The sequence below is a fragment of the Thamnophis sirtalis genome, unplaced genomic scaffold (assembly GCF_051295495.1).
Source record: "Thamnophis sirtalis isolate CommonGarterSnake01/CBP01778 unplaced genomic scaffold, rThaSir2_p1.2 scaffold_12, whole genome shotgun sequence".
Classification (NCBI taxonomy): Eukaryota; Metazoa; Chordata; class Lepidosauria; order Squamata; family Natricidae; genus Thamnophis; species Thamnophis sirtalis.
Genome location: NW_028261392.1, coordinates 29,451,778 through 30,001,380, shown reverse-complemented (window position 1 = coordinate 30,001,380; position 549,603 = coordinate 29,451,778). Strand labels below are relative to the sequence as shown.

The 549,603-nt window shown below is 38.3% G+C and overlaps 8 protein-coding genes and 1 long non-coding RNA gene across 26 annotated transcripts; 2 read left to right on the top strand and 7 right to left on the bottom strand.

Moving 5' to 3' along the window:
- Positions 1-9,021: 9,021 nt before the first annotated feature.
- On the bottom strand, positions 9,022-11,667 carry LOC148043278 (uncharacterized). Its single transcript, XR_015698194.1, has 2 exons — positions 10,735-11,667; positions 9,022-9,542 (listed from the first exon to the last, which is right to left on the bottom strand). It is a non-coding gene; the product is annotated as an uncharacterized LOC148043278 (long non-coding RNA).
- A 320-nt stretch (positions 11,668-11,987) lies between these two features.
- PCID2 (PCI domain containing 2) lies at positions 11,988-28,343 on the top strand. 2 transcript variants are annotated; one of them, XM_087726638.1, is made up of 15 exons: positions 11,988-12,122; positions 13,039-13,112; positions 13,624-13,713; positions 14,582-14,655; positions 15,123-15,190; positions 16,004-16,043; positions 16,863-16,917; positions 17,121-17,224; positions 17,807-17,882; positions 17,988-18,129; positions 19,478-19,578; positions 21,555-21,628; positions 23,292-23,417; positions 26,097-26,220; positions 27,477-28,343. In XM_087726638.1, the coding sequence occupies exons 2-15, from the start codon at positions 13,077-13,079 to the stop codon at positions 27,564-27,566; spliced, it is 1,200 nt and encodes a 399-aa protein (XP_087582764.1). In that variant the 5' UTR covers positions 11,988-12,122; positions 13,039-13,076; the 3' UTR covers positions 27,567-28,343. The 2 variants fall into 2 exon arrangements, with proteins under 2 accessions (XP_087582764.1, XP_087582765.1); XM_087726639.1 differs by lacking the exon at positions 11,988-12,122 and adding an exon at positions 12,149-12,474.
- Positions 28,344-28,433: 90 nt separating this feature from the next.
- On the bottom strand, positions 28,434-42,835 carry PROZ (protein Z, vitamin K dependent plasma glycoprotein). Its single transcript, XM_087726640.1, has 8 exons — positions 42,703-42,835; positions 41,628-41,791; positions 40,636-40,660; positions 38,853-38,966; positions 36,879-37,010; positions 35,226-35,302; positions 31,968-32,082; positions 28,434-29,117 (listed from the first exon to the last, which is right to left on the bottom strand). Exons 1-8 carry the CDS (start codon positions 42,770-42,772, stop codon positions 28,600-28,602), a joined length of 1,215 nt encoding a protein of 404 aa, XP_087582766.1. The 5' UTR covers positions 42,773-42,835; the 3' UTR covers positions 28,434-28,599.
- Positions 42,836-60,917: 18,082 nt separating this feature from the next.
- Positions 60,918-77,625, bottom strand: F10 (coagulation factor X). The gene is made up of 8 exons (XM_014058963.2): positions 77,422-77,625; positions 70,226-70,386; positions 69,357-69,381; positions 68,100-68,213; positions 65,875-66,006; positions 65,001-65,257; positions 64,004-64,121; positions 60,918-62,904 (listed from the first exon to the last, which is right to left on the bottom strand). Exons 1-8 carry the CDS (start codon positions 77,489-77,491, stop codon positions 62,330-62,332), a joined length of 1,452 nt encoding a protein of 483 aa, XP_013914438.2. The 5' UTR covers positions 77,492-77,625; the 3' UTR covers positions 60,918-62,329.
- Positions 77,626-81,845: 4,220 nt separating this feature from the next.
- F7 (coagulation factor VII) lies at positions 81,846-95,178 on the bottom strand. Of its 2 annotated transcripts, none has more exons than XM_087726895.1 (8): positions 94,696-95,178; positions 91,959-92,119; positions 87,887-87,911; positions 87,682-87,795; positions 87,056-87,196; positions 85,713-85,816; positions 84,842-84,962; positions 81,846-82,640 (listed from the first exon to the last, which is right to left on the bottom strand). In XM_087726895.1, the coding sequence occupies exons 2-8, from the start codon at positions 92,016-92,018 to the stop codon at positions 82,099-82,101; spliced, it is 1,107 nt and encodes a 368-aa protein (XP_087583021.1). In that variant the 5' UTR covers positions 92,019-92,119; positions 94,696-95,178; the 3' UTR covers positions 81,846-82,098. The 2 variants fall into 2 exon arrangements, with proteins under 2 accessions (XP_087583021.1, XP_087583020.1); XM_087726894.1 differs by lacking the exon at positions 94,696-95,178 and adding an exon at positions 94,222-94,291.
- Positions 95,179-99,535: 4,357 nt separating this feature from the next.
- Positions 99,536-207,138, bottom strand: MCF2L (MCF.2 cell line derived transforming sequence like). Of its 10 annotated transcripts, none has more exons than XM_087726362.1 (32): positions 206,960-207,085; positions 205,749-205,833; positions 199,520-199,712; positions 144,576-144,659; positions 141,756-141,870; positions 139,188-139,278; positions 134,252-134,371; positions 132,763-132,879; positions 130,354-130,503; positions 129,609-129,733; positions 128,862-128,976; positions 127,920-128,039; positions 127,625-127,816; positions 124,624-124,815; positions 123,822-123,981; positions 123,624-123,700; positions 122,941-123,017; positions 122,449-122,515; positions 120,358-120,473; positions 116,645-116,714; positions 115,485-115,577; positions 115,305-115,397; positions 113,287-113,412; positions 110,924-111,145; positions 110,414-110,506; positions 109,696-109,774; positions 108,975-109,041; positions 108,526-108,635; positions 103,633-103,751; positions 103,079-103,191; positions 102,483-102,586; positions 99,536-99,849 (listed from the first exon to the last, which is right to left on the bottom strand). In XM_087726362.1, exons 3-32 carry the CDS (start codon positions 199,686-199,688, stop codon positions 99,572-99,574), a joined length of 3,654 nt encoding a protein of 1,217 aa, XP_087582488.1. In that variant the 5' UTR covers positions 199,689-199,712; positions 205,749-205,833; positions 206,960-207,085; the 3' UTR covers positions 99,536-99,571. The 10 variants fall into 10 exon arrangements, with proteins under 10 accessions (XP_087582488.1, XP_087582490.1, XP_087582481.1 ...); XM_087726364.1 differs by lacking the exon at positions 206,960-207,085 and adding an exon at positions 206,684-206,702; XM_087726355.1 differs by lacking the exon at positions 205,749-205,833 and having other exon boundaries at positions 206,960-207,138.
- A 3,773-nt stretch (positions 207,139-210,911) lies between these two features.
- On the bottom strand, positions 210,912-346,535 carry ATP11A (ATPase phospholipid transporting 11A). 5 transcript variants are annotated; one of them, XM_087726460.1, is made up of 30 exons: positions 345,974-346,533; positions 280,517-280,639; positions 279,165-279,254; positions 277,974-278,054; positions 276,433-276,540; positions 268,914-269,042; positions 267,952-268,055; positions 264,879-264,929; positions 262,753-262,817; positions 260,344-260,425; positions 258,824-258,974; positions 256,742-256,939; positions 254,132-254,305; positions 252,364-252,527; positions 250,703-250,774; positions 250,332-250,405; positions 249,576-249,679; positions 248,719-248,900; positions 247,768-248,019; positions 242,328-242,502; positions 241,497-241,599; positions 241,124-241,269; positions 237,252-237,311; positions 235,608-235,735; positions 234,223-234,358; positions 225,650-225,715; positions 224,752-224,855; positions 223,486-223,651; positions 218,079-218,183; positions 214,904-215,025 (listed from the first exon to the last, which is right to left on the bottom strand). In XM_087726460.1, the coding sequence occupies exons 1-29, from the start codon at positions 346,010-346,012 to the stop codon at positions 218,094-218,096; spliced, it is 3,417 nt and encodes a 1,138-aa protein (XP_087582586.1). In that variant the 5' UTR covers positions 346,013-346,533; the 3' UTR covers positions 214,904-215,025; positions 218,079-218,093. The 5 variants fall into 5 exon arrangements, with proteins under 5 accessions (XP_087582584.1, XP_087582586.1, XP_087582587.1 ...); XM_087726461.1 differs by lacking the exon at positions 214,904-215,025 and adding an exon at positions 216,689-216,746; XM_087726458.1 differs by lacking the exon at positions 218,079-218,183 and having other exon boundaries at positions 210,912-215,025; positions 345,974-346,532.
- Positions 346,536-385,585: 39,050 nt separating this feature from the next.
- On the top strand, positions 385,586-457,233 carry TUBGCP3 (tubulin gamma complex component 3). 2 transcript variants are annotated; one of them, XM_087726818.1, is made up of 22 exons: positions 385,588-385,878; positions 395,711-395,818; positions 399,837-399,904; positions 402,395-402,472; positions 403,711-403,916; positions 406,580-406,752; positions 418,449-418,567; positions 419,180-419,305; positions 423,086-423,154; positions 424,911-425,043; positions 428,796-428,962; positions 434,233-434,343; positions 435,613-435,721; positions 437,665-437,854; positions 440,645-440,780; positions 441,391-441,459; positions 443,470-443,605; positions 449,307-449,395; positions 449,545-449,676; positions 449,902-450,042; positions 450,356-450,472; positions 456,205-457,233. In XM_087726818.1, exons 1-22 carry the CDS (start codon positions 385,803-385,805, stop codon positions 456,361-456,363), a joined length of 2,712 nt encoding a protein of 903 aa, XP_087582944.1. In that variant the 5' UTR covers positions 385,588-385,802; the 3' UTR covers positions 456,364-457,233. The 2 variants fall into 2 exon arrangements, with proteins under 2 accessions (XP_087582945.1, XP_087582944.1); XM_087726819.1 differs by lacking the exon at positions 449,902-450,042 and having other exon boundaries at positions 385,586-385,878.
- Positions 457,234-457,817: 584 nt separating this feature from the next.
- On the bottom strand, positions 457,818-492,266 carry LOC106543123 (uncharacterized). Of its 2 annotated transcripts, XM_087726820.1 has the most exons (11): positions 492,010-492,266; positions 484,255-484,311; positions 478,603-479,515; positions 473,680-473,742; positions 473,494-473,598; positions 470,122-470,199; positions 466,799-466,879; positions 465,014-465,133; positions 463,131-463,202; positions 459,553-459,697; positions 457,818-458,768 (listed from the first exon to the last, which is right to left on the bottom strand). In XM_087726820.1, exons 3-11 carry the CDS (start codon positions 479,201-479,203, stop codon positions 458,027-458,029), a joined length of 2,007 nt encoding a protein of 668 aa, XP_087582946.1. In that variant the 5' UTR covers positions 479,204-479,515; positions 484,255-484,311; positions 492,010-492,266; the 3' UTR covers positions 457,818-458,026. The 2 variants fall into 2 exon arrangements, with proteins under 2 accessions (XP_087582946.1, XP_013914509.2); XM_014059034.2 differs by lacking the exon at positions 473,494-473,598.
- Between the last annotated feature and the right edge of the window lie 57,337 nt (positions 492,267-549,603).

Below are 549,603 nucleotides of genomic sequence, written 5' to 3'. Positions count from 1 at the left end.
TGATGATCAGTGGCAAGACTTGAGATTTTGTTAACACAGAATATGATTGATAACTCTTAAGCATTGCCTCCTAGTTATCCACCATGGACGAAAGTGGAATACAGGATGTGTTTCAACAAAAAGTCACTAGAAGAACGCTCTTACAGCGTCATTACATTGTGATGTTGGATGTAAAAAAAGTGAACCTTTTAAAAATTTTGCATAAGACTACATTCCCATGAAGGCTTAACGAGGAGAAAGCTCACGAAAATCAACTGATTGAAGTCAGCTGGCTACCACTTTGGTATGACAAAAACTGAAATTAGTTTTTTGCATATGTAATCATCTAAACATGCAGAAGGGAAGTCTATTGCAAAGACTTCACATAGCTCTGGTTCTGTAAATGGGAGAAGTAAGATGGATGTGATTTTCACATATGTTTTCAGGCTATAAAACATTTAAACACATTAAAAAAATTCATAACTCAAAGAAAAACTAGAGTATCCTGTGGTTTCACATGAAAGTTCATAAAGCAAGTCCTGGAGTAAGGCAGTTTAATTCACTTCATATTGTTTTAAAAAACCACTAATGTATACCTTGAATTAGAAAGTTCAGCTAATACCATTTACTATGCAATTACTCTTGGCAGTTGATCTGGTTAATAATAGTTTGGAAGATAACATTTAAAAATAAGGATGTTAATCCTGTCCAATTATTCAATGCATTCTAGGGCCACATTCTTTTTTCCCCATTAAATAAATCCCATTCAAACACAACGATGCAACATAATCTTTATAATGTGCACCGAATCACACAGCCTCACTCATTTCTCTATGCCAGATATTTACATAATGAGAATACTGTTCATATAATTTTAATTCCAAAATGAACTTTGATCAGAATTCTAAAGCAGAACTAAAACGTTTTTGAAACCACAGTGGATTTTGGTTAAAGATGTTTCGGATAGTGGTTCATAAAACAGATTGAATCATTTTCACCAGTAAAGAAGTGAACAAGTTTATTTTGACTCACTTGTTTAATTGGGTTTTCTTTAGGCTTGTGTATAAAAACACGTTTTAGGTTATATTTAAGAAGCGCTGAAAATTAAGTACCACTGTGTCTGTCTCCATAGGGTAATATATAATAAGCATACTTTTTTTAAATCTCTAGTTTATGAGAGAGAGAGAGAAAGGAAATATATGTCATTTAGTAATACAAAGACAAAATTTCAACAAAGATAAAACAATATTTATTCAATGACTAGACTTTTGAATCTTGATTACATGCATTGTGTCATCACAAATGATAACACAAATGATATGGAAATTTCAGAATTATAGGTACATTTCTAAAGTTTTTTTATCCTGCCTTTATTACTGTATAGTAACTCAAGGTGGCAAACATACATAATACTCCTATTATCCCTACAACTGTGATAGTTTGGGCTGAGAGAGAGTGACTGGCCCAAAGTCACTGAGATGGCTTTGAAAAGGCTTGCCTGATTACTAATCAAGTTGACAATTCTGAACAGTTCTGTGTACCTAAAAGCAAATTAGTTTCCTTTTTTAATAAGACGAGCATTAACATTTACTGGAAATGCTCATTGTTATTTCACTATGAAACAAGGCTATGAGCCTATTTCTTCCTTTTGTCCTTACACATCTCATTTCACATCTCTGACTTCAATACTGAAACACTTGTTCAGTTTTGTCAATCTATTTTTAATAAAACCAGGAGATTTCTATCTAAGTCAGGAGGCAAAGTTACTGTAACTGAGATAACCAAAGGTTTGTGAGGATGGAAGATGCTCACAGTTGGCTGCCCAACTGCAGCAAGTTCTGACTTATCTAGCTAAAATAAAGACAAAAAAATCTTAATTATTTTATTCTCTGTTCAAGGCAAAGGCACAAAAGACTTCCTTGTTCCGATTGTTTTAAAAACTCATTATCTTCTTGCATTCATAGAGATCAGCCTAGTTAAGATTTGTAATTCAATCAACCTTTCAACAATATACCTACTTGCTTGCTCCATGTTCCCTCAGTAAAAGCATTATCTCTATTGGCAGTGCTCTGATATTTAACCTGAGCAAAAGATTACAGGAAATTTTGTTATGGTGGTGTAGGGGAGGGTGAGAATTGCTCTGTATAAATTCTCCTCCAAAAGCTGCTGCGGTTCTGGCAAAACTCTGTGGTTCCAAGTATTTCAGTTTTATAGAGAGGATAAGGGAAAGGCTCCAGATTGAAAGTAGACAGAATGGTTGAGGAGAGAAATATGCTAGGCCTTTCAGGAAATATTTATCAGATGGTTATAAAAAGGAGAAGGGGAGACAAGATGCACTGTGTAAAATTTGCTGTTTCAGCTACAAGTGAAAGGTGAAAACATGGCAGATCTAATATTGCAGGGATTGAATAGTTATTTCTGAGCAAAAGCTTCAAAGGATTTCCAGAAAACTCTTGTGAAAGCTTCAATAAACTAAAACAATATTCTCTACCTTGTGCAATCAAACACTCGTGGTCTGGAAAGATGGAAGACTTAACCTCAAGGCATAGAGACTAAAACTGGTTCAGCTCAGAAAGTGAAAGTACCTTTGATGGACTAAAGAAACAGGATGAACTATAGCTATGAGGCCACCAAGGTGTGATGAGGAAGCTATTGGCTGGGTCCTTCTGATCCTTATCATGACTGGTCAGAAAGAAAATCAATGAATTCAGATAAAATGGATGTTTGTTCTAAGGGGAAAAAATGTAGCTGAGGAACGTATCTCATCCTCTCTGCAAAAGGTTAGGCATTACCTTACTCCACCAAAACACAGAGATTGGTTTTAGACTTACCCCAATTATATGACATTGTAGCTGGTGAATGCAGTTTTCTACCACGGCCAGTGTCAGGGTTCCAAATAACATCCAAAATTAAATCAGAGTCCAAGGCAAAGTATTGCTCAAAGTTCCAATTTATTAAGAGAGTCATGTTGGCACATCTGAAAAAACCCAAATCTGAAAGCTTCCCGGTTTTCCCCACCCAGTTGAAAGTTAAAGATCTTGCCCTCACACCCATAAGTCCATCACATGGTCCAATCCTCCACGTGCCACCCATCCATTTCCGGTCAGGTGCAGAGGTGCAGAGACAAAGGATGACCTTGGATTCTAGAAAGGAATTTTATTTTGGCAACATCACATTCTACTCCTTACTATTCCCCCTCCCAATTCCCCACTAATGAAACAGCATAGTAGAATAGAAATGTGACAGGCCAAAGATCCCAAAAGGAACCGGCTGCAGGCCTGACAGCCAGGTCTTTTGTTACGATTAAGCTGATTGACAATGACTTGTCACTTCTAAGGCATCATTTCCAGGCTGGATTGATGGATGTACTAATGCCAAATCTCGTGTTATATTCAAAAGGGGGGACAATTTTGTGAAATTATGTTTATATATCAATGCACTGTTTTATATAAATCTAATATAAGCCAAAATGTTTGGCCATGAATGTTGGAAATGTCTTCCAAGCTTCAAGGAGTTAGGTTCATTGAGAAATCATTAAGCAGTTCAGATACAGAGCTCCCATCCAGTATCAGTGGTGAGAACTTATGAAACCAGCCATCAATGCAGGGATTCCTTAATGTTAGAATTCCTCAGGAAGCAGGAAGTATAGGAATCAGAATGACAGTAGAAAAGTAGAGTTTCTGATAAGGAATTCTTCCTAGCACTGATGTCACCTAGTTTGGGTAATGAAACATCTGCAAGGAAACAACCAAGCTCAAAGTACATTTCAACTTGGAGCTACAAATATTCTCCATTATTGATATCCTCTATTGTATTAAATACTAAAATAGTAATAATTTAGAATAAGAAAACAGAGTTTGAGCTGAGAAATTTGTTCCTGCTATAGGGGACAGGCTAAATTGAAGGCAGATAATATAAAAATTGGAGTAACATTAATTAGATTTATTGAAGTTAAGAGGAGTTACTTTATCTCTAGGAAACACAGTAATGTTGAGAAATGCCAGATGAGCATGCAACAACTTGCCCTACAAGAGTTTCTGAATTGAAAGTAAATATTTTTTTAAATATGTTTAAATGAATGAGATGTGGTGAGGCAACTCTACAGTCTTACCAACTTACTTGGTTACTAAATTATGATGTTTATATACTTAATCCCTACTTGGTAAAGTCATTGGAGGTTATATTTAACAGATGATTTGCTGTTGGCACAATTTAAGTTGTTGCCATATAATTACTAGGCAAACTGGATTTCTCTACATAGGTACAGAACAATGGTAATTGTAATATTACATTCTCTTCTAATATTATATTTCAAACTAGTTTGCTTTTAAACAAAATGCTTTGTCTTTCTGAGATGGCAGTGGCTTTGTGCAACAGGAAATCTACAGAAAATCCTTTTGAAATATAAAATGAATTGTAAAATCAAATCTTCAGACATTACATGAACTAGAACCACAATCCCATTGAAACACATCATTAGATATAAAAAACCATTCCATCAGTAATCTTCAAGCATTTCTTCCATTTATTAAATTCTACAATATTGCAATTCAGTTTTGAAAGTTCCTTTCTAGCTCTGATTTGTAAAGGTAGCACCAATGTGCAACAACTTAATGTCACACTCCTAAACAAACATAAATGTGCATTAAGCTGCATATACGATAGAGAATATTAACAGGAGCTACTGATCTAGAATTAATTGACTCTACTTTTTATGCTACAATCATGATCTTATTAAATTAATAGAGCTAATGGGTTAAAAATGAAAATGATACAGTGATTTGGTATGAAATAAGTGAGGGAATGCTGAGAGAATTATTGTAGATATTTACAAGGGAATATAACGATATGTTGAATAATGGAATTTAAATGAATGCTGTATGTGTTAGTGTCCAAGAAACAAATACTGCAAAAGTCATAACTGCTATAAGAATGTTGGAAAATGTAGATAGAGTGAAGAAATGTTAAAATATAGTTTGCTTATAGGGCAACTGCAGTCTGTTTCACATGTGTATAAAAATGTATAGGTGCCTAACAGAATAATGTTATAAGGAGAAGTGTAGTGAACAAACATTGGTATAAATTATATTTAGCTATATTTCCTCCCTCTCCTTTTATCTCACAGCTTTAACCATTGTACTTTTCTTACTTATTTTCTGTACTGTGGTAAATGTTCTTACCCCAAAAGGAAATAGCTCATTGTCATTGGTGTGAATTGTCCATGGATGTGTTTAAAAAGCAGTAGCATTTTGAACATACTTGCATCATTTTTAACTCCTCCATTTAAAGAATTTATATTTTGTGAATCTATATTTAATATAGTATTAAATGAACATGCTCAGTCATAGTTGCAAGCAGATAGAAGTTGCTTTTGATACTTCAAGTCAGTACAAGTAGTCCTCAACTTAACAATAGTTCATGTAGTGACTATTCAAAGTTACGACGTCACTGAAAAATATGACTTATTACTGTTTTTCAGTTACAATATTTGCCACATCCCCATGATCATGTTTCAAAATTCAGATGCTTGGCAACTGGTTTGTATTTATGACTGTTACTGTGTCCCAAGGTCATGTGATCATCATGTTGAAACCTTCTGATAAGCAAAGTCAATGGGAAAACTAGATTGACTTAACAACCATGTTACTAACTTACCAATGGCAGTGATTCACTTAACAACTCTGACAAGAAAGATTATAAAATGCGGCAAAACTCCCTTAACAAATGTCTCACTTTTGGGCTCAATTGTGATTGTAAATCGAGGATTACCTGTACTCCAATGATAACCAAGATATGGTTTAATCCAGTGGTAGTCAACCTTTTTCTACCTACCGCCCACTAATGGATCTTTCTTGATGGAAAAATTTTCTTACCGCCCACCAGTGACGTGCGGTGAGGTTTATGGTTGGTGAGGCACTGATGTCACAGACACACACACACACACACACACACACACACACACACACAGAGGCAGATGTCACACAAGGGCCCTTCAAAGACTAAACTTTTTTTTTACTGGTGGGGAATTAAAACTCCCCTTTTCCTCAATGGGAAATCATATTCAGATAAAGAAAATTATTAAAAATATCCTTTCCTTTCTGAAGCCTGGTTCTTTCTCTGCACCTATATTGGGAGAGGGGAATAGGGGAAATGCCAGCGGCGAGGCCAGCCTGCCCCTTCTGTTCTCCCACCCTCCCTTCCCAACGGGACAAGAAGGTGGAGGGCTGGTCTTGCAAACAGGGATCAACGCACTCGCTGCCTCCCCTGGGAGGAGCTCTGCAGCGGAACAGTCAGACGGAAGGGGAGATCGCCCCTTCCTCCTCCGTGCCCCCAAACCCCGTCTTCCCTGGCCTGCACCCCTGGCTGGAAAGGTGAGCAAAACACGCAACTCGATGCTATGCCGTGCAATGCAAGCGATGCAATGCAATGCAACGCAACCCGCCCAGGCTCCTTTGGATTTGGGGGTGATCCGAATGGGGGGAGTGGGGGATCCCCGGGGCGGAGGCCTCCTGGTGCAATGGTCTTCCGCAGCTCCGGAGTGAACTTCCGCCTTCCCCACCCAGGATTGCAAGGCTGGAGGCCTCGGCAGCAGCCCACCCCCAGCCGGCCAACCCTCAGCCCGTACCATCAGCAGTGGGACCCGCACGGTTCCTCTCCTCCCCGGCGCCGTCCAGTGGGTGTGCGAGCGCTGGGTGCGAGCGCTGAATGGCCGGCCCAGAAGGCATGCAGGAACTTTAAAGTGCATGCCGGCTCAGCGGCCATTCAGTGAAACATGTTTTGCTGATGGCGGCCAGGCCGGCACTTTAAAGTGCCAGCATGCCTTCCGGGCTGGCCATTCAGCATGTCCCGCTGAATGGCCGGCCCGGAAGGCATGCCGGCACTTTGAAGTGCATGCTGCCCGGCCACAAACCAGGACATGTTTCACTGAATGGCGGCCGAGCAGGCATGCACTTTGCCAGCCAGCTTGGCCGCCATTCAGCGAAACATGTCCTGGTTTGTGGCTGGGCGGCATGCTGGCACTTTAAAGTGTATGCCGCCGGCCACAAACCAGGACATGTTTTGCTCTATGGTGCCCCGAGGTAGCATGGCTTTAAAAAATAAAAAATAAAAATAGATGTGCCAGACCGCGCGCCAGCAGGGGCGGGTAAAAAAAAAAAAAACACACACACACACAATAAAAACAAATTACAATTACTTACATTACAAATAAATTGAATTCCTCTCCCCCTGCCCCCTCCCTCTGACCCACATACCTTCCAGCTGCGTCAAAAATGCAAGATTTGGTCTAGCCAGGGCCAGGCAGGCTAGGATAGTTGCTACTAGAGTCACCACCTGGATGACTCTGCTTAAATGTTTTAAAATAGCCTCTACACAAAGTGCCCTTTGCAGGAGGAGGCGGGAGAATCACGTGCCTCATTTGCATAAGTAATTTTTTGCTTTTTAACCCTTGGTTAACTTTTAAAAGGCGAAAAATTCATTATGCAAAGGAGGCCCATAGTTCTCTAGCCTCCTCCTACAGTTAACACTAAGCAGACTCAAAGTCACTGTGACTGGCAGCAACTACCTTGGCCTTTTTAATTATTTTAAAAATTGTTTCCTTTTCCTCAGGAGACTGTTGAGGCCCCGCCTCCCCTGCCTCCAGTGACTGCTGCCCACCAGTTTTTGTGCAAATGCGGAACATGAGCATATTTCTTTTTTTCAGACATGGGTTCTAAATTTGTTTCACAATTTAACAACTACTTTTACTCTTACGTTTTGATCTGCACTCCACACAGTGCTTTTTCCCCTCTTTTCCCTTTCATTACAAACACCAAAAACAATGCTGTATTAGGTGCCAATTTTTATTAAGTGCCGCCATCAAAACAAAATTCCTTTTCCTGCCTTCTTCTTCTTTACCTTTCTTATAGTATTTCACTATATCAAGGATCTCTTTTTCCTTTTTATTTTCTCCTTCTTCCTTTACTTATTTCTTTCTTTTATTTTATAAGATAACAAAACTTAATTTATGAGCCAGACTAAACACTGCTTACTCTCGTCCTTTATTTTATTCCCTTTTCTCTATTTTTCTTCCCTTTTTTGTTATTTTTTTTTATCTTTTCCTTTTTATCTCCTTTTTTTTAACCTTCCTTAGGGCAATGTACAAAAGTAAGGCTGAGCTAGTTAGCCCACTTATTATTATTAGCCAACAACAATTCTCTTCTGCCTATAACTTTTATTTCTCCTATTTTGCAACTGCTCTGCTCCCCTTTATTTTATAAGATAACAAAACATATCTGCCTGTCCCTGCTATCAGTTTCCACTCCTCCCCTTCCTCTTCCCACGTGTTTGCTTGTTTGCGTGCAGGCGCACGTTGGTTTATGGATGTGTGCACTCGCGCCTGCCCACTCGCTCAAAAGGAGGTTTTAACCTCCAAAGTCCCTACCGCCCACTTGGAATCCCGAAACACCCAATAGTGGGCGGTAGGGACCAGGTTGACGACCCATGGTTTAATCTATGGATGCAATTACTCATATTGAGCAACATTTTTAAAGAAGCAATAGTTATCAGCGAATGAGGCAAAAAGCTTAAAAACATCAGCCTTCCCAATAATTACTTAAGACCTGCTGATCACATCGGAATACACTACAAAGAAAATATGTATAGAAATGTCTTCATGTAATCATTCTTCCTGTAGCAGGAAATTTATATAATTCACCATGAGAATACACCCCTGGGTTTGTTATGTACATTTTTTTTGTCAAACATCAAAAGGAAGAAGAGGAAAGGAGCAGCATATAGGCAAATACATGATGCCTTATTAAAGATTTAGAAAACCTAGAAACAGAGATGTGTTATCTTCTGAGAGAGAGAATTTCTAATCTATAGCCCAGAGATATTTGAGTGTTAATTATTCATACTAAAATATTATTTTTTCCTTAGCAGGTTTTACTTTGATCAATTTTTTTCAAGTTTTACTTCAATTCATTTTTTTCAGTGAGCTGTAAACAAAAAACAATTCCTACCAAATAATAGGTACACTAAAGAAAAGACTCCAAACTGCCCTTGTAATAAAAGTAGCTACATTTTTATTGCAGGTTGTAACAAAGAGGTAAAGCACAGCAAAGACTCATGGATACTAAAAGCTTCCCGTGTCAAACACAAACATATATTTTGTGTCCTAAAGTGTTGAGCTTAGTGGTATTAGAAACTAAAGCAAAGAATTTAATTGATTCTAATTTTTCTTCATGTTGCTTATTTTCAAATACTCATTAAACAGAGGGAATATCCACAAATACACTAAATAAATAAAATGAAGGAAGGTTCAAGAATGTCACATTTCAGCAAATAGACTGTCTCAGTTTCCAAATGGCTCCAAGGTTCTGATGTAATTTAGGCTCGATGCCAAACATCTTCCCTTTATTATTGTACTTTGACAACTCTCCTAGGCTGTAATCTGCATGACAAGCAATAATGACCCTAGTCACAAGGCTAGGAGTGTTTGCACTGCAGGAAGAAGCCCAGATGTAGCTTTTGTTTGCATGCCAGCACAATTGTAACATATGTACTAACCTTGGTACAAAGTCCTGTAAAAATAAAGAACACTTTCAGAGTTAAAAATTACTCAGATTCATATGGAAAGTATAATAGCAGTGAAAGTTGTGAATCTTCAAAAATCACATTAAATAACAGTAGGGAAATGTTTACAATATAAAAAGTGCACCATGGAATGCAAAAGCAGAAACTTTAATGGGTGAAGCGAAGGAAGGAAGTTGCTATGGGATGCCAGATTTTATTAATGGTGGTGGTAGTATTACTATATTTTTATGATTTTGTATAATTCTGTAAACCATCTGGTGAGTTTGGAAGTCAGTGACACAGAAATGGCACAAATAAATGAACAGATCTAAATGTTGAAGTTGGAAAGGACAGAATACTATACAGGAGCATTGTATAGTTATGTGAAAATGTTCCAGTCATCCAGTCTGGATGACATTCAAAGGCTAATATCCTTTTACTGCAAGGGAATATACATGAGAAAACCTGGACAAGACATTATGGTTTTACTCTCACATCAAGTTGACTCCAATCCTATGTACACTCATCTGATAATGAAAGTATCAATTCAATTCTTCTATTGAGTAGAAGAATTCTTCCAGTTGATGTAGAGGTTTATATATAGGTGAGATTAATAGACACAATTTTTTAGGATTTCAAGATTCAAAGCCAGACAGGATACTTTTTAGACTTTAAAAGTATTGCATAGTATTTTGGCAGATACCTATCTAGGTTGTCAAAGCTAGAGTGACCATATGTACCTGTGGCTACAGAAAATCAATATCTGAAAGATATCACGAAGCCTAAATAAAAACTTAGTTAAATACTAAGCCACAAAGTCTAACTAAAATCTAACATATTTAGTCTTTAAAAGAAAAAAGAAAAACCAAGAAAGTCCAGTTGCCTCCTGAAAAAGCAACTTTGGGACAACCATGACCTGGATGACTGAGAATCTCTAGACTTCTAACATATTTAAGTTAATATAATTATATTATATTCTTAGAATACCACGGATGGGTCATCAAGAAATCAACTCCAGTTCTCACTCGAAACACAAATGACCAGGCTCACATCCCATTTCAGACACATTATGCAAAGATCTACGGTAGTTCTTTGGAAAAGGCTCTCTAATGCTGGGGAAAATGAAAGGAAAGAGTAAAAGCGGATGACCAGTAGCAAGGTACTTAGCTTTAGTTACAAACACGATAATTCATCATTCACCGTTGGGAGGCTTGCAAGAACAAACTGGGATAGATCCTCATGGAGAAAAATCTACGGGGTCTTCAGGAATTGAAAAGACTTGATGGCAATCAATCAATTTAATCGAACGGCACTGGACCACTCTATTATAAAAGCAAAAGGTTTTTCAAAGGAAGATCCATCCATCTTCCAATTTGGGCTCTTGGGTGTCTTACAAATGAACAACAGTACAGGTAGAAGACTTCTCGTGGGACCGGCACAGTTTGCTCACAAGTTCCAGAAGCGCCGCGCTGATTTCACCCGAGAGCTGCAGGGCAAACCGCGGCCGCAACCAGAGCGATTCTTTCTTGCTGGCTGAGCCCCGGGCCCTTCCTCGAGGCGCGTCTCAAAATGGCTCCTTCGCCTCTCGCCCGAGGGAGATGTTCTCGCAGACTCAAGAGTCCATTTCGTCGTCTGAACAGCACAACAGACTTGAGAAGCGGGGGTTGGACTTGAAGACCTCGAAGGTCCCTTCTAACTCTATTCTGATTGATTCCTCCAATAGGATCTTCCTCCTCGCTAGTTATAGCGCCGATCCACTCATCAGCCTGCACAGAATCTGCCTAAAATTGCGCTGCCTTGTTGGTAGCCAAAGTTAGGCGTGCAATCCTAACAAATGGCTTGTGGTTAAATTAGACTTTTGCAGGCTTTTTCCTCTTGACGGACTTTATTTTTGTCTTCGTCTCCTTAGGAAAATTGAGAACTGCATGAAAAATCAGAACTATATATTCCCTTAAATGACAACAGGTTTACTCTAAACGCAAATAAATTTATTTCTGGTTCAATCCGTAAATTATGCATTGAAATTAGCTGACCAAACGGATAGCGCAAGCAAAAAGTAAGGTGTCCATATTGGGCTTTTAAGTTGGAGATATGAGAAAAAACTAATACTAGAAATATGGACTGAAAAACACTCCAGGTCATTATACCCCTTTGCTGCCCTCTAGCGGGCGCCGGATTTTTTTTATACTTTCGCTCATTGCTTTCTCCGAGCCCCCACCCCATCATTTGCATCGCCACGCCCTTCTCGTTCCGTTGGATTAGTGCCGAGGAGTCGCTTCCACTGTAGGGACTGGGAATAGGCGGAACATTAAACCGGAATCGGCCAATCCGCGATAGAGGACCCCGACAGCTGCTCTGCTTGGCTCGCCTATCTGCAGGGTGACCCAGCAGTGACGTAGTTCAGGAATCGGCCTCCTGGTAGGCAGCGCTGGAAGAAATAGGGCAGCCAATAGGAGAGTTGTGCGCATGCGTACCGCACATCGTAGTTGTTGGTGAAGGCTCAGTTATTGATTCCGGAAATCGAGATTATTTTCCTGCGAAGCTTTTGCTCTACTGCAATAAACGTGTTGGTCCTCATGTTCCAGAAGGTTCCGTCTTTTTCTCGTATTAAATCTTGCTTTGATGCATGTGCAGAGGGTCTCTTTTTTGCTTTCGCGGCTGATTAGCTCTCGCAGCCACGAACAACCGTGATCAATGTGTTATTAGTGCCACTCAGGTCAGTTGCACATCGGCTTTGCTTCCAATCACCGATGGGAGCTGTGTTTCAATGCCATCTGCCAGCCCGCCCTTAATCCTTCCTCGAACCTGATAGCAAAAGCAGCCCCTGAAACTTTTAAGTTTAGCTTTTCTACAAAGATTTTATCCTTTTCTGTTTTTCTGCCATGGAGCATCGCCGGGCTAAAAAAGAACAATTGAATTAATCGAATGACTTCATGTGGAGTAAATACAGCTTTTCTCAGTTGATCAACTAATTTAAAAAATCAATTTTGATCTACAAATGGCTTTATTTAAAGAATAATTTGTAGTATCACAGCTGAGACCTACACGTATTCATGAGAGAATCTCAACTTTTATGTGCTGAAGGAGGCTGGCTTCTAGGGGGTCAATTTTAGGAAGAGAAAACATCCCTTAAATAAGTGCTTAAATGATGGGCATCCTAAAGGCAAGGAACTGTTACTAATAAGTCTGCTTCCAACTAATTATTAATGGCTGCCAGAGAAAAGTAATGTGCAGCCCTCTGGATGGAAGAGAGGGAGAAAACAGTCCAATTCATAGATTTAAATCACATTTAAAGATTCCAGTTGGATAGGCCTTAGGGGATGGGAGTTGGAATTATTCTTGAAAAAGTAGTAGCAGCAGTGAAATTATATAAATACAGTAAGTGATATTTCCCCCCCCCCCAATATTGTGCTAAAAGATTTGAGACTAGCTGGGATTTTTGAGCCCCTTTTGGCTAACTTTTGTACTATTATTTTTATTGTACTAATGTCTGCTGTTTTTCAGGTTAAAGCATCCACTTAATTTTACGCAGTACTCTTTCAATGGCACATATCAGTATCAATCAATACTTGCAGCAGGTAATTGATAAGTCTAATTTGAAAAAAGAATCATCTGCTATTAGTCATTCATTTTAGTATACTTTGAAAAATTCTTCTAATCTAACTTCCAAATCCAATAATGCTCTGTTGAATGTACAGGGAAATAGTAGAAGCATTTTGCCTTCAATAATTGCATGAGATTACTTTAAAAATCACTTTAAATTAGTCATATCTTTTTCTTATTTCATTGCTATTTTTGCTATTTTTAGTTACTAAGAAATGAGACTTGTAGAAAGGCCCAGCTCTATTCCTTCCTGATTATGGGGGGTTCTCCATAAGTATAAAAATTGTATGTACAGCATGTAATTTCCAGATGTTCATAGACTCCAGTTCCAAATACCAGTGGTGAGAACTATTCAGCAATATCTGGAAGGTCACATGTTACTCCCTACTGCTGGGCACCATGATGGTTCTAATCAAAACTAGCAAGAGTTGATACAGTTTTCTTATTGGTCCTCTAATACTAAATTTACATGGTTTTCTTTCATAGGTACTAGAATCTATTGATGGCAGAGATGGATTATTTTGTGCAGAATTAGTGTCATTTAAACATCCTCATGTTGCAAATCCTAGACTGCAGGTAACACATTTAGACTGCAATCCTGTAAATTTATTGAAGTTCTGCTGAACTCATAAAGAAACATGACATATTTATTCCTGAATAGAAATATATAGGATTGTCAGATAGCCATAATTAGAGCCAGGGAAAATACTTTAAAATACAGTTTGAACTGTTGATTCATTGTGAATTCCATGCCTAAAAGCTACTGCAATGTTTACTTATGTTTTAATGACAAGGAGGTATCTCCTTGTGCTTGCTCAATGTAAAAGGTGTATTCAACAGTCTTCCTACAGAACTGGTTTGCCATCTTTTTAAGAAAAGGTTGGGCATCCACCTCTGAAAGAGGGTTTAACTCATTTTTCTATACATTTCAAAAGATTGGAATAAATAATCTTTGTGGTTCGTACTACAGAATTCTGTGATTCTAAAATCAGTATATTGTACTGTCTTTTTAATAGCCAGCTTTTAGATTAAATGCTGCCCCATGCAAGGATTTGGTTTCTCATGATCATTGTACCTTAAACTTTTGAAACCATTTGCTTTCTGAGTTCATTTTTTTCCTTTTTTGAGTTGCAAGTATAATTTATCCTTGTTATAAAATGTGAACCTTAGTCACTCTTGAATCTAATTCCAGTGATTCCTCTCTCCCATACTATATATCATTGATTGAAAGAACGACGACTCTGTAAATATCTTCAAAACTTCTTAAAAATTAAATGTGGCCAGGTGGTATGCTTACAAAGTTATTATTATTATTATTTGTTTCAGCTGCTATGAAAGAAAAAGCCAAAGGCAGCTAAGTTGTACTTCTAAAGCGTCATGGTTTTTGTCAAACTATTTTATGGTAACAAGGCCTCATTTTCCTTTTGGTCTATTTTATAACTAGCTTTCATCTCCAGAAGAAAAATGTCAACAAGTGCTGGAACCACCTTATGATGAGATGTTTGCTGCTCATTTAAGGTAAAACTGGGTGAGACAAGATGTCCCATTCAAGTATTTCAAGTAGTCACAAATAGAACCTTGCACTAAAAACATCATCTTAGCAATTATTCTGAAAGTGTAAAAGTGGCTGAAATGGGGCAAAAGAATAGGTTTTTTTAAACCCAGTTATTCCATAAAAATGAATATTTGCATAGAATTGTACCTGAAAAATTTTGAAGTAGAAAAATAAAACATTCTAACTATATCAGAAGTAAGCATTCTACTCAACTACCCTCTTTAGCAAATGAAATTGACTATTATTAATTTGTTGCCATTTAAGAAGTGTGATATTTAAATTACAGGATAAATATACTAAGAAGCAAGAAGTACAATTGGATTTACTAATGAAAAACGTGTTTAGGATTTATTAAATAGAAGTAAAGAGAATATAAGCCAGCTTAGTTTTGGTTATTATTTAAAATTCATGTTTCATTTTTTAAAAATAGATGTACTTACGCAGTTGCCAACCATGACTTTGTAGAAGCATACAAATGCCAAACAGTGGTAGTACAATATCCTTTACCATTTGCTCGTTTGAAAATCTGCAGTGGAATTTGGAGTTAAGCTTTCAGCACAAACTACAGAATTACCAATGTTGGGTTAAGGACCAAGTAAATGTTTGATCTACTACTTAAACTCAGGCTCTATCTATATTATTAACAGGGTCAACTATACTGTAATTGGATGTAAATGCTGAAAAAATTCTGGCTTTACACCCAATGTAAATCTTCATGCCTGGCTTTTATAGTCAATGGATTTACATTTCTAGATAAGGAGGATGTTAACATTTGGTAATTAGCATGTTGTAATAGCTAAGATGCTGAGCTTTTCGATCAGAAAGGTCGGCAGTTCGGTGGTTCGAATCCCTAGAGTCACATAATGGAGTGAGCTCCCGTTACTTGTCCCAGCTTCTGCCAACCTAGCAATTCGAAAGCATGTAAAAAATGCAAGTAGAAAACTGGGAACACCTTTGGTGGGAAGGGAACAGTATTTTGTCATGCCGGCCACATGACCACGGAGATGTCTTCGGACAGCGTTGTTTGTTCGGCTTTGAAACGGAGATGAGCACCGCCCTCTAAAGTCGGGAACGAGTAGCACATATGTGCAAGGGGAACCTTTACCTTTAATAGTTGTGGCCTCTTCTGTTCAAAGTGTGTGTGGCTTCTGTCATCCACATCCTGTGAACGTCCATATTAAACCATGGACATTATATTTGGCTTTTTATATCGGTGTTAAGTTGTGGGTTCACACTTAGAGCTGGGTCACCAAATTCCATGATTTTTTAAAATGAATCACGTTTCATCAAATTTCCTTATATTCTCTACATCTTTCCTGAGAGCTTTTCAAGCACACAAAGAAGAAAACTGGTAAGTACCTGATTAACATAAATCTATATATTAAAATATAAATGAACTGGCCTGATGAGAAATATTCCATTTGACGTAGGTAGAGGAAGACAAGGGATAACCCATTTTAATAAGAGCCGAGGTGGCGCAGTCGTTAAATGCAGCACTGCAGGCTACTTCAGCTGACTGCAGGTCTGCAGTTCGGCGGTTCAAATCTCACCGGCTCAGGGTTGACTCAGCCTTCCATCCTTCCGAGGTGGGTAAAATGAGGACCCGGATTGTTGTTGGGGGCAATATGCTGGCTCTGTAAACTGCTTAGAGAGGGCTGAAAGCCCTATGAAGCGGTATATAAGTCTAACTGCTATTGCTATTGCTAATATCTCAAATGTTCCGCAACTTAGAACAAAAACAGAAGCAAAGCGATCTCTTGGTGGACCAAAAATAGCAGTTTGTCATACATAAAGAATGGCATGGAGATAAAAGAAGGCTAGAAAGACAACTAAATCAACATTTGATTTTATTTGCATTAAGCTAGACTTTGCTATAATTTTTAGCCAAATGACTATCCTCAATAAATACTAAAAATGGATTTGAAACAGCCATGAAATCTCTGAAGGCCTCATTTGTCCTGGGTAAATGTGGGCTTAGTTATTGGTGTGCTTTTTCCATGTTCCTGAATATTTGGAGAAATTAAAGGAACTCCTTAGAAACTGTAAACTTTCATTGTCCATGTTACAATAATAAGAATAAAAGATGTTTTGTTGCTATGTTTAAAAGTATGCAGCAGATTATTTTTCACTGTTTGCAAAATTAACCCTGTGTTGAATTTTCATTTGCCAGGGCTTTACATATTATGTATGCAGTGGCACTTGATCTTCGAATTTTTGCCAACAGTGTAAGTATTACTGCTTGGGCCAAAATTAATAGATGCTGAAGGAATGGAAGAGATTGGGAGGGACTGGGTAACAAATGGAGATGCTCTGGTCTTGGCCTGAAACATGTTCACAAAGGTATTTGTTCACTCTGAGTGTATGTATTCTGTCCCAACTTAGTGAGTGGAAGGCTTAAGTGTGATTGCATTTCACTGTATCATGATAGGCTGATCAACAACTAGCAAAGAAAGGCAAAGGCAAAGTTGGTGATATGTTGGAAAAAGCAGCTGAACTTCTTATGAGCTGTTTCCGTGTATGTGCAAGTGACACGTGAGTAGATCCTTAGTCCTAGGTTAAATTGTTGGAAATGTAGATTACAGTTTTTATACCTTGTAAACTGGTACGTAGGCTTGTTATATGTCAGTATTCCTTGACTTGGAAGACAATTGTGAAATTGCCCATAAGGTTGAATTAGGAATTCTTTGAGTGCTTTATTATAGCAAATTATTAACCATATTTTCCTAAAGCAGAGGTTATTTTTCTTAAGACAAAGTTTCCTCAGTGTTAAAATTTGAATTTGTAGGGTTGAAAATTAATGTAAATATTAATTCATTGATAAATATCACAATTAAAACTGGCCTTCATAATATTTATATTATTTATTATGATTTTATTTATTAAATTTTTACGCGTCTCATCTCCCTATAAAGTGACTCTTATATATGCCACATTAGATCTGATTAGCTCAGTAGAATGTTTCTGAATATGTGTAAAGAGGATTATGATGTTAGTAAAGACCTTGGTTATGATTTTTGTATGCAAAAATACTTGTTTAGGAATGTGGCTTAAAGCCTAATATGTGTGTTTAAGGCTAAAAAAGTATTTTGATCATTTTTGTAATATTTGTTACAGTCGAGCCAGCATTGAGGATTCAAAAAAGTGGGGCATGTTGTTCCTGGTAAATCAACTATTTAAAATATATTTTAAGGTATGACAGGAACTTGGAAAATCTTATCATGAATTCTTTCTTTTTAACTCAAGATTGTTATCACACATGTAACTTCCCCTCTGCTAACAATGTTGCTCTTTCCAGATCAATAAACTTCACCTATGTAAACCATTGATAAGAGCAATTGATAGCTCAAACCTTAAAGATGAATATAGCATGGCACAAAGAGTTACATACAGGTACTATGTTGGAAGGAAGGCCATGTTTGATAGTGATTTTAAACAAGGTATTTATCATATTAATATAATTGATGGTTTTTTTTTGCTATGAACGTCTGTATATTAATACATTTAAAAAGTTGGTTTGATATGTCTGATCCCAGTATCGTAAGAATACTGCAGGTTACAGATATATGACTGCGGATAAACTCACCTTAATTTATTGTCAGTACAAATTATTGAAATTAAATTGCTAATTTTGTTAAACTGTGGAGGGAACATCATTTCTATTATTTAGAAGGTCCAACATGTTGTGGATGTTCCTGATTTTTCTACTTCCTTTCCCATTTTGATATTCCTTCCATCCATTTGTCTCTAGCTAGTATTTGTACACTGATATTTTCACTAGTCATATATGTTGAATTAATATTAGCTTTCATTGATGCTACTGATGCTACTACATTGATCACAATTAATTTCTAATCTGAGAGATGAATATCTATAGAAGGAAAGAGGAACATGTGAGGTTCTTTCGGTGATTATACTATAAAGCAGTCTTAACATCAAATTCAGAAGCATAAAATTATTTTATATTCTAATGTTTTGAGGTGTGCCTTCTGATTTTTGTTTCTTATTTCCAGAGTTAAAAGTAGAGTGTGGGAAAAATGAAATGGTCTGTTTCAGGTTAAATCAAACTCGTTAATTAGGTTGATTAAAAACTAAGCGTTCCCTTCTACTTTAAACATTTTGAAAACAAGACAGTGCTCACTTTTCTGACAATCGTGAGATTGACATTTGTTGCTCTTCAGAAAACTGATGTAGTAAAATTCAGGACTAAGTATGATTAGGGAGAACGTTCTATTAAACTTGAGTATTTGTACAAACCACTATTGAGAATAATCATTATGGTTTTTCTCTCTAATGCATGCTGGCTGGGGAATTCTGGGAATTGGAAGTTCTCCCTCTTAAAATGGCCAACACTGAGATACTCTTAATGTACATAATGTATACTAAAATCTCATTTGATTTTATTTTTGCTTTGATATAAAAACATACATGTTGAAGAGCTAGATTTTACACTGTAATAAGATATATGCAATCTTCCAGAGCACTGGCTATGGAGCCACATTTGAAAAGATTGCTAAAAAATGATTATGGATAAACTCACCTTAATTCATTGTTAGTACAAATTATTGAACTAGATACATTACTAATTTCATTAAAGTATGTGTGGAGGGAACATTATTTCCTGTTATTGTTTAGAAGATCCAACATGTTGTGGATTTTTTACTGTTATTGTTTAGAAGATCCAACATGTTGTGGATTCTCCTGATTTTTCTACTATTTTTAAGCCCAGTACTTGCTCTTGGTCTATGCTGATGAGTTATGGTGTGCCTCCTCTTTGTCTTCTTGCAGCTGAAGAGTATCTGTCTTTTGCCTTTGAGCACTGTCACCGGTCTTGTCAGAAAAACAAACGGATGATATTGATTTATTTGCTGCCAGTGAAAATGTTACTGGTGAGTGGCATTTGAATGTATCAGTCTTCCCCCAGGAGAGATTCCGAACTTTGATGAATAATGTAAAAAATCGGAATTATAAGAATGTGTCCTGGATATTCTCAAATTAGCTGTTGGCCTGCTCCTTTCATCCATTCTATCTTCTATTTAAGGTTTGTCTTTTTTCTGGCCAGGTGAACACGTTTCTGCAAAGCTTGGACTGGCAACTGTCCAATTTTTAAAAGAAAGACTAGAGCTCTGTTTGGAGTTCATTCAATGTAATGGAAGAAGCTGGCACTTTGCTTTGTAGCAAGCTGGGGTTCCTATTTATTCTTGCCAACCCAGTGAACTGTTTGAAAGAAATTATATAAAGCGCTCAGGACTGTTTCTGAGGTCTATTTGTTTGGCAACAGAATGACTCTATAAAAACCACACAGAAGGGGACAAATTTAGAAGTCAGAAGAAAGATAGCGTTTAGAAATGGTCCAGGGCTGCCTTGGAACTGTAGAAAAAACAACAACTACATGGGAAGGCTTCTAGGACATGGCGCTGAATGCTACTGACTCCACTCCTCTAGGCCCACTTCCCTCCTCCTTCATCATCATGCGATCCAGAGTTGAGTAGATGCAGCTCACATATACACAAACAGAAATGAAGTTTAAGGACAGAACAGAAATACAGTTGCAACTTGTTAATTCATTACCCAGACAAAACTACTAGTGCTTCCTAAGGCTACTTCAGGTAAAGGGGTTGAAAAGAATTCTTTCCCTACCTTGTTTAAATGAAAAAGAATGTTAATGTGAAAATGATGATAGGTGTTTTGATGGATATCAAGTCAGGTACCAGCAGATTAGAAATTTTGGTCTTAAAGTATGTTCTGATACTTAGTAAAGAATTGGGGAATGAGCCCTTTTTTGGCCAGAGATTTATGGAGTTGCCCATCATAAGTACAGTTTATGGAAGAAGCCATGTAAGATTTGGGCCTCCCAAGGCATACAAAATAGGTGACTTAGTGGCTAAGATGTCACGCTTGTCAATCAGAAAGGTCGGTAGTTCGGCGGCTCAAATCCCTAGCGCCGCATAACGGAGTGAGCTCCTGTTACTTGTCCCAGCTTTCGCCAACCTAGCAGTTCAAAAGCATGTAAAAATGCATGTAGAAAAATAGGAACCATTTTTGGTGGGAAGATAACAGTGTCCCATGCATCTTCGGCATTTAGTCATGCCAGCCACATGACCACGGAGATGTCTTCGGACAGCACTGGCTCTTCGGCTTTGAAATTGAGATAAGCAACAGCCCCCCCCCCCCCCCCAAGTCGGGAATGACTAGCACATATGTGCCTTGGGAACCTTTAACTTTTTAGGCATATAAAATTGTTAGCTGTACACTTGTTACATAGCTTTTTTGTTTTGTAGCTCCAGGTAGTCAAGGAAAACGTGAAACTGGATTAGTATGCCATCGTACGTGGTTTGGGAATGGCAGCCTGGATTCCAGAGAGCCAGAATCATTAACAAATTTCCTGAGCTGCTTAGTTGGAACTTCTGTTGCAAGCACTTAAGAATAAAGTGATGACTTCTTCATGAGGCAGGAACTGTAGTTCAAGTTTCAGAGCACAGGAAGAGGAGAAAGAGCAGTTCTTTGGTACCTTTTGCTAAATGGAAAACTCCCAACTCCAGATCCAATGGAAAGCGATTCCTGTCAATAGATTTTTTTTTGCTACATTCAGAATTAGTCTTTCTGTTAATGCTGTTCTGTAGGACACTTTAGAGATATGACTTTGGTCTAACTTGACCCAGTTTGGGATCCCATTAGGATCCTTGCTACATCTGGATATTATGTGGGTAGTAGGCAGCCAGAAACAATGTCTTTTGTGCTAGGAGATTAGCTATGATGATAATTAGCAGAACAACTCATGACTGTTTATAGCTTTAGGTAAAAAACTGATTATTGGTGTTTCTAATTTTTGGCATTGAGTTTAAAATTATGCTTGGATTTTCAGGGCCATATGCCAATGATCCAGCTTTTAAAAAAGTATGACCTCATGCAGTTTGCAGAAGTTACACAAGCTGTGAGGTAAGTTTCATTTATGGAAATGCATACTTCTAATCCTATTAGTGTAGTAAGACTGCAAACTATTTTTCTTACAATGTAGATAACAAGCTGTTGAATGTTGCTTTACTATTATATTTAAAAAATGCTCTTTTAGTCCCTAGTTTCATAGTAATATAATGAAATAATGAAAAAGTTGCAATGCAGATTAAACGAATATTCTCCTCTCCTCAGAAAATAAATGGAACATCCCAACCATAACCACATTTGAGCTGTAACTGCTTGCTTTATACTAATGCCCTGCCATTGCAGTCTCACCCTTTGCAAAGTAGATCCCAGAATCCAAAACGTTTCCAATCGATTTGCTCAATATTGCTATCTCCAAATATTGGTTTAGTGTGATATGTACAAGCAGAAACATCCCAGGCAAAGTCATGATTTGTGGACTTTCTCATTTCTCCTCCATGAAACCAGGAGGAAGAACAAAGTAAAATTATGTTTTACTTTGACTAGATCTCTTCTTTCATATAAACTGGAATGTTAATTTACTGATTTGTTCTGGTTTTTGTAAACTGGTTGTTAATTTATTTCTGGTCTTCTTTCTGAAGAATATCATGCTTGTTGCTGGTTCTAAGTTAACATGCCCTTTCCAGGCAATTGAATGCTGTATCTGTTGTATTTCTCCTTCTTGTAGGAGGACAGTTGCTTGCGATGGAAAATTATTAATAGTCTGTAGTGTGAAGTAATGATGCTTCATTAGGTTATGAAAGAGTTTTGATGCCTTTATAGCACGGGTGTCAAACTCGATCATGTCACGTGATGTATCACAACGGTTTTTGCCTTTGCAGAGTGGGCATCCGGCCCACAATTTGCCAGTTTGACACCCCTGCGTTTAATGTAGGAGGATCAAGGTGGGAAAAAGTAATTGACCGACTACCTATCAGTAATGATAGTTAGTTAATTAAGATAACACCTCTGAATAAACCAGAAAAGATTGAACAAGACTATAACTCTTGGACTGTTAGATTAGAATTCCATATTGCCTGCTGCCAATTACCTCCACTAGACCGATTAGATCCCACAGATTAGGCCTCCTCCGAATTCCATCCGCCGGCCAATGCCGACTGGCGACTACCCAGAGGAGAGCCTTCTCTGTGGCTGCTCCGACCCTCTGGAACGAGCTCCCTGTGGAGATTCGAACCCTCACCACCCTCCAGGCCTTCCGCAAAGCCCTTAAAACCTGGCTGTTCCGACAGGCCTGGGGCTAAAGAGCTGTTGCCCCCCCCCTCGAATGGTATGACTGCTGTGTGTTTTTAAATTATGTATTGTTATGTTCCGTTTTTTATTTTTTGTCTGTACCCCCTTCCCCTGATTTGAATTGTGAGCCGCCCTGAGTCCCCTTGGGGAAAAGGGCGGCATATAAATGTAATAAAATAAAATAAAATAAAATCATATTTCCCCATAATAATATGTCAGGTTAAAGTGAAACAGAGTTTTAGTTTACTCTTCCTCTTGACTGTGGGGGAAATGACAAGATACTGGAAAAGTCAAATAAATAGATGGCTTCCTATGAAGTTACTTGTTGCTCATCACTCATCACGTGATTATGCAACCCAACTTATATGTAGATACAGTCATTGTGAATTTTTGGGAATGTTCAAAATCTTTATTTTTAAAATTCTTTTAGTGAAGGGAACCTTCTTTTATTAAACGATGCTCTGGCAAAACATGAGACGTTTTTCATTCGCTGCGGTATCTTCCTTATTCTTGAGAAGCTGAAAATCATCACCTACAGAAACCTCTTCAAGAAAGTGTAAGAGTTTCATTTATATTGCTTGGCATGGCTAAGGAGTCATTAACTGTGTACAATATGATGTTATAATAGGGAAAAAGTCAGATCAACGAGAATTAGAGGTAGTCCTCGACTTATGACCACAGTTGACCAGCAATTTCTGATATTTGATATTTGTTAAGTGAGTTTTGTCCCACTTTCTGGCCACAGATGTTAAGTGAATCACTGCAGATGTTACATTAGTAACACAGTTTAATGAACCTGGCTTCCCCATTAGCAGTAGCAATAGCATTTAGACTTATATACGGCTTCATAGTGCTTTGCAGCCCTCTCTAAGCGGTTTACAGAGTCAGCCTATTGCCCCCAACAATTTGGGTCCTCATTTTACACACCTCGGAAGGATGGAAGGCTGAGTCAACCTTGAGTCTGTTGAGATTTGAACTGCCAAATTGCAGTCAGCTGGCAGTCAGCAGACATAGCCTGCAGTACTACACACTAACCACCGCACCACCAAGTCACCATTGATTTTGCTTGCCAGAAGGTTGCAAAAGGTTGGTCACATGATCTCAGGACACTGCAACAGTCATAAATATGAGTCAAATGCCAATTGCCATTCCCACGCACATGGGGATGTTGCAATGGTGTAAGTGTGAAAAACAGTCATAAGTCACTTTTAGTGCCATTGTAATATTGAACAGTCACTAAATGAACTATTGTAAGTCAACAACTATCTATATATTATGTATTTACTCTTTATTGTAAGGAGTACTTTTTGAGTTTACACTTGTTGAGCAAAGAACCTCTGACCATCTTCCTAAATGGAAATTTCTGCTTGGAAAATCTTTTAATCAGTAATATGTTTGCCAGAAGCATCTGGAATCTATTTTTTTTAATGTAAGATGCCATATTTTAGATTTTCAGAGACTTGCCTGTTGTTTTAACTATCTGGCAAGAAAAATACTGTCCCTCTGCATTTTTTAAAAAAAGAGAGGTTCCCATCTGAGATGGGAATCGGAAAGCTATCTTTTCCGACTGTAGTAACTATACAGACCAGCCGAGAAAAGTCATATTAAGGGTATAAAGAGAATTGTTTGATTTATATGAATTTTATATTCTGTTTTGATTCAGCATTTATAGCTAGTAATAGAAATAATGCTTTATGTGAGCTGAATTATTCTGGAATAAGCAGACTGGCTTATTTGGATTAACCCTAATCTATTAGTAAAATATCAAGATTCTCTTTCATTCCCCAAATAAAGTAATAATGGGGCAGTTTGGTTCCACATATTTGGGATTAACCAAATATTAGGGCAGTGTTTCTCAACCTTGGCAACTTGAAGATGTCTGGACTTCAACTCCCAGAATTCCCCAGCCAGCGAAAGCTGGCTGGGGAATTCTGGGAGTTGAAGTCCAGACATCTTCAAGTTACCAAGGTTGAGAAACACTGTATTAGGGACTAATTAGACAACTCATATCCATTGGGTCATCCTCATATATTTCCTTATCAAAACGGAGAATGCAAGTCCGTTTCTGTCAGCAGCCATGATCACATGATCCCCATTGACTTTCTCCCTGCAAACTTCTCAGGCTTTCCCATTGACTTGTGGGAAGGTGTCAGGGAATGTTGTAAATGAGGATCAGGTAACCATGGCAGCAGAGCAGTGGCCCTGAACAGCAGCTCAGTTGTGCTGACACGGCAAGAACTTTCCAAAATTTCATTCCCATGGCAATAATGGGTTCTCACATTCTAGAAGTTAGCCCCTATGAGGTACCTTGCTGGAACGGTTTTTCCCTATGATGCACTGTTTCGCCCAGTTAAAGGTTGCATGCGTGTTTGTGTGTACGTGTGTGTACATTTACACATACATGCAAGCATATATACAAACACACACTATACTGTGTTTCCCCGAAAATATGACAGGGTCTTATATTTTTTAGACCCACAAAATATGGCCTTGGGCTTATTAGAGGGGGAGGGCTTATTGTTTTGGGGTTGCCGGGCGGCTGCTCCCTTGCAAGCGGGCTCCCGAAGAGCCGGGCACAGCCTCAGGGGCAAAGGAGCCATGAGGTGACCATGCTCACCAGCAGCCACCCGGCAACCCCCCCCTCCAGCCGGGCAGAGCACCATTCACTGACCTAGGGAGTATCCCTAAGGCGCCAAGCCATATGGCGCTCTGCCTGCCCCCCAGCTCCCACGGCTTGGCACATTTGGGATACCCCCTATATCAGTGCATGGAGCTCTGTCCGGCTGAAGAGGGGGGTTGCGCGAGCGCCTGCTCTGCCCCCAGCTCACATGCCTCCCAGCCTCACCATGCCCTGGGCCAGCTGTCTTTGCAGCCGGCAGCGAGCTCCGAGCAAAACTTCTTCTCCGGCTTCCAAACTCCGGAACCCGGCTTCTGATTCTTCCAGCAGCGGCCGCTCTAGGAGTGTTTTCTATGGTTATGGGCAGGCTGCCGGACAAAGTCTTCCGGCAGCCTGCCCATAACCATACAGCACAAGTCGTAACCAAAATGAAATTTGGCTGGATCCACCAGAGTACGTGGCAAAATCTTTTCTCAGAAAAGTAAGATATGTAGATGGTTCCATTCACAGAAATATTGAGAAGGTAGCGAGGGCATAGATCTGGAGGTTGAGGCATAGACTAGGTTGGAATTACTATCAGTAATAGTGACTGGGATGTTTTTTTCTCCTTTCCTTCAGATATTTGTTACTTAAAACTCACCAGCTATCTCTAGATGCCTTTCTGGTTGCCCTGAAATTCATGAAAGTCACTGATGTTGATATTGATGAAGTCCAGTGCATTTTGGCTAATCTCATTTACATGGTAAGTGTTGGCATTCATAACATGGCATGGATAAAAACAACATGTGCTGTTGTTGTAGACTTACCGTACTATAACATTAACGTCTCTGAATCCTACTTTTATATACAGTGAACGTACTCTGTATATTCATAAGCATTAAAGGACAAATGGTTACTCAATGGACAATGGGATTGGACAAGTTTTTTTCTCCATTACATATTTTTCCAGCATTGTATTAATGGTATATTAAAAACTAGCTTATAGTCAGAGGAACATTGTCAGCTTTCCCAGGTTCTGTTTTAGGATGAGAGTACATCAGCCTTGTGCCTTTGGGCTTCACTGAGGTAACGGATCCCAAAATTCCCAGCCACCTTAATCAGTGGCCAAGCTGGCAGAGAATTCAGAAATTCATGGTTTTGGTACAGCTGGAAGGCAACAGATTCAGGGAAAATAGATATCCATGGTATCAGCAGCAATGATGTATGGAAATAATTATATAACAATGTTGATTCAAAAAAAAAGTAATTCCTTTATACCTGCTTGATACCTTTTAGTGCCCCTTTCTAGGTCTGGTGCCTTCCAACCAGTATTGAATTTTAGCTGCCCAAATACTTATCTAGCATGTTGAAAGATCATCTTGATTTGGAATTCTGGGATTTAACTTTATAAATACACGTGTTTATATTTGGGTAATCTGGAGGATGCCAAGTTGACTTAGAACAGCAGTTCTTCAATTGGAGGTAATTTGGGCCTATGTTGGGAGTAATGGAATAATTTGTAATTTCTGGTTTGTGAGTTGAGGATCCGGTTTGGGATTATCTTTCTCCTGAGACACATGTGCAAAACAAGAGAATCTGTTTTTTGGGGATGGGTGATGGGATAATGACATTATTAAAGACCAGGAAAAGGAGCATTAATTCAGAATATGTCTTAACTTTGTTTGCAATATACTCTGTATATTCATACAGTTTCCTGCTTGAATATTAATGCAAAATAATCTGTTAATCTTATAATTTTACTTACGTTACCTACTCTCACTCAATTCACCATACATTAGCCCGGTGCCCTGTACGTGCCTTATTCAAATTATCTAGTGTCTTAATCACACAACCTCGCACAACATGTGCCTGTGCATAATATTGCTTTAATCTGTAATTACTCTTTTAAAAATGGCATACATTGAAAAATATACATAGTTAAATAAATATTGAAACCCAAGAAATATATTATTCTATATTTACCAGGCTGATGCTTGTTGGTTTTTCTTCCCAAACTAGGGTCATATTAAGGGCTATATATCACATCAGCATCAGAAGCTTGTTGTCAGCAAGCAAAATCCATTCCCTCCACTTTCTACTGTCTGCTGAACTGAGGAATGTTGCTTCTGGATGGGGATTAGGAAGGGGGAGCCCTCTTTAAAAGCTTGAACAGTCTTGTATTTAGGACAAAAGCGATGGGAGAACTAAGAGGGGCACGTTGAAGAGATTGCCACAGCACAGAAGAAAACGAACAGCTCCATTACTTCCTTCCACTCAAAGGAAATGATTATGATCTCTGTAATCTTCAGGACCACCTTTTGGAAGGCAATTTTCAGAATAGGTACAGAATGAACTATGTATTGTTCCATCAAAAAGAATGTGTGGAGTTTTCTTGATAAAAATCTCAAATCGAATAAACAGCACTATATTCTGTTGATAACCTCTGGCGAGCTCTTCATAACATGACCATAATTGATGTTTCCAATTTTAATATTGCTATAATATTTTTTTAAAAAAACCATGTAATGACTTAATGTGTTACCTTTCAAAGTTTAATTAAATGTAGCAAATGAAAAATAATAGTTGGATATTTTACATTTTTTAATTGTAAATTTAGGGTACTTTCAGTGAGACAGCCTGTTGTTAATATAACTTCAGAACCTATAAGGCAATTTAGAGCTTCTATTAAGCATCTCATTAAGTAATTATCTGCAGGGCACATACAATCAATCTAGTTTACAGTGGTATGAATTATAAAATTCTTGTTATTATTGTACTAGGTTTTCTCCTTTGCATTTCTTCATGTTTGTATATTAGAAACAATGATCTCAGAAATTATTCTCCTGAAGAGAATACAAAATTAAATACACGTTACTGGGAAACATAGATTTAATATCAAATCTCTCAATTGGTAAGATTAGTATTTTGATAAGTACTTTGATTTATACTGGGAACAGTATACTGATGTTCTATGAAATCTTTCCACAGAGGCAAATGAAATGAATATTGCTTTGTTCATGGAAGGCAAACAGTTTTATTTTCATAGATAGGCATACATCATATTTACAGTAGTAGTTCAAACCTGAATATGTTATATGCTGGATATTCATTTTCTATACATATATTTTGTTTTTATATTTCATTATCCCATTATTCGTTTAAACCACATTATGTATCTTGAGGTCTTGGTAAATATAAGTGTTTTCCAGTTAACTGATTTGGTTGCCCATGGTTCTAAAACTCCGGTGAGAAACCATGTTCCTTTATAGGGAACAGCAACAAAACTTCCCCCCACAGGCATCTCCTTGGTTTGCGTGTGACTGTAGCCACAGTATTCTCTTGTTATCAGATTTCTGTTCAGAATTTGCTTGCAATCATTTTCACTGAGGTAGGAAATAGGCCACTGTACTAAGGTAGGTGTCAGATGACTTCTGTTTCCATTCCAGCCACTAAGTCTACCTTCCATTTGTGAAATCAAGACATGCTCTGCAAAATCCCTTTCTGGAATGCATATGGGTAGATGGTCCCTGTTGCAGTCACTTTGGCTGCTAAGCTCAAGCAAAGCCAGGTTGTTCTCGCCAGTGGTGTTGTCATAGCGGATGTGTATATTAGACTCTTTCACTGGTATTACTTGATTCAGTCCTTGCAGATTGTTGATTCCTGAACAGAGAAAAGTGTATTCATTGGTCATTACAGTAGCTGTCAGGCATGCCTCTCTCTATATCCAAGAAAGAAAAACCTCAACTTCGTTTGAATCGAGATAAAGTACTTTTACTAGATATGAATTGAAAGCAGCAAAAAGGAAAGCAAGATCTGAGCCAGAAAGGTGTGAACACGTACATATCAAATAATTGCCCAGCCCCTCACCCCAGTTACCCCAGCCCAGTGTCCAATCTGCAACTCCCTAAGGTGTCATGCGGGGTGCATCTTCAAAGGGCCTCATCAGATTGATATGCGAGACAGTTGGCCTTGACCAAGTCCAAACATCAGCCATCAGCATGCGCAGAGGATGGTGAGAACAACACTCCCTTTCCCAATACCATGCCCCCATCCTTGCCGTTTCTATGGCAGCCGATAGCAAGCGAGCGAAGCAGAGGCTGACAGTGGCTTTTCTTTCAACTGGGTTTACATTAAACAAATGAAAAATGCCATCTTGCTCACACCAGTTAAGTTGCTAATGTTATGGAATAGAGAAAAATAAGCACAGAGAGGACAATGGTGTCTTAAAAACATTTAAATATATACAACTGAAGTTATTAGTGCAGTAATGCTTATAGATTATGCATCTCTTTTGGGATCTATGGACTTCAGTAAAACAAAGATAGCAATTTTTTTTTTTACTTTGCTCAAAAGTGTAGACAATCACCTGGATAAAGTGTACAAAATAAAGAAAAAATGGTACATGTTGGCTCTAGACCTATTGAACTAGGGCTGAAATAAGAAGAATTAATAATGGACGTAGCCCAACCTAGTCCTACCAATAAAAAGCGTGAAACCACTAATTTTATATGGTTCCACCACAAAACCGCGGTAGACTAAAGCGCGTGTGACTAAAGCGCGGTGACAAAACCGCACCGTCAAAACCGCGCGACAACAGCGCGCCGACAACAGCGCGCTGACAGAAGCGTGCTGTAACATAACCCTAAAAATAAACCTAAACCTAACCCTAAACCTAACGCTAAACCTACCCTAAACCTAACCCTAAACCTTACCTTAAGTTAAATCACGCTTCTGTCGGCGCGGTGTTGTCGGCGTGCTTTAGTCTACCGCGGTTATGTCGTGCCACGATTTTATATAGCATCATGAAAAGAGAAGAGGTGGCACTGATTTCACATAGTGGAATATCCATGTTGGCAACTGTTCTGACCTAGGCTTCCCAAGAGCATGAAGCAAACACCTTGTCCTGACAAAAAACCCTTTTATTAATTTACTGTGAATTCTGCTCATTCACATCCAGCAAAGTCTTTCAAGGGAGGATTTACAGTCACAGACCTTATCTGGCTTGGAGAGCTGACAGGCCGATATCTGCAACACTTAGCAAGGAGTCTTGGAGAGTCACAAACCAATTAAGTGAACTAATTGTCTCCTGCAAACTCCACTCCTTTTTTGCTCCTCTTTTATTTCCTCTGGGAGGAGCCAGTCATGCGCACACTGGGAACAGGATCCAGCTTTTCGTCTGCCTCACTGATGTCTGACTCTGAAGGCAGCTGATAACTGGCATACGACTCTGGCTCCCTCTCTGCCTCTTACACAGAGCCCTCATCAGAGCCTTCCCCAGACTCCAGGACTGGCCCACATTCCTCCCCAACCTCCTCACTGTCCGGCCACAACAGCAACCTTTGTTACACATAGGAGGAATGGTTGGAGAGGGAGGGGGGCTGCAGTGACTGGAACAGTGTCTGCAACAATACCTATAGTCAGATTGTAGCAAACGCACTTCAACCCATCATTTCTTGCATGATGCAATTTGTATGAATGGAATTGCCACATAGGGAATAATAACATAATGATTATATCCACTATCACATCGGACCACAGCTTGACAACTTTTCTACATCATGTGATCTTCATTGACACTAGGGAGGAATAAATAAATAGCCACAGATTATCAAATCAAATAAGATTTTAACACCCAGTCATGTGAGAAGACAGAAATCTCAGTAATCTTGTGAGATTTCAATTAATATGATTTTTTAAAGATAATTTTCTTTTTTAGCATCACTGTAGCCACATGATACATGTTTGTGCTGGGGAAATGCTATGCCTTAATTTTTCTTTGCTGTTCCTTGCTGCCTTAAATAAACACTTAAAAAGCTTCCTTGATCCAAGCTTGATTTATGGTGGTATGACTGCACCATGCAATTTTCTTGGGAAGACTGAAAAGCACTATGTCATAATTACCTTCCACAATGTTCTTGGATTTTCTAGAATAGCCCTGGGATTTTCTTACGAAGTCTCCCTTCCAAATTAATTCATTAATGATGGCTGACAACTTTTGAGATTAGGCAAAGCTGGCTGGGTGTTAGCAGTTAATGTGATAGTGTCTGTCTACCATACATCCATACTAGAGTTGATATTCAGCAGGTTCTGACCAGTTCTGGAGAACCGGTAGCAGAATTTTTGAGTAGTTTGGAGAACCGGTAAATACCACCTCTGACTGGCCCCGCCCCCATCTATTCTCTGCCTCCTGAGTCCCAGCTGATCGGTAGGGACTGGGGATTTCGCAGTAACCTTCCCCTGCCACGCCCACCAAGCCACAGCCACAAAACCTGGTAGTAATTTTTTTTAATCCCACCACTCATACATACATACATACATACATACATACTTACATACTTACTTACTTACTTACTTACTTACTTACTTACTTACTTACTTACTTACTAACTATAGCATGGCAAGTTTGCAGGTGAACATTCTGAGTCTACTAATACTTTTACTTGACATGTTTTGAGTTTCTATTTCTTTGAAATTCCCAATACCGAGAGAAACAGTCAGTAAGTTACTTACCAACCACAACACTAACAGGAGACAGCAGGGCACATTCAGCTGTAGTCAATACAAAGTTATTTTTCAGGAGAACACCTCCACAGATCCATTTTTTTTCTGAATTTAACAGCAAGACCTTAAAAACAAAGCAAACCAGCATTTCTTTTGCTCACTACAGGTAACCCGCCCATTATGGTAATAAGTAGTAATTGTAAAGCAGTCATCACATGCTGATTTAATTTTATGACCTTTTTGCATCATTAAGTGAATCTGCAGTCGCTAAGCAAAAACTGGTCATTAAGCAAGCCCATTATTTGCTGATTTTTATGAAAGCTGGAAGTAAACACCTGTTTCTGGCAAAATCATAATAAATCATCATGACAATGGGACGCTGCAAATGGCCATAAATATGGGCTGGCTGAATAGACGAAATACATGACCACTGGTGAGTCTGACTGTCAAAATTCAGGAACTGGATCATAGGTACCTTTTGGGGATCTGTTGCTACTTTGAATGTTCACTAAGTGACCGATTATAAGTCAAGGACTACCTATACACCCGCTAGACAGGATACATTGCTATTTCATTGCCCATTGCTGTTGGTATTGCAGTTTTATGGAACATTGATTCATAAGGAGAACTAACTAGCAGCTGTAATCTTTTTTATGAACTGGATAGTTGGTAAGTCAATCTAGGAGAAAAACTCTGCAGCTTATAGCACAGTGATGGCGAACCTATGGCACGCGTGCCACAGGTGGCACAGGGAGCCATTTGTCAGGGTACACGAGGCGCTGCCCTGTCAGCTGGCCAGCGTGCATGTGCACGGTGGCCAGCTGAGTTCACCATTTTTTAAAGCCATTTTTCTCCCTCCCCAGGCTCCAGAGGCTTTATAGGAGCCTGGGGAGGGAGAAAAGAGCCTCCCCTGCCCCTTCCGGAGGCCCTCCAGAGGCTTCATGAGCTTCTGTGAAGCCCCCGGAGCACAAAAAAAACCCAGCCCTACGGGCAAACCAAAAATTTGGGAACGGACTTCCGGTTTGCTCGGAGGGTCGTTTTGACTGGAGCACTTAAAACAACCCTCTGAGCAAATCAGAATGACTTCCGGTTTGCTCGGAGGGTCATTTTGACTGCTCTGGAGGCTTCAGGGAAGCCTCTTGAAGGTCCCTGAAGCCTCCAGAGGACGTCCAGAGTGGTGGGGGAGGCTGTTTTTGCCCTCCCCAGGCTCCTATAAAGCCTCTGGAGCCTAGGGAGGGCGAAAAAAGCATGCAAAAAATGGGTCATGCCTGTAGTGCACGCATGCGCACTGGGGGGGGGTTGCATATTGCATTATGGGTGCGGCACGCCCACACATGACCCTCCCCTGCGCTCCCCCACTTATGGCACACGAGCCAAAAAAGGTTCGCTATTGCTGTTATAGCAGCTTTGGCCTTTTAATAAAAATTTGTTAGTTGGAAAAGGGGCTCCCAAACTCATGATTTTAAGCCAACATTTGGGTTATAGAATAGACAGAATTCTTTATTGGCCAAGTGTGATTGGACAAACAAGGAATTTGTCTTTGGTGCATATGCTCTCAATCAGTGGTGGGTACCGGTTGCAACGGGGCCCAGCGTCCTCCACATGAACGTGCGCAGTGTGTGCACACACACATGCACCGTGCACATGCGTCTTACCATCCAGCGACGCCTCCACGAGCCTCCGCAATGCTTCAGCTGCTCACCGGAGTATCGCGTAGGGCGCTGTATGTGCCATGCGTGGAAGAGCCGAAGGGTATAAAGACAGGTAAGGAGCGCGGGTGGGCAGGTGGGCCCTCCGCAGCACCATACTGGAACAGTACCCGGTGCTCCAGACAGGCTCCGGTACACCCATACCGGGGCATACCTCCTGCAACCCACCACTGCTCTCAATGTACATAAAAAGACAAGATACATTCGTCAAGAATCATAAGGTTCAACACTTAATGATAGTCATAGGGTACACTCTCATGGCCTTCAGAAAAGCTGTTAAAACCTGGCTATTCCGGCAGGCCTGGGGCTGTTGACCTCATTGTTGAGGTCCGGCCCCGATCAGAACGAATGTATGTTGTGATTTTTAAAATACATCTATCTTTTTTTATTTTTCTTTATTACTTCTCTTCCTCTTCTTTTGTAAGCCGCCCGGAGTCCTTCGGGATTGGGCAGCCTATAAATTTTATTAATAAATAAATAAATAAATAAATAACTAATCAGGAAACAATATCAATATAAATTGTAAGGATACAAGCAACAAAGTTACAGTCCTGCAGTCATAAGTGGGAGGAGATGGGTGATACGAAAGATGAGAAGACTAATAGTAATGCAGCCTTAGTGAATGGTTTGACAGTGGTGAGGGAATTATTTGTTTAGCAGAGTGATGGGGAAAAACTGTTCTTGTGTCTAGTTGTCGTGGTGTGCAGTGCTCTATAGCGTCGTTTTGAGGGGAGGAGTTGAAACAATTTATGTCCAGGATGCAAGGGGTAAATATTTTCACGGCCCTCTTTTTGACTCGTGCAGTGTACAGATCGTCAATGGAAAGCAGCTTGGCAGTAATTGTTTTTTCTGCAGTTCTGATTATTCCCTGCAGAATTATGCCAGTTGGGATTTCGGAAGGAATATGGGGTAGAAAATCCAGATTAGGGAACTAGCAAAAATTCATGCCAATCGCAAATGGATAAGAAGAAGGATTACCCAGCTTTAATTCTCTTAAAAAATGTTGTTTGCCATTGTTTGAGTAGAATTCCAAAAATAATACAAGAATTTGATGTTCTCTCTGATGCCACAGAGTTTTAAACAGTGCACACTACACTTCATCTTAGCCAAAAGGTCAGAATTAGCTCCCTCAAAGGGAGCTCCAAAATGCTCATTACCATGAAATATGTGAATTATTTGAATATGTTAACTCTTCTCAGCCTAAGGGCAGAGATGAAATAAAGAGAGCTGCCATCTATTGGTGGGCAGCAGTAAAGACATATCAGTTGACTGCCTAAACCAGGGGTGTCAAACTCACGTCACGGAGACATCATGTGATGTATCGGGGCTTTCCACCCTTCGTTAAACTGGGCGTGGGCGTGCCCAGCGCATGATGCATCCGGCCCATGGGCCGGGAGCCCTGCCCTAAGCTAATTTTAATTTTGTTTTGTAATTTATATTTAAAATTTTACTTTTCTGATCTACAATCATGATTTGGATTTGACCACCTGTAAGCATTACAAGTTTACATTTGAGCCCAGCCAGACCAAATCAGGAGCTCCCTCATCCCTTTGGGTACCTGCCAGGGGAATTCTCCATCATCTGGATAGGGTGGACATGAAAGAGGTTTCTGAAATCTTCCACAGGCACATTCATCTGGCAATATATTGCAAGAAAAGAAAACAATGTCATTTTTTAATGGGTAGATTCCAAAAGTAACTTTGATTAAAATTGTTAAATTTGATTAAAATAAATGTTTTTTTAAACAAGAAATTGGGACTTTGGTTGATGAAAGCAAGCACACCTTAACTATTTCGCTACCATTTGCAGTCTGTATAGTGTAACATCTTTGGAATTAGATTATTCCCCACCCCCCCACAAAACTTTGATATTCTGTTTAGGGGAGGCGGCAATTGTCTCCCAAGCTTTATTGCTTTAAAATGTAGAAATAGAGAAATTTAAAATAAAACTAGAAAGAGTGCAGAGAAGAGCAGTAAAGATGATTAGGGACTGAAATAGAGTTCGTATTTAGCAGGTTCTGACCAGTTCTGGAGAACCGATAGCGGAAATTCTGAGAAACAGTAAATACCATATCTGACTGGCCGTGCCCCCATCTATTCTCTGCCTTCCGAGTTCCAGCTGATCGGGAGGGAATGGGGATTTTGCAGTAACCTTCCCCTGCCAAACCCACCAAGCCACACCCACAGAACCAGTAGTAAAAATGTTTGAATCCCACCACTGGACTGAAAGCTAAAACATGCTGAAGAATTGCAAAAATTGGGTATGTTCAGTTTAATGAAAAGAAGGAATAGGGGTGACACGATAGCAGTGTTCCAATATCTAACAAGTTGCCATAAAGAAGGGAGTCATGCTATTTTCCAAAGCATCTGAAGGCAGGACAAGAAGCAATGGATGGAAACTATTCAAGGAGAGATGCAACCTAGAAATAAGGAAACATTTTCTAGCAGCAAGAACAATTAATCAGTGCAACAACTTGTCTCCAGAAGTTTTAAACAAAAGATTGGGCAGCCATTTGTCTGAAAAGGTATAGGGTTTTCTGCTTGAGCAAGGGGTTGGACTAGAACAGGGGTCAGCAATCTGCAGCTCTGGAGCCACATCTGGCTCTTTCATTCCCCTGCTGCGGCTCCCTATTGCCAGTTGGCTCCACAATTGATAGGCTTTTGGTTAGGATAGGTAGAAAAAAAAAGACACCACTGTGTTAGGAGGAGACTATGGTGGAGGAACCGGACTTCTGGTCGGCTCTAGAATTGAACAGGGGGCTTCCGGTTAGGACCTTTGTGGCTGTTTGAGTATTTAAGGTTGCCTATCCCTGGACTAGAAGACCTCCAAGATCCCTTCCAACTTAGTTATTCTGTTATATATGTTCTTGTTTTCTGATAGTTGCCTTTTTTCTGTAGTCATTGTAGAAGAGAGCTGCAATAGGATCAAAACTGTTCATTATTCCTTATGACTGGAGACTCAGCCTCCTCTAAAAGGACTGACAGTGAGTTGTGTTTACATTGCCTATTATGTTTAGAATGAGCTACATTTTGCACAGATACTCAATGAAGGGATTATTGCAATATATGATCTTCTCCCAGTCCTTAATGCAACCTCAGATACTGACAAATAAACTTAACTGAAATAATTTCAGTTCATTTGTTTAATATGCATACAATATTGACTCCTGGGTTATCTTCCAAGATATCTTTTTTTAAAAAAATCTACCTACCTTCTGCAATGCATAATTTATCGTCTTCCCCCAATGTATAGCCTTGGGCACATGAACAGCGATAAAAGTTGGATTCTGGATAGCAGAAGTGCTGACACCCTGTGTTGATTTCGTGGCGGCACTCATTTTTAGCTATAGAAATAAAATATAACTTTTACAAGATAAACATGAAATGGGAAGTAAGAAATCAAATTATTCTATTAAAAAAAAAACCAGCAAGGACTTTGTTTCTCTAATATTTGTCCATTTTTAAGTGGCTATTTTTTCCCCCAATTTATTTCTGCAAATACCATTTGCCAGATACTCTATTTCTGTGAGATATACAGATTCTTTGTAACTGCAAGTTATTGGTAAGGTTATTTTGGAATCAAAAGCTGCAGCTGTGCTCTGGAGAATGATGAGCGGCACCCAGATTTAGTCATAGAGAAAATTCACTGAAATCATTGTATAAAGTGCCATTGTTATGTGCCACCCTTCTCAGACTATGGTATGACTAATTTTGGAATGAATCACATGTATACAGTCAGCTTTAAATTTTGGTAGTAGATTTGAGAAACTAAGAGTGGAAAAAGCCCCACAATGGACTAAAATGGCTGGATTGTATTTAGTTGTGGGTAAATCATGGCAAAACGATTTTGTATCTCTGGCCAAAACATTCCACATTGTCGTAATTTTCACTGCACCGATTAATCAGAACTTCAGTTCATTTACAGTATGAATAAAATACAGTGTAGTTTTCTATGAAGTATGGCAAGATAGTGATATCATTAGATGGGCTGTGAGTAATTCTTTTGAAATCATTTTCCCCTTTACTGCCCTCATAAAAATAGATGGCCTATTAAAGACTAATTGTACTTTTCATTTTGCAAATGCATGTGCACAATACCCATGGAAAATCTTAGGAGTGTTATTGTGTGGTTTGTCTTCAGAGAGATAATATTGGAAGGAAAAGGTCTGTATTGTAGTCCAAAAGGAAAAAAAAAGGGAAAGGGAAGTGAGAATTCTTCAACCATGGCAAGCGATTTGGGACAAAGAAGAGAAAGTACTATTTCTCTGTGATATTTTATTAGGTTTTTATCCCAAGTTTATTATTCCAGGCAACAAACATACATAATACCCCATTGTCAGCATTCTTGTCCTTGATGCCACCAAAACAATGTGGCAGCAAGTTTTTTCTCCTAAAAATCTATGGGGGCTGGGGAGAATCTCCTGAAATGCTGCAGAGGAAGGGGATCTGGCTGGGCAAAATCAAATCCACACTCCTTATCTAATGAACTGCCAGTGGATCCAGGGGTGGGTCTCAAAAATTTCAGCAACAGGTTCTCTGCTCAGTTGCTGGATGGGTGTGGCCATGGTGGATATGGCCTAGTCAGCCTCCTGTACCATGGCGGGGGTGGGGGCGTGTTTTCACCTTCCCCAGGCTCCAGAGGATTTCTTTGAGCCTCTGGGAGGGCGAAAACAGCCTCCCCAGAGCTACAGAGGCCCACCCCCTTCCAGAACTTCCGTGAGACCCATTTTTCCTCCTCCCCAAGCCTCCACACGGGCTCTGCACTTACCTCACATCCAAAATGGGCCACGTGAAGACTCCTAGGAGGGGTGGGGTGGGAGGACAGGTGGGCAGGGCCAGCCAGGGGTGGGATTTGGTGGTTCTCCAAACCAGCCATAACGTTAGCTACAGATTTCCCAAACCCGGGAAATCTGTAGCAGCCCACCCCTGAGTGCATCCCAGCCCTTAGTTTGCAGCTGAGTTATTCTAGACCCAGACAAATATCTCTGCTTGAAAAACAGAAGGATTTAAAGAGAAAAATGTCCATTGTGACTGCATATTTATTATAAATTCTTTTTGACACTAGTATTGGAAGGCAGCAAAGCAAACTATATTCCTTATAGCATCTTCATTATTAAAGCATTACTAATTTCTCATAAGAATTAATGGCACATGTTCTGGTTGATTAAATAAAAACTGGTTTTTACCAAAAGCACAGTTTATTCCTTCAAAGTCATCTCTACAATCACATGTATAGCTGCGAATAGTGTCCCTGCATACACCATTATGAAGACAGGGACTGGAAGAGCACCGGATACCACCTGGGGGGAAAAATACCAAACAACTGCATTTAGAATTTTCTAACAAGGGAGCTTATATTTGGTTCCTCTTCATATGTTTATCTGTAAGCTACTAAGCAAGTTTTACAAAGAGTTTCTTAGGCTCAATTTAAATTTTTGAAATCATTTCTTCTATGCTGAATGCTGTTCACCACTCAGGCATTCTCTAGATGTGTTGGGAATCCCTCCCCCAACTTTCTAATCAGCAGGGCCAGTTGTAGTCACAATACATATGGTTGTTGGCAACAAAACCCTTTCTTTGCTTTCTGATATAATAGGCTTCACCCCGCCATTGGGTCCTGTCATGTTATCCCTGAATGTCAGTAGCCCTAAAAGACTGAGGATGCCTGGTAAGGCTGCAACATATCTGTTAAAATACTCTTATGGGGGGGGGGGGGGGAATAGCAGCAGCAATAAAAGTGCAAGAAAGATCAGATTTCAAATATTCTGAAAAGAAACCAATGGGCTCAGGTAAAGGTGGGTGAAAATCAACCATATCTGAAAAATAATTTTTCTTTTATAACTCAAGCAGATCAAATTCTGCTTGCAACAATTCTGTTCTTAGTTTTTATATCAGGCATCAAGCATCTTTTGTTAAGGGAGAAAGCATTTTTTGAAACAAAACAAAAATCTTCATTTTGTAAGAGTTGCTGGAGCAATGATTTAAGAATGTCACTTGGGGAGTAGTACTGAAAAAAATGTTGTTTTCTACTGTTTTCTGATACTGTTTAGAAATGAAAGAAATGTAAGTAGAAAGAAGCTTTTGCACATTTGCTTGTTTGTTTAACAAAATCCTTAATTTATAGTCATCACTCCTTTTGCATTTTTCTGTAATAATTAGGCAGACTACTGTCTGCAAAACCAAGCTGAGACATGTGGATTACTTCCAAAAGCGACTAGATAAATTATTTTTATTATGATTAAAATTTAATAATTGTGTAATTTTAGCCAATTCTCTTGTTTGGCTGTCAATAAAATCAGGCTGAATTTCCCTTCTGAAGGAAATTCAAGGTAATTTAAAAAAAACATGCATAAATAAGATTATTTTGAAATGCTTCTCAGCTGATTTGAGATTATTCTGTTAGTAAGGCATCTGAAAAAAGGCCTTAGTGTTTTTCTAAAGAAAGATTTGATGTATTTTTCTGGAAAAAAATCAAGCAGATCAAACAAGAAACAAAAATGTATTCCTAGGGATATATTTGTTGCAAAAATAAACATAACAAACTGAGTGCAGGATGAGCAGACCCGAAGAGTATTTTTTTAAAAAGAAAATACTAAATTACAACATTTCTATGTTTGTTTATTACTGCTGCAAGGCTAGTCTGGAAATGTTGAAAACTCTTTCATTTTAAAGCAATGAATCTGGATTAATAGCACTGGCTAGAATTCCTTCCTTCCTTCCTTCCTTCCTTCCTTCCTTCCTTCTTCCCTCTCTCCCTCCCTCCCTCTCTCCCTCCCTCCCTCCCTCCCTCCCTCCCTCCCTCCCAAAGGAGACTAAGAATAAAGAAGCAAAGTTTGCATTAACGACAGCATCTTGGGTGTCCTTTGGAATAGTAAATTATACCAGCACAGCTGGTGATTTAAAATATAACATAAACATTGAGAATTCTTCAGTTACAAAGTATTTCTAAATTTCTTCTTAGATACTCACCAAGGTAGACATTCCAAAATTTATTCTGGAAAAAAAGAAATGTAATTGTTTTCTTGTGACTCGGCAGACATCTAAAAATGACTGATTGTAGCGGACATAAGACAGCTGCTCTTCACTGCAGTGTAAAGTTTACCAATCTCTAGCTTTTGGTCAACATCTTTCAACTCTCTGAGTCCTATTCCCAAATAGACATAGATATGATTATGCCATTCCTTTTTTTCTTTTCTTTTTTGCACAGATAGGCTGCAGCAAATCACAAACATATTATTGCCCTTGTATATTTTCTCTGCTCTTAAGAACACTAACTGTGCTGTCTCCCAGTTTGGGGCTCTTCCCCACAGTCAACTTAAAGTACCATGCATCACCTCCTGAACTGACCAAAAACAACATCAACATAAAAATATGCTGCTTTCATAGGAACAGTACTGGCAAATGGTGCTGTGTATTATGAGCAGGGATTGATGGTTTCCCCCCAGGTTTGTTTGCTTCCTTGCACTGAACATTTGGTCCAGTTTAGTTTAGGGGTTAAGGACCCCGGCTAGAAACTAGAAGACTGTTAAGTTCTAGTCCTGCCTCAGGCAAGAAAGCTAGCTGGGACACCTTGGGTCAGTCATGCTCTCCCACCCAACTGTTATGGGGAAAATAGGAGGAGAAAGGATGCTAGATAAGTTCACCACTTTGAATTATTTATGAAACATAGGAAAATATTTAAATATAAAAATTAAAACCTTGAAGTGGAAAAGGCATGCCTGCATTAACCTAAAGTGGTCAACAGGGGTCAAGCTGAATTATATGGAATGCAAACATAACACCCTGGTTAAGCCTTCTGCTTAACCAGGGTGTTGTATAGAAACGGTTTAGAATGATTCCAGAATGAATTGTCTGCAGATATTACAGCGGTGGACATACTTCGATTGAAATGCCATCAAACGGGCTTGGCTCATAAAGGAAATAACTTGTCGGTATGGGAAATGTTGTTTTAAAATACATACAGTTTCTTCTGTGTTTTCAAAAGCTTCTCTTGCTTCCTCATAGGTACACCTTTCCTCGAGGCATTCTCTTTCTAAATTGCCCTTGAGAAGTTCCTCAAAAAACATAAAAGCAGCACGTCTGGATCTTGTCAGGACTTGATTTGCATCTTCTGTTTTCAGGAACACTTAAGAGAAGGACAAGGGAAAAATCAGAAACCTAATCCACCCCCATCTCAGCCCATCCTTTCAAGTGGGAAAAAGATTTAAAACAGCCCCATGCCTTTGTGCCCCACAACTGGAATAGACCAAAAATATTCTTCCTTGGAAGATGACTGGTTGGATGATACTGCAATACCGTGAAACGGGGAGATGGTACATGGGAGGATTACTTATCTCAGGGTTTGCATCTGCAAAAAATAGTATGGTAATTCTGCATAAAATTCTCCTTCAACAATGGCAAAATGAAAATGTTTGGTGCTGGATTAAAATGGTAAATTGGATGGAATGGCAACAGCTTTGAGCTCCACCTATGTGCTGCATAAAGGGATGGGAAGGCTCTCATTTTTGTTCAGAAATATGTCTCTAGGTACGAGAAGCTATTTTTGTTTCAATGCTTCATATGAAAACAAATCTGCAGGCTTTGTTTTTCAAGCACACCTCCCTGGAACGGGTAAAATAACTGTAGCAATAGAGAAAATAAGACAGAGAAGAGCAAAATACTCCATTTCCTTTCTATGGCCCACTTCTTTCTGGTAAAACCCAAAATGCAATTAATTTAGTTTTACAACTGAGGCTGATGTCTAACTAGGCAGCATGTCTTATGGCATTCAATAGGACAAGTTCTAAGTATCATGCATTGGATTGGATTCCCACTTTATTATTAGGGGTAAATGGCATGAGTCATTTCTGGATGCTAGTAGTAATATAAAGCTTCCTTCTTCTAATTTATTTTTCCCTCCTGTGCAATAACAAATATTATTGGGGAATTAACTCTTAAAGGTATAGACTAATAAGAGGTTAGTATAGCCTTTCCTTGTGCTCTTGTTTCTTTTTTTTGAAAAGTGAGAGTTAATATTATGTGAGCAAAACTTCCTACCTGTCAGGTCTACGGAGTGAGCCATAAATACAAATAAGAAAAAGCATATTATCCATTTGCGAATTCCCATTTTTGTTCCCTAGGCGTAGTTTGCTGAATTTTGTCTGCCTAACCGTGGCCCTTTGATAAAGACAAAGAATGAACAAAGTTTAAAGTGCAACTTTGGAAGCCTGTTTCAAAAAAAGAGGAGGCAGAGCAATGACAACACAGAGTGTCAACAATTAGAGATTTCACTTAAAAGAAAAAGAAACTTTGAACAAATACTTGTGGCATTTATACTACCTTTTATCTGATGAACCAATATGTATTTTCAAACTGCACGTGTGCATAAATGTCCTTCTGACTTTGTCCTTCAATATAAATACTGTATCGTAAGCCTCAACAGATGGGTAGAAGATACAACCCATAGCAGCTGCTCAGAGTCTTATCCATATAGAGGGACAAGCTATTAGGAATATTCTATTAAGGGTTAAGCACAGAGATTAACGTCATTGATGGCGAAATCCTAAATTTCACAGGCAGAATATTTTCCACATTGCTGTTAGCTAGGCAAGCAGGTAACACTATGCTTGTGACCACTGTGGGAATGATGTTGTGCTGTCATACCTAAAAAAATTCTTATCCTAATATGCTTCACAAGGATCAAGTGTATTGGTATTTATAATAAAGGTGGCAATTTTAAGCTACTAAAATAAAGATAGTATTTAGGTATAATAAATATGTAATTCAGGTCCCAGTGGTACCTTTGGTTTCCAGTTTTCTGTTAAATGTCTCTTGTTCACTACTTTTTGCTGTTTCTCTTTGGAGGTGTTTGTAAAGAGTTTAACTGGAATTTAGCTGCAACTGTGCTATGAAGGTTAACATCAGCATTGCCCTTGTGAACAAATCGGACTAAGAGAACTTATTCCTTTGGTGCCCCATTTCTTCAGCTATAAGTTAGAGCTCAATAAGTAGAGAAGATAAGGAAAGGAGGGAGTAGTCAGAGTGATTCATCCATAAAGGCTGCACTTAATTTTGTGGGTGACTAAAAGGCTTAGTTAGAAGAATCATTTAGAGCAGTGGTCTCCAACCTTGGCAACTTTAAGATCTGTGACTTCTGGCTGAGGAACTCTGGGAGTTGAAGTCCACAGGTCTTAAAGTTGCCAAGGTTGGAGACCACTGATTTAGAGGGTTTAGAGATCTTGTAATCTGGGAATCTTTTCCTGACCCATTGTAGGATTCCATTACCATCACAGACAAATGGTTGAACTTTTGCTTGAAAATCTGCAGTGACACAGAGCACCCATGATTTCAGACCAGAGGTGGTATTCAGCAGGTTCTGACCAGGTCTGGAGAACTGGTAGCGGAAATTTTGAGTAGAACCGGCAAATACCACCTCTGACTGATCCCACCCATCTGTCTTCCGAGTCCCAGCTGATTGGGAGGAAATGGAGATTTTGCAGTAGCCTTGCCCTGGAGCGGGGAGGGAATTTTACAGTATCCTTTCCCTGCCATGCCCACCAAGCCACACCACGCCACACCCACAGAACTGGTAGTAAAAAAAATTGAATCCCACCACTGCTTCAGATATAAAGGTGTTTCACTGCTTAGTAGCTCTCAGGAAATTCTTATTTTGAGTCTGAATATCTCTCTCTGAAGCTTCTACCCTCTCCCTCCCTCCCTCTCCCTCTCCCTGTCTCTCTGCTTTTCATGCATTCACTTAGCAACCATTTTGTTTAATGACTTGTTCATTGAAATGTAACACAGTCACTGAATGAGGACGGGTACAATATATTTCATCTTTCCCATGTTGTAATTATGCTGTTCCTTTTCTCTGCTCTTCTTGTCTCTTTTTTCTTGACTTCTACATAAACCAAATGTATGAATCTCCAAAAGCCTCTATATTTATCCAGGATTGATGTCTGCTTTTCTATATTCTGTTCCTTCTGCAGAAATCCAGAATTATATGTTTTTATTCCCAATTGCAAGAATTCTTTCTATTAACATATCAACACTGATTAAAAAAAAGATCTCAGAACACTGAACTTTGAATGCTGAACACTGATTTAATGGTGGAGATGCATATGTCTGGGCTGCAAACATGATTAGCTTATGTGAGTTTCCTCTTGAGATTATTTTGTATATAACTTCGCTTGGTCCTGCCTCCACTTCCCCTTAGCACTACTTAGTTATGCCTTGTCAGCACTGTTTTCAGCTTTGTTCCCACAATGTGGCCTTCATCTCAATCTCAGCCTGTTAGTGAGATAGGCATAAGTCATAATTAATTGTACAATACAAAATAATATTTCCTCTTATTCCAACACTATCCAAGAGCATCCGCAAAGGTATATAAATATCCTCAATTTGCTGGTCCCTATGTAGATCCTACATCAACCATTTCTCTGCTTTTGGTCCTTCCTCTCACACTTCTGTTTGTGAGTTCCTTTCACACCCATCACTTTCATTCACTACTAGCTTGTCAGCAGTGACGTGCAGTGAGGGTTACCATTGGTGAGGCAAGTGCGCAGCAGGGGTGAGAAGCAACGTCCCTGCCGCTGTGTCCGACAGGCGTCTCACGTTTATGACAGACATAAATGCGAGATGCCTGTTGGACACAGCGGCGGAGGTGTTGCTTCTTGCCGCTGCTGCGCTCTGCCACCTCGCCCCCCGCCTCCTCCGTCCCGGCTGACATTCGCGGGAGCAGGTCGGGCGGGGGTGGGTGGGCTGGCTGGCTGGCTGGGAGGAGAAGAGCGGTGAGTCTTTGTGCCGGCCGGCCGGCCAGGAAGGGAGCAGGTTGGGCAGGGGTAGATGGCTGGCTGGCTGGGAGGAGAAGAGCGGTGAATCCTTGTGCCGGCTGGCCGGCCAGGCAGGGAGCAGGTCGGGCGGGGGTGGCTGGCTGGCTGGGAGGAGAAGAGCGGTGAGTCCCTCCCCAGCCAGCCACAAGGACTCACCGCTCTTCTCCTCCTCCTCCTCCTCCCCCCCTCTCGGTGCTGGGCTGGCTGCAGGCCGGGACAAGCCGCCCAGTAGAAAATGCTGGGCAGAGAAGAAATTGCTGCTGAAGAAATGGCGGCTGGTGGCCAAAGAAAACTCTCCAGAATCACCCTTGCACTTGCGCAGTCGCTCAAGTGCAAGACATGATTCGCTGCTCCCAGATCAGGAGGCGGGAGAATCAGTGCCTCTTTTGCATATTAATTTTTTTGCTTTTTAACTCCTTCTTAACTTTAAAAGGCGAAAAATTCCTTATGCAAAGGAGGCCCCAAGTTCTCTGGCCTCCTCCTAGTTAACACTGAGAGCAGACACCAAGCCACACTGTGACTTGAAATCTGGTAGCAACTATTCTGGCTTTAATTATTTTTAAAAAATTATTTAAAACTCTTTCCTTTCCCTCAGGAGACTTGTGAGGCCCCGCCTCCCTTGCCTCTAGTGACTGCACGTCCCTGCTTGTCTGTTTTTAAACTAACTTCTGCCTAGGATTCAAAGTTTGTTCAGGAGGCCATCACTATTTCATTTCAGGAAGAAAAAACAGCATGCTTTTGCTTATTTGCCATTTTCCCCATATTGATTACCTTCTCTTCTGTAAGTACTAGACGATAACCAATTGCTCAGGAGTAAGGTAGCTTGCATTCCCATTCAATGAATCTTGCAAGTTACATGATCATGTTGACTGTTGCCCAAAAACTAGCTGGAAGCAGTATGAGGAACAGAGGTGGTATTCAGTGGAAATTTTGAGTAGTTTGGAGAACTGGCAAATAGGCTGGCCTGCCCCCGTGGCCTCCCAGCTAATCTTCTTTTGTTGCCCTGAACAGGAGAACCTAGCTGGAAAGCAGGTTAGTGGGGTAGGGAGGGAATGGGCATTTTGCAGTAACCTTCCCCCAGGAGTGGGGAGGGAATTGAGGATCTTGCAGTATCCTTCCCCTGCCACGCCCACAAAGCCACACCACGTCCACAAGGCCATGGCCATAGAACTGGTAGTAATAATTTTTTGAATCCCACCACTGATGAGGAAGAACAGCCAAGAGACAAAGTCTTTAAGTAATCCCCTCTTCATTCTTGCTGCAATGCCTTCATTGGTGGATCCTTCCCCAGGTGAAAGGGAAAGACAGTGAAGTCAGAGGCGAAAACCATCAGGTCTAACAACCCATATAACAACTGTTCATTCATAAATGATGTTAACACAATTCAACAGGGACTCGGCATAGGCAGAAGTGATGGAAAAAAGGGCTTGTTCTTTTTTTGCTTACTGGGGCCTCAGACCATTGTCCCAAAATCCTTCACTGATATAACAGCTCTTTTCAAACTTATCTCTTTTCTTTTCCTGCTCTTCTATTGTATGTCTTCTGTCTTTTTTGTATTATAAATGGAGGGCAGTCTTTATGCATATAAATATTATTTTTGTTTAATACAGAGTGTTTAGCAGAAGTACAGACTCTTAATTCCAAAGGATTAAGCCAGGATTAGCCTTTGCATAAACCCAGAGGTTTTTAAAAAAAATAAAATGTTTTAGATAAAGTTCTATTTTCATGTCTTCTCAGGGTTATCATAAGTTCCTACTGAAGGGGGATTGCTCTGATTTTACATTCTCCTTCAGGCTGTCCAACTTTTCAAACTGCCAAAACCTTTCAGAGAATAGAGTTTTGCAGATCTGCCAAGAGAGAAGCACAGATTTAGCCTTTAAACGTTAAACCTTTACCAACTGCTACAGTCAAAAGAAGTCTTTGGATCAAACTTGGCTTCTTATGCACTAATCTGATGATCAAGAGCCATGGTGGCACAATGGTTAGAATACTGTATTGCAGGCTAATTCTGCTGACTGCCAGAGTTCGAGTCCCACAGACTCAAAGTTGACTCAGTCTTCCATCCTTCCAAGATTGGTAAAATCAAGACTCAAATTGTTGGGGTCAATATGCTGACTCTGTAAACAACTTAGAGGGGGCTGTTAAGCACTATATATCTATATCTATATATCTATATATCTATATATCTATATATCTATATATCTATATCTATATATCTATATATCTATATATCTATATATCTATATCTATATATCTATATATCTATATATCTATATCTATATCTATATCTATATCTATATCTATATCTATATCTATATCTATATCTATATCTATATCTATATCTATATCTATATCTATATCTATATCTATATCTATATCTATATCTATATCTATCTATCTATCTATCTATCTATCTATCTATCTATCTATCTATCTATCTATCTATCTATCTATATATATATATATATATATATATATATATATAAGCAATAGCAATAGCAATAGCAATAGCAATAGCAGTAGACTTATATACCGCTTCATAGGCCTTTCAGGCCTCTCTAAGCGGTTTACAGAGAGTCAGCATATTGCCCCCAACAATCTGGGTCCTCATTTTACCCACCTCGGAAGGATGGAAGGCTGAGTCAACCCTGAGCCGGTGAGATTTGAACCGCTGAACTGCTGATCTAGCAGTAGCCTGCAGTGCTGCATTTAACCACTGCGCCACCTTGGCTCTAAGCAGTATATAAGTAAGTGTTATTGCTATTTCTATCATCTCTTATATAAGAGCATAAGCAGAGACTTGTTGGATCAGACCGCTGGCCCATCTACTGCTGTTTTTTGTCACAGTGGCCAACCCCCTGCCCCCCCAAAAGACCACAAGTCTCCCAACTGATGCCTTCAGAGGGGATCAAAATTAGGGGTGGGTTGCTGCGGGTTCACACGGGTTCGGGCGAACCTCTAGCTAAAGATCTGCCCAGTTTGGTGAACCCGCAAATCCAAACCCTGGCTGGCCCTGCCCATCCCACCCCTCCCAGGAGTCTCCATGCGGCCCGTTTGGGATGCCAGGTAATTACAGGGTCCAGGGAGGCTCCAGGAGAGTGAAAAACGGGCCTCCCAGAAGTTCTGGAAGGCTGGAAATGGACCAGTTTCTGACCTCTGGAGGGCATCCAGAGCCTGGGGGAGGCCGTTTTTGCCCTCCCGGAGGCTTGAGTTAAGCCTCTGGAGCCCATGGAAGGTGAAAATGCCTCCCTGCCATGGTGCAGGAGGCCAACTAGGCCACACCCAGCCAGCAACCAAGCAGAGAACCTGTTGCTAAAATTTTTGAAGCTCACCCCTGATCAAAATCCATCAAAGCGGACTTCCTGGGGGCGGAGCCTGTTGCCGAGGAGGGCTCAACCGAGCTCCTCTCAGAGATCTGATCTGTATATCTAAATAAGATCATAGATATCACCCCTTTTTGGCTATAAAGGGGCAGGGAGTAGCTCTGTGTGCTAGGGTCTATTCGTAATTCACAGCCTTTCTCTTTTTTTTTGGCTGTGGACAGAGATTAGATCCAGCGTAAGCGGAGCCTTTATCTCCAGCCAGTTCTTCTCAGCTGTTTTTTTTGCAGCCCTAGACAGGCGACCCCCCCCCCCAGGACAAAGCAAAGTTGTTTGAAGCTAGGATTAATACGGGCGGGTCCCACCCCTGTGAGATTTATGCTTTTATTACTATCTTAAACACCAGCCTCATTTGTCCTAGAGGCTTCTTTGTTTAAACGGACTTCAAAATGGCGATTTCTCCCCGTTGGTGACTGATAGGGGATGTACTTAGCCGGCTTTACCTTCCTGCAGACCGCTCCTTAACAAAATAATATTTTTTTTGGAAACAGAGGGGAGCGAAAGCGCTGTTTATTTGTTTATTTATAATGGCACCCAGGTCAAAATCGAAGCGTCTCTCTACGAATGTGCCTAAAGAATCTATGAATGAACTTAAAGAATCTACTATGGAATCGCAGCCCTTGTCTCCTACGCCCTCTACTGGAGAATTCTTAACACAGGAATTTTTCTTTCAAATGTTTAATGATTTTAAACAAGAAATTAAAGAATTTGTATTGGAGCTATATGGTAATTTAAAGTCTAAAATTGCCCAAATGAAGGCGAATACGTTTGTAGCCGTGTCTGCCCTGTCAGATTATACTGCTGAAATAGAGAATAAATTGGAAAGTTTGGAGGAGGCTAATTCTAATTTGACTACTAATATTCAAATATTACAACAAAAAAATTAGAGATACTCAAGAACAGCTCGTTATGATAAACTTTAACAAGAAGGCATTTGCAATAAGAGTCAGAGGATTCCGCGAAAAGGAGCGAGAGAATCTGAAACAGACCTTTGTTGAAGCCTTCAGCCATGCGGTGGGAAGCCCGGGACTTAATTTTGATTGGCAGATTCGGAAAATCTATCGCCAGAATTCGTTGGTAGCGGAACAGCGACAGCTCCCAAGGGACATAATTATATATTTCTCCACAAAAGAATCCAGAAATGCGATCATGCAAAAGTTTTACAATAAAAGTTTGCGAGTTGATGGCCAGGATGTGATTGTCTTCAAAGAAATACCATCTCAGATGTTAAAAGCAAGAAGAGACTATACTTTCTTAACTAAAGAGCTCAGATTCAATATAAATGGGAGGCCCCAGCCGGCATTACGGTCACATTTGAGAATCAAAGACTTCGTCTCAATTCTGTTTCGGAGGCCCGAGATTTCTATTACAAGACTTTGAAGGCGGGACTTCCTGACTCACTTGGAAAAGAGGAAAGACAAGCTGAAGGAGAAGGCAAGCAACAGACCACATGGCTGCAAGATGGAGGGGGTAGCTCTCCCTCCCTCGGAGAAGCAGAAAAGCAGAGATCGAGGATTTAGACATTCTAAAATATTCGTCAAAGTTGTGGATTGAATGGGGGTTTGCGACCTCTCTCCGGTAGAAAAAGCGGAATTGGATATTGGTGGGGTGATGCTGAATGTATATATGTAAAATGCATGCAGAATGATTTACGCTGTTTAAATTCTGTTAGAAGGGAAAGTTTGATGAGATCATTTTAAAATAGAAGGTAAACTGATTCTTGTTGAAAGTATTATTTGAATATGTGGAAGGATCCATGCTATTTAATTTTTATTAGAAGGGAAAGCTTGGTGAAATTATTTTGAGTTAGATTTTAAACTAATGTCTGCATAAATTTGATAGTAGTAAATATCAGACAAGCAAGGGATGAGGGTAAAATGCATGCGGAATGATTTACGTTGTTTAAATCCTATTAGAAGGGAAAGCTGGATGGGATCATTTTAAGATAGAATGCAAACTGACTTTTGTGTAAAGTAATATTTGATCCACGCTGCTTAAATTTTACTAGAAGGGAAAGTTTGGTCAGATTATTTTGAGCTAGATTGTAAATTGATGTCTGCACAAATTTGTATAAATTTTGACTCTTGTGTGAATTACTGTTTGAAAATAAGGTTAAGAAAGATTATTTGGAGGGATTATGGGAAATAGTGGTAAATATTAGAGAAGCAAGGGACGAGGGTAAAATGCACGCGGAATGATTTACGCTGTTTAAATCCTATTAGAAGGGAAAGTTTGACGAGATTATTCTTCTGTAAAGTAATATTTGAATATGTGGAATGATCCACGCTGCTTAAATTTTACTAGAAGGGAAAGTTTGGGGAGATTATTTTCGAGCTAGATTGTATACTGATGTCTATACAAATTTGTATAAATGTTTATCTGAATATAAGGTTAAGGAAGAGGAATGGGAGAGCCTACAGGAGGTTGGGGTAAATAACAAAGAAGCAAGAGACGAGAATAAAATACATATAGAATGACTTACACTATTTAAACATAGATAAAGATGGGGGGCTGAGCTTAACACAAAGGGTTTTTTTTCTTGTTTTCTTTTCTTTTTTTTCTTTCTTTTCCTTTATATAATTTGTATTTTCTTTCTATCTATTTTTTTTTAATATATTACTTTTATTTTTAATCCATATGAACATAAGATACTTTAGATAGAGGGCAGTGCCAGGTGTGGGCCCTGGGAAGTCGGGAGGATTAGGGATGGGGATTTATGGGGGGTGGGTGGGTGGGTGTTAACATAGTCTCAATAAGAAAAAGAAAGCACTTGTATACGTTTGTTCTTTTTTTTTCTTTTCTTTCTTTATATTTTTTTTCCTTGGTTTACTTTATTTTTTATCATATTATATTAATAAACAACAGTTGAATAAAGGAATACACCAAGGAGGGAGGTAGAGGGAAAGAAGAGGGAGGAGTAAGGAAGGAGTAAGGGGAATGTAAGGAGGGCGTGCTGGGAGTAAGGGGAGAAGGAAGGTTTGAGGGGAAAGGGAAGTAGGAGGGGAGTGTTAGAGGGAGGAAAGGAAAGTTGGAGGGGGAAGATGGGGTGTATGGAGGATGGAAGTGTCAGGTGGGGTTGTGAATGATGAGTTGTGTTTTCTTTTTTATTTTGTTTTATTTCTTTTTTTATAGCAAATATCCAGTATATAAGTGATTGTAAAATGGAATGTGAAAATGAATAAAATATTTGAACAGAAAAAAAATCCATCAAAGCTATTGGCCATTGATCTCGTGATTTTCATGAAGTTGTCCTTTTTTGAAGCCATCTCTTTTCAACTATTTTTCATAAATGGAAAAAGGAAAACATTTTATTAGAAACAATTTAACCTTTGCTCACTGAAATTTGTGTGTGCGCCTTTGACTCAGTACGTTGAACTCAGTTCACTGGACACCTAAAGCCAAATTAAAGTAGTTAATATGTCAGCCTTCTGTCCTCCTCTTTCTTCTTCCATAACAAATTAGAAATAGTTTTTAAATTGTTTCTCCTTTTTCCTGAATGATATTAAAAAATAAATTGCACATGTGCTCTTTCAACAAACCAGAGTGTTTCTATATCTACCAAAAGCACATTCTTTACAAAATAGGCAATCACGTAAAAATGTTCAAGTGAATAATAATATACTAGCATTCCCAATGTCAATCTGTAGTATTGAGCTAGTTTATATGAAACAACTATTTCTGTTATATTAAAATCAAATACATTCCTTGGACTTAATTCATTGGAAATTATTGCAATTTGCTGCATGTAATGGTACGACAGCTTGTTGCAATTTCAGTAGATAATTTGTGGACTTTTAGATTTAGGGTTGATATCTATTATAAATTTTTGGACATACATTAAATTCCTACTTTATATCCTACATCCACAAAGCTGTAATTTTGGGCTGTAAATAAACAGATGTGTTTATAAGTATGCACCTTACTAGTCTAACAGTCTTTTATTTCATTTTCCATCTTTTCTATTTTCAAATTTTAATTATTTTTCCTTGCAGTAGTGATAACCTGAATGGCTTTCTAATTCTGCCCAGTGTTATATGATTGTGTCCTTGTTTGGCATGCATTGCTGAGAGGATATGTTGCAGACATGCATTTTGGCTGCCACCCCCTCATTCTGGAACACCTTGTCCTCCACTGATTGGATGGCACTTTTCTACTACCATTCTGGAAGGCTGTCAAGATGCTGCCTTTCCATAAAGCTTGGTAGTAGAATATAATTGACAGTAGCTGTTTGTGCTGCAATTGATCACAGCAGATATAATACTCCTCTTCTATGTTGTTTTAGTGTATAGTTCTATCATTTTTATGAACTATCATTCCGTAGAATTTTCAGCAAGGCAACATATTAGTGATTATAATGAAATAAAATATATTGTATTTCATAGCACATTTCAAATGCGTGTTGTTCCTGGTTTTGTCTTATGCATCCACCAGAGGGAGAAAACATATAAAACACATTTCAGGGCTGCTTTGCTTTTGCTTTTACTGTGATAAAGAATTAAGCAAAATTAAACAGTTTCTTGATCGCCAGTGGAATACTGACAATGATATTGACATAATTAGAACTAAATTTTAAGGATCGAAGTTTTCAGAGATGGACGCTTGAGGTTCTACAACTTGGCAGTTTCATGTAAATATTTTAATACCAGAGGTTTGAGTGAAGTGTTATCAATATATCGTTAGTACTCACTTCAATTTTTCCCCAAACATCTAAATAAGTCAAGCTGCACATGTTCTGAGTTGGTTCTTGGCTCCTTGTAGGGAAAGGGCAAGCCAATAAATTCAGGTTGACTCCTTAACAGGAGAGAGACTTTTCATGTGGTGATTGATTGTTCTAAATGGCAGAGAATGTACTTAGGTGTTCCTTTATGGCAGTGATGGCTAACCTTTTTTCCTCACATGCTGAAATTGCGTGCACGTGCCCACACCCATAATGCAATGCGCCTCCCCCCTGTGCATGTGCACACGACGCCCCGCCCCATGCACAAATATTTTAGCAACCAGTTCTCTGACCAGTTGCTCTCTGTGTGTGTGTGTGTGTGTGTGTGTGTGGCCGTGGTGGGCTTGGCTTACTTGGCCTCCTGCACCATGATGGGGGGGGGGCATTTTCACCCTCCCTAGGCTCTAGAATCTTTCCTTGAGCCTCCGGGAGGGCGAAAACAGCATCACTCGGGCTCCAGAGGACTTCTGGAGGCCAGAAAAAGGACAGTTTCTGGACTTCTGGAATTTCCAGGAGGCCTGTTTTTCACCCTCCCAGAGCCTCCATGCTTGCCCCACATTTACCTGGCATCCAAAATGGGCCATGTGGAGACTCTGAGAGGGTGAAAAATGGACCCCACCCTCCACACATGTGCACACATCTCCCACATGCGCAGAAGGGACCCAAAAACCAGGTGGCCGGTGGAAGGCATGTGTGCATGCATGGTGGAGCTGATGTGGGTGACAGCTTGTGTGACTACAGAAAGGGCTCCGCGTGCCATCTGTAGCACGCGTGTTATAGGTTTGCCACCATAGCTTTAGAGTCAACTTTATCATTGAAGGTTCAAGTAAGAGGGTCCCTCTCTTCTCAATTGCATCTACTCATCCCATCAGTTCTAATAGAAAAGGCAGGTTGTGTATCCCCTCCACAAAGGAAGGTCACCTGATGGGACCCAGGAGAGGAGCCTTTTCAGCTGCAGCACCGTCCCTTTGGAATACCATCCCTGCAGAGGTCATACTTATCCCATCCTTGCTGGCCTTTCAGAAGAGTTTGGAAATGTGTGGCTTTGCCAACTGGCCTGAGGATTTGATCACAAGGTGTGAAGCCTACAAAGTGGTTACATTGTTAGTGAATTGATGGCGTTTTCCCACTGATTATATTTTCATAGTTTTTACTATGTTGTTAATGTTTTTCATTATTTTGCTTATGGGGAGGTTGTATTGTTTTTGTTTGTAACCTGTCCAAAGTCACATATGTGAGATGGGTAGTTCTATAAAATGAACAAACAAACAAATGAAACAAGTCAGGGGTTGTTAACTTCAAAAAAATTGCAGCACTAGTTTCAAAAATTGCAGCAATGGTTTTGTTGCCCCTTTGTTGTGTGGACATGGCCATGTTGGGTGTGGCCTTGTCGGCCTCCTGCACCATGGTGGGGGGAGGCGTTTTTTGCCCTCCCCAGGCTTTGGAAGTTTTCCTCATTCTCTGGGAGGGCAAAAACTGCAAAAAGTCTCTGGGAGGGCAAAAACTTCCGGACTTCCAGAACTTCCGTTAGGCCTGTTTCCCTCCTTCCCAAGCCTCTGCATGGGCCCTGCATTTTCTTGGGAAGAGAGGGATGGGGTGGACAGCAGGGGTGGGTTCTGGCTTCTGCTACTGCCGGTTCGCTCAGGGACGTGTTTCGGGCATGTGTGCGCTTAATGCACACTACGTGCACATGCACAGTAGTAAAAAAAATGCTTCTGTGCATGTGCAGAAGCAAAAAAACAAGATGGATAGAACCGGTTCAGGGGCACGGAAGGCCGAGTTACTACCTACTCGGCCAAACCGGTCCAATAAGAACCCACCTCTGGTGGGCGGGGAGGGGTGGATGGGGCCATCGAGGAGTGGGATTTGAGGGCTCACCAAACCATACAGAATCTTCACTAGAGGATTGCCCGAACCTGTGCAAACCCCCAGCAACCCGAAAGGAAACAATAGTCCCTTTTGGCTCTGCAAATGCTTTAAAGGGAGTGCTTCTTATTATGCCGAGCATGCATGAAGCACTTTCTTTGACTCATTGAAAGAGCTACCTCAGTGTCATAGAGCCTCTATCTGTCTGTTCCTGTTGGCTCCTATATGCACAGTTGTTTTGCTGGGCGGCGTCTTAGTAACCAAGACAAGTTCAAGTTTTGTTTTGACATATAACATGTAAACAGTTTGGCATAGAATACTTGAAAACACATTGGCCTGTGCATGCAACAAACCAGATTCTGGAGATAAGTTTGACTTTTCTTACAATAATAAATATAATCTATTGTAATTATTATCCACTTTTCTTCATCAAGTATCAGCTCAAACAAATACGTAAACTAACTTTTCTTTTTTAAAAAATTGGACATTCAATAAGTGTTAAAAATTGGCAGATTAGTCTTTGAACTGTTTGGAACCTTGGAAGCAAAAGCAGCAATTTATGTCTAATTCAAATATTTGCACACTGACTTTTAGAATGAAACCCTCCTAGGAGAACTCACATGTTAACTTATGAATATGAAAATACATTCTAAAACCATATAGGGTAACAAACAGTATAGTTAATAAATAGTTACAACTAAAATTGTGCCAAGTTCTGGTTAGAAAAAAAACAATTTCAATAAATATCTGCACTCAATATCTGTTCATGTTAATTTTTAATTTAGTATTAATATGAGGATGTAGCAGTGGTGAAATGCTACTGGCTGGGACTGGTTCACCCGAACTAGTAGTAAAAAAAAATGCTACGATTTTCCAACGTAGCTATGATGCGCGATGTATATTAGTTAGAAAGCAGGATTTCTTGCTTTCTAGCTAATCTAAATCATGTGGCATGGCGGATTTCCCCCCCTTGCTGTTTGCTTACCTTTGCAGGCATGCTCGGCAGCAGGCTCCACCCACCTACCCACCCACACATCATCACGTCCATTTTTGATGTTCTGCGTATGCGCATACTCATATTGCTACCGAACTGGGTTCGGTAGTGATATAGAATCAGAAAATGGCTATGTGACAACATTACTAAGAGAATGTGATCCTATTTAGGAATGAAAGCAAGGTTACGATCAGAGAAACATTTTGTGTGATGGCATAAGTGTGTTGAAAAGGGGAATAGATTTATTTAGCCTGTTGGAAATATGCATGAAAAATCATTTTGAGTCATTGTGCTATGACCTACTTCATATAGTGTAATTGTTTCCTTCCCAAAACTGCACAGATGTTCAGTGGGGAGGTTTTGTCCCAAGCTGACAGCATAATTTTGCTGATAACAACATTGGAAGAATGTTGGACTTTGTTACTGACGCATAGGATAGAATGTCAACAAGTGAATTTGGTGCTCAGGAGATTATAGTTGAGAGCAAAACAATCCCTCCATTTTGCAAAAAGGAGAGACCTTGTCTAATATCCTTTGGACATACAGATGAAGATTGATTTTCTTGTGTCCTTTCATCTTGCCCCATTATTTCATTATTAAAGCTCAGAGAAGAAAGCTTAGAAGAAATCTGAGCTCTGCAAATCCTTGCATGAAACATTTTGTTGTAAATTTAATCCAAGTCATCTAAAAAAAAAAAAAGAATTTATTTTTCTCTCCTACACTAAAATGGGAATATTCTTCTCAAGGGTGAAATCCACTTACCTTTGCTACCTGTTTGGTAGCAATGTGAGCCCACGCATGCATCAAAAATGGACATGATGACATCTGGGTGGGTGGGCAGAGCCTGCTACCAAGGCCTGCAAAGGTAAGCAAACAGCGAGGGGGGGGGAATCTGCGATTTAGATTAGCTAGAATATAATATATTCTAATATAAATTGCCTGTCACAGCTGATCATTGGAAAAACTGGTCTGGCTGAACCAGTAGCACTTTTTCACTACTGGTTCGGGCGAACCGGTAGCATTTTTACTATTGGTTCGGGCGAACCTGTCTGAACTGGTAGCATTTCATGCCTGATTCTTCTTCTGAGTCAGATGGCTTGATACGTGACCCGACAAATGCGCGAACGACAACAGCGCGCCAACAAAAGCGCGCCGACAGAAGCGCGATTTAAGTTAAGGTAAGGTTTAGGTTTAGGTTTAGGGTTAGATTTAGAGTTAGGGTTAGGGTTAGGTGTAGGGTTAGTTTTAGGGTTAGTTTTAGGGTTAGGTTTAGGGTTAGGTTTAGGGTTAGGTTTAGGGTTAGGGTTACAGCGCGCTTCTGTCGGCGCGCTGTTGTTGGCGCACTTCAGTGCTCATTCGTCGGCGCGCTTTTGTCGGTGCGCTTTTGTCGTTCGCGCATTTGTGGGTGAACCGGCTTGATATAATATGCATTTTCATTTTGTTTTTCAAAGATTAAAACTGAAAGTGCAGTGCTAACATTCCCTTCTCCAATTTTTCCATACCACAACCACCTGTAAGGTAACTTGAACTGTGAAATAATGACCCTGAAAATCATCTAGCAAAGTTCCATGGTGAGGATGACCCTGGTTAAAAGTCTCCATGGTTTCATGGTCTAACTGCTACACTTTCACTTGAAAGTGAAATGCATTATTTCACAAGAGAGTATTTCATTTACTGGAAATGTAAGGGAACATTGTTTTTTTGAGTCTGTGGTTAAAGTAAACACAGACTGCAGTTTTCTTGTTACTCAAGATTTTGGATTCCAGTCAGTATTTAAGTGCCTGCAAGCTATAATACATGGCTTGAATTCAAGCTTGAGATAGTGTGCTAGTAAACCTGGAAAGCATGTTAATTCTGCTACATTTATGTTTTATCTGCATGAAGCCTGTTTATGTTCTGCCTCTTCTTGCCCCAACGTAACTCCCCAGCATGATGTCAATATTCTGCACCATCATTAAAATCATAAATCACTATGTGCCCTCTAACAATTCAAGTCATTTTACAATAGAAAGTTGGCAAAGACACACACACACACAGAGAATCAGGGTTGGCATTTTGAGAAATTCATTGTAAAAACATCTGTTTCAAAAAGAGGTGCTATTTATTTTTGTAATCTTTTCTATGCTACCTTAGCATAGCTAAACTTGAGAAGGGAAACTTCTAATTCTAGCTCTTCTACCTATGTAGAAGAACTACATAGGTATTTAATAGTATTTTAGATCTCTATATTCTGAAATAAGCTGGAAAAGATGCCATAGATAGATCCATATCTGTGTCATGTTACAAAGAACCATTGGCAACATTAAATCAATAGTTTGCACAGCTGTGGCTGCTCTGTTGATTCCTTCTGTTCCTAACTGCCTAAACGTTGCCAACTTTCTTGTACTAAAGATTAGTTCAGTTTATGCGTGTTTCATATTTAAAACTTTCATCTCTGTTTCCACTGGGACATTGTTGTGGGAATAAATTTTTTACTGTACTCAAAATTAAGAATTTGAGATGCACCCTAAGCAGGTCCTCTTAAGAAGAAGAGGACTTTTAGGAAAAGGTTACAATTGTCTCCCTCTACTTTATATTTATGAACCTTTATGCATATTTAGACATTTTATGGTAAAATATCCTAATTGTGTATCAGAAATATGGCATATAGGAGAGTTGATACTCCAGGCCCCGGTTCTTTTTAGTTTTACTTAGATTTAAGTTCATGATGCATTTAGTAAGAATGGTCTTCCATATTTTTAATACTGTTGGATCTTTTGGGAATGTTGATTTGTAACAAATATGAGGATGATTCCAAAACTGAACATTTTATTTTATTACTGTATTTGAGTATGTAATTAAAAGAATCATTCCCCCTCTAAACTGAACCCCATACTTCATTTACCTGTTTATGCTGCTTTGGCATTCCATTCTCATTCTCAGAATATGTGGTTGTTACTATAGGTTTGTCTATGAATACCAATGATATTGCCCTTCATCACCTTCAAAATGAATATCTGACGAAGGTATGGTGAACTATTCCACACATGGACAAGGATTGGATAATAAACCACAGTACTGGTTTTATTACTTTATATACTTACATTGGTCATATAGATATATTTTACTGATTGTGTGAACTTGCTGCAGTTGATTTAATATTGGATAAATGAATATGGAAAACGTACTGACCAGTAGCAGAGGAATATATAAACTTTATGTAAATATGTGGGATTATTCTCACTGAACATTAGTTATGAAAAAAATGAGGTTTAATGATTCTTAGCCTACCTAAATTTTTAAAACTAATGTCTGCTACATTCATTCAATGCAATAGTACACGTGCAAAAAAGAAATATTTGCTTTCTTTTGAAATAATAGACAATATAAGAGTTGCCTAATGTCGGCTTCCTCTAACAGGGATTTCCCAATAAATATCTTGGTTTAATTATTAGATATTTGAGAACTCTTGTGTTCATGTCCTCTGTCAGCTGATACGTTTCTATTATTTCAAAATTTAACACTTTTATATTTACTGAGCTTTTAAATATTCCTTCTCTCTTGCCTTATATTTATGAGTTTTAATTTTTGTAGCTGTCACGCATTGACAAGGGATTTCATTTTAAGCATTTACTATGCCTATTTTTGTGCTGCTCCTTTTGCTGCTGAACATAAACAAAAATGGATTAGTTATGTTGGAGGCTCATAACTGGATTTAATTCTTATTTTTCTTGGATGATGTGTCAAAATATTAAGTTAATTGTATTAAACTAAGATTCAGAGTATAAAACCAGAAAATAATGCACTGAAGTTTTCACCAAGAGAAAGATAATTTGTAAACGTGAAGCTTCCGCTCTATTTTAATTGATCTCCCAAAATCTTATATATCTCTTTCTCACACAAATCTGAAAAACCTTTTAACTTTTTAATTAAACCCATTTTCATAAAAAACCTCCAAATTCTTGCAATAACGGTAAAAGTAAAGGTCCCCCTCGCACATATGTGCTAGTTGTTCCCGACTCTAGGGGGTAGTGCTCATCTCCATTTCAAAGCCGAAGGGCCAGCACTGTCCAAAGACGTCTCTGTGGTCCTGTAGCCAGCATAACTAAACGCCAAAGGTGCACACAACACAGATGCCCTCTCCCCAAACGTGGTCCCTATTTTCATACTTGCATTTTTTTTACATGCTTTCAAACTGCTAGGTTGGCAGAAGCTGCGACAAGAAACGGGAGCTCACTCCATTACGTGGCACTAGGGATTCAAACTACCGAATTGCCAACCTTTCGATCGACAAGCTCAGCGTCTTAGCCACTGAGTAACCGCGTCCCCCTAATTCTTGTGATACAATAATACAATTAAAAAAGCATATCGAATATATCACTTTCATTCTGTTCCCATAACCCAGTTAATGATCATCTCAGATACTGTCACTGGAAATTCTGATTACACAAAATGAACTCAAAATGTGACCGTGCGAATGGAATAACCATTTGGGAAATGCAGAATTCTTTTTTTCAAAACAGTTTTTATTAAACATTTTTACCTTTAAAAACAGAAAGAAAAACACAACAAAAAATAAAGAAATAAAAAACAAGACAAACATAACAATATAAAGCAGTTATACAATCTTCTGTATCAGCATTCATATTTAGCCTTTGTAATTCTCTATTTTCCATTGCCTTCCTATCAATTTTAACTTCTCTAATAATATAATAACAGTAGTACTAACACTTGTAATAATATTATTTGTTAATATCACGATTATATTTACACTGTAGTCAATACTTTAAGTTTGATAGTAATTAGTAACTTTGGTTAATTTTTATTCAATACTAGTTTAGGAAAAAAATCCACAAAGACGTCTATTTCCTGTTTTGGCTTCTGTTTTCTAGCCACTTATACATTCTATTCTATATTTTATAGACATCCAATTCTTCTCTTTGCTTTAATTCCATGATCATTTTGTCCATCTCTGCACAATTGAGTACCCGTTTAATTATTGTTTCATCTACGGGTATATTGATTCATTTCCAGTTGTGCAAAAGCAATCCTAGCTGCAGTGAGTATGTGCAGTATTATGTATTGAAATTGTTTGTCTGTTTTCAGGTCTAATATTCCTAATAAGAATGATTCCAGTTTCAATTCTATTTTTTGCTCCATAATTTCTTCCAGCCATTTCTGAATTTTTCACTAATATTTTCTTGTGATGGGGCATGTCCACCACATATGGTAGAATGCTCCAGACTTGTGGCTACATCTCCAACATTTGGGGGATAAATTTGGATACATTTTGGCCAATCTCACTGGGGGAAAATGCCGTCAATAAAACATTTTATAGATATTTTCTTTGTAGGCTAGTCGTAAATTTATAATTTCTTTCCCATAGGAAATACAGAATTCTGTTCACTTTCTTCAAGAAATTTCTGACATGAAGTGTTGGATTAGGAGAGCAAGATTTTATGATGTCTAACCCCTCTTCCATTGCATTGGCAGATAACAGTACTGAATTAAATTAAATTGAAAAACAATTCAGCTGATTACCCAGTTGGGCACTACCTTGATTAACCCAACTGATGGTCTCAAGGGAACTGGAGGTTATATACAAAGGGACCAAATATCACTGCTGAGCTTCTACTTGAAGGATTATCAATTATAAACCTTTATAAATCTTTAGAAAAGGTCGTAAAAGTTAGGAACACAAGCGATGACAGCTGAAATGGAATACCCTAATTCCTTCTATGTGTCACAAGAGGGTTGTTACCAGAGAAAAAAGCCCTTGATAAATAGGAAAGTTACATTACTTTAATGTTATATTTAAAAATGGCAACACATCTGAAAAGAACCAAATGAATATACCAAATGTTCTAACCTAAGACTAGGTTCTAATCACTGCATGAAAGATGCCATTGGGTGATTTCTAGGGCCGAGCAGTGCCTGACTCTGTTCTGGGTAGCTTTTGACGCATTATTCTTTTTATCCAAGAGATGAATTTGGACACTTTTGTGTAAACACCATATTTGCCTTTCTGTGCACACCCTTCCCCCCAGCTGATAATCCCAGTAACAAAGTGGGTATCACTGTATGCAGTGACATGGGGGCCTCCACTGTCTCCCTGGCATGCGTCTTGAGCCAGAGTATGGTAGCCAGCACAGAACATATTTTCAGTAATTGGGAAATTGCTGGAAAGCTTGCAGACGTGCCTGTCCACATAAGGAAGCGTAACCACTTTAAGTGTGTTGGAGGTCCGTCCTCTTTCTTTAATGCGCCCAAATCCACTAACAATGCCTGAATCTTGTTTCATCAGGACTTGGTTGGCAAAATCAGCAGTGGGAAGGCAGGCAGGAACCACATTTTCAGAGAATCGTATAGGGGTCTTCAACTGGATGATGGCTATATCATAGTCGTAGGTGTCTATAACAAATTTTTGATGCACATATATTTTATCCACAGCGAGAAGATGTCCAGTTTTTCTACTTGATATGTCCACTTCCCCTGTGGAAGACCAAAGTAAAATTAGTAAAATTGTATGGTGCAACATAGCTATCCACATTTTTGATAATCAGATAAACATTTTCATATTTAAAAAAAAGTTATAAACTATATCTAGCCAAGAAACATATCTAATCAGAATTATATATCATGGTTACAGCTATAAGGCTACTTTTGTCTTCTTTTGTCTCTTTACAATTAATTTATGTTAAAGCAATGCTTGAATGTGTTTCTTACATAGGAAAAGCAATACAGACCATAGGATCAAAATATAAGTAACCATGGTAAATCTCCATATATTATTTTAAAAAGACAATGACAAAAAGAAAGACCTTAAAAGGGGAGAATTGTGTAGATCATTTCCATTTTTGCTGGGCAAAATTCTGACCCAAAATACATGATTTACAAAGTACAGTTGGTAGCCTCTGTAACAAACTGTGACAATGCCAAAAAACAAAGCATGTGATGATATCATCACACAATTGCCATGATAACATATTTATATTGGGACATCTGATGCAAGTATGTATGCGAAAGCATTTTGCGATCTGTATTGCTTGTCCATTACCCATCCTCTGTTCTTCTTTTTTCTGTCTACCTATGAATGCTTCTGACAACACCTTGGTTACACAATATTCTCAGCCAAAATCAAATGAAATATATTACAGCTTGTCCATTGTTTTTCAACCTTGGCAGCTTTAAGATGGGGGGAGCATGCTGGCTGGGGAATTCTAGGAGTTGAAGTCCACCCATCTTAAAAAACCCAATTTTGAGAAACATTGGCTTAGAGTGGGTAAGAAGCTAGTGTTGTGTAACATACAGGTATGGCATACAGGCTACAGCTACAGCGCCCTTAAACATAAACATATAGCTGTAGCAGAGAGTGAAGAATGTCATTAAATGCAATTGCCATTAACTTTAGGACAGCAAAGAGATTGCACTCTGATTTTGTGTGGCTTGAGACATATTAGTAACCAAAAACATATATGTAATTTAGGTTGCAATTTTATGCATACTAATTTGGGGTTACATCAGAAGACACAGATAGTGTTGGCTTGCACTGTAAATATTTTTGAAGCTAGACAAAAATTTAAATACCCACCTACAACAACTTTAATGTGCTTGGTTTGGTTTATGCAGTGGGCTGCAGTAAGTACATGTACGGTACTCAAAACTGTTCCTCCACAAAACCCCTCTCCTTGATCATTTATCAGAAGTGCCTAAAAAATAGAAGTAATAAAGTTATATGACTAAACCTGTCCAGAGATGTTATGTTGATAAGGGAGATAGCTGGCATAAGAATGTAATAAAATAAATAAATAAATAAACAAAGAAATTAAATAATCATTATTTTGGGAATATTGATTTCATAACAGATGGCCAGGAACATCTTCAAGGAGAGTCAAAAAAAGGCACTATGGAATTTAAAATCCTATGCCTTTTTATCTACCGTATGTTTTGGAAAATAAGACACACCAGAGTATAAGACGCACCAATGTTTTGAAGAGGCAAATTTTTTAAACAAAGTTTTTGCACTCTGCAGAACTCCCAAAAATGGCCCATTTTTCGCGAAAACAGGCCTGATTTTTTTTTCAAAAAAAGGGCATGAATAGCCTTTAGGAGGCTTATAGAGGGCTGGGGGGCGGACGCAAAATTGAGCAAAAAACAGCCCATTTGTTGCTCATTTCTGCCCTCCCCAGCCCCCAGGAGCACTCTTCAAGGATCTTAAAGGCTATGCACAGCCATTTTGGTGTAGAGGGCGGGGTTTTGGGAGGCAAAAACTGCTGTATTCAGTGTATAAGATGCACCCAGATTTTCAGCCTCTTTTTTGATGGAAAAAGGTTTGTCTTATACTCTGAAAAATACAGTATGTCCAAGGTGAATAGGTGGAGATTTCATTGTGCAATCACAAATCACAGCCACTATCTTCTCCCTCCCTCTCTCTCTCTCTCTCTCTCTCTCCCCCTCCCTCCCTCCCTCCCCCCCCACACGCGTTATGAAAATTAATTGGAGACTAAAAGTAATGCATGTTTCACTGTTTCAACAAATTTGGGGTATAAATCAATTAGTATTCGGACATACAAATTGAACCCATTTACCTGCCATGGACATTCACCCGGTTTGCAGTCTGTTCCATTAACAACTCTGACATCACGATCTGAATTATCAGATTTGTGCGGTATAGTTGCATTCTGGGGCTTCATAATAGGAACTAAGCTAGAGAAATTTGTAGGAGTTTCAACAAAATTATCTTGGTCAATCACATCGTAGGCATCAGAGAAATCTTCTTGAAAGTCAGGCAGACTTGCTTCCCTCTTGTTCCTTACTTTTATATTTCTACCACATGAAAAGTCACCTGAAATATCATAATGAGGATTTTTAATTATGTGATGTGGTACTAATAGAACATGAGATCAAGAAACAAGAATACAAAAGAAGAAGAGGACACCTTTATATTTAAATAAGCTTATTCTGAGTGAGAGAACGATTAAGAAATTAGATAACTGCCATTTCTATTATTTTAATAAGTACGTATTGGAATGCTGATTAATTAGCCCACTTCTAACAATTCTGTCTCTACATAAGGAAATAATTCCTATCAATGAATAAAGTTACATTTAGCTAGCCTTCATTGCCAATGGACGGAGATACAGTAGATTGTGACAGTAAAGGTACCATGGAGTCAAGAGTTGAAAAGCTATCAGAATGCATTTAAAAAGGTAGATGGAGATCTGGCCCTTTTGTTACCATATAAAATGTTGCCTTTCTCCTTTATAATAAAATAATATATTATATAATACAACCAAAAATTGAACTCAGTTATTTTTTTTAACATTCTGATTTTTAAATTACGACAGAATATACATAGCCCAGTAGGAATAACACATCTGTCTTTGGCTAACCAAAGAGAAGAGAGAAAACCAAAATAAAATGTTATAATTAATTGTTTTAACTACACAAATACATTCATACCTCCAGCAACACAAGACTGCCCATCATCTCCCAAAATGTAACCTTCAGCACATGAACAGTGGATTTTGTTTTGATCAAATTTGCAGAAGTGCCAACAGTTACCGTTGTCCAATCTGCAGGACTTAATTATGACTATGTAAAAAAATAAGCAGACAAAGCATTAGTAAATAAAAAAAATCTTCTTTATACAAAGAAAAAATTGTGACAGCCATAGCCAATTTCCTTAGCAATCCTATGTTGCTTGCTTATAATATGATGTTACAGAAACTGGTTGCAGAAGCAGAAGTGATGCTGGTGTTGTGGCCCGACAGCTGCCAGTGGAGCTGGCGGCATACTGGGATAATGGAGAGGTGGGGAGGAACTTGGGCCACTTCGGGAGTCTGGGGAAGGCTCTGATGGATGCTCTGTGTTGGATGCAGAGATAGAGCCAGGGCTGTCTGACATTTCCCAGCCTCCGTAGCAGCAGCTGCCTATGGCGGCTGAGATAAGTGAGGAGGAAGAACAGCTGGGGCAGTGGTGGGATATGACCGTTACGCCCCAGTATGGGCATACCGGTGCCTGCTGGGAGCACCAGGTACCATTCTAGTATGGTGCTCCAGAGGGCCCATCCGCCCACCCGCTCTCTTTACCTCTATTTTAGCCGACTGAGGCATTTGCGCCCGTGCACGGGGCATATGGTGCCTGTGCGACGCTCCGCCGAGCAACTGGAGCGTTGCAGGCGGTGGGTATGCTTGTGCACTGTGCGCGTCCACATGGTGGATGCTCGGTCCCATTGCAGCGTACCGGTTGCAACAGGAGCCGGAACACACCGCTGAGCTGGGGCCTATTCCAGATATGCATATGCGCAGAACTGTTAGGAGAGGAGAACAACTGAGGACAAGGAGTTGACTTAGGAAGCAAGGCACACATGGATGCTGAATGACCCCCTCCATGGCTGGGGAATAAATAGAAGGAAAGGGATTGGTGGTCGTGGGAGACAACAGTTCAGATTTTGGAAGATTTGGATCATCGTGCTTTTTGTCTCAGAGACTACAGTACTTGCCAGCACTTAATTTGCAATATTGCAGCTGGGAGCTCATGGTCTGGCAATTATCTCAAAGAACTGATAAGGTCTGTTACTGCAGTTAACTCTTTGAAGGACTATTGCCTGGACTTTCCGGTATGTGAATGCCATTAATTCACAGGAGATAAATAAAGAGGGGTTTTTCAGGACAAGGAGTCTGTTTCTTGTTTCTGCTAAGGCTGGATCAGAACAGCTGGTAGGAATCTGGCCTCCTCACTCTTTTCTGCCAATGGACTTTATTTTCAACTATTGATGGGACAAATTGAAGAAAACTATAAGCCTCATGTATTTTTCCACAAAATAGAGGAAACCTATCAGCTAAACTTGGGGTTATATTTTTTGGGGGAGTGGGGCAGTTAGTTGCACATTTCTTTATCCTGGCTCCATCTTCATATTGGGATAGGAGTGCACCCATCCAGACTGAGTAAGATTAGTCCATTTTAGTAAATGTCCTTTAAAAAAGCAGGTTAGTGTAATCAAATTCCACATTTTAGATATCAGTGTAAAAACTCCACCTATTTCACATACACATTAATTAGGTCTGAGCTAGCTATGGCTGATCAGAAAAAGAATCTTGAAATCATAGTTCCAGACAATGGCCAACTAGTTTTAAAAGATAAGTAGAGAAATTCAAGGATAACCAAGCTACTGCTTTTTTTCACTGTATACTGTACCAGTTGTAGACCTGAGGTGAGGATGTTAGCTAAAAAAACAGTCTGACTGGATCCATCCAGGCGCTTTTTATCTTCTAATATTTCTGAATGGATTGTCCATACACTTAGAAACATCCTTTTCCATTACTTCTGCCAAGAATATTGTTAAGAAGCTACCATATATTCAAGACACCAGTTCACCTACAAAGCTGTTAACTTCCCATAAACTAAATCTGGGCCACATATGTTTTTTTCTTGGATGGCAGCTAAACCTTGGAAAATTGTGTTAATTTTATTTGGGCATCCTTCTTCCTCCTCCTACCCTCCTCTTAATAAGTCTTGTAAAAAAATTGAAAAGATGTGAGGTTCCTCCCACCCCCCAAATCTTCAAAGATTTCAGTGAGATCTTATGGGAACTGACAGTCACTTAGATTGAAGCATCATTGGGGCCATAGCAATAAAATGACACTATTCTTCCCCTTAAGCCTTCTGGTTCCAGCTCAACTTACGAGATTCACAGGTTTTCCCCTGATAGCCATCCAAGCAGGTACAGCTAAAGCTACCAATGCCGTCTTTGCATGTCGCACCATAATGACAGGGGTTTGATAAACACTGATCCCCATCTATCATGAAAAAAGAAGAAGTTAAAATCCAAAATGCAGAAATACTGTATTTACATGTTCAGAAGAAAAAACCAAGTTACTGTTACACTATTTCTGGGAAGAGAAGTTCAAATACAGTACCAAGTATGGAATTTTTAAGATGGACATAATGAATAATACTTATACTCAACTTTGGATCAATCAACTTTATCAAACAAATACTCTGCACGGAGGAAGAGCTTACATGCAAATTACCAAGAAAGCTTTCTGACAAGGTATATAGCAAATCTAAACAAGTTTAACACATGGAACTACATTACTTCAGCCCTTTATAGGAAAAGGAAACTTGGTTCTGTGGACAGATGGTGCTATGGATAAAGTTTGACCAAATTGTGTAGTACCTTATGCCATCAGGCTTGAAATTTTGGGCTTGGACAACCTAGAACTATGCCACCTATGGTTTGACTTAAGCGTAGTACACAAAATTATCTGCTACAATGTCCTACCTGTCAATGATTACTTCAGCTTCAACTGCACAAGCACACAATAGATAACAAACTCAAGGTAAACCACACCAAACTCAATTGCAGCACCAAACTCAATTGCAGCAACAGAGTTGTCAATGCCTGGAATGCACTGCCTGACTCTGTTGTTACATCTTCAAATCCCCATAACCTTAACCTTAAGCTGTCTACTCAACCATTCCTAAGAGGTCAGTAGGGGGCATGCATAAGTGCACCAACGTGCCTAACGTCCCAGTCCTATTTCCCTGTTTATTTGAACCCATTTCCTGTGTCCTTATTCATGTTCATATTCTTATTCCTGTTATCTTGTACATGCGTGACAAACTAAATAAATAAATAAAATAAAAATAAATAATTAGAAGTTTCCCCAGATGACTTTATTTGAGTAGGATATTAATGGCTGCAGATACTATGGACTTTGAAATGCCCCACATATGGATAATAATAACTTGTTTATAGCCTTATTTTAGAGTATCTATAACTGGGATTTTTCTAAATTTAGAAGGATTTAAGAATCTGGATTAATAAAAAATGGGGGTAGACTGGTCAATTTTAATTTATCCTAGTCATCAAATACATTGCATATATTTAAATATAATGTTAGGAAAAATGTGTGGAGCAAAAGCAGATGATCTCTTACCTACATAAACATTCCAGAACTTCTCCTGATTAAAAAAAAACATACACATGCACATTAGAATTTAATAGTATAAAATAAAAATCACAAAGCCAGGGAATTGAAGAAAAATAATTTAAGAAGAATCTCATGCAACGTTTTGGTGACCAGTGATTAAGCACTAATACTAATATATCACAGTATATCATAAACAGTTTTCCTCCTCAACTGCACTTTCGCTGAAAAGTTATTTCTGATTTTAAAAACTCGGTTATCTTTTTCTATTCTCCTGATGCAAATATGAACCCTCCTTTAATGAAAAGAATGAACTAGAATTTACAGTACACATCTTGATCAGGGTGATTTATTTGAGAGCTTGTTGCCTTTTATGTAATGGGATAAGCTGTAGTTATTTAGAAAACCATTCCAACATTTTGAGGAGTTGGATTATGGGTGGATTTTATTTTTATTTTATTTTTTGCAGGATTTTAAGCATGATTAATCACCTGGTTAATTTTCAAATATAAAAAGTGGATGAGAAATATAACAAGATAATAAATGAATGCAAATGTAGTAAGAGCACTTCTTTAGTGCTCTAGGTGACACACAGATTTGTTGGGTGCTCAGAATGTGGGATGGAAGTGCTTCCAAGTTCCAGTTTTCTTTAGCAGGATGGAGAAAAGAGATATATAGTCAGGAGGATGGAACAGCCAAAAGCAACAGAAAGAACCACAGAAAAAATGATCTGGTAAAATATTCCATAATGAAGACATACTTGAAACTCATTTCATACCATCTGATTTTGATTATGAAGGCCTCACAGAAATAAGTGCATAGAAACACACATGCACCAAAAGAGTAGATAGAAAGAGCAGTCCAAGTTATACACTTACAGTTTTTTCATTATCTTCAAATGCCTCCCTGGCTTCTTCTTTTGAGCATCTCTCCTCAATGCATTCTCTTTCAATGTTTCCAGGTTTAAATTCCTCAAACAGAGAATTAGCTCGTTTCGTTCTTTGCAAAAACCTATTTGCCACTTTGCCTTTTAAGAATACTAAAGAAGAACAAAACAAAGATCATAGGGACATGAACTATTTCTCCTGCTCCCCACCCCTGTCCATAAGCCAAGAAATTACAGTATTTTGGGGGGTATAAGACACACCAAGATTTTGAAGAGGCAAATTTTAAAAAAAGGTTTTGCACTTTGCAGGCCTCCCAAAAATGGCCCATTTTTCGTGAAAACAGGCCAGTTGTTTGTCAAAAAAAAGGGGCATGCATAGCCTTTAGGAGGCTTATACACGGCTATTTTTGCAAAGGTTTTGGGAGGCAAAAAAAATGCTGTATTCAGTATATAAGATACACCCAGATTTCCACCCTCTTTTTTGAGGAAAAAAGGTATGTCTTATACTCTGAAAAATACGGTACATGTTGTATAATTATAGTCAGAGATAATGCTATGAGAAATCATGGTCCTGAGTTTTAAAAATCATTATTTCTGACATGGGAATGATTTCACAAGCTTTTTAAGTGAGGAAGTATGAATATGTAAAATGTGCAAGAGAGGAATGAGTTATTAGATTGACAAATCATGATCACAAACAGAGTTTTATCAGGCACGACCACAAGTAAACTAAACAGAAATAGCCTCCTATGGACATACAGAGCAACACACACCATATTTATTTTACTATGATGAGATTCATAAGTTTACACATAAGCTTTTTCAACCACTGAATTCTACCCTGTGGGATTACAAGAGTCCCCAGTGTATATTTGGAGAACTTGCAGATGTCAGAGAGCTGAGCTTTATAGCCCAAATGCTCAATTTTGGCTGCAGTATATATTCCATGTAATGGCTCACTCAGAAGTAAACTTGAAGCCTGGGTTTATAGTATCCCTTCTTCTTCCCTCCCTCAGAAACCTATTCTTTCTTTCCAAAAGCAGTCTTCTACCATCCATGTTTGTTTCACAGCAGAATTCAGTATTTTCTTTTTTTTTAATTGAGAATTTTGAAAAAAAAACTTTTACAAATATTTGCTTCCCTCCCCCCCCTCCCGCCCAACCCCCCCAACCTTCCCCCCCGACTTAGCAATAGCAATAGCAATAGCAGTTAGACTTATATACCGCTTCATAGGGCTTTCAGCCCTCTCTAAGCAGTTTACAGAGTCAGCATATCGCCCCCACAGTCTGGGTCCTCATTTCACCCACCTCAGAAGGATGGAAGGCTGAGTCAACCTTGAGCCGGTGAGATTAGAACCGCTGAACTGCAGATAACAGTCAGCTGAAGTGGCCTGCAGTACTGCACCCTAACCACTGCGCCACCTCGGCTCTTAGAACCAATACAGGGTATAAATCTTTAACAAAAACATTCTAAAATAAACTTTAAAAAAAGTTAATATCATCTTTCATTTGAACTTTAACTCCTCCTTGCTAGGCTAGCTCTAAACAGATTATGTCATTCCTTGTTTCTTCAGTCATAAGCTATCTGAAATTTCTTAGTCCCATATTTATTTTGAGTATAGTCAATCCATCTTCTCCACTTCAGTTTATATCTCTTGTTTGAATGGTCCTTGAGATATGCTGATATTTTAGCCATCTCAGCTAGGTTTGTTACTTTCAGTGTCCATTCTTGAATAGTAGGCAAGTCTTCCTTCTTCCAGTATTGCGCCACCAGCAGTCTAGCTGCGGTTATTAAATGCAAAACCAGGTTAATCTCTACAACTGTACAATCAGTAATTATACCTAACAAAAATAACTGAGGGGTAAAAATAACTGAGTATTTTCTTTATTGGAAACCTTCCATTTTGACTTCTTTTATAACCTGTGTCATTAAATAAAGTTTTGTTTTTTAAAAAACCCTATATTTCCTTATTTATATTTTATAGGTTTTATTTTTTTTTACTTGTTCCTATTCCCAGTGAGAATGAATTGTCAAGCCTTAATCATTCCTTCTGTTAATTACATTTATACTACCCAATCTATAGCAATTCAGTCAATCTTCATAGTCTCTTTTTTAATGCTGATACTCTGCAACATTCCAGCGGTCACTGCCAGCCTTTCTCCTTTCCACCTTGATTTGTTTTTCAGTGATACCGAAACTTCACAACAATCCTTTTCTCAGTTTTCCCATCCATCTTGTTAATATTTAATATATAGAGATGGGATTGGATTCTATGGCTACTAGACCTGGGTACAATCACTTTAACCTGTGACTAAACTTAATTGTTTTCCCATTGAAGTTGACCCCATTGGTTCTTAGAGGCTACTTTAAGTCATTCTGGATTTTTAAAAAAAGTTACTGGCAATCTATGACTCTTTAGAAAGTCTTGACCCACAAATTTTGATCCATCATCCACATTACTTATTCACTTCTGGTGTCTCCTGAGTCTTCATTTAATTGTTACATGAATCTTTGTTCTTATGCTTTTCTGAGTCCCGAATTTCATGTCTGAAACGAGCTCAATCATGTATCCTTTAATTTCCTATAGAAAGTAAATAATTTCAAGTAGACTTTTTATTTCTACAGTTCTAGAAACTGTGAACTCCCTGAAAATTTCTTTTCCTAAATTTGGCTAATCATGTACATGTATTCTGAATTGCTGGAACATTCTTAGCTGTCTCTTTTTGTATGTACTCTTGACCTGCTGCAGGCCAACTCTTGCAAGTTGTTTCCCTAGTACCAGATCCAAAGGTCTCTTGCTCTGATCTTTCTTGACTTTTCTGCCACCTTTGATAAAAATGGTCCTACCTCTAGCTTATCTAGTTTTCCCTTTATCTATCAAACAATCGTTTTTTGCTGTAGAAAGCTAATCCTGTCTGTTTCTTAATTCCCACACAGAAGCTCTTGTTCCTTTGTTTTACTCTACTGCAGTGGTTCCCAAACTTGGCAACTTTAAGACTTGTGGACTTCAACTCCCAGAATTCTCCAGCTAGCTCTTCTGGCTGGAACCACTGCTCTGCTGCATTACATTTCCCAACCTTCTGCTTCTGTGTATGTTCAATATCAATCTACCCTAATTGACCAAATGTGTTTCTGTATAGAATTTGTTGAAATTTCCCAAAAGACTTGGATAGCTTATAGTATAAGCAATATATATTAAAAACACCAGAAAAAGAACTCTCCAGATGAAAACATTATTCAACATGCAAGAAAGATTCAACAAAGGCTCCACAGACATCCCAAACATAGGCCTAAGGAAGAAACTCAAGTCTTAAGAACCTCCCAGAACTCTAAGAGAATGAGTACCATGTTGTCTCTGGGGAGATACGGTTTCAGAGGGTAGGGATTGTGACAGAGAAAACATGCTTTTTCAGTTCCACAAATTGACATTTAATTAAAGGGCACACATACTTGGTCTATTTTAAGCATTCACAAAGCACCTTTCACAAAGATGCCAAGGCAGATACGCATTGGGTAAAACAGTTACAGAGAGTCCTTGAGCTTGTTTGGAGGTTCTAGCAGGGGAGTGCAGCTATCGTATACCCTTGACCGAAGATCGGTACACTCCTTCTATCTGGGATGGTCGTCCTCTTCCACCGAGCGCGCAGCTTCAGGAGGGACGCACATGGAACGGTGAGGGAGGAAGGGGACACCCGCCTAGCCAGCCAGATCAGCTGAATCAACCCTGGCGATCAATGGAGTGACAGATGTCGCAGCCAGATCGCCCTCACATCCAGAGCACAAAGAGTCCTCAAAATATGACTGGATTGTCTGTCACTAGGTGATGATGTGGTTGCTAAATGATTGATCATGTGACCACACTTGATGTTACTACTTTTTTTGCCATGATCTTTCAGATAATCATGTAGTCATTAAAAGAATCACATAGTGATTAAGCAAATTCAGAATCCCCTGACTGCAGGGGTGTTTTAATAGTAGTAAATGTGAAGAGTGGTCATAAGTCAGTTTTTTTCAGTGCTGTCGTACTTTTCAATGGTTGTTAAAGGTGTAATATTATATAATATATAACAAATAAAATAAGAGAGAAAAACTTGTTCAAATAGGAATCAGACAAAATTCTGTAAAAGCAATTAAAATGCCTCAGAAAATAGAATGGTTTGGTTTTGTAACAAAAAGAGAGAATGTACATAGCTGAAACATTGAGGAATACAGGATAGACTATCTTTCTCTTGCTAATAGATGAGCAAAAAATGGGAACAGCAGATCGGCCACCTCTCAATCCTGATCTCTCACAAGGAGCAGCTCTATTTATTTGGATTCCGTTATAATACATTATCCCTCATCCAGCCAGTCATTGGTACAAGCATGGGAACCATAGTGTTTTTTGAATAGGTCATAGAGAAATTCATGTGAGTATCATCTGCATACTGATGATACCTTGTTCTAAATTCCTGGTGAATTTCTTCACTGTTTTGAGGTAGCACAGAAGACAGAATATAGCCCTGAGGGATACCATTTTATAGCTGCCCTTGAAAAACTCCAAGAGACACAGATTAAAGATAACCTGAGAGATGGAACAGAGCCACTGAAACTGTTGCCCAAATAGACAATACAAAAAGACATTATGCTTGACTCACTAAAAAAAACTGGAGGTTCAAGAAGAAACCAACAATCATACTCTCTCTCTATGCTAAAAGATTATTCATCAGGCTAATCAAGACAGCCACAACCCCAATAATCTGTACTAAATCCAATTTGAAATGGGTTGAGTCATCTGCTTCTGACAGCCCTTTGAGGCAATCCAGACAAGAAGCAACAACCATGAGTACCAACACTACTTTCATTGTAAAATTACAGTAATTAGTCATACAAATCTGAAAGTAACTCTTTTACTTTCCTGAAAATTAGGAGGTACAATAATTGTCCACCTCTGATGGATACAGGGTTAATTACTTAAGAAATCTATTAATCTCCTCAGTTAAATAGGGTGGAATCTTTCTATCTCCAAAGAGGCATTTATGAAAGAATCTCTAATAACGTCCTGAACAGATGTTATAAGCCAAAGATCTAGAGGACAAGTGCTAGAACATTCCACAGAAAACTTCTGTCCCTCTCCACATATTGTCATCACAAGGAATGCTAGGCATATCATTTTGAGTTTTTAAATGAAAGGCATTATAGAAATCTAAGAAATATTTAAATGCAACAAATAAGTTGCTAATAAGTAAGAGCTGCTGTGGCACAGTGGTTAGAGTACAGTACTGCACGCTACTTCTGCTGACTGCCGGCTGCCTGCAATTTGGCAGTTCAAATTTCACCAGGCTCAAGGTTGACTCTGCCTTCCAGCCTTCCGAGGTGGGTAAAATGAGGACCCAAATTATTGGGGGCAATATACTGACTCTGTAAACTCCTTAGAGAGGGCTGTAAAGCACTGTAAAACAGTATATAAATCTAAGTGCTATTGCTATTTGAATAAAATTCTTCATTAGAAAAAGTCTTCATTAGAAAAGTTGGAGGGAGGGGCCAGGACTGCTGCTGATTCCTATACACTTTGCATTTATCCCAATAAGAATCAGCTTTCACTTTTCACTGCCTTTTATGTTTGAAATGCTGTGCATTTAATCTCACATCTAGTTCAGCTATATGCCAGACTCATTCTCCATCCCATGTGGCAGAGCTATGAGCTATTAATTGTCTACTACATTAGGCATGTTTCCTTTATTCTGCCCTGTTGTTCCCACTTACAGATGTGCCTGTTGAAAATGGCATTGGGCAGAATAATTTTGTCCACTTCACTCTGCTTGCTGCCTCTGTGCTCCTCTTGCTAACTAGCAAGTCCATTTTTCTGCAGCTTCTGTTAAAATGTGAGTCCTATTAAGAACAGTTGCTGATAGCCTATGACAATGAAATCAACATAGCATATAGTCATGCTAACAAGATGCTTACCTACAAGTTACAGATTAGCACACAGAAAAACCAAATGATTTTGGAATGATATTAAAAGGAAATCAGTTGTTTGCTTATCAACCCCAGTGAGGTTCTGTTACATTCAATGTATTGAATGATCAACCTTCCATCATTGACAAAAATCTTTGGAGAGTGTACATTGCAAATAAGTCAGAAGTTTGCCCTGTCAGTTGTCCCCTATCCTTCCTAAGTTGTGAAATTTAAGGAAATCTTTTTCTCTCCACTGCACTTGGGATACTTTTCTCCTTTCATATTTCACAGAGGCCATTCTTGCCTTTTCCTTGCCTTTTCAAAGGTATCCTCATTTGACATTGTGCATTTTTTAATTCTATTTTTTGGGGGAACTCAAGTTACCTATTGATGGTGGCAACTCTCACAAACAGTGATTGTGGGTACATGTGATTTCCTAATCCTTCTGAGTGGACAAAATTGCAATCTGAAGACACCTAAGCTCAGCCTTCTTTATTCATCTCCTGCCTCCCCACACCTGAAACAGAAGATAACTATGGGGGTTTGAGGAAGTAACTGACTCTGTTCTTACTTCCTCAAACCCCCATAACTTCAACCTTAAACTGTCTACTGTGGACCTCACACCATTCCTAAGAGGTCTGTAAGGGGGCGTGCATAAGCGCACCAGCATGCACCAGCACCGTCCCTGTCCTAATGTCCCCATTTATTTGTACTAATTTAATGTGCTCATGTCCATGTTTATACTTATACCTGTTATCTCATACATGTTTGACAAACTAACTAACTAAATATTTCTGCAGTCTCAGAAATAGAATAGATTGCATTGTTTTCTGTTTTCATTCTTCAATAGGAAATGAAATTACACAACTCATGCACACAAGACTGCAAATATATGAGCATTTCAGCAAAAAGACTTCCTCTGATCTGATTCTTATTTGGACAAAAAATGATTAGTACTTCTTCAAAAGAAATTAAACCAATTGCAGAAACAGAAAAGTTATAGGGAGAGAGAGCCGTATGTAGGACTGCAAAAACTAAGACGCCTGGTAGCACCTTTTCAGGCTAATACATTATATTAGAAGGCATAAGTTTTCAACAGATTCATCAGTTTCATGGAGAAGCTAAACTGATGTGGGATTTAAACTGAGATGGAGGAAAGGGAGGGAAAGGCTGGGAGATCATGCAAATGCAGTTCACATGTGAGACAAGTGATATAGAAGAAGAGAAAGAAAACAACGAAGAGCTTCTTACCATTACTTTCAGCCTTTGGGAGACTCCACAGAAAAGTGAGGATCAGACAGAGGAGTAGCTGAGGAGCCATGGTGCCTATCGGTGGAACAGAACACTTTGTTCTCTTCCAGGGCTGGCTATGAACAAGTTTCAAGCAAGCAGGCTTCCTGTTGTTCTGCTAGAGCGCTTATCATGACTTCCAAAGCCTGTTTGTGTTTGGATATGGATTCTTCAGATCATTGTGCTGACTAATTCGAAATGCGGGTCTTTGCCAAGTAAGGTCATTTGAGTCGGTACAAGATTAATAGCATGGAGTGGGATGGATACCTCAAAAGAGAGCTGCCCCTTTCTGTTAAACACAGATATTGACATTTAAAGGAAGGTCACCCAGAAGTTGAAAACAGATTATGCTTAGGGGAAGAGCTTCACTGCTTCCTTTCTCAGTTCTTCATAAAGAAATATTAACACACTCTGGATCCAGAGCAACTTGTTCCTAAAAAAGTCCTAGCAAATGCTAATGCTACCCTGTTTCCCTGAAAATAAGACCTCCCTAGATAATAAGCCCAATCAGGCTTTTGAGTGCAAAATAAGTCCTCCCCCCAAAATAAGCCCTCCTGGAAAATATCGCAACACAGCAGCAACCATGAGGTGACCACGCTCGCCACCTCCTGCACCTCAAAAATAATAAGACCTCCCCAAAAATAAGGCCAAGCACTTATTCCGTAGGTCAAAAGAAAATAAGACCCTATCTTATTTTTGGGAAAACATGGTATTACCTAAAATTATACTTCTGCAATATTTGAACATAAGAGAGAATCGCATTTTGTCCCTGTTTCTCTCTTGCACACAGATCTCAAAAAGCAGAAAGTAGAGCATGGTAAGACATGTGTGTTCCCCCCCCCCCCCAAATCAGATATCTTTATTACAATCTTTGATCAGCCTTCACAATAACAATATAGTACAGTACTTTTACAGTACGGTAAAAAGAGAAATAGAAAAGAGAAGTTAAGAGAAGTTTAACACAACATTTGTGATTGAGAATAGGAAAGAATAGGGCAATAAAATACTGTATTTAATTAAAAGTTTTGGGTAGTTGTAGAACTTGAAGATATTTGGCCACCTGATTGATATGTGAGTGTGAGGTTACCCTTAAAAATGATAATATTTATCTGTGCAGCCTTATTTGGAAATGATTGGAGTGATAAGAACACATCTTGGGGCATCATAGAAAGGACACCATATGAGGAGATAAGTGAGAGTTTCTACTCTATGGATCCACAAGGGCAAAGTCTCTACAAATAAGGAGTCCCATGAAATCTTCCTGGCAGCTGAGCTAGAGAAGGACATCAAAGCAGGCTGTGGGAAATGCCCATCTATGTTTGCTTAAGGTTAGATTCAGACCTGGGCATTTTACGGCTCCGAACCACATCCAGTCCTTTGACTGTCCCTGCCTGGCCCGCATAAGGTTAATTGAAAATTCAAAATCAAATGTAAATAAGTCCACCACAGGGGCCAGGAGAGGAAGCCAAGTCATTCCCCTGCAGTCATTCCCCTGTGTGTTCAAATGAATCTATTCAGTGGTGGGATTCAAAACTTTTTGCTACTAGTTCGGTGAGTGTGGCTAGGGGGAGGCCATGTGACTGAGTGGGCATAGCCAATGTGACATCACTCATACCCACGCCCACTCAGGGACATTCCCCCCACCTAGCCACACCCACAGGAAAAGGTAGGAATTTATTTAGGATTTTTTCCCTATCTACCTCTGCCCTCCCTTCGCTAGTCGGCCCTGTTTCCCTGCTTCCTCCACCACCACCACCTCTTTGGTTGCTTACCTTCCATGGTGGCTGGTCCAGTCAAGAAGGCAAGCTGACTGGAGTTTTTGGCGGCTCCCAGCCAGCCGCCATTGCTGGGAAGTGACTGGCTGGCAAAAGAAGCCTCCCAGCTGCTTCCTCTTTTCATACTGGCTCTCAAAGAGGCCAGCGGCTGACTGCAGACCGCTGAAAAGTCCTCCAGTTGGCAAAAAGTGGCTGCCCTCACTGCCATCTTCTTTGCACATGTGCATCCCATTGCCTTGCAAGTCCTTTTTGTGCATGCACAAAGAAGATGGCGGTGAGGGCAGTCACTTTTTCACCAACCAGACGACTTTTCAGCAGCCAGCTGCCAGCCTCTTTGAGAGCTGGTATGAAAAGAACTGCGCAAGCAAGTGGCAACCAGATGAGTGGGGAGAGCACCCAGTGACAGGTTCAGGGGGTGTGGCCAGCCAGCCATTGCTACTGGTTCTCCAAAGTGGGCAAAATTTCTGCCAATGGTTCAGGTAAACTGGTTGAAACCAGCTGAAGACCACCTCTGAATCTATTGCTGTGGCTGCTTTGTTATGCTTACATCTGTCTGACATTGGCTGAAAATTACATACATAGCTGATCCTCTTAAGTCGTCTCCTTCAGTCGGCTGGTGGCTGCAGAAAGGCAAGGAGAGAAAGCTTTTTTCTCAGCCTTTGCAATGCTCTGCCTTGCTTGGAACAGCTTGAAGAATTGAGGTGATGGAGTTTAAGGACATCAAATCAGGTTACATTGGTTCAGCCTGCCACAACAGTTCCAGTTTCTCAGGTATCCCTTTGGGAAAATTGATTGCCCACCCCCGGGATAGATACTCTGCACTAAAGGACTGTCTAACATTTGGCAATGTCATCCACAGGCACCAGTGATAACATTTTGATGATCAATGTCCCTGGTTCTCTTTGATTATTGACTTGGCCTTCTCCAGGGTTAATTGGCCTAAGTATTCACAAGAGCAGGCAAGACAATCAGTTAAATGGCTTGCCTCCAGAAGTGTTGGTCCTCCATCACTGACGATTTTTAAGAAGAGGTTGGGCAGGCATTTGTCTGGAGTAATATAGGGTCTCCTAATTGAGGAGGAAGTTGAACTAGAAGACCTCCAAGATCTGTTCCAACTCTGTTATACTTTTACTGCAAAATTCTGCTGTACAGATATGGTGCTAATGAGATTGGTAATTATAGTAGCAGAAGCATCAGGTCTGTAGAGTCAAATATGGTTCAGAGCAGTTAGCTTATATGGTAGATTAGAAGCTCTCCCTCTATCCAATTCTGCAAAGTCTTGGTTAGCTTTTCAAAATCTAGTGTGTGTTTCATTTATTAAACCAAAAATCCCCAGTGAGACATCAAAGGAGGCTGCCAGCTGTTGCATTTTTTAAACGGGGAAAATTGTGACACTTGATGGCCAAGCCATTCGAAACACAGGTGACAAAAAAAACCCCAAACATGAAAATATATAGAGTAATCAGAAACACAATGAATCAAAAATTTAAATATGCTTTTCAGCTCCTAAACAAATATTTTCCATGAAATTTTATGAAATGTATACACAAGTGCCTCTATCATACCAGAAGTTAATTTATTTTAAATATATTTATTAACTAACTAACTTAAGAAATCAATAAAGTATAAACTCAGTTTAATCAGCGATATAGTAATAAAATATCTATTATTTCAGTATATCTCTAAAAATTAAATGTGCCATTTACAGCAATGGACATAATTTGTGTATTGACAGCATTATGCAAATGGTATGATCAGGTTATCTACATCTTGTGCAAATAATGTGAATAAAGAAACATTTAGAATGCCTTCTCCAAATCCAAGAAATTGGTCCATTACATTGGTGGCTCAGTACTTATAATTAATTGGGAGACACAACGAATAGTAAAAATGATGAATACCAAACAAACTATGTGACTTACCATGTGACCCTTCCTTTGGCCAGGAAAGACTTCCTGTCTGTCCCTTTTCTTCTCAGCATGGTCAACTTTCTGTTCACCCTCTGCAGTCATCTCCTTGTTTCTTTTGAAGCAACCTTCCCAGTATGGCTGATTTCCTGTCTGTTCTTTATATTTATCCCCCTTTTCCTATCGCATCACATCATGTATCAAACAAACTGTTAGGAATATAATTCTAACGGTTGGGTTGGCAATATATAAATCATGTAACAATGTTGTACCTGTTTCTTTAAACATACTGTAAAATGTGATTGGGTGCTGTATTCCTCAATCGGCCATAAGAGGGAACCAGAATGCCTGTTAGCTCTCTCTCTGTTCGTTAGATGCTGGGCTGATCTGATCTGAGTGCCATGAGCTATTGTAAGTTTTGCAACTGTTAGCAAACCTTGATTACTGGACTGATTATGTTACTGTATTATGTTATTTGGATTATCCCTTTACTGAAAGACATTGATGACTGACTGAATTATCTGTGTATGACTTGGACTGTTTGATGGACTCTGATATCTCTATTTCCATGAAAGTAAAAGCCTATTTAAACTGCAGTGTCTCTGTATGCTGGTTTGTGGGTTCTCCAACACAACTCTCACAACGCTTTGCTGAACGTACTCACTCTCCCAACAGGGAGTTTACCAAACACAAACAACAAGTATTAGGACAACATTTTTGTGACAAAATGTGTCAAGTACTAAATTCAACAAGTTTTGAAGTAATTGAGTACTGAGGCACCACTGTATTGTGAAAGTTTGTAGCATTCAAATTATTTAATGGCAATTAATTGAAGTTTTATTACAGATTTAAAATGTAGAATCTAATTTAAAATATATAGGTTATTTTTAAGCTAAATTCAAATATTAAATATTATGGATTTGGACAATGAAAGGGCAATTTGGAAGCAAAATGTATTAGGAATCCATACGATTATTTAGCCACTGATAGTATTTCATAACTTTTGTATAAACTCCATATGTTCCTATTGCAGCACACCCTTTACCCCAGCTCACAATTCCCGTTAGATACCAAGTATTTTTGTATTCAGTGACATGAGGTCCACCACTGTCACCTTCACAAGAATCTTTACTCCCATCAAGATAACCTGCACAGAACATGTTATTTGTAATATTGAAGTTAGTGTGCCGAACACATTCCTTTTTGTGTATTTTGGGGACTTCCACTCGCATAAGAAGTGCTGAAGTAGCTCCGCCTTCCAAAAGACGCCCCCACCCACTCACTGTGGAGTATTCAACGTAGTTCAATATGTCTGCTGCAAATCGAGGAGGTGGCAAGCAGATGGGCACCACATACTCAGAGAAGTTGACTGGGGCTGATAATCTTAGCAAAGCAATGTCATTGTCAATGGTTTTCCGAGAATACTTTTCATGGATTATTAATTCATCCACTGTTCTTTCTTGTTCGCCTTCATCTCTATGGTTGATATGGTATTCACCTGAAAAAAAAGGAATACTTGATTTATTTAGAAGATAACAGGCCTTTTCATGATGCACAAAACCTAACTAATCTCTTCATCTTCTGGATGTTAATTAATACAAAACATTTTATTTATTTACTTCCTTTTTTACAATAGAAATATTTTATTTCTTTTTCTCTCTCTCTCTCCATGGAAAGTTTTTAAAATCTTTTAGTGCTGGATTACTGCTAACTGATAGTGTTTACTGAATCAGGATATTCTTTCTAGAACATAAAATCTGATTTTAAAGATTCGTTTTTGAGAACTGTGCAGAACAAAACATTGCTCAGTTCAAAATGGCTGTTTCAAGTGTGGCAAGTTTGAAACATAGCCATATTGCAAAGTTATGTTTTGACCTTGAAACAAATTGGTACTTTAGTTTTTGTTTGCAATGTGTGTTCAAATGAATCTATTCAGTGGTGGGATTCAAAGCTTTTTGCTACTGGTTCGGTGACTGTGGCTAGGGGGAGGCCATGTGACTGAGTGGCCATGGCCAATGTGACATCACTCATACCCACACCCACTCAGTCACATTCCCCCCACCTAGCCACACCCACAGGAAAAGGTAGGAATTTATTTAGGATTTTTTCCCTATCTACCCCTGCCCTCCCTTTGCTAGTCGGCCCCATTTCCCTGCTTCCACCACCACCACCACCTCTTTGGTTGCTTACCTTCCATGGTGACTGGTCCAGTCAAGAAGGCAAGCTGACTGGAGTTTTTGGTGGCTTCCAGCCAGCCGCCATTGCTGGGAAGTGACTGGCTGGCAAAGAAGCCTTCCAGCCGCTTCCTTTTTTTTGATACTAGCTCTCAAAGAGGCCAGCAGCTGACTGCAGACCGCTGAAAAATCCTCCGGTTGGTAAAAAAGTGGCTGTCCTCACTGCCATCTTCTTTGCACATGCATATCCCATTGCCTTGCAAGTCCTCTTTGTGCATGCACAAAGAAGATGGCGGTGAGGGAAATCACTTTTTCACCAACCAGATGACTTTTCAGCGGCCAGCTGCCAGCCTCTTTGAGAGCTGGTATGAAAAGAGCTGTGCAAGCAAGTGGCGACCAGATGAGTGCGGTGAGCACCCAGTGACAGGTTCAGGGGGTGTGGCCAGCCAGCCATCGCTACTGGTTCTCCGAAGTGGGCAAAATTTCTGCCACCGGTTCGGGTGAACTGTTTGAAACCAGCTGAAGACCACCTCTGAATCTATTGCTGTGGCTGCTTTGCTATGCTTACATCTGTCTGACATTGGCTGAAAATTACATACATAGCTGATCCTCTCATGTCATGGGACTTAAGCAGAGGTGAGTTCCAGCAGCTGCTACTGCTGGTTCGCTCAGGGGTGCATCACACATGCTTGATGTGCACTGCGCGCACCTGCATAACACAACTAAAATTACTCTGCACATGAGCAGAAGCAAAAAACAAGATGGTGGCACCTACAGCATTGCTGAGAGAACCGGTTTGGGGGCGTGGCAGGCCTGGGTCATTGCGGGTTCCAGTGATCCAGGCCCCAATCTATTACCGGTTTGGCTGAACTGGTCCAAACTGGTAGGAACCCATCACTGGACTTAAGGTTTCTATCATTGTTATAAGGCACCTTGGATGCAATCCTAAAACATCTGGAGCATCACTTGAACACCATCAGCACTGACAAAATCACCACCAGTCAATCACAAAACGCAGCTTTACTCAGAATAACATACATTCTGCAATGATACCTTTAATAGAATCAAAAATTCACATCTTGCCTTTCCCAGGTTCTTGGGAAGGACTAATCTAAATATCTGGCTAACTGTGCAATGAATCATAATAATGATATTTAATGTTTATTTTAAAAACCTCATTGCCAGTTTTCCAGGGATTGCAGTATAGGTAGCGCTTTGAAATTGGTACCACTTTACTTATGTTAGTGACCCTAGGATGAAGAACAAGGGAGAAAAGGAACTTGTTTCAGGTTTCCATTGTTCCTTATTTTGGAATGCTTTTTTTTATTTCAGAATAGAAACTGATCAAAGAAGTCACACAGAGCCAAACTGTTCATGTTGACGGCCATTTGTGAAGGAGGAATTGATATGAAAATAGATGTTTAAAGATGTAGGTGAAATTAATGGGACAGACCTTCTTGTGCGGTGCGGTGATTTTCCCTCCTCAATTTCACTGAGTTAGAGAAAGTTAACAAAACCATCTTACCAAGTCTTATCCTGAGATTTTGTCGGAGGACATCATGAAAGCAGTGAGCTGCTGAAATGACCCAGGATGGAGCAACCAGAACACCTCCACATTTTTCATTTCCATATTCTGTTATGAGAGCCTAAATATTTGATAATCAAATTATACGGTTTAGTTGCATGTTATGGAGCAGTAATCTTGCTGGCATCATCCAGGCCAGAGCACAGATAGGCAAGCATTTTGGGGTTAAGGGCTTTTTTTGTGTGGCGTGCAATTTTGTGTGGTGTGCCAAGGGCTGCACTCAAAAAAGGGGCAATGGCAGAAAAGGCAGGAAAAGGAAAGGCAGGGGTGAACCAGTAGCTAATGTTATGGCCAGTTCAGAGAACTTCCCAAACCTGGCTGGCCCTGCACATCCCATCTAATCCCTTCCCTTCCCAGGAGTCTCCATGCAGCCCATTTTGGATGTGAGGTAAGTGTAGGGACCATGTAGAGGCTCATGGAGAGGGGAAAACGGGCCTCCTGGAAATTCCAGAAGCCTCCAGAGCCGGGGGAGGCAACCCCCCCCTCAGCTGTGGTGCAAGAGGCTAACTAGGCCACGCCCACCATAGCCATACACACTCAGCACCCAGGAAGAGAACCAGTTGCTGAAATCTTTGAAGCCCACCCTCGAGTAAAGGCCTCTTATCTATCACAACATTCTGCATAGTTTCAGTAATTTGTAAATCTGTTTTTGTGCACTATAGTCAATTTATTAGTTTTGAAACTAGTGATCTGACCTACATTTTCCTAATGTACCTTGCAAAGTACAATGAAAGTGGGTGACTGCCTATACAAATGTGAATGATTCAACTTATTGTAATTTAAAGTGTATTAAATTCTGACAAGCACTTACTTGCCATGGACATTCGCCTGGAGGACAGTCATAACCACCTATGATTCTTCCTTGTGGATTTGGCCTTTTTGCCAGAAGAGGTATTTTCCCACAGGGATAATCAACTATAATATTACAGTCAGAATAGTATTTCAAAACCACGTTAAATATTTTCAAGCAAATCAATAAGATTTTGAACTATAGTAATGTGAAAGCTTTTTAAAGTCAAAATATACAGACTTCTTTATTTACACAGGCATTCACCCATATGCATTCATACACACACACATAGGCATATACACAAACACACAGCAAAAGCTCTATGTCTGTAGCCCCACTCGACATAAATATTGCCGTATTTCACGTATAATAATAACATCTATTTGCTGTTCGCCTTCTATAATTTCATGTTCTTAAGAGTGTTCAACATGAGTGTGCACATATGAATTGTTCTCTTTCCTTTTCTGTCAAATTAAAAATCAGTGTGAAGTATACATTGATAATTATTAAAATTAATGATAGCCAATGGTGAATTTCTCCTTTTCCTTCTTCTGAAACAGGTTTGAGATTTCCAGGTTAGATGAAAACATCTGAAAGTGAAATAAACCCCTGAGATATGAACTTCCCCAAACAAGGCTCTTTCTTGTAGAGGGGGAAATGAATTGCAATTCCCAGCAATGCTACTGGTTGGTACAATTGAGGAGCAAGTAAAGTTGTTTACAATAAAATCAAGGCATGTCTCTTAGGAATCCAACGATTTATCGTCCTTTAGGATTGGACCCCAAGAAGGCATCATGCTTTTGTTTAAAGACAACTGTCTTCACTGTAGAAAAGTCTTATTCTCACCCACCACCACCCTCTCCACCCAATTTTGCCTCATGCAGGCAGAAACACAACTTAATCCCTGGCATCCCCTGGTTGGTGAAAGATGCCTACCTGAAGCCATGAAGAATGAGAGCATGGTATGGCATGAAGTATTTCCCTCCCAGTGCAAATAGATGTCTTAACAGTGAGCCCTGGCCAAGGGTTTGAATGTCAGCTCAACAACTGACATTCAAACCTACTTTCCATCTTGAGATCAGTATTTCAATACAGAGACTGATAAAATTAGAACAGGTTGGAAGGCTGACTACTTAATTCATTCTAGCATTGGGACCATTATATGTCAATTAATAGTAAAAAGTTGTAGTTGTATGTCAATTAATAGTAAAAAGGCATCATCTATACCAGTGTTTCTCCACCTTAGTAACTTTAAGGTGCATGGAGTTTAATGCTGCCAAGATTGACAAACACTGGTTTATGCTCTGGCATCTCTCTGGAAAGGAATATCATGGCCGCACAATGGTGTGATGGCTCATTCTTACCTTCTGCAATGCAGGATACTTGATCACTTCCTAGCCTGTATCCATCTGCACAAAAGCATTGTCTTAATGTGGTTGGGGAATCTACACAAAACTGCTCACAATTGCCATTTTTAAAGAAGCATTTCAGCTTGCTTTCTGGTCCTAAATATAGAGAAGAAGATGTGAATTAACATTTTCCTTATTTGGATAGGAAAGTGTTGTGGGGTAGTGTTGCCGCTGGCAAAGAAGGCTAAAAAGTCAGATTCTGGAACAGGACTTTCCATATTCTATATTCTAAGGAAGAATGGAAGAACAGAGTTAATTGGGATTGGTATTCATAGAGCTCCCTTAGAAGTAAGGGATACTGCTTGCTAATGAGTTTGCATCACCTTTGTTTTGGAGTGCACAGCTCTGCAAATCTGCATAAGCACAGGTCTCCAACAGGACTCAAAAGTAAAATGATCTGAAGATTATGGTGTTATGAAAAAAAGACATTTCAGGTCTTAAAACCTGGATATCCCCACTGCAGCTTTAAAATATTCTGATATCTGGATTTTTTAATGAATGGCTGAGAGAATATGGAATAAGGACCAATCTTCAGGGGCAGAACACTTATATTATTTTTTCCCAAGTTAGTAAGCATTTACCTATTTCACAATTTCTGCCTTCATGTTCTGGAGGACAAATGCAAATGTAGTCTTGATACTCATCAATACAGGTCCCAGCATTCTGGCAAGGGTTGGACTCACACTGATCAGGATCTGTGAAAATAAGCACTCAACATTAGCACACATTTTAGGAAGGCATTTGTGGCAGAATGGGCTAATTGGTGTTCAGATGAATAACTCTTACCTGTATAGATTGCCCAGAATTCTTTCTAGGAAGAAGGAAAAATATAAAGCAAAATTATACAACATTAATGTTATTATTTTCACTAGAAAATTAATACCTGGATCAATCTTAACCAAACTAATATTCTGTAGGTGTTCTGCATTACAATTGCTACGATACTTAGTGATTATTATTATCTGACAGTGATGAGTAGAGTAATCCAAAATAAGTGGAAAGGGTCAATACAAAGAAAATTCATCAACACAGAAACAAGATTTCTAAGTTATCAGCTTCAGTTTCTAATAAACAGAAACGGTAATTTTTTCATCACTAATTCTCATAATCAAGTGTAGCTCTTAAACATTTTTAGGTTTATTATTAATTAGAAATGTTTTGGGGATCCTTGACACATTCCATTCATGAATTCAACAATTTATCCTGAAGTAAATTAAAAGCAAAGGAATTATATTGTTCCATTGCTTACGGTGGCTTTACCTTCCATGATCTGCATTCTTATGGTCAATAAAAGAGAATGCTGGGATTTGTAGTTTAACAGCCTCTAGGAAGAGAGATTGTATCTAAAGCTAGTTTAGTAAAAATTCCATATACTGTATATCTGATGGAATTACAACTCCCTATCACACAGATTCAGGGGTGGGTTTCTGCTGGTTCTAACCTCTTCGGTAGAAGAGGTTCCACAAATTTACCGAACTGGTTAGAAGAGGTTCATCATGGAGCGCCTGCCCAGCCCCCTTGCTCACTTCCCCCGCCTGTTCTGTTGCCGTTCATGGGCGGTAGCTTGTGCGGTGCAGCTGGTCTCCTAGGACCACCCTGAACTTCCCTAGGAGGCGTGGTCACAGAAAAGTATGGGGGCATTCCAGGGCATCCACCCCCGCACTGGTTCCCCACCTCCCTTCCCGGCAAAGTTTACCAAGGTGTGGTTTTCCTCCCATCCCTTGTGCCCGGCTCCCGCTGAGCTCCAATAAGGAGGAGAAGAGCCTTTGGGGAGTGAAGAGGAAGAGGAGGGAGGAGGAGGAGACATGCACGGGGCCATGCCAGCTGGGCAACCAGCAACCAGTGGAGGCAGGAAGGTTCTCAGGAGCACCGAGAACCTTCCTGCCTCCACTGGACTTCGCACTCTTCTCTGCGCACTCCTCATGACTCCAATAGATGTCCAGAAGTGGCGTTTGGAGCTAATGGGGCTTGGGTGTCCAGCCCCACAGCCCCCGCCACTTCTGGACATCTATTGCAGTTGCGAGAAACCGAGGAGAGCGCGGAGAAGAGTGCAAAGTGAGTGAAGACCTTTTCCGGATTGCTGGTGGTGGAGGTGCAGGCCCGTCACCCCGTGCTGAGCAAAGCAACTCTGGGGAAGTCCTTTGCGCTGGCCAGAAAAGGCCTTCACTCCCTCCCTCTTGCAGTATGCCCCAATGCGAAAAACGCCAAGATCGGCACACTTAGGGGTGCTGCTGCGATGTCCAGGGAGGCTAAAACCAAGCAGCATGCCTCTCCCAGCTGCTTTCGCAGCTTCTCAGAGTACTGAGAACTTTTGCGCTCTTCTTGGCTCCTCGCAACTGCTATAGACGTCCAGAAGTGGCAGGGCTGTCGGGCTGGAAACCCAAGCCCCACAGCTTCACTTGAGAAGTCATTTGTGAGAAGAGAAACTTCTCCGGTCCAGCTGCACCCGAGCTGGTGGAGTGCTCGCAACCGCCCGCCTGTTGCGAGGCAGACAGCCAGTGCAAGTGAGCCGCACAGTTGCTCCGATCGCACGGGTGCTCCACCAGCAACTGCACCCAAGAAGTTTCTCTTCTCAGAAATGTCTTCTCAGTGAAGCTTTGGCAGCCTGCCTGTCCCTTTCAGGTGCTTCGACCCCCGGGAAAGTGGGGGCCAGAGGGAGCATAAAGGGAGCCACAGCTCCTCTGTGATTGGAGGGAGAGGAAAAAAGTTGGGATTCTCCCTGCTGCAGCCTTTAAATGGCAGAGAGAAGCCGAACTTCCCCCCGCCATTCATAGAGGAGTTGCTGCTCCCTTTATGTGGATGTAATGTGATATTCTGCAAGGACTGGGAAATCTCTCATGCAGTCTCTGAACAAGAAAAATGTATTTGCATGTTAATGGGGGAAACAGGTGGGCTAATTATAATCTTAAACTATTTTTGGCTTACTATACAGATAATTTAGTGCAAAGCCATGCACAACAATATTATATTTCTGTGGTTTTATCTTCCTTGGTTGGTTTTGGGGAGAGCTATGGAAAGCTAAAACAAATGCTGTGTAACAAGGAAGTGTGAAACATTCCTTTTGAAACAAGAACATGCTTGTGGATGTGTGTTTAATTTTAAGATTCGAAATGAAAAGGTTTGAAATTAAAGGAGTAATGATGTTGAGGGAGAATAAACATAAATCAGGGTAGGGAAGGGAAGGAATGCTATCTGGTTCTTGTTAAAGTATAATTTATTTCATTAACATTCTTTAAACCTGCTTTACCTCCATGGTACTTTAGATTATTTTAGGTGACTTGGATATTTCTCTTAGGATAATCTGAACAACTGGTTTTTTCCCTTCTAAAGAAGTTAACTAGGAGATCCTAGGCTACGCTGGACTCAAACAGCACTGGCTAAAACAACATTGGGCCTCTGCACAAGTGTCATTTGCTTGTTTGAGCCAGTCAATGTTCTCTTCAGCCAATATTCTGCCAAAACCAAGGCACAGTTGGTATCCCACTCTTTCACCAAAACAAGGTGTCATAATTTGACAAACATGGAAGATTTGGTTCTGAAAAAAAGAGAAGAATCTGAAAAACAGGAAGATGGGTGAGATGGAACTCCTACCAATCGTAGCTCCCAGCCTGCAGCTGTTGGGGAATTGTTGTTGCTTCTGGACTGAAAACATAGCCGAATTAATCATTCTAGTTTTCAATGAACATTTGAAGTCCCACTTTGCTGTGATATCATACAGGGGTTATCACTTGGCATTATAGAGTCCCTTTCCGAGGGAGATGGGTGGTTAAGAAGTACAAAATATAAACAAACAAACAAACAACCTTGAGCATAAAATGGGCTTTAGTCTGTCTTATTGAAATTTGCTTTGAGATCATATGGACTAACTAACAAGCTGTATGCAGATACTGGTTCAGGCTTTGCATTCTCCTGATACTTTAGATTTTAAAAAAATAATGGTTCCTCCCTGCCCCAACTCTATCCTAAAAGTATATATTTAAAATAATCTGCCTGGATAATACTCAGAAGTACTTTGGCCAATAAAAGTTCTACCCTCTTCCTTTTCTACATATTTCCTTTTCTGGGCATGAATCAAGATATGACCCAGAAGAAGGGCACGTCTGGTGGGATAAGGAGGTTACAGACCAAAGAAGGTGAGAACTCTATTAGGGATTCACATAAAGAACCAAAAAACATCTTTGGAAGAAAGAAGCATGTAATTGTAAGAGACTACAATTTGGGTGATCCAGCTTTCCCCATTCTTTGATGTCATCATGAATGAATTCTTGCAAAATGTGATAGTCTGATTTAGATTTTATATAGCTGCTACTCAGCTATGTGAGATCTGATGAGTGGTTTAGGACTTGTTTGTGAGAACTTTTACAATAATATGTCATAGTACGTAGTGCTCATTTATTTATTTATTATTAATTAGACTTATATACCGCTTCATAGGGCTTTCAGCCCTCTCTAAGCGGTTTACAGATTTTTTTAGCAAATTGAGTCAGCAACTTGCCCCCACAGTCTGGGTCCTCATTTCACCCACCTCGGAAGGATGGAAGACTGAGTCGACCTTGAGCCGGTGAGATTTGAACCGCTGAACTGCAGATCACAGTCAGCTGAAGTGGCCTGCAGTACTGCACCCTAACCACTGCGCCACCTCGGCTCTATTTAGTATTCTGAATGGAATGTCTTTAACAGTATTCCTAGCATGTCCTATTTTTTGGCTCATTTATACTCTTTATAACAACAACAGACTTATTGACAAAGTTATCAACTGCTAGCACTTCAGATAGGCAAGTATCACTGAAATTGAAAGTTTATTAGAAATAACAGGTTAGCAGAATAGTCAATTTGACCACAATAATTTGTTACTTACAGTCCTCAAATCATCTTGGAAGATTTCTCTTGCTTCCTCCCACGAACATTTTTCTTCCATGCATTCCCGCTCAAGTGATCCTGTTTTAAGCTCCTCTAAGAAATAATTGGCTCGCCTAGCTCTTTGTAAGATGTTGCTGGCTTCCTTGTGCCTTATGAAAACTTAAAAACAGAAACAATGAGCCAGCTGTATTCATCAGACTGAAGTGAAACACCATCCAGCTAGAAATCACATACCCTATCTTAAATTTCAGTGGGCACTGAAAAATGTTTCCCATTTGAAAAAAAATTCAACATTTATTCCCATCATTTCAGTGAAGGTAAAGGTTGCCCTCACACATATGTGCTAGTCGTTCCCAACTCTAGGAGACAGTGCTCATCTCCGTTTCAAAGTCAAAGAGCCAGCGTTGTCCAAAGATGTCTCAATGGTCATGTGGCCGACATGACTAAATGCCGAAGGCACACAGAACACTGTTACTTTCCCACCAAATTGGTCCCTATTTTCCTACTTACATTTTTTACGTGCCTTTGAACTGCCAGGTTGGCATAAGCTGGGACAAGTAGTGGGAGCTCACTCCATTATGTGGCACTAGGGATTTGAACCACTAAACTGCCGACCTTTCTGATAACAAGCTCAGGGTCTTAGCCACCGCATCCTACTGGGAATCATTTCAGTACTAGATATCAATTCAGTGTCCCCTAATACTGCTTCTCTGCATCATTTCCCCTTCTTAACCTCCCTTTCCCCTGAAGGCAGTAGCAATTTCCGTGACCCCTGTCTTCTGTCTACTTTTTAACAGTAAAGTTATACTACACAACACGTAGTGACTATTACCAATCAGATTAAATGGCAGTGAGGATGGTAGTCATTGGGATTAGCTCTAGCAGTAATTCTCAACTTTAAAAAATCCTTTCTTGTCTGGATGGTCAGGTTTTCCTTGATCCTATGAAGTGTCTGAATAGCATAGAGTTAGGTCAGTTTTTAGGCAATCCCAGTGTATGGGAAAAAAGTTCTTTTAAAACAGGAAGCTTCTCTCTCTTTTCATAGGACTGAGCTAATTCTCTATCTTGCATCATATTTCAAAACAATTTGCTCCATAACATCCAGGAGTGCTCAATAAATACAAATTGAAATCTCTCTTGTATTTACTGAAGCAATTATTTATTTTGTAGGAACACTAGTTATGAAAAGGAATGCATGTATCCTCTGTACTAGCATTTAAAAAGTCTTTTCAATATTTTCCCCACAATTTTATGATTTAAATTTTCTACTTCAAGGACTGAAAAATCGAGGAACAACCCTTCTGGACCAGGCCAAAGCTCATCATAGACTAGCATTTTCTTTCTCACTGTGCCCAATCAGAAGCCTCTTGGGTGCTCATAAGTAGGAGACAGAGACATTGCCCTTCCCCACTGATGTTGCTTTGCAACTGATATTTGAAGGCATGTTGGCCCAATCAAGAGGTGACACTGACATTTCAAATCTAGTAGCCCCTGATAATCCTGTCCTCCATTATTTCCTTGATTCAAAGACCAATAGGCATAATTGCAGTAGGGGTGTATTTTTAAACTCTCTGAAGGAAGCATACAACAGTTTAAAAAAGAATTTGTTATTAATATTTTATTGTATTTTACATTTACTAACTGGGAACTAAGATGGAATGAAAAGTGGACCAAATGCTTCATTTGTTGCATTTTTGCTTATATTATTGTTTAAATTTTCCTGATAACTTTGAATATATTGTACACAGTTTAAATGATGAAGAATGGGACTTGGTCATAATTTGTGATTTTAAAATGAAACAATGAATCCACAGCTAGGGTTGTATCATTATTTTGATGCAAAAGAATAAAACCACAGCATGTTTACCTTAAATCCCCTCCTTGAAAAGGAATACTGAAAAGAGAGTTTTTAGTCCACTGTCTTTTTTTATAATACTTCATAAGTTGATTATAGAAAAATTAAACTATAAAATACTAAATATTTAAATACATTGTTTAACGTTTCTGTCCAGATGCCTTTCCTCATACTAGTCTCTGCAATATGCAAAAAACAGAAATGTTTCAAGAATGCTTCAACTTGTTAAGTTTTTATCTTCTTAGAATGTTTATTGCTGACTTATGATGCATTAAAATCTGGTTTACTAAAATCTTAGCTATAGGTTTTCCAAGACATTAAACACTATGTCATAAAAGTTGAATTATAGAAAACAAGGAAAGCATTTAATTCATGACCACAACAAACATTTTCAGATGTGTCGTACCTGAAGTGCTTGTAATGGGAGATGCAAGCAAAAGAAGGCAAAGCAAAACACTGAAGTGACAGGAAATCATGATGAAACCAAAATGTTGTGTCCAAAGAGTGTACTGATATTTCAGCAAGGACTCTGAGAGCAAAGTTCTCTGTTTCAACGCTTTGGTTGGAGGAGGGGTGTAGGAGAGAGAGCTTCAAAAAACCTTAACACTGGCTCTGGCACACCACATAGGCCAATAGAAGGGGATGGGTGGAAAAAACTCAGGTTTTAAATTCCGGTAGACTCAAAACAGGCAGGATTTATTTTACATAAACCAGTAGATAAAATCAAATGCAAGAAAGCTTGAAGCCATCAGAACAGACAGGCGAAATATTTCAAATAGTAACGATGAAATTTAGAAGACTGTCAGCTCTGGCAAGCCTACAGGCCCAGAACTGCCATTAGGATGGGAGAAGGCGTGGGAGCCTCGGGAATCATGCTTACCAGCTGGGGATCTCCCTCCTCTACAAGCAATCCAGATGAGAACACTTCATAACTCTCTGTGACTGATTGCCGGGTGGTTTTCACTCTGGGTCACGAGGTGATGGGTGTGCACAGGGGTGGGGTTTATCCTATATATCACATAAAGTATAAAAGGGGAGCACCAAATGTCAGCTCTGACAGTTTATTCATTGCCTTAGTGCTTTGTTGGTCAGTTTGTGACAGAAGAGTTAAACTGCATTTTCAAGCTGTAACTGAGTTTGGCCGTTTTCCTTAACCTGACGAAGACTTAATATTTAATGATAAAAGGGCAAAACCTGGAGAGCTAATAGGGCAGGGTGATCAAAGGAGGTGTTGTGATATTCATAAAAAAAAAGTCAGTGTTTTGCATATGTCATGGTGGCTGCCATTTTTACTTTTTTGGCCATTTCATTTTATGTGTACTTTCATGACTTGCAAACACCCCTAAAGAGGGAGTTCTGAACCTCAGAATCCTAACTCCCTATTTGGTGACCCTGATATTGTTCTGATTTATTTCATGTATAGCTACAGTTCAATTTTCTCTGGCACAAGTTTGTTAGTTTATAACACTCAACACATCTTGAATACGTCATTTGAGGTTTTTTTAATGTAAAATAGACATTAATTTCTTCATTAAGTGGTAGAAGTCTGGCCAATGAGCATAATAAAGAATCTATTTTGTCACCCATTGCCGACTGAAATATTTCTTGAGATATTACAGATGTGTCCCCCATGTGAAATATCAATACTGGTGGTCAGAGAGGCCCAGTCACCAATGAGTTCCGTGGTTGAACAAGAAGTTGATCACTGTATTTTTCCTTCAAGCTTATATTCAAATTTTTATTTTTATAAGTGCTGACTAGTGACAAAATTCTTGTTAAATGTTCTGGCTTGTAAGTATTATTTTCACTCATTTGGAACAAAACTCTAGCTAAAAAGGAGAACTAGAACATGAAATATGGAAAAACCAAACATTAAAGCCCAATGTTCAATTACTCAAAATCAGAAACTGCGTGTGCTGCAAGGAAGTGTTGTTAAGAGGGAGATAGAGTAACTGCTTTTAAATCCTAACAGCAGATTGGTAAACCAGGTACCAATCTATCAACTGAGTTTCATAACATGCTTTGTCACTGAATTAAGCACAGTAGTTCAGCCTTGTTTTTGCCCAACAAATTTGGTATGGATTGTGGCATCATAAGTATTCTTAGGCAACTAGCAAGATACTTGGTGATTTCAATGACCTTGCCCTGAAATGCACAAGAAACTGGTTTCAAATTGAGAACCACCATACACTTCAGTAATTTTGTACCACAGATGTGTTCTGTGGTAATTTCTTTTAATTTTTATGCTGCAGATTTAAAAAAATTAAAACATTAAACTTCTAAGCTTTGAAATTCATTAATTTAGCAGACAATACTAAAGATTACTATAATAGATTCCATAATTTTATGATTTTAAGTTATGTGCCTGCAAATATATGTGAAAATTGAATTCTTTCAAATACAAAAGCAATATTATCTCTTTTTTTAAAAAAGCAATTTGGATTTTTGCTAAACGCATTTAAGAGTTTAATGAGGATTCGGAAAAAGGGAAGACCTTAATGCAGCATGGCAGTATACGATTACCTGTCAGTAAGTATGCATATGTTAATATTTATAAATTAATTACATTTTTAAAAAAATTAAAGATGTATTTTTTAAGCTAAGATGGGAAAGACTGTTCATTTTGGAATGGGGGAAAATATTCATCAAGTAGAAAAAACAGAGCAATAATAGTTTCCTGAAAAACGTATGTGCATGATACAAGATGTGAGAAGAGAATTTCTGCAAAACAGAAAAGAGGAAGCATGACTTGCAAAGTTATGAAAATTTGGAAATGTTTCAATGATATAATGGCCTTTTCCTCCCTGCTCTGAGATGTTGCAGCAGTAGCTGCAAAAGCCTACAGAGAACATGCATTTTCTCAATTTTATCTGTTTTATCTAAGGCTCTGTTTTCAACATCTTCATCAATGATTTGGATGAGGGGATAAATGGGGAACTCATCAAATTTGCAGATGTCACCAAGATGGCAGGAATAGCCAACACTCCAGAAGATAGGCTTAAGATACAGAAGGATCTTGACAAACTTGAACATTGGGCACTATCTAACAAAATGAAAATCAATGGTGAAAAAAGTAAGGTTCTACATTTAGGCAAGAAAAACAAAATGCACAGGTACAGTATAGGTGGTACGTTGCTCAATAGTAGTAACTGTGATAGGGATCTTGGAATTCTAGTGGACAACCATTTAAATATGAGGCAGCAGTGTGCAGCAGCTGCCAAAAAAGCCAATACAGTTCTAGGCTGCATAAACAGAGGGATAGAATCAAGATCATGTGAAGTGTTAATACGACTTTATAATGCCTTGGTAAGGCCACACTTGGAGTACTGCATTCAGTTTTGGTCGCCACGATGTAAAAAAGATGTGGAGACTCTGGAAAGAGTGCAGAGAAGAACAACAAAGATGATTAGGGAGCTGGAGACTAAAACATATGAAGAACGGTTGCAGGAACAGGGTATGTCTAGTTTAATGAAAAGAAGGACTAGGGGAGACATGATAGCAGTGTTCCAATATCTCAGGGGTTGCCACAAAGAAGAGGGAGTCAAACTATTCTCCAAAGCACCTGAGGGCAGGACAAGAAGCAATGGGTGGAAACTAATCAAGGAGAGAAACAACTTAGAACTGAGGAGAAATTTCCTGACAGTTAGAACAATTAATCAGTGGAACAGCTTGCGTCCAGAAGTTGTGAATGCCCCAACACTGGAGGTCTTTAAGAAGATGTTGGATAGCCATTTGTCTGAAATGGTATAGGGTTTCCTGCCTAGGCAGGGGGTTGGACTAGAAGACCTCCAAGGTCCCTTCCAACTCTGCTATTGTGTTGTATTATCTGATAAATTATTTTAAAATAATTTGGATCTTCCATAGTTTTTAATTTAAAAAAACAGAAATTTTGTGGGACAGCCCTTAAATGCGATCTGGGAACTGAGATTTATCTGTCCTAATTAAAATCACTCCTCTAGATTTTATTATTTGTAGTGTCCACAAAAACAAACAACCCCTGAACTTGACAAATGGAGATCTTTCATTTAGAAAAAAAAGTAGTTGTATAGGATGATTCTCATTCCACTGAACACTGAATGGTCTTCTAGGGTCATGTTTCTGAATGTGGGCCACCTGAAAATCTAGAACTTCAATTTCTCATGGCTGGCTGGGTAATTCTGGGAGTTGAAATTCATACACGTTCAACAGGCCAAGGCTGAGAAGTTCTGTTCTCTGCCTTTTTAAAGAACTATTTTAGATTTTTTATCCTGCCTTTATTATTTTTATAAATAATAGAAGGAGGTGAACATACCTAATACTCTTTCCTCCTATTTTGTTTTCTTAAAAGAGCAACTTTGTGAGAATTGACCTGAGAGAGTATGACTGCCAAAATCACCCTGCTGACTTTCATGTCTGAAGCAGGTCTAGAACTCACAAATTCCTGGTTTCTAGTTTAGTGCCTAAACCACTGGCTCTATAATCCCTTCATAATCCCTCATAACATTCGGGTAATCCACATCATAGCTAGTTTGGCTTTGATACAAGTCCTGGTAGAAGACAAAGGAACATGTTAAATATAAAGTTACACACATAATAGATGTTTTTATTTATTCTCCCAAAATTGAAGCCTCAATATTAGTGGTCCAAAAGAGAAGCAATATAATCAAGTTATAACATTATTTGTCAGCTCCAGTGAGCCCACGGATCCAGAGTTGCTGGGAATCGTGCTTCCCAGCTGGTGATCTCCCTCCTCCACAAGCAATTCAGCTGAGAACTCTCCATAACTGACTGCCAGGTGGTTTTCACTCTGGGTCATGAGGTGATGGGGGGAGGTGTGTACGGGGGTGGGGTTTATCCTAAATATCACATAAAGTATAAAAGGTGGTGGGGAGCCTCAGATGTCAGCTCTGACAATTTATCCATTGCCTTAGTGCTTTGTTGGTCAGTTCGTGCCAGAGGAAATAAACTGCATTTTCAAACCGTCTCTGTGTTTGGCTGTTTTCCTTAACCCTTGGGAACCTGACAGTTTTATCAGAACTCACACCATGGCTGAAGATACAGTGCTTGGGTTGGAGGCTGCAGGCTTGGGGGAGACTGCCGTGGCAACTCATACAACTGTGCTGGAGGCTGTGTCAGGGCCAAGAGAGACACCATTGGATGTAAGGCCTAAGAACCACTCGGTGGCATGGAAGCCTACAGCAGAACTTCTAGAGACCGGTGTGGGGCGGGCCCATGTAGGAATGACAGAGGATTTTTGTTTCTACCATAGCTTTCCATAAAGCTTGACTTTAGAAAAGAGAAACAAGATATGTATTGCCAACATAAGAAGTTTTAACAACTGATCTGTAATCTGATGCATATGCTTGTAAGAGCCCATCCAACACCATTCTTTTGCAATGCCGCAACATCTCTCCAAGCACTGCCCTGTCCATTATCTCGGAAGACCACTGCCCAAAACATTTCCTGCAGCACCTCTATGGTTTGGCTGCCCACTGCGGTGGAGTAACTCCAATCGTCGTCTGATATGCACCTTTCACGCCATTGGGTGAAATGGGTTCCAGAAGGGGTGAGGGGGGGAGGGCATGGGGAAGGCCTCTGTTGTCCCGAACCCCTGGCGGATGCAAACACCATTTTAAGCCTTACTGTAGGGGTAATATTGAAGACCATTGTTATTTTGAGTTTAATGACATATTTTGATTTCTTTCTCCTACTGGTATTATTAAGAGTGTAGAAGTTCAGAACTCATTTTGAGGTAACCTGTTTGTTGTTTATTCTCGTTATTGCATACAGGAGAAAGGTAGGGAACCTTCACGTGGCTGCAAAGCTTTTCTTATGGTGAAAGTCCCAAACATCCGATTGCTATTCCATTCATGTGCCACCCAGTCAAGATCAGGTCTTGCAGTTTCATGACCATAAACATGGTGCCAGGCTTTAATAAAAATCTTGGGGCTGTTGTTGTTTATTGGAAGCTTCTGCACGGGATCTGGCATGGGGTACCTCTGGAATTTGGTCACCCATGGGGTATGTCTGTTATTATAAAGGAGCTCTTGGTGGCCTGCAAGACATTTGGGTTTGCTTTTTAATGTTAAGCAAACTGATTTAAAAGCATGAATTAATAATAAAGCTTAAAATCCATTTATTTACTGGTATGCTTACTGTCTTTGGATCCAAAAGAGCAAATTACCTGGTCACCAGATCACTGCCCTGACACTTGCCAAAAGACAAATTTAGATTATAAAACAAATGGTTTTGGGGAAAGAGGAGAAGACAGTCTTAAAAGGGGAGAAGAGAGTCTCTATTCCTAAGCATCTGAAATGATGCTTTAGGAATAGAGCCTATATGGGCTTTGTCTTGTTCTGTGAAACAAAACAAAATCAAAATAATACACCCATGTGCACTTGAGTGCGCACACACATATACCCACTTCTATACGTTCAGACCAACCAACAAGTAATGCTTAAATTTATTCAAAGTATCATACATACAATAAGGATACTGGATTCTGTAGTAGTAATTTACATCAGCAGTAAAAAATTGAAATATTGGCTATTAAAGTGCAATGATACATGTACAAGCACATGAAATGACACTGGCAAGTATAAAGTAAACAGGATTTGATAGGAGAGCCTTCTGCAGAGCTTGGTTTCCCTGTGGTAGCTCTTTACAAAAGCCAATGATAACCGACCATTTTATATGGTATATTAAGATGTCACTTACTGTTTCCCAAGCCAAAGCAGATTGGCAGAGGGAGGACGCGACAAGCCCTATGTATGTACTCCAGCATTACATTCTTCCTTCATCAGCCAATGTTGCAAATAAAAAAAGTTTCTTTTCTCTTTTTGTTACACCCATATTTACAAAATAAGTTATAAAGAATATTGCTAGTAGATTAGCAGAAAAGAACCAACACTGGCTTTGCCAGCATGGCCCCATTTTCTGAGAAGGTTCAGGGAAAGATAGATCATGCTGAAAGTATATTAATTAAAGCCTTGGAAAGACTACACACTGATGCTTTTTAAAAAGCTGAAATGCAAGGACTGGAAGATTATAAATAGATATTTTTACATTAATACATAACACATAAACATATAAACACACATACAAAAATAATATCTTGGTGAACTAACCGCAGTCAGCTGCAGTTGGCTGGGAACCTGTCTGACATTTGGAACAATCAAAGTCAGTGGTTATATATACCAAGCCAAAATGCAGACAAACTTGTTATATTTCTACTGTTTTCATAAATATTGAAAGTCAAACATTCATTTCCACATAACACCAGCATGAGCTGTAAATTAATTCAGATGTATGAGTAAATCCAGCATGGTTTAAATGTGGTTTTAAGTAGTCCTTCCTTTGGCAAGATAGATTTATAAATTGTTTTCTTAGAAGAATTTGTTTGTACAATATTACTCTATTTCACACAAAGAAAGTAAAATACTTAATAATTTATTTCCTATTCCTGTGTGTGATGCCTTCAGTTTTGCAACAAACTGAATTTTTAAAAAAAAGCAGCAGTAAGGTTTCAGTCCCACAGAGAATTAGAAAATTCTAAAATGATTGAACAGCTTTTGGCCTAGTTGCCAAAGGACAAAAGCTGAGGACAGAGGACAATTTTGTGACATTGTAGTATCATCTTAACTAGTACAAAAATGGATTGCAATATTTTCACTTCTTTTTTTTTTTAACAAAGATTTGTATGTCCAAATAAACACGAAATTATCATAATTCCATAAACAATAGTAATTGGTCTTAAAATTTGGTTCAGTGTTAAAAATATTTCAGATTATCAATTTTTTTCATCATGGCTAAAGGAAATGCCACAGAAAATGAAGTTAGAAAAGAATTATGGTACTACATCAAATTAGCAAATACTCAGCTCTGTCATTTCCTGAACATTATATTTTGACCCCAGATGGCTTTTATTCATTTATTTATGAAGATCAAGTTTTTCAGTTGTTGTTTTCTACATTCTATATTAATTTAATAATCATTGTTTTAACTAGTCAGATTTACACAATGGAAACTAATGGCTGCTGGTAATATTCTTCCCAAGATATCTATGACAAAGTCCATTTCATTCTTGAAGAGTGATAGGTTTCTATGCTGGCAGCTTCCAGAAGAGTTATTCCCACTAATCCATCACCAATGTATTCAGGTTCTTCAAGAATACCCACTAAACCATCTTTAAACACAAGAGGAACAACTGAGAAATGTGCAATTATGATGCTTCTTTACTTCTTTAACATCTGATAGTCACATTGGCAGTTTTAAATCTTCAGAGAGTTGTGGTGGAACTTTCAATTTAACCCTTAGTATCTGAGAAGGGATTGCTGACATTGCAATTTTCACTACAACTTGAAGATGAACTCAATGTACTTGAACCCGCTGCAGATTCTGAAAAAAAACCACCCCACATATATATTAACAGGATATTATACAATGAGGTTTTGTATATATTTCTAAATTGCTTACTGAAATGTTCCCTAAGTGGTGTAAAAGAAACTTGCAAAAATAAAACTGAATAAACCCATTTCTGTAAAACAATATAGATACAAACATCTGTATAGTACATCATTCCACCTAAGGGGAAGGGATATCTAAGCAAATACAATTTTTTAAAAGATAGATGATGAAGTATATTTGATAAATGAAACTAATTGTAAACATCTGCAAAGCGAACCTTACCTAAGCTGCTGAGAGAGAAAGCAGATTTGGAGTTACTGAGTAACGGTATCAAAATGTTGATAGGGACCCACCCTTCTTTGTTTGTGCTCAAATTTCTCAGATACCTAAAAATACACATTTGCTGTCAAACTGTTGAAAAACCCAGCATCTACAAGGAATCAAAACATTATGGCTAAATTCAGAAGCAATATAGCCACCCCATGTTTAGATTTAGATGGTATTTGGAATGTAATCTTATATATACACTCTGAACATTCCAGGTTTCCAGCAGTTGTAAGAATGCAAGTTAGACTCTCATTTTCCCATCTCTTATTTTGGGGGTAGGGCTTATATTAGGCACACATGTGAAAATCAAGCTAGGTCTTATTTTCAGGATAGCTCTTATTTTTCAGGAAACAACAGTATTTGTACTGAATTGTTTTAGTTTGCTCTATTGTTGTAGCTTTGTCAAAGACTGTTCTTATAATGGGAGATGGGGGGAGGAAGCAATATTATAAGCTTCTTCAAGATTTCTTAACCATACTTATATATCTAGAATAGTATATACATATTGGGCAAAAGTATATTTCAATATATTTTGTATTAAAATACAATACCAAAGGCCATCTGCTGCTTCATGGATTAGCTGAACTAACTCTCCACTGTTCAGGATCAAGCCGTTTGAGCTACCTTTATCGTAACTGGCTACGACAGTATATTTACCAGGAACCTAAATATAAAAATGAGAAACCACAGTTGGTTTTATAAGAAATAATCATCTAAGTATTAGAACTATCACAATAAATAGATTGACATTTGAGACATAACTAAACAGTGGTATCAGTTTAGTTTTTCTATAATGAAGTTCCCAAATGCAGTCTTTCGGGTTAAATTAAAGACCCATTTTATAACATTTCAGGATTACAGCTTTCTAATATGTGTATGACTTTACATTCATACATATAAATATTCAGGACCTTTAAGAAATGTTATAATTATAATTTATAATTATGTTATGTTATTAATAGCTACAGTAGAGTTGTTCAAATCTATCTATAATTCTTTTCTGTACTGTAATTATGAAAAAACATTAATTTTTCCTTAGTGATTACTTATTCAGTGAGTGGATCCATATATTTCATCACATTTCTACAATGAAGATGAAAATTACCAATTTCTTCTCTGCCTTTCCCTCTTCTTCTGCATCTGATGAATTAAATGGATCTTCTGCACTAGACCAACCATCGTTTTCTTCAGAAGCATCAAGAGATTGAAAGGTTTTGGACAAACCTGAATAAATCAATACTTATTATTATTATCTGAGATTCAGACACCCAGAGACACACGTATAGTTTTAACATAAAAATAAAGAATCCATTTGGAACTAAGGATAACAAAACAAAATTAATTTAAAAAGTGGGTCTAGTTCTTTTTTTCCTGCTATTAGTCTTACATTCACTGAATTTTGGTTTTAAACATGAATGATTTTTCATTAAATCATATAGAAATATTTAATAATACTACTATTTAATATTTTGTATAACAACATATAAAAAGTACAAAACAAGGAACTCATTCAATACTGGCAAAAATATGCTTAGAACAAGCCAATTGTAACCACTGCATTTAATTTCAACTCACTCACTTCCAGAATAAGTAACTACTACAGAAATATAAATTTTCTCTATTTAACAATACAACTTCAAACTGCCCATATCATCTAATGTATCTTTCTATATTGGTTCACTATTCTATCTTCCTGTTCTACTTTATTTAACACAGGCAAGAAAGTAAACATATAGCGGCAGAAATATAGCAATAGTACTTAGAGTTATATACTGCTTCACAGCCCTCTCTAAGCAGTTTACAGAGTCAGTCTATTGCCCCCAACGATCTGGGTCCTCATTTTACCCACCTCGGAAGGATGGAAGGCTGAGTCAACCTTAAGCCTGGTGAGATTTGATCTCCCAAACTGCTAACAGCAGAAGTAGCCTGCAGTACTGCACTCTAACCACTGCACAATTTACAATTAGAAAATGTTTAGTTGATAATGATGACACCTAGTTTCTATTGAATAAAATAGGTGGGATGCAACTGACAGGATGGTTCAGGGAAAATTTGAATGCATTTCTCCTAATAGCTAGAGGTATTCAAGTACATTTAATCCCTCCCTATTGTTACCAGTAAATAGAATAATTTCTTTAATGGACAGTGTCTGGAAATGTCAAACAAACGAAACACAGGAGAGATATTTGTGTCTGTGAATTTTTCTTTCTGTGATTTTTGCAGTCTGTAACTATCACTTCCACCAGATCCTGAAGGCATTTATATTTAGTTAGTCATAGACTGCCAGTGTAATGCAGAGGTCAATGGGTTGCATTGAATTGTAGCTTCTGACATCTTGAAAGAACAAAATGTCAGAAGCTACAATTATGGAACACATCTCGATTGCTCCTCATTATGATTTCATCATAATGGTAAATAGGGAACTCTCTGATTACCCTGTTTTCCTGAAAATAAGACCACTCCAGATAATAAGCCCAATCAGGCTTTTGAGCATAAGCGCTAAAATAAGCCCTACCCCCAAAATAAGCCCTCCTTGAAAATATTGCTACACAGCAGCAGCCATGAGGTGATCACACTTGCCAACTCCTGCACCTCAAAAATAATAAGACCTCCATGAAAATAAGGCCAAGTGCTTATTTCAGGGGTCAAAGACCCTTTCTTATTTTTAGGGAAACATGGTACATCCTGACATCTTTAGAAGCAGAAATCTGCAGATCCATACAACAAGTAGAAAATCTAAAAAGAACTAAAAAGGAAGCTTTTATTAAATAAATGGGCACAAATGAAGAATGAAAAGGCGACAATCCTATCTACAAAATCCAGCCATGACTAAATCAAGCAAGCAACCTGTGCTTGAGAGCAGGTCTGCTATGTCTCAAGTGGGCAAGGAAAGAAAGCCACAACAAACCACACCATGCAGAAAGCTCAATGATCTAGGTCTAAGAAAAAATATGTTACCTTGCCTGCCTTGGGCTGCTAGTAAAAGGTAAGTAGCGCTGACCCACTTTGCCCTGTTCCATGTTAACACAGACTTTGCATCTGTGAAAGAACTGAATAATAAATATCCCTCTTTCATTATGCTGCAGCTATATCATTTATATTATTGGAAGCTATATTTAACCTGTTCATAATTAAATGGATGCCCCAAAGCAGTTTGTTTTGCATAGCTTTACCCATATGGAGATAATGATTTTCATATGCCATGTAGACACTGTATATTTTGTGGGAATGTAAGGCTTAATAATATTTAATAGAAAAGGAACAATGCAATAAATGGAAATACAAGGAACCAGCGTACTTAGTGAGTGATAAACCCCAGAGGTGGTATTCAGCCAGTTCTCTACTGTTCGGGAAAATCAGTAGTGGAGGCTGTGGGAGGCTCCGCCCATCCACCATGATGTAATGTGTGACCACTGCACATGTGCAGAAGGCGGTGTGCATGCACAGACGTGGCATGTGCGATCACATTTGCGAACTGGTAGAGAAGGTAAGTGAATCCCACCGCTGGGGACCCCTAATGAGTACTATAAGAATTTGGGTGAGATATCCTCTGGGATCTTCCTTATATTATATCCTTATATCAACAGAGCTTTCTCCTCCTTCAGGTCACTGATGCCAGCTGCTTGCTTGCCAGGAAAAGAGTTGATGAATAAACAAGCAATAGCAACAGCAGCAGGTTTTTTCCCTCCTCCTTAGTTACTCATATCTTCAGAATGGATACAGAAAACCCTAACTCTTTTTGTCATCTACCAGACAACTTGATTTTTGGGATCCAAACTGGTAGCCTTAGTACGTGACAACAGGGTTATAGCTATGAGACTTTTGCCAGATCAAAATCAGAGGTGGGTTGCTACCGGTTTGGCCTGGATTGGCTGAACCAGTAATAGCAATGACGGCGCCACCTGCTCGGATGCTTCTGTGCATGCACAGAAGCATTGTGTGCGTAGGGGAGCGCACCCGAACCAGTAGTAAAAAGATTAGCAACCCCCCTCTGGTCAAAACATGCTCATGTTTGGTGCGGCTATATTTCAGATATGAGACTCATGTTTTACACTGACAATTTTCAATAATTTCCAAATGAGAGCTGTAGATAGATAGATCAGGCAAAGGAAGGATTCATTTTATTAAACTAGTGCTTCCTCATAATGTTGAGTTCATTTTATCATGGATACAAACTATTATGGTTGCTATAATCTGCTATACAATTATTATGGTTGCTATACAAATTATTATGGTTTCTATACTCTCTTTGTTCTTATCCATTCCCTTTATCCAGTGTCATCTTCTATCAGTGTTGTGCAGTGGTGGCTGCTGCCGGTTCAGGCCACCACCCCTACCGACCCACCTGGCCACAATCCCATCCTATATTGCTGTGTTTTTGATGCCGCACACATGGAATGTGTGCACGCACATTTCTGGCGCTGGGCGAACCTGTTGTTACAGTATGTGACTCCCACCTCTGGTGTCACCCTCAGCCTTGCAGAACATAACCACATCTTTTACTCTATCATCTGCCCATATTATCTGCTCACAGCACAACTGCTTGAACTTCATTTGAATGAAATATTCTATATGTTGACTCAGCCTTCTATTCTTCTGAGGTTGGTAAAATGACAACTCAGATTGTTGGGGGCAAAATGCTGACTCTAAAATTGCTTTGAGAAGGCTATAAAGCACTGTGAAGCAGTAAAGAAATCTAAATGCTATTGCTATTTCCTGATTTCAAGGCTGATCGATCAGTTCTTTTGCAGTCTTTAGATCTGTAACAATCAGATCCATTATTTCTACGAAAGTTTCTCAATGTTCATTTTTCACAGACACAAATTAACACTGGAAATACCACTGATTTAATTATAGGGATTGGTACTGCCATTAGCATATACAGGGCGGGGCATAACCTTTTCCTAGGGGGTCACAGCAACACTTGTAATAACAACACAAATAATTCATACACCATTCGAAAGCCCATCAAAAACTGAGTTTATTGACACGATTTAATAGTCAGTGTGACCACCATTAGCCCTTTGAACAGCATTCAAACGAGGTGGATAAGAACACAACAAATCTTCAAACAGTTCCGTTCGATTTTCCAGATTTTCCAGAGGGAGGGGCATAACCTTTTCCTAGGGGGTCACAGCAAGATCGACAGCAGTTTACAACTTCCGCGACACCTCATTTTAAAGCCCATAAAAAACTGAATTGAATGAGCTATTAAATGTTAAATTTGTTTCGGTTGAAACTTTGAGAATGAATTTGGAAACTGTGTTGAAAAATCTGGAAAATCGAACGGAACTGTTTGAAGATTTGTTGTGTTCTTATCCACCTCGTTTGAATGCTGTTCAAAGGGCTAATGGTGGTCATACTGACTATTAAATCGTGTCAATAAACTCAGTTTTTGATGGGCTTTCGAATGGTGTATGAATTATTTGTGTTGTTATTACAAGTGTTGCTGTGACCCCCTAGGAAAAGGTTATGCCCCGCCCTGTACTTATCATTAATAAACTTGCCTAAGGTTTTTTTTTTACTGTTTTTTCCTAAAATTAATCTGTTCTTCTACATATCTTGAGCACACTGTTTATCCTTATTCCTTATTTATTAAAGAAAATTGAACTGCTGACCAATTTTATTATCAAACATAAGTTTACTAAGCAGTTCTTAAGGGAGTCAAACAGTTCAATTCTTCAAAGAATTGACAAACATAGCCAGCACATAGCAGACTTTATTGGGATTCTACATTATTAAATGTAATTTCCCTCAAACAAAAAGGAGATGGGTAACTATTTTAGTGTAGTTGTTAAACCAGACTAAGGACAGCAATGGATCAAGTTAAGTCCATATTTTTTGAAACCTGAAAGTCAAATTTCATAGAGGCATTGACCTCTATATTTTAATATTTTATAATATTTACTGATCTTACATCACAATATAATAACCACATTATTTTTTGTTTCATACCATAACTTTTCCAATTGGTTCCATGAAAAGCTTTTGAATTTACCTTTGCTTTTTTCAAGATTCTTTGGTGCTACAGAACTGACACAACCATCTGGACTATCTGAATTTCTCATTTCTTGTTTTCTCAAGTGCCTTCCCTCATTTTTTGAAGGGCTATTCATGGAAGAAAGTGAGAGTTATCATTTATAGTTATCTTAATAGTGAATGATTTACATCACAGAAAGATCTTTAAAACAAACTGCAGGAGATGATTTTTTTAATGACTTATTGTGCATTAGAATATAAACCCACATGGGAAAACTGGTTTTAGGAAACCATGTATATAACCTGAGTCCATAATCTATTTGGGGGGAAAGCCTCTAAAGTACATTTAAGTACTACACAAAAGTTAAGAATTTAAATCTCTAACTTGACTCATGACACTTGAAATCCAAAAGCATCAATTGTTTTCAACTTTTTAAAAAGTAATCTTTGATGTAGAGAATGACTCACCTGGTATTACTTGAGAGAGATAAAGGTAAACTCTGAGAGTGTTCAACAGCTTTATGCTGGCTAGCTTCTGTAAGTGAGAAAGAGAGTGGGAAAGTATCTTTCATTGACAAGCTTAAGCTTTGGAGACTAACATTAAAGTTCTCTAATCATGAATGAAGGCAAACTGTTGTTCAAACAGGGAACTATTTTATCTGCAGTCCAAATACCTTAATAAATGTATACATTTTTTTTAACATCACAATGTACTGAATATGGACAGAATTCTCACTTAAATAATAGGGTTTTAACTAGAGTAACTAACTGTAACCTATGGTAACTTGCTCATGGCCATCACTTCTAGCTCATAATATATACTTTGCCATCTCTGCTTAGTCTTGCCTTTTCTTTATTGGGGCAGGGAACTGTCAAAAATAACCTTGCATCCCTATCCCAAGCAGACAGATGTGCGTTTTCTGATGTGAAGGGAAAAAAACCCATGGGATACCTTCCGATCCCCATTTTCTACAGGAAAAATTACGAGGGGGCAGCTAAAGATGAAAGTGTGTTGTGAGTCCTGCTTCAAATAATGACCGCCTAATGATTTCAAGGAAGAAGAGCTAATTTTGTTCCCTTCCTCAGAAATTTGTTTGTTTAGAAAAATAAACACAATTTTTACTGTATGCTGATATTTTACAGCTAAGCATTAGATATCAGGGAGACTGATGAGAAAGACTTAACTTACGCCTGCAAGCCTGTAATTGGCTGGTCAATACTTTTCTAATTTCATTTACCCAGGTAGCTTTGATTTCAGGAGTTGCAGCCTATGTAAAACAACAACAACCAGAAATTTAATTCTTTTGTTCTTCTGAAGGCAGCCAGGCCACGAGAGAGAGAGACAGAGAGAGAGAGAGAGAGAGAGAGAGAGAGAGAGAGAGAGAGAGGAGGGAGGGAGGGAGAGAGGGAGGGAGGGAGGGAGGGGGAGAGGGAGGGAGGGAGGAACAGAATTTCAGCAGATGAGGTTAGAATTGTGTCAGTGTCAAAACTGGCAAGCATTGTGCAAAGTCTTACCTCATTATATATCTGTGTAATATTTATGAATACCCCCTTGTATATTTATGCAAAAGGAGAGTGGTTTGGATTGGGATATCACAGTTGCCATTTTATCATTAGTGACCTCCACTAATGGGATGCCACTGTCTCATTTTCACAAAATGCAACAAAATTTCTTACTTCTGTTTTCTAACCATCTTTCCCCCACAAACCCTGAAGAAAGGACCTGGAAGAGGGACCGCATTGCTGCAGAAATTATGTAAATATTATTCTTGTGTTTGTAATTATGCTATTGTCTTTGTGTTTTTATTAGCTTTCTTGAGCATCATAGCTGCCAGAAGTGGGGGAAAAAACTGATCAAATAAATAAAGAGCTTTTTCAATAAACAGCACTTAAAGAAAAGATTTTACCTGTACTATGTAAACTTCTTCCCTTGCATTATACCAGATTTCAAACTTTCTAATATCCCCTTTAACGTTTTCTGTTATTCCAACTGCAGTCATCTAGAAAACAAAATAACTTTAAAGCAATATTTAAAGATTTCCTAATTTATGTCATTTTAGAAAAAGTATACAAGAAATGGAGAGAAAACAAGATTGCATTTGTTGGCCAGACTGACTAGGTACTACATTAATTAAACTGTACACTGATATTGTTGTTTTAATTTTCCAAAAACAGAAATTGGAGTAGAGAAGATGAACAGTTTCAAATCTATGTTTTTATGACATATAGACGATCAATATATTTCAGGCTTATTCACCACTGAACAGAACAGAATAGAAATAAGGCAATTTTAGTTTTATTCCAATGTAACTGGTCTTTGGCCAAATATTCAAATATTTAAAATTATGCAATTTAAGATTCAGAACTTCAAATGCAAACATTTGTCTATATATTTTAAATGTATTTTTAAATCTTACATTTAAAGAATTCTTAAAACTGTATGAAGGAGCTTTTTCATAACCTTCTCCATTTTCTTCTCTCTTTTTACAGAATAAGATTGCCTTCTCGTGGAGGAAGAGATGTCTTTGCATTGGCTTAAATCGAGCCAAATCTTTCACTTTTGAGTGACCCTTTTTATGATCAATCCATACGTTAAAGGATCCTTGCATTAAAAGTTTCCCCAGTTCATTCAGGTTCCCCTTCAAGGAAAAAAAAAAAAAGGAAACACACACACATGCATGATCAATAGAATTGCAAGTAGATGATTTTATTTCTGATTACTACCGTGTTTTCCCAAAAATAAGACAGGGTCTTACTTTCTTTTGACCTGCAAAATAAGCCGTATTTTCAGGAACATCTTATTATTTTTGAGGTGCAGGTGGCAGTGAGTGTGGTCACCTCATGGCTGCTGCTGTGTTGCAATATTTTCGGGGAGGACTTATTTTAGCGCATACACTCAAAAGCCTGATTGGGCTTCTTATCAGGGAACATCTTATTTTCAGGGAAACAGGGTAAAATGTGATTGTTAAATAATGATGGCCCAAGTAATATAATTCAGCAAGTTCAAAACCAAAGCAGAAAATGATTATTTTGCTTAAGCCTGTCCGTTACAGTTGTAAGTATTGTGATCATTAAGTGAATTACCCACATGATTCCTTCATTTAACAACAGGGGTGGGTTGCTGCCAGTATTATTGCCGGTTCCGTGTATGTGTGCATTTGCACCTAATGCAAAATGTGAGTGCGCATTTGAACCTAAAATGGTCTGTGCATGTGCAAAACGTTAAAGGGAAAAAAAATTATATTTCTACAATAAAAATTGTTCTATGCATGCGCAGAACCGAAAACCAGGATGGCGCCACCATAGGAGAACTTGTTTGGGGGCGTGGCAGGCCTGGGTCGCTGCCTGTTCCAGCGACCCAGGTTGCCAAATTATTACTGGTTCGACCAAACCGGTCTGAACCAGTAGGAACCCACCTCTGCTCTCCCTGTTGTAGAGCACAAGGTGCCTCAAAAGGAGGAGGGGTTTGGGAAGTCTAGCCCAAGCCCAGTTCTCCACTACAGCACCTCCTCAATTTACACACAGCCCACTCAGGCTTCCCACACTCCCTAAGGAACACAGTTCTCTGCTTCCCACCCCACTGAATCTTTGCAGGTCTTGGGCCTGCTTCCCACCCCACTGGGCCTCAGACCCCTCTGCCACATTATGCTTCCTCTATTTACTTTATCTAAAGATTGCCTTTGAGAAGAAACAGCTGAACAGCTGCTGCATAGTCTTCCTACATGCAGGATCATTTTTCACACATACAACCGCTGGAAGCATCTCCATGATCATGTGATGGCAATGGGCTTGTATTTATCTCGGTTGCAGTGTCCTGGGATCAAGTGATTAATTTTGCGAACTTTGACAAGCAAAGTCAATGGGGAAGCCAGATTCACTTAACCTGTTACTAACTTAACAACTGCAGTGATTCGCTTAATAACTGGCAAGAAAGGTTGTACAATGGGGCAAAATTCACTTTCATTAGGACTTCAAGGCAGTATAGATAATCATTCCTATTTTTCTTCATCACAACGATTGCTTCACTTAGCAACAGAAATGTTGGGTTCAATTGTGTTTGTAAGTCGAAGACTACCTGTATTTATTTTTAAGTTGGGTTAATTAAATTTCCATTTCATTCAATTACATGGAGAGATAAGATGCAAAGTTAACTGAGAGACGTCATCTGAAAAACAGAACTTTCTACCATTTAAAAAATGATTTGGGAGGTCCAGTGTATTAATAACGATAATTATTTCAGAATTATGAAATTGTTATTTATCACCCTTAGTTCTTCAAGGATCCTGGATGCCATTGGGCCAGCCGCCCTGCTTTAGCCCAACCCACTTCAATTGTTGTGATGGAAAAAAATAGGATCGATTATCTATACTGCCTTGAAGCCCTAATGAGAGTTGGGATTTAATTTGAATAAAAAAATATTTTATTTCAGGCTACTGGAAAAATAAAATATTTGCACTAGATAGTCAGGCTTGGTCTTGCTTCTCTGTCTATAAAATATGATATTCCAAAACCTGCTAGTTTGCCTGGGACCACAATGGGGAAATATCACACTGGAGATTGTTGATACCAGCTTCTACCTACCCCACTTTGTATATTCTGTCCCCTTCTTCCCCTCTCTTTGGTTATAACTTGGAATTAGCAATTTTAATGTGATTTTAAACATCTGTATGTATAGTTATGGTTTTATTTTAATGTTGTAAGCAGTCACCTTGTGGTAAGATGGGCATTGGGCAGCAAACAAATTCAATGAACAAAGAAAGAAAGAAATATTACCAGTTACCTCATAGCCAGTGATTGCAATCAGATGCATGGAATCATTAACTGCTTTAAGAATTCCCAATATTGAAGTCAGGGCCACTTGGAGATCTTCAGCACCTTCACAATTTTTACTATACTTTAACATTTCCTGTTGGAAAACAACACGTACTTCAGGCTACAGAAAAACATATACATAGTATATCATTAAGGAAATGCTTAATGGGGCTCTTTTAATCTACTGGGGCAAGAGTAATGGTCTTGAATAATGTAAAAGGTGAATCAATTTTACATTTATTTTCAAATAGATATTAAATCAAGTGGATAGAATAAAAGACAATTAGCTTCAGGATCAAGTATTGATCAGTTCACGGGCCATCTTTGTCCAATGCCCCACCCTCCTTCTAGAATGGAAAGTTTACTTAAACAAGCTATTTCTTCTTGAGCAGAATTTATCTGCAGAACAGCACTTCCTTAAAAAGTGCTGGCAACTTAACAAACTCAGCTCTACGACCTTAATTAGTTGATCAGCACTGTCTGGGCAGATTGCTGCCTGAAACTGACTAGATCTTAATCAGTTTTATACAAAGTGTTTTTTTTTTTTGCCTAAGTGCATGAGCATGCTAGCAAAAACAGTCAGTGGTAGCATATTTCTCTCAACGTGTATTCTCTACTGTGTGCCTATTTACCCATTTGTAGCCCTTTCTTTCCCAATGAATGTAAATTCAAATATTAATTGACCTCTTGCTAATTATCTGACCACCAGAGTGAACATCCCAAAGGATAGGGGAATGAGAAAAAGCGCTACAAGATTGGCCTTGCAAACTTGGCTGCCTTGTGCATCAAATTTCAGAGATCATCCTTGCCATTTGGCCCCACCCACTTGTGGAAGGCAAATTTCTCTGACATTGGAAGTATGCTCAGGCCAGGATAATTTCTTAATATTTTTTTCTTCTGAAAGGTTTCTTGCCATTTTGGTGTCTCCCTTAGTGCTCTTGTACTTTGGTATCTATCCTACAAATACTAAATTAAGTAATGATGCAAAAACTAGCAGCAACCGTCATTTTTCTATATTTCTTCTGTCCCCTTAATCAAGGTATTACTGAACAAACTCTACTTTTCATTTGTGAAGTAGAAGCATTCAGAGTCTTGGATTAGACTTTCTTCCTGTAGAAAGAACCAGTTTTGATCCAGCAGAAGGATCTTACTTTCAGAAAGGATAAATTTTATTGCCATGAAGTCTCTCTTGGAGTATTACTTTTTACTTATTCCAGGGAAGAGATTATCCCTTGATCCTCCGATTATACTGAAAGTAAGCTATACAAAGGAACAGGAAATGTAACCTTTGTCTTTCTCCTCCCTCCCCAAATATACCTTTTGTCTGGAAAGATGATTCCTGAAGAGGAACATGGAATTCTCTATGTGATAATATATTTTTTAAGGATAACTATAAAGCCTATTGCAAATTTCAAGTCACTGGCAAATTATTTTTTATATAGTGATTTAAAAAAAAGACAATCTCTGAAAGGTAACGGTTCCCCTTGCACATATGTGCTAGTCGTTCCCGACTCTAGGGGGCAGTGCTCATCTCCGTTTCAAAGCTGAAGAGCCAGTGCTGTCTGAAGACGTCTCCGTGGTCATGGGGCCAACCAGACTAAAACGCTGAAGGCGCACGGAATGCTGTTACCTTCCCACCAAAGCTGGTTCCTATTTTTCTACTTGCATTTTTACTGCTAGGTTGGCAGAAGCTGGGACAAGTAACGGGAACTCACTCCGTTATGTGGCGCTAGGGATTTAAACCGCTGAACTGCCAACCTTTCTGATCAACCAGCTCAGTGTTTTAGCCACTGAGCCACCGCGTCTCTCTTTGAAAAGTGTCCCTCTCTGAAAAGTGTGCCACAAATGTGACTGCCTGTATTTCTCCTGATATCTAATAATTTGCTACTTCCTGTCCCACCTGACTTCGATCAATCATTCATTCATTCATTCATTCATTCAATCAATCAATCAATCAATCAATCAAGGACATAGCTGAATGCCTACCTTTAGCAACAGTTGATATTTGGTTATTCTTTGAACAGGCTTTAGTAAATAAGAATCCAAACTCAACTTGTGATCAAGTTTTCGTTGACATTCCTACAAAAAATAAAAGACAGACAATAACTTCTTCCCCACAAAGTAATAACTGACTAAGTAATATGGTCCCAAGTACATAAAAAATACCTGGAAAAATGCTGAATCTGAACACTGCCTCCAAAGACTTTCTGATCGAGGTTTATTTTGACAATATTTTTCATAAATTTTGAAGTCTTTCATCTTAATTTAAAAAAGAAAACCATGAATCAATCAATGAAGCATCTGTTTTATTAAAAGAATATATCTATAATGACAATCTTACTGAAAGACCAAACTCTTCTGACAAGAGATACTGGCAGAGTGTATTGACTCATCTCAAAAATGTTTTTTCCTGTTCAGATTTCTGCTATTCTTTTTCCTTTATGGGAAACCTGAAAATCTGTAACATGCAACATTTACCGTATATCAAGGAAAATAATGAGACATTGAGAGGGTAGTTTGCTATTTCAAAGGAACTAGCAGCAGCCTACAAACTGTTTTCTAAACATACACACACTTCAATGATTGATTAAACGTGGCAAATCGATTGACACAGCAGATAATTTACAAATGATTTCAAAGTAATGCTAGTGTTGAGAAACACTGATTTAGTGTAAAGATCAAGATCTGTATAGACTGGTATATGAGAATGGTGGTAGAGTAGATTGATCCTGCCCCTAAATTTCTTGACAAATGCAATTTTTCTTATTCTTGGAGCATTATGGCATTAGTACAGCTGATCTGTAGTCAAGGCACTTCATATAATCAAAGCATTACATGAAATGGAAAACTGGTTGTTACACAGTCGAAGTATCTGTTCATCTATCTGAGACTCATCAGGCTCTTCTTGAATGAGGCTGAGAACTTCTCCTCCTTCTCCTTCCATTTCCTCCTCCTCCTGTAACAGTTATATAGCTCACCTTCTGAATACCCCCCCCAGGTTTTTTTTTTAATAAATAATAAAAGCAATAACAATTTCTTGGATTTTCCCCACAGAGTAATTGTAGTGGCATTAATGGAGGAGACTGGAAGAATGTTGGTGAGTACAACAGGGTGGATAACACCAAGAAATTTCTTTAAGCCATCTTGATGGTATTCCTCTGCTGCTCTCAGCAACATTCAAAGATCAGTCTTATTGGGATGATGGAAATGTCAATGAGAACTCAGCCAGTCCTAGTGACATAAATTCTTGCATCTTGAAAGAATACTAAGGAAGAGCAATCTAGTGACAACTCTTCATTCCAAGTTACTTAAAATCTAATACTTACCCGTTCGAGGAAACCACGTCCTATCAGTTGAGGGCAGTCTATATAATCTTCTATTTCTCTCAAAAATATTCTACAAAAAATAATAATTATATTTTATTGATGTGATGAAATGAAATAACACATCTACATGTGACCACGCATATTCTATTCTACATTTACATGCATATTTTAATACATTTCACAAGCAGAAATCTAAAATGGCTGCATGTGCATAAGCAAAATTCAATAGTTGCATAAAATATAAAACAACTTAGCCTTACACTATATAAGTTACCAGATGAAATTGATGATGCGAGAAATAATTCATTTATATAATATTACTGATGCGTATGACCAGTGCTGTCTTCTCCAATTCAGATATTCAGATATCCTGAATTTACAGTTGCTAATAAATCTTACTTTCATGGCCAGCTCATTTAGACGACATCAGGTTTTGAGCCATATACATAGGTCTCTGCCCTGGCTTATATCTGACTATACAGGTGAAACTTGAAAAATTAGAATATCGTGCAAAAGTTAATTTATTTCAGTAATGCAACTTAAAAGGTAAAATTAATATATGAGATAAGATTCATTACATGCAAAGCAAGATAGTTCAAGCTGTGATATGTCATAATTGTGATGATTATGGCTTACAGCTCTGAAAACCCCAAATTCACAATCTCAGAAAATTAGAATATTACATGCAATCAATAAAACAAGGATTGTACATAAAACAATATCGGACCTCTGAAAAGTATAAGCTTTTCAGTACTTGATTTGGGCCCCTTTTGCAGCAATTACTGCCTCAATGCGGCGTGGCATGGAAGCTATCAGCCTGTGGCACTGCTGAGGTGTTATGGAAGACCAGGATGCTTCAATAGCAGCCTTCAGCTCTTCTGCATTGTTTGGTCCCATGTCTCTCATCTTTCTCTTGGCAATGCCCCATAGATTCTCTATGGGGTTCTGGGCAGATGAGTTTGCTGGCCAATCAAGCACAGTAATCCCACAGTCATTGAACCAGGTTTTGGTGCTTTTGGCAGTGTGGGCAACTGGAAAATGAAGTCAGCATCCCCATAAAGCTCATCTGCGGAAGGAAGCATGAAGTGCTCCAAAATCTCCTGGTAAGATGGCTGCATTGACCCTGGTCTTAATGAAGCATAGTGGTCCAAAGTCCTGTTGCTCAGTGGTCCAAAGTCCTCTTTTCTGATGAGAGCAACTTTTGCCAAAAGCACTAAAACCTGGTTCAATGACTGTGGGATTACTGTGCTTGATTGGCCTCTCCATTCTTCCTCCATACTCTTGGTCCTTGGTTTCCAAATGAGATGCATGGGCATTTTATATAAAACATAGGTCTGAAGGTCTTTAAAAAATAACCCTACATAAATATTTATTTCAAATAAAATCTTAACCACATTCAAATATTTATGGATAGGGATTTAGGATATAAAAAACCAACAAGACTGAGATTTTGTTTTGGTTTATAATGAGCAGATAAAAGATTTCCAGTAGTTTTTGGAAATTAACCAATTAGTTTGAGAAAAAATTCTCCCAGGTAATTTACCAGCAGATGATTTATTATTTCAATATCTAAGCATAATTCTAAAATTGTTGCATTTAAATTAAATTCATACAATTTGTTTTGCCTTAACACAGAGTCCAGGTGATACACACAGACAACTCAAGTAGGTGGTAGTATAAGCCATGACTTCGTGAAAGATATAAAACAGGGGTGTCAAACTCGTGTTGTCACGGTGGCATCATGTGACGTATCAGGACTTTTTTCCCCCTTCACTAAGGGCAGGGGCGGGGCCAGCACATGATGCAACAGGCATGTTGGTTGCGAGTTTGACACCCCAGATATAAAAGGACAAGGACAATAATTGTACTTACTTAATTCCAGTAAATCACAATTTCCAGTTTATTCATTAGCAGTGAATAACAGAATCAGCAACCATTTTTAAATTTGAGCAATTGTCTAAATCGCATAAGGGTGCATTTCTACAGTTTGGCCACTGGGTGGACTTTGAGTCATGTGGGCTCTAACGTGGGGCGTAATGCTCAAAAGTTTTTTAAAAGCAGATGCCCAATTCTGAAATCAGAACGCATCCTTCCAAGATCTCTGTTTGCTTAGCCTCCACCCCCTCTATTCCAATCCACACAGAAAACCAACATGGATAATTTTGTTCTCCATAGCAACATAGTCACTGAGAAAATTGCCAGGCTCATATTATCAATAATAAAATGACATTGATTTCATTCAAAGTGTTTGTCAATCTCAACAATTTAAAGATGTTAATGCTACTTTTATAATGTCTTGGTAAGACCACACTTGGAATACTGCACCCAGTTTTGATCCCCATGATGTAAAAAAGATGTTGAGATTCTAGAAAGAGTGCAGAGAAGAATAATGAAGATGATCAGGGGACTGTAGGCTAAAACATATAAAGCATGGTTGCTGGAATTGGGCATGTCTAGTTTAATGAAAAGAAGGACTTGGGGTGACATGATAGCAGTGTTCTGATAGGAGTTGCCACAAAGAAGAGGGAGTCAAGCTATTCTCCAAAGCACCCGAGGGCAGAATAAGAAGCAATGGATAGAAACTAATCAAGGAGAGAAGCAACCTAGAACTAAGAAATTTCCTGACAGTTAGAACAATTAACCAGTGGAACAACTTGCCTCCAGAAGTTGTGAATTCTCCAACACTGGAAGTTTTAAAGAAGAGATTGGACAACCATTTGTTTGAAATGGTTTCCTGCCTGAGCAGGGGATTGGACTAGAAGAGGTCCCTTCCAACTCTGTTATTCTATTCTATTCTATTCTATTCTATTCTTTCTATTCTTTCTATTCTATGTTAGTCTATTCTATGTGTGGACTTCTGGGTTATGCTGACTGGAAAATTCTGGGAGTTGAAATTCACACATCTTAAAAGTTGTTGAGGCTGAGAAACATTACTGTGCTCGACTGAGAAACACAGTTTGCAATACCTGTATGAATCCTTATAGTATCACAGAATCAAGGTTGAAACTTTAGAGACCATCTATCCCAGCCCCTTGTGTAGTGCAAGATCCATTGGAGTTATCTCTGACAGATGACTATGCAGCTCTACTTGAACAGTACAGGGAGAACCCCAACATTTCATGTGATATCCTGTTCCAGTGGTTGACAGCTTCTTTAATCAAGAACTCACTCCTGGCAGCTAGCCTCAAATGGTACATATATTTAAATATGCACACAAAACACATGATTCTTTATTCCCTGTTCAAAATACCGTGAAATTATTCTGGTCCTGTCTTCTGGGTAGGAGAGTTCAATAAGGAATCATGCATTTCATGTTTATATTAGATGTATACATGCATGCACGAATTCCAGTGGGAATCTTAACAACATGAATTATGAGGAATCTCTATTCAAGGAAGAGAAATTAAATTATAATGTGAAAACTTTATGAAAAAAGATAAGCAGAGTCTTACGGAATGAGCTTATGCCATCACTGATTATTAGTTTTGTTGGTCAATCTATCAATATCAAAATTTCTAATACATACTTTCTTTGATAGCCTAGTTTTCATCATATGTTGGACTACAGTTTCACCATCCTTGGCCATTATGGCACACTGGAGGGTATCAGCTGGGAATATGGTGTTCTAATTGTGTTCAACAATGGGACATTTCCTTTGTTATTATTTTAAAGCCCTGTTTATATTGCCAGAAAGCTTGTGTACAAATCCCAACCTGTTGTGAAAGTGATAGATTTCTTCCATATTTCCAAACAACACGTCTTTCTTATTTTGTAGCCCAGGGGAAATGAGATGTGCCATTAAGGGGTTGTCCATTTCTGCTGCATAGCCCTGTAACACAAAAGGGGAACAGATTCATTGCTTCTACTGAGTTCCCATTAAGGGTCTCCTATTTTCAACAATTGCAGCCGGCTCACTGCTGATAAACATGTAGCAATATTTCAATATTAATCTGCTCAGGCTTCTAATGCAGAGTTTACACATATTAATAGTAATTCCATTTTATATAATAGAGCTATAATCTATGAGCATTTACTTTAGGAAAAAAGTTCACTTGAAGAAGAATTTTGTAAATAATCAAAATGTGTTTTTGAATTGTTTATTACATGCAAGTCAGAACTATTTATAGCCACATATACAGCTGCTAATTTGAATGTTTTGACTCCAGAGTTGATCACAAGGTCTGCAGGTTCTTACAGAATGACCTTTCTAGGCAATTGTTCTTTCTTCTTCCTTCCTGACCCAAGTTCCTGTTTATGACTTCTGCGCTAGGCAACAAGACTAAATCTATTATTTAGCATTTCCATAGACCAGGAAAGACGCAGAAACCTGCTCTATAAACACCCATTAAGCTAGAGAAGATTCTGCTTTTAGTTGATGTATCCAAAACAGCTGGCTTTGAAAGGGAAGTAATACAAAGTGGCTGCATTTCGTCCCGGGGAAAGTTCTCTCATGGGAGAATACATATTTAGAAAAGGAAGAGGCTGCAATGACATTCTAATTCCCTCTTCCATGTCCTTCTATTTAGGCAATTATGTTATAGTCTTTATTTCATCCACCGTTAGAAACAAGAAGAGTAAAAAAGGGGGTTGTCTTAATGTTAATGGGAACCAATAGACTATAATGTTCTTGTCCCATGATTTTCAGTTTCTATTGCCTTGAATAAAAATAAATTTACATTAAAATAGAGGGATCAGAATATATTTACAACAGACTAGAGCAGTGTTAGCGAACCTTTTAGGCACCAAGTGCCCAAAGCAGTGGTGGGTTCCAGATGTCATTGCAACCAGTACGGCGCACGCATGTGTTCTACCCTCTCCAGCAACACCTTTGTGACGCTCCAGCTGCTCGGCGGAGCATCGTGCAGGCACGGTACATGCCGTGTGCAGAAGTGCCGAAGAGTTTAAAGACAGGTAAAGGACGATGGGTGGGCCCTCCGGAGCACCGTACCGGAATGGTACCCAGTGCTCCGGGCAAGTTCTGGTATGCCTGTACTGGGGCATACTACCTGCAACCCACCACTGGCCCAAACTGTGCACTCATGCATGCCCAGACTGAAAGGTGTGTGTGAATGCGGACATGCACACAGAGACCCGAAGACCAGCTGGCCAGTGGGAGGGGAGAATCCCAACACAGGCAGCACAGCAAGAGGTAAAATCCTTTTCTTCCGTGAGCTTCTGTTTCATTGTTTGCAGGGAAACAGAAGCTCACAAAAGAAACACCATGGTGATCTGACCAGGAGCAACGGTGCGTGTGCCAACAGAGAGGTTCTGTGTGCCACCTCTGACACGTATGCCATGGGTTCACCATAATGGGACTAGAGAGTTGTGAATCAAGTCGAAAGAAAGGAAGCTTTTCACCTTCTTGACTTGGTTCTCTTTCTTGACTTCAGTGATGATGGCGGAGAAAATATTGACAGAAACTGTTATTCTTTTGGTAACAGGACACCTGGCTTCTTACATTCACAGCATTTGTACATTGCACTTAACCATATTTCTTCAGCAAATTATAATTAGGAAAAAAGCACAGATTTAGGTGACCTGCTGTGAACTCAATGGACCAAGTATTTAAAGTCAACAATATTCACTTTAAGAAAAAGGCTCCAATTTCCCAGAGTGAAATCATTCTAGAAGAGGGTTGATTTTTTTAGAAGAACATTTATGTTATGTAAAGTAACATTTTTTGTCCCACAAATATTTGATTCCATGTAGTACCTCCTGTGTAAATATTCCATATAATTTTCTACACTACAGAATTATGGAATCATTTTAAATATAACATTAGCAAGGATTTTTTAAAAATGTACCTCAAGAACACAAAGAAGTTCCTCCACATAAGCTCGTTCAGTTTCAAGAAGTTCATTCATTACATGTCTATCAACAATATGGAATAAATGAATTATTAAATGGTTTCAGATTTCAAAGCCCTTAAATGTGTAGATTTTTCATCACTGAAGGTTAAGAATTGATTTTTCAACAAATACTAGCAACTGCGAAACAAACTGCATGTTTTTTTTTAGATCTGATCATATTTTCAAATATTAAAATCAAATATTTTAAGAACATTTTACCAAAAATTGTATGCCTTAAGGCAGCTAATATGGTAGAAAAGATTTTGCTGTATCCAAAAGGATGGATATAGAAATATTTCCAAAAAAAAAGAAAGGATTACTGTATGATTTCTTCTTGATTAACACATTTGAGTTGTCCATTAATGACTTATATTACCTTTAAATGCAATTGTGACATATTCTGGAAACATTTCCTACATATATTTGCTTGGAAAAAAATATACTCACTTGCGTAACACTGCTAGATTTTCTTCATCATCTGTTACAGTAACATTTCTAGATTGCTGCATTTCATTTATCTCACTCTAATAAAAACAAGAACAGCAATTTGGCATCAAATCTTTAAAGCCAAACCTCTCCTTTCTAAAATATGTTTGCCTAGAGACGGAGAAGTTTAGTTCATATAAATGCAGCTTATATCCAAATTTTAAGTGACATGACATATATACTAGTATGTATGGCAAACTATCATTTCCCATTAAAATTAAGGATTAAGCACTTATATTGCAACAAAAGTGTCCCAAGTGCATTATGCAATTAATCAAGAAGATGAGGGCATTAAACAAACTATATAATATGAACTCATATTAAGCAAAATGCATGTGAGACATAGTTATTGCTAGGTTCTTCCATGTTAAACAAATATTTATTTTTCAAATCCTGGTATAGGATGCCAGGACACAATTTGGATGTTCCTGTTTTCCAAATCAAGGTTAACCAGCAGATCAAGGAAAAAAACTTAATACAGAGTCTTTCTCTTGCAGTAAATGCCTTGCTCTACTCCTTACTGTAGCACCAACAACAGAAAAGTGGTATCTAAGCTCTGATGGTTCAGGGATCAATAGGCTGCTTCATATACTTAGGGAGAATTTAACATGTCAACTGTCTCTATTTCATTCATACACTGTTACCTTCATTTTTCTGATGTTCGCTCTCCTTATTGCATGGTTATCAGAGCTGGATGAATCTTCAGACTCTATTTGAAGGCCTGGTATGTGAAACAAAATCAACCACTGTAACTAGAGCTCATGTCAAGCTTAGCATACATGCCAGATCCATTATTTTTGTTTTCAACTAAAACCGAATAACTTGACTGATTGGTTTCTTACCTGAGTAAGGACAAGGTGATTTTAGATATCCTTCTGGTCTAGGTGCCACTGGCTGAACAGGGCGTGTCTGCTTAGCTGCCAGTTTCTTAAGGCTGACTTGCCTCTTTTGAAACATTTCTTCCATATTTTTCTGTTTCTGAAAAACCTTTTGTACATGTTCCTGTAAAAAGAGGAGGCAAAAATCTATGTGGACCATTGAATTCATAAGACATCATTTCAAAAGCTGAATTTGAAAAGGAATGCACAAAAAAATGTGCTCAACATTAATTTGATTCACTACACAGAATACATTTGTTAGACCAAAGCTAAGCCAGTAAGTTATGTTTTTTTTAAATAGAGCAGGACTGGGATGGTCTGGAAAATTTGCAGCCATGGTGAAAACCAAATGACTGACCACTCTTTATTGTGAATATAGTGCCTCTGGAGATTTGGTATAAGATAGTGTATTTAAGAGTATCCGTAACATATATGATTCCCAAATCTCAAAAATATTATACTGCAATAATTGGGGTGCCTTTTCCTGTAAATCAATTAGCTGTGGAAATGTAGCCATGGCAAACAAACTGCCACATTATTTATTTTATTGTTAAATACCTGTAAGTGACTTCTTTAACAAAACAGTTAATTGGCTTCAAAAGTTACCCACATAGGGCATTGATGTTGTAATTTATGGAGGTTTAGGTTTAGAAAGCTGAACAGACATATTAAGTGGTTTCAACTCAAATATTTCAATTCATTATTTATATATGCTTTTGTATAAATGTGACAAGATATTGTTCTGAAATCTTGATAGTAAGATTACCATTAATTCTTCAGTGAGGATAGCTTCAAATTCTTTGGACAAGTAACTTAGTTCCCTGAGTTTATTATCACCACCCATGTCCAAAAATTGTTCAATTTCCTGCAGAGCTGCTTCTGCTCCATCCTGCGATTGGCATTTGTCTACAGGTTGAGAAGCCAGCAGATAAATTCCATCATCACACCACTTCATGCACTACAAGGAAGCCAAGAAAAACACATCATGAAAATGCTGCATTAAGACAAATGATTTATGTTATCAAAATTAACAGAATAATTTGAAGAAACCAGGATTCTTTTGATTGTACTCTAGAGGCTACTGTGTTATGAGGATGTAAGTGAGGTTGCCTGATCCAGAGACAGAACTGTAAAACTTGGAAATGATGGAAGAAATGCAATATTTTATCTCCAAAGACAGATGAAGCAAGAAAATATTCTTAAATTACAGTCTCAATCACAATCTGAGCACATACCACTGGCATTTTTAAATACCACGTTGTATCTTGTATGATGTTTGCCCTAAAAGAAACTGTTCAGAAGATGAGACGACAAAAAAAATAAGATCAAGAGTTTTCTTTCCTCACAAAAACACTCCAGAACTGTATGACTTGATCACATTCTATACAATCAAAAATACATTTTTTTCTGATTTGTCACAATCTAAATTGAGGCTCCATTAAGATTATACATTGAGCACTACCTGTAGATTTAAAGCTTAATCAGCAAATAAGAGAGGAAATGGAGATAAAACGCATTAACTAGGTTTAATTCTGACTGGAAACCCCTTATAGACTTTTGTGTGAAACAAAAAAAATGAACTTATGATTACAGGGTTATTGTTGTGAAGAAAAGAGGAGGAGGATGATATGTTGGATATGTTTGTCATTTTATTTGTAAAAATAATAAAAATGGCATGGATGGATAAGATAGCTACAGTTGCAAGAAAAAGTATGTGAACCCCTTGGGATTACGTGGAGTTTTGAATGAATTGGTCATAAAATCTTCTCTGAACTTCATCTAAGTCACAACAATAGAAAAACACAGTCTGCTGAACGTAATACTACACAAACATTAGATGCTGCCATGGTTTAATTGAACATAACATGTAAACATTCACAGTGTAGGGAGGAAAAAGTATGTGAACCGTTGGACTTAATAACTGGTTGACCCCCCTTCGGCAGCAATAACCTCAACAAATGTTTCCTGTAGTTGCAGATCAGACCTGCACAACGATCTGGAGTAATTTTGGACCACTCCTCTTCACAAAACTGTTTCAGCAATATTCTTGGGATGTCTGGTGTGAATCGTTCTCTTAAGGTCATGCCACAGCATTTCAATCGGGTTGAGGTCAGGACTCTGACTGGGCCACTCCAGAAGGCGTATTCTGTGCTGTTGAAGCCATTTGTTTTGGTTGAATTACTTGTATGCTTTGGGACATTGTCCTGTTACATCACCCATCGTCTGCGGAGCTTCAGTTAGTGGACAGATGGTCGTACGTTTTCCTGCAAAATGTCTTAATAAACCCTGGAATTCATTGTCCCATCAATGACAACAATCCGTCCAGGCCCTGAGGCAGCAAAGCAGCCCCAAACCATGATGCTCCCTCCGCCATGTTTTACAGTAGGGATGAGGTTTTGATGTTGGTGTGCTGTGCCTTTTTTTCTCCACACAGTGTTGTGTGTTTTTCCAAAACAACTCAATTTTGGTTTCATCTGTCCACAGTATATTTTGCCAGTAGTGCTGTGGAACACCCAGGTGCTCTTTTGCAAACTTCAAACGTACTGCAATATTTTTTTTGGACAGCAATGGCTTCCTCTGTGGTGGAGCAATGGCTATACTCCATTCTTGTTTAATGCTTTCCTTATTGTAGATGTGTCAACAAAAATGTTAGCATGTGCCAGAGATTTCTGTAGGTCTTTAGCTGACACTCTAGGATTCTTCTTTACCTCATGAAGCATTCTGCGCTGTGCTCTTGCAGTCATTTTTACAGGACGACCATGCCTAGGGAGAGTAGCAACAATGCTAAACTTTCTCCACAGTCTGTCTTACCGTGGACACAAGAACATCAAGACTTTGGGAGATACTTTTGTAACCCTTTCCAGCTTCATGCAAGTAAACAATTCTTGATCGTAGGTCTTCTGAGAGCTCTTTTCTGCAAGGCATGGTTCACATCAGACAGTGCTTCTTGAAATCAGTAAACCCAAAACAGGTGTGTGTTTTTAAAGGGCAGGACAGCTGTCAGCAACACATCCAATATCATCACACTGATTGGAGACAAGGTTGGCTCACTCCTGGCTCCAGTTAGCTCTTGAAGAAGTCATTAAGCTAGGGGCTCACATACTTTTTCCTTCCTGCACTGTGAATGTTTACACGTTATGTTCAATTAAACCATGGCAACATCTAATGTTTGTGTAGTATTATTTTCAGCAAGACTGTGTTTTTCTATTGTTGTGACTTAGATGAAGTTGAGAGATTTTATGACCAATTCATGCAAAACTCCAAGTAATCCCAAGGGGTTCACATACTTTTTCTTGCAACTGTAGATTTGAGAATTAACAAAAATACTATAGAAAAAATAAAAGCTCTGTGAGCATTTTTTTTCTCTCTTGAAGATGTTTCATTACCCAAACTAGGTAGCACTGATGATGTTACTTAGTTTGGGTAATGAAATGTCTGCAAAAAAAACAAGCAAGCTAGGAGAGCATCAAGGACCCCTTCATGTCAATGCTGAGCTATAAATATGCTTTATTAAAAATAAAATCCATGCTATATTCATAGAGGAAGATGTTAATTTATATTTATAACTGCTGTAAAAGAAAATTGGAAGTTACTTTTTAATGTTTTCTTTCTTTTTCTGGGACTTTTGATTTTATCTTTCCTATCTTTCTTTTACTTTCTACTTTATTCTAAATATGACTTATTTTTAGTTTTTATCTTGTTTAAAATCTTAATAAAGTTGTATAGAAAAAGCAAGTAAAAAGGGAACTGAAGAAGATTAGATTTACCTTTTCCAGCTGTCTATGTAATTCAAATGAATGGTTTAGGAGATCCCTTTTTGTATTCACTTCTGAAAGAATCATTTCATAGTGATGTTGGAGTTCACTGCATTTTGGAAGAATAGAGTCCATGGCATAATGCTTGTTTTCTATAAACTGCTCTCCTTTGGAAATTAGTTGGCTGGCTTTTTCCAAAACTTCCTAAGGAAAACAATACAGCAGAAAATATAAGTTGTAACATTATCTCTTTATAAATATGTCCCACAGAAAAATGTGTCAAAATAAAGAAATCGTATATCTTTACTTGTGATTTTTCTTCAAAACTGGCAAGATCTTTCAGAAGGTGCTCCACATGTGCACTGCTGTTTCCCATTTCTGTGAACTGAAACAATTTCTCAGACACACTATCAAGTGCTGTTTTGACCTAAATGAAATAGAATATATAATTTTTCGTAAGTCACAACAGTGTAGCAAAGTTACAAATTGAACTTTGGATCATAAAAATCAGCTAGGGGTCACGATCATAGAAAAATATATAAGCAGTATTTTTGAGAAACGTTATATTATGGTTGTTTAGTGAAACAGAATAACACTGTTGGAAAGGACTTGGAGGTCTTCTAGCTTAATCCCCTGCTCAAGCAGGAGAACCTATACCACTTCAGACCAATGGTTGTCCAATCTCTTCTTAAAAACTTCCAGTGTTGGAGCATTCACAACTTCTGGAAGCAAGTTGTTTCACTGGCTAATTGTTCTGTCAGGAAATTTCTCCTCAGTTCTGAGTTGCTTCTCTCCTTGATTAGTTTCCACCCATTGCTTCTTGTTCTACCTTCAGGTGTTTTGGAGAATAGCTTGACTCCCTCTTCTTTATGGCACCCCTTGAGATATTGGAACACTGCTCTCACGTCTCCCCTAGTCCTTCTTTTCATTAAACTAGGTAAGTTTTTAAATTATTAAGGCACATCAAGTAAGTCAATACTGATAAAGTGTAACTATTATCTAAGCTTTTAATTCCATTTTATCACTTCAATATTTAAATTACTGTTTTATGTATATTGTATGTAAATTATTACCATTCAATGGTAATCATACAATGGATGATCAAAAATATATTTGATGAAATGTAACTGTCTAGTGCAGAATAAATGACATTTTAAGAAAATTGATACTTTTAAGTGAAAATTCAAAATTTTAAAGTAGAAATACTGCTAATGCAGAATTGTTTTAATTAGACCAACATATCATATACCTCTTTGAAATCCAGTTCAAAATGTCTAAGTTGTAAGCATTGCTCAAGCTTCTGTTGGTGTTTAAACCAAAAGTCATCAAAAGCTGCTTCTGTTTCATCTAGTTGAGATAAAAGCCTTAAAAAAGACAAATAAAGAAGTTTTGTATCAAGCATTCCCCAACTGAAGGTGGAGTAAGGGGAATGAGAAATCCCAAGAAGGGAAAAATATGAAACTCTTAGGGAAAAAAATTGCAGCATTGAAAAATATATTAATTATCAAATGAAAATCTAGTATAATGGAAAGATTGATGAGAAAAGTAGATTAATGGAAGGTGAGTGTGTGGCAAGAAGATAGGATATTGCTAGAAAGCTGAGGGCCACAGAGGCTTGAAATATACTTTTAGGAACATTAAAAATAATGGATGCATTTAATTTGCATTGGAAGCATGAAGTTTCTAAAACTTACAGGGTTTCTCTTGAACATTAGGTCAAATGCTAACTTGTTATCAGTATCTTTGCTTTGTTTTTCCAGATGGTTTACTTTTTTCAAGGAACAATATAACTACAGTCCTGTATTTTGGCTGATAGTCTCTCAAGCAAAATAATTTTCATTCTTTTGCTGACAGAGACAACATAACTTGCTAGATGACACTTGTTTTTCATATCGGACCTTCACAAAAGTATTAAAATCTTACTTCCAGGAAGTTCTTAGAAACAGAAAGTAGGAATACAGTGAATATATATATTAAAATACTAGATGCATCTCACCTTTCCACAGTAATTTGATTTTCTGTTTGATCTGGATTCAGTTTGTACTCTGGGTTTTCAAGGACAGGTTTTCGAATAACATGGAGAATATCATCACCTTGCCTTAATGCGTTTTTCAAATGTTCCTATAGAAAAGTTGAAGGGTGTATAGTTAGGCTCTGTTTCATGAGCATTCAACTTGGAAATGCCTTCCCAGGAAACAAGACAGTATGAGCTAAGGATTGGTAACCTGTGGTATGTGACAAATCCATGCTGTGCTATCTATTTTTTTTTAACATAGCAGAGCAAGTTTGATTTTACACTGACAGAAAGCCAGCACCTGTGTATTATGTTGCTCAGAATACATGTAAAATCTAGAGGTGAGAGAAAAAGATTTAAAAATGAATAAAACAAATATAACCAAAAAATTACAAAACCTAATTGTGTGTGCATCAACCCAAAAATCTTATTATAACATTATAAGGCCAAAATAAGAGTTAAATAATCCATTTGTTATAGATAAAAATCGTTGTCACAGGAATTGCTTTGTCATATTTATAATTTGTACTACAGGATTTTATTTACTGTTTTAGCAATGTAAATGTTTTAAAACTTTAGATCCATGAAAATATGAGGGATCATAAAATTTACTGGCACTGTTCCAAAGGGAGGTTACTACACAACATTCAAAGAAAACATTTGCAAAGGGAAAAAAACTAAGCAGTTAATAGGATAATCCAATAAAATTACAATTGCTCTAACATACTTTCATTTTGTCTCTCCTTTCTGTATGTGTTTCCAGGAGGTAGCTGGTGGCCTCAGCATCATTTGGTAGCTCTTCTTCTGCAAGCTCATTCCCAAAGGATTGAAGTGTTTGAGGTATCTGCTTAACCATTCGAGCAAAGTTGTCTATGGCCTTATAAATTACAAATACATGACACACATTGGACACGGAAGACATGTCTTTTCTACATTGTGTTTTAAATATAAATATATTTCTATAGGTATATTTAAAATTATCTCTGAGGGTCCTTGGTGGTCTCTGACTTTGTTTGCAGACTTTTCCTTACCCAACTAGATAATCAGTCATGCAAGCGAGAATGAGGTTTACACCTTGTTTATATATAGCAACTTGCTCTGCCAGTTTTGACGAGGTTGTCATTTTCTCCTTGGCAGCTCCTAGAGTCCACAGTTCAATTTCAGTTCAATCTCAAGCAATGTATATTCTATTAAAAATTATCTCCACCATTAACCCCTTAACAATGTATCCTTAAACTTTTAAAGTGTACTTGTGATATTAAATATTATTTTAAAAATGTTTTAATTATATACTTGCATATTCATGCAAAGTGCACAAAGGAAGTAAGCCACAATAAGTCAAAGAAAAGACACAAGGAAAGAAATGGAAATATAGCTAAATATACCAACCTAACCCCTCTGCACCTGTTTATCTTTGAACAAATAGATGTGCATCTACATGACTATATATCACTTCATACACTCCCTTTTATTTTTTAAAGTCCTCATCTCATACTTCTTCAGAGTTTCTGTCCAACCACAACATTCTCATTTATTCTTTCTTCTTCCATGTAATTTGTTCTGCAACTGAATCATTCTGCCTGTAATTAAACCACCTCCAGGTACTTCTTTTATATAGGGTTATGGACCCCCAAAACATAACTCAGAATTTAAATCATAAAATTTCTTCATGCTTTCATAGATCTCTGTGATGTCATCACAGCTCCCCAGGTTCCAAGGACCACAGATTTGCAACCACTGATATAGATCACCCTTTGAATTTTGTAGAGAGTTCACATTCAATCAACACCCTATCCCAGTGATGGCTAACCTTTTTGCCATCTCGTGCCAAAAGCCGGGGGGCCGCAGGGGAGCATCCTGTGCAGGCGTGCCCACACCCATAATTTTATGTGTGTGACTCCCCCCACGCATGCACATGTGACTCCTGTCGTCTCCCCAGTTTTTGCGCACAATGGACCCATTTTTTGCCTTTCCCAGGCTCCAGAGGGTTTCTAGGGAAGGCATCAGGAGGCTTCCCTGAAGCCTATGGAGGGCGAGAAATGGCCCTGTGGGCAACCCGGAACTCCGTTCCTGAACTTCCGCGTTGCCATAGGGCCATTTTTCACCCTCCAGAGGCTTTAGGAGGCTTCCCTGGCCCTATGGGCAAGCTGGAAGTCATTCCCGAACTTCTGGTTTGCCCGTTGGGTTGTTTTTCGCCCTCTGAAAGGCGAAAAACAACAAAAAATGAAGGCCGAAGTCAGCTGGCCAGGGCAACAGGAGCTGACAGGACAATGCCTCGGGTGCCCTAACAAATGGCTCCGCGTGCCACCTGTGGCACACATGCCGTAGGTTCACCATCAGGGCCCTATCGCTTCTCATTTCACCATACACAATTAAGAAGCCTATCTGCACTTTCTTGAACTTACGCTTCAACGTATGTTTCTTCTCATACACTTAAATGTAAATTCTATTGGCCATTTTCATGTCTTTTGACAGACATTTACTTCAATATTTCCAGCATTTGTTTCAGCCCGCTTCTTTCACATGCCACTTTTAGAATATTTTGTCTAGCAATCTTCACTTCAGTTTCATCCCAAGCCATTTTATTACTTTTATTTATAATTCCATTAGTTATGCTGGAAACCTTTTGCTTAGCTCTTCAAAATATTTTAAAAAAAATTTCCAGCAAAATCTCTATATCCTTTTAATCTTACTGATTTTCCTCTTTTTAACTGCATTCCTTGTGAAAAACGGGCCTTTTTTGCTCATTTTTGCCCAGCCCAGCCCCCAGGAGCACTCTACAAGTCTCTTAAAGGCAATTTGTGTCCTTTTTTTTTGAACAAAAAAACAGGCTGTTTTGGGGAGGTCTGTAGAGTGCAAAAACTTTTTTTAAATTTGCCTTTTCAAAATCTTGATGTGTCTTATACTCCGGTGCGTCTTATATTCTGAAAAATACAGTATATGAGAGAGATATTTGTTTATGAGGATAGTTCTGGAAAAAAAAGTATTTTCTAAAAATTTATTTTAAAAAACTCCTTTTAATACAACTCAACACTTCCAAATTCATTACACCTAATGTTTTTGAGATACAATCCCTGATATTTCAATTTGTATCTATTAACAGGTTATGAAATAGAAAGATTAAAAAAAAACTCACAGTGCGCTGTGTAAGCCACCTATTATGGCAGTAATCTAGAGAACCCCCAAGATCTTCAGTTAGTTGGGTTGTATCAATATAGTTATTTAATTCTGTTAGTGAACTCAGCATTATGATCTATAAGACAGAAATTGCAACATCAAGTGAATACAATTAACACGATTTTTGGATTTTTGCTTTGGTAGTTTTGGCAAATTTATAGTCATGAAACTAAATAATAGTATTCAATGAAACACAATTTATTAGATAAAGGAGAGTTTCCCTCTTATAACAGCATATAAAATATCTCCTTCAATCAAGGCGGTAGTCTTAATAACTAGAACAATTTTGATATTTACAGGCCATATAAAATAGCAGAAGTTCTTATTCTTACTTAATAGGGCTAGCAATGCTCTAGATTTGAATGAAAAGGGTTATTTGGAGTGTTAACAAAAGTAAAATTTTGTTTGGAAGTCTTTAAAGCAGCCACTTCGTTTCCTAGGCTTTCCTAGTCTTCCTATATGGCAGCTTCAGAAGACAGTGATATAATCCTGGAAAAAGACAAGGCTGTTTTAAAGAACAGCAGGCAGATGCTCTGTTTGTGCTCCTAAGCAATCAGATGGGAATTTTTGAATGATTTATGAAGCCTTATAATCCAAAATAACAGCATTTAAACTGCTTGAAGAATAGTTCTGAAAATCTCAGAAGATTGTGCACACATGTGTATTGTTTTGACTAATCCTAGAAAAGTTCCTGCCTATTAGCATATAAGGCTTGAGTGTGAGATTGGGTGACTTCTCCCCACATTAATTGTTTGGGTTTTTTTTAACCAAATAATTATATCAACTAAATATTAGCTGAGCATGGTTTGAAAATGTTTTGGAAGGAGTTCTTTTGACCTCATGGCATGAATACAGAAAACCTGTAACTGCTTTAAAGAGTCTTTTAATTAATTTTGAAATTAATATCAAACAATTTTTAACCCTTTTAAAGCTTTTTAAAGCCTGAAAAAGTCAGTTCTTTAATGAACAGCAGATAAATGCTTTACTCTTTCACTTACAATATCCTAGGTACTTTTACTAAATCATTTTTTTAAAAATGCACTTATATAAGAACATCTACAATAGACCTCATTTATGCACATTTTTTAAAAAAATGCTATCACCAGCTCACCAAAATAAGCAATAAATATTACTTAATGAATAGTAATTAGTACTTTTTCATAAATTATAGTGAAAAGATTAAAATTATTTTTAATGATATAATTTCAAATATAAAAAAGCATAGGCTAAAATCAGGTTTTTTTTAAAAAAAAACACCACCATTTGATCTACAGAAAATTCTATAAAAATTTTTGTCCATTTATTAGTGATGGAAAAAGATGCCTATGTAGAAAAAAAGTGTAAGAAAAGTTATATTAAAGACATACTTTTTATTATTGCAATGTACTTATCACACTACTCTGCACAAAAATAAATTACAAATGAAAATAAAAAGATTAAACACTAACCGGCAGCTTTATTTTATAGTCATTTCCATGATATCTAAAGGCAATGTCAAAGAGAGTTCTATGAAAAAATCCAGTTGGACGCAAAACCAGAACAAGTTGAAGATTTCCTGGAAATGATGTCTGCAAAATGATGAAAGAGAATAGTCATATTTAACATATTATTAAATAGAATCAACAGATGAATTTACATTACACTTATTTTGTATTAACTACAGATTAAGCTGGATTACATTTTGAATTTCAAAAAATAGAGGCAAACTAGGGCTTAATTTCTATGGAGTAATAATAGAAAAAGATGTAATTATAGTCTGCCAATTCAGATATTATACCAAATTATCATTTATGGCTTCCAAGATCTATGTTCTGAGAGAGGTTCTGTAGCTGATGTCATTTTTAATTAAACTATTGCACCAAATCTTAGATACGCTTTCCTAAAAGCATTATTTGATGTGCTGCCTAAACTGAGCTAGTGTATTATTTCATTGATATATTTATACTGAACAAGAGAAACTTTGACTCTTTAAAATAACATAATACTAATACTAATAATACTAATGATACTAATGATACTAATGATACTAATGATACTAATAATACTAATAATAATACTAATAATACTAATACTAATAATACTAATAATATGATAGTGTTCCTGAAAAATGCACAATTGTCTTTTTTTTCTAGGCAGCATCTTTTACTTAAGAATGGGCATTTTATAGATAATAATGTGTTGCTTTCCACAAGCTAAGCTGTATATATACCATAGTTGCCTTCAAAAGATTCTTAGCCTGAGAAAAAAATCACATATTTTTTTCCTCAATGAAATTTTTATTATTAGTAATTTAGCCACATTTAGAAACAAATAAACCAAAAAGCTTTCTCTGCCTAATAAAACATTTTAATCTTACAGAATCATCCCTACAGTTGGATCTTTTGGTTGTAACCAGAAAACAGAAATGCTTTATCATATTTTACATAAGATGTGTGGCGTTTGAGATATGTGTCCCTAAGTTGGTTTCCTATGAGGAATTAAAAACAATAACAAAATCTGAATGGAAAAAATACAGTAGAAGAAAGTGATTTTATGACTCATTCTAGAAAAAAACCACTCCATTAAATTGCAATTTTATTTAGGTTTTAGTGAAACTTTATTTCATATTTATTGAAGAAATCCAGATGTTCTCAGAAACAATATATTTTCAATAAACATTATGCAGAAGTCATTACACCTTAAAATCTGAGAGCTTCAGGCTTTATTTTCTATTTCTATAAAGAATTTGGAGCTGAAAAATAATTTCTGGAATATTGGTAAAATGCATGCTATACTTCACTGACATGCCCTGGAATGTGTCACATTGACTACAAGGTAATATAATAAGCTGAAGGGTTTTGAAATGAATAAACTTTGCACCTGGAAGGATATTGGTTCTGTTTTCTTCACAGTTACCTCATTCAGGGATGATCAAGCAATGTTTCCTCAAGGTGTTACCTCACCATAGCCAATCCATTCCTCCCTAAAGCTTTAGAAGCCAATGAACAATAGCTTATCTTTACTTAACATTGACCGATAGCTCAAAACCAGTTTTTAAAAATAGTTCCCAACCCTCATGAGTCTAAAAGAAACCAAAAGGCAAACAAATCATCAAGTTCACAAATGCCAACTTAAAACTGGCTGTGGGGCCTGGAACACACCAGCTCTACAGAATCATCTGTACTGAAAAAGAATTTGAAAGTAAAAAAGGGAGACAATTCTCCTGCTATCCTGCTAGGAAATACATTCCTGAAGTAGGTGGGGAAATAAACATCTTTCAGATCCAGCAATGTAGAGGACACAAAGGACACAAACACACGCAGTGTCAGACCACAGTGAAATAGAAACATTTAGCCACAGGAACTATTCAGAAGCAAGACTACCTGATTAGCTGGCATTGCTATTAAAATTACTTCAACTTCCAATCCTTGCCTTTTTCCAAGAGTGCCTCCTAGTTGACATTTTTTTTTTAATTTTTGAAAATAAAAAGGGCCATAAAGCTGAGAAAATACAAACATTCAAAACTTTAGCTGTAATACAAACTTGTTTATAAAATGATAATCCAAACAGAGTAAGGTTTTTCACCTTGGGAAAAAATCTGTTGTCAAATCATGGACATTTAAAAACAAGACCAGAGGCAATAGATCTGGACTGTTTCCCTTTCTATCTTTTCTCATACTTTAAAGACAGTACTTATTATTTAACAACAACAACACAATCCCTTACTGTAAGCTGCCCAGAGTTGTTCAAAACATTATGTTTATGGTCTGCAGATCAGAAATATGTGACCATTTCACTTTTCCTCCCATTTTTCCATACCACTTCCTTTCTCCTTCTTCTGATTGAAATGATGATACACATTATGCCAAATGACTATTATTGCCACATATCAATAATTATTCAAAACCATGACTTAAATGACAGTGGGTTGGTCCTTCATGGTTTGTATTAATCATGATGTTCTTACCTCAGGTACCTGAAATGGTTGTCAGCATAAATTAAAATAGGGTCACAAGGAATGATGAGCTAATAGGTAACTTTATTCTGGTCACACCCTATTTGCTACAGCATAAAATGGAATTAATAAGGGAAATTGTCCAATGGTTATAATTAAAAAGTGGAAAACTTAGTATGCATCCAAACAGAGATGAACAGTTATTGATCTGTGGTATAAAAACTGTTCATCCCTGCCAACCTGGAGGATGAGGCAAGCATGTCAACCCACAATCAATTAACTAATCTCCCATCAACTATCTTGTTGGCTAAACTATAGCAAAGTTCATGTTAAGGAGACAGCTGATGGACCCAACTGCTTAAGGGAAGAGAGAATCATGTCTCAGTAAATAGGCAACAGAATGCCATCAACTTTTTATCTGTCCCATCTTCCCCCCATTAAAGGGTCATCACTTACTTCAAGTTAGAAAATGGAGATGTGGAATATACTTGAACTAGGTCAAACATTGCTAGACTTGGAAATGTTTATGTTATTAACTTTTAAAAATCCTTTGATTCTAATAAAAAATAACTTTATAACTAACTCTAGTGTTCTTGTACCATAGAAATAATAAAAATCTTGCTTTTAGAAAATGGGCAGTATTTTCTGGACATTATTCCTTAAATCTCCTTCAAATTTCTGGTAGCTTTGCCCTTATTATTGTCTTTAAGTAAACAATTACTAGTTCTAGATTTAATATTTTTTCTGTATGTAATTATGAGATACAATTTCCCTTAAATGGAAAACTTAACAACTCAGAAATTTTACTATATAAATGATGTTGCTATTTAGAAGGGAAAAAGATGCTTATCTCTAATCCATTGAGAGCCTAAAACTAAGGTGTTGCCTTGATAAACCAATCAGCTATTTTATCGTTGATTCTCATTTTCCAGAAATAACAAATCTAACCATGTATAAATGCATATTGATTTAATATAGTATTTATCAGTTCTAATCAGACCTTCCACCAAACTAACCCAATCACATATACAAAGAAAAAAAAACACCACATGACTAGCATAGTACTAGAAGACTGTTTTTATTGTTTCTACATTATAGAAACATAAATAAAGTACTATCAGTTTTAGTGGTAATTTAAGAATTGCTTATAAATTGTATCTATTTCTTTTTATATTCCTCATTATAAATAAAAGTATATACAGATCTTTGTTAGTGGACACAACAAGGATCTTAAAATGTTTTTAAGTTCCAATTCTGCATTAAGTACAGGGCGGGGCATAACCTTTTCCTAGGGGGTCACAGCAACACTTGTAATAACAACACAAATAATTCATACACCATTCGAAAGCCCATCAAAAACTGAGTTTATTGACACGATTTAATAGTCAGTATGACCACCATTAGCCCTTCGAACAGCATTCAAACGAGGTGGATAAGAACACAACAAATCTTCAAACAGTTCCGTTCGATTTTCCAGATTTTTCAACACAGTTTCCAAATTCATTCTCAAAGTTTCAACCGAATATCGATTTTGACCTTGCTCCTGAATCATCAGAGCTTCCACTTCATCCTTAATTATGGCCCCAATGTTCTCTGCTGGATTGAGATCTGGCGAATTTCCCGGCCAGACGTCATTGCCCCAAAATTCGACATGAGTTTTATGAGTTTATGAGTTTCCGGATGCGCTTCAAGGTGCTATTAATCACCCATAAAGCCCTACATGGCAGTGGATCTGGATACTTGAGAGACCGCCTTCTGCCAATTACATCCCTGCGACCAATAAGATCCCATAGACTAGGCCTCCTCCGTATCCCATCGGCCAGCCAGTGTCGGCTGGCAACTACAAGGAGGAGGGCCTTCTCAGCAGTAGCCCCGGCCCTTTGGAACGACCTCCCCGTGGAGATTCGTACCCTCTCCACCGTCCAAGCCTTCCGCATAGCCTTGAAGAACTGGCTCGCCCGTCAGGCCTGGGGATAAGGATAGTTGCCCCTCCCGAATGATGAATGTATGTTGCCTACCATTTTATTATATGTCTCTATCTTGATGTTTGTATTCCCCATTCCCAGTTTTATGTGAGCCGCCCTGAGTCCCCTCAGGGAAAAGGGCGGCCTACAAATTCTAATAAAACTCATAAAAAAACCTCAAAAAAACTCATACTTTTACAATCAACAAAACCGCAATATTGATATAGTTATGATCAAAAATATTCATTGCATCTTTAAATATAATGCAGCAATTTCTACAAACTTCAAATTTTATTAAAGCTACTTTAATATTACTGCAGATTATTCCTGCTTCTCAAATAAGCAACATTTATTTGAGAAGCAGATTATTTTATAACATTTCTATATTTTAAAAAAATAGATCCAGGCACTCTGGAAGATAAACATGTTACTCAATTCACATAGATTTGTCAAGGAAAAAGAAGCATTAGCTGCAGAGCAACTCACCGCAATTCGCATTATAGAGGTGCGCACTGATGTCCATTTATCTTGCCTGCGGTCTATGACCAGGATAAATCCAATTCCAGCATCTTGTGAACTGGGTTGGAAAGGGAGGAGGAAGAGGAGGAAACAAAAAAGAATTCATTCACCAGATCTTATAGCAAGAATGCCCTATTATACCAGCAAATTCAACTATTTATGTTGATTAAAAGATAGTATGAAATATCATAATCTCATTAAAACAGAGTCAACAAACATTACATGCAAGTCCAGTGCTCAAAACATTCATTAAATAATGTTTAATGAGCCGCAGTGGTTAGAGTTCTGCAGGCTTCTTCTGCTGACCACCGGCTGCCAGCAGTTTGGCAGATCGAATCTCACCAGGCTCAGGGTTGACTCAGCCTTCCATCCTTCCAAGATGGGTAAAACGAGGACCCAGATTATTGGAAGCAATAGGTTGAATCTGTAAACCGCTTAGAGAGGGCTGTAAAGCACTGTGAAGCAGTATATAAGTCCAAGTACTATTGCTATTACCCTTTTTCCTGAAGACCAGGGGTTTTATTAATCTGATATGCTTCTTTATACACATATAACTCTTTTTAACTCACTGGCTGTGTTTTCTTGTACAGTGAACATACTTTAAAGAACTATCAATAATGTCTACTGCAGAATAAAAACTATTTTTCCCTAAGTGTTTTTGTCGCCAATACATAATTTTCTATGTAGAGTAATGTAACTTTCATCTTATGAAATATAAGTTTCTAGGTTCTATATTCCTCGTTCTACCTAAGAAATCTGACATTGCTAGTCCCAATCTTTAAAGGATCATGTGAACAAAAACAGAAATTTCCAAACAGGAAACTGAGCTAAGAAGGAAGATCCACAACAGTCTACAGCTGAAAGACACTGAGATGATGGAAAGAGACAATATTTCCTTCTTTTGCTATGTTCAGCTGCATGTGCTGCAGATGGAGAGTGCAAAGAAAGAGACACATTTTTGTTTTCTACTTGAAGATACAAACCCATCATGTAATGTGAAAAATTGATTGCCAGCTATTTACAATACAAATGATAGGCAAGCATAAACCAAAATGACTTGAATGTCTAATTATTGTGTATGCTGAGCAGACTATGTATGAAAAAAAGTTGCGATGTCTTTTTTTATTGGAAAAAGGAACTATGCTACTGAAAAGGAATCACAGTGATAAGGAAGGGAAATATCATCATTTAATTGGGAGTTTTAGGGAGTTTTTGCTCTTACCAAATCCCTCATAAACAAGTACAAAATTTTAAAATAATGGGGAAAATTAAAAATATATTTAATTTTTTTAAAGTTTCCATTCATATCAAGACTGTGACTCGTGCCCAATCTCAACTGACTTAAATTGGCATCATGGATAGAAAGTACCGCTCAATGGAACACACTTTAAAAGAAACATTACTAGCTACAGGAATTGTGTCATTAAAGATTGATATGGCTCTGCATGCAACTTTCTGATAGATAGTTTAGCCTCCAGGTAAAACTAGGGGTATTGTTAAGAATATTACCTAAGTACTTCAGTACAAATCATGGCAATACAATGGCACTTTCACCAATTGCATGTCATTTATTGAACACTTTTCCCAGGCATGTGTTCTGGGAAAACCAGATTCCATCTCCTGAGCTCTGAGTAAATACATTATTTATCCAATAGAAACTGCTTAAATCTTCTTTTTTCTTGTTACTTTTAGTTATTTATTAACTTTAAGGTCCATTGAATTAAAAACTACTTCTTTTAAACAAATATCTCAATGAAATTACTAAGAACAGACATATTACACTCAAAATATAGAAGCATTAAAACACGCTACATCTTTGCTCTCACGTTGGTAGAACAATATCCTAACTTGTTTCTCTTTGGAACTTATTGAGCTTATTTCCAGGTAAATGATATTTAATGGCATATTGAAGGTAATTTGGAAAGGGAGAAGGAAATAAGGAATCACTCATACACTACATTAGTTTGGGAAAAGAACAAGTTGCAATGTTTCTAGTATGAAGGATTGGATTCAGGTAATGTTTAAATTATCTGTTTTTGAAAAGAAAATTTCATTTACTAATCAGAAATGACACAATATATCTTCTTCAAGGGTAGATTTCATGACATTTTATAATGATATCTTAATTTAGATTTAGAGATGTTTAAGTATTGTTTAATATTTGAAACTGCGATAATGTATGTGTAGAAAGTTTGTAATCCCTTTTGGTCAGGGTGGGTTTTTTTTGAGTTTAGCTTGTTTCTGTTGTCTTTTGTTGGTTTTGAAAATTTTCTTTGTTTGTTCTTTATTGTTCTAATTAAAAATATTAAAACAAACAAATCAAACTTCTACTTTCAGCTTCTTTTGAATAATAATATACCCTGCTTTATATTGAAAAATGTTCTATAATTGTCTACCTTCCATTAAAAATTATCTCTGCCCTATATTTCCTAGCCAAAATGTTACAGGTCTCTGCATTCTATGAATCAAAAATTTGTGGGGAGACTTTTCAGTAGGTTGTACTATAGATTGCTCAATTGTAACTGGGAACCTTACCTGGGAATATTAGTGAGGTATGTCAAAACACTTTGAAACTCCTTTTCTGGAATCTCACCAAATGCAGAGAATTCAGGAAAAGTGATGACAGGACAGCCATCTCGTCCTCGTCCGCCTAGAAAGAAAAGAATTTCATTCCAAAAATAAATCTTATCATGTTATTTAAAAGGACTAATATGAAACTAGATGAATTGACTGTAACTGATTGTTTGTAGTGACAACCCCATCCAATGGGATCAAAACCCAAACCAGCGTTGTAGATACAAAATGAAGACCAAGACACAAGTGATATAATTGATTTTTTTGCAAAATTAGAGTAGTTTTGCCTCACTGCCCAAAAAAGTTCACTTTAAAGGAGAAATGTTTATGGATTTGATTTGTGCAAGATACGTGACAAAATATACTCTCAAAGAACTGTATTCCAATTCAGATCAGGCTGTATATCTGTACTGAAAAAGTAGAATATTATATTATAAAGTAAGAGGACAATATGTGTTCTCCAATATCAGTGTTTGCATGTCTCTGGCTTGCTACATGTTTTACTCCTGTTTGGGATAGTAGAGAAATAGAAGATATAAAAATTATTTTATCAATAAAAGAAAATGTTTGTAGTTCAAGGTTAAAATTAAGGGTCCTTGTTGCTCACTAAGCTTGTTTGTTTCCTTGCAGATGTTTCATTAACCTAGCATTGTATCTTTAAAATGCACATCTTTGAGCTTTGTAAGGTAAAAACTTTAATTGTTCAAACTTTACAAATCTTAGATTTTAATTGGTTTTAGTTTTCAGCATTTCATTTCAATATAAGTTTCTTTGAAAATTTATCATTTTTAAATTCTTTTTATTACTGAGATCATTTCTAACCTATTTTAGCAATGCAACAAGCTTTAGCTAACAGGAACCCCTCCCCCCAAAACCACACACACATGTATGTATGTATGTATGTATGTATGTATGTATGTATGTATGTATATGTGTGTTATAAAAGGGGCTCTGAAGGACTGCTTAAAAACTTGGAGCTCAAAGTTTAATCTGATGGCAAAATACTCAGCTGTTAAATACTGTTGAAATCAAAAAGAGAAAGATCAATAGAAAGAAAAGAACCACCAAGTGACTTGAGAACAACTTAACAAAAAAGTACCAACTGAAAACTAAAAAAGAACTTTAAAAGGAATGGGAAGAAAGAAAGAAAAATCTTCTGACGATAAGACCAGGTGTTAAATGGAATTCAAAGTGAGCATAGTTGGGCCTAAGAACAAGCAAGTGGAGTTTCTTTCAACATGGGGGCAAAGGAACAGCATTACCACCAAATTTGATAGTACCTTAGATAATATATCCATAATTAAATATATCCATCATTAAAGGCGTGCAGAGTAAACAAGAGAAAGATGGAAAAAAGATAGAGAAGGATATTATGGCCTGATGAGCAGTGAAGGTGGATTATAATCAGGAGCGGGCTGTTGGGGGTTCACATAGGTTTGAGTGATTCTCTAGCTAGGATTCTGCCCAGTTTGGCAAACCCCCAAATGCCATCCATGGCTGGCCACGCCCACCCCACCTAAGCGTCTCCACTGTTTCTGGCCTCTGGAGATTCTCTGGAGCCTGGGGGAATTTTTGCCCTCCTAGAGGCTTAAGTCTCTGGAGCTTGGGGAGGGTAAACCCCCCCATAGTGGTACAGGGGGCCAACTAGACCATGTCCACCATGGCCACATCCAACCAGCAATGGGGCAGGGAACCTGTTGCTGCAATCTTTGAAGCCCACCCCATAACCACAGGAATCCAGCAAAACCAGGATGGGACGATACAAGCATCCAGTTCTTCTTCATTGCTCAGCAGCTTTCATGGTATCCTTCTGGACTGATTTCAGGGTTTGGGAATGGGAGGCACAGTGTTATGCTCAATCTTGTTTTTTCCTGGCCAATGCTACTCAGTATTGACAAGAAGAGGTCCAGCCCAAAACTCTGGTTTGTAAGGTGCCTCAGATTTCAATGCTCTTCCCTTTCCTGTTCAACAGGATGTCTCTGGATAAGACAATCCATCAGCATGGATCAGGCATCATCAGTATGTTGATATTGTGTGCATCCACCTTCAAATCACTTTTTGATTTCTAGCGATTGCCTGGACTAGTTGCAAGATTTTTCAGAATTAGTTTGTCATTGCTTGTTTCCTATGGCTGAGAGGAACTGGTCCAAGGTCATCAGCTTGGCTCCATGCCTAAGGCAGGACTGGAACTTATGATCTCCTGGTTTCTAGCCTGATGACTTAATCATTAGAAAAAACTGGCACTCCATGCTGACATTAACAGTGGTATATTTTGATCCCTGGCTGATAAAGCGATGCTGTTGAGGTCTTGGATCCATAAGGAAAAAAACAACTTCAATCCTCATTAGACAAAGTGGCTATATATGCATCTTACTTCTGGCCCCAGAGATTCTCCATCTAAATAAGATGGCAATTTGAGGCTCCTTGTGTCAAAGCAGTTTCCTGTTCTCTAGCCAGGATGACTGAGAGTTAAATTTAACTCCTGTTAAATTCCTCATATATAGGATGCTCAGGTTGGGAAGAATGGCATATAATAAAAGAACTTCAGAATGTCATTTAAGGAGGATGTAATCTTTAATTCTCACATCCAAGCTAGCATCTAAAAGAGTATTAATTTCTGTGAAAAGATCATCTTAGAAATTTCATTGATCAGATTTCAACTCACTATTTTGTTCTTGAAATTTTAATACATTTTATCAAAGGAATTCAGCAAATAGGATGATTGCTAGGAATAGATAATTTTATTAGCAGTATGTCCAGTAGAGTTTTTCTAATTCTTACCTGAAAGATATGCAAACTTTTTTCTTAACTCATCTTCAATATCTTCAGCACGGAGGGGAACAATATCCTGATGCATGATTTCATCTAAAACCAAACATATCTCCGAAATCAATTCCATGGAAATTGGGAGTGAGTAATTTTAGAATTTTTGAGTAAAAATTCTTATTTACATCTTTCTTTACTAAAATGCTTTATGATTTTCCCAACAGTGCTCAATATTAGATTAAATCGTTTTATACAATCAAAGGTATATATAGTACAAAAATGGGCAATGTTAAAATATAACTATCAACAACATACAGTAATGCCACAGTATTGTAAGGAATCTAATGCTCAGGTATTAGAATCAGAAGTTGGCAATAGTGTTCTAAAATGAGATGTCATAAAGTCATGGAACACATGTTGAAAGACGAACTCCATGAGCAAAATGATTATTCTTACACAAAACAGTCCCTCACTCCTCATCCATTAATAATAAAATAACTATTAATAATACAACCAATGTAGCAGAAAAGGAAAAGGAAGAAAGAAATCCCACGTCAGAATATGAGAAATCTTTTAAGAAATATGCATAGAAATAATTCAGATATAAAACTAGCTTAAACATATGAATATGCAAATATAAACTTGTTTTTACTTTAACATCTGAGTGAAAACTCACTCCAAGGAATTTGGCCCTATTAATTTCAGCTGTTCCTTTTAAAACTATCTAGAAGAGATACCTGGAAAAGTTGCTCCAACTATTGCTTCTATTAACAGACAAAAATAAAATAGCAAACAAACAAACAAACGTCTGGAACATAGGACTATAAATAAAAAAAATCTTCACTGCAGTCATTTGTATGTAGGAGTTTCTTAAAAAATATTTGTCCCATCATCCCTAGCTACTTTTAAAATGATTAAATAACTCAGGAGTTAATTATGGTGGATATTTGCCTTTCCCAATTATTGGTGGTTATCATAATAACTATTAGATGCTATTCATCTGTTCCTATGAATTTCGGTCACATAATCAGTGATGCTTTACGTTATCCTTGACTATGATGCTATGATTTTCATGCAGCATTTATTCATTCATTCATTCATTCATCCATCCACCCACCCACCCACCCACCCACTCATTTATTCATTCTACTCCATTCCTTCAATTTTATAGCCACCAAACTCAACCAAGTGACCTGGTATGGCTTACAATTCTAAAGTTCTAAAACAATTACAACAATGTAAAAACATTAAAGTAATTAAAACATACACAAAATAATATTTATTATCAAATTATGATCCAAGCATTTTAGCAACATAGCTAAATCTTGTACTATTACTATCTGTGTACCTTGGTTTCTGATAAGGGCAAGTCAATGTGTTCTGGTTTGATAGATTTTAAAAATATTGTAAACATAGAGAGTATTTTAAAAATGAAGATATTGTAGATGTCATTTATGATAAATCCTTGTATAGTCAGATAGCAATAGTAACTGTGTTGCTAAAATATATCTATAGAGCTTACTCTATTTCCATTATTGATCACCTATTATGATGGTAAATTTACATGAAATTCTAAGTTAGCACCATCTATAAATTTATTTTTCAAAAAACTGAAAATGCATTGTAATTATTTTTCATCATATTAAAGTTTAATTCTTAGCTCTGACTAAGAATGTTGGAAATCACAGCTCAGCAAATCTGACAAGTCACGTTGTATTCTCCTCATGAGCTATAGACACTTATTAAAACAGAGAAACTACATTAAAATATTAAAAAACAGAAGTACTGTGTCATGAGTTTGTGGCATGACAAATCTATGAATTTAAGGGGGAAAAGAGAAGTAATAGGGAACTCCAGTGTTACAGTACATTTTTCTGATGTAAGCAATATGCAAAACACAACAGAGTTGAAACCAGATTTTCTGGTTTCAGTTTCTTTCACTGGGTGTGGTATTTTACACTTACTCTGGACATATTGCATGGGGAATGAAAGTCATATTAAAGAGACAGTAAGAAAAGTACAGTACAGTAATGCAAATCTTACATTTTTGAACATGGGTGCTGATAAATGTAACACCAATTAGCCAGTTTTATTACTGGTCAGATAAGCTCATCAGTTAAGTACTACTGAACCTATAAATTAAAAATACTAATAACAAGGTTATTTCTGTACAATTATATGGAGTAGTTTGATAATGTAAACATGAACTATATCTTCTTTTGCAATTTCATTAAGCTACCTACAGTAGAGATGTACCATGGACAGCACCGCTGCCACAATACTTATAAGGATAATTTTTTCATACAGGAAACTGAATACTCAATTTTTAAAAGATGGATATCTATATCTATAATGAAAAAAATCAGCACCACTATTGTATGCTCATGTTTAGTAGCTTCCAAGATTACTTAGGGAGAAAAAAAAGTGAAGTTTTGCATATAAGAGCGCAGACACATGGAAATAGAGATGTATTGGGGAGAACTCCAATTGTTAATTTGGGGGGAATTATCAAAAGCCCTGGGTTGATAAAATTTAACATAGTGACCAGGGAGAATGGTGAGATAATACAGAGAGCAACCACAGAGGAGGATCTGATTACAGTGATCTTATTGTTTGCACAAAGGGCTCAGCGATAAAAACTGTAGCTCAATCCTATATAAGAAATACAGGTAGTCCTTGACTAACAACAGTTCGTTACAATGAGTTACAATGACACTGAAAAAAATGACTTATGACAGTTTATCACACTTAATGACCACTGCAACAATCCCATAGTCATGTGATCAAAATTTGCCCATTTGGAAACGGGTTCATATTTATGATGGTTGCAGTGTCCTGGAGTCATATGATTATGTTTTGTGACCTTCTGACAAGCAAAGTAAAAGGGGAAGCCTGTTTCACTTAACAACCATGTTGCCAAATTCACAACTGCAGTGATTCACTTAACACTGGCAAGAAAGGTCATAAAGTGGGACAAAACTCACATAACATATGTCTCACTTAGCAACAGACATGTGCTCAATTGTGGTTATAAGTTGAGGACTACCTGTAATTGGATGGAAGAACATTTGAGAAGGAACTTAAAAAGGGCATATTCACCTATTGTTACAAGGCATTATTAATTAGTTTTAACTTCTCTCAATTAACTTAGTTTCAGAGAAAAAGAGAGAAAGAAATGATCTGGTTCCCCCCCCCCCCCGTATTACCAAATGAAGACTTAATTCATCCCTCTCTCTTTCTCTGTTGGCTGTGACTTAACCCACTTTAAACAAATTGCCTGTGAGGTGTTCTTTTGAGGGAAGGGTGTTATATAAAAGATCTGTCTCTTCTCTGTAGCTCAAAGGTAAAGAATACTCTCTATATACATAAGATTCAATGACTCTCATCTCATATATTATCTATTTCAGCTAACATCATCAACAAATCAACATTTTAGAATATTGCCATGAAAATTAAAGTAGTAGTGATATCAGTGATTGAAAAAAATCTAAGGAGAGAAATATGAAAGCATATTATTTAACTGCTAGTGATGTTAAAATTCTTTAGCACTACTTCCAATTATTAGTTATTCTTTGTCCATAGTAAAGCACCAAGCAGGGAGCGTCAGGAACAGAAAACACAACAAAAATGCCAAAAGTAAGGTCCTATGTATGTAAAACATAACAGCAATACTAGAAGGGAAAATACTTTTCCCCATTTATCCTTGTAGACTCTAGTTTGAAAAGCTATATGGCTGTAGCTCATTGCTGCTGTCTAGATCTTGGCCTTGGAACCAAGCTAGACAAGTCTCAAGCAAGTTATTAGAACGCAAAAAGAAGATTAGAGCTTTCTCTAATTGCACTTTGTCCCCCACACATATGGATCTGGTACTGCTACTTATTAAGCAGGGACATAAAGTTTTTCCTAACATGTTCATAAATGTTTCTCTCCCCCTTCTCTTCTTTTGGATAACTGAAAATAGAATTCCCAGAATATTCAGCTATGTAGCAAGTGACCAGTTAGGAAATGAATCCTAGTAACTCATGAACATATTTAAAAGACATTTTGTTGGAAAAGGCAGCAGTTAACTCCCCATTACTAATAAAATGGATGCTCTTAAAAGTATTTTTTTATTATTTTTAAAGCTGTCAGGAATCTTTGAATTCTGTTACTAAATAAATGAAAGAAATGCAATAAATAAATAAAAAACACTATGTCTTACAACATTTTTTGCATTCTTAATAACAGAGATATTGGACAGCCAAAAAAAACCCCTCATGATAAATTGCTCTATTTTAAGTGCATAAAACACATATTTGAGAATTGTGACTTGAAAGTGAAATACTGTTCAGAAAATACAAGGGCATCTTTTGTAATAAGTCTACAGCATGATCTTTGATTTAAGAATGTTCACTATATTATGACTTAAATACATAGCATTCATCATCTACAAATGGGAACCGAAGCCCTGAGGCCCATCTTTAATTTTGTATTCCTTTGGGGTCCATCTCATCTCCACCAGCAGCTGGTCTAACTCTTAACTAAGGAGGCTGTAATTAGAAAAAGATTAGATTGTAGGGATCTTTATGTGGAAAATGACTATAAAGCACTGAATGAACTAAAGGAGCAGATGTCACTTTGGGTCTTCTTCACTTAACATTCCCTTACAAAGCTCTCCTTAACAAACTCAAACAAAAAAGGTCAGAAACAGAGATGGAGAAAGAAAGACTGAAAATGTTTATTACTTTCAAAAAGAAATTGAATGAATAGCAAAACCATAGAAATATTTGCCTCCACTTTCCTTCTTTTTTTAATCTTAGTTTTTCTTTATCTTTTAACTTTGCTGGACTATTTCAAATGCACTGTCAATTCAAAATATTCTATCTGAAAATTATATAAGCAGCATTTCTGTTCCACACTTAAAATAGGTTATAATAAATGTGGTTATGATGAAAAAGATGGTTTTATTAAAATATCAATAAGCTCCTTACCAATACTGATACCCATTTACCTACTCATGGTCTCCCACTTTCAAATGGCTAGGTTAACAGGAGCTGGAGCAAGTGAGAGGAGCTTATCCTCTCCTGTGGGCGAAATTGGGTCTCAAATGCGAGCTTGCCAATCAGCAAGTTACAAGCTCCTACATCCCAAGTTAAGCATAAGAACAATTATTTCAGATACTGTACATCAATTACAATGCTGTAAAAGAGATTTTGAATTGAAATGATTTATCTTATAAATTGCACCAGATTCAGTTTACCACAAGTGAATCTAATAAATGCTCCCACAGCTCAGGATATTATTACTATGTTTCCCCTAAAATAAGACAGGTCTTATTTTCTTTTGACTCCAGAAATAAACACTTATTTTCGGGGAGATCTTATTATTTTTGAGATACAGGAGGTGGCGAGCATGGTCACCTCATGGCTGCTGGTGTGTTGCAATATTTTCAACACAGGGCTTATTTTCAGGGGAGGGCTTATTTTAGCACATGTGCTCAAAAGCCTGATTGGGCTTATTATCCGGGGAGGTCTTATTTTCAGGGAAACAGGGTAGGAAAGCTGAAGAATGACCCTAGGTTGACAAAGAACACTAAAAACAACATAAAAGAGTTTTCCACATATGTTGAAAGCTCATGAAAGAGAATCAGCATAGCAGCTACTTAGTAAAGATGGCAAAATACTGACAAGTAACAAAAGAAATTTAAAGCTTTCATGTCTTATTTTTTCTTAGTCTTCTCAACAAGAATCTTGGTATTCTAAAAATAAATTATGGGTAACATGATTAAGAGGAAAGACTGTTATCAGTAAAGTGACCCGGGGATGCTTAAGATATTAAACGAACTTTCTGATAGTCAGGCTAAACGTTTATCTTTTGAAGGATTGAAGGAAGGCAATTGTTTATGTCTTCAATAATAGAAATGAAAAGGGGAAGATCCAAGGAACTACAAAACAATTAGACAACCTATTTATTTATATTTCAATATCTTAACCACCTATCTCTCTCAGAGACAGGATGTAGGTGGCATACAAATTAATCAATAAAATTAAGCATTAAAACTTCAATGTTTGAGGAGATTTTAGGACTGATTAGTTTAGAAAATGAATTATCTATACTTTGCTTTAATATTAACTAATGAGTGAATGAGGTTTTGTAAAGCTAAACAATTGGGAACACATTGATCCTGTAAACTAAACCCAACTGAGAATTAAAACAAACAAACAATCAAAGCTAACGTCATGTTTGTATTGTAAGTCAAAGTCAAACTCATGTGTCCCACAGACCATGAAAGATGCATATCCTTCTTGTTCTATTTTTTAACCCAGTTAATATGCTGAGTGCTCTTTTGTATAAAATCTGAACTATCACTAATATTTTAGAAAGGGCTAAGAGTAATCTTGTAGTTTATGGTATTTTTTACAATGAATGAACTTCAAGACAATAAAGGCTAATACGATTATTTTCCTTATAGATTATCACAGAACTGCCAAGTGGCTGTGAAAAGACTTCATTTTTATATATTATTTTGGCATAATGCCATAATGCAAATTTCATGAAATTTCATCTGTTGTTTAACAGTAGCTCAATTTGCAGAGAAAGCATATGAAAAGATCTTTCCCTCTCTAATGGCAACTTAAACTGGACTGAACAATAATTCTAGCTAAAAGATGATACATGATTATTTGATATCATTTATGCCAAAACAGCTGGAGTAATAGTTGAATAGATATTTATTAGAATTCACCCAATTCTTCCCATAAAATATTGCAAAATTGTAGTTGGTGCAAATGGTTAAAATTTAATTTTTATAAGCTATGTTTCAGATTATTTAATGTTTAATTAACCACAATTATTATGTTCAGCAGAAACTATGCCATAAGAAGGATAACATTGCCTTGAATGCAAAATACCCTGGGAAGACTGAAATTACTCTAAAAAAATGGCTGTTCATTCACACCATACAATGAGGTTTTGACTGTCATTTAATGTAAACCACACTCTAAACAGAATTATTTAGAAAAAAAAGTAATGTTAAAATGCAAATCACCAACCTGACATGACACAGTTCTCTATCCTGCGCTGTATTCCTTTGCAACAGTTAGGCACACCAAAGAGAATAAAAGGCTAAGGACGTGAACAGAATCTTCAGCAGTATTTGGTTTCTCCCTCCCCTCCTCCCAAATTTCCACAAAAACAAGCTTTCAGTTTCATAGTGGACTGTAGCTTCACTATTTACTGAAAAGAGGGTCTCCAATGTTCCATTTATACCCCTTTAAAAGGCAAGATTACAACAGAAAGTTTAATTAAGTTCAATTAAATACATGCTTCTGTGTGCATGAGTGAACTTTCTGTGCTAAAAAGTTTGAGAAAAAGTGGAATAAAAACATTGAAAAGCACTATATCCTCATGCCTGCAGTAGTTTAAAACAGCCTGTTTCAAGTGACAGAAGGGTTTATAAAAGAACAACCAACTATATGCAATCATTTTGTTTGCATCATCCTGTAGGAAGTAACTTAAACAGCATTTTAAGTAATACATGCAAATGAATTTTTCAATGATTTTGTAATACACAAACACTTTAGTTTTACAGAAAGAATATAAGCTATGTTATAAAATAGGCACAATAATCTAACAATGTACAAAAATCACTAAAGAGTTTACCAGTTACATTAGTACAATAAAGTCAAAAGGAGGAAAAGAGAGGAAGAGGGGGAGAAAAACCATGAAAGACGGACAAACCTTTGTTTTTCTTTAGAAGACATCATAATTGTGCAATAATCTTGTAAAACAAAAACACTGAATTCAAAGTTTTGCAATAAATCAATGTACTGAAAACTCAGTATATCTGTGAGCCTTGCTTTAAAACGCAAGAAAAAGTCATTGCCTTTCACTATAAACTTCCAGCTCAGTGGGACAAACTGCCTTTCTTCAAATTACATTTAAAGTCAACGATCCAGGAAGGGTTAGCTTTTACTGGCGTAGTCTTGCTTTTCTGTTCTGTGCTCATAAACATACATGCACTAAATTTACCAACTTGAGCTGTCGGTTGTTCAAAACATTAGGGCAAATTTAACACCCAATTTTCCAAACGAATTAATTCCAGACCTCTCCTGGAGTGGCATGTCAAAAACCTCCCTCAAGGAACCCTTCTTTAACAAATGGTAACCTATCAAGTAGAGCCATCTCTTTTCAGCTTCAGAGAACACCAGAGGTCACCTGATAGTTGCCTCTCTTAAGGAGCTTTGTAATGGAACATTTCTTTGAAATGGAAAGGGAAGTTCACATTGAAATAAAAGCCCCAGATCTCATACATTTAAAGCAAAGGCAGACAAGAACTACAGCTCTCAAATCTCCATGTAGGGTTTGAGCTTCACAGAAATGTGTGTGTGCACAATAACAATTGTACGTACTCTAATAAATATCCACAAATTATGATTTTTTTTGTTTTCCAATAAAGAGTGCAAAGTTTTCCTTTACACTCCTTACAAATCCTTCTTTAAAGTAGAATTAATGCAATCATTCTCATAGTTCTTGATATGCTGGCATAAAATGTGACAATTGAGATTTTACAGAAATTTAGAGACCTATAGACATTTCTTATCCATGCAGATGAATTAGGTTATGAAGCATAATATGATCTAATTCTGTTTATTTGTACTTTAGTGGCATTTACAAAATGATTTTTTAAAAAAAGATGGTCCTCCTTAAATATAATTCAAGCAAGCCAGTGAACTCTCAGCTACTGTTGTTAAGGAAGTTCTTACTTCATTGGATCCTTTTAAGTAACTGTTGAGCAGATTTTCTGTTAATTAGTGACTTCAAGATTACTTACAAGCAATCTTGGACTCAGTAAAACAAGCACAAAAATAAATGAAACTTGACCGAAACAACAGCTAAGAATATCAGTTTTGCTTTTTCTTGCACATTTACATGCTAAAAATATTCAATCTGCAGTTTTTATATCAATAGATTTTATCTGACCAGTAGCAATATAGTTAAAACAATATTCTTCGAAAATAAAATTTACTTTTAATGCAGTATTTTCTCTTTATTTATAAAAGATGGGTCAAAATCTAAGATACCTAAATACTATCATGGCAATTCTACATAATATACACTTCAAAATCTATACTATAGCAATTAGTGATGAATCTACTTTGATTTCATTAACATAAAGAAAAACTAATAATTCATGCAAGCTGACTAATATTTAAAAAGGCATCTTCACTATAAGAAGCAGTACAGAGCCATTAAAGTAGGTGGCATACAAATAATTGTAAAATAACATATAAAATAAACATCAAACGATGTCTTGAGTTGAGCCATAGTTTGTTGCAGATCTTAGACACCATAAAACAATAAGGAATGTTGCACCTCAAATCAAAATCCAAGTTTTTCAGTAAAATCAGTTCACATGCTTAGCTGTATGTAGTCAAGTGAATCTATCAGTAGAGCTTATGGACTGTATGCAGGTCAAAACAGACAAGATAGCAACATAGTCCCCATCATCTTGTCCCTACAGGAGCCTATGAATCCATGCTAATTATTTCAGATTATTGTTGTTGCTTCTTACTTTATGGCTCAAAAGCCGCTATCATATAGCAGAAGAGACTTAAGGTAAAATATGTGGCGGGACAGGCCTACCAATTCAACTTTGGTTCTGCATTCATCTATGGCTCTGGTGTTATGCTTCAGCTAGACTGCTTCTCTTAGATTTATCTCATCAAGATATTTTGGTTCCTCCTGCAGTTCGGGGATGTGAAAACCTCCTAGGAATAAATAAAGCATATTTTTACTCTGCATTGAACATGCTTGTTGAAAGGCTTCAACATATGGAAAGATTTTGGCAATGTCCAGTGGAACATTGGTGCCTGCCCGGAGCACGCTGCGCACGTTCGTGTGGTGGACGCCGGGCCCCGTACCAGTTGCAATGGGATCCGGAACCCACCACTGGTGTGTACTGTCTACAACTAAGCAACTGCATGTGATTCTGCAGCACAATGCAGCTGCAGAATCACAGAAAGACTGATCTGCTTTAAAGAGTTGCAAATAGGTGATGTATATATATATACACACATACACACACACACACACATACATATATATACACATACATACATACATACATACATACATACATACATACATAATTAGCTTACTTACAAAATCCTGCATATTACTTAATATTTATATTGTTTTGAAAAAAGAAAGTAATACTTTTTCATCATTTTGCTTTGCCTGCGTCTCTGGAAGCACCAATATTTGCCTTGAAGTTATTACTGAATAACAGCATAAAAGTATTAAATGTAATCATGAAATTTGGTAAGATTTATATTTTGAGATGCAGCAGTATTGCCTGACAATGATTTCCAATCTACCAAGAGACAAAAATATTTGCAGTTCTCAATGAAAAAAAAATCATGTTTTGTCACATGTCACCCTCTTATAAGAGGCAATAATTCCTGCAAATATACCTCAGTTTCGCTTTAATTTAATGGAAAGCAGGCTAAAAAATAATTCACTCTATCACACAGGGGGAAGAAAGCAGTTGCCTTTTAGTCTTTTTCAACTCTGAGTAATAAGGAATCTTGAACATTTGGGATTTCAGTTCAAGTTTAATAGTTGAACAAAATACTTACAGTATCTCCTAGGGCTGTCTTGGATAGGAAGTGATCACCTTGCGGCACAAACCATGGAACCACTTTGCAGTGGACAAAGGTGGGAATATGGCGGGAAAGGCCCCTGTGGGAAAGCTCCTGGTTAAAGGGTGAAGGGGAGACCTAGAGAGGATGACGTAGCTCTTCTGCTTCAGCCCCAAACTACAAAGCCCAGTTGCAAGAGGCTACACCAAGAGTCAATATTTGCCTTCCTTTATATCAAGAGATGTACTTTCCTTCCAGCCAGGTCGCCAGAGATAATCTGCCAGTGTTTACGCTTCTAGTGAATAGCCACAGAATATAAGGAAGTAGGAAATAGCAGCAATAGCAGCAACCCTCAACCTTTCCTGGAAAACATGGCCAGGAGGGAAGAATACCCCTCCCCCAATTCAAGAAGAAGAAACTCGATCCCTATAGATTTGCCATTACCTATCACATTGGTGGAAAACTGATATAGACCATGGGCAGAGCTAGGGTGGTGCCACAGTGCAGAACTGTAAGTAACTTGTCTGCCATTCTACCACAATTTCTTCATGGCCAGAGGATCAACAGCACCAGCTAAGAGTGGCATGCTGCTGTTATACTTCTTGCTATTCCCATTTCTGCTTTGTCTTCACGCACATATTATATGCAATTAATTTGATAGCACTCATGACTGTGAGAATGCAAGCCCTTGCTATTTTGTAGGTTTCAATGGGATTTTTAAAAAAGATAGAATAAACATATAAATGGTGGCCACTTATTTTTCTTTACAAGCAGACACATTCTGATTTTGCTTCTTCAAATAATAGAACAAAGACAAGCAGTTCTTTGACTGCATCCCTGATAGGATGTGTAAAAATTGTGCCCTTGGGACAAAATCTGGATACCAGTATTCCAAGTGGAAAAAGGTGGAGGTTGGTGGAAATAAAATGTTTGTGAGCATTTTGCAATTTTGTGGTCTGAAGATGTTTAAAAGACAAAATGGATATTTTTGCAGATTTTTAATGTGTCAATTTCTCCCTTAAAAATTCAATACAAAATTCAAGCCTGTGCCAATGACCTAGTGTTTATACTGAAAGATCCTTTGGAATCTGGCCCCAAATTAATTCAAAAATTAGAAGAATTTGGGGAGGTGGCAGGTTTAAAAATTAAAAAAAGCAAAACAAAAATAACTAAAAATATGATGAAAAAACAAGGACGAATTGGAATTAGTGACTAAAATGCAAATAACCAAGAAAGTGAAATATTTGGGGATCTGGGTGTCAGCAAAGTGCTCCACAATTAAAGAGGACAATTATAATAAATTAATGATGCAAATAAAGAAAGATCTAGAAAGTTGGGAGAACATACAGTTATCGCTAATGGGGTGTATAACCACGGTGAAAATGAATATTCTCCCAATATTTTTATTTCTGTTACAAGTTGCACCAATCAACCATGGCAAAACATTCTTTCAAGAATTAAACAAATTAACATCCAAATTTATATGGCAAGAGAGAAAAGCCAGGATCAAATTAAAACTAATGCAAGACAGTAAGGAGAGGGGTGGCCCAGCACCAACCGGATTTGGAGTTATACTCACAAGCGGTAGCATTAACATGGCTGAGAAATTGGATGGAACTGAAAAATAAAACAATTTTGACTCTAGAAGGCCTTGATTTGCAAGAGGGGTGGCATGCATTTTTATGGGGTGGTAAAAATAAAAACCATAAATATTTTCAAAGGCATCTAATTAGAAGTGCGCTACCACAAAATTGGCAAAAAAACAAAACTCAATGAAAATTCCAATTAAGCTATCCCCGACAGAAACCAAAGCACAGAAAAGAAAATGATTTATTTATTATTTATTAATTAGACTTATATACCGCTTCATAGGGCTTTCAGCCCTCTCTAAGCGGTTTACAGATTTTTTTAGCAAATTGAGTCAGCAACTTGCCCCCACAGTCTGGGTCCTCATTTCACCCACCTCGGAAGGATGGAAGGCTGAGTCAACTTTGAGCCGGTGAGATTTGAACCGCTGAACTGCAGATCACAGTCAGCTGAAGTGGCCTGCAGTACTGCACCCTAACCACTGCACCACCTTGGTTCGATTGGGAGAATATATAAATTTCTTTTGAAATATAAAATGGAAGAAATAGCAGCAAAAGAACAGATAGTAAGGTTGGCACAGAACTTTGGCTATAATATTGAATTGGAAAAGTGGGAAAAATTTGGGGGGATAAATTTAATAAAAATGACTATGTCTGTGGCATATAAGGAGAACGAGTATAAAATGTTTTACAGATGGCACTTACCACCCGCAAGACTAGCAAAAATATCATCAATGGTATCCCCAAAATGCTGGAAATGTGAAAAAGCACATGGAACATATTATCGTACATGGTGGACATGTGAGGTGGCAAAAAATATTGGCAAAAAAGTTAAAAATTGGCTGGAATCCATAACAGGAAACCAATTCGACTGGGAATCAGAGACATTCCTATTAGGTATAATGATGATTAAATATAAAAAAGAGACCCTATATCTAATCTTACATATAATTACAGTGGCTAGGATTGCATTCACACAGAGATGGAAGAATAAGGCAACACCAAATGAAGATGAAATAATAAGAAAGATTCTAGAAATGTGCCGAGATGGACAAGTTAACTAAAGAAATCCAAGGAAAGGAAGAGACAGAATATTATTTAGTACGGGAAAAATGATACAGGTAATTGGGGGAAAGAAACAAAGATTAACAATAAGAATCTAAGAAATATAAAAGTTATAATCCAAGAAAAAAATGTTACACAAGCAAAAGAAGGACAAAGTTTGCTTGATGTATATAACCAAAATATAGATATATAAGTAAAAGATAATGAAATAAGAGGGTTAAAAATGGAGAAATCAAATGGAAGTGTATTAGGAGGGAAAATATTGTATATAAAAACATACCAATTCAAAACTACTACAAGAAGAACATGCCGTTCCGGTGTGTTGTATAAATGTAGTCAATGTCTTTGTTATTAAGTTTATGTGTTTAAAATTTTAAAAAAATCTCCCTTAAAGCACTTGAAATCCCTTCCATAGGTGAGCATTGTCCTCAACTTGATAAGCAATATTGCCTATATGCCAATGGAAATTCTGCACTTGGATTGTATGACATAATTTTGAAAGTCCACTATGTAAAACAAACAGTCTTTTGAAGAGGAAGAGAAAGAAGGAACTTGTGAACAAACTTGTTCATCTAGTCAGCTAGAATGTTAGAGGGCAATCTTTTTCTAGCTAAAGTTTGTACCTGATATTTGAGAACTGTGCCAGATTATTGTTGTCCAAAAGCCTGAATGGAACATGACAAAAATTCAATTAACTACAAATAAAATTCAGCAAGTCAGTAATCAGAAATTATACATGGGTTGAAAAACGGAAAAAACCAAGATGGCAGGACAGAGATATGTAAAATATTCTGACTCTGTTATTATCTAGCGTTTTTGCAGTTCAGTTAGAGTAACCCTATTCATGGGAGAAAACAGCCTCTATAAAATGTCTATTTTTCATAACACAGAGACACTGTGAACTGAACTGTGTCCTAAGCTCCTTTGTAGATCCAAAAGGAAATATGTCCTTACCTCAAAGAAGAGTTTTAATCTTGCAAAAGATCTTCTGTTAGGAACAATGACTGCTCTTTTTATTTTTAATTTCCTACGACACTTCCTGTTTAATCCCAGATGCAAAGGACGGGACTGAGTAACAAGGGACATCACCTTTTACAGTGCTGTTTATATTATTTCTCTATGTACCTCTCTGCTGTGTACGTAAGGGATAACTTCCATATTAAAGGGCCTCTGCCCTATAAAAGTGCTAGAGGAAGTTATTTTATTTTACATTACTCTGTATATTACCATTCAGATGTTCAAAACAGCAGAAATGGCTTAAAGGCAATGTACTTGAAAACCATCAAAAAATTACATAATGTGCATGTCTGCAAAATGATTCCCATTCTTTAGTCACCAGAGAGTTTTTTTTTAAAGTGCCACTTTGAATTATTCATCTTGTCAAGGTTGCAGCCGTCACAGAGACGACTTTCTGGGTTGTATTTTTCAAAATTCCTCTTAGTGACACTGCACTGTCACAGGTTTGAAGTGGGTTTTTTAAAATCCTAATACACCTATCCATTCTTCAAGTACAGATCTGCATAGAATTGTAATATTTGGGGGTTCTTTTTAACATTTACCTTATGGATATAAATATGGCAGACAGCCATATGAAATTCTATCTCACTTCCATTTCTTTACTATTATATTTGTATGTTTTATTGGTTCTCATCTCACTTGCCATCAGTTTCATCTTGGGGAGAAATCCTAATTAATGGCAAAAATCACTGGTTAAAATTATTTTTAAGTGGATATTATAGTTGATTTTTATGTGTTTACTGAAATGGTTTAGAGCTGCCCAAGTCACAGTAGTAACTCTTATGTCTCTAGTTAAAAGCAGTTAGTACTGTGTTAGCAGAAGGCATTACTACTTATTTACATTTTGAATTCATGATCTAACTTTTGAGCATTGAAGACTGCTGACAAGACAGTCCTCCTACAATATGAGGGCCTGAGGGTAGAACTACCTGAGGGAAGAACAAGAAACAATGGGTGGAAACTATTCAAGGAGACAAGCAACTTAGAACTGAGGAGAAATTTCCTGACAGAACAATTAATCAGTGGAACAACTTGCCTCCAGAAGTTGTGAATGCCCCAACATTGGAAGTTTTTAAGAATATGTTGGATAACCATTTGTCTGAAAAGGGTTTCCTGCCTAGGCTGGGGGTTGGACAAGAAGACCTCCAAAGTCCCTTCCAACTCTGTTATTCTATTCTATTCTACTCTACTCTACTCTAATCTGATGCTGTCCCCTAATTTTAAAGAATGAGTAATTTCCAATTTAATCAATGGACTTTATTTCTTGGTGGGGCCTTACACATGGTAACCCCAGCCATGTTCAGGATGGTACAATGGTTGTAAGCGTGAATAAAGGTTGTAATCACTTTTTATGAAGCCATCATAGTTAAATGAATGGTTGTAAATTGAAGGCTACCTTTCCATTTCTTCTACTGAAATAACAGCATAACCCATCTTCACACAAGTAGGATTTATTTTACTCCTGAATGAATTGTGTTCCTTTAAAATAATAATTTGCATCCCCCCCACTCCCTAAATCTTAATTCATTTTCAGTAGTTATTTTGTCACTGTTCCACTCGTCACATCAATGTATGCAATAAAGAACAATTCCCTCTCCTTCAAAGTCTGAAAATGTTGCTTGAAGAAGGAACTGCAGCCACAACTAGAGAATGTGATGTGGAGGAGTGTGGATGACTGGACACATTTCTTCTTCCTTAAGATCTTTTCGATTACTCTGTGTCTACAAGAAATAGTTATGTCACAATACAACCTTTCAGAGAATTCTTCCTTCAACCTCTCACTCAATATACATTTGCAATGAATGTCCAAATTGTTCCAAAATAGCCTTTTAAGCCAAACAGGTGCTTAAAGTGACCTTACCTTGAGCTCTCAAGTGTTTCCCACATATTTCAGTACCCTCAGATGTATTGATTTGAGCTCCCACAATCAAGTTGCAGAAAGGTAACCTAAGTCACATAACATAAACTGTAGCTTGAATTCTCTAACCTGGATATCAAAACAGAAATTATGTACTTACCAGAAATCATAGAAATTAGGCGAGAGCAATGATAGGAAAAGAAATAATAACTTTCCATTTCTTCTACTGAAATAACAGCATAACCCATCTTCACACAAGTAGGATTTATTTTACTCCTGAATGAATTGTGTTCCTTTAAAATAATAATCTATGTAGAGCAATTTGTAATTGCCCGTCATCCTTAAATTACTCTTAGCAATAAAAGTTATCTAAATAACTTTAAGCAGGATGTTTATTTAAACCAGGTAGACCTACTTTACTAACCACACCTTGAAAGTATTCTTCTGATCTAAAATTAACTACAAGAATAGGCATATATCTTAGTTTTATTTATTTCTTTAGTTTTGATAGAGAGCACAATATTTATAAACTAAAAGATTTTTATTGCAATAAAGAACATCTAAAAAAAGATCAGACAGATAAACAAAGAGGTGATAAGTTACTATGATTCTTTTGGTATCAACTCAATTTTTTCCCCAACAATAGCAATATTATAGCTTTAGCAATATGGTGTTATATCATTTTTCAGAATGTAATACTTAACTTAGAACAACCAAAAGTGATAACCTTAAAAAATGTATAGGATAATACCAAATCTCAAGCTTAAAAATAAGGAACTCATCTAATTTTAGCAGATAAAATAATAATTGTCCAATATTGAAAAACTCTAGATTTTTGAGGAACTTTTGAGAAACAACTGAAATGTGCATTAAGAAAACTACTTAAATTGCTATGTCAGATGAAAATTACAAAGCTTAAATAATAAGGCATCAGAATCAGGAATCACAATTTTATAAAATTTGAATGTATTTTATGGATTATCTCAATAACAATAGACTATAATATGGTAATATTTATATATATGATAAATCTGTACATGTGTGTTTTAATAGATTAATATTGGAAGTATAAAGCATCCATTTCTGAGGTGCAGCATGAACTTCTAACATCTTTCCACTGCCACATGCACACCTCATGATAAAAACATAAAAGTGCATGTGACACTAAAAATGTCCATGTGTCACTATATAACTAAATAACCTGAAAGTTTAGAGTGTATTTGAAACTATACTTTCCCTTCACCAGAACTTCCTTGTGTAGTTGCCTGACTCTGGGTGTGAACCAGTGGACTAGATGGGGAAGGAGTCTGTCCCAAGAGGCACTACTTGCTATGTTCTAAAAATACCTGACTTCACATTCCAGAACATAATTTGTACATAGGAGAAAAGGTGTTAGGGAAGGCGAGAAACATATAAATACTTGAGAGGATATATTAGTCCTGGTTCTTAATAAATTTTGCAAATCCAATCCCCGGGGGCATGTCTTGGGAGTATTGTTCATGTTTTACTATCTATTGTTCCTCTGTTATTTACTTGTTACATTTATATCCTTTCTTTCTTTCACATCCAAATGGCATACGGAGTATTTCCAATTTTTTTCTCCACACAGCAAACTTTTGAGGAAGTTTGAACTTTCTGTGTGTGTGTGTGTTTGTGTTTGTCTGTCTGTCTGACTAATTGACTGAGAAAGCCTAGTTTAAGTTGCTCAATGAGCTTTCACTGTTTTCCCAGTAGCTGATATTGGTTTTCTGTCAGTTTTATTTTTTTATTTTCTTTTTAATCCTTTTAATTATGATGCACTTCGTTTTTACTATACTGTGTACACTGCGCTGTAGCAATCACAGCAGTAACAGCAGAACCAGCCTTTTCTTATGCCTTTTTGTATCTTATTAAGCTGATACGAATACTTTCTTCTTGGTTTTTAAGAAAGGTTTCATATATTATTTTTAGTCCAGATGATGACAATGCAGTAAAGGAAGATTTTGACTCTGCTAAATTTAGGCCAGACATTTTAGCCTAAAGGGAGAACAGCAGTGAACAGTTAAGGCATGCTTTAGTCTTGTAGAATCTACTTTGCTTTCATTAAACTCCTGGGATCCATCAACAAGCAAAAAAGAAGAATTTAGAGATTTCTCCATTGAGGAAACCAGTGCAATCAGTAGAAAGAGGAAGGAAGCCTATTTTTTCTTGGTTCTTGATCATTCAAATTCTATACCAGAGATTTCTGTGGAATTGTCTGAAAAAGGCTTGAGGCTAGCAGGGAAGACTTGCTGTGCAAGAATAGTGCCTGTAAGTGCAACACATGATTCTTACATCCTTTAAAAACCACCCTAAGCTGAGAAAGTTGCACCATAAGAAAGACTAAGCACAAAGAATTGAGGCCTTTGAACTTTGGTGCTGGAGAAGATTCCTGCAAGTCCCTTGGACTGCAAGGCGAACAAACCTGTCAGTCCTAGAGGAGATAAACCCTGACTGCTCTTTAGAAGGCCTGATGCTGAAGATGAAACTCAAATACTTTGGCCACCTAATGAGAAGGAAGGAGGAGAGCCTAATGCTGGGAAAGATTGAGGGCAAAAGAAGAAGGGGACGACAGACAATGAGGTGGATGGATGGAGTCACTGAAGCAGTAGGTGTGAGTTTAAATGGACTCCAGACGATGGTAGAGGACAGGAAGGCCAGGAGGAATGTTGTCCATGGGGTCGCGATGGATGGACATGACTTCTCAACTAACAGAGAATTCTGGAAAAACTCAATGTAAAGCACAGTTCTTTCATATAAAAATTTACAAGGATGTCAGAAAAAGGCACAGCAGTTGGGGTCCATATATTTGTACATAATTTCAACCATAACCTTAAAACCCATGTTCTGAATGATTATCATATATTGATATTAAAGTATTAAGAAAATTAATCAGTTTTACCTCCAAATTTAGCATCAACAGAAAACCTCTTAAAAAACATTTTTGACATATTGGCATTTTAAAGATGAATGCTGCTAAGGGTAGCATTCTCTAATTATGAATTTTAAGATCTTTTTCTAGAATATTTGGTTTGTCTTCTTATACCCTCACATTGGATAAAGAAATATGCTTTGAGTAATAATTCAAAGTAAATATGGCTATGCATTTTATTATTGTTATATTTATTATATCACTGTTAGTAAATCCATACTTCACTTCTACATTTTATCTATTACCTAGTCAAGAGGTATGTCATTTTAAACACAAATATTAATAGGCTTATAAGTGTACTATAAGGTTAAAACATGTCATTAAGAAGTTAAGAAAGTCCATTTGAGGGGACTTCTAGGCAAAGAATAGCGAACTAGACCTCTCCAAAGGTGCATGCATGCTGCTGCAGCCAAAACTGACTGGTGGCAAGCACAATCTAATGGAACATCTCTGGATGAAGAGCGATCACCCACTTGTGGTCCAGGGAGCTGCTCCTTGCAAGGAGACTGCAAGATTTCAGGCAACCCATGTCATTGAGTGCTGGGAGACAAAGGAAGCCATTGAGTTCTCAACTCAGTGGAGCCTCTAAGAATATTGGATTCATCCAATGTCACGTTCACATTTATAATAATTTTGAAGTTAAAAACTACTTGGTGAGTAAAACTTCAATCCAAAATAGAGGCAAAATTGACCAGCAAAGAGAATGTAGAGTATAAAATAAATGAAAAAAGCGAATAAGAATTTAAGTTAAAAAAAACTATAAGCAAATTAATAAACTAGATAAATTTGTAACCCAAAGGTGCTTTCTTTCAAAGAAGGCTAACAACCACATAACTGCAAGGAATATAAATCATCCATTCATTCACCACTATTCAGTCAGAGCAGAAGAAGCTTCTTGGATGAGAAGCAAAATGTCTTCTAGTAAAACAAGGAAGTCCCATTGCCTTTTGAAAGAATCACCTTTGGGACAACCATGTCCTGAAGAATCTCCATAGACATTTAACAATGCACTTTGGGACAAACACCCTTCAAAAGGTGGAGGAATATGAAAGGATTTCCAGAAAAAAAATGCAGACTACAGGATTCAAATAACTCTGAGGGCACAGATAGATCCCCAAGTGGCCTCAATAACTCCCAGAAAGAGGCTAACAATCACATGACTGCAAGGAATATAAATCCTTCCATTTGTCACCATTCTTCACCCTTCTTGGATGAGAAGTGAAACGTCTTCTAGCAAAACACCAGTCCAATTGCTTTTTGAAAGAAAACATCTTTGGAATATTTTTTTTCTATTGCTTTTCATTTCTCTTTTTTCTTTTTACATTGTATTTCTTATCTACTTTTATCTCTTTTAATATAATAGTTTTTTAAATAATAATAATAATAATAGAATTTCTACTTCATGTCCCCTATGGCCTTTCCCTACTGATCAATATATGAAGTGGTAATGCCAAATAACTGGGGCCTGACTTTAATTGCAGAGCCAAAAGGATGAAAAACCAGGTTAGAAGGCTGATAAGGTTTATTACAGCTGTGCATGTGTGTATGTATGCAAACAAACAAATAAGAAAAAACAAACATTATGAAGAAAAGAAATCCACTAGAGAACCTAGCCTAGAAGATAACGTGGATCATTTTTGGACCAGAGCTACCTCAGTCAGCACGATGGGAAGCATATAAATTTAGTAACTAAATAAATAATTTCAAACTCTAAAGCTTCTTTTCTGTAAACTCTACAACTAGAATTAAATTATTGAGTCATATTCTTGGCAGTTTTATTAACGTAAGTCTTTAAAACAATGAAATACTAAAAGTTAGTTATTGTGTATCTCAAGACACACTTACTAACAGTTAATTTAGAAACTCTGAGGATGTCAACTTAGTTGATGCTAAATCCATTTCTAAATTATCTTTGGTCAGCGTAAGACAGGCATATCAGAACAGAAAATAAAAACATTGAAAATGGTGTAGTATAGTATATTAGTCAAAAGAATGACATCAAATGAAAACCATTGTACTAAGGTATGCAAGACCACTGTGTTCCAAAGAGAATGAAGTTATGATTATCGATTAGTTTAGGTAGAAGAAAATGATGTTGCTTAATGACCCAGTAGTGTACTATTATAACAATTGATGTACATACCTTTTCCAATAAATTAAGAGCAGATTTTAAAGCATATTTAATATTGGTGCAATAAATATGGAGAAAATTGAGGGGGAAGAAAAATAGAGACAAATATCATAAGAATGAACATTATAAAACAAACATTACACTTTTACAGATAGTAGTTACATGCTAAAAATAATTTGGGCCAGTTCTCACCCGACCAGGTGTGGGAAGCATAATTTCTTCCATTTCTTTTTGTAAGAGATCGCTGAATTGTTGAGGTAACCCTTTGGCGTAAATGACTGACTCTGCGAAGCATCTGGTGATGATTTTCTTGTCCATCTCTTGAATATCCATGCTGCGACATGGTGTTGTCACATTAATTTTTAACGTTTCCTAGAATGAAAACCTATACAGTATTTCTCTTGAAGCTTTGAGTGCAGTTGGTACTCCGATGCTACTTAAAAGTGAGTCTTTTTAAAATTATCAAACACTGAAACATTACAAGAATAAAGTTAAATCACATTTAAGAACAGCAGTAAGTTTCTTGAAGACTTCCTGTATACTTCACTGAGCAAATTTCAAAGCACATTCAATTTCTTGATGCACAAAATATTTCACTCTTTCCCTTACAGCCAGTCCTTCAAATCCGAAGAAACTAGACATACACTTGATCCAGAAGTGTTTTTAATTAGAATCTTTGACTGTAGTTGCATCCAAGTGTATGGTCTTTCTCTTTACCGTGTATCTTTTCATAGCATTCTCATCTGTTTTTCATTTCTAATTGCACAGGAATATCTTTTGAATTTCCAAGCAAGAAATATCCATACAGGTCTTCTTCAAATATTCAAAAATCAACATTTAATGAAGCAGACATCTTTTATTTGAAAACTAAGAGTTATAAATCCTAGATCTGGCTGTCAAGAATGTTGTTTTCTGTCAAGGTTGTTTCTAGGCTGCTGATTTCAACAAGGCAGACAAACCCACCAATGTTCAAATTCAAGGTTTATGCATTCATCACATAAAAAGCATTATATGTTCTTCAGCCTATTCAATACAAATGATGTTGCTTCTGGGCTCTTCAAAGCTAAAATTGATTTTTCATCAAAGCGTTGAGAACGGAAAAGAACAACTCCCAGAAAAAACTCTACTTTAATAAACAACTTGCAATGGGAAGGAAGGGAGGGGATACAGACCACTGTTCTGCAGGATTTGTTCTCATCTTATTTAACACAGGAGAGAGGAAACTGCTTGCATTGCTTTCCTTGGCAGTAATTCCTTTCCATGAAAGATATTTAACTGGGGGTGCAATCAGAAAGCCAACACTTTCCCATAATAGCATACCAACATCTGCAAACACTGTGAAATATAACAGCTAATCTACACCACATGAGACTTAAGAGTTGAGTATTATCTTATGTGAAAATGCATATGGCGCATTGTTGTTACTTTTCTAACAAATGTATATATATTATATTATAAATGTGTGTGTGTGTGTATAAATATAAATATAATTGGAAGTTGTATCATTCTTCAATTGGTACTACAATAAATATTAATTTAGTTTTCACTAAATTTTTCATGATATGACTATTTTCTTTTACAGTAGAACTTTAAAGTTGCTTTTTAAAATATTCCCATATTGCATGTTATAACAATGGTTTTGAAAAGCATAATTTATGGTCTAGGTACAGTGAATATAGAAAGCCTGCACACCCGGGAATGTCAGGTTTTTCAGATGTAAAAGAAATCAAAGATAAATCGATTCAGATTTTTTCCATCGTTAATATAAGATATAAGCTGTGCATATAATTGAGAGCAAACAAATCTTTCAGAGGAAAAAAAATTAAAATGAAAACTTTATGATAAAATGGTTGCCTAAGTGTGCCCACCCTTAAACTAATATTCTGTTGAAGTGCCTTTTGATTTTATGACAGCATTCAGTCTTTTGGTGTAGGAGCCTATCAGCATAGCGCATCTTGCCTTGGGAATCTTTGCCCACTCTTCCTTGTGAAAGCGCTTCAAATCTGTCAGACTGTGAGAGCATCTCCTATACACAACCCTCCAACTTTTCAATTGGATTCAGGTCCAGGCTATAACTAGGATATTCAAAACTATGGTTTTCATCTGGTGAAGCCATTGCTTTGTTGATGTGGAGTTCATTTGTCATGTTGAAAAATGAAATTTCTCTTCATCTTCAGCATTTAAGCAGAGCCCTGAAGACTTTGTGCCAAAATTGACATTTAGAACTGTTCATAATTCCCTCTACCTTGGTTAAAGTGCCAATTCCTCAAAGCATAATGCTGCCATCACCATGCTTCCCTGTGGGTATGGTGTACTTTTGGTGAATCTGCACTGTTGTTTTTCCACCAAGCATGCTTTTTGGAATGATGGCCAAGAAGTTCACCCATGGTCTCATCAGAGAACAACACATTTTTCCACATGCTTTTGTCAAACTTGATCTAGGTGTTTGCAAAATTTGTTTTGGATGTTTTCCTTTTTACGAAAAGGCTTCCATCTTGTCACCCCACGCCATAGTCCCACACATGAAGAATATGAAAGACTGTAGTCACATGTAGTACATAGCCAATACTTGTCAGAATATCCTACAACTCCTTTAGTGTTGCTTTGGACCTCTTGGCAGCGTCTTGCATCCGTTTTCTTCTTGTTTTTTTCATCAATTTTGGAGGGACATCCAGTTCTTGGTAATGTCACTATTGTGCCATATTTTTTCCATGATGACTCTCTTCAATCTGTGTGCCATAATATTTACAATGCCTTGGAAATTGTTTTGTACTTGCATCCTGGCTGATACCTTCCAAGAATGAGATCCCTTCAATGCTTTGCAGACCATGGATTTTGCTGTCAGAGGCAACTGAGTAAATGTCAGAAAAATCCTACTAGAACAGCTGAATTTTATACGAGCTTGATCAGAGTCACTTTAATTGACTGCAGGTATGTACTGACTAGTATTTAACTCCAGTTTGAATGTGATTGGTTAATTCTAACATAGCCACAGCCCTATTTATAAGAGTGTGTGTACACTTGTGCAATCACAATATTGTACATTTTTATTATCCACCTTACATATAAAGACAAAGACAAATCAAACAATATGAAAAAATGAGTTCCTGGAAGCAGTACCAGTATAGATGATTGGTAATAATTAAGAGTACTATAATGAGTGTATGTGTTGTACCCTTTCTATCACATCAAAATTTAAAAATTGATTTTAAAAATGCATACCACAATAGGTGCCATCCCAAGACTCTAGCACCCTGATGGTGAACTTATGGCACACATGCCAGAAGTGGCATGCAGAGCCATCTCTCCAGGCATGCCAGCTGTCGCCTGTTGGTCTTCCAAGTTCCGGCGCGCACATGCATGCTGGCCAGCTATTCTTCGCGTGTGCATGCATGCCAAAAACTGGAAGATCAGCTAACCATTGCTGTAGAACTGTTCTTCTGGTTTCGGGCGCTCCTGCACATGCATGCCAGGGAACTGTTCTTTTGATTTCCGGTGCTTTCCCATGTGCTCCCATTTTGGCACTTGGTGCCGAAAAGGTTCACCAACACTGCTCTAGAGCACAGATGTCAAACTTGATCATATCAAGTGACATCATGCAACATATCGTGTTTTTTGCCTTTGCGGAGCCGGGGTGGGCATGGCCTGCTCATGATGCATCCAACCTCATGGGCCACAGTTTGACACCCCTGCTCTAGAGGCCAATTTTTTTTATCATTTTATTCATTTGGTTTGAAATATTTTTTCCTAATTTATAGCAATTATAGCAATTAGATTTATATACCGCTTCATAGGGCTTTCAGCCCTCTCTAAGCGGTTTACAGAGTCAGCATATTGCCCCCAACAATCCGGGTCCTCATTTTACCCACCTCGGAAGGATGGAAGGCTGAGTCAACCCTGAGCCGGTGAGATTTGAACAGCCGAACTGCAGAACTGCAGTCAGCTGAAGTAGCCTGCAGTGCTACATTTAACCACTGCGCCACCTCGGCTCTTCTTTGAAAGTCTGCTATACTGAGCAGAGTCACAAGAATAGGAAACTTACTTAGGCCTCATAGAGTAAATATTTACTTACTATATGTTTAAATGAGACTCTTATAATTCAATATAAGCTTGCAAAATATTTTAAGTGAGCAAAATATTTTAAATGCTATGGCTGAGCATAGCAATAAAAATGGGTGGGCATTCCAACTGCATGGTTTTGACCTTTGGCACCATCTAGACTGCCATCTTGATCTTTTTGATCCCCCACATGTGGGTACCATGACTGAGTAGGGGAACTTTCCCTTTCAAAAATCTCAGAATCATCCCTGGAGCCACTCTAGAAAGCAGCAGCAGAGGTGGTATTCAGTTGGTTTTCTCCAGTTTGGGCAAACTGTTAGCGGTGGCTGTGAGAGGCTCTGCCTATCCGGATGTAACGAGCAAGCATTGCGCATGCGTAGAAGGTGGTGTGCATGTGCAGATGAGGCACATGCGAGTGAGGCGTGCATACACTTACATTTGCAAACCAGTAGGGAAGATAAGTGAATCCTACCTCTGAGCAGCAGTAAAATTGAAGATAAGCAAAACTCAAGATATTACATCCCTCCCTCTCTCCAAGATGGCTATTAGTTAAGTTTAACATAGGTAACAAAACTTAAAGATCTCCAAGTACTCCAGTAGGATGTATTCACAGTCACTGGGGGGAAGGAATGCTAAATATTTGGTAACTCATTTTTACGAATTTGTGAGTTTGTGGATACAAATACATCTGTCACAGAAATCATAATTTGTAAGAAAAAGGATACTGCTCCTATTTCTTCTGAATACTAATCTGCCAGGTTCAATCAGATTTCTCCAGTCTCCATAACAACCCACAATTAATTAGCACCTTCAAAGAGAGCAAGGACTTAACAGTATTAATTGGACGTTCTGAACAAATACCACCTGCTCTTCTCTCTCCCCTGTGCAAAGATGAAACGAACTGCGTTGGAGAACAAACAAACAAGGCATTGAAAATCTGAGCTCTGCTCAAATAAGATTTCTTGGCCTTTTGACAAGCCTGACAATTCCAATGAAATATAGTCATACTTTTTTCATATTTTTTGGAAGATAGTTGGATGAAAAGCTAGCATGGCAGAAAAGTCAAGATTTTTCTTTCTTTTTTTTTTCATTTTCATTTTCATTTTATTTGTATGCCGCCCTTTTCCCTGAAAGGGACTCAGGGCGGCTCACAACTCAAAAGGAGGGAAAAAAACAAACAAAGTTACAAAAAACATAGAAACCATACATAGTTAAAAAAAAACACAACAATCATACCATTCGAAGTGGGGCAGCGAGTCTTTAGCCCCAGGCCTGTCGGAACAGCCAGGTTTTAAGGGCTATGCGGAAGGCCTGGAGGGTGGTGAGGGTACGAATCTCCACGGGGAGTTCGTTCCAGAGGGTCATAGCAGCCACAGAGAAGGCCCTCCTCCGGGTAGTCGCCAGTCGACACTGGCCGGCTGATGGAATTCGGAGGAGGCCTAGTCTGTGGGATCTAATTGGTCTAGTGGAGGTAATTGGCAGTAGGCGGTCTCTCAAGTACCCAGATCCAATACTATGAAGGGCTTTGTAGGTGACAACTAGCACCTTGAAGCGTACCCGGAGATCAACAGGCAGCCAGTGCAGCTCGCGGAGGATAGGTGTTACGTGGGTGAACCGAGGCGCACCCACGATCGCTCGCGCAGCTGCATTCTGGACAAGCTGAAGTCGCTGAATACTCTTCAAGGGCAGCCCCATGTAGAGCACGTTGCAGTATTCCAGTCTGGAGGTCACAAGGGCATGAGTGACTGTTGTGAGAGCCTCCCGGTTCAGGTAGGGACGCAACTGGTGCACCAGGCGAACCTGGGCAAATGCCCCCCTGGTCACAGCTGACAAATGGTGTTCAAAAGTCAGCTGTGGGTCCAGGAGGACTCCCAAGTTGCGGACCCTATCTGAGGGGCATACTATTTGACCCCCCAGCCTGAGAGGTGGAACACTTGGCCAATTAGTAGGAGGGAAGCACAGCAGCCACTCGGTCTTATCTGGATTGAGTACAAGCTTGTTAACCCCCATCCAGTCCCTAACAGCCTCGAGGCCCTGGCACATCACGTCCATCGCTTCATTGAGTTGGCACGGGGCGGACAGATACAGCTGTGTATCGTCCGCATACTGGTGGTATTTTATCCCGTGCTGTCGAATGATCTCACCCAGCGGTTTCATGTAGATATTAAAGAAGAGGGGGGACAGGACCGAACCCTGCGGCACCCCATACGTTAGGGGCCTAGGGGTCGATCTCTGCCCTCCGACCAACACCGACTGCGACCTGTCCGAGAGGTAAGAGGAGAACCACCGTAAAACAGTGCCTCCCACCCCCACCTCCCACAGTCGTCGCAGAAGGATACCATGGTCGATGGTATCGAAAGCCGCCGAGAGGTCAAGAAGTACCAGGATGGAGGCATGACCTCCATCCCTGGCTCTCCAGAGATCATCGATCAATGCGACCAAAGCGGTTTCCGTGCTGTAGCCAGGCCTGAAACCCGACTGGAAGGGATCTAGATAACTGGTTTCCTCCAAGGACCGCTGGAGCTGAAAGGCCACCACCTTCTCAACAACCTTCCCCACAAAGGGGAGGTTGGAGACTGGACGATAGTTGTTTAGGACGGCTGGATCCAAAGATGGTTTCTTCAGGAGGGGTCTCGCCTTTAATGCGGGGGGGAAAGACTCCCTCCCGAAGGGAGGCGGTAACAACCGCCTGGATCCAGTCCCGTGTCACCTCCCTGCTGTTAACAACCAGCCAGGAGGGGCACGGGTCCAGTACACATGTGGAGGCACTTACAGCTCTCATGGCCTTGTCCACGTCCTCAGGGGTAACAGCTTGAAAATCAATCCAGTGATGTCCTACCAGATTATCCCTTGGTGCCTCAACTGGTTCTGCGGGATTGGAGTCCAGGTCCACCCGAAACCGAGCAACTTTATCCGCGAGGAATTGGACGTAGTCCTCAGCTCTGCCCTGCAAAGGATCGCTCATATCCCTCCTATTTAGGAGGGAACGGGTTATCCTGAACAAGGCGGCTGGGCGCAACTCAGCGGAAGCAATCAGAGAGGCAATGTGTGTTCTTTTTGACGTCCTAATTGCCCGGATGTAGACTCTGATGCTGGATGTTAAAAGTGCTCAGTCCGACTCGGACTTGCTGGATCTCCATCGGTGCTCTAGGCGTCTCTTTCGGCGCTTCATCTCCCGGAGTTCCTCAGTAAACCAAGGGCCCCTCCTGGATCCACTGCCTTGGATCGGCCGTAAAGGCACAATCCAGTTAAGAGCCTCTGTCGCTGCTGAATTCCAAGCAGCAACCAGAGTCTCCGCCGGACTGCGGGCGAGAGTATCAGGAATAACCCCAAGCTCCGCCTGAAAACCCGACGGGTCCATAAGTCGCCTGGGGCGGAACCACCTGGTCGGTTCCTCCTCCCTACAGTGGGGGTTTGGTCTCCAAAAGTCAAGCCTCAGTAGGTAGTGGTCCGACCATGACAGGGGCAAGATCCCACTACCCCTCAGATGAAGGTCACAACTCCACTGCTCCGAGAGAAATACGAGGTCGAGCATGTGACCCGCCGAGTGAGTTGGGCCCTGGATTACTTGGGTCAAGCCCATGGCTGTCATGGAAGCCATGAACTCATGCGCTCCATCAGAGTGTTCACCGAGCGAAGGCAAATTGAAATCCCCCAGAACCATAAGCCTGGGGAACTCAATTGCCAGCTCGGCTACCGACTCGAGGAGCGAGGGGAGGGCTGCTGCAACGCTGTTGGGAGGCAGGTACGTTAACAGCAAGCCCACTTGACCCTTGAGGTCCAACTTCACCAGCAGGGACTCAAACCCGGCAAGCTCCGGAGCAGGGATCCTACGAGGTACTAGAGACTCTCGGATAACAATGGCCACACCCCCACCCCTTCTCTGGGCTCGCGGCTGATGAAGCACCTGAAAACCCTCTGGGCACATCTCTACGAGGGGGACTCCTCCCTCCGGGCCCAGCCAGGTTTCAGTAATACATGCCAGGTCTGCCCTCTCGTCTAAAATTAAGTCCCGAACGAGGGGAGCCTTATGAACTACAGACCTGGCATTTAGCGACAGCAGCCTGAGACCAGGGTCCTGATTACTCGCGCCATCTGGCCTTGGAGTGGGACTCATAGGGCCGGAAGGAGGGATCTCTATAACGTAGCGAGCCCTCCTTCCCCGGTAATGGCCAGCCCTAAAGTCCCCACCATATCTGCCCCTCCCTGTTAAGACCGTAATGCTCCGGCCCACTCCCGTGTCCGTAGTCCCTCCACCCACCCCCATAGCCCCCGCATTTCCCGACAGGCCCTTTGAATCAGTCATCCTAAGATTGGAGTAGGCCCAGATCCCCCCAACACTTCTGCGAAGCACTCAGTGTGGGGGAACCCGGTTCCCATCCCAATCTCACTTACACACCCAAACACTCACTCACTCACTCACACCCCCACAAGAATCTGACAAACTCCATGCTAAACCAGGATTAAGCTTTTACCTACTTTACAGGATTGCTACTGTGGGAATGATTCCCATGAAAGCTGCCATGGGTTCTTGGAAGAAGGTTGGGACATAAAGTAATAGATAAAATGCCTGCAATAAGATGGAATGTTACCTGAACATACACACACATAAATAATTAGCATTATTGCTGAATGGAATGGTTGAGCTATAATAGCAAATCACAACTAAATATTAAAAATGTAAATGTCAGTGAGATGCTAGTGTCTGATCCAGACTATTCCACCTGTGCTTGGTACAAGTGAAGTACAGCTTTTAAAACTCAAATGTTAAGTAGAAACCATAGTTTATTCAAAATCATAGTTTTCCATCTCTTTATCTCATGCTACTTATTTTAAATATTTACATAACCACCCATCTTATGTACCATAATCCCAGATGGCTTACAAATAATGCAGTGCACAGAAGTTATTTCAAGTACTTTTTAAAAAATAACACAAACATTCTATGTATTAAGTTATTTTTCCAGAACTTCAAAATGCCCAGAATCTTACAATTTTTCAGTGATTTCACCTTACAATTTCTACAAGGATGTAAAGATCATACAAAAAGGTCAAGTTTCTGAGCACTTAGACACGATATAAATGTAATACAATCCCCAACATTTTATTAGGATTTAGTTTAAACAAAATTAAATTTGGGGGATACTATATCCAGTTTTGTAAGAGTCAATGACTACGTTGTTTCTCACGGAGCATTAACTACAAACATATCCCAATCACTAACAGAACAGACAGTCCTGTATAGTTGGCATTCTATTTTCCTGAAAATAAGACCTTCCCAGATAGTAAGCCCAATCAGGGTTTTGAGCACATGCAATGAAATAAGCCTTCACTGAAAATATTGCAACACAGCAGCAGCCATGAGGTAACCATGCTCGCCACCTCCTGCACCTCAAAAATAATAAGACCTCCCCCAAAATAAGGCCAAACGCTTATTTTTGGGGTCAAATAAGACCCTGTCTTATTTTCGGGGAAACGTGGTATATGAATTTCCAAATAGGCATAGTTACTTTAAATATTTGAAGGCAGGTGATACATTCATGTTCCCACATCCTTTGAAACCAAATCAAATCTGAAGAACTGCAATGCCCTAATCTGTAGTTCTAAAGACAGACCTTCCTATACTAATCATTTTAGACTAATCATTTTATCTAGATTGGTAAAGGGACTAGGGGTATTCCTGTTGGTGCATTTGTTAGTCTTAGCTTCCTAGGAATTGCTGGATTTGGACCCTGAAAAGGGAATCTAGACTATTCTCCTTGTGACAGCCAATGTAGACTTTAAGTCCCGGCCCTTAGCCAAGGTGGCGCAGTGGTTAAAAGCAGCACTGCAGGCTACTGCTAGATCAGCAGGTCAGCGGTTCAAATCTCACCGGCTCAGGGTTGACTCAGCCTTCCATCCTTCCGAGGTGGGTAAAATGAGGACCCAGATTGTTGGGGGCAATATGCTGACTCTCTGTAAACCGCTTAGAGAGGCCTGAAAGGCCTATGAAGCGGTATATAAGTCTACTGCTATTGCTATTGCTATTGCTTAGCGGGGTATGTGTGTGTACATATGTGGTGGAGGGAGGGACCAGGTAGATAATGTACTATATAAAGAGGAAGTAAAATTCTTACTGCAGTTTCTACTGAGTGCAAAGGGACCTCAAGACAGACCTGTGTAGGAAGCAAGATGATTTTTGACTCCAAATCCAAGGAGGTCTTAAACATCCTAAATTGTCTGTCTGTCTCTGTCTGTCTGTCTGTCTGTCTGTCTGTCTGTCTGTCTGTCTATCTGTCTATCTATCTATCTATCTATCTATCTATCTATCTATCTATCTATCTATCTATCTATCTATCTATCTATCTATCTATCTATCTCCTAGAAGTATTTCTACATTCATCAGGTTTTTTCCATGGTCTTTTGCCTAGACCAGTGGTCCCAATGTGGGGCACATGCCCCACAGGGGGACAATTTGATTTTTAATGGGGGCAATTTGAACCTTGTTTAAATCAAGTTAATGGCCTTTTAGGTATCCTCTGTGTGAATAGAGTTCACTTTTTGAGTAAAGTAATAATTATATGTCACGGGGTGGGGGGTGAGAGATACAAGGATTTTAGAAAGGCTTAGTGGAGCATAGCCAAAAAAACGGTTAGGATCTACTGGTCTAGACATAAAGAGAATATCTATGGAGACCTTTTCTTTGACTGTGAGGGCAGGTTTCCTCTATTGTAACCATACTCATGTAAGAAGGGATTAGAATTGTTCTTCTGTTGTCATAAATTTCCAATTCTGCCACACATTTAATCTATCTCCTCAAAGTGAAAATCATATTCCATAAATATAATGTTCAGAGTAAAATTAATATTTTAAAATGCCCTCTGATGCTATTACTATATTCAGGTTTTGCATGTAGGTGAACATAAAATCTTTAACCTGTGGAGATCCTGAGTCATATTTCACTAGTAGTGTACAAATTATACCTAACAGGTGTTTGTCATTATGAGTAAAAAGTTTTCAAATACAATTACTTCTCTCAATATTGTTTCTGCAATTCCGTTGATGCTATACTACAACTTATTTGGAAATATTGAAATGATCCTAGTGGAATAGATTATTGTGAGACGAGACACTGTTAACAATGAAATCTTGCAAATAATTGACTTTCCACTGAGCAAATTTATTAGTGTTTGCATCTTCATCTTTTTCAGAGTAACAAAACATAAAAACAAAGTCCAACATAAGACAAAGGATAGTATATTTTCAGACACCACTTTTTAAACATCAATTCTCTTTTAAAAAATTATCCAAGATGTTCAAATCAAGACAGTAATATTTTATTTATTTCTTGTCTTTCATCAAGGAATTCAGGGCATTGTACACCCTCCTCCATTTTTTTCCTCACAACTAGTGGGGTAGATTAAACCAAAAAGACTGATTGATTGCAAGTCACCCAATAAATGTCCAGAGCTGAGAAAAGTCTTAAAAAGTTCTGAAGATCCTGGCAGTTTGTCTAGGCTTTAGGAACATGCAGTTAGGCAAGCTCTGTTGGTGTTAGTGATATGGTTTGTTTCAAGTATTATTGTGATGGTTGCAATCTTTGTATGCCACCCAGAGTCACTACTGTGAAATGAACAGTTCTATAAAAAAATTAGCAAATCAACAAACTTGGGCCTGCCTAGACTTAATCCAGCATTGGCATAGTATAAAAGATATGCCATTCTTTAGGAAGAGAAAATGTGATTGGTCTAGGGATACCTGATGGGTTTTAGGATCTGTGCATGGCCATCCTGTTTCAAGTCCAAAGTAGCATATAGATTTCAACTTAAATCAAGCAGACTTAATTCCAAATACAAGTACCTAGAATTTAAGGCCAATTGCACATACTTAGCCCAACCTTTTCATGATAAATTGACCTCACTTTTGCAAAAATTATTACTTACTACAGTAATTTATAACAATTACATTTTGGAAACATAAATACATTCTATTGAAACAAAATTATGTTTAATCATTGAAATTGGATGAAATATTCTTCAGCATACATAACCTCTACAACATTAGTTTGCAGCAGCTTTCCGGCAGTGGCTTTTCTTAATATCTTTCTCACATGTTATGACTGAGCCAATTTGGAATTAGCACATTATACCTTTGTCTCCAAGATGCTTGCAGGCCCCATAACTGGCAGGGTTTGGGCAGCTGAGCCAATCCCATTTCAGTTGCTGCTCCAAAGGGAATGCCATGAAGACACCGTTACAGTATTTCTATTGGAACTGTAGGATCTTACAAGCAGGGATTCTCATCTCCTAGGTTTTCCTCCTAAGTGTTCTAGCACTATGTTGCTACCCTCCCCTCAGTAATTAGGGGAAATGGTTTTGCAATCATCATAGAAGCACTTGTTTTGCTTCCTTATTGTGAAAGCCAATACAGCAAAGGAAATTATGAGACTGGAAGGTGGGGTGCAGAATGAAGAGCTAAACTTCTCAATCCCCCATTGGTCAGCAAGAATAGAGAAGAACAGCAAAGCCAATGCAATGTGGAAATGTCATAAATAAAAATCAACCACTGTTGCCTTTGACTATGCCCTTTGATTTGGAACAGAATACTTGCATTCCTGGAATACAATGGCTTCTACTAAAACTCATATGAATTACCTTTGTCATCTAACATCTTATTGAACTAATGGTGGGGAGGCATAAAAATAACATTTCACAAAATGTTTGTGGTTAATGACCACAATTGAAGTTATTACAAAGTGTTTATTGAATCAATTTGACAATGCAGTGCTTGCAACAGGCAGAGCAAAATTGGTGTTTCCAGGTACAGTGAATTCTTACACATCTAGGGAATTCCATCAAATATTTCCAATGTTTCTAGATAGAAATTGATGAGCTGATTAGCAAGAGGAGAAATACAAGTAACCAATGCCTTGCTTTAAGGGTTGGTTTTGGAAATTCTAGATACTGTAAATTTTCTCCATAGCTCTTCAAAAATGTTTAATTATTTTATTCATGATTTTAATGTTGTTCTTCCATTGAATAAACGGAACTAGGAGTAGCTAACAGCCCAAACACCCTGGTATAGCAAATAAATACAAATTATGAATTTACTAGTCTACTGTGCAAGTATTGTACATACCACCCATTTTAAAAAGTATTCCATCTATTGAACAAAAATATAAAGAACCATCAGAATTTGGCAGAAAAATATATATGTAATAAAGAATGGCAAATAACAGGGCTTTTATATACATTTATTGAGCTATGAATTGAGGGATAAGGGAGTATCACCAGATTTCTGCAAGAAATTATAATAGTGGTACTTTCTCATACATACAACAGGAAGTAAGACATTAGAGCAAGAATATCTATAGAATGCATAACCTTGTTACTGGATTATACTTTTTCCCGGGCTGCCATCAAATACATTACATTAAAATGAATACTGCATACAGAGGCACATGCATCTGAATATTCATCCTTGTGCTGCCCTCTTACAGAAGATTAGAAAAATCAGCTAGCAAAGTGAGATCTTTAAATTTCAGCTCAGTGATGAACTTGACAAGTTCACAGCTAGATGTTAAGTCTTCATTGTATTTTTTACTGCATATAATCTATAGCAAGACAAACAATACTGCTTATTTTGTGGTATAATAATTATTTTTTTTACAATCTATTACCTGGATTATATATTTGAAGTAAAAAGAAAAAGTACTCTATAAAAGCTTTAACTCATTACTACTTAGAGTTATTATAAATCTAAAATAAAATAATTATTTCTCAATAGCATACAGGCTGTAGAATAAAAAAAACTACCACACAGTTGCCTATTTGTATGAAAGTATACATATAGAAAAAAATGCTTTGGAAAAACTAAAATATCTATCAAATATAGGATACATACATTCTTAAGACCACACTCATATCAGATTTCCAATCTACAATAATTCACAATTAATATTCAGAAAGTTCTTCTGTGTTTCTATATGATTCTACAGGACAAACCATTGCACACAAATAAAAAAATGAAATGATTTTAAACATTTCACTTTTAAAATTAAAAACACAGAAACACATTTTAGATAGAGACATTAAATATAAATAATGCCATTTTAACAGATTCAAACAAGCCAGTAAAGATGCAACCTAACCATTTGCTTTCAACCCTTTGCATTTACAACAGGCATTTTCAAGTTTTAATTTTAGAAGACAACCCTGGAAGAACACCATGCATCGGAGTGGAACTGATTTCCTTGAACAAGATCAATCTATGAATATCTTTCAAATACCTCTATATTGCAGACAACCATAATTTATTGTTACAATAGCTGTAAAAAGGCATGCTAAAATCTTACTCCCAATTAACAAATAATCACCTTTCTCATCAGCACAGCTAAACACGATTGAGTAATTATTCCTATGACAATTTGATTCAAATAAAAGATCCTATCAAACACAGAGATAAATCCCATATGCCAAATGCACAAACATAATTTAAGGCAAGCAGGTCTTCCTACCAATATTCAAGGAAACAGAATACAGTCTCCATATGAATTCTTCTGAAGCCATTTCTTCGGTTTTCTGCCAGCATTTCATTGTCAAGCATTAACCAAGAGAACCCACATTTCAGAATACAACAATGGGGAACCTACAGCCCTGCTTTAGTGCTGCATTTCAATTAACTCTCTCTACACAGATCCTCCAATCCAGCTCAAATGGAGGGGAAGGACTCTTCTTCTGCATTGCACCGGCAGAAGGATGCTCTTCAGTACCAGAGGCTTATCGTGCAATCACATTAATATCACTTTAACATGTTCACTCTTTCCCTGTGACGTGTTCCCCCTCTCTAGCTGAAAATATGTCAGAATTAACGTGATGCTTTTTTTTTAACCAGTTATTTCCCTCTGGAAGATTAGAGTAAGCATTTCTCAGGGATCTGCATTAGAGCAGCAGATAGAGCTTGTTACTAACTGTTGTTCCCTTGCAAGAGGAAATATAACAGGGCACCCACAGAGAATATTCATTCTCTAAGGTGAAAACAGAACTCTTAACTCTGTTTCAATCTCTTGTCCAATATCAAAGCAGATTTGTATCATTTTCATTTTGGTTACCTGAAGTTTACGCAATTTACAAGCACATTAATTAATGCAGGTGTTCTGCTTTTTAAAAAGGGACCATGAAACAGTGTAGGGATAGAGAATAATTAGACTTTGCATGGATAGTCATAGTTTCAAATCCTGGAATTTCAAGACAAGAGTATAAAAAATCCTATCTGAAGCTCTGAGAAACAGGTTGTAGTCAGTGCTTACAATATTGGACTAAATAAAGTAAGGATAAGGCAATTTCTTAGATTGACATCCAGTAATTCTTTTGAGTTGTTCTTTTTCAACAGAGAATCTCCATCTAGAAATCTAACTACATTCAGTTGGTTAATGATTCTACCCAATTGGGGAAATCAATTTAATAAAATGGTGGCTATAACCTCTATCTGTCCAACAGCTTTAATCCAACACTAAGTGCAGAGACAACTACCGTAGTGGGTTTAGAAAGATCTCAGATGAGTTTTCAATGGTTCTTAAAGTCAAGGAGCCTCTTCACCCTTTTGCTGATTTAAGATAGGATTTTCATTTATTCAATTTGGAATCTACCTGACTCCTAAAAAAAAACCCTCTGGTGGCTTACTTTTTTTTTCAAAGGCACTGGGAGCAGAGCCACATTGTTGATTTCTGGAACAGTTGTGGGGTGGAAGCCATATGAATTTCTGGGATTATATTTTTCCAGACAGCAAGTGTAACAGCAGAAAAGGTGCATTACATATCACAATAGATAGCATGGTTTGATTGAGATTGAAATCTTAATTTCACCGGGAAATTTCATTGGGTATATATTGAAATGTTGTATACCCATTTCTAAAGCTGGCAGAGGTTTTCTGGGCATAAATGTCTGGTGTTTAGTATCCTTTCTTCTTCCCATCAAATCTGGGAAGCCACATATAGGACTTTTTCCAAAACAGTTTCCTTCAAAGTGGGTGAAAATTAAATTTTGAAAAAGGAGTAAATGAACTGGCTAGAATAGATTGTTTCACTTCAGCATTACGTTGTTAAATGAGATTATAACCCAAGCATATGTTATTCAGAAGTCAGTTATATAACTTCTTTGAGTTATAAGCGTTATGAATGGAAAATACAAGATATTTTCATTTCCACATAAAGTAGATTTATCCAATCTTTTTGAATGCAACTCTGAATCAGTTATGCTCATCATTACAAACAGTTATTGATAGATGAACCTAATCAGGATGGCTGCCACAGGAGCGTGAATTATATTCCAATTTAAAAACAACATATTTGATCTGTGATATCATACACTAAAAATTATCATACGAATACCTGAAGATAATAACAAGCAACTTGCTAAAGAAATAGTAAAGGACTGCAGTTTTATGTATACTTACATAGTAGTGAAATTTCACTCACTTACATAGAAACTGAATACAAAAGTTACCTTGGCTCGTTCCCTCTATACATCTACTTCCCCACCAACACCATCATATATGTGCTCTCATTCATAACATTTCTGATACCACACTTAGCAGCAGAGCTTGTTTTGTTCTGTTTCATTTTTGGCAGCTTGCCTACCATTGCATAAGCCTATCAAAAGCAGCTAAGGCTCTTTGCTGATGCTTGTGCTTGCACATGGGGTTGCTAGCTGAAATAATAAGGACAATAATAGCCACTGATGCTACATTGAATGAACATTCCAGAAACAAAACACAACAGTAAACATGCAATGCAGAAACACATCAAATGTCAACAAGTCATATCTACAAGATGTCAAGCTTCTCCCCTGGCTGGGTTGGAATTATCTTCAATCAGAAACAACATCTGATACTATGGGTGAATTTCCTTCACAATCTCCCTTGACATTGAATTAAAGGGTAGGAAGCGAGGAAGATTCCATAATGCTGGAAATAAAGTTGTAGAGTGAAAGGCAGATCTGTCTCACATGCTATTTTCAAACATTTTAAACTGTAATAAGGACAGAAATCTTGCTTCATACCCGTCAGAATTTAATTGACTTTTAAAATATATATTCTTGGGGGAGGATAAAGCTTTCTAATGAAATTGAAGGGCACACAACCACACACATACTAGCCTCCAGCTCTTTCTACTATTTCTTGTATTAAAAGATGTTCAAATAGAAGAAGTATGCTTAAGAAAAGGGACTGCAGGAGGAAGAAAGCAAGGCAAACATTGTATATTTCTCATCTATATGGGGATTTTGATGTTAGAAATAATTAACATAATTAACAAATGATAACAGGAAGGGGAGAAAAACCATTTTAAGAATATATAAATTTACCATTCCAATACTTGGATTTATATACATTACATACTGCCTGCTGGACCAATCTGTGTAATAAATTTGGTTTCTTGATTTCTTTGTAGCCGAGGTGGCGCAGTGTTTAAATGCAGCACTGCAGGCTACTTCAGCTGACTGCAGTTCTGCAGTTCGGCTGTTCAAATCTCACCGGCTCAAGATTGACTCAGCCTTCCATCCTTCCGAGGTGGGTAAAATGAGGACCCGGATTGTTGGGGGCAATATGCTGACTCTGTAAACCGCTTAGAGAGGGCTGAAAGCCCTATGAAGCGGTATATAAGTCTAACTGCTATTGCTATTTGTACACTTTCACAATGTTAAAAGAGACAGTGGTTATATTTTCCTCTCTTTGATTGAAACAGATTATCACAATTGTATGCTATGCTGCCTTCTAAAAACACCTAGAAGCCAATATATTTTTTAAAAGAATGTTACGTTGCAAAGAAAAACCTTTCAACCAGTTTCATGCAATCTATAGTTTTTCAGATGTTCTGGGTAACTTGTACAATTCTTAGTCATGATATGGAGGGCTTATGAAGGTTGTAGACTAAGGGTGTCAAACTCGAGGCGTCACGTTGTTGTCACATGACATTTTGTGACATTTCCCCCCTTCGCAGAGCTTGGGTGGATGTGGCCTGCATGTGACGTATCTGTCCTGCAGGCCACAAATTTGACACCCAGTTCTCTGATTTCAATTTTCTCATTTCCGCACATTCCATAATTTTTTGAATAATTTCCTCCTGCATTGGTATTTTCTCATTTTTCCAATTTTTTGAAAATACAATTCTAGCTGCTGTTAAAACATTTACAATCAAATATTTCAAGTCTCTATTATATATTTCTGGTATAATTCCCAATAAAAAGTCTCTGGTTTAAAGTCTATATGTTTTTGTGTCATTTTCTTCAACCACATATGGATCTTAGTCCAATATCTTTTAGCTTCTGCGCAAGACCACCACATATGGTAATATGAACCCAGTGTCTGATGACATTTCCAGCACTTTTCTGGTTTATTCTTGAACATTCTTGCTATTCTCACCGAGGATAGATGCCACCTGTAAAACATCTTATACAAATTTTCTTTATATGCTGTTGACATTGTCATTTTGTAATTTTGAGACCACAATTTCTGCCACTTCTCTAATTTGATCCCATGCCCAAAATTTTCCCCCCAAGCTATCATAGTTCCTTTAACTTATTCTTCTTCTAACTTAACCTCTAGTAAGTGTCCATAAAGTTTTTAAATTACTTTTTCATCAGTACCCATCAAAATTTTATCTAACTCAGTCATTTTATCATAAAAACCTTCCTCTTTACGGTCCTTGTCATATCTAGATTGTATTTGCACATATAAAAACCAGTTCATCTTTATACCTTCCTTTTCCAGTTCTTGCATAGTTTTAAGTTCACCCTCTGCATTCAATATTTCACCATATCTAACTGTTTGTTCCTTCTTGTATATTATTGTATATGAAAAGGCTTCAATAGTTGATAGACAGACTGGAATTTTTAAATAATATTGTCTTTTAATCTACTCCCAGTTTAGTAGTAAAGCCTCCCGTAGGTAATGTCTTCTCAATTACCCCTGTGTTTTAGTTCCCTTGTACCATAAAAAGGCATGCCATCCCAACAATAGATCATGTCCTTCACGGGTCAATAATCTGGTATTCCTTGTGTTATCCAGTTTTTAACCCACATCAAACTTGCTGCCTGATGATATAGTTGCCAATTGGGCAGGCCCAATCCTCCTCTTGTTCTTGCATCTTGTAACAATTTTAGTTTTATTCTTGCTTCCCCCCCGCCCCCACCATATGTACTTCAACACTATTTTATTTAAGTCACCAAAATATTCCTTCCCTAGTCTAATTGGAATCATCTGGAACAGATATAAAATTCTAGGTAGAATGTTCATTTTAACTTTCATCGAAAGTTGTAGATTTTCTCATTTCTTCAAATGCATCGCGATCTGTTGTTTAAGTTTATAGTAGTTGTTGCCTTTAAGAGTGCTGCATCTTGCTGTTAAATATATCCCCAAATATTTAACCTTGTTCGTAACTTGCATCTCCAAGATTTCTGCCAACTCTTCTTTTTGTCTTGTTGGCATATTTTTTGTCAAGATCTTCGTTTTGTCTTTATTTATTTTTAATCCTGCTACTTTTCCATATTCTTCTATTCTTTCTATCAATTTAGGTGCTATTTCTAATGAAGACCAAGTCATCTGTGAATGCTTGTAGCTTGTATTCTTCCTTTTTGATTTTCATTCCTTTTATTTCTTTTCCTTCTCCGACATTTCTATTTAAAACTTCTAATGTTAAGACAAAAAGTAATGGTGATAACGGGCAGCCTTGTCTCGTCCCTTTCTTTATTTCAATAGACTCTGCCAAATCTCAATTTATCATTATCTTAGCTGTTTGTTTATAATATATAGTTTGTATGCCTTGAGTAAATTTCTCACCAAAGCCCATCTGTTCAAAGCCCAATTCACGTTGTCAAATGCCTTCTGAACATCCAAAAACATCAATGCCAATTGTTTTTCAGGATGTGCCTCATAATATTCAAAAGTATCTAAGATTATCCTCATATTATCTTTAATTTGTCTCTTTGGCAGAAACCCATTTTGATCAGCATGAATGAAACTACTTAAGTATTTTTAAAGTCGTTCTGCCAATATTGAAGCAAACAACTTATAATCTAAATTTAACAGGAAGATTGGTCTGTAATTCTTAATTTGTAGTAAATCGGCCTCCTCCTTTGGTAAGTGTAATATATGCTTCTGACTGTGATTTGGGTATTCTCCTCTCTGACATCACCTCATTCATAAACTTCTAATAATGGAAGAGACAACGATTCCTGTAGGGTCTTATAGAAGTCCTCTGCTAGCCCATCCGGGCCAGGGGCCTTCCCGTTCTTTTGTTTTTTAAGTGCTTCAGTTAGCTCCATCATAGTTATTTTGCCTTCTAGCATTGTTACAGTTTCTTTGGGTATCTGTGGTAAGTTGGCTTCCTGTAAGTATTGTTTCACTCCTATCTCTTCTGTATTCTCATGATCATATAGTTTACAGTAGTAATATTGTATAATTTTTTTCTTCTCTTCATTCCCATAACAGGTTTGCCTTTGATCATCCATTAACTGCAGTATCTTCTTTGAGTCTCTCTCATTTCTCAGTTTGTATGCCAACCATCTGCCTGGTTTATTAGTATTTTCAAAGTAATTCTGTTTAGCACCCCTAATTTTTTGGGCTAATTCCTCTTTTTCCATTAACTCAATTTTGTGCTTAATTGTATCCATTCTTACTTTAATGTCCTTCTTTTATGGGGAATTCTGTAGTTCTTTTTCAAGACCCTTATCATTGTCAAGTCCTTTAAGTCCTTGTCTTTTCTTTATATTTCTCTTCCTTGTATAGTCAATTATCAGGCCTCTGGTGTAGGCCTTCATTGTGTCCCAGAGGTTCTGCATTGATGTCTCCTCTTTTCTATTTTCTTTAAAGAAAAAGGCCAATTCCTTTTCAATTTTCTGTTCAAAGTCTTTCTCTTTTAATATAGTGTTGTTTAATGTCCACCTAGATCTTTTTCTTTGTCCTTTCCATTTAATTATCATTGGGTTGTGGTCTGCCCAAGTACTTGTTTCAATCTCAATTTCCTGTATGTTGTAGGCTGATTCAGTCGCTACCCATATCATATCCATTCTAGAATAAGATAAATGTATGTTTGAATAAAAAGTATATCGTTTTTTAATAGGATTTCTCTCTCTCCAAACATCCTTTAAACCTGTCTCATGGATCATTTTAAAAAAGGCTTTAGGGAGTATCTTTCTATTTGACTTTGTTGTTTTTTGTGAGTTATAGTCCATATTCTTATCTACAATTTCATTAAAATCTCCCATCATACAAATATTTAAGTAATCCAAATACATTATTTTCCTGTGTAGTTTTCTGTAAAATTCATCTTGCTTATCATTAAATGCATAGATTGATATTAAAAGATATTAGGAACATTTTCTTCTTATTGTCCATAATTTCCACCATCAAAATTCTTCTATCGTCATCTATATAAATTTGTTCCACTGGGATTGTATCTTTCAAGTAAGGGATCACTCCTCTTTTCTTACAGGTTGCCAATGAAGTAAACATTTTCCCCAGCTTTGGTTGCCTTACTAAGTATTCATGGTGCTTTTGAATATGCACTTCTTGTAGACAAATTATATCCAAATTTAGTTTCCCTAGTTTGTGAAATATTTTCTTTCTTTTATTTGCTGAATTAAGGTCATTTATGTTAGTTGAAATCATTTTCTTCTCTTCCATATTTATGTTTTATACATAGGATTTATTGCTCTGGTGGCTCAGAATGTAATTATTCTTATAGACCTACATAAAGAAACTATATTTTCCACATAATTATGTTTCTCTTTTAATGGTGTATGCTTTCAGTATTCTCATCATGATATACCCAGAGAAGAACAAACTGTTTTTCCCTGTTTGGTTACTAGTTTTACTACAGAAATTCCATTTTCTTTAAGGAGCTTGCTCTGCTTGCCCAGATATCCTCTCCTTAGGATGGGGCTTTCTGTATCATTTTTTCTAGTGATGTTTTCTCACTAATTCCCATCACTTCTTTATGAGTACTTGGAATATTGTTCTTTAGTTAGCTATGAAGGCAATTTTTCATTTATCCACCTTTAAGAAAATGGGAATAAATCATACAGGATGTTATTTTTTAAGCAAGTAGGATGAAATAATGAAATACATGATCTACACAAAATTGACAATCATACCAAATATAACTTTTCTGTGATGGCAGACAGATATATCTTATATAGAATGAATGACCGTATGAAAATTATTTGAAGAAGCAAATTTGCATCAACGCAGATCCAATATCTTAAATCTTGTATTTTTTTCTAAAATGCAAAATGAATATCACAAACTTTCTAAGCCTGTGGAGTTCTGTACTGTCGTTCAAATACTTGTCCCAGGAATCATATTAACCTTTTCTGCAGCTTTTCTGGTATCCCAATACTTCTTTACTAAATAATTTCATATTTAATTTATGTCTCTATTTGTTTAAAATAAGGGAAGTTTTTAAAAATCCCCAATGACATAATCAAAAGCAATGTGACAGATTCAGTTAAGGGCAGACTCTTCACAGTGGAGTGGTTACCTTGGAAACTGAAATGGTCACATGTCTTGCAACAGGAAAGAACATTTCTCCTGCAAAATCCAAGCTCACTTGGAAAAGATTTAAGCAAATAATTTTGCTAATGTTAAATAGCTTTTATTTCAATATTAAATTACTTTTATTTTAGGCATTGCTATTAGAAGTTCTATATAGAATATATACATTCTGTCTTATTTAAGACTGAAGCTTTACAATAAGTGTTTTTCAACTTTTGGCAACTCCTACCCTCAAAACGACGCTATAGAGCACTGCACAACTAGACACAAGAACAGTTTTTCTCCGAATGCCATCACTCTGCTAAACAAATAATTTCCTCAAAACTACCAAACTATTCACTAAGACTGCATTACTATTACTATTAGTCTTCTCATCATTCCTATCACACATCTCCTCCCACTTACTATTGCAGGACTGTAACTTTGTTACTTGTATCCTTACGATTTATATTTATATTGTTTCCTGATTGCTTATTTGTATCCCATGACTATCATTAAGTGCTGTACCTTATGATTCTTGATGAATGTATCTTGTCTTTTTATGTACACTGACAGCATATGCACCAAAGACAAATTCCTTATGTGTCCAATCACACTTGGCCAATAAAGAATTCTATTCTGTTCTGTTCTATTCAGGTTGTGTGGACTTCAGCATGGCTGAATTCTGGGAACTGAAATCCAGACAACTGAAAGTTACCAAGGATGGGAAACACCTGCTTATATTGTATAGTGCAGTGTTTTTCAACCTTTTTTGGGCAAAGGCACACTTTTTTCATGAAAAAAATCACGAGGCACACCACCATTAGAAAATGTTAAAAAAATTTAACTCTGTGCCTATATTGACTATATATAAAGTAATTTTCCCACGGCACACCTTACACTATGTCACGGCACACTAGTGTGCCACGGCACAGTGGTTGAAAAACACTGGTATAGTGAAGTCTCCTTTCCTCTTCCCTTCCCTTCCCTTGTAGTCACCAAGCCTATTATGCTGACTCAATAGCAGCACCTACTGGTCATTGTGGCTAAATACAGTAAACTTGATATAATTTCAAATATCTCAGACTATTTTGTTACTTTTTCTTCTTGTGCCATATCCATCATTGGACGTTGGCGAAACAAAATATGAACAATGCAGATAAAATCTAAAACTATGGAAACCTAAAGGCAAAAATCCACAACTCTCATTTATGGGACCAAATAAGCATTAGACCATAATCAGAAGTGTTTAAACAAATGCTTTTTGTTATGAGTACAATCCACTATATATGGCTATTAGAAAAATGCTATATTTAATCATAGGCTTTTAGGTGCTCCAGCTGTAATATTTACAAACATTAGTGTAAGATAGGAGATCATTATTATGCTTGCATTAAAAATACACTATGAAACTGAAACAGTAATTTATTATGAGATTTCCACCCTGACTTTAGGTTGACAATTTTGTGTCTTAGCAACTATATTATTCTAATTATCTTTTTTTTTGCTTCCTTCCTCCCTATCCACACCAGATTGTACTTGTAACAAAGGAATTTGTTCCAGATGACAAGATGAGCGGCTTTAACCACTAAGCCATTTTGCTCCCTCAACAACTTATCACCATCTCTATACTACAGTATAAACATAGCCATTCTGCTCATAATGCATAGATTACAGCCCAGGAGGAAATAGGACAATCTGCAATTTAGACCCCAGTGGGAGGTTCTCTCAAGTGTGGATGTTAAGTTTCTAAGCCTAAAGGGGACGTATAGTTGACAGTTGAACAAAACATAAGCATGGCTGGAGCGCTGCATATACACATCAACTCATAATATGGCAAGTGGTGGAAGCGCTCATATTTGGCCACAAAATCCGACAACTTAAATCTTGCTCTAGGATAAGCCCTTCTCGAGAATTGTGTCAAGCTCATTGACAATTGCAAACTAAGTCTAATAAATTCACTTAAAATCTTTTCTATTTATATCTCATTTTCTGTCTTTAAAGAAATCCCCCAAATCTTGCCATTCAAACCTATTCAGTAACAATCCAATAAAAATTAATCTCATATAGACAAGCAAAATCTTTAAAAGAGCATCCAGATGGCCTGCCTTCCCCCTCCCCTTGTGCCTCTGCCTCAGTCTGCTGCCATTGACTCTCATCTTTCCCGCGGCCTGTGCGACACATCCGGTTGCGTGCTTCCCCCTGACTCTGCCTGCTATTTGGACAGGCAATAAACTCACTTGTGCTGCATGGGTTGCAGCTGCTGCCGGACACTGTTGGCTCCTGCGCCTTCACTGACTGGTGCTGCCATCCCTCTCCGCTGCCAACCACCTTAACTGGGACTTCTTTTGGGGATAGGGCTTATATTAAGAACACACTAAAATCAGGATAGGTCTTATTTTCTGGTTAGGTCTTATTTTCAGGGAAACACAGTATTTATTTTCTAAATATAAAAACATAGTTTCACCAGAAATCTTTCCCATAATTAACACTATTGAGCAGCTTCAGAGGTATTTCACGAGAAGAGTCCTCCACTCCTCTACTCACAATAGAATCTCCTATGGCACCAGGCTTGAAATTTTGGGCTTGGACAATCTGGAACTGCGCCCCCTGTGGCTCGATCTAAACATAGTACCCAAAATATCTGCTACAATGTCTTGCCTGTCAACGACTACTTCCGCTTCAACCACAATAATACACGGGTGAACAATCGATACAAACTCAAAGTAAACCGCTTCAAACTCGATTGCAGAAAATACAACTTCAGCAACAGAGTGGTCAATGCCCGGAATGCTCTACCTGACTCCGTTGTTACAGCCTTAAACCCTCACAGCTTCAAGCTCAAACTGTGTACCGTGGACCTCACCCCATTCTTAAGAGGTCCGTAAAGGGAACATGCATAAGTGTACCAGCGTGCCTACTATCTCTGTCCTACTGTCCCCATTTATCTGTATTTACTTCCTTTGGCCATGTTTATGTTCATACCTATACTTGTTATCTTGTACATTTGACAAGCAAACAAACAAACAATATCATTTAAGAGCTACATTTACTAAGATTCTAAACTGAGTATCTCAGTCTATACATATCTACACATATCCAGAATGTTTACTGCAATCGAAAGAGCCAATTTTGTGCTATTATCATTTGAATGTAATTTGAAATATTAGCAGTAGAACACTGTATTTACCTTTTTTCCAAAGGTCTTTTTCTAAAAGATCTGGAATGCTTAAGCTTTGAAGGTACTTTACACAAGTATCCTCATTCTTCCGGAGTACTTTGGTCAGAGGTAGCTGTGCTTTCCCAAATATAACTGAATAACATCAAAACAGTGATTGAATCTAGGATATATTACATGTAGAGGATGTGCTGTTTTACTGAATGGCCTTTCCTCTGTTTAATCTTAAGTCACTGACTATGCTGTGTATACCATTCATAGTAATTTAGTCAGAACAGCAATTTGTGCCTAAGAAGCACAAAATCTGAATGTTAATACTGAAGGAGAACAAGGATGAGATAATACATACAAGGCACGTGAGATTAAACAAAGAGAGAAAATATGGGCATCTGCGTGTATAACACTCTGTTGTTTCAGAGTTTTTCAAATCCAGATAAGATCCCACAAGAAAGAAGTTGTTTTTAAAGTCATTCTTCTATAAACATAATTTTCACACTGAAAAAAATCACTTTGTTAGGCTGTAATGGAAAAATCCACAGAAACAAGAAGAAACAAATGATTTCATAAACTACTTTGCTCAATTTCTTACTGATATAATATATACTATACTATAAATGTATCATTTTTCTAATTAATTTTTCATCTTTTTTCAGAGTAAGAATTGAAGCATATTCAAACAATATGTCAATTCATTCACCTGTTCTATCTGTATATTTATTTAGCTGCCTGAAATTAAGTACAGATTCCAGTTAGCTTACAAAACTGTTAAAAATATTCTAATTAAAAATTAAATCAGTATTATAACATAAAACTAAAAACTATGAATTTAAGTGCTTTCATGCTAGGTTAATCCACAAAGGCCACCTGAAAGAGCCCTGTTTCCACCGGCTTCCAGAAAGCTATCATACTTCAGAGAACGATTTGTTGCAAACAAGGGAGCTGCTGTAGAAAACATTTGTTGTTGGGCCCCCCTACGCTATAACTTCTGGTAAGTGGATATCCTCACAGACTCTCCCTAGGTGTCCAAGTAGATGGGACAGAAATTACTGAAGAACAAATAAATAAAATATTTAGGCAGTGAGCCAAATCTGTAATTCAAAGAACTCCCTTCCCCCAAGATTACAAGTCTATGGGGCACAAACCCATCAAGAGTCAAAGGTAATAATGTCCTGATGACTTTGTGGCTCTTTCCTCCCTCTGCTGAGGCTCTGTCACTGGTCAGCGCCACAATTTTGAGAGGAGCTTTTTTGGGGGGGGAGAAAAGCACAGTGCGCCAGGAGAAGACTCTATGGCAAGGGGAGGGTTTTCCAGTTGTCTCCACAATTGATAGGGCTTTCAGTTATGACAGGTAGAGGAAAAAGTACACTGCGCTAGGAGGAGACTCTATGGTGGGGGAACTGAACTTCCAGTCAGCTCCAGAATTGAACAGGGGGCTTCCGGTTAGGACCTTTGTGGCTCCCAGTGTTTTCTTTTCTGTGGGAAATGGGTCCAAATGGCTCTTTGAGTGTTTACGTTTGCTGACCCCTGACTTAATAGATTTTTTTCACTTGCAGACTTTCTACCACCCAAATTTCACATTACCATCTTTCCCCTGAAATAAGCTCTTGGCCTTATTTTCAGGGAGGCCTTATTATTTTTGAGGTACATGAGGTGGTGAGCGTGTTCACCTCATGGCTGTTGCTGTGTTGCAATATTTCTGGGGAGAGCTTATTTTCAGGGGAGGGCTTATTTTAGCCCATGTGCTCAAAAGCCTGATTGGGATTATTATCCGGGGAGGACTTATTTTTGGGGAAACAGGGTATTACAAGTAGTTCTCAACTTACAACAGTTCATTTAGTGACCGTTGTACATTACAACATCTCTGAAAGTGACTTATGACCATTTTTCACACTTACAAACATTACAGCTTCCCCATGGTAATATGATCAAAATTCAGATGCTTGGCAACTGACTCATATTTATGATGGTTGCAAATGCAGCTTAACAACTGCGGCAGTTAAGGTCATAAAATGGAACACAACTCACTTAACAAATGTCTCACTTAGCAATAGATATTTTGGGGCTCAATTGTGGTCGTATGTTGAGGACTACCTGTATTGACTAGAAAGATTAGCAAAAGAAAATACTGTAGAATGTTCTATAGCAAGGTGTCAAACTCGATTTCATTGAGGGCCGCATCAGGGTTGTGTTTTAGATCAGGGGGATGGTGTGGCCAGGATGGACGTGGCCAGCTCGATGTCACTCATTGAGGCTCCGTTGTGGGCCACAATGGCCTTCTGCAGCCCTCTGCCAGTGAAAATGGAGCTCAGAGAGGCTGTGTGTGACCCACCCAGGCTCCGTTTTTTCTGAGAGAGGCACCGCAAGCTGGTCCTTCACTGTTTCCAGGATGGGCCCACAGGTTAGATCTAAGCACCCCATGGGACGGATCTGGCCCATAGGCCTTGAGTTTGACACGCCTGTTTTACAGAATAGAACAAGGACCAAATTGGTAAAACTACAGGAAATTAGATGTTACATAAAGGGAAATAAAAACATCCTAAGAATAAGATTCATATAATATGAGAGCAGACAAGATATGACTCTCTTTTATGAAAATAGTTAAGCAAAGACTAAAAAGTGTATAGCCATCTGTTAGATAGTTTTCTGACATTTTATATCACAGATGGCAAATACTGATTGTGTATTAAATTACCTCCAAGTTCCTTCTAGCTATGTGATTTTTAGAACAGAAATACTTTGATGATTTCTTTTGTTTTTTCATTCTCCAATGTGCACTTGATGTCATGCCATTAAAGCAGACTACTGCACTGATCTATAGTTTTTTTTACATAAAAGACAATGTAACTATTTTTGTTTCATAGAGCTCCAAATTAATAATGGGGCATATGTTAAAATAATGCAGAGTCAGGGAAAATTCTAGTTTTCCATAAAGGAAAAATATCCAGTTTGATATAATTTATTGGATTTAGCTGATCATTTTCAATTTTGTGAAGGCACTCTTATATATAAACATAGCTTCAAAAGTTGCATAAAAACATTAACTGCTGTGTGAAAATGTGATGTGCATTTTTAACTAAGTGATATGTATACTATGGTACATTTTCCCTACCATTATTTAGATTATATGCAATTAGAATATAGCAGTGTTATATTTGAATAATAATAAGTACAATCCTACATTTGCAATTTTATGCAATTTTACACTGTTTATATTAACAAATCAATAATCAGCAGGGATACAAATTTAATCTCATATTTAAGATCATATTTCGTGTGTGGAAATTCCCTATAGGACAAGGGCAGTACAGGCAACATCTATTTTAGTGTGGAAATTAAGATGATTGTAGATGAATTCTAGAGTTAAATGGCTAAGTTCAGATAGCATCCTGTACCATAATGTATATATATATACTATGCTTTGTTGCACATGAAAGGTTGGCCTGCTTCAAACACAGCACTAAGGCAGAAATTATGGCACACAAAGAAAACATGGCATGAGGTTAACCCCCATCCCCCAAACTAGAGCTTAGTATAATGTGTGACCTCATTTATGATCAGAGTTGCTTCATTTAATTTATTTTGCTTTGTATGTTGGGATAGAGTCTGCTGGCCTGGTGCAATTATGCTATCCAATTATCCTGTAATTCCAAGCAGATTTTAATTATGTAAATTCATTGATGGAATCTGTATCCTGAATTCCATGGTTTTTTTAAAAAAAAGTTATCTTTCAAGTAGCTCGTGTCAATTTATGTTCGCTTTAACCACCAGGCATTCTTGAATGTGCAGAGTGTTTAATTTAATTATAGCTAGCAAGATTGTTTTACAATTAGCCACTTTGTCCCTGAAAAAGAGAGTTTAGGTGATGTTAATTTAGCTTCTTCAATCAAATTTATGAATAAGGTAGTCCTTGACTTACAACCACAATTGAGCCCAAAATTTCTGTTGTTGAAGCAAGGCAGTTGTCACGTTTTGCCCCATTTTACAACTTTTTTTGCCACAGTTGTGGTCTTTAAGCAAATCTGGCTTCCCTCGTTGACTTTGTCAGAAGCTGGTCAGAATGAATGGTTGCAAATGATGAACACAGGATCCCAGGATAGTGGAACTGTCATAAATACATCCCAGTTGCCAAGCACCTGAGTTTTGATCACACAACTATGGGAATGCTGCAATGGTCGTAAGTGTGAAAAACAGCCATAAGTCACTTTTTCCGTGCCATTATAACTTCAAATGATCACTAAACAAATGGTTGTAAGTCAAGGACTACCTTGTACCTTAGCAATGTATTCTTGGACTGCTTAAATGTAAAAGTAAAGGTTTTCCCCATCCATGCATGTCCGGCTTTAGCGGGGAATGCTCTTTTCTGTTTCTTAGCCAAGGGAGCCAGCATAGTCTGAAGACAGTTCCAGCATGTCTATATGCTGAGGCCCAGGGGACACTGTTTATCTTCCAACTGAAGTTATACCTATTTATCTACTCGCATTTGCATGCTTTTGAACTGCTAGGTGGGCAGCAGCTGGGGCAAATAATCGGACCTCACCCTATAGCTGTGATGGCACGCAGAGCCACGCCACGTCCTCTTCCAGGTTTCTGAAATGCATGCACACGCAACGATCAGCTGGCTTTTGTGTGTGCAGCAGTGCCAGAAACCAGAAGAGATAGTCTTCCGTTTTCCAGTCTGAGCATGCGCACAGGCGACAGGCAATAACTGGAAGACTTGCTGGCTGGCGCACATCCACATGCCAGAAACCAGAAGTACATTTTCTAATGCACACATACCCCCTGGGGCAGCTCCTCTTCCTGGTCACGGCCCAGATGAGTTCGCAGGTGCACACAAAGTGCTCCCATTTCAGCACTCAGTGCTGAAAAGGTTTGACATCACTGCCCTATAGTGTGGCACTCAAGTCTCGAACCCAGGCTGCCAGCTATCCAGCTGACAAACGCATTGTCTTTAACACTCTGTGACAAGACTGCTTATCACATGCTTTTAGTAGTCTAGATTTTGATACCTAAGGCATCTAACAAGGTACTATTGAAAACACTAGCTCTGCTTAGAATAAATTAAGAAGATTCAGACCTATAGGACTTTGGAACATAGTAGTATTTTACGCAAAATATTTGTTTCCCCCCACCCCCAGAAACAATATGACAAGTTTGATCAGCTGCAGAAATTAATCTATCAAATAATTACGAGAGCAAGCATCTATGCTAAAAAGAAAGTATGCCATTAGGAAAGGACACATGAAAATCTCAGGGTTTTGTATTTGCCCAAATCTATTATCCAGTGAATGGGAATAAGAAGGTACACTTTCATGATGTTCCGGAAGGCCACAGAAGGAAGAGTTTTTTTCTGTGATCATAATCAACGGAGGTTTCAAAAAACTAACTAGCTCAACCAAATATTGTCTTTCCAGAAACTTATTGAATTGCCCGATGAAAATTTCTTCAGAGGATGGAGACAACAATACTTGGGAAGTATTATCTTGGGAAGATTTTATTTAATAAGTGGAAATAGCAAAACATTGGGTGAAAATGATCATTTAATGAGAGAGTTCCTGATATTTAAAAGCAAATAAAACTGAGCATAGTCAAAATATGCATCTTCAAAGGTAGTTCAAATGTTAATAAACTGGTTATGGTAAGTAGAATTCTATAGCAGGAAAGGGTGATAGGAAAAGGAACTAAGAATAGTGGGAGTTCCTAAAGGAGTAGATATTAAAAGCACAACTGAAAAAGTATTTCAATAACTTAGCAAATATTTAAAAACAACAAAGACATGTGCAGGAAATGGAAGAAGATCAGGTCACAAAGGGACAGTTCAGATAGGTAGTCTATAATTGTACAGCTGTTGTCAGAAAAGCATATTGTCAAAATGAGCTGAGGTTAGCAAAGGATGTTAAAAATAACAAAAAGAGCTTCTTTAGATATATTCAAAATAAAATAAAAAGGAAGAATAGTATGCAGGTGGTCTTCATCTTACAGCCATTTATTTAGTGACTGTTTGAAGTTACAATGGCACTGAATAAAGAGACATGCCCATTTTTCACACTTACGACTGTTGCAGTATCCCTATAGTTGGTCACATGATCAAAATTTGGACACTTGCTAACTGGGATGTATTTATGACACCCCATGATGTGATCACTTTTTGTGACATTCTGATAAGCAACATCAATGGGGAAGACAGATTCACTTAACAACCATGTTACTAACTTGACAATTGCAGTGATTCACTTAAAAATGATAAAATGGGGCAGAACTCACTTAACGTCTTGCTTAGCAACAGAAATTTTGGACTCAATTGTGATCGTAAGTCAAGGACTACCTGTTGTAACTCCTTGAGGATAAAAGCCAAACATTACTGAAAAAAGCAAATTCTGTTACTATTAAAAAGAAAATAAACAAATTCCAGAAAACTACAAACTACCCAGTTTGTGATTGGTGCCCAGAGATATTTTGACTAGATCATATATACATTTATTTACAAGCACCCTGAAAACAATACGATAATTATCAGAACATTTATCAGGAACAAATCTTGCAAGACTAATCCCATTTTTGGGGGGGGGGGTAGCTTCTTTGATAGATTATGGAAATAAAAGAGATTGTGCTTAACTTTAACAAAGCATTTGATAAATACTCCATGATATGCTAATTAGTTTGGCTACATGGCAAGACAATTAAATGGGATATATAGCTGACTTAAAAATTGAACGCAGCATCCATCAAAAGTTCTTAAACTGAACAGAGATATCAAATGAAGTATCACAAGATCAACCATCGTGTCAATGATGAGATGCAGAAAATGCATGAACAGGTGCATAAATAAAAAGGGCTCTGGTCAGTGTACATGTTATTCCAGTATAACAGAACAAAAATAATGCAATTACCTGGGGACTAATATAGCTACACATTAATACAATTCCTATGACACATTATTCCCTAACCCAGTTGCTAGAGAAAAAAATTGAGTTTTCAAAGCCAATTAAAGGAAAGTAGAAGAGAGAAGGAGGGGATGTGAGAACACCACTAATCAGTTATTCTGCATGCCCAAGGCCATGATTTAGAAGTGTTGGGGTGCAGGCATAAATGGTCTGCAAATCACCCATCCCTGCAAAAGCTTTTTTAATTTGGCAGTGAAGGAGAATGTCTCACAAGACTGAGAAGTGTTCGAAACAGTTTTTACACTGATGATTTTTAATATGATTGCTTTATTCTGAACATCTAGCTTGTATCCCATTGCAGTGAACAAAAAAAACAAACAAAAAAACAAAAAACAAATCTGCTCCATTATTGTCTAACAGCTCTTCAAATTTATAAAGATAGGAGTTACAGCATCACTTATTTTCCAAAAGGGCTCTTGCTATGTGGTAACTAGTAAATAAGAGTAAAATATGCACAGCAGTGGTGGGATACGACTGGTACGCCCCGGTACGGGTGTACTGGTGCCTGCTGAGAGCACCAGGTAATGTTCAAGTACGGTGCTCCAGAGGGCCCACCCACCCGACCGCGCCCCTTATCGGGATTCGAGCCGTTTGGGGCTTTCGTGCATGGAGTGTACGCTGCCTGCCCGACGCTCCGCCGAGCAGCTGGAGCGTCACGAGTAGTAAGTATGTATGTGTGTAATGCACGCATGCATGTGGTGGACACAAGGCCCCGTTGCACTGTACCAGTTGCAATGGGATCCAGAACCCACCACTGAAGCACAGCCAGCTCCTATGGCGATTAGCCAGACTCTTTCAGTCTGCTTCAAGCCTTTGATATTTAAAACTACAAGCAAAGAAACATCTCACTCCTGGAATATTATATGTTAAGAGTTGAATTCATGAATTATTTTAGCTTTATTCCAAAAGAAAACAAATAATGCCGATTAGTAAAATTTACTGTTATTCAAGCACCCATTTTTAATCTCACACATTTTTACAATAAAATAAAATGCCACTTCAACTATTATGTTTCCAAGATGTAACAATCAGCAGTGCATCATACCTGGCTGTGTTGCAGGTACCTTCTGCTTATCTTGCACAAGCTGCAGGATGTCTGATACCACAATGCGGTGTTCTGTATCATCTTTTTCTTCATTAGGCTGGCTGTCGGCTGAAAAACAGTTGCAATTTCCAGCTTCCTTACAGAGGATGAGCCTCCAGTAATTAGACATGAAAATGTGTCTAACCTCAAGTTCCTGCAGTTAGGAAAACAAAGCAAAATAAGCTGTTTTAATCCACAATGACAGCCCATCGGAGCATGTGATTCTACATTTTGTAACAGAGGCCACTTTAATGGTTGCATCAATAGAGGGAAACCCATATTTTGTGGTAGTTGAACTATATGGTATGCACCCTTACAAACCTCTCAAGGTACATCTGTCCAGCTGAATTCCAGAGAACAAACAAGGAAGGAAGATTCATACATGCTCTAATGAGTTTTACTGCAAAAATTAGGGGTCAGAATGCACAATGTGGATAATTGAGATGGAACGCTCCATTATTAACATGTTTTTAAAACAGGACCTCATTGAAAATTGCCTAACCATTTTTCCAGAATATTTACAAGGATGTCACTATTGGCTGGTTACTGATATTCCTTCTACTTTCTCAGACATGGCACAATCTCTTGGAACTACTCTATGTGACCTATGCAGTAGTGTAGAGGGTACTTTGGATCAGTGGTGGGATTAATATTTTTTTTTGCCACCGGTTCTGTGGGCATGGCTTGGTGGGTGTGGCGTGGCTGGGTGAGTGTGGCAGGGGAAGGATACTGTAAAATCTCCATTCCCTCCCCACTCCAGGTATAGGTTATTGCAAAATCCCCATTTCCTCCTGATCAGCTGGGATTCGGGAGGAATAGATGGGGGTAGGGCCAGTTTGAGGTGGTGTTTACAAGTTCTCCGAACTATTCAAAATTCGCTACCGGTTCTCCAGATCTGGTCAGAACCTGCTGAATACCACCTCTGCTTTGGATACATTCTCATTGGCATTTTGTTCCTCACTTTAGGGGTCAGGTCAGCTCCCAACCTTTCGTTTTTTATGAGGCTGGTAAAAACAAACCATTTCTACAGGACATCCACCAAAAAGGGTTTTAGTTGAGAACAACAATTGATACTGTTCCAAAGTAGATCAGTTTTCATAGATGTTTTAATTTATATATTTTGTAAATCATACAAGAAGGTAGCATACAAATAGTTGTAATAATAATAATAATAATAATAATAATAATAATAATAATAATAATACCAGTTATAAGATACACAGCTGGTATAGTTAACTGGACACAAGCTGATTTGGACCTTTTGGACCGAAAAATCAGGAAACTAATGACAATGCACTAGAGTTTACATCCACGTGGTGATACTGATAGACTATATCTGCCCTGAAAATCAGGTGGCAGAGGATTATTACAAGTGAAGCAAACAGTTGAAGAAGAAAAACATGCACTGGCTGATTATTTAAAAGAAAGTCAAGAACATCTATTAATTGAAGTAAAGAACAAAAAACTACTGAAGGCCCAACAGACGAAACAAGAATACAGAAAAGATGTGATAAAATCAAGAATGGAGAGTTGGCAGAACAAAGCAATGCATGGCCAATTTCTGGAAAAAATAAAAGATAAAGTGGACAGTGAACAAACTTGGTTATGGTTAACAACAGGTACATTAAAGAAAGAAACAGAGTCACTAATCCTGGCTGCGCAAGAACAAGCTATCCGCACAAATGCCATTAAGGCCAAAATCGAAAAATCCTCTGATGATGCCAAATGCAGACTTTGCAAAGAAGCTGATGAAACTGTTGATCACATACTCAGCTGCTGTAAAAAAATCGCGCAGACTGATTATAAATTGTGGCACAATTCAGTAGCACAAATGATCCATTGGAATTTGTGCAAAAATTATAATATTAAAACAGCAACAAACTGGTGGGAACATCAGCCTGAAAAAGTCACCGAAAATCAGATGGTCAAGATCTTGTGGGATTTCCGTATACAAACCGACAAAATACTGGCGCATAATACACCAGACATCACACTGGTTGAGAAAAATAAGGTCACAATCATAGACATCACAATACCAGGTGATAGCAGGGTCGCCGAGAAGGAACATGAAAAAATCGCAAGATACCAGGACTTAAAAATCGAAATTCAACGACTATGGCACAAACCAGCAGTGATAATTCCAGTGGTAATTGGCACACTGGGTGCTATTCCAAAAGCACTGGAATTACATTTAAAACAGTTAAAAATTGACAAAATCACCATCAGTCAAATGCAAAAAGCCGCACTGCTTGGATCTGCACGCATATTACGAAAATACGTTACGATGTCCTAGGTCTCTGGGTGGGGCCCGACTAGTAACCAATGCCAAATCCGGCGAAACAACTGCCGCTGTGATACAATTGTATAATAATAATAACAACAACAACAACAACAAACAAACAAACAAACTCCTAGAACTAGAAAAAAATAATGAAATATCACGACCTGGCCATGCCATCAAAATTACATGGCTGTGGATGAAGCATGTAACAGTGATACCCATTGTTATCGGGGCATTTGGCACCATGTCCAAAAATTTTATAAGATACATCAACAAATTGTAGCCTCCTGCAATAACACCAGCGGAACTGAAAAAAACTGCGCTATTCGGAACATCTTATATTTTAAGAAGGTACTTGGTTGATACCTAGGACGCTGGCAGCAAACCATATCAACCATTAGCACCAGTCAATGGTATTTGTGATGCATTTTTTAATGTTTAGTTGGCTGAGTTTCATGTTTAATGAATAAAGTATATGATAATGATAATAATCATCTTTACCAAATGTAATTTTCAGGCAAAAGAGCAACAGCTGGACATATTTCATTCTGTTAGTGAAACACATACTTGGTTAACTGCAGATTTCCTTTTCTTGAAACTTCTTAGCATATTGTGTCAATTATGAAGCAGCAGATGAAACCTCCTTGATAAACTGGCAGGAGATACACAAATATCCATCCGTGCCCAAACATAACCGTAATCTTGAGAATTCCCCAGAAGGTGGGAACCTTTTCCTTTAACAGGAGTTATTGATCTATAATTTCCAGCATTACATACTGAGGTTTTGCTCTTCAGTTCCAGAATAATGGGGCTACAAATTTCCAATCCTACTCTGTGTGCTTTTCTAAGTAAAACACCCTGTTAAAAGATCTAGAATTTCTTTAATTCACAATTTTTTTGCATTTCTCTTTCTGTTTCTTTGTCCTTGGTGTGAAGGCAAGGAACTAATAGAGTGGTATTTTGAAAAAGGAGAAAAAAACCACACTCTCAGCATTCTTAAACCAGACTGCTCCCAAGCCCAGGAGGACTGTAATAATAAACACTCCCAAAATGCTGCTAAAAATGACATAAGCAGACCACGTAAACTCTTGGCAGAGACAAATTATGAGCAAAATAAAGGACAATTTGTATGTGTTAACTCTAATTTAATCCATTTTTGTTTTTATCAAATTAAACAATACATCCTGTCTTTATCAATGATATGTTCATTAAAAAAGCATTTCCAAAAAAACATTTGGCCAATCACTAGATAGATCACTAGAATCACTAGATCATAGATTAAAATACTGTTGGAAACTGGATCATCCAATGAGCTTTTGTACTACTAGAGCAAGACATATGATAAGGGAAAGGATTCCAGACAAGACATACGATAAGGGGTAGGATTTTTATATTATGTCTCATGTCTTTCTCTAATTTTATTTTTATAAAAACAAATCTCTGTACGAAAATGGGTAACTTCCTTTCTCTTCAAATGTAATTTTAACAGGCTTTCCTATCCTATACATTTCTGAATATATCTACTACTTACATCTATTTACTTTAAGGATAAGAAAATATTTGCTGGCATTCATTGATACTTGTCTTAAAAAGCCGTCCCTCTACATTTAAAATAACTACATTAAGAATATTTTTCTTTTTGAATGGGACTTATCGATACTTATTTACTCAGTATTTTCTTAGCACTCCACATGCTGAGGAACAAGGGCTTCTTCTGAATTCAGTTATATATTCTGGTCTGTACTGAGCAAGGCAAGTAGCTATTGAATGGGCTTGATCAAGGGGACTTAAGAAGTTAAAGTATTGTTTTAAATTATAAATATCCTACTTTTCATCGTTCTATCTGCTTGCATGTATGTCATGAACGAGTTTAAAGGTTCCAAATCTGAGGAATCAAAAGCAGCACAAAGCAAATATTAATATTACAAAAAACATTTCTCTCCTTATGCTTCAAATGCATGCTTATGCAATCCTTTCACTATACAAGAAAGAAAAGCAGAGGGTAAATACTCTGGTATTTTGCTCCTCTTGATAAACATTCACATTTTTGAAAAGCCCTTGCAGAATAATTTAAATTTTTCAGTGTGATTATTCATCTGAACAGCTGAAAAGAAACCTGAATTGAGAATCAGATCAAGACTGCATATTTTTCAAGCAGATGGGGAAAGAACAATGGATACAAATGCAACTGTGAAGCACTATCGTTTCATTCCTTTGCCATTTCTTTAAAATATTTCTATGAATAATCAAATTGGAGTCTAAACATACAGATGGGTCTTGTTTTAAGACCATTTGTTTAATGACCACTCAAAGTTACAATGGCACTGGAAAATGTAACTTACAACCAGTCCTTGACTTATGACTGTTGCAACTTCACTGCAATCATGTGATGATGATTTCAGGCGCTTGGCAACTGTTGCACATTTATGAGAGTAGCAGTGTTCCTCAGTCACATGATTTACAATCTTCACAGCTGGTTTCCAACAGGCAAACTCAATGGGGAAGCCATTGTCTTACTTTATAACTGCACCCTAACAATGAATTTTATGGTCCCTATTGTTAGCATAAGGTAAGACTGTCTACAGTTAAAGTTTACCTCGTATTTGAAATTTAGCATATGTAATATTTTCTATAAACTCAACAATTGGGACCCACTCCAGTAACTCATATTACCAAAGCTATTTAACAGAAGAATTTAATGCAATTATTTAAATGAACATTTTTCTAAATAGGTAGGCGTGGGACTCCAGACTCATTTGCACATCTATCTGGCAATGAGTTCCATTAAACACGCTGGATTAATTCCAATTAGAAATGTAACAAACAAAGGATAGCTCTTTTTTAAAATATTATGTTTCTAATGTTTTTCTCAATATTGACAGAAAATCTCATTCCTAGGTCAATTTAGCATTTATAGGAATGCCAAACTATAGCATTTTACTTTTAATTGTTATTTTTGCCAGTACTTATTTTCAAGAAAGATACATGTTTAAGATTTATAGAATAATTTAATGCAACATGGTATCATTTTTATTGGAAAATCCTATGCTGAGGAAAATGAAAACAAAAAAAACCCTCCAGTACATCTAATAGTCTATGGCAATCCTATCAGAACAAACTATTGTCTAAGAATATATAGGAAATAAATTTCCAGTACTATTGGTGGACTACATTTTTGAAGATTAATTCTGCTACAGGTAATCCTCTTTTAAAGACCACAATTGAGTCATAAGTTGTCACAGTCATTAAGTGGGTCACCAGACTCAATTTTATGACAGATTTGGCAACCGTTGTAAAATCCAGCATATCCAATGGGCATTTTTTGCCATTATCCTTTGCAAAACAGCAAAAATGTTGCAAATCAGTCACATGACTGTGACATGATGCAACCAGTCATAAAGGCAATCTGTTTGTCAAGCGCTTGAAATGGGATAACTTGTGTGGAAATGCAACAGTTGTAACTTTGGGGACAAGCAGTAAGGCCAGACAAGGAATAATGGGTGAAAACTGATCAAGGAGAGATTCAACCTAGAAATAAGGAGAATTTTTTTGATAGTGGGAATAATCAACCAATGAAACCAATCAATGAAACCAAAGAAGTTGTGGGAGCTTTATCACTGGAAGCTTTCAAGAAGAGACTGGACAGCCATTAGAAATGGTGGAGGATCTCCTTCTGAGACAAGGGGTTAGACTAGATGACCTACAAGGTCCCAACACTGTTATTCAGTTCTGTCATAAATTAGTTATTAAGCTAACTGTATAGACAGCTCTAGACGTAACACACAACATTTCTCCACTGTAGGTTATTCTCTGTCCGTACCTTGAGATAACTACTGCTTATGCCTACATACATATGAAAACAGTTTTCATCCGATCTGATACCTTGATTAAATTATATAATAGGCTTACTGTAAGCAGTGTTGAAGTCACTTGTTCCACTACAACTTTCCAAGTATTGTTTCTGAAGGGAACTGTGAGCGCATCCCACTGTTGTCTGAAACAATGAACAAAAGGAAAGTCAATTTCAAATTTTGAGGACTGAAGTGATGTTGAAACCACAAATGATCTCCCTCCCTTCTCTCTTCTCTCTCCAATCTGTACTTCATTCATCTAGGGACTAATCTGAAGATAGCATAATGTTCCAGCTTCATTTCTATAGATCACGTGGAAGGACACACAACCAACTTCAAGGATTCGGCCAAGTCAATTTTAGGAGTTGTGGTAAGTAAAGAATATTAACAAGTACACCTTGTTTCACTTTTGCATAGAGTCTTCAGTGAGGAGGTACAGTACAGTTGTATTATACTGTCATCTGACCCAAAATTCTAATAATTTAATATTTAACCACAGGAGTATTTGGGCTACTAATATTTCCACTCCTGGGAACAGGACCAACCAGAGGGCAATCATTAACTATAATTGGAAATGACATCTCATTTCTTTCGAGTTTTGGAAGAGGTCATAATTTTTACAAACTGTTTCAAACATGTGAATTTTATTTAATACATAATCCAGGTGAAAAGTCGGCCTCCTACAATATTGATCATACTTTCATAAATAAACATGAGGTTACTGCACCGCATTCCAGCCCAGAGCCACCTTTTCATAATTCACGATATGAGCCTTAAACAGAACTGCCCCCCCACCACCACAAAATCTACACAGCTTTCGTCACACACATCCCCACCCGCCCCACCCCCCAAAGGCCAAAACTACAGCTCTACACAATTGAATTAGCCGCACAGCTGCATCAAACGGTCCACACGCACACCATGTTTACGATTCCCACCACATGCCTCCGCCCGGCCTTGGAAGCAGGGCGGCCTCTGCAAATATTTTCTCACCCTGATAACGGACTGGGTTTGTTAAAGCGACCCGGGATCCCGTTTCGAGCCAAGAAGGTCAAAGCCAAAGAAACTTCCGCGCATCCCCCTTCCTTCTAAACGCCGCTTCTCCTTCCACCCAGCCGGCGAAAAAGGAGCCGCGAAGGGCGGGAGAAAAGCGGGATTTCAATTTTGCCCTTGGCAACGCGCCTTGCACTTCCCCGCACGCAGCAGCGGCAGAGGAACCGCCCAATGGAAGGCACCCGCCCGCAACAAACACACGCATATCTCGCGCACCTGTTCGGCTGACTTCCACCAGCTTCGGGAGAGGCGGCGGCGGGTTGCTGGCGTCGCCGCTTCTCCAGACCACAATGGAGCCACAAGGAGGTGCTCCCGCCACGGTCGGCTCCCCTGCCCGGCTCTCTGCGGCCAGTTCCTTCAGTCCGCGGCTACTGCTCCCCTCCAGGGGAACCGGCGCCTCGTAAGGTGGGGAGGGAGGCAGAGGCGGAGGGGGCGGAACAGCATTTCACCGCCCGACACGCGCCTCTCCGCCTGCGCTCAGCGCCGCCCACTCCCCTCAACCGCTGCACGGCCCCGACAGAAGAAGAGGCGGAGGAGAGAAAGAAAGGCGGGATGCTGCAGCTCAACACCTTTGTCACTTGCCAGGCCCGGAGGGTCTGGGGATTTGGGGGTGGGTGGGTGGTCGGGCAATGAAACACGCCTTTCGGACCAGTAGCTTGGCTGCTTCCTTTTTGCGAGTGGTCCCCCGCCTCCGGTGCTCTCAGCCGCTGGTCCTTTTTCTGGATGGCGGCTAAGAGGATTGCGCTTTGCTAAGCCTCCCCAGGACTGAACTCAATGAGCTCAGTGGGACGCCCTCCCTTCGAAGCCGACGCAGCTATATGTTCTCCCCGCTTCTCCCGCCTCCCCCCCCTTCTGATGGCCAGTTTTGCAGGCTGGCCTTTGTTGGATGAGAGAAGCTGTGAAGGGCGTGGGTGGGTGGGGTGGAAGTCTCTCAAGATCTGCCCTACAAAATGTAAGCTCTTCTGCCAGGCCTGATCCATTAACGTTCCAGATTGAGGCTCAGAAGTGAAATAGGAATGAGAATTAAGGCTGCCCTGCTATCCTCTTTGAAGGTTGTGGCCACTAAGCCTTAATTGCTAAACGCAGTGGTGTATTAACCATTAAGGAGACTAAGCACTTGCTTAGGGCACCAGATCCAAGGGGGCACCACAAAGTTGAGAAAGAAAGAAAAAACCCAATGAAGATTTGTTTAGGAGTGGGGGCATCAAGATTTGCCAGTGCTTTGGGCACCAGTGAGCCTTAATCCGCTACTGGCTAAACTGTTAGATGCTTATGACTGGCCTGGTTGGTAGTCCATACCATTTTAAGACGGCACAAGAAAAATGATCGGTGATCTTATTTTTATCAATATGATGAGTGTGTTCTATTGAATGGAAATGTAACTATAAGGGCCCTATATATTCAGCTATAAAAATGTAGCAGAGGAAACCTTCTGCTTAATTGCTGTTGACTTCATGGAAATGTCCATGAAGTTTTATGGGTAGAAATATTGACACAGCTGGTTGCTGTCTTCCTCCAGGATGTTTCTTTTGAGTGCCAAGTCTAGACTACCACCTGGTGGACTCCCATCTGCTTACTGGACATGCAATTGCATGGATTTCAAACCCAGACAATGCTAGCCAGGTGCTTTGACTTTTCCATTTGCAGCATCACTTAATCAGACCAAGACTGTATCAGTGGTGAGTTCCGGGTGGTACGGCCCATACCAGTAGCAGCCGGGAGCAGTGGCCACTGTATCGCCCATCCGCCCGCATTCCATAGCTGTTTATAACACGACCGGTCAATTGTGCACGTGCGCACAGGGTCCGATGCCTGCGTGACCGCCACTGAGCAGCTGGGTGTCACAGGGCAGTGGCATGCGCATGCCCGACTAGGACGCCTGGCCCCGTGAGCAGCTTACCGGTTGCGACGGAGCCCAGAATCCACCACTGCAGTCTAGCCAATACAGGTAGCCCTCAACTTACGGCTACAATTGAGTCTAAAATTTATGTTGTTAAGCAATAACTTTGTTAGGTGATTTTTGCTACATTTCATGACTTTTCTTGCCACATTTTTCAAGTGAATCACCACAGTTGTTAAATTAGTAACACGGTTGTTAAGTGAACCTGGCTTCCCCATTGACTTTGCTTGTCAGAAGGTTGCAAAAGGGGATCACGAGATCTCAGGGCACTTGAGTTATTTTTGGGCTCGAAGCCAGTTTGAACTGTGAACTGATAAAGAAAAGTTCCTTTTAAGTTTAATTGTCTGTCTTTTGTTAAGAGCCATGAAGGGGGGACAGAACAGGTAACCCGCTCCTTACTTAACCAAGGAGCTGGGAAAGACCCCTTGCAGGGTAGGGCTGAAGAATTTGTTCAGTATCTGCAGGATAAAATCGCTCAGATCCGGACAGGCTTGGACTCTGACTGATAGATTCGGGCGAGTCGACGGGGATGAATATTGTGGAGACCATCTGGGATGAGTTTGATTCTGGTACCCCCGAGGGCATGGACAGAATTATGGGGAGACTCAGTGCTGCCACTTATGTGCTGGACCCCAGTCCCTGGATGAATCTGTCTACCTGGATCCGTTTCAGTCGGGTTTCATGCTCGGATACAGCATGGAGATGGCATTGGTCGCGTTGGTCGATGATCTCTGGCGGGCCCAGGACAGGGGCTGCTCCTCTGTCCTGGTCCTATTAGACGTCTCAGCGGCTTTCGATACCATCGGCCATGGTATCCTACTGTGACGACTTGAGGGGTTGGGAGTGGGGGCCACCATTTTATGGTGGTTCTCCTCCTACCTGTTGGATTGGTCGCAGTTTGTGTTGACTGGAGGGCAGGGATCGATCCCGAGGCGCGTCATTTGTGGGGTGCCCCAGGGGTTGGTTCTCTCACCCTTCCTGTTCAACATATATATGAAACCACTGGGTGAGATCATCCGTGGTTTTGGGGTACGCTATAATCAATATGCTGATGATACCCAACTTTTCATCTCTACCCCAAACCACCCAAACGATGCCCTCGACGTGATGTCCCGATGCCTGGAGGCTGTGCGGATGTGGATGGGGAGGAACAGGCTCAAGCTCAATCCCTCCAAGACGGAGTGGCTGTGGTTTCTGTCATCCCGATTTGTGCATCTTGTTCCATCTTTGATGATAGGGGGAGAAATTTTAGCCCCCTCAGAGAGGGCCCACAATCTGGTCGTTCTCCTGGATACATGGCTTAGTTTAGAAGAACACCTGACAGTCGTGACCAGGGGGGCCTTTTACCAAGTTCGCCTGGTACGTCAGTTGCGCCCCTTCCTGGATCAGGATGATCTGTGCAAAGTCACTCATGCCCTCGTCCTTTCTCGCGTGGACTACTGTAATGCTCTCTACATGGGGCTGCCTGTGAAGAGCACCCGGAAGCTTCAACTGGTCCAGAATGCGGCTGCGCAGGTTATCATGGGGGCACCTAGGTGCTCCCATGTTACACCCCTTTTAGGCGGCCTGCACTGGTTGCTGGTTGTCTTCCGGGTGCGATTCAAGGTACTAATTATAACCTTTAAAGCACTCCATGGCTTAGGCCCAGATACCTGCGAGACCACCTACTGCCACCGTTAGCCTCCCATCGCCCAGTGCGATCCCATAGAGTTGGCTTCCTCAGGGTGCGGTCGGCCATACAGTGTCGGCTAGTGACCCCCAGGGGGAGAGCCTTCTCTGTGGGAGCGCCTTCCCTCTGGAATGAGCTGCCCCTGGAGCTTCGTATAATCCCCGACCTCCGGTCCTTCCGACGCGCCCTAAAAAGTTGGCTTTTCCAGCAAGCTAGCCTGGCCTGAACAAAACAAAATAAATTATTGATCACTGTTGATTTTAATTCGAATTTTTTTAAAAAAATGTCATTGTCAATTTTAATTGCGTTTGGGATATTCTATTTTTTTTTAACTTTTGTATTATGTGTTTCTTTTAATGTTGTACGCCGACCTGAGTCCTTGGGAGAAGGGCGGCATATAAATCTAATAAACCAACCAACCAAACCAACCTCTATTTTTTTCTGCACTGACAGTAAAAAAGACAATAGTAAAATCCGATTGTGTATAAATGTATTCAGCAAAGTATAATTAAATTGTAATTTAGAAATTACAATTTTTAAAACTCCTATCTAAATTAAGAGCATCATGCCCGCAGACTGGTACACAATACACCAAAACAAATATGTAAATTTTATTTTATTGCAAGCAGATTTAAACATCTACTGCTTTATAGAGAATCTACAGAAAGTCCCAAAATATGGATATAAAGAAGTCATGTTATCTACATAAATGAAAATTTAAAAACAGCACAGAAAATAAACTTTACATCAATGCACATGTATATATTGTATTTATATATATTTATATATATATATATATCATGTTAATAATAATTGAGACTGCTTTGAACCTTTTAATGAAGTATTATAGATTAATCTAACAGAGATTTTAAAGGCTGAATTATCAGGCAAGTGAACTAATCACTGTACCATTTACAAATACATGTCAGTATTTAGTGCTGATGACTATAGATATTTTAATGATTAATGTTCTGGTAACTATGTTCCATTTTTCCCAAGAGCATTTTCTGCCAATTCTACTTTGCAATATAGATTGAAAGATTATTGAGAACAGTAAGCACATCACAGAATTTCAGACATACTTAAAATTCTGTATAGTTTTGACAAAGATAAAGCTATAGAAACTGATGTGTGCAATTATACAATGTACAATCATACACATAATTATTTCTTTTATAATACTTCTGACAATATTCTGTTAAAGCTTTCTGACATGATCTTATGGATATCACAATGTGTAATTTCCTCTGATACTTGCATGATATGTATAATAAACAGGGTGTTACAAGCAGGAGATTAAATGGTTTTGTTTTTATGTCAGGTAGTTGGACAAAATAATAGACCATAAATAATTAGAAAAATTGATAGCGCTGACTTGGGGAGAAAATAAACAAAATGAAGTATTCCCTCTTCTTAGATTTCCATCAGTTTTGATTAATTTTATCAAGATTGTTTATTGCTGCTCATTTGTAACATCTAATTATGGGATATAATCCACAGTGCATAAAAATAAACCACAGCTATAAAAATAATTTTGTAATATCCTTCGCTCCCACGCAGATCAAAAAAGTTTTCCATCACCAAATGGGGTGCAAGCATCGCATTGAGCTAATAACCAGTTTAGTTTTTCAGATCTTCAAGGTAAGACATAATGACTGCATATCTCACTTATTTGGTAGAATTCAATGTTGGGAGCACCAGTGTACATATATGGAGATTTAGTGCATAGAGGTCTCTGACCTAGAATTTTACACACATGCCTGTTTGTAGAAAGGCAATGAAGGAAAATTGAGGTTAATACTGAGATATCTTTTCCTTTTGTCATTTTCCTAAAATCTTTTTAGAACCCACCTTGTTGTGAACAAAATGGAGCTTTTAAATTCAAAACTGTCTCCTAACTTATTATTATAATGAGAGGGATCTCAGATTTAATCATCATTACAGGAGACTTATTGAATTTAATGTTAAAAAGTAATTAAGTCTAGGACCAGCTCCTAGAGGGGATGGTCAAAAAAGTCACAAAATCAAGAAAGTGTCAGCTTTCTGCATGATTAAAGCCTGGCCTCTTTTTATGTGGGTGATAAAAGGGGGCAGGGTTTTGATTGTTCAGTCTCAGGCACTATTTGCCCTTTTTTGACACGTGTGCATGCAACACTCATACATATACACTGGCAGATGCTCCTTGAACTCAGTGGTAAAAGATGTTTTTAATTTTTTCCCCTCCACAACTACCATTAAATGTTTCAGCCTGTAATTTTTTGGGGAGGAAAGGTTGAGATGCAACAACATTGCCATAAGATCTTTCTTGGGCATGCAGGGCAGGAATGCAGCATTTTCAATAACCGCATAAGAAACTTCCCATTTAAGGCTAATGGATGGAAATGAAAACATAAAGGAGCAAGTGATACAAAATTTTATGGAACAATACAAAATAATGGTGGCAGCAATTCCTTGTAAGACTTGTCTATTGAAAGCCAATATTTACAAGCCGAAGCAAACAAAATAAAAATCAGCAGCTTTGGATGAATTTGAAAGAACGAACCTATGCCTAATATTAACATTCATCAGAGTTTCTACAATCTCAATTCCATTATAAGCTAAATTCTAGAGCTCCAAAACTCATATATATAAAAAAATTCTTCTAAAACATATACTTGAAAATAGAATTGATATATTAACAAATGTATGCATAAATCAGATATATAAAGAGCTTCAATATTGAAAAATATTTCATTGCAAAGGCATTTTTTAGATTTCTAAAAAAATACATTAAAAATAATTTTGCTAATTATACCCAGAGAGAGATTTATCACTAGTACAGGTATAAAATCAATACCCACATCAAGTTGATTTTCTTTTAAATAAGAAATATTTATATATTTACATTTTACAACCAGTGTTTTATGTAGGGGACTTTTCTACCCAACCTTCAAGTATGCAGTGTCAAATAAATATATAACATTAAATATGTTGTGAGTGTGTTAGCAACACCAGAAATGGAAATTGCTTGCATCTTAAAATTACCAAAATGCTATGATATGGGGAACTGTATGGAATGGTAAAACATAAAAATGATAACATTCATTAGTACTTGTTCCTCACATGATGATGCAAAAATGATGAGATATTATGTTGTGACATTACAACACAAGATCCGTTCATTACAACACAGAATGTCATGTGCAAGTAGATAAGGGGTGAACTTTGCATTATGGTTTCCTCACTTGCTCCATCATTACCAGCTTCACCAGACTTGGACTCCTAATTCTTTTTTCTTTATAGTCTTTGGTATAATGCATATTTCACAATTTGCCTTTTAAAACATTTGTTGTCCCTATCTCTGCTCAGGAAGTTAATAGGGGATTTGCACAAACAGCAATGTTAATTCTCAGTAAACTTTAACCCTTTTATATACTCTAAATAAAATACTGGAGGAAAAATTAAACCAAGCTGGTATGTGTTTTTCTACTATTAAAATCAATAGACAGCAAACGAGAGTCACAAATGACTCCCTATTTAAATAATGGGAATACACCACATGGTGGTGCTACCTAACACACAGAGTCACAGTTAATACCATAAAATTTATTTTTAGTGTTGATTTCCCTTCTATTTTTAATATCAAATTAAAAGTAAAACAAGAAAATACTTGCTTTAATAATAATTTGTTAAGTAATCAATTATTTGTTTTTTCTTAATTAAAGAAAGACCACAAACCAGCAGAACACTTCCTAATATACTATTTTAGAGCTACTATGGTTTGTTTATTACTACAAACTCCTATGGCTGATTCTGAAGGTTCAATAATTACTTTCAGTCCAATTGCTGTAGTGGTCACATCACACATTTGATAGCCAGACTGACTTCTTAAGTATTATATTAACTATACTTTAAAAGCATTGGTCTTTAGCAAAAAAAAAGAATATTTTGAGATCACATATAGTCCTGTTCTGACAATACAAAGACATTAGAATCTGTTTCCCGTGTGCTGATTTGCACAGCCGAAACACCCAGAGAAAAAGCAAAGAAAGGACGAAGACTGTCAAAAGCAGCATTAGCGAATATACTTGCTGACTGAACATCCAAAAGCATTGTTTATGACTGACCATTTTTCAAAATTCAGATCCAGATATAGTCACAAATCAAAGCAGGGCTCATCGAACAAAACGAAAAGGGATGATGGAGGTAATACACACAGTTTTTGACTGAGAAGAATGAAAATAGCATTAGAACTATTTCCACAGTACCAGACTGTGTACATGACTTCATTGTTTGAATAGTTCAAAAACATTTTTAAAAAAGACCAATACTCCTGGTTTTGTAGCAGGCTTGTCAGGATCTTACATGTGGCAGCAAAAGTCACGATTTTCTGGTTGAGTTCTTAAATGGTCCTTTGCAGGTGGGGAGGGGTGGGAAGAGCTGCTGTGGATCTTAAAGGCTTGAGTTGGTGATCTGTCACAGAGATGTTTCAAAACCTGCACTTTGGTGGTAGTCCTGTGTGCTGGAATTGCAACGCTTGGAATAGTTAGAGTAGCCAAAGATAGATGGGAGCATTGAATAATCATAGTTTTGCCAGCGTGTGAACATTATTTTTTTAGAACGAGACCTTTTTGCTGAGGACTTCTTGCATTCATTACTTCGATATTTTGGTCTCTTCAAAGAGGCAAGAGGTGTGAATTCTGAAATAGCGTCCTGCTCAGGGTCGGATGTTTTCTGCCAAAAAAATAATAAAAAGAAATATGTATATATTTTAATAGTCACAACTGAAATTAAGTACTACTATCTAAAAGTGACAATATGGCTACAGAATTAACCTTGGGCAGCTGTTTGATTATACTAGAGGCAAGACAGTTGGAATGAGGGAACAATTTTGGTTCATTTTATGTGACAATATTGTGGATGATGGGAATAAGAAAATCCTCAGCTAGGAGCCGCTTTTTATACTGTATCTTACATACTGGCCTTACATACTCATGTCATATTGAAATTGCAGATAGTTTTCTTCAATTTCAAAAGGGAATAATTATGTGGATATTTTCATGTAAGAATCAACTTGCCCTTCCTATAACCCCGTGATGGTGGGCCTATGGCACACGTGGTGTTGCCCATTTCTCTTCTTGGTTTCTGGCACGCATGCTTGTGCAATGATCAGCTGGCCTTTGTGCACGTGGCAGTGCCGCAAACTGGAAGATCTGGTCTTCCATTTTCCGGCGTGAGCATGTGCACTGGCCAGCTGATCGTCACATGCGCATGCGCCCTAGAAATCCGGAAGACTAGCTGGCCAGTGTGTATGAGTGTGCCAAAACCCGGAAGTTAATTTTCTGGCAAGTGCATGCCACCTGGGCATCTCCTCGTCCGGGTTGTAGCCCTGACGAGCAGACACGTGCACCCTTTTTGGCACTCGGTGCTGAAAAGGCTTGCCATCACTGCTGTAGCCAAAACAACAAAGGCAAAACCACCTGATTTTTGAGCCCTGGCTAGAAAAATCTGGATATGAAAAAAAAAAGCATGGTTGGCAAACATTTCTACCCGTTACAGTAATATCAAATTTGGTCACAATCCTGAAAGACTAAAAATAGAAACCCATTTAAGTCACAATGCCTTAATTTATGTTTTCGTGCAGCTTTGGCAAGGAGAGAAACTACAGTAATTATCTCCCTCAAATGTTATCCTTTGTATAAAGCATCATGGTGGGTAGAGGGATCTAGTGGCCAAAATAAGTGATTTTTATCATCATCATGACTAGCAGTTGCCCTTATTGCAATCTGAAAAATAATCTTTGTTTTTAGAATTTCTTCCATCTGATTGTTCCCATCTCCTGTCTGAGCAATGTGACAATGCTTTATGAGCTATAGTGGATTGCCAGTGACAGATTTATTTTATAGAAAACACAAGTTAATTACTTAACTTAAAGTGTTCTCTCAAATGATAACCAGTTCTATTGACTTGAGGAACACATATATTCATTCTGTGAAATGGCCCTCCCCCCAAATTAATTTATCTGACATTTTGAATGGATTTTCACCATCAGATAGGCTATTTAATGCTAGAGATGTTTTTCTGTCTATTCTATCTCAAAATATAAACACTTTTTAAAAATGAAAAAATGGCATGCCTATTCTCTGATAATTTAGCTTTTCTGCATATTTTATCTTATAATGCTAAAAAACAAAAATGTTGCATTTTTTTCTTGTTCTGTGGGATATTTTTTTTCCAAATCCAAATTTCCAGGTTCAGATATCAAACTAGATTAGACTACTTTTGAATGGAAAATAATAAGGTCAAGTATTTTAGCAACTCTGTTTTGGGCTACTAAAGCACTTCAGGTTATTTCCATCCCTAATTTACAAGGAAATGTTTAAGGTTGCACAAGTACCTGAAGGACTGATTCACAAATCATGCTGGGGAAAACTTCAGCAGCTGTTCCTGACTGTCTTAAGGGCAAAGAACATGCACAATTGTTTTGTCTTCATAGTGTTCCCAAAGACAAGATTGTCTGTATGTGAACACTTGGTGACAGCTGTTGAAGAAGTTATGCAAGACTTCCAAGAAGATATGGGTGCTTTCAAACACCAGGAAGAACTGCTTCATTCATGCTAATTTCCTTTGGGAAATTTTCTTCTCAATGTTTCACACAACCCTGGATATGTTTAACTTTCCAAAGGCTTCTTTGCACATTATAATCTATGCAATACAACGCGTGTGAAATTGGACTTATGTTCTTTGTTCCTCATTTATAATGTGTGAAAATATTTCTTAGAGAAATTTACCGTATTTTCGGAGTATAAGACGCACCTTTTTCACTCAAAAAAGAGGCTGAAAATCTGGGTGTGTCTTTTACACTGAATAAGCATTGTTTGCTTCCCAAAACCCAGCCCCTTTGCAAAAAACGGGCCATTTTTTGCTCAGTTTTGCCCCCCCCAGCCCCCAGGAGCACTCTCTAAGCCTCCTAAAGGCCATGCATGCCCTTTTTTTGACAAAAAGGGCCCATTTTTGTGAAAAATTGGCTATTATTTGCTTGCCCCCCCCCTGAACATTCTACAAGACTCCTAAAGGCTATTCATACCCTTTTGCGGGGGGGGGGAACAATTTTTTGCAAAAGCGGACCATTTTTGGGAGGCCTGCAGAATGAAAAACTTTTTTTTTAATTTGCCTCTTCAAAATCTTGGTGCGTCTTATACTCCGGTGCATCTTATACTCCAAAAAATACAGTATTTATTTTGAACTGTATATTCCTGTGTACCTGTAATGTCCATCCGAGTGCTTTGAAATCTGTAGTTTTTGCTTATATACATGTTTGGATATTTAAGATAAATATTGGTACCTTTGAGATTTGTTTCATCATGTTAGGTACAGGCAATGTCACAGATTGGCAGCCTTCATTATAAATGGAAGTTTTATACAAAATTCTTGGGAAAATATTATTTGACTCATCTTACACATAGTTGTTTGAATACCGTATTTAATTAAACTGCAATTGTGCATGCCACCTAACTAAAATAAGTGGAAAAAAATGAAACAAATTTTAAATTCTATTTTTTTTTTCAGAATGCATGCACATACAGGCTCACACACACAATACTCTATTATTAAAAACTTACCTGTATGGTGAACTAATCAAAAACAGACTATAATACTCAGAATAGAAGAATCAGACTTAAATTGAGAAAATACAGCAAAAACTCTGGAGGAAATGGCTTTCTCTTTGAAAATATCACAGCACACTAGTAGAAATTACCTAATAGTACCACGATCAATGCTGTTACCTATCAGTGATCTAATTATGTCTCGGAAGCAGAAAGGGCTCCTTCAAGAAGTGGGTCATCGTTGTTCATCAAAGTATTTAGGGTTGATTTATGTTTCAAACTCCTCTGCAAGGATGAGGAAAAACACTGAAACTATACAATAGGTCCAAAATGAACATCTTAAGAGGAACATGTAAATAATCGTGTTAGGATAGCTCATATAACGCAAAAATATTTAAATCCTGCTAATGAAAACCTGACAGGTTGAAAAAAAATGTCAAGAAATAACTGTTTTATTATAGTTAGAATTCAGTGGCTTTGTATTCTTTCATAAAGTAGTTTTATATTTTTTTATGTTCTAGTTTTACATTTAGTCAGAAGATAGTAACTGGTCTGTGTTCAAATAATAGTGACTTCAGCATTAACCGTCACCGTTCTTGCTGATATTAGGTCTGAGTAAAAATTGTGATCCTTTGCATTGATTCCCTTTGCAACTGAGACTTTATTTCTGGAAAGACCTGTGATGCTTTTAAATGGAAAGATAATACCTTACATGATCATGCAAAAGATAGAATGAAGACACCCGTAGGCCACATGCAGAAAAGTAGTTATAGCCTTATTCAGAACTCCAAATCTGACTTTTATTTTCAGATTTAATGCTTGCTTTTTACTGTTACTTTAATCAAAAAGAAAATTTGAATTAAAGGAATAATATTTTGCTTACAGCAAAAATGTTTTTGAAGCAAGAAAAATGTTAAGTAGAAATGAAGGTACATTAATACCCATCTTGTAAAACCAGAATAATTACATATAGCAGGATAAATGAGATAAATGTATAATTGTCAGAAAAAGATGCAAGTTAGAAGAAATCCTAATTAGATTTATGAGAATTATGATAAGAAATCGGATTTGGCTAATAATTTCCCAAAAGAAAAAGATTCCTCCAAAGCTTTTGCAGTTTCACCGATTTAATAGCCCAATGCAGTTTGTCTTTCACGCTTTATTAAGCCATGGAAATAAAAAAGCAAAAGAAAGAAAGAGTCAGTCAATCTTCCTCCTTCAATTTTAGATGTTAAGAATAAATGTTCTTGCTTACCACTCAGAAGTGACAAGCAGAGCAACATAAAGACTGTAAAGAACTTGGAAAAAAATGGAAATTGAAAAGCGAAAGAATAAATCTCTGTATGAAATACAGGCCAAACTTCAAGTATAGAGATTCCTGATCCTGATTTATAAGATTAGATAAAAATTTAGCTGGTGTTTAGAAACAAAGATGCTAATTTCATCAAATTAGGAAAGATGACATGCTAGTATGCAAAGGGAAATTAGAGTGAAAGAAACAATAGTTCTGGGCATACTTTGAAAATGATTTAGCACCAGTACTTGGGGTGAACTTCAGCAAGGCACCTCTCTGCTATCCATTGAAGGAACCCAAATTTTCTATGATCTTTACACTAATTTCAAAAAGGCATTCCTGCTATAAGATTCACATTAATTTTAATAAGAAGATTTCTTAAGACAATAGCAACTTCTCCCATGCCCGAAACACCTAGAAGAATTGGGGGGGACGGACCTAGATTCTTTAATAAATAGCAGAGAGATGCTATCCTCATACAAGAACCAAAACATTTTGAATCATTTTCAAAGTAAGCATACTTTGAAGCCATAGATTTAGGCAGACATGTTCATATAATGGCAATCATGGTTCATGATTACAAATGAATAATGGCATTCAGGAATTCCCATCACATCTATGCTTAGCAATTGTTGTTACTATTTAAATTATTAAAAAATAAATAAACACAACAGGGGTATTCTATTGTATTATTTATATACAAACAATGATAAAGAATACATGCACATAGTTACATATATCGTTCACTTGGAAATGCAAAGAAAAATATAAAAGTATTGTAATTGTTGTTTAATGTTCTATTGAGGAGATGGATTATGATTGATATGTTGTGATTCTGAATGCACTTTCTAACATCCTCTCAATGATATGACCACACATGCAGAAAGGCAGGAAAAAAATCACCTTTTGCTCCATTAGAAACTTAGACTGCTTGAAGTCTGAGAAAGCATAAAGATGGTAGACTGCTCAACAGAAAGGCACTGGTGTTTAGTCTGATTTCCCAAGAAGATTGATGGTAGTACCCGTGCACATCATTTTTAGTTTAAAGCAAGGTAGCAGTTATTTAGGAAAAGCAGTATGGAAGACAGGAGTGTATTGAGAGTGGGAAAAGAAGAAACACAAGGAATAAATCTGATTAAATCCCAAAGGCTTACAAAGAAACATTGACAATGTAATGCATATAGAAAGGTGCACATTCAAATCACGGAGAAGTCCCTCAAACTTGTACACCAGATACTTTTATGAACATAGTACAACATCCTAATTATTATTGTAATCCTATACATGATGACTCAGCTATACCACACTTAGACAAGTGTGACATGCTACAAACCAGTTCTTGCTTCTACTTACTATTACTGTATTACTACACACTTAATTCCTTGTCCTGGAACTCTGTTTCAGGTCTATAATAGCTACTATCATAGGCCGTTCAGATTATTTAATACAATGCAATTTATGTAGCATACTGTGATTTTAATTTTTTTTCACATAATGTCCTGAAAACAATCTCTAAGCCAAAATTTGAAATAAGGCCATTTATTTAAATTTAGTCATATAGGTTTGTCATATATTTGAAATATCAACATAGGTGAATTATATTACATTTAAAAAAATAGATTATCCTACTGGATACATTGAACTTAACTGAAAAAATAAAGAGTCAAAATATATTTTTGCATTGCTTCGGCAAACTGAATGTCAGATTGTTTTCATCCAAGTCAGACTATTTAGAGAAATTACCATGTCATTAAATGCATGGGAAAGTATATACGGTAAATGCTAATAAGTTTGATGTCAGATTTTAAGATCAAAATGTCTGATTGACTCGAAACATGTTGAATATCATGCTTTGTACTTCACTATACGAAGTGAAGTATTATTTGGAGGATTATTTCACAATATTAGGCTTTAGAGTTTAGTGACCATAAGAAGAGATTTCCTGGTGTTTTCCCAGCAACTGTAGCTGGCATCTTCAAAAACAAAGTAATTGCTAAGCAGACCATCAGCAACGGACCAGGGACTTTATAGCCAGGTATCCTGACTTCTAATTGGCCTTTAGCCATGCTGATTTCTGATTGGTGCAGACTGGTGAGGGATTGTTGGAAACCTGCTCAGTTACTTGTGGTCTGCATAGTTATTCCACAAAATCCAAGATAAATGCTTGCTTGATAATTTCAACAGCATATAGCCGTGATGGCGAACCTATGGCATGCACGCCATAGGGGGCACACGGAGCCATTTTTCAGGGCCTGTGAGGTGATGCCCTGTCAGCTGGCCAGCGCATATGCACATGCTGGCCAGCTGACTTCGGCCTTCTTTTGACGCAGTTTTGACGCAGCACGAAAAACCAGCCCTATGGGCGAACTGGAAATTCAGGAACAGACTTCCAGTTTGCTTGTAGGACCGTTTTTTGCCCTCTGGAGCCTTCAGTCGAAAGTTGGCCCTTCAGGGAACCCAGAAGTCACTTCCAGTTTGCTCGTATGGGCGTTTTTTGCCCTCCGGAGCTTTCAGGGAAGCCTCCTGAAGGCTCCAGAAGTTGAAAATTGGCCCTACGGGGAACCCGGAAGTCACTTCCAGTTTGCTCATAGGGCCAGTTTTTATCCTCCGGAGCCTTCAGGGAAGCCTCCTGAAGGCCCCTGAAGGGTCCGGAGGGCAAAAACCAGCCCTATGAGCAAACCAGAAGTGATTTTTGGTTTGTCCATAGGTTTGTTTTTCGCCCTCCGGAGCCTACTGAAGGATCTGGAGGTCGAAAATCGGCTTCACGGACAAACCAGAAGTCACAATTCCCAAACTTCTGGGTTCCCCGTAGGTCCATTTTTTGCCCTCCAGAGGCTTCAGGGAAGCTCCTGAGGCCTCCGGGGGGCATCCAGGGGCGGGGCCAGGAAGGCTGTTTTCACCCTCCCCAGCCTCCTAGAAAGCCTCTGGAGCCTGGGGAAGGTGAAAAAACCACAGCAAAAGGGTGGGGGTCTATAATCTCATGCATGCACGTGCGCTGGGGGGTACACATAGCATTATGGGTGCGGCACGCTGGCGCACAACCCTCCTGTGCGCCCCTCCTCTTGGCACGGTAGCCAAAAAAGGTTTGCATATAGGCAACTGGCATATAGGAAGGGGAAGAGAGAATATGTGACCCTGTTTTGGAATGCATTGCTTTATTGGAAGTTAAATAAAACATTAGAACCAGCATTGTTTTTATCCTAATTTGGCATACCACATTATAGATATCTGAAGTTTAGAGCAGAATTGATTTTTAAGGAAGAATTAGATTATCAGAGTAATAGATTTTTGATTTACAATGCCCTTGACTGCATTGATACTTCTATCTTTTGATGTCAAAGCCATTCAACCCATCATACATTCAACTCTGCAGGTGTGGGCATGTCAGTGGAGACAATCTGTTTGAATAGCTAGAAAGAAGTTGCTTTACACAATTATAGTAAGGAATTAAAGTGGAAATAAGCTTTATAGAACATGAATGCATAAAGATATAGTCTCTAGCTTACTTCCTGTCAAGCAAAGTTTGGATATAATTGGTAGAAAAATTAATATGATATCAAAATAATATGTTATTATATCCTTTTAAATTGCATGACATTAAATATAATCTTTCTAATCTGTGCTGGAAGGATTTTAATTCCATTGGTACATATCTGTAATGGTAATGGCAATTTAATCATTTTAATATTTTGAGAAAACTGAAAATTATACAATAGTCTTTAATCATAATGTAATTTTATTATCCATTTTTATTGGAAACAAATAAATACATGCTATTTCTTTTAGTTGCCAAATTGACTGCATCAAAAGTAAGATGCATCTTTCTTTGGGCCAATAGTAGTTTAAAAAGTAAGAAATAGTAGAAAAACTATTTGAAGACTCTTTTCGTTAAAGTTTGTTTTGTTCACATTTGGTCTCCATGTAATAAGACTGTGGAATACAGTATAACAATGTAATTCCTATGGTAGTAAATTATATCTATTTATACAGGTTTTTGATATAAATATTGGGTATGGATTTTTACAATTTTGTATCTCTTCTTAACATTAGAAATTTATATATGCTCTCAAATTATATGATTTGTATATTGTTGTTTTTGTCATTTTTTTCTTTTTCAAAAGATTCAAAAGAATTATGCATAAAATAAGCTACTATGTAAAATATTACAATAATTTACTGTATTCTCAGTGTCTTACTAATTGATTAAATAAAACTGTAAGCAATAAAATCAGAGATGTTTAGAAGATATTTAGATAGATGTGATCTGTAAAATCAAGACAGTTAAATTTTTACCTGAATTCTTTCTGTTGCTGTAGGCCATATCTGCTGGCACAGAAGCTTTTTGAGGACATCTGGAAGAAGACTAACAATTATAAGCATAATAATGCCCAGCCAAGCAGGACCAGTAGATAGCATCTGCAGGAATACGTAGTACATCCTCTGGTAGTTGAGAAATGGCCTAATGGATGAAGAGTAAAATACTGTCATGTATTAAAGCAATAGAGATTTCAACATGCATGTTTTTATTATTATATCCCATGTCCACATTCCTAGACTGGTTAGATCAAAACACTATATTTTCACTGGATTTTAGTGTTCTGCAAGGAGATAAATAGCTAAAATGGCAGTATTTTCTATTAACCTGTCCCTTTAATGTACATTTTTACATTGGCAGTGTAGCCTTCCCCATGCCAGGAGGAAAAAAAAATATTTTGCAAGCAACTTTGGAAAGCCAGTTTGGTTTAGTGGTTAAGTTACCAGTCTAGAAACAAAGAGAATTCTAATCCCTTCTTAGGCATGGAAGCTGGCTGGATGATTTTGGGACAGTCAGGGCCCCATTAGAGCCTAGAAAAATAACAAGAAAAGGGCATAGAAGTCATTAGGAACTAACTTTGTATGTGTGTGTATGTACACAGACAAACACACATACACAAATGCATCCACATACATAAAAAACCTAGTTGAATGTAAATAATTGCACACAGACATTCTATTACCTCAGGATTTTGTGCTTTCTCTTTTCCTGTTTAAGTTGAAACCAGTGGAGAAGGTCATCCAATAGTGTGGGATGAGATATCAACTGAATATGATAATGATACTCAGTTTTATATCTTCACCCCAGGTCATTTAAAAGATGCCATACAGCAGAGGTGGTATTCAGCAGGTTCTGACCAGTTCTGGAGAACTAGTAATGGAAATTTTGAGTAGTTCGGAGAACCGGTAAATACCACCTCTGATTGGCCCCAGCCTCCTTTATTATCCGCCTCCCGAGTCCCAGCTGATCAGGAAGAAATTGGGATTTTGCAGTAACCTTCCCCTGGAGTGGGGTTGGAATGGAGATTTTACAGTATGCTTTCCCTGCCATGCCCACCAAGCTACACCATGCCCACCAAGCCACACCCACGGTAGTAAAAAAAATTGAATTCCACTACTTCCATAGAGGTTCTGTTCCATAGTCCGGAGGATATGAGGGCCTAGATATGCAATGTGACTCTGGATGTCTGAATTTTACATGCAACGGACAAAGGAATTTAAATATAGGTTCACAATTATTCTTACCAAATGATCCCGCCCCAGAGAAGAGAAAAGACAATGTAGAAAAGTAATGATCCCCAGATCACAAAGTGGTTGATCCATGTCCAATAGTGAGTATCCAGTGCAAGCTGTTTAGAAAAATAGTACTATCAATATTACAGGATCTATAGGAAGGAGACTATATAAATATTTATTTGCTCTACGATGGCCTTAACATGCTGAATACTGGATTTCTGAGCAATTTGTACTTAGCTAACTAAACCAGTGCTGAAAAGTACTTCTAAATAATACAATATAGTTGTAGCTAAATTGCAGTTTTTATTAGCATTTATCAGACTATTTCATCCCCTACATTTTCTGTTGTCATACCATGTAATTTTCTTTTTCATTTTCACATCGGATCTATTCTTCACGAGCCAAAAATATATTTTCTTTCTCATCTTTCTCTACGTCATATTCTTCAGAAGCTTCAATTGTAAAATTATTATTTGTTTACCATTACTATTGATAGTTTCTTCTAAAAGCTACAAGCATTCAAATCTAATTGGAAGCCAAATGCAGAACAGTTCTTACAAATTCTTCATATAAAGGGCTGATGAGGCACTTTATGTAATTAATTTTACAGGCTCTTTTTAAAATTTCTTTGAATTACAGCAGTAACAAGTCTCATTATGATCAACTTCACTACCAATGATTTCTAAACGTTCATCTTCTTAAAGGACTAAGTAATCAGAGAGCTCTGACAGAATACCACAGCTTTTAGTTTATGAGGGGAAAATCTCTTTTTATTACCTTTTGCATGGCATGAATATCTTTATACACTTTTCTTTTCTTTTCTTTGAGACATTATTTTTTCTTAAGTAACATTCAAATCATTTGGATTATAAGAATGTTGTCATTTTGATGCTTTAGAAAATTATACCTTTAATGTAACGGTGAATACCAATACAGTGAACACCAGTGTTCCAAAGGTCCAGTTTCCAAACATCTATTCAGGAAGGAATAAATAAGTCCTAGGTTAGATATTACAATAAAGAAAACATTAGAACAATGTTGTTTATAGGTAGTCCCAGACTTATGATCACAGTTGCCCAAGCAAGGCAGTCAAAGGAGCCAGGCCTGATTTTATAACAATTTTGCCATAGTTGTTAAACAATCACAAAGTTGTTAAGTGAATCACACAGTTGTTAAGTGACTCCAGCTCCTCCCCCCTTGAATTTGTTAGAATGCAGTTGGGAAGGTCACAAAGGATCACATGTTCCCTGGACGCTACAATCTTCTTAGATGATGCTGATAACTTAAGTACCTGAATTTGTACCACAGGAACCTGGGAATGCTATAACACGTGCGAGGGCTGACAATAAGTCACTTTTTATAGTGCTGTTCAGAGGTGGGTTCCTACCAGTTCGCACCTATTCGGTAGAACCGGTTCGTCAAATCTACCGAACCGGTTAGAAGAGGTTCCACCAGTGGACCCGGAAAGCAGGCCACACCTACAGAAGAGGTTCCAAAAATTTTTGAAACCCACCACTGGTGCTGTTGTACCTTTGAAGAGTCACTAAATAAATGGTTGTATGTTGAGAGCTACCTGTAATAGACCAATATGATGATGACACATGGGAATTAAGCATTTAATGCTTGCAACACATCATGTATGCTACTACTGAATTCAGCTTTCTAAGATTGAGTCATCATGCTACAGCCCATATATAGATATGCCTCAACTTACAAGCATTTGTTTAGTGACAGTTGAAAGTTACAGCACTGAACAAAAGTGACTTATGACCAGTTTTTAAAATGACAGTGGCAGTAACCCCATGCACATGTGATCAGTATTCAAGTATTCAGGCACTTGAGAATTGACATGTATTTTTGACAGTTACACACTCCTGGAGATATGTGGTAACTTTTGTAACCTTCGTAGCTGGCTTCCGAAAAGCAAGGCTAATGGGAGAAGCCAAGTTTGCTTAATGACTGTATGATTTACTTAAGAACTGCAGTGATTCACTTAAGAGCTGTGGCAAAAAAAGGTTGTAAAATGGGGCACAATTCACTTAACAACTGTTTTGCTTAGCAATAGAAATTTTGGGCTCCATTGTGGTTGTTAAATCAAGGACTACCGGTAAAAGTCAAAAGCCTCAGCAAGTACCAAAATATAGAAATATTTTTTTAAAAGACCTCCTGCCTACCCATCATTAAATCATAATCAGTGAACCTTGAATGCTGGGCAACTATGGAATTTGGGTATGGGATAGAAGATATGCAGGTATAAAACAGAATGGCTGAAATTGGAAATTTCTGTTGTGATATAAACAAACATAGTGTTTAAATACTATATTATTTTACACTTTCATTAAATTTAAAATACATTTTATGATTCACACAATTTTGTGCCATGCATCTATTATGGGGGTTGGATTGAAAAGGTTGTCTATGAAAGGAAAGAGCAAATGTCATTTTAATTGGATAGTACATGAATTATAATGTAAAAAGATTTAAATCATATGCATCCTTATCAAGGAATAAATCCAATAGAATTAAAAAAGCATCCTTATATCCTGTATAAGATTTTCTCTGTTAATATCAAATGTAAAACAAAACAAAACTCATCCTTATCATTTGTGGTCTGATTGGCATTACATTTCTATCTTTTCTTCCATGACCTACTCATCCACTTTCTATTAAATTTCTATTTTCTATTGAAAATAATCCATAATACCAATAAAATAACTTTAGCTACCAAATGACGGATCCAGAAATGTGTAACTCCACTTGCAGAATAATTAGAATAATGTTACAATCTCTTCTCCCTCTTGTGGACAACTTCCCAAGATGAAGAACCCTCTGATGTATAGTGTAAGAACTATACATTAAAAAGGATGCAATATTTCTAATTTTCATCTTCAACAAATAAGTTTTAAACTTATATATATTTTGGATATTAGATCTCATGTATCAATATATTCCAAAACTTTGCATAAAATAGTGATCAGAATTAGAGATCAACAAACAGAATAGCATTCAGGAGTGAAATCGACAACAAGAAGGTACTTTTTTCTGAATAAGCAAAATGAGATGAATCACATGACTCTCATTTCCAATTCTATGTTAATATTTGATATTTGTAACAAATAATTTTAAAATATCTTCTTTGATTTTACATACATTTCCATATTAATGGGAAAATATTTAACATTATTTAAAAAATGTCCCTAATTCCGTAATTCAGTATCAGTTGTTTATATGAATACTGAACATTTTTATAACAATTCAAGTTTTCAAGGCCCTGGGCTATTAGTGGCTGGTAATGAATGCTAGATCAGTCTGTAATAAAACCACCATGGCCATGACTTAATTGTTGAGGAGAAGACTGTATCACTACGACTTGGCTGGGACAAGAGGGCAGGATTCTATTCTTTGAGATCTGCCTAGCCAGTTCCTGGGTTTGGCATCAGCCTCAACTCCAGGTAGGGGTGGGAGAGTCAATGTTCCCTCTAATTTTTTTTCAGTGTGTGCGGAAAAGTATAGTGTTTGAGCGGCACATTTTCATGAGCACCTGAAATTTTTTCATAGATGTCACCCAAAACAACAACGAAATCAGTGTTATTTGACTGGATTACTGTAACGCGCTCTACATGGGGCTGCCCCTGAAAAGTGTTCAAAGACTACAGTTGGTCCAGAATGCAGCCGCGCGAGCGATATGGGGTATATCTAGATACACCCATATTACACCTATCCTCCGGGAGCTGCACTGGCTTCCTATTGGTCTCCAGACGCGCTTCAAGGTGCTAGTCATTACTTTTAAAGCCCTTCATGGTTTAGGACCTGGCTACCTGAGAGACCGCCTCCTGCCACTTACCTCCCAACGACCAACAAGATCGCACAGGTTGGGCCTCCTCCAGGTGCCGTCAGCCGGACAATGCCGGCTGGCGACTCCCCGGGGGAGGGCCTTCTCTGTTGCTGCGCCGGCCCTGTGGAACAATCTACCTGCAGAGATCCAGACCCTTACCACTCTCCCGGCCTTCCATAAAGCCATCAAGACCTGGCTGTTCCGGCAGGCCTGGGGCTGTAGATTGATATCCAGCTCCGCTTAGATGGAATGGGTGACATGAATTTTAATACTGTATTTTTATTTTTATCTCTATTTTTTAAAATTAAATGTTTCTTGTCTGTTGTGAGCCGCCCAGAGTCCCTATGGGAGTAGGTCGCATACAAATTCTAATAAACTTGAAACTATTTGAAACTTAATTCTACCATGTAATTATCCATTAAGTAAAGAAATCTCCTTATACAGATAGTCCTCAATCTATGACCATAATTGAGCTCAAAGTTTCTATTGCTAAGTGAGACATTTGTTAAGTGAGTTTTGCCCCATTTTACAACCTTTCTTGTTACATACAATTAAGTGAATCACTGCGGTTAAATCAGTAACCTGGTTGTTAAGTCAATCTGACTTTCCTACTGACTTTGCTTGGCAGAAGGTTGCAAAAGGTGAGCCCAGGACACTGCAACCATCATAAATATGAGGCAGTTGCCAAAGATCCAAATTTTGGTCATGTGGCCATGGGACTGCTGCAATGATCATAAGTGTGAAGAACAGCTGTAAGTCACTTTTTTCAGTGCTGATGTAACTTCAGTCATTAAATGAACTGTTGTAAGTTGAGGACTAGTTGTATTCAAGTTCAATGGATGACTTTCTATGGGAAAAGGATCGAAACTTTCCTCTATCCACATTTTCCATACTATGAATTACTTTATATGCTTTATACTTTCCCCCTTATTATCTAATAGTCTGCAGTGATATTAGCAAGTTATGAATAAATTACCAATTGATGTAGATTAGCAATTGGGGCACATAAAGGAACAAACAAGGAGGGGAGAGGAGGGAGGGGGAGGAAGGAAGGAAGGAAGGCTTAGCCGAGAAACCATGATGGAAGCACGCTCTGCACGTCCCACAGAGAGTTGGCTGTTGCTGCTGCTGCTGCCGCCACTGCCCCCCTCAGTAACTTTGATCCAGGAGGGAATAGCCTCCCTGTCAATCAGCCACACGCTGGTGGAAGGAGCCCAATCGGAACCCTATGCGGCCACGTTTCTGTTGGCCAAAGGCCCACCCTCCTCTGGGTGTGTCCAGGCACTATAATATCCCGGCCCAGCTGACAGAAGCCTCCTAGCCGCCTGCAGACTAAAGTCCATCATGCTAAAGATCACTGTGCAGCAGTTGGAAACTGCTGCGCTGTGTTTTGTTGCCACATGCGTGGCTGCGCACCCGCACAGCTTAGAAGGAACATTGTGGGGAGTGGCAGTGACCAGCCGGGATACTTGGGAGCAGTGGGATTCAGCCAGTTCACACCACTTTGGGAGAACCGGTGGTTAACTTTCTGAGCAGTTTGGTAAACTGATTATTGGAAGAAGTCATTAGAGCAGAGAACCGGTTGTTAAATTATTTGAATCCCACCACTGCTTGGGAGGCATTCAGGGGCCTTGCTCCATAGATTGCCAGATGCAGCTGTTGCAACAGGTGTTGCTGTTGTATCAATCTCCTTGCATGTATAGCAACCTTCCTGCCTGAGCTTCTTGATTCCATGGCTGGGCTGGCAGTGGAGTTCCCTGGACTTATGTTGCTGGGGATTTCAACCTGCCATCAGAAAAAGCTCAGGAGTTTATGGCCACCAGGGGTCTGGCCCAAGTCACCCAGAAGCCAACTCATTGTAGTGGTTATATACCCAATCTAGTTTTTCTGTCAAAGAAATTCTGGATCTGGAGGAAATTTTGGTTTCTTCCCTGCCATGGACATATGACTCACTGGTGAACCTCTACAGGGAGGCTGGCAGCCTGGTACTCTGACAAATCAGCCATCAATAGAAATTAACAATATCTGTAGACTATGCATCCAATCCAAAAAGGAACAAAAAGACCTAACCACCTCTCCACCAGCAATCAGCACCCAGATCAGCAAAGTTAACATTAGACCAGCAATCAAGTAAACAATTTCCCAATCAAGAAACTGCCAAAGAAGCCAACAGCAAACAGCCTAATGAAAGAATCTCTAAGACCAGAGGTCTCCAACCTTGGTAACTTTAAGCCTGGAAGACTTCAATTCCCAGAATTCCCCAGCCAGCAAAGCTGGCTGGGGAATTCTGGGAATTGAAGTCCTCCAGGCTTAAAGTTGCCAAGGTTGGAGACCCCTCCCTAAAACCAACACTGACAGGCATGCCACTGGCTGTGGCAACAAACTGCACTCCTTACTAAACTGGCAACAAACTGCACTCCTTACTAACACTGATGATTTGCCTGCAACGAAACAAGCAAGCTCAGAGAGCACCAAGGACCCTAAATGTCTATGGAGATTCTCGGTCAATCCAAGTCACTATTGTTCCAAAGGTCCTTTCAAAAAGGCAACTAGACTTTCTTCATTTTTTTCCTTGAAAACATTTCACTTCTCATCCAGGAAGTTTCTTCAGAAGCAAAAATTTCATGGTAAACAACAAAGAAGGTCCAGTTGCCTTTGGAAAGCACCTTTGGAACAATTATGATTCTCGTTGAACCAGGATGATTTAGTCACAATGACTCATACAGTTAGTTGGATGGACTACTGCAATGTAATCTTCATGTCGCTGCTTTAGGAGATGACCTGGAAGTTTCAGCTGGTACACAATGCAGCAACTACCTTGTTGGCATATACTATCAATATACACCAGCAGCATAAAACCTGGCTTCTAGACCAAATTCAAAGTGCTGGTAGTTATATCCTTAAAAACTTTACATTAGCACATTTATCAGACAACAACTTGTAGAATCACATCTAGCTACCTGGTTCATCATTGTGTGGTGCCATTTTGGCAGCCCCCCATTTTTCTAGAGGACATGGGACATGGGCCTATCAACAGAATTTCTCAGTAATGCCCTGTACCTTATATAACTACCCCCTAGCCCCACCAGTTCTAGGCAGTAGCCACCCTGGCTTTTCACAAGCAGGTACAATCTTATTCCACTATGTCCTGGCCTATGTCAATGTTTCATTAGTTTTATTTTATTGTTTTTGCTCTGTGGCTCAGCACCCAGAGAACTGTGGGAGTAGGTGGCTTGGAAACAGACAGACAGACAGACAAACAGATAATAAGCAAGCAAGCAAGCCTTTCTCATGAGAAGTTGTATCATGAGAATTCTGATGCAACTGTAACTCCAAATAGCTATGGTAATAAGAGCACAACAAACTATGAACACAGGGGGAAACATACTTAATTGTTGTTGAGCCAGTCCAGAATGTTCAAAAGCTTTAATATCGAATGAAACTATCTATCTATTAAATAAATTTACATGGTTACCCATGTAACCAGTGAAACTCTGACAGTGAACAAAGGCAATGTGGAAGTTATCTGGACTTTTTTTTATTGCATCTCACAGGCATACAACTACCTTTCAAATTAAAAAAATATATATTACACAGCCAACATATAAAGTCATATTTTCCTACAAGAAGCTAGCAGGTCTAAAATCAAACACATCTCCAACAAACATTTAGAAAATGCTTAACTTAAATAGAAAGCCAGCTTATGGTAAAAGATACAAGATTTGTATTTTTGCTCCATGGGGGAAAAAAAATTGGCAGGTGAGACTGCATGTAAAGATTCTTTTTCTCCAGAAACTGTCTATAACTCCTGAAAATGTGGAACGGTAGAGAATAGCCTTGGGGTATGATCTTTAGCATTAGGGCAGGTTCATGCTGCAAGTATGATAGAAGAGATCATAATCTTTGGAACAGAAGTTCTGATAAAGCGTGGTTTAAATATATATTTAAAGCATCAAAAGTTGCTGGTAGATGATTTAAGTTTGTGAGTTGTTTTAATTTATCTGTATCAATGATCTACACTATTACTTTATGTTTCTTGTGGTTTTACTAATTGTTTATTTCCCCCCCCCCAACTACCTACCTTATATTCCTAACTCTCTAACCTAATTGAAAATCAGCCACATTTATATGTGTGTATATTCTAATGTAATTAAATTATACCAACATGAAAATTAGCTAAGCAGAAATAAAGTAAACAAAAAGAAGCAAGATTTTTTTTTTACAAATTCCATACAATTCTTTGTTTTTAAAAAGTAAATTAACTTTTTTTATTATTTTGGCACAGCATATTGGAGGCAAAAAAGGGGGAAATGTGATTTTTTTCCTAGGAATATCTGAATTGCAATAGAGAAAAACACACAACATGACAAAACCACAGCAGTCTTACCATGTGAGTGTTGACTGTCATTAGCTGAAGACAGAAAGAGGAAAGGAGGAAGAAAAGAAAAAAGCAAGACACAAATAAAACAAACTGCAAAATGTTAATGTGCAAATAAAAGCAGAAGGACTTTAAAATATATTTTAAATTATGTACTTAACAAAAAGTACAAATATAATTTTATTTAAATGGAAATCCTTTGTTCTTTTCAAATTAATTAAGCTACTTAATTATATGATATCTATTTTTAAAGTGGAATATTTTCACATATTGAAAATAGCTTAACTAAAATTGTATATTTCACTGAATAAATGTTTCAAGTGACTTGTACCCCAATTAACTCCTATAATTTGTTTGGTTAAAAAAATATTACTAGCCCTTAATAGAAATTAGCCATTAACTAAGCTCTCTATTAAGATACTTTTAAAAATATAAATCAACACGTTTAGTTTTCCCACAGACGAGTTAGCTTTAAATAATTAAAAAAATGAAGATTACATATGCCGATAATCTGATTCCTGGCTTTCTGTGTATATGTGAATGAAGAGAATTAGTTCCTCTCTTCAAAGGGACAAAACTAGAAGGTGACAGCTTTTTGTTGGTTCCATACCTAAAATTCAGTTTAGGATTTGATAGAATTCTGGGTAATTTTCTTTACAAATATAGTCAACTGATGGAGCCTTATTTCAATCATCACCATTTCTGTCTAGAAGCCACCTGCTTTGTTTCATTTGCCAGGGGCTTTATGGAGCTAAACAGGAAAGTACAAAGCCTACTGTTCTGAGAATCAAATGTTCCAGAGAATTTTGGAATATTCTCTTTTCTTTTGGACCATGCCACTCTGGCCATGATGGAAATACTGTGAATTATAATGATGTTCTGGATAAATAGGTCTGATCTGAGTACGCTTGGAGCTGAACCTCTGAAGAGGAAGGATACATCAGAGTAAAATAATCTACAGGAAATATAGTCCCAAGGCTTTAAGGTAAATTGTACTCTGAACTCAACATAAGTTCAAAGGTTAACACCCCTACCAGCTTCCCACTTTAAAAATTGCCTATTGTAATAACTGGAGCAGAATTAGGAAACTTAGAATTACATTTAAATGTATTTAGCTTCCTGGGGTTCATCCCCCCCCCCCACCTAGAATACTTCATTCAATCTGTAGACATTCCTGAATCTTTAGAGTGTACATGCCAGCATAAATGTACCCAAAGAGAAACTAATTATTTCCTCTAAAACAGCTTCCAAAACTTTAGATACAAACCTGCCCATTGCTGGTCATAGTTGAATTGTCAAACAAGAAATAGGCACCAAAGAAAAAGACGACAGCATCAAAAACTCCCAAGAATGTCCAGTAAATGAATGTACGCCATCGTAGGTGAGCATTCTTGGCAACATCCCTGAATAATAACACACGTTACTCATTTTTTCAAGCATTTGAAATAAAGAAAAAGAAATGTTTTTATTATAAAAAGAAATGCTGTAATGTTTCTATGGACTTTATGAAGACCAGAGGTTTTTTAACTTTGCTAGTTTTAAGTTATGTGACTTCACTTCCCAGAAATTCCCCAGGCAGCATGTATTTCTATCAGAGGTGGTATTCAGCTGGTTCCCTCCAGTTCGGACAACCAGTAGCGGAGGCTGCAGGAGGCTCCACCCACCCACCCCAACGTAATGCGTGAGCACTGTGCACGTGCAGATGAGACACGTGTGCTCACATTTGCGGACTGGTAGGGAAGGTAAATTAATCCCAGCTCTGATTTCTATGCTGATATTTCAGTCTCTCTATCTCTTCTTGCTGAGCCTTAAACCAGGATTTTCACTAGAAGTGTTTCACTTCAACTGTTATAATTCCCTTCTAGAGAGAATCAAGGGAATTGAAAACCACTCTATCTGCAGGGCACCAAGATGAACAAGGTTGTCTTAAATTCTTTCATATAAGAAGACTCCCCATTTAGTTAAGATACTAGGTGGAGACTGTGAGTTCAAGTCCTGCCTTAGGCATAAGGCTAGTGAACTGCCCTATAAAGCACTAACAAACCACTTTCAAAATCTTGCCAAGAAAACTTCAAGGACCAGTCCAAGCCGTCTCCAGAAATCAAAATTACTCAAAAGCATGCATACAAGTAATAAAAAACAACACTAGAGGTCCTCAGAACACTGTTTCATTTCAGTGAGGGGTTTTTGTTTTTTTTAAAGTAGATGTAGATTATATACCCCATGCATCCTTGGATATTTGTTCCCAATTGATTTTTGTAAATATTAATTACCGTATATTACTGAAATTATTTATTCATCAGTGATTCCATTGATAAATCCTATATAACAGAGTTTAGCTGAGAAATTGTGACAATGCTTAGACTACAACTATGCTTTGTGTTTAAGCAAATTTGAACTCAATTGTTTTTCAATTATAAACAATAATTATTCCTGGGTACATGGGCTGTAATTTTTAGCTTTGTGTGCTGATTAATAAATCCTAAACAAAGTTTCTGTGTTGTTTTCCTTCTTGGAATATATAACATATGCACACAATAAATTTGACTGACATAAACATCCCTTGCTCCAACACTCAAGGCTTGCCTATCCCTCAGAAATACAATATGAAGTAACTGGCCTCATCTGCCTGTTCAAACAATGAGCATATACCTGTATAGTATAGGGTTTCTCTTGAGTGTCTCAGAACTCACATGTTGTTCCATTAAACTATATAACAAAATAGGAAGTGAAGTAAAGCTGATATTATACAGAGTAAGATACGCAGTATCATATAAAGGCTGTAGACAAAAAAAAAACACAGATTAATTTTGTTAGTAAAATATTGTCAAAAAAGGAATTATAAGGGGAAATAAAAGAAACTGGAAATCACCAATTAGCAGATATTATATTACTACTATCCTAGCTAATAAATGTTATAACCAGTGGTGGGATTCAAAATTGTTTATTACCAGTTCTGTGAGCGTGGCTTGGTGGGCATAGCAGGGGAAGGTTACTGCAAAATTCCCATTTCCCCCCAATCAGCTGGGACTTGGGAGGCAGAGAATAGATGGGGGCGGGGCCAGTCAGAGGTGGTATTTACCGGTTCTCCAAACTACTCAAAATTTCTGCTATCGGTTCTCCAGAACTGGTCAGAACCTGCTGAATACCACCTCTGGTTATAACCAGAATTAATCATTGTAATCATACTCTTCAATTCAGCCAATTCTAATTCGTATGCTACTCTTGATTAGATTAAAAAATTGTACTGAATTGGCTGCCAATAAATAAGTATAAAAACAGCAAAATCCAATTAATGATAAGCATTCCTATTACAATAGAAATCACTAAAAATATATTTATTTATCCATTAAAACAAATGCAACTGTAAAATGATTAGCTCTGGCTATTTTAGGCATAAAGTTATACAATACAATACAATAGCAGAGTTGGAAGGGACCTTGGAGGTCTTCTAGTCCAACCCCCTGCCTAGGCAGGAAACCCTATACCATTTCAGATAAATGGCTATCCAACATCTTCTTAAAAACTTCCAGTGTTGGGGCATTCACAACTTCTGGAAGCAAGCTGTTCCACTTATTAATTGTTCTAACTGACAGAAAAGTTGGTTTTGTGTTTCATGCAGCAATCACTACCTGATAACAAAAACTTGCAAAATCATTGTGGATTATTGCTTCATATCTCACACAAATAGAAGAGTAACAAAAACAATGGTTTGTGACAACTGGGGACAAAAATAAGCATGAATGGTCTTGCAGCATTGCTAACAAAATTTTGTTCCTTACAAAAATAAGAAATGCTGAAGATTTGTTATCTTTGAGTTGTACATAATCTTAAGAATCTGTGACCTTCATTGCAAATTTGCATACTTTAAAGATTATACTACTTACAGTACATTACAAGGAATCAAAAAATAAAAAAACATAGGTAAAAGAGTAGATTAGAAGATGTGTTCACACCTTAAATTCAATAATACTCATCAATTTAGGAGATTCAAATGTCTACATGTTCCTTTCTGGTTTTTCAGCAGAAAAAAATTAAAAAGTAGATTGTCTGCTATGCTATGTTTAGGCAAATGTGGAATCCTTCCAACCTCACATTAAAGATAATTTTAGTGTTTCCATTGATGTCCATCCACTGCTATCCAGAATTAATGCAAGCTAAATTATCCAAAAAGCCCCCTCCCCCAAAAAAACTAAGAGTCAACTCTACTGAAGAAGAAAAACTGACTGAAATAAATAAAATACTATAAAAACAAAATTTATGTTGGTTCATAAAATGAAAGATATTCTCAGATACCTGTTGTGAAAATCCACAGAAGAATTGGTATAAAAACTGAGGAAAAATGAAGCAGACATTCTGGAAGACAAGAGCAAAAGATATTGCACAAATGATCACAAACAAAGTGGTAGCAATACAGTCAAATATTTAAGTTCAAACAATTATAAATGTTAGTTTTTAATAAGACATTACATTAATATTCTTTTAAACACATTTTTCAGTTATGTGTGTGTGTGTGTGTGTGTTTAATTCAATTTATTGCAACTGCAAGCCAGTACAAGCAGAGTACATTGTATTCTCAGAATTTTCATACACTGGACAGAATGAATATCTGCAAGAAACAAGCCGTGACAAATTAAAATATAATGATGCACTTCTTGCTCCAGACTGTCAGCTGAATGTCACTTAGATAGTAGGTGGGTGGGTAGATAGTTTCTAATGAATATTTTCACAGTGCAAGCTCAGCGTATGTCCTAAATAATAAAGCAATGCCATCATGAAGACATCTGTTGAGAATCTTAATTTTTTGTTCACAATTCTCTTATCTCCTGTACTTCTAATTGTTTTGCATGCAACTAAAGAGGAAATTATTACTTTTTTCTCTTTTAATACTATAGTCATGTCAGCTTCTGGGTTGAGAAGATTAGCTGGTGACATTATCATTGCTTAGGGCTCTCCTTTCATGTCCCTACCCACCAAAATGGTATTCATCTATCTACTCATGGTTGTCCCCTTTTGAAGTGCAGGAACTGGAGTGAGTGATGGGAGGTCACCTTGTCCCATGGCAGCAACTGGGTCTTGAACACGAGCCTGCTGATCATCAGCCCAGTGTCGTAATCATGTGAACCACTGCACTCCTTTTTCTATTTTAAAAATAAAGTTAATTTTGTCTGTACATTGAAAAACTAATCTAGCTCTCAAAGTAGAAGGGGATGATTCCCTAGTCACATACAGGTTAGTAGATGAATGCATTCCATTTTAGTCATTTAAAGAATGCATTCCATTTTAGTCAGCTTCTTTTACTTTTTCAACTTTTCCTACTTAACAATAAGTTGTACTGATTGTGGAATACCTTTACATTTTTTATGTTGGAGTTATTGAATGGACATTAGGTAATAGTATCCTACTGGAAGATAAGGTAAAGGTTCCCCTTGCACATATGTGCTAGTCCTTCCTGACTCTAGGGGGCGGTGCTCATCTCTGTTTCAAAGCCAAAGGGCCAGCACTGTCCGAAGATGGTCTCTATGGTCATGTGGCCGGCATGACAAAAGCGCACAGAACACCATTACCTTCCCACCAAATATGGTTCCTTTTTCTACTTGCATTTTTACATGCTTTCGAACTGCAAAGTTGGCAGAAGCTGGGACAAGTAACGGGAGCTCACTCTGTTACGCAGCACTAGGGATTCGAACTGCCGAACTGCCAACCTTTCTGATCAACAAGCTCAGCGTCTTAGCCCCTGAGCCAGCACTTAGCCATTGGAAGATAAGCAATGACAATATGTAAAAACTACACCAAGGCAGGAAGAAAGTGGAGAAGAACCAGTGGATTGATGAGAGAGGAAGTTTGAGACTTCCAACATTTCACCTAATGGGCTCAGTTCTGACATAACAATATTAATTTTTGTTTCCAAAGTCTGTATATTGCAACGAATTTCTGGGGACTAAGGAAAGAGAATGGTGGTTTGCAGAATATTTCAGGCTTAGTATATCTTCATATTTAGGTTTTAAATGACAGGTTACCTGAGGAACCGACTCATCCCTACCCTGTCAGGCAGGGAAGTTATGTTACAGTCTGTCAGTTAGAGAATTTCAACTGGCAGGATCCAGGAAGAGGGCCTTCTCTGCTCCTGCCTGGCCCTCTTGAATATCCCCTCTCTAGAGGTGAGTCATCTCCCACTTTCCTGGCTTTTCAAAGGAGTTTGAAGATCTGGCTCTGACAACTCACATGGAGCTCACTGAGCAGCATGCAACCCTGGGTGTGGTTGGTACCTTGATGCTGCTTGTCCTGCCTCTTAACGTCTAACTTAACTTCTATTTATCCTTGTTTTTAATCTATTTCCTTTTACTGATGTAATGCATTTTTAAATAGTTTTTAGGCTTTTAGGCTTTTAACTGTACACTGCCCAGAGTCAGAGTCTGAGGGTGAGATGGATGGTACTTAAAATTGACAAATAAGTTTAAAAATATTCTTTCTTTCTCCAGAAAATGGGTAAGGATTAACCCACTCCATCAAATGTCTGTTTGCAAGAGGATCAAAAACTCAAATACAATGGGTGCTAAAGTATATGTAGCCAGTAAGGCAAATCTAGGATATCACCCCCTTTACATTTCAACATGCAGTGCAGTATCTAGTTAATAAGATTTGTTGGGTTCTGAATGGTTACAAAGGGCTTGATACTATCAATTTGCCCTTGAAAAGAAAGACAAAAGTATCAATCCTTTATCCAAGGTAAAGGCTACGAAAAGAAAGATTAGGAGAATCCAAACAATTGATTGTGTGTGTGTACGAGAGAGAGAGAGAGGGAGGGAGGGAGGGAGAGAGAGAGAGAGAGAGAGAGAGAGAGAGAGGGCGAATGGAAGATAAATGATATAGAAACAAGGACATAGTATGAATCTAATAAATTACTTAATGCTTAGAATGTGTCCCTGTTGTCTGGAGAAGGAGGATAACATAGAAACGAATACATTTCTGTCCATCAATTGCTACAGTAGACTATATTGATCAGATGAGCTATTTACAGCTCAATCATGGGAATACATATTGCTACTTTGGCCGTGCTGGTTCAAATGGATATTAAAACTGATATTCAATTCGAAGTGGAACTTTGTCATTTTCTGTGAGATGGAAGGACATATAAATTTGATAAATAATTGAATACACAAATGAACAAACTTAAAAATAATAGCTTGGGGAAAGTAATAGCTTGCCTTTGAGTCATCTTATTTTGTCCATTACTGTCTTTGGGATAAAGCCATTTCAGAGGCCATAGCTGAATGGCATGGTATTGGAGCAATGTATTATCATTGCTCCGTATATCAAGGACTGCGTAGGAATAAAATATAATTTGGTCCAAGATATACCATGTATACTGAAGCCTTTGTGGAATAAGCTGATCTAAAATACCTGAAATTGGCATTTTAAAGTACAAGTTTACAAAGCTATGGTTTTGTTGTTGAAAATGTATAAAAATACCAATTAACGTTGCTGTTATTATGATTCAGGTAACCAGGCTTGACATAAAAAACATTTGTCTTCTATTCAGCTTGATTGACTGAAATAGGAACCTAATAAATATTGCAACCATCAAACAACTTGCTTCTTTATTTATTAGGGTAATGATTGTTCCAGTAATAAGTGGTTTTAGGACTGCAGGGGTTTTGTTTTGCTATCCATACAACAATTGTTATGCCAGCAAATCGATGATGACAGTGAGGGACACCACCTGCTACCAAATATGGGACTGCATCAAAAGGACTGCAAGGTTAAAAGTCCAACAGACTCCTTGGGGAGGGTCACGAACCAATTTTGCATTTTCAAAAACTCTTTGCCTGCATCAGATAAACAGTAGTAAAAAAAAATGAAGCTTACATTATTTGGTATGAGTGCAGAAAAGGGCTGCCATGGCTTGAATCCAAAATCACACTGAGTGTATAGAAAATCCTTCCGTTAATATGGAGAGAGAGGCTACTGATACTCCAGAGAGCACCAGAATGCTAGGAAACCTTCCCAATAATTTGGGGATGTGTACTACTGCTAGTGTTAAGTAGATCAGTGCTATTGTACACAAGCAGAAGTGACTCCTGTTGACTTCTGAGACCACGGTAAAAGATACACTATTATTGAGTACCTCAAACTTTTTTTTAAAGGCAAAGAAAATGCCCTCTTACCTTATAAAAGAAGTATTGCACCAGTTCAGATATCCTGACATAATAAAAATGCCCGTGAATCAGTAACATTTTTTTCAAATGTTTAAATTTGGCTATTGCATAGTCACTGTTTCTTGCTGCTTGACGGCCTTCTTTTCCAATAATGCCTGAGGGGAAAGAACAGTGGGAGCTGGTGAAGTAAAATATGTGCGAGGCTGTGAAATCAAGTTGTAAAATTTATACCAGAAATTCCCTGGGGTTTACATTTGATTACAATTTTGAGACTGTTAAGAAGGGCAGACCCAGCGCAACTTCACTTATGACTCAATACCTTTATTTTTAGTGAAAGGAAATGAAGATGCTTACTTACTTCAAATGGAGCCTGTCTACTTACCTATGCCAACATGTGCTTCTAATATCATACTGACATCATTTGCTCCATCACCAATTGCTAATGTGATGGGGTGTTCTTTTGACCATTTAATTAATTTTACAATCTAAAAGGGAAAAAGTGTATTACTTTACTATTTCTATATGTTGTAGTTATGTCCAGTAGTTTATTTGCTAGGGATTATTCCTTTTCATATAGAGAACACATTCTGGGGAATCTTACTTTCTCAAGAAACTTAGTACGCCCCTTAATTTATCACAGGGAGTAAATAATAAGTAGTTATCTGCACAGATTATCCATGTGAATATTTCCAGATAGCTTTTTCATTCAAGCAAACACAACAGAGCCAAATTTACCCATTTCTCACAGCACTGAAAGTAAGTAGAATATATTAAACAATGGTCCAAATGTAATAGGTGTTTCTCTCGGATGTATTCAGTTCTGCTTTCTCTCTTGCACATTTTTCACTTTTTTCCAGTTTTATACCTGATATTAATTTAGACAGAATCCTAATTAGCCCACTTTTCTGAATTTAGTAAAATAATTTAGTAAATAAAAAATATCATTTTCGTTTGTTAAAATTAATTTGTTTTGGGGGGGTATGTTAAATCTCAAAATGTACATAATTGAGTGTTGCACAGGAGTGCGTCTTGAATGAACTGTTAACTAATTGCTTTCCTGTATAAATTTTTCTTTGGTTTCTTTTCTCTTTGTGTTTCGTTTTTTCATCCATTATCAGTTACTGAAAGGAGAGTGTTCAACATTTTATAATTACCACAAGGTATTATATGACAATTTCAATATTGGCATAACGAGAAAGACGGAAATACAAACCTGTGCTTTTTGCAAAGGAGCCATGCGACAGCATAAAACTGCACTGCAGTTTCTACAAATTTCAAGGAAGATTTCTCGGTAGTTACCAGAGCTGCCATCTTCCCGTGGTTTCATTATTAATGATAATGCTGCTCCATCAATAATTAAACCATAATCTTGCATTTCAGCTGAAAGCCTTTAAGTGACAAAAGTATAGAAATTAATGCTGATTTGCAATGTAACTAAGCAGTAGCAGACATGCCAAAAGACATCCTGAAATAAAGCAAATTTAGAGTTCCTGGTCTTGTTTCCTTTTTAAATAAATCCAAAGCAGATTTGTTTGCCCTTTAAGGATTGGAAAAAAGAGTACTTTTTTTCCACTAGGCCAGTGAGGGATAACCTTTTTGGCATAGAGTGCCAACAGTGGAGCATGTCTGCGCACGCTGGAGCGCTGGAACCCGGAAGAGAACAGCTGGCCGCCACACATGCATGCCATACCACCTGGTCGGCATGCATGCATGTGATGGCTAGCTGCTCTTTTGGGTTCCATCATGCACCTGCGCACCGGGCCACAGCTCCGGGGTTCATGTGCACCGACCAGCTTCTCTCTTCCAGGTTCCAGAATGCACATGCACGCTGGCCAACTAGTCTTGCGTATGCGTATAGGAACCCAGAAGAGAGCAGCTGGCTGGCTGGCTATGCACGTGTGCCATAGGTTTCCCATCACAGCACTAGACTGTCATTCCATTAATCTCTTAGTCTGCTTCAGGTATGACATATATCAATAGATATAAAAATGGGCTGTTTTCACATTTTAAGGATGCTCTCCAATGTTATCAGACAGCATCAATTTCCATGGGATAGCAGATATGCAACTTCTATTTTACATTGTTGTTCTAGAGCAAGGGTTCACAATCCCTGGTCCGTGGACCACCACTGGGCCATGGCATGCCAGAAACTGGACCATGCAAACAAGTGAAGGCCCATCCATGGGAGCTTGCAAAATTACACTCCCTCCTGTCTATGGAAAAACCTCTCTCTACAGAACCGATCCCTGGTGCCAAAAGGTGGGGGTGGGCACTGCTCTAGAGGACAGATACTGCATTGGAGGAGACACACTACTAGATCCAATTAAGCCCACCAACTCTGTCTGATCATGCAGGATGGGCAGTGACTTCAGGTGGTAGAGGTGTCTCAGATAAGTGAGACCGATGGGCATCTAAAGTTTTATAGGTAGCAACCAGAACTCTGAATGTAACTGGAAGTCTGCTGGTAACCAGTTCAGCACCCCAAGGTGTCACATAGGTATGTCACCATATTTTTATTCTTTTATTTTATTTTATTTATATATCGCCTATCCAGGAGTGAAATCCAGCAGGTTCTGACAGGTTCTAGAGAACCAGTAGCAGAAATTTTGAGTAGTTCTGAGAACCGGAAATTTTGAAAAATTCAGAGTACTGGCAAATGCCACCTCTGACTGGCCCCAGAGTGGGGTGGGAATGGAGATTTTGCAGGATCCTTCCCCTGTCATGCCCACCCAGCCACACTAAGTCCACCAAGCCACACCCACAGAACCTGTATTAAAAAAATGAATTTCACCACTGCACCCATCCAATAAGACACGCTACTCTTAGTGGTATACACTTAAGTTTTTAAAAAAATCACAAATAATAATCATATTATTGTTCAAAATTATAAAAAAGCAATTGGTGAACAGATATTTATAATAACAGAACCACTTCACTAGTTTGCCTTTCTCTGGGGTCCCCAGGCCTGATGGCACAACCAAGGTTTGAAGGACCTTCAGAAAGCAAAGAAAAATGAAGCTATGCTAATCTCAGAGGGGAGGATAGTCTGCAATGGGAACACCACAACTGAGAAGTCCCATTGCCTAGGGTAGCTCCCTAAATGACAGCACTCACAGCATGCCTATGGTGACCAGACGTCCCGATTTCAGCGGGACAGTCACACTTTATAACAATTTGTCCCGTGTCCCGGAGAGTTTTTAAAAAGTCCTGATTTTTCGGGTGGGCGAGCTTTGATGCGGGCGAAAGAAAAATCCTTTCCTTCGCCTGCATCCCGCCCGAGCTCTGATGCAGGCAAAAGAAGGCACTTTAATCAGTGGGATGCGTGCAGGGAGGAGAGGAGAGATTCCTCCCTCCACGCAGCCCACTGATTAAAGTGCGTGCTTTCGCCCGCCAGAGCTCTGATGCGGGCGAAAGAAAAGTCCTTTCCTTCACCTGCATCCTGCCCGAGCTCTGATGCGGGCAAAAGAAGGCATTTTAATCAGTGGGATGCGTGCAGGGAGGAGAGGAGAGATTCCTCCCTGCGCGCAGCCCACTGATTAAAGTGCGTGCTTTCGCCCGCCTGAGCTCTGATGCGGGCAAAAGAAAAGTCCTTTCCTTCACCTGCATCCCACCCGAGCTCTGATGTGGGCAAAAGAAGGCATTTTAATCAGTGGGATGCATGCAGGGAGGAGAGGAGAGATTCCTCCCTACGTGCAGCCCACTGATTAAAGTGCGTGCTTTCGTCCGCCTGAGCTCTGATGCGGGCAAAAGAAAAGTACTTTCCTTCGCCGAGCTCTGATGCGGGCAAAAGAAGGCACTTTAATCAGTGGGATGCGTGCAGGGAGGAGAGGAGAGATTCCTCCCTGCGCGCAGCCCACTGAGTAAAGTGCTCTCTTTCACCCACAGGCCCCAACAACGCTGTCAAGCGCTGTCAAGAAAGAGGCTTTTGGCTGCTGGGTGGGGATTCCTGCGATGGGATTTGGAGTCCTAAGACACTGGCCATTGGGGGCTGCAAGGAGATGTGGGAATAGGAGGGAGGGGGTCTGCACAAGCCCCCCCTGACCCCCTTCTTTAGAAGAGCCGGAAGCATTAGGGGAGGAGGCTTTGCGCAACCCCCCTCCCCCGAAGCCCCACGCATGCTTACAGCCGTGACCCGTCAAAAGCGCGGACGGCAAAAGCGCGATCGACAAAATCGCGCCTTTGACGTCATCACAGCGCGACAAAAAAGATCGAAAAATTCAAATAAAAATTAATAAAAATTAAAATAAAGCAAGCCGATTCACATAAAGGTAAGGGTTAGGGTTAGGGTTAGGGTTAGGTTAAGGGTTAGGGTTAGCTTTAGAGCGTTAGCGTTAGCGTTAGGGTTAGGATAAGGGTTAGCGTTAGGTTTTTCGTTACTTTAACGGTTAGGTTTAGGGTTAGGTTTAGGGTTAGGTTAAGAGTTAGGTTTAGGGTTAGGTTTGGGGGGCTTAGGGTAAGGTTTTCGCTTTATTTTTACATTTTTCGATCTTTTTCGTCGCGCTGTGATGACGTCACAGCGCGCTTTTGTCGAGCGCGCTTTTGTCCTACGCGCTTTTGTGGTGGAACCGCTTACAGCAACCCCAGATCGCCAGTGGCATCGGACTCCAGCTCCCATCCCAGCCCTCTGCACAGGGTGACACTTGCAAAGGAGAGATGCGAGAGGCACTGGGATTGGTTAGAATCGGATGAAGCTTGACTTTGGAAAGGTTGGGGGGGGGACAAGCGAAAGTGAGAGCCCCATAGAGTGACGCCACCAAGAAGAGTTTTGCAATGTTCCACAGCCCTCCCCCCTTCGGAAAGGAGGGTTGGGATCACAGGCATCTGCCTTTTTGTCACTATTTTGTTGTACTCACTGTGCAATTGCAATCAGTTGTATCAGTATATTGGCAATATATGAATTCTTTTTTCTCTTTTAATGTGAACATTTCAAAATAAGCCCTTTCTATTAATTTCCTTCCCTAACCTCAGTTCACATTATTATTTGTCTTGGTACCAACTTCACAGTTGTATATATTATAATGTAATAATGCTCGGCTACCGTGTGACTTTAAAAGAAATGCACCAAGGATTGTTACAGAGGAAGTTGGATTTTCAAAGAAAAACACACACTTTTCTTCTGCACATCTTTCCCTGCTTATACATTCTTGAGATGTCTCATGCGGGCACACCACAGATTCTAATTCTTTGCAGTGGCATCCTTTCTTTCCACCTCACCTCACCAGCTCCCAAACCTCCAGACAACCCTATTATTTCAAGGAAATCAACCCACTTTTTTTCAAACGCCCTCCTTTATTGTTTTCTTTTTAAGTTTAAACTTCATAGACACATATTCTGCTAGCCCTACCTAGTCTCCAAAGCGGGAATACTGTACATGGCTGATTCTTCCTCACTGCGGCAGATGGCTGCTATGTGAGGGGCAGCCCCCATGCATCTGGAGGACTCCCGCTGAATGCATGGTGCTCAAACACTTTTTATTTCTTGAAAAGCAAGTTTAGGATCTCGCTTTGGTGACAGGTACGAAAGTCACACGCCCTGACGGGTTCATACATTCCTCAACAGGGGAGGGGGGAGAAAATCCACTGACAAGTGACCGCACTATGGGGAAAGGAGGGTGAGAGGCGGTGGGGAATTAACAGGCAGCAGCCGCAGCATCCAAGGTTGCAGAACTCCCTCTTCGCCCTTTCATATGCCGTCTGCATTCCCACGCTTCAAATAAGCCCTCCCGCAAAAGAAAAGAGACAGGGCTCCCCGCGAAGAGCCCGGGAGCCTCTGACCTTTAGGGAGAAGAGGACTGGGATTGTGAGAGGGAGAAGTAGACGTGTGAAAGGGAGAACCCGTCCGTGCAAGAGGCAATGGGCTGGGAGTTGCCAAGAGACTGGGTGCATCAAAAATCACTGTGCGGCAGTTGGAAACTGCTGTGTGGTGTTTTCTTCTCATGTGCATGGCAGCCACACAGCTTAGAGGGAACATTGCCCAAAAGTATTCCATAAAATACTGATAAAGAACTACCAGTACCTTATTATTTTCTGCTAAAGACTGCACCTGTTTTTACTCTGAATACCAGGAGAGCTTTTAAAATCTGTTCATCTTATTCCCCAAAACTTCAACTTTGACCATGTATTTTAGCAATAGCAATAGCAGTTGGACTTAGATATTATCCTTTAGTGCTTTACAGGACTCTTTGAATGGTTTACAATGTCAGCATATTGCCCCCAACAATCTGGGTTCTCATTTTACTGACCTCAGAAAAGTTTGAGTCAACCTTGGAAGGCCATCAGGATTGAACTCCAGGATATGGGCAGAGTTTGCCTGCAATACTGCACTCTAACCCAGTGGTGGGATTCAATGGTTCAGGCCAGTTCGGGCAAACCAGCTGGCCCCAGGAGTCCCCATGCCCCCCATTTTTGCTCCCAGGAGGCTGCAGGGAGACCCACTAGGCCCAAACCGGGATGCAGGGGGGTGCGGGCACATCCCCACTGGCCCATTTTTGCTCCCAGGGGGTGCAGGAGGCTGAGTGCTGCCTGTCTCAACCCCTGACAATGCCCACCATGGCCACATCCACCCAGCCAGTCATTAGGGCAGAGAACCGGTTGTTAAATTATTTGAATCCTACCACTGCTCTAACCACTGCACCATCAATATTTTCAACTTACCCTGAGTAGATATCTCTTGTTAAGCTGCCACTGTGCTTTAGAACAGTTTTGCTCAATTCAAATAATACATCATGCAAATTCTGCTCCTCTATTTTCTTTGTAGTCAATTCAAGTATTTGAGTATTTCTTCTGAATAGCTTGCAGGCATAGCAGGCTGCTGCAGCAGTCTCCATTTTGTCTCCTGTCAGAACCCATACTTTAATGCCAGCCTTCTGCAGAGCATCAATTGTATCAGCAGCTTTTTCCTGTAATCTAGGAAGCAATAACAATAACTAATAAAATTTGGAATTAAAAATATAGTGGATCTATTACTTTACATTTTGTTACATGTCTATACGGTAAACCCTCAGTTTAAATTCCTTTTAACAATATACTTTCTATCGTGATATTAACAAATTGTTCCGTTATTTGAATTTGATACAGGAATTAAAATTTTCATCTCCAAAGAATGATAGTGTGTTTTTCAACTGTTTTTTACATTTGCCACTAAAGCGATCATTTTTCTAAGCCGGGTGACATTTTAAAGCTTCATTCAATCAGTGCAGATTACTGTAACTTAGCTCATTATGTTAAAAATGAAAAAGCTTTCATTTCCCAAATAATCCCTTTGACCTTGTCTCAATAAATTAGTTAACTAGAATGTCCTGTGCTGTCCAAGCTGAGAAACTATGCTTAACCAATCTAACTATAAGCGTCAGAATCAGTGGTGGAATTCAAGTAATTTAAAAACCAGTGCTTTGCCCTAATGATTTCTTCCAACAACCAGTTCACCAAACCACTCGGAAAGTTAACAACTGGTTCTCCCGAAGTGGTGCGAACTGGCTGAATCCCACCACTGGTCAGAATCTTTTTATCACATAGGTACTTGGACCAGGAAAAAAATTAACTACCACAATTGAATTTAAGATCAAGAACAGGATGTCTGATCTGAATGGAAAGAAGAACACCAACCGGTCTTCAACTGCTGTAGCCCCAAGCAAGATAAGCCCATCTTCTATCTGTTCATATGCTTCTGCCAGTTTTTTTTCCCGATCCTGAAGGGCTATTTTTGCCACTTGAAGCTGTTTTTCCACAATCTCATATTCTTCGTATGTGAATTTTTTATATGCAACACACAATGTTCGTAAGCCCTCCTAAAAACAATTGTTTTAGAAGCACAAAAAATATTTATTGGAAAGGTTGCATGCTTTACTAATGAGTTGTAGTCTGCATAGAAGTCTAAGGCATGATTTGTTGAACAAACTATTGTGGTTTTGCTCACATATACAGTAATGCTAAAACCACAAACATATCATTTAAAAGGGTAGCATCAAGAAGATGGACCCTTTGAGGCCTTGTATGACTGACATCTTCAAAAACAATACCTGAGGATCCCACAAGTAAAATAAGATTAAAAATGGTGACAATCATATGATACATTCACATCTCATATTCAAATGATATATAATTACATCACTCTTATGTGAGATATTGGGTTAGATCCTTCAAATCTTTGGTTCTATACACAGGTAGATGCTGGGAGCAGGAAAAGACTAATATGATACATGACAGAAATTTGCTTCATGTCATCATGAACAGAATATCACAATTTACGATATATATACTTTTATTAGACAGAAGGATTGAAAAAATGCAAATATAGAGAGATGGGATTTCCATCATGATATTACCATATGATTTTGATGGACTCTTGATTTGCTGTGGACATCAATGTGTTCCAGAGTACTGGTAGCTCTGGGGAACATTACATTTCTTTCTGTTTGATAGACACACTATATGAGTTATACTTAACAGAATTTGGATCTTACCACGGCATTTCGCTCAACTCTTGATCTTATCTGTTCTATTTTTCCTTCTGTAACTCTAGGAAATATAGAAGAATCTGCTCCTTTGCAAAATAGAAATATTTCGCCTGAAAATATGTAAGCAAAACAAATTGAGAAACGTTTGTTAAATATAGAGTAATCTATCTGGGAAGAATAAGTGAAGTGACCTTAATAAAAATATGCAAGATTACCTAGACAACATTTTTTAAATCCTGATGGAAGAAGATAGTATTCAGAAACAGCTCAGGCGGATTCACAAGAGTATAAAACAGGGAGAGTATAAAAAGGGGCAGAGGGAAGGAATACAGCAGAATCACATATGTAAGACTCTATTATTCTAGCCAATCTCAATAAAGATAGTTCCAGCTTTCCCATGGTGTTGATTTTCTGTACTGGTATTTGGGTTTGATAGTGTCTTTCTTCCCCTGGTCTAAACAGATTTCTGAAAATATTAACAGACCTTCTTTAACATAGTTATATTAAAATAAGGAAGATACAAGTTAGGCATGTGCATTGGCTTAGAATGCTGCGTTCTAAACCATCTCCTTCTGGCTTCAGAGTCATGTGATCTACCTACAATAGTGCTTTCCCAAGTAGATCTTTCTCTTGACATCCTTCCCCCAACAAATTTGAGTTTGAATTTTTTATAGCTTGTTTAATAGCATCTTATTGGGCTGGAAAGAATAAACGGTGAAATTTTATTCTTCAATGTGAAATTATAAAGTTTCTTTTTACTACCTTTTGCTGATTTTACAATCACACTCATCCGTCTTCTTACTGAATCAAAACTAAGAACTTCTAATAGTTCAAATCTGAAGGGAAAAAATAACATTTTGCAATCAGTTACATTTGCATGTATACATTCTTAATTTTAGAAGAATAGGGATGCCGTGCTCTTATATTTCTTGTGATGGGAAAACAATATCTCTCTGAAACACCATATTCTGACACAAAATTCACTTACAGAGTTCAAAGTCTTTCCAAAATAGCTTAAAGAATCAACCAAGCAGAATATTTTTTGCCAAGTTATTTTTATAATGACATTAAGTGTTTTCATATACAGGAAGTATTCCATTGATCGCCCTTGTTTCATATTAAAAATAACTTACCTTTCAATGTCATTTTCTCGATTTAAAATTTCCATAAAATTGTCTTTCAATCGTAAATATGTATAACCAAGTCTGAAAATTCAATTATACATAATAGGGATTAAAATGACCATATTTCATGTTTATAATACAGTTTGATGTATATTAAAGAATACCTGTTTAATATAATTTTCAGTTCAGAAAAATGTCATTTACTCAAGTTGATTAAGGATTCCTTTATCCCTTCTTCTATTTCAAGGATTAGAGAATAGCTAATTTACCTGAGCTATTGATGCCTATCTGTAATCAAATCAGGTTTTTTATTTTGCTTTTACCAAGATATCAGATGTATTCAAATGCTGGAATTAGTGAGAACTATAGAGCATTATTAAGGAAAGTGCATGGTAGTTATCATTTTTTGTTTGCTCCTCCTTACCAGTGAGAGTAGCTAAATGAAGCCAAATAACTTCATCTCTGGTTGCTTAGCATTATATGCTCTGGCTTGTTATTTTTTCTAAAGAGTTCAAAAGAGTTCAAAGGTTACAAGTTTACTAAGTTGCTCATACTGGTTGAAGCAAGTAGAAGTATCTAAATGGTGTATACAGTATGTTTTACTTTCATCACATTTGGACATTGCATTTCTGGCTCTCAATTATATTCTTGTCCATATATATAGTAAACCAGCCTAATGTAACTCCATGGAACACACTTATGAGATAACAATGTCCAACATTCCATTTTCTATCTTTCCCCTTTTTGATCTATCTGTGGGGAGCGAACAGTTCTTTAAAAAAGATGTGAATGTGGATATTCCCATATATAGACCAGCTTAACCAGTTTCATGTTGTGATGTCGACTTTCAAGTACTGTAGGTCTCAAAAGAGCCGAGATGGCGCAGTGGTTAAATGCAGCACTGCAGGCTATTTCAGCTGACTGCAGTTCAGCAGTTTGGCTGTTTAAATCCCACCAGGCTCAAGGTTGACTCAGCCTTCCATCCTTCCGAGGTGGGTAAAATGAGGACCCAGATTGTTGTTGGGGGCAATATGCTGACTCTGTAAACCGCTTAGAGAGGGCTGAAAGCCCTATGAAGCGGTATATAAGCCTAACTATTGCTATTGAAAACAGATTTTTACCATTTTTATTGTTGTGCTTTCTAGCCTCTCTAGGCTGCAATAAAGGTTCTTATTTTTAATAACCTCTAAGCCAACCATGTTCACACAAATTACAATAATGGATTTAAAAAAATAAACAACAACCAGAAGAAACATTTATTTTTCAGCAGAAATTAAGAGATACCTAGAGCTGTTTTACAGGCTCTCAGTCCAAAGCAGAGGTGGTATTCAGCCGGTTCTCTCTGGTTTGGGCGAACCGGTAGTGGCGGCTGCAGAGGCTACGCCCACCCACCCTGAAGTAATGCGTGAGCACTGCAGTGCGAATGTGCAGACAAAGTGCGTGCAAGCGTGCTTGCATTTGCAAACCAGTAGGGAAGGTAAGTGAATCTCATCTCTGGTCCAAAGTAACATCCCACACACCACTAGGTCTACTTTTGTTTTCTTAATACAGGTATTTTTCTCACAAACATATTTTCAACGATAACATTGTCCCCTGTGCTCATACTATGAAATGAAAGAGACATTTGATCTTATACAATTTTCGAGACAATTATACTAACTTGTACGTACCTCTGAATTCCTTCAACTAAAGCAACTTCGTCAGGGGATGATGAAATATACACAGAAGATTTTCCTGAAAGTTGAGCTTTCTTTACTCCATCTACCATATCATCTTCCTTCACTTGAACTGTATGACAAAGACATAGAGCTCGGAAAAAGAGCTCTTCTCGGTCCTAATAAATTAAAAAGGAAATAACATTTATGAAGAGCACTAGTACAGGAAAAAATATTGGACATTTAAATTTATTAGACTGATGGGCTCAAAGTGGATCTATTATTAGTAATAATCCTAATTTAAGGAAGCTGATGGAAGGGGGAAAAATCCTTTTTCCCTCCTTCCATCAACAACTCTGATTTCTAAAATTTGTCCATGAGGTCATTGAGGTCTTATGAACAAATTGGTACGGGACACAAGATAAGGGGTTGCAGAGAGGAAGGGAAAGGAAAACTTTCCATTGTTGTAAGTGTATCTATTTTAAGAAAAATCTCTATAAATAAATAAAACAAATTCAATGTGTTTAAAGAACTAATATTCTTGAGCTGTTCATTAAAAAGTGTTTAGTCGTTCTATTTCTGGATATAGCTACACGGATCTTAGCTGCTTAAAAGAAGTCCCATGTGAACACTATTTTTTGTTCTTATTATAGTTTATGTAGCCATTTCCCTGCTCACTTAGGGCCATTATTAGACCAATGACAGAGAGTCTGTGATGTTGAACCGATAATAAAATGATCTTTTTGGATCAATATGCAACTTGCACTCAGGACATTTTACAACTTTATTAAGTTAGGCTAGTGAGATCATCTGAAGTGTTATGAGCTCTGAGATAAAAGAGAGATAAAGAGACAGAAAAGAAAAGTTGAAGTGGTTTGAAGAAACTGTCTCTGAGCAAGGAGCCAATTCACCTGTGTGTTACAAAAGTCAATGTCAATGTAAGCCTTTCACAATCATAAGTGCAATCATCATGTCCACCAAAGTCATTTTAGAGCAGTTAGGTTTACCTTTCCACCAATGAATGATTAGTGCAGCTAAATTTAAATAGATATTTAAATGTAAACACGATTAAAAAGTGTGCTGCCACCAAGCTCTTGCTATCCTTATTCAATCCTCTAGATCAGCAGTCACCAACTGGTGGTTCACAGACCACTGGTGGCCCATGAGAAAATTTTGGTGGCCCACAGAAAAATTATTTGCATTTTTTATATTGCACTAAATGTTATCTTTTAAAAAAATTCATATTAGTGGTCTGCAGAATTTAAAATTGTGAATGTAGTGGTCCCGGAGGTCTGCAAGGTTTGTGACCACTGCTCTAGATTCATCCTTCTTCCCCGTCTTATCAAACCAAGGAGGCATCAATCGCAATCCTTGGATTTAGCATGCTGAACTACTAAATCTACTTTCTACATTGCTCCAATTTAATTTCAGCTGAAGTGGTACCTTCTTCATTTATCAGTTTGATGACCAGAGAATTCTAAATTATTCTCTGCAATGGTTTTAAACAGTGGTTTTGATATTACTGTCAAATTAGAAACATCTTAGAAAAAGCATTTAACATTTTTAAAGCACAATACCTATCTGACGGAAAGCTACTTCAACCAAGTGATTCAAGTGCCATATTTTTAATAATGGATCAGGGCAGTAACCTGGATGGGAAGGCAACAACATATGGTTGCCAACAAAGTTACATAAATGTGTCCAGAATTTTTTAAAAAAAATCAAGCTTAATGTTTCAATATTTTAGATCAGCATTAACAAAACCAAGCACAACTGTTCATACTTTTCCACTTCCTCCTGGGGATGAATCAATCATATCAATTCCACTACAGTCATGGAGAATTTGGCCATTACAGATGACATGGGGTATATAAACATGCCCCTCAATGCAGCACTCTATAAATTCCATATTGTTTTCAGTTAATGTCCCTGTTTTATCTGTGAAGACATATTCAACCTGAAAAGAAAAAGATAGCATAAGGTAGGATTAACATAACAAGGACGGATTTGAATGATTATGTGTGTGTATTTCAAAATTATGTCATTTGGTCTTTAGAAAACTAACAATATTTTCTTAGGAGGCATTTTGCTACAATGCAAATTAATGCAATTCAGAGGAAAAAACTGTTTTTTTATTTTTAAAACATATTTTAAATGTATATTCATTATCTTTATGAATTTTAAATGGTAAGCATGCTTTCACCACAAGGAGCACTAAATGATTTGGATTGCGATACAGGTAATCTTTGACTTACGACCATTCATTTGGTGACTATTCAAAGTTAGAACGGTGCTGATAAAAGTGACTTATGACTGAGTTTTCATATTTATGACGATTGTAATATCCTCACAGTCTGTTCTGTCCCAAGCCTCTACAATATATACAGACGCAGACTTGGCTGTCTGCCACAACTAAGGAGGGAGATAAGCAACCCCTTGGCTGGGAGCCCAGAAAGCTACTTCTATGAAACAAGGCTTGAACTCACAAAATTCTCCCAATCTTTCTCTATGGATCAGTAAATTGTTGTTTCCTACAAAATTCCCCTCCCGTCACCCCACCTATAAGCTCTCCGAGAGGGGCCAATCAGTAGCCACCTGTTCCTATTTCCTTTTGTGACCCTTTTTCCAAAGCTGCTCCCTCCTCCTTGCAGCCCTACGCATACGTACGTCAGGGACAGCCTCCCTCTGTTCTTCCTCACTGCTCCCTGACTCAGACACCACCTGGTGGCCAACAGGCCTCTCTAGTCCCTGCTCTGACTCCAAACACCCCCCAGAGTCTTCCTCAGCCTCCAAGGCAGTCCCGTAGTGTTCATCACTGTCAGATTCCACCAACAGTTCAGCCGGCCGCTGTTGGACTACAACACAGTCATGTGATCAAAATTTATGCTCTTGGCAACTGACATGCATTTATGACAGTTGCACTTCCCCGGGTTGATGATCACTATAACTTTCTTTAACTGTAACTTTCCCAGCCAATTTCCGACAAGCAAAGTCAATGGGGCAAGCCAGATTCACTTAACAAACTCATGATTCAGTTAACCACTGCAGTGATTCACTTAACAACTGTGGCAAAAAGTTTGTAAAATGGGGCAAAACTCACTTAACAACTCTCTTGCCTAGGAATGGAAATGTTGAGCTAGTTGTGATTGTAAATCGAGGGCTACCTGTTCTGTCCCCCCTTCACGGCTCTTAACAAACAGCAAGACGTATAAACTTAAAAGGAACTTTCTTTATCAGTTCTCAGTTCAAACTGGCTTCGAGCCCAAAAATAACATAAATACAGTCTCTGACTAGATAACGGAATTAAAAACAAAACAACTCTTACAAGCAACGCACTTCTCCAAGTGTAGCCTTGAATCACGGTTACAGGAAACACCAAAGCACTTATCCAAGTGTATCAAGCAATGTTGTACGCATGAAGGAACGTTGACTCCTGCGACTGGGGTGTGGCAGCATCCATCCTTTTATCTCCAAACCTGCCCCTAACAAGCCCCAGCTGCATAATGAATCTTGTATCCCAAAAAGACTCACAGAAGACATCTGCTGAGTCACAACAGCTACCTATATATCAGCAGAGTATCTCTATGGAGATTCTCAGTCATCCAGGTCATGGTTGTCCAATTAGGTGCTTTTTTCAACACAACTAGATTTCCTTTGTTTTTCCGTGAAGATTGAGAAGCAAATCATATTCAAGGGAAAAAAAAAGAAAGGGCAGTTGTCTTTTGAAAAAGCACCTTTAGGATTATCAGCAGAGTGGTGCATGGTTTTTGCACTATTATTTAAATAATTATCTAAACTGTCTAAGATATGAATTTTCAATACTGATACTACTGATACTGTTTTTTTTGTAATAATACAATGTATGACAATCAATCAGGTCTAGTTTGGATGTAACAATGAATGAATGAATGAATGAATGAATAAATGAATGAATAAATGAATGAATAAATGAATGAATGAACAAACTATATTTGTGGTTCTCCAGGAACTTTTGCCATTGGGCATTCTGACTGGAGTTTTTGAAAAATTCAAAGTCATATACTTTCTGGCCCTTTGCCATACTGCATTTAGTGTTGTGAGTTGGAAAAAAAGATGCATCTTGTTAGTCATAGCTTTTTCCTTCTCCTAGGACACGATATTTGAAGCTACTGATCAATACACCGTAGGTTTCTTTATTACCAAATATCTAAAGTCGACTATGATTTATAAGAAATTCATAAATTTCTTACTGAAATTCTGATCAGTAAGATCTATATACCATCTAAATCAGAGAAATGATTATGCATTATACTAATAAAATAATTATAGGAAAATTGAAATATCAATCTGTCCAGTTGTCTTTACAACAAAGACAGCTGTGATATTTTTATAGTTGCTTCTGCATGACAGTTACCTGCCCTAACTCTTCATTAAGATCAGAGGTATTCACGAGTGGTCCTTCACCTGTTTCTTCATCAAACATTTCTTCATCCCAAGTGAGAAAATAAGAACCAAGAAATTTCTGCATTTCTACTGTGACATACATAGAAACAGGAATGATGTAGTTGAAAAGGACCATGAAAGAAAGAAAATCTGTAAATGCTGTGATAAACTGCCAAGAGAAGACAAAAATAAGAAATATCAATATAAGCTAGTTTATGCTAGACTACAATATTATTCATATTAACTTGAGAGAAGCGGTTACAGTTGGATTTATCTTTTTGAAAACTTGTATATAATTGAGCTCTTAGACATTTTATTTTTGCTTTTTAATGAGAGAAAATATATTCTAATTTCTATAACTAATATGTAAGAGCATAAATTAGTCAAAACTCCTAAGAGGCCAAGATTTGGGTTAACAGCCTACCCCAATACACATATTTATTGGTTTATAACAGGTGAAATGTCACTCTTTACACATTTTCCCTCCTTTTTTGTTTCCAATTGCAAAAATACTTCTCAATTTGCCATGTTTTAAATTCTCTATTACGTAAATGAGAAAACATCCAGATTTCCAGCCCATGTTTGTGGGTTGCTTATTGAAGTGCCAACACTTGATTCATTTGTGTGATTTGTTGATCAGGTTGAAATATATGAACCAGGTCATATTTTTAAGTAACATCTTCCTCATTCATTCAGAGAAATCCAGAAGTTTGTTCCCAATAGTATCTTTTGTCCTATCTAGGTTTATGCATGTGTAAAGTATGTAGAAAACATAGTTTAATTCTTGTACAAGTATTTCATTCATTACTTTGAGTCTACTTGTGCAAGTGCTTCTAAAAATCAGGACAACCTTACTTCATTTCAAGTTGTGCTAATTATTTAGTTGATGTTTGTGCTAGTTGTATATCATCACCTTATGTAATGGTACAGTGAGAATGGCAAGATTCTGTTAATGTAATCTTACAATAAACACAGAGCTAGTGCTTCATGCCTGGACTGCCTCACAGACCTGACACCTTTGCTAGCATAAAACTGAACATAACTAGAAAAAATGCTTTTAAAATAATTATTCTGTTGTAGTGGTAATTGTAGAGGCAGAAATGTATAATATTGTTTGCCAAATGCAGGAACTTTTTATATCCAAACACTAGGCTACTTTGTTAGTGAGCTATCCTTGCATATTCCATGACACTGATGCTTTTGCATCCTGAAATAATAAATAACAGAAATGCTTATGGTCTTTCTGATAATCCTAATGCTTAAGTGTATTATGTTCTTCATAGAGGGCATCAGGAAAAGTGGAGGGAGAATGCCAGAAGGCTGCCATTTTTAGGGTTGCCCCATTGGTCAGTTGGGAGACCACTAGCTATCTCAGAGTAGGGCAGTGTGACATTTGCGGAAGGCTACACAAATATACAAAAATTCTTCCAACAGCTAACATCAGTATTTCCCAACCTTGGCAACTTTAAGATGCCTGGACTTCAACTCCCAGAATTTCTCAGCCAACATTCTTAAAGTTGCCAGGGTTGGGAAATATTGGTTTATAGGATAAAGCCAAGAGTGTGTTGAAAGCATTCTAGTTATTCAAGATAGGCAAGGGCAGAAATCATCTAAAAGTAAATACATTATTACTGTATTTTTTGGAGTATAAGACAGATCTTTTTCCTTCAAAAAAAGAAGGAGAAAATCTGGGTACATCTTATACACTGAATACAGCATTTTTGCACTCCTGAAACCCCACCCCCTTTGCAAAAATGGCCATGCATAGCTTTAAGGAGGCTTCCAGAGTGCTCTTGGGGGCTGAGGAGGGCAAAAGTGAGCAAAAAACAGGCTGCTTTTTTGCTCATTTCCCCCCCAGCCCCCAGGAGCACTGTACAAACCTCCTAATGGCTATTCATGCCCTTTTTTGACAAAAAATGGGCCCATTTTCACAAAGTGCAAAAACTTTTTTTTAAATTTGCCTCTTTAAAATCTTGGTGCGTCTTATACTCCGGTGCGTCTTTTACTCCAAAAAATACAGTATATCTCAGTATAAATAAAATGGTCTGCATACCACATTTCTTTTCCTTTCGGATTCTGTTTTCTTATTATACCAAGGTTCATCACGATATTGCTCAAGCTGCCAAACATATTTCAGGATGGTATTTATTAGTGCTTTACTAATTAGAATACAAAGGTATACAATAAGAAAAGCATTCATTGATCTGAAACAGATGAAAAAAAATATGGTAATAATTAATGAAATGTATTCATTTTACAACCTAACTATTCACTTTATATTTTCAAATAGTCTAAGCTTTTTCATGTGCCATTTTTGCAGACGTCAGAATTAAAGCTTTATCTGAAATGATTTTATATTATTTTAACTCAGTAGTTTAATAAAACATAGACTCCCAATGATATAATTTGATATGTGACAAAAGAGAATACAGTAATGTCTATATTCATATACAAGAAACAATACACTGTACTGATGTATGCTAAAAGGGTGGGTGGGCGGATGGATATGGATATAGATTCCATCCATCCATCCATCTATCATATATGTGTGTGTGTGTGTGTGTGTAGACACACATAGATACATATACATACAAACAAACACCAAAGCTTCAATGTAAATCAGATTAAAACAAGCAAACAAGTTTATGTAAACCCTATAAATAGCACTGCTTCAATTCCTTTTTCATTTTGAGAGGTGTTAGGAAGCATTTAACACAAACTGTAGAGATGTATAGCTCTTTTTATCCAAGGATCCTAATCTCACTGGCCTTGTGTAAGCTATCTGTTATACAGCTAAATTTTGACAGAAATAGACAAAGTATGAATATAATCGAAAAATTTACAAATGCCATGAAAAATTATAAAAAAGAACTGTGCTATTTTTTTGGTATACTTTAGATTTCAAAATAGATAACTTGACTGCAACCAGGAATAAAATATTACAATATGTCTGTATGTGGGGGGGGGAGGAATATGTGCACTAAAATATGAAGATAATAATAATTTGTTAAATGTATTTGTCATCTGACTCTTAACAACTTTGAGGGGCATGAGATAAAAGAAAACATGGCATCAAAAACTTGGCAAAACTAGAAAGTTTAGAACTGTGACAAACTTTAAATTTAAATTCTTTAAAAAATTTAAAGAAAACTTTAAATTTAAAACTAAAAATTTAAATTCCTAATAATAAACTTTAAAAAAATATTTAGGAACACAAATGCCCCAAATCCCTTCATTAGGCAAGTAATTATTGACAATAAAATATAGACAAATTACTATATTTTCCTCCTAAGATCCGAACCTTGCCCCACCCGAATGCTGAATGAATGTTGTGTTTTATCGGTTTATTTTTTTTAATTCACATTTTTTTTCTTTCTTGTGTTTTGTCTTACACTCCCTTCCCATTGATTGTAAGCCGCCCTGAGTCCCCTCAGAGAAAAGGACGGCCTATAAATGTCAATAAAACTAAAAAAAAAACTAAAAACTAAACTATCATCAGATAAGTACTTTTATTTTCTAATCATTTCATCCATAATACACACACAGATATTAGAACAGTTGATAACACTTTACTTTTCCACAGCTGATCGTTTCTGTGATTTTGATTGGTAATTCAATGCCATTTTTGTTTCCATGCCAGTATATATTGCAACACCTGAAAGAAAAAACAAAACAAAAAAACAGAAATAAAAAAACAGGATTATGAAGAAGACAGGATTATCATTGTGGATTAGACTAATAAATTACATAATGGCATTCAATAATAGATACTGAATCCAAAATGGGGTGTTGTACTGTTCTAATTTATTATTGCTACACTGAGAAATACCATCCAACTTTTACTGATCTAGAAGGGGGAAAAGCAGTTTATTTTTTAGGATTAGGAAAACAGAATTGCCTTTATTCTGTTCAGTGATAATATTGTAAATCCAAATCCAATCTGTCAACCAAAGGAATTCCAGCTTTTTTGAGCCAACAGACCAGTGACGTGCAGTCAGGTGAGGCACGGGTGGCAGAGCCTCACCACTGTCATCATGAAAAGAAAAAAAAATGTAAAAGGAAAAAGGCGAGAGCTGAGGTCAGGCTGAGCTAGTTGCTGTCAGAGTCACTGTGGATGACTCTGCTTAGTGCGTAACTGTTTAAAAAAGCCTCTAAAAAAGCTTCCTCTACAAGAGGAGGCAGGAGAACGATGTGCCTCATCTAGTCAGACTTTAGGTGTTTTATGATCACTCGAGCAGAGTTAAGCAAGAGTTAAAAGTCTAAAAATTCCTGATGTAGGTGAGGCATGTTGTTCTTCTGCCTCCTCCTGTAGAGGGCACTTTTTTAGAGGTTTTTTTGAACAGTTAAGCAGAGTCATCCATGGTGACTCTGGCAGTAACTGGCTCAGCCTGACCTCAGCTCTTGCCTTTTTCCTTTTACATTTTTTTTCTTTTCATGATGACAGGCAAGAGCAGAGTTGAAATCCTCTCTGAAACAGCTGGAAAAGGTATGTGTGGATCAGAGGGAAAGGGAGGAATTCAAACTTCATCCTCCTGGTGTGGGGCTTTGGGCAAAGGCTGGAGGGAAGTGCTCTCCCTCCCCAAGTATAGTTTGATTGCAGGCAGAACCCCGTTGTCTTTTCAAACCTGTAATCAGTGAAGCTGGGCTGGATTCTTCTGGGGCTGGGGGAAAGTGTGTGTGCTCCAGTTTGGCTCTTTGACTGGCTTCCTGCCTCCTCCTGTGGTCTCCCTGACTCCCTCCAATCCAACTTTTTGTGTGTGTGTGTGTGTGTGTAAGTGTTTGTGTGTGCTTCTTTGAGAAAGAGTTTGTTTGAGTGAGAGAAGGAAGGGGGTAGGAGAGATAGTCCAATCCAACTTCTGTGTGTGTGTGTGTGTGTGTGTATTTGAGAGGGGGGGAGGGAGGGAGAGAGGGAGGAAGGAGGGGAAGGGAGAAGAAAAAGAAAAAGAAAAAAGGAAACTTATTTCACAAAGGAGAAAAACAAATGCTGTCACTTTAAATTGGAACTGAGCATGCCTGGTTGTGGAATTCTGGGAGTTGAAGTCTAAAAAAATTTGAAACCCACCACTGTCAGTGCCTCACCAGCCATAAACCTCATCGCACGTCACTGCAACAGACATATCTGATATTTTGTCATGTCCCAGGCATTCTCAGTTTCTCACAATAAATCTACTGTAAATAGCAAGGCCAAATTCAAAATGTACATGTAGACAAACCACAAAGTACAGACTACCATGCTGTCATTCTTGGCCATTTCTTTGGGCAAAAGGAATAGCATTCACCATTCTTATTTTCTAAAGATGCCTACTATACTTATATATGCTTATTTGAAAACAAGATGAAGCAACAGCTAAAACTCTGCGGCAGTTCATAACAGTTTAACAAATAAAATCAAACAGACAATGGAGCCTAACAGAAGACAACTGGGCACAGTCAGAGATCATGGCAGAAACCGAGGAATTTCATAATGTCATTTTATTATTACATGTGATCCATTCTTGCAGATATCACACAAGAAGAAAATCAGTGGAGGGATTCAATATTTTTACTACTGGTTCTGTGGGCTGGCATGGCTTGGTGGAAGTGGCAGGAGAAGGATATTGCAAAATCCCCATTCCCTCCCAATCAGCTTTGGAGTCAGGAGGCAGAGAATAGATGTGGGCAGGGCCAGTCAGAGGTGGTATTTACCGGTTCTCTGAACTACTCAAAATTTTCGCTATCAGTTCTCCAGAAATGGTCAGAACCTGCTGAATACAACTTCTAAAGAAAATACTTCATAAACATTGCAAAAAGTAGCAAATGGAAATTGACAAAAAGCAGAACCATCTCCTCTCACCACCCAGACCACTGAATAATTTAGGATTTCATATTGACAACCTTGCTTTCAACTCAAAATAGCTGTTTGTTGGTCTCTTTGTTTTTGAACAAGAGATGCTACATTAAAAGATGTTGCTTTTAGTCAGTGTCTCAATAGGCAAAGTTTACCGAAGATGTGCTCTGTGTTCTTTAAGGTAGCTCCTCTAAGAAGCACATTTTCTGATCCCAGTGGCCTGCAAAGTAAAAATATTAATTAGTTTTATCAAGGGAAGAAACCAAGCATTTTCAGAATGAAATGAAATGCTGAACAAACAAGGAAACATAATTTTGTTTATGACAATGCATAAATACATGTTTAATACAAAAAATAATGCTAATCCTACCCAAAACATACTAGGCAGGAACAAATATTGAATAAATATTGAACAAATATTCCTAAAATACAAACTGACAATTAGAGTACATTCGCAAAACATTAAAGCTATCCTACATGTATTTTATAAACAGCTATGGAGTTCAATGCTGCTTATTAATTAATCAGTTTGAATTGGAATTAATGGATTTAATCGGAAAATTTCATTTTAATTACACTGTGCTATACTGTATGTCATACAAGGTAAGTTATTTGAATAAGAGAACTAGATATTTAGCTGTTTGTGGTTAAAGATTGGAGAATTTTAATTGTATGTGGTACAGGTAGTCCTTGACTTACAATTATTTAGTGACCATTCAAACCATGCAACAGAGTCGAAAAACGTGACTTATGACTGTTTTTTACACTTACATGCACCTGCAGCATCCCCATGATCATATTTGGCAACCATCATGTATTGATGATGGTTGCAATGTCCTAGGGTCGTGATGGCGAACCTATGGCACGCATGCCACAGGTGGCATGCAGTGCCCTTTCTGCGCCCCAGCTCAGCTCCACTACACAAGCGTGCATGCTTCCCGCTGACCAGCTGATTTTGCGTCATGCGAGCATGCATAGGGGATGGGGGAGCACGGGGGTTGCACTGCACCACACACCTGTGCCCCATATTTGGTCCCAAGAGACTGTAGGGAAGCCTACTAGGCCCAAAATGGATTGTGGGGGGGTCGCATGCACGGGGAAGCACAGGGGGCCACACACGCATGCGCAAGGGTCAGGGCACAGGGGGTGTTGCGTGCACATTGCATTATGGATGTGGTTTTGGCACGTGACGACAAAAAGGTTAGCCATCACTATCCTAGGGTGTTGTGATCACCTTTGGTAACCTTCTGACAAGCAAAATCAATGGATAACCAGGTTCACTTAACAACCGTATGATTAACTTAATAACTGCAGTGATTCACTTAACAGCTGTGGCAAGAAGGGTTTTAAAATGGATAAAACTCACTTAACAACCGTTTTGCTTAGTAATGGGAATTTTGGAATCAATTGGGATTGTAAGTCAAAGACTTCTGTACATTCTCTTTATTTAATTTCATAAACATGCACACATATATATTACTAATTAATATCTGCACGTTTTATGTTTGCATGATCACAGATAGGAAACAGTAAGTATCTGCTTCAAAAGCATTAGATCTTAAATGTGGTTCCAAAATCTGAATACAATGAAAACATGCTAAATATATTTTTAAAAAATTATAAAGAGGAAAAAAGATTTATACTCCTTTTGAAGTTAAACCTAATATATCAAAATGATGAGCAGCATAAGTCTATTTCAAAGAAGGAATTTTGTTAGAAGGAATTACAATGAGTCATAATCTGCTTTTGCTCATTGTCAGAAATATGCCAAAGTATTGCAAGATTTGCTAACAGGATTGATCTGTTATCAGGCCAAATAGGCCAAAACAGGAACTGGAAAAAGAACTGTGAAGGAAAATGTCAAGTGTAATGTGAAATTGTGTCACATCCAGACTCCTTCCATATTAGGAGTAACCCCACAGTTTATTTTTTTTTGCAGGAAACACAATGAATACAAAGAGAGCTTTGACAAAACAGATTCCTGGTTTCCATCTCCCTTTGGGCTATATTCATCCAGAAATTACAAAGATTAAGGAAATGTAGCCTAGCTAACAGCTCATCTGGCCCCAAGCCACATAGCACTATACTGCCAGCTGCAATCGAATATCCAATGACATGATACACATAGCAATTAACTCTAGAGAATCTATCTTTGGACAGAGGTTTATTTATTTATTTGAATGCACAGGCCAGACGAAATGTTTCCACCACACCTATTTTTCTAATACTAAGAGGTGAATTACCTGGGCAACATGTGCAAATTTGTATTTGAAGTTCTTACCTTGCAATTGGCTCATTACTCTCATGGTAAATATTTATCCGGCCAACAAATCTGAAAGCAAAACAAAAAATATCCCAAGTTAAGGAAAAGCTGAGCATCAGTATGGCTATGAGGAAGCAGAGATGTGCATGCCAATAATTGAACACATGGGCATGCAGATAGTTTCCACTGTTATCTCTAGATGCATCCTGAATACAGGTAGTCCTTGGCCTACGACCACAACTGAGCCCAGAATTTAAATGAGAAATTTGTTAAATGAGTATTGTCACATTTTACTATTTTTCTTGCTACATGTTGTTAAGTGAATCGCTACAGTTGTTAAATTAATAACGCAGTTGTTAAGTGAATCTGCCTTCCCCATTGACTTTGCTTGTCAGATGGTCACGTGGTCACTCGGACACTGGAACCGTCATGAATATGAAACAGCTTTCAAGGATCTGAATGTAAATCACGTGACCATGGGGAATGTTGCAACGGTCATAAGTGCAAAAAATGTCATAAGTCACTTTTTTCAGGGCCATTGTAACTTCAAATGGTCACTAAATGAACTGTTGTAAGTCTAGGACTACCTGTACCTCCATCCAAAGCCAGGGCATTTCTCCTGTTTCTTTCCAAAGCTTGTATCCTTAGTGATTCCTCTAGCTGAAGCCCAATCTCCAACAAAACACTTTAATTTTCTTTAAAGTTCTCTTCCTCTGCTTTACAACAGTAAATTATAGACTTCTAGGAAGTGGTTATTTTTTATTTGTTTAGAATATTCCTATTTTTTCTTTTTATGTTGCATATTTTTACCTGTTGCTAGTAATCTTGATTGGTGTTCTTAATTATTGAATTAAAGAATATTTTTAATTATTGGTTGTGTATGATTTTTTTAAAACGATCTTTTAAACTGTATGCCATTTCAGAGTCACGTTCTGTGAGATGGACAGCTATATAAATATTATAAATAAATTTTCAATGCAGCAATTAGCAACATCGAAATTCCTTTCCATATGGCTATATATGTCTTCCAAATCTGGTTTAGCCTGTTTTTCTAGTTAAAAATCAACCTTTTTGTTAACTGAATACTGAAACTGTGGATTACAATATGGGGCCTCTTTTCAAACACCATAAGCTTCTACAGCTTCCCCCTCTTCAGTTATGCTGTTACATTTAGCCCAACTCTTAATGTTAGATAGTAGGATTTGACTTAAGAAAACTTGTATTTCAAGAAAGGAATGAGGAAAGAAAATAGACTCCCCCCCCCTTTTTTTTTTACAGTCCATTGAAATCCCTTAGTTTCACTTCTGCTTCCTATCAGTTTCCTATTACTGATTCACATTTTCCTTTACTTCTTTTTTTCAGCTCCCTTTTAGGATGTCCCCCTCCTTTCTCCAATCTTTCATTATGGTAGACCCACAAACTGCCTGCAACTCAATGGTTTTGCAATAAACATGCTAGTAGCATGAAAGGGTGAAAAATGATAATAAAGTGGGCACAGCAGACAAATCCATGCCTCGTCTCTTTTAGATAAAAGTACAGGCCTTAGATTGTAACATCACATCTGACATCTTGTTGATTTTGTCCTTTTCTTGTTGCTGGCTACAAGTGTCATTTTCTACTCAATCCAATTCTTTTGCTTGAGTTATTCTGATAGATCTATCCTTGCCTTCATACACCCAAGGATTCAGCTTTTTCTTTAACAGTAATTATTTGAATATCCAGCTTGACAGCCACAGCTAATTGACCTTAGCTGATCTAAAAAGCTAAGAAGAGTTGGCCATGGTTTCCCTGGATGGGAGTCCATTTGAGAAGTCCAAGACCAAGACATTTTTTAAAAAAGAAATCCCAGAAAAAATGAAGTAACTTCTACATCACACCAAGAGAACTGGGTGGATATGCTTGTCTAACTCAGCAGGAATTGAGCTTGATTTGAAGTAGATCTTATTTTCTTATTTATTTGACTACATGTTAAACTTGGATAGCAAAAAGTCAGAGCTTCTGTAGCTTTGGCAAAGAACACTAGGAGACTGAAAGCTAATGGTCAGGAACTGATGCAGAGTGGTGCCTAAAATTACTAATATGGAAGTAATGCTTATTGTATTAGATGATTTCTGATTTTATTCCAAAATTGCATCAGTGTGCAACCTAATAAACTCTGGGGAACTCTGGGGAAAATGAGCAAGTTGGAACAAAGAAGCACAAACATATCTACTTGCAGCCACAAATAACTAAGCTATATATATATTTATTGTATTATTGTATATGTGCAGGGTTGCAGTTTGTCCTTTTCGTTGGTTTGCAGAGGATGGCTCCCATGACAAAGTCGCTCACATCAGTCTGAATCACGAAGGGCTATTCAGGATCCAGGTGTTTGAGGACTGTTTCCTTGGCAAACAGGCCCTTCAGAGTTTCAGGATGATGCAAGTGATGTTCTGTGGGGACCGACCCATTTATCAAGCCAGGCTAAACCTAGGATTACTGCTCTGGTCACCTTGGGCACGATGACAAAGTGAACCATTTCCCAATGTTGGGCCATCCCTAGCCTCACTGGCTCCGTAATGAGGGTGGCTGGGAAGAGGTGGCCCATGCCATCATTCCCCCTCCCCAGCAGGCTGTTCAAATGCATATTTAAATGATTAAAATGTAATGTGGGTATCATTAATGGGTTAGAATATATAGAGAACACATAGCCATAATTCTAGGCCAGTTTTACAAGTGGGGAATAAATGGTAAGAAATCAAATGATGTGTAACTTGAAACTGGTGCTTCCCCCACAAGTTATCATCCCAACTGGGATATCTCAATAAAGGATGAAAGAAGAGTTGGCAGAAACTGGAGCTATCCTAAACTATTAACTAGTCTGAAAGAACTATATAGAAAACAATCATCATATAACTGAACAAAAGAACACTTAGTTGAAATACAACACCAATGTGTAGGTCACTCTAACAGAAAAGAAGAATTAGGGACGTCTTCATTGTTCCAGACATTTTCTCAAAAACTGCACTTCTACACTTGGGAGTTCCATGTACTTAAAGTGGTATTAGTGAAGACATAATAAATAAGAACATAATAAATTACATGTTCTTACTTATAAAGATCAGGCTGAGGCTGTTCACATTCAATGGTAGCCTGTAGTTTGTCAATATCTTGTTCATCGTGAAGAGACTTTGTATCCTGGACCGCATAATATGTCTAGAATAAAAAAGAAAGTAATAGTGAAATTGGAAATAGGAATTTTGAACATGAAACACAGTTCTTCTCATCTTTCCATCTGTGGTCATGTGGTCAAACACTACGCCAAATTCTGCAGTTCTGAACGACTGCCTAATAGTTATCTTTGCAGATGTAGATTCTGAGATAGTAGGTAATCCAAACCATTTTACATGGCTCTACTATGTTAAATTAGCAAATTATAAACTGTATCAGAAAGCTCATATTTTCAAAATGGTGCAGAACTAATTCTCTGAACAGATTCAAACTTTGATATGCCATGTATTAAACCAAAAGTGGGTAATCTTTTAATTATGAGAATTAGATCTGTTCTGTCAGGATGGTAACAGCCAGTACTATAGTGGGCAGGAGGAGGATGCAAATCTGAAGCTGATTTTTCAGGATGCCCATTCTTTGAAATGTCAACAGGTTTATTGCATAAATCTATACCAGTCTATTTGGAAGAAGTCCCATATGCCATAAATCTATGCTGGTGTATTTGGAAGAAAGTCTGACAATTAAAAAGGGAACTTATTCAGAGGATATAAGGTCATCACACCATTGTAAATGAAATCCTCCTTCTTTTAAGGTGTGCAATGTTGATACACATATAAAAGCAGTTGAGTTTCTACTAGAACACCACACCTGCCATCTGGCCTATTGTGATCCCCTTTGGAGATAATGGTTTGTCTTAATGACTCACCTACAAAAGTAATATTGTAGCTTTAGGTTACTTAATCCTCCAGAAACATACTTTCATTCATAAATTGAAGTTCTGTAATTCAAGGGAAACATCTAATGCCTGATCTTCAGCTAGAGAAATTAAATTAAACTTTTTACCTTTTGACTCGATTCACCATCCAAACTTGCTGTTGTAACAAAACATGTGCCATCTGATCGACTACTTGACAATAATATTAAATCACAGGGGAATGTTTCATCTTCTTTCACCATCACAATGTCTCCAACCTGGGGGGGGGGGGGGAGGTCAGGGAGAAATTATGGTTAGAATAAGATTAGAGTTGATCCCTTTAAAAGTAAATACACTCTTGACATCATGTTAAACCAAAATGTGACTTGTCTATTTTTAGGCTTAGTATGACATCTATAATAACACAGGAACTCAACAAAATTGCTTAATGGTATCCATAAATCAAATTATTATAGTTTATTAGCACTGTACACTCAACGTAGAGGCTTGGTTACAGAATGTGATAAGTCATAATGTAGTTTTGTTGTTTGTATCTTAATGGTATTTATATCCCATGTTAGCAGCTTAGTATTAGGCCAATCAAAGTAGCTTATTCAGTAAATCATGGTCAAAACAGATCATGGCCTAGCATGACGTGTTAACGCAGTCATTAATAGAATTAAAGCTAGGCTGCAACATAATGTAATTTGATTTGCATTTAATCTAATACGTAAATAATATCAGTGACTATACCATGATTCTTTCTGTGATTTTATTGTCATTCTGAACTGTAGTGTAAGCATGATATGCACATAAGGATTCAGGATTTATTTGAAAAGTTCTGATATAACTTTACAGTACTTTATTATTTCTGTCTAGGCACAGAGTGGCAGGACTATAACTGCAAATGAAAAAAAATAGAAATTCACTAAAATACTCATAATAAATTGGATAATTTGAAAACTCTATTAACTTTATTTTAGTTCTATCCTGTTCAGGAAATCACTGAATAGAAGTAGCACTTCCTCACAATTTCCTGTACTGCCCAGCTACAATATTTTATATCAGGTGATAAACTGGGTAATTGCAGTTGTAACAAGAAACGAAATACATGTCAAGACGTTGCAATGCAAATATTACCCCTCACATATTTGCATGATGTATTGTAATACTAGTGGAAAAGCTTTGCGTTGTGATATCTCAATGTCACAATGCAAATTTCATCATTTTAACTGATGTCAAGATGGCCAGCTGTAAAGTGTCCACCTTGAAGTACGCCAAGCCACAATTCCCATGATTTCATGCTATGTTGGCTGTGATTGCTAGAACCTATGGAATTTCCTGAAATTTAGGAATAAATAGGAACAGAGGATCACTCTTGAACACAAGTAGACTTCTCAGGAATTATTGAAATTTGTACCTTTAGACTGTTAGCTTCAAGAGAAACAAACTTAATATAAATGAAGGATCACATTCATTTGTTCCCTTGAGGTAGATCAAAAGTACAGAAATACATTTATGCATTTATGCAGTTTTTATGAACAAATTTCATTTTGGGAAATTCTAACCTTTTAAACAGAAAATTAAAAATATTTAAAGAACAGCAATGAAACACCCAACATTTTTCTAACTGTACTCCCTAAAAAAAACACCTATAGATAATAGCTTTTAATTTTGTTTTAAGCTCAGTTTAAAGTAGAAGAGGAAGAAAAACGTGGAACCATTTCTGTAGGAGGTAGTCACTTTTCATGCATCGATGAAGTAAAACAATATGCAAAACTCTCTCTAGAGGAATGGAAAAAGCACATCAACCAAGCAAAAGTATTTACTGACCTAGAAAAAAACTGTAAATTATAAACAATGTAATTTACGAAAAGAACACTCCAAAATTATACTCCTTTACCATTCACTAAAGCTGTCCCTCTTTTTCTTAACTTCCTCATGAGCCTAAAGAAAAACTGCTTGGTTCCTTTAAGAACTGCATTAACTTTAATTAGTAAACTGCTTAAAGCAGCTGTGAGGGTGCAGTGGTTAGAAGGCAGTACTGCAGGCTAACTCCTCCCACTGCTAAGAGTTCAATCCTGAACTATTCTTCCAAGGTTGGTAAAATGAGGAACCAGATTGTTGGGGACAGTATGCTGACATTGTAAATTGCTCTCAGAGTGCCATAAAGCACTATGGAGCAGTGTATAAATAATTGCTATTGCTAAAGCAGTGGCAGCCTCCCTGCCCCTCCCACACACAGAAGCCTGGAAAAAATTAGACTGCTTTAATTAATACAAATATGTTGTGCTTATGATTGTGGGAAACATGATGCACTTCTTGCAAGTCATTTCCACATATGTTGTACTCACTTACCTTTAATTGCAATTAAAGGTAATTAATTAAAAATTAAAAATTCTTTGTTGTTAACAGAATAACATGCCTTGATCTGCTTTAAATAATTTCATATTATAAACATAAAGGTAAAGGTTCCCCTCGCACATATGTGCTAGTTGTTCCCAACTCTAGGGGTGCTCATTTCTGTTTCAAAGCCGAAGAGCCAGTGCTGTCCAAAGACATCTCCGTAGTCATGTGGCTGGCATGACTAAACGCCGAAGGTGCACAGAATGCTGCTACCTTCCCACTAAAGGTGGTCCCTACTTTTCAACTTGCATTTTTACATTCTTTCGGACTGCTAGGTTGGCAGAAACTGAGCAAGTAATGGGAGCTCACTCCATTATGCGGCACTAGGGATTCAAACCAAACTGCCGACCTTTCTGATCGACAAGCTCAACATCTTAGCCACTGAGCCACCGCATCCCTCTATTATAAACGTACAGAACCTTAAAAGATTAACCCAAAAAATATCATAATACGACAGTGACAAACACTTTCCTTGTTGTCTCAATAAAATAAGACCATGTCTAGAAATCAAGCTCAGTTTGAGTGAAATGGCCAATCATGTTCAGTTCTCACACACTGCCTGGACAAGTCCCTTCAATTTTCTCAACAAGGTTTTACAGAAGTGATTTTCTGTTGCCTGCTTCCTAGGGCTGAAACTAGCCCAACATTTCTCAACCCATAATTCTGGGAGTTGCAGTCCACCCACCTTAAAACTGCTAATGTTGAGAACTAGCCCAAGGTCACCCAGCTGGCTTTCTTCCTAAAGTGGCTCTAGATCTCAGTCTCTCTGGATATACTGCAGTAGTGTAGAGAGCCAGTTTGGTGTAGTGATTAAGACTGGAGGCTGGAAATCAGAATACCCTGAGTTCTGGTCCCAATTAGGCACAAAGCCAACTGAGTGAACTCAAGCTAGTTGCTTTCCCTCAGCCCTAGGAAGCAGGCAATGAAAACCCTGCCAAGAAAACTGCAGGGACTTGTCTGGGCAATCTCTGAGAATCAGACAAGAGTGCATAGAAGAAAAGAAAAAAAGATGTCACTACATTTGTGTCAAGTGTCAATCTGAGCTGGCATATGTATAAGGAGGAATGGGGAAGAGATTAGATTTAACATAGAAAACTGACGACAGAAAAGACTTAGTGATCTATTGAGTCTGTGCTTCAATTTTCTGCTTACTTTGTTTATTTATTATTTTTATTATTCATTTTCATTTTATTATTTTTTACCTTTTGTCAGATGATCAACATGTGTTTTATCCCAAGTATGTTTAAACTCAGTTACTGATGATTGACCCACTATCTCTGCTTTTGGTTCCAAGCTTTCACTACTCTTGTGTGAAGTAATACTTGCTAACATTTGAACTTCCCTCCTGCCAGTTTGAGATTACGTCCCCATGTTCCTGATTGTTGCTTAATATTGAAAATCCTGCCTTCTAGAACCTTCATATATTTTATAATTTCAGTCATGTCACCCTTTCTCTTCTGTCGCCCAGGCTGAACATATTCCGTTCCTCTAATCTCTCCTGATATGTTTTGTCCCTCAAACTTTGCACAAATTTTATTGCCCGTCTCTGGCCTTGCTTAATCTTATCTTTTGTTTAAATGAGGTCTCCAGGACTGGACACAGTATTCTCCAAATGAGGTCTGACTAATTTTATATGTGAGATTAGGACCTTTTTTCCTTATTGGTGATCCGTCTAGTGATGCATTCCAGAATTGTATTTGCCTTCACAGCTCCCTGGCCACACTGTTTACACATTTTGCAGTCATCTGCTATGAGCACACCTAAATTCTTTTTTTTCTGTGGTTCTGTCTAATACTGAACCCCTAATACTGTGCTCAGCTAAAGGATTATGTTTCCCTAAGTGCACAATATTACCTTTAGAACCATCGAAGAGTGGTTTCCACATTTTTGATCAACTTTTCAGCAATGTGAAATCATTTTTCCTGTTATGAATACCCCAGGAATGGCAATTCTATCACATACCTTTGTGTTATCATCAAAAAGACAAGCTTTATCTAACAATCCTTCTGTTATATCACTTACAAACCCACTGAATAGAACAGGAGTTTGACTGAGTTTTGTGATACACCACTTGTGTCTTCAGACAGTGCCCCATTAATGAGCACACACTGGGATCTATGCCTGAGCTAACTTGCTATCCACTAAACCACCCAGTGGCTAAGTTTTAACCTGTACATTTTTTATGAGTTTGTTGTGTAGAACTTTATCAAATAGTTTTCTAGAATCCAGATAGACTACGTTCCCAGCACCACCCTCATCGAAAACATTTGTGACGTTAAAAAAAATCAGTTAGATTAGTTTGACATGATCTGCACTCAGTAAAGCCATGCTGCTTTGGGTCCATAAAGAAGCGTGCTTTTTAAGTGTTCATTAATTGTTTTTTTCAGGAATGGTTCCATTAATTTTGCTATGTATTTATTCATGTATTCTCACTTTAGCATTGATATGTACCATTTTTGCAAGAAGATAAGCTGCCAAAATGAACTGTAGTCTAGAAAAGACTATAATAAATTTGCTAGTTTTAAAAGTATTAAGGCTATATATCAGAGGTCCCTGGACATTGGCTGGCAAGAAAATAAGAAGTTATTCATCATGCAGGAAATTGTACTATAATAATACGGTAGAGCACCTTTCACTTCTTAACATATCACATATTTATATCCCATAACATTCTCTGATTTTAAATGATGCTGTTTTGCATGCTGTAGTTGTGGGTTGTGGCTCTTTACACATTCAGAAAGATTTGTCACTCTAAAAATGGTGGTTTTAATCTGATGTGCTAAAAGTGACTTTCTTATAAGGCAATTAAAAGCATTTCAAGACATTGTAATGGTCTGCATAAAGGAACAAATGTTCTAGCATTAGCTATCATTAAAGGATGAAGAACTATTGAATTTAGTGACAATTTCTACTCATTTTGGTACTAAAAAGCAAATGTTTCTTTTATTGACTTTTAGTTTATTTTTATTTATTTATGGCTTATTTGTGTATCTATTATATTGGCTTGTTTAGGTCAAGTTGAATGAGGATGTAAGAAAGGGAAGGAATGGCCTTGAGAAACAAAAGAAAGAAATGCTACTAAAAAATGATCAGATAAAAGGTGCTCACTCTGGGATAAGAATATAAGGTGTGTAAACATCTTAGCCAAGCCCTTTCCTAGTTTACACAAAGATAAGGATCATTCAGAGTTGCAATGTTCTCTTATATATAGCTTTACAATAAAAGTAGAGATGTGACATTGGTTTCCTGCTCTTTCTTGAAAGGCTGACACTGTGACAGCCACCATGGGAAAACTGTTTCTTTATTGTTCCTCAACAACAATAAAAGGATCCATATCCTATTGCATAAGGAGTGCTTTCAAAAACCAGGTAGAAATTAAATCGCAATAATAATTCTATAAATCAAGAGCACAATATTTGTATGTTTATTCAAAAGAATGTCCCCTATATTTAAGTAATTTTTACTGAACAATAGACAACACCACCTAACCAGGTAGTCAATGACCTGCTTTGCCTTCATTCTTCTCATGTTGCAGGGGGTTTTTTTCCAGCAAGAAAAATGAAATTTGAAAAGCCTGTTTGCCTATTTAAGCAGGGAGTGTAACAAAATGGCCTCTCAGTACCCTATGGAAAGTTGAGGAATCAGCATATACAATCGACATTAGCATTCAGAGGTGTTATGGATGAAATTAGTACCCTTTCATTCTTTCTTGTCTTTTTTTGAATTTACACTTGCACTCATCTGATCTGTTATGCTGATAGTTCCTATATATATATAAAGTTATTTTAGTTCAGCAGAAAAACAATCTACAAAGATAATCCCAATTGTAGTTTTCAAGTTATTAAAGAGACCCCTTCTGCCTATACTACATACATTAACGTTTGCCATAAACCTAGACAGGAAGACTCCCAAGTCATCATGAAGAGAGTGCTAGAATTAAGTCTCCTTTTTCAGTGAAACAGAACTCTTAAGACTAAGAGCCATTGGTTCGATATCTACAGGAAGTGTAAAGTTCAAGTTACAAAGAACAAATAATGCCTGCTATAATACCAGTCTTACTGGTTTGTTTTCTACTTTATCTCTAATCTTGTTTGACTGTAATCTTATTCCCAGCTACCTTAAAATGTCTGAAAGATAGTACAGTGAAATTCATTCAAAATGGGTTTGAGTAGCTATTTACATTACAACATACTACTTTGTAATTTTCCTGTCATAGAGAAACTCAGAAGGTCACAAATAAGAGACTACTTTTTAAAACAAAAGCCAAGCCATGTGCCTTAAATACAGTACTAATATCTTTCTTAGCACCCATATATTAACTTTATTATGATCACAGACCACCATAATTACATTTCTTATATTTCTTATGGCGTATGATTCAATCCCACTTGCGTTGGGAATACTTTATTTAATTATTTATTTAATCTAACATATGTAGTTGCCCACTTCACCAAAGCAATTCTGGCTAGTGTACAATAAAGCTAAAAATATAAATAAATGCATAAATGCATAAAACTACTTATCGTTATTAATTATAAAAACATTTAAAAACTATAAAAACATAACAGAAGAAGGAATATTATTAACACTGAAGCCACATCACAAGTTCACTTTGGGCTGAGAAAGGGAAGTCCATGGTAATTCTTAGCTACTTTGTAGCCAATCATAGCTTATCTATTATCATGGCTAATGACAAAGTGTTGCTTGGTGCAAGTCAAACATTCTTCCTTTTGGAAGATTGATTCATGCAGACAGTGAGATAACATCTTTTTGTTCACTTGATGGATAATGGGATTGATATAATTCCTTTTTTACCGCTCTGTATAATATCATGTACTCTATATAAAATGTTTTATCACATAACTAGATCAAATGCCATATACCATGATAGGCAGTGATGGGTTGCACATTTTGTTACTACTGGTTTGCCCCACGCATGAAGCAGGCACACGTGTGTCTTCCACCCATGCACCCAGCCTCAAAAACATGCCTAAATAAGACAGCATAGAGCCGGGGCGGGTAGGCAGGCCCACCTGCGATTTCTGCTACCATTTTGGGCAAACCGGTCTGAACCAGCTGAATACCACCTCTGATAATAGGAAACCACCAATGGCACATCCTTTGGCAATATGAACAATTGTAACTTCGTTAAATGTACATTACATTTATTTATGAAATGTCTATTTGCCATAAGTGAAACCTTCAAAAATACACATATATCAAGAAATCTCATAAGTATATTTATTGACCCTTGATCCTTACTCTTAGTTTGCGGCTCTGCTTTCGAACCAGTTTGCCATGATGAATAAAATGAACCGGACACTGATTAATTGCATTGTCAGCTTTATGACGAAGCCAATCTTCATATCCCTGAATGAAAACGCAAAGAAAACATACAATCAAATGTGTGCTAGAAGAAGAAAATGCCAAACTACTGGTGCATGGTGACCAAAACAATTGCATAGTTGTCTCCATTTGAAACTGGCTTTCTTTTTTATCCTTTGGCCTATTATGCACCATAAATTAGAGAAACCAGGAAAGAATGAAGGGAGTGAAGAACATCAATAAATCTGTATTCCATAATGAAGGAAGAACATATACTCAGAACTTTAAGAGTAGGATCTCTGCTACCAGAACTGAGTTTCCTTCCATGCATGAAGGGGAGCATAACTCTTTCAATGGGATGCATAAACAGAGCTGAAATCCTGAAGATTTAAACTTTATTTGTGCTCCGCACTGAAGGAGATCCTTTCTCATGCATGGAGGGGAGCTGAACTCCTTCAGAAAGCAGTTCTTTTAGCCAATCCCCAGAAATGAGAGGGAGCCAAAATCCAAGCAGAGGGTGAAGAGTCAGCACAGTAAGGTAAGGAGTGCTGACCATCTGCTTAATGACCTATTTGATCACTCAATGATTGAGATTCCAGTCTCAATTGTAGTCATAAGTCAAGGACAACCTGTATATAAGAGAGGTGGGTCTTAAACGTCATGGTCCAGTTCTATCTAGACTTTTTCTGACATAATTCATGCAAGTACTCCTGCTGGGGAGTGCATAAAGTATTTCACTGACATATTAGAATTTTCAATGTTTATTCACACTGAGAATTATAATTTAGAATAAATATCAATAGTTTCATTGGAGTCCCCACAACACTCAGGAATCTTAGAGTTCAACACAAAATTCAGTTTGTATAACTACTTAATGACTAAAAACTATCACAAACTATTTCTGAAAATATGATATTATTGCAGTACTACTGAAGTACTTAGAAATTAATTCCGTAGCATAAAGTAGAAAGTATTATTCCAATATATCAGTATCTGCATGTTTGTTTTCAGACTTCCCCCACCCCCCAACTTAATTGTAATTGTTTTATAATTTCGTTTTCATCAATCAATTCATCCTTGACAGTAACAAATCAATGGGTGAAGGATAAATAAAGAAATATAGTTTTCATATACCTTGGGTACAGCAAATATAACTGCTGTAATCAAAAATAAAAATTCAAAATCAACAAGTGAGGCTTTCCAGAACAAGGGAAATCCCCCTTTTTTTTTCTTTTGCCTGACTGGGGAATTCTAAAAGTCCACACATCTTAAAAGTTATTGAGGTCGAAAAACATTGCTTTAAGCCAATCATCTTTCAGTCCAACTGAGGGAATGTAAAGGCAGAAGGAATCAAACATGACAACAGTCATTGAAATGAATGCAACGTTCAAAAAAACTTTTTTGAAATCCATGCAGTATTGATCCGCCTCCAGTTCTGACACTGAAAAATTAAAATTCTAAAGAGTTAAAATGCTTACCTGTTTTATAGCTGTTACAGTGATGACAAAGAAAAGTGGCAGCCCGCTTGTCACTGGACTGGTTGGAGTGTCAATAATTAACTGGGAAATAAAGTGTCACATATTTTTTATAGAATATGGATTTCAACAAAAAACAAATGTAAACAAAGAATAGAGTTTTCACACTATAATTTTATAAAAACAAACACTGGGTCTTGAAAATCAGTGAGGTACCACTTGACAAGGCAATTTGTCAGAATAATGACTACGCAGCCTAAATATTAAGGAAATTACATAACTTGAAGAAATCCAGCCATATTGATAATTTCAAATGACTGATGGTGTTATTAGGTATAATGCGGAAATACAGAGGAAAATCTAGTTTTTTGCTTAGCCTGACTTAATTACGGTTCCTTGAAATATACCTTTCTGATGCATGTTTTCACAAACACGTTTAGTGCTTCATGTTTAATATTTACAACAAAAGTGTACTTTGTTTAGGGATTTTGCACTGCTCCTTCCCAAGGGCACATATCATTCTGAATTTGAACCAGCCTGTTGTGAGTATAAAATGAATATTCTGGCTTTTCCAGAAGTTTTTTTTTTTCCAAAGTTTGCAAACTCCAAATGCAAATATTTGCAAAACAGGGATTTTAGAGTTTGGAACATTTTCTATAAGATCACAGCAGCTATTTCAAACTCAAAAAGGAAAGTGACTATAGGTAGTTTATGACTTACAATTATTTTTTTAATGACCATCTGAAGTTACAACAGCACTGAAAAAAGTAACATGACCATTTTTTACACTTATGACCATTGTAGCATCCCCATGGTCATCTGACCAAAATTCATATGCAACTGACTCATATTTAAGATGGTTGCAGTGTGCCAAGATCATGTGATAGCCTTTGCAACCTTCTGACAAGCAAAGTCAATGGGGAAGCCAGATTCACTTAACATCCATGTTACTAACTTAACAACTGCAATGATTCAGTTAACAACCATATTACTAACTTAACAATTGTGATGATTCACTTAAACTGTGACAAGAAAGGTCATAAAATGGGGCAAAATTTACTTAATAATTGTCTTTCATAGCAATAGAAATTTGGGGCTCAATTATGGTCATAAGTCAAGGACTACCTGTACTTTCCTTTGCATTTTTCCTGTATATGGCTTATATATCTAATATAAAAAAGAGATGCATTTTACCTGTACAAGAAAAATGATAAGAAAGTAGAAGTTTGCTATTCTTCGGAACTGCTCAAATAGGTTTTTCGGTATAAAGTTCCAAAAGGTATACTGAAAAAGATGGGAAGTTAAGAAAGGCTAAATCTTAATTTACAAAGGAATTAGACATGATTTCTGTCTTTACATATCAACAGTACAATATATTGCAAAATGTTGGGAATAAATTGCATACTTGCAAAATCATTCTATGATCATACAAAGATTATAAGTTACTGTATTTTTCGGAGTATAAGACGCACCAAGGTTTTGAAGAGTCAAATTTTTTTAAAAAGTTTTTGCACTCTGCAAACCTCCCCAAAACAGCCTGTTTTTTCCTAAAACAGGCCCATTTTTTTCAAAAGAGCATGAATAGCCCTTAGGAGGCTTGTAGCGTGCTCATGGGGAGATGGGGGGCAAAAACGAGCAAAAGAATGGCCCATTTTTTGCAAAAATGGCTCCGGTTTTGTCAAAAAAGGGGGGCATTAGGAAGCTTATAGAGTGCTCCTGGGGGCTGGGGGGCACAATTGAGCAAAAAAATGCTCCATTTTCCTCATTTATGCCCTCCCCAGCCCCCAGGAGCTTTTTGAAAGCCTCCATAAGGCTATATACAGCCATTTTGGTGAAGGGGTGGGTGGGTTTCAGGAGGCAAAATGTTGTACTCAGTGTATAAGACGCACCCAGATTTTCAGTATCTTTTTTGAGGGAAAAATGTGTGTCTTACACTCTGAAAAATGTGGTATATATTATATACAGTATCCAGGGGTGGGCTGCTGCAGATTCGCACTGATTCAGAACCTCTAGCTAAGAATCTGCCCAGTTCAGAGAACCCGCAAATCCCACCCCTGGCTGGCCCTGCCCATCCTGCCCAACCCACCATGGCCACACCCACCCAGCAATCAGGCAGGGAACCCCTTGCTAAAATTTTTGAAGCTCACCCCTAGGAATGCTAGACTGGTGGGCAGTTGCACCATTAACCAAGGCTTGTGTGCAAGGCAGGCTTTTTGAGTGGTAGCAATGTGGCTAATGCTAAAGTTGAGGTGGGAGCCTCAATTTCAGAACCAGCTCTGCCACTGAGTTTTCATAGTAGCCTAAATTGAACATGCTATTTTATGCTTGAACAAACTTTTTTTTTTTTTTTAGTATTGGCAAATTTTAATAGTAAACAGCAATTTTTTATTTCAGTGCCAGACGTCTGTCATTAAATGAGAGACTTTGGTGCAAAAATTAAAATTGTTGATAAAAAGAGGGGCATGTGTACATTGAAGCCAAAAGTGCAAGAAAAATTAAATAACTATGACATGGGAAAGGAAAAGAATAAAGATATAAGGAAATACCTTTGATGAGACTATTCTGTTGTCTGGATACCTCTGCGGAATGTATGCTTCAGCACCTGGAGGGGGTTCACGATGCCCAACATAAATTGTCCGATTGTCTACCCAGTTCTCTTCCCCAGCACACTGTGAAGAAAAAATAATAATTCAGCCAGTAATTCTATATCAGAGGCTTGGTTTTGTTGTTGTTGTTTTGCTTTAGGGAGTATTCCCCTGATTTGAAGTTATTTTTTTTCCGGTTTGTATTTTCTGTTTTATTGTAGTGCTATTGTGTTTATATTTTTGTATGAGGCACATTTTACACCATATTTTAATGTAAGCCTCCAAGAGTCCTTTTTTATTGGAGCAGTATAGAAATATATTAAATAAACAAGTAATAAATAACTGAACTAATGAAACATGCATCAACTCATGCTTCATGTAGGATTAAAGTTCCATCTCCTAAATCTCTAATGAATAATATTCATAATATGAAATATAATAAATATAATAGATGATAGATAGATAGATAGATAGATAGATAGATAGATAGATAGATAGATAGATAGATAGATAGATAGATAGATAGATAGATAGATAGACAGACAGACAGACAGACAGACAGACAGACAGACAGTTTTTATGGCTTAATTGTACATTACCCAGAGATGTGTGGTTTATGCATTTGATATAGAAATAAATAAACAAAACAGTTTCCCAAATACTGAGATGGTAGGTAAGCCATCAGAATCCTATATTCAAAACAATAATTACTTTTGTTTTATTCATAAATATTATATATCAGGAAAGTAGCTCCTATGTTAGAATATCCAACATTCTTAAAATAGATAGGCTGTAGTCTGTTTTAGATCTCCAACCAGGTTCAAGGATACACTACCAGTGCTTGAGTTTGCCTCTCTTGCAGACAAACTAGAGTTAAGCCAATGCTAATGTTATCTCACATTTTGAAGATGTGTGTATATTGAATAGTTCCAGTCTTTGTTTCTAAAATTTTGCTTAAAGTACTTTCATTCAGAAGTTTCAGAGCAGATGTTTCTAGGGCCGTGAAGGCAAACCTATGGCACGCATGCCAGAGATGGCACACAGAACCCTCTCTGTGGGCATGCAACAAAAGCTGCTCTTCTGTTTCTGGCATGTGCATGCACACCGGCCACCTGATATTTGCACATGCCAGAGCCCCGGAAACCTGAAGACCAGCTGGCCAGTGCACATGCGTGCTCCAGCCACCTAGTCTTCGGGTTTCCGTGCTCCGGCGTGTGTGACCAGCTGGCCAGCATGCATGCACATGCCAGAAACCAAGTATGGGCACTCGGTGCTGAAAAGGTTCGCCATCACTGTTCTAGGGCAATTCAATCAAAAAATAATTAATCATTGATTTTATGATTTCAGAAATTTCTATCTAGGGGATTCTTCAAATTAATTAACTTGGATTTTAACTTTCAATCTAGCTATATAGTGAGTGCCTGAACACTAGTACATATTTAAAACTGTACTTTAAAGAGTCTTCCACAAATTTGCCTTGAATTGAATCTGAATGAATGACAAAAGCAAAGCAGAGGAATTTGCAGGTCACATCTATTACTATTAGAATAAATGACAATTGGCTGAGTCCACTCAATGTTAATCCAGCGGCTCTAACTTTTTGGGCACTAAGGACTGGTTCCATGAGGAGAGGTTTTTCTGTGGACCGGAGGGGACCTGGTTTTACGGATGAGGCTTCATTTGTTGGAGCAGCCTGGTTTCTGGCATGCCACAGACTGGTGCCAGTCCATGGACCGGGGGTTGGGGACCGCCGTGTTAATCCATTAACCATGATTTTACAAACTGCTATGCTTCTGTTTGCAGAATACCCTCTGTCAACTGAACAAAATATGTTGACAGTCTGATAATAATGAGATGTTAGGAAGTTTAGATCAAATCTTCACTGGTTGCAATAGAGTTATTTATTGGAACAGACTAAGAGCTTTCCCAACAGAAACACTATAGAAACACAAATCCAGAAAAATTATTTAAATTATCCTCTTTAATCTAATAATCCTTGTATTTCACCTCTCTTTCCATTTCATCTCAACTTTTCTGACAAAAAAATTCTGTATTTCCATAATTATACACAAATTCACACACCCATAAATCTGATACCAAATATGCACACATTTATGATTAAAATTAAATACTACACTTTCTCTCAGTTCAGTAAAAGGAGACAAGATTTCTATTAAACCTCTTTAAGATTATAAACAACAAAGACCTCTGAAGCTTGTACTGTTCTAGATACTTGTTCCTTTATTCTACCATTGGAGGAATATGCTCTATAGTTATATAATGGTATGTGGGAATGACCTTGGAAGACAGGAGAAAGAGCCACAAACTAAACTATGTCCGGACAACAGCAACATAGAAGGAATGGGCTCTGCCAAAGATCTCAGAACAAAGCCTCCATAGTTTCTTGAATTGTGAAGACGAGGGAGGAAGAGATGTACTTTCAGACTTGAAAAATTCTTCTAATGAAACCTTACAGTAAAGATAAAGATAATATTCTTTGTGTGCTTCATGTCTGGACTAGCTCAAAATGCTCACAATAATTTATGGGAATAAAAGAGTATTTACCTTGTTGTTTTTCCCCACTAATTGGCCAAATTAATACATTAGCATCAGAAAAAATAGCATAATTCATCCTTGAAACAGAGTACAAACATGATTTTTATCAAAGTATAAATCTGAATCCTAATAAAATATAGCTCCCGGGCACCCATTCTGTATATTTAGCACAGTTCTCTAATTCTCATAATAGCTTTTGACATTCAACCCTTCAAGGGAATAGAAACCAGGAACAATTTATATTTCTTTTTTGGTGTGTGCATCTCTGTATATAAAAGTTAAATTATAACCAACGTGTTTCTATTGTCTTCCATTTAGAAACTAACATTGTTATATTATAATTTACTCTCTTAATTTAAATATCCTAAACCAGTATTTGCACAGAATGCATTGCTCTGCTTAACTGAAAATAGCTGCTACAACAGCTATTAAAGCTGTCATAATGGGATCATAATGGTCACAATTAAAACCCCCAAAGGTTTTACATATTGCATCAAGGAGAAACCTGTCACTAAGAGAATAGTGTTTGTTGGAACTGTGGTATGGTCCAATTAGATTACACTAAAATTTATTTACATCAACATCATTGATTCCAATAAATATAGTTGGTGTGTGTATGTATCAGTGTGTATGTGTATTATTCTGTTCAATTGTATTTAATTTTCGGAGATTGCCTAGAGAGGTTTCTGGTTTCTTGGTAAGATTTTTCAGAAGTACTTTGCCATTGCCTGCTTCCTAGGGCTGAGAAAAAGAAACTGGCCCAAGGTCATCCAATGGCTTTGTGATTAAGGTGGGACTAGAACTCACAGTGGCTAGGATGTTCAGTGGCTAAGACGCTGAGCTTGTCAATTGGAAGGTTGGCAGTTTGGCAGTTTGATTCCCTAGTGCGACATAATGGGGTGAGCTCCCATTACTTGTCCCAGCTTCTGCCAACCTAGCAGTTCGAAAGCATGTAAAAAATGCAAGTGGAAAAATAGGGACCACTTTGGTGGGAAGGTAACAGAGCTCTGTGCACCTTTGGCATTGAGTCATGCCAGTCACATGACCACAGAGACATCTTCGGACAGCACTGGCTCTTTGGCCTTGAAACCGAAATGAGCACCGCCCTAGAGCCGCCATATGTGCGAGGGGAACCTTTACCTTTACCTCTGAACTCACAGTCTCCCTGTTTCTAGCCTGATGTTTAGCCATTACATCAAACTGTTTTTCAAGTATATATATATTTTCTTACCAAAATATTTAAATAATATGTACCAAACATAAAAAATAGAATAGCTATATTGATCAAACTTTTAAAGTATAGCAAAGTAAAACCAAAGGCACATCGTGTGGCTTATCTTAATAGGAACTGCCTGGAATTCTGTGAATGTGGCCGCCCAGTTCTCTTTTAATTGAATATTGATATACTGAGGAATACTGGTTTCAAATTACATCTTTCACAACCCAGTCCTGATCTAGACTAAGTGCTCTCACAGGATATTTTGGATTTTTGTTTGACATAATGCATGTAACATTATTTAATCCATAGTTTTCTGAAGCAGGATGATTATTCTAACATCTCCCCATAGAGCAGGGGTGTCAAATTGGTGCCCCACAGTCGGATGTGTCACATGCAGGCCACACCCACCCCAACTCCATGAATGGGGAAAACCTAATGAAATGTCATGATGGCAATGTGAAGCCATGTGTTTGACACCTGTGCCATAGAGTACTGTGTTTCCCCGAAAATAAGACAGGGTCTTATTTTCTTTTGACCCCTGAAATAAGCACTTGGCCTTATTTTCAGGGAGGTCTTATTATTTTTGAGGTGCAGGAGGCGGCGAGCATGGTCACCTCATGGCTGCTGCTGTGTTGCAATATTTTTGGGGAGACATTATTTTCAGGAGAGGGCTTATTTTAGCGCATCTACTCAAAAGCCCAATTGGGCTTATTATCCAGGGTTGTCTTATTTTCAGGGAAACAAGGTAACAAAACATTTAGAACCAGAGTGAATTTTACTTCTAGTCTTGAGCTGAGAGTCAGAATAAGATAAGTTCATTGCAAACTGAAGGTGCTTTGTAGCCATTCTTCTTTCCGCTAAGGAATCAAGTAGCACAAAGCTAGGCAAACAATACAGAGATAGATCACAGAAAGACAAAAACAAAAGAATTACTCTCCTAATCCCAGGAAGAGAGAAATTATGTTCAGGAAGGACTGGATTAAAGGCATAATAACAGGTTTTGCCATGTAACAATTCACTAAGATATCCGCCCTTCTGATTCCAAAGGTTGCTTTCTCCTACTGCAATTTGGAATCTATATGTTGGGAGATGAGAGGCATGGAAAGGAGTCAGCCCAAATCATATGAGGATAGAAGATGGGAGACAATGGAAGTATATATTCTTCCCAAAGTAGGGTCATAGTAGGGAGATAACCTCATCTGCAAGGGGAAACCATTTGAATGGTGCATTTAAGGAGTTATTGCACCTCATTGCAGCTTTGATATTGATGAAATCCGAGAGCCGAGGTGGCGCAGTGGTTAGGGTGCAGTACTGAAGGCCACTATAGCTGACTGTTATCTGCAGTTCAGCAGTTCTAATCTCACCGGCTCAAGGTTAATTCAGTCTTCCATCCTTCCGAGGTAGGTGAAATGAGGACCCAGACTGTGGGGGCAATATGCTGACTCTGTAAACCGCTTAGAGAGAGCTGAAAGCCCTATGAAGCGGTATATAAGTCTAACTGCTATTGCTATTGCTATTGCTATGATACTGGGATATGGCAAGAGCAAGGAGGGAGTATCCCCAAAAATGGTACATCTCAAGAGTCTTGGTCTAATTCCTTGTGGTCAGACAAGGTAGACCTTTTCATTATATTATGATTATCAGTTTGCCTTCCTTTGTGGGCTTTGTCTCCAAGCATACCAGCTCAGTTTTAAAGCAGATTCTATCATTCTTCAGTAATGTCATATGAAATACACTTAGATTCATATAGGATGCAACTATTTTGAAACTTTATAATCCAATTAATTATAATTTCAATTGAGTAGGATGACAAGAGGCATAGAAAATAAAAAATATATGCTGGTAGCTTTATGCCCCAGTTAATAATAAAAAATTATACATTTAAAAAGTAAGAAAGTATCCCAAAATAGATATATTTCATATGATATTATTAGACATGATATTATATAATATATGATATGATATTAATTTGTTTTCCATCCTGGTTTACTCCATATATGTTGAGACTATAATTCCTTAATTTCTCAGCTAAGACAGCTTGAACTTGGTCTTGGTATGACCAAAAATTCTGGAAGTGCAATATAAATTTGTCTAGAAGGAGTTAGCATAGAGAAAGCTGTTTTGGAGAAAGCCTCCAAAATAAATCTCAGCTTCTTCCTTGTTCAACAAAAGTTAATTATTCTAAATTAATTATTCCTGCTTTAATGGCCCCACTGGACTATAATATTGATACAGTTTTTATGTTTTAATTGTACACTGCTCAGAGTTGCTCTGTGAATGAGATGGACAGTCTCAAATTTGATATATAAATAAATAAAACAAAATAAATAAAAGCAATGCTTAAAGCAGCAGCATACAATATTAAAGCCATTATTTTACAATCCCCTTCCCCAAATTCTAACAATAAATATATAGTACAATAGATATTGCTGCAACTCTGGATAACATTTATCAATATATAAACTTTAAAAGTATAACAAAAGACAGTTTTCCACCCTTTGCCAGAGCTCCATCAGAAAATTCCACTAAGACCTTTGCACAAAAAGAACACATGCACAAAAAGAAAAGAATAGAAAAATCATGCATCAAAATGGACAGGGTAGTGAAGTGTATCCATCTCTTTGTACTTTATTACTTAAACCCATTAAAAGGTACATCCAAGAAACCATAAATATGCCTTAGCATTATGAGTTTCTAATAATAACCAAAAGCTCAATGTACCGAAACCAAGTTTCATTGGCACATCAATGAGGAAGCATTACTTATGCTTTCTCTTGCTCCAACACTGTCAGCAAAAACAGAACCCCAAAACTGGGGTGGGAGGGGTGGAAATCCATTAAACTGTCTTTCCATCACATGCAAAAATACCATTTTCAAGAATGTTATCTTTATCAAACTCAAAAGTTAAGGGAATAATAATTTATATATGACTTTGAGTCTAGCTTAAAGGTCATAAAAGTTTAACATAATCAAAAGCTTTCAGAAAAAGATGAGGCACCAATATGTCACTTGGGTTAAATATTGGGATTTTTAGAGATTTGTGCTTTTAAGAATGTATTCAATAAATAAAAGCCTATAACCCAATATTATGTAAGAGGTATAACCACATTACTCTAATTTAGCAAATACAGAAGTACAGGTGGTCCTTGACTTATGACCACAAATGAGCCCAAAACGTATGATTTCAGTGAGAATTTGCTAAAGAGTTTTGTCCCATTTTACGACATTTCTTGCCAAAGTTGTTAAGTGAATCACTGCAGTGGATAAGTTAGTAACCTTAAAGTGAATCTGTCTTCCCCATCAACTTTGCTTGTCAGAAGATCGCATAGGGGGATCACATCACCCTGGGACGCTGAACGGTCGTAAGTATGAGGCAGTTGCCAAGTATCTGAATTTTGATCACATGACCATGGGGTTGCTGTAGAGGTTGTAACTGTGAAAAATGGTCATAAGTCACTTTTTTCAATGCCGTTGTAACTTTGAATGGTCACTAAATGAACTGTTGTAAGTCAAGGACTACTTGGACTTTAAACCTAGCAATGTTATTGTGATATAAGCATCTATAAGTTATTGTATTAGAATAAATGAACCAGACTTGTCTGAACGAGGTGAGATTGTTCATGGCAATTCATGGACAGCAACAGTGGTGGGTTGCAGGCGGTATGCCCCGGTACAGGCGTACCAGAGCCTGCCCGGAGGACCGGGTACCGTTTTGGTTCGGTGCTCCAGAGGCTCCTCCCACCCTCCTGAGCTCTTTACCTGTCCTTTAAACCTTTGGCACTTCAGGGCATGTGCATGGCACATATGGCACCTGTGTGACACTCCGGCGAGCATCTGGAGCGTTTGGGAGGCTTGCAGAAGCGTCGCAGGCAAGTACGATGCATGCGCGCATTGTACATGTCCATGTGGGTGATGCCGGAACGGTTGGAAAGGAATCCGCAACCCACCACTGAACAGCAAATATGGAAAGCTTGAAACATGATTTTATCACTGCCACCACTTTGATAAGGAAATCCTTCTCACAACACCTGCAACATGCTAGTCTCCTGTCTGCCCTATAATTAGGTAGACTGCAGTCCTAAAAACACATAGTGTGATTACTAGGCAGCAGAAGAGGAATTTTTGCCTTGAGAAAACACTTACCATCTCTCATACTGCTGAGAATAATTCAAGTGGGGTGCAAACTGGTATGAAGGAATTAGTAGAAGGTTTGAATAAACACAGCAGATATTATACACTGAGTTCTGCATTCCAAATTAATTATAATTTGTACTATTTTAATTTAATCATTCTGCTTCTTTTGATTAAAAAAATCGAAAGTGGAAACTCCTGAATATTTCTAGAATTGTTTTTGTTCTATCTTGAAAGAAATGTATCTGGACACTGTAATAACAATAAAAAGATATAGCTAGATATATTGCAAGGGCTTCCTCTTGCAATACAAAACTTTCCTTCAGTCTGCAATTATCCATAATTTGGTTTTAATTTTAATTTAGTGTCGTATCTATAGCTAGATTTTGTGAGAGACCATGAGGAAGCTCGGAAGGTAATGGAAGGAATAGTAAACATAAACAATTAAGAAATAGAAAAGGGAGGAAGAATTTTGGCCTCATAATTGACAACAGCCTGGTTCAATACTTCTCAAACTTAGCAAGTTCAACAGGTGCAGGGGGATTCTGAGAGTTGAAGTGCACACATCTTTAACTTACCAAGGTTGAGACATACTGATCTAGACGGTACTTAGGCACCTGGGAACAATGGTACAACATGTTCTTCGAGTCTTTGCCTTAATGAACTCACTAATAAATATTGGTTTCCAAGAGTCTGCAGTTACCTGTATTTTCAACAATATAGATATATTATTGAAATTAGGGTAATTTGTTCTTTCCTGAGGTAGTACAAAAAGATATAGGAGCAGAAATTGAAAACATTATAATTAACCAATAAATAGCACATTGGAAGAATTGGAAGCTCATCTTTAGAGTTTTGGACTTGCTGCTTGCAGTTCACAGGCTATTTGTATAACTTGTTGAGTAAAACTTGTTTACTGAATTAAAAACCTGTCTGCATTTGTACAATGCATGATATTAAAAATAAAGACATTGACTGAGTTTGCCCAACATGCTGAATTATAAAATGAGGCAATTCCATTTTAGTGCCATGTTGTGTCAACCTAGCCAAACCTTAGAGATTATACATGATATTTATGATATTTAAATTTCATTTTATTATTTTAAAGATTTGTATGACCATCTATGTTAGAGCCCAACTCTGAGCAGTTCACCACAAAAAATTTCCCTTCTCTTAATCTAGGCCAGTAATGGCAAACATTTTCGGCTTGATGTGTCAAAAATTCAGAAAAATGCTAATTTTACTCTTCTGGAGTGCATCCCTCTCCCCCCCTCCCAAACGAAACAGAAACAGTTCTTTATCTCCACTCACCTCTCCATCTAGGCCACCCTGAATAGCACTACTTGGTAGCAAAACCAAGGCTGGGCCTAAAGTAGAGACTTAGACCTTGATTTCAGCCCCACTGCTGCTACTCCAAAAGGCCACCTCCTGCCATTCCCCAAGAGTAAAGCCTCAGCCAATGCTCCTCAGGATCCAGCACAGAAAAAGGCTTAGCACTAACTTTTTCTTATCAGGAGAAAAAGTCTCCAGCCAGTTTATCTTTGGGTGATGTTCTGAGGCCAGGCTGCACAAGGCCTTCATCCTTGAAACAACTTTGGAGAATGTTCTTCCATGGCCTCAGCAACCTCCAAAAATTGTGCAAAAGCATGTTCTGTTCTGTTCTGATAGCCAAATCTGGCCCTAGGTTCTGCCTCAGTTTACCTTCCCAATAAGCAACCAAATCGGAAGATCATTTAAAAGCAATTTATTAAGGTGCCCTGATAAAGTGGGACCTCCCTAAAAAAAAGGGAAAGCCTCAAGACCCATCTTACACTCCCTTTTATAGTTAAGACATCAAAGAAAATGCAAGAGGAAAGATGATTGGACAGGACAAACGTTACTTCCCCTTTGCATAGTCAATCAGTTACATGTAGTGAAACATGTTACACATTTGCATCCCACATGTTTGTTAAATGAGGTCTGACTTCAGGAGAGGAGTAAAATTTAAGAAAAAGGCTTAGCACTAACAAAGGTTTTCTTATCGGGAGAAAAAGTCTCCAGCCAGTTTATCTTTTCAGTTAGAAATGTTAAAAACTATCAATCAATCCATACAGCAACAAGATAAAAAGTTTTCCCACATTCCAATTTTTAATGAGTCTTAACATCTTTTAAAAGAGAGAAAAATAAGCTAAATTAAAATACAAAGTAACTGTGTTAGTTAACAAGTTACAAAATCCATCCCATGTGCCCCTCAGTTCCCATGCAATTTTCAGAGGCTCAGGCTGTGCAAGAGCATGACCCTCTTGCACTACTTCTGGAGGCCACAAAAGAACATGGCCCATTCTCACATGGCCACTGCAGCATCCAAAAATTGCCTTAAAATGGGACATGCTTTTGAGACTAGTGTAGTTGGGTTTTACTGAATGCTGGCATGTCATCTTTTACATGTATGTCATGTGAACTGGTCTATCTGATTACTGTAATGTTCTCTCCCGCTTGGCTCTCTACAGTTCTATTGGATTATAATGTGCATCATGGTTGGGATCATAAGAGTTGCAGACCCACACACCAGAAAAGTATCAAAGTTTGGGGCATGTTTCTCAAAGTAGTTGTAATGATTTAGTATACCTTTTCACCCAGTAGCAATTTGCAGAGAGGAACAGAGAAAAGTCTATTTTTCTAGATACTGAATTCTCCTATTATGCATTTTTTTGTGTAATGTGTATTACTAAAATACAATAGGAGCAATTTTTCCATTTCAATTCCTTGCTATGACAATAGCCTTGATCCAGCAGCAACAGCAGCATGGTTCTATCTGACCAGTTGGAGAGGAGAGAAACAACTTATTGTGGGGAAAAACCTGTTTATTTTCATTCTTGATTTCAAGTTACATCAGTTCCATATAAACAAGGAAAGAGAGGAACAGATTTTAAACAGCATCTGATTCAAACTGGTTTATTCCTAGGTGAACCAACATTACTCAAAAGAAATTATTCTTGAAATGGCAAGAGATTTTTGTGCAGTATAACTTCATGTTATTGATATGTTTTTATGTTTTTACCACCTTGACTGTCCATAAGGCAAAATTTGAAGTGGTACCAATCAATATGGTTGCCACAGAGACCAAACACATTTTTGTTCTGCAACAGCATTAATGCTACTAAATCACAGTTTTAAGATGTTAAGCGGTATACTCTTTTCCAAAGTCTATTCGATGAGAGACAATGATAATAGGGAAAAAATGTACATGTACACAGTGGGCCAAATTACTGTATAAGCTTCCCAATTAATATTTGTACACAATAAGTTATTTTGCCATAATGCGAACAGCCATCAACATAAAGAATGTTTGATTCCATTTCACATCACCCTTCACACGTAGATAAAATTGATCTTTGGGTATTTGAGTGCAGAATCCTAGTTTTTATCTGCAGCAACAAAGCTGGGTTTGTAGATTCCCAAAATTTGCTTGTTTGGAAACAACAAATTAAGAGCTTGAATTTAGATATCACAATAAACTAAAGGTCTCTGATTAGCTCTACCCATTTCTGCAAAGGGTGGAACAAATGGATTGCTTCTATCAGTGCTGTGCACATTTGTGATAAATCAACCCAGCTGCCTGGCTCATGTGTGTATGCAATGGCATATTAAGTAGCTGGTGTAACAATTAAATTATTGAAAATGCTCATTTATTTATTTATTGTCAAACTTCTATGCTGCCTGCTCTTGTTTCACTTTGATTGTTGACTCTGTGATAAATACATGGTTCTACTATCACTGTAATAAATGTATATAATGGTTGGATACAGGTCCAAAACCAAACCAAACCATACCAAGAGGTTGTCTGAATACCGTAGTTAGCATAATCACTTGGTTGTAAGAAAAATGGGTTTGGGGTGCCTTGAGTCAGTGTTGATTCACACATACACCCCACAAAATTTAAAAATCGCAGCTTCAGAAGACTTCTAAGAAAATAAAGTCCTCTGGTTAAGATGTTTCAGCAGGATTATTTTATAGATTACTTCCAATTTTTCTATACGTAAAATGTGCAGAGCTACTCATTATATTTAAGCAAATATGGAAGGAAACAATTATCTGGGGATTAGCAATTTTGAATAACTATTTTTATAGACATTGAACTGGATCCTTTGGCATGCTAATTTAAGCAATTCTTGGATTAAAAATAATAATTACAACTCACTGTTAAATGAAACAACAACAGAGCAAACTTCATTTTCAGGGATAAATTGGAGAGCACCCGAGAATTTGTTTGTCCACAAACCATGATAGGCTTACATAGCATAGGAAAAATGCTAGGCAGCTTACAAATTTCTTCTAAAATTTCTTTTAAAATATTCTAAGTGGAGTTTAAGTGGACTCTAAGTGGAGTTTAGCACGTCTAGCAAGTCTTCTGCCATTTGATGACTTACGTTATAGATCGAATCTCACTATCTCTAGCCAATATGTATTGAATTATAGAACATTTGTGTAACTTCTTATATTTTGGGCAAAATTAAAATGGACAATCCATTTATTGCTGAACAAGAAAGAGACAGAGAAGGCATATGAAATAAGCCAATACTGAGTGGCTGTCAAAAGCCTAAGTTGACAGATAAAGACAGAATTTTTTTAATGAAATTTGATTAAGAAAGATAATATTAATCTGAATAAACAGAAAATTATTTTATTAACATGATGATACTTACATGGCCTTTTAAAAAGGATAAAATATGAGTTTGTTTACAATGCTCAAAAAACATGCAGCTTTTGATCTGAATTGTACAGTAATACAATTCCGGTCAACAAGAAATTATCCTGAAAAATAAATGGAGTCAAATTGTACCATAATGAATCTATCAATCTATCAATCATCTATCAATCTATCAATCTATCAATCTATCAATCTATCAATCTATCAATCTATCAATCTATCAATCTATCAATCTATCAATCTATCAATCTATCAATCTATCAATCTACCTACCTACCTACCCACCTACCTACCCACCTACCTACCCACCCACCTATCTACCTATCTATCTGTTTTTAATACAACTCCACATTTAAAATAGATTTTTCTGTAGAAATGCTGTCAAACATCCTTAGGTCAACCAGATCAGTAATGTCATTGTCATTTTTTTTCAAGGTTAATAAGCAGAGGAACATTTAACATATTGAAGCATTCTGAACTGCATTGCTTTTGCTACCAAATGCCAAAAAGAGATTGTGTAGGTTGGGTCTGGGTGAGATGATAAGGACAATCACAACTTCCAGATGTCCCTGTTGTTCAGTGATATATTAAAAGAATGCCTATTCTTTTCAAACACTGCTTTCTATTTAGCAATAAGAATAGCGCACAGCATCCTACAGTGTTCTAATTTACTGTCAAGGGTTATGAGATAGGAAAGGAAATAAAAATACAATGATTATAATTTTATCACTTTTAAAATAAAAAACAAGCTACACAGAAGCCATAGGACACAGAATAATTTGAAGCTACAGCACATACTGTCATTCAGCTTTGCTCTGTTCCCAAGCACTGCCTCTATGGAAAACTAGGAGGGAATGATTTCTTTTGGACTTTTGTAGGTCACGTATGTCTGTAATAAGGAAATTGGAATCATGATAATTACAGAAATAAAACTTAATATCAAACTGACGTTTTGCATAACAATATGCCACTTCTGCGAACCTTGAGTTCTCCCCTTCATTTCTGGCTTATTCATAAGTCAGTAAAAGTAGAAACGTTGATTTAAAATGGATGGAAACATAACTACTTGAAAAAAGCCTAGTTTCATGGTCCCTGGTGATACAATAAACCACAGTTAAAGTTAAACACAGATCATCCTGATCTGGGTATCATAGCAAGTTCCATTTCATGTACAAGAAATGCGAGTATTTCTAAACAGCTTGTAGTTTGTTAATTTCATCTTTTACCACATAACTGTAGGAACATGAATTTCAACTTGTATTCAATTTCAATTTCTGGATAACATATAATTGTGATGGTGAAGATATGGAACACATGCCACAGGTGCCACGCAGCTCCTTCTCTGTGGGTGCATAAGCCATCGCCTAGTTCAGCTCCACCGCGCATGCGCATGCACATCCCAGCTGGTCATCAGGTCTCTGTTGCGCAGATGGTGGGGGGAGTGCAAAGAGCACATGCAAATGCACAGGGGGCGGGGGGCATGCAGGGGGAGCATGTGGGGAGGCACATACATGGGGTGGGGCAAATGCATGAAGGCCACATGCAAATTGCATTTGGGGGTTTGGGCATGTGCTTTGTGCACTCGGTCCAGAAAAGGTTAGCCATCCCTGACATATAATGTCAGTTATCCAGTTTAAGTACTTTGACATTGGCAAAATGGCATATAAGGTGTAGGTATATTGATTCTAATTTTTTCTTTTAAGAAGGAAAGTAATTTTCAAAAGAGTAACAAGATCTGAATTGTACTCCTAAGATCAGCAGTGGCCTTGCAGGTCCCCATGACATTGTAGGGCTTCCAGCAATCTTTACATGCTGAGCTGATTAACTCGGAAATTAATCAGCTCAGCTGCTGCTCCAAAGGGAACACAGCATCTCTGTTTTGCCCCTGGAGTCCAAGAATTAAAATTGCCCCTTGCTGGGAATTCCTGGCTCATCCCTGCTTCTCTCTCCTAAGATTCCCCCCTTCCATCCTGAAGCAAGGCGGTGTGGGATGGATCCTTGATCCCACCCTTCCTTGCTTGCTTTCCAGATGCTCTGAAGGATGGTTTTGCACAGCAGCAATTCACTACAGCAGCAGTTTGCCTGTTCTTTTTTTTTTCATCTTTGCAAAAAGCAAATATGGCAAGAAGAAAAGAAAAAAAATTACGGTGGGAACCCCTATTCCTTCCCATTACCCATCTAGGAGCAGTATAGACTAGCTGAAAGGGAGGGCAAATCCCATTCCCATCATGTCTAGCCCTTCAAGGACAGAGTATGTATCAGGTTCCTTCTAGGTCTTCTAATGGGAGCCAGGCAATGGCTTCCTTCTGGAAAAGCATACCCTTAAGATTCAGATAGTCCTAATCAGGGGTGGCTTCCGGCAGGCACTACTACCGGTCCGGTCATGTGTGCAAGACGCGCAGACTTGATGCATGCTGCACATGCATGCGCAGTGCTATTAAAATTGTTCTGTGCATGTGCAGAACTGAAAAACAAGATGGCTGCACCTACAGTGCCGCCCAGAGAACCAGTTCGGGGAGTAGCAGGCCTGGGTTGCTGCCGGTTTCAGCCACCCAGGCCGCCAAATCACTACTGGTTTGACCAAACCGGTAGGAATCCACCACTGGTCCTAACCAATGTTGGCTTTATGCAAGGTGCTAAATGATGGCTTTTCAGGACAGTAGGCCAATCCTTCTGGTCAGTTGTTTGGGTCAGTGAACAGGCTGAATTTCTCTCTAGTTTGAATGCTGTTTGATGTTTGGCTTTTGCAGTTTTTATATTAATTGCTTTATCTTATTTTCCAAGTTCTTAATTTTGCATTAACTGCCCAGAATCCCAATTTGTGAGTTGGGTGGACATATGAATTGTATAAATAGAGTGATAAATAAAGGGAGAACGTTTGTGGGATGCTGCAGGGCTGATGCAGAAATGCTGATAATGGAAACTTAGCAGAGTCTTGATGAAATCAAAAAGATTCAGACTTTTTGAGTCAGATTTCATTTCAATCAATCTAAAATGAAGTGGGGGCCTTCAGCCCTAGGAAAGCTGAGTGGCTCTGGGTTTTAGGGTCCGCCAACTTCAAGCACCTTCCATTTCTTGTTCTGGATGGGGTGGCATACCCGAAACAGAACCAGTATGCAATGGACTCCAGGGTCGTGTTTGAGAAACAGATGGCAGTCCCATAGCAAGTTGGGTGGCAAATAAATTTAACAAATAAATCATTGTAGGAGGGCTGTTGCACACTTCATGTTGTGTGTGAATTATCTCCTTTCCTGTGCTAGATGGCTCTGGTTACAGTCACTTTTGCAGCTGTACAGAAACTAGCTGTCATTCAAAGCTGAATTATTAAGCACATCATAAATGTGATCAGAGTTAGCCCATTCAATTTTAAATAAGAATGCCAGTGAGCAGAGACCAATATCAGGACCAATATCAGGACTACGTTTATTCATTGGGCTAATTGCTGGTGTGCTTGATTTATTGAATAAGCCACAATTGGAAAGGTTCCCAAATATGTAACTTCTCAATTATAACTTTAACTATAGTGTTTGTTCACACATGATTTTAAAACCACTACAGTGGGATTCAAAGAAGAAAGGCACAAAAGAGAATGAAAGCAAGCAAACAAATGGTTTTCAGATTAATAGTTGCACCACTTAATATACTCTTTAAACTGCAAAAGAAGGGCAATTTAAGATACTGTAGCATATTTGCAAAGATATAGGAATTGAGGCCTTTGAACTGTGGTGCGAAGGTGAGAAAACTCCTGCAAGTCCCTTGGATTGCAAGGAGATCAAAGAGGAAATCAACCCTGGCTCCTCTTTAGAAGGCCAGATCCTGAAGATGAAACTCAAATACTTTGGCCACCTAATGAGAAGGAAGGATTCCCTGGAGAAGAGGCTAATGCTGGGAAAGATTGAGGGCAAAAGAAGAAGGGGACGACAGAATGAAGTAACTGGATGGAGTCACCAAAGTAGTTGGTGTGAGTTTAAATGGACTCCAGAGGATGGTAGAGGACAGGAAGGCCTGGAGGGATGTTGTCCATGGGGTCAGAATGGGTCAGACACAACTTCACAAGTAACAACAACAATGAAATATTTTATCTGTTACAACTCAGATAAATCACTTTTCTTCAATCTTAATCCAGAAAGCCTCAAACAGATGCAGTCATATTAAAAAAATAATTCACCATTTTTGAGTTCTATATTTTTATATATCAGGTACATAGTAAAAATAATCTGGTCCTCAGCAGTTTTTAAAAGTAGATAACTAGAATCTCAGATAAGCAACAATGCATGATATATTACACCATCTCATAAATTATTTTACAAAAAGAAAGCCAAATTGGAAAGGTCATGTGTGAAAAACTAAAGTATACCTTATGATTCAATAGCTTGTAGAACCATCTTTAACATCAATAATTGGAAGTCATTGTTTTCTGTATGACTTTAATACTCTCTCACATTGTTGTGGAGGAATTATTGGTCACTGAGGTTCATGGGCATTTATTCATGCCTACCACAGCATTTCAATCAAGTTGACACCTGTAGTTTGACTGGGCCATTTGATTCTTGAACAATTGAACAATTTGATTCTTTTCTTTTTTCAGCCATTCTGTTGTAGATTTTTTTGGTGTGCTTGGGATCATTGTAATGTTGCATGACCCAATATTGGCCAAACAATATGTCATATTGATGGCCTCACATTTGACTCTAGAATACTTTGGCATACAGAGGAGTTCATGGTTGACTCAATGACTTCACAGGGTTCTGTGGCTGCAAAATAAACTCAAATTATCTCCTCGACACCACCATGCTTGACAGTTGGTATGAGATGTTCATGCTAAAATTCTGTGTTTGGCGTACTTAGTTTTTCCCACATGGCTTCTCTATTTTGGCTTTTTGAAAAAATAAATGATGGTATGGTGTAATATGACATGTGTTTTTGTTCAGTTGTTCATTTGAGGTTGTATTTACCTACTTTTAAAAACTGCTAAGCATCAGATGATTTTTACTATGTCCTGTTATGTAAAACCATATAACTCAAAGAAGGTGATCTTACTTTTCCAAACGAGTATATGGCATCAAATTAGGTGGCATCTAAATGGCGTAATAACATATAGCTATTTTTCAACTTCTAGCTAGCTTCTGAGATTATTTCTCCTGTATCATTTCTCTTCTGAATAATGCAGAAAAGCATACACATTCTGCATCTCAGCAGTCTTTTAATATATATATATATATATATATATATATATATATATATATATATATATATATATATATATATATATATATATATATATATATATATATATTATAATGCAGGCCGATATCTGCAAAATTTGGCAAGGAGTCTCAGAGAGTCACAAACCAATTAAGCAAACTAATTGTCTCCTGCAAACTTCACTCCCCTTTCGCTCCTCTTTTATTTCCTCTGGGAGGGGCGATTCATCGTCCACCTGTGGCCTTACTCCCAAGTTGACCCCTGTTCTTTAGCTGTTCCCTTCATCTGGCAACTCTGCACATGTGTACACTGGGAACAGGCTCCAGCTATTCATCTGCCTCACTGATGTCTGACTCTGAAGGCAGCTGATAACTGGCTTACAACTCTGGCCCCATTTCTGCCTCTTACACAGAGCCCTCATCAGAGCCTTCCCCAGACTCCAGGACTGGCCCATGTTCCTCCCCAACCTCCTCACTGTCCAAATCAGCTGCCAGCTCTGTTAGATGCTGGTGGGCCACAACAGTACATGCATACTATTACAAACAATCAGAATTTAAATCCAGGAGATATGAATTTGCCAAACAGGCAATTAATAGAAGAGCCAAGCAGAAACAGATTCGCTGTCTAAGCACAATGATTAAATGACTTCAGTGCAGAACACATATCAATAGTTCTAAGAAAGAAAATATATAAACTTTGCACTATGAAGGACCAAATATAGATTCTGTTTTATTTTTATCTCTACCAATTTAACTGCGTGTTGCACCTATGTCATCCAGTTTCCTAGAGCTCCCCGAACAGCATGGAGGACAGCATAAATTCCAGAAAAATGAAAACTCTCTAAAAACTTCAGCAGCTGAAAAAGGAGCTGTCAATTTGACTTAATGAACTGTGCAGCCTCTCTGAATATAGATCAGTTTGTTTAAAACTTGGCAACTTTGTGAATTTCAACTCCCAGCCAGCCTCCAGCCAGCAGGACTGAAATGAGTAAGGAATAAGGCACCGAGAGCTGGCTCATCCATCTCTCCACAATTGGGTATCTATTCTTCCTCTAATTCCCTCTTTTCTCCTCAGTTTCCATTTACTCAGTTTCTTTCTATCAATTCTTTTCTCTTTTCCTTTTTAAGTTTCCAAGAAAATTCACTCTTGCTGGAGATTAGAACTATTCAGTTACAAAACGTTTGAAATTAGACAGAGAACCAAATTATACAAATTGTCTCATTTTTATGTCATCATCACACGTATTATGTCATTGCCCCCCCCCCAAGATCTTGGCCCCCCAAGGCACCATGAAAGACACATTTCAACATCCTTTAATACAACATCTATCTCCTTGATTCCAATGTATTTCCTGAAGCCTTGGGTCTGCAGCATCCAAAGCAAATTCAAAATCAGATATAGTTGGTAATCTCATATCAGACTGATAGTTTTCCAAGCAAGGGTTTATACACTAATTTGATGAAAAATCTCCAAGAGTCATATAGTTCTCACAGACGTTCACCTCAGTTTCCTCAGCAACAAAAATCCTGATTAATAATCCAAGCAATAATTATTAATTAGAAACATAAAACAGGAAAATGTGTGTTCTAGTCCTGCCCAAATTGTTAAATTACTGGTTGTTGCAAGTTGTTCAACTTGGAAGTGGGAAAAAGGAGACAGAAATAAAGATATCTAGTATGATAACTGTTGCTCAAAAAAAATGCTGAAACACTGACAGAAATAAATATAGAAATAAATAAGCATAATTCAAAAGAGCCATTTCCATACAATATGCTTCATCATTAGTTGCATATGCTAGAGACGTTTTTGTCAATATTTTCTTAACTAAATCAATTCAGGACAAAGAAATAATAAAATGTGGTCATTGAAATAATAGACCTTAGCCCGTGTTTTGGGGAAACAGTTTTAGCTAGTAATTATTAGGCTGTTTCAAAGATATCCCACTCAAAACACAAGACATTTTTTAAAAAAAAAGAATAAATATGTAATATAATATAATATAAATACTGAAAATTAAGAATTTAGCGGGTGATAACCAGACAGGAATCACTGCAACTTATTTGAAAGCATACAGGTAGTCTTTGACTGATGACTACAATTGAGCGTAAAATTTCTGTTGCCAAGAAGGCAGTTGTACAGTGAGTTGTGTCCCATTTTACAAACTTTTTGGCATGGTTGTGAAGCAAATCACTGCAGTTGCTAACTAACTCATGTGGTTGTTAAACAAATTTGGCTTCCTTCATTGATTTTGCTCATTGGAAACCAGCTGGAAAGGTTACAGATAGTAATCACATGACCCCAAGACAATGCAACTGTCATAAATACATGCCAGTTGCCAAGTGCCTGAAGTTTGATCACATGACTATGGGAATGCTACAATGGTTGTAAGTGTGAAATACAGTCATAAATTCCTTTTTTTTGGTGCCATTGTAACTTCAAACAGTCACTAAACGAATGGTTGTAAATCAAAGAATACCTGTACATAGTAATCTCAGCCACAAAATATTATAAAGCAATTCAGCCACACATTCCAGACAAGTACCATATTTTTTGGACTATAAGAGGCACCAGAATATAAAACGCACCAAGAGGTAAATTTAAAGAAAAAGGTTTTTGCCCTTCCTGGCCCCTGGGAGCACTCTGCAGGGCTCCCAAATCCTCTGCATGCCCCATTTTTTTTAGAAATCTGCAAAGTGCTCCTGGGGGATAGGGAGGGCAAAAACGAGCAAAAGACGAGCAAAAAACAAGCAAAAAATGTCCCATTTTTTATGAAAACAGGCCCATTTTTGCAAAACACAGGGTGTGCAGAGGCTTTGGGAGGCCTGTAGAGGGCTCCTGGGGGCTGGGGAGGGCTCGTTTATGCCCTCTCCAGCCCCCAGGAGCACTTTGCAGGCCTCCCAAACTCCCTGCACATCCATTTTTACGAAAAACAGGATGCGCAGGGGCTGGGTTTTGGGAAACCAAAAATGCTGTATTCAGTGTATAAGACGCATCCAGATTTTCACCTTCTTTTTTGGGGGAAAAAGGTGTGTCTTATAATCTGAAAAATATGGTACCTTGCTTTTTATTTAACTTATATTAGTGTTTACTACTGATTTTCCAATTATCAATTATATTCTCCAGTGAGCCAAAGAGATCTCTTTTGGCCCAAAAAGAACCTCACTTTGAATTCTCATAAGTACAACTCTCTGGATACAAATGAAGTTAGATGTAATAATTTTTGGGCACCTTTGCAGCTAAAAAAGCATACATACTGACCAACAATTCAAGACTTGTTCTAATAGTACCTTTTGCATTATTTACTGGCTATTACTGTAATACATTTGTTCTCCATGAATCATTCAATCCCACTTTAAAACTGATTATGGCCTTCATTAATTTTGGGTAGCATTTTTTTGCATCTTTTTACAAAAGAGATTGATTTGTTTTGGGTGATGATTTGAATGATTGATCCCTTTAGATTTGATGCATATATAAATCTTCATAGTTTTATCATTTTTGGATAGGCACATTTAAAAAAAAACTTACTATATATTTTCCATCTGTGGTGAAATTGATTTTATTTATTATTTTACTTATTCATTTATGGAATAAAGTAATATTACTCTGTTTTGGTGTTCTGCTTTCATACTACAAAGATTTCAAATTAGGTTATTCACAAATATAGTAAGTTATTTACAGGAATGATTTCACGTTTTAGCCATTCACTTCAGTTTTTCCTCTTATAAATGAGCTTCAGCAATTTTTAGCAATTGTTAAACTTGGACTAATATTTTCCATTCCTTATAAGGTAATGTCACTGGGAATTATTAATTCATCCAGATAATTATTATTATCTGACATACAACTGCATATACTTTCCTATACTCCATAATGCTGCAAATCATTAACATCTGCATTTCACAGTGCAGTAACACGTCTGAATAGAAAAACATTGTTACCCCAATGTTAGCCACAAGGCAACTTTCAGTTGCAACAACTTTAGCACATTCAAAGTGCTGTGGTGAATTAGTAGGTGTGAAGAAGACTGAAAACCTTACCAAAAAGTATGTTAATACATTAATAGTACTGAACTTACGACCACAATTGAACCCAAAATTTATGTTCCTGAGTGTTCTGACTTAGGCTTCCCCAAAAAGCACAAGGTAGAGTCCTGGTCCTGGCAAAACCCCTTTTATTAAATGAATGTGAGTTCCTCTCATTCACATTCAGCAAGGCCTGGCAAATAGTCTTTCAAAGGAATATTTATGACTACAGACTTTATCTATCTTGGAAAGCTGCCATGTAAATATTTTCCAAATGAGGTGCTGTGCAAGGAAAGACAGGGCACAGAGTCTCTGATATTCACAGACAGATCTTCACACTCCTGAAACGAATCTAACAACTGAATGAACGAATTGTTTCCTGCCCACTTCCTTTTCACTTCTCTTTTATTTCCTATGGGAGGGGCCAATTACCTTCCACCTGTGACTTTACACCTAAATCTACCCTGATTTCTGAGTTGTTCTTTTCTTCTGGCAGCTCTGTGCATGTGCACACTGGGAACAGGCTCTAGCTGTTCCTCTGTCTCACTGCTTTCTAGTTCCCTAGGCACCTGATCCCTGCCAGACAGCCTTGGCCCCATCTCTGCCTCCGATGCACAGCCCTCGTCCGAGCCTTCCCCAGCCTCCAGGACTGGCCCATGCTCCTCCCCAACCTCCTCACTGTCCGACTCTGCTTCCAGCTCTGCTGGCCGCTGGCAGACCACAACACTGAGTGAGACACTGGGAAAGGAGTTTGCCCCCATTTTATAACCTTTCTTGTCACAGTTAAGTGAATCACCACAGTTGATCAGTTACTAACACAGTTGTTAATTGAAACTGGCTTCCCCATGGATTTTGCTTGTCAGAAGGTCCCAAAAGATGATCACAGGATCCAAAGACACTGCAACTATCATGAGTCAGTTGCCAAGCATTCGAATTTTGATCACGTGACCAGGGGGATACTGCAATGGTCGTAAGTGTGAAAATCGGTCATAAGCCAATTTTTTTCATTGTAACTTTGTAATTGTAACTTTGAATTGAACAGTCATTAAATGAGCTGTTGTAAGCTAAGGACTACCTGTACAGACATCAATATAAGAGAAATTTCTTTTATGTTAGATGTAGTTACAGGTTTTCAACCTAGAACCCCATCAAAGGGATGCAGGGTATATAAAAAAGTCAAAAGAGGGCAATGACTGCATTTAAAGCTCCAGCTTTTTTTTATATGGTATGACCAGAATATTATAGGTGCAGCTTTGATCCTGCGCTCCCAACCTTCAACTTAGCTTTTTCACTGCTCTGTGATTGTCCCTTTATTACTCCTTTATTACTTCATATCTGGATACTGATGTTCTGTTTTGTTAATAAAAGTGTATGGAAATACTGAGAAACTTTTCAAACACACTGGAAAACGTAATTTCTGTACTTCGCATTTTGAAAATGCTTGAAATTCTAATTATAAAAGCCTTTTTTAAGGTAAGGTTTAAAATTTAAAAAAATCATGAATTTCATGGGGTTCTATAGAAAGAAAGGATGGTACAAAATCACTATATTTAACTGCATTAGCTTTTAGACTCATTTGACAAATTAAAACTGGACTCTGTACATTGAATTCTAATTGCAATGAGACTGCAATTAACTCTGTAGGTTAATTCTCAAACAACCCAAATAAATAAAGTCTAAAACATTAATGCAAAACTGAATGCCATTATAGGACACAAAAAGTAAAGCAAATAATTTGACATTATAATATCCAAGCTTCTGTGCACTGCTAGCAGCTTAATTCATTGGTTAAAGTGAAGTTTTTGTTTGCTTCATAGAATCACAAATAAAACTGATTTGCGGTCTAGTTCATTTCTGGTTTTGCTGATGAATCACTGATATTGACAGTGTATTCCATTTCAGGGGAATTTAGTTTCACATAAATGGATACATTTTGGATGCAGTGATGGTAAATTAAGTTGAAATATAATGCTCCTCTCTGAAACAGAGGTTATTAACAAGCCAAAAGTGCATTTAAAGGGGATCTTATTGTCAAAGCCATTAAACAGCACTCTTCAGCAATAAAGTACAATACTGTATCATTCATATCGAAAATAAGTGGAAAAGGAGGAATATATATAAATTGCAGGCTTCTTCTGGCTATATACCGTGTTTCCCCGAAAATATGACATGTCCTGATAATAAGGCCATGCGACATTTTTCTGGTGGGCAAAAATATAAGCCCTGCCCCACAAATAAGTCCCCAGGACAACCCCCACTTCCGGCCAGGCAGAGCACCGCTCACCAACCTAGCAATATCCTGAAGGTGCCAAGCCACTGGAACTGGGGGGAGGCAAAGGTGATCACGTTACTTAGCACCTTTGCTAGGTTGGTGAGCAGTGCTGTGCCCAGTTGAAGAGAGGGGATGCCGGGCAGCTGCTCTCTTGTGAGCGGGCTCCCAAAGAGCCGGGCACAGCCTCAGGGGTGAATGGCTATATTGCGCTGTTGCAGCAGTGCAACACAACAACCATGAAGCGACCACGCTCACAAGCAGCCATCTGGCAAACCCCCTTTCCAGCCGGGCACAGCACCATTCACTGATCTAGGGGTATTGCCAAGCCGCGTGAGCGCCTGTTCGCCGCCACCCGGCTCCCGTGGATTGGCACCTTCGAAATGCCAGTGAATAGAGCTCTGCATGGCTAGAGAGGGGAGTTGCATGAGCGGCTGTTCCGCTCTCGCTCACCCGCCTCCCAGCCTCACAATGCTCTGGCCCAGCTCTCCCCGCAGAGCCAGGACAGCTCAGCTGCTGCCGCATAGCTTTTTCGGCGGCTTCCAAACCGAGTCTTCCGGCAGTAGCCGCTCTGGGCGTATGCTCTATGCTTGTGGGCCAGATGCTGGCAGAGCGTACAACCATAGAGCATACGCCCATAGCGGCCAGTGCCAGAAGACTCAGTTTGGAAGCCGCCGAAAAAGCTATGCTGGGATGATGGTCGCTTCATGGCTGCTGTGTTGTGCTGTTACGACAGCGCAACACAGCCATTCGCCCCTGAGGCTGTGCCCAGCTCTTTGGGAGCCCGCTCGCAAGAGAGCAGCCTCCCGGCAATCCCAAAACAATAAACCCTCCCCTTTTTACCCCCATATTTTGTGGATAAAAAGAAAATAAGACCCTGTCTTATTTTCAGAGAAATACAGTATATATTAAATAAAATATTTATTTCAAGAGAAAGTACACACACACACACACACACACAATATTTAATATATCAAATATATGAAACATATTTAAAACTTGCTCTTGAAATAAATATTTTATTTAATGCATTTATAGTATCCTTAAAGTTACTACGCACACAAACACAATATTCAACATATTTAAAACTTGCTCTTGAAATAAATATTTTATTTAATGAATTTATAGTATTCTTAAAGTCACTACAGTGGACAATAATAGCTTAGCTAAATCCTTCTTTTGGTGTTAAAGCTGATTAGAAGGATAAGCAAAGGACATTCAATGTTTCAGACGTTGCAACAAAGAGGAGGGGGTCAACTTATTTTCCAAAGCACCAGAGGGCAGGACAAGAAACAATGTATGGAAAATAATCAAGGAAAAAAGCAACTTGGAATTAAGGAGAAACTTTCTGGCTGTGAGAACAATTAACCAGTGGAACAGTTTGCCGGCAGAACTTTGTGGGTGCTTCATCACTGGAGGTTTTTAAGAAGAGACTGGACAGTCACTTGTCTAAAATGGTAGAGGGCCATGTTGGCACACACGCTGTCACCAGCTGCTCTTCTCATTTCTGGCGCACGTATGCGCGCTGGCCACCTGGTCTTCGAATTTCTGGGGCTCCAGCACACACGTGCATTTGTGTGCATGCGTGTTCCAGTTTGGGCACTCAGTGCCGAAAAGGTTCGCCATTCCTGGTATAGGGTCTCTTGCTTGAGCAGGTGGTTGGACTAGAAGACCTCAGAGATCCCTTCCTGCTCTATTCTGATTGATATTGTATAGTAAAGAGTCTGTATCATTACTGAAGCATAGTTAACACAAACTTTGTACTCAATGGATATAGACTATACTCTTGCAAATCTCACAGACTACTGAATACAATAGAGGACTGCCTATAGATATAGACATTTTTGGACAAGTATAATGAAATATGGAATTCATTTATATAAAATACAGAAGGTTAAAAAAGAATGACAAATGCATTAGAGAAAAATATATAAATCCTTGAATTATATTTATATTATATTGTAACTATTAAATATTACAATGATATATTATACTTTCTGACTTTTTAGAAGCGCTTTCAATGCTTTTTTTAGAATTTGCATTGTAATTTTCTCTGTGTTTTATTCTTTTTCTGTTACTATTTAATAAAAAATAGAGAGCCAAGGTGGCGCAGTGGTTAAATGCAGCACTGCAGGCTACTGCTAGATCAGCAGGTCAGCGGTTCAAATCTCACCGGCTCAGGGTTGACTCAGCCTTCCATCCTTCCGAGGTGGGTAAAATGAGGACCCAGATTGTTGGGGGCAATATGCTGACTCTCTGTAAAACCGCTTAGAGAGGGCTGAAAGCCCTATGAAGCGGTATATAAGTCTACTGCTATTGCTATTGCTATAGCAAAGACTACTGATTATAATATATCAAAAAGAGTTGCATCCAGTCTTTCTTGTTAATAACTGAGTACTGGATAAATTTAACATTCACACCACTGTGTAGGTAAACACAAGTGGTAGCTCCCTTATATGACTGTATGTACACTTTGATAAGTAGTATCCAGGAATACTACAGTATTTTTCCATGTTTAAGATGCTACTTCTTTCTTTAAAATATTTACTTGAAAATAGAGGAGTATCTTATATACAGGAGGCCAAGAGGAGAAGGCGTGGCCCATCCCTTTTCTCCAGCTCTGCCAGATGAGCTTCTACCTTATATGCAGCTCTATCACTCCTCTCTATTGTAGTTGTTTCCTATATCATATTGCCATCCAGGTTTCATCTCTATTGTTCCTGTGATGCATTTCTTGTTTTTATATTACTCACTCTTAGTAAGATAGCTTCTGACTTGTAGTATGCTTATTTACTCTACATGAAACATGGGGGTGTCCTATACATGGAGGTGACTTATAGATGGAAAATATGGTAATTTGCAGGGCCACCTCTTCCTGAGAGTATGTGCCCATCCTACTATGTTAGATAGGGTTTATGCATTCCCGATTCCCTCTCTTAAATGTTATCATATGATATAACTTCAGAAGGGTCCTTTTTCAGTGGCCATCCCAGACCTTTGCCACAGTCTCGTATCTGAGATCAGAGAGGTCTCTAACCCTTTAGCCTTCCAGAGGGCTGTGAAGACTTCATAGTTTATATACAGTATATATTTGTGTACATATGTCAAGAACCAACCCCTTTGGAAGAAAAGCAGTGTTCATTTTAAAAATCATAATGAAGAATTTAAGGTGCAAAATATTTAAGTAAGTTTCATATACATGCATGCTTCAAAGTCTGGGATTAGGGCAGATGCCAAGCCTTTGTCAGTTTTTGCTGGTTGGAGCTAAATATTAAATTTATTGAATGCCTATTATTTTTTAATTGTTTGGTTTCCTTTTTCTTTGTATACATTATAAGCTTTCTCCAAACTGATTAAATAAATAAAAGTAATATTTTTAAAAATATTCAGATTTCCAATGTACTTTTGAAAATGTATTCATTGAAACTACAGCTTTAAGATAATGGGTTCAAGCATAAAATATGTTACAGAAAAAAACAACATGCAGAGAGCATTTATATAAACAGGCTACTTCAACACAACAGTGGGGGGAGGAGAGAGAGGGGGGGGAGAGAGAGAGAGAGAGAGATTTAGATAAATATGCCTTTATATTCAGAAAGCAATCCTTTTATTTAAGACAGCACATATTATGAAGTAAGTGTTTCATTCTTCCTGTTTAGAATGTGTTAAGACATAAACATTCAGTAATTTCAGGAAATGATGTAATGGAAAAAATAATTTTATGGACAGGAAATTACGTAAGTCAACATTATTCTATTATGCTATTTAATGCAATCAATGTCTATTGTCCCTACAGGCCACGGGGTTCATTGTGAAGTTCCAGAAATGAAGAATACAATTTCTACAAGAAAAGTCAGAGACGGTATTTTTATTGTAATATTATACAATAAGGCAGATCTGATTCTAGTATCTTATATGTCTTAATGAATTATCTTAAAGAAAAAATGTTTGGGAGCTATACATTTAATAAATAAGGCTGACTCATTTCTAAGTGTAATAAATATAATATATTTATTATATGTGTGCTATATTAATAGGTGACTTTTGCATAGGAGCAAAGGAATTATCACCACCATTTTTGAGTATAAAGACTATCACCATTATCAATGCACACCTAATCAGATCAGTGGTGGTTTCTGGATCCCATTCCAACTGGTACAGTTAGAACGGGCCCTGCAGCGTCCACATGGACATGCAGTGCGCACATGCATGCACGCAGTGCGCGCCTGCATCTTAGCGCCTCTGCGATGCTCCAGCTGCTAAGCGGAGCGTCGCAAAGGCACTGTACACGCCATATGCATGCCCGTAAGTGCTGAAGACTTAAAAGACTGGTAAGGAGCTCAGGCGGGCGAACGGTGTTCAGTTTTCCAGGCAGCCTCCGGTACGCCCGTACTGGGGCATACCGCTTGCAACCCACCACTGAATCAGATGGACACTTAGTTCTCTAAGCAAAGATATAAATACAACACAAGATTAATATAGAATTATTTTAGAACTGTATGGCTAAGTGGTCATGAGTTATTAAAAGCATAGACAAAGTGTTGCAGCTTGTACAGTAGCTATATGTAGAACTGTAGAAAAAAATGATAAAGCTAAAAAAAAGTGATTTATAGGGCAGAGGTGTCAAACTTGATTTCATTTAAGGCTGCATCACGGTTGTGTATGACCTCAAGGAGCTGGGATGGGCATGGGTCAAGGTAGGTATGGCCAGCTTGGCATCACCCGTGTTGAGTGCTCTCCCAGCGAAAACAGGCTCCCAAGCTCCGTTTTCAGCTACGACGGCCTCCTGCAACCCTGTGCCACAAAATTGAGTTTTGGAGGGCCGCCTGCAGCCCTCCCGGGCTCCATTTTAATTGGCAGAGGCACCATGGGTCAGTCCTTGCTGTTTCAAAGGTGGTTCCATGGGCCAGATCTAAGCACCTCGTGAGCCAGATCTGATCCCTAGGCCTTGAGTTTGACACCCCTGTTACAGGGCATCATTTTCCAATTATTTTTCCAACCTGGATCCAGTTTGTTCTCTTTATTAGAGCATTTTATTAATAGCAGCTGTCAGTCACTGTCCTACAAAATCTGATAACCCAACTTCATCATTTTATATTATAAAATATATATAACAACTTCACATATACAGACTTGACCAAAAACATTGGTACCTTCCACTTTTCCCCAAAGGATCCCAATTAAACATACCAAAATTGTGTAACATTTACATTCTTATTATTTTCAAAAATATTATAACATATATATCAAAATCAAAATATATCATCTATAACTTGTGGAATAAAAATGGGTGAATGCCATATAAGTGTATCAGCTTCAACTAACTTCATAGCAAACTGGGATTCTTTTGGCTATATCTTTATACTGATGTTCTAAAGCTGTATATTTTGACACAATACACACACTACACAAGAAAATGTTATTGTAATTGTGATGGAAGCTGAATCGAAACTCAATTTAAAATGCAGATAGCTGTTTTTTAAGAAAGCGAATTTAATGATCCAATTTTCTGAAGAAAGAACGAAAGATTAATCTGGTGGTACTATTACACCATTATAAATGTCTACGGTAGGGCTATTGATTCCAGGCTGCAAAAAAATCAGTATGGTTGCTAGTTAATTACAGTTTTTCCATCTACTTATAGATACTCTTGTTTGCAAGAATTGTTTCTTTTAGTCATGATAACTCACTTAGGAATAGATTGAATCAGGTGTCATTAAAGCAATCAAACTATTCCTCTCCCTCCTTGCTTTTTCAGAACCAGTGTAACTTGGAACTGTGAGGGGGGAATGAATAACACCTTTTTTTTTTTTTTTAACAATAATCACTAGTCAGTTACCCTTCTCTCCAATAACATTGATACTACTATGTTGGACCAGGGTTGCCGCTGAAAGTAATGGAAAGCAACAAAAAGCTCCTACTGAGCTATGGAAATACTATTTAATGAGGGATTAAATATCCAGAAAACAGCCTTTTCAATATTACACCCTTCTAATTGCTACTGGGTAAAAAGCAGATATAATAAAGCATTATGGCAACTTGTAGAAATTTGCCCAAACTCTGATGCTGATCAGGTATGTTGGTCTGCAACTTAATTATGCCAAACACAATGCATATTATAGTCCAATGAAGCTGGAATGTGAAGGTTTATAGACCATTTACCTAGACATAAAAGTTAAAGGTCAACATAGCATACTGGTTTACAGAAATGCAAAACAATGTTCCATAGATACTATTTACAATGTCCAAGGTCTTTAACTGTGTAAAAATACAATGCCAGGATATTCCAGGCAAATTAGCAAAACTAAAATTCTTTATATGAAAATCTTTTCAATTTTAGCTAACTGTGAAATATGTTGTCAATTCTAAATTCATTTTAAACCAATTATCACAAAAGAGAACTGGGAATGTCAAACAAGTAAATATTCTAAGTATTTAATGCTAGGCCAGAATTAGTCATCTACTCGTATTGATTTCTGGTCAATTACATGTAATTTAAGAAATCATTTGTCCCAGAAGAGTTTATCCTATGTTCTATACAGCCTTCCCAACCAGTGTGTTGCCACTTCCTGAAAATTTGTATGGGGTGTAGAGAAAGGATCAGTAGCATTAAGGAATAAGGCAATAAAAGTGCCTACATTTGAAAGAAAATTTTTGGTTTCCTTGTTCACACAGACCAAGGAGTATGTGGCAATTTGTGACTGGTTTTACACAATGTGCTACATTAAAGTGGAATTATCTCATTTGTGGTTCAGTATGTTGTGGTTTGTATGTACCTATGATTATTGTGCAATGCAGGCAGTTGAGTTAATTTAGAAAACTAGATTTGTTTAAGTGTTATGCAAATACAATGTGGAAAACCAAAGGCCTAAAGAGCAACTTCCATTTCTGATTTTGTTAATGATAAAGGAAGATAGTTGTATTCCTCATTCAAAGTGTATGCTTCCCATCAAAGGAAATAGAGGGAAAAGGGATTTTAGGATGAAGATACATTTTTGTTTCTGATTCTTTTAGAATATGGAACAAGGCTAATTGTTGACCTTGGTGACAAGGATCTACAACTTTCCTTATGTTCAACTTATGATTGTGTGGATTGTTATAGCCCAGATATATTTTCCTATAGTATCTCAGGTCAATGTATACATACATGCAGTACATACTGTATTTTTCGGAGTATAAGACGCACCATGTTTCCTCAAAAAAGAGGCTGAAAATCTGGGTATTTTTTGCCTTCCGAAACCCCGCCCCTTCACCAAAATGGCCGTGAATTGGCAGGCTCCATTACATTCGTAACTCGAGGACTACTGTATTATAAAAGAAAGAAACATGTCAATGTTAGCAATGCAAAACCTTGAACAATGAAATTACTTGACCCCAAGAATCAAGTAAGAATCTTAAGGAGACAAAAGTCAAGAGAAGATATAGACAAATGAAAGAAGAGTACCTGGTCATATGCCAAAGAGCCAATCAACATTAAATGATTCATACTGTATCTATTGTTTAATTTTGGAAATACAAAAATAGTTAAAAGAATAAATGGGCCCACCATTTCACTTCTGTGATTCAAAAGCCAAATAGATGATATAATGATATAGTGATGGGGGAATATGATTAACTCTAGTAATGGCTTTCTCATTTCTGTGTGCTATTGACAGCTATACTTTTATTAAGATTAATTTTAGCAGTTTTTGTAAGAGCATATATTTTTGACTTTTAATTGGTGATCCTATGTTAAATAAATAGATTTTGAAATATATACTTTGTTCCAGCAAGGGTAGGGCTAAACGGTCTTGATAAATTTCTGCAAGAGCTACTACAGACCAGATAAAATTAAGATCTCAGATTGAAGGAAATTAAAGCTCACAGCAAGCTTTCTAAATTCTTGTATAACATAGCTGGAATATTATGTTCAATTCTGTCATAGTCCCGCAAAGGACATAACCTGAGAAAGTTGCAGAAAAGACAACATAATTGAGATATTAATAGAGTCTACATCAGATTACAGGATAAACTAATCTAGTCTCAGGTGTCATTCTATCATTGAAATTTTAATAAATCTACAGTACATTACAACTACCTTGATTTAAAAGACTATACAACTATTATATGAATCTCTCTTCTTCAAAATTGCCTCATTAATATCCTTAAAAAAGAACACTTGGTTTTATTATGCTACTTCTAAAACAAATGTCATAAAATCAGAAATCTTCTTATGTGTAATATTTTATAAATAATTTAAAAATCTATTTCCTTGTCTTTAGTGCCGCAACTGCCTGCTGAGAACAAGAAGTTGTCGTTATTGTTATTAAATATTTAACATATGGTTTCTCAGCTTCACAGCAAAACAAACAACATACAAGTATTTTAGAAATAAAATATAATAGTCAGCATAGCTTCACTCCTGGTTGCCATTTTGTCCATCTATTCTTTCAGGTCACTGTATCCATTTTCAGCCCCTTCTTCTAGTTTCCTCCATCTTACTAAGCATAGTTTCTTGTATCACATACCCAAAGAAAGTGGGTTTTTGTTTTCCTATCATCAACATCTCAAAGCATCAGTCAGTCTTTATTTGATCTCAGTCTGACTGACTGATCCATCATCTTGCAGTCTATGATGCTTAGTAACTGTTCCATTGTTTATCTTCTTTTTCTAGTTATTTCATGCTGTTCAATTTTCACAGCTGTTTCAGGCTCACCAGCTCAGAAATTTATAAGCTGTTGCTTTTCAAGGAATCACACAACACAGCTAAGACCAAGTTTTATTGCAAGCAGATTAATGTCTGGATAAGCACACCTTGCTGATAATAAAGAGCACTTATCATCTAATTAGACTTAAATCCTTCTAATAGATTTCCTTACTTCCTTCAAACAATCCAATTCTAGTTTTGTGCTCTTTACCCCATCCAAGATGCTGTAGAATTTATTTACTTACTACTATGCTACTCCATTTTCAAAGATACTGAATGTTTATAAAATATTAAATTATATACAAGATGTAATATTAAAATTAATAGAATCAACAAAAATTGCAATCACTCTGATGAAAATGTGTTCATGGTTCTTCAAAAATGCAGTTGGGTATAGATATTCAGAGATAGGCTGTTCCAAAAAGAGGAAAGCCATCCCTGAGAATACTCATCCAGAAATTCTACAGAATACACCTACTTTTCTGAAATATCTTTCTAAAAGATACATATGTTTTGGATTTCTAAGTAATTAGTACTAACAAAGAATTCTGAGTAAAAACCTTCAAATCACTGAAATTTAAATATAAGAGGAAAGACAGAACTTTTAGATAGAAATTAAATGATATTTTGTAACAAAAAGAGTAAGTGATTAAGAACTGCAATGAGGACTTGAAAGATTTTTCTAAGATTAAGTAAAGATAGAGACATGAGATGCAAGCAAATCTTTTATGAGATGACAATTCATATAGCAGAATGGCAAATTGAAAAGATAGTAGAAAAAAGTGCAAAAGATTTTAACACATATAAAAACGAAAGAGGATTAATTAAACAGATCACCAGGAAGCAAAAAATGTATTTCAGCAAATTAAACTTTGATAATGCCAGCTTCCTAGCTAACAAAAAATTGAAACAAATATTTATCTATGTATATCCCTGTTTTCTATAAGTTTTAAGCAAACATTTGCTTGTGTAAAAATCTAATACAATAATTCTGTAATTTTTAAACTCTCACTCTTGCCACCATTTCATATAAATATAACGTTTTCCAGTCTGTAAGCTCATGTCATGTCCTAGGAAACATGCTTCTCTCTCCTTATATGATATACATGTAGGGAAAATACTGCTAAGCATAAAAGAAGATGTTATCTATATTTTCCAAGTGTAGATTAAAAGGACAATGAAGGACGAACTTCTCCAAACCACTTGGTTCTTTTTTAGTCCATCAATTTATCATAGTAGCAAAATCAGATAATATGCTTCCTTATTACAAGGCAATAAAATAGCAAGCTTACTCAGAACCATTCAGAACTGATGCTAGACAGAAATATAAAGAATATTGGGAAACTGGGTTACAATATGTTCCTTTCAATGTAGCTACATCAGTTTATATTTGGGAAGACGGATGATGTAAAGGTTTTTAAGTAGAGTCTAACTGAATCAGGATCAGGCATATTTTTCTAGTCAAAATTATATCACTCTCCTTCCACAAGATTTTAAAGGCATTTATTTACAAATAATATAAGATAAACATAGCACTGAAAGGTTCAAAATAAAAAGATGGATGAACAATAATAATCTGGTCCAGTCATTAATCCTGTTCTATGAATGTAAATATAAATAAAACTTTCAAATTTTATGATTTGACAAAATCATTATTTAGTCAAATCATAATCATAGCAGGGAAAATGAGATTGACAAAGGCACATTAATCAGTGCTTCCAGTTGATAATGTCTATTGGTGAGTATTTACAGCCATATTATATGCTTATTTTTTATTCTATTTTTCTGAAATTTCCACTCAGTGCCTTTTATTTTTTTTCAAAGTGGTAAAATCCACAGCCAGCTAATTCAGATTAAAAAGAATACTAAGATGTATTCAGCTCTGGAGTAGATGTATGATCTTTGGTAGTTATGAATGAATCTCACCTGATGGCATGCAAGAAATGTCAGTATTATTTTCAGCTTTATAAATCTTGCCTACTTTTAAAAATATACAGGGCCCAAACCTAGTACTGAGTACATACGCACACTTATAGTTTTCAGAGGTCCGATATTATTCTATGTACAATCCTTGTTTTATTGATTGCATGTAATATTCTAATTTTTTGAGATGGTGGATTTTGGGTTTTCATGAGCTGTACGCCATAATCATCACAATTATGAGCTGGAAAGAAAGACCCTTATGAGTCATCTAGTCCATTTCCCTACTCAGTCAGAAATTGCAAATTACATCTCAGTCTGTAGATGAATATAGCTGCTTATTTAAAAAACACAAAGTTGTACTGCTCAATAGATCTTACTGTATTGTGGGATTCTGAACCTCAATATTCCTTTGGATTTCAACCTGTTCGTTCGTGGTCTGCTGTTTGTTTCAACAGAAAATTAAATTGACTCCATTTGTAATGATAGCTTTTTAGATATTTGAAAGCTACTATCCTATCAGTCCCAAGCTTTTCTTTTCTGGCTCCACTTTAAAATGTGGCATTCAGAACTGTACTCCAAAACCAGTTGAACCAGCACATAGTACAGTACAATGAAACTATTGCCTTCCATCAGTGGTGGGATTCACTTACTTACTACTGGTTTGCAAATGTGAGTCTGCGCATGTGCACTGTCTTCTGCACATGCGTAGTGCTCACACAAGATGTCAGGGTAGGTAGGCGGAGTCTCCCACAGCCGCCACCACTGGTTCGTCCAAACCAGAGAGAACCGGCTGAATACAACCTCTGCCTTCCATGATATTACTCCTCTCTTAATACAATCTAATACTGAATTGGCCTTTTAACTGGGGCATTAAACTGCATGCCCAAATACAGCTGGTGGTCCACTAATATAGGTAGTCATTGACTTATGAGGATAATTGAGCCCACCATGTTTTTTTAATGCTATATATTTATTTCTATACAGGTAATCTTTGAATTCAAAGTTATGGTTAACTCAAAAGCACTTTTGCCCCTTTTTCAAAATTATAGCGGCATACTTTCCTGTGATTACATGATCACTTAGTAACTGGCTCTTTACAGCCTACTGCAGTATCCCGTGATCATGTGCCCATGATTGACAATGTATTTTGCCAGTTTCTGATACTTACTTTCAGTTCCAGGAAAAAAACACTCATTGTAGAATACTGATTCCCTTTACAACTGAAGTGTTTGTTTTACAACTGCTGAAAAATATGTCAAAAAAATTGAGTTCAGTATCATAATTACTTATGATTGCAAAAAGTTATATACCTGGAATTCTGGGATAAATTATGATTCTGCTTTAAGGACAACAGTAATGGATTCCAAGCAAAAAAACCCAGCTCAGGATAACTTTGAGGCAGCAAGAACATTTGGTCCACATTGATCACTTAAAATCCACTAAGATATTCATATTGTCTCATAATTTAAGAGCATTTGCTAATAAATTTTTGTCTTGTTGTACAAATTATTAAAAGTGCACTTTAAACCTATGTTGGAGGTGTGAAAAATATGAGACATTTAATCATTGTTGGATTTGTGTAAAAGCTAAGAAAATGGACACAAATACGTACAACAATGCAAAGCAGATAAATATTGTGAAGAAAGAATTCTTTTATTTATTCACCCAGCTGGCTTTTCCATCTTGACCATAAGAATATCTTGAGAATGTTGGCAATTGGAATTTAAAAAATGTTTGAATGTTGTTGTATTTGATTCTTCTCTTGTACCTTAATCATCTCTATGGTAGCCTTCTACCCCATCCCCTAACATATAACAGATGTGTTGTGACTATAATTTCCAGGCTAGCACTTTCATTTGCTACACTGGCCAAAAATGCCAACAGTCCTAATTCATTGCAAATGCTTGTGGCTGCTGAAGGGTGCTTTATGTATTCTGCTCTGATGATATAAATTGTTGATCTAAATTTAAATTTCAGACTGAAATATAATCAGAAGTCAAAAAAAATTAAGTTAAACATCCATGTTAGCAGCTTTCTCTTCCCATTTATGTATTATGTTTCTAATAACAAGTGTTGTTTTCTAGGGAGACCCATTTCACATTGAGATTGAATGACAATTTGACATATGATAGTCATCACAGCTTTCTCCACTGAAGTAATGGTTCATCAAGCTACAGTAAAAAGCAAAGAGAATTAGGAATGAAAGGTACTAATCAAAATAATTTTAGATTTTAATACCTTCTCCTCAGTTTAAAAAGCAAATACTTTTCACTGCCAGAAGTAAAGCATTATTATTGGAAATGCTGGGCTCTACTATTTCCATTTCAGCCACTTAAGACTTTTACAAAATCTATCCATCCACAATGTATGCATTAATTCAGCTGCTAAAAGGGTGATGCTAAAATTAAAAAAGCAGCTGGTTTACACTGAAAGATAATACTGTACCAGTAATTCAATTATCTTAATCTACCTTCCATTTCTAAAAAAACACAATAAACCATGATTATGACTAAATGTCACAATATTCTAAAATTAAAACTTTGATTATCCACATTATATTATACAGAAGAGTGATATTTCTCTCTTTGAAACATATCTGTTACATGAACAGGTGATAGGCTGTAGGTAAAGGTTTCCCCTGTTCAGTCATTTACAATTCTAGGGGTCATTGCTTATCCTTGTTTCTTAGCCAAGGGAGCCAGCATTCTCCAAAGACATTTCCATGGTCAGGTAGTTAGCATGACTATGTGCTTAACAGGTACCTATTTATCTACTCTCACTTGCAAGCTTTTGAACTATAGGTGGGCAGGAGCTAGGACAAGTACGGTAATGGGAGCTCACTCCATTGTGCGGTGCTCAGGTCTCGAGCTCAGGCTGAAAAGCTCAGTGTTGAGGGGGAAGTAGCTTGAACATATTTACTCTGTAACATTGAAGATCTATTTAACCCATAAGAATGATTTAACACAAAATCTTTTGTTAGGTACTTATATAATTACCACAAAGCTGGTTCTTTCCTCCCAAATATAGTATATGTTCACCCCTTTTTTGTAGGATGGAGAAAGTTTTTAAAAATGGTAGAACAAGGAAATGTTGCATTATTTATGATAGGACATGAAGGAAAAATGAATGAAGCATAACAGGCTAGCTCAGAGAAAATTTCCACAAGAAACAACTCCCATTCCATCTCTAACCAAGAAATAATTTCTTCAAAGAACTAGACCAATTGGTCTAGTGGTTATGACACCAACTAGAAACAAGGAGACTATGAGTTCTAGTCCTGCCTTAAGGCATGAAAGTTAGTTGATTGACTTTGGGCTGGTAACTCTCTCTTAGGCCAACTTACCTGGTGGGATTTTTGTGAGGAAAATAGGAGGAAGAAATATTAGGCATGTTTGCTATCTTGTGTTACTTATAAAGAAATAAAGGTGGGACTCAAAAATCTAAAACTAATGCAGAAGAATTGTGATATAAGATTCAAACTTATGAAAGCCATATAAAGGGGGGCTAGTCATGATGAGACTTAAACAGAATTCTATGTATAACTTAAGAGTAAGCCCAGCTAAATATGGTGAGAACTACACCTTTGTAGTTGTGTATAAGCAGAATCTTGCTATTTAAATAAGCAGCATTGTATTTTCTGAAGTTTTTTTCTTGGGTAGTTATATATATAAGCTTGTACTATCAAAGATTAGAAAAAATTAATAGGAAATAGGAAAGAAAGGGCGTTGGTACTTACCTGATACGCCTCTTCTCATAGTGGGGGGAGGAGTATCCAGGATGGGTGTTGACTTTGTCCTCTCATGATTGGATGAGTCAGATAAGCTCTTTGGGTAACGCCCCCTGGCCAGCAGGACTACCCATTCTTTTGACGAAGAGCTCCATCCGACTCGTTGCACCATTCACTCCAGACTCTTAATTCAGTTCTTAGCTTTTATCGTCTTCAACATCAATATTTATATAACTTCATAAAACTGTGAACATAAAACTTAGTCATACAAACATAGTCAGGGAGGGACTGGATACTCCTCCCCCCACTATGAGAAGAGGCGTATCAGGTAAGTACCAACGCCCTTTCTCCATAGTGAGGGGGGAGGAGTATCCAGGATGGGACGTACCAAAGCCTGCACGTCCCTAGGGAGGGAGACCCCAGAGGCCCTATGTCCCCCGCTTGTGCCAGTTGAGGCGTGGGCTCCGCCCTGTGAACCACCTGCAACGCCCTGCGTCCAAGAGGCCCTGCGTCCAAGAGGCTTTTGCCCTGCGGGGTAAAAGAGTCCAGTTTATGGTTCCTAGCAAAGGGAGAGGGGGAAGCCCACGTGGCTGCCCTGCAGATTCCGGCCAGGGCTGTCTGCGTGGCCCAGGCCCTGGATGTGGCTGCGCTCCGCGTGGAGTGAGCTGTGATATGATTGGTGTCTGAAAGCCCTGTGATTGGTATGCAGTGGCAACGCGGGTTTGCAACCACCTACCTATTGTGGTGGAAGTCACCCTGTTACCCAGGCCCCTATTGGAAGGAAACAAACAGAGCTTCGGATTTCCTGACTGGCCTGGTTCTCCTGAGATAATCCTCAGGGCCCTCCTTATGCCCAGAGTGAGCCCCTTCTTTCCCCCCCGTCTGGACAGAAGTTGGGCAAATCAGTTCCTGGGTTTGATGGAAGCAGAAGCCCACCTTGGGATGAAGGGCGTAACCCCACTCTGTCTTAGTGGGGGAAGCAGAGACCCTCCCCGGTGGAGAGCTTGCAGTTCATATATCTGCCTGGCGGGGGGGGATGGCCACCAGAAAGGCCACCGTGAGAATCAGGAACTTAAGGGAAGCTGTTCGTAAAGGCTCAGATGGAGCACCTATTGGAGCGTCCCCTACCCTGTGTAAGTCCCAGGAATGGTACTTGAACGCTGCGTGCGGTTTGGGGTTGGAAGCCCCCTTGAGGAATTGTCTGACCACAGGAAGGTGAGTCGAGCTCTGGTTCCTGCCACGCAGGACAACTGGCGAGAAGTCTGGGACCTGTCTCCTAATTGTGTTAGAAGCTAACCCTCTGTCCCGGCCTGCCTGGAAGAGGTCCAGAATCTGAGGCACTGAGGCCTGGCTAGGATTGTGCCCCAGGGAATTACACCATGAGGCAGAGGCCTGCCACATGGAGCCATATATACGCTCTGTGGAAGGTGTGCGGGCAGTCTGGATAGTCTGCATCACCCTGGGGGGGGGGAGGGTCTTTCCCCAGGATGCTCCGTTCCAAGAGCTAAGCGGTCAGCTGGAGCCATTGACGGTCTGGGTGCTCCAGCGACCCCTGGTTAAGGGATATTCCCTCCAGGGGGAATCTCCATGGCCTCTCCGTTGAAGGCGACTGGAGCTCTGCAACCACAGTCTCCGGGGCCAGAGAGGCACCAAGAGAACCCCTTCTGCCCCCTCCCGAAGGGTTTCCCATATGACCCTGGGGATCAGGGGTAAGGGCGGAAGGCATACCGACAACCCCTGGTCCAGGGGCTTCGCAGATCGTCCGCCCCTTCTGCCCCCCCCCCATGTCTGGTACCTGGAGATGACCCTCAGGAGCTGAGCGTTGAGGGCGTGGCGGATAAGTCGATCTCCGGGTGTCCGAAGCACTCTGCCATTTCCTTGAAGATTGCTGGCTGCAGCTTCCGCTCCAAACTGTCCCCTTGGTCCGGCTGAGCCAGTCGGCTCTGATGTATCCCACCCCTGCTATATGTTCTGCCCTCAGCGAAAGTTGTCTAAATTCATAGGCTATCTGAGGTGCTTCTGCGATCTCTCATAGTCGGGCATCCCATTCTGAGTTTGTGGTGGGTTCTGGCATGGGGACCAGCCTATCTGACCCTTTTTTCCCCCCCGGCCATAAGGGTGCTATGATTCTATGGCTAGGATTAGCGCAGAGATATTCTGAATGTAAACACCGATGGAGTTTAATGGGCGGCCACTAGAGTGTGTGTAACGATGAAGAGAGGGAAGCTAAGGCTCACAATAAGGCCTGCCACAAAGGTAAAATAATAATAATAACAAGAATCACAACAACAATAATAATAATAAAATGAAATACAAAAAGGAAACAATTGGTCCCTTGCTGGGAGAAAGTGGCCCGAAGGTGACAGGCAGCAGGGGTAGAGCCAAACTATTTAACTCGTGCTTGGCATCTGTCTTTACCAGCAGGGATAAACTATCCAACCTATCAAAAACAGCACCCCAAATTCAGATTAGGGACCCAAGATGAGATAGGGAAGAAATGGTAGCCTGTCTATCTTAGGCAAGGTCCAATTCCCAGGACCGGGTTACACCCCAGGGATCTGAAGGAGCTGGCGGATGAGATCTCCAAACAACTGAAACTATATCTATCAGAGCTCCTGGAGTACCGGAGAACCACTATAGAATTGCTGATGTGATTCCCCCCCTTCAGAAAGTGAGAAAACCGGCTCGAGAGCCCAAAGCCAACATGGGTCTGTCAAAAACAGATCATACTAGACTAGCCATAATGAATGTTGTGTTTTATAGTTAATTTTTTATTCACGTTTCTTTTATGTCTTGTTTTGCACTCCCTTCCCCCATTGTTGTAAGCCGCCCTGAGTCCCCTCAGGGAAAAGGGCGGCCTATAAATGTTCAATAAATCTAAATCTACAAATCTTCTTAGATTACGGTGACAACCCTAGTGGACCATAGGAATGCCATTGATATAGTTAACTTGGACTTCAGCAAGTCCTGATAAGGTAGACCATAACCTACTACTAGATAAAGTAGAAGACTGAGGATTAGACCTAGTCACACCAGGTGCCTTGGTAACTGGTGCACACACCTATACTCCTCAATGGGACTGCCTCTTCCTGGAGGGAAGAGTGCAGTGAGTCCCCCAAGGCTCAGGTTGAGCCCAGTACTCTTCAACATCTTCATCAGTGATTTGAATGAGGGTGTTAGGTGTGTAAGCTAACATTTGGGATAGCAAAATAAATGCCATGATAGTAGTACTGTTTCTTTAAGAACTGCTGTTATCTCAAGCGGTCATGAGAAGGAGCCAGAATGACTGTTAGCTCTCTGTTTGTTAAATGCTGATGGGGGGGGGGTCATCAGGTTAGCAGGTGACCCCAAGCTGGCAGGAATAGCCAACCCTTCAGAATACAGGCTAAAGATACAGAAGGATCTTGGTACCCTTGAGCATTGGGCACTACTTAGGGAAATGGGATTCAAAGAGGTAAGGTTCTACCTTTAGGCAACGAAGGTGAAGTGCACAGGTACAGAATACCTTGCTCCACAGTAGTAACTGTGAAGGGGATCTTGGAGTCCTGGTGGACCACCCTTTAATATGAGCCAGCGGTGTGCAATAGCTGCCAGAAAACCTAACACAGTTTTTGGCTGCATAAACAGAGGAATAGAATCAAGCTCCCGTGAAGTGTTCATTCCACCTTATAAGGCCTTGGAAAGGCCAGATTGGAATTCTGCATTCAATTTGGTCACCATGATGTAGAAAGGATGTGGGGGTTCTAGGGAGAGTGCAGAGAAGAGCAACAGAGGGATCAGGCTGGAGGCTAAGGCCTATGAAGAACGGTTGCAGGAATTGGGCAGGTCTAGTTTACTGAAAGGAAAGACTAGTGGAGACGTGATAGTAGTGTTCCAATATCTCAGGGGTTGCCACAGGGAAGAGGCAACCTGATTATCCTCCAAGGCATCTGAGTGCAGAATTAGAAGTAATGGGTGGAATCTAATAAGGAGAGAAGCAACTTAGAACTGGGGAGAAATTTCCTGACAGTTAGACAATTAATCAGTGGAACAACCTGCCTCCGGACGTTGTGAATGCCCCAACAGTGGAAGATTTTTAAGCAGCTGTTGGATGGTAATAGCAATAGCAGTTAGAATTATATACTGCTTCATAGGTCTTTCAGCCCTCTCTAAGTGGTTTACAGAGTCAGCTGTTAACCATTGAGCTACAGGGCTGACTAGTAATGATAGCCATTTGTCTGAAATGGTGTAGGAATTTCTGCTTAGGCGAGGGGTTGGGCTAGAAGACCTACCAGGTTCCTGCCCCTTCTGCTATTGTATTGCATAGTATTGTATTGTATAGCATTTGCTCTTTGCCTATTCACCCCCACCCTTGGAAAGCCTTGGGGGAGGGGGGTAATCTCTAACCTGATTGGAGGTTCTTCTGTCTCTCCCTGGGGGCTGAATACTCTTCCTTGGCTTGGCCACGTGGGGCCCCTCCCCCCTTCTTTCCAAATGGTTTTGCAAGGCAATTGCCATCGCCCCGCCCTCAGAACTTAGCCACAAAAAACAGCTTTTGTTTTGCCTCCTACTCAGGGACTTCCCGCCCCTCCCCCCTCCTTCTCCTACTCAAGGAGAATTTTCTTAAGGGTGAAGGAGACTTAGCCCCCCCCAAAAAACACAGCTCTTGCTGGAAGCCTTTTTCTGATGGCATTCTCGCCAAGTCTCTTTCTCCTCCTTAAAGGAGATGTCCTTAAGGGTGGGGGGGGGCTTTCCCTGTTACTATGCAGTTAGAAAGGGAGAGAACGGGCTTTTAGGCAGGATTTCTGAAGCACCAAGCCGAAGGGAATCCTCCTCTGGGAGGTGAGGAGTTCTCAGGTTGGGGGGGGGGGTTTCGTGCAGTCTTGATTCATCTAGGAAGTAGGGGGGGGATCCACCGCCTGCCTCTAACTCCCTTAACAAGCCTCCTGTTGGCCCTTTGCTGCATCCCCCGCCCTTGGCTAATGCCTCTGCGATGGTTTCTCACCTTTCAAGGGCTCCACAAGCCTCCGGTTGTGGCTGGAGGGCTGAGAGTTGAGGCTCTGAGCTGCTGGGGGCAGCCATCTTGGACCATGTGGTTTCAAGATGGCCCCGGCTCCAAATTCAAACGGCTCCTCCTTGCTGGAGCACATGGAAATGGCTTTTGCCTTTGCAGGCTTGCCATGGCTGCAGCTCTCTCCCCTGTCTTCCGCAGCTCTTTTTAAGCCTTTCCGGCTCTCACCTTGTCGGCTGCCAGCACAGGTGTTCCAGGGTATTTTAGCCAGCTTCGTGGCTCAACCCGAGGGGAGCAGAGGAGCGCTTCTGCTCCTGATTAGCCTCTGCATTAAGGGCTGCTTCTAGGAAGCATATTGCCCTCTCCTCCTGCCTGCCCGGCAATTGTCCTCCCTGAGTGACTCCGTCTCACTCAGTGGCCAGGGCAGCGTGCCGCCCCAGGGGGCTTGTGGCAGTCCAGTCCTTGCAGGAGGAGGCTGTGTTCGATGAAGGGAGGCAGGATTCGTCGGATCCAAGTTTATTTTCCTTACTCCTTTGTAAATTACTGGAGTTACTGAGTAGTGCAACTTTTCCTTGAGGAGATGAGTCAGAAGAATGGGTAGTCCTGCTGGCCAGGGGGCGTTACCCAAAGAGCTTATCTGACTCATCCAATCATGAGAGGACAAAGTCAACACCCATCCTGGATACTCCTCCCCCCTCACTATGGAGAAAATAGTAAAGAGAAATTACATGTGTAACGTAAGACCAATGAAGCAGTAAACGAGAAAAAGGATTGAAGATAGGTCAGAATGACTGGTAGAAGGAGATTCGGTAAGAGTTAAGTAGCCTGTAAACAGAAAAGAACAAATATGTAGGATATGATAAATTAATATTGAGAGTCTTAAATTTCCACAAAGACTGAAGCTTGATACTGCCAACTCAAAGAGCAAGAAGATAATTCTAACTTGCTAAAGAGTATGATAAATTATTAACATCCAGGCAATTAGACATATCAATATCAGTGGTGGGAAAGGAGGGTACAAAATAAAAAGCAACTAGATATCAATCCGTGTAATAATAATACTGTAAACCAAAATAAGAAACCAGGTTGCCAAAAGAAAGCATATGAAAATGCCAAAGAAATGCACTTTGCCAAACCCCAATTGGAATGGGAATTCATAAGTAAGAACAACTGGCTAAATTAAAAAGAACAGTTCATGAGACTAAAGTGAAATTGAGAACATCCTATCAAATAATGAGGCAAAAAGGGAATGAAGAAACAAAGTAAACAGCTGCATTCAAACAAGAAGTCAGCTAGAAAGTCCTTGAAACTTTGCACATTGTGCAACTGTACTTATTTTAGAAATAAAAAGTTGGGGGGGGGACATCAGACTAAATGAGGACACGGATAAACAAACTATTCATGAAGTTTGTATGTTCAAAAAAATAAAGAAGGATAATAACGATATAGAAAATGAAGATCTAAAAATGTTTTCTAGAAGAAACAAATCATGGATAGACAATTACAGGCAATAATATGAGATGTGAGAGACAGTAGCAATGGAGATAAAAAGAATAATGCTAACATTATTTTGGCTGGATCAATAGAGAGTAGCAAAGAGTCATTGAAAACTCTCTGATCATCCATATTTTTGTAGTCCACATATGGTAGCCTTGAGAGACATCTTAAAGATATTAATAGGAGAACTATAAAATAACCTGCCCAGAGTCACCTTGTAGGAGAGATGGAAAGCATAGAAATGTAATAAATAAATAAAATGAACTGATTATAGTAATAATTTTTAAAAACAAACTGTAGAAGTGATGTTAGTGATGTAATAAAAACAAAGAAAAAAGTGAGGTAGAGGCTGTCACTAGTGAAAATGATCAAGCAAGAGGTAAAGTAGAAGTAAGAGAAATAATCTGCATCTCAAACAATTAGGGAAGTAATGGGCTCATCCATTATTAATGAATAATATTCAAAACAAAACTATCAAGAAAAAATGATGACCTGAATAGAAGACATCAAAGAAGGGAGCTGAAAATAGCAACTGCCAATTGTCTAAAACATGGAAGGCTAGATATTAGTAAGAGAAGCTTAATACAGTATCAATCCAGAAAATGCTGATCTCCAATTTTATAAAAATAGACCATTTCCCCTCAAAAGCATGATATTTTGGTTAAACGTGTCTTCCAAATCTGAGAGTCATTCTGATACTTACCATACGTACCACCACATGTGTTTTTACCGTAAGAGATGGATTTTGCAATACATCCTGCATGTCATTATTTGCCTGCTCTTTCCCCCTCCGGCAAACATGCAGGATAATCATTTGTTAAAGCAAAAGGAACAGCATAACTGAGTTGTGGCATCTTAAATATTTGTAATGGTGGGTGGCAGTGATCTTGGGAGATAAAGGGAAGAGCTACAGCCAGGGCAATGGATGAATAAGCAGCAGCTTGGCTCTCAGAAGGAAAAGACCCTCCCTAGTTTCTGTTCTGTAAAGGTGATGGGGAAGAAATATACTTTTAGACATGCAAGATACTGTTAATGTAACCTCATAATGAAATAGAGCTAATATATCTTGGTATATTTGTTGTCTGGATTGCCTTGTAAGGCTGACAAAATTACAAGGGAGATACATAAAACCAGATCATCAGTCCCTCTAGCCAACACTGACTACAATTTTTCTGGTTTTATAGAGGTGCTTTTTCAACTGTACCTGAATTGTTAGAGACCAAAACTGGCAGATATAATTTTATATCTCGGTTGGTTATATTTTCTTCCTAATAAATTCATAAATGGAAGTATGTCCATTACAAACCTATTGATACATAGCTTTTTATTTCTCCTTCCGTTCAATCATGTTGATTCTCAGAGACTGCCTGGGTAAGTCCCTACAGTTTTCTTGGCAAGTTTTTTTCCGGACATAATTTTTAATGGCTTCCTTTCTAGGGCTCAGAGAAAGAGTCTGGCTAAGGCAAGACTAGAACTCATGGACTCCCAGCTTCTAGCCTGATGCCTTAACCCCGTGATGGCAAACCTAAGGCACGCCTGCCCGAAGTGGCACATGGAGCCATGTCACTTGGCATGTGTGGTGTTGCCCGTTCCTCTTCCAGGTTTCTGGTGCACATGAGCATGTGATGATTAGCTGGCCTTTCTGGGTGCAACAGTGCCGGAAACCGGAAGAGCTGATCTTCCAGTTTCTGCCATGAACATGCACACCGGCCAGCTTATTGGTGTATGTGCATGCATGGCAGTAACTGGAAGACTTTCTGGCATGCATGTGCATGTCAGAAACCAAAAGTTCATTTTCCAGCTCACACTTGTCCCCTTGGCAGCTCTTCTTCTTGGTCGCGGCCCAGATGAGCGTTTGTGCGAAGTGCTCCCTTTTCAGCACATGTTGCTGAAAAGGTTCACCATCAATGCCTTAACCACTACATGAAACTGTCTCATATCTACAGATAGTACAATATAACATTTATTATGCATATCTGACAAACTATTACTATAATACAGAGGTGTACGCATTAGGAGTTTTGTTTTTGTTTGACTAGCACAATTTTTCATATATGGAAAGTTATTTAGTAAAGTGGCATATGCTTAAGTATTTAAAGTATATTAAAATATTGTTGATTTTGTTGTTACAAATTGCAGTTCTCAGTTCTCTTGATTCATAATTATTCATATTATAATAAACATGTTTAAAGGGGTTTAAATAAAGTTTCATACTGTCTGATTTTGGTAAGAAATGTTAATACAAAATCAATTTAAAGTATTTATTTGTAGAATTTTAGCTCTTAATTCATTGCTTAATACGTATATTATTAAATACATTCATATCCATAAAAAATAAGAAAAATCTTGATTTTAATTATCAGCATTTTAAAATATTACAAAAATTAACCTGTATGCAGTATCTTTTTTTAAGACATTTTTTTACATCTTTAAGACATACACATTTCAGGAGATATAAAATGCTCCATAGAACAGTAACAAAGCAGAGGAAGTGTCTTTAATCCCCTATTTAAAATAGGCCAGATAAAATCCTCTTTTAATTGAAGCAGGGAGATTATTTAAGGCTATCAGAAAACAGATTCATTACAATTTTGCAGTTCAATTATATTTAATTCCTAAAGATGTGAAAGATACAAAATTTAACTAGAAAAGGTTTAGCTATAAATGACATACACACACACACACACACACACACACACACACAAAAGATACAACTTTTAGTAGACTTAATGGCAAAGGTGCAACATATTTGAGTCTGCATTTTCAGTCACATAAAAATTGATTTTTTAATGTACAACAAAAATATATGTGGCAATGTATTGATGGGGGGAAAGTACAATGTCTGGATTCAGAGCTGTGGTTTCAATGTAATATAATATATTGTAACCTTACTCAGGAATAGAAGGACTACTGTAATATACAATCAGACATAATGATAGCAAGGCAAATTTATTCTATTTGTGTGATTGAACTACAGTAAATACGTAACTAAATAAAAAGGTTTTGCTTCATTTGATCTCACTTCAATCCCCTATTTGTAAAATATTTCAACATATTATGGATTTAAGACAAACATGCTTACTTTATAGAATGAGCTATTCAACACTATTTAAAGGCGATATCCCCAGATACCCCTATCAAAATATGGATAATCATTAAAATTAAAGTAAGAAAGTGTGGGTGTAGAAGGGAGGACAAAGATACAAAGAAAAAGCCAGTAGTGGTTTTATTTGTGTAGAATTGTTGTCATGGAGATTTAAACTAATCAGGTAATAGTATTCTCACATTATTTTGCCTTGAAGGACATGTTTGAGCTTCAGTTCAGTAAGCCATATCCAACTTTGGTCTCATCGAGATATGCTAGATCAGATTCTCCAAACTTGGCAACTGTAAGCCATTCTGTTGAATTCTGTAAGTTGAAATCCACAAATCTTAAAGTTACCAAGTTTGGAAACCACTTTGCTAGATCCTTTCTAACCTCTATCAGTGTTCATGTTTGCTGGATGAGAAGGGAGCGTCAGCAGAAGAAATTTAGAAACTTCTAGCAATTGAAAGATCAGCCAAGCTATCATTTCTCAATTACACTGTTAGACAAATACATAGACATTAAATTAGGTTTTATTTTTTAATTTCCTTATCTCCAAGGATACAACACGGTACTAGAAGAAGTAAAAATAATCAATTATTTTGGGAGGGGATAATTCAGCATTCCCTTATTCATCTCTAAAACCACAAGACTTGATTCCAAATAAAATATATTTTGGATTTTTTTCTAGGTCTCTGCTTAGCCAAGATAGCCAAGATTGGCTGGTGTTGTCATTTGCTATAAATGGAAAACCTCATCCTGATGTAGCACTTGAACAATAACCTGCTAAACTATTGAATCACAGAACTAGATTTCTGCCCAACCACCCCTGTGCTCTACAATATTGTTTTTCTCTTTCATTAAAATAGGGGGGGACCCACCACAAGCATCAATAATTATGACAGACATTTAAGCACTTAATATCATTTCTCAAGTTTTTGGTTACTTTTAAAAATAACCTCATTAAGGTAATCCAAATTTATTGTCTGCCTTCATTCCATTGATAATTATCCATACAAAACACATTGAGAATTCCTCCGGAGTAAACCTTAAACTGGATTGCACTGCTGATTCACATCCTCTAATATCACATTCTTCATTAAAAGAATACCCAGTGTGGAGTTCTAAATGAAAATATGACCTTACTAATCAAAGACATTTTCTTAGTTATAAATACTACAATATCAATATTACACAGTAGTGTTTTTAAATAGAAAATGCACCAGCTATACTTTGTAACCAATAGCAACTAGAATGTAGGAAGTAACAGGCTACAACTAGATATTTTCTGAATCTGGGATGTAGCCAGAAACCCATCCCTTATTCAAAGAAAGGATTCCTACGATCATGAATCAGATCAAATAAATTATTCATTTAGTCATTTACAGTAACTGGGAAAAGGAGAAAGGAGCTTTGTTCTGAACAAAGCTGCAAAAATATAAACATATATTAGAAGTTTTCTCTTAAGATCCATTTTCCTTTATCTAGTCCATGTACTGAGTGCTTATTAATTCTAGAATACATTCCCAATTTATCTAGAGGAGCAAGGCTTTGTTATGTAAACATGTAAGGATTGCCCAAATTCTATCAGACTTCATATCATACTATAATGAACAAATCCAAGGCCCCTTCCAACTCTGTTATTCTGTTATTCCAGTTGGTAAAAACAAGCACATAGAGCAGAATGAAACTAACTGAACCACAGAAAATATATGTAGCTCAGGATTGAACTGTGGAATTCTTGGTGCTCTCTTATTTTGGTTGGTTGCTTACAGACATTTCATTACCCAACTAGGTAATATCATGCTCCCCCACATTAAGTGAACAAAATAACTGAATTTTAATGTAAAATCATTGCATGCAGGTCAGTGAAAATGATAAACAGTAAGTGAAAACACACAGATCAATCTCATGCCAGTTAACTGAAGAGATGCCATGCTTTGGAAAGGGGTTCAAATGGCTATGATCCAAAAGTCCCATAGATTTCCTGGACCCATTCCTCAACCTTCTATTTGAGGCTGTTCTGCAATGGAGAACCCTATCTGCTTAGGTTTCTGTTTGTGTCTTTTCCTACTTCTACAACAGTGTTTGTGAAGATTTCCAGAATACATCAAGATACTTTTGCTTCAGACCTGCTGCAAGTGAATTAGAATTCTGGAAACCTCTCTCGGGGCCTTCATGTGGATGTTAAATAGGAATAAGGGCAGATTGGAGCCCTACAGCATGTTGTAATGAAATAACCATGGGATGATTGTTTATACCTTCACCACTAAGTGAAACTGCCTGCTAAGGTAGCAGTGGAATCAACATAAAACACGACAATAATTCCCAAACAAAACAAACTGGGTCATTAACAGAGGTGGGTTGCTCCTGATTCGGCCTGGATCGGGCAAACCGGTAGTAGCGGCGGCATCCACCTGCCTGGATGCTTCTGTGCACGAGCAAACAGGTAGTAAAAAAAATGGAAACCCACCACTGGCCAGTAAGATACAGTAGTAACAGGCATTATCACAGACAATGAACCATCTTTTGATCAACATTTTCCTCAGCTCTTGCTTAAGACTTCCCGTCCCTTATATTTTCTCCATGATCCTTAACAAATATATAACTTTACTTGAGTGCCATCTAGGTAGGGCTCATGGCCATAATAACTCCAAAATTTCTGTTGCTAAGTGAGACATTTGAAAAGAAAATTTTGCCCCATTTAACGATCTTTATTAGCACAGTTGTTAAGTGAATCACTGCAGGTGTTAAGTTAGTGACATGGTTGTTAAGTGAATCTAGCTTCCCTGTTGGCTTTACTTGTCAGAAGGTCACAAAAGGGGATCATATTACTCCAGGTCACTGCATCTATGATAAATATGAACCAGTTGCCAAGCATCTGAATTTTGATCACGTGACCATGGGGATGGCACAACAGTTGCAAGTGTGAAAAATGGTCATGTCACTTTTTTCAGTGCTGTTGTTACTCTGAACGGTCACTAAATGAACTGTTGTAAATCAAGGACTACCTGTATACCAAATTTCAAAGTCTGCAATCATACTGTAGAAAAGTGCAGTGTAATCCTTATCAATTTTATAAAATACAGAATATGTTTTTACATTATCGGTAATTAGCTACAAGTAGTCCTTGACTTATGACTACAAGTAGGACTGAGGTTTTCATCGTTAAGTGATATGGTCATTAAGCGAGTCATGCAATCAGACCTATTTGCAACTTTTTTTAACCAGTCATTAAGCAAATTATGGTGCTGGTTAAGTGAATCCAACTTTTCCAATTGACTTAGCTTGTCAGAAGTCAGCAGGGAAGGTCACCAATTATGTTCATAAATGTCAGCCAGTTGTCAAGTGCCTGAATTGTAATCACACGACCACAGAGGTGTGAGACAATTGTAACTTCAAGAACAGGTTCTAAGTCACTTTTTCCAAGGCTGTCCTAACTTCAAACGATTGTGCATTGAATAAGTCAAGGGGCTATCTGCATGCGTTTTATACTGAAAAAAATTAAGGATGTTGCAATTACATTCCCCTTAAAATTGTATCAATCTTCTTTATCTTTCCTATATTTTCCATTCATTTTTGTTCCAACAAAAAGTCAAGTGACTCTTGAGAAGAGTCACTTAACTTCTGTTTTTTTAACCTTGCAAAATCATTAAGTATACCAGCATACAAAACATTGCATTGCATTGCAAAACATATCCTGTGTTCTTAAGAGATAAATAAGAGAGTTTTACTATTGCTCTTCAGAGCAAATGCTAATAAAAGAAAGCTCACTTTTCAAGCAGGCTTTTCAAAGCTGAACCAAGACTCAAATGTGCCAAGATGGATGTTTTTTTTCCCCAGAAAACTTCAGCACCTGCACAAATGCTAGTCATTATTAAACCTAGCCCTCCCCCCAATGATATTTGTGACAGGTAGAACCTATCATAGACCTCTGGTTATATGAATATTTTTTTAAGAAAAGGATATACAACAGCCTCTCTTTAAGACTACTGGCAATACTTCATCACTCAAATATATATGCACTAACCTGTGGATCCACCCAGCTGAAATAATTGAAGACAGGCAAGGGAGGACAAGTTATAAACCCAAAAGATGAAAACATAATGTCTACATTTTCAAGCCTCTAAAGCTGAGAGCAACATCTCATAACTGGGATCAGGCAGCACACTGGATAATACACTGCACGAAAAGCAATGGGCATGTTTGTGTGAAGATGGGAGTAAACCAGGGGTGTCAAACTTGATTTCATTGAGGGCCGCATCAGGATTGTGTGTGACCGCGAGGGATGGGGGTGCATGGGTGGGGTGGCTGTGGCCAGCTTGACGTCACTCCTGTTGGGGGCACCTGTGGTGGCCCGAGCACTCTGCCTGCGAAAGCAGGCTCCCCAACTCTATTTTCACTGGCAGAGGTTGCAGGAGGCCTTGGCAGCCAAAAATGGAGCTTGGGAGCCTGTTTTCGCTGGCAGAAGCATCACACTTTGCTATTTCCAGGGTGGGCCAGATCTAAATACCCCGGGGGCCAGTTTGGCCCCCGGGCCCTGAGTTTGACACCCCTGGTGTAAAGAGTTATAGATAAATTTTAATTATGATAATTATTAGAAGTTATATTTAGGACCTTTAAAGGAGGCCATTTGATTTTGCACATTTTCTAACCACCAACTTGAACAGAAAGAGTTGTTAAATACTTCAACTAAGTAGCTTTTTATACTTCAGAGCACACAGAGAGCACAGTTGATTATACAAACCCATGATTGTCAGCTGGTAATATTTTTTTTGTTGTTCTTTCTATCTCATTCTTATAATTCTACTCAAGTAATGCTGAAGGAAACTTTGAAGTATCTTTTAAAGTATTTTTCAAAAAGATCTCAAACTTGTTCAGGGAAAAGAACAAAACAAAAAGGAAAGGTTTCCAGTAAAGTTTCTCAAGTCCTGGAAAATAAAACAGAATCTAGTACAGTTTTCTCATGCTGAGCACTTGATACTCCAACAATTCACTTTTGAACGAATTAATGTTGAGCAACTTCACTGAAGAAATATGAACATTCTTAACTGTAGCTTAGTAGTTCAAATGAAACAATTACCAGCATAAATGATGACTAAATTTCCAATTTCACAAAATACTTAGAAACTATACTGAAAATCAATGAGTGTAATGGTTAAAGGGTTGGACTAGGAGTGAGAAACTCAGCTTCTAATCCTCCTTTGGATACTGAAGCCAACTGGATCACTTTGGGCAACCAATCCCTCACAGCCCCCATCAGCATTAAACTGTACAACAAGCTGGGTGAAAAACATAACCTTCTGTTGCATCATCATCCATTGAGAGCTTTGTTAGTGAACTGCAGCAACTGGAAGGTTTGACAAGCAGATCTTGTATTTCAATGGAACAAATTTTAAAACCAATAATATTTAGCAGCCGAACTCCAAGACCATCAACCAATAATATTTAGCAGCCGAACTCCAAGACCATCATTCAATCAGCGCATATGTATCATTTTAGTTTTGAATGCAACTAAACTAAAAGCTACCAAAAATAGGCATTAGAGCTGAATTACTTTATAAATTCATGTTAACTTAGCTACTTTAATAAAAATAACAATTCTGTTGGTATAATAGGCAAAGGATTGCACTTTCAAGAAATTGATTATCACCATTCCCACTGATATTAAAAACCTGAGGATCTTTTCTAATTATTCCTCATACAGAAATATTTCATGGTATTGTTGGAATAAACGTCCATCTGGGTTCAGTTCCAAGTCGGGAAAAGACACTGGACTTGTGGAAGTTGCTTGGAAAGAAGGTTTATTGATGAAGGACAGGACCACGTCGTTTGAAGTCCTTGTGGTGAGGAAGGGAAGAAATGCTGAGAGTGTCTCGGTTTTATGCCCTCTCTGGGCTTTTGAATTTGAGCTTGTATTCTGATTGGTTATCAGACTCCCATGGAGCCATGCAGGGGCAACTCATAGGCAATCCTGAGTCCCAGCCTTGGTTGAGCCTTGCTGGATGATGTAATCCTCCCAGGTATCCATGAGATGGGTAGAGGGCTAATCCTATCATGTCCTGAGGGCCATATCTTAATTCCATCATCCTGGAGCTGAAGAGGGGGCAGGGAGCTGCAGGAAGCTGCTTTGTCTTTAGAAACATGTTTCTCCTTTTCTCATCCAGGGAACCATAATATTCTGCCTTTTTCCTAGAATATTTCATTGTTCTAGGAGAGAGGTGGATGTTAACTTCCTACAGTATCCTAGAGCAATTTATTTAAAAACCCTCAGCAGATGATGGACAACACTAACCATTCCAAAGCAAAGACTAGAACACAAAACATCTTTTGACGTCAAGGAAACCCAAGCACCTCCTAATTTAAATTCAAAAAAGGCAGGCAGTCCTGCACATTAAATCTAAATACTGTATGAAAATGTGCAATGCATTCAATTTATTCATTTATATAAATTTATATGCTACTGAATCAGATCCTAACTCTCATTCCTTCATTCATATATTGAGCTATACTTATATTGATATAATAGTTTGGAAAAAGTAAGGCTTTGTAACTATCTCCCAACACTTGCAGAATTTTTCTGTGCCAATAGAAGGACTTTCTCAGTAGTAGCAACAGGTAAAGGTAAAGGTTCCCCTTATCTTTACATATGTGCTAGTCATTCCCAACTCTAGGGGGCAGTGCTCATCTCCATTTCAAAGCCAAACAGCCAGCGCTGGCCGAAGACATCTCCGTGGCCATGTGGCTGGCATAACTAAATGCCAAAGGCACACGGAATGCTGTTACCTTCCCACCAAAGTGGTCCCTATTTTTCTACTTGCAATTTTTACATGCTTTCGAACTGCTAAATTGGCAGAAGCTGGGACAAGTAACGGGTGCTCACTCCGATACGTGGCACTAGGGATTCCAACAACTGAACTGCTGACCTTTCTGATCAACAAGCTCAGCATCTTAGCCACTGAACCACTGCTTCCCTTTATTATAAATATGCAGTATCTTAAAGATTAACCAAAAAAATATCATGACGGCAATCTTATAGCCATTGAGCACCACGTCCCTGTAGTAGTAGCAATAATAGATAGTAAATGTTCTCATCTCCATAGCTTTGCTTAGAATGTTTCCCAAAAGGATTAGATTTGGCAAAGGCTTTGTCTGTTCTTTGCAGTGATCCATTTGTACCTTTGTTACTTTCCTTAAAACAATTCATGGATTAACTTCAGGGAAAGGCAGACTCCAGTGAGACAGTCTTGGCAGCATGAATTCTCACAGGGTCATGTGCAGGTTAAAGCTCTTGAATGATGAACAAACAGTTGTATTTTCCAGTTTATGTGACTCAAGAGTGGGTAAAGGTAAAGGTTCCCTTCGCACATATGTGCTTGTCATTCCTGACTCTAGGAGACGGTGCACATCTCCATTTCAAAGCCGAAGAGCCAGCACTGTCCAAAGACATCTCTGTGGTCATGTGGCCGGCATGACTACATGCTGAAGGCGCATGGAACGCTGTTACCTTCTACTTGAATTTTTTACGTGCTTTCAAACTGCTAAGTTGGCAGAAGCTGGAACAAATAACGGGAACTCACTCCGTTATGTGGCGCTAGGGATTCAAACCACCGAACTGACGCCCATTTTGATCGACAAGCTCAGTGTCTTAGCCACTGACCCACTGCGTCCCATAAGAGTGAATTACCAGTAATGTTCGTAAATCTACCCAGTGAAGAGAAGTCCTGAAAATCCAGGAGGAGAAGGTCTTGGATTCAATGGCAGTACAACCAGGGACCTCATGCTGGCACAATTTTCCTTGAAAGGTTCATCTATGCCAGCTTTATCTTGGAGCAGAATATTTATGCACTAACCTTGGGTAGAAAGTTTATGCAAAGGAGGTTGTGGCCATGTGCATGCGGCCAAGTCTGCTTCACACAAAATACTGATAATACTTTAGTTTTTAATTTAAAAAGTAATCAATACAATGATTGGATTGGTTTTCTCAGACGGGGAAAGGATAAATTCAGGCTAAGGTAGTCCTCAACTTACAGCAGTTCATTTATAGTGACTGTTTAAAGTTACAACGTAACTGAAAAAAGTGACTTATGACCGTTTTTCACACTTGTGACCCCCCCCCATAGCATCCCCGTGATTGTTTGATCAAAATTTGTATTCATGATGGTTGCAGTGTCACTTTTTGTGACCTTCCGGCAAGTAGTCAATGAGAAAGCCAGATTCATTTAACAGCCATGTTACTAACTTAAGCACTGCAGCAATTCACTTAACAACTATGGCAAGAAAGGTCGTAAAATGGGCCAAATTCACTTAACAACTGTTTCAACTGTTTTAGCAACAGAAATTTAGTCGTAAGTTGAAGATTACCTGTATTCGTGCTCATGTTCTGCATTTATGCTGAGATTTTAAAATACATTTTTTAAAAAAATCCAAAGTCTCTATGTTGAATGCAGTATGCATATTGAGTTGTGGTGGGAGCCAAGGGGATTCCCACAGTGCTGGTTTTCTGCCTGTTGTGTACCCAAGCTGAAGACGCCATCCTCCATTGTTTATTGAGCTCTCTCCCACCCTTGATCCGTGCTACTCTTCTGCATAACTTTTGCTCACTTGACTCTATCCATGGGTGTTTGCGTACAGGCACAATTGATTCTTGTTCCAATCGGAACTTTTCAGAGTGCATTATTTTTATTTTTAGTAGGATTTTACTCTACCAGGGCAGCATTGTATTGTTACAATCATTGTGTTCTTCTATTTATTCATACAAAGCAGAAGTGCTTAAAATTGTTTTAAAGGTTTCTTTTTTAAAAAAAAGGAAAACAAACCCTGTAATAATGGAACATCGTAAATTAGTGTCTGTGTCTGCTGGTGGCTGGCTGCTGCAGACTGTATCATCTGCCTCCTCCTAAGTGCTAGCAACTATTAAAGAAAGTTGATGACAGATTAGTGCTTCCTCTGCCCTGTAAGGTGTTAGCTAAGTGTCCCCAGGAGTTTAATTAAAAGCATCTGGAAAGACCTCTGTTTTTTTTTGTTGCTCTTGCTGTTGAGGACCCAGAGAATTTTCCTGATAACATATTAAATATTGTTCCCATGTTAAAGTTTTCCTAGGAAGAGTTTAAAAGGGATGTTGAAACCCTTCGCCATTTTTTCTGCAGGTCAGTTGGTCAGTAGCAGTCAGTTTGGACCTCTGTGCCACCTCCTCTTGTGACTACAGGATGCAAAACAAGGGAACAAGAGGCTGATCCCAAAATCTCTTGGTTTGCCTTTGAATTGTCTGCCTATCACACTCACAATATTTTAAAGTTTTGTTCTGACAGAATGTGAACTTTGACTGATTATGTGTCATCAAGTCAATGTTCACTCTTAATTTGGCTTGGGAAAAGAAGGGGGTGCCAAAAGGTATAGAAATTATCATCTCTCTTCGTTTTATTAATTGACATCTCTCCCCACCCCCTTGCACCTGCCCAGGATACTAGTGATTTATTCCTTAGTCAGTATTATTTTTCTTGACGTTCATTCTTATTGCTTCCAGAGAAATTATAACATAGTAATTCTATTAAGATTGAAGATAATTAAATAACCAAAATATTTTATTTTTATAAATAGAATAGCCTTTTCCTACTGCAGGCTCACTAACCTTCCTTGTACTGTTACACTCATTTCCTTTATTCTATATGAGTGGGGTTGGTTCTTTTTCAATCCAGCTGCAATCAATAAAAAGAAAACAGTGAATCTCTAGTTTTAAAAAGCCATACAATATGTTCATATTTAATGGTGCATTATTCTACTAACAACTTTTCTTGTAACTCTTGCCACACCATCCATCCAATACTCCTTGATGGACATAGGATTCCTATTAACCCATAACATCTCATTTCATTTTAACCACAACAACCTCCAACTATTTGCATCTATATTTATGCTGTCAGTTGAGAAATATATTATTTATTCCTTGGAGGAAGGAAAAGAACCTGTTTTGTTTGTTCATTTATCCTTTAAGGCACACCTCTACAAGTTAATAACCACAAATTTACAGACTATGTAATCCCAGTTTAATCTACAGGCTGGGCACAGATTATACACAGAAAATTACATTGTCCACAACTTCCAAAAGGTAAGCTAACTTGCAACATTCTGCTTCTTTGAATCTAGAAAATATTCAAAGCATTTGACCTTGCATTTCTGGTTTGTTCCAACACAAACAAAGAGAAACTAGCAAATGCAAATTTAGACTAATTTAAATGAATGATATCCTGCTAAGTAGGAGAATTCTCAAACTAATGTACAAGTCCCCGTCTCTCCACACAAAACAAAGTAAAATATGAAAAATGGACTATTAAGATCTTATTACCCTTAATGCATTTGGAATATGCAAAGACTGATTTTCAACCTGAGGGCTAAAGCTGCTGCATTTACAGCAAGATTAGATTATTAAATTCCTCATTTGCTTTTCATAATAGTTTTTTCTATAAAATTGGGGAGGAATTGAATTTAAAAGGACATTTTGCAGATGCTCAGATTTGTCTGATTTCTCTCCCCCACCCCAAATTCAAGGTTTGGTTCTAAGCAATCAATAAGTATATGTATATCAAGATGAATTTCTTAAACTTATTGTTTAGATGTTGCAATTGAATACTGGCAAAAGTATTCAGTAATAAAGTTGCACAGTCTTGTGAACTTTCAGTTAAGTAATAATCCTTCATGTAAAGCTTATAAGAAAAATATGGAATTAATCAAGCAAAACTCATAGTTTGCTGATATTAATAAAGAAAAACATACATTTTGCCAATTTAAGGAGAATTCAGTTTCATAGCTTTTACTTCTTATACATCTTCCCAGAGACCTCCAAAGAGATATAATTGGCTTCATATTTGATCCATGTTATTCTCTCTTTTTGCATTAACCTGGGCCACATTGTCCTAAATGCTTCAAGGCTTTCATTGGCTCAGTTGAACATAAAATAAGCATTCATTAACCTAAAGGTTTACTCTCTTTGGGAGGTCCAAATCTATTTATGGGGCAATTTCTTTCCCTTACTTACTCCTCAGACAACAGGTGTAATTATTTTCTATCCCACCAGCTACATTATTTACATTTTGACTTCTTAATTTCCAGAAGATTCCTGATAAAGTAAGTATACTCTAAATGTCCGTTTAAGTAAGTTCCAACTAAATAAGATTCCTATAATAAAATTTGATTTCTCGTATGTATTATTTTATTGTAGATGCCTTACAGGAAGGGTTCCCAATACAATGGCTGGGTGGGAACAAATGCATCTTAATCACATCTGTATTCACCTTCCCTATCGATTTCTTACACTTTTTTAAAAAAAAATGTTTGTAAACAAATTGGAAATCTAAAGCAAACTACCCAAACATTACCTTGTTTCCAAAAGTAGCTGTGAGGTATAAATTTGATTCATAAGCTTCCTCAGAACATAGAGAGTTATGGTTGTAAGCTAATACTTTGTTAAAGGTAACCTTTAAGCTTTAGCCCAGAAGAATTTTTTTAAAAAAAGCAGTAGTAATATGAAGTCCTTGATGATGAGATAGCATTTTAGAAAATTGGTGCTTTCTAACTTCAAATTGCTGACCAAAATATGTTAAGACGCACTGTTGCTAAAAATGAAAGATTTAGTGATATATTTGAAAATATGTATTGTACAAAATTCTAATGCAGAAATGCATAAAGGACTTATCAATGTGACTCAGTCCAAGGTATTATTTCTGCACAATTACTTCTATTTCACATATTTCGTACTATTTCTATTTTTATGCATGAAATACTTTCTTAGATCCATTCAGATAGTTAAAATTATGCTATTTCATCCATTCTGATAGAGCCCATTTGCTCTTCATAAGAGTTTTTTTCTGGTTATCTTGGTAGATTACCAATACCAAAACAAGTCAAGGGAAATACAGCCCCGCTCCTTTTACCAGATAATGCTGATCATGATTTTCCTTCATGACATGACATTCCATAGTGCTATATTTTACCTTCTACTAATATGCAGGAAGGTACTGAGAGGTGTCATCTGGAGTTTTGGTATGCAGTATTCTTAATACCTGGAGCTCTATTGAATCTTACTATTCAACTTTAACAAAGTAATTTGTACTGTTAAAAATTGTTTAAGTTGGATAAGAACTGGAACAGAGCAAGCTGAAAAAGGAGTAGATGCAGGGGTGAAATTTGATCGGTTCTGTCTGGTTCGGGCGAACCGGTAGCTCCGGCGGCGGGAGGCTGTGCCAACCCACCCCAGACATCATCACATCCAGTTTTTGAAGCTCTGCATATGTGCGCACACTCACATTTGCGAACCAGTAGTGAAAATAAGTTGATTTCAACTCTGAGTAGATGTTAACTGGAATCAAAGATGAAAATTTAGCCTGTTTTAAAGGGAGTTTTACACCCTTTGAAAAACTTACAATCTTGAATCTTTGGGTGTTGTTGGATTCACTGGGAATAACTACATTTAGAAAGATTTTGCACCATTATGCCTGATACAACCTCTTCTAAGCTAGCCAGACTTAGCAACCATTATACATGCCTTGATTGCATTCCACATTGATACAATAATATACTCTACATGAGGTTACCCTGGAGAAGCTTCAGGAATTTGTAACTGATATAAAATGCCACCTCTAGGATACTAACTGGCACAAGGTACAAGATATATATTATAAAATATCTGCAAATTTTATAAATTGCTAGAGTAGATTTATTCTGAGGTGTTGATATTGTTCAATTAAATTAAGTTTTAAATCATTTAAGGCCCATTTATCTCCTATTTTGAATTTACACAACTGTTAAGACATGCAGAAGAAACCTCTGTTGTCAGAGCCCTGTCTTTCTGGTTCGTAGGGAAGGAGTATTGCATGAGCCACTCCAATCCAAATATTTAAAAAGCCTGTACAGGTTTTTTCCACCAGAATTTTAATTAGGATTTATTTTATTGATAATTTTAAGGTATAACCTTATGGCTTATACTCTTTCTTGCTTTTAAATTAGGTTATCTGGTTTGGTTATACACCCATCTGTAAAGCTGAGATATAATTCAAATAAATAAATAATGCCAGATATGTGTACAGTTATTATAACGTTCTGCAAAGATCCAGATTCAAAGGACAAAATGTGATTCAGAGTTCATGAAGCATCTGTCAGGAATCCCTTAAATCAGCTGCAACATTTCTGGAGTTACAAGGATGACTCTGTAGCTGATCTGGGACAGCTACACAAATTTTGTTTAAGATATTTCTAACAGATGTGCCTGTATGAACTCTAATCACATTTTATGTTCCAAATGTGGAGTTCAGCATATTCCTTATATCTTAAACATTTTGTTTCTGTTACTTCTTTTCAGTTCACTTAAATAACCAATAGGCCTCAACAATATCCATATTCTTCTAGACATCATATTACTAAAATATATACTATAATACTATACACTCCAGAATCAAATAGGTATGGCAGCGATCTGGTGGGATATTTCCCATAATAGCAATAGCAATAGCAGTAGACTTATATACCGCTTCATAGGCCTTTCAGGCCTCTCTAAGCGGTTTACAGAGAGTCAGCATATTGCCCCCAACAATCTGGGTCCTCATTTTACCCACCTCAGAAGGATGGAAGGCTGAGTCAACCCTGAGCCGGTGAGATTTGAACCGCTGACCTGCTGATCTAGCAGTAGCCTGCAGTGCTGCATTTAACCACTGCGCCACCTTGGCTCTTAATGAATATGATTTTAAAAAGTCACAATTGATATCATTAATGTTCAAAATAACAGAAAGAGACAAAATATGTATTTAAGAAGAAGTTATTATTATCCCAATATAATAAAGGTCTTTGCTGACAAACCTTTATATATTATCTGTAGAAATCCTGGAAAACCAGTGAAATGCTAGATGATTGGTAGACTAATGATACTGCTATCTTCCAAAAGGAGAAAATGAAAGAGTTGGGGAATTATAGATCAGCATTCTATAGTTTAGTTTTAGACCACCCAGAGTTGCCTTCGATTTAGATGGTTGACAAAAAATAAATGAAATAAATAAAATTTGATCCCAATATCTGGAGTTGATCATAAATAATTTATAAGTACTTGAAAATGTGTGGTAATTACAACAGTGTATGGATTTGTCAAAAAATAAATCTTGCCAAACTGGATATATGTTATCTCATTATGTTATCTCATGTTATCTCATTGTGAAGTGGTACATAAGTCTAAGTTAGGGATGTCAAACTCGATTTCATTGAGGGCTTCATCAGGGTTGTGTTTGATCTCAAGGGGCCAGGGTGGGCATGGCCAGTTCAACATCACTCAGGTTGGGGTTGGTTATGGTGGCCTGAGCACTCTGCCAGTGAAAATGGAGCTAAGGAGGGCCTCTCCCGAGCTCCATTTTCACTGGCAGAGGCACTGCAGGCCGGTCCTTCACAGTTTCCAGGGCAACCTCGCGGGCCAGATCTAAGCATCCTGTGGGCCTTGAGTTTGACACCCCTGGTCTAAATGCTATCATTATCTTCCTTGGTAGAAGGAAGGAATGCCACAGAATATGATATAACTTGATTTCAGCAAAGAATTTAACAATGTATCCCCATTCTTTGTGATTAGGAAACCGTTAAGAGGGGACTGAATAGATGATAAATAGATACAGACTCCTTGAAAACTGTACTCAAAAGAGAACTCAACAGTGATTCAAAAACAAACTGGAGTGAACAACCTCAGTTCTAAGTCTGGTCAACAATACTACTTGGAAGAAATAATAGAGGAAACCATTGTCAGATTTGCAATGCCACAAAATTGTTTGAGATAGCTAATAACTTAGATATCAGAAATATAATTTAAATCAATCTTAAGTTAGAAAAACAGGCGAATGTAAATAAACAGAGACAAATGTAAAGCCATACACTTACAGAAAACAAAAATCAAAAGCATAGTCATAGGATACTACATTTCTGTCTTGGTGCGAGTTCTTGCAAAAATATAGTCTTGGAATAGCGGTGGGCCTTGAGAAAAGATGAATGAATAAAATGAATAAAAGGGGGCATGACAGCTTTTTTTTAAGGATCTGAAAGGGTGCTGCATATAAGAAGGCTATGGGCTGCTTCAGACTGAAGGACACAGAATAATGGATTTAAGCTACAACCTAGAGGTGACGGGCTCCTCTTTACTGAATAGTTCAACTGGAAGCTGAGGAACCATTGGTCAGGGATGGTTTAACATAAATTCATGGGGTGGGGATGGATCAAGATGGTCTAAGTGATTCTAGAATAAAGCAGAGAACATTATAATACACCATACCAATTTGAAGCTTAGCTGATGTCACCTAATTAATGGAGCTGCAGTATTAAAGACTACCTACAATTTATAGCAAAGTTTGTTCTGTGATAGACGATACAGAACTCTGTGTTCTTCTGTTTAACTTGGTTTCTTGGTTTTGTTTTATTTTATTTTTTTTAACAAATTTATATGGCTGCCCATCTCATGGAAAGTGACTCTGATTATAATGGAAAGCCAGGCACAAACTTTCCATATGGTGTAAGGATTTTTGTGCCTCATAATTTCTGACTAATCCCATGACTAGTAGTACTGAAATAATCTGAATAAATGACACATAAAATTTTACGCACAATAGCTGCACGAAGAATAATTTATCATTCTTTTTCCCTCGTTTTCTGCACAGAACAGCCACAGCCAGCTAGCACTCTTTTTAATTTATTTTATGCACAAAACACTCAGAGCCAGATAACATTTCAAGGAAAATTCAATATTTATGCTAAACAAAATGTGATTCATTTCCCTTTGCTTAGATTTATTTTTCTTACTACTATTGGTCGGTATCAGTAATGCAAATAAAATAGTAAAGCAACCAGGCCCTACTGTTTTCCATGAAGTTTTTACTTTTAAGTTAACAAAGTGCAGATGGTATGGGAATGGTCAAGAAACCCCAGAAAAACTAGCAATGGCTACCTGCTGGGGGAAATCATGTAGAACATGCCCCAGGGGCTGTTTCTTATGATCTCAATTGCAAATCATGAGATGGATTATCAGTCTCATGACTGATCCAAGCGAGTAGAAAGCTTCAGAAAAGAGAGCTTGTAATAATATTTAAAGTAGGCCTGCAGAGATTTTACATGCTGAAAAAGCCTCATAAAATGTAATGTCAAGTAAATGTTCATAGTTATTTTTTTCTCTAAATATACCATGTCAGGGGAATGTGTGATTGTTTTATAGGTCAAGAACCCTAAACAAATTTAGAAAGGAGTACAAATTGGCTTTTCTATTTCAATGCATGTACTATTGGTATTCAATAGAATTATCTTGCCAATGTACTCACAAAACAGGCTTTCTATTCCCATTGAAAGGTACAGTATTTAAGTGCAACAAACTTCTATTCTATTAAGGAGTCATTCTAAACAGAGACAAGAAAAATGAGTTCCAGTAAAGTCAATTGGGATATGCTTCTATACAATGCACTTGGAATGAATACGATAGTTTAATGAAACGATCCACTTCAATGCAATCTGTTGCTAACCTCCAACAATTGATGAAAGTTTTTTTTAAAAAAAGAAAAACGCTGAAATAAATGTTGAGAGGGGGGGGAAGTCCTGGTGATTAATTTTAACAATTGCTCCCACCTTAATTTCTTCAGAATTAAATTAGAGGGTGCAAGTGATGTGTTGAAGTGAAATCTTCACCATAAAAGCATGCAGCAGTAATGGAAGAATTAAAAAAAAGTAAATGAAAAAGTTAAACGAAAGAGAAATCGTAATTTTGGGGAGGAGCAATCAACTTGAACCTCTGTGTTGGCAACAGCTACCCAGAATCTAATTAATTCATTTGCAAAGAAATGAATGCAGGATATGCTGCAGAACTAGGATTTGAAGCCTGTTTACACGAGGCAAAAACCAAACACAGTAAGTCTCATTGAATCCCCCTCCATAAATACTTCCAACTCAACGCAGCCAAGATGAGGACCGAACCCTTCCGTTCTCTTATCCTGCATGTCAACTGTATCCAGGAGCAACCTCCAAGAATGTGGGGGGGGGGGAGAGAAACAAGCAGGGCACCCAAGGATCCATATTCGCAGCCTCAAAACTTGCCATCCTCTCCCTTTCATCTGTCACGAAGACAGTCGGCGGGGGCGACTGTCTCCCATCCCCGGATCAACATTTCCCCAAACAGAGAAGGGGGCCGGCTTCGCTCAGCCCCTTCGGGATCGGAAGCCATCGCAAATTCCCTAGAAAGAAGAAAAGCCGCGTACGAGGCTCTCCAGGGGCAGCTGCCAAACAACATGTGGCGGATGGAAAGGGGAGAGGGGGGAATTCTACGTTAAACGAGGCGGTCGGTATCCGGATTCTCCCCGGGTAAGGGGTAAAGTCGAGACCGCGAAAGAGGCAGCGCGGGCCCCCCCTCTTACTTACGTATCTATTAATAAGAGTCCTGAGGCGGCTGCAATCCATGGTGAAGCGACTGGCAGCTGCTCCGGCGGCGCCCTCCCTTCGCTGCTCTCGCCCAAGGGGGGGATTCTTTCCGCCTCGGCTCGAGCTCGGCTCACACTTCTGCTTCCCGCACCCACGCTGGGATTTCTACCTCACAGCAGCCCCGGTCGCAGCCCTGCCCTGCCATGACCTGTCGGGTATTCTTGGCGGGAGCGTCTCGTCTCTCGCTCCCGCTCTGTCACGCGTGCAGCGGGCTCGCTCGCCTTCCCATGTGCGCTCCGGGTCCGCGGTGCCCGAATCGTTCGCACCCGCCGGCACGCACGGCAGCTGGCTTCGGAAGGAGGCGGAGGAAAGACGAGGCAACTTTGCTCGCGGAGAGAGAGAGAGAGAGACGGGCAGATGGCCGGAGAGCGAGCCGAGGTTGCTTCGCTCTTGCTCTCCTCCCAGAAACTTCCCGCTGCGCTGGGCCGATTCCTGCGCAACCCCCGCGAGCCCCGCTCGCTTCTCCGTCGGGTTTTTTTTTTCCTCTCTCCCTCTTCTTTGATCTTTCCCTGCTAAGCCAGGCAGCTCACGTCATACGGCGCGGGCGAGCATGCGCGGTCCAATCTCCTCGCCAGGAGCAGCACACCCTTCCATCTCCGCCCCGTTGTTTCCCACAAGTGCTCTCCTGCTCGCCCCGATTTCCAGGACTGCCGGAAACAAAGTCGGAAACGAGGTTGCCTTACGCGCACCTTAAGGGACGGGGGGGATGGCCGAGCGCGGTGCATTGGCAGGACTAGATGGGAAGCTCACCAAGCCCCTGACAGTTAGAACAATTAATCAGTGGAGCAACTTTCCTCCAGAAGTTGTGAATGCTCCAACACTGGAAGTTTTTAAGAAGATATTGGATAGCCATTTGTCTGAAGTGGTGTAGGGTTTCCTGCCTAAGCAGGGGGTTGGACTACAAGACCTCCAAGGTCCCTTCCCACTCTGTTATTCTATTCTATTTTCTCCCTCTGGGCTCATCGACGTCCAACAGAACAAACTTCAGAAGCGCTCAACCCGAGATGGTGTTGTCTGACAACTTCCGACGCGCTCTTTTGCCCGCTGGGCCGTTGAGAGCTTGGCCGGTCTGAAATAACCATGGAGGGGAAATGGAGGGGGAGCGGAAGAAGCCGGGGAAACAACGGCGCCTTTTGTTCAGCCGAGAGCGCAACTGTAGTTTTTCTTCAGATTCCGCCCAGGCTGTTGTTTATTTCCTCCCCGTTTCCCTCCCGGACACCTGGCGAAAAAGGCGATTCATCTCGCGTTCCCGCCCCGGCCTGATACTCTCCAAAAATCCTCAAAGCACCAAGCTGGGGAAAGTTGGCGTGAAAAGCAAAGGCGAGCGTTCCAGATCCCCAAACTCCCAACGCTAAGACGGACAACGCGCGAAGCCCCGTTTGTCAAAAGCGCGTGAAAGCGATTGAAAGTTCAGGAGGGGAGAGGGGCGCAGCCTGGGCTGGAGGGCAAGGAGCATCCTGGATACGCTGAGTTATTGCCAGAAAGAACCATGAAAACAAGGAAGAGTTTTGTAGCACTTTGAGAGAGGCATCCCTTAAGCCTGTGATTTGGGAATACAGTCATCTCCATACTGGGTGTTCTAAGTAAACAAATACGGGATCCCTAAATACAAGGTGCCCCTTCATGGATTACTGTCTTGTTGTGGTGAAGGGGCTTCATAGCTCAATGAAGCTATGAGCTATGCAGTGCAGAGGCACCCAAGATGGGCAGGTCATAGCTCTGAGAAAACGTGATCCACTGGAGGAGGTAATGGCAACCCACTCCAGTATCTTTGCCATGAAAACCCCATGGACAGTACCAAAAGGCAAAAAAAAGGGGGGCCTGGAGGAACACGACTTGGGTGGGACACGACTTCACAACTAACAACAACAAAATACAAAGTGGTATCAATGCCCTTTCCTAGAATCAGTGATGCAAGTATAAACGTTAAAATAAACAAACCCCTACAAATAGCTGTCCCCATCTTAAGTTATTAATAAACAGAAGGACAGACTGTGAATTTTTGGAAAGGCAGCGCATTATATTTCACCCCAAAGCACTGAAATAAATAAATAATAACCATGTTCTGAAGATGATGACTAATGATGATGGCTGCATTTGTACTGCTCATAAACTCACAGTTAATGTAACTATTCCCCCTCAAGCCCTATTACGTAGCTCATCTTGAGGAAGGGGGTTGCTCTGAAAGGGATGAGCAAAGAATGCCAGAAGTGTACTCCATGCCCAGCAGGTTCATGCAAGGTAGGAAGGTCATTCCAGGTGCTTGGCTAAGTCAAGCAGGCATCTTTATTAGGCAGCAATGATATAGGGAGATCCTGGAGATGGATGATCACATCGTTTCAAAATGCCTGGGATAGGCAGTTGTAAATGATTCATATATTACCAAGGAAGCCACAGGGATAGACAAGATAAAGCGATTGACAAGTCAGTGCCACATGATGGGGCTCTCAGATAAGAGGGTACTCAGTATATTATTGAGAAAGACCACCGGATCATTTGACATTCTAATGATGTTTATGATGCAGCTCAATTAAAGCTTTCTAAATGCATTGTTCCTTCATAGACATGTAGGAAAAGACGATCCAAAACTGCAATGTTGTGCTGTGGAACCCAGGGAATTTCTACAGTGAAAAATGAAATGAAGAACATACTGACATCTTAGGCATATAAATGGAAATGGACTGGAATTGGACGAGTCCAATTGGTCGAACCATGTGGTCCTGTCCACTATTAAACCATCTTTCTAAGCAGTCTCCATGTTTCTAGTGTCTTTTTCCCCACTTGGAACTGAACCCAGATGGACATTTCTTCCAACAGAACGGTTGCAGTAACTGGGCATGATTAGTCTAGTGAAGAGAAGGACCAGGGGAGACATGATAGCAGTCTTCCAAGATTTGAAGGGCTGCCACAGGCAGGAGTGGGTCAGCCTATTTTCCAAAGCACCTAAAGGCCAGACAAGAAATAATGGATGGAAACTGAACAAGGAGAGAATCAACCTGGAATTAAGGAGGAATTTTCTGACAGATCAACCAATGGAACAAAAGAAGTTGCCTTCAGAAGTTGTGGGAGCTTCATGACTTGAGACTTTCAAGAAGAGATTGGACTGCCATTTGTCAGAAATGGTGTAGGGTCTCCTGTTTGAGCAGGGAGTTGGACTAGATGACCTTCCAACTCTGTTATTCTGTATTCTGGACACACTGAAGTCAGAAAATTTTACTATTTAGTGTGTGTGAGGGGGTATGTGAGAGAGGGCCTTTCAATGAGTGTTGATTTCTGGTAAATGCCTAGACAAATCCCTGCAGTTTTCTTGGCAAGATTTCAGAAGTTCAATGGATTTCCTTGCCATTACTTTGTTCCTAGGGACCAGAGAGGGACTGACCCAAGATCACCAAGCTGGCTCTGTGCCTAAGCTGGGACTGGAACTCGCTGTCTCCAGGTTTCTCACCTGGTACCTTAATTTGATTAGCACAAATTGGTTCTCATGCTTATTACTAAAGGTCATGTTAAAGAAGAGATAGTGTTGCTTTCAGTCTGGAAGGACACAGTAGAGAGTGTATTGGGGTACAATGTAGTCAGTTATCAGATTAACAGATTATATCAAATAGACTCTAATATGATGGTTATCCCAGTTTATGTTCCAGCCATTAATAGAAAAATAGGGTGCTCTTATGGTCACATTCAATCTGAAATTGACAGAATGCACAAGCAAGATGTGCTGCTTGTAGTGAGACCCTGGAATGTCAAACTTGAAAGCAATATGGAGGAAAATGTACCATATTCCTCAGAGTATAAAACGCACCAAGATTTTGAAGAGGCAAATTTTAAAAAAAGTTTTTGCGCTCTGCAGACCTCCCAAAACAGCCCATTTTTCACGAAAATGGGCCTGTTTTTTGAAAAAAAAGAGGGGGGCATACATAGCCTTTAGGGGGCTTGTAGAGTGCTCCTGGGAGCAAGGGGGGGCAAAAATGAGCACAAAATGGTACGGTTTTTTTGCAAAAACAGGCCCATTTTCTGTCAAAAGGGGCATATATAGCCTTTAGGAGCACTCTTTATAGAGTGCTTCTGGAGGCTGGGGGGCCATCCCCAGGCCCCAGGAGCACTCTGGAAGCCTCCTAAAGGCTATGCATGGCCATTTTTGCCAATGGGACAGGGTTTCGGGAGCCCAAAAATGCTGTATTCAGTCTATAAGATGCACCCAGATTTTCACCCTCTTTTTTGAGGGAAAAACGTGCATCTTATACTCTGAAAAATACAGTAGTTGGACTAGAAAACAAAAATGAAGCAGGTGAACAATTTAGCAGTTTCTCCCAGTCCAATTATTTCTTCACTGCTGAGATAGTTTTCAAACTACTAAAATGACACCTATATTTATGGATATCACCAGACTCAGCACAGAAATGTGGTAGGTCCCCCCACACCTTTTGGGCTAGATCAGTGGTTCTCAACCTTCCCAATGCCACAACCCTTTAATACAGTTCCTCATGTTGTAGTGACCCCCAACTATAAAATTGGTGCTTTGGTTCCTAAGACCATCGAAAATATGTGTTTTCCAATGGTCTTAGGCAACCCCTGTGAAAGGGTCGTTCGACCCCCAAAGGGGTCCCAACTCAGGTTGAGAACCACTGGGCTAGATGGATGGACTTCAACTACAGCAGCAATAGGGGTGCAGTTGGAAGTCCTGAAGGGTTGGGTATAGATTTTCCTGGAAAAAGTTGCCAGGACTCAACACTCACTTGATGGTTCATCATCAAAAATCAATCTAACTATGATTTTGTCAACCTGACTTTAGGGATTTACACGCCACAAGTTCAGATGTTTCAAAATGTCATTGATTAGATAGTGGCGCACTGTTGAGGAAACACAATGATTGTTTCCTTGAAGTAGGAAAACACGTTACAAATAACATTTTGAAAAAAGAAAGCTCCGTTTCTTAAATTTTCATAAATGAAAATGTAAGAGAGGCACAGCATCAGAGCATCAGATTAGATCTGTGGTATGATGGCTGGGTGATGGAAGAGCAACAATGAATAGCTCCCTCCAGGTTATATTTTTGCATAAGATGGGAAGGAACAAAAGAAAGGAATTTGGATGTTGCAGGTCGTAAAAGAAACTTAGAGAGCAAGCCTTCAAATACCTCCTCTTGCAAAGGAGACAAAGTGAGAAAAAACTTTATGTGTTTGATTATCGTTTGTTATTTGATATTTTGTGTTTGTTTATTGTTGTGTGATAGGTTCCCTCCCCCACTTTTTGGGCTAGGGTAGGTTAGTATTGATGGGATATAAAGAATTTGTTGAATTAAGCAAAAATAATGTCACTTAATTTCTTTATTTCAATGCTAGCAAAACATATTATCTTCTCCATGCTTCATGCCATTATATTTGCTTCAAAGTCCCTCTATTCCCTCCCTTGCTAGGACAAAAATAAACATGAATGGGAAGTAAATGGAGGAAAGAAAGGAGTAAAAAGTGATGTGTCTTAGGATATTTGTGGGTACAGTTTGTCCATCAGCATTTGTAGTAACTCTGTTCCTTGGAATGACTAAGAATCTCTCCATTGTATCTAAGGATCTGGCAAGCAGCCTGTTACTGACCTACTTTCACTTCCCTAATCACTGATACATTTTTTTTTCTTGGTGCTACTCCAGAAGTTAAAACAGCATATTTCAATATGGTTAATAAGTAGAGAGCAAGCATTTCCCAGACTAGGCCCTGGATGCTGCCATCCTGGAAGGATGATGGGCTGAAGTGCAGAGTATTTCCCTGTAAGAAACAGCCAGTCCTTACTGGTTCGGACCAGTTTGGCTGAGTAGGTAGTAACTCGACCTGCCACGCCTCTAAACCAGTTCTATCGGCAGCGGCACCATCTTGATTTTCGGTTCTGCGCATGCGCAGAACGATCTTCATTGCAAAAATTTATTTCCCCCCCTTTTCTAGCGTTGTGCGCATGCAGGGACCTTTTAAGATGCAAATATGAACGCATGCATAGCTGGCAGTAATACTGGTAGCAACCCATCCCTGGAAACAGCCCTTTTAATTCTATTTGCTGAGGATTATCATTTATATAGTTTAATTATAGATTATAGTTTCATTTCAGGCCACTATGATGGTTAAGGGGCTATCCCAGATCATCCAAAACCCAACACGGGACACTGTTCACACATCAGAACTAGTGTCCCTGTCAAATCATTGGCTCTGTGATCTGAAATTGGGGGGGGGGGGATCTCAATGACCTTGTCATCATCACATCATACCCTGATTACCATGAGATTCTCCAGAGCCACTATCCACTGCAGGAAGTTTAGACCCATTAGATTGGCCCGCTCCAGTGACTGATTAACCAGGATAGATTTCAGAGATTGCTGGGAGTTGTTCCCATTGGTCTGCTGTAGAGTACCACTGAACCTTGATTGCCACATGGAATAAGGAGGCAGCTGAGGCTTTAAGATCAGATTGCACCCATGCAATCTTTCCCCTCTCGTGGATCCCCGTTGGTTCAAGGGAAGAATTAAGGGAGATGGGGAGAGAGAAGAAACCTTGAGTTGAATGGTGGAATTGTTGCAGGTCCAGAGAAGTGTCTGGGCAGAAGTCTTGCCAGGTTATATGGGGTTAGTTTGAACATTTGGGGCTTGAGGAAGTGGACAGTATCCTTAAGAGTGTGGGATCAGCCCCTTGCTTTTTAGATCTATGCCCCTCTCGCCTTGTTAAAGTGGCCCAAGAGATGTAATGTGCATGGGTTCTTGCAGTGAACCTGAAGTCCTGTTTGAGTGAGGGGGCTGTTTATTTGCTTCTTTAAAAGGCCTTAGTTCACTCCTTCCTTAAGGGTTCCACCACAAATGCGCGAACGACAAAAGTGCGCCTGACTAAACCGCGGTGACAAAACCGTGCCAACGAATGAGCGCTGAAGCGCGCCGACAACAGCGCGCCGACAGAAGCGCACTGTAACCCTAACCCTAAACCAAACCCTAAACCTAACCCTAAACTTAACCCTAAACCTAACCCTAAACCTAACCCTAAACCTTACCTTAACTTAAATTGCGCTTCTGTCGGCGCGCTGTTGTCGGCGCGCTGTTGTCGGCGGGCTTTTGACATCGCGGTTTTAGCGCCGCGGTTTTGTCGGCGCGCTTTTGACGTTCGCGCATTTGTTGGGTCACGTTCCTTAAGAACCCATTGCTAAACACAACTGTGCTGGAAAATGTTAATCCAGGAACTCACCTGCCTTTCTGTGAAGTTGGTTGAGAAGATGGTTAGGCAGCAGCTTCAGAGGACCTTGGATGAAACAGATTATCTGGATCCTTTTTGATGGAGTTTCTGGCCTGCATTGATCTTACTTTTGGATACTCTCTAGTATCCAAATGCATTCATCCTTGCCTTGACTTCTCAGCAGCTTTTGATACCATCAACTGCACACTTAAGAGCACTAATGTATTATGTATTAATTAAATTTATAATAAATGTTTGTAGGAGTAAATCTTTCCCATGAGTTTCCAACCACACGCTACAAACAGTGGAATTAACTCTCACTGTGCGAGTAATTGTAACCAGTCTAGCCATTGAAATGTAGGGGTTTGTTCATACCAGTGGTGGATTGCAATTTTGTTTACTACCATTTCGCTCATGCATGCACATGCACATGCACAGAAGCGTCCAGGTGGGTGCGTGGAGCCTCCTGCTGCCGATCCAAGCCGATCCAGGAGCAATCCACCACTGATTCATACGTTACTTCAAGCCATGTGTATTTTAATTGTTTTTGGTTACCATATTGTATGGACCTAGCCATTGTAAAATTCAAGTCATTCTTTTTAAAAGTTTTGTTTAAGCAACTGGTATTTAATGTCTTGAGGGGAAAACTACAGCTAGGTCTCTCTTTTATCCAGGGATTAAATCCTCTTAGCTAACATTCTTTGATGCTTCCTTGTGTAGACATTAAAATTTATGTGTTGAACTCTGTGTAATGACTAATACCAGGGCTTTCCATCTCTGCTGGTATTTAAAACAGATCTTAGGTTTAAAATTCCAATTAAACTTTTCTCATAGCGTCTAAAAATATATTAGCAGTGTTCTTTTTATGTTTCACGGTAATTCTACATGCAAACCTGTCATTTGATGGAATTTCTCAAGGTTCTTTTTTCAGTTTCAGTTTCCTGAGCTGAAAACCCTGCAATGGGATTAGAAGCGATTGGAAAAGCTGTTAACTGCTAGCAAATGGAATGCTCTGAACAACTCACAGCAGAAATCCCATGGAACACAAGGCCATATGGAGGACAGGGAACAATCAGTTAAATCTGTGGCCAGACAGCCAAGCAATGTCTGAGAAATGACAAAAGGGTGACAAAGACCAACAGAAATTGTAAAATGACCCAGTCAAAGAGTAGAAAGCCAAAGTAAATACAATGTATTACATTATCTGATACTGTGATAAATCTTAGGATAAAAGGCCGTGTATTTTCATGGCTGAAGTCATCACTAAAAGTAGTGGTGAGGAGGGTCTGATGAGGTATGAAATAGAAATATTTCTTAAATTTCCAGTTATCAATATGCATTATATAAAACTTAATATAAAAAGTTGAGGATAATTTGTTTAAACAAATAAGAGATCAAAGCTTAATGCATATAAAGAGGATATATAATGTATTAATACAGATGGATTCGGAAACAGAATTAGTTAAAGATTGTATGATAAAGTGGGCTCAAAACATTGAAGAACCAATAATGTTGGATATATGGGAAAGAATCTGGGTAAGAAATGTGAAATTTACACAAGCTCAAAATCTGAGAGAAAATTTTTATAAGATGTTCTATAGATGGCACTTAGATCCTAAAAAGCTGGCTTCTATGTATCTGAACTTACAGCCTAAATGTTGGAGATGTGGCTCTCTCGATGTTACATATTTTCATATATGGTGGACCTGTCAAAAGGTTAAGGAATTTTGGATAAAAATATGGTGGATTATGCAAAATATTTTTAAAAGGATAAAGTTTACTCCTCAGCTATTCTTAATAGCAATAGCAATAGCAATAGCAGTAGACTTATATACCGCTTCATAGGCCTTTCAGGCCTCTCTAAGCGGTTTACAGAGAGTCAGCATATTGCCCCCAACAATCTAGGTCCTCATTTTACCCACCTCAGAAGGATGGAAGGCTGAGTCAACCCTGAGCCGGTGAGATTTGAACCGCTGACCTGCTGATCTAGCAGTAGCCTGCAGTGCTGCTTTTAACCACTGCGCCACCTTGGCTCTTCTTACTAGGTATATGTACTGACTTTACAGTGGTAGAGACTAACTTGATTTTGCATCTAATAACGGCAGCAAGACTGTTGGTGGCGCAATACTGGAAGAAGGAAGATTTGCCTACAACTCAAGAATGGACATTGAAAGTTACAAACTTAGCCGAGATGGCAAAAATATCGGCATATCTTAAAGATCACTCAAATAAGAGATATAAACGAGACTGGAAAAAATGGATTGACTATATACAAAATAAATATGGGACCAAGAAATTCCAGTTAGCCTATGCTTAAGATCAGAAATGATTTAAATTGTTTAAAGTTGGTTCAGCAAGAAGAAGCTAAGGTCAATGTAGAATGTTATTAATTTTTTTTATTTCTTTTTTTTCTCAATAGATTTTAGACTGTTTGTTAGAAATCCATACCGTGTACGGGTTCTGGGAAGTCAGGGGGGGGAAGGTGGAGGGGGGTTGGGGGGGAGGGTGGAGGGGGGGAGGGGTATATATTAGGCTAGACAAGAATTTGGTGGTAAACTAGAATTATTTTGATATACAAGAAATTGTACTTCGATGTTTTACTGATTGAGGAATGATGAAATGTTTGCCTTAAAAAAGAAATAAAACTTTTGAAATAGAAAATTTAATATAAAAACCCATGCTTAAAAAAAACCCCACAATTAAAATAACCCCAATGAATACACACTGGAAACTGTTCCTGGTTGCCTCTTCTATGATAATCAGGAGCAATATAACAACCATCTGTGAAGCATGGAAAAAAAAGGTGCAACTATTTAAATAGGCTGAAAGAAGGTGCTTTATAAGTACCCCTCTTCTCCTCCCTTCCCCCATTGCAAAGTACATCTTTCAAAAGATCAGCGATGATTCTGGCTTTCTCCTGAAATATTTCTGAATCCTCCATTTACAGTAAGGAGATAAGCCAAAATAAGAAGGAATACTATGCATTCTACCTAGAACTTCTGTATAAAAATGGGGCATACATCCGATAAATAACGACATAAAGATATGCTAATTCTTGTTCTGATCATTCAGTTTTAATAAGTAACACTTGTAACATGTAATACAAGCTCAAACGTAGGGGTGAATTATATGACTTACTTTCTGTTAACTAATCATCAGACCGTAGCCATAAAAAACTAATTTGTGACATATTATTCTATTGCAACATCCTTGATCAATGTGTAGTACATTCTGCAGTTGGATTTAAAAAGAAGCCAGGGATAGAGCAAATAGCAAGACCAAGTACAACACGGGAAGTTTTTAAGAATAACCATTTGTCTGAAATGGTATAGGGCAGTGATGGTGAACCTTTTAGACACCAAATGCCCAAACTGAAAGGTGCATGCATGTGTGGACATGCACATATACACAGCAGGGACCCAAAGACCAGCTGGCCGGCAGGAAGCGGGGCATCCCAAAACCGGCAGCACGGCAAGAGGTAAGATCTTTTTCTTTCATGAGCTTCTGTTTCATCGTTTGCAGGGAACCAGACGCTCACAAAAGAAACGCCATGGAAATCTGACCTGAGGCGATTAGGCGGGTGCCATCAGAGAGGGCTCTGCATGCTACCTCTGGCACACGTGCCATAGTTTTGCCATCACGGGTATAGGGTTTCCTGCCTAAGCGGAAGTTGGACTAGAAGACCTGTAAGGTCCTTTCCAACTCTGTTATTCTATTCTAACTTCTACATAGTTTAAGACCCATAAAGTCTATGGAGTTACCATTGACAATGAACATATTTTTTTATTTTTGATATTAATACTAAATGCCTATAAATGGAAGAAAAATATGAGCCTCATCTAGCTTCCCAAGGCAGGTCTCGGAAACAACTACTACTACCTGTTCAGCTAGCCAGTTAGACAATTTTATTTGGTCCATCATACAAGCTTGACTTGAGCTACTACTATGAGTTTCATAAAGAAGTGAACCAATATGTAGAAAGTATCTTTGAATAAGTGCAAATAGTCATGGCAGAGAGAATTTTTTTTATATAGATTCTTGTAGAATAACTAAAACCCTCCTTTTCTGATAAAAATACTTGTTATTCTCATCTTACAGAATGCGGTGTGACTCATATGATTTATTTCCCATGAACAGGCTTACCCAACTCAATTCCCAGCAGAAAAGAACATACAATAATACCAAACTACTATAAGATTGTATCCCATAATTCCTATTAAGTCCCTACTAAAAACCTGTTATTTTGGTGTACTATGTTTAATTTCAGAGAAGCTAAAAGCATTTTAGCATCTGGCAAAATCAATTCTGATTTTGTGATAGGCAAATCCTCATTTATTTATTTATTTATTTATACTTTAGCTTGCATGCCATTCCATTTTCAAAGACTCTAAGTAGTTATACTTAAAATGTAAGATTAGAACATAGAAAATCAATTATGTAACTAGAAGAGCATCATTCAGGCAGCAGATTCTCCAATAAGCCATCTTTTCATGGCTGTTTGGAAATAAAATGTTGGGGGATGGATGGTAGGGAATGATCTGAATATCTAGTAGTAGATGGTCCCAGAGGCTGGGGTCCATTACTGAAAAGGTTCTACCATGGGGTCTTTGCAGAGGGTTTTCCCTCAGATTTGGGAGTCTCAGCAAGCCTTCTCTACTAGATATGACAGACTGATAGCAGTGTTCCAATATCTCAGGAGTTGTCACCAAGAAGAGGGAGTCAAACTATTTTCCAAGGCATCTGAATGTAGAACAAGAAGCAACGGGTGGAAACTAATCAAGGAGAGAAGCAACTTAGAACTGAGGAGACATTTCCTGACAGTGAGAACAATTAATCAGTGGAACAGCTTGCCTCCAGAAGTTGTCAATGCCCCAACACTGGAAGTCTTTAAGAAGATGTTGGATAGCCATTTGTCTGAAACGGCATAGGGTTTCCTGCCTAGGCAGAAGGTTGGACTAGAAAACCTCCAAGGTCCCTTCCAACTCTGCTATTGTATTGTATTGTATTTACATTGCATCAAACACAAATAGTGTAAAAGGGCTGAAGATGCAACAGCATGACATTTTAGTCATTATTATGGAAATGGTGAATCCTTTGAAGGCTGCTACCACAGCCTGTCTTAGGAGTCTTCTGACTACTTTTCAGGAGAACCAAAAACACTACTAATTATATACTACTAAAATTCTCACATCTGCTTGTTTGTAATCTTCAATTGAGAAAAATGGTGCATCACAGGGCAATAGTTTTTGAAACAAAATGCTTCAAATGAGCTAATTTATAGAATGCATCCAAAATCTGGAATCCATGACTGAATATCCTGGGTTGGATATTGAAATTTGGCAAGTTATGGCTGTTTCAGTGTTGCTGCATGTTGTGCCACCCCAGTCAACCATAGTCATGAGATCATAATTTCTACTCCCTGCCAGCTTCCTACAAGGAAAATCAATGGGGAAGCTGGCAGGAAGATTGAAGTTACTCCTGCTTCCATTGCTTTCCCCCCTGCCTGTGGTCATCTTGTTTTTGGCAGCAAAGCTTTCAAATGATGATGGGTCATAGGTTGTCTCGTGCTACTTAAAATTAATTATCATCACTTTAAAAGTTCTGCTTTCAAGGCTTGAAAATAGCCAAGAGAAGGATTTTGAACCTCACCTGTGAAACTGTCACTCCACTGCCTCAAATGAATTCTGAAATGTCTTTTTTATTGTGGGGTTTACGTCTTATATTCCCAAACCAAACCCCATATGTTTTTCAAGGTCATATAAACAATGTAAAATAAGGGAAAGCACTTCATAGAGTAATACATTCAAAATCTTGTAAGTGAATCTAAAAGGTTAGCACAATTAACATTTAAGCCTTAATTAGTTTTAATACCTGTATTCATAAGAACTGTAGTGTCTGACACTTATTAGAGAAATGACACTTCTTTTTCACTTTTTTATTATGCAAGAATAAATGCTTTTTCTAAGACGGCATGCATCCATTGCTGGGATGTGGGGGAAGAATGTGTTCATTCATTTACCAATATTGTTTTAATGTTAGAAATGTATGTCATTTAATCACTAAATCCCTTTCAGTCCCACTAAGGCTTCTTTACAGTGGGTAACAATTCTAAATTGGGTTTATATGAGACAGAAAAGATATCAAACAAGAGAACTGAGCAGGTCACAACGGTTGTCAAAATTATGCTCAAGGGAGCATAATTGATCTCTTGCCCTGCTGTGACACATTCAGGTTAGTTTCATTGTTCACATATCTCACAAAAAAACCAAAGAATCTTGAAAGATACCATGAGCTTGGCCAAGGCCAAGAAAAGGACATATAAAAGAGGATCTTGTCACCTTGTCCCTTCAGGCAGTAGAAGATCAAAGAAGCACTTGACAGCTTGAAACACTCAGTTCCTGTGAAGCAAGTGTTGATCACTGCTTATGAATTAGACATGAAAACAAATAACTCATTAATTTGGTAATCATTAGGATTCTTTTCTGCTTTCCTGCTTTCCCATCAATAATATATTACAATGTACTTTATTCCACTAAATATTATTATATATTATAATAATTCTCAGATATAACTGCCTGGGAGCCTGGAATGATATAAATTTAATGATGATGATGGATGATGATGATATAGTGCAGATATCACCAGCATTAAGCTCCAAGAATGAACCCAGTGGCAATAAACCAAACCAAACCAAACCAATTTCAACCCTCAAATTCAGCTTTAACTAGAAATTTATTTTTATATAGGCACAGATTTTTAATTAACAGATAAATACATGGTTATGTTATCATATTACTAAAGAAGCACCTTAAGGCTCAGCTTCTTTTTGGAAGTACCCAAAAGTAGGCATTACAGATTTATTTCTGATCTCATACCATATTATGGTCCTTGCATTGTAATTGATAAAGAAAGTCCTCTAAGTTCAATGAGCATTGCATAGTATTCCTGTTGTCAATAGCTTTTGCTTATGAATACCATCGATGAGAGCACATGATTATACTTCTGTATGGTGGAGTATTGGTCTCTTCCAGAGGTGGGTTCCTACCGGTTCGCACCGGTTCAGCTTGTTTCATCCTTAATATAGTAGTGCAAGCAATTAAAGTCTTCCTTTCTGTATCTCTTTGTGCAGGCCATTCATTGGAGCAAGGTGGTCAGTGGGTGACTTCAACACACAAAAGGACAGTAACCTTCCTTTTCTATTATTTTGTGTGCTTGTTTCATCCTAATGCAGTGCATGCGATTAAAGTCTTCCTTTCTGTGTCTCTTCTTTGTGAAGGTTATTGGAGCAAGGTGGTGAGGTGGTGGTGCAGAAGACGGAGAAAAGGACAGTAATCTTCCTTTTCTATTATTTTGTGTGCTTGTTTCATCCTAATGCAGTGCATGCAATTAAAGTCCTCCTTTATGTGTCTCTTCTTTGTGCAGGTTATTGGAGCAAGGTGGTGAGGTGGTTGTGTGCGGGAGACCTGGCAAGGCAGTAATCTTCCCTCTGTAAGTAGCTGTCTTTATTGTTTTGTGTGCTTGTTTCATACTAATGCAGTTCATGCAATAGAAGAGTTCATTTCTGTATCTCTTCTTTGTGCAGGCCATTCATTCAGTGATACTGAAGACTGGCAAGGACAGTCATCTTCCTTCTGTAAGTAACTCTTTTATTGTTTTTTGTACTTATTTTAATCTTATTGTAGTTTATCCATTGGGGCAAAGAATTCAGTGACATCGTCTTGGCCACTCTACCCGGTCACATGGGTGGCAAGCCACTCCCACGCAGTCACCTGGGCAGCAAGCCACTCCCACCCGGCCACATGGATGGCAAGCCGGTCACATGGGTGGCAAGCCACTTCCACTCAGTGACATGGGCGGCAAGCCACTCCCACCGAGTCACATGGGTGGCAAACCACTCCCACCCAGTCACATGGGCAGCAAGCCACTCCCACAAAGCAGGCCACACCTACAGAAGAGGTTCCAAAAATTTTAGAAACCCACCACTGGTCTCTTCACAGGCAAGTGGGATTGAATCACAGGTTCTAAAGGTTCTTCTGGGTTCAGAAGCAAGGTTGACTTCCATCCTTCCGAGGTGGGTAAAATGAGGACTCAGATTGCGGGGGACAATATGCTGATTCTGTAAACCGCTTAGAGAGGGCTGTAAAACACTGTAAAGCGGTATATAAGTCTAGGTGCTATTGCTAATAGACCACTGTTGTGAGGAATAAGTTTTTATTCCAAGGCAGTATAAGCAAACAACATAGCCACATAACATCAGATAACAATAAAAGAATATAAAACAATACTGCCCTTGTGACCTCTAGACTGGACTACTGCAACGTGCTCTACATGGGGCAGCCCTTGAAGAGCATTGGGAGACTTCAGCTTGTCCAGAATGCAGCCGCGCAAGCGATCGTGGGTGCACCTCGGTTCACCTACGTAACACCTATCCTCCGCGAGCTGCACTGGCTGCCTATTGGTCTTCAGATACGCTTCAAGGCGCTAGTCGTCACTTATAAAGCCCTTCATGGTATTGGACCTGGGTACTTGAGAGACCGCCTGCTGCCAATTACCTCCAATAGACCGATCAGATCCCACAGATTAGGCCTCCTCCGAATTCCATCCGCCGGCCAGTGTCAACTGGCGACTACCCGGAGGAGAGCCTTCTCTGTGGCTGCTCCGACCCTCTGGAACGAGCTCCCCATGGAGATTTGAACCCTCACCACCCTTCAGGCCTTCCGCAAAGCCCTTAAAACCTGGCTGTTCCGACAGGCCTGGGGCTAAAGAGCTTTTGCCCCCCCCCCTCGAATGGTATGGTTGTTGTGTACTTTTAAATTGTGTATTGTTCTGTTCGTCCTTTTTATCCCTTATCTGTACCCCCTTCCCTGACTTGGATTGTGAGTCGCCCTGAGTCCCCTTCGGGGAAAAGTGCGGCATATAAATGCAATAAATTCAATTCAATTCAAAATTCAATTTATTCCAAGGCAGTATAAGCAAACAACATAGCCACATAACATCAGGTAACAATAAAAGAATATAAAACAATACTGATGAATATTACATAATGAAAGACAGCAATCAAATATTAACACAAGACAGCAATTAAAATATTCAAAAGCACAGACGAGCAATAAATCAAGTAAGGAAAGACCTTACATACCCAGTGGTGTGCTGAGATCATGAGAGCTTATTGTTACATTTTCATGAAATTTGAGAGCCAGTTGCATAGAGAGCAGAGCTATGATGCCTAGAGCATTAATCAGAAGTTCCATGGCTAGCAGGACAGTAAAATGGTGACAATGGAGACAGCAGAACTGCTTTTTAAACATTTCCCAGTAACTTCATGTTAAATAGGAGTAGAAACAGAGGTGGGTTGCTCCCGGTTTGGCCAAACTGGTAGTGGAATTCAGGCCTGGGTCGCAGAACTGACAGCCACCCAGGCTTGCCATGCCCACGAACTGGTTCCCTCACCGCTGCTGGGCCACTGTCATTTTGGTTTTTAGTGACTCTATGTGCACAGTTCACTGTAAATTGTTCTGCCCAACTGCAAAGAACAATTTACATTGAATAGCCCATGCACGCAGTGCACATCTGCATGCGTTGCGAACTGGTGGTAAAACTGGCAGCAACCCACCTCTGAGTAGAAAGTGAGGAGAGCCCTGAGATACTCCACAAAGCTGACTGGAACTGGCCTTGAAGAAAGGAAGAGAACCACATTAATGAGGGCTTTTCACTCCCTCCCAACTGAACAGGACAGCATGGTTAATGATACTGAAGGCTGTTGAGAGATCAAGAAAGATCAAGATAGATGCACTACTCCCAGTCTGAATCTGCTAGAGCAGGGGTGTCAAACTCGCAGCACATGGGCCCAATGCTTCACACGCTGGCCATGCCCAGTTTAGCGAAGGGGGAAAAAGTCATGATACATCATGTGACACTTCTGTGAACATGAGTTTGACACCCCTGTGCTCGAGTGACAAACAAGCATGATCAATGTCATCTCTGTATCATCTTCTTAACAAGGTTCCCATTAAATGGAACATTAGAGATTGGACAAAAACATGTTCAGATTTCTTATATTCAGCAATTGTCTCTTAAGGAGGAGGAAGTAAGCAGGATATCCTAAAAACACTTGTACTTCAAGCACAGCTACTTATTTTCCTGTACCAGGATCCAGCATTGCATGCCTAATAACATCACAATGGATTACTGCAATTCACTCTGCATGGATCCACTCTTTATAAATGGTAAAGAAACTGCAGGCCATGCAGAATGCAACTGCCATAGTAAAGGAATGGAACTGCTTTGGTTCCAAGGGAAAGCAATTAGGCCATCAGGAACGAGGCAATCAAGAAAACAGCCAAGTATCTGTTGACTTAGAAAAATGGAGCAACAGTAGGGTGACCAGACGTCCTGCATCTGGCGGGACAGGCACGCGTTTCAATAATTTTTCCCGCGTCCCGTCGCGTATTGAAAAAGTACCGATTTTCCAAAAGAAAGAAAATCAATTTTAAAAAGGACGCTGTGAAAAAAAATATTCTCTAAAGTGTCGTTCCTGATGTGGCCTTTAGAGGGCAGTGTTTCCCTCCCTCCCCTTTTGCGTGTGCACGCGCCGATGTGCGCCGTTTTTCTGCAGGGAAAGAGATGGTAAGGAGGAGGTTAGGTCCTGGGCCAAGCAGCTCAGCCATCGGAAGTTTTTTTTCCCCCCTGCTTCTTTTGGGCTCCGCTTTCTGCAGCCATGCCGTGCAAGCCGCTGTCAATCTGGTCTGGGTGAGCCGAGAGGAGGCAGGCGGGGATCCGGTTGGGAGAGGCTGGTGATGGGGGTGGCTTTTGAAAGGGTTGGGAGGCATGGGGGAAGGCAATCGGGGGAAGGCTGCTTTGCAACTGCCAGCGAAGTCCCATTCCCCCTCCCCCGCTCTTGCCTTTCCTTCTGCTTGCTCCATCCCAGTGGAGGCTGAGCCCGCCTCTTATTTGGACCTCCTGCATCCCCCCCCAAACGGAGCACCCCATTTCAAGCAACGAGGGGCGCCAAGCAGGGCAGGGTTGCAAACACCCCCTCCCCCCAAGGCTGTAGGCGAAAGCTGCTCTCCAGCATCCCTCCCTGCCCTGCCTTCCCAGACCCAGAGCCATCTCTGTGGAGGTCCTTTTTGGCTTTAACGTGAAGGGGGGAACAGGCACGCCCAGGCACCTCTACCCCTGAATCAGGAACGCTGGAGAAGCGGGCACAGATCGCTGGCTTTTTAAATCAACTTTTTGGAAGGAGGATGGGAGGATGGATGGGGCGAGTACTAAAGGCATCCCGGCTGAAATCACTTTTAAAAAAAGCCATTAAAAAAATATCCCACTTTTAAGGCGGTGAGCAGATCTAATGCTCCTTCCAACTCCCCACAACAGAGAAAGGGGGGGGAGTTAGGGAAGGAAGGAAAGAAGGAAGGAAAGGAAAGAAAGAGGGAAGGAAACAAGGAAGGAAGGAAAATAAGGAAGGAAAGGAGGAAGGAAGAAAGGAAGGAAGGAAAGGAGGAAGGAAGAAAGGAAGGAAGGAAAGGAGGAAGGAAGGAAGAAAGGAAGGAAGGAAAGGAGGAAGGAAGGAAAGAAGGGAAAAAAAGAGTGACTGGCCTCATTTCATCCAAGCAGGTTTTCATGTCCAAAATGGGACTAGAAACTCCTGATTTCTTGTCTGGTGCCTGAACCACTAATGAAAAGAAGGACTAGGAGAGACATGATAGCAGTGTTTCAATATCTCAGGGGTTGCCACAAAGAAGAGGGAGTCAAACTATTCTTCAAGGTACGTGAGGGTAGAACAAGAAGCAATGGGTGGAAACTAATCAAGGAGAGAGGTTGTGAATGTTCCAACACTGGAAGTTTTTAAAAAGATGTTGGATAACCATTTTTCTGAAATGGTGTAGGGTTTCCTTCCTAAGCAGGGGGTTGGACTAGAAGATCTCCAAGGTGCCTTCCAACTCTGTTATTCTATTCTAACATATACTGTTTTAAAGAAGCACAGAGGGAACAATCCTCCAGGCTTTAGTGACCATCACTAAGTGTTGTAGCTTATGATTCTTGATGAATGTATTCTATTTTATTTTTCTTTATGTACGCTGAGAGCATATTCACCAAAGACAAATTCCTTGTGTGTTTAGGAGTTTAGCTTCTCTCTCTTGAAAATGTTAGCTACTATAAGGCATTATAATGCAAGCTAGCCTTAGCTTTCAAACAGTTCATTTAGTGACCAAAGTTGCAATGGCATTGAAAAAAGGGACTGATGACCATTTTTCACACTTAGCGACCATTTTCACACTTAGCGACTGTTGCAGCATCCTCATGATCACGTGATCAAAATTTTGATGTTTGGCAACAGTTACAATTTATATTTGTAAATTGTAGTTATGTTGAAATAAAAAATATTACAATACTATTTTTGCGTTGTATGAAAATTTTTGTTGCTCCGTATAAATTTTTTAATCAAGCCGCCCCCCCACCCCCCCGGTCAAAGTTGTCCCTCTTTACCAATCTGAAAATCTGGTCACCTTAAGCAACAGCCCAGGATGTGTAAACCCAGAAGCACTGGTCTATGGAAAGGGATTGATTACTGGGCACAGTAGTAGGCTGATTTTCTGATCATGGCTTCATTCTTTGCTGGAGAGAGAGAGGGGTGGGGGAGACGGAGGGAGATATATTGATCTATCGATCGATTGATCGATCTTACTTGGCTTTTTGAGCCTTCTGCCAAGTAAGTCAGTTCCAGAATAAGGACTTAAGTGTCTGTAGAAATAAAATTTACAGCCATATCTACCCATAAGGTACAAAGTCCAGTTCAAAGTACCAATACTTGACAGAAAAACCTAAGGGGCTTAGAATTAAGTTTCAAGTTTCAAGTTTAATTTTATTTATAGGCCGCCCAATCCCAGAGGACTCCGGGCGGCTTACAGCGAGGAAAAGAAAAACAATAAAAGAAAATAAAAAAAAAAAATAGGCAAGTTAAAAACCACACAAATACATTCATTTCAGTCGGGGCTGGACCTCAACAATGAGGTCAACAGCCCCAGGCCTGCCGGAATAGCCAGGTCTTGCCAGCTTTTCTGAAGGCCATGAGAGTGGGTGAGGTCCGGATTTCTGGGGATAGTTCGTTCCAAAGGGTTAGCAGCCACAGAGAAGGCTCTCCTCCGGGGAGCTGCCAGCCAGCATTGTCTGGCTGACGGCATCTGAAGGAGGCCCACCCTGTGGGATCTTACCGGCTGTTGGGAGAAATGTGGCAGTAGGCGGTCTCGCAGGTATGCTTGTCCTAAGCCATGCAGAGCTTTAAAGGTAATAACCAACACCTTGAATTGCGTCCAGAGACCAATAGGTAGCCAGTGCAGCTCGCGGAGGATAGGTGTAACATGGGTGTACCTAGGTACACCCAATATCACTCGCGTGGCTGCATTCTGGACTAGTTGCAGTCTCCGAATGCTTTTCAAGGGTAGCCCCATGTAGACCGCGTTGCAGTAATCCAGACTTGAGGTGACTAGGGTGTGAGTGATGGTCTGGAGTGCCTCCCGATCCAAGTAGGGCCACAATTGATGCACCAGGCGAACCTGGACAAAGGCCCCCCTGGTCACAGTCGACAGATGGTGTTCCAATGTCAGCTGTGAATCCAGGAGGACCCCTAAATTGCGAGCCCTCTCTAAGGGGGTGTAAGTTTTCACCCCCCAGGATCAAGGATGGACTGTCTGGACCATCCTTCGGGGGGAACATCCATAGTCACTCAGTCTTGTCGGGGTTGAGTACGAGTTTGTTTACCCCCATCCAGATCCTAACAGCCTCCAGGCACCAGCACATCACGTCCACCACTACACTGAGCTGGCACGGGGCAGAGAGATATAATTGTGTATCATCAGCATACTGATGATACTTAACCCCATGCTGTCGAATGATCTCACCCAGCGGTTTCATGTAGATGTTAAATAGGAGGGGGGGACAAGATCAAACCCTGTGACACCCCACATTTAAGGGACCTAGGGGTTGACCTCTGTCACCCGACCAACACCGATTGCGACCTGTTAGAGAGGTAAGAGGAGAACCACCGTAGAACGGTGCCTCTCACCCCCACCTCCTCCAACCGTCGCAGAAGGATACCATGGTCGATGGTATCGAAAGCCACTGAGAGGTCAAGAAGCACCAGGATAGAGGAATGTCCTCTATCCCTGGCCCGCCAGAGATCATCGGTCAGTGCGACCAAAGCGGTTTCTGTGCTGTATCCAGGCAGCAATCAACTCAATGCATTTGTCCAAATTTTTGGTCTTGGAGCTACATCTGAAAACTCCCTGCTTATTTAGATATATAATCGGCCATTACTATCCCAGAAAATCTGACTTTTTGGTATTAATTTTAATGTACCGTATTTTCCAGAGTATAAGATGCACCAAGTTTTTGAAGAGGCACATTAAAAAAAAGTTTTTGAACTCTGCAGACCTCCCAAAAACGGCTCTTTTTTTGCAAAAAAGGGCCCAATTTTGTCAAAACAAAGGGAATGCATAGCCTTTAGGAGGCTTGTAGAGTGTTCCTGGGAGCTGGGGGAGATCAGACACAAGCAAAAAATGACCTTTTTTTTTTGCAAAAATGGGCCTGTTTTTTGTCAAAAAAAGAGGACATGCATAGCCTTTAGGAGGTTTATAGAGTTCTCCTGGGGGCTGGGGGAGCAAAAATGAGCAAAAATGGCCTCTTTTTCCTCATTTTTGCCCTCCCTAGCCCCCAGCAGCACTCTGGAAGCCTTCTAAAGGCTATGCGCGGCCATTTTTGCAGAGGGGGGGGGAGTTTCAGGAGGCCAAAAATGCTCTATTCCATGTATAAGAAGCACCCAGATTTTCACCCTCTTATTTGAGGGGAAAAGATGTGTCTTATACTCTGAAAAAATTGGTATCTCATTTTTGGTAAATGGTAGTGTTTGTACATCTTAATACTTTGTTCATTTAAAAAAAAAATTATATACTGTCTTATTGTCAGATTGTTTCACTGCAAAATACAATACAATTAATAATGTCTTAGCCGAAGAGCCACTAGTACCTTATGTAAGTATCTGACAAGAAAGGGAACTCTCCAGGCCCCAATAACAAAATCTCTCAGAAAATATACCAGGAGAGTTTCTTAACACTTTTTAAAACTTATTTACTCCTGCTTGACTGTCTCATCAACTCATTAAAAATTGAAACCAGGAACCTGCTCATCCTTTCAACATTTTCCAATGCTCAATACTAAGCAATGCTTTGATTGTGGTTATTGTTTAAATATATACTGTTCAGGCAGGTTAAATTTTGGATGTATGAATACACATTCAGAGTAGATACAATGCTGTTAGCACCAATATAGACACATAAGATTCATAGTAGAACTATTACAATTATAATAATGCCATAATCCTAATTTCAAATTTTAGAAAGAATCAATAAATACTATCTACATAATAATATTAATAAAATGTGTAGAACATTTGGTTTTAAGAGACACATAATGCAAGCATTATATTAATTTTTGACAGGCATTACTCTCCTCCTTTGATTTCCCAAATTATGCAGCTAATTCGATATAACCCAGGGAACTCGTGTACATTGAAAAATAGGCATACCACCTGATAAACTGTCCATCAAGCATCTCAACCAAAATAAGAAAGAAGCAGTTGTTCTATTACTTACTTTGCCACTATTGAAAGCTGTTATCCATGAATCAGTCAGTAAACTTATAACATTAACGGCACAGATCTGTCAAGTGTCATCTTGTAGCTTTGACAGATATGAAATGATTTTAATCCTAATAACAGATATATTTGTCAATAATCAGTTTGAGAGCAATTTCAGATAGATAGATAGATAAATAAGTAGATAGATAGATAGATAGATAGATAGATAGATAAGTAGATAGATAGATAGATAGATAGATAGATAGATAGATAGATAAATAAGTAGATAGATAGATAGATAGATAGATAGATAGATAGATAGATATATGATAGATAGATAGATAGACAGACAGAAAAACCATCTATATTGCAATGTAAATGTTAGAAGTCTCCTCAGTTAACATTATAAAATACACAATACAGTACTTCAACAATTGAAACAATATTGTAACCTTTACTGATAATTTGCATAGCATGGAACACATTTTGACCAATATTCTTCATTCATATCTTCAAGAGCATCAGGATTTTCAGTTTGTGTTTCCCAATTGGGATTTTATAGGTAGGTGGGTAGGTAGGTAGGTAGGCAGGCAGGCAGGCAGGCAGGCAGGCAGGCAGGCAGATAGAGATAGAATTATATAGATAGATATAGATATATTGATAGATATAGATATAGATATAGATATAGATATGGATATGGATATGGATATGGATATGGATATGGATGGATGGATGGATGGATGGATGGATGGATGGATGGATGGATAGATGGATGGATAGATGGTTTGGTTTGGTTTGGTTTGGTTGTTTGGTTGTCAGGGCGGTGTACAACATTAAAAAAAAACACATATTACAAAAGTTAGAAAAAAATTAGATAGAATATCCAAAAAACAAACCCAATTAAGATTCACAATAACATTTTAAAAAAATCAATTAAAATTAACAATAATCAATAATTTATTTTGTTTTGTTCAGGCCAGGCTGGCTTGCTGGAAAAGCCAACTTTTTAGGGCGTGTCGGAAGGACCAGAGGTTGGGGATTATACGAAGCTCATTCCAGAGGGTGGATAGATAGATAGATAGATAGATAGATAGATAGATAGATGGATGGATGGATGGATGGATGGATGGATGGATGGATGGATGGATGGATAGATAGATAGATAGATAGATAGATAGATAGATAGATAGATAGATAGATAGATAGATAGAGTATATATGATAGCTCAAAATAGAATTTGGGATGTCTTAAATGGTAATTGGTTGGCATTTAGTGTACATGATTTGAATACAATTCTTATGCATAGTTCATTTTAGGCATGCATTATTTTTATAGGTTGATGACCGGCTACAAAACCACATGGGGATCAAAGGGTGCATGCAACAGATCCCTCCCTCTGCTGTTATCTGTTTGTCATTCAAATTTAATTCTCCTTTAACTGTACCTTTTATATGATTTTATGACTTTTTATCTGTATCCCCCAGGGTCATTTAGATAGTGAGATGGGCGGTGCCAAAACTTGGCTTAAAAAACAACAACAACAAGTTGATCATCAAGAAATACAATTGCACCGAAGATGGCATGGAAGTTTTGCCTGTACAATTAGAGCGAAGATTTAATTTAGATAATAAAAGCTATAGTTTTAAGTATTCAAAAAGTATGTTTGAAATTGCATTATGTGCTAATGATGAACACATTATTGCTAAGATTTATAAACTCTTGTTGAACTCTTGTTTATAAACTGTTGTTGCCCAAATGGAGTTTCACCTGCTTGCCTGCTATTTGTGTATCCCAGTTCCCAATGGACTTCGGCCCAGGAGTTGGGCCCCGCCTGGACTCATGGATTGAAAAGCATGTTGAATTATAATGTGAAAGAAAATTTTTATGAGATGATGTATTGTTGGTCTTTAATGCCTGAAAAATTGCAAAAAAATATATGATGAAGTTTCAAATATATTTTGAAAACACAACTGCAAGGAATATTTTAAAATCATTTCTGGTGAATAAAGCAAAGAAATATTGGGATCAGATTTTTTCCTCTAATTCAGAAGAATCTCAACATAAATATAAACTGAAATCAGGAATTTTCCTTTTAGGTTTGATAGATAAATAAATTGAAAGGATAAGTGGAACTTTGTTATGGTATATGTTGACAGCAGTGAGAATCTTATATGCTCAAAGATGGAAAGACGCATTAATTCCCACAATGAAAGAGTGACCAGTAAAGATGATGGAATTAGCAAAGATGGCAACATTGATTGTTTTAATTAAAGACAAGAATTTATCTAACAGTTTAGATTTATCTACTTGGAAATCATTTATGAACTTTTTGCTTGAAGCTGAACAAAATAAAATTTGATTATAGGTTTCAACGATTAGAATTATTTTGTAATTATAGAAATGGTTTGAAATGTTTTGAAATGTTAAGCAAAAGATAATATTGCACAATTTTTGCAATCTATGTACTGCACCAAAGAAAGTTGGATGCCATTACTTTTTTTGCACTTTTCTCTTATTTTTCTAATTTTTGTTTTATTTTTATCCTATAATGAAGCTTAATTAAAAATAAATAAAAGGAAATTGTGTCTGTAATGATCAATCTCACCTATATGGCATTCTGTTTAATAGTGCAGATGCTGCCTTGATGAAGGTGTATGGACAAACCAACCATCATACAAAACAGAGGTTTATTGAATATCTGCAGGTAGCCATTTCCTTAATGTAGAGTGAATTCTGGTGAATATTAAAATAGATAGATTAGGTAGGTAGGTAGGTAGGTAGCTGGATGGATGGATTGATGGACAGACTGACAGACAGAGTGCTTTGCCTTTTTATCAGTGATAGACAATATAACCTGTTAAAACATTTCTCTAAAGCTATCAAATTCTTTTATCTAGTTATATGTAGAAAGCAATATTATTTCTGCAGGATCCAATCTGAGTCGGTCACTGGCACCAGGTTTTTATTCTTCCAAGCTTCCTGATTTGTACTGGAGCCCATCCTCAGGGAACCTCTTACCCTCCAGAATGTGTGGAGGATTTTTCTCTAAGGCACCCACTCAGATTTATCTCCAGGTGTGATTGCATTTATTTATTTATTTGGTTGGTTGGTTGGTTGTCCAATTCCTAAACAATTGGGATGCTTTTGGCTCAGTGGTGGGATTCAAATAATTTACCAACCAGTTCTCTGCCCTAATGACCAGCTGGGTAGGCGGGGCTCAGTGGTCATGTGATCACGTGGGAGTGGCCAAGTCAATGTCACTCAGGTCGATGGGCACTTCGCCTTAGTTGTTACAATGGTAATACGGGTTAACTGGAGAGGCAGTTTCTGTAAGCAGGGCAATAAAAATTAGGCTAGAAACAACACCAGAATGTTTCCTTCCTGCCTTCCTTACAGGATTAGCCCTGTAAAGTGGGAAAAAACAAAAGGAGATTTCTTCCAACAACCGGTTCTCCGAACTGCTTAGAAAGTTACCAACTGGTTCTCTCTCAAGTGTTCAATAATTTTCTGCATACGATGAAGCTCAGGGAGGGAGGCATTTTCTACATGTAAAGATTCCTCGATTCAAAACATTGATCTCTCTAGTCCAGAGATCTACCTTATTTAAGTTCTATTAAATGTTGGCCTCAATAAGACTGTAGTTAATTACTAGATGGGAGGGCCCCACAGTGTTAGGTCTTATCCATCCAGAGCTGTGGAGCTTCCAGATACCAGGAAGAGGCCTTCATAATATCACTTAGGTGGCTTGGTACAGAGATGAATAACTAAATGTCATCTGGATAGTGATGGTGTTAAGCCAGCAGATGATCAGAGTTTCATGTAGGTGGCATGTAGGGAAAATAGTCAAGCCCTGCACCCAACAGAGCAGTAGCTTACGGCTAGACCTCAACCCCATTATCTACAGAAAAAGAATTTACCTTGGAAGAAGGAAAATCATTGATGAAGCTTGTCTCCCACTCTCAACCCCATAATAAATGATTTAGATTTTATACAGGGGTGTCAAACTGGCGGCTGCATCATGCACAGGCCACGCCCACCCCAGCTCTGCGAATGGGAAAAACGCCATGAAACGTCATGTGAAAACAACATGATGCCACAAGTTTGACACCCTGATATAGAAAATCATCAAGAAATCAAGAAGAGCCAGAATGGGTAAGCCCTCTCCCATGCTAGACTTGCCAGAGGTCATCCACAAGTATGATTGATGTTTTCTCAGTATGTATTTCAGCCTGAAATCCAACCCGTATATTGCAAATATATTTAAATGTCTTCTACCTTTGTTTCATAACACAAATCTCATTTTAATGTTTTCTTTTACTTTAAATATTGAACTCTAGTACAAAGAGCATTGTATTAAAATACATATTTTGGGAGTAGAAATAAGGGAGTACAATTATTAGTTCTTCTGATGCCATTGAATTTTTGTCTTCTTAAACTGCTCCCCCCATAGGCTTATGTTGCCTTAATCTTAATTTTTCTTTCAAAAATGTAAATCCTGCTATGAATTTCTCTACTATCCTGAAGCAAAATAAATGAAACCTTTTTAGTATTTTATCTAAAGCTTAAGAAATTATAAAATGACCAGTTAATCAATTTCACATCTGTACATGGAGCTATATGATGATGAGAACACCTCATTTCTGCTTGTGCAATATGATTGCAGATGGTGAAACGCAACTGTAGTACCCCCTGAGGTTAACAGGCATGTTAAATATAGTATGCCACAACATGTTTCAATATAAGCACTATTAATTTGGGGAGCATTTGTATCTGTGTTTGTCAGCTATAGCCTCTATATTGCTTGAAAACTATAAATATTTGGCTGAAATCCTATTAGTATTCTACTCTCACTCTTCTCTTACTACGGTATATCCATTCTATCCATTCGTTAATCTTGATAAGAAAACCAAGAATGTCAGCTGTACTGAACACAGCGACACAATGGATCATTAAAGGATTAAAGTTTTAAAAATTCCTTTGACCTCCCCTAGCCACTCTCCATTTTTATTTTTGATTGGCATTTGTTGTGAGGTTAAGAATGTGAGGTTAAGGGAATGAACCACAAGTGTGAGCTGGTACACATTTTGTCTATAATTCCAAACTATTCTGCCGGCATAGGTTCACTTTTTCTCCTAGCAAAACAATTTTGTCTGAAAAATGATGATTTCTGTCGAAGTGTGTATATCTCAGGTTTTACTTATGTAGTGAAGTTTCTGTAAAATGCTATATATCTCCTATTGGTTTAAATAAAGAATATAATCGCCTGTATATAGAACTACAAGTCTACACTTTGCTCTTTAGTTGGTCTGTGAAACCTCTTTACTGCCACCTGGTGTAAACAATCTGTAAATACATTTATAGCATTCTGGTTATCTGTTTCAATGATGCACATTTTGCTGAAAATGTTTTCAATATTATGCCTTGCACCAGAAAAGCAGATTTCATTCATTTTGGAGTTCCTTGTATGGCTTATAATTATATAAGCCTTACTTATATAATTCTATTACTTGTTAAGATATCCTTGATAAGGTCTACATAAATTTTATAAAATGCTGATAGTTAAATGTGAACTGGCTAAATGATATTATAGCTTCTATTGAAAGAAAAATAGGAGATAGAATAGATGATAAACTTGGAGCTAAACTAAAGATAAATTTACAACTTGGAGACTTTTTGATGCTACAATGAAAAGAAAAAGGATAGGATAAAATAGTCATTAAAAAAATCTATCTGTCCTGATGTCCATTTACTCAAGCTACTTCTTCTGAAAATATTATTGCCAAGGAAAGATATTGATTATTAAAATTCTTATTGGAAGAGATAAAAATCTTGCACTTTCCCAAAGAATCAGAACTTTTATTCACGAGATCCTACCTTTGCAGATAAAATATTTCACAGATTACAAAAAAGAATAGTCAGAATAATTTGTCTATAATTTTGACAGCTGATTAAGTTTATTATATGCCTGAAGTAGATGTCAACTATTAGCAATTACATAAATAGATTTTATCCAGGATGACCTTTCCCCAGCCTTCAACTTTGCACCTATTTCTACTATAATCAAGTCTACTCACCTTGTTGCTGGCTATCCTCCCCCCACCTTCCAATTGCATCCCCCTCAATGGACTTTTCAGGGTCTTCATATAAAGTGTCTGAAATATGATATATTTGAGCCTAATGTATGTCAAATAAGCATCCAGAATCAATAAGTTCTATGATCTGCTTGTTTGTTTTCTTGACTATCCATAGTATTGTCTGAAATCTTCTTCAACACCATTTAAAAAATAAATAAATAACTTTTCTCTTCTGCTATTTCAAAGTCCAGCTTTCATTTCCATAGAATCGTGATGGCGAACCTATGACACGTGTGCCAGAGGTGGCAGGCAGAGTCCTCTTTGTGGGCATGCATGCTGTCGCCAGCTGTTCTTCTGGGTTCGGTTGTGCGCATGTGTGTTGGCCACCAGGTCTTCACATGAAGATCAGCTGGCTGGCGTGCATACGGGCTCCGGAACCTGAAAGAGAGCAGCTGGCCAATGCGCGTGCGTGCCGGATCAGCTGTCCAGTGCACATGCACGCAACAGAACCCCGAGGAGCAGCTGGCTGCTGCACCCCTGTGCACCATTTTCTAGTTGTTCTGGTGGTCCACTGTGCACAATTTTGGCACTTGATGCTGAAAAGGCTAACAACCATCTCATAGAATGCCATAGAATGTCACAGGAAAACCATTAAAAGTCTTTTAAGTTGTCTTTCTTTGGAATTGGTACTGCACATAAGCTGACCTCTTCCAAATGGATGATTACAGTATTATTCTACAGATTTGTTGACATAAAACCTTTATTAATTCTTCTTCAGCTGCTTGCCATATTTCTGCAGACATTCCATTAATTTCTATAGTGTTATGAAAATAATTCTAGGACTAGAAGATGAAGTTAGAATCCAGTTACTACATAACAATAGGGTTGCCTACTCTGAACTTCAGAAATCTAGTTGTGTCTTTGACTTCATTGCCACCATCACTACCTCTTCCGTCTCCTCTTCCTCAAAACAGGTAATCTATAATTATTTTAAAAGTTTGGATATATTTCACTTCCTTTTTACTTAGTGCTTGCATGTGTGTATGTTTCATTGAGGATCTTGGCTTTACTTCTTTACTTTCTCCGAAAATGTTACGCTTAGTAATTTTTATTTGGCATTCATACTTCTCTGGTTGCTGGGAAATGACAATGGAAATGACCGTTGGCTTACCTGAATGGTTAGACAACAGGGCAACCGCAGGTCCTTTTTAAGAGGGTTCTCCAACCGCTCCTTTCGCAGAACCAAGTGACTGTCACCGGTTGCCATCCATCGGGGGTCGGCTACAGCTCTATGGCGCCCGATAGGAGGAGACAATGACGGACGCTTGGGTACTGAACACAATCCGTCATGATCTTACCTTAGACTTCCTTTCCTTTCCTCCGCGAACCTTCATCCGCTGTCCCCTCCTGAAATCGACCCACAAGCAACAATTGATGCAGGCAGAGATCCAGCATCTACTGGACATAGCGGCCATAGAGCAGGTGCCCCGGGGTCAGGAGGGCAGGTGATTTTACTCGATCCTTTTTCTAGTTCCCAAAGCCTCAGGAGGGGTGAGAGCCATACTGGACCTCAAGAAACTCAACATCCATATAGCGTACAAACACTTCAAGATGCAATCACTCCAGACCATCTTGGGTTGCATCAGGCAGGGTGACTTCCAGACATCAATCGACCTGAAGGAGATGTACCTGCACTTTTCCATTCATCCAACGCATCACAAGTTTCTGAGGTTCCAGTTTGCAAACCAGCATTATTAATACAAGGCTCTTCCCTTCGGCCTATCATCGGCCCCAGGACGTTCACCAAACCTCTGGCTGCTGTCACTGCACATCTCAGATCTCGTCCAGTAAGGATCGTTTGTTATCTGGATGACATTCTGTCAAGATCTCAATGTCACCATCTACGCACTACAGCAACATGGGTTCTCTGTCAATCTGGAGAAGAGTCACTTGGAGCCTACCTCCAGGATTCAACACCTGGGCACTGTGATTGACTCCAGAACCTGCAGGTGTTCCTCACACAGGAGTGGAGGGACAGCCTCACATCCCATGCGTGTCAGATCAGGAGATCAGGTCAGCACCTCTAGTGACTCTATTCCAGCTACTGGGGAAGCTGATCTCGTGCATCACTAGTTCCTTGGGTGCGGCTGCATGCAGGGGATCTTCAGTGGTTCCTTCTTCCCTTGCAGCAGCGCATGGCCAACAACTCCAAGAGGGTGGTCAGTGTTCCCCCAAAGGTGATCCAGTTGCTTGGGTGGTGGCAATCTTCAGCGCTGATGAGGGGGTTCCTCTTCAAGGAACCAGAGCGCCTGGTCATAACAACAGACGCCAGCTTGTACAGCTAGGGCACCCACCTATAGACACACATGACGCAGGGCAGATGGTCGCAGGCAAAGCTTGCCCACAACATAAACTGGTTGGAGCTCAGAGCCGCCAGACTAGCCCTGCACCACTTCCGTCGGTTCATCGAGGGTTGCCATGTCCTCATACTGATGGACAACATCGCCACCAAGGCCTACATCAATCACCAGGGCAGAACTCGATCAATGGCCCTGATGTCAGAGGCGGAGGCCATAGGACAATGGGTGGAGCGTCACCTCGAGTTCTTGAGAGCGGACCACATCTCAGGGGAGGACAACATGACAGCAGACTGGCTGAGCAGCAATTCGGAATGGCAGCTTCATCCATCTCTGTTCTAACAGCTGACCCAGAGATTTGGTCTTCCAACAATAGACCTGTTTGCCAGTCCCAAGAACACTCAGCTCCCCCGGTTCTTTTCAAGATTCCAATGCTCCAGCATGGAAGGGACGGACGCTCTTCAATGCCATTGGCCTCCCGGATTGTTATACGTGTTCCCACCCCTCCCACTGATATCTCAGGTGATCAGGAAGATCATACTGGAGGGTGCCGAAGTACTGCTAGTCGCTCCGCACTGGCCAAGGAGGTCCTGGTTTGCCGACCTTGTCAGCCTGTCAGTGACCAAGCACTGGCACACACCTCAGGAGCAGATCTCCCTCAGCCAAGGGGCCATCCCACACCCCGACCCTCAATGGCTCCAATTAGTCATGTGGCACTTGAGAGGGAGCTCCTGAGGCAGTACAGCTTCTTTGACAAGGTCATCCTCACCATCCAGGTGTCCAGGAGACTTTCTACTGTGCAGATCTATGATGCAACATGGACTACCTTCTCCTCTTGGTGTCACTCCCATCACATCAATGCCGTGACAATTCCACAAATCCTGGACTTCCTCCAGAAGGGGTTGGACAAGGGCCTTGCCTGCAACACACTTCAGGGGCAGACGGCAGCCCTAGCCACCATCTTGTCCAGAGACGATTCTCAACCACTCAACAGACACCCAAGGGTTCGCAGTTTCCTAAAGGGGGCTACCAACCTACACCCTCCGATGGTACATAGTTACCCAAATTGGGACTTATCGATTGTCTTGCAGACCCTAACATCACCACCATTCGAACCAATTCGCTCGGTTAGTCTACGACATTTGTCATTCAAAACTACCTTCCTTGTAGCCATCACTTCAGCGTGCAGAATTTCGGAGCTAGCTGCGCTCTCCGTTAGAGAGGACCTTTGTGTTATACATTTGGACAAAGTCATTCTGTGATTGGATCCAGCATTTCTACCAAAAGTTAACAGCTTATTCCACAGAACACAGGAGGTTATCCTCCCCGACTTCTGCTGGCAACCCAGTCATCCCAGGGAGCGTGTCTGGCACAAATTGGATGTGTGCCACGCTGTGCAGGTATATAAAAAGAGGACAATCTCCTTTCGCAAGTCAGAATCATTCTTCATATCATTCCGCCCACCTCAATGGACAGGAAGATGTCATCTTCCACCATAGGTCGTTGGCTGTGCGTGTGCATTAAGCTGGCTTACGAGCAACAACCAGGCTTGTTCCTCCTCGTATAACATACTCCACAAGGAGTGCCGGAACTACGGCTGCTTGGGCCACTCAAGCAGCTATTGAAGAAATCTGTAGGGCGGGTACCTGGTCCTCGCTGACACCGTTCATTCGGAATTACAGACTGGACTCCTTTGCCTCTGCAGAGACTTCATTTGGGTCTTACAGCAGCTCCTTGTGGCTCCTGCTAACCTGAACATTCCTTCTTCCCACTCTGGGACTACATAGCTTGGGTATGTCCCATGCTTGGACACTCCAAGCAGCGCCTAGGAGAATGACCATTGGCTTACCTGAATGGTCGTTCTCTAGGCGCCGCCTTGGGGTCTCATGAGGGTGCGTGACTTATCACCTCTATAGCATAGACTTATCTCCATACAGCATCCTTCTGGGTATAATACCTTCGTTTTTTAAACTGAGTCTCTGAGGGGAGCAGGAGGCATGGCTACACAATTTTTGAACTCAGTCCTTGGGCAGCAAGCTGAAGTTAACCCATGTTTGGACATTCCAAGAATTACTATTCTCCCAACTCTCTTTGTATGTATATATGTATATGTTGGTCTTGTTGTATTTGGGTCTTTTCCTTTGTAAGATTGAGATTGTCTTGGCAACATTTTGGTGAGGTCTCACTCGCCATCTTCAGGCTGGGTTTTGGGCTTAAAGCATGGTCGGAGCTGCCGTCTTTCTATAAATCTTGGTGGGGGTGTGTGGAGTGCTGGCTTTGTTTTAGTAAGTGGAATGATTGGTCATGTGGTTGTATCATAATTGGTAGATTGGTGCTGATTCTATGAAAACATATATGTATATACATATATATGTAGTTCAAAATGCAAATAGTTTAATAGGTATCAACTTTGGTTGAAGGATAGCAGCATTCCATGAGCATTTGGTACATAGCCATGCTGGCCATGTGACCACAGAAATTTTGGACAATGTTAGTTCCTTGCCCAAGAAACAGAGATGAGCACATATACACATATACATATGTATATATGTATACGTATATACCTGTGTGTGTGTGTAAACTTATCTGTTTCTTGGGCAAGGGAACTAGCATTGTCAAAACACAATTTCTGTGGTCATGTGGCCAGCATGACTATGTACCAAATGCTCATGAAATGCTGGTTTCAGTGTCCATAGCAAGTGGTTGAAGCGCCTCCATATTTTATGGGCAGCCATGATAATTATGGATTTATCCCAATTTATTATCGTTCTGACCCATGGAGTCAGAGATTCCCACTCTGAATCTCTGAATCTTTTTCTATAAAGCAAAAGAATGGTGATATGAAGTTCTTGGATGTTTGTCCTGATCAGATTATTTTGTGAACAGATTATTTGTTGACCAACTATTCCTCTTGCAGGCTTGAAAACCAGTGGTCCACCGTGGAGGGTAGTGATTGTGTGTGTTCTGGGAGATTTTCTGATCAATAAAGTGAATGTTGCTAACTGAAATCTTGTTCATCATCTTGTAAAATATAAACGATACGTATGTTCAGCTGACACATAATGAGCTTATGAGTGTTCTATCCCTTTGTGAAATTTGCTTCCCTGACCTCTTTCTAAAGACAATTAGAGTAACAACTCATACGTGGCTAGAGGAAGCCTTTTTCTCAAATCTGATTAAAGAAGAGGTCATTATTTGTGATAGTAACAAAGGGACAATATTTGTTTTCCGCTACTATTGCTAATAGACGTTTTCCAAGTAATTGTTCTGGAATCTGGTCTAGCAGAAATACTGTGCTGTGATATATTAAACACTCTGAAAATAAACTTAATCAGAGGTCGCTTGTGCAACCTTGGAAAAAAAATGCAAACATTTTTTAAATCTTGCACATAACTGCAGCATTTGCTTCCCTGCAAATTATTTCAGAAATGCTGAATTCTTGTACAAGATGTAGCACCTTTCTGAACTCTGGAAAAAAATTTCAGTTGAGGAAGTTTCTTTGGATGTTGCAATTAATTATAACTTGCCTTATTATTTCTTCTGCTTTCAATTTCAACTGTCTTCCCAGCTTTCAATTTCTTAAGATTGCTTGGATGTCAGAACCTGACTTATAATGTCTTCTCCTCCTTGAACTTTAAACTGATGGTTCCTATGTGGTTCAAGTGCCATAGTGAGTAAAGTGTCCTACAAATATTAGAAATGAAATGCTTTGTTAGGAAATAGAATTGGTAAGAAGGTTGGTAAGAAGTGCAACATTTCTTTATTGAATCTTCTTAATGAAACAAGAAAAGCTATTCTTGAGATTGAGTACTCCATTCTAAATGATTCTGGGGCATACCCTTCTCTCTAGTACACTCAGTCTAGAGTTGTTGATCTCTTCTTCTATTCTTTATAGCTCATTTGAAGACTCTCCCATATGTGCTTAAATGGTTTTTATTCCATTTGTACAGCCAAAGCTTTCCGCAGACATTCACAGATCTATTATTCTTTCTTATTTCATTTCTCTGAAATAAACTGTAGCTCCAGCAATGCATTGTGAAGACTGCCAAAGAATTTCTATCATTTCTCTGTTCGCTGAGTTGTTTTCAACTTATGTTGTTTTCAAATGTCTCATCAATAAAAAAAATCAAAGTGAAGTATAACTGGCATCCTGTCTTATTCCTTTAAACAGTACAGCTTATAGATTTATTACAGCATAATTTGGAGTACCAAGTACAGTATCTCATAGCATCCTTTTCTCCCCATGAATAAGAAAAGCCAAAATGGGACAAAAATGTGTTAAAACATTAATGAAAAAAAAAAGATGAAAGGATGTCCTAGTTTTGCCCTGGCTTTGCCTATTCAAATATATATATTTTGAATACATCATCTGAGGACAAATTGTGGACAGCCCAAAACCTGTTAGCTGTCAAGGTCCTTTTCGAACAATCTTCTCAACAGGAAGAATGCCCAAATTAGAATAGAATAGTTTATTAATTGATTACTCTTACAGCCTTATTGATGAGATAAAAATAAAAAAATAAAAAATATAGCCTGCTTCCAGAATAAAATAGATGGAAGGTATAATACATATGATAAAATACATATGCGATAATGCAAGGAGTCAGCAATCAGATAAGCAAATCTCCTTTGCACGATGCCCAGTTTGTTGAATATATCAGGTTCTTACCTCAACAGCCTTAATTAAGAACTTAGCAGTTGTGCTTTCAATGTTTACTTTAGAGCCTTGGAGAAAATAAGCTCATTTATAAATCATTTCTCAATGGGCTGGCTGTTCTTTCTGCCCAAACACAAAAATTAACAATTTATGTGAACATTGTAAACCAGTTAAGTCTAGTTAGTTAAAATATGTATACATATATACAAGATTTTAGTGTTTGTATTATTTTTTTAAATTGGATGAGTGTTTTTTTTTGGTTTAAGTTGATTCTTCTATGTTTTTGGTTTGTACCTTTAGACATTCATTGTCTTCAGTATTTTGTTGCTCTTTTGTATGTTTGCACTGTTTATGTTTTTATAATCCTGTTTGAAAAACCCCATAAAAATGGGGAAAAGTGCATCCATGAAAGCATTAAGACATATAGAGGTAATCCTTGTTTAGTGACGGTAATTGGGTCCAGAATTTCTATTGCTAAGCGACCTGGTAATAAAATGCGTCATCAAATGACCACTCACTTAGCAACAGCAGTCTTGGCATTTCCAGTTACCATTGCAAAGTGAATCCCGTGCCATCGTTAAGAGTGATGCCATGTGGTCACCATTTGTGAACTCCTGCTGACTTCCCTGTTGATTTTGCTTGTTGGAAGCTGGCAGTGAAGGTCACAAATGGTGATCAGGTGATCATAGCTGCTGCAATATCATAGCTACAAGCTAGTTACCAGCCACTTGGATCAACTTCGAAGACCAGCATAAATACCACTTGTTCAGCATTGTAAGTTCAAACTGTCACTGAAAGAATGGTCAGTAAACAAGGACTGCCTGTATGCTATGCAAGGTTTCTTGCTTTCTGGAAGATGGGGATAATAAAAAGAACAATTTCATTTACTTGGATTTTTCAAACTGGACACAATGGGGTCTGCAGGCACAAGTGAAAAAATTATTTGCAAGGACTAAAAGTAAAACAGTTTAAAAACAAAACATGTCTGCAAACAGGCAGGGGGGGGAGAGAAAAGAAAGAAAGAAAGAAAAAGAAAGAAAGAGTAAAAAAAACCCACGCTTTCTAAGTGATTTACAAAGTCACCATACTGCCCCCAACAATTTGGGTCCCCATTTTACCCATCTTGGAAGGATGGAAGGCTGAGTAAATCTTGAGCCTGGTGAGATTTGAACTGCCAAATTGCAGGCAGCCAGCAGGCAGCAGAAATAACCTGTGATACTGCACTCTAACCACTGTGCCACCATGGGTAATTTAGTGCTTAGGCTGACTGCCAGCTGCCTGCAATTTGGCAGTTCAAATCTCATCAGGCTCAAGGTAATAAACAGGTTTCATCACTGGAAAAAGTTTGAAAATTGATTTATACTTTTTAGTAATAACTCACACTTTTAAATAAAACCTTTAAAGAAACTCATTAGAGTGAAAAATAGTAACTACACATAAAAATCACTAGTAGAACGTACTGTTGATATAATTTAATAGCTTTTAATACAATTGTTCCTTTAAAACTATTGTATACTTGTTTACAGGTGATTCTCAACTTAGGACCACAATTGAGCTCAAAATTTCTGTTGCTAAGCAAGACAGTTGTTGAGTTTTACCTCATTTTACGACTTTTCTCACCACAGTTGTTAAATGAATCACTGCAGTTGTTAAGTTAGTAACACAAGTGTAAAGTGAATCTGGATTCCCTATTGACTTTCCTTGTCAGGTGACCACATGATCTCAGGACCCTACAAGTGTCATATGAGCCAGTTGCCAAGCATCTGAATTTTGATCATGTGACTGCAGAATGGGGATGCTGCAGTGTGGAATGTGGTTATAAGTCACTTTTTTCAGTGCCATGGTAACTTCAAAGAGTCACTCTTGAATGGTTGTAAGTAGAGGACTACATGGACTTCCAGAGAATATGTTTAAGACTGTAGGAAGTTAGCAGCCAGCCCTCTCCTAGAAAAATGAACTATCCTGGGAAATATATGTCAAATATTGACATATTTCCCTGGATCAGAAATGGAGAAACATGTTTTTAGGCAGGGAACAGATTCACTCTTAATAACCCTCACTTTCATTAATGGGCCATTAAAATGCCGGAGCCTGTCTGTTCTACATAACAAAGAGTTTCCCCCCTTCAGCTCTAGGGTGATGGGATTAAGGCATGATAGTATTAACCCTTTACCCATCTCACCACAGGGCATCTGGGAAAAAACAATGCTCTACCAAACCTTCACTCAAGACAGCCTATAGAGTTGCCCCTGCATGGCCCCATGGGAGTCTGACAACCAATTAGAATATTCTTACACAGGAACAGGAAACAGAGAGGTGGGTCCAAACAGAGTATAAAAAATCCAGCCAGCCCCTTCTCTTTTTTCTTCACCCAACATCTGGAAGCATGTGACAACCCCCCCCCCCCTTTTCTGTTCAGGACCTCAAACCATATGGTCCTGTCCACCATTAAATCATCTTTCTAAGTAGTTTCCATGTTTCCAGTGACTTTTTCCCCACTTGGAGCTGAACCCAGAAGAAAAGTTTCTTCCATCAAGATTATCCTATAAAAATAGACAAGAATATGAGAGGTCCTCTGTGCTCTCTGAGCTTGTTTTCTTGCAGATGTTTCAAACTAATACTTCTTGCACATCTGCAAGAAAACAAGCAAGCTCAGAGAGCACCAAGGATCCCACATTTCAATCCTGAGTTGCAAAAATTATCCTTTATTAGACAAGAATATATATCAAAAATATCATAGATATCTCAGATCTAACCATTTTAGACATAGTAATAGGAGAGCCATGTAAGTCTGGTAGCCAAACATCAAAAGAAAGCTCATAGCATCTCTCCAAACAGACAAAAAATAATAATCCTATTATTTAGAAAACGATTTAGTAAGGAGATGGTGTAACTAAGTGGCCATCTGGTAAACAAGGAATGAATTATCTTCCTTTATTTGAGTATCCTCTGTGGAAAAAGAATCCAATCATTGTTACTCTATGGGATGGTCCCCCAAAATGGTGAATACCGACTCCCAGGGGTTAATGGGACTAGTGCTACTATAATTATTGCTTAAAATACTATTTATTAAATAATTTTAACGGGGGTCAATGAACAATCTGCAATTTCATGAAGGGTACGATGAGATGAAAAAATTTGGGGACTCGTGCTGTAAGACAACAAGAAATAACTCTCAAATGAAAGATTATTGTTATTAACCTGAAGAGAGTAACCACAGTAGTCATTGTTTCCTAGTATAATTTGATTGCTTATTAGTAACCTATCACTATCACTAAGTGTTGAACCTTATGATGCTTGATGAATGTATTCTATTTTATTTTTCTTTATGTACACAGAGCATATGCAGCATAGACAAATTCCTTGTGTGTCCAATAAAGAATTCTATTCTATTTTAAAAGATGACGCCAGGAGGTGACGTACGTGAATGCGATCCGACAAATCAGGGGCAAATTATGTTCGTTTTCTGCGGGGAAAGAATCCAATTGTTGTTGCAGGGAGTGAAGTCGGGGGGGGAAAAACCCACCGCAACATGACATTCCTCCTGGAGGCTTCTCGAGAGCAATTCCATTGTGTCCCCGGAACCTCTTCGTTATGAAAAGATGGTTGCTCGACGGAAGGTGTTTCATGTTGCGTCGTCCGGACTGCGGGGCATTATGGGGGCTCGCGATTGAAAACCGTTTCTTTTCTTTGCCTCCCCTTCCCCTCGCCTTTCGGCGGGTTTAATTAAAATGGCGCCCTGAGGCAGGGGCCAGTCAAAGCACCGGGTTGGGCGGCTCGGGGAGTGGCCCTGCGAAGAGGGAGGGAAGGAGGGCGCTCTCCCCGCCCTGCCACCCCCTCCGCGCGCGAGGATGGCGAGCCCGGACCAGAAGTCCCCCAACGTTCTGCTGCAGAATCTCTGCTGCCGCATCCTGGGCAAGGGCGAAGGTAACGGTCTGGCTCCCCTTCCTCCCCCGCCAGAGAGGGTTGCTCTCTGGCAGGGAGAGAATAAGCGGCTCCTTTGTAGCTGTCAGGGCCGCTCCGAGCAGCCGGGCTTTCCAGCTCCCCTTCTTAAGAATGAGGAGGAGGAAGATGGTGATGCTGCTGCTGCAGAATACAGACGGAGCGGACCGCGGCTGGGGTGGGTGGGTGAGCTGGCGGGGCGAGCAGGCTGGTTCACGTGCCCCGGCGGTCCCTTTGGCAGGGAAGAGAGTAGTTGCGGCTACCTTATGCGCTCTTCTTACTCCTCCCCACGCATCCCGGCGAACCCAAGCAAGGGTTCAAGTGGGGAGCACGAATTTGAACGGCTGTTCAGTTAATGCCTCTCTCAGTTCTGAAACCAATCATCCCCGGTCTAGGGAATTATGATCCTGGGAACCGTCTTTCGTTCTAATTTGAATTCCTTAAAGAGAAGGCAGAAGGAGCAGGTGTGGAAGGCAAACACTGTGGGGGTTGTAAAACTGCAGGCGAACATGACTTAACTGTATGGTAAACAAGGTTTATTGTATGAGTCAATTAGCTCTCATTGAAAGGTTGATTTTTTGTTTACTGCTGGTCAAATAGCAAGCTGAAAGTGCTGACCTATGTTTGAAAAAATATTTTATTTTTGAAAAATGGTCTTAGTTATTAGGGTGATGGGCTATTGTTGAAATGTTGATAGCAAGCAGCAAAAGATTCCCTTCAGAGCCCAGTTTCTTGTAGAATATTACAAGAGGTTAAATACATATGATTGTTTACTACTTCCCATATATATTCATTCAGACACAATTCAGTAGATTCAGGCATGCTGCTTAACTGAATTCAACAGTTAAGTCAAAAGATAGTGATATATACAGTGATACTATATGTAGACAGATGTATTAAAGGGATAGGGATCTTGGGATTCAAAATATTACTGATGTCAAGAATCTTGCTAGAATTAACTAGCAGCATGCAGAAAACCATGTGATCACAATCACTTTTGTAAAAGACGGATTAAAAGTTACAAAAACAAACATTTGAAGATCTTCCGGAACTTCATTACTTTCTCTGAAGACTTTAGTTAGTAGAAGAGTCCCTACAACACAACTGTATGCTGCCACAAACCTATCAAATCTCAGGATGGATTTAGAAACAAGTGAACCAGCAGGTATTTGTAGAAATCAAGAAAAGTTCCAGGATTGTCCACAACCAACTTTTGGAGAGATAACTGCACCAGAGATACCAAAAGTTTATGTCAGGAGAAATGTCCTAATTGAAGACGTAGCCAAAAGGCGCATATACAGCCCACCCCAAACAGTGCTACTAAGGGCCTGGCCAGCAGGCAGGCCAAATCTGACATAATCTTTAAATGTGGCATAATGGCTATCTGCCAGAGTTAACCCTACATCCTTGGTCAGAAGAGGCTACTTACAGTCAGAAATCAGTCCATTAGATTTTAAGGTGGAAGTCCAGATCAAAGTATGGCCAGCTGTGGCCTTTGGAGAAGAAATGACACAAATGTTTAAAACCCATATTCCAGACTAGCAACATATGTACCTGAGATTGGCTTCATAAAGAAGCCTTTTTTAATCCAACTGCCTCTCCATTCAGAATATGCTTTTATCTCTAGTGAGGAAATCCAGAAAGGACACTTAGTTCATCTATAAGTACTTTCCTCTTGAGGTTAAATACCCAGAGAAGGTTTTGGTCCCAAACTTTTGTTGTGATGAGTACTATTCTTCAACAAACATTTTTCATGCCAGTTGTGTTTTGGAAGTTGTAATCTAGTAATACACCCCAGGTGGGATTGTATTAGTTAACTAAAAGGAGAAGGGGGTTTCTTCTTTCAGCCTTATTTCTAAGTTCCCAGTTGAAATGGATAAAATGATGCTGAAAGTCATTTTGGTAGCATTCACTCTGGAGGGCAGAGTGGGAGAGTTTCAACCACAGTCCTTTTGGAAACTCTTATGAAAAACCTTACCTTAGCCATTATTTTTGCTGAGCAATAAGCATAGCTTTGATCTTAAGGCTGGCCATAAAAGTCTCTGTGATAGTCGTAGATCATATCTGTCCTCTTAGCTCCTTCATTGCCAGGCTTCTATAGTTGAGATTCCTTGTATCTATATAAAAAAGATTTCTGATCAATGTACTTTACCTTGTCATCTTTTGCTGTATTGCATGAGTTGTAACTTTCATTATAAATCACTCTTTCCATTTTCAAAAGTGAAGGGCAGTTAATTTTTGCAGGCCAGTGCAGATTTTCTAACCTGTTGTGCAATTCATATATGTAATGGAATTGGTGTATGCTTGGCACAAAGATCAGGAATCATATTGAGAGCTGCTGGATAAATAAGTTTTTAAAAGCCTTGAACTATCTGTTATAATTCTGTTATGTTCTATTGCATTGTGATGCTATTAAAAAAGACATGCCAAAAGCATGTCTTAAGGGTAATACTTATGGGTAGCACTTAAGTGTGGTTAGTACTTATGGGTAGTACTTATGGGTAGTATTTATGATTGGTAATGACCTTTAGGAAGAATGTTTTTCTTAATTCTCTGAAGCTTCTTTTTATAGGGCTTGTTTCAAATCTTGTTTGAAGGTCTGGGATCTTTAAATAGATTAATCGTTACTTTTTTCTTCCGGTAAAATAGTGTTTTCAGGCAGCTGGGTAACTACTCAGCTGGAGGTAAAAGGAAAATGGACTGGGAGCCAGAGACTTCCACATTGTGGAATATTGTGAAAAAAAGGGTTTTCAGCTCTACTCCATGCAAGGAAGGGGACTTTTCTGGTGGAGAGCAGAAGAACATCTTAGAGCTTCATGATTTCTATTTCCCACCAGAGGAGTGCAGAAATGGAGCTTAAGATTGTACTTCCCCACTTCATCATGCCTGGGAAGACTCAATAAAATGGCGCTCATTAGCAGAATGGTGCAAGTTGACCTCTGTAGGAAGGCTATGCCTTGCATCAATTGTACACAAAAAATAAGTGGAACACTTTACATGTGCTACTGGTTACCATAGCTGGCTGAGGCCTCCAGGGCTTCCTCCAACCTTGAGGCACCTCTCAATCCATTTAATGACCCCAAACCATTGCTTAAGAGCCACAATTAGGAGAGCTGGGATTGCAGTTGTTGAGCAAAGTGGTCATATGGGCATCTTGCTTAATGACAACTTTGCTCAATGACTGAGATTCCAGTCCTAGTTGTGATTGTAAGTTGAGGACTACCTGCATTTAATTGAAATGTATAACAATGTATTGTACATATTATACGATGATGTATTTTAATGCTTTGTGTTATGCAGACTGCTTTCACTGTGGCTTACATTTACATACTAAAATCTAACAAAACATCCATTATAAAGAAAAAAAATACTTTGCAGGTTCATAAACAGAAACACTTAGATAACTTCTCCTGTTCCAGAAAGTGATGAGTAGGAATTTACCATCCTAAAGAAAGCTGCTGGCTGCAGCCTGATGAACTATGTGAGAGAATTAATGATAGTTTCCCTTACTTATCACCATGACATAGGCCTGAACTTATTCTAGATCAGTTTTGGCTTGTGCTCCTTATCCATACATATACTGTATGTCATTTCTGATGCTTTGTCTCCCAGAGGAACTAAAGTGTGCCTCAGGATTGGTGCATAGAAATAAACTGTTCAGAAGCAATTTGTCAGAGAGCCCAAATTGTCTTCTATTCCTAGAAGCCAACTACTAGATCATTAGACTCCCCAAGCACCCTCTAAAAACCTATATCAGGAGGTGCCTGGAGCCAATTCTCTTACAAATGTTGCTGATAAATAAATATAGTAGCTTTCTTCTTTTTTTGTTGCAAATATTACATAATATAGAGAAGACAGTTTGGAAGATCAGAGTCCCAATGTGGGTTCCTGAAATGAGAAGAAAGAATGACATCGAGAAATAGGAGGAAAAAAAATGAAATAAAGACAATATTCAGCTAAAAGAAATCTCAGTTCAGGCATAACTTAATCCAAGTAACTGAAACGCTTCCCTAATTCTCACAAAAATGGGGGTAGGGGTGGGAATTCAGGTCATTGAGACTTCCAGGTAACCAGACTAGGAGACCAAAAGTCATGCATGCTAATATTGTATTACCTTTATTATAAGGTAATAGTAACAGAATCTTGAATTCGAGCCTATTCCTCTTATCCAGACTCTGATAGAAATGCAAAGTTGGGATTTACGCTGCATCCCTTCATTGAGACATCATCAATATAGTGAAAAGCACATATATTGATGATGTCTCACCCCGAATCAACAATAGTCCTCTGCTGATGGCATTATAAAGATCTGGGGTCACCAACCTTTTGGACCCCAGGGACCACTAAATTCATAATTTTAAATCTTGTGGACCACTAATATAAATTAGTGATGGAATGGGGTCCTTCAGGCACTTATCTGGGCCTCCTGTTAGTGGAGAGAAGTACCCGGGGTCAACCCTAGCTGCTATCCATTGCAGCTAAGAATCTCAAATACCGCCAAGAATGAATGTTTGTCTAGTAGCTAGCCAGGGTGCTAGATTGCCCCCTGCAAACTGTCTTTCGAGGAGCCTGGCCGACGTTTCACGCACCACTCACTGAAGCGCCTTGCCTCCTAGGGAGGGAGGGAGGGAGGGAGGAAAGGGCTGGAGCTACTAAACAGGCAGCCAAGCTAAGTGCCTGAAGGACACAATCCCATCAGCAAATGGGAGTAATTGCTTTGGCGGGCCATATCCGGCCCAGGGGCCATAGTTTGAGGATCCCTGATTTAGTGCAATATAAAAAATGCAAAGAATTTTCTGCGGACCACCAAAATTTTCTCACAGATCACCAGTGGTCCATGGACTACCAGTTGGTAACCGCTGATATAGATATTAAGAAGGATGAGGGGAAAGGTCTTAGCTTTCTAAAACTCCATTACAGAGTACTTAAGGTGCCCACATCTCCCTCTGCCACTATTGACTAGATGTACCCATCTAGAAAGGAGTGAAACCACTCAGAGTCACCTCAAACTCTGCAGACATTCAAATTCAATTCAGATCCGGAGGGTGAGATTTGCTGCCAAAATGCGTTTCATTTAAATCCTCCTTTGATTCTGTACAGCAAGACTGAAATACAAAACTTGGGTCCAATGCTCTGCTGCTGATGTAAGTGCATATATGAGTAGGCAAGAGGAAAGTCAAACTGGAGGAGAAAATATATTTTAGGTAGATGATAAAACACAACTCTCAAGGAACATGCTTTGGTTCAAAGGTGGGTTGCTCCCAGTTCGGCCTGGTTCAGTTGAACCGGAAGTGGTGATTTGGCCTGTGTTGCAGAGCTCACAGCAACCCAGGCTGGCCACACCCCCAAACCGGTTCCCCAGTCTCTTCTGCTGTTGCCAGCATGCACAGAACAATTTAAAGTCAACTGCGCATGCGCGAACAATGCGTGACGGGTGTGCGCACGCAGCGAACCAGTACCAACCAGTACAGGAACCCACCCCTGCTTTGGTTTATATATGTGCAGCTGTGTACAGTTTACTAATTGTAGCTTTTGTTACACCAAGAGGAAGCTGCAAAAGACTCTTATGACGATTGCATGCATATTATGAGGATAATTGCATGTTTGGATGTTCTCATTAAATAATAATAAATTTATTATTGTTATTACTATAGTTATTTAATAAAAATATTATTTCTCTTTTGTAATTTTTAATTATTGTAACAATATTTGTGTCCCTAGAGGTTTGCAGAATGGAAGAGGGGATTGTCTTTTGAAGGAATGAAAGGGGGTGAGGGTTGGAAAAGTGGAGATTGTGACAATACAAGGTTATATCTGGACCCAAAAGCAAAGAGGAAGCAGGAAAAGCTGTGTATAGATTTTGAAATATGAGCAGGAAGGGAGATGTGATCAAAAATGATTTTGGCGGTAGAAACATTGATAAAAGTGAGAAACAAGGATGAATCAATGGAAGTCCAGGGGAAAGATGCAATGTTCACCTTAATTGGAAGTTTGAGGTCAGCAACCAGAGTTTTAAAGCACATCAAAATAGGGAAAATAATACAATTTAAGAAAATTATTGCTAGAAAAACCGAAATGAATCATTGCACAAAATCTCAGCTTTCTTTTAAAGAGCACCTAACGTATGCTTGAAATTGGATTCAAAAGCTCGGATTTTCCTTGGTTTTTTTTTTTTTTCTAAATTTACTTCTGACCTCAAATACTTAAGTATTACTAATTATCTTGTTAATGGAAAAACCATTCAGCTAAATGTTTTAATATTTCATTTGTTTGCTCCATCAAGTCTTTGTCAACTTATATTTAATTTAATTACATATATTCATATTTTTACAAGTTTCTAGAAAGCTCCAGCTATTACAATTAGAATATTTTATTCTGGGAATTTTTTTCCATTTTAACTTTTTATAATGTAGTCCCTATGCTATTTCCTTTCCAATTTCTCAGAGGATTTGCCGATATATATATATATATATGTGTGTGTGTGTGTGTGTGTGTGTGTGTGTGTGTGTGTGTGTGTGTGTTCGTTCGTATATTTTCATGGGTGTAGGTATGCATATATATATATATATTAATGGAGTGTAAATTCCTCTAATACATTAATGGAACAGAAGGAAATGTATATTGCATAATTGGTGGTAAAGAACAATCACCACTAATCATTAAGGAAACATGGTTTTATAGCAATTAATATAAAAGTGCTCATGATTTAAATTGCTAAAATGCCTCCATCAAATTAATAATGTATGCTTTTTGCTGTAGGCACTTTGCAATCAGAATAGCATATAATAATATACTTAATTTTTGGAGAACGTTCTGTAAATGTGTTCATTAAGAGCTTCTGCCAGGATAGTCAAACAAAGACATAATCTTAAAATTATTATCATTCTCATAAGTTTTTGTGGGTTTTTTTCAGTCCTAAAGTGAGGTTTCGGAAATCTTTGAACAGGCATATATATGTGTTTTGGGGCATATTCTAAATGGCTTTCTTATTAACTTTAAAATATATATTCGTGCCTTGTTGTATGTATATTCATGAGATGCAATTAATTCATTTAAATAAGAGTTTTCTGGGTAATAAAAGTTAAGGGGTAGTTTAGGATGTTTCTCTTCTAATTATAGTTATTGTGAATGTTAATATGATTAGATTACTGTTTAATTTTTGTTATTGGAACATAGTTAAGCCCCAGTGTTTTGAAAATTAAGGTGACAAATAGAGGAGAACATGCAGAATAGATCTTAATTTTGCTATCTTTTCTATTTATTGGTTTGTGCCAGCTTGTGAAGTCCATTAGGATCTGCAAGATGAAAGCTTGTTTTTCAAGATATCAGCTCCTTCTTTCTGCTTTTGGCAAAAGTCATTTGGCATTTACCCCATGCATTTGGCACTCTTCATTTTGCTGATCTAGTTTTGCCAAAAATGAAATGAAGTCTCTAGCAAAGACAAAGAATTTAAAGACCAGATGGTGAAAGAGAATGCATCTCAAAGATCATATTAGGCTTTAAAAAAAATGCTTGGATATTTATTTCTCCCCTCAGATCTGCAGCCTGGCTTTTTTATCACTGAAATATGCTACCGTTTTTTTCTTTTCTAAGTTTATCAAAACAAATAAGTAAACAATGAGCATATTAGGACCAAGGTTCTGATGATCCCAATTTTCAGTGAGAATAGAATACTGACTACTGAAGGAAATAATTATTGTATGCTGGCTCCAGTTGTGCATTTCTTTAATTTTGCATTTTTATAGTATTTTATCAGTTTCCTGAATCTTCCTGTCCAACCATTTAAAGACACAGAATTAAAGTTTTTTTTTTAAAAAAATAAAGAGCCTAAAGACTAAATCCTGAACCTTCATAGTGAATTTAGGAGTAGAATATAGAGCTGATTATTGGGTTCCAAGAGCAATGGAAGGCAATGGCTGACAGTCTTAGCAAACATTGACAAAATACAATATACAGAGCCATAATATGGTTTGGTTTTGATTTACACGCCATATGACATCAACCAAGATTGCTTTCACAAGCTATGTCTCAATCACTTTGAGGAAAGGGGTAATATAACACCGCTCTGTTTTTCTTTTGCTATTTTGCTGTTCTGTGGTATTTACAGACTACAGATGCTTGTACACAGAATAACACAAATGTTATCAAAAGTGTGTGTTGAGTGCATCTTTATAATGATGATTACTAAAGCTGGCTAATCCATACAGATGGAGAAAATAAAACAGTAAAATACCCTCCACCCTGGTGACTCTTAAGGGCTAAGCAAGGGGTTGGGAAAACAGAGTGATGCGTGTCCTGCTTCCATTTAAAATTATCCAAAATTGAATTTAAATGCCTGCTCCAAGATATACAGTTGTTTAAATCTAGCTTTCTGGTATCCTTGTTTCCAACAGCTTTTGATCTGAGAAATCACTCAGCTTTGGAAGGAACAATATATTGTTTAATTATAAAGATTCAAGTGAACAGTACTGAAAAACCAAGTCATTATTTAAAGTATGAATGCTTGAAAATGCAACCTTGTTCTGAAAAATTGCTAACATTGAAGGCACAAATTCCCCCCTCTCTTCAAAATAAAGATGGAAATAGAAGTCAGTACTTCTATGAAGCAAACTATTCTAAATTTCCTCTCTTAAATCATCAGCCCATTACATTTCTGAAAATCATTTCTTGGGGCTTTCCATCGTTAAAAATCTCGACCCACAAGAAAAAACAAAATTTTAAAATTAGTTTTCTTGTAATGACCTCAGATCTCTCCTTGTGACATCATGTGTAGACTTCAATTGATTGGGGGAGTGAGTTTATGCCCCCTGTTTTTACGAGGTTGAATATACACATCTTGTTTCTTAGAGAGAGAGGAAGCAACTGAAACTGAAAGGAAACAACTGAAAAATGTATGAAGAAACCTGGCTGCTTGAATCAAACACCTGGATTTTGTAATTTTTGAATCATTGTTTTAAGAATTTTGCTAACCTAGTTGATTTTTGTGTTGAACAAATAGATGTTCTGTCATGACAAGTCATGTGAAAAATCTCGTCTTGCTTTTTAGGATTGGGTTTTGTTTAATTATTTGACCTGGCCCTGTTATGAATTGTTTTACATTAATCATCTTATAAATAAATAGAATGTATGTATCATTGCTTTGGCTATAAGTACTATATAATTGAAATGGTTCTTAATAGATTAGGTTTTAGTAGTTTCTAAATCCTTGGGTTTAATTGAGGAAATGCAAAGTATCTTTCTTGGGTTTGTGATGTTTGTTTCTAAAATGATTTAGATCAGTGGTTCTTAAATATTTTGGCCTCAGGACCTCTTTATATGCTTAAACATGATTGAGGACCAAGAGAGCTTTGGTTAATGTGAGTTACATCTGTCAATATTTACTATATTAGAAGTTTAAACAGAGAAATTTAAAAATATTGAATTGACTTCTGAAAAAGATCATCAGACCATACTTTGAGAATTGCTGATTTAGATCAAATGTTCTTGACTGTATAGTAGCACAGTTTATCCATTCATCTTCTGATTATGGAGGCTTTGTTTTTAAGAGACTTCTTTCTATCAGTTTACTAATATATGTGATGTCATGGTTTCCAAATCTTGAAAAATCTAAATTCAATATCTGTTCAGTGATGAATCTTTTTGGACAATATTGAGTTGTTCATTAGCAATTTGACTTAAGTTCAAAGATTGTTTGGAAGATAATATGGGTGGGAAAAACATGCCTTTTCATGAATTCCCTGAGGGAAAGGTAGGAAATAAATGATTAAATAAACAAATACAATGAAATATTTGCAATCTAACTGTGCTTTCATTTCAGCTGATGTTGCTCAGCAGTTTCAGTATGCAGTGCGAGTCATTGGAAGCAACTTTGCCCCTACAGTCGAGAGAGATGAATTTCTTGTGGCAGAAAAAATTAAAAAAGAATGTAAGTTTATTTGGAATTTGGTTTTTAATGGTGTTTAGATTTATTTTCGATAAAATTCGTACTGCTACTAAATTATACTTGGTTAGATTCACTTGATTACTTATCAGTGCTATATTATTACTCCAATAATTTTTATAAAACATAAATAAAATTTAGTCTATGTTTATATGAATTAAAACATATCACTGTTAGCTGAAATTAATACAGAGAAGACATAATGCAGAATGAATGGGTTTATGCTCTTTTTCAATTCCTTATTAACATCACTTACATTTGTATAACTACTGTAGTGAAGAAAATATGAAATGACAATCATAGCAAGATTCTAGATTTGATGCACTCCAGATAAATCTCAGAGTTCTATACTTTCTTTGTTGCTCCCATCTTGGTTAGTATCAACCTCTGAGGGCATCAGGTGGGTTGTCTGGCTTAGATAGTATTTCCATGAATATTGTCAATTACACACAAAAAGATCAGAGATGCAGCAGCGATTCTAACTGAAGCAACTATAAATAAATGAGTAAGGGGATAACAAGTATTAAGAGGCTGGCATGCAATTCCCTTAAAGTAAGACCAGCTGAACTTGAGGGAATTTAGAGTAGATTTAACTAACTAACTAACAACAAAATAAACTTATATGCCGTCCAACTCAGTGACTCCAGGTGGCTAGCAACAATTAAAAGAAATGACAACTTTAGCCAAACTTTTAGATAACTGTTAGATTAGATTAGAATAGATTTATTAAATTTCTATGCTGCCCTTTTCCCCGAAGGGGACTCAGGGCGGCTCACAACCCAAGTCAAGGGGGAAGGGTACAAATAAGGAATAAAAGGCAGACAAAACAATACCATAGTTTAAAAGCACACAACAACCATACGATTCGAGGGGGGGACAAGACTCATTAGCCCCAGGCCTGTCAAAATAGCCAGGTTTTAAGGGCTTTGCGGAAGGCCTGGAGGGTGGTGAGGGTTCGAATCTCCACAGGGAGCTCGTTCCAAAGGGCTGGAGCAGCCACAGAGAAGGCCCTCTTCCGGGTGGTTGCCAGACGGCATTGGCCAGCGGATGGAATACGGAGGAGGCCTAATCTGTGGGATCTAATTGGTCTATTGGAGGTGATCGGCAGCAGGCGGTCTCTCAAGTACCCAGGTCCAATACCATGAAGGGCTGTATAAGTGACGACTAGCGCCTTGAAGCGTATCCGAAGACCAATAGGCAGCCAGTGCAGCTCGCGGAGGATAGGTGTAACGTGGGTGAACCGAGGTGCACCCACAATCGCTCACGCGGCTGCATTCTGGACAAGCTGAAGTCTCCGAATGCTCTTCAAGGGCTGCCCCAGGCAAACTTGTAGACTTTAGTGGAGTCTCAGAATCTGAGTTTTTGCCTCACCTGTTTCTTTTTCAAGCTTTTTAATGGCATGGCATGGCATATATACAGGTTACTGGGATCATTGTCATTAAGTGATAATATCGTAAAGCACAATGTCAAGTTACTACATTGCTTAGCAAAGGCAATCCTAGCAGTGCCATCTTAACCCCGGCACCATGTAACAGTTAAAAGGTGGGAGTAAGGAGTGTGGGGTGGGTGGGTGCTAGGGAATGCATGCAGACCAGTGAGGGCCTTGTGTGGGTGGTCACTGGAGAGCACAGTCAGGTCAATGAAGGTGCAGGTGGAACAGTGAGGGCCACTGGTAGGCCTGCAAAAGATGCAAGCAGGGACCAGACAAGTTGAGTGCAAGCAGGTCAGTGGGAGCTCAGGTTGTTGAGCGTATTGTAGAGTATGAGATCCCTGCCCTGGGATCTTGTACTCCATAGTGGGGCTCCTCAGGAGAAAAAGTGACAGGATTGATTTACAGGAGCAACTGCAACCTTCCCTCCTGGCTTCCCTGTTGACTTTATGGGAAGCCAGCAGGGAAGGTGACAAATGGCAATCACGTGACCTCAGCTCACTGCAACATTGTAATTGCATGATCACATAACTGCAGGGTCACTGTCGCAGCTGCAACTTCACAAATAGTTACCCTCATTCAGTGGCATCATAATTTTGAACAGTTGCTGAACAAGGGGTCGTATTTTGACTACGTGTTGCGAGCAGTTATCCTTCCTCCCCATGGCTCCCCCTTTAAGAACATAAAACAATTCTAAAGTATCTTTATTCAGATGTTTAAGACTTCAAATGTATAGAGTTTTTTTCTTTCTCCTTTTCCTTCTTCTCTCCCTACCTCTCCCTCTCCCCCCTCTCTCTTTCTCCCCATCCTCCTCTTCCTCCTCTTTCACTTTCACGTTCCCATTTCCTTTATAGATTGTCCATGCAGGGAATTTTCTGCTGTGATCATCATGTTATTTCACAAATACTGTACAAGCACTTTGGAAGGGTAGCTTTTGGCTATTATGCACTTACTGGTTGTGGGAAGTGAAGTAGGGAGCAATGAGATCCTCTTTCATCCTATATAGTCGACTTTTTTCTCTGCAGAATAATAAGGCAAACCATTTTTTAAATTGCAAATGTATATAGAAAAAATGCTGTGTAAAAAGTAGGTTGGGCAGTTTTGTCTTCGCAGCAGGAAATGGGGATTTGCCCCTTTATTCCTTCCATGGACAAGACAAGAAACTTAAGGGGAAGAGGTTACTTTTTGACAGCTTTGTTGTCATCCACCTTATGTCTTTGAGTGAGAATGATCTGATCTTCCAGATGCATTGTGTATAATCCTGAACATGAACTATGACATCAATTAATTTTATAAATCAGAAGATGTAGAATAGTTTAAAATATCATTTTCTCAATTATTTTGTGAATAACTGAGATGTTGTCTTTTTATTTTTGCAGTAAGTGTTTCTGACCATAATTTATATTGGCCCACATAGAGTATTTAATAGAAATTTTTAAAAATGCATATTCCAAGGGTAAGATTGTTTTATTGGAGACAGTACAATTGCTTGATGCTTGGGTTACCTTTTATTATGTGTCTATCAGTCTTTCTATTAATCTACCAAATTTATATAGTCACACATCTTACAAATGTGACTCTAGGTGGCATTTAATAAAACATACCGTAGTTTATAAACTATGTCTCTTGTATGACATCAAATTGTGCTTGATTTATATAGCTAGTATCTATTCTTGCAACTATATAGATAGGTAAACAGTTCAAAGTTTTCAGAAAAAGAAAAAACAAGCGTTACTATTAGTACTCATAATAATATACCTTAGAACCATTCCCTCACTTTAAGCCTTGGCATGGAAATATTTTTGGATTTATCTTTAGCAATATCAGGAATTAGGAGGAGTGTATTCACAGTGATTTTTAATCTTGGCGAAGAAGCAATGTCTGCATTTTCATATATTTTTGGAAATCTGATTCTTCAAATCAGTACCACAGAGGATATCATAGAACAACATCCCCCAACGTGTTAGTGGCCTGTTGTGGGGAGGAGAGGGGCTGACGCGCATGCATGCACAGCTTCATTTGTGTGAGCGCTTGCTGCTCTTGTGAGTGGGGCTGCATGTGCACGCATGCTCACCCACTGCTGGGGCAGCCCAGTTCCGAATGGGTTGCAGGCCAGGAGTGGGCTGTGGCCCAGGAGTTGGGGTCCCATGCAATAGAAGTAAAATCTAGTGTAACAAGGATTTGTGTTTTCCCATTCATTTATACATTGTCTTGCATTTTTACGTAATCAAGGCAGATCTTGTGAAGAAATAATCATCTTTATGCAGAAAAACCTTTTCCTAGCCCATAGATCAATTATATAATATTAAGTAAAAGGTTGTTGTATATGAAGAATGAATAGTTGTATGAATTTGCATCTTAATGCAAAATGTAGATTTTCTACATATGAACAACATTGAGATTAAAAACAAACAAACCATGATGTAATAGGAATTGTTGGGGGCCAACTTTGTAATATAAGCCAGCAGAAATCTATATAGCAATAAAATACTCAATAGCAATGTCATTTGCCTTCAAAAAGTAAAACACGATTTGCTTCCCAAACTGCCCCTAAAATGTTTTTCTCTATTACAGTTGTGCGCCAAGGAAGAGAAGAACATGCTGCTGTATTTTCAGAGCTCTACAGAAAACTTTACTCACAGGTAAAGGAACAAACTTTCTACCTAGGGTGCGCAAAAAATTTACAAAACTATTAGCAAAATGAAGCATCTGTCTTGAAGCTTTAAAGCAGCCTGGCTTCTGAAAGGATTCACATTCTCTTTTGCTGTTGCAAAACAGAAGTGTTGTTTGTGGAAGCATATGTAGACAACTCTGGGAATTTAGTGAAGACCCATTTGGCACCTTTTGAGAAGAGATGAATCTCTTGTAATCTTTGAGTTAGGTCCATTTGTTCAGTGACCATTCAAAGTTACAATATTGCTGAATAGAGCCGAGGTGGCGCAGTGGTTAAATGCAGCACTGCAGGCTACTTCAGCTGACTGCAGTTCTGCAGTTCGGCTGTTCAAATCTCACCGGCTCAAGGTTGACTCAGCCTTCCATCCTTCCGAGGTGGGTAAAATGAGGACCCGAATTGTTGTTGGGGGCAATATGCTGACTCTGTAAACCGCTCAGAGAGGGCTGAAAGCCCTATGAAGCGGTATATAAGTCTAACTGCTATTGCTATTGAACACCTGAGATTTACGATCAGTCCTCAAAGTTCTGGCTGTTGCAGCACTCTGGCAGTCACACCGTCAACATTTGGGCACTTGGCAACTGACCTACATTTACAACCAGTTGCAACGTCCCATGTTCTTATTCTCTACCCTTGTACAAACTCCTGCTTCAGTTCCTCCACTCACCTATCTCCACCCCACCCACCCCGATCTCTTCCCTTTGGGCCACCCTGTACTCTCCCATCTAATCTTGCTGCCACTTCAGCACAGTACAGCCTCCAGAGCTAGGCCTACCTAGGAAGGAGGTAATGGGATGTAGAGGAAGCAGGATGTCAGGGCAGGTATAGGACTTCCAACTTCCATTGTTGGCACAAGAAGCAATAGCCCATTGAGTATCCTTTAGCAAATGGGGCTTCACTGCCCTGCTGCACTCACTGGCACTGTGTCCTTGTTCAGCACCTGAATCCTGGGTCAGCAGTGGAAGGAGGAAGACAGTGAAGGTCAGTGGTAGGAGTAGGTGGTAGAATGCATGGTGGCCAAAGGGCTGAGATGGTGGGAGATAGGCTGGTGGAGAGATTCAAAGCAACATCAGTTTGGGCAGGGTAGGGGTGGCATGAGGTCCTTGCCCAAAGATTATGTAGTTCTTGCCTAATGATTGCAACCAGGCTTGCCAAACTGCCATTACTGCCAAGTGGTATGGTTACATTATGCTTTGCTTACTGACCACTTTGCTTAACAATGGAAACTACAGTCCCAATTACGGTTATAGTCCCACTCCCTGTACATCATTTATACGAATGTCATTGCTTTGCAAAGCCTTGTTCTCTGCAATACCAGTTGGACCATAGTTTTTATGGAAATGTATTGTGTTCCCTTATGTTCTATAATACTGTAATGAAATCCTATTATGAAAATAAAATGAATAGCAATTATTTTAGTTTCCTAAAATGACTTTTTATGGAAAGGTCTTAGACTGTCAAGGTATATTTTGTTTTATTATGTTAAAGTTATCTTCCTGCTCTATTTTTAAGTTAATGTATATTGATTAATTGATCATATATTCCTTCAGTCCCTTAAATAATGTTGGCTTTATTTTAATTATTTTTTGGTACATTATGTCTAGGATTCCTTAAACATATATTAATTTTATGCAACTAAACTGTGTGTGTGTGTGCGTGCGTGCGTGCCCGTGAATGCAAATTAATTATTCTTTGGCATGGTTGAGTTCTTTCTTTCACTAGAGGAGGCTGCTAAAAGATTTTGAGATTCTGAAAATAGTTAAAAGGCTGCTTAATGCAATTGCTCCTGAGCAGCTAATGACTCAAAGAGAACTATCAGTCTTTTCTTTAGTTTTCTAATTTTCATAATTTATCTTGCAGAATCAATTCATTTAAACAAACCTGAAAGAAACTTGGGATATCCTGGCAAGGACATGGCTTATTTTAGTAGGAATCCTCCATTACTGATGCTTGATATCAATTTTTCTTTTTTTGGCTATGATAGGTTGTTCATTGAAACAATTCAGTCCACACAATCTATTCCCTTGGTTTTACTAGCATCATCCAATGTGGAAAAGTAGATGGTGGAAATGAAATAATTTGAAGGCAATGCCTTGTGTAAACACAAAGAAGCTTATAAGTACAAAAGGGGCAAATGGGCAATTGCTGATACTCTAAAGTGTGTGTGTGTGCGTGTGTTTGTGTGTGTATACATATAGATAAAATTATTGTGACAATAGATCTGTGTGTCTAATTTTTTTATTTTCTTTGAATCTGGCTGAGTGATTGGCTGCTGCTATGAAACTTAAGGATCAGTTTTGCAGAAGTGAACAATAGCTGGCTAGATTTCTTGGAACTTGGCGTTACCCATTTATGCTATTTTGAAATGAAAAGGCAGACAATACCTGCTTTGTTCTGAATAAGTAATACTTTTATATTTTGGAGTCAAGTTGTCATAACTAATTGTTGTCTCTTATCATAGGGCGTTTTGAAAAACAGATGGTCAATCCTCTACCTCCTGCTTAGTCTCAGTGAAGATCCTCGTAAGCAGTCAAACAAGGCAAATAGAATTTTTAATCTTGTTTATTATATATGTATGTATGTATGTGTTTATATAAATGTTAACTTTTACAATCAAACTTCTAATGAAATTTAACATTGAATTTTCTTAAAGTTTTTAATTTCATTGATTTGCCATTTTTATGAGTTAAATGACAAGATGGTCAATTTCAAATGATTAAGAACATTAAAATGTTTTAAAATGACTGGTTAAATCATTTAATATAGTCTTCTGCTGCCTAAAAACTTCACTGAAATTAATAGCAAATAAACTCTGAACGTATGTCTATTTGGTGTGCCATTGCAAAAAAAAGGGGGGGTGGGGGGGGCTCTTTTTCATTACAAGAAATCTTGTGCCTGGTGGCAAAACACATCAATTGATCTCTAATTTAGCAAATAAATATACAAGGAACAAATATGTGTTTGATATTTCTACTAGCTACTGTATAGAATAGATATTAATCAGTTTTCATTGAGGTGAATTCATGTAGAATGTAATGAAAATATCCAGGGAAAAATTGGATTTGGCTCTAGAAATGTTTTATCATTGTGGCTTATTTTAGACGCATAGTTAATAAAAATAACAGCCATGTTTCTGTCTGATGTAATTTCTTAAATAATTTCAAGGTCAGAATGTAACTTTTTCTTCAGTGAGAAATACCTATATTCTGACTTGTTGACATATTTCATCATTGTCTACATGAGATTTTTTAAAGAAACTGTAACAACTATTTCAGTTTTGTTACTGGTTATATTGGGAGGTTGCTGTAAATCCACTTTCTCGTGAAAAAGCTCGCATTCTCTGAAATTTAGTTCAAAAATCCAGATGCATGTTTTCTTTTCTTTTTGTTTTACATTTTGTGTTAGAAAGAGCTTCAACAATGTTTTTTTTTAAATTTGCTGATAGGATAATAGAGATCCAGTCTGGTGTATTGGTTAAGGTGCTGGCCTAGAAACTAGGAGACTGTGAGTTCTAGTCCTGCCTTAGTTATGAAAGCCAGCTGGGGGACTTTGGGCCAGTCAATCTTTCTCAGCCCAACTCACCTCACAGAGAAGTAATAATGTTTAGCTAATAAGATAAAACATAAAAGCCATATTGTTAGATTATGGGGTCATTCATGGCTCATCTTTATCATTTGTGTTCTGCAGAATAGTTTAAGAAACACTGATTTGGATGATGCTTTGGACTAGATTACTGTATGAGGTATCCTTAAAATGTGGGCCTTTTTTCCCCTCAAGGTTTCAAATTTTGCTACCCTCTTTGCTCAAGCTCTACCACGGGATGCTCACTCAACTCCTTACTACTATGCTAGACCTCAGAGTCTTCCTCTGAATTATCAAGATCGGAATCTCCAGCCTGGCACTATGGGAAGCAGTGGGATCAGTAGTATAGGGATATATGCCCCAAATGGACCAACGCCAACTCCACCAACATTTCTTCCAGGGTAAAGGAAATGTGTTCATCTTGTTTTATTTAATTCAGTTTTGGCATTGCCTGAGTCACTCTGGAGTCACATTGTTTTAAATATGACTCTCAGACTCACAATATATGTATATATAAACAATAGAGTTCTTAGTGTTCTCTGAGCTTGGTTATTTGTTTGCAGATGTTTTATTAGCAGACTAGATAAAATCTTGTCAGTGCTGGAAGGGAGTGGGGTTTGCTCACTCTTTATTTAAAATAGCTTGCCTTATCAGTGTTGGAAATTCTTGCTAGTTCCTTGATTAGGCTGTTGTTTACTGTTCGTTCATTTGATTGTTTGTCTAGTGTTTGTCTAGTTTGTCTAGTGTTAATCCAGTGGTTAATCTCTGCTTATCTTGATCTTCTACTCTTTTTGTTTCTGTTTTAGCTTTAAAAAGCTAAAGCTTTTACTAACCACTGGAAGGCAGGATTTTCAGCCCCTGAGCAGAGAGGCACTCAGCCTGCGTTTACCTCCCCCACCCCATCCCAAGGCACCCTGCACTCCTTACTTTATTGTACTGCCTTCCTGCTCATGGACTGATATTCCTCCTGGCTGAAATTCAAGCAGGAATTTTCAGCGCTGAGCACTTGTAACTGTACTGGGCCTCCCAGAGCCGCCCCTACCTGCCTGAGCACCTTGTACTCCTTACCTTACTGCTCTCTCTCTCTGCTCTGGGGCAGAAAATCCTGCTTAGATTTCAGCTCTCAGCTCCCTCTTATCTCTGGAAGGTGGCTGAAAGAGCTGCCAGCTGAAGAATTTCAGCTCTGTTGATGAAGGAGAGTTGAAATCATTCAACGGGTTGCAGGAACAGCAGTTTTGGCTGTTTGCAGCAGCAGCAACCTTTCTTGCTGACTTCCTCATTGACTTTCTGGAGAAGCCAGCAAGATTGCAAATGGTCATCTCATGGCGGCAGGGCATTTGGCAACCAGATTGAAATGTGAACAGATTGTCAAGCCCCAGATGAAGATCACCTGACTGTGGGGTGTCTTTGTGACATTTTGGAACCCGTGTACCCTTTCTGAACCCATTGCTATTTCAAAATATCGTTAGGGGAACAATCATAAGTTGAGGACTTACCTGAATGTAGTCTATTAGTCTATTGAGGTACCTCTTAAGCTCTAGAGCAGGGATGTCAAACTTGTGTCGTCACAGTGTCGTTATGTGACATATCGCAAATTTTCTTCCCTTCACTAAACCAGGCATGGGCATGGCCTGAATCTGGTCCGCGAGCCACAAGTTTGACAGCCCTCCCTAGAACCCAGGATTCATGCCTTTCCTTTCACTGTACTTGCCCTTTAGAATAGTAATCCCACCCAAGATGCAGTCTATATTGTTAAGTGCTTAGAATGATTCCATAGTAGTAATGTACAAAAATCTTGTGTTTCGGTATATTATCTTAAAATATATTTGTTGGCCTTAATGAGGCTTATTGTTGAATGCATTGTAAATTTCAAAGCCTAAGAGCAGGATTTAGAAAAAGACAAAAATTTGCAGTATTTGGTTGATAAATCTCTTCAGTTTGATACACTTAATACACTATTTAATATGGTAAGTGGTGTGATAATTATAGATAGTTCTCATTTAATTTCTGAGTTGCTTAACAACTGCAATTACTGCTAAAAAATAATTTGCAAGCAGACCTTGCCTTTATGACTCTCACCTCTAAAGCAAATACAAGGTGAAGTAAGATCATAAGCACAATCACAGGTTCACTTAGCAACCACTTCACCTAACAACCATGTTGCTACTCCCAATTGTAGTTGATAAATGAGGACTACTTGTACTTAGCTGATTGCTTAGTCTGAGAACCTGAGAATTTCTCAGTCTATTCCCCTTGATAGCTTAGCAACCTGCCCTTGAATATAGCTAATAAGAGTCAAGTGTCCCAGGTATGGTGACTATTTCTCACCTGTACCATATACAAACTTTTGGGTAAGAGACATTTCCATTGCTAAGAATAGGCTTTCTTGCAGGATTGAAATAAAATATAAATGTAGTTTTTTAATTTACTAAAATATTAGAGGAGATCTACTAGAAATTATTTTATTATTTTTTATTTATCAAATTTCTGCAGTGCCCATAAATGACTTTTGGTAGCTTACAAATAAAAACCATATAGTCATATAAAAAGTCAAGTAATCATTGAAACAAAGCTTTGAACCTCGCATTGGCAGGTCTAAATTTAGTAATTCGATATGTGGAAGACAGTTTCTCTCACAAGGCATTTGAAATATCAGTCTCTAAAATGATCCCTTAAAGGACATTGTTTTGTTATATAACTTTTTTGGCAGCAAACAACTGAAGGGATGAGAATATGTTTCTTCTGTATTGTATTTAATATACTAGAGAAGATGTCTGCTGAACATTCAAGAGGTTTGGCATTTCCTCTTATACTATAGAGCTATAAAGCTAGGAGTTATATATGAAGGAAACACATGAGAAATCCTTTGCTTTTATAGTGATAGTATTTTGTATGTATTTGTATATTTATTTATTTTTATCTATTTTCTGTCTGCAAAGCTTGAATTAGGCTTGGCTGGAACATCATTGGACAGTCATGGAAAAGCAAAAATATTTGGAACATTTTGTGTATTTTATTGCCATTTTATCATTATTATATTAATACCTAGGGTTTCTTTTCTTAGACAATCCTATCAACGTGCGGGAGTAGGAGATTGTCTCCGACAACAGCTGGGAACGCGGCTTGCTTGGACGTTAACTGCAGGCCAGCCTACGTTACAGAATTCTACCTCAAAAGGCCTTTCAACCACAGTTTCACGTAATCAGCCACGATCAAGGCGGGAGGGTGACATAAGTGGTAAGAGAAATATATTTCACTGACTTTACAGTGTGTGTAAACTTTCAAAGTTGAAAGAGCCTAAATCAATTATCAAATTGGGGGCTTTATTATTTTGTCCATATTAAAAACTTTAGTATAATGCTTTTAAAATATAATTATTTGGAAATAAGTTCTAGTATGTTTATTTATTGCTTAGGTGCCACTGAATTTTGTTTGCTTGCTCCTGGTGGCTGTATGGAAAAATGCTAGGTAGTTAAAGTACTGCTGCCCTCTTGAAATGACTCCATATATAATTATAATACTAAAATGTAAAAAATAATATGATGCAAGAAAACATAATACAGAGGGTGCAAGAGGCAGATTCACAATCAGAAAAGTCAAACCAGATGGGTTCACACTCTTCCTGATCCAATGTCTATGGAAAAACCAGGTGGGATTAGAACCATCTGGATCTTGGGTGGGATTACTATTCTAAAGGGCAAGTACAGTGAAAGAGAAGGCATGAATCCTGGGTTCTATGAGAGGACATTGCTTAAGAGATAAGCTCTGGAACATATGAGTTTGTGGGATTTTACTGGATGAGTAGAGATAATCAGAGAGTGGTAGTCTCACAAAACTCAGAGTTTGTGTCACAAACAGCTTTAAAAGTAATGTTTAAGGTATTGGGCCTTGAATTGTATCTCCAAGCCCACTGATAGCCTCCAAGCTCTCAAAGTAACAATGTTACATGGGTGTATTGAGGTGCATCTGCAGCTGTCTGTGCCATGCATCCTGGACCAGTTGTAGCTTCCAGGGAATCTTGAAGGGCAGCCAAGTAGAATGAATTGTAGTAATCCAGACAAGGGTGACTAAGGCATGAGCGACTGTGTGTCTGGTCTCCCAGTCCATTAATAGGTTCAGCAATATGTCCAGTAGTACTTCAAATGTTCTCTGAGCCATGGCTGCCATCTGATTTTCAAGCAGGAGGCTCCCAGATTGACTCATGACTTCTGCTTGAAAATCAAATGGCAGCCATGGCTCAGAGGGCTACCTAGTCAGAACTAAATATAGAAGTCTTTGAATTTAATATGTCTTGAAATTTATTTGCCACTTGGTTGTGCTAGGATTGAGCATGAATTTGCTCCTTTCAATCTTGACCCCATAGTCTCCAGATACTGAATCATCACGGCTCTGTTAATGTGCATTCTTCCTTTCTTGAACCAGCAGAAAAATATGTTGATATAATTAATGTTTCCCTGGAAGTTGAGCCTTCGGTATCAAGTCTTCCAAGTGGGTCTGTCCATACAGTCTGTATAGATCCTACAAACAGATTTTTCCCTAGATTTTAAAAAAAACATTACTTGACAGGCTTCAGCAAATGTAGATGGTTACCTGGAATAGAAACGTTAGCCATATTTTAAATTGCATAAGTGACATTATAATTTGTCTGAACACAGCTCTGAATGTAGCTCTGTTGGTCTTCTGGAACTCCAACTGATAGGAAGATTAGTAAAACTGTCTGCCAATCTATTATAATTGATATAAAAAAATAGTGAAGTGGAGGAGGAATGTGAGGTGAAGTTTCTCATTGTCTCATTATCCTCCAGTCCTCTGACTTATCAATATGTAAGTTGATACTAACTTTGTAAACTTCTTAATAGGCAAGTTTTATAGTACATTCCATTTTTCCTTTCATAAATATTTCTCATAAATCATCTTTATTTTCAGCTAACAAAGTCATGTCATCTGTGTATCTTCAATTGCTTGTATTTTAATTTCCAATTTTGATTCCTGCTGACATCTTTTCCAATCCTGCAGATTTATATTTATAATATAAATACATATTGCATAGTATGAACAATACACATTCCTTTGCTGTTCCCTTTCTATATGTTGAAATTCCAAGTTAATATTTTCAGTAGTTTATTTCTTTAAAAAAAGAAATTCAGAAGAAAACTAGGTCCCTTATTGTGATTTGAGAAGCAAAAGTAAATCAGCTTTCTTTATTGTTGTCTCCATTATCCATTTTATATTGGATAAGATATTAAGTATGTATAAATATTAGTGATCTTATCACAGATCTCTTTACCTTTAAAACATCTTTTTCATGTGCTATTTCTCTCTCTATTCTTACATAGAGTTTCATATCCTGAATATCAGTGATTGTCCAATGGACAATCCAGGTTCACCTATGTTCACTCATTCCTAAAACATCTAGTTTGGTACACTTCACTTCATGTTCAAGAACTACAAGCTTTCTTTCTACCCTTTTGTATTCCTTATTCTAATTGTATACACCCGCTTCTCATTTAGCAACTTCCTCAGTTAGTGACCATTCTGAAATACAATGGCATAATAAAAAGTTCAGTTTCTGACCACAGTGCATATTTACAACGAAATTTCAAGTGCCTGACAATGCCCTGCAGTGAGGGTAACATAGGCCTAGCTGTATGAGAGAACTTCATCTGAATGGATGGCAGCACTCAGCCAAATTTGCATAACTTGGTCACTAAATGAGGAGTTTGTGTATGTTCTTGTAAAGCGCTGGCACTAATGGAACTACCCATATTTTTCGCACTATAAGAGGCACTGTTTGGGAGGCGGGGCTTGACTTTGCAACGACACGACATGCAATCTTGGGGCTCCAAGATTGCTGTCGATATCTCTGTTCCTGGACGGTCCTTTTTGACCTAAACTGTTCTGAAGTAGAAGAGCATGTCCTGCTGATCTCAGGGACATCGCAAAGTCCCTGATTGATCCAAGAGAAAGCTCTTTTTGCCAGCAACAAGGGTTAGCAGCCAAAATGGCTGAATAGGTTGGGACAAGTCCCTGAAACAGAAGCAGTACAGGAGAGACAGTGTGTCGAAATGATGAGAAAAATTTTTATTATTAGAGAAAGGAAACCCCAAAAGACTTGGAGTTTAAAATAAAATTGAAGACAGAAGAAAATAAGTGGCGAATTAACCCTGGTTTAAAACTATTGTGTTATCTTTTCTACCTTAACTTTCTTTGTTTTTTATGGATGGAATTTTAAAAATGCTTCTTACTTTTAAACTGGACTGGTCTCTTTTTTTCCTTCTTCCTCTATACTTTTTCCATTTTTTGTATTTGTGGATTGAAAGTTTCTTCTCTCATAAGGCTTGGACGGAGCATAATTTTTAAACATTTTCCCCCTCTTTCGGAGCTTGGCAAAAACAGATGGAAAAGAGGTAACACTATCATCTAGTGGCTTGAGGCTTGGCAATATCTGATAAAGCTATAAGCTTTGTTTACTGAAAGGGTCAGTGGAAAACGTTTTGTTTATATAGGTGTTCCTTTGAAGGAAAGAGAAAGCTTTGACTTGAAAAACTCCACTGGATTTGTTTGAAACCTAAAAAGTCTCAAATGTTCTGGCAGTGTTTATAACCTGGAAAATGGCACAATGTGAAGAAGAAAAGGCACTAACTTTGCAAAGAATTTTCTTAGAAATTCAAAAAGTTTTAATAACCACAGAGAGAATTGAAAAGAGACTTGAAATTATAGATCAAAATACAGAAAGTACGGGGACAGGGATGAAGTTTGAGGACAGAGCTGAAAAAATAACAGAGACATATGAAAGTGATAAGAAAATTGTTGACACTGACAGCAAACTGAGAGTGGAGGGAAACGACAAGTGTGAAATATGGAAAGGAGAGATTGATGAACCTGAATTTTATTTCAGATGACAGAACATAGATGAAGAAAGGAGAGAAAATTTGGTAGAAATAATGAGAGTAATCTTGGCAGAAGCACTAATGATAACAAAGTTAAGCTGATAAAAGGAGCAGATTGAAGGTTTCGAATCCTTATAAGTCATGCAATGAGCAACAAGTTCTTAAGAGAAGTCCACATAATACTTATCAAGAAAACACTTAGAATACAGACTTTACAAATGGCAAGACATATTGGACTACACTATTTCTGGAAGGATACAGGATGATGAAATGAAATGTCACAATAAATTTTAGTTAAATGTAGTTAAATTTTGAGTACTATGTACAATGTAATAATAGCTATAGTCAAATAAATGATTAATAATGATAACAAAGCATTTATATTTACTAGATTGATAATTTTATACTATACTGTAAGTGAGGATTATGGAGATGATGTTGAAAAACCTTTTTATAAAAGATAAACAATTCTATATAGAATAGAATATAAAGATGTAATATCATTGGATGATGTAATAAAATGTCATAATATAAATTTACTTCAAATTTAATATGCCTTATGTTGAAAAGATGTAATAATAGCTCAGCATAATGGATGTTTAATAATTATAACAATTTGTATACATATATATTAGGTTGATATTCAAGATGATATAATGAATCATTATAATATTAATGGTTATATATTTAGAACACCTTGTCTAAAATGGAGAGAATAGTGATAATCAAACAAAGGAAGCATAATAACAATGTATACAAAGATATCTTGATTGACAATATGTGAATTTTGATAAAATTCAAGTGATGACTATGGAAAGGATGCAGAAAGATCTTGTAACCAATTGACACACTTTATGTAGTTGAAGAGGCTTTTATGTTATATGTGTTATGTGTTTGTGTTTGTTTGAAAATAATTTTTTTTATATGTGTGTATCTATGTATGTATATATATGTATATATGTATGTGTGTGTGTGTGTGTATGTGTGTGTGTATGTATATATATATATATATATATATATATATATATATATATATATATATATATATATATATATATATATATATAAATAAATATATAAAAGCTTTAGAGGAGGAAAACAAGGAAAAAAAATCTGCCTCTGCCTCCCAACATCCATCTGGTATTCATCTCGCTAGCATCCTTGCTGCAAACAGTAAACAGCCTGGTTACCTTCAGCATGTTATCGCATTCCCAGCACGTGTCTCGTCAGGGCTCATCTCCTTTGCACCCACCACTGATCAACTGAGCTGAGCTGCTACTGCTGCTGCTGGGGAACACTGAAGCCTTTATTGCTGAGCTGATTGGTGGTTGGATTGGCCTCCCGGAATACTGCTCTAGACGGCGGGGATCGCCGTTTGCCTCCATCACCGCTCGCCGTATTCCAACCGCCAATCAGCTGCTCGGCAGTGAACGCTCCAGTGTTCCCCAGCGTGTTCCCCAGCAGCAGAAGCAGTTCAGCTTAGTCGGAGACGAGTCCTGATGAGCCACATGCTCGGGCTGCAATAACATGTTGAAGTCTGAAGCCCCAGGGAGATATTATTTTGATTACATTCAATTACACATTTCCACATCAGTCTGAGCCTTCAATTGAAAACTTGAACTGGTGTAGGTAGTCCTCAAATTCCAGTTGCTAAGTAGGACAGTTATTAAATAAGTTGCACCACAGTTGTTAAGAGAATCATTGCAATTGTTAAATGAATCATATGGTTGTGAAGTGAATGTGTCTTCTCCCATTGACTTCGCTTGTTAGAAACCATCTGGGAAGTTACAAATGGTGATTGCGTCACCTTGGGACAGTGCAACTGTCATAAATACACACCCGTTGCCAAGCACCCAAATTTTGATCACGTGACCATGGGGATGCTGCAATAGTAAGAGTGAAAACTGACCATGGCACTTTTTTCAATGCTGTTGTAACCTTCAAACTGTCATTAGATGAATGGTTATAAATCGAGGACTATCTAAATTTGGAAGTTAAACATCTGGATAAAGTGAAACAAACTCAGATGAAATTCTATCAATACCTTTTTACCAATAAGCATTGGGACAATCAGTACAATTGATCCCAATAGTTACTTTATCTAGGATTATATTCCCCCCCCCCCCAAAGGAGTAGGTGTAGGCTCACAACTGGGGGTCCTCTTGGATATGAACATGACTTGAAGGAGTGCTTTCAAGCCCTACAGTGCAGCAGTTGGAACCCTATGTGGAAACAATAACTTCTACTTGGATCACCATGTGGTCGGACTGTTGAAATGCACTGTACATTGTCCAGGTTTTGGAAATGATACAGGAAGATACAATTGATCTAGACTGCAGCAGCAAGACTGAGGTTTTGAGGTTGCTGCACTGGTAATTTCTGGTGCCAATTCAAAATGTAGGTAATAAATGCTAAAGCCCTATGCATTGTAACATCAGCTTACATCAACACACCGTCTTTCCAAAATGGATTTTGCAGTTCAATCTATATCTTAAGATCTGATATGGGTCTCATCTCCATGGAAGATATGAGATATCTGACTCTGACAGCCACTTTTCTCTGTAGTGACCCCCCATGTTCTGCTGTATGCTTTCCCTGGACATAGATGCCACATTCTGTCTCCTTGCATTTCATGTGATAGTTAAAATATTTTTATTCCACTATGCCATTGGACTTGATTGTGGACGTCCACTTTGGTATATGAGTTTTGGTCCATTTTAAACATATGTCGTTCTGTTGATTCTCCTTGGAGAATTCAGCAATTGGGGCAGTCAACAAATATTGCAAATAAGTAAATAATAAATAAACAAGCGGGCTGAGTACAGCACTCTCACTAAAAGCTAAAATATAATAAAACATGCATAACCTTCTATATTGATCTTAATCTTCAATGACAAATACTTCTGAGGACAAAAAGTTACAAGGAAAAAAATTGAAGATTTTTGTAAGATGGGGTGGAAAACTATGTTGGGAAATTACATTCCAATCCAGAACTATTTCGAATGGCAGCTGGAAAAACTGCCTTAGACAAATGAATGTGGGTATTGAATTCTGATTTACTCTGTTAACAGTAAAAGAAGCCAGATTGATATTGCTTTACTCATCCCCAGCTAGGGAATAGGATTGTAGTCTGAAAAAGAAATACTTTAAAAGTACATTAAGAGATACAGTTCCTTGCAGAAGACTGTCTGAAGTAATATATAATCAGTGCCTTACTTGACTTGTTACAGCACAATAAGCCCACTTTGGATTTAAATGAAAGAAAGAATAAGTTATTACAATGGCATAATTATATTGGAAGGTACAGGTAATCGTCAACCTATGCCTGTAATGGTGCCTGCCCATTACGGTTGCAAGCGGCAATGGACATTAAGCTAGATGGCATCATTTAATGACCTCCATCCTCTTAACTCTGATGTGGAGCAAAGAGTGTCTTAGGTGGGGGAGGTCTTAGGAGGCGCAGGGTCCACCTACCATGGGCATACTCTATCCCCTTGTTCCCATGCTCCGTTCTCATCCATTGGGTCCCCACAGCCCTTAGGCCTACTTTAACCCTCAAATGGGTCCCCACAGGTCTTTTCTCCCACACTGGATTCCAGTAGGCTTTGTGCTTCCTCCCAACCCTTTCCCCTGCCCTGGGCACCCATTGCACACTTCACTTTTAAAGCTCTCTGGAGCTCCGGAGGTTAAGGAAGCAAAATAGAGCAATTTGTCCCTTGGCTACATGGTGCCATCCCAGAAATGGCTGCCATTTTGGTGCAACCACGAGGAATTGTAGACACATTGAAAATGGCAGCTGCAGCTCAGGGATGAAGGGCCTACTCCCCTTTCCCAAAATAAGGCCTGGAGATTTTCAAAAGGTAAGCATGCGATGGATAAACAGGCTGAATGGGGGAACAGAGCTGGGGGCAACTGCTGCAAGTTCCCTGCAGTAAGTCATAAGGGCAAATAATCTTGGGGGTTCTGCAGCAACTATAACTTTGAAACAATCATAAGTACCTTCGTGGGGAAGGTCTATAACTTCAAATGGCAGTTAAGTGATGGTCGTTATGTGAGGATTACCTGTTGTGATATACACAGTGTATTTTTCATTGGGAGCATACACCATTTATGATGTAAGCTGCACATTTGAAAACTCATGGACTATGTTTCATGGAGACATGGAGCTATAATTTTGTACAGCCAAGGGAGCCTTGTATTGTGGGCAATTGCTTTTCATAGTAACATTTCCAGGACCAGATTGTGATAAAGGAAGAAACTGTACTAATTCAGAAAAAGTCAACATTCCCCTGAGAGTTGTATGGGACCAAGGTGTAGATTCTATAGAACAGTGATGGCTAATCTTTTCAGCACTGAGTGCTGAAAAGGGAGCATGCACGTGTGGGCTTGTCGGTGCCCCATCCAGGAATTGGAGCTGCCCAGGGGACATGCGTGCACGAGAAAATGAACTTCCAGTTTCCGGCGCACCAGCCAGTTTTCCGTTTAGTGGCGCACATGTGTCGTGACAATCAGCTGGCCAGTGCGCTGGAAAACAGAAGACCAGCTCTACTGGCTTCCAGCACTGCCGCATGCATGAAGGCCAGCTGATTGTCGCATGCGCATGTGCGTCAAAAACCCGGAAGAGGAATGGGTGCTGCCGCGTATGCCAGGCTACATGGCTCCGTGTGCTACTTCAGGCACGCGGGCCACAGGTTCACCATCACGGCTATAGAAGAATAGCTAAATATTTACACCTATCAGCAGGGGAGGAATGCTTTCAGAACATCCACAAAATGACACTGACACAGTAAGGTTGCTTTTAAAATAGAAACAACTCTTCATAATAACCACTTTCAAGACTAGCTAAGAAAGGGCTAATATTATTCTTAATCCCCCCCATCCTTTGTAGGATTTCTTTCATTGTTTGAAAACCTGTATTTATAATTTTCAGTAAAATAGTGATTCCTCCTCCTAAGGATATCATTTGATGATGTCATTAATTAGCTTTCTCTTAATCTTGCCTCCTCCTAGTCTTTGTATGTTTCTGAAAGAATTGAGTGGGCAAGGTAGACGCCCTTCTCAGGAGTTGTGTTGAAGGTTAACATCCTAAGCTTTGTGTGTGCTTGCATCATTTTAAAAATGTGGTTATAATAAATTGCTTATGTTAAAAGTATGAGGTGCCTAATTCATGACTCAGATTATAAATTTAGGAATGGAGCCAACAACTGTGTACTATCCAGCAGCTGGATTTTGCTAGGTATCAGATAAACTTGAATTTGTCCAAATTAATTGCAAAACATTATGGCATGGGTCCAGATTACTTGAGGGAATGTCTCATCCCAGTGGGATTGGCCCGCCCCACCTGTGCCAGCAGAGGAGCCATGCTGATGGCCTCATTGACCAGGGTATTCCGGCTGCCTTCTCTGCAGTCACTCCTGCCCTTTGGGACATCTTGTCCCCAGGAGTGAGGGTGGCTCGAACCTTCCTGACCTTCTGCAAGAGCCTGAAGAACTCACTCTGCCAGTTGGCTTGGGGTTCTAGTGGGGGAGCTTCACAATAGAGGTGATTGATAGCTTAATGACAGATCCCACCTCTCCCTGCTCATCCTCTTCCTTCTGTCCCATCTTTTACTTAGATTTGATAATCTATTTTTATAATATTTTATTCATATTATATACATGCTTTATATAATTGTATTCTTTTAACATTGTAAGCTACCCAGAGTCACCCTATGAATTAAAGAATTAAATCATGTCATTCCCAGTCAATTAAAAAAAAACATTTTGAGGGGAAGTTGGTTGTTTAATGCTTGATGTAAATAACTTTATAGAGTGCTTTTATATGCTTAGTAACTTTCAGGAGAAACTGTTTTGGACTTATTATTTTGTTGCCTTCTCTTGCTCACTTTATGGTTTATAAATATATACACACACACACACACACACACATACATACATACATACATACATACATTGTCTTGGCAACGTTTTGGCGAGGTCTCACTCGCCATCTTCAGGCTGGGGTTTGGGCTTAAAACGTGAGCGGAGCTGCCGTCTTTCTATAAATCTTGGTGGGGGTGTATGGAGTGCTGGCTTTGTTTCAGTAAGTGGATTGATTAGATGTGTGGCTGTATCATGATTGGTAGATTGGTGCTGGCATGTGTCCATTGTTGTTTTGTGTTGTAACAGCCTGGCGGTGGGTGGGGCTTGTTTGTTGATTAGGGCTGGTTTCCAGATGTCTGGTTGGCGGGAGGTATCATCACGTTTATTTATGTTGTGGGTGTTTATTTCGATAGCTTCCATAATTATTCTCTTGTTGAAGTGTTCAGTTTTGGGGATTAACCTGGTTCCTTCAAAATTAATTTCATATCCTGTAGCTTTAAGGTGCTGGAAAAGGGAGGAAGTTTTTTCTTTTTTTCTTACTGCGTTCTTGTGTGCATTTATTCTCCTGTTCGTTTGTCCTATGTATTTTGCAGGGCAGGTTTTGCACGGTATTTCATAGACTCCTTGGTTTTCTAATTGGATTTTGTCTTTGGAGTTTCTTAAGATGTTGGCTATTTTTTGGTCAGTGTTGAAGGCTATCGTGATATTGTGTTTGTGGAGAATTTTGCTGATTTTATCGTTGGTGCCTTTGATGTAAGGGAGGAGGGCAATGCCATTGTCCTGTTCTGTGTCTCGGGTTTTGGGGGGGGAGTCTCCCTTTGGATTAGGTTGATAATTGTTTTTCTTTGGAATCCGTTGGCGATTAATACGTTTGTGAGAGTGTGTAATTCAGTTTTCAGGTGGTCTTTGTTGGCTAGGCGTTTGGTTCTGGAGATGAGGGTCTTGGCTACAGAGTTGATCTGTGCAGGGTGGTGATGGTATTGTGCGTTTAAGTAGCAGTTGGTGTGTGTTTTTTTCCGGTAGATGGTGTGTCCTAGGGACCCATTGGGTTTTTTGTAGAGTAGGACATCCAGAAAGGGAAGTTGGTTGTTTGCTTCTATTTCCATAGTGAATTGTATTTTGGGGTGTAGGCTGTTGAGATGTGTGAGGAAGTTGTCCAGTTTTTTTTTCCTGTGTGGCCAAATCACGAAAGTGTCATCAACATATCTAAGCCAGGGTTTGTGTTCAGATTTATCTAACGCCTTATAAATTTTATAACACCCAGCCTGAAGATGGTGAGTGAGACCTCGCCGAAACGTTGCCAAGACAATCTCAATCTTAGGTATCCTGGTCTTGTTGTATTCGGGTCTTTTCCTGTGTAAGATTTTGATTGTCTTGGCAACGTTTCGGCGGGGTCTCACTCTCCATCTTCAGGCTGGTGTTTTGGGCTTAAAGCGTGGTTGGAGCTGCCGTCTTTCTATAAATCTTGGTGGGGGTGTGTGGAGTGCTGGCTTTGTTTCAGTAAGTGGATTGATTGGATGTGTGGCTGTATCATGATTGGTAGATTGGTGCTGGTTGGTGCTGGCTGTGTGTCCATTTTTGTTTTGTGTTGTAGGCCTGGGTGGTGGGTGGGGCTCGTTTTCTAGCTTGCAAATGTAATTGAAGAAATGGATATACCCTGCCATTTTTTTTGGTAACTGCTTCTGAAAGCATTCATATTCCCAGTTAAAGAATATTTATAAAGACAGCAGATGGATTTTATGAATATTATAAATAATAAGTGTGTAATGGACTATATGGAAAAATACAAGCCTTAGTGTTCTTTAATGTTTAAATCTATACTGTAGATATTTGGAATTTGAAACATTTAGTAATAATCTAGATTTTTTTAAAAAGAATATGATGATTTACTGAGTACAGTTTTCCAGAATTAAATGTAAGATGGGTGGATGATGAAAGAAGCGGTGGGGGAAGCTTATTCTGAATTTCATTTATTTTGTAACAGATATATATTCATGTATATTGGTATTTAGTGTTTTTACAATTTAATATATGTCATAGATTATTAAAATAGTGATAGCACCACAGTATAATCAAATTCAAATTAGTCTGTGGATGCTAACATATTGTTTTGTTATGAAAGAAAAATGAACAATATTTAAACAAATATTTGAACTGTCTTGATCTCTTTTTTGTTTTACAGGATCTATTGAAATAACTGAGGCATATCTTGTGAGAGACATTTTATATGTTTTCCAGGGAATAGATGGCAAAATCATTAAGATGTTTAATTCAGAAAACTGTTACAAAGTAGATGCAAAGGTACTGTGTTAATTTATTAGACATAGTGTAGATGGGGGAGATGAAACTTGAATATGCCTATGTGCATAGATTGTAATGCATTATTCATTTTACCATTTTTTAAAAAAGCATTCTCTGTCAAATTCTTACATTGTTGATATCCAAGGTGGTTAATAATAAAACAAAAAGACCATAAAACAATGGTTAAATATCAGACATGCATTAAATATACAGATATTTTTAAAAGAGCAACAAAATTCAATCTCAGAAGTAATATTAACTGACCTTGGAATACAAATCTGGCATCCAAATGTAGAAGCAAAGATAGAAATGGCCTTTTTTTAGTTGCTGTCCACTAAATTTCCAGTTGGCTGACCTTGTGGGAAAGTTTCCTGTAATCAATCTTAACTACATTTAGGTTTATACAGGAGCAAGTTCTTCAAGTAATTTGCCCAATTGTAAGTCATTGTAAATACACTAAATGTGAATTGCTATAAACATTATAGTACGATGGGGTAGATTAAAACAAACACCCCACCCCAATACTAGTATCTAGATTGAGTAGTCCATATTGTGCTTGGTGACAAAGGTTTTGTATCTTGTTTACTTAGCATTTGTACCTTGATCCTTTAGGCAAATCTTTGTAAGTCTCTCAGAGACACCACAAGCCGGCTTGCTGAGTTAGGATGGCTGCATAATAAAATAAGAAAATATACCGACCAGAGAAGCATGGACCGTGCATTTGGATTGGTGGGTCAGGTATGTGAGTAAAATGAAAATTATTTGATGATTTCTGCTGGGAGACAAAAAACCCTGCCACTGGTTACTTACTTATAAAAACTGTCAACTAGAAAAACTGTCAACTAGAAAAATCCAGGGGAGCCCGAGGAGTCAAGGATGGTTTACTTGGATACATGATCCCTCCATGAATATCTCCCTGATATTCTTTTTTTTTTTATTATTAAATATTTTTTAATTTTAGTTTGAAACGGGTACAGCATCTTTCTTAATATATCAATCAATTACAGATAAGTTTTGGTACATCTCCTCCACAATCAACCAACATAGCTCATATTAACTCAAGCATTATTATATATCCATTTTCATTTAACTGTAATTATTATTTAGGAGTATTGGTAGGAGTAATAATCTTGAACAATACCTACCCACACCGATGGGAGGGGAGAAAAAAAAATACAAAAAAAGACAGAAACGACAATCAGGAAAACAAAACAAAACACAGGTGTCTATTATGAAAAAAAAGAAGTATATCAACTGGTTACAACATGTTTTGGTGCTTCTCTTCCGTTAATTCATATTAATTCAGATATCTTAATTCAAATATTTACCATATCAACATCATTATACCTCCAGTTTTAATTATTATGGTTATTTAAACATCCTTCATCCTTAGCTATGCTAAAGAATTAGTCCATAACACATGCTGGCAATTCATTTACTTATTTGTAAAGTCCTCTATTGTCATCAAATCCTCATATCCTATTTTAGCTAAGCATCCATAATATTCAATTATATCATATATCATAACATTTTCCCAATATCTCCCTGATATTCTCAGGGAGCAAACCAAAGATACTGAATTGGCACATCCCTTCAGCACACGGGTAGTAGTGAAGTATCTGTGGATTGAGCTATGGCATTTCTGATATCTAGTTTAGTAATCAAGACCTCCTAGTAGAAGGAGAGTTGTCAAAAGATCGATTCCTTCTGTGTCCCACCTGCAAGAGAAGAAAGCACCCTATTATATTTGGGAGACTCTTCAGGCAGCTGGCTCTTACTGCAGGACCAACATTGAACACACAAGTCCAGTTTGGTTGAAAAGGCCATGCTTCAAAGAAGAATACTTTATCAATAATCAGTCTTAATACCATTAGTAGTGTTATTACTATCTTTTGGCAAATACGTGTGCCCATCTCTATATTATCATTTCTCTTAAAATCTGACATATTGGTTTAACTCAGGCTTTCCCCTTTAAATGAGTAGTTTCATCCCAAAATTCTCAGCAAAAACCAGAAGGGGAAGGCTGATTTAGACCATAAAGCAGTAAATTGCTCCTTTCTTGTTAACATAATTTTCTGCCTTTTATAAGTGAAGGTGCACCATAAAAGGACAGTACAGTTTAATCCTAATTGACTGACTAGCTATTTGAAGTTACAGTTGTTTCAAGTTATGGGGACTAAACGAGGAGGAATTAAAAGGGATTCTTGTTGCAACTGTCATAACATCCCCATGGTCATGTGATCACAATTTGACTGCTTGACAATTGGCTTAGAATTATGATAGTTGCAGTGTCCCATGGCCTCCACTTCCAGTGTCTGTCCTCCCCGCAAAAAAGAAAAACAAATCAGTGAACTATTGTTTATGTTCAAATCTCACGGTCTCTTTGATTTGCCAAGGACCTTTTCTATATAACTGGATTGTACCCTTCCTTTACCCAATTAAACCTTAACTGTAATTTAATCTTATGGATCATTTGTACATATTTTGGGCAGGATGGAATAGAAAAAGCTGATATTGGTTTGTATTTTACTTAGATATATAGAAAAATGAAATGCAAGTGATTTCCAAAGGCAGCTTTCCTTTCCTTTGCTTCTATGGTAACGTGTGAAGTTGGATGTGCTGCTAGATCTTTCTGGTAATACAGCAGAGATGAGGAAAGGAGAAATGTCAAGGAGAATGATTTGTGCACTTTGTTTCCACTTTGTTGTAGCACATGGACTGCCGTTTCTCTCTACCTCTCCATCCTCCAATCTTCCAAAGACTACAACTTGGCATTTAGATCAAATATTTAAATTGCAATATTTTTTCTGTTATCTGGCTTTAAAAAAATTACAAGTGAAAATTTAATGAGTTTAAAGTTTCCCTTTCAGGTCACTACTGCAAACTCCTTATTTACCTGATTTTAACATTTGGTAAATTGGGTTTTTTAATCAATTTACTGTTTTATCTTCTTTTCTTTTATGCAGATCACTTGCTATTTATGCTTGTCTGATGTTTCTCAATAAGGGCTGTGGGTACTTCCTAGGGCAGTGATGGCTAACCTTTTTTGTGCCGAGTGCCCAGTGAAGCCCCAAAATGCAGTGTGAGCACCCCCGTGCATGTGCCCCCCCGTGCATGCACGTGTGCCCCCGTGTATTCACGCACATCCCTGGCCCATTTTTGGCTTCCAGGTTGGTGCAGGAGGCTTTCCAGGCCCAAAACGGGGGGTGCCATGCATCGAAACCCCCAAAATGCAATGCGAGTGACCCCAGCACATGCGTCCCAATTCCTGTGCATGCACAGCATACACCCAAAGATCAGCTGGCCATTGGGAGGTGCACACTCATACACGGTGGAGCTGTGCTGGGGCAACGGCTGGAGTGCCCACAGAGAGGGCTCTGCTTGCCACCTATGGCACGCGTGCCATAGGTTTGCCATCACAGTTCTAGAGACAGACACTGTCTTAACTTTTTAAAAGGTTCATTTTAGAATTCATAATCCCTGAACGAATTCAGTGGATCATTACACTGTTTTATGAAGAACATTGCGTATAAACATTTTGTTATTCAGTTATTACATTATAGCTTGTACCCACTTCAACAGCTTTGAGTCGGTTTGTTTGTTTCTTTAACATATTTGTATCTACTGCAATCAAAAGCTACTCTTGGTGGCTCACATAAAAATGCACTTTAAAAAGAAATCATGTTCCTTCCTCTCTACATTGCCAGAGATTTATTTCAGTCTATTTTCTCCCAACCAGACACTGTCAGCCTCTAGGCCCTGGGAAAGGCGGTCAACAGCATCTCCCCAATAGCCGAAAATGACATTTGTACAATATAATATCATTGTTATAACCCAAACCATTGAAAGTTCCCATTCAACAGCATCATATGGGCCCTCCCATCACAATATTCCTGCACAGTTGCTTGGTCATAGTCAAGTTTTCTATCACTATCAGAGCCAGTCCTAACACAACGGTCATGATGCTGATTCTGAAGAACCTGATACCTGATATGGCAACATTTCACCATTGCCTCATTCATTATTAAATCATAGATGATGATGGATTTATTGCAAATGGATCTGCGACTCGCTGTCAGCACTTTTAAGGTCAATGGCACCAGCAATCTAGCTACCTGTTCTTTAGGATGAGGTTGGTAAGCCAGAAGCTCAGTCCCAAATTAGAGGTCACTTTTCCATTAGAGTAGCCTACCTAACACCCCCAACATATGTTGCACAAACCCAACCCAACCAATGAAATTATCAACTCCAACCTCTTGGGGACAGTTAATTCCTTCTATCCCAACTGAAAAGATCACCTAGGCTGGTTATTGTACTTCTTCTGTCCAGGTTGCATTGAAAGTCATTTAGAATTGAATGGTGCCATTTCCTTTGACATTCAGGTGTGAAATCTGACAGAAAGAGATGAAGGTACTTTACTTCCTCAAACGTATTTTGAGTCAACAGAATATAATCCTTTAGACCACTCCGTAATGTAATTGAAATATAACAATTGTTTTGATTCCTTTTGTCTTTTAGAGTTTTTGTGCTGCCTTAAATCAAGAACTTAAAGAATACTACAGATTATTGTCTGTTTTACACTCACAGGTAAATAAATCCACACAATTTGACAATTGTGCATCTGTACTTCAGGGATGGGTTCTTACATGCTAAGAGGAATTGAGACGTCAGTTCCCAGCAACTCTTTTCAGTTTGGTTAATGCTCAGCATGCTGAAAGGAGTTGTAGTGCAATGATCTCTAGAGAGCTATAGTCTCTATTATAGATTTATAAATAGTTGTTAAAATGTATTGTCTAAGAATTACAAGAAAAATACTATAATTCTGCTAATTTCCCTCTATCCATTTTCATGCACTTTGTTGTGCAGGGTCAGTTCTGTTAGAATATTATTTCTGAGCTACTAAACAAATAATTCCACTTTATAATATTTCTTGTATGCATATAACATGAAATATGTATAGAATTAAATTAAGAATGTTGCTATTTTTACAGAAACATTTTTTTAAAAAATAGTATTTATTACATTTTCCAACATTGTTGAGCAACTATTTTATAGCAAATCGTTGTAACATTTGGGGTTTAAAATTTTATTTCTTATTATCTACAATTTCCCGTCTATGTGCTTTTTGATTTATTTAATAAACACAGGCTTCCTTTTAAATATTTTCAGAAATGCCAGTTCTGATGATTCTCTAATGTGTTATTCTAAGCATGTTTTTACATACATACAGGTGAAATTCGAAAAATTAGAATATTGTGCATCTTATTTGGAAACCAAGGACCCAGAGTATGGAGGAAGAATGGAGAGGCCAATCAAGCACAGTAATCCCACGGCCATTGAACCAGGTTTTAGTGCTTTTAGCAAAAGTTGCTCTCATCAGAAAAGAGGACTTTGGACCACTGAGCAACAGGACTTTGGACCACTGTGCTTCATTAAGACCAGGGTCAACGCAGCTGTCTACCAGGAGATTTTGGAGCACTTCATGCTTCCTTCCACAGACGAGCTTTATGGGGATGCTGACTTCATTTTCCAGCTGCCCACACTGCCAAAAGCACCAAAATCTGGTTCAATAACTGTGGGATTACTATGCTTGATTGACCAGCAAACTTGCCTGACCTGAACCCCATAGAGAATCTATGGGGCATTGCCAAGAGAAAGATGAGGGACATGAGACCGAACAATGCAGAAGAGCTGAAGGCTGCTATTGAAGCATCCTGGTCTTCCATAACACCTTAACAGTGCCACAGGCTGATAGTTTCCATGCCATGCCGCATTGAGGCAGTAATTGCTGCAAAAGGGGCCCAAACCAAGTACTGAGTACATATGCATGCTTATACTTTTCAGAGGTCCGATATTGTTCTATATGCAATCCTTGTTTTATTGATTGCATGTAATATTCTAATTTTCTGAGATGGTGGATTGGGGTTTTCATGAGCTATATGCCATAATCATCACAATTATGACAAATCAAGGCTTGAACTATCTTGCTTTGCATGTAATGAGTCTTATCTCATATATTAGTTTCACCTTTTAAGTTGCATTACTGAAATAAATGAACTTTTGCACAATATTCTAATTTTTCGAGTTTCACCTGTACATTTTCCACACAACCTCCAGTCAGACAGTGAACAATCAAGAATATATAAATGCATGGGTCAAATTGAGATTAAAAATTCAGATTAAAATAAACAAGACATGTTCATTGTTGATTGAGGAAGGTTTGAGGAAGTAACTTAATCTTGCTAACGGATTAAGTTCCATTTAAATTCAGTGCAATATATTTCAGAGTTGGTATGCATAGAATGTTGATATAAAACTTCTAATCTCTTGATTTTTTTTTCAGTTGCAGGTGGAAGATGATCAAGGTGTCAATTTGGGGATTGAAAGCAGTTTAACACTTCGCCGTCTATTGGTCTGGACGTATGATCCTAAAATAAGATTGAAAACTCTTGCAGCTCTAGTTGATCATTGTCATGGTAAAACAATACTTCCAATTGCACATAAAACAAAATTGAATGTTAAAATAATACTGATACCTCACAAGCTTCCAGTTAGATGATTTGTCAGGACTAGGGTATTACATACTGTGTTTCCCCAAAAATAAGACAGGGTCTTATTTTCTTTTGACCCCCCCCCCAAAATATTGATTGGATCTTATTATCGGGGGGCTTATTGTTTTGGGGTTGGAGGGTGGCTGCTCTCTTGCGATTGGGCGCCCGAAGAGCCAGGCACAGCCTCAGGGGCAAACGGCTGTGTTGCGCTGTTGCAGCAGCGCAACATACCAGCCATGAGGTGACCACGCTCACAAGCAGCCACCCAGCAACCCCCCTTTCTAGCCAGGCAGAGCGCCACTCACAGACCCAGTGATATCCCAAAAGTGCTAAGCCATATGGTGCTCTGCCCTCCCCCCCAGCTCCTGCGGTTTGACGCATTTGGGATACCCTTAGGTCAGTGCATGGCGCTCTGCCCGGCTGGAAAGGGAGGTTGCGTGAGCACCTGTTCTGTCCCCAGCTGGTGTGCCTCCCAACCTCACTGTGCCCTGGCCCAGCTCTCCCTGCAGGGCCAGTGTACTGCCGCTGCTGTGGCGCTCCGAGCATAACCTACTCTCTGGCTTCCAAACTCCGGAGATCCGCAGCCGAGTCTTTCGGCAGCGGCCGCTCTGGGAGTATGCTCTATGGTTGTGGGCTGGCTGAGGCAGAGTGTACTCCCAGAGCATACAACCATAGAGCGTATTCCCAGAGTGGCAACTTCTGGAATACTCGGCATCCTACCTCCATACTTTGGAAGCTGCAGAAAAAGCCATGCAGCGGCGGTGGGCGGCAGTGGCAGCGGAGGTGCCCTGACTCTGCAGGGAGAGCTAGGCAAGGGCATCGTGAGGCTGGGAGGTGCGCGAGCGGGGAGCAGAAAAGCCTCTCGCGCAACCCCTCTCTCCAGCCATGCAGAGCCCCATTCACTAACCTAGGGGCATTTCGAAGGCGCCAAGCCGTGGGAGCCAGAGGACGGCGAACAGGCGCTCACGCAGCTTGGCAATACCCCTAGGTCAGTGAATGGCACTGCACGGCTGGAAAGGTGGGTTGCCGGGCAGCTGCTCGTGAGCGTTGTCACCTCATGGCTGCTGTGTAGAGCTGCTGCGACAGCGCAACACAGCCATTCGACCCTGAGGCTGTGCCCAGCTCTTCGGGAGCCCGCTCGCAAGAGAGCAACTGCCCGGCAACCCCCCTCTCCAGTTGGGCATAACACTGCTCACTGACCTAGCAGTAACCCGAAGGCGCCAAGCAATGCGAGCCTTTGCCCCCCCACCCCGTTCCTGCGCTTGGTACCTTCGGGATACCGCTAGGTCAGTGAATGGCGCTCTGCCTGGCTGGAAGGGAGTGTCCAGAGGGCTTATTTTTGCCCACCCGAAAAATGTGGCACGGTCTTATTATCACGACATGTTGTATTTTCGGGAAAACACTGTACATACACATCACACTATTGCTTTTGGGGTAAGCAACATTGTATGGAAGGCAGAAAGGGAGTAAGGAATAGTAATCAAAATGAAGGGCGTGAAATAAACAAAGGGAAATAGAGCAAAATGTATTTTATGCTATCATCATTCACTATACTTTCCCTTTTCTTCAGTGATCATTCCTAATCTGTGACACTTCCCAAAAGCAGTCTGATCCAGACAGTCACGTACTGAACTTCTTATGTCCCTTGTATAGAAACAGACACAAAAAATTGAGGGTAGAAAAAGACCTAGTGGTCCATTGAGTTTGCCCTTTGAACGTTTTAATTTTTTAAAATTTTTAAATTTTTGTTTGATGATAGACATGTGTTATCCAGTTTAAACTCAGTTACAGGTGATTGACTCATTGCCTCACAGGAAACTAGTTCTAAGCTTCCATTACTTTCTGTGAAGTAATATTTTCTAACATTACTTTTGAACTTACCTCCTGTCAGTTTGACATTATGCCCCCTTTTTCTTGATTTTTGCTTAATATTCAATATACTGCTTCCAGAACCTTATCCACACTCTTAATGTATTTAAAGGTTTCAGTAATGTCCCCCTTTTCCTTTTGTCCTCCAGGCTGTATCTTTCACTAATTCTCTTAGACATTCATCTTAAAAAAACTGAATCACTCATGCTGATCCTTTTTCTTTGAGCCCACAGGCATAATTACAAGGAGACTAAACTTCTTAAAATATTGGTGTGTTTGTATGTGGATGTTCTGTAGGTTTGACTTGCTTAGGTAACAGTCTCTTGTATAGGTACCTGCCTGACAACCATTACACCTTGTCTTTTACTGTTTCCAGTGAAACACTAACTGGCCACATGAAAAGCCTTCTGCTAAAGTCTCAAATTCTGGAGACAAGGAATACCTGGTATTGATGATTCTTGTCCCGCTAGGTTGAGAAACAAAGAAATCAACTCCACAGGAAGGCTAAAACCTTTTTTTTTCATTGAGATTGGCAAAAATAACAAAATCTTACAAATCTGATTGTGTTGTGTCTCCTCCTTTTCTATATTCCATTGAACCAGGAAGCGTCTGCCTCAACCACTTCCAAAGAGCAATAGCGCTTTGACTTATATACTGCTTTACACTGCTTTACAGCCCTCTCTAAGTGGTTTACAGCATCAGCATATTGCTCCCAACAATTTAGGGACTCATTTTACCCACCTCAGAAGGATGGAAGGTGGAGTCAATCTTGAGCCTGGTGAGATTTGAACTGCCAAATTGCAGTCAGTCGGCAGTCAGCAGAAGAAGCCTGCAGTACTGCACTCTAATCACTGTGCCACCGTAGCTTATGTTACTTTGACCTCTTTTGCCTTAATAAAGCTTCTTCATATTTCTGTTAAGGCATCTTTCTTACTTGTTCAGTGATTGAGTTGCAGAGATACCTTGATTGTCTCCGTGATTCACCTTCCCCTGGATTGCAGGAGACTGCAGAAGGTGACAGGGAGAATTCTGAAAATGCGGCTGCCCCATCATCTTCGGTTGAAGAGGAATATTCTGCTATGAAAATTGAGAGGGGTGGGTGTGCTCATACCTGCCACTCTCAATATGAGAGGGGTTAGAGTGGGATATTCTTCCTTTTCCTGTTGCTCTGGATATGCTTGATCTTTCCATGGACATGGAATGAAAGGGTACGGCTGATGGAGAGAATAACTGTGAACATTGGGAACTGGAATTTCCCAGCAATAATTAGTTCAATAATTGTGTGAGTTACATAGAGCAGGCCATTAGGTTGTGAAAATGGTGTGGGGAAAGCAGGCTGGATTTATAATGCAAAAGGTTTAAGAAGGAAGTTTGCCCTCATCTTTGCAGAGGGCAATCAATTGCTTAAATGGCTTCAGGAAAAATTCTTACCTGGTTGTGCTGCATTGAATGCCTTCTGCCAAGTTCCAATCAGCTACAGAAGAGAAGCTAATAGCACCAGGAGGTAAAGGGTAGAGAAACAGTGGCTTCATCCTCTAGCCCAAGAGTCCCCAAACTTGACAACTTTAAGACTTGTGGACTTCAACTCCCAGAATTCCAGCATAGCTGGCTGGAGAATTCTGGGAATTGAAGTCCATAAGTCTTAAAGTTGCCAGGTTTGAAGACCTCTGTGCTAGCCAATGGTGTCAGGTCAGAATTTCATTCCTAGTTATTTGCTTAGTACAGAAGTATTGGAGGTATTCCAGATTATAATGCATCATTCTTGTCGATTCTCCATCAATCAAACTTTATACACTGTATTTTTCCAGGAAGAAAAGGAGGTGAACTTGCATCAGCTGTTCATGCCTACAGTAAAACAGGTGATCCCTACATGAAATCCCTGGTACAACATATTCTTGGCCTTGTATCACATCCCATCCTGAATTTTCTTTATCGTTGGATTTATGATGGAGAATTGGAGGACACATACCATGAAGTGAGTTATATAAAGTTATATATAAAAATAAGTTATATTTTTAAATAACTTAATATTAACTTAATAATAAACTTAATGTTCAATTTAAATTTATTAAATTATAATGTTATTAAAACTTAAAATGGGCTTAATATATAATTTAATTAATAACTTAATTTTTAAATAACTCAGTATGGCACTGCATTACCTCTTTCAGCATTTTTAATCTCCAGGAACCTATCCATTTGTAGATTTCAGCTTGGCATTCAATACCATCAGTCCAGAAATTCGTCACTCTAAACTGATTCAGTTAGCTGTGCCTATACATACTTGTAGGTGGATTATTAACTTCTTGCTGGATAGGGTTGTGTGCTCTCTGTATTGCTCTTCTCTTTCTATACTCATGACTGCATCTCTAGCGATCTCTCTATTAAAGTACTGAAGTTTGTCTGTATACAGTCATTGATCTCATTCTATAGTGAGAGGGTATGCATATAGATGGATTGAACATCTGGCTGTATGGTGCAGCAGGAACAGTCAGGAGCTGAACATGCTTAAAACTGTAGAGATAAGAGTGAAATTTAGGAGGAGCCCCTCTGTTCTATCATCTCTTACTATATTAGACAGCACAATATCAGCAGTAGAATCCTTCAGGTTTTGGGGTTCTATAATCTCCCAGGATTTGAAATGGACACCTAACATTAGAACCATCATTAAAAAGGCGCAACAAAGAATGTTCTTCCTGCGTCATCTCAGGAACTTCAGACTGCCCCAGGAGCTGTTCTGCAGAGGAATTACTGAGTCTATCATTTGTAATTCTATAACTGTCTTACTTGGTACAGCAACCAAACAGGACAGGTACAGACTGCAATGGATAATTAGAAAAAAACAATTGCAACCAGCCTGCCTCCCACAGAAGACCTGCATATGGCACAGGTCAGAAGGAGGGCTGAGAAAATAACTACAGACTTCTCACATCCTGGACATGAACTGTTTTGACTCCTCCACTCCAGACCGCACTGTAGGGCATTGCATGCCAAAACAACTAGACACAGGGACAGTTTTTTCCCTCATGACATCACTTTGCTGAACACCTAATTCTCACAACCCTTTCTTTTGTCTAAATATATTTATCCATGTTGTATGGCTATGGTATTATTATTATCCTTCTTCTCTTCTTAATTACCCCCTCTTACTGGTATTATTATGATTATTATTACTCTGTTGTTTTGCAAGTACACTGAGAGCTTCTGTACTAGACAAATTCCTTGTGTTTCTAATAATACTTGGCTGTTCTGTTCTGTTCTAGAGAGCCAATATCTATATCCCATAAACCAGGGGTCAGCAAATTGCAAATTGCTCTGGAGCCGCATGTGACTCTTTCCTTCCTCTGCTGCGGCTCTGTCACCGGTTGGCGCCACAATTTTGAGAGAAGCTTCCGGGGGGGGGGGGTGAGAGAAGCACAGTGCGCCAGGAGAAGACTCTATGGCAAGGGGAGGGTTTTCCAGTTGTCTCCACAATTGCTAGGGCTTTCGGTTATGACAGGTAGAGGAAAAAGTATGCCATGCTAGGAGGAGACTCTATGGTGGGGGAACTGAACTTCCGGTCAGCTCCAGAATTGAACAGAGGACTTCCGGTTAGGGCTTTTGTGGCTCCCGGTGTTTTCTTTTCTGTGGGAAACGGCTCCAAATGGCTCTTTGATTGTTTAAGTTTGCTGACCCCTGCCATAAACCAACCAATAAATTATTTTTAAATTGGTCCTGCATGGATTGGCTGTAAAAAAAAACACCTTATGCATATCTTTGTATTAGGATAAAATGACCAGGATCCAAGAAATCATGTCTCATATTTATAAGAGATCTTATATGAATATGCAATAGTTGATTTTTTAAAATAATATTTCTTAATGTTTGTTGAAATAGATGATAACTTACAAATTTAATAATTTCACAAATTTTCAAAAGCAGCCATGTTGGCTGAGAAATTTTCTCAGTTAAAGTCAAAATATATAGAGGATGTTCATTAACAGTCAGCATTTAATCTTAATTTGGTTATGTACTAGGATAAATGCACAACATCCATTATAAACTTGAAGCTTTAATTAGTAAAATAAACTTCCATCTGATATAGAAATCTTATGGGTGAAAACCCCAAGAACATTCTGCTATACCAAATATGAATATCCTGGTGAATATGACCCTTACAAAAAGCTTGTCATATAGTGTTTTTGGAAAGAAAAGAGGGGCCTCATTATATTGGGGCAAATGAAAATGTGGGTTTTCCTCTAGGACTTTGATTGCTTTTGTAAACAAGCTCTTAATTTCCTCAGCAGAAAATCAACCCCTGTTATCTGTTGGTTGGAAGACCTTGGCATTTGTTCATCAGTTAGATTGTACTATGATTTCTCATTTCTCCTGCAATTCTTTTTGTACTAGATATAATAACAAAACTCAAAGAATCTTGAATGGGTAAACTGAATCAATAAAATAATTATATTGCAATTATGTTCTGACCTTGGTTTTCTTCACCCTTTCCAAGATCTTTTTTTTAATAGGATTATTATAAAATGCTCTTCTTGCTTTTTGTATTTTTTAAATATAAAAATAATGTTTTCTAAATACATTAATTGCATGTTACTTTGCCCTGGTTATAAAATGAGTGTTTTCATGGTTCTGAAAGATGATTTAATTGTCTGATGGATTTAAAATTATATTTTTCTCATTAATTCTTCAATTATGGTTTCATGCCTGTTGTTGAGCAGAATAGCTATAGTAAATTTTAGAAAATAGATCTTTAAAATATATGTTTTCCTAAATGAGTAAGTTTATATGTTGTGTATACATATTTATCAGTTACTACGATGTTCCAGTGCAAATGTGTATAAAGGGGGGAGGTAGATTATTATGCTTTGGGATCTGTTCCCCCTCACCCTTTTTCACATCCATTTTTATTCCCTTTTTGCTTGTATTTCTTTGTATAGCACATACTGAGTATGGGGTTTAGACTGAAGCCTGTGATCTTGTGTATTCATAAATAAATTTTAAAAATTGAAAATGGGATGTCTTTACAAGTTCTTATTGTTTCTTCTTACATAAAAAGAGAGTAATCTACTGTCAGACAAGATCTGGTTCATGGGATTAGAATGTATGCATATAAATAGCTGAAACATCTAATTCAGAGATTGCATTCCATTTATAGTGAAGATAATGATCAAAGACATCCAACTAAAGTGTTTGCATTAGAATGGATATAATGAGATTTATTACCTTGTTTACAGAAGTTCCAATATTGTTTAAATATGCCTACTTCCATTGTTGTGTAAACAACCTTATCTTTTTCTTTCATTTAATTGGGAACAAAACGGATTTAAAACAGCCTTATAAATAACATGTACCAATGCTAATACTTTTATAATGCTAATATTACAAAGTATATACATGTATAGGTGTGTGCGTATTTATTTTGAGGAGCTAACAGGTGAAGTTTTTGGTAATATATTAGTAGGAGCAATGTAAGGTTAGAATCCCTGATTACCACAGAAAACAAAAGACGGGAATGAGCAAAGCAAGAGTATATAATTGAGATATAAGATGAATACGCATGCAGATAAAAGGGGCAGTTTGGGCTTGGGGAAAGGAGGCATTTAGTAAGCCAAGTGACCAAATCAGGATTGAAATAAACTACATTGCTTAAACCAGACGTGGTGATAAACAGGCACTGATGGGCACCAATTTAGATTTATCTTAATGCCCGAATTTTGTGTGCTTTTCTTTTGATGGGGTGTCAAGCCGTAATTGTGGAGAACCAGCAGAGAGATGTGCAAATTTGTTGATAATTTTTGAGAGTGTCACCCTTTGAATTATTTGTAAAAACAATAAACGCAGGATATACAATAAATAAAGCAAAAAAATTAAACATTTATTCATCAATTTCTAACTCTCTACAATTGTTGAAGACTCTTGGCGACTTTATTAATACAATGAGCATGCCAAAGTAATCAAACAAAAATATCTTACAAATAAATGTCTGAAAGCAATACATAGTGCTATACCCCAAAAGAGCCTTCTGGAAAAACTCTGTCTTTAACTTTTTTTTTTTCAGAAAGCAAATAATGTTCAAACAGATAGCACTCCTCCAGGAGGCCATTCCAGAAGCAGGGTCTCCTCAAAGGGGAAATGTCCTAAGATACTGCAGAAGTTATTTGACTGCATTTAGCTAGAAAAAGAAAGGATAAAGTTCATTCTATGGGAAGGAAGAGATCAAGGTCTTGGTACTGCATCTGTCAATGGAGATACAGTACATTTCAAAACTAATTTCTAATACATAAAATTGCTTATGATTACAGGGATATTAATACTAATAGCTAACTGTGTTTGAATCCTTCCTGAATATTATATGTGCTGCCAAAATTGTTGTATATTTCTTTGATATTTATGATTAATATATTTTAATTCATCTTGTATTACATTGGTCTATTGAATTTTTCTAGCATGAGATCTCTCAGCTAGAAGAGGGGAGGGCTGTGGACTAGACACTTTTTGGATCTTTATACTTTAATCTCTAAAGTATTGCACTCACTTGGATTCTTCTATTTTGTTTCCAACATTGGGGAAATAGATAATGAATGAGGGGATTGCTCTTATTTTTGAATTATTTAACAGATGATCTAATGTGCATTAAGGCTACCAGCAAAAAGGAAGGAGGGCCACTAAAATTTTCTTACCAGTTTTCTCTAGATGTATTTCTTAAATAGATGGACATATTTTCTTTTTTTGAAAAGATAAAAATTATCTAGGTTATATTTATTTGACTTTGTGCCCTATAAAGCTCAAAATTAACTAGATTTTGAACAAACTAGATACTATTATGACATGATTCATTTCTTAACATTTTAGGCTAACAGAAAAGCTAAAAACTTCCAATTTTGTGTTGCATGTATTTGTAACTCTTTGCTGTGAATGCATAGTCTTTTAAAAATGATTTTTTAAAAAAAGAGTTTATAGTAAGCTACCATAAGAAAATTTGGATTTGCAAGACAACAAACAAGTTTTAAAAAATAAATAAACCTTTTTTTTGGGCCAAGAGGTTATGACTAAGCAGCAAAGCTATTCTGATAAAAATATAAATAATGAGGCATTGAATAGAGAGCGAGATTAAATGATTTCTAAGGTACCTTCCAAATCTTCTGTCTACAGTACATATAAATATATATTAGTTTTTACATATAGAAAAATATGTGTGATTATATATGTATCATATTTAGGCTTATTGTAAAACTGTTTTATCCACAGTTCTTTGTAGCTTCAGATCCTACAGTGAAAACAGATCGGTTGTGGCATGACAAATACACATTGAGAAAATCAATGATTCCTTCTTTCATTACAATGGATCACTCCAGGAAGGTATGAAAAAATAAACCTGAAAAAATATTCTGATCACTTTAAAATTGACTGTTGCACACATACATACAGATATGCACACACATAATATGGGAGCAGACCTTATAAAAGTTGATATTCTATAACACAAGTGGTTCTTAAACTGGGGATAATTTGGCATATCCTGTGCATAAGAGGCAATTTATAATTGATTTTTTTGTGAGAGTCCAGTTTCGAATTGCTACCAACAAACCACTTGTGTGAAATAACACAGGCGAGGAGTAATGACATTATTTGGGACTTGGAAATGCGCCTGTTGGGTCAAAGACCCACTGCTATAAAGCCTTTTCAGACTAGCCCCAAAATTGGGCACATAGAATCTTTTTTTTTTTACATTAAATGGGAAAAACATTCTACTAAACCAGGCATCCAAAGTGGTAAACACACCATTAAACCAAGGTGAATGGCCCTCTTTATTTGCTAAGTCTGCTTAGAGTATAGAATTGGGAGGAGCTATTGAAGCTTTATTGAAACAATGTTTATTGTTGTTTGCTTTTTGTATGCTTTCTTTTTTTTTTGCCAAGAGGTTATTACTAGGCAGCAAAAGCCAACACAGTTCTAGGCTGCATAAACAGAGGGATAGAATCAAGATCACGTGAAGTGTTAATACCACTTTATAATGCCTTGGTAAGGCCACACTTGGAATACTGCATTCAGTTTTGGTCACCACGATGTAAAAAAGATGTGGAGACTCTAGAAAAAGTGCAGAGAAGAGCAACAAAGATGATTAAGGGACTGGAGGCTAAAACATATGAAGAACAGTTGCAGGAACTGCGTATGTCTAGTTTAATGAAAAGAAGGACTAGGGGAGACATGATAGCAATGTTCCAATATCTCAGGGGTTGTCACAAAGAAGAGGGAGTCAAAATATTCTCCAAAGCACCTGAGGGTAGAACAAGAAGCAATGGGTGGAAACTAATCAAGGAGAGAAGCAACTTAGAACTAAGGAGAAATTTCCTGATAGTTAGAACAATTAATCAGTGGAACAACTTGCCTCCAGAAGTTGTGAATGCTCCAACACTGGAAGTTTTTTAAGAAGATGTTGCATAACCATTTGTCTGAAGTGGTGTAGGATTTCCTGCCTGTGCAGGGGGTTGAACTAGAAAACCTCCAAGGCACCTTCCAACTTATTCTATTCTATTTTAATAAGTAAAGCATATTCCCTGAAAAATGTTTTGAAAGGGAAAATGTTCTGTTAAAAAACTTCAAAAATAATATCCTTTTCATATTTAGGTTCTCCTAATAGGAAAATCCATAAACTTCTTACATCAAGTTTGTCATGACCAAAGTCCAACATCAAAGATGCTAGCTGTGCCCAGATCTGCAGAATCTCCAAAAGATGGTATGGAATTAGAATATATTTATAATAAGTTGTTTATTAATTTTTGCCATACAGAAGTTTGCCTTAGACTTACATAGGAACTCAGCAGTAGCTTTGTTTTTTACTTCATTATTTGGCAGTTTATCATTATCTGAAATAATAATATGGTGTAAAAAGTTCAAGAGCAAACATTTTCTGACTTGTATGACACTGCATTTCTTTAGGAGATGCAGAAATACCTGAATAGTGGATTGTGTGATTCTAAATATATAGTGTGCCATCATATATAATGTGCTTAAATATAATGGTGTTGCTAGGTTGTTATTTTCTTATTTCAGGAGTTTAAATAACAAAAGCCATAATCTTGTTGAGCATTTTAGCTTATATACAAAATGGCTTCAAATCATTGTCAGTTAAATCTGATTTGAATTATGTATTTGATTAACAAAATCAGGTTAGTTCGTGCCTTGAATCAAATTGTCAAATAAGACAACAGACAAGTTTGGAATGCTGATTTGAACTGGGAAAGTGGCTTTTATATATTTTGTGTGTGAGTGTGTTGTGTGTGTGTATATATATAATGTAAATAATTGAATTGGTCTAAAGGTACATATTTTGGAAAGCTAATTTGAAGATATGATCAAATTCATAGCCTTGAATTTCTGATTGAAAACTTCATATAATTCTAATTTAAATTCTTGAAAGCAGCTGCACTTTTACTTGAGATCACCCAGCAACTGCTACTGCATATTCATTTATTTGTGCGCTTTTGGGGAATTTCAAAGCAGCATACTATATTAATTTACATCTCATCATACTCATATCAGAAGCACCAAGGTGCTTCCAGGATGACAGGATTAGCTGGTAACATCACTGTTGCCCGGCGGTGGGTGGCACACACTCAGTTGGAGGCTCCTTTCATAATTCTCATAACCTTCTTAAAACTGATTAGAACAGTAGGTAATTCAGTCATTGCAACAAAATGATCCAACTCGTATGTTCTGTTTAAGCACCTATTTTGTCTGTTGGTTTTAACAGTGAGCCTGTGAGCTGGGATTTCAGGTCCTTCTTAAGTTTATGTAACATTTTTGTAGGTAAAGGCAATTTTCACGAAAGCTTCACATATTGGTCAGTGCCATTGACTAGCCAAGATGTAACTTTGACATGAAAAACAAGGCAAATTCTATTATGTGTAGATAAGACCCCAGCAATACGGTGCCTTAAGTTAATAAGAGCCATGGTGGCACAGTGGTTAGAGTGCAGTACTGCAGACTACTTCTGCTGACTGCTGATTGCCAGCAGTCTGGCAGTTCAAGTCCCATCCGCTCAAGGTTGACTCAGCCTTCCACCCTTCTGAGGTTGGTAAAATGAGGAGCCAGATTGTTGGGGGCAATATGCTCACTTTGTAAACCTCTTAGAGATGGCTGTAAAAACACTGTGAAGCAGTATATAAGTGCTATTCCTAATGCTATTTCTAATAAAAAGCTGACTACCTGCTATCTCCACCCTTTGCATCATACACTATACAAGGAGAAACCCCAGTCTCTATATTTAGACTTTCAATGATGAAGCACATCTAGCATTGCCAGTTAAGCCACCCTCTTTTCTACAGATGGAATAGATTGCTTTTCAACTTTTTAGCCTTCATCCATCCTTCCGGAGAATTTCCTGGGATTAGCTTAGGATTCATGGTTTGGTACAAAAGAATAGAGCGAACATGCTTAGCACACTCACACAATGTCAACTTCATGATGTGAAATAAGAATCCCTGCTACCTCTAGAAAATTTACCATAATGCCATTAAACAAGCAAGTATTTAATATTCTATTCACCATCAAATTATTTGAGTGTATCTGAAAACCATTCATTTTATAGAATTCAAGTCGAATAATTATACATAGTGCAAGAGTTGATAAGTTGTGCTTGTTTTGCAATCTTGGTAACTTCTTCTTTTTCTATAACAGCTGCTGAAATGTTCACAGATTTGGAAAATGCATTTCAGGGAAAAATAGATGCTGCATATTTTGAGACCAGCAAATACTTGCTAGACGTGCTCCATAAGAAGTACAATTTACTGGAGCATATGCAAGCCATGAGACGCTATTTGCTCCTTGGTCAAGGAGATTTTATCAGACATTTAATGGACTTATTAAAGTAAGTAGATTTTAGAGGAATGACTCTGTTGATCTGTGATTGCAAAAATTGTCATTTGTCACCTTAAAATTTAATGCATGATGCTTTTATGAGATAATTCTTTGTGGGATGTATAGAGTATTATTTTGTAAAGGATTATTATTTTCCTTATAAAATGGGAGAGGAATTTATCAATATGGGAATGTTCTGCACAAAAAAGAACCTTTGAAAACTCTTGTATGAAACATTTTAAGTTTGTGTGTGATTGTGTGTGTGTTTGTATATATATATATATATGTATGTGTGTGTGTATAATATATATATATTATATAATAAAATATTATTATTTTATATATATAAAATTCACAAATCTCAAATTATATATCATATATATAATATGATAAGCATATATATAGAGTGGCATAAAAGTGCTTTTAAAACTTAAAACCTAGAGGGCACTGAGACATTTGAGAAACCTTGTGTGTCTCACTGCGTGCATACACACACATATACATACACAAAGTTGTTTTTCCCCCTATTCTTTCTTTAATTAAAGAAAAATGCAAAAAAGAAATGTATCTGTGAAGCCCAATATTATATCTCTTTATCTTTTATTACTTTATTATTTTATTCAGTGATATATCACTCTACCTTAGAATTAACACTATTTTTTCAAAATTCCATTGGGTAACATTTGGTTCTTTTAGATTTTGGTGAAACAGTTTTCCCAAATTTTAAAAAGCTGATCTCTTGTATGTGTTCTTTTAAAAGTTTTTGAAAGTTCTTCATATGATATTAAACATGTATTCAAATTACTTTCAAATGAGTGTGCATAGGATTGCAGTCTGATGGCCAATCCTCTGTGTACACTCAAACGTAACTTTCTTTTAGTTCAAATAGCTACATTTACTGCATCGTAGATGTTCATAAGATTGCACTATTAACCTAAAATATAATGCTTCTCATTCACTGTATTCAAAACTTTATTAAATTTACATTCTACCTTTTCACTAAGATGACTTCAGACATGATTAGACTTTATATATACATTATAAAATAGAGAATGGATTGTACTATTTCAATTGTTTATGCATCTGCCATTAATAGAGTCAATCAAATCTTTTAAAATTCTGTTCTTTTTCCTACATTAATTTTAATTGATTCTCTCAATCTTGTTTTGTTTTCCAGCATCTTAGATTGTAAATTTGAGAATAAGAATTGCCATGATATTAAATTAATATGGTATCTTCTGGTTATTTATTGCCTCAGCAGCATGCAGGCTGCCAAATATATCCTGAAGATATAAAACTTTAAATTCTGCACTCTTGATTTTATTATTCGGTGGCTGCTATCACTGAATAATATTTTGACAAAGAGAAAGTAAAGACTACCTTTTGATGAATATATCATGATATATTTATTTAAATGTCTATTCAGATCCCAAGCTTTTAAAACTCCTGGATCCCGTACGTTTAAATTCAGCACCCCACCTACTCCCCTTCGTGTCAATATTTTTAAAAGCATCTTGGATTTTTTTTTTACAATGGCATTTCAATAGTATAATGGCAGGCTTCCTACATGTTACTTTTCTTTTCCTTCAATAATGCCAATTTTTCATTACAAAGGATTCCATTTGCTTGCCAGACATCAAAGAGACATCTATTTGTCCAAGAACTGAATTGATGTAACATCTCTACACTCAAGTGCAGCAGGGAATGATAATGAGACAGAAAATTGGCACAACATTTTGGTGTGTCAAACACTGGAGATTTGTGAATTAATGGAAATAAACACTTTTTGACATAGAATTTTTAATTTGCTATTTCAGATTCTGGGAGTATTAGCTTTGGTTCTACATATTCTTTAATGCAAAGGGCATAACTGCATAGTCTTTGTCACTAAATTTAAATTGAAGCATCTAAAACACTTTTTGGAATCCCAAAACAGTAATCAATTTTTGAACTAATTGATTCTAGATAGGACAACCATCTTTTATACAAAAGAGTTCCCCAAATGAGTAGATAGTGTAGCTGCGGAAACAATCTTCTGTAGCCCTTTTATGTCACTTGTCTTTCCTTTGCCCCACAGGGTATGCTTGTTTAAAAAGAGGAAAATAGGAAAATCCTTTAAAAATAGGAGCAGAAGGAAAGAATAGCATTGGATTATACCTAATCTAAAAAGATTTTATATTAAAGAAAAGATTGTGTTGCATTGCTACTAAGTTAATTCAGATATGACCTGAGGTTTGAAAACACTGTCAGTTTCTGTATGAGTTCAGTTGAACATGAATGGAAGAAACTGCTGTGGTAAGCATCTTCATTGACTTCCGGATCCTGGCCCCTGGATCTGAACTGAAATATGAATGGTTGGTAGATTAGAGGTGTTGCTGTTGTTGAAATTTGTATCTCGAGTTTTTGAATTACAAAAAATAATGGGATGAAGGCAGGGGTGAAATCAACTTTCCTTCGCTACCAGCTCGCAAATGTGAGCAAGCATCAAAAACGGGACATGATGACATCTCGTGGGTGGGTGGAGCCTCCCACTGTCACTGCTACCGGTTCACCTGAACAGGATAGAATCAGCTGAATAGCACCACAGGACTTAGGAAATTTGAAAATGTGTATTTTCTTTTGTGCAGTTTGCCAAATTCTGATAGAGGCATCACCCCAGTATGGTGTTGTTGTTTTCTTTTAAAGAATTCACTAAGATAATGTCTTCACTGATTGTAAAACTATTGCATCTGCAGCTGGATAAAAATGTGGTATAGTAATGATGATGTATCTATCTTTTATTTATATTATTTAAAAATAGGCCAGAACTTGCGAGACCAGCTACAACCTTGTATCAGCATAATCTGACAGGAATCCTTGAAACAGCTGTCAGGGCAACTAACGCACAGTTTGATAATCCCGAGATCCTCAAACGCTTGGATGTTAGACTTTTGGAGGTATTTTTGAGCCATTTTAGTATCTCATGATAACATTAGATTTGATTTGTCAAAGTTAAAAAAGATATGCTTTGAGGTCAGCAGTATCCAAAGTGCTACATTTTTCTGGATTGTCAGATTTTTGTGACCTTACCGTAATTGTTATTTCACTGAAAAATGAGTTCTAATACTATTACAGAGTTATAGATATTACAGAACAGTATATTGGATAAGAAAAACATAAAGCTACAATCCAAATTAAACGTACTCATAATGTATATGGACTTACTGTGTTATGTATTATGGCCTAAATTAGAGTTCTGCTGAATTTATTCTGATACAGTTTTGTTAGGTGCAGTCTGATTTTTGGTAGTTTTCATTTCATCATTGTCCTTCTCTTTGCTTATCTGAACAAAAAATATCACAATTGTATTTCCATTATTCTGTGTGTTGACAAACAGTGTAATCTCCTAGCCCAAAACCAACATTTTAAATTGGCTAAATAAGGTCTTTCTTTTACCCACTGTGTGTTGACAATTGATCATTACTAAAAGCTAGATCATGACTACTTTGGGAAATAGCTAAATAACTATGTAACTGATTTGCTTAAATATTTATAACTTTTTTAAAGGTGTCTCCAGGTGATACTGGTTGGGATGTTTTCAGTTTAGACTATCACGTTGATGGGCCAATTGCAACGGTAAGGATGTATAGCTCAGTTTGTCCATTTCTGATCTTCTACTTAGAATTACCTATGGTACTTAGTTCTCTAAATACTTGTTATTAAAATAGCCTTTGTACTTTTAGAAGTACATGATTAAAGAGATTGCTTGATATCTTTGATGTACCCATTGTATTAAGAGTACAGCCAAAATCTCAATTTTCCTAAATTATTAATGAGTGTTAAAATGCTACATTTTAAGACCTTCATTATTTGAAATAAATAATTCATTTGCTCTGTCGGAGATTTTAGAAAGTACTTAATAAATGGATTTTCATTTTCAACCATTATTCTAAAACTGTAGCAACTAATTTGGGATAATTTGTGTGAACTGTAAAATGTATTTTAGGGAACCTATTTGTACTCTTTAAATAAATCTGATATATAGTATTCATTAAAACAGATGAGAAAATAGCACCATTGTTCAAAATGCTTTTACTATATGTAAAGAATAACAGTGCTCTGTGAACAAGGTGTCAAAAATGAAACTTTGGTCAGAAGATATTTGCTACATATAGTTTAATCAAAGGAAGATAATATCTAACTTAACATTTGTTAATCCATTTGTATATTCTGTATCCTTCTCTGTAAGTTATGAATAGTTACCGAGCTATGTAATCAGTTCCTTAATATTTAATTTTTGTTGTAGCATGCTGTTAACCATTTAATGTATTTTCCTTTCATTATAATAAACTTTCACGTGTTGAGAATTGAAGGGTAGTGGAAGGGTTTTATTATAGGTATAGTTTATAATATAGTATTCTTTAATGTGATTATTTCTTAAACAAATCAATTCAACCTATATAAGGAACATAATTTAAAGCTACATAAATCATGGAAATAAAGAAGCCTAGTAGACATTTGAATCTTGGAGAAGGGAAGTGTATAAACATCTATCAATATAAACAACTGTGGCCATATATATCTGTCTTTGATAAGTCACTTTTTCACTTTCCATCCCCCATTCATAATCTAATTGTTTAAGGTTGCTATGATGTCAAATAAAATATGAAAATAAACATAGTTCCTTATGATTAGAACTTTAATATTTTAGTTGATTTTCTATATTAGGCAAAGATGTCAAAATCTAGAATATTTGACTCAAATGACTAAATTTTTTTGGATTATAAAATAGGCTTTTGGCCTTTGAAGCTGTGCATTTCTCACATTGACCTATGGATAAGAGGTGGGGAAAGCAAGCAACTGTTCTCTTAATACTTTTTGATATCAAGTTAGATGCAAAAACCTCTCTCAGATTTTATCAAATGATCTTTCAGTTAATGAACAAAAACCATTATTTCAACAGACATTAAAACATAATGTGAGGCAGAAAGGTCCAAGGAAAGGGAGATTTTATTACTTTGGGATGATGCTAACAGCTGAATCTTAGCCATCTGTTACAACATAAAGACTGATTCAGCCAATAAAATGTTATTTTTTTATATCACCGATTAGTTCTAGTATTGAAACAGCATAGAGAAATTGTAGGGGGGAATTAATGGGACTCTCCCCTCCCTATCCATTCAGATAAGGAACTGAAGTAGTAGCTAATTGTGACTGCAGCACAGACCTTAACTTTTTGGCGCATTCAGAATATGTGTACTGTATTTAGTAAAAGGTTTGCCATAACTCCTATATTTGGGCTGAAGCTGCTCTGAGGAGCAGGTACAAAAGCACTTGAATCTAGGGAAGCTGAGATAAATGAACCCAGAGCTTCTTTTGCACAACACAAATCCCCATCATGCTGTTTTCCTTGTATTTATTGTAGCACAGAGGAACAAGAGAAATTCTTACGTACTAATATGAGACTTCTTAATAATAAGACTGTAACATGACTGAGTCTTTGTGTTGAGATCCATAACTCAGCTTCTTGAGTCAACAATGATCTTAAGCTATTGCCCTATCCTTTTAATAGAGCTACTTGAAGCAATGGAAGCAACAGTACTTGAGATTGTAAAGATTGTGATCAAATGTTGCTATTATTTGCAGATGTTTACACGAGAGTGTATGAGCCACTATCTAAGGGTGTTTAACTTCCTATGGAGAGCAAAACGGATGGAATATATTCTTACTGACATATGGAAAGGACATATGTGCAATGCAAAACTTCTAAAAAATATGCCTGGTAAGGGATTCATTTCAGTACATAATTATATCAGTTTCTGTTTTTTCTCCATAATTCTTCAGATTATCAATAGAAGGGAAATTCTGGAAGTTTAAAGTCAATTTAGAGTGAGTTTAGAGCAGGAGTGTCAAACTGTTGATCCGCAGGCCGGATGCATCAGTGGCAGGCCATGCCCACCCCAGCTCCGTGAAGGGAGAAAATGTCTCGAAATGTTATGTGACAACAATGTGACGATGTGAATTTGACACCCATGGTTTCGAGTATATTGTTAGAGTAAGTTTGGTACATTGTGATCATTGAACTGATTTAGTTAAATTCAAAATGAACTTCTAATGATGTTCTGTGTGTAAGGTTTAGATAAACTTGTACATTGTGATCATTGAACTGATTTAGTTAAATTCAAAATGAACTTCTAATGATGTTCTGTGTGTAAGGTTTAGATAAACTTGCTATTAATTGCTACTGTGTTACAACAGAAAAAACCTAATTGCATACATAGTATATAAAGTTATGGAATTTTTTTTTTTTACTAATCGCTACCTTCTAATCTTCATATTCTGAATAAATGTAGAAGTCTGTTTCACTTACTATTGGTTAGAGTTTCTATGTGGGTAATAATTTATCCTTGTATATTTTCTGTTCTGGAGGATTACTGAGCAAAACCAGAATTTTGTCCTCCTTTTATTGTTTGCACAGAAAAACCCATAATACTGACTGCTTTAATAGTTCTTTTTATCAGAAGGGGGCAATATTTGCAAACCAGCTCAATATTTATTTATATAAATTGTATTAAATTTGTAAATACCATAAATAAAATTTATTTATACATTTTATTTATTTACTAACCAAACCCAATGGGGATAAAGCTTATCACATTCCATAGACACCAGCAAGCAAGTCGTACTTTACAAGCTTGAGTTTTTAATGTCAATCCTTCTTTCGTTTTTCATCTTCTCCTGTCAATCTGGCATTGCAGGGCTCTTTATGGCAGCCTTGGTGTGGTAGAGGGGATGCTAAGTTAGAGTTTATTTCATCTGTAAGGCATCTATTCAAAAAATGATGCAGTTCTCCACTTTTATCACCCGTGACATTGCCATTTATAGAAAGGGTGGGTGCTGTTTAAGACACTAGGCTGGCAGAATATGAGCATTAATTATCTGCAACTATGGATATGCTGAATAGGAATATTCTTAGTTCTTTATTCTCTAGTATCAGGAGAGGAGCTTTTGCCAAAACAGCGTATAATGACATTTCTGCCACTGAAATCTTCTATTGAAATCTCATTGTTTTGGTTATGTTTATAATGTGTTAGGTTTATTTTAGAAACTGGCAGCTCTCTAGTCTGAGTTATTTTATCCATCTGCAAAATGAGGATAATATCACTTGTCTTCATTACAAGCAATTTGCCAGATACTCAAAATATAGGGGGAAAACAAAATATTATTGTGATTATATTGGGATTTGACTTTCTTCATGTTTTACAACATAAATCTTTTAGCTCAAGATTGATGACACTGTAGCAGTTCAGAGATGGAAATGAAGAAAATATTTAGCGACTATTAGCAAAACATGAACATGCCCAAGAAAGCACGGGAAAGAAACTCAAGATTGCCCCATCACTTTAATATAAGAGGGAAATTAGCAAAACATGAACATGCCCAAGAAAGCACAGGAAAGAAACTCAAGATTGCCCCATCACTTTAATATAAGAGGGAAAGTAGAATTATGTCAGGAATTCTACTTTCTTTCAAGAATCTATTATTAAAGTCTACTACAGAGTTGTAGTATCTCTTGTGATGTTCATTTCCTGACTTGGCCAATATTAGACTTCCATAAACAGTCAGCATAGTAATCAGAATTTGGTTCACTTGCCAGTTATTCGCTTGGAACAGAGATAGATGAATAATGAAATGTAATTTGGAGGATTATATAAAGTATGTTAAATAAGTATCTGAAATTTTTGAAATAGCCTTTACAGAGCCATAGAGCACTGTTTCATGATTGAGCTGTATATTTCTCAAAGTCATTTACATTCTCTTTTTAGGTGACTAGAATTTTGTGGACTTTTTAGTTTATAATTGCTTATTGAATAATATTAGCTTCCTTGAATTTTCATAAGCTGAATATAAGTATTCTAATTAATATGTAAGCAATAATCCTTAAAGCTCACTTATTGATTAGGACAGGATTTCACATATTTTTCGGCAGGAAAGCAGGGAAATATCTCAGATAGAAATCATATTCAATTTAACAGATTTCTGAACTGCACTCCTAAAGTTAATCATAAGGCAATCCTCGCTTAGCAACCTCAATTGGGACCAGCAATTCAGTCACTAAGCCTCATGGTTGTTAACTGAAACATCACATGGCTATTAGTTAGTTTTGCCCACGATTTTACTTCTGCTTTCTCTATTAACTCTGGTTGTTGCAAAGTATGTGAGTAACAATCCTGTGATCATGAGACCCTGCAGTGATCATAAATGTACACCAGTTGCAAAATACTTCAATGGTGATCTCATGACTGTATGATGTTATGATGGTTGTAAATGCAACAATTGGTTATGTGATTTTTTAAAAACATCATTGTAATTTTTAAACAGTCACTAAACAAGTTTGTTAGTAAGCAAGGGCTACCTGTATAGGTTCATTGAGGAGTAGTTCTTCAAGTCTATAAGAAGTTTAAATTTCTAAAGATTAAATGAGTATTTATTTTATAAGCAGCCATACTGGGTATTGTTAGGTAATTAAAAAAATAAATTAATGTTGTGAATATTTGTTTTTTAAACATCCGAGAGCTTATAAATACTAGTTTAATTGATTAAATATTTTGATCAATTAAATGTTGTTAATGGAAATTTTCAGTACAGTTTCATCATTACACATTTCAGAGTTAATGAACCATAATCCACCAGATGAAGTCTGGTAGCTAGTTTTTTTTGTTTTTTGTTTTCTTTTTTTTTGACAGTCTAGAACTGATAGAAAGTGACTAGCTCAAAATCACCAGCCAGCTCCCATGATAAAAGAGTAGAGTAGACTAGACTGGAGTAGAGTAGAATAGAATAGAATAGAATATAGAATAGAATAGAATAGAATAGTTTATTGGTGAAGTGTGATTGGACACACAAGGAATTTGACTTTGGTGCATATGCTCTCAGTATGCATAAAGAGACAAGATACATTCGTCAAGAATCATAAGGTAGAACACTTAATGTTATAGGATACAAATAAGCAATCAGGAAACATTCAATATCAATATAAATCGTAAGGATACAAGCAACAAAGTTACAGTCATAAGTGGAAGGAGATGGATGATAGGAACATAACCATGCTCCTAATCCAGCTCTTTAACCACTATACCACACTGGTTCATGAGACTCAGTTTGAATCCTTTATTAGGACAGTTCATAACCTTTGATTAAGAGGCTGCTATCCATCATGGTTTGATTTAGGCTGAAGCTTACACAAAAACATGTATATCTGTGCAAATGTGTTTACCGATATTTGCCAGAAAGCCAAGATGGAGAAGAAGGGCATCAAAACTGGATGGAGATGAAGTAAAGAGAGGGCTAAATGGGCAGGGAAGAACAAAACCCTGTTCAGATATTACAAGGATTAAAAGCAGCTCAGTATGCACCCTCTTTTAAGCACTAAGCTAAGTCTATCAGACCTGAGCTGCAGAAAAAGTTAGATTTTCTGTCTATTTGCTATCAATAAATAGTCATTCAGATTTGGTAGCCCTACATAAGTTAATTTTGAAGGCATCCATGCTTTTCTGCCACAGAATCAGCAGTAATTCACACCTTGCCAAATCCTTTATTTTCAATAGTTTTACTCTTACCTGTGATATAAGACTATCACATTTTTGAAGTAACAAGCAAACTTTTTCTACCTTAGAGGAGATCAAGATTATGAAACAGTTATCTTAGAGAATGCCCTGCCACATCATAAGATTTACAATTTCTGACATTTTTATATATTGGATATTAATCAGTAGTTCAAGCAGGACTAAGTAAACCTATGGAATTATAGTCCCTGAACTCTTTATCCATAAGTTGTGACTATGGTAACAAGTATCCCTCAAGTAATTGAATAAACTTTAGCCACATTGGTTGGGAATCATAGTGCAATACACTAGAGCAGAGGTCTTCAAACTTGGCAACTTTAAGACTTGTGGGCTTCAACTCCCAGAATTCCCAGCAGCCCTGGCTTGAGAATTCTGGGAGTTGAAGTCCACAAGCCTTAAAGTTGCCAAGTTTGGGGACTCCTGCACTAGAGGGACAATAGGAAGGCTGCTTTAACTGTTCAGAATACAAGCCCTGAATCATAGGTTGTGGATCTAAAGTGAAATTTTGTTTTTTTAGTGTTTTCTGCTGTAATAGTCATACTTCTGTCTGCCCTTTGCTTCAACAACTTTAATGGTCTTAATTCAGTAAGAATGCTGAAAATCATTCAGCTTCTAGCAAAACTTTCATGCATTGTTTCAGTGTGTTATATTCCTGGTATGACTCCTTTTATACTAGATGTTGTGGCTTTTGTTTTTTGTGTATCTCAAGTACTGTAAAACATTTATTGTATAGAAAGGAATATCTACAGGGTAGTAATTCTTTGACCTTTCTCTGACACAGGTGGGCTATGGCAACCAGATAGGCTTTGCCATCCAGTATGCAAAAGGAAAGCTTTGGCATGGCTTTATCTTCTTTTGAAGCTTGTTCCACATTTGAGTACCCTTGACTGAGAAAACCTTATCTCCTTTCCTCACAAAGTTTGGCCTAAACATTTCAGCAAAGCTCTCTCCCAAAAGAATGTTTATAATCTCTGAGGATAAGTCTTTCCCTTCCTGTGTTGAGCATAGTAGCTACTGGAAACCACTTGTCAATCCACCTAATAGGAAAGTCACCTTTCTTTTGTGAATAAGCAAGATGTCTCATGAGTTGGAGTATTGGCCCTGGCCGAGCATGAACATTCCTCTAAAGTAAGCTGTTTATTAGAACCCCTAGGCAATATTTCTCATTTCTTTAATGAAAGGCAATATAACTTGCATTGTTCTGTACCACCTTTTTAAAAATAAGCTGTAGTGAAGAGTAAATGAAAAAGCAGAGTTGGGGATTAACAGATTCATCCATCCCTAATTATGAGGAACCATTGCTTATCTTTTGGTTTTTGTTCTCCTGCCATTTGAAATACTTCCCTTTCCATGTTCTTACTAACAGTTTGGGAGAGGGTTCTAGCTTAGTGGAAAGAGCCAGAGCATTACATTTTGAAGGTGCCAAATTCAATCTACACGTGGGGTTAGGAAAAAGTATGGATATGTGCTGCCAGCCTTTCGGGACTAAGTTAAATAAACCAAGTATCTTAGTAAAAAGCAACATTGCTTCATTTATTATATGGAATGTATACAGATAACTTTGTTTTCTCACTTGATTCTACTTGATATATTTGGGAGCTGTCATATTATCGTTAACTGGAAACAATGTTGACTATTAGAATTTATAGCTTCAATTTATTGGATTAAAAAGATGATGGTGTATTATAATATATTATGATTTTTTTTTTCTTTCTTCGAGTAACCTTGAATAGTTGTTATATTTTATACCTTTCAGAAAAGGTTCAGGTTATCAAGCTCAGTTGTATTTTTTTTAAAAAGTTAGATGAATCAATCCTTTCTAATTTTTAATATACAAATACTTTGGATTTCTTACAGAGCTTTCTGGGGTGCTGCATCAGTGTCACGTTTTGGCATCAGAAATGGTCCATTTCATTCATCAAATGCAGTATTATATTACATTTGAGGTACTCTTCAACCAACCATTTTGTAGTCTGTTTTGTTTTTATTTTGAGGAGGAGAAATGTGTGTAGTGCCGTGCAAAGTGAAGAGTGTGTTAAATAGAGTTTCTGAAGGAAGAGCATTATTATACTGAATTCTTAAAATTATGCCTTAGATCCTGGAATGTTCATGGGATGAACTGTGGAAGAAGGTCCAACAAGCTCAGGACCTGGATCACATCATTGCAGCTCATGAAGTCTTCCTAGATACCATCATAGCTCGCTGTTTGCTGGACACTGATTCAAGAGTAAGCCTTTTCTCTATTTAAACATTATTTCTGTGATGATTATGCTCATCGCTCCCTTTTCTTTGTTTAGCAATGTGTGCAGTATAATATTTATTCAGAAGTGAAATCCCACTATTCCATAATAACAGAGCTTAGAATTGCACACCTGGATTGAGTCTATCTTAGCACTAGATATAATATCTGTGGATGTAGGATATTATTTTTACATTTCACAATTTCTTATAGATGCTTCTCAACCAGCTCCGAGCTGTTTTTGATCAGATTCTTGAATTTCAAAATGTGCAAGACACAATGTACCGAGCCGCCTTAGAGGAATTGCAGCTACGTTTGCAGTTTGAAGAAAGGAAAAAGGAACGAGAAGTTGAGGTATAGCTCCTTTCTATGGCATTCTATGTCATTTGCTTGTATTTTAATGATACTCGAATGAAACAGCTTCTTCTGTTCTTTTTCCTGAAAAGTAATGAACAAAAAGTAGAAAAACAGTGTAGAAATTCCAGAGAATTTCTGCTGATTTTCTGTCCTCCAGGATTCAGAAATCATCAAGCAAGTTTATGGCTTTGTCCCATAGTAATTAATCTAAAAAAAAACCAGTGTACTTCCTTGCGTAACAAAGGATACAATGGAATAAATGTGCACCTGTCGATTTATCCCCCTATTTTTTTTAAATTGCATTCTTAAGGGTGAATGGGGAGTAACAGCTTCAGAACAAGAAGAAGAGATGAAAAGAATGAAAGAATTTGAAGACTCAATACCAAAAATGTGTTCACAGCTGCGACTACTTACTCATTTCTATCAGGTATTTTTGTTTAAATTAAGAACATTTGATACAAATGAATTAGTACTAAGTATCTTTGCCTAAAATAATATTTCAATGCAGCATTATACAGACCATTTTATGTAATTGGGTGGAAATAGTAAAACCTCATGCTATATGATTCCATTATGACTGATAAAATTGGTAAACAGGATGCATTCTTAGGAGAGTAAACAAAAACATCACAGAGATTGTCCATATATCTGACTTGCTTACATAACTAATTATATTATGGATTTATATCAGATCATTACTGCTATAGATAGATAATATTATATCATCATCAAAGTGTTTTTTTAGAATAGATGTCAGCATATTTAGATATTTAATATAATAATACAGATATCTACGGAAGTCCTTTTTCTTTCTTTAAAATTAAATCACAATTTAATTTAATTTAAATCACAATTTTGAGAGGTGCATGTATTGTATGTATGGAAGAATTCCAAAATCAATAAATGATAAAACCAACAGGTGCTTTACAGATAATCCCTGGATTGATTAATATATTTATGTTTGTGAGTGCATGGATACACATACAGAGGCTACATATGCAATCATATATACCTACATTCATATAATATGAATAGATATGAATGAATGAGAAACATGACAAGATGAATAATAGCACAGTCATGTTCTCAATATCCAAACTGAATTAACTTTTATTAAATAAGTTAAAATGGCTTAAAACAGATTTCCTTAATTTTATAATTTACTTTCTGTCAATCCATACTTTACCAAACTCCTTTGTTTATTATTTCAGCTTCATTTCAAGACCCCAAATAGCTAACATTACTGATCAAAAGGGGAGGGGGGAGAGAAATCAGTTAATATAAATATAAGCAAACTGTTTCACACGCACCCCTTTCAAAGCAGCATGATCTTTTCCCCAAACATTTTTCTGAAGCTTTTACAGCTCTTTGAAACTGTAGGAAGGAAAGGTGGTTTAGATATCTGTTGATTGGTTGTTCCAAATGACTTAAGGCATCACAGCATTAAAAAGGCTTGAACCTAGAATTCCTGAAACTGGCATTCCATCCAGGCAGGTAATCATATAGATATCTAGGCCCTGAGCTCTGAGGGGCTTAAAGTAGCAATCAGCATCTTCAACTGCACCTGAAAGCTAAACAGCTCCTGCAGTAGTGATATAGTGTGGTCAAATCTCAATAGATCAGTAATTACCCAAATCGCTGTTCCTCCAACTCTTTCATGTAAGGGGATTCCATGCAATCTTCATTTTGTTGACTTTGAGAGGAAACCAATAAAATTGCTTCATCTTCTGTCTGAAATTCCGCAAGACTGATCTTTTAATTTGGTGACATGTGTTTGTTTGTTTTTAATAAGTTTTGCCAATTATTTCCCTTTATATTGAAAGATTCATCATTACAACCAGTCAAGTTTTGTAAGTTGTCAGAGGATTTTAAATATGAATTACAAACTGAAACAAGCCATAGGTGCTGTCTGAGAGATTCAGTGGAATTTTTAAAACTGTGATAAAGATTTATCTGGCACAAAGCTCAATGACTGGCATGACAATTTATAATGGTTTGCCAACTATGAAGTACCCCAAGAAGCCATGTGTGTTTCACTTTTTGATCTGATGTTTGGAAGGAAAATGGTGAGTTAAAGAAATAATTGGCAAAACTGATTCAAAAAATCAAACGCATATGTTACCAGATTAAAAGATCATTGGATATACCATGGAATGCAATGAAGGTGTTCACTAAGTGGAGAAAAGATGGCACAACAGTGACATTACCAAGAAATTATTATTCATAATTAATTTAAAAAAAAGAAGCAAACTGGTCCAAGAGGCTGCCAAGAGACCTACAGTACCATTAAAGCAGCTGCAGGAATTTCTGGAAAGTATTGGTTGTGCTACATGTGACAACCATCTCCTGTATTTTTAATACGTCTGGGCTGTGGGGTACGGTTGCAAGACAGAAGCCTTTTTTAAAAAAAACAATAATCTATATGAAGTCTGACAAAAGCATGTGGGAAAATGTGTAATAGTAGGAGGAGGCCAAGGTTGAACCTTTTGGCCATAATTCCCAAAAATTGGTTTGGCACAAAAACAAAACTGCACATCACCAAAAGTACATTTTTGAAGCATGGTGATGGCAGTATTATGCTTTTCTTTAGCTGAAACTGAGCCTTTAGTCAAGATGGAGGGAATTATGAACTGTTCCAAATATATCAGTCAATTTTGGCACAAAATCTTCAAACCTGTGTTAAAACGCTGAAGATGAAGAGGAATTTCATCTTTCAACACGACAATGATCTGAAACATACCTCCAAATGAACAAAACAATGGTTTTACCAGAAGAAGTTTAAAGTTTTTGGATGGCCAAAGCCCAGTTGAAATCCAATTGAAAATCTGTATGGAGAACTGAACAAGGTTGTGCACAGAAGATGCAATCTGTCAATCTGGAGCACTTCCGCAAAGAAGAGTGGGAAAAGATTCGCAACGCAAGATGTGCTAGGCTGATAGGCTCCTACACCAAAAGACTGAATACTCTCATAAAATCAAAAGGTGCTTCAGTATTAGTTTAAAAGTGGGCACACTTATGCAACCATTTTATTGTAAGTTTTTTTTTCTTCTAAAAGTTTTCAGTTTGTTTAATTTAATTTTTTTCATCTCGGCATTTTATCAGGGTGTGTATATTGTTTTATATTCACTGCATTAGATATTCTTTTTTCACCTCCACATAGTAAGGAACACAGTGAAAAAATGAAACTAAAATATAAAAAAGAGAAAACTAATGACAACAGGTACAGCAACTAGACTTAATGTTGGCAGTGAAGTGGATAATTTCTGCCTTTTAGGATCAGCCATCAACAATAAAGGAACAAGAAATCAAGAACTATGCCACAGACTAACACTAACATATTCTAAGGGTTGAAGGCCTTAGAAATTATATTCAGATGCTCTGATGTGTCTGTGATTGCAAAGATCAAAATTATGCAGGCAGTGGTATTCTCTGTAATACTCTGTGGAAAGAAAATTGGATTTTGATGAAACAGGATAACAAGAGTACTGATACTTTTTAACTTTAGCGATGGAGAAGACTCCTGAGAATACTGTGGCCAAGAAAATGAACAAATGGATCATTGACCAAATCAACCCAGAATTCTCACTCGAAGCACATCCGACCAGACTCAGATTATTTCACACATTATGTGAAGGCCCACCTCTCTGGAGAAGGCTGTATTGATGGGAAAGTTAGTAGGAAAAGGGAGATGATGATCAGCAGCAAAGTGGATAGATTTGATTACAGTAGCAGTGGTACACTCTTTGAAGGTCTTAAGGGCCAGATTGGAAAGATCATCGTGAAGAAGAGCTATGGATGTAGTTGCTGACAGACTTGATGGCACATAGCAGTTAATCGTGATGTGCTAAATTAACTTCAGAACCTTTCTTATATGCTATATATTCAATTTCAATAAACCAATTTTGTTTTATTTAAGTACAATGACAATAAGGATTATACTTATACTTATTCCTGCCCTTTCTGTTTCTTTATTCTTTTTATTTTGAGCCCTGGTTAATAGATAGATCCCATTATCTCTTACCATAATGAAGGGTATAAAGGAATCTTCCCTAACTGTCACTCATGCAATCCTCTCATATTTTTCCATGTTGCAAATCAAACTATGGAATTATTTTTAATCAACCAAAACCACCTTTATCAAAATCATAGTACAGGAGTACTATCTACTATAATCAATCAATGGCTTCTGACTAACTTTCATTGCTTCTCTTAAGGAACCATTTATTCTTCAACAATGGTTAGATGAAACTTTTTGAACATTTTTCTCATTCTTCAACTTAGAAATTGCTTTTTTTCCCCATTTCTAGTTTGTTTTCATTGGAGCTTTTCTTAAGTAACAGTAAGTTTTGATGTGGCTTCTTTTTTCTTCACTAAAGAAGCTAGTTATATTACTTTCCTTTTTCTTTAACCACTGTTTTGGCCCTTTTCCTTATTCAAAAAAGTTATGTTTTCTTGAGGATTATTTATTTCTTTGAGATACCCTAACTTTCATCTATTAATTTAATATGGGGATTCTTATTTAAAATAAATTAGTCTGCTATCTTGGCTCTCTTTAAAATTGCAGCTGTGAGAAAACTTGTTCTAAGCCCATGTTTCATCATCTTCTAAAGGAAATTCTCCTTAGCCCCATCTGTCCAGTTTTTTCAACAATTGACGAGTTTTCTAACCTTAGATTATACATAAGATGTTAATGTTTCCTCTAAAGCAGTGCTTCCCAAGCTTTTTCCTTCATTATCCAAAACCACTTATTCAAAAGTCCTTTTTACCCAATGTAGGTAAAACAGTTTAAATGTCCCTGTTGAGATTGGGTAATGTGTTCATGTGTTGTTATATCAAATAAACCCAAAATGCTGCAACGCTATTGGGAGGTAGGTACGTTAGCAACAAACCCATTTGACCTCCAAGATCCAACTTCATCAACAGGGACTCACACCCGACAAGCTCTGGAGCAGGGATCCTACGAGGAACTAAAGACCTTCGGACGATGACAGCTAAACAAAAACCTAATACCCAATATACCTAGGTTTGGGAAGCACTATTCTATAAAGAAATCAAAACTCATTTTAAATTGCTTATAAACTGATAATTTGAATACTGAAGAGTCAGCTTGTTCCTTTCAAATTTCCTTAGCAGTTTTCTGCTAACTCCTCATGGAATCAATTTCATAAATTCCTTTTTTTGAACTTTCTCTTAGAAGCTTTTCAATACTGTTCAAGAAAGTATGAGGTAAAGTCTTTAAGGTGTGATTTTAATAGGATGTTCCGCTTCTATTTGAAATACTTCCCTCTCATATATCTTCCTCTGGCTCCTTTAGCTTTTCTATTTTGTTGAAGTAATCTGACTGGCTGTGGCTATGCTGGTTCTCCTGTGGATATCCTAAATATTTCCCTCTCTCAGTTCCCCACTCCTTTGGGTATACTTTTTAGCAATGTTGCTTGTGCGATGAAAAGCCTCATCACTTTTGCCCTCACTGTGAGAAAGGAAGTCTCTCTCTTCCAGCTGCCTTGGTCGTTCTCCAAGGTATGACTTCCATAACTGTTAGGTCTCATGTCAAGGATCTGTTTTCTGCTCTTGTCCTTTCCAATTATATCCATCTCCAACAAGTTTTATCTCACAAATTGTTCAATTATTCTGTTTTCCACTGAGCTCTTCTTTTGGATCGCTAACATCTAGTGCAACAGCTCAAAACCTCCCGTGGTGGTTACCACATGTTACATGCCCTCTTTTCTAGTTTTCCTTATTTTTCTTTCTCATTTCAAAAATTAAAGCCGAATCCCCTTAGCCAGGGATTTCTCTAAAGGAGTTACTGGTTTTACAGATATCACCAATCGTTTTTTTAACTTGGACATAATTTTGTTATTCTTTATTTCTTTAGATGGATCTGAGGTAACACAATGGAGTGGGGAAGAGAGAGAACCGTTTAGTTGGTTTTTCATGAGTAAAGAAAGGAATAGGATAAGTTTTTATTAAATAATTTAAAATGAGCTTGTTTTATGATTTTTGTAATGATTATGATTAATGCTTTATGAAATGTGACTTTCAGTAGGATGCCCTTGATTTGAAGTTACACATAACCTGCTTTAGTATTTAGTAGTATTTAGTACCACTATTGCATTAAAATTGTCAATTTCTTCTGATCTTTTCCCCTTTTCCTTTCAGGGCATTGTACAGCAGTTCTTGGTGCTCCTGACCACCAGTTCTGATGAAAGCCTCCAATTTCTTAGCTTTAGACTGGATTTCAATGAACATTATAAAGCCAGAGAACCGAGGCTTCGGGTATCTTTGGGCACTAGAGGGCGACGTAATTCACACATATGAATTTTTTTCTGCAGCAAACATAACCAGGATCGCTCACCTGGCTCACTCGAAGTGTAACTTGTTGGATGTAGCAGTGATGGTTGAGAGTATGAAACCAAATGGCATGCAGTAGTGTTTGTCATTCTTGCAAACAACCTGTTTTCAGTCATGTGGTTGTGCAACACCAGTAGAGAAAGCAAAATACTTTCCTTTCTGTATTTAATAAGTGTTACAACTAAGTGGATTTAAATTGTTTCAGTTTTGTTATTGAAAAATCACTATATTTTGTTTGGATCGTCTGAGGAACTATCCACTGTAATTTTATATTTGTCTTTAGGACATCATTTCCACTTATAGTAAGCACTGTTCCCAGTTTTCCGTTTGAACTTGGAAACCAGTTTTATGAAAATTTGCTGCTGGTCAAAAATATGTATCCAAGGTGTTTGTTTGTTTGTTTGGGGCTTTTTTTAGTAGGGAAAATATGTCACATAAATTACTTACATTAATATTTTCAGCATTTTCAAAGCAATGATTTATTTTTCCAGAAAATTTTTAACTGCTTATACAGAAACATATTAGAAACATAACATGCACAAATATCCTAAAATAAAGAATTCAGTGCTCTCAAGTAATTAAAGTTGTAAATATAAAATAGATGTGAATGAAGTATTTTGTGTTCAAATCGGATGTATGCAAAATTAATTTGGATATTGAAGACTACTTATTTCTCTTTCCTTGCCTATTTTTTCATTGTAAATATTTATATATTGCTGTCCAAATATTACAGGGAAACACTTTTGTAAAGAAGCCACTATATATCAAGTCATTCAATTATCCATTTGTTATATTCACAGGTAAAATCTTAGAAAATAAACACAATTATCTTTCAAACACTTTATCTGTTTCTTCTAACTGGAAAAGTGCCTGTTCTTAAAAAAATAATTATATAATAAAATTAGTTTTGAATGTATAGGCCCTTCTTTTCTTTACTTTGCCTGATAGCTTATAGAATATATAATATGTCTCAAAAAATGGGAATGCCTGACTCCAAACTGAGTTTATATTGAGGCCCTTGTATGGATTTCCTAAATGAGCCAAATTTCAGTTTCATAGGCTACAGAGCCAAGAGTATCTTTATTATTTTTGATTCTCTGAAAAAAAAGTATTTTTTTCTGAATTTGTTTTATTCATAGTGTGGTTATTGTAAAATAGAAAATAGCAAACCCTCCAAATCTCTGTATTTTCCCCTATATTTCAAATTCTTTTTCAGCTCACATGTATCAGATGTGTCAATATTCATCTTGTTGTTTCAAGTGTGTTTCAATTTATCCAAAATGTTCAATATGTGTGCAGTTTTACATGTCACAAAAAGTTATTTGTCATTGCAGAGTGCATTACACTAGTTAGGCCTACTTTCCTAATTTGAAAAGTGCCAGATAAAGAATTTGAGCAAATATTATAATTAAATTAACGTGCTTAAATTTGGCAAATCCAAGCTAGATTAGCAACTGCTACAACTCAAAAGTATAAAACTACTTTTATTATTCCTAAGCATGATTGCAGTATGATTCATTGGCATACTATAGTGTTTCATCATGATTACTCTTGGTAAAAATATTTGGACTAAATGCTTTGGAGCATTGGTTAAATAGAATAAATAACTCTTTACTATTCACTTGCTTTTCTAGTCAGAGTATGAATCTGTACCACAATCATATTTGTGATTCTGAAAACACTTACATTCTGTGCCATCAAACTGGGACATTTTTGATTCATTAAAGTTTTGGTTTATATTTGGAGTAATGAAATTATCTGATGAAGGATCATGAACCCCATTTAAACTGGTATAATATTGATGCTTAGATAACTGAGTGGTGTGTGCTCTTTTGGGTTGTGTGTATTTTGGACTACTACTGGAGGATAAATAATGGTCTGTTTTTTTTCTGTGAGAAGTACTATCTTTCTCTTGATATCTTTCATAGTCCTGATTCCTGGATGTGTTATATTGTTCTAGACTATTATAGGAAGTCCTATTCAATTTGAAAGGTTTAGATTGTACTTTTAACTTCTTATGTGTACTATAATTAGGTGATTCCTCTAATGATTCAACATAGGGCATTAATTCTGTTTGTTTTGCTGGGTAGCTAGGGGAAGAAACAGACTGAATCTCTAAAGGCTTTGTAACATCTTCACCATCTGTTGAAAGAAAAATTCCTGGTGGTGAGCAGTTATTGTTGTTGTGATTTTCTATGTCAATAGCATCGTAGACTGATGTTTTTGGCTCCAGTGGTATCATATTGTTTGCTTCTGATTCCTCAATTTTTTCTAATTCTTCATGTTTGTCTGATTCCTTATTTTTGACAAATTCATTCTTCTTGTCAGATTCTTCCTTCTTGTCAGTGTCAGCATTTGCTATAATTGGTTTCCTAAAATGATAAAGGAATAATTTTAAACAAAACATTTATAAATAATTCTTATAAATAACTTGGGAACCACCTCAGCTAAAAGACCATTATTGAATAGATTATAAATGATGAAACTTATCTTTCCCTGTGTCTTCCCCAAGAAAGGAAGGTAATCTTTTAATCAAGTTGTCATTTTTCTTACTGATTCACCCATTTCATTATCAGCCATAAGGGAGAGGGGGTTGTTGCATATAAAAAATTCCTAGCCGGCAGAAGGATATTCTGAAGACTGCATTTGACATGCAAGAATTACATGTTGGATGGGTAAACATTTAATAAGCCCATACAAAATACATGTTTGTACTTCCTGCTTCTCAAGAGACATAGTTTTTTATGCTTAACATCATGAAGTTTAGGCCAAGAGACAAGGCTCAAGGCCTTAGTAGGGAACATCATGGCTGAACTGGGATGTCTTCCTTCTGCAGCAGTGTTTCTCAACCTTGGTGACTTTAAGTCCTGTGGACTTCAACTCCAGCTGGCTGGGGAATTCTGGGAGTTGAAGTCCACAGGACTTAAAGTCGCCAAGGTTGAGAAACACTGTTCTACAGGATATTCAGTCTCAATGTCTGACTCTTACATGGCTGAGTTGCATTTGATCGGCAGTCTCTACTACTGCATCAATTTGACCTAACATGTTATATCTATGTTAAAAATATATAAATGGTACGGAGTTGTTAGGATGGGAGTTGTTATGATACAGAATGACAGTGATAGGAGGGGAGAAGAGAATGAAACAATAACTTACTGCTTCTTCGCTACCAATGAATTGTATATGTGCACAAGGACTATCACTGCTAAGATCAAGCCAGAAACAGCTACACAGGCAATAATGATGTGCTTTAGTAGTTGTTTAAGATCTGCAGCCTTTGCTCTTTTTTTATCCTGAATACCTAAAGGGATATAATAGATGACACAGAATAGTATATCATATTTTCCATAATGTAACACTGACCTATCATATGCGCTGTAATCCATGAAAACATTTTTATAGAAAACGTGCTGATACTTTTAAGCATTTAAAGGCAGATCATCCATTTGATTCACTTCATGTAAAGCAATAGCCCCCAACCTCTGGGCCATAGCCCATTTGGCAGGCAAGCATGTGCAGCTTCACTTGCATGAGCAATTGGCGCTCACGTGTGTAAAGTTCCATTTGTATGAGTGGTGGGTGCTGGCGTGCCAAGCTCCATTTGCACAAATGGAGTTTCACATGCTCACACATGCACCTGCTGCTCACTCCTGCTGTTCCACCAAGCTGGAAAGGTTGGGGACCACTGATGTAAAGCAATGTGCTACATGGTATCAGTTCTTTGCTTTGTTATTAAATACAGCTATGAAAAACAGTACAGGTCATCCTTGCTTACTGATTGCTCATTCAGCAATTGTTCTGAGTTACAACATTGCTGAAAAAGATTTATAATCAGTTCGTGAGCCTTACATTTGTGATCTTTATAGCTACCTTCCTACAAGCAAAGTCAGTGCAGAAGTTGGAAGTCATAAGACAAATCATAATCATGTGACATTAAGCTTAACAATTATGAGTGATTTACTTCACAACTGCAACTAGAAATGATGTCATAAGTTGGGTACATGGTCAAGTAGTGTTTCACAAATTGCTTAGCACACGTTAAAGCTACCGGTCCCAATTGTAGTCACTGATTGAGGAATGAAGCTTATTTTAAGATCCCCCCCCCCCCAGCGGTTTCTTTTCCCTAAATCAGTCACTGCAGTAATAATTCAGATGTTTCTGCTTCCAAGAATATTTTAAAAGCTTGGATCCTGAGTAGTTGCATTAAAGTAGCATATAATTCAAAAGTAAACTTTACCAGTTATCTCCACAGCAATAACACCTTCATTACTAAATTAAATCAACAGTTCCTCAGCAAAATACCATAATTACTTCTGTAGCCTTACCTGAGAAATGCTGTAAAGAGAGGCTTCAAAAAAACATGACATTTGGAAATACTTAATGCTGCCTTCTATAGGACTGAACTCTTCTAAGATTAATTCTTTAGCTGCAAAGTCTTTTACAGTTTGAAAAGAGTAGGGGAAGGGAAGAGAATCAGAATTCTGATGCTCATCTCAGTTGTCATGTGAGCATTAGGAAGCTCAGAAGCTTATTCCAAAGTTTGAGCCAAAGCTTAAGCCAGCATGCATAATGAATTGTAATGTAATCACTGCAGTGCCAATAAGGTTGAACAATTGTGGCACTCTGAGAAAGAGTTCAGAAGGGCCTCCTATAAACAACTGTCCATTTTACCATGTACAATTTATTATAATAAATTTACTATGCACAACTTACCACTTAACACATTTACCATGCATAATTTATTATAAGAAGTTAACTCCTATGTTTCATTTGGCAATACACAATTAAATATTTGGATATTAATAACAAAGAGATTATTGAATTTTGGATCCTTAAAAATTCTACATTTTAAGCTGACACCTGCATGCTTAAATTTACACTTGATTTCTATTGAAATGGGGGGGGGGCTTTAAATATCTTTCCATTGGTTATAGTCCTGCTTTTCTCATTTAATATTGCAAGTATCTAAAAAAATTAAATTCCTTAACTGTCACTTCTCAGGATTGTACTATGTGCTTCAGATACAATTAGCAAATGGAGAAGGTTTGAGTTCAGAAGTTATACAGAATATAAACAGCTTGCATGATTTTTGTATTCAGTTAACATAAAATATCACATTTCTTGCCTGAAAGCTAGCAGTGCTCATTTGTGAATCTAAATCTGTTGTTTTCAGCTTTCTAAAATGAGTTAGAATAGTAATATACCATATTATATGACTGATGTTAAGAGCCCTTTCCTTAGCAACATTACAGGTGCATGAGTTATTTGCTTTTCACCATCCATCCAAACAAAAAAAAAATTCTTCATAGTAAAAGTTTGCTCCAGCTCAAGATGGAGGGAAAACATTTTAAATTTAAACAGCTTTTTACAATTAATTTGTGATTTTTACTTTAGCAATAACCTTAGGTGATGCAAAACTGCTGGCTTAGATGGTTTACAATATATCATCACTTTGCTCTTTCATCAATATCTCTCCCCTTTATCCCCAAACAGATTTTCTCCATTTCTTGATCTATATTCCTCTTCTTCCTCCTGAAGTAAAGTTGCAGTCACAATACAGAAAAAAAGCTTTTCCTCCAACCCCAAAAATCAATTTTAACTATTCATTTTTCTCCTCTAAATAGAGGTTAAAAATGCAATTCTCACCCAGAAATCAGTTGTATTAAGTATTTAGCAAAAGGTAGGTAGAAGATACCCTGCTATTCTTAAAGCTGTACGCTTGATTCCCCGTATTCCAAACTTGGCGGCTGAAATGCCAAGGGATGCAAGCTTCATCTAGAATTTGGATACAGTACTCCATGAGTATTTGGCTTCAGATCCAAGCAGCAGAAGCCCAGAGAAACCAGCACACACAAAAGCTGGGCATATATTCACTAAATCTGGCATGCAGGAGCAATGCCCCAAAGCTTGCCAGCCCTTAAGCCTTTGAATGGTACAGCCACATTGCTCTGGCATCCAAAAACCAGCATTTACACTGGTGGTTGTAGCTTTTATCTCATGACAAAAATACTAATGCTATTAAAAATCTGTTTTCACTAGTCTGACTATATCGATGAAATATTTCTGTTAGGACTAAGCCATTTTTGCCGTTTATTTTAGGCTTCACTGGGATGTGAACAAAATTCCTTATTATAGTGTCTCATAGAGCAATTCATTTCTCTACTTATCCGCTGTTTTATTTATTACATCAAGTGCTGCTAATGGATAATGATTTGAAAAATAAAAATCTCCATATGTTTTTGTCTTATATAATAAATTTTGAAACTAGACCCCACCATGGGTTTACAAAATTAAAAAGTAAAGAGAGTACCTTTATGTTGTTATCTGCATATTGTCATGCTTTATTAGAGGTTTAAACTTTGGCTTAAGGAACCCAACAAAAACAACAGCAACAAACCCTGCCTTGTTAATTTTGTAATTGAGGTCTAGACAAACAAATTGCCACCGCCATAGAAAAAAATGTTTGTTTCTTTTCAGCTGAACACACACAAAATAGGTTTTAGCAGAACAAACCCAACAGAAAAGCATAAATCAAGTGTTTAAAAATAGAATGGAGATAGCTGCAGTTTGCTATGTCAATGAACATAGGACAACAGAGCTGAAATTATAGCCCTGGTGTATTAGGTAATACTCCCCCCCCCCCACCAAACGGCGGAATACAGAAGATGCACAGGGAACATCATTCATTTTAACTTGGTGTAAGCTTACCTTACCTAAAAGCTTATTTTATTTACCTTCATACTTCTCAAAAAATTCAAATCTTCTGGCATTATTCACATCTTCATTTGTCACTTCAGTTCTTATACCTAAAAAAACCACATAGATTTAATAGTATTTTGTGCTGTTGGTTTTATATACACACACAGACACACTGTATGTATGTATGTATGTACGTATATGTGTGTGTGTATCTGTTATATATATATATATGTATGTATGTATGTATATATATATATATGTATATGTATATAATCATATAATGTATGTATGTATGTATATGTATGTATGTATGTATATATATATATGTATATGTATATAATCATATAAATGATAGCTGCTAAGAAACCCTATATAACACACACACACACACACATGTTGTTTCTTAACAGCTGTTTCTTAACAGCTATCATTTCGCTTTTTAAAGAATTGTCATTCCAGCAACAAACTTACCACCTGTGAAACATGGCAATGGTGGCAGTATCGTGGTTTGGGCTTGCTTTGTTGCATTTGTACTGCGATGACAAGCCATTGATTATGAATTATACTAGGAAATACTACAGGAAAATATCAGAGTATCTCTCCATGAAGAAAAAGCTCAAGGCAGTACATCATGTAGGAAAACAATGATCCTAACCACATGAGTTGTATCACCAAAGAATTGTTAAAGCAGGAGAAAGTTAATGTTTTGGAATGGCCAAATCCTAAAGAAATGTGAAAGGACCTAAAGCAGGCAGTGCGTATGAGGAAGCCCCCCCCCCCCCAAATCCAAGTTTTTCCATTAGGATGAATGGGCTGAAATTCTTCCAAGTCCATTGAGCAGGACTGCTCAACATTTATTGGAAACATTTAATTATTAGTGCTAATAATATTTGGTAGCAATAGTTATTGCTACCAAGAGGGGCATGTCAGTTGTTGAAAGCAAAGGTCACCCTTTTGCCACCCACAAATATACAGTATAGCTTTGGATAATTGTCCTCAATAAATCAGTGAAGAAGTATAATATTTTACTCATTTGTTTAATTGCGTTCCCATCTAGTTTTATGACTCTGTACAGAACAGAGCACATTTTAGGTCATTTTTGCAGAAATTTTGAAAATTCAAGAGAGTTCACAAATTTAAGCACAACTGTTCGGCATGAGAAAAATTTGGTGCAAACTTATCTTTTCCTTTTATTTTCCATGTGTGCTTTATAATATTGGATGCTCTACATTGAGGCACTCCCAACATCTCATTTTATTTTAACGTTGCTATGACCACATTCATGTTGCTCAAATTACATCAAATTTTTGCTCTAATGTAATAACAAGCCTCTTCTTTTTTGAGCTGGTAGTGTTTTCCTCTGAAGAGATTGGACAAATCAGAAATATAAAAAAGCAGCAACTGGGAAGCAAGGTAGAATGATGTACTGCTAGGTCGCAATTAATGCCAGTTGAAATAACATGATATTAAATTTGGTGTAAAATGTAAATTGATACCACATTTTGTTTAATGCAAACCAAATTTCAGTTTAACTGAGGCAAGTGTGTGTACAGTTGCCATTGAGATTTTAGACCGCACCAATCTTTGTGTGTGCAAAATGGGGAAAAGGAAGATTTAAAGTAGGCTGTTTCTGGCAAATGATCTATCTACCTGAATCCATCATCTAAAACTTGTAGGACAATAGCATATACTAATACATAACCTCTTATTTATAATCTAAATAAGCTCTTCCATTTCAGGTACTTAATTTTTGGAATCTTTATCATTAATTTCAGTTGTGGATTTGGGTAGAAAAACCTTGCTCTTATTACTAATTTGATTCAATCATTCTTAATAAGAACAGATGAAGTTAAAAAGATCAATTTGGGCAGATGTTATCTCAGACAGAATGGAATAGAACATTAGATAATGATTTTACTTTGAGGAAGAGTTGATTTAAGCGAGAAGATCAATGATGTTTCACTGGAAGCAGGTAAAATACGACTTTCTTCTGAGGAAGATTTCATCAGTGTGTTTTCCTTTTCACTCGATTGTCTCTCTTTAATTCAAGGGGACAAAACATTGACAATAGAACATTCTATAAGCATTGTCCAAAAAAAGAGAATTCTAAATAATACAATAGTTATTAGTATGAAATGTGGAATTGTCTCTAAATAATGATATATTTACAAAATAATGCTAATTTGCTCATTTGTAAAATCTAATCTACATATATCAAGGAAAAACCCAAATAGATTCTTTTTCATTGGACTCAACAGAACAAGAAAAACCTGAATCTGCAAATTTGTGTAGCTTTTGCCAACGAAATTGATTTTTCTAGGCAAGTTAAGTACAGAAATTTTGCTTTTCATTTTTGTGTGTGTAACATCCAGATATTCCTCCATGTCAAAATATTTAGAGGGTGTGTTCTTCAGTTCTCATATTTGGTTCTTTATAGTGCTTCTGCCAATTATTTGGTTGTGGAGTTCCTAGAGTGAAATGATTTGAAACATGGGACAAAAGCAATGTCTTCGCCTGGCACTACAAACATATCAGTGTAGACCAGTGGTGGGATTCAATTAATTTAACAACCGGTTCTCTGCCCTAATGACCATCTGGGTAGGTGGGGCTCTGTGGTCATGTGACTGGGTGGGCATGGCCAACTCAAGGTCACTCAGGTCGATTGGTGCTTCGCCTTAGCTGTTACAATGTAATAAGGGTTAACCGGAGAGGCAGTTTCTGTAAGCAGATCAATAAAGATTAGGCTAGAAACAACACTAGAATGTTTCCTTCCTGCCTTCCTTACAGGATTAGCCCTGTAATGTGGAAAAAAACAAAAGGAGATTTCTTCCAACAACCGGTTCTCTGAACTGCTTGGAAAGTTACCAACCGGTTCTCCCGAATAGGTGCGAATTGGCTGAATCCCACCACTGATGTAGACATTTGGGATAGACATTTCACAGCATGGCCATGCTACTTTGAAGGATTTCCCAGGTTTCCTGCATGTGCTCATAAAGATAACCCTTGGCAACGATGGCCTCAGGTTCTCACTACTTTTATTAAATGAGTAGTGTTGTGGCATTGCATTGCAAACTCTGTCTCTTTGGGTCATGCATGCAATATTTATGGAAAAGAGGGATCTTGAGATAAAAATGTAAATTTACTATGAACTAAGTTCATATGAGTGCAGCGTATGCAATATATTCAGCTGTGTACAGCATATTTCAAAACTTCCCACAACTCCCATTGAAATGATGGTTGCACAAAGAGGCAAAGTCATTGTGGTGGATCCAGAAAGATGGCAACTGCCATTGTATAATCAAAGCCCTGCCCCTGAAAATAAAATTTAAAAAATGTAAAATCCATATTAAGACAAAAATAACTATTGAAGATAATGTCAAATAATAATACCAAAGTATACTTCCTGAACTTACATTTGAGAATAAGAAATAAAGATGGCATATTGTTTCATTTTCTTAGCCCAAGAATGGGCAGTATGCTGGAGAAATAATGAGGTCATTAGTCCTGCAGAAGGATGTCATGACAAATTCAGTTATGTGATCATGGACATCTTTCCTTCTTTTTTTTAACACCCCTTACGCTTCTTTGGATCGATTAACCAACCCCAGCCCCAGCCCTCATCATTTTATTGGAATTACTTGACAACATTTAACTACTGAGCATTATTAGAAATCTATTCAGCAGCACTGTAAAATGAGTTTACCTAGAACTTGAGATTCTTTTGACGGAAACTCTTCCATAAACATCTGTGTCTTGCTTTTAACAGCTGGTGTAGTATTCTGACCTTTAGCATTAACAAGAGATGAAATTGTGATTCATTTAAGCATCCACACTGGAAAGCTACTAAGATTGATTGATTGATTGATTGATTGACCAATGGATTGGTTGGTTTAGATGTGTTCAAGTCAGTGTTGACTGACTCCTGGTGACTGACTGCTTGGACAAGTCCCTACAGTTTTCTTAGCAAGGTTTTTCAGAAGGCAATTTACAATTGCCTTCTTTTTCCTAGAGCTGAGAGACAGTGATTGGCCCAAGGTAACCCAGCTGGCTTGATGCTGAAGGTGGAACTAGAAGTCATGGTTTCCTGGTTTCTAGCCTGATCTACACCAAACTCTCATTTTGTTCTAGCATAGCCATTGAAATAAATAAATAATGTTTTAATAACCACCTCATCAGCAAATAGTGGATAGTGCTTAGCTTAATTACTTTTGAGATATTATTAAAAAAATACTTTGTAAGGGTAACCAAATGACCAAGCTCAGTGAAACCAGGAACTCCGTGATTTACAGTTACGAACGCTTGGAAGGGAGAATTGATGTGAGAGCCTTGGAACAGTAACTTTATTCTAGTCTGTATAGGCCATCCCACTTGTCTTAAGGCAGGGGTGTCCAAACTTGGGAACTTTAAGGCTTGTGGACTTCAACTCCCAGAATTCCCCAGCCAGCCGCTGGCTGGGGATTCTGGGAGTTGAAGTCCACAAGCCTTAAAGTTCCCAAGTTTGGACAACCCTGCCTTAAGGTCAGGCTCAGGAGAGTAGCTGCTCCATTCTGGAATGTGATTCCAAGTTCTCCTCCTCATTATCCAACATGGAAAAACACAGGTGCCTAATAATGTTTATTTTGCTTTTCATCAGAATGATATAAAGTGTTTTGAATTGCTAGTCAATCACAAGGGCATGAATTGTTCACATTTTATAGAAATTGGTGAAGTAGATCTTGAATCATTTTTCCTTAAAATGGGTTTTAAAGTGCCTGCACTGCTTTGCTCTTTGTTGGAATGGGATAAAATATATGGAAAATTTATAAGTGCATGAAGTACATTTATTAGAAATCAGTGCTGGCTGTTTCCAGTACACTTTATTTTGCTCTAATCAACTTTGTACTTTGAACACTTTTCCATTTCCCAATGTGCTCAATAAATTTTAATGAACATTACTCATTTATTTTCATCAATTTATATGACTATTGATTTTGCAATAGTGACAGTTTAGGATTAAAATATTTCACAATTATATATATATATATATATATATATATATATATATATATATATATATATGTGTGTGTGTGTGTGTGTGTGTGTGTGTGTGTGTGTGTGTGTGTGTGTGTGCATATGTATATATCATTGTGAAATATTTTAATCCTAAACTGTCACTATTGATATATGTGTGTGTGTGTGTGTGTGTGTGTGTGTGTGTGTATGTGTATGTGTATGTGTATATATGTATATATGTATATATGTATATATATGTATATATATGTGTGTGTGTGTGTGTGTGTGTGTGTGTTTTATTTGTGCTGATAAATAAATAAAGGGAGACTAGTATAGATCTATTTCAAGCTATTTAGCTCTCATCAGCTAGCCATACCCTTACTGGGATTCGAACCTGTGCTGTATTGCATCTTAGGCAAACGTCTTAGCCATTATGCCACAGGTCTCCTCCTTATCAGCTGAAGCCAGGGAAGAAGGTATATATTTAGTGTCACAACCCCTGGTAAGCCCCAATGATGGAAGCTAACTGCTTCCATCATCTGTCAATTAGCTCGTCACAAGAGTCCGACAGAAACCCAATATTTTTACTGTTGCCTTTGTTATATTTGTGTTTTATTTGTGCTTACCAGGGGTTGTGACACTAAATATATACCTTCTTCCCTGGCTTCAGCTGATAAGAAGGAGACCTGTGGCATAATGGCTAAGACGTTTGCCTAAGATGCAATACAGCACAGGTTCGAATCCCAGTAAGGGTATGGCTAGCTGATGAGAGCTAAATAGCTTGAAATATTTCTATACTAGTCTCCCTTTATTTATATATATATATAAAATGTAATGTGATTGACATCTGCTCTCAAGCTATCTACCCTGAATCTCAGATAACGCTGTCTAATTTAAATTTAATTTATATACCATATAAGTTACCTATTAGTTGACAACTAATAGTTGACAACTAAGTAGGATGGTGGAAAATACTGCTTGTAAGGGCAAAATACAAGAAGAAAGAACAAAATAACATACCGCTATTAAACAATTTACTGAACAATTATAACTGTAGGACAGAAACATTAATTAGAAAGGGGGTCTAAATGCAAATAACTGAATATAATTGAAAGCTTAGGAAGTATTTAGTGTTATGGAAATGAGAAAGAATGGAAAATGAAAAAGGGAAGTTGGATAAGCAAACTAAGTATAGAGGAATGAAGTTATTATGAAATTGAAAATGATGAAAAAAATCTATCACCTTTTGCACACAAAAGACACTGTTGTCAGTGTCACTACACAAAATCAGTCTGGATAATAATGGGGAGGAGGGAAAATACAAGCAAGAGTAAGTAGTTTGTCTCTTTCTCTTCGATCTCACCACCTATCCGAAAAGCTACAAATGGGGTGATATGTGTGGTCTGATTGCAAAGGTAACTCTGATTTGTTCACTGATTTCTATACCCCCCCGCTTTCTTCCACACCTCATCAAGGCATTTTACACAAACAAGCACTGCAGTTGCTGTGGTGATGCCTTGAGCCTTGCAGCTTGGCAGAGCTCCTAAACTGCATATCAGAGGCAGATTTTGAAAAGAATTCTGAAATGAGCAGAGCGAGTTATAGACGCAATGCCCTACCTCAAATGAAAAAAAATAATAATTCCAAGTCGAACTGATGGAAGCAGAGAACAGCTGTATTAAGCAGACAATAGCTCTAACTAGATAAGCTAGGCTTCAAGTAACAACTACAAACCATGGCACAGTGAACAGGAGAGAAACACTGCAATTACATTAGCTCAGTATCCAAGTGTTTATTTACTTTGCTTAAAATAAAATGACAAGCTAAGGCAGTACTAGTAAATATTAATTGACTTTACATATTTCCATTTAGAAATGCACAGGTAATAATAACCTTAGCATATCTCCACCATCAAAACAAATATTGCTTTGTAGACTTTCCCTTTATCATTTGGACAACTCTTGGTATCTAATATGTTACATATAGTGAGAAAGAACATGTCATCATAATATTAGGCTGTGCAGTATGATTTACCTGTATATTTCTTTAATTTCTGAAGAATATTTTTCATTACTAATGTTTGCATTTCGTCACTAAATAAAGGCTTCTGTCCTTGGATTTTCAAGATATCAAAGGTTAAATTAACATTCATTTTTACTTTGATTAAGCACAGTAAGAATGACAATATTAGTTAAATAAACATCAACTGCCATCAATTGTCCTATAAGAATAAATAATGTTAAAATATTACTTTCTACACAGAAGTACACCAGATATTACTCAAACATTCTAAAAATATCCTAGACAAATATTTTAATCTTAAAGTGTATCTTAATATATAAGAATTTAGCAGTACAACCCTAAGCAGGTTTACTCAAAAAGTATACACAGTAGAAACTAGTACAAATTTTATAGTTGGACATAACAGGATGTGCTGCATCTAAATTACGAAGCCTACAAAATAGGGAACACAAAACAGAAAACGCAGTGTAATTACCAGGACAATTCGAAGTTCAGATTGTAAAATAAGAATTATTTTACACATAAATGTGTCAGCAAGATACTACCTGGATAAGACATTGGAATGTAAGGACAAAGCAAGGAATAGATTTAGTAAGCTTACTTTGTGAAGAAAGCTATGAAAGGAGATGAAAGAAAAAAAGAAAAAGATATCAATATCCTGAATACCAAAGCAGAAAAATATATTCTTAGAATTTTAAAAAGGAACAGATTCAAGTGGCTTTCAGAAAAAAAGCTATCATGATAGCCAGGGAAAGGCAGAAGATGAAAGCCCTGGGCAATGAAAATGGCATACAATAATTAAAAACACAGTCTTTCAATGTCAAGCAAGAAAGGACAAACAAATACATTTCACTCAACATCAGCAAATAGAAAAATAGAAAAAAGGAAAATGAAAGTTCTTATTAAGAACTGAAAAATCAGATGAAAATTTATAGCAAAGTTAGAAACACTCAAAATAAATAATGAAGGAAAGCTGAGGCGAAGAAGATTAAAGAAAGATGGAAAGACTACATTAAAACCCTTTACAAATGGGATTATAAACTGACAAACATTTGTAAGCAGAGAATATATTCAGGAACTGATTGCTCAAAAATTAGGAAAAAACAAGAAGTTGACTAGCATTAAATATGAAAATATTAGGCCCACAGAACTCTTCTAAAGCTGTTAGAGAATTGAAGAATTAAATGGAATATAGCTTAGGCATTTGCAAAATTGATGGATATACCTATAAAAAAGAGGACAATAGAATAAGCACATTGCCAGTTTATTTATTCCACATTGAGGCAAAGCTTTGTTTTAGATCTTGCAAAGAACATGGCCATTAACTAAAGAATGAAATGAGATAGGCTTCAAAAACAGCGGAGGGACATCAGAAGAATACTTTCCTTCTTGATGACGGACGGAATACCACTTGCTCTGAAATATGTGAATGATTTTGTAAAGGCAATCTCTCAGTTCAGCCATTTTGCTCAGATCTGAAAGGAGAGAGTATAAGATCTCTTGGCAGCATTAGCACTGACTATGGCAGCCTATTGAAGCACCTGGAAGGATTGAGGTTTATTGAAATTCTGCCCTCGAGGTTCCACTAGTTTCTGAGAGGCAGTTTCAGTCAGGTCTCAGTCCTTCAAAATACTGTAGGTCAGGTAAAAAAAAGTACCCCAAAGATTCCAGGAGTTGCTACTTTATTGATATAGAACAGTGGTATCAAACTCATGTCATCACTGCACCATCGCATGATGTATCAGGACTTTTCCCCTCTTTGCCAAACCAACTGGAGCTGAGGCCCGCCCATGACACATCCAACCCGTAGGCCACAAGTTTGACACCTCTGATGTAGAATATAGTTAAGGGAATATCTAAAGTTTGTTCAAGTTTCTCTTTGTTCCTTAAAAAAAATCAAGGCAAAGTTATTTTCATTTTTTATCACATTTGCTTCAGTCTCCAGATTATGTAATCTCTTTTTCAGGTACCTCCTTAATGACTCCTTTCTTCCTTCCCCCTTAGTAGTCTTCCCTATCTTCCTCAATGTCAGCTCTAAATTCCTTTATTTAGGGATGATGAAATTTCTGGGTTTGTTTTTGGCTCCACTGTGAGATCCTACAGATAGTCCATGTTTTTCAACAGCTACATGAGGTTGTCTATTGATTTTGAGGTAACATCAACATGTTAATTGTCTTCAACTATATCCTAGCAAAATAGAGGTGGTTTTTGTTCTAAATCAATCTGTCTTAATTCTAGTTGTGAGGTTAGCTCTGACAGGGGAATTCAGAATAGAAAAGGGAGTGAGTAAAGTATGCATTTCAGGTTAATTTATATAAGAAATATATCACAAGAATAGCATACTTGGAAGAGATATCACCTGAAATAAAAATTGTAGATTGGAAAAATTTTCCTATACTATACAGTATGTGGATGACATAACCTCACCATGAAAAAAACTCAACATGAAAATAAAATTAAAAAAATGTAAAATCCATATTAAGACAAAAATAACTATTGAAGATAATGTCAAATAATAATACCAAAGTATACTTCCTGAACTTACATTTGAGAATAAGAAATAAAGATGGCATATTGTTTCATTTTCTTAGCCCAAGAATGGGCAGTATGCTAGAGAAATAATGAGGTCATTAGTCCTGCAGAAGGATGTCATGACAAATTCATTTAAGATCATGGAGATAAGGATATTTCAATGATAATACAATCAGAATAGTTAAAGCAATGATCTTTTCAGTGGTAATGTATGGCCTTTAAGGTTGGTGACTGAGAAAGAACAAGAGAAAGATGGATGCCTTTGACTTATGGATTTGGAGACAATTACTAAGAGTATCATGGATTGCAAGGACATCCAACCAATCAATCTTTGACTAAATAAAGGCTGACTGCTCCCTTGAGGTGATGAATGGCAAACAGAAACTTATACTTTGGGCATATGATATGACCAGATGATAGGCTAGAATTTTTTTTTTTTTGGCAAAGTGAAGGGAAATACAAGAAAGAGAAGACAATGGAAAAAGTTAGTCTTAGGGTGAGAATTAAAGAGATTACTGGACATCCTTTCAAACAGAAACTTGTTACTGCTAAAGACAGATGAAATGTTGATCATTTGTCCACAGAGGCTAGTAAGAGTTGAACCAAACTCAATGGCACCAATCTAACTAACTTGTCAAAATAAAATCAGAAACATTGTATTTAGTCCTGAAATTCAATCTACTGCCTAACATGAACCTTCAAGCCCTTTCATCTGAACTGCTTGTCAACATATAACTTATGGTTGTTATATATGAAATCCTAGTTTAAAAATCTCTGGGAAGCCATTTGATTTATAGAATAAACTCAGATATAAGAATACATTTATTATACAAACGAAAGCAAAAGATGTACCAGTCTCTTTGTTTTGCTCATTTAATATGTATTCCAGTTCTTTTACAGAGATTTTTGTCTGTTCATTGATTGTGCTTTGCGAATTGCCTCCATGTGCACTTTGAGCTGTAAATTGCAAAAATAAAGACTGACTAATTCTGATTACACAAATTATCCAACAATTTATTCAATAGAATCCATATTTACCCCTCAGTGATTGTAGAATTTGATTTAATACCCACATCTGATAAGTAAAAGGTTCAGGGACATCTGAAATAAAACATAAATATATATTAAGACTCAATCTCATAAGGATCTTTTAAAAAGAATACTTTTACAAATTATAAAAATACTATAATTATATAAATTTTGGAGTAATAAACCTGTATAAAAGCTACACTGAATAGCAATGAAGAAAGACATTTTGAGAGTCCTGTAAAAGGAAATAATTCTGTAAGGAAAATATAAATAGTATAGTACACAAATAGAAAAGATTTATAAGCACCCAGATTAATTGTATTTACTTCCTTACTAGCACTATAGGTAACACAGGATAATTTGATCTGATAAAGCTAGTGTAAATTGAGCTAGGCAAGTGACTAACTGCTCACTGAAATGCACATTACATAATAAAACACAAGTTAATCAGTTAATTGCATGTGGCTTTTACAAAAAAAAAATATCTCATAAGAAAATAAGGGTATGTGTATTTTTATTTTAAGGATATAGTGGCTCAGTGGCTAAGACATTGAGCTTGTCGATCAGAAAGGTTGGCAGTTCGGTGGTTTGAATCCCTAGTGCTGCGTAACAGAGTGAGCTCCCATTACTTGTTCCAGCTTTTGCCAACTTAGCAATTTGAAAGCATGTAAAAATGCAAGTACAAAAATAGGGACCACCTTGGTGGGAAGATAACAGCGTTTAATCATGCCATCCACATGACCACAGAGATGTCTTCAGACAGCGCTGGCTCTTCAGCTTTGAAACAGAGATTAGCACCACCCCCTAGAATCGGGAACAACTAGCACATATGTGCGAGGGGAACTTTTATCTTTACCTATGACTATTTTAATCATGACAACTTATGTGGATTTCAACTCCGAAAATTCCCAAGACAGTAAGTTGCTAATTTTGAGAAGCATTGCTCTGGCCTAATAGGAAATATTTTTTTCCCATTACAACAAGTAATAAAATCTGATGTACTGTATGATATATGTGATAGAGAAAGAGCATAAAAGCAGCAACATATGGTATGGGCAAGAACCATAGGTGATGTCTGTAATTTCCTTCAATTAAGGACAATGTACACTTTAATGGATTAAACCTTTCAAATTTGCCATGTCTTACTAGATTTTGACTACTTTTTTATTATTTATATCCATGACACACATAGCCTAATACTTGAAAATTTGCCAAGCTGCCACAGAAATATCAAAGTCAAAATCAGCCATCAGATGGCAAATGCTCATCTTTTTTTAAAATAATTATGAGTGATTAAAGAAAAATGAGTATAACACTCATATGCATTCAAATATTTTTCTAATCTTTGTGACTGCTATCTTCAGCAAGTAGACTTGAATATTTTTTCTATATTACTATTTTTTAATGATTTCAGAATTGTAGATACACAAAGTAAATCATTTCTTAAAATGTATGAATAACTACTGTACTGACGTAACAAGATAAACTGTAGTCTGTAATTCTACTTTTTTCTCTACACAGGAGCTTAGCAGAAAATAAAAACCAAATATTTGACTGCATGTCTTTTAAAAATAGGAAAAAAGGATCTTTCACAGGATACATTCATAAATGGAAATAACATTATTTAGAGTATTATATTCTGTTTCTAGGTTCTAGGTTCAAAATGAAAAGGATTTTTGGATTCTTCTGAACCACAGGGAGTCGTATGATGTTATCAAATATATGTACATGTAGGACAAGTAGATTTACTATAACCTTCATTCTACAAACATATACTACTTATAAACTCTTTGCATTAAAGATCTTGTTAATGTAGTTCAAGGCACTGTACTTTCATGAAAAATGTAGAGAGTAACAGAAAAAAGTTAGTAATAATTAATGAACTGCATTACATTTACTTCAGAAAAAATGATTTCTTCCTTATTTCATACACTTGGCATCTATTCATACAAAGCAAATTTATCCAAACAAATGAACATACAGTAAGTAATGATAGCTTGGACACAAAATTTACAAGTTATATCTGCCATATAATAATTAACTGCACAGGTATAGGTTAGGTAGTAACTGTGCATTTAATGGCAGTGATTCAGCCTGGATCAGCCGAACTGGTAGTAGTGGCGGCAGGTGGCTCTGCCTACCCTCCTGGACACTTCTGCACATGCGCAGAAGCGTCGCATGCCTGAAATGGTAGTAAAAAAATTGGCAACCCACCACTGCAGTAATTGTATGACGGATCTTGGAGTCCTAGGGGACAATCACTTAAATATGAGCCAGCAGTGTGCTGCAGCTGTCAAAAAGTACACAGTCCTAGGCTGCATTAACAGAGGGATAAAATCAAGATCACATGAAGTGTTGGAACCACTTTATAATGCTTTGGTAAGGCCACATGTGGAATATTGCATCTAGTTTTGGTCACTACAATATAAAAAAAAAGTTGAAACGCTAAAAAGAGTGCAGAGAAAAGCAACAAGATCAGGGGACTGGAAGCTAAAACATAAGAATGTTGCAGGAATTGGTATGTCTAGTTTAATGAAAAGAAGGACTTGGGGAACATGATAGCAGTTTCCCAATATCTAAGTGGCTGCCACAAAGAAGGGGATCAACCTATTCTCCAAAACACCTGAAGGCACAACAAGAAGCAATGGATGGAAAATAATCAAGGAGAGAACTAACCTAGAGATAAGGAGAAAGAAAAGGAGAAATTTCCTGATAATGAGAACAATTAATAAATGAAGCGGCTTGCATTCAAAAGTTGTTATTAGATAGCCATTTGTCCAGGCCTCGTGCTTGAGCAGGAAGTTGGACTAGAAGCCCTTCAAAGTCCCTTCCAATTCTGTTCTTCTATTCAGAATACCTAATCAGGCTATTTGGTAAACTCACATCTAAAAATAATTTAAAGTAGAGATTTCTGGATTTCTATCTAATAGGCGGGAAAGATGGGCTACAGACTCCATCAGTCAAAGTATTTCAACTGGTTTAAGAAGAGAGCCTTCTCTGCTATTGCCCCTGATTTATAGAACACCGTGCCCTCAGAAGTGAGGAAAGCCCACAATCTTCTGGCCAGTCAAAACCTGGCTATGTAACCTTGCATGTGGGACACAGTGGCCCAAACAACAATGGGACTGGCTGACCTGACCATGAAAAACACCCACCTCCACCACCTGTATTAACAATTGTTAACTCTCCATCTTGGAATTCTTCACCTTCTGAAATTTTCAGTGTTGTTTTTATAATTTTAAAACTTTTAATTCTAAATTATCCTGATTTTAACATTTAACTTTATTGATAATATTGTACACTGCCCATAGTAGTTAAAATTTGAAGTATAATAAAAATAAATTAATAAAATAATATTTTATTGGAAATTTCCAAGTGAAAGAGAAAGCTGCTTTAATTTTAACTTGTAACTTGTAACTCATCTATAGGAAGGTATCTATCTATCTATCTATCTATCTATCTATCTATCTATCTATCTATCTATCTATCTATCTATCTATCTATCCATCCATCCATCCATCCATCCATCCATCCATCCATCCATCCATCCATCCATCCATCCATCCATCCATCCATGTATATAGCCAATCATCTATCAAACTTTGGGCAGCAAATAAACACACAATATTTTTTTTCTTTTTACAACCCTGTAATCCTTTGTTTTGGGCTGGGAATGGGACAATTGAATGGAGCTGAGTGTTTATTGGCTGGATGCCCTTTCTGACACCTACATGGAGTTCACAGCAGATATTTTTTCTTTGCAACTTGATGGAGAAACATCTGTCGCTGCCTAGGATTGAACTCTCAATCTTCTGAGTGAGAGGCAAGTGCCTTCACTTCTAGGCCACTGTGGCACTTAAACACAGTACAATGAAACAATAATTTAAAACAAAAAGCCCACACTGAGGCCCTAATAAAAATGCATTGTTTACTTACCACCCCATAAACACCTTCTATCAACATCCCAGCCCCAGTGCCTAAGGCAAAAGTCTGGTCTTCACCACTTTCCTGTAAGCCAACAGAGCCAGGGCCATCTTCATATTCTGAGGGGAGGCCATTCTATAAGGCATGCACTATGACAGAAAAGGCATGCTTCCAAGGGCTCACTAGACAATACTGCTTCTCTGGGGGATGTGGAGCATATCCACATTGTCAAATCTAGGGCAGGCTGAAACCATAGGGGACAGATGGTTCTACAAGTAAATTCTGAAAGATCGCCATAATCTGAATGTGATCTTTGATATATCATTGATCATGCTAAATGGCTTCTATTGAAGAATGTTCAAAGGCACAACTAAAACATGCTGGCCAGCTCTGTGCACTTTAAAATATGTAAAACTATTTTGACTCAACTATTCTAAGGTACAAATCATTTCCAGTTAAACTTAAATACTAGCTTTGACCAATATACGCTTCATCCTTCTTGCATCTCATTATAAAGAGGTTTTTGACCACACAAGCCAGACTCTTTTCTAAGAAGTTGTTTTTACTAAATTTTAGGGAAACAGTAGAAAATGGTTGCTTTGCAGAGATTTAAATGTTCTTCTTTGGCTAGTTTCAATAAAGGGTCAATTTCTCTTTCCATTTTGCTTTTGAAATGTATTGATTTTACTATATTGTTGCATTTATGTTTTTAAGTTGTGTTTTGAGGATCCTAGTGAGAAGATGGTGATCGCAAAACTTTCAACAATTCCCTTTCAGATTCAACGCCACAGTAATAAGAGTCATCATAATAGAACATTTCATAAAATTGTTGTAGAAAGGAATGACATAAGCAACATCATAATAAGAACTCGTATTAGAAGCTATATAACAAAATGTATAATTGCATTCAGCTCAATTTAATTCCCCAAATACCATAGCAACAATTATAATAGTGCAACTCTATAATCACTTTAAGGTGAAATCCTTTTTTTAAAAAAAAGTCTTTACCTGTTGCAGGATGACTTGTCTTACTGCTCCTGGGTGTGCTCTCTCCTGTAATTCCACCATCAAGTTTTATTGGAGTTTTTCTTCTCCCTTTAATATGCTTCATTTTCTTATTCACTGAACTATTTACTATCACTTGCATACCATTGTCTTTTAATACTACTGAATCCATTTTAAGGCCTTGGTTAATAATGTTGTTGGCTACAATATGAACTTCAGGGGCCTCTCTTGAATCTTTTAAATTGTAAATGTCAATCTGAGTTTCACTTGAATTGTCGGGAGAATGAAATCTTACAGTAATGTTAGTTGTTCTTAATGATCTGCCACCATTATTATCAGCAGTTTTGTCCTGTTTCAAGTCAGGAAGCAAAGCCCCTTCCTTGCCATCCTCTTCAGATCCTCCACCCTTCACTTTATTATGTCTCACTGGAGTATTTGGGGAAATCTTGTAAGCCTTGTTACCCATCAGCACTGAATTGCTATTGGGGAACAGTCTTTCTTTTGCTGTTAGGCTACTAGGACTTGCGTTCTCTTTTACAGAGGATCCTGAAAAAATATAGTTGTATATGTTAAAAATTCCAGCAGAATACTCTGCATTAATCATGCAGTTTACAATTATAATTCATGTGACATTATTGATATTGTGATTCATGGGTATTTTGCATGGAAAACATATGAGAGGGATAGGTTTCCAGATAATTGGGTTTTAGATTAAGGTGTCCCAGAGTGAAAACACAATTGTAGTGTTACTGAGAGAGAATACATGGCCTTTTCCACAAAAAGATCACCAATGCCCACCACAATGACTACCTGCCTTTTACCAAATTCATGGTTTCAGTGAATGTTTTGCTTTGTTTTTCTGTGATTTCATGTTCATGCATCAAATTCTTTTGGTGCAGAACTTGGATTTGACGATCTGCAAATGAAATAATCAGTAAGAATACATATAAGCGAAGACATACAAATTAAAGCATAACAGGAATTAAAAGTGTTATTATTTAATAACTAGTCTAGTCAAAACTATTTGCATTGACTAGAAAATGTTTATTTTAAATCTGTGGCTAAATATGTCTTTAAGTAAGTTATCATCTTGAATACCCTTTTAATCAGTTTTCTAATAAGGACATGCTCAATAAGCTACACATGAAATATTGAATATAATACATGTGAAGTCTGCCAGGATGCTATAAGAATACTAAAAATAAGAGCTACCAACTTCTGGTTTGTAAGAAGTAAAGCAAAATAACAAACTGCAAATTATAAAACTCAAAGAAGTATTCTTATAAAATGTTTTTGCAATATATAGGGCATGCTCCTGCCTGGAGAATTTATAATTATAGCTGAACTCATAAACATATTTATTGGTACTATAAAGTCCTACTGAATTATTAAAACCATACCACTTGTTCAAGATTGCATCCATAAGTGGCAGTTATTTCATGTAATACCACATCAATGCAAAATGATAGGTTTCTATTCCTAGCTGTAGTGATTAAGGTATATAATTAAACCTCCAAACACTCAACAGTAATTGTTGACAGAGGCTTGCATTTTTGTAGCTGGCATGAAAATTTTCAAACAATTTAATATATTTAAAAATAATAATATTAAACAAGCTGTGTAGTTAGGGGAGAAGCAATCTAAGAATTAATTTGCACAAAAACAAAAAATAGTGGTGTCTCAGAACTGAAAAAAACTTTGGTGTAGAAGATCCTGCCTGAAAGATACACATGGTCATTATAACTATTGTCTTTGATGGATCCATTCACCATGAATGTAATTCATTCCCTTCGGAAACCACCAAACCAATGGTTATTAATTTATTTAGCATATGGCAGTGATGACTAACCTTTTTGTTGTTGGGTGCCAAAAATGCAAGCGCGAGTGCGTGACAGCCCACGCTTGTGCCAGCATCCATAATGCAAAGCATGCCCCCACATGTGCATGCGCGCACGACCCCTCCTCCACGCTCCTGCTCACTTCCAAGCTGAGCTTGGTATTTCCTATGGGGGGACTGGGGAAGGCCGTTTTTGCCTTCCCCAGGCTCCAGGAAAGCCTCTGGAGCTTGGGGAGGGTGAAAAACGGTCCCAATGGGCCTACCGGAAGTTCAGAAATGAACTAGGTCCATTGGGTCTGTTTTTCACCCTCCCCAGGCTCCAGAGGCTTTCTGGAAGCCTGGGGAGAGAGAAAACTACCTCCTCTGGCCCCCCAGAAGCTGGAAATTGATCATTTCTGAACTTCCAGTAGGGCTGTTGGGCCTGTTTTTCACCCTCCAGACTCCAGAGGCTTTCCTGAAGCCTGGGCAGGGCGAAAAATGGTGTCCCCCACCCCCTGGGAAGGCTGAAAATCAGCTGGCCAGAGTGTACATTCACGCTAGAGCTGACTGCTTGCATGCTGGCAGATATGTCCCTGGGTGCCACCTGTGGCATGTGTGCCATAGGTTGGCCATGGGCATATGACATCTACAGAGGCCATTCAATCATTTATATACAACACTGATAAAACACATTATAAGCACAAACACAAATATAAGTTTAAATAAAGCATCAGCAATTACATGTATATAAAGTATGTGAACAATACTAGATGAGATAAATTATTAAATTAGGGTAAAACCCTGATAAAATTGCTATAATATGCTCCCATAGTTGCAATAGGATAGATGTTGTAATTTGATATCTAAGGAAGCTAACCATCTAACTCACTGGTGGGTTCCGAATCCCATTGCAACTGATACGGTTGCAACGGGGCCTGGCGTCCTCCACATGAACGGGTGTGGCGTATGCGCACACATGCGTGCAGCCCGTGCATATGTCTTACCTTCCAGTGACGCCTCCGCAAGCCTCCGCAATGCTCCAGCTGCTTGGTGGAGTGTTGCGCAGGCGCTGTATGCGCCATGCACATAAGTGCCAAAGGCTTTAAAGACAGGTAAGGAGCGCGGGTGGGTGGGCCTTCCAGAGCACTGTACCTGGAACGGTACCTGGTGCTCCGGGCAGGCTCCGCTACATCTGTACTGGGGTGTACTACCTGCAACCCACCACTGATCTAACTGCTTCTGGCATGGCTGTGATTTGATCATCCCAATCACCTTGACATTTCCTGAGGAGACATTCTTGGACTAAAATTGCTATTGTTTGTTTTGATGCACCATAAATGCATTGTAAGCTCTCTGCCATTCCCCAAAGAGCTTTCCTTTAGTTCTGGCAAGGCCTGTAGGGTATGAAGTGTAAACTACCTCCGTAATGGTATGCTTCGGGCAATGTTCTGTACTAACAGATCACGACCAAACTGGATATTGTATCTCTTTTGGTCAAAAACTACAGAGCCAGCAGGACTCCTCCCAAAATGGCCGCTGCACAGTAAGAGCCTTTCTTCTCTCTTGCTGACAGTCTGTTGATTTAGCTGGTTCTCTGGCAGAGCTACACTCTGGATTTGAATGGGAGCACTTAGGAATGACCTAAGATGACTTTTGGACATCCATGGATTCACCTGGGAAGGGGATTTTTGAAGATTCCAGTTCCCTATGGGAGCAGTCGGAAAGTCATTGGGCAAATCCATCTTCCTTTCAGCAACTTATTTTCTAAACGAGCTTGGGTATTAATTTTTCCTTTTTAATGTATTATTTTACTTTGGTTTTGGCTTTTAAAAGTTGACCAACTGGTTGAATGTTGATTTATTTTAACCTTTTGTTGGACTCTAGCTGCTTTTTCTTTTTTCTTTTTATTTATGTTGCTCTTTTGAATAACCTTTGCTTTCCTCATAAGGAAGCATGATATGTTTTGGGATGGGGAAGTTCTTTCATTTGATTTACACTAATATTGAACTCTCAACCACAAGGTTACTGCATTTTTTGTATTTGCAAAATATTTGCAGTTCATATCTTTTAAATTTTTCTTTCAGTCTTGAAGTATCCAGAAAATATCTTTCTGTTTCCTTATGCTTCAGTGTTCTGTTCCCAAGTCAAACTACACAAAGCAACAATGTATCACAATATAGACAAGCAAGGTGGCTGAAAAGATTAGCTGGTAAAGTGTAACTTTTAGTTGAAAATATTTTTTTTAAAAAAAAGGTTGATGAGATGGTAATGGGAAATATGCAGAAGCACGTAGCTTTGAATAAATTAAATTCACAAAAGGACTCTAATATGGAAGTTATAGACCAGAGAGATAGGGACTTCACAGGCGGAGAAGTAACTTAGAAGTAAATCAGAAGCTTGATCGAAGAGAGAAATGACAAATTATATTTTCCAAGGATGACTGCGAGAGATTGGAGAATGGATTTATTACCCTTAATTCAAAACTACTTCTATTTGGACTTCGTTGGGAAGATAGATCTACTATAGAGATTGAATTTATTATATTTACTGTAATTAGACAACAATTGATGAGATGCCATTAAGAAACAAACATGGATATTTGATCCAGGATGAATTATTCTTAAATTTTGGGGTGCTTTGGGATAGATCTGTGACATGTTTACACTAACAATTGGTTAACAGAGGATTCTAAAATTTTAAGTTCTCCTTCTTCTTCATAGTATTAGTATTATTAGCATTATTGTTCTTGTTAACTATATTGTCATTATTATAGTATATAGCTGACAGGTCACTAATTTGCAAATGGACGTGACCCGTCAAAAGCGCGGACGGCAAAAGCGCGATCGACAAAATCGCGCGTTTGACGTCATCACAGCGCGACGAAAAAGATCGAAAAATTCAAATAAAAATTAATAAAAATTAAATTAAAGCAAGCCGATTCACATAAAGGTAAGGGTTAGGGTTAGGGTTAGGGTTAGGGTTAGGTTAAGGGTTAGGGTTAGCTTTAGAGCGTTAGCGTTAGCGTTAGGGTTAGGATAAGGGTTAGCGTTAGGTTTTTCGTTACTTTAACGGTTAGGTTTAGGGTTAGGTTTAGGGTTAGGTTAAGAGTTAGGTTTAGGGTTAGGTTTAGGGTTAGGTTTGGGGGGCTTAGGGTAAGGTTTTCGCTTTATTTTTACATTTTTCGATCTTTTTCGTCGCGCTGTGATGACGTCACAGCGCGCTTTTGTCGAGCGCGATTTTGTCCTACGTGCTTTTGTGGTGGAACCGCAAATGGATTTACTAGTTCAAAAATTTGAGTGGGAAGGCTGTTTTACAAGATGTGGGAACTAATGTTGTACTAATCTACTAATAAGTATTTAATTATGGAGATAATATTTGTATATATTGGGGAGTTTAATTAACTTTTTAATGTTTTAATTGTTTTGTGTGTTTTTTGTTTTTTAAAAACATTTTGGAGTTTTATATTTTAACTTTTCTTTGAATAAAATAAAAAAATAAATAGGGAAAAAACCTAAAAAGGCAGGCAGAATCTCCAGAAATCTTCTGTTTAATAAAGGGGGAGAGAGAAATAGGGGGTGGGGGGAACCACTAAGGCAGCAATAAGATTACAACAGTTAAGAACTCATTGACAAAAATCAGTAGTCCTCTTCCCAAATCCATAATAAATAAATATACATGACTAAAATATTAATACACAATTATCTATTTTTAATTATTTTGAAGGAAAGAGAGCTCAGGTTATGGGTTATATTTTAAATAAAAATACAAAACTAAATATTCCACATATCTTTGTATTGTAATATGCCATGTTATTATGCTTTCAGAAAATGGCTACTTACCAAGGAATTTAATAATTTCTTGAAGATTATTTTTTGAATCTGCTGAAACATGAGCATCTGCAATAAATAAATAATTTCATATTTAATTATTTTACATCAGTTTAATCAATTATACCAAAACAGTCTGAAAACCCAGGATGTTATATGTACCCAATGAACCTGGCAAAAATTAGTTCTGATTAGAGAGATACATGATACATTAAGAAAATGTGTGCCATGTTCTTTCTAAGGTCCTCTTTTTCATAGTTTATTCAACCTGTAATTCAAGCAATTTTTAACCGTGACATTGCAAAGAGTCTAACAGTGATTAGATTCATGATATTTTATTCGATTTACAAATTCTGATTCAATGAAGCATTCTAGCCTTCGGAAATGGTAGAAATCAAAGTTCACACTTGGAGTAAGACAGGGAAGGAATAACATACTGAAAGTGGATGCCCAAAAAAACAGATTGAGTTGGGAAATATTTTCTTTGTAAATTGTTTTGAAGTAAATGGGTATTATTTTGATTAGGCCAATGAACAGTAAATTAAGCTTGGCAACATGCAAAGACAAGGTGAGGAAAATCTCAAGAACTTAAATTGGACAACTAGAAAGCGAGCATGAATTTGTGCGTTATTCCACAAAGAGGTTCCATTAGCCCCTAATGGAAAAAAATGGAGAATTTTCAGTGTTAAGAGCTTTTCTGAAATGGAGCCATTACTAGAAGAGTTGGGAAATAGCTTAAGAAAAGAAGAAAAAGAACTGCTAAAAATAAGACGTTGCTTCATCTCTACTTTGATCAATACTGAAATATTAAAAGCACGCATGATTTGGATACCTGGTTGACCTAAAACTCCAATAGATCCCCGATTTCAGTTTTTGTTTATATTTTAGAATGTAGAAAATGACTACTAAAGTAACATACAAAAAAAATTCACTTTGAAAACAAATCTTGTAGATGGCTAAGAGACTCATTTCATCTCTTAATTGTTCCCTAAAATCAAAACAAAAAACAGGCCAACCAGGGATATAAGATGCCTGATGGGTACCTTAAAATTGAGCCAAATCAACGGACGCATTTTGCTTTTTGAGTCCCATCCCACAAAGAAGGTCTTAAAGACATGGCTTTATCACCAGGCCTGGATGGCTTACAATAGAAAATGGAAAACAAATATTAAAAATGTAAACAAATAAAGCAATGGGAACACTACAATAAACAACAAAAGTTCAATAATATGAATTAAAATATTTTAAAAATTAAAATAAGCACACACCCATGCTGATAATGCCATGATATCCAACCATGCTACTACCCGTGTTTTCCCGAAAATAAGACCCGGACTTATTTTCTTTTGGGCTCCAAAATAAGCACTAGGGCTTATTTTAGGGGAAATTCAGGTTGATCAGCCCAGCTGGGCATCCCACCCTGGTGCATACGCAAGAGCCGGTGAACATGCAGGGACCAATGGTATCTGGCAGCAGCTGCAGAGCGATGGTCCCTTGGTCGGTGCACTCTGGGAGTGCGGAATGCAGAAGACAGGGAGTGGAAGGCAGGTGATCCTGACATACTGCGGGGGCTGCAGGCAAGCCAAGAGACACGAAGATAAGCCTCCTACGGCCGGTCACTACTGCTCCAGTCCACTACCATTCCATTTTCTCATGGCCCACATGGTTTGTTCTGATTGACTGCCTCCCCCCACCTCTGCTTCCACCAGCTGCTTGCACAGGTACTCCGTGCTCACCACCTTCTATGCTGCCCACATCCACGCCCCTTCACTAGACCTTATTTTGGGGGAAGGGCTTATATTAGACACATGTGTAAAAAACAGGCTGGGGCTTATTTGGGGGTAGGTTGTATTTTATGGGAAATGTGGTATCTATGGCACTTGAAAAATTAGTATGGCTCCCAGCCTTAGCTTCTTGGTGCAATGAGTTGCACAAACTGCTTTTTAAAAAAAAAAAAAAAAAAGGGTGAAGTAAGAGAATATACTAAAATACAACAATGCTTCTGTAATACCACATTTGATTCTTTTAAGAACTAATATTTGTTCCCAACTTACTTCTACTTGGAGATAGAAGAACAATAAATCACTAGTCAGTGAGACTGGCTATGGTCTACAGAACTATGCCATGACCATACATCATCAGAGCGATTCTGAAAGCCACAACATATTCAAAAAGTATATGCATGAATCCAAAGTTCCAACTCTAAAGCAATGACAAAGCTGATTTTCAAATGGTCTTAATGACAGACAATCTGCATACCAATTGACTCATTTGCGCACATGATAGCTTAGAACAATACAAGAAAAATATGTAAAAAGGTCTGTAATGGTGCATGACAATTGCTTCCAAGTATGCTGACCTTTGGTAAATGAAACAAACAAAACGTACAGTACTTTTTTGAGGAAACATTAATGGGTGATTAAGAATGAGTACAGCTGCATCATCTGAACACTTGGTTAAAAATATTCTTTTTGTATTCAGTGTCAGTCTCATAATTATGATTGAAAACAATATGGGAGGAAGCAAGTAAGCCTACGCGGTAAATACTGTTGTTTTTTAAAACAACTATATGGTTTTTAACAACACTATCAAATGTCAGCTTGGTCATTAATCTTCCAATTTCTATTATTTACTCGATGATATTATACTGTACTAAATTATAAAGTTACTAAAGTACTATGGGCACATTTTAATTTAATTTCTAGTGATTGAGGCATAAGACAAATTTATAAAGTATCCACCAAATAAATGCAAATAAAATAATTGAAGTAGACTCTTTGCCTATTTGTCAGAAATCATATAATAATGAAATAAATACATCCCCGTTTCTAAAATTGGAATGTAAAAGCTATATGCTTGTATTTGAAAGTAGTAAATAACACAGTATATTTTGACCCTTTTGCTGGTAATAGCAAGGGAAAAGATGATGCTAAAATCTTGTTTCTCAAAATGGGATATGAACCCTAGGAACTGTTGGCCATTATTGACTCCAATTACTTAAATTCAATTAAGATTAAGACTACAGCAACTGTAGCAGTTCTCTTCAGATACCACCAATGAATGGGAGTATGGTGTTTCATGCATTACTACAGCATAAGTCCGTCTCCTGTCCCACTCACAAATGTGCATCACATGGTTTTAAGTCTTTATTGAGGCTTTGCCAGCCCTGAACATTATTCCCCAGGATTCGTCTGGAATAGGAACCAGCATAAAAAGAAATGAGTCCAATTCCCAAGTCCAGGAACACAGAGGAAATCCGTAGGTTTTCCACCAGTTTTGAAATCAAAGGATAAGTCCACGGTCTGAACATAAAGCACCAAAAGTCCAAGATAAAGCATCCGAGTCCAAGATTCAAGAGGCAAAATTCAAAAATCCAAAGAGCAAAGTCCAAGTCCAGGAGCAGAGTCAAGGTTTCAACCCACAGCAATAATCACAATGGCACGACAAGAATCATGATGGCTGAGCAAACACACAGCATGAAACGGATGAGCTATTCCCAGTGTTTCTTTGCTCTGCGTGTTGGGTTAAATAGACACTGACTGATACAACTCATTAGGAGGAGCGAAGCTGGCTCCTCACCAACCTCCACTGCACCTCCCTCCTCTCAGCCCTGCGAGGCCTGTGATCAGCTTGGTAACTTGAAGACAGGTGGACTTCAACTCCCAGAATTCCCCAGGCAGCACACTGACTGGGAAATTCTGGGAGTCAAAAATCAACTTTATTTTCAAGTTGCCAAGCATAAGAAACACTCATTTATGCACTGTGCTGGCACAGAAATAGCTGAGGTTTTGAACAGTATCTTTCATTATGTGTGAAAGTGTTCCACCTTCTAATTTTCCAGGTCTCCCCTTTGTTCTCTGCTTTCTTGGTCCCTAAATCTCCATTAAATCAAAGAGAAGGCTTTTTGAGAAAGCTACACTAAATGTTATCAACAAATTATTGTGTTGGCACATAAGTATACTGGCATGAGTTGTTCTGTCTGCATTGATGATCTCTGATCTTCAAACATAAGGGGCTGGTGAAGGACACTGTCTTACATTCCTACTGCAAGCCAAATTAAGTAAAGGGATTGCTATATTCCCCAGCTATGTTTTCCTTTCCATTTCCTGGCAGGAAAACATCAACAATTATTCTGCTTAATGGTGCAGTATTGGGCACAAGTAGTGGGGTGCTTAGAACAGCAGGATTAACCACTTCTTAACACACAGCTATAATCTGTCAGTAGAGCTTTTTCTGGACTCAGATCTAGAGTTTTTCTGAAAGAACACTAAACCTGTGGTCATAAATAGCCCGGGGAACATGCAGTAGGCATGGAGAAAGTGTGCAGTGTAAAACAAGAGGTAATGATAATGAGGAAACTCCACCTTCGACTAGTACTCCAAAGCTATGCCATGTTGGCAGCAAATGGGCAGAATAACAAATTAGAGGAGGGTTCGGACTTCCAAATTGGGAAATATATTATCAAGCAGCGGCACTGTCATGGATGAAAGACTGGATTACATTGAGAAAAACAAGGTTATTGACACTGGAGGGACATGATCTACAACTAGGTTGGCATGCATTCTTGTGATATGGGAAAAATAAGATGCATAGTTATTTTCAAAGGCATTATGTATTATTAGCTTGGAGAAAGTTAGAGAAAAACACTATTTAAAAATACCAACATGGATTTCGACAATGGAATGATTAATATACCCAAACTTTATTAAGATGGAAAATATCATTAGATATAAAGACATTTTATCAGAAAAGGGAAAATTAAAAAGGAAACAAGAGTTAGAAGAACAAGGGATCAATATGGTGTGGTATACAAAATTGCAAATACAATCAAGATATGAAAAAGATGAAAAGCTTTATGGTTTTTATTTGGAGTTGACAGAATTGGATGAAATACAGGAACAAAAGAGCGAAAGAATAAAAAATTATATAATTATTTACTTCGTATTAAATTAGAAGAAGAAGTAAAAGAAACAATGATAGCATGGACAAAAAAATTTGGATATACAATAGAACCTGAGAAGTGGCAGCAATTATGGGAAAGGAATTATAAATTAACAATGGCAACAGCATATAAAGAAAATTTGTATAAAATGTTTTATAGATGGCATATGTCACCGGAAAGATTGGCAAAAATGTTTAACGATAAATCAACCAAGCGTTGGGAGTGTCACTAGACACCGGGATCATATTATCATATGTGGTGGACATGTTCAGAGGCAAAAAAATATTGGACAAAAGTTTGTATGTGGTTGGAAAGGATGACACAGCAGCATATTGATTTAAAGCTGGAACTGTTTTTGTTGGGTATTTTACCAGAGAAATATAGTAAAAAAATGTATATTTCATTATTCATGTAATAACTGCAGCTAGAATTGTATTTGCACAAAATTGGAAAATGGAAAAAATTCTCTCATAAGGAGAGGTAATTAAAAAAATATTAGACCATGCAGAAATGAACAGATTAACAATGGCAATTAAAGAGAAGGAAGAATCAGAGTATTATAAGATATGGGGATGTTTTTATCACTGGATAGAAAATGAATATAGACAAAAAGAAACAGAAAATTGAATAATTTGGAAAAGAACGCAGAATTATAGGGAAGGAGTTGAATTAAAAGACAATTGAAATGGAAATAGAAAGGTAAATGGAAGATAAAAAATAGATTTAAAATGATGTAACTGTTGATGACATAAAGACTGTACCCAGATGACATTGTAAGATTAATGATGTAAAAGTGGTTATGGAAAAATAAAAATATAAAAACTTCCGACCATATGGCTAGCAGCATCTACTGCCACCAAAGCAAGAATGAAGTAAGCAAAATGGCACAATCCTCCCATCAAAGTAATGATAAAAGAAAATGAAACCCTTTGTTCAGAGAGGCAGCAGAAAATTTGTAAGGTCATCAGATAACAGAATTACCAACAGATTCCTTTCTCAATTTAAATTAATCTTCTCTGCTGCATAGCACTTGTCCCTTTTTCCACCTTTTTAAACATAGGTTTAATGCTCTTTCAAAACACCACTAAACAGCACTAAACCTACACTTATAAGGAATCTGCTTAAATCCTCACAAGTGCTGTAGAAAGTACTAATCAGGCATTATGCCAGTAAATGTCTCCGAAGAAGCCGGATATCCTGCAGCCATGTTCATGGCCAAGTTGAAATGGTAATGAAGGGGTTGGGGTTTAGTTTCATTAAGTAAAAGAAAGCAGACATACTGGCAGCAGTCTAAAGTGGGCAACAGAAGCTGGGCAATTCCTAACCCCTTGACTGTCTAGCCATCAAATGATAGTGGTGGTGGTAGTGGTGATGGTGAAAAATCAGTCTACAGACATATACTATATTGCCAAAAGTATTCACTCACCTGCCTTTACTTGCATATGAACTTACTGTAAGTGACATCCCATTCCTAATCCATAGGGTTCAATATGATGTCGGTTCACCCTTTGCAGCTATAACAGCTTCAACTCTTCTGGGAAGGCTGTCCACAAGGTTTAAGAGTGTGTTTATGGGAATTTTTGACCATTCTTCCAGAAGCGCATGTTGGACAAGTTTACGTGGCCTACCACTTCGTGGCTGAGTTGCTGTCATTCCCAAACATTTCCACGTTCTTGTAATACAGCTGACAGTTGACTGTGGAATATTTAGGAGCGAGGAAATTTCTGGATTTGTTGCACAGGTGGCATCCTATCACAGTTCCACACTGGAATTCACTAGCAGTTAGCAGTTAGACTTATATACCGCTTCATAGGGCTTTCAGCCCTCTCTAAGCGGTTTACAGAGTCAGCATATTGCCCCCAACAACAATCCGGGTCCTCATTTTACCCACCTCGGAAGGATGGAAGGCTGAGTCAACCCTGAGCCGGTGAGATTTGAACAGCAGAACTGCAGTCAGCTGAAGTATCCTGCAGTGTTGCATTTAACCACTGCGCCACCTCACTGAGCTCCTAAGAGCGAACCCATTCTTTCACAACTGTTTGTAACAACAGTCTGCATGCCTAGGTACTTGATTTTATACACCTGTGGCCATGGAAGTGATAGGAACACCTGATTCTGACTATTTGGATGGGTGAGCGAATACTTTTGGCAATATAGTGTAACTTGTAGATTCTTTTTCAACCTATTGTCTGTGGCAAAAATTGGAACATCAGCAAATGTTTCTGGTTCTGATGTATAAAGCTATGTGACTAGTGTAAGCGCAATTCAGCTTGATAAGACACAAATTGTGAACTAAGAAAATAATCTTGAGTCTCTTGCTCCAGAGAACCTGGCTCACAGGATGCCAAAAAACACAAGTAGGATTTTTCTGGTCTTTGACCCCAATTATATCTAATGTACCATCAAGTGACAGTACATGGTTTAAAGTTTGTGGATGAGTTTAAACTGGTGTATCCCAACCTTGGCAACTTGAAGATGTCTGGACTGCTGGCTGGGGAATTCTGGGAGTTGAAGTCCAGACATCTTCAAGTTGCCAAGGATGGGAAACACTAGTTTAAATAGTCAGGAAGACCAAATATTTGGCTCTGCACATCTGCACATTCAAGTTCTCTTCCGTGCTTGGTTTTACTATACAAGCCTGAGGAAAATAATTTATTATCAACTTGTCAAATCGGAGAAGGAAACCCAACCATTCTGTTGCAAAGAGCACCGAGAAGGTGACACGAAGCACTGTGGAGAGCGTTACCGAAACGGCAATCGGTCAGAGCCGTCGAGCTCCAAAATGGGCTCACTACATCCGCAGTCCCCCCCACCCCCACCCCTACCTGAGCCCGACCCACGCTACCTGGGTCAGGTTCCCCCAGCCGGAACCCCGGCTGACTTTCTCGGCTGGGCAGAAAAGCGAGGATGAGAAGAAGATAGGCGGGTGCTGTACCCGTGCCAAAGCGCGCCATGGTCTCCAGGGACTACCTGATGGAGGAGCCTGGAATGCCCCTTCTCCTTTTCTTCGGGGTTCCGTCGCTAAGGCGCTGGCGACGGCGGCAGAACCCTCGCTGCTCTGTGACCTCATTCCCACGTGTTCGTAGCCCGTTCGGTCGCGCTCTCTCCTGTCCGGGTCGAAGCGCCACGCAAGCAAACCGCAGAGGGCGCCCCCCGCCAGGAGGCTTTCTAGAGGCCTGGCGGGAGCCAAGCGGCCCGAGTGGGAGCTAAGAAAAGACGAGGTTTTTGTTCCTTTCTTCGTCTGCTCAGCCCGAAGGTGATCCTGGAAGAAGGGAAGGCGGCGGTTTTCTTTTCTTAGAGAAACGCGTTTCTCGGGATAGCAGGAAGAGCTTCTAAAACACACCTGGAGTAAAAATGCTTCTCCAGCAGTTATTAATTATCTCCGACTTCCGCAAGACCCAGAATTGCTGCGGTTGAATCATCTTTGCTTGCCATAAAATTGAACGAAACTTTTTTTTTTTTGGAAGGGATTGGAAAATACTCCTGAAATACTTCTGAAAGTTCCTGGAAAACGCAAGAAAGAGAGTAGGTTCACTCAAGTTTCTGCCTCAGAGCTACAGACCAAGCTGCTCAGACTTTCAAAAGCTTTGAAATGCTTTCTTCTACACCCCGGATGGTATGCTTTGCAACTATACCCTGCCAGATATTGATTGATTGGTTATGTGCCATCAAATACAATACAATAGCAGAGTTGGAAGGGGCCTTAGAGGTCTTCTAGTCCAACCCCCTGCCTAGGCAGGAAACCCTATACTGTTTCAGACAAATGGGTATCCAACATCTTCTTGAAGACTTCCAGTGTTGGGCCATTCACAACTTCCAGAGGCAAGCTGTTCCACTGATTAATTGTTCTAACTGTCAGGAAATTCCTCCTCAGTTCTAAGTTGCTTCTCTCCTTGATTAGTTTCTACCCATTGCTTCTTGTCCTACCTTTAGGTGCCTTGGAGAATAGTTTGACTCCCTCTTCTTTGTGGCAACCCCTGAGATATTGGAACACTGCTATCATGTCTCCCCTAGTCCTTCTTTTCATTAAACTAGACATACCCAGTTCCTGCAACCGTTCCTCATATGTTTTAGTCTCCAGTCCCCTAATCATCTTTGTTGCTCTTCTCTGCACTCTTTCTAGAGTCTCCACATCTTTTCTACATCATGGTGACCAAAACTGAATGCAGTATTCCAAGTGTGGCCTTACCAAGGCATTATAAAGTGGTATTAACACTTCACGTGATCTTGATTCTGTCCCTCTGTTTATGCAACCTAGAACTGTGTTGGCTTTTTTAGTTTTTCCATTCCTAGCAAGCACATACATAGATTTTTCTCCACAACGTTGTAACCCCAATATCCTTCCAGAAGACATTGCCAAGGTCAAACTGAATTCCAAGAGGAGCCCAGAGCTAGCATGGGCAATGATGTTTGGGCAGGGAGAGCTAGAAAACTGAGCGTCAGCGATCTGGAGAATGAGAGGTGGATGCCAAGTACCACCACCTTGTTGAGAGACGGGGCCCTGTGCCAATTTGTAGGTGGCATGCATATTGCATCCCTCACAGGCAGCAGAAATAGAGACATGAGAATCAAAAGGCCTGGGAAAACAGAAGTTGGAAGCGTTGGAGAAAAAATAAGAGGGGAGGGAGAGGAAAAAGGGTATAGGGCAGACTGTGTGGAAAGTGGTGGGTTTCCTTTTTTCCCAAGTACCCATGTTAAAGATAGTGAGTTCACCCTAGCAATACCAGAACATGTTTCTCACCTGCTGAGTTCAAATCTATCCACCCTCCTCAAATTGGTAGAAAAGTACTATAATTTGTAAAATGTCCCCAATTGCTATCCTCTCTTGCCCGTACTCGTATTTATTTATCAACTTTTAAAACTTGTAAAGGCTTGTTAGTGCCTCAGTCCGTCCCTGGAGGAAACGGCTTCTCCAGGGCGGCACCTGGGCACAACAATATCACGTGGGGTCACCCACGAAGCTAATCCTAGAAAGAACTTGAGGGCACGATCTCTCTGGGTGAATGACAACTTTATTATGTAGCGAAGCTGAATATATAAACTTTCATACGCAAATTAGGTTTTCAAACATTGCAAATGTCATTGGTTACAAATTATGCATCTGGACCAATAATAGAATTGATAACTGCGCGCTTCCTAAGTTTCATGTGTGTGCCCTAGTTTAGCTGTTTTCCAAGCAAGTACAAAACAAGCAAATTCTACAGGTATCAAGAACAATTTGTGGTCGGCTACATCCGTCCTGTGCGGCTAGAGGTGCAGACTTTGCAAGTCCTATCTAGCTACCTGTCTAAACCATTTCCTATAGAAGATTTTGCTGCTAGTTACGGCCTAGCAAAAAGGCCTGCTAACAGACAATGAAGGCATGAAAGAAAAGACATTCTCAGAGCATAGCAACATCTCCTCCCTTTCTTTTTATTAGGTGGAGTCAGTGTCCAGAAACTGTGGTGGAAGCTTCATGGGAAACTCTGGGATATCCAAGGAGATCGAGGCTCCCTCCTTACACACCTGCAAGTTTAATGCTTGCTTCCTCATAGAAGCTTCCACAACATTTTGAATCATAGAGCGTAATAGAGGGATTATGCATGGTAACATCATGAGACCCAGCAATACGACACCAAGCATAAGCAAAGCTTGTTTCCAATTTCGGAAGAGTCCACCCAGAAACCCTCCTTCATCCATTATTCCTGTCCACTTTTGAACTGGGACATGGGCCAATTTCATCATCCGGTCGGTTATGCTTTCTATGACCTTTCCATTGTCATCGATCTGCAGACAACAATCAGACAGGTTAAATTTCCCACAGACCCCGCCCTCTGCTGCCAACAGATAGTCAAGAGCCAGACGGTTCTGATAGGCAGCATTCCGGAGCTTTGTCTGCGTGGCAGAGAGAACAAGCAAGGCGGCTCGATTCTCCCTGGTTAGCAGCTCAACCACTGCCTGCAAACGGATGATGCGATTAAGCATGTAAATAGGGGTCTGGTACCCCCACATTCCATCATTTGCCCAAACCGCAGGACCATAATATTGAATGATACGTTCTGGGGGCCAGTCCTCACCCCCATACTGCCTGCCCCAATCCCCAATCCTGAAGGTCCCACTATCTGGAAGGGAGGGGGCCTGTCGACGAGTTCTTTTTGCATACAAGGGGTAGGACAGTCTCTGGCCATCAGTCAGGGGGATCAAAAAGAAGGATGGCCTGACATCACCCAGGGCACAAGAACCGGTCCACTTAGCTGGCAAGGCAGAGTATGCTCGTCTGCCACATATCCAATAAAGACCGGGGGGGGGCGGGCCAAGTGCCTGCGTATCTGCTACTGATGTTCACGGCGGATGGAATTCCCTTAGGCCACCCCAGTTGGGCTCCCAAGGCTTCGTCAGGCCACCCACCAGGGAGTGTGGTTCCATGGGAGAAAGTGTGCGGGGTGGTAGGAGGGAAAGAGATATTGAGGATTAACTGTTGTTGACATAGACTATTGCCCACAGAAGGGGAATTCAGCTGCCAGCGAAAAATGCAAAATTCAAATATTGGCAAGTCCCTGAGTTCCCACACACTGTTGTTAACGTGTTGTGGTTTGTCAGTGGCATTATAAAAGGTAGACATGTTCCAAGCAGAGGCTTGCCAGGGCCATTGATCACCCATGTCAGTTCCCCCACAGACAAAACAATTAGTAACATCCAAAGATCCAGCGATAACCTCAGCAAGCTGAATAAACAGGTTGCGGGCTAACTGCGGGATCTCAAAGGGCTTGGACATTTCTTGCCAAAACCCTTGATAATAGGACATATGATATGTGTGTGCTGCTTCTCGGAACTGATATTCTTGCAAGGTGAGGACAACTCCAGGGTCGGTGCCTCCGGCGTAGGCGCGAACCCCGATGGTTACATGCATGAGTCCCCTCATTGCCCATTTTTTGCGGAATTGAGGCCAGTCACTGATAGTGATATTGAAGAGAGCACATTTGTTCAGGGGGCAGTTGGTGGGGACTGGAAGTCTGCGAAGTCGAAGATCGGTGTTAGAATAGCCCCAGTCTGAGTTGGAGGCCCACTGGACACAATCCCATTGAGTACAATAGGCATCTCCGGATCGGCAGGTTTTGCCTATAGACGTCTTCTGGCGCTCTGGGCAGGCGTACAGGTGGTCCTTAGCGTAGAGGCGGTGTTGCTGGGCCGTGTTACCACATCCCAGCCCCCATGAAGAGTGTTGGCAAAAATCAGCGGTCAGCGTGACTGGTCGACCGGGCCAGCAACGAACCTCCTGGATCACGGTTTTTCCTGAGATGCCTCCTGAGCGCAGACGGATCCAAGTCTGAACAGGGCTGGGCTTTGGATTAAAACATTTTTTAGAAGAGGGGCAATAAGAGTAGGTGAGGTTATAAAAAGCACAGGTAATAGGTTTGACAGTACAAGAATAATAGGATTGATACACAAGGGTTTCCCTTTCCTTTGTGCCTTCTCGTACCTTAGTGACACACTGTGCACAAGCAGGTGGCAGAGAAGAGCGCCGGATTCGAGGACGGAGCGAAGGCAATGTGTAAGTTGGAGAAGAGCGAGGCAGATGGGTAGTCAAGGGACTGACAGAAATTGGAGCAAAGGCTGCAGGGGCCGGTGGTTTGGATTCACAAAATCCAATCCAAGCAATGAAGAATAGAGAGAGGCATAGGAGGAAAAAAAGGGTAAAGTGCATACAGGGCGCAGGATACAGAGTATTATCAAAAGGAGGGGAATGAATTCCAGGAAGCAAGGTGCGCATGATAGGGCAAAGAGCAGGGGGTCTATAGGAAGGGGGAGGAGACGTGCTGGGAGGGAGAGAAGGAGAAAGGGAGTGGACGTCGTCTAGGTCATCGAGTTCATCAGAATCATCCATTGCAAGGGTTCGCAGCGTTGGCAGCGGAGATATCGGGGGGGTTGGCAACATTCTGAGACTTGGGTGTGCGAGGAAGGTATGGACGGACGTGGCGGCCAGGTACCCACAGGACACGATCCTCGAGCTGAATAGCGGCGTAACCTCGGCCCCAGGTGACCAAATCGGCAGGGCCTCTCCAGGTCAGATCCGGAAGCAACCTGTAATAAACGGGGGGGTGGGGAGGCAAAGAATCACGCGCAGCGAAGTGACGCTGTGCGGCAGTAGTTGGTGGAGAAGATCCAGTGATATTTAAAAAATTAAGGGTGAAAAGCACCCGATTGAGTTGGTTTTGCAAGGATGGGAGTCCAGGAGGGAATTTCTCCTTTTGGATTTTTTCAAGCGCCCGTTTGATGGTTAAGTTAGCTCGTTCCACAATAGCCTGACCTTGGGAGTTCCAAGGAATTCCGAATTTATGGACAATACCCCAGGTATTGCAGAATTGCGCAAAGGCAGAACTAATATAAGCAGGCCCATTATCAGTTTTTAATTCTTTGGGGCGTCCCATCACTGCAAAGGTACGAATACAATGGTTAATGACATGTTTGGTGGCCTCTCCCCTCTGTGGGGAGGCCATAATGAAGCCCGAATAAGTGTCAACGGAAACATGTAGATGTTTCCAGGGCGCAAAAGGAGGATGCTGAGTAACGTCCATTTGCCAAATTTGTGAAGCCTCAAGACCGCGCGGGTTAACCCCCATGGGAATGGAGTTAGCCTGTTGACTGCAAGTAGGACACTGCTGAATAATGGCCGAGGCTTCGTTTTTGGAAATGCCAAATTGTTTAACAAGAGCCTTAGCATTTTGATGAAAATAAGAGTGACTCTCCCATGGGGAGGGAGAGGTCAGGGTTAAAACCGCAGGGAGCCTGGCAGCTTGATCGGCGATGTCATTGCCTTCAGTTAGCATGCCTGGAAAAGGCTGGTGACTGCGAATATGAGCTACAAAAAATGGAACCTCCCGAGACATGACAAGCTGTTGGAGGGTTAAAAACAAGGCCATGAGCGGGGCATCAATGGCCGGGGACAAATAAGCATCAAAAATATTCGTAATAATTTGGGAAACATACAATGAGTCCACAATAAGATTGAAAGGCCTAGTGGGCAATTTTTGAAAGGCCAATATGGAAGCGGCCAATTCAGATCGTTGAGCAGAGGATTGGGCTGGCGTATGGTGAATCACCCATTGGCCATTAATTTGGAAAACGCATGCTCCACGGGTCTTAGTGCCATCAGCAAAAACCGTGAGAGCTTGGGGAATGGGCTGAGATCGCAGGCATGTATTAAACTGCACCGGGATGAGGTGCAAGAGCTGAATGCGAACATCCTGGGGAAAATGATACAAAATCTGGCCAGGCCAGTCAACCAAGGCCATCTGAAATTCCAAAGATTGAGAGTACAAATTTTCCCAGGTAGGAAGAGGGAAGGGAACATATATGGAGATGGGTTCAAGACCAACAACAGTCAAACAGCGGCGACGGCCGCGAATAATTAGCAAGGAAAGTAACGAAAAGCGAGAAGAAATAGTCTTCCTGGGAGTATGCGGAAGGTGGATCCATTCAATGATCAACAAGGAAGAGGGAAGGACTTGAACGAGGCAAGCGGTGGGGATAGAAGGGGTATTTAACAACAAGAGGGATAACGGGATATTCTCATGGCATCTATCCACCCATTTAGTGCGTAGGGCATCGTTTACCTGAGTTACAATGTCCAGCTGCTCAGGGGATAGATGAATAACATCCGAGGGTGAAGAAACGCCAGACAAGGCAGAGAAGAGAGGGGTTAGTTGAGATGTAGTAAAGCCCAGATAAGGACGGGCCCAATTGAGAGAGCCTAAATATTGTTGGAGCTGAACAAGAGTGGCAGAAGAGGGCAAGGCTAGAGAAGGAGTAACTGGTAAAGAATGGGATCGGAAAATTTTGTGGCCCAAATACAGAAAGGGTTCTGTTTGCTGAACCTTTTCTGGGGCAATAATCATGCCATGGAGTGTTAGATGCTCAATAAGCAAATGCAGGATGTGTTGAAAGGTTGGAAGGGGCATGTCAGCTGCAAGCAAAATATCATCCATATAGTGGTACAGCAAGACACGGGGATGATCAAGGCGAAAGGGTTCCAGCAAGGAATGCACAACATATTGACACATAGTGGGGCTATTTAGCATACCTTGAGGTAAAACCTTCCATTGATAACGTGACGTGGGGTGAGAGTGGTTAGCCACAGGAAGCGTAAATGCAAAAAGCAAGCGATCAGTTTGAGAGAGAGGAATGGAAAAGAAAGCATCCTTGAGATCAATGACAGCCAATTTAAAATTCCTCGGTACAAGGTTAGGATTTGGTAGCCCACACTGTAAGGATCCCATGGGCCGAATGACCTTGTTCACAATTCTAAGATCTTGTAAGAATCGCCAGCGGCCACTTTTCTTTTTAATTACAAATACAGGGGTGTTATAGGGACTATTAGAGGGTTCCAACCGCCCCAAGGTAAGTTGTTCCTGGATTAATTCCCTAAGGGCAGCTAATTTCTCCGTTGGAAGCGGCCATTGATCAGCCCAAACAGGGGTGGGGTCAAGCAATTGCAAAGAGAGAAGAGGGTCTGGCATAACTAGTCAAAGGAGAGGAAGGCGTTAAACTGAGAGAGGAGGTCACGTCCCCAAAGATTAACATGCAAGGGCAACACAGCAGGGCGAATACGTGCCTTGATTTTTGAGGAAGGGGTAGTGACCTCAATCCAAGCAGTACTGGTCTGAGCGGTCTGAACACCTCCAACCCCTTTAACGGCAGGTGAAGATTGCAGTGGCCATTTGGCGGGCCAATGAGAAAGTTGAATGACAGTGATGTCAGCCCCGGTATCTAAAATACCAGAAAAGGGAACACCATTTAAATGGAAAACCAAAAAGGGTTTTGCAGAAGAGACAGGAGAAGAATAAAGCACATCTTTCCACGGAATCTCCGCATGGGGGGAAAGTTCATCATACTTAGGGATATCTATTTCCAATGGAACGGGAATAACAATAGCAGCATCAGATCCCTGTTGTATGGTGAGGGGATTGTCGGGGATGCAAACAAGAGCCAAGGAGTCCATTTCATGGGCAGATAAAAGAAAAGGTGAGGCGAGCACCCCTTGCGAGATAAGATCTCGGTGGGGGTACAACATTAAGGGTGCTGAAGGAGGCAGCTTAAGACTTGTAACATTGAGAGGGAGAAAATAAGCAAGACCGGGTGTTAACATGGGAACAGTTTCAGAAGCCTGCACAATGAGGGATTGCAAAATGGTGGTGGACTTTGCGGCACAAGGGTCAATCACCCCTATCGGAGATGTAAAAATGCCAATAGGCTGGCCGTCCCCTGGACGATCCACACCCAGATGAATAGGGTCATTCTCAGGAGGTAAGGAAAGGGCAAAATGGGAGGTGGCCTTGAAAGCGGGGCTAGCCACCCGCCCCAGTTCTAGTTTCCCGACTGGGAATTAGAATAAGGCGTGGCAGGAGCCGAGTTGGGGTTGGGGTTGCGGCCGGGGCGGCATTCCCGAGCCCAATGACCCATATGACCGCACCTTGGACAGGGTGTTTTGGGGCGAGTGCCCGCGGTCTGTGTGGCAGCGCCCCCGCCGGGGGCGCGGCACTGGCTGCAAAAATGGCCAGGCTTGCCGCAATTGAAACAATTGCCAAAATGGGGCTTGACACCCCCCGCATGCAAGGTGGAGAGGGCGGTGGCCATGAGTTCGGCTTGATAGGTGAGAGACCCTACGCGGGCAGCCTTTTGGAGGAAATCAGCCAAGGTCTTAGAGGAGTCACCATGGAGGGGTTCAAGAACCTTGCGACAGTCCTCATTGGCATTCTCAAACGCTAAGCGCATCAAAATCTCCTGAAGCGCCTCAGAGTTATTAATGTCACGTTTGAGAGCCTTCTGGAGACGTTCAATGAAGGCATCGTAGGGCTCAGCGGGGCCTTGGCGAATGGTAGTAAAAGAGGAGGCTGATTTGGAGGATGGGTCATCAAGCTTAGAAAAGGCATGAAGAGCACATTCACTAATCAGGTCAAGACCAGCCACAGGAGTGGTAACTTGCCGTGCCTGTGTGGCAAATGCGTCTACCCCTTTTAATTGGGCGGCTGTATATTGAGGAAATTGTGCACTTTTTAGTACGCATTGCTGGTCGTACAAGGAATGCCAAACAACAAATTGAGTGGATGTTAAGATACATTTGGCGATGGTAATCCAATCACAGGGGAGAAGGTGATAAGTCTGACTAAGGTTCTCAAGGACAGATTGAAAATAAGAGGATGTAATGCCACTTTGAGACACAGCATATCTGAGATTTTTCAGCACTCTAAAAGGGAGGGCTTCATAGACAGGAGCAGCGCCCGTTATGTCAACGGGAAAAGCAGAAAGAAGTTCCAGATCATCTGGAGTAAGAGAAGGATCGGCTCGGGCAGAAGCCAAACCACGAGCCACAGCACTGCCAGCCATAGTAGGGAGAGAGAGAGAGGAAGCAAAATAAACGCTGGCAGGACCAGAAGAAGGAGGGGGAGGTGATGTGAGTGAAATGTCAGAAACAGAAGGAGAGGGAGGGGGGGAAACAGAGGGAGAGGAGACAGACGGAACAAAACTTGAAGGGCGATCTAAATAAGGAGGTGGGGGAGTAAGATCAGGGGGTTCTATGGGAAAAACAGGAGAAGGGTCAGAATGATGGAGTCTAAGAGCAGCAAGTATAACCTTCCAAGTCAGGAGCATCGAAGTAGGAGCACGAGGTTCCTGATGGAGATAGGTGCCTATTTTCACCCATGGTCCAGGTTTAAGGGAACCATGGTGAGGATAGGAGGGGCAGTTTTGCCAAATGTGTATTAACAGTTGGCGTAATTCAGATTTGGTAGGAAAGACAAATTTCTTTTTTAATTGACTTTTAGAAGCTCTGAGAATCTGGCCAAGTTCTTTAACATGACCCACCTGGTCCTTGGACAGATCCGCCCCCATACTTACGAAAGATCAGTCGTTTCCACGAACGACGACGAGCGCGCGGGTAAGCGATGGGGTCTCAGGCACACAGCGGCGAGGCTGCGTCGGTCCGGCGGAAAAAATCACGTCGGGAGTCACCACTTGTTAGTGCCTCAGTCCGTCCCTGGAGGAAACGGCTTCTCCAGGGCGGCACCTGGGCACAACAATATCACGTGGGGTCACCCACGAAGCTAATCCTAGAAAGAACTTGAGGGCACGATCTCTCTGGGTGAATGACAACTTTATTATGTAGCGAAGCTGAATATATAAACTTTCATACGCAAATTAGGTTTTCAAACATTGCAAATGTCATTGGTTACAAATTATGCATCTGGACCAATAATAGAATTGATAACTGCGCGCTTCCTAAGTTTCATGTGTGTGCCCTAGTTTAGCTGTTTTCCAAGCAAGTACAAAACAAGCAAATTCTACAGGTATCAAGAACAATTTGTGGTCGGCTACATCCCTCCTGTGCGGCTAGAGGTGCAGACTTTGCAAGTCCTATCTAGCTACCTGTCTAAACCATTTCCTATAGAAGATTTTGCTGCTAGTTACGGCCTAGCAAAAAGGCCTGCTAACAGACAATGAAGGCATGAAAGAAAAGACATTCTCAGAGCATAGCAACAAAGGCTAATAAATTTTAAGCTTTTTCATGCATGTCTTGGATGTTTGGGGCTTAATAGAGGGAAGGATAATTTAACACTGGTAAAAGTAAGGATAGTGTGGCAGGGAAAACAGCAGTAAAAAGAAGTTGCTTGTGCTATAGTTGGATGCAAGTGGGGAAAGGCCCAAAGTGTTGGTTTGAAATACCTTGACTTTAAGATTTAATGGAATCTGGATTAAAAAATGCCTAGTGGAAGCCCACAGGAAGGAGATGGGCACAATAACTTCCTTGCAACAAATTGGCATAATAGATACTTGTATTCAGAAGATGACTGAAAGTTATCTTGCTTGATCAATGGTTCTAATAATTGAAAAACTACTAGAAAAAGAGAAGGCCTGCATTCTTCCTTCAAATATCACTGTGTAAATGATGTGTACAAAGAAAACATTCTGATACTGACTAAGAAGCAGAATGTGGAGAATGTTTTATTTCAACTTGTTTTTATACAAACTTGATTTTTACTGAAAGCTCTTTTACCAAGCTCAGAGAGCACCAAGGATCCTTTATTTCAACCCTCTGAGCTACAAATATTCTCCTTTATTGGTACCAAAAGCTCTTATCAAGTGCTAAATAACAAAGAGAATATCCTGAGTACTCTCAGTGTAATCGAAGTTCAAAATGGCTCTTGTGGGAAGCTTTTAGTATCCTGCATTGATTCTGTAAGATTCCAAAGGTAGGGTTCTATGCCCTCTGTCTAGGTTTTTAAATATCATAAGGTAAAGGTTCCCCTCACACATATGTGCTAGTTGTTCCTGACTTTCGGGGCTCATCTCTGTTTCAAACCCAAAGAGTCAGTGTTGTCCAAAAACATCTTCGTGGTCATGTGGCCGGCATGACTGAACACCAAAGGCACATGGAACGCTGTTACCTTCCCACCAATGGTGGTTCCTATTTTTCTGCTTGCATTTTACATGCTTTCGAACTGCTAGGTTGGCAGAAGCAGGGACAAGTAATGGGAGCTCACTCCATTACATGGCGCTAGGGATTCAAACCGCCAAACTGCCGACCTTTCTGTTGAACAGCTCAGCATCATAGCCCCTGAGCCACCGCGTCCCAATCTAAATATCACAGGATATGATTATAAGTTTAGACATAAATCTATGCATAAGAACATGCAAGAAAAATGCAAACAATGCACATTCATTTATGCATCATGTCAGTATTAAATAAGAAATAAGAAGAAAAAGAACTTTGCCATAACATTATTCATTAATTATGAAAGATCTGTAAATTCTACCTGTTAAATATTTCTAAAAAGGATTTTTTTGAAAATTTTATGATAGTTTAGTGATATGGTTTTGTGTTTATTATGCAAACAAAATACTGAGAAAATCAGAGTTTGTTAAAAAAAATCTATAAATTCTAAAAGAAGACAATAGATGTATCTCAGGATTAAATTGTGGAGAATTTGTGCTCTCTGAGCTTGGTTGTTTCCTTGCAGATGTTTCACTAGCTGATTGGGTAACATCACCAGTGCTATGGACTATGGGGTTTGCCCCCCTATTTATATACATTTTAGATACAGTAACTTGCACCTTGGCATTAAAAAAAATCAGCCATCAATAGACATATGGAGATAAAGCACATTCACTCCATTTTAAAGAGACAATAAAAAAGCTAAGAAGGAAACAAAAAGATTAGAACACATCCTCCCCAGCAACCAATACCGAAATAAGCAGGGATTAACTCCAGACAAATAACCAAGCAGAAAACAATTCTCTAATCAAGGAACTATGAAGACCTATGAACACCTCCATTAAACAGGGTAAGCCTCTATATATAAACAGGAAGCAAACCTAACACTCACAGCACTGATAATATTACCCATTTGGGTAATGAAGTGTCTGGAAGCAAACAACTAAGCTCAAAGAGCATCAAGGATTCCATATTTATATGTTTCATCTTTAATAGTTTCAGATAATACATCCCTGAAATACTCAATTTGAAGCTCAGTTCATCTCAACATAAGCTCTTCCAAATGTCATTATTCCAGTGGATCACAGGGTTTAAATATATTACATTAAAATTGAGAGAATTTAAACATATTTAAGCTGGGATTTATTAACCAATGGTTGCAAAAAATACTGTTAAATATATTGTTATCTATATGCTGTTTTAGAAGATTTTGATTGTCAGGAACATAATGAATCTGCTTTATAACTACACAGGGTCATTTGAAGAAGAAATCAATGTACAATGTATATTAATGCAACTTTAATATTGCTCTGCCTTAGAGATAAACATATTTTTTAAAGGGATGAACCACTTGCTGAATTGAAATTAGGTAGAAGCAAAAGAATGCACACATGCACACACACAGGAAACTAATCATAATAAATACCTCTTAAAATGCAAATGATTACAATAGGTCGTTCAGTTTTATTATTAATTTAACAATATATTTCATCTTTAAAATTAGTATAAGATATTTGAAAAAATGACTTTTATTTAGAAATGTGTAGTCAAAATATTCTTGAGAGTTTCCTTCTCAGACTGGAATTAAGGGCCACAACAGTCAGTCCTAGGTCCTTCTCAACATTGCTTGGTAATATATTCCCCATTTGATATTTTTGCATTCTGATACCTGAATGAAAATTTGAGAAGCATACAGAAAAATACAATTTTGTTTTAAAAAATCGAAGCAGAAAAACCATTTAAAGAAAAGTGTGGTGATGGACAGCAATGGAGTTAGGATGTTCAGAGAAAATATGGCTATGACAGAGATTCAATGATTTTTTTGGAATTGTGATGTAAAACAGGAAAGACATTGAAATAAAGCAAACTGATGTGAAAGAGAATATATTCCATGGCATCTTGAGAAATTACGCAAGGTCCTTATTGTACACATCCAATACTTTGAATTAATGGCAAACTTTGGATCACATAAACAAATATGTATTTTATTTTTCTCTTGAATTGGGCTCAATATTAGAAGTAACCAACATAGCATTTTTAAAAAATAGACCCCGGGACAGCTAGATAATTTTGCAACAGTCAGCTAAATGTCTAGTGTGGAAAATCGGTAGAAATTGTCATGAGAGAACCTGCTGACTTCATATACTTGAGTGTTCAAAAGGCCTCTGACAAAGTTCTTCATCAAAGTCTCTTGAGTACGTTTGGTTGTCATGTGGATCCTCTAAAGCAGTGGTCCCCAACCTTTTTATCGCCGCGGACCAGTCAGCCTTTGATAATTTTAACGTGGCCCGCTGAGCGCGCGCAGGGGTGAGGGGGCGTTGTTCGCGACGACACATTGATTGTTTATATATCACGTGCGTACCAGCGCGGGGCTCTCTTCCCTGGAGCCTTTGCGCACGGCCCAGGAGCTTTTGCGCACGGCCCAGGAGCCTTTGCGCTGCAGCGATCATGTCCCCCCGGCCGCTGCAGCGATCATGGCCCCGGCCACTGCAGCGATCATGGCCCCCGGCCGCTGCGCGGCCCGGTGCCAGGTACTCCACGGCCCGGCCCGGCACCGGTCTGCGGACCGGGGGTTGGGGACCACTGCTCTAAAGAAGCAAAAGAAAAGTAGCAATAAATGGACCACAGAAGTGTCTGTGCATTTTGCCAAAATAAAGACGACAACTCTGAGGAAAAGAACCATGTTTATTGCAATGATCAATGGGTGCCTGCTTTACAAGGAAGAGGGATTTTGAACAGTGTGAAAGCAGATATTTTTACAGAAGATTGATGGCCACAAGGCAGGAATCCTAGAGTTCTCATTCGCCAACCAATTTGGAAAAGCTTGACAAATCCTGATCTGTGTACTTGGGGTGAGTACAATTGTACATTGTTAGGCAAAATGGTCTCTATCAGGAGGACAGCAAAGCCAGGGAAGTCCATTAGGAAGAGATGGAATGCTGAGGTCATCAACTGATAGAGGATGAAAGATTAACCTTGGGTTTTTCTAGGTTGCAGTTTCCATGTAAGGACTGACCTTGGGCTGAAATGTGGAGGTTACTATTCTTTGGTTTAGATGGGAGTGCAGGGAACTTTGAATGGAGCAGAGAGGGTCAATTTGGATCTGATGGGATTGGGAAAAGAGAGAAATTGGTTTGACCTTGGAAATACCTAAAAGACAGGAAAAAGGAAGGAGTGCAGTCTCCGTTTTGTTGGTTCGGTTAGTTTTTCCACTACAGTAGATCCCATTAAGAATTCTCTTTCTGTAGTACTAATGAGGTCCTTTCATTTTCACTCCCCCTAGGATTTATTGGAAAGCCCAAACTCACTGTGCTGCAAACAAATCATAGGGAGTAAGGAAGATGACCTTCATAGAGATACACAGCAGAATATGCTGCCTAGGCAAAAGGGACTAAAACAGTTTTTAAGCCCATAGCAAGATAATATTGCACTCAGGAAGATGCCTCCCTCATTCATTGAACTACAAGGAGGAGGTAGTATAGCATAATCAGATTTGCAAAGTGCTGTTATTGCAGTTAATAAAAGTTTTGTAGACTCCCTATGGAGTTCAGGGGTCTGATTCAGCCAGTTCGGACTGGTTCAGGTGAACCAGATGCTAATTTTAATCTGGTTTACAGAACCGGTAGTTACAAGGACCGGTTGACCCTGTCCACCCCACCCCGGCCCTCCCAGGAGTCTCCATGCAGCCCGTTCATCATACGCAGTAAGTGCAGGATTAGTGGGGAGGTTCTGGAAGGGTGAAATACGGGCCTATCAGACATATGGAAATGGGCCCATTTCTGGCCTCTGGAGGGCCTCTGGAGCCCAGGGGAGACTGTTCCCCACCCCCCGGAGACTTGAGGAAAGCCTCCGGAGCCTAGGGAGGGTGAAAAATTGGTCTTCCGGAAGTCCAGAAACGTGTTTTTTTCCAGCCTCCAGAGGACCTCCAGAGCTCAGGGGAAGGACATTTTCATCCTCCTGGAGGTTCAAGGAGTCTGGGCAGGGTGGAAACCCCCCCCTGCCATCGTGAGCAAGAATCTGACTAGGCCACGCCTAGCAACCGAGCAGAGAACCGGTTGCTAAAAAATTTCAATCCCACACCTGATGGAGTCGATTTCCTGGTCTGATCTATCAAGTGAAGCTAACACATATTAAATCTTGTGATATGTAGCCTATCCTGTGCAAACAGTGCATCTTCCACAAACCACTTTTCACCATCAAAACCTGTTAAATAATCCATCATACACATGCGGTATAGTGATATGGATGTAACTGTCAGTTGTCTTCACAAGGATTAGCTAAAAGGGATAATTATCAATGGGTGTTGGAAGCTGTTCTGTGATATTCCTAATCTTTGCTCCCAGCCAACAGCACACTTCATGAGCCAATGGATTTAATGGGCCCACATTTGTTCCAGTTCCTCTAGTAGTGACTAAAAAAACTAACATATCTAACATAATTCTTTTCTTGGCCATTTGCATTCCCTTTCAGGAATCTACTACAGTGCCTCTTGTTTCAGAGTGTATTTTCTCTTCTAAAGTTTAGAGACTAAGCTTTTTTTTAAAAAGAGGGCATGAAAGCTGTCTTTTTGTCCCAGTCACATCCTAACTGTTTGTATTATGCATTAGACATTCTTCTTGGATTGCATTATTATGGTGTGTTCTTTTTTCTTTATCAGATTCCTTTGTAGTATCTCTTTTGTCTAAACTGAGAAGCCACCACCTTCGTTAGTTGAAGTGTGATCACTTACTGCTTAGATCTGTGATATATGGCACGCGTGCTAGAAGTGGCACATAGAGGTATCTCTCCAGGCATGCCTGCCATCACCCACTGCTCTTCTGGGTTATGGTGCGCACATGTACGGTGGCCAACTGGTCTTCATGCGTGCTGGAGCTCAGGAACCAGAAGACCAGATGGCTGGCACACATGCGCAGCAGTGGTGGGTTGCACTTACCATCACTACCGGTTCACTAATTGCATGCATGCACATGTTCCATTGGTGTATGTGCCTGACTCGCTCTGTGCTCATATGCACAATCCACTGTCTCTGCAACCACCAGCTGATTGTCAGGGCTCGTGCAGGTGTCTCACGCTGTGCATTTGTGTGCAATTTCCCCTTTGCTATAAAAACAGGCATAAAGAACAGGTGGCCAGGTAGGTCAAAAGAGCCACTGTACTGGTTCACTATCAGCTTCTCTGAGCCACTATCGGTTCGGTCAAACTGTGCCAATTCGGCAGCAACCCACCTCTCATCCGCGTGCTAGAAATCAAAAGCTCAGCTTCCTGGCATGGCATACATGCTAGGGAGCTGCTCTTCCTGTTTCTAGCAGTCTCTTGCGTGTGCGTGCTTCATTTCAGCACTTTGTGCTGAAAAGGTTCGCCAATACTGGCTTAGATTACCACAAACCTGCACTTAATTAAAGTATACTGTATGATAGTTTAATCTCAGGCAGGAACACAGTCTGATTGCAAACATTATGACTTGATTACTGATTCCTTTTCTTTTACCAACAAAAGACTTTACCAACAAAAATTTTGCCAACAAATGAGAGATATAAACGAGACTGGAAAAAATGGATTGACTATATACAAAATAAATACGGGACTAAGAAATTCCAGTTAGCCTATGCTTAAGATCAGAAATGATTTAAACTGTTAAAAGTCAGTTCAGTAAGAAGAAGCTAAGTTCAATCTAGAATGTCATTAATTTCTTTATTTCTTTTTTCTCAATAGATTTTAGACTGTGTTAGTTAAAAATCCATACCGTGTACGGGTTCTGGGAAGTCGGGGGGGGAAGGAGGAGGGGGGATGGGGGGGTGGAGGGAGGGAGGGGTATACACAACAAAAAAAAAATTGTACTTCAATGTCTTAATGATTGACAAATGATGACATATTTGTGTTTTTTTTTTAAAGAAAAATAAAAAAGCTCTCTTAAAAAAAAAAAAAAAAATTTTGCCAACAAAAGACTTCTAATTTTTTTTTGTTTCTTTTCACGCTCTTATATTACCTGTTCTTAAAAAGGCAATCTATAAAGACTCCTACTTAATTTTTCTCATCAAACTCCATTGGCAATTTTTTTATCAACCAGAAAGCCCTTTATGGCAGGGGTCTCCAACCTTGGCAATTTTAAGACTTGTGGACTTCAACTCCCAGAATTCTTCAACTCCAGGGAGTTGAAGTCCACAAGTCTTAAAATTGCCAAGGTGGGAGACCCCTGCTTTATGGTTACAGGTGTAGGCTACTTGTAGGAACATTCATTTCCTATTGAATCTGCCTATCCCACCAAGAAGGTAGGCATACTCTGGGTATCCTCTATAAACAATGCCATTTGGCAGTACCCAGGATGGTGTTGACCCTGCTGGCTTTTTATAGGGGCTTAAAGGGGTGTCTTTTTCTGAAACGAATGTAGAATTTTTGTGGACTGACCTCAATTACGTCAGGCTGTCTCTATTTGATGGGTTTTTGTATTGGTTTTAATATTTACTGCAAAAAGTTATAATTGCAAGATAGGTGATCATATAAACATTAAATATTCTTTTAAAAATTCATCTCTCACTACTGAGCACATAATCCTTGAAATTGCATATTCTCTCTAATTATTTCCTTCTCTTTTCTCTTTCTCCTATTGAACTCTACTGGCAAACTCCTGTTTCCTGTCCTTTTTTGCTCAGCTGTAATTTTTTGCTTAGCCATCTATCTGCCGTTGAAGCCGTTGAAGCCGGATGCTTTGTTTTTCATTGCTTCTACTCTAACCTCTGGTGTCAGCTCCAGAGGATAGCCTTAGGGGGCTTCTGCTTAGTTCCACATTTACTAAGCTACGGAGTCCTGAAATAGTCCCATTTTATTATTCTTATTGTTGAACAATTAAATGAAGCTGCTGAGTAAGATCATTTGAGGATCAGGGGTTGGATGCTGTCACTATACTATGTTAGACACAGAGTCTAATTCTTTCTGTCATCAAACACAGCTTTGGTGGTGGAAATGCTTGACCAGTGTCTTGATGCTGTAGTTTGCTGGATAAAACTGAATCCCCAAAAGAGGAAAACATTACACAGCTCTTGACTGTGGGACAGTGGTGTGTTCCAGTCCCCGTCGCTACTGGTACGCTGTGCACGGGGCCAGGTGTCCTAGTTGTGCATGTGTGCGCAGCACGCACACCATCACCCTTGCAACACCCAGCTGCTCGGTGGAGGTTGCGCAGGAATCACATGCTGTGCAGGCATGCGTAATTGGCCAGTCGCATTATAAACAGCTATGGAACACAGGTGGGCGGGTGGGCCAAATGAGCCACCATACCGGTATGGTGGCCACTGCTCCCGGTTACTACTGGTACAGCCATACTGGCCCATACCGGCCAGAACCCACCACTGCTGTGGGATTGGAAAAGTCTAGGTAGGGTTGCAATTATTTGAAGCAGCAGATACAGGCTGGGATTCATCTCTGGCACCATCTTCTTCAGAGTATTTCCAAGTTGCTCACGATCTCTACCCCAGTGGTGGGTTTCAAAAAAATTTAGAACCTCTTCTGTAGGTGTGGCCTGCTTTGTGGGAGTGGCTTGCTGGCCATGTGACTGGGTGGGAGTGGCTTGCCGGCCATGTAACTGTGTGGGCATGGCCAACTTGTAAAATGTGAAGAAACTCATTTAACAATGCTCTTGCTGGCTCAGAAACTCTGGCATTTGAAGCATGCAAGTCTTAAAGCTGTCAAGTTACAAGACTCTTGCACCCCTAACCCTTTAGAAAAAAAACTCAGGGATGTTTACACTTGGCAGCTTTAAGACTTGTGGACTTTAACTCCCAGAATTCCTCCTCTTGCTCTTCATCTTGATGATATGCAAGGGGAGGGAGCTGGAACCGGTTCTAAACGGCACTGTAGATTTATGGAACCTCTTTTATAGAAGAGGTTAGAACTGGCAGGAACCCACCCCTGCTCTACCTCCTACTTTCCAATCCAGATCCTAAGCAAGCTGAAAATGACAAGTTTAGCTATAGGCTTTCACTTGTTGAGGCAGTGAGGTAAATATAATGAAGGCAGAAGAGGCAGCTGGCATGAGGCCCACTTCGATAATGCTCATTGTTTTTTCTAGTTTTGTACACAGCATAGCGTCCATTGGAGATGGATGGCCAATAAGTTCGAACAAACAAATGCTCTTTGTTGGCACTCAGAAAGTTAACAAATTTCCTTTACATCCTTTGCCTTTTGTTCTCCACTTTCCCCCCACCAGCTTTTCTCTGTATATCAGTGGACAACTTAATACAGGTAGTCCTCGGCTTACAACAGTTCATTTAGCGACCATTTGAAGTTATAATGGCACTGAAACAAGTGTCATGTTTGTTTTCCACACTTACAATCATTGCAGCATCCCCATGGGTCACGGGATCAAAATTCAGATGTTTGGCAACTGACTCACAATTATAATGGTTGCAATGTCCCAAGGTCATGTTTTTGTGACCTTCTGACCAGTGAAGTCAATGGGGAAGCCAGATTGACTTAAAAACCATGTTACTAACTTAACAATTGCCATGATTCACTCAACAAATGCAGCAAGAAAGCTTGTAAAATAGGCCATAACTCACTTAACAAATGTCTCACTTATTAACAGAAATTTTGAACTCAGCTGTGGTCATAAGTCGAGGGCTACCTTACTCCTTTTTTGGTGTTTTTTGCACTTTCAAATATTTTTGAAATATTTAATCATCTTGAATTTTTAAAGCGACACATTTAAAGTGACAAGAATATGTTGATGAAATTTTTACCATCACCGTATGCTAAAATTATATTCAGGTGGGGGCTTGATGGCTTTCTTTCTTTCTTTTTACATTGCGACTTTGCAAAGAGTTCATGATCCCAGCCACAGACAGCACCTGGTCTTGTTTTTGTTCCTCCATCTTTGCTTGCATAGGTTGATTTCAGTGTTGTCCATTCTGTGTTGTCCACCAGAAGGACCATCTCTTAGGTCAGGGCTGTCAAACTCAATTTCATTGAGATCCAGATCAGGGATGTGTTGACCTCAGGGGCTGGGGTGGATGCGGCCAGGGTGGGTGTGGCCAGCTTGACGTCACTTATGTCAGGGACACATGAGGTAGCCCGAGGATTCTGCCAGCAAAAACGGACTTCCAAGCTCCAGATTTTGGGCACAACAGCTTCCTGTAACCCTCTGTCAGCGAATACAGAGCTCAGGGAGGGAGCGGGGAACATTCTGAGCTCCATTTTCACTGTCAAGGCACTGCAGTACGGTCCTTCACTGTTTTCAAGGCTGCCCTGCAGGCCAGATCTATGCACCCCACGGGCTTCATCCGGCCCATGGGCCTTGAGTTTGACACTCCTGTCTTAGATTGTTGGAAGAAGGTGTTTCTACATATAGTGAGTTTTCTTGGCATCACTCCATTAGTCTTGACTTCTGTTTCACATTTTCTGCAGTACTTCAGATGCTATCTAACTTCCAACTTAAGCATTCCAGTCTCCTATAATTAATACAATGTTGTTGGCTCAATACGGGGTTGAAAGACTCGATAGAAATGTTCAGCTTTTGTTTTCTTTGTATCTCTGACTGGAGCATAGATTGAATTACCATAATATTGATTGGTTTGCCTTGGCCTCAAATGGGAATCATTCTTTCATTTCTTCGGTTATACTCATACACTGACTTTATCACCTTTCTGTTAATAACAATGGTTACTCCATTTACTGTGTGTGTGTGTGTGTGTGTAGTAGAAGAATTAATGCTTCTCTCATATGATGTAATCATTTTAGTTTTCTAATTCCCAGAAATGTTCAATTTTGACAGTTTTGTTCTGATGCCATCAAGTTTGCCTTGATTTATGGTTCTGATATTCCATGTAACAGTGGTATATATCTTTTTTTAATGTATTTATTTACTGAGTTTTTGTTTTGCTTTTGTGTACCTGACCAGCTGGATGTTCTTTTGGCTTTAGTCCAATTGTAAAGTCCAGTGACACTTGTATTTGCTTTCTGTTCTTTGGATTATATCCAACGGGACGAGAGCCATTCTAGTTTCCCGGTACCATATTAACATTGTTCTGGTCTCAGCCTCCTCAAAACAAGAAAGACACAAGTTTATTTCTAAGAGGTTTCCATTATTGTTCCTCTCCTATAGTCAGAAATCTTGACAAACTAAAGTCATAATGCCGAACCTATAGCACACGTGCCATAGATGGCATGTGGAGCCCTCTATGCAGGCACACGAGCCGTCACCTAGCTCAGCTTCACTAAGCATGCTCATGCACCTCCCTCTGGCCAGCTAATCTTTGGGTCTCTGCCATGCATGCATGGGAGGCGGGGCTCATGGGGAGGGGGGTGCATTTTTCAGGAGGCTTCAGGGAGGCCTGTTAAGTCCAAAATGGGCTGGGGGTGCACCCCTCCCCAACCCTCATTTTTGGTCCCAGGAGGCTTCAGGAAGGCCTGTATGCCCAAAAGGGGCACGGGGGGTGTCACACATGCATGGGGGGAAGCATGTGCAGGGGGGACAGGGTGCGCTGGGAGGTGCAGCAGGTGCATTGCATTATAGGAGTGGGCACATGAGAAGAAAAAGGTTAGCCATCACTGAACTAAAGCAAAATGAAAGATCTACTACTATATAACATTAAACTGCATCCTTAAAGATATACATTGGCAAGTCTTAGGGAGCGGCTACCCTCTTTTTCCTAACCAAACTATCTAAATTTGTCTGCTTTCGGTTCTGCTGTTCAGCCCCTCCTTTCTAGGAATCTAGACTTCACCTGGTTTTGTCTATAAGGTTTTCATGGCAGAAAATTGTGGTAGGTATAACATTAAGATGCTCCTTAATATGAAGCACCAGTACAGAAAGAGGACAGCGACAGCTATAATTCATAAATAGTTTAAAACACTAAATAAATCTGTAGGAATAAGGAACCTTTTAGCTAATTTTCAGCAATTAAGATCAAACTTATCTGGTGTCAAAGGAGGCTTTTGTCTTTATCTAATCAGACAGGATAAATATGCTAAGAAAAAAAAAAGAGAAAAGACAGAGAAATCAGGTAGGAGTAGTGAGTGCAGAAACAATTATGAAATCTATATTTGCAAAGATAATTTCACAATAAGGGCAGACTAATGAAAACACTACTACTTTAGCTGAGCTGAGATAATCTTTGAACATATACTTGCCGACTTGTAGTTTCCAATTGACTAAATGTAATATAATCTTTTGTTTTTGAAACAGAAGTAATGTATAATATTATGTTTTCTGCAACAGAAATAAATTAAAGAAATGTAATTGAAAACGTACACAACAGTGGTTAATATGCTGTTCCTTGAAAGGAGATATTGGAACTTATAATCTTCTTTTATGGGTTTATGTTGTTAATGTTTAATCAGGCATGCGGATGTATTCAGGTGTTAAAACATTCTATTAGCATTGAAAACTGCACTATTATTTAGTGAGCTGTTTGTGGCATTTTGGGGAGTTTTTTAGTTCTCTGTACTCTTCATTTAAATTTCTCTTTAGCTATCCCTCCCCTTTCAAATAAGCTTGTAAAAAATAAACCAAGATAAAAGATATGTAAAATATTGTTTAAATTACAGTTTATTTATTTTTTAAAGTATGTTAGTGCATACTTTGAGGGAGGCAGTGGCTCAGTGGCTAAGACGCTGAGCTTGTCAGTCAGAAAGGTTGGCAGTTCGGCGGTTCAAATCCCTAGTGCTGCGTAACGGAGTGAGCTCCCGTTACTTGTCCCAGCTTCTGCCAACCTAGCAGTTAGAAAGCATGTAAAAATGCAAGAAAAATAGGAACCACATTTGGTGGGAAGGTAACAGCATTCCATGCGCCTTCAGCATTTAGTCATGACCATGGAGATGTCTTTGGACAGTGCTGGCTCTTCAGCTTTGAAATGGAGATGAGCTCCGCCCCCCTAGAGTCGGGAACGACTAACACATATGTGTGAGGGGAACCTTTACCTTACCTTTATTCCTTTTGTGGAGAGAAGCATAAATTTTAAAAGAAAAAATGCCGTAATCTGCCTGTGAATTGTACAGGTACTTTGAGCTGGATAGTTCAAAGGATTCATACCTTGTGATGTTTGAAGGGGCAGCCATGCTGAACTTTAAATTGAAGGGAGTAAGGCTAATTATATTTCATATTTCCCAATGTTCTTGTTACCCCCCTTTTACATTCTGTATTGCATTCCATTTCTAAGAGCCGAGGTGGCGCAGTGGTTAAATGCAGCACTGCAGGCTACTTCAGCTGACTGCAATTCTGCAATTCGGCTGTTCAAATCTCACCGGCTCAGGGTTGACTCAGCCTTCCATCCTTCCGAGGTGGGTATAATGAGGACCCGGATTGTTGTTGGGGGCAATATGCTGACTCTGTAAACTGCTTAGAGAGGGCTGAAAGTCCTATGAAGCGGTATATAAGTCTAAGTCTAACTGCTATTGCTTAGTGCTTGATACTAATTTCAAATTTTCCTTCATGCATTATCCCTGGGGAGAAAAAACCCCCAAAATATCTCAACTTCGGTGGACATAGAGGACTTGAGGAATTTGACTTGATGCAATCAGATCATTAGAAATTCTGAAAACAAATGTGCCATTAAACAATTTGGCAACAAATCTCAGGTAAGGTATTTATGGTTGTTAATTAAAGCAAGTGGTTCTACAAAGAGTATGAGCAGCCTCTGTCTGAGCAGGTAAGATCTGAATAGTTTCAGCTCAGCCGGAATGGTAAGTGCTCCAGCTCTGGCAAGCACAGCCTGAAAAATTAGCTCCCAAACATTCCCGTCAAACATCCAGACTCGTGAGAGTCTAATTATATAGTGCAAAATGTACATGTACCATGTACATATCTTTAATCTATATGTCTGCTATCTCACTCTTTGCTCTCCCTGAGACCTATGATTTGTAGTCTACATCCATTTTGGAATGAAGTTAATCTTAGGCTACACTGCTATGTATAAAACAAGTGACATCTTCAAATGGGTGAGAAAAATGAGCCAAAAGACTCTGAGTCATTAAGTGCACATTAACTACATCTTGTCACATTAACTATAGGGTGTAACACCAATTTTCTTTTCTTTGTCATGATCTAACACTATCCTTCTGTGTGTACACGCTATATACCCACTGTACCATTCAGGCAACATGGTAGCCTATTCTCCATTTTAACATTTTAACTTTTATGGGTGGTTCTCTTAATGATTTGCTACAGAGACATGTTATCTAGCACGCTACCTCTCATTGAATCATCTTCAGGAGATCATCAGGAAAATGCACCAAAATTATATTTGTTGGAGCAAGATAAATACCAAGTTTCAATCAACTGCATAGGAATTTCTTTAGACGTTTAAATGTTTGTTTACTGCCTGATTAGGAGTCACAAACAGATAGTCCTCAACTTACAACTGTTCATTTAGTGACCATTCAAAGTTACAATGACACTGGAAAAAAGTGACTTAGGATCATTTATGACTGTTGCAGTATCCCCATGGTCACGCGATCAAAATTCAGAAGCTTGACAATGGGTTCATATTTATGATGGTGGTAGTGTCCTGGGGTCACATGATCAACTTTTGCAACCTTCTGACAGGCAAAGTCAATAGGGAAGCCAGATTCACTTAACATGTTACTACCGGAACTTAACAAATGCAATGATTCACTTAACAATGGTGGCAAGAAAAGTCGTAAAATGGGGCAAATTCACTTAACAAAAGTTTCCTTAGCAACATAAATTTTGGCCTCAATTGTGGTCGTAACTGAAGGACTACCTGCACACACTTTCTGAAGAATAAAATTGCATAGAAAATGCTTACATACCAGAGGGCTATTAGATGGACTGCAAAAATCATAAGGGTCACTAGAGAAGTTGTGGTTTCAAAGGGAACTCTTGGGTGTCAACTAGGCGTCATTCAGATTCTTGCAGCCTAAATCTGGTAAGCTAAATTTCTGGAGAAGTATCTTCTAAATGCTACCTCTACATGGTATTTAAATATTACACAATATAGTCTATAGAACAATTATCGCAAAGTATTTATATAATGTAAAAATAAGAACATTGGTTCTAAACAGCTCCTGCCCAAAGTCAAATAAAATTGCTAAAATCTGTTCTTAAAACCTAAATTAGCTTTCAAGTTAAAGATACCTTTAAACCTTAGTTGCAAAGTTGCCAAGGTTGAGAAATCGTCTTGATAGGACAATTGTTATAGATTAAGCCTACCATATCTGAATTGCAATAACCGAGATACTACTATATATATAAAGTGTATGTATGTGTGTGTGTGTATGTGTATGTATGTATGTATGTATGTATGTATGTATGTATGTGTGTGTGTGTGTGTATGTGTATATATATATATTAGTGTCTGGGCTATTGCAATTCAGATATGGTAGGCTTAATCTATAGCAATTGTCCTCCTATCAAGGTGCAACAAAGGAGAAGCAAAAGCATGAATCTGCTTAGCTCATTTGGACTCCTCCTCCTCCTAATATTATTCAAATAACCACAATACAAATTATATGGAAGAGAATTTGGCGCATGACTTGACCCTTTTTCTATCTTTTTCATCCTGCTTATTCTTTTGTGTCATGGGATTTTGATAGTAAACCCATAAAGGAGGTTTTCATTTTAAATTTTGTAAAATAATTCAAGGTTTTTTCCCTGCATTTTGCTAACAAAATAAAAAAAAACCACCTGCTTATTTCCCTTGTGGCTTCTTTATTTAGAAATTCTTTCATTCTTGAAGTGGCCGAAATTATTTTCCAGTGTTTTGCATACTAACATGTAACATGAAACAATCATCTTAAATATGGATTGAAGGACAATTTTCCAGGACTGCTGTTTATGGGAGACTTTACAGTTCCAACATGGCACAACATATGCTGCCATCAACTCTGGGTGATAATTCTTGCCTTTCTACTAGTATATTCTTAAGTATGCACTAAAGGTAAAGGTTCCCCTTGCACATATGTGTTAGTTGTTCCCGACTCTAAGGGGGCGGTGCTCATCTCCGTTTCAAAGCCAAAGAACCAACAATGTCTCAAGAAATCCTTGAGACAAAAACATATGGAGAACAGTTGCAAGAATTGGATATGGCCAGACTAGAGAAAAGAAGGAATAGGGGTGACATGATAGCAGTATTTGAGGGGTTGCTACAAAGAAGAGGGGGTCAACTTATTTTCCAAAGCACCAGAGGCAAGACAGGAAACAATGAATGGAAATTAATCAAGGAGAGAAGCAACCTGGAATTAAGGAGAAACCTTCTAACAGTGAAGACAATTAACTAGTGGAACAGCTTGCTCTCAGAGGTTGTAGGGGATTCATCACTGGAGGATTTTAAGAAATGACTGGACAGCCACCTATCTAAAATGATATAGGGTCTCCTGCTTGAGCAGGGGATTGGATTAGAACACCTCCAAGGTATCTTCCAGCTCTATTCTGATCAATTGATGTTTATTTTTCTATATAAACAAAGTTGAGGAATAGTACCATAGGAGGTTGGACTAGAAGACCTCCAAGGATTCTTCCAGCTCTATTCCGATTGATTTCTGTCCTATTTTTTATAAACTGATAGGGTTCTAGCATTGCCCTTCAGCAATATTTTTCTCCTCCTCCTATGCATTAACGATCATGGGCTTGAATGAATATAGGGCCACAATAGAAACCAATTTATCTATATCTATTTTTGTAGATCTATCTACAATTGTTACAGCTGCTGTAAGTTTGTTGCACTTAGATTTTTTTTAAAATCAATATAGAATGTTACTCACATTGATTTGACTGAGAATTACATGCAACCAACTTAAGGAGTTTCCAGATGGATGACAGCTATCACTACAAATCAAGAAGCTTAATGCAGCTATTTTGTCTTTCACACTTCAGTGAATTTTCTTTCAGAAAAAAAAATGTGATAAAGGAAAACTCAGAGGGCTACAAATGAAAAGGCTAATGTGACATCCATGAATTAAATAGGATAACTGCTTAAAAAGCATTTTAAGTAAAAGTAGTTTTTAAATATCAGGATATCACACATAATTTAGATATGATATTCCATAGCTCAAGATATGCCATAGCTACTAGTTGAGATGACATTTTTAAAAAAAAGTTTAGAAGAAATAGTTGATAGAAGCTAATTGGAACTATATTGAACAATGCTCATTTCCTCCTCCCACTTATTAAGAAAAAAAATCTTATTTTTATAATGAAGACACTGTCTAATTTTTACAGCATAGGAAACAATTATAATGCATGTAACCATTTCATCTAAGGATGTTGTATTTATTTAGATATATCAATAATAGTAATATCAATTGTATGTAACTTTTTAAAAATTTGAAGATGAAATAGGCCAATATTAAATGCAGAAAGAAAATCACATGACAAAAATGTATTATTTATGGCACCTATAATTTTTTGATTATAACATGCAGAAAATCAAGGCATGGAAACTATTTTGGTTACAGATAAAATAGTTCAGTATACACTCAAACTGCTTTTCTTACAGTCAATTCTTTAGCTGTGCTCTCTCTTTGTAACTGTTAATGTTGAAAGGGAAAACAGGAAGAAACTGCATACAGTACATTCTGTATTTACCTCTTATTATCCTTGTTTCTTAGACCTCTCATGACTCAAAAATAACCTATTACTATATTTAATGTGTTCAAAATGATATTTAATGTGATAATATTTAATGTGTTCAAAACTCTTAATTCCTTACAAGCTGTTTCAAAAGCTGTAATTCCTTGTTTAGTTAATGAAGCCTTGTTTTACTAACCACAGGCTATTTTTTTCCATGTGGTTTTAAAAATCGAAGCAATATACTTTTCAGTTTTCAATAGTTCTGAAGTCCCACTTAAAAAAATTAAAACATGTTCTTCTAGAAGGTAAGAGATAGTGGTTGCAAAATTTTTATGATAGAATTATTATTTTGCTAAGAAGCTAGGTACATAGAGCATTATTTTTGTAGCACTGTGATATAGCACATGCTTTGTATGCCAGAGCACATTGCTGGGTTTAGGAAAGATTCTGGTTTAAACCCCCAGATAACTTCTAACAATCAGTGTTGATAGTACTAAGCTAAATGGAGCAGTGATCTGATCTGGTATAAGAAAGATTCTTACGTTCCCAAGGAAATGTATGCAGTGAGGTACAACATACAACATAGATATTCACCGAGGTGGCACAGTGGTTAAATGCAGCACTGCAGGCTACTTCAGCTGACTGCAGTTCTGCAGTTCGGCTGTTCAAATCTCACCGGCTCAGGGTTGACTCAGCCTTCCATCCTTCCGAGGTGGGTAAAATGAGGACCCGGATTGTTGTTGGGGGCAATATGCTGACTCTGTAAACCGCTTAGAGAGGGCTGAAAGCCCTATGAAGTGGTATATAAGTCTAACTGCTATTGCTATTGCTAACTGCAGGTGTAACATTCTACTATACATTCAAAAATAAGTAGATTGTCACTATGTACAGGAAGAGTGGGACATCTGTCTGGGATTGAGTTATAATTTTCTGCTGAGCCTGTAGGTCACAGCAGTATGGTGATGTGTTTGACATGACATTTTTTTTAAAAAAAGATTAAATTTGGTAGTAACTTTAAGGCATAACATAGGTATAGACATCAATACCTATTTTGTTGCTTTACAACCTCCAAAATTGGGGGGAAATTGCCTGAGATTTTATGAATGGAGTGTAACACTATCATAAGCTTCTGCAAGGTTTAACTACAATTTCAGCCATAAAACCCATAAAACACGCACAGGTTTGACTCTGTATGCTCTTGAACGCCTCTGTAATGTACAAACGGGGGCTAGATGCAGCTCAAGAGTCATGAGTTGTCCATCCTTTACTTAAATTTGAGGCTATCTTGCATTCTCCTGAAGTGTGGGGCTGAAATTGCATGCTGTGTTAAGCCATGGTTTATTGTAAGAATTAGCTTATTGAGTAAACTCAATGTTTAGTTTTATATTCCACAAACGATTGCTTAAAACCTGGGGAACTGAGTTTGCATTCCATTGCTAACTGAACACCAAAGAAGATCTATTGAGGTTGAGTATGATATGTAATTTAGACATTCAGTAATCTTCAGATATTAGTGCTACTTCTGTAGAGAAAACCAGTGAATAGAAAACATGTTCAATTCTCCTTATACTGCATTTTAAAACTCTAGCTCTCATGATGTGAGAAATTAATTAGGATTTACACTAGACTTTTCTTAGGCTAAGTAGTGATAAACTAAAAATAAAGATAATATTCTAGAAAACTTTGACAGTAATGTATGTGCTTTGTTATACAATGTTATTGCCATTATTTCACTTTATTGCAACTGATGCTTATAAGTTATCTATGCAGATAACTCTAATATATAAATAATTTGTAATTTTAATATACATTGTTTCTTTCCATTGGTCAAATGCTGATCAAAGCATTAAAATGTGTAAGACAGGATACGTTTATCAATCTACCTAGATATAATACGTTCAAATATTCCAAAGGTTAAACATAAAAATTGATTTGATGGTGGATTATTGCAAAAGACAGATAGACAGGAAAAAACAGACTTAGGCTTTTAGATTTGATTTCTTATTGATTTTCATCAGGAAAATATAATTCCAAATCTTACAAAGGCATGCAATTTTCTTTCAGTTTTGCTTTTGTCATGAAGAAACCATTAACAAAATGGATAGAAAGGAAGAGGTCATAACAATCTTTTTCAAAACAGGAACTAATATTATTCAAAGGTCATATTTTTATGTAAAGCTTTGTCAGCATACATGTAATTTAGAAATTAATTGTGTAAGCTCAAATAATGAAGTTCTACTAGAAAAAACTTTCAGAAGCTGGTAGGAGGTAAGGACGACAAATACATAAAAGCCCTTTACTTACTAAAATATACTGCATGATGTTTCTATCATTGTCCTAATTATAAAAAAAAACCCATCCCTTCATAATCCTAAAAATGATAGGGCACAATACATAAAATGTACCCAGTGATGTAATATAATTCCAATGGTTGCCCCCAAACTAAAAATACAAAGAATACTTACTACAAGCCAGACCTATTGAAAAATGTGGATCTTACATACTCTGTACCACAAAAGATCTCACAGTTCATATAATACTAGATCCCTTTATGTATGTATGTTTGTCTCCAGTGTGTGTGACTCTTGATTTACAGCAGACCCATGCTAAAATGAGCTTATGGTCACAATTAATATAGCTCCAGCTTAACTGAGTCCAGTGCTTATTTGTTACAGCCAGTGTTTTTTTTTTAATTTTATTGTGTTTTTGCCACAATCAGGAGACATGCAAATTCTTTTTTTTTCCTTTGGAGAAAATTCTCATCTCCATCTTGTATAACACCCATAGCTGAAAATAATAGGCCAGACAATTATTTTATAGTATATATTTGATTTTGATTTTTGTCATTGGAACATGACCATGTGACCATTCAATTAATATAGTATTTGAAAGTACCACATTTGAACATTAATAGTAGTGGTAGTGGTGAGGTCCACCCTTTCTCTAAGAAAAGTAGAGTAGAGAATACCCATGTACAGCACTGCAGAAGTATCTATTTCAGCATAAATTCATTTGAAAGTTGCTTCCACTCTCACCTCAAGGCACATCCAGGTTAAATTTTTACTCTGCTATCTTCTTTCAGCCTTGGTGGTATGATTCCTGCATGCACAATAACACAATATGCCATGCTTCAATCCACCTGTGACTTTTGATCCCTTGAAACGTATGCTCCAATAAATTATAATTTATACTCTAAGTGTAAATGTTCAGTAAGTTACATCTCACTGCACAATGTAAATAGGTATTAAGTGGTGAAATGTGTTTTAATGATCAATTTTAATGATCAGTTTTCTACTATTCTATATAAACAACTTGCTTAAAGCAAACCCAGATTTCAAACTCTAAAGCCAACCCTATATTTGTAATCGCCCCTCCGTTGCCCCAGGACAATTTGTTGTTGCTGCTGAGAACCTTACTCCAATATAAACAACTCCTCCAATGTGTTTATCATATTAGTATGTCTTCAATAATAATACATTATATTTAATTTGCCAATTTAGGTTTTACCTTACCCCTCGCCTGAACAGACCTTTGTTGGTTCTTTTCCAAATGGAAGTCTGATTGAAATAGAGAATAAATTGGAAAATGGCTTGTGAAATCTGGCTTAGCTGTCACCAGTCATAATTCTGTCAGTACCAAGCAATAAGTACAGAGGACTGCGCTTCTCCTTTTATTTTTATTTATAAATTCCATTTCATAATAGCAATAAGACACCGCAGGCCGTGCATTTGAAGGGATTACTGCACTTCCCAGGTGATTAAAGTGAGACAGCCTCTAGCTTCATAACGCCTCCCACGGGGCTCAGTAATAGTACAAAAAGGCATAGCAGGTTATGTTTTATTACTTCAGTATATTTAGTTTAATCATACAAGGAGAGAAAATAATGGGTGAATGCACAACTTTTTTTCACTTTTCCATTCTTTCTAATTAAGTCACCTGAAAAGAAATTCTGAATTAGTTGCTTGTTTGTAAAAACAGGCATGAAATGGTGAAGAAGGTGGTACAAATTTATGGTTAGAATGTCCAGCCAGGTCCAGAACTTCCATCTTCAGACGATTGTGCTATAATTTGGCTTGTTGCAAACAACAGAAATGGGACTAAATTCCAAAAAGGACTGTTAACATTCTTCATTAAGTTATCACTGTCATTCACTTCATTAGAAGAGTTTATGGAGTTACAATGCCTGTAATTTTTTAGTCTGCTTACTGACAAAGCTTAATGCTAACATATGCTTAATTTGCCAAGGTTATCTCAAGTTCCATTCATCTTCCCCCACTAACCATATGCCTCTGAGATACGTGAAGTTTCATACTTAGTATTATCAATCACAAAGTAATTGCCTCCAGTTCCTTGCCTCAGTGTTCAAAGGAAGGTTGTATACCAGATCTGATGATTGATGAAAAGGGGCTTCTTAGCCAGAGGAGGGCGTCATCCTCCATCCTTAGCGAGGAAAAAATCAGGCATTAACTGGAGAAAAGATGAGAAAAAGATCAGTCTGACATTTCCAAATTTCTCTCTTTTGGTAGCTATGACGATTGCTTCTTCCTGACCTGCCCCCTACCCCAATCCCACCCTATTATTTTGGTACTTTTATATAAGGAAGAAAACAGATGATTACAGAATAATTCTCTGGTTTTCCAGGAGAAAATCCCATTATGAGTTTTTGAATGTGACACATTCTCATTTTCTCACGTTGATTTCTATAATGGGCATTCATTTAGGTTCTGGTTATCCAGAGTTCTACTGATCTTGCAGTTGTTTCTCTATAAATGTCTCAACAATAAATAAAATAACCTGTTAGTGCTTAGACATGCTGACAGTGATTTTTTTACTTCTTAAATATTTTCTGCAAGTTCTCCTACCTTCCCTCCCTCATCCTCCCCCTCTCTTTCCCTCTCTCTCATATAGAAATAAATAAAGATAGATAGACATATAGATAGATAGATAGACAGACAGACAGACAGATAGAAATGCACTATAATTAGATATAGGTATAAGTTTAGATTTATCTCCTAATTCACATCTTGTCTGGTTACCAAGTTTCTATGACAATTGCCTGAAACGTTGGCAATTCCCCCTTCTTTATCCTACTCCTTAGAGCTTCCATTCCCACCCACCCACCCATTCCCCTCCCCCCCCAAACCTTGTATTTTGGGCAAGAATCCATTAACCAGCATGGAATGATACTTGAAAACGTAGTTGTTGCTTGCTGAGCACCTAAAAACAGAGTAACCACTATGTTTAGTAGATGAATATGAGACACACACCAAAATAAGATGCTCTAACTGTATGAAGAGGTGTTAGAAAGGTCACATGTCTTCGATAAGCTGTAGCACAGCAATTGCAGGCTATAATTGCTGTTGCTGGTTTTTTTTTTAAAAAAAGTGCAATAGTTGTCTCTGGTTTTGCATAGTAACTCACTTTAAAGAATAAATAATCACTTTGTGCTTGTGCACATTTGAACCTCCGCTCTTTTGTTACCGTGTATTTGAAATGCTTTTTTAAAAAAGCTGAACAAAAACCAAGCATTCCCTACTCACTAATCCCTTCCTCCTGAAAGAGCTAATCAGTTAACCCTTTGCAGGCCACAATCATGTTGAGTTTTTTTTTGTTCTATATTTACTTTTTGTTCTCTATCAACAACATCTTCCATGATTCAGAAGGGAGAGGCTATTTCCTTATTATAGCCATGCTCTGTTCATTAGCACATTCTTGCAACATAACTATACCTGACAATAAGTCAAAATATTCCATATTTGAAGTATATTTTGCAAGGAGATGCAATGGAATCGTGCAAACAATTCTAATAAAACCAGTAAAAAATGAGATATGTGTGTCTGGAAGATGACGCCAGAATAAACATAGAATGTAAATAGTTGGACTACCAAGCGTATAGAATGATCCACACTAGCTCTGCAGGAACAACCGACTCCTTGTTGCTACTCAAGTAGCCGTCCCCTCTGTTAAAGACTATTAGTGAAGTGTCAGAGTGACAGTCCATGCTATCTTGGGAATCATTTGCCGAGAAATGGCATTGCCATCTTCATCCTTGCATCTCTTGTCAAGTCTCTCTTTCCCTGGCAATTCCCTGCTGTTGCAGTCAACATGCGCAACTATATAGAAGCTATCTGAGACTTGGGGTATTTAAGCAACCTTCTATTTGCCTGCAATGCTTGTGCATCTACGTACGTTGTAACTCCTGCATTATGGAGTAGAGTGCAGCTTCCATATTCCAGCAATTAAGAAATAATGATTTGAGTAGAACAGGATTGCATCTTTGGACTCATAAGATTTCCTTGATACAACACCAGTCATTGTGGTCCTTTAAACATTTATTTGCTGGCCTAGTCATGAAATTAGCATCAATGTATATCCAAAAGCCTATAGGAATGTAAGAGTTGGTTTCTGAATCATGCTGGCTGACTTCCCATTCATGTCGTTTTTGACAAGCAGGGGGTGATGTGATGCTGCGCAGGGGTTTGTGGGAATAGCTCTCTCAATTCTGTTTCATTACATGGCTAATTAAGCAAGGTCACTGAGCTCTTTTCAGGTCTTTCAGCTCAAGCATTTTAAAGTTTTCATAGATCTGTTTATTATTTTACATGCCCTAACAGTGTAAAGGTTTTAAATGCACATTGAGTGCGTGGTATATGCATGATTGCACACCGGCATGCATGTGTGTGCATGTGCACAGAGATATTGTATTTGGATTCATATTATATTGGATTATTTCATAGAATAAAACCATAAAAATTTAAATTATCTGTTGGGTTTTGACTCACATGCAAATGTGCAGGAAGCATGAATAATGAATGCAAAAGAATGTATGGGCTGTAACAATAAGGGTCACTTTACACTTACAGTTTGACTTACCAGTGAGATAGGATAGCTAGAGAGGTTAATTTCTTTATGCAGGAGAACAAGAATGGCATGCAGATCAATAATTAAGTATATAAACAAGCATATGAGCTAAAGGATTACATAACACCAAGACTGGTTGAGCTAGAAATAACAGCTAAAGAAGTGGTTGTCCATGGACTCAAGCCATAATTTCTTCTTTTGCTCACGTTATACAATACTCTGATTTGTATAGGTTCTTTAGTGCACACAGTTCTGGTGAGATTACAATGAATAATTCATATTTATGATAAAGATCAAGTGACCTTTTCACGTCTATCTGTCAATCCTAGATCAACATATCTGGTTGTCAGATCCATGCAAAATTATTTCAACAAGATGAAAACAAAGATTTCTTACAGAATTGAATGGTAGAACTCAATTTGCAATGAATTGTATACCATTTTATAGAAATGTGTTTATTTGTGCAAATGAAGAATGTATTCTGAAAATTTGTTTGACCAATCAAAAATAGAGCAGGTAATGAAACACGAATAGAGTTCTATGAACACTTCTTAACTTCAAATGCATTGAGGAGAAGCCAGAAAAGTGGAGTAAAAACAATGAAGAGGGAACAAAAATCTTGGTTTTTATCACAGTTGTATTATAAAGAACTATCAAGTATCTAATGAATACACTCAGCATGTACCAAAAACAGGGAATAATTGATATAGGTGGAATATATGTGTGGGGTGTGCGTATAGAGCAGTGATGGGTTCCGGATCCCAGTGCAACCGGTACGGTGCAACGAGGCCCGGCGTCCACCACATGAACACCCGCAGCACACACGCATACACACGCAGCACGCACATGTGTCCTTACCTCCTGCGACGCTCTGCAATGCCTCGGCAATGTTCCAGCTGCTCGGTGGAGCGCTGCACAGGCGTCATACGCTCTGTGTGCATGCGCGGAAGCGCCGAAGAGCTCAAATACAGGTAAGGAGGATGGAGGGTGGCCCTCCGGAGCACCGTACTGGAACGGTACCTGGTGCTCCCAGCAGGCACCGGTACGCCCATGCCTGCAACCCACCACTGGTATAGAGTGCACAAGGAGTAGTAGTTTACGAATTCCTTTTATGAAGGGAATTTACGAATAAATACTTCTTTCTTTGCTGCATCTTTGGTTCTTACTATTTAATGAAAGCAATAGCTGGGAGGTCATCAGGATAGACAAGCGCAGTCATCTTTCTGTCACCAATTTTAACTGGAGAAAAGTTATCTCTCTTCAAGGTCAACACAAGATCATTTATCAAAAAAGATTGAATAAATGTGGGGCAAAGACATAGACTTGTTTGTAGTGATGGTTTCTGTCAGAAGACTGACAGGAAAAAAAGCTAACTTGTCTTTGGGCATTCATGGATAATCTCATTATTAAAGCCAGCAATCTGCCATAGATATTCAAAGCTTTCAGTCCGACCCCTAACTTGTTTCAGTCAATGGAGTTCACAAATGCCACATACAATTTTTTCTTCACAATGTTGACATACAAATGGGTCAAAACAAAGCAATAATTTTTGTTAGTATAACTGCTGTATCAAAACCAGTCTGTTCCTCAAAAAGAACATTATTGTTAACAACTCCGTCTTCCAGTTTTTTGTAGAAAATGTTTTACACAGAGCTTAGCTATGTTGTTAATGAGATTGATTGGCCTATAATTACAATTTTGATCATCTTTCTTAAAGATTGGAATAATAATGCCTAGATTCCAGTCCTCTGGGACATGGCTGTGTAATTGATATAGTTAAGCATCTTGACCAAGATAGAGTCCATCCAATCTTTCATTATCTTGACGTTCCCAAGAAGGGAATTTTCACTTGGAAGATTATTCATTTCTTTGCACAGAACTGTGCAAATATCAAATATTCAAAATATCCAAAATGAAATAGGCAATGGCAAATTGAGAAAAGTACATTCACACAAAACATTTTGGCTGAAAGACAAAACTAAATCAAATGTTAAAAGTGTTGCTCACTTTTAGTGTTGTTGTTACACATATGCAAGTGTTGTTACACATATGCAATAAGAAGAAATTAAAATTAGCAATATGGATAATTTAAACTTAGAACAACAGTATAAAATACAAATACTACTGTGTTTCCCTGAAAACAAGACAGGGTTTTATTTTCTTTTGACCCTCGAAATAAGTGCTTGGCTTTATATTCAGGGATGCCTTATCATTTTTGAGGTACAGAAGGTGGCAATCATGGTCACCTCATGGCTGCTGCTGCTGCGTTGCAATATTTTTGGAGAGGGCTTATTTTTTTGGGAGGGCTTATTTTAGTGCATGCGCTCAAAAGCCCGATTGGGCTTATTATCCGGGGAGGTCTTATTTTCAGGGAAACAGGGTATATAAACACACACACACACACACACACACACACACACACACATTTTATTTCTCATTTCTCCCCTTTTTAATGTTGATAAGTAGCTTGAGGGAGCTAACATACCTAATACTCCCTTTTCCTCATATTTTCCGTTCAACAACCCTGTCAGATGTGTTCAACTGAGAGTCACTGCCCCAAAGCTGGCTTTCGTGCCTAATATGTATATTTTCAAATAAAACAATAACAATATTGAAAAGAGATTTAAGAATTATAAGCTTCCCTTACAGACTCCTGTCAAACTGGAGACAAATGTAATACAATATAAACGCATGTAATCTAGCAAGGACCATGATAATCCACCTTTCACTATGTCTATTAGGATAGGATAATCATGTACCTTGTTGTTGTTGTTGTTGTTGTTGTTGTTGTTGTTGTTAGTTGTGAAGTCATGTCTGACCTATCGCGACCCCATGGGCAACCTTCCTCCAGGCCTTCCTGTCCTCTACCATCCTCTGGAGTCAATTTAAGTTCATGCCTACTGCTTCAGTGACTCCATCCAGCTACCTCAATCTCTGTCATCCCCTTCTTTTGTCCTCAATCTTTCCCAGCATTAGGCTCTTCTCCAGTAAGTCTGTACCTACTTTCACTTAAATAAGACTTATTTTCTGTATTACTATATTACTAGTGTTAAGCCTAAATTCTTCCTATATCTAGAGGAATTCATTCTTTCCTATTGTGCCAGGCCATAAATCACCTGGCTGTTAGAAAGTTAAGTTTTCAAAACAGTGTAGTAGCCAGTGTAGAAGCAGGGTGGAGTTCATGGAGGATATTCCAGAGTGGGATAAACAAAGGTTCATCACCTTTTCTTAAGGCATCAGTCAATCCTGTCTTAGCAACATTAGGAAGAAAGGCTGAAACCAAAAGTTTTGTTCTAGGGCTGAATTTGTAGGACCTTAGAATATGCTATCTCCCTTGTCCTCTTGATTCCTATGCTGACTGGAAACATAGATTGTCCAGTTTCAAAGAGGTCATTTCAAGTTGGGCAAAGTTACATTAAATCTGCTAATGTGTACTTTCACCCTGGATGATAAAAATCTAGAATTGATCATATAAGTTCTTCATAAGTAAAATCAAACAATTTACTTCTTGGGCAATAGGTAAAGGTAAAAGTTCCTCTTGCACATATGTGCTAGTCGTTCCCGAATCTAGGGGGCAGTGCTCATCTCCATTTCAAAGCTGAAGAGCCAGCGCTGTCTGAAGACATCTCCGTGGTCATGTGGCCGGCATGACTAAACACTGAAGGCACACAGAATGCTATTACCTTCCCACCAAAGTGGTTCCTATTTTTCTACTTGCATTTTTACATGCTTTTGAACTGCTAGGATGGCAGAAGCTGGGACAAGTAACAGGAGCTCACTCCATTACATGGCGTTAGGGATTCGAACCACCAAACTGCTGACCTTTCTGATTGACAAGCTCAGTGTCTTAGCCACTGAGCCACTGCGTCTTGGGCAATACTTACGATTATTTGCTTAATGTAAACAGTTCTCAACTGCTCCAGCCCAGGCTAGTTTTCTAATGTCATCATTCAGTGTTTTTCACTGATAGGGTAAGAAGCTATATGAGTTTTAGTTGGGAGAGTCTTGCAATACTTATGGATGCTCTTGTTATATCAAGCCTATTTCAACAAGAAGCAATGTCCTTTTAGCAGCCAGACAAAATACTTTACTCCAATATGAAAATGATCATTTCAGTCATCTAGCCACCCAGAATTGCTTTGCAGAGTGAGATGAGTGGCATATACATTTAAACAAACAAACAAACAAACAAATAGGTACAGAAAACAGAAGGCTCTTATCTTTTGGGAAATGACAGGATTTATAAAGATAGAAGGTGCAGCAAGTTGACTTTAAGGCAATGCAACATTCTGATCTTGAACCAAAAAGAAATATCCTTGGAAACAAAATATGGAGCCTCTGATTCTGTGTAGTGGGACTACACATCTTCACAACATCATCTCTGTCCTCTCTTCTTTGCAAATGATATTGGGTTCTTTTTCCTTCCTTGATAAGTCATAATAGACTGTTTACCAATTTGTGATTTAATTGCTGATATTTTGGAAAATTGCCTGTAACTTTATTGGTTCAGTTCTATACATTTCAGAAAAGATGAACTTCCCCTAGTCTTCACCTCTATTATGTGTATGTTTATCAGTTGCCTATATTTGCAAGTTCCTACATTCTGGGCTCTCTTCCAATGGATGGTATTAACATTTCTCCCTCTTTTTCCTTGGCAACAGTTTCTTTCTCAAGAACCTTTCCTTTTTCACTTATTTAGACTGTTTTCAACCCCTCCTTCTGTTCAAATCTTATATTCTTTGTTGCAATGTGCACTGTATGTTTTCTCCCAAGTTTCACAAAGATAGCAGGGTACAGAATGGTAACTGGTTGTTTATGCTACCCAAAAAAGAAGAATGGTTTCACATGGGCAAAAGAAGAGCCCAGCTTCTGTTTCAAACTATTGTCTGCAGAATTCACAAGCAAAATGGGAATACAATACTGCCTTCGGTTCCCCCTAGTTTTCTCCAACAGCTGATTAAAAATAAATCCATATATATATAACAGTAAAAGTAAAAACAGTAAAAAAAAAATATTGGGTTTCTGTCTGGATGGTCTCTTGTGACGAGCCTAATGACAGAGAGTGGAAGTGTGACCTTCCTCCCATACTTGGGCATACCAGGGGTTGTAACACTAATTACACACACACACACACACACACACACACACACACACACACACACACACACACACACACACACACACACACACACACACACACACACACACACACACACACATACATACATATATATATATATATATATATATATATATATATATATATATGTAATTAGTGTTACAACCCCTGGTATGCCCAAATATTATTTATCAGGACAAATACAACATACATACATACATACATACATACATACATACATGTGTGTGTGTGTGTGTGTACGGGCGTGTGCGTGTGTTGCATTTGTGTTGCCTTGTATTGTGCAATGTATTGTGACACAATACAGACCCACACACACATATATACATACATACATACATACATACATACATACATACATACATACATACACATATATACACACATACATTCAAGGCAGCAAACATACATATACTGTTTCCTCTTCATATTTTCCCCACAATGACAACCCAGGGGTGGGCTGCTACGGGTTCAGCCAGGTTCAGGAGAACCCATAGCTAATGCTATGGCCAGTTCAGAGAACCTCCAGATCCCACCCCTGGCTGACCCTGCCCTGCCCAACCCACCCTGCCCATCCCTCCTCTCCCTATTTCCACATGGCCTGTTTTAGATGTGAGGTAAGTGCAGGGCCCGTGCGGAGGCTTGGGGAGGGGGAAAAATGGGCCTCCTGGAAGTTCTGAAAGGGTGTAAACGGGCCCTTTTCTGGCCTGTGGAGGGCCTCTGGAGCCCAGCGGAGACAGTTTTCACCCTCCCAGAGGCTCAAGGAAAACCTCTGGAGCCTGGGGAAGGCGAATATGCCCCCGCCCCTGTGGTGCAGGAGGCTGACTAGGCCAGGCCCACCATGGCCATGCCCACCCATCAACTGGGCAGAGAACCCGTTGCTGAAATTTTTGAAGCCCACCCCTGTGACAACCTGATGAGGAGCATTGGGCTAAGAGACTGTGACTGGCCCAAAGTCACCCAGCTGGCTTTCATGGCTAAGACAGGACTAGCCAAATTTGGCTATATCAGAAAGTAAGTAGGGTCAGTCCTCTTTAGTGGTTGCTAGGGGGCAATTCCACCAAGAATTGTGGAATTATTTCAGTGTTGGTGAGGTAGAAAATTTAAAATACAAAACTAGAAGATGGCAATGGAAAACCAATGCCAAGAAAATAAAAATAAGACAAAGATAATGGATAAACATATAGATAAATCAGGATTATTGGTAAGTCATTTGCCCAGAGAGATGATGGGTGTGTTCTAACAGAGGCTCTAACAGTTTGTTAGAGTCACTGAACATGGATTCCTGCACTGAGCAGAAGGTTGGATTCATAGTCTAAATAGTTCTGTTCAACTCTATGATTTTCTGAAAGATGAATGATATTAAAAACAAGAGGCTTAACTACCCTCTCTGCAATGAACCTGAACAGACTCAGAAACCTAAAGATTTATGAAAACAAGGAATTAGTTTAATCAAGTTGACTATTTTGATTTTACTTGGAATTGTATGAGCATGATTATTATGCTCCTTTCCCTAAGATCATTCTTTTTCCACTTAGCTTCTTTTTACATGTAAAGATTTGGTTTCATTGGTTTAAATGGAACAAAGTCTTTTCACATAGGAAAACTTTATGATTGTGGGTGTATCTTTTGTATTTCAAGGTTGGCAGAAGATTACTTGAATTTGTTATTTCTGGGCTTTGGAATGGTCCATCCATCTATTTATAGGGAAACTTTGATCCACTCTAAAGAGGTTCCACCTGACTAACAATAGCAATCATAATAAACTCTTACCTTTAAATATCATTTATCATGTTATTTAAAGTATATCTTTTCTAGTTTGTTGCATTCACCATTGATCATACTGAAGCACTGGGAACTGAGCCATTAATTAAATTAAATTAAATTCTAACCCCTCACTTCATGGAACTGAAACTCTAGCACAATAACACTATAAAGGTAAAAGTTCTCATCGCACATATATGCTAGTCATTCCTGACTCTAGGGGGTGGTGCTCATCTTCGTTTCAAAGCTGGAGAGCCAGCGCTGTCCGAAGATGTTTCCATGGTTATGTGGCCAGGATGACTAAATGCTGAAGGTGTACAGAATGCTGTTACCTTGACACCAAGGTGGTGTTGTGGTCCGCCGGCGGCTTGCGGAGCTGGCAGCAGAGTCCGACAGCAAAGAGTTTGGGGAGGAACATGGGTCAGTTCTGGAGTCTGGGGAAGGCTCGGACGAAGGCTCTGTATCAGAGGCAGAGAGGAGCCCAGGCCTATCTGGGAGTTACGTGCTGCATCCGGAGCCTCCAGAGTCGGACAGCAGTGAGGCAGAGGAACAGGCTCCCCCTATTCCCAGTCCGTGCATGCGCAGAACAGTGAAGACAGAAGGGACAATTTGGGAGTAAGGCTTGGAGGTGATTGGCCCCTCCCATAGGACATAAAGGAGGAGCAAAGGAACATGAGCCTTTGCAGGAAGCAATTTGTTTCATGCTGGTCAGTTTACTTTCTGAAATTCCCTTTGGATTCTTTGCTCCATGTGACTTTGCCAAGCAAATTGTCAGTTAAGTTTTGGCAGTGTTTTCCAAGAAGATGAAGGTGTCTTATCAGCCTTATCCTGGTAGGATTTCGGCAGCTTACTGTAGAACTCTACAACTATTTGGGGCTCATTATAGGCTGTGAATGAATATAATTCACAGCCTTTGAAATAAAAATAGGATTTTGGACCTAATTGTGTGCTAGATTGGCAGAAGCTGGGACAAGTAATGGGAGCTCACTCTGTTACGTGGCGCAAGGGATTCGAAGCACTGAACTGCCAACCTTTTTGATTGACAAGCTCAACGTCTTAACCACGGAGCCACCGCATCCCCACAATAACACTATACCAGAGGTGAGTTCTTACCAGTTTGGACCGGTTAGGTAGGTAGTAGTGCAGGCCCCTGAACCGGTTCTATTTCTTTCTTTTTTTTTACTTTTTAAAGCCTTTTCCCCCTGCTGGTTTGTCTGAAAAAAAAAAGGCTTTGAAATCTTTTTTAAAACGCTTCTGACAATCGGGCAGCTCTGTTGTGAGGCATGCAATCCTCAGAAGCTTTTAAAAAAACTTTTAAAAGCCTTTTCACCCTGCTAGTTTGCCTGAAAGAAAGAAAGAGAGAGGAGGGAGGGAAGGGAGAAAGAAAGAGAAAGAAAAAGAAGGAAAAAATCAGGACTCACTTTTCAGTCGGGAGATCACTTGGCAAAGAATGAAAACAAATGCCGTCACTTTAAATTAGGAATCTCCAAACTTAGCATGGCTGGCTGTGGAATTCTGGGAGTTGAAGTCCACAAGTCTTAATGTTGCAACTTTGGAGACCCCTGCTTTAAATTGAAAAGCCTTCAGAAGCTGCTGGGAAGGAGGTTTTTAACTGCAGAAGCGGAATGACATTCAACAGTTTGTTTCTGGGTCAGCTGTCAGAAGATTTACCTTGGTTAAGGTGACCAGATTTTCAGATTGGTAGACCGGGGGGGGGGGGGGGGGCTTGATTAAAATTTTTATACGGAGCAACAAAAATTTTCATACAACGCAAAAATAGTATTGTAATATTTTTTTATTTCAACATAACTACAATTTACAAATATAAATTGTAACTATTGCCAAACATCAAAATTTTGATCACGTGACCATGAGGATGCTGCAACAGTCGCTAAGTGTGAAAAATGGTTGCTAAGTGTGAAAAATGGTCATCAGTCACTTTTTTCAATGCCATTGTAACTTTGGTCACTAGATGAACTGTTTGAAAGCTAAGGCTATTTCAAAGTATTGTGCATAGAATTTTTAAAAATGGTTTATTTCAATTTATTTTGGATAGAATCTTTTTTTAGATAGTCTAAGACAATTTTAAAAAAAATCCACACAGAATAAAACTATTTTTAAAAAATCCTATGCACAATAAATAAAATATTATTTTAAAATACTTTTAAAAAATAAAAGAAAAAACCCCGGCTCACTTACCAGCAGGCAGGCACTCCAAGTCAATCCAGAATGATGTAGATGTTAATACAAAGAACTGAGCAAATTAAAATGGTGAAATTAGTCCTAGGGAAATATTTTTCAAAGAAACCTTGCCACCATTTTTCCCACACGAGCCGACCTCCAACCTCCATGCCCTTCCCCTCCGAGAAATCCAGGAAGGAGCAGTCACTACTTCTCTAGCCAAAGTATTTCCTGGAGCTCTTTTCTTATAAAAGGAAGTAAAAGGGGTGGGGGGTTTCTGTTTTCTTGCTTTAACATTTTAATATCTTCAATGAAAGTACTGAGACATAGAGAGGGTTTAGACAGAGTGTCTTTTGTCTTGCCCCGGTTAGGATTTCTTAAGCAAATCCACTGCGTTTTCAACATGAAGCCAAAATCGAGACTTTTTAAAAACGCTGCGGGACACGGGACAAATTGTTAGAAATTGTGACTGCCCCGCTAAAATTGGGACATCTGGTCACCTTAACCTTGGTGCCCCTCCACCTGGTGAAGCTCCCATATTTTTATTATATTTTTACTATATTTTTATTCGCATAACACCAGAAAAGCAAACAAACACAATAGAATAAATAAACCAATGCCTTTTGCCATTTTTCCCTTTCCCCAGGTGGTTGCAGGAGGTGGGGGGGTCTCTTAATGAGCTGCCTGGATGTTCAGGCAAAAGCATGTCACAAGGTAAAAGTATAGCAAAGTCTTGAGTGAGCTGTTAAGAAAACTCAGGACAATCTAGCGGATAGAAAACGCCTGCCTTGTCCCTAAAGGCATCATTTCCAAAAAATAGAAAGCACGTACTCACAGGAACTATCTGGACCACTAAATTGGCCACACCCACCCAGTCACATGACAACTTGGCCATGTCCACCCAGTCACATGACCAAGTAGCTACGCCTACCCAGACACATGACCAATCAGTGACATGACCACAAAGCCACACCCATCAGTCACATGACCAACTAGCTATGCCCACCTCACATCACCAAAAAGCCACACCCACCAAACAAGCCAAGCCCACAGAACCGGTAGTAAACAATTTTGAAACCCACCCCTGCACTATACTGTATTTCTTTGTAAATGTACAGCAACTGTACAATATCATGGGGAGAGTAATAATGATTATGGTAAGAGACAGTCTTTCCTAACTTGGCAAATTCTAGACAAACTAGATTATAGCCCTTGTGATTCTCAAGTAGTGTTTCATTGCCTCAAAATTATAGATATTTTTTCCAGTATTTCTGAAGAGCGTTATGTTGGAGAGGGCTGTTTTATCATAAGAGTTTTAGCTATATTTTCTCATAGAATCTTTGAAGGCTTACTTTATTAACAAAAAAAAAAACCAGTCCCAGAAGAGGAGCCATACAGCTTGGGAAGTTTAAGTGATTTGTTTGCTACCATATGACAAATTTCTTCAGTAGCTTTTAGAGTTTGACAAGCAATTTCCTTAAGAAATATAGGCCACAAATGTAATAATGTCCCAGTAGAAGAGTTTTCTATTATTCTACTTCTTGGCTGCTTTAGGATTTCTTTGTATGATAACATCCAGGCAATATGTCAGAAATTATTATTTTTTTCCTTGCATAATAATGGCAGAGACCTGGAAATATCTGAAGGGGATGTGGAAAAAAATGCCTGACAGTTTCATATAATCTTTTATTTTTTTTGGTTTCTCTTAAACACGTTCCCTTTTAAAAATAATTTATTTTAAATCCTTCTTTTTATCCAAACAAGTGTTCACTCCCAAACAATTGCAGTACATTAGCCAGGACACCAACTTGGGAATTTGATTTGCAATTAATTTCTGAAAGTCTAACCCTCCCCGGGTTTCCTATAGACCTTTGTCAGGAACCTTTCCCACCTGGGTTCTTAGACCTGGCCTGGTTGTAAGTATTCTGCCACAGATGTCAGCCCTTTTGTTGATGTCCTATTAGTAGCCAGTGAATGGATGGGAACCAAACACAGCTTTGCCTTACCGCTTATCAATAGACAGCAAACATTCTTCTTTTCGATGGGCAAAGGGTCAAACTGTTTCACTTGGCTATATAGCGCTGCCAGATAATTGCTGGTGATTAGCAATTTTAATTACCAGATGCTAAGGTTTCTGATCTAGAAGATTTTTTTTCTTGTTGTAATTGGGCAGGTTGCAAGTAGGCACTTCTTACGTGGACTTGATTTTTGAAGAAATAAAATTAATTGCAATTGCATACATGTTTTAAACAAAGATACAAAGTACGAAAAATAAATTACGAAGCTATGTTGGTAAGAAGATCAGCTAAAAGGGGCTATGCTTTTCATTTTTTTTAAGCAAAACAATATTTGAGAAAATTCTCTGAAGCATTTTTTAAATCTTGCTGTAAATATTTACTGTATGTGTGCTGTTGTTACATAAGAGAGGGAATAATTTAGAAATCTTTTCCATCACTGCAATTATAAATTGTAATCTAATCTTTTTCCTTAAGTCCTTAGTAAAGGAGTTCAGAATAAAACAGTAAACACAAAGACTGGGATCTCCCTTAACAGGGAATATAGCTATATTACTTAAAGAAATAAATCATCACATTTAGTTTTAAATATTATCTCAAATATTTAAAATATAAGAAGCGCATCCAACTTTTGCAATTTGTAGTGTACTTTTCAAGGAGTCTGTGACATAAAATAAGGTAGCTAACCTACAGTAATTTGGATGGTAGTAAAATAGCTAGCTCTAATGCTTTTTTAAACAAAAATCACTGCTCTGTTAAAAAAAATGGAATATATTTTATTTTTGTTGATTATAATACTGTCTATTTTACCAAGGTTATGGTTCAAGTCTACATTCTCAGTACCTGGTGATTACAATCATGTGCTAGAAATAATATGAGAGGGTCATATATTGCCCTAAGTTATATCGCCCAATGCATTTGGTTTAAACTTAACATGCTTCAGATCCATCCCTCCCTCCCTCCCTCTCTCTCTCTCTCTCTCTCTCTCTCTCTCTCTCTCTCTCTCTCTCTCTCTCTCTCTCTCTCTCTCTCTCTCTCTCTCTCTCTCTCTCTCTCTCTCTCTCTCTCTCTCTCTCTCGTTCATGTGTATGTATGCAGAACATATGATTTCATGAGATAATACAGGACTTGGATGTAAAACCTGAACAGTACATAAGTAGTGGCTAAAGCAGAGGAGCCAGCAGCAGGCTGTGAGGAAAATGTTGCTAGAAAAATGAAAAGAATTATGGAAAATGTTGACCAGTGGAAGAGTCTGGTTATAGTAGTACAAACAGCAGCAAGTTCCAGAGTTCTAAACATCTGGCAGACTGTGCAACCAACCACAATAGCAATATATTCTACCCGATGTTCAACAGCTCTGGCCAGCTCACAACAAACAAATATTTTTTTTAATGAATAAAACATAAAAGATAGCAAGTCCAATCAAAGAAGGGCCTCATCTTCCTTAACCAAAGAACTGGGTGGGGCCATTGAGATCTGAGCAGGAATCTCATTCTAGAAGGTAGATGTTGCAAGAAAGATTCTGAACAGATGACATTGTTTAATCAAAGAAATCTAGAAGGCAGTATCAAATCAGCCAGGCAATTGTTAAGGGAGACAGGCAGTTCCTCAAGTAATCAGGATTTATTCCAATTAGAACTTTATAGATAGCATCTTCAATTAGAAACAAATGGGCAACTAACGCAGTTTATGAAGCAGAAGTGTTACATGGGGATACCAAGGCATATCCATTATTGGAAAGGGCACAATTGGTTCATGAAACAGACTTAGACAAAAGCCTTCCTGGCCACTGCTGTCACTTGTTCTTCAAACTGCTACTGTAGAAATACCTGCAGTCACATACCAACCTTGAATGGGGAAACGCTACCCCATTCAAGATCAAAAACGGAATGTCTCCAGATCTGGGTGGTCTTGGTAGGATTAAGCCAGAGATGAAATTAGAGGCTGATTATATTATTAGGGGACAAAACAATAGAGGAGATAAGGGATGGGCTTCAAAAATTGCAGCAATGGGTTCATTGCCCCATTGCTGAGTGGGCATGGTCATGGTGGATGTGGCCTAGTCAGCCTCCTGCACCAGGGTAGGGGTGTTTTTCTCCCTCCATAGGCTCCGGAGGCTTTCCTCGTGCCTCCTGGAGGGCAAAAACTGCTTCCCCCAAGCTCTGGAGTGCCGGAATCTCTGGTAGGCCATTTCTCCCCCTCCTCAAGCCTCTGTGTGGGCCCTGCACTTACCTGGCATGATGAACAGACAGTGTGGAGACTCTTAGGATGCGGTGGGTTGGGAGGGGCGGGCCATGGTGGACGTGGCTAGCCAGGTGTGGCATTTGGGGGTTCACTGAACTGGGCAGAATCCTAGCTAGAGGATCGCCTGAACCCCCAGCAGCCCACCCCTGGAGGAGATTAGAATTTTGAGCAGGGCAGATAAGAGAATCATAGTGGAGCAAATGAGAAAGAGAGATCCTAAGTCTGGAAAGGAAGGGGCATTGAAGCTTATACGGGTTACTCATTTATGGCTTGATTGGACTCATAAGCCAATTTTCCTGAACTTGTTCTGGAGAAATCAGCCATTGATCTGGAGGCTAGTTGAAATCTGGATCACTCAGCAAAAAATTTCAGGAATGTATTAAAAGCATGTGTGGCAAGACATATTTTTTATTGCAACAAACTTCCTTAAAAATTTTAATGTGGGATTTTAGTCGAAGGTAAACTCAAATATTTTATATTTAGCTTCAGTTATAAGGCAGAAACCTACCCAACTAAAATTTATAATTAGAGATTAAGAGCTGGATTTTGCACCTGCATAAGTAGTGTTTCTCCAGCACAGGCTTTTAATAAGTGGGAAAAAAGACCTATTAATAAATCTTTTTCTTCTCGATCAAAAGCTGAAATAAAACAAAGTGTGAGGTTAATGGTACAGTTTCAAATGTAGGATTATGATTTTGTTTTCTGGTAGTAGGATAGTAATTAGATAAGTATCTGAATAAATCTGATAGACATGGGAAAGTACTTTGAATGAAAAACAGCAAAATACATTTGTCATGTTGGTTACATTAGAGCACATCTCTGTATGCACAGCCTTGATAAAGAATTTGTATCATTTATAATATAGAAAATAAACCCAACAGAGTGGGTTAAGGATACAAACTTAGACCTCACTTTTTAAATTCTTTGCTTTTGTTGCTCAAGGTTAGACCCATGCTATGTTATTTGCACATAGGTTTTTTCTGTATACTTTGTTGATATTAGTTACCTGCTGTGACACACAGTACATGGCAGCTTCATTGTTGTGTTCTGGAAAAAGCAGGTATTGTACATCTGAATTAAAATCTTGCTGTGATAATACGCTTCTATTGAGTCAACAAAATGAGTTGTCTATTTTGTCTTCACACATACATCTCTGCAAAAGCAAGATTGACAATCAGAACCATAAATATTTTGGACTTCATATTTTTCAGCTTGATGAAAAACAAAACTGTGCAATAATTTCAAAATAAAAACTCACAAACAAGGCGCTTCCATTTGTTCTGCTGTGGTGAACTTTTTGCAAAAGGTGTTAATTCAGTAGAGGTGTTTAAACGCTATTGACCATCTAAAAAGTATATGTGAAAAATGTTATATTAATGTTCTCCTTTCTGGTGTATGCATGGAAATGTGCATTAAAAGAGAACAAGTTGTGTTTATGCTCATAAAATATTTCCTTTTTGTAAATTAAACAAATGCTGATATTAAAATTGGCCATTTTTCTTTGAGGATGAAAAGAGATGTTTATTCAAGCTTTGACAAATGACATATTTTCTAATGGGTATCTCGTCCTCCAGAATATGAACATTCAAAATATGTATGTTTAAAATGGTTTAAGATTTGGTAACTTTGGTTAATTTAGTTAAGTATATGTTTGATTCTTCATTCTTCTTTGATTATTCTCCTTCTGATTCTTTGATTATTCTTCTTCATTTTCTTCTGCCTAATCATAGTCTCTTCCCATTGTAGGATTGCTCTGCAAGTCAATATCCCATTTCAGAATACCCAACATTGTAAAATGAGTCAAAGATTAGTTTCACTTAATAAGAGCATTTCTTCATTTTCTCAAGTGATCATGGGTGGGCTTCAAAAATTGCAGCAATGGGTTCGCTGCCCTGTTGATGGATGGGCATGGCCATTGTGGGCATGGCCTAGTCAGCCTCCTGCACCACAACAGGGGGGCATTTTTCATCCTCCCCAGGCTCCGGAGGCTTTCCTCGAGTCTCTGGGAGGGCGAAAACTGCTCCCCCTGGGCTCCGAAGCCCCTATGGAGGCCAGAAACAGGCTCATTTCTGGACTCCAAAAGAAACAGGCACATCTCTTCCTCTCCCTGAGCCTCCGCGTGGGCCCTGCACTTACCTGATATGATGAGTGGGCCACATGGAGACTCCTGGGAGAGGTGGGGTGGGAGGGGTGGGAGCAGCCAGGGGTGGCATTTAGGAGTTTGCCAAACTGGGCAGAATCCTAGCTAGAGGATCACCTGAACCCGTGCGAACTCCCAGCAGCCCACTTCTGCATAGAATATATGATATATATAATTTTAAATGTCTTTTAACAAGGAGAAGCTCACCTATGTGTGAATTCTGGGCAGAGTTAATTTTACCTCCCTGCTTATTTCCTTGATCTCATTTCCTTAGAAATGTCTTCCTGAAGGGCAAGGTCCAGAGGTATTCAGAGTCATCTATTTTGAATTAAGGATGCAACCTAGTTTGAACAGCTACTCTTGGAGAAAGGAATATCTCCAGTTAGAATAAAGTAAGCTTCTAATTGGTAAAATATTATTTTTTCTAAAAGAAAAATAACAATTAAATTCTAGCAAAACTTAATGCCATTTATTTATTTAATTTGGAAAATGCAAAACACCACGCAAAACAATGTTCTATTTAGGAACGTATAAAAATAAAAGCACCTTTCAATAAAGTAATAACAAAAATAGCAATTACAACTCCAGGTAATGAGATTGATCAACCTTTGATCAACCTTTAACAACAATGTTCAATCTAGTATAATTACACTAATTATAATAACAACATACAATCTATTCCTACAGTTAATCATAGTCTCAGTACATTATTGCACCTGGCTGTCTTTCGCTGGGCTCAGTATCTAAGCAGTGTCAGGCTTAGTTAATACTTGGTAAGGAATATTGCCAGAGAGTTTGTGGGGCTGCAGGCTAGACTGAGAAGTCAAAGATCATAGTGGGAAACTTCTGTATTGTTACCAAGAAAGCTATATGGATACATTTTTTGCAGTCACCTAGTCAAATTCAACTTCAATGAGTTTGTCTTACTGTTAGAAAGACTTAAATTGATATATGATAGGTAAAGGTAAAGGTTCCCCTCGCACATATGTGCTAGTTGTTCCCAACTCTAGAGGGCAGTGCTCATCTCCGTTTCAAACTTGAAGAACCAGCGCTGTCCAAAGATGTCTCCGTGGTCATGGGGCCGGCATGACTAAACGCTGAAGGCACGTGGAGTGCTGTTACCTTCCCACCAAAGGTGGTTCCTATTTTTCTACTTGCATCTTTACATGCTTTTGAACTTCTAGGTTGGCAGAAGCTGGGACAAGTAACAGGAGCTCACTCTGTTGCGTGGCACTAGGAATTCAAATCGCTGAACTGCCAACTGTCTGATCGACAAGCTCAGTGTCTTAGCCACTAAGCCACACACACACACACACACACACACACACACACACACACACACTATACATATACATAATATACATATACGTACATGTATACATATATGTATATCTCCCCAGGCCTGGGAGATAAAATGGAGGGGGGCTCACAGATAAAACTACTCAACCATGCCATTTGATGGAATAACTTTCCTCTAGAATTAGGGCACCACCTCATCTTCCAGGAGTTACTGATTTGGGGATAGAATAGCATCACAGAATTTATTACATCAGCATTTTAGTGCTTTTGTATTTGAGCCTTTTGTGCTCATTTTTTTTAAAAACCCTTTATCTTTGTTTGATGTAAACTACCAGTACTACAAGTCACTTCTGGAATCCTGTGATATAAAAATAAAATAAATCGATGTCTATGTTTTTCAGGGGTTATCTGGAATAAATGAAATCATCTCTTTTCTCTAAAAGAAACACCACCGCCTAATTTTGGTGCTGATGATGTTGTGATGCTGTTCATAGAGCTATAATATAAGTTTAATCTTTAAAATGTATTTATTTATGGTCAATGACCAACAAATTGGCTGCACCCCTAAAACAACATATAAAAGTGGACTGAAATATTATATAGTAAGAGCAGCTAAGTATCATACAGACCTACCAATTAAAATATACACATATAAAAAATGAAAAAGAATTGTTGTTATTAGTTGTGAAGGCCTTCCTGTTCTCTACCATCCTCTGGAGTCCATTTAAGCTCATGCCTACTGCTTCGTTTACTCCATACAACCACCTCATTCTCTGTCGTCCCCTTCTTCTTTTGCTCTCAATCGTTCCCAACATTAGGCTCTTCTCCAGTGAATCATTCCTTCTCATTAGGTGACCAAAGTATTTGAGTCTCATCTTCAGGATCTGGCCTCCTAAAGAGCAGTCAGGGTTGATTTCATCTAGGACTGATCTGTTTGACCGCCTTGTAGTCCAAGGGACTCGCAGGAATCTTCTCCAGCATCATAGTTCAAAGGCCTCAATTCTTTGGTTCTCAGCCTTTCTTATGGTCCAACCTTCACAGCATACATTGCAACTGTAAAAACCATAAAAGAATAAAACAGAGCAAAAGAAAATAAAGTAAAGTAAATATTAGATGGAAGAATAAAAAGATTTCTTCCTAACATTTCTTCTTGACATAATTCCAAGATTAAGATACCTGAGATCAACTTAATGCAATAGTTGCTAAGAATTTGGCACTTTTGTTCATAATAGCAGGGCTCTGTCCTGAAAGTAAAACACAAACCACTTCTGGTTGAAACCACTTTCTAGTTGAAAGGTTGAACTATACTAGAAAATGATATAATTTATCAGCATATAAATTCTTACAGAAGGAACCATGAAGAAATGTGTGCACTAAAGTCAGGTTAATTTGGGCAACAGGAAAAATTTCTCTCATTATGTGGAATTTCATGAAACCTCCCATTTAATACTGCCAAAGATAGAATGTTAAAGCAGACAAAAAATAAAGCTTAGTTTAAACATTTCCAAGAAAGAAGGAATTTATCCTTGTAGGTTGCCTATAGTATTTAAGTCTCTGATGTGTAATATTGAAAAGTCTGGTAAATTTTAACTTTCTCTAGGCCAAGAGATAGGAAAGAGGGGATAGAAAAGCTGCAGTGACTTGGGTTAGCTGTTATTTTTTAAATCTTCCAACGTGATGTAAAGTCATCAAGAAGAATTAACAGAGTCAGTGGGCCAACATAAAATCAAATTGTTCCTACCAGCTTCCAGAGGCCTCAAAAATTACTCCACAATCTGTAAAAGCTGGAACATATTCTGCATTTGGTTAGTTTCTGCTTGCCATTGATTTTTATGGCAGCTATGTTTTCCTGAGAAAACCAGAATTATGATTTTGGTGCAATTAATAGTAAGTCCTTCCTCCTTGCACAGGGCTGTCGAACTCCCGGCCCACGGGTCATATGATTCACGCACTGGCCACGCCCACACCGGATTTAACAAAGGGTGGGGGAAAAACCCAATACGTTACTTGATGCTGCCATGACAACGTTAGTTTGACACCCCTGTCCTTGCAGAATTCTTTCTAAAGCCCAGCTGTGTAAGGGAGAGAATTGCTATGTCATCAGGAAATAGCAGCATTGCCAAATATCTGCTCCTGGGGGGCATGAAATTCCTCTTTGGTAATAGCAACAAACCACTGAGTTTGTATAAACATTAAACACTGGGGTTGCATCTTTGTTTCACTCCTTGTCTGATTGGAATATCTGCATTAGGATATCCAGATTTGTTATGCCTAATTTGGGTGACTGTGTTTGCATGCAGTATCCTGTTTCATGAAAATAGCCATCTGTTAAACAAGCTTTCATTCTTGGGATGGAACTGAAGGCTGATTTCAGATGGAGAAAAGCAATGTATAAAGGGAATTGCTGTTTCCATGGGTATTTTTAAGGATACCCATTTTATTAAGAATTGCTAGATGGCACACTGATCTATTATAGATTTGCTCTCTCTGAATCCCACTTGTTTGTCGGCCAAGAATCTCACCTGCTCCAGGCAATCCAGCAGTTTCTAGTATGAAAAGTGGGTAAATAGCTTGCAGATGCCCTCCATAGACTAAGTTGATGGCAAATTCAGTTTGAGAATCTCTACATTTACCTGCTGTAGGGATAGGAATAGTTATAGGCCAGTTCATATGGTCCATATGGACTCTATGGCATGTGGTATTGTTATTGTGTGTGAAAAAGGATCCCAGGGCAGGAGCCCACCAGACAGCATTTCCCTTCTGCAACTCATGTGGTTTTTGGTCGGTGCCAGAGTCTTTCTAGTTTTTCCAATTGATTTATTTCTTTTCAAATACCTGAGTGGGGGCCATACAGGTATGCTCTGTGTTGTCTCCTTCTGGGGCCTGAAAATGGAGAGAGGAGACCTATAATGTGCACTGTAGAACTCTTCTCTCATCCAGCAGCTGGTATCTTAGCCTCCAATTGTTGGCTCCTGTTCTAGATCAAACAGGTACGGTAATAACCTCCAAAACAGAAAAGTGCTCTTATTACTTATAGCTTGGAAAACTTGCTTTCAATTTGCCTGGGCAAAAGCATGTTTATTCACTTTAATTATGTTTTTGTAATGGCTTTTCTGGTTAATTAACTGGCTTTTAGTAAGTGGGCAGTTGTTCAATCTATGAGCCTTGAAGGCTCTTGTAGTTCTGCCCTGGCAGAAATGCACTCCTGGATAAAAATGATTTCTGAGAGGCACCAGGATTTTTAGTGTGTGATCATGTGTTTGTTTCTTCAAGTGGAGGTTTAAGTAGTGGATTGATAATACTTATAAGATCAAGATATGTGGCTATACTGTAAGTAACAGCCTAGGTTTTCCTTCAGATTCTGGAAGCAGATTTTTCAAGAAGGGGGAACTATAGAACAAATACTGTTACTTGTAAAGGTCTATGGAGTTTCTCAGTCATCCAGACCATGGTTGTCTCAAAGATGCTTTTTAAAAGAGGCAACTGGACTTTCTTGTTTTTCTTTGAAGACGTTTTGTTTCTCACTCAACAAGCAGAACTGAAGAAACTTCTTGGGTGAGAAACGAAATGTCTTCAAAGAAAAACAAAAAAAGTCCAGTTGCCTCTTGAAAAAGAGGCATGATATCACTTCTTTAATCTGATCTAGTTCTCTATTGTATTTCATCATGAGTGATTGAAGATTTTGAACAATGGAGTTCTCAATATTTTGAGTTTTCTCTCAGTTCCTCCTGTCCTTCATGCCATATACCTTACGGAGAATGTGAGGAATGCAGTGTTAACCCCAGTACAATTATGGATAATTTAAAACTATCATTTGTGTATTTAAGATGAGAGAAAGGTAACATCACAATGGAAAAATGATCTTACCAAGGTATATTTATGCCATAGAAGCAAATGGGGAACGGTCCATAGACAGGTCAGCCTTTATAATATACAGGCATTTGAATCTTCTAGCAATCAAAAACTTTCAGTTGAATATGAGGAATACATGTTTGATTATGGTGGTTGGAAATATCATCCTTTTGTAGTAGTATTAACTCAAAATGTTCTGGTCTGTTGGTAGGTTATCTCTTTTTTGAACATCTCTGTGAACATACAAACGATACTTTTCTAGTATCTTTTGCTCCTTCTAGTCATGTCTCTGAAAACAGAAGATTTAAATGCCTGACATTGTCCCTGTATAGTTGCTAGTTTTGATCATCTTTCCAATCATCTAATTTAATTCATTCCATATACAACTTTGACAAAATATGTGCCCCATGATGGTTTTCAAAGTGAAATGTTTATGCTGCATCTTGACTGTGCAAATTTGGACAAGGCTAGTGAAAGTATCAGGTTTTTTCAAAGTTTCTTCCTTAAACATTTGATGATATATAATTTCATCAGAATGGATGGCACTGATTTATGAGGGAAGGGTTGGTCCTCTTTTTGTTGTGAAGAGAAACTAAGAATGGAAATTGAGTGGGGGGAAAATCTAAGAGGAGAAACCACTCCTATCTAGAGCACATAATAATAATCCAGTTTGTACACCACTAGCGCATGGTTATCTGAAATTATGTATGTATTTAATGCATTTAAATGGCATTCTTCTGTAAGAATTTTCAGGTGGTTTGCAGTTAAAGGAATAAGAAAATTACATGTTAATAATAAAAGTATACCTCTAGTTAAAAAAAACAAAACAAAGATGGGGAAATAAAAATGTCTTTTCCTGACAGTAAAAAGAACCATCTCTGTCAGCATCAGTTAAACCTCATGTAAGTGGTGCTCAAAATGTGAGAAGGCTCTTTTCAATCATAATTTTATCTCCGATAAGGCAGACTCTCAGGGAAGTGCTCCAGGGATGATCTTGCTGCTTGGGCCGATTGATAGGGAAGTCAGATCTCTTCATGTTTGAGCAGTGCCATAATGAGGTCAACTGTTTATTCATTCTAGCCCTCTTCAATGACAGCTATGTCTTTCTTGTGGTGGCAGGTTTGTGTAACCCCTGAAAGTTATCCCAGAGGCCCCCAAATGGCCTGTCACAATTGTTGGTTTTAAATTATGGTGACCCCACCCCCCATAATACCCTTGAAGACATACGCTGACTTTTCTATTTTTGCAAATTCCCAAATAATCTTGTCGCTCTTCTTGCTTATTGACTTAGTGATACATCTCATAATTCATTCCAAATTATATGCAATTCAAGAGCAGTAGAAGACGAAGGAAATTCAGAAAGAAAGAAAAAAAAGATGTGCCCTGTGCCAAAAGGGAAAATGTAGTATTTATAATTTTTAAAGAGAACAAAAAGATCTGTATGTTATGTGGGTTTCAGTGACAGTAATTATCCTGCTATTCAAGAATGAGTAATTACATTATTCTGTATGCTAAACTGCATAGTTACTGTTACACACATACACACACACACACAATGATTGCACCACAAATATTGGAAACAGAGCTGCAAATGAAACAGATGCTTATTCATATATATGGGAGTTGTGGTTTTTATATTTGGATTATATTTACCTGATACAAAAACAAATATTTAGGTCACCGAATTTTCAAGATGATACACTGTACTATAATTATTCTTCTGACTTTTCTTTTTAAATAGGCACCCTAACTGTATAATTAATTATTTCTTAAATTAGTTCTGAAAACTATTCAGAAAGCTTAACCTGTGACAATACAAGCCCAAAGAAGTGCTACTTCCAAGACTTCTTTTCAAATACCTGTTCAGCAAAAAGGAGTTTATTTCTCAGGGATCCTACAGATTAGTGTTTCATTTAATAGTATAACAACTACAACCT

Bases quoted from the DNA above. Each gene is read 5' to 3' on its own strand.
- PCID2 (XM_087726638.1), top strand. From the start codon at position 13,077: ATGGCACATATCAGTATCAATCAATACTTGCAGCAG. The intron at 13,113-13,623 runs GTAATTGATAAG...TTTCTTTCATAG, and splicing joins TCAATCAATACTTGCAGCAG to GTACTAGAATCTATTGATGG. The intron at 19,579-21,554 runs GTGAGTGGCATT...TTGGATTTTCAG, and splicing joins TGCCAGTGAAAATGTTACTG to GGCCATATGCCAATGATCCA.
- PROZ (XM_087726640.1), bottom strand. From the start codon at position 42,772: ATGGGAATTCGCAAATGGATAATATGCTTTTTCTTATTTGTATTTATG. The intron at 41,792-42,702 runs GTAGGAAGTTTT...CCTTCTCTTAAG, and splicing joins TCACTCCGTAGACCTGACAG to TGTTCCTGAAAACAGAAGAT. The intron at 35,303-36,878 runs GTAGGTAGATTT...ATATATTGCCAG, and splicing joins TAAATTATGCATTGCAGAAG to ATGAATGTGCCTGTGGAAGA.
- F10 (XM_014058963.2), bottom strand. From the start codon at position 77,491: ATGGCTCCTCAGCTACTCCTCTGTCTGATCCTCACTTTTCTGTGGAGT. The intron at 69,382-70,225 runs GTAAGTGTATAA...TTTTTTAATCAG, and splicing joins TTGAAGATAATGAAAAAACT to GAGAAGTTCTGGAATGTTTA. The intron at 68,214-69,356 runs GTAAGAGATCAT...TTTTCATGATAG, and splicing joins GTTCTGGAATGTTTATGTAG to ATGGGGATCAGTGTTTATCA.
- F7 (XM_087726894.1), bottom strand. From the start codon at position 94,291: ATGATTTCCTGTCACTTCAGTGTTTTGCTTTGCCTTCTTTTGCTTGCA. The intron at 87,796-87,886 runs GTAAGAGTTATT...TTATTTTCACAG, and splicing joins ATTCTGGGCAATCTATACAG to ATCCTGATCAGTGTGAGTCC. The intron at 84,963-85,712 runs GTAAGTGCTTGT...TCAAATATTTAG, and splicing joins CAGGCGAATGTCCATGGCAA to GCTCTCATAACAGAATATGG.
- MCF2L (XM_087726355.1), bottom strand. From the start codon at position 199,688: ATGTCTAATTACTGGAGGCTCATCCTCTGTAAGGAAGCTGGAAATTGC. The intron at 109,042-109,695 runs GTAAGTTAAGTC...TCTCACTTACAG, and splicing joins CCAATTACAGGCTTGCAGGC to AAGCTAGCCAGCATAAAGCT. The intron at 108,636-108,974 runs GTGAGTCATTCT...TTCCATGAATAG, and splicing joins TCTCTCTCAAGTAATACCAG to CCCTTCAAAAAATGAGGGAA.
- ATP11A (XM_087726458.1), bottom strand. From the start codon at position 346,012: ATGGATTGCAGCCGCCTCAGGACTCTTATTAATAGATAC. The intron at 264,930-267,951 runs GTAAGAACATGT...TTTTGCTTTCAG, and splicing joins CCTCAGCCTGATCTTTATAA to ATTTGTTGGCCGGATAAATA. The intron at 260,426-262,752 runs GTAAACTTTGCC...TTTTTCTTTCAG, and splicing joins GAACACAGAGCACATCTTCG to GTGTTGCAATATATACTGGC.
- TUBGCP3 (XM_087726818.1), top strand. From the start codon at position 385,803: ATGGCGAGCCCGGACCAGAAGTCCCCCAACGTTCTGCTGCAGAATCTC. The intron at 434,344-435,612 runs GTATGAAAAAAT...TTTCATATTTAG, and splicing joins CAATGGATCACTCCAGGAAG to GTTCTCCTAATAGGAAAATC. The intron at 450,043-450,355 runs GTATAGCTCCTT...TGCATTCTTAAG, and splicing joins AAAAGGAACGAGAAGTTGAG to GGTGAATGGGGAGTAACAGC.
- LOC106543123 (XM_087726820.1), bottom strand. From the start codon at position 479,203: ATGATTAATGCAGAGTATTCTGCTGGAATTTTTAACATATACAACTAT. The intron at 470,200-473,493 runs GTACATCTTTTG...TGAAAATCCAAG, and splicing joins TGAGCAAAACAAAGAGACTG to GACAGAAGCCTTTATTTAGT. The intron at 466,880-470,121 runs GTAAATCATACT...TTAATGCTAAAG, and splicing joins GAAATTAAAGAAATATACAG to GTCAGAATACTACACCAGCT.